This window comes from Microplitis demolitor, chromosome 1, assembly GCF_026212275.2.
Source record: "Microplitis demolitor isolate Queensland-Clemson2020A chromosome 1, iyMicDemo2.1a, whole genome shotgun sequence".
Lineage (NCBI taxonomy): Eukaryota > Metazoa > Arthropoda > Insecta > Hymenoptera > Braconidae > Microplitis > Microplitis demolitor.
In genome coordinates, this window is record NC_068545.1 from 485771 (window position 1) to 979656 (window position 493886).

The window sequence follows — 493886 nt, forward strand, 5'->3', positions numbered from 1 at the left end:
TGGCACACAAGCCCAACCAGTTTCCTATACTTGATTGCCGCTATCATCTGTCGTTGCCATAAACCAAGTCCGCACGGACCGCTAACGCCTTGGACGAATCACCGACTGCGGCGCAGACTCTTGGCCAATAGGCGGAGTGCCTTCCCCACTTTGTGGTAGCGGTAAGAGCGCTGGCTTTTAGAGACGAATGAAACGCTAGGGTAGACCAATCAAAAGCCCGCTTGAGAACGACAAGAAGCTCGACAGCTGAGCATTGAGTCCGCACGGACTTCAGGTGGTTACAGTGCCCTATGGAATGAAGGTGCTACGCGAAGCCGCAGCGAAACATGAAAAATAGGGGACTACACGGTAAAAAACACGGACCTACCGAGTAAGAGAGAATGATCGCGCTGTGTATTGGAGAGAATACTGTACTGAACCTACTACTACTCGGTATTTCGGAGCGAGTGAAGTATTAGAGAGTGGATAGGAGACGCGGCTTTACTGGGGGAGCTACATATACAATATACAGTAACAACTTTAAGTGCAAGTGAGATAGTTTTGGGAACCGAGCTGTGGAATATCCGGCGAACCGAGACAGCGGAGGAGGTTTTCGTGGATGGTGGATTGAAGAGAGTCGCGGGTAGGAAGGATGATGAGAATAGAAAAGTAACATAACGAAACGTCGATCCCATTACCCAGTACCTCTTATTTTTCTTCGTCTTCCACTTGTACTTTTACTTCTTGTACTTGTTTCTCTTCTCCTTTCTTATAGATGTATATGAAGGGTATCTCGTTCATTTTTGTACATAGACTTGATTCTTCTCTATCCGACTCGGCTAGGTTTGTTCAACTTTATCTCCCTCGCTCGCAATTCAAAACTCCTTTCAACCCTTAATCCAAGGAGGATTAGAAAACCCTATTGTCATGGTTCGCGGAAACGAAGCGCCCGTCTTCACGTGCACACGACAGCGGAACAAGCGAGACAGGATGAAGGATACCCTACAGTAGATTGTACCACATTCACATATATATAGATATAAACGTACTTTATGTATAGCATTCGTCGGGTGATGGAGGAGCGCGAGGGAAGAGATATCTGACTGCGATTACCAACTGAAAGAGACACATATTTACTCCCACGTCGGGTTGTTGAGATTCCAAAACGATTGGACGCGCGAGTGCAAATCTACTCTTTCCACTTGGCTTCCTTTTTATTATTTACCCACCTTGTTTTTCTTCCTCTCTGTCCTTTTATCATTCCTTTTTGTTACCATTATCATTATCATAATACTTGTTATTTTATTTTATCTTTTTTTTCTTTTCTTTTCTTTTCTTTTTAGTCAGACATTATGTTTTATTCTTTTTGCCCGTCCGTCCGCGAGGTTTATTACGAAGCGTGCTCTTTTTCCGGTCCTTTTATCATCATCGCCGTCGAGTAGACGCTCCGCACAGTAAATGAGTGAGTCGAGTAGTATAAGGTATGCTTGGCTCTACAATATTCTTCTTTACTTTTTTCAGTTCCTCAGTGTTAGTACTCTACTCCTATAGTATACGTATATTCTGCTATGCAGAGTATTTCTTGTATTATTTGCAACATGGCTGGGTAGGGAAGTAGGGAAGTTGGGATGAAGCCGCTGCGGGTGCTGTAGAATTAGATAGCTGGCGAATGCGGGCCAACAGTGTATTTGAACACCCAAGAAACTAAATTGAGATGGCAGTAAGTAGAGTATACCGTATAATATCCTAATATCCTAATCTACGAGTAGTAAGTGTATGTATGGATGTATTAATGTTTCAAGCACATGGACATGTAGACGTGGATTTACATGTAGGTACTGTACAAGGCTATGAAACTAGTAGATAAAGTCTGGTGGAAACTAAAGGACAGTAATATAGACAAGTAAAAGGATTAAGTGAGAAGAGTGTTAGAGAAGCTGTCGGTTTCGGTTGGTCGGCTGTGGTTATACGGAGCTGCCGCCATCGTCGCCGCAGCCGGTTTGCGTGTTCGTTCGGTGAGTATATATGTGTCCTCGTAGACTCTGCTAGACTCTGCACTGGCTGTTGGATGCTCACTGACCGAGTTGAGTGTAGTGTGTTGGGGCTACAAGAGGGTAGTAGCACTAGTGCTACAAGCAGAGACAGATACAAGTGGCGAAAAGGACCGAAGGACAGGGGCTGAGAAGGAAGAAAATGGGGAGCAAGTGATGGCGCGCGCAAGCTTAAAAGCTGTCGAGTAAGAAAAGAGTATCATGGAGAGAGGGTGAGTTTGCCGTAGGATCGAGCGAGACGGTAAGCTTACGGCAGAAGAGGTGGTAAAGAGCAGCCAGGAGAGCCGAGGGTGAAAGGGATGAACCGAGAGAGAGCGCGAAGGGGTGAGAGCGAGGGAGAAAAGCTGTGAACGTTTTGAAAGACCGAACGAGACGGAGAATCAGTGAACCAGTCAGTGTGGTTTGTGCGGCTAACCGCACCGATGCTCTCAACCCACGGCGACTACATCACCGACCACACGGGAATTCACGAGAGCCCCTCGGCTACTTCCGGGCAAAGTACAAAGCGACGAGCCATTCTTTTATTATTTATTTTTTCTTGCTTTCTTATTTTTATTCCAACCTTTTTATTATTATTATTGTTATTGTTATGTGCGTCTATTTCTTTTTTTGGGGTTTCTTTGAATTCGCAGGCGACCTCAAATGGTTGCGGCTTTGATTAAAAATTTTTTTTTTTTATTCTTTCACCATGTAAACCGAGATAAGCTTAACATGTGGGATTAGCTCCTATTTATTCTTCGCGCAAATATTACCAAGTTATTTAAGTTATTTGTTTATATATTTTTTAAGCATTACGCTCACTAAATTAGAACAGTATTTACACTACTTATGTACACATATACACATATACATATTGTCAATGAATATCTATTCATATACAACAACGTAAAATAAGCAGGAACAGGTCGAAATCTCAAGCTGTAAATCTGCAACGTAGCTTATCATAATTTCAGCGAATAACGGCTGACGAACTTTGATCCGTTTGGCGAATTAATGTTTACATGTAGACATAAGGCATGTTCAGTGAGCGCGAGTTGTGGGATAGCATGTTTAAATAATAATACTCCCATGTATACACATATATATATGAAATATGTAGGTAAATGTTCGTCATGCATATACATGTCTTGCTGTAATATGTATATGTATTTATGTAGATATATATACAGATATATCGAGATGATACATAGAGTCCTAGTGAGATTGACGACTTTGTCGCATCCATGCCCAGAGGCAAATATTCCTTAGTGGCAATGGAGCTTGTTTAGAGCGTATGATACATAATACAGTTGACAAGCATGTATTCATTAACTAGACATGCTCTAATGCTAATACCAACTCTATGCTATCAACTCTCACCTACAATATTCACCTACGTAAGGACCCACATCCACACAAACGTCCTATTGGTTGGCATGCTATATACTCTATACTGTATACTGTTGTATGATACAATGTAACGGAGATTTAACGAATCGATTGTCTAGTTTCGTCATTTCTCGACACTTGAGACATTGTCCCATTGTCGAGCCCCTCATCCGCCCAGCAAATATCCTATTTCTCGTTACACTCACACCCAATGCCTCTAATACAATCTGAAAACCCACAAGTTACCTTTCATTTTTTTCCTTCAACGCTTCGACAGAGGGTCGTTCGGTTTACTATACAGTATATCTATGTATATAAATAATATAACCTGAGACTCACGCCCCAGAACAAGAATATGTTTTTCAAAACGCTAAAAAATACATAATAGAGGGAATAAAAAAAAATAAGAAAAAAGCTTTATAAATAACTTTATACCTATCGCGTGTTGTGTGCCTCTACTTTGTAAGGTGGATAGAGTAACTGAATAAATATAATAAAAACCCGAAGGTGATGGTTGCGGAAGCCTTATAATTTAAACTTTTCGAGAGCTGAAAATAACCTTCTGAATATATCGGTGTATAAAATGACTGGTATTGACGTATAAAGTTTTATCGGTTTTCGTTTAGTTTTTTTCGGTTCGCCAGCTCATAAATATAGAAACTGCCTGTAAAATTTAGTTTAAGATAAACAATTTATGAAACGTGTAAATAGACGTTTAAATTTTGATAAATTAACTCGGTTATTTAATTTGCGGGTTGGTATAAAAACAAAAATATGAGGCCACAAATTATGTCAGCTCATCGTAATTCAGGTTTGGCGTCAGGACAAATTGTCCCCGGATCCGGGGATCGTTGTCACGTTCAGAATATCGAAATCCTTAGAACAAAGTCGTAGTCATCGTCGGTTAAGCTTTCTCTGGTGTCTTGTATTAACAAAAGTTATCTCTGTTAGTCTTTAACCTGACATAACCTGTCTCTTTTGCTCTTCACCTTTAACATACACGAACCAGAGCTGAGAAATTATCTCTATATATATATATATATATATATATATATATATATATATAGAGCTCCTTTTCAAGTAACAAGCCGACACACGGGTAGAGAGCAAAAGAGCAAGAACAAGAGCAAGTGAGAGATTGCGAGAGGGAGTGAAGTAGCGCGGCGTGTCGTCTTCTTGCCAGGGTTAATACCGGTAGTGCAGGTGCCGCCTCTCGGCGTTGCTCGTTCACAGAATTAACACGCTGTACGATTTATGGATCCCTCGGTTCAGTTCATCCACTGCTGTTATATGTAGTGTGCCAATAAGACGTGAATGTCTACATGTACATATCTATACCCGGGGGTTCTTTCCAACCAAAACAAGACAAGACTGTTTTCTCTTTTCGACTCACCATCGACTCCTCTATTACCTTTTTACTTGCACTCTTCACATACAGACAACAACGCCACCACCAGCATATAACCACTCGTTTTATTATTCATGAACGGATTAATTAATGAGGCTGTTCCGTTCAGTATAAATAATCTCGATGCTCACGTACATAAAATGTGTCTTAAAGAGAAATCTGATTTTAAAAAAACTACCCAGCCCAGTAGAATGTTGATCATTATTCAATCATGTGTACAAACTCGTTGCTTGTTAATCTAGATTGGAAATTAGTCCGGCCTATATACACACACGTAAATACATATATAGCGTACACCTGATGGGCTATCTGCCTTGGGAAGTTAATAAGCTGTTCAACAACTCGTTTATCTACTTTTTCATCGATTCTTCACGTAAATAAACTTTTTTTTTCTTATATATATTTTCTTAATTATCTGTAGACTTCTGCTGCTCAATAATCTGTTGAAATCAATTACTGCCTGTCTGTATGATACATAAATTTGAGAAAAATTCTCTTAGCGTCTGATAAACTTAATTTTATTTAAATAAATTTGGCCGTTGACTAAATAAATATAAACACACAATTGACCGTAGTGTGAAACCCATAGGCTATATGGGCCTTTTTCCTCGTACTCAGCACTAGCAAGAACGACAACATCTCTTGGAAAACAGGGTGACAAATTGAGATGATCCGAATCGTCAATTCAGTTCGTTGCTGCTATGCGACCCTCGGCACAAAATATACGAGTGACACTGTGTATTAGGGTGATGGTAAGGGTAAGGGTGTAGAGTGTGTATAGACGCATATGTATTGGTGAATAGTATAGTCGAGGGTCAAGAGAAGAAGATTGGGTGGATTTCGGGTCGAGCTGTCGAGCTAGAGGCGTCATGCTGCTAGGACTCCTGGGGACTACCGTGAAACGCTAATGGAATTACTCACCCCTACAGCACTTTTTAACGCTCGATTTCCCTTGCCTGTTCTCCCTCTCTCTTTTCTCGTTCTAACTTAAATTATACCAGTTTACGGTCCCTGTTTTCTCCATGAACCAGTCGTTCAGTTAGTTACCATTACCACCCTCACGTGTCTACTCCACTCTTTGGACCTTTCGTCACGCCGGGGGTCCAAGCTGTCCGCAGATGTCGACTCAGTGAACCCCTCTTGTCTTCAGGCCGTCTTTTTTCATCCATAATACAAAATAACTAAAATAACTTATCGAACCAGGTCGTAAATTTAAGTAACCACTGAACTGGTGGACCAGTAAATTGTAAACTACTGACTTACAGAATTCCAGAACGTAGCACAGAAACTGGCCTCCAGAATCTCCAAGGAGCATCTAAGATCAGATACAAGTCTCAGCATTGTGTTGTATTATGAATGCACGCCCTTAAATAAATAAATCGCAATGTCGGCGAAAGTATAAATCCAAAGGATCCCTGCACGCCAGATTAGGCACTATACCAACGACAATATTTTTTTTTTCTTGCTTTATCCTCTTTCTTTATTCAGCCCGGGTGCTTTTTACGCTCTTATGTTTCCCATGTGTAGTGTATATTAAGTTTTATCTCCCAGCGGACACGTGTGAGCACTCGTAATGTGTGACGAGTTCCCTTATACATAATATCTGAGCTGGATATAGTATTCGCGTTTGCAGACCCCGGGGATAGGAGACGGAAATAGCCAGCAAAAGTCGAAATACTACACCCTTTTTAATCGGGGTAAACTTTCGCGCTACTAAAGTCAGGTCAGCTGTTCCAGCTTCGCTCACACTTTTATTATGTATTTTGCCTAGTGTGTGTGTGTGTGTGTGTGTGCGTGTGTTGAGCAGTCCTTTTGCTCTCATTCTTTGTCTCTATTTGCACAAAAGCTCGCTCTTTGTGACCCTCTCATATTTAACAGTCTAGCTAACTCTCTTGGTTATATTGTTTTTGCTTTACATTCTGTTCTGCTCCCTTTCCTTATTTTCTCAGTCCCTCATCTCGCTGTTGTATACAACATTGTAATTTTCGGGCGGGCATATCCTTTTTGCAACCTTTTGACTCTCGGCTCTCTAGTTTATATGCCACTTTACCAGCAGCCATTTTCAAGGAGACTTAATAAATTGTTTTGTAAAAACAATTTAAACAACGCAGTTAGTTCGCTCATTTTACTATTTATTCTTCCATTCATAATCAAACATTTATAAGATCCCCCACTCAAATGTCATTAAAAAAACCGTTAAGCTTTATGTATACACTTTTTTTTATTTTTCAAGATAACAGATGGTCCTTAGCGTTTTTTATCTCAAAATTTGAGTACTTGATAATGTGTTCGGTATAAAAAAAAAAAAAACCTAGTCAGGCACTAAAAAATTTTTTAAACACTTAAACATATGTTATATATATGAAATCTCTGTTTTATAACACATCTTGATCCTCCGATACTAAAACACTTAAAGCCTAGGCATTTACAGCAGAGGAGCATTTATTTTGTAAACTTTTATTGTATCATTCCATATCAATTTTCACTTGGGAATCGCTTTCAGCACTTATAAAAAAATAAAAATACTCGATAAAATGTCAGCGGTAATAAAATTAAAAATTTCTTATCTTTTATCTGTCATTTTTCCCTCCCGTGTTCCAATGAACAAAAACCACACTAAAATAAATAAATGAAGAGGAAAAAAAAAATAAAACCACATCTTCCTGGTCGAGCTTTCAAGATTAAGTATCGCGATAGGGCATTAAGATTTCGAGATTCACGTGAGTCTGACGTTTTTGCGAGATATGTAGGTAGTTTAACGAGAAATAAGTGAGTCGATAACGATATATCCGATCAGCACGTACGATATAATCGGAATTCTTGGGTTGTTCTCGGCAATACTGGGTCTTACGTGTCTCGAAGGTTGTCTGAGCCCCATCCTATCGCGCATCATCGTGTCGTTAAGGTTATATACGTCGGCATTTAATTAGACGACTCTCTTTCCTCCATCTTAAACTCCCGCTGAAAATGGACCTCGCAACCGTTATTGCGCCCTCTAAAGTTTTGTTCTCGCCGTCGTCATCAGAGGCAGCCTTATAAGTACCCAAAGGCCCACAATTTCACTCGGTCATTTATTTATTTCCTCTATCTTTTTTTTTCTCCAGTCGTCTCATCTCTTATTCCCTTTTACCTTTTACTCAATACACATATATACATTCACCGGTGGTTTATTCGCAAAGCCATAATGCCTGTACGATCTTCTCTTAACTTCTTCTCTTGGGTTTACCTCGTCTGCAACCGCAGCAAGTCGAAACAGCGAATTACTGCAATTTGAAATTCAATTCCTTGCGGGCTTGCCCTGGACTACTAATTACATATAGCGCTCTGCGGTAAATACAACCTTTACCAACCTTGTATACTCGTATCTCTGATAGGTATATATTGTATTAATACACACAAACTTACACACATATGTACATTTACATACAGAATACATAAATACATTTACGTGTACACGTGTACACTACTATTAAGCCTCGATATCCGGCGTATTGTGCAGTGGGAACCCGAGGGCTTCGCTCACGCGATCTTACATTACATTATTAGTTAAACCGTCTTTAACCATTTTGAAACGTCACTGAAATGAGTACACATTCAGGTTTAAAATACTCCATCTACTGTAGTACCTATACAAATTAATACGTGAATACATGATTATTCCGAGAATAATCACCCTTTCGTGATACAAATACTTATCCAGCTAATATTTTCCCAGCAAAATTGTTACTCAAATTGCTTAATAATACTCAATACTTAGTGCTTAATGTTCAATATAAAACATTTATTTTTATCAGCTGCAGGATAATTTTCGGGCCCGCTATTACTTTGTATTAATGATCCACTGAAAAATTGTTTTTTAATACCGCGTAATCTGAAAAGTAAATTCAGTCAATTAGACGTTTATTCTCAGCGGATTAATAAATAAAAATTTTTTACCCTAATATATTTATATAGATATGTAAATATATATATATATATATATATACATACGACCCTCGACAAAGCACATTTCGAGAGCAATCGAGTAGGTATTAGCGTTTATTCGCGCAGTGGTACCTATCGAACGGATGTAATCGGATTCGCGTGTATAGCCATATAGGAAACGATGCGGCTCGGTGGTTAGCACGTATGTCTACATATATATAAACATATACACCTATATATATTACATCTATACAATACATTTATTATTATCTCTCTCTCTACATATATGCAGATAGGAATATGTCCATATATACATACAGATATAACTTTGATGCACAATGTATACGCGTTAGCAAAGCATCCGGGCGAGTGAACGAGCACCGATTATCAACATTATCATTATTATTCATACCATATTACTAACGAGTTACCGGGCGTGTCTCGGCTGCGGGCGAGATATCCGTTTTACTCGGCTATCCCTGATCTCTCACTCTTCACCAATGCCTTTGTCTTTGTCTTACTCACTGCTGTGTACCCATACCTATACTTTAAACTTCCCTTTGCGCCGTAACACCCTCGGCCCTTACCACCGCACGCTCAACGTGATAATCGAAATAAATTCATTAGGTAACGCGATCGGGCAAGCCGATTCGCTGGATCGTTAATGCGTGACCCACACTCAACGATAAACCGCACTTAAATGCTCTTGATCTCGCTCTTACCATCTCCCAATTTATATTATACAAATAATTTACTGTCTTTTTAACCGACACCCTTTTTTTTTATTTGGTTCATTAACTCACTTTCTTTTAACTCAACGATCTGTTTCTTAGCCTTTTAAATATTTATCAACTTTATTTATTTAAAAAAAAAAAAAAAAAAAAAATTTAAAAGACAGTGGACGGGATTCGAACCGTGAATCTTTAGCTTCGGGACCGCCTGAGCCAGTTTGCTTTGATTCATCGTAAATTAGGTTAAGAGCACTTCATACAGTAAATATATTTCAGATATATTTATAAATGATATTTTTTTGAAGTAAATAGGGGAAAAAAAAAAAAAAATATAATATAATGACAAGTGACATCTATCAATAATTCTACCGGACAATGGACGGCTTTGAGGGTGATGAACACAATTGACTATTGTGCAGCAGTATATAAAGCTAAAGTCATGTTGTTACTCTTATGAATAAAGCATACAACATAACTATCCGCAATCATCAAAGTTATTTCAGTACAAAGATATTTAATTAAAGCAAGACGGAATGAAGGAGGTTGATAACGAGCATCGCTAGAAAAATAATAAATAATGAGGCGCTGGAAATATTTTAATTATAAAATTTACATATTTCGGTTGATTGTTGAAGCTGCTTTAGCCGTTAGCAGATTGCATATAAATATCCATGTCAATTGTCATTATTTTTGGATGCTAATATATATAAGCTCCTCTAGCAATATAAATATTTTTAGCAGCTTTCAGGTCACTGTCGAACACTCTTTTACAATAATCATTTGAACACGCTCTTGCCCCCTTTTATATTACAAATCCCCTCATACATTTTTATGCATGTATTGTATACATATATATGTATGATATAATAATATAAAAAATACTTTAGGGGTATTGGGATCCTGCGGTGATGGAGTAACATCATCCATACGATATTTCTCTCACGTGTTTAGTTTTTTATTATTGCCGGGTCTTTATCCCTCACTCCATGTACACTCGCCTGTTAAACTCTACAAAAGACTTTTTAGTTGCTACCGGCTGTTATATTAAGAAGAGATTAAAAATAAATAGCTTTTACAATTTAGTAAGATGATTTATCGTTCGAAAAATATCCAATTGGTTTTATCCGATGATTTATTTTTTAATCGACACTTGAGTATGAACTGAAAATTACTTAGTATTAAAAATATGTAAATGATTATTTTCAGGGACATGGGTTAGGTTAGAAATAGGATATGTTTTGGTAGGTTATGTGAGTATGGAAGGCATCCAAGTGGAATTGAAATTCAATAGAGGGAGCGACAGTTGCAACATAACACGTTTGTGTGAAGGTTCAAGAAGTCCATCTTCTTCATCCATTCGATCAGTTTGCTAATGGTAAACCTTTTGGAAGAGATAGTGTATCCTGTGGACCGTGTACTTTATTTTAGTGTGCATGTGTGTAGAAAATACTAAGATAAAGACGAATGTGGATTAGAGAATAAAACCGAGGAAGAGGACTGGTGAGACCGAGGCAGTTTAAGTTTATTGCCCGTTCTCCAGCCGAGTATTGGCTTCGTGGTCGTCCAGCTGAAACGGCTCTCGACTTTTTACTCTTCTTTTTACCCCTTGGCACACTCGTTTTCGTATTTTTTTTTATTATGCCTTTTTGCTACTCTGGTTCTTCCTTTTAGTTTCTTTCTTCGACGGCGGTCGTCTCCACGAGCCACTGCACAATGCCGACAGTGTGCTTCCAGAGGACACCAAGCGCACCGAGGGAGATAAACGGACTGAGAAATAAGAATTATAGAGAGCGAGAGTGAAATAACTAAATAAAAATAATAATACGTCTCCATATATAAAATTTATAATAATAACAATAATAAAAAATAAAAAAACAAGTTAACTTCTTGCATTTTTTATGCTTGCTCGACTTTAACGATTCAACATATACACTTTTTTTTATTTATTATCGTGTTATATTTCTCTTTCGTAAATACTCTAGCTCTGGTTATTATATATAAATTGAAAACCTTTTTTTGACCTTTAAAAATATTATGTTTCAGCTTAAATATTTATAATAAATTTTAAATAAATTACGTCGCGATTAAATAGCAAACCAGCTCAGATTTAAATCCAATGACTTGCAGTTCCACTTCCATATCATTTTTTAAAAATATTTATCAATCGTACACATATTTTATAATTAATTACAAGTATTTTCTGCTGACATTTTTCAACCAATAATTAAAAGTTGATAAATTCGCGTGATTAAGCAGCAAACAGGCCGTCAAACTCAAACCCAGAAGTCCGCAGATCGAATCCCGCTCGGAGCACTTTTTAGATTTTTTTTTTTTCACTGCCAATTAATTCGTAATCCACATGGGATTTAAAAAAATTAGTAAATGCTATAAAATAAAATGAATCTGTTTAATTAAAGCCTGCATATGTAAAATAAAAATCTAAATAAAATACACGGTTAATAATAAATAATTATTATTTCCTCAGTATTTAATCCATAAATGTCACAGCTTATTAACACATATAGAGCCATTGATATGGATAATATATATATTTATAAAAATAAATAAATATATAAAATTAAAATAAAGTTTAACGACGGATTGGCGAGTGTGTTTATCGAGGAGTTGGTCACAGTGGGTTGTTTATGCTCATGGTCATTAAATTAAAACGGTTCGCGCTTTACAGGTGTACATGTATGTGTACACGTTTAATACCTGTATATATGGTATATATAGTATATACACATACTTATGCAGCAGAATAAGAAGCAGAATATCTTTTATAGTTGCTCGTAACACACGCCGTTACAGCCAAGCCGGTTTCTCTTTATTCTCCGTTCTAGAGTTAAGCCAATGAAGGAGCACCAGCAGAAAATAATGAGAAAAATAAAGTAATATAAAAATAATAATAATAAATATTAAACGAGAAAACAAGTATGAGTATAGATGTTAGGAGTGAGTAAAGGAGAGATAAAAAATAAAGGATAAGGAAAGTAATTATTGCGCGTTTCTCACACGCTTGTTAACATTTCTTACGCTTTATATAGCTATACTGGGCATTAACTCTGCTGATGCCGATTTAATACCGGTGGTAGTGACTGTCTTTATATATATATATATATATATATAAATACCAAGTTGTTGTAGTTATTATTATATGTATGTGCAACTCGATGTGAATCCATTACTACCGAGGAGTTTACAGTATCGATCAGGTTATTGCTGTGTGCTATAGCAGTACCAATCTCGGTAATTTGCGTAATCCATCGTTACTTTGCCAGCGAATATATTATTTCGTTAAATTAACGAGTAAGTGAGAGTTGCCATTTTAAAATAACAAAATTCACTTATATATATATAGATAAGTATATATGCATGTATTTAAATGCAAACAAGAATTATACCGCTCCGATTTCTATTTAATTAACATAATATTGATTAGCTTTTAATTTAAATTATAGAACTCGAGTTTTTAATTTAAATAATTATATTTTCTTAGCGACATAATATTTATGATGATAATAATATATGTTTTGTAAAATGATTTATTGTATTTATAAAGAAGTTTTAATATATGGTGCACTTATTATCTGCAGCTTAAAATTACGTAATGTTATTTTAAACAGTAGTAATTAAAAGCCTTCGGTTATTATCCAATTTGTATTTAAATAATTTTTATATTAATATTAAAACTACAATAAATTCAATAAACGTGATTAATTGGGTTGTCATATACCAGAGATTTATTTAAATATATTTATATCGGGTATTCAAAGGAGATAACAGGTTAATAAATGCCGCGTAAATTATGAAATATAAAAAAAAAAAATTTTGTCCACTGGATGTGTTTTAATAAATATTTAAAATTGTCGAACGTCGTTTACATTTTAAATAAACTGCCCGCTGATAAAGTATTTTTTCGCGAATAAAATATATATGTATGTGTAATATGTGTATATATATATATATATATATTGGACACCTCACGCGCGAAGCGTTTGGTGGATTCTACTCTCGTTTAAAAATTTTTCATATAAATTGAGTAATCGTGTTAAATGTACAAGTATTGAGAGCATCACGTATTGTAAATAGTAAAAAAAAATTTTGTTACATATATATGTGCGTTTTAAACATGCAGAATTATTCGCGGTACATATTTGTTTTAGCGAATACCAAAAGCATTTCGATGGTCATACAGTAGTAAAAATACTGACGTAATAAAAATTCCCAGATAAAATTCCATGTTTTTTTTCTCTGTATATAGATGTATATCAACATCAGTTAAAATATATAATATTATGTATTCAATATTTTTATACATTTTTCTAACGAGAGTAAACGGATATGACTCGTACACATTTATATATATACATCTCTATAAATAATTCAATTTGTAACGTGAGTGAAATTACTGTTTTCACACACACGTTGAAGCCGATACGTTTTTTTTTTTTTCATTATTATCCATGCATGCTTGTTTTTATAGCAAATAAATAGCAGAATTTTTTTTAACACAAGTTATTTTTAAAATCGTTTGTTTGTTTTTCAACTCGGGTTATTTGCAAGTATTGTTTATTTAAATTATTTTTTTTATTTTTTTCATTTCGTTTTAGTTTGCTCGTATTTTAGCAACGAGTACAAAGGAAGTAAATCCCTGAGTATACTGAGAGCATTGTACATGCACAGTAGTGTACCGAGAATGAATTTTTCATTTGGCACCTCCTGCTACTGGTAAGCTTCGCGAAACGTTACGTGACTTAAAACGTAGATTAAAGTGTCTCTGTCTTGTTAGTGGAGTGCACGAACCTCCAGCCATCGCGGAATATAACCACGGGCGACAGTAAAAAAAATAAAACCTCTGTAAAAAATTTACATATTTTTATTTATTCTTTGTATTACGAAGGGACACCATATTTTGCTATTATTCAGCTGGATTTTTTATTTATTCAGAGCAGTTTAGTAGTTTTGCGCGCCTTTCTCTGGCTATTTCACCTCTACACTACGGTTTATATTCACGCAGATCTTTTTTGCTTATTTTATTTTTTAGCTCTTATTACTATTGCATTGTTACTGAGCTTTGGCCCACAATGCCGGTAGTATCTTCCTCGCGAATTTATTAGCGGACGCGAAAACACCAACGCGACGACAAATTATTTTTAAAACATTGCACCCAGAATGCTTTGTAGAGAAAGAGTGAGAAAATAATGCTGTGAATCCACTTTGTATAATGATTTATTTTTTTCTTTATCAACAAATATAAAATTTTATCAATGCAGTACATAATTTATTTTTCATTCCATTTATCACTGAATTTTTATTTTTCCTTTTGTTCACCTCAACAATTTAATTAAAAAAAAAAAAAAAACTAATAAAACGCAGTCGCCGGGATTCGAACCATGACTCTCGAGTTTGGTAAACGGGTGCTTATTATAGCCACCAAAAAAAGTGCTGAAAATATTATTCTGCAGTACAGATTTTATAAATTCTGTTGGCAATAAATTAGGAGGAAACAATAAATAAATAAATTTAATAAGAATATATAAAAAGTTTTTATAAATAAACCTAGGAAATGTTAACTCAATTTATATAGATCTGGGTTCGTAGAATCGTAAAGCAAAGTGATCTTTTTCTGGAGCAAGCACGACCGGAACGAAATACTGTGGCTCATGCAATGTGAAACGTCGTTGCGAATTACGTTCCACTGTTAGAGTAGGTACCGAGATATAGAGAGAAGGCGTGCATCGACATCGAGTTTGTACCGGACGTGAGGTATTTCTTGCACACATACAATCCACAAGCTCTACTCGACTCATTCCTTTCGTCTACTCTACTCTACTCTGCAAATACACATCCAGCACCAAACTCTCAAACTAAACTAAATTCGCCCAAGAACCTCGAACCAGTGTTCACTGTTGCCTCAAACGTACACATAATACCCATCCGTAGAGCCAGAAGCTCAGCCAACCACTGTACATTCACCGATACTACACAAAAACTGCCCTTCCCTCAAAGAGGGAACGAGACATTAAATTCCGTTAAAGCAAAACAACCGACTCGCGACTCCCAACCGACCAAACCACCCGACCAACAAAACAAAAACAAAATTAGCTGACCAAAAAACCTCGAGCGTAAAAAGACCTAGACCAACAAAAGAACCCTGGCCAAAACAGAAATACTGAAGAACTAGCAAAAAAAATTAAAGAGAACTGTAGATTTACACTGACGGGCAAGTGTTGGTGGCAGTTAAACTTGGACCAACACCTCACACCAACTTGGGTACCATCAGCGAGGTTGCCGAGATTGGCGTCTCTAACGCCGGTTAAATTTCGTGTTCGTGTGTATAAGGATCTCTTTCACGGCGTTTATATTCTCCAGAAGCCTCTTGAATGTGATTCAGCCAACTCCTCTTTTTTCTGCTACTCACCTTTTTGCCCCATCTTCCACTTATAACTTTTTCCTTGAGTTGCATGTATACATAAGATGAATGATCGAACTGGCAATACACATGGTCCAACATGAATCTGGCGTCTACGAAGGCTCTGTGCTGTATCTTAAGTTATTACTCGTCGGTTTATTTTACCGATGACGAGGGTCTCTTCGGATTAGAGCCAAATCAATATTGGGCACCGAGGCGAGGCTTTTATCGGCGTTGAAAGAAATCTCTCGTTCCACTTGACAGCCCGCCGAGTAGTGGATTCAACGAGACAAGGATAAGACTGTGTGCCTTTGCTCTGCTCAGAGAAGCATAAAACTAAAAGGAACAAGAACAAGAGCACAAGGAAGAATAAGAATAAGAATAGGAATAATATATAAGAATGAAGAGTACAAAAGTGAACATAAACATTAAGCAAGTAAGACAACGTACACAAGAGACAAAATACACATAAAGTATATCCTTATATACACAGGACGCCAGACGCTGGGAATACACAAGTAGCGACGCCACGCGGCCATCGCTGAAACCATTAAACCTTTTCTGTTACTCGGAATCCCAGCAGCTTGTATATCTGTAGTGATACCAAGTTCCGGAAGACGTTGGATGAATAAAGACCGAAAACTAGAAAGAGAAAATCGTCCAAGGGGATATATAAGGAGTGAGGATTCCGTTCAACCAACTTACTGGACTTGTACGTTCTCCACGCTCGAGGATTTACAGATTACGTGCGGCGGGATTGAGCTCGCCGATGTGGAAAGGACGAGGACTGCCGTCCGGGTGTGAGGGACGCTATTTTAAGGATACGACGCTGTGGATCGTCAAGCACCGAGTACACTCGGCTATATCTCTTTTTCTTTCTCTGTCTTGTTCTTTCTCTGTGTTGTACCAGTGGTAGTAGATGGTAGTAGAACTAAAGTAAGGATATAAAAGGGGACGAGAACCCGAGATACCAAATACAAAGAGTGAACCGAGAGAACGATTTGGGCGTCGCCCGCTGAGTGAGAAAGATGGCGCTCGCGATCATACCAAGTATACGCGAGTCCGCGCGGACCCACGGGCTTTAAATTCAAGCAGGCATCCAATGGGAGCCTTTTGCTCGCTCAAGTCGACCAATCGTCCGCTCGCTTGGTAATATACCCCGTTAATACATTTATTATCGCCTGGCGAAGAAGATGACTGTTTATAAATAATTAGATAGGTTTTAATTAACCCTCGAGACGTTTGGCCTGCGGCCACATATGTCAGATGATTTTAATCACCCCGCGACAGCTTTACTTGTGTTGCTCGAAATCTTTTTGTGTGTACAAGATGTGCATTTACTCCTCTTTATTGTTATTAATAATACTGTTATCATTATCATTATCATAATAATAAAAATACTTTAAACAATTGATGATGAAATAACCCAAGCGTACTTGAAATTAAAGAAATTCAGTAATGCGCTGGCATGAGAACGCCGGTTGTAGTTGGGTCTAGACGCCTGAGCGCGTGAATGCGCGGACTACATCAGCCGATTACGTACACGTGTACAGCAAACTATGAGAAGTTGGTACGAGTCTGAAGCAACGTATGTTAGATCAAGTGAATATAGGGTGTATGTGCGCTGGTAAGAGGAGGAGTTTGTAAGCTCTTCAGGGTGACGATGCCAAAGACAAAGAGGAATCAAAGTTAACTTTGTATGGAGTGAGATATAGACACAATGTACGTTGGATCTTGTACGGTTGATGGCTGATGTCGGGCTGGAGCTCGAGCTGGAGCTGGGATCCATAAACTCGTTGGGTCTTTAGTCGTGTGTGCGATCGACTGTACTCTTCTCGGGAGATAAGACGCCGAGGGATCTGAATGTGTGGAGAACGACCGAGAAAGAGGAAGAGAGAACAAGTTACTGTATATGAGTATAAAGTGAACGCTAGTCACGGTTATTTCGTAGATTTCAGAGCCCGATTTAAACACCGCGGGATAACACACATGCTCGATTCCTTTGAAGGATCCACGTGAGCATCAAAGAGAGATTATAATTGCCCTGAGGGCTATTACTAATTACACGGGCCTAATTCCACGCGATAAATAACTTTAGTGATTTGTAACGTACGTATCATTCATCGTTAAGGCTGTATTTTTTTTTTTGCAGCTTTGTTTTTTTGTTTTGTTTCTGATTCATTTCAATCGGTTTTACTTGGCCGTTCTCTCGGAGCACGGGCCTTTTATTTTTATGACTCGGATTATTTTTTAGGCCCGAGGCGAAAGGTAAGTATGATATGTGGCCCGCTTAGGCTAATCAAAAAATACTTTTCTTCTCCAGGCGCTTCGGAGAACGGATTCGGATGTGCCTTGCTTTTATTTAAGATTATTGTTTACGACCGTGACTGCAATGTGATCAGCCGACGGTTTTTTCAGGCCAAAAATCTTGATCGCTAATTTACAGCCGAGCTTGAAAACTTAAGAAGCTTGGATTGAACGATTTTTTATAGATACGCCGAAAAAATTTCTATGTTTGCACATACTTCGAATGCAATAAAAAATCCAGACTAGTATTGATCATTGAGTTATATTGGAAAAAACAATAACCGTATGACATTATAATATTTTAAAAACTGGCAGAACAATGCTATCGGAAAAATAAATAATATAAAGAGGAAAATGCCGACGACAATGTCGGTGTACACAATATATTTAATAAAAAAGTATAGATGAAAGCTAGGCCGCAAAACAGCTGAAAACCCGGGCAATAGAAGCTCACTTTGGCTACACAACATGTATACGACGACATCGCAGTCGTTTCGATCATCGATCGCATTCTCTTTCGAAGCATATCTATGCTTCCTCTATACCCCTACAATATTTATATATGTACATATATACACATCCATATATATCCATATATACACGTGCACAAAAGTTGTGTTCCGGACGATTCTGTTCCACGAAGCGATTTATTATGCCACCGAGCGTGGAGGCCGGACGAAGCGTGACCCCTGGCCCTAGGGGATTATGAATCGCAACTCGAGATTTGGGATCTGGGATCTGGGATCAGTTTGTATTTGTGATCTCTACGATAACTTAACCTAACTCGGCTCTCTAGGTACTCAATTCTCGATACTGAATACTCGATCCTCAATACTCAATATCGATATCGCGGATATGAGCTCAGTTGTCTGTTTCTATTCACAACTCGTTGGTATTCTCCAAGGAATTCTGTTAATACTACCCATGCTAAACCCACAACCCAATAAACCTCCGGACAAGATTACATTGGATTTACAATTCATTCTATTTTTCGGATAAATAATCTTTGAGTTTTTCCGACTACCAATTAGGACATGAAGGGGATAAATGGAGGGCTTGAAACATTGATATGGTTGGACAGCCAATGTAGGGAAGAAAGGAAAAAGGGAACGAAAATATGGATGTAATGGGAATGATGAAAAAGGTACAAAAAGAAACAAATGGAATTACATTATTGTTTTGTTTTTTGGTGTGGCTCTATGCTGGATATATCAGCAGGCATATCGCGAGACGACTCGCTTGAGTACAAACCCGATAGAGCGTGGAAAGGGGGATAATCGTGGGCGCGGCACGCAATCACCGCCATAATCTCGTGGTTTGTTGGCCCGCGAGGGAACCCTCTGGTGCAATAATAATGCAATAACGCTGGGAATAGGTCCAACAGAGAGAGGAACAAGGAAATGGAGATAGTAAGAGTGAGTGAGCTACTACGGTGATGGCGTACCGAGTAAGGGGATGTCCATATACTGGTGTGTTATTGCTCCTACTGTTGCTATTATATGTGTATACATGCTGGGGCATAATGCTAGAGCATTGGGTTGTCTGGTGGTGAGTTTTGTCATGGACCATTTCACTTGGCAATCTACTGCGACGCTATATTCGTTTTCAACTATTTTTAATTTTACCCTCGTGGGAAATTATATTTTATTATTATAATACTCTGTTTATTGTATTCCTGACGTACTTAAAAATTATCTTCTATAAATATTTATACTCTGGATTGTCTGAAATTCTGAGTATTTGTGAAATTTATAAAAAGTTAGCGAAGGAAAAAAAAAATTTTTTTTGGTAAATTAACAATATTAGAGAAAATATTGTAAAGGAAAAAAAAAGTAAGGGTTGAAATAATCTAAAAGTGATTGAAAAGTCGTAATAGCTGTTAGTGTAACGGTAACTGAAGTAGTAATGGGTTGCTGCTGTCGGAAGTATAAATGGGACGGCGTTGAAAATTTAATTTCGAAAATTGAAAATCTCATGATTAAATGGTTTTATTAAGAGTTATACATTTGTCGATTTGAAAGGAATTTGTAATTCAACTAATGGCTTATTGTGTTATTTCCAGACTTGCACGTTTACGAGGGTTTTAAATTCTCGCGGCAAATGAGCTTGTAAATCTCATCCAACTACCAGAGAGTTGAGTGTAAGACTGAAAGTAAGTGAGTAAGAGAAACAAAGCAAGAAGTACGAAGGTACAAGTAACAGCAGCAGCCACCCTCGCGATTCGATCCACAACGAGGGTGAGAAACTCTGCGATCGGGGCGTTAAGAGGAGAAATAAATACCGAATTGACACGGGAAAATTAAAGAGAAAAACAAAAACCCCAGACTTAACAGTCCCGTTAATACAATGAAAAAGAAAAAAGTTTGTCTATTGATTTAATTTTTTTTACACTCAGCAAATTGGAATAAGAATTTTAAATAAAATTTAAATATAAATAAAACTTTGAATAAAACATTTTTTAATACAAGTTTAATTTCATTCGAGTAAAACAAATGTTTTTTCAACTAAAAGTTGTTTTTTTCATCGAAAATTTTTTAATCCCGTCTAGGGGAACATGGGACAAGTTGGGCACCCACTGAGTCAAATATTTTTAAGTTGAAAATTTTTTTTTTTTCTGTTGAATTCTATGGTCAAGAATTTTTCCATAAATATTTATATTTATTATAAATTTATTTAAATCATACTTTAAGTAAGAAAAATTCTCTGTAAAGAATTAAAACGGATGTACGAGAATGTTAATGCTAGGAAATTAAATACAATAGTTAATGAGATAGTATTATAATATATATATATATGTGTGTGTATATTTATGGTGGTATTGGAATGGAAATGATATAGGATAAATCGTAAATATCCGGATCAGTGCCAAGGCTGAATAAAAGTTAACAAAAACACTTGTACGACTAGACTAGACACGATATAACGACCGACTATAAAACCTCGTCTAACCACTTTACTGATCGTTTTTAGTTCTTCAACTGTAACAGATTTTTTCCTCTTTCTCATTCCGTCTTTTTCGTTAACAAAAAAATGAATAAATAAACAGAGTTGTTAATTATGACTGGTAAAATTTGGTCAATTACATTCTTAAAAAAAATCCCAACACCCGCGCGTTGAAGAAATTCTCAGCAATTTAATTCGTTGAATAAACTCTACCCGAGTTTTTTTTATACCTGTATATATTTAATAAAGGATTACATGTGTATATACGTAGGTAGAGTATATGGAGAGTACTCATGGCGACCAATACTATACCCGGGAGAAACTTAAAAATTTACTGAGAAATTTCTTGTGCCTTACAAACTCGGGCTGTAAAGGTTAAAGCAGGCAGGTGTCTCTGGCTCTTTTTTATTCATACATATATATGTTCATAATATACCCAGGAACTAAAATGCACTGAGCTCTGAAAAATGTGCCCTCATTATTCTCAAGTATGTACGATGATACTTGGACGATAGGCTTGGATTTAAACCACAAATTTACATGCCCTTAAATGAATTTTTCTTCACTAACGGAAAATGGAAAAAATTTATTATAAATTTTAATAAATGTCAAATAAAACTCTCTCCAGGTAAAAAAATATGGAAAACATGACCCTGCAGACCAATCCCAAAACTTCAGGCTATTTTCTACATAATTCTTTTATGAGCCTGCATTCTTCTAAACGATTTGCGCATACTCCAAAGACCCAAAAAAATATGACTGAGGCCGTGGTTTTAGCCCGGATCGTCATTTAGGAAAATCTATAGAAATTTCATAGAAAATCGAGACTTGGTTGTTACAACATAAAATAATTGTTCTTCAATACTTTTATGAGGTAGCGTTCTTCCAAACGACTTGTCTGATGTTTATAAAAATTCTATTGAGTAAATACTGAAATTTTGTAGAAAATTAGGACTTACAATTTGTGTTATATTAGAAAAAATTACTAATTGGCCATGAGTGGGGTTCGATTTGCATACGTCATCAACTAACTAATCTTTTGATGATATTTAAAGCAATTTAATAATCACAGAATGAAGATTTTCAGATCAATAAGCGCAAGGACTTTAATTCGTTTATAGTGATTATTATTATTATTATTATTATAAATATGAATATAGAGATCAAATTGATTAAGCGTTAAGTAAATAAGTGATAAAAGGAAAGGAATCGCATTGTTCAGCAGGTGTTTCCACACATCAAAACCCTGGTGTGATATAGAGAACAAGGGTTTGTTTAATTAAAATCACGGCTGAGATTTAGCCTCCCCTTTATTCACTGTCTATTCTCTTCGTCGTTCTAGAGAAAGTCGAGTCTAATGGAATGGAGACGGGCTAAGGAACAAACAAAAGCGTACTAAAACTTCTCTACAGATTATTATTTTATATATATATATGTATGCATAATATATTTATGTATATGTGTATTGTGTGGAAGTTGGTTGTTTAATATCCCGTTGCATTGGCTTATTCTCTACACACTGCGGTTAAATTTCATCATTCATATATCTATATATTTTAGCAAGAAATAATCGGTATAAAGTTCCCATTATAAAATTTCGTTTATCTCGTGGTCGTATAAAACTAATTAAAAAAAATTTATTAGTTATTGAATAATGCGGATTCAAAATTAAAGCCTCGGATCGATGCACTCTGAACAATAAAAAAAAAATCATCCGGGTATAAGATATCAAACCAACATATATATCTATATCAATAACGATAAAGTTCTAAATGTCTATTCTACAATACATAATTCTTCGTCTTATATACATTTATATATTTATATAACAAAGAATTCAAAGATTCAAAAGGATTTATTTATCTGAAACTTCTCGACAAATAGTTTCTCAGAGATCGTTCATATGAAAGATTAAAAAATATATATTATAAAAATAAATAAAAGCCATAGACGAGTCATTATTAATCCGTTAATCAAAGTCTCGCCTCAACTCCATCTGCTGCTCCAGGCTTTAGCTTCGCTTTATTCCAATAAACTAAATGAGAGGCCATCATCCGTTCTCATATTTAATATACTCACTAATATAATATACGTCCACATACATATACAAACATACACATATACATATGTACGTAGATGTCAATGTGAATGTAGACGTGATGGCACGAAGAGCAGTCCCATCTCGTCTCATCTCATCGGTTTGTTGCATTTACTCCATTCTCTCATTAACTGTGGATCCATAATAAATTTATCCATGTACAAGCCAGCGATTGTTTCTAAATGTAATCAACTGTCATTAGCATTAATAAGTATTCAAATAGACTAAAGACAATGACAACTATATTTCTATAAGTATTTACATCATTACTACTATTATTATTACTTTGTTATGTTCGCGTACATGTACAGTAATTTTCCTGATGAGACAAAAGACGCAATAAACCTTGTAATAAATTTTTAAAGCTAAAAAAAAATATTTTCATTTAAAACTTCATATAATGACATTCTTCTCAACGTTATTTAACGAGTTATTACTACCGTTGTGTCTGTTGTTTAAGTATTCTCGAGGTTTACCGCGCTATTAAAATCCGCTAGGTGTCATTTGTAACTTGGATTATCACCACACCGCACTAAGCCTTTATATATATATACATATATTTTGTTTTTTATTATTGTTTGAAACGAAAAATTTACCGTTTTATAGTGTGATTAAAATTGCAATGTTATTAAAACAAAATGAATTTTAAAAAATGGCTGTATGAATTAATAGCCAAGTGGGCACTAAATTGGGAAGAGAGTCTGTAGAGGAAACAGAAGAGAAAACAACCCTTGATCATTAATCACACTCAAACCGTTCAAACAAACGGTTTATAAATCCCGAAACAGTTGAATTATATCCAATGTCACTGATCCATAATGAATGAACGAATGACTCAATGAATGAATGAATGAATGACTGCTCTGACAAACTATAACTGACTAGTGTCAACCAAGCATTAATTTCATCAATTGACAATCGATTTAAATACTAAGCATGTATCTGCCAACATATTACACACTCACACCATCAATTACTCAATTAACGGGATCGATACTCCGCACGCGTCGTTTATAATTTTGGGCATGTGCCTGCAAAATCTATCCAAGATCTGGGAGAGAAACACTTGGCAGATAAATATTTCTGAAGAGGTAACACCATAAATATGTGAGCTTGAAAATTATGAGTTTCGAGGCGTCGGGAGTCGGGATCCAGTTCAGTTCCAATAGCATGGAATATGGATATGGAAATAGAGTTGCGTATGTGTAACCGGAGTTAGTGCAGTGTAGCAATCTGTCCCACGTGAATTCCAAAGTGTATATATTTCCGTGTAACACCAGAGACACGGTTATTCTGGCACACGACAACTAAACGAACGGTCGACAGAGAAACCAGCTGCATCGTCCTCAGACATTATATGCACCTCATGCATAATACACGTGCCATCACATATGAGAGTTGGATATAGGAGTTACATATATTTGGAAGGGTGAGGAAAGCGACAGACCATGACCCCGCACTCTCTGTCCTTTCATATCCCCTAGATCTCTATGAAAATTGTTCTTCCATTTCCACTTGGTCCCATACTCGTCCTCATATCCACATTTACATCCCCATATATATATGTATATATGTATGTATAAATTCCAGAGCCAAAGTCTGGGGATCCTCGGAGCTCCAACTTTGAAATAACATGCAAATCCAGTGAGCGTACGTGTATATGATGTGTATGCTACGAATTACTATATATTCGTAGCTATATTCCTTTTTGCTTATCATATCTACATATCTCTATCCCGCTTATAGACACAGACACACAGACACACACAGAGACACACGTTGATGAGAGTGCATGCCGAACTTTAGCCACTATACACCTGTGGTTATGGTTTATCTCCATCTCACTCGCGACATCTGCATGCGCTGACTATTCATACATACAATAAATATACCTCTGTATATACCTGTCCTATAGATACATATCTAGAGCCGTACATAACATATGTGCACTGTCCTCAGTTGTGCTCTCTTTCTCCGGCTTCGGCGTATGAATATTTCAATTCCATGAGAAATTCAGTGAACCTCCAAAGCCGTCAACCGCCACGCGATCATTCTCCTACGTCCCACCGCCACCTGCCGGGAGCGTCGCTGTACTATGGCACCACTACTGTCACACTCGACGCCGCCAATACCAATAGTTTACCGTCAAATCGATTTCAACGTTGAATTTTAAAGATCCTTTCGTGTCTGCTTCCCATTCTCGCTCCACTTTCATCTCTTCACTCCACTCGAACTTTATTTTATTTTTTCATTTTTTTTCCTCATATATATTTTATATTTTTTGCCAGTACATGTGCGGATACAGATCTCTAGTATATGAATGTAACAATATCTATATATACATATATATGTATAAATAAATATTATACCTCTTCGATCAGCAGTGACGTGGATGTGTATCAGTCTCATATCGGCGCTTTGGCTCATGCATTTCCGATTACTCCAGGGTATGTTCGTATGCGTGTACATATATATCAATTTATATAGATTCTACGATACAGAGTACGGAATGGATGGAAAAATATTCGTGAAAAGCCGCGAATGGATTTTCCCCAACGGAAAAAAGAAGCCTGCGGGATATGAATGCGAGGTTCGGATTTTCATTCTACTGCTTCAGAGCTTTAGCTAAAGACTTGAATTTTTTCATAGACATATTTATCTCCCTCTCAATAAAAATAATTTACATTTTATTTATAACATTTCCCACTTAATTTAGTCTTTAATTTTTCCCATCAGCAATAAAATGTCACACCTAAATAAATATAAGTCGTCTCTACAGCTGTTGACAGGAATTATTTGAAAGTAATATTTTTAGCGGCGGTAATTTATTGATTTATAATCTGCGTAGTGTGCAATGTTAAAAGTTAAACACTCGAGTTTATTTGTCTGCTGAGAGTAGAGAGTACAGTACAGAGAGTAGAGAATTGAGTATAGAGATGTAATAATATACGTATGAGCACGAGTAGTCGATTAGACGCGTGTAACTCGTAGACATAAGTGGACGGTGAAATGTACACCCTTCTCATACTCTCGTACAAGTACTTCACATCAATGTACATGTATGATTGCCGTTGGAGGATCTCCAGACTTCCATTGTCATGATTACAAGAGTTCCACTCATATATGTACATATATATCTACACATATTATATATCCTAGTGTCTCTCTCCGATGATTGCATTCAAACTATCCAAGTCTTCAGTAGACGTCTTCCTATTTTTAATTAAAAAAGAGAAAAAAAAAGTTGATAAGGTTGTACGTTGCAAGTTTGGATAAATTTAGTTGAAGCTTAAAGGTGTGATGGGAAGGTAATCACCTTGAGGGAGTTAATGTCTCGAGTTGGCTGGGTTGCTTAATTAGAATTTAGTTGGCATAGATAGAGGTCGTAGTCAGGGGCGTCTTTATACTGATGTTGCTCGGCACTATACACGCTGTACATGCACACCCACACACCCGTACACCCGCACACCCGGCATTTAACTAGTGTAGTCAGTGTGGTCGTTCAACAAGCTAGATTATACTTGGACAAGGTAATTTAGCTATCTATGATCCATACATCACTCAACTTACTCACTGTATGCCTAACATCAAACTCCTGAGACAGAAAACATGGCACCCAACATCGGTTATAGTTCAAAGTTTAAGATTGACAAATAAAAATATCAAGGATAAAATATATGTAGAAATAAATTTCGGGGTATTAAATCGGTATCTATTTACTTGGATCAGAAAGAAGCCATAAATTGGTTTGATAGTCGTTACTTTTATGAGGGAGTAATGCCGAGACGTGGATATGCCTAGAGAGGTTAGGGTAGTAAAAGTGAACGAGCATAAAGAGCTGAAAGGGGTGTATAAGCTGTAGCTGAAGCTAGAGCAGTCGGGGAGGAGGTAAGAAGTATGAAGGAGGTTATCAAGGGAAGGAGAGTATGAGGGTAGTAACCGCGTGAAAACTGTTTTCAACCCCTTGGCGTCTTTCCTCGCTGGTACTTTTCGCTTTACTATCGTCTTTCATTCCTACCACTACTACTCCATGCCATACTACTACTATTGCTCCGTCCCACCAACACTTGATCCCCCTGGCTAGTTGACTCTACCGATCTAGTTTCTCAACACCTTGCGCAGTCGACGTGACTCCGGGGTATCAATCTCACAGCACCCTCGTCATCCATTTCTTGAGCGCCGTGTTGCCACTTCATTACCTCAGGGTGGGTAAGACCGAGCTCTTGTGCTTCTCTGTAAGAGAGGGTGCCAAAGGGGTAGCAGTTGCCGGATTCATCGGATAAATTCCCTCGCGACTGCTTCCAACGCCATCTGTATACCCACATCAGCCCCTTAACACTTGACTGTCTTAAACCAAAGGTGGAAACTCGTACTCTTACTCTACTAAAACTGTATAGTCGGTAGACTACTCGAGGGAACGATGAGCAAGACTGATGGGGTGAGCGCTAGAGAAGGACGCAAGGGAATACTTGGGCTTCACCTCATCGCACGGTCTCTATTTAATTTACATTAATCTCATCGAGTTGAGAGCCAACTTTCCTGGTTTACTACCTCCATCTTTATCTATATCTATATATATATATATATATATATATATGTAAATATACAAACTCTTTGCTTTATTTTTCATCTCATTATTTTTTAATTATTTCATTTTATTGAATTATTCTTCAACAATCCGGGACTGAAGAATCTAAAGTTAATGTACCGTAGATAAAATAAAGTAAGTCAAGTATAAAAAGTAACAATAGCTTTTATTTTGATTGTTAGTCGATATATACATGAGTTGGCAAAATAATATTTTATGCACGATACATATATTTTTAATTCGTTATACTTTCTAGCTTATAGCGGATCAATTATTAAAACTTGGGGATAATGCGAGTAAAGCATTTAAAAGTAATGGAATAAATGATAAAAGTTCAAGGAAAAACAAAGGTATGGATGGATTTGAATATTGATTTTGACAAAGTGTAATCTGTTTAATTTTATTTTATTGGCTGGGTTTTCAGTGGATCATTAATCGTTAATAGAGGGCACATGATGCCACTGAGCTGAAGTAGAGGACGATAATGACGCGATAAAAATTCACGAGTTGATTTGCTCGTTAAAAGATTCGAGATGAGTCATTAAACCGCGGAGATTGCTGAGATGGAATCAGGGAGGAGGAGAAGAGGGAAGATTTTAGGGTATGGAGAGAATAAGAATGAGGAGACATTATCTACTGGCGGATTACGCAGTCAGAATCGTAGTGAGGTTATAGTCAGCCATTCGACGAATAGTTTCTCTAGGGTTACAATTTCTCCTATCTATATTTATACTCAAATGAATTAGTAATCAAGTCTTTGGTGAATTGTTTTTCTTTATGATAATACTTATTGTCTGATAACTTTATACTATAATATTTTTCAAAGTACGTACTTACATTTCAAGTCCCCTGTTCAGATAAAAATTTTTCGTGACTGAAATGTGAATGCGTTGAAGCAAATAAAATTTTTTTCTCAATATTTTTTCCAATAAAATTTCCTTAAATTAAATTTGATATCTTGACCCACTCCAAAATTAAATTTTATAATTTATATTGAAAATTCCATTTTTAAAAATTGGACTGAAATAACTGGTCAGGTTTTTTTTAAATTGTCAATTTTTCCCTTAGGAAATTAAAAATAAAGGGATAAATAATTTGAATTTGTAGGATATTAAAAAAGAGGCGGAGAAAATAAAGCCCACAATTCATGTATTAACAACACAATGATAAATAAATATGTTACACGTTAAATTGTCCTGTGATTTTTTACGACCGCCACAAATCGTACAGCAAAACTCTCTTTTCACAGCCAATCAATATAATATAAGGGTGGTATTGCCGCCGGTGGTGAGAGTTTATTGTTACGAGGGTCTCGTCGATCTTCCGACCCCTCCTATCTCAATAGAATATAATATAACTCTCTACTCTCTACTTTTCCCTCGATCCTCGTCCCTGCCCGTTTCCATTCGACTTTGGCTTTATCGAGTAACGTACTTATTGACACCATCACAAATGCTTTGATTTTTTTACGTCAATAAAAAGGTCAAAGAATCTTATTTTTTATCACAAAGACCTCGAAATCCAACGAAAAAATATTTATTTTAAACATCCGGTACTAAATAAATACAGCAAAAAATTTAATTATCTAAATCATATTTCACGTTTATCGCCTCTGTAATTTTTTTATTTACTTACATACTAAGTAATCTTCAAGTACACATGTACAATGTGTCAGGCCTACCACTTGAGTCACTTTTTTTTCATCTGTTCAAGTATTATTTATGTAAACGATGATTAGTTAATAGATAAAATTATTATTATCTGATAAAATATATTATTGAAATATATCGAACATATGCTATTTGATAAATGATAAAAATTATTATTTTGTAATAATTAAAAAAAAAAAATCAATCGATTAATTCTCAAGATATCGACTCGTACATCCAACCTAAAACACGGTTTTAAAATTCAAACTTTTGGCGGTAAATTCAAAACCTGATTTATGGTAGTTTATATTTTCTGGTAAAAATAAAATATAACAAGCTGTAAAAAAGTATAAGATTGTAAGGATGATTGATACCGCGTGTACAATAACGAGAAAAATATAAAAAGGGGATTTTGTATTGTACGTAGGACTGAGTTGAGGGCGAGCTGTTAAAGTATAGTATTTCCACAAGCTACAATACTAAACTACATATCCTTTTCTTGGGTAAATAGACGTTGAAACGTCTATGGTATACAGAGCATGTACGTGTACACGAATAAAAATGTGTATTGTGGGTTGAAACCCTCGTGTAAAAAAAAACCGTCCACCCTCAATGTGTCCGCAAACATGAGAACCCTCTCGATACACTCTCTCTTATATTACTTCCCTCAGTTATTTATTTTTTTTTTTGTTTTTCTGAACCTTAACAGTTGTCTACAACTATCGTGCACGCTTGTAATAATAGCTCGCAAAATAAAAATAATAATTTATTATTTTTATTTAGGATAAAAAAATTAGCGAGCGAAAATTAAAAATAAATTATTTAAAAAATCTAAAATGATTAATGTTTATGTGTATGTGTTATTATGATTGTCAGTTATTACATTAATCACTTATTCACTCACGTCACGTTCACAATTACGTTGAATTAGCGGTAAAAAAAAACAATAAACCGACATGGTAAAAAAAAAAAAAATAAATGAAAAAGGATCATGACAATTACTCATAAGCCCATCGATCTCCTATCCGGACATTATGGTGCATTAAATTGGCGAATATTCTCACGAGGCAGCAGAAAACATTAAGCGGGAGAAAGAAATAAAATTATCCGTCAAGGTGAGACGAGAGATCGAGGACATTAAAGAAAGAGATACACATTCCGGGAAGACAATTATCATTGGCTATAATTTTAAGTATTTTTTTACTTCCATTAAAATACTTAACATGTGTGTGTCGCGAATGTCTGATGGCATTAAAGCGGCATCAACAAGTCTTTCGACCCACTTGTCCTTTTAAAGTAACTTTAATTGCCCATCACGTAAAATATAAATTGTTTAAAGTAAAAAAAGCTAATTCGTCTCGCTGCACATTTCACGGTATTTTGATAAAACTATGTGTCATCCTCATTATTATTATTACTTTTATAAGCTCGTGTTACTGAGTATTGTGTATTAAACTACCCCAAGTCCCCTAACTTAATAATAATCCAGCTCTCTATTCTCTACCCTCGATAATATTACCACCGAAAACAGTTTTAGATCTCCATTGTAGTCTATTGTATTTGTATTCTTTTTTTTTTTTTTTTTTTTTTTTTTTGTATACATATTTTTATTTTTGTACTTTATCCCCGAGGCTTTCGAGTTGTCAATTAATCGAGCGAGGTTTTTTTTACAACAAAAGTCGAGTAGAATTAAATTTATTGACAAACGTCGACTGGTCTATTGTTAGTTTTACGGTCGATCTATAAGTTTGTTGTAGAATACAGGAGTCAAACATTCAGCTACAAGATTTTTTACTTCAGAAGATTTATAAAATATATTTATCTTAAGTATAAATTTTTAAAATTTTCGAAGAAAAATCAGTAATAAATTTTGAAGTCGATTAAAATTATTTAATCGACTCTTGACTAAATTACTATATATATATATTTACCGAAAATGTTCCTTTTATCATCTCTGTCTCTTGTTATGTATTTCTAACCCTGTTTATAGCAGTATGTATCTATACATATATATACATATATATTTGATGTCTGACAAGCTACTACCCTCGTTTCGCCATGTTTAACTGTGCTCTGCACCCTCGTGATTGTATCAACAGCCTCATCAGGCTTATCCTCGTGCTCATCCTTTCAATGTGTACATCTAGATCCCCTCACCCACTTGCACATCGACATCCACATCCACATTATCCATATCTATATAAATGTACCCGACATACAAATGGCTTGAATAGAATGTGTCGAGTAAAGTTCACAGTAGCGTTAAATTTAACAACGTGTATGCGGTTAATAATTATCAAACTAATTTATATATATCACTAAAGTATTTTAATTGGTTTAATTAATTTTTTACATATCACCGTCTATTTAAGTCCACTTTTATTGATCTGAATAAAATAATTTATTTTTAAATATTTATATGAGTGGAATATATTAAATCTATACTGGGAAAAATTTCATATAATTGTATGAGCATGCACAGGAAATTAAATTAACGATAACTACTTATTTAAATATCTTAATATTTAAGTTAAATATAATATACTTACAATATAACCTGGCCGATCGATAAAACCAGAGCTGTCAGTTATAAAAATAAAACCGGAGCGATAATTTTCAAAATATTAATTAAATTAAAAGCAATAAAACGCAGACATTTCCAACGGGATATTGAGATATTTATAAAGATTTTATTATAACACGAGAACCTATGTTATAAATTATTAAATACACTATATATATACATATATATGGATGTATATAAAGAACAAAGAGCTGGAGATAGAAAAGCGGTACGATAAATCAATCCATGACCAACGAACGACCGTAATCACCATCAGTGGGTTTGCTTTAATCATTGTACACATTGCCCAACCCTCGGGCGTCAAATATCCTCGGTCTCTCTCTCTCTCTCTCCATCTATCTATCTCTTTACAGTGCTATCTGATTCAAAATTTATCTCCCTCGCTCTTGCCCACACGTATATAAATTTGCATGACACGCACGGGAACACGCGCGAGTCACCCAACGGCTCCGCTGATTGTGAATTAACATAACTGCAACAATTATTAGTAAATTGATATAATTCTCTTGTTATATATGTATATATATACATATATAATATTCATTTCATACATTATTTCCCGCCAAGTGTCAATGCATTAATACAAATACTAATTAACAGGATTTTCATTACTCTTTATTTAAATTTAAATTTTTCCCGCCTGTTACTTTTGAATTTTTTAAATAATCTGAATAGATATTTTTTTTTTAATGCAAATGAAAATAATCAAGATGATAACTACTGTGTACTTAATTTAACAACGAGTACGATAACTTTCGTGGTGCTGGCCGAGTACTGAGTCTGAGTGTTCGTGTTAACGAGTATCAGGCATATGATCACTCATTATGTTATTGAATATATATATGCATTTAAATACGACACGTAATATATATTTTTTTAAAAACATATTATATGTATGTATGTATATAGAAGTGTAGAGATGTTTGATATATATCAAAGGTTGTCAGAAAGTGCCTGTAGTCACGCACGTGCGAGTTGTATTATGCGCATGCAATATGTGTCGTTAAAAATATAAAACATGCATTAATGACATTAAATAGTTGTGCAAAATAAAAAAACTAGTTTAATAAAACAAATGTGAGCTGATATGAAGTAAACACCAGATTAAATATTTTAATAAAAAAAAAAAAATAATAATAATAATAGTTGTAGGCTTGAGTGCACACCGGAAGCTCGTTTTGTAATAAATTTAATGAAATTTTAAATTATCATAAGAAATTATGATAATTAAAAGCAAGTCGATTATTAATTGGAGAGGATAAAAATAAAAATTGAATTTGATATTTGGTGATAAATATCTAAATAGATTGACTTGAAATTGTCGAGGCTTTTTTGAAAAAAGTCAGTGATAGAGCGTTAGTGGGGTGGGTAAATGGTAGATGAGATTAATGTAAGTGTAATCAGTGAGAAAGTTTTGAGAGAGAGTGAAGGCGTGCAGTAATTTAAATTAATTTTAAAGCATAGGGTCGTAAATAATTTTTCTAAGCGAAATTTTAGTAAAGATTCTGGAGGAGTAGAGGAAAAAGTTTTAAAATAAAATAATAAAAATTTAAAAGTTTGAATAAGAAGCAATTATAGTGAGCAAAGTAAGCAAGTTTGCAATTAACGTAATTGCAATAAGAAACTTAAAACCGTTGACGATGAAAAAAAAATAATGGTGAAAATATATTTAAAAGTTAATTAGCGCAGGGCTCTATTAAATAATTTTCCTCGATTTTCTGGTTGTCCCCACAGGCAGCCACTCGACTAACTACCGCCGTTATATTCCCCGTTGTCATTTCCCGTGTAATTCCGCCGGTATTATTCGCAGCACGTCTGCCATAGTTATTTCCATAGTACTCTCAACATTTTCCAATTTCTCGTGGTCTTTCTCACACAGTCTCGCTTAAATACATACATCTACAGAGCAACACACTTTTAAAACCACAACCACCATCAGCACCACTACCACCACTACCACCACTACCACCCAAAAACCCTCTTGTTCTCATTTATTTTTTATCCACCAACCACTTCTTCCCAACTCATTCCTCCTTTTCATTTTACTCCGATTTCATCTCGTCTCATTTTTTCCTTACTCTTTTTTTTATTTTTATTTTTATTCCTTTTCCTTCAACGTGTGTTTTAAATTCTCCAAGTATACAGTCATCTTTTCCAGTCATTTCTATCCCAGTAAAAAAAAAAAATCTTCAATCTCACCCTTTTTTCAATACTATTACATACCTACAGACATACATATATACATATTTTCCCATATACATATACAAATATATACAACTCTTATTTCCCTAAAATCTCAAGGGATTTCACAGTAGTAAGAGGGAAATATCGCACTTTCCTCCGGGGATATTATGAGATTGCGAGAAGTTTTCACTCACGTTCTTCTCGCTTTCCCTTTATACTCAACATCTCTCGGCTCCCTCATTCCGCTATATATATAGGCACATATATAGATTCCTTTTTTTCTTTCATTTCTTTTATCCCCTTTTTGCAAGCACTTTCAAACTCATCCACATTCACCCCTCTTATTACACTGTATATATATATCTTGTCTACAATATATATACCCATCAAGATGAATATGTATAAAACTAGACTATACCGATATATCGGCAGGAGGTTTTTCTTTTTTCATCTTCACCCCAGCGACACTAAGTCTGGGGCTAAACTCACCCCTGTATCGCACATAACGACGATGCTCATCTCGTTATGTATCTTACCCTTCGAGGGCTATGTATCTCCACACTCTCAGGTCTTCTCGATTTCCCTGATAGTCCAGATGTCGTTGCCAGATCGATTTCACATCCGATCATCATGGGGAACTACTCTATATACTACATAATAACAATATATATATATGATACATAAAATTCCATGTCTTTGTCGCCGGCTCCTGCCGGGGAGATCCAATCTCCCGGGAAAATTACCCTCTATGTTTTTATTCCTAACTTACAATTTTTAACCGTTTAATTTGTCATGCAAACGACTCATATAATTAATAATTCATTCATATTTAAAATCCGAAATATTTAAATTAAATTTAAAATAATTTAAACAGGACGATGATAATTATTATTATTAAATTAAGTAAATGTCTAGGGTATGACGTAAATGCATTTTCGTCTGCTTAAATAGATAATGATTAATTAATAAGTAGAATAAGCTTTTATTACCTAAATGTAATGTCGAGACGAGAATAAAACATAAATAATAAAATCACTAGAGTGCTCGAGCTTTCGAAATAACTCGAAATTAAATAAATTTTTAATTTACTTTACATTTAAATAATTAATACATTTAAAACCAAATTAACTATCTCGGAATAAAGACGTATGAATTTTAAATATCAATATTAACTAACAGTACATTTAATCACGTTAACAAAATATATGCGCAGGGCTAAAAATAATAGTCTGCATGAGACAATTTTTAATGATTTTATTTTATTTTTGTAAATAGATAAACTTGACTATTGATTTTCAAACCTAATGAATTTAATAGGTATACAATTGTATGATTGTATTCAATAACAACCGCAGAGTACCCAACAGGACGGTTAATAATTCAATACATAAACTATATATATATATATATATAGATTTGGACATGTACATTTAGATTTCCACAATCCGATATACAATAGCCGTGGAAACATCCCCCAAAATTTTCGATACGTTAACTGCGAATCACCGGGAATCCTAATAATGATCAACTCCTCGTCACTTCACCCTTCTATATAAATTTATCCACATATATATTCTATTCAATATATATATATATATATATATGCATATACAAAATAGCTTATCCTATTTTCCTGTTTGCTGATAATCGTTAATACTATTACCCATTACTATGTGTTTAGTACATTACACCCTCGTGTTTCAAATTATACACAAAGTTTAGGTATATATCTGCACTATAATCAAATATTATTAACGCCATCATAAACTTTGTAACAATATATGTAATAATAAATATCAGTAAATACTCATACATTGTCTAACTAGGAATTTTGGTTATTGAATAGAGCAAAATTATAGACTGGAATTTAAAAAATTTGAACTTCCCGCCAAGAAAGTTTAAAATTTTTTATAGAAAAAGAAGTTGACGGTTTCGGTTCGACTTTGGAAAACTTTTTGAGATTTTGAAAAAATATTCGTACAAGCTCGAACTCAAAAACAGGTAGAAGTTTTAGGGCGGATCTTATTTTTGTATGAAAAGTAGGTGGGAAGACGAGGAACTAATGGGAGAGATTAAATTAGGAGACCAAGAAGGTTGTGAAGTATTTGTAGGTTATCTTAAAGTAATAGAAATGAAATGGTGCCGTGAAATAATTTTTTTAAATATTGAAAAGTTTAGTTTAGTAAATGACAAATTCTTTTAAAAATAATTATAATTTTAACTGATGTAAAAAGTTTATTTATTTAATTGGATATTAATTGGGAGACATTGAAAAGTCATGAGTGGTTGATTAAAAAGGAAACCAATCAATGCAAGCCATGAATTTATATTGAGGATTAGAGTTAGATAAATTTAGCAGTGAAGGCAAAAGCAAATCCAGGGGTTTAAATACGAAAACACGCGTAACCAACCGCAAGTGCCCTCTCTATATACATTCAGCACTAATGCCTGAGTACATACTCCCCTGGTATTTCGCCACTTTCCCTCGACTCGTTTCCACTCTACCCTACCCTACAACTATACACAACTCTCACCTAAACCCACCAGCACCACCGCCGCCAGCAGCATCACCATCGCTTCCACCCGCTAGTATACTCTCGCCAGTACACACATAACACGAGCGTATCTCCGCCCGCTGAAACTTTCAGTAATTACAGTAATTAGTCCAATTAACGGAGTCGCTCGAGCGCGCCTCGACCCTAGCAGCAGTAGCAGCAGTAGCAGCAACACCCAACATCCAGCCCCAGATCACTCGAGTAGTGGCAAGCTAGAAGAGCTCAAGCACACTGCACTCTACACTCTACCCTCTACACTCTACTCTCTACACTCTATATAGTCGAGTTGAGTCGAGTGAACCAGCTCTGGATAAGGGATACAGTGAAAGAGCTGAGAGCCAAAAGAGAAACAAGACCCCACGGGGTAGTTTCCCTTCAACTTTACTCTTATTTATTTTTTTTTATGTTATTCATAATCTTGCCTTTTTTGCATCCTGACATCCTCACACTTGTAATTAGTGAAAAGCTCACATGTCATGACTTTTTTTAATTTAAAAAATATATTATTATTAATTTTTGTCTGACGGCAGTAACAACTGCAACAAAATTTACATTAATGCAAGCACTTGTAACTTTTAAATGAGACATTGAAAAAGCTCAAGACATACACACATATGTAGTACGTGAGTCGAAATTCATCCAATGATGTGCGCACATTTCACATCAACACTTACTGCTGTATAAATCAGATCGTAGCAGTTAGTTATTTGAGGCGCAAATATACACTCAGATTATTCAGTGTGTGTGCAGAGGTGTGTGCACGTGTGTTACTAATGCATCACTTTGGGGGGTGGAGGCAGAAGGGGCCAAGTTTAATATATAATACATGGTGTACATGTACGGTACATAGCTGACGAGGTGGAACGGGAGGACGGTGTCGCTATTAACACCTACCCCATGTATTAACGCAGGCACTTTAAGCAAATTAAACGGGTAGAGGTTATAACTACGCCAGTGCCTTTTCAATTTACCTCCGCACTTTTTTTTGTTCTTTGATCTATACCAACTCGTTTGTTATTTTCGGTGATTTTTTTATTCTCTTTTTGCACCTGATGTGCGTCAATGGAAATGTTTTTCTTGCTGGTGTTGAAATTCGCTCGAGTGTTTTGACCGAAAAAATCTATATATTTTTTTGACAGGGTGACGGTGTTTGCCGGTGAGTATGATGTTTTTGAATAGTGATAGACGGGATATCAATCCCATGGCATATTCATCTATCGCGAGATCGCTAGCGGCGATGCTAAATGGAATCGAAGCTGACGATGTGGTTTACGACCCGCTCACTCGTCAATTATTTACGTCATACTCACCTACACCCCACACCAATCGCTCCTATTTGATATTATATTACACACTAACTCGATCACAAAATATAACGTCTATCTCATTAACCGTATAATCTATAATATAGTCGTTTAATTAATAATCGATCATAAACTATTCACAAATATTTTTGTGTAAAGTTTCGTTAAATGAGGAGTCAAAAATTATTTTAAAGAAATAAAAGTTTCTATAATAAAAACATTAGCACTGACGATAAAAAAATAGGTACTAGAGTAGAGAAAAAAAATAAAAAAAATATATAAAGTCTATCACAAAATGTTAAACTTATTGCCCATTCGTAAATCGTCTCGTTCTCAATCCTCATCTCAGAAGGAATTCCCTGAATACTTATCCACAAAACACCCCAGTATAAAAGTAAAATCCTCGAGATTTCGCTCGTATATTTCAATCAGACCTTGTGTTCCATCGTCATCCTTTCTTCCTTCTTTTCTTTCTTTTTTATATTCTTTATTATTATATTTTTTTTCAACATCTTCCAATTCCCATCTACTCGCCCTTTTATTTCTTATTCTGCTAAGCCATCGCATGCAAGCGTAGACTTTTAAAAAGGGGAAAACACTATAGCGTACGGAGAAGAAGGAAAAATATAAAAGAACTGAATAACTCTCGGATAAGAGAAGAATAAATCTTTTTATTATTTCTCATTCTCTTACACCTCTACCACATCTACTTGGGTGTCTGTGAATTTATACTGTGTAAATTTATATCTATATATATGTATATGAATGTAAGTAAAACGTTAGCCTAACCTGACCTAATCTTTTCATCCAGCAGAATCGGGAAAGCAAGAGTACAGAGTTAAACTCACTCGGAAGCTTTTTCTTCTCAACTTTTCATTTAGCTGCTACCCTCCTTGACTTTTCGTCCCTGGCTTTCATTTTTAAAAAAAGTCTTAAACTTTATTCCGCTCTTGAGAGAAATAATTAAAATACCCTTTTCTGCCGGTCGTTTATTTAAAATTACAAGTGAGCCGCGCTTTTTAATAATAACCAGCGAAAATAATGCAAAAAAACTTACCGAGTTACTATTAACACAAGCAAATATGGCGTCATCCCCACCTGACGTTTTCCGAGACTCATAACTCTTTGAATAATTGTCAGAAAAATTTCGTCTAATTTTTTTTATCAACCGCACGTGTGAACCAATCGAAATCACCCCTACGTCATTATAATTAATTTATTTAAAAATAATTGAGTCTGGAAATGAAAAATTTTATCAGTCAACTGATGATGATATCAAAAGAGAGCCGAGAATTTCACAAAATGATAGTAAAAAATGCATTAATAGATTACGGAATCAGCGGTCAGATCGTTAATAATCAAAGTGATGCACTAGCAGGGGTCAGGTTTCATTTAGTAAATTACCAATAAATGGGTGATGGTCATTGCCGTTGAAATGGCCATAAATGCCGGTACAGTTTGCGTATGTCCTTCTGCTGTCAATTCCATTCCCTTTAACCATCACACCCTTGATTTTCAACCCTTCAACATTATTACGACCCCTACTCAATCTGCCCCAGTCGAATCAAGTTTTGCGGGATCCCGGTGAAGAGCCGCGAGGCCAGGGGATTTTTAGTATCATCGGGGTAGCTGATCACATCAAACTACAGAGTAGGAAGAGGTCTGGATTTTATAGGGTTAGGTTATCGCGAGCGATTTCAACCCCTGTGGCTACCAGATTGCTATCTACCGGTTTTAAACCCTCGCGTGAACTACCCTATTACTACCATACACTCATCCCGCCTTTGTGCTCCCCTCCGATACTACCTCCTCATATACATTTATATATGTATATAACCCTAAACTTTACGACTTTGGTGTCGTATATCCGCTGTCCCTCGATATGACGACGTCTGCAGGCAATTGTTCCTTTTCATGTTCCATTGTATTTAATTTAACGTTATCTACATATGTATAAATGTATATATTGCTTTAAGGATCGCGCGCATGTGTGTGTGTGTGTGTGTGTGTGTGTGAATGTCCCCGCATATGTGTGTTGAGTTCAGAGTAGTTCTAGGCTTACATGTACGAGACAGTATAGTGGGTCAGGCGAACGGGGACGGGGAGTAACATGCAACAACTTCGGGGTGATCGTCAAGCCCAAAAGCCATAAACGTAAACAAGGGTCGTAAGGGCAAAACCCCAGAGGTGCTTTTACTATTGAACAAAATGACAGCCAGGGGATATGCGAAACGTGCCAGAAAACGTTTTGCAGCCCCTTCACACAAACTTACACTACAACACACGTGACATTGGCTCTCTTCTATAGACTCTCTGATTCAAAACTCACGCACACGCACATATATACAGACCTAATGTAATTTGTCGGATTCACCATAATACCATTTTTCCACGACTCAATTTCGGAATCGAATTTCCAATATAAAACACTCCATCTTAGTACTCGGGATATTTTTAATAAATATCAAATATTTAAATCTCTTAATTAAATTTAAATCTCCGATTACTTTCCTCCGCTCCTCATTAACAATTTAAATTTTTCCATAAGAAAAATACCTCCACTAAAAAACGTCCTCTTTGTGTCTACACATTTTATATTATTTTTAATTTGATACGCATTCACTCCCTGCGAATAATTATTATATATTTTTTCTCCACATCTTTTCATCTCTACAACTTGACTTGCTTTTTTTTTGTATCACAGAAGTGAAGTAAAAGAAGAGCATCATAGAACCCACACATGGCTCGACACCTCTATATATGTATCATTATTATCACTGTAGCAAAAAAGCGTATATTTTTTGCTTTTATTTTATTCGAGTTCTTTTATCTCTTTATATTTCTTGTCTCACTAACATCCCGTGTGCTTTTCCGTACTCTGTAGTCTACAAATCCGTGAAGCTTTAACGTCACATCAGACACTTGGTTCATGCTTCCACGCCCTTGCTCAAAGTCACTAACATCTTCTACTCCTATACCTACAAATTCACATTATCCTTCATCTTTATTTTTCTCTCCTTCTACATACAAACACACACACACCCCTTACCCACACGTATATCTGTATGTCTATATATATATATATATATATATATATATATATATATATATATATATATATATATATATATATATATATATATATATATATATATATTTATTTGTGTTGTATATATAGTAACATACAACAGCTTGACAACGTATATACATATGTATATGTATATATATGTATAAAGTGAGGTTATACACTGAGACGAGTCAGAGATCAAAGGGTAGACACGCAAGCGTCACTGAATAGTGCAGTGGTTTTATACAAAACACGTGCAGGCAAGCGTAAATGCACAGGCGGGAATTTCGCTTTAGAAGTGAAGCTTTCCGAGCAGATCCCCTACATATATAAGTAAAGAGAAGAGGAACGGGGCGAAAAGGGAGTAGGAAGTAGAGATGAAAGTAGGATAGTTGGATATGGGATTTACAAAGTCGAAGAGAAGATAGAGGGCGCGGGGCGACCCAGAAAGACGCCGGAACACGTAAACGTCGAGGCCGCCATTATACACCAGGGAAGAGCCTCCATTTCGTGTCTTCCATTCGTTACAGAGAAACTTCTAGCCTCTGCTATTTCCTTCGTTCTCTCGACGACACTATTGAAAACCTATATACATATATATGTCATGTCATCATTGCTACGCTTTCATTTCCAGTAGTCGCACTTTCATAAACCCTCAGGCAGTGTCTGGTACTCGGTGCATGACCTCCGAGGAAAACTAGTTTTTTTTTACCATTGTATGGTTCTGGAATGAATTCCCGCCTGCATATCTGATGATTTTTTAGATTTTCGTTGTAATTAAGGGCTCACATTATTTTACCATTGCTAGATTAATAATTTCGAAAAGTAGTTAACGGCTTTGCCAATATTTGAGTGAAATAAAATAAAAAAAAAAAAATAAGTAAATGTTAGCTCAGTACAGAAGAGTAAAAAGTCTTGAGGGTGTTAAGAACGAGGGTTTTCGTATAATGAATAAAAATGTAAAATGAGAATCGTTAAATAAGACCGGGTGGTAGAGATAGCAAGTAGCGGAGTGTAAAATTGCCGAAAGTTAACGAACCAAGCAACATTTTTTTTTATTGTATAATATTCTTGAGCGTGAATTTTTTATTCTTTTCGTCTTTATTTAAGTCTTATTATACAATTTTACTTTACTTAACTTTTTATTTTTATTTATATATACATATTTAAGTTAACTTTGTATTATTCTTCTGGCTTTGTTCATTCCGACTCAGCCAACTATGAATGATTTAGTATGTTAACGCGGTGCAGCAGATTTTAGCCCGTTGTTGTGATATTAAAAAGTAAAAAAGTCGTTTGATGAAAAAATTTGTATATAGTAGGGAGAATTATGTATTGTGGGCGACCGAGTGTAAAGCTGTTTGGTCTTTTGCGCACTTATACACTCGTCCGAAACCGCCAGTGATGTTGATGTTGTGTTTGTTGTTATGCTGCGCGGAATTATGCATTATATATATATATATATATATATATATATATATGTATATATATATCTATAGAGATGATGACGAGGGGAGTATACCGAGCACAGGCTCCAAGCAATTACGATGCAATTATTTTGTAATGACGGTGCATTATACGAGGCGCAACATCAACGCGATCAGTTCCATTGAGATTTTTTTATTTTTATTTTAAACCTTGCAATTAACTCGCCAATGGAATTTTAGTATTTTCTCATGCAAATTCTGCAATATAATCGCTCATAATAAATCTCATATATAAATATATTTATGTATATATTTACATACATTTTTTTCCTTTAATTAAAATTTCAAAATTTAATACCTTTAATTATATCCGACAATTATTGTAGATAATTATTGTTATTTTTTTTTTTAATTACAATAAATAATTCTGTTTTACGAAATTAATTAAAAAAACTTATCTGTATATTGATTAAAAAAATTAAAGCAAAAAATCCGACAGTTTTATTTTTTTGCTTTATAAAAATATGAATGCGAGTTTTTATCAACAAACCGTTTGATTTACACAGAAAACTACATCGCAATAAACTTGCAATTTATTTAGCTCAGAAAAAAAATCTGTACACAAAAAACCCACAAGTTGATTGGTTTTGTGTTTGTTTTATTCTTTCCATTTGCTCACACAATTTTTTACTCACTGTTTTTTTTTCGCAAATTAAAAAATTTTGTTTACTCCGGTTACATCTTCACATCCAAATAATAAAAATTAAATCAAATTTCAAAGGTTTTTAAATTAAAAAAAAACTTTCCAATAAAAATTTCCGAATACTGGCTGCCAATTCGCGTTTGCTGCATAAAGACTTTTTGAAAAATTATTGCTATCACTCGATTACTATCTCATGAAAAACTATTACTATCACATACTACATTTATATATTTATATAGTTATATGTGTAGACGAGCTGGAAACAGAGTGAGAGAAACAGGAATCTCAGTCATGATGCAAAAAAATATCAATAAAAAGGCAAATAACCGGCTGTATAATTTAAATGCCAAGGAAGATGCTAACATATTAAAGTCTTTATCTGTATCCATATAAAGCTCATTATTTCAAAAGTTAATCCGAGGTCTGGGATCGCCCGATTATCCTCGGTTGTTTGCTGATTGTCCCATTATCTCCACTTTATCTCCAATCATGCTGCGCTGTATCTCACTTTACGGCAAACTATAAATTGATAATTAAGTTCTGGAATTCCGACCATCGTCCATAAATTCCTTTAACACTTTTCCAGTATTTTAAATACAAAAAATAATAAAAATAAAAATAATTATCACTTTTATAGAGCAGAACATAAATCTCACGTTCGCGAAAAAAATCGTTGGGGTGAAAAGTGAAGGGAGGAAAAAAATACTAGAGGAGTAGGATGCAATTTCAAGAGACTTGAAGGACGTCAAGAAACGGAGTAATGAAAAAAAATTTTTAAAAGATGTATATATATATATATATATATATATATATATATATATATATATATATATGAGAGCGTGTCCATTTGGTAGTAATCGAAAGGGTAAAATGGGAGCGGGGTTGTTTGAACAGACTGTCGTCTTTTTAGTCCGGGATGTGCCGGCAGTAGACTTAACGAGCCAGCATCAGCACCACCAAGTCGTTTAAACTTTCTTGGGCATAAACCTCGAGCTGTAGTCGTAAAACCGCACACTTAATTTGCCTTGCAAAGTGTAGTTGCTCTGACGGGGGCGATGGTGGTGAGGACGACAGGGTGAGAGTGTGTTGGGTTCGGTACGTTTGCAAAAGGATAAAATATACATGGGGGATGGGGGTGAGTGGGGAAGAAGGGAATCGGTAGATGGCGCGAGGCAGAAGGGTGGAAACAGAAACTACACGAGCAGGGGTTGGGGAACGGGGGATCGGAGGAAGTCGGTCGACGTTGAAACGTTGGATAGAAAAGTGTGCTTAAAATATTAACGCCCAAGGCGCTTGCATGGAGGGCTCTTTGTTCCACGAGGATGGAGGGTACGCGAGTACTCTTTACCACCCTTTAAAACCACCCTCTGTAAAGCTTGTACATGTACACGTAGTTGATAGCTGGCTCCAACACTAAAAGTTTATGTCTGTGCAGAGCCGAGCCGAGCTGAACCGAGTAGGTGTAGGTTCCATAGCTCCCAAGTGCGAGCAGACCCGAGTGAGAAAAAAGAAGTAAGGACGCATAGAAAACCTGAGTAAAAAATATTAAACAGAAGAAAAAGCAGGCGAATAACCTCGCTGTTGTAAATAATATATGAAATATGCACCGCGGTTATTCAACAAAATTTTCTCTTATAAAAGTTTTTCCCTGTAAACTCCGAGCTTCGAGTTTATTCTTCCTGCTTTTTTATTCCAGCTTCCATCCTCATTTTATTTTATTTTACATTTTCTTTTTTTTTTCTATCTGTACTTTTTTCAGCTCGAGCTTCTATTTATTCTTTTTTCGCTAGTATTTCACTTGATCTCCATACCCTTATACTGACTTTATGCAGAGACTTCCACCCGGCTTTTGCTGTGCATCACCGAGACACGGGGCCAAGGGTGTTAATGAAAAACCCTGAATTTTCCATGAAGGCATTATGCTCAGCATTCCCTCTTTACTTTTCTTCCCTGACGATCTACATCCCCAGCTCGCCCTCCTTCATTCTTTTAAATAAACTACAAATAAAAATATATTTAAATACAAAGATACACAATAAATATACACGGATTTAGCTCACAGCTAATGGAAACCCCTGTAATTATTAAAAATTTACTTTTAATAAACTACTCTACCAAACTAAAACCCAGAATTGCCGTTATCATTAAAAATAATAAATTCATGAGCTGACGTAAAAAATAATTATCGACGACAGGTTAATTTGTTAACTTGTCTATATAACTTATTAAAAGTGACTATTGACATTCATTTGATATCGCTCATAACGAACATTGAACCGGGTGAGTGACCTCCTACAGCAAAAGTTACAGTGACGTCTATAACGGCTTGAATAATACGTGAATCGATGTCTATTTCAATATTTCTTCCATTAATATCCAGCCCCAGTCTTTGATAACCATAAATATTAAATAACACCGATTTAATTATTTAATAGTATACTTTATTTCCGAGCATTAAACTCGCTGAGGGTGTAAAGCGCTTTAGTTCTCCAATAAAGTCTATGACATATTGGAAAAATGTCATCTTATGAAATAATTACCAGCTCCAAATCAATAGAGGTTTAAAATTACAATCGACGACTCGGGTGATTAATTTTTAATTCCTCTAAAAGCTTTTCAGTCGATTAATAAAAAATGCTCTCTCGGTTCCAGATGTTTCGGGTGCAGTTCAAATGCAGAAAAAAATATATTCTTATGCAGAATAGCTACAAGAGGGAATATAAGATGGATGGCAAGAGGTTTAAGTTGAAGGTAAAAGGTATAAAGAAGGAAGGAAACAAGCCGATGTATAACTTATGAAGCATGAAAAGCAGTGGAATAGAATGTACATCAGAAAGAGGTTTACTTGTTCAAACATTGCGTGCAGAGTTGAGAACGCACCATGCAGGTTGGTTAAGTAAACAAAGCAACAATTCGTCAGCGCAGTGGAATAAGGGAACGAGGGTGGATCTACTGTGATGTTTAATGTTTGGAGGATGTGATGAGACCTTACGTATTACATATATATGTTTTGTATGCATGTGAAGATCCACAGCAGAGTAAAGGATGTACACGAATAGGGCTTCTATTAATAATAATAATATATATAGTTGGAGTTGGTAGTATTGGCAAGACTAATCTCCAGTCTCGATGCTTGCACACGTTATCCAGACGGCACATTGGGTACACAGACTTTACACTCGTATCCATTGGCTCTAGTGTTATGTGAATGTACGTAGAGACTAGAGATAAAGTGGTAGAGAGGCTTGACGAAGCTCGAGGCCTCGTGATCGCCCAGCACCACGAAATATTTGAGTTGCTTGGGCAAACACGTTAATGTAAACACGGCGTTTCCACTGGCGTTTACTTTTCCCCTTGGATGGGGAAGTGGTGCCCCTCTAGGCATCTCTGCTTGGAAAAGACGAGGCTCGATGAATTGAGCTGCCGGATACGAGGGATATGAGCAAGTGTATGGGTATAAATGTATGGATATATAGATGTAGATATAGATGTAGATATAGATATAGATATAAATATAAATATAGATATAAAAGGAGTGGAGGTGTGTGGAGAGAAAGAGGAGTTTGAGTTGAGTCGACTAAACGTCGGGCAAATATTTACGGAGCGGGATATTGCTCCCAATGCTTGTTTGTTTATTTCAATCCTCGTGACCGATCGAGCCTGTCATGACAGGGTTTATGTGTTTACGTGTAAGTGTGTGTGTTTACGTGTCTATGTGCAGTTCTATACTCCAAGGCTTACACATGGATTACACTCGTTACCAACTGGGTTCCATCTCGACTAGTCTGAAATTATTTGGACATAAGATGACGTTTTTTTAAATTTTTTTTTCTTCGCACAAAAGTACTCGATATTTATGCAGCTGAATACGTTTTTTAAAAATATTAATTTAACGATAAACAAAAATAATAATTAATGGAAATAAAATCAATAATATATATGGAGTATTTATTTATTTATTTATCTATAAATATACAAATGTTTCATGTTCAAACAAACTCATCCAACATTCATATTGCATTTTGTTACAACGTATATTTCATTAAGTTTTCGTCGTATCATCGTGCTCTGTATATATATCTATATATATATATATATATATATATATATATATATATATATTGGTATATACATGACCATCAGACAGTTATTTTCCGTTACCCAGTCCCCAGTTACCCTATTTGTTAGTGCATCATCATCCAGCATGACCATCGCCCGATCGCCAGCAAATAACGAGCATACGCAAGCCAAAATAAACACGCAACAGTCACGATTGTCAAACGAGCGGTAAATGCGAATAGAAACGAATGGTTATAAACACGTACGCCCACACACCCAACACACACACACACACCCTCATCACTTACACGAGCTGGTGAATGAGGATGATATAGAATAATATAAGGGATGGGAAATGGCGCGTGGACATTTGCGAATTAGCGTCACTTGGATTTCTATTTATATATATTTATTTGTGCAGGTATATGTATATATATATGATACCCACGTGGGGAGAAATTTGCTAGTAGACATGTAATATTATTATTTTTGATATTAAATAGGAAGGCTATAAACATAGGTATTAATTTGTAGTGGAGATAAATTAATGTGCACATGTGTTCAGTATCCGATAATGACGAGAGTAACGTGTGCTTCTCCAGTTCAATGCACACCTCTTGTAAACCCGTTTAACGTCTATCTAACAGAAACAATAAAGCTTAATTAATAACTGTTAATCTACACACGTTGCGGACCGAATACTCGAGCCCCCCTTTCTTTCCCCCTCTCTCGCCGAGTATTACTCCGTGAATTGACTGTTAATCTACGCTCGGTCCCTACTCGACACGGCAATTACTGCCAGATTCATTATTAATATCACCGCGACATCGTTCTCGCACTTGCTTTTCTTCTTATATATATTAATATGATATTTATTGATTTATATTAGCGACGAGCTTTCACTCGTAAATATAACTCTGAAGACGTCGGTTTTAAATTTATACGGTTATACTTTTTTTTTTTTTTAATGGAACTAAAATTTAAATTCTTCAAGACAGGAGATTATAACGAGCGATATTTGCGGAGATTGTGAAATCGCTGGGAGATAATATAATTTATTGGTATAAATGAATAATATACATATATATATATGTATGTAAAAATAGTTTGTACGGTTGATAAACGCGTCTTATGTGTACTGTGGCTAATATATTGCTCTATGAGAGAGTGGAGATGGTAAGTGTACCGTAAAAAGTATTAGAAGCGAATAAAAAAAAAATGATACGAGTAAGCGAATCAACTTTATACTTGCCAAGCGATTTCACTGACTGAATTATAGCCAGTTTCCTTTGTGCACTCGTACACAATTTTTACGTTTCATTGGAGCGTATCACGACATTTGTTCAATGTAACGTACATGTACATTTATATATACATATATATGTACTGATAAACTACTTATACCCACTGGTTCAGAAATTATCGCGTGTTTTATACGGTGAATTAAACGACTCTCCTGATTTATTAGATTGTACATTAGTCACTCAATAACACACCATTTTTTTAGCAACTAATTAAATTAGCCTGTCCGCAATGCTCCATGAAAGTACATTAACCTTTTTTTTTTATAATATATAAAAATAAGAAAATAAATCTTAATGATATAAATATGATTTGTTGTGCTGGGGGCTATTTGAATGGTATTTGAAAAGTTCAATGGCCAGAATGAGGAATGACAATCTCACAGTTGGACAACAAATAAATGTTATACATAAACACCCAGTCGATAAACTCAATCAATAGAATAATAGAGCGAAAGCCCGAGTGTAATCGGGTTCGTAGCAAGTTTCTCGAGTGTATGACAGAGGGAACTGTAGGGAGAGAGGTAGGAAGCTCGCGAATTGAACCGGATACACAGAGGAAATAATACAAGTGACCGTTGGAGTGGTTTCTGGGTGTGAGTTGTGTCGGGTGTATATATGCCGAGAGTGTGGGGTGACCACTTGATTACGTCAGTTAGGTGGTAGCAGTTAAATTCCGGGTATGAGGCCATCAGAGAGTGGAGCGGTTGTCCAGTAGCTCCTCAAACCTCTCAGAGTGGGTTGCAAAGCCACTGGCAAACTCCACCCGTCAGCTATTGCAGCTGGCTTCTGTCATGCTCCTACGATGCCCCCGACTGACTCCTCATTCTCATCCTCGTCCTTATCCTCGGTCATCTGGCTCAGATCCTCGCAGACCGAAACCACTACGGTACACAGAGCCTCGACGTCCAACAGTAATTGTTGGCTGTATAGTTAACTTTGGCTAACTAACATCTAGCTCTGTGTATTATAGTTTCTGGTGTAGCAGCATCCACAACACTGGACTCGACTCCCGCTATAGCTATAGTGGACTAGCATAAACAGAATCACAAGCAAGAGCAGCAGCATCAGAGTGACAGCAATCGTGTTGAGCTTAAGCCGCCGATTCGTGGCGGCTTGTAGGCGCCGAACCTAATTAAACGGATAGTTTCCGCATTAGCCGCGATTGGATAATCATTCATCGATTATCTCGAGCTTCAATGGTGACAATGCTGTCTAGGATATTCCCCTCTCTCTTGGACCCACTTCACACGTCATAGATACATACAGAGATATATGCGTATTGAGTAGACATGTCGATGATGTAAATTGATACACTCGGTCCGTGAGTCGTCACGGCCATTGATCATCATATTAACTAATTATTAGTATCAGTGATTAATATATTTGCAGTCGAGAATAAAGAGCTTCTGTAAAAAAGACCGTCGATAAAAGTTTAATTAAAACATTTTATTGAGTTTTAACTAAGGTAATTATACTCTCTGGCTACTTGCTACTTGCTCGAGACTAAACTCAGGGTTTATATACAATCTGAGAACTGGATTACGTGCCGGCTAATTAACTAATCAATAAACTTACTCGGAGGTTAATGCCTGGTGTTTTTGCTCGCTGAAATTGTTTTAAGCTAATAGACTTATTTACTTGTTTAACAAGTTTTCTTGCTTTTGCTTTATTTGCGTTAACAACTCCTTTTTTAGTTGGACTATTTTAGGCGGTACTTTAACAACCAAGACCTGAATATCTGGATTAATGTTCTGCGGAAACTGGTTCGGGTAACCCATTATGTCTTTGTGAATTGTTAAAAAATAATAGCCAAGTATAGAATTTCTATTACTGCTACCGAGTCTTGGGAATGCTGAACGATGAAAAAGTATTTAATGGTTCTAAAAAAAAGTAAAACCCATTGTGGAATTAATTTTGACTATGTTCACACGCAATTAGTGTACGGCGATAGCTCAAGAATGTTTCGAGTAGAGTAGAAAAAAAATATAAGTAATCAAGATAATAATAATAATAATAATAATAATAACCATGGAAAGGTAAAAAGTTTAAGTATAAGAAATAGCGTGATCAGTGTAGCGTGTCTAGCAGCTCGTGCATAAGAAATAATCTGTAGTCTTAACATATTCTCATTTCTTTAGGGTTTGAGGCTTTAGAGCATCATCAGTGTTCATCTTTCTTTTTTTTTCTTTTTCTGATTTTTTTTTTTCTCTTGGTTTATTTTGTTCCCCACTGATATCTCGTGTTATCCCCAAGGGGGATATAGTTACGCGTTATGCAAAGAGGCCTCCGCATGCGTCATGAATTATGTAAGGACTCTTGTGAGCGCCTCACGGCGGGTAGATCTCTAATTAACTTTGCGCGCGGTCTCGCCTCGATTTCTTATTATTCAGCGATCGAAACTCGTGTATAATGGAATAGCAGAGAAGGTGGAAGGCATAAGAAATACAAGATGGAGAGAAAGAAGGCCGTTGAGACAACAAAATAAAACGAGGGATAAAGGATATGACGGTCTGCAAGTGGTGATTTGCTTGGACAACCGGCCCTAATTAATGCCTTTATCTTTATTCATTTTTTTAAAACTAATTCCCTGGGTTGTTAAATTACGAGCATGTGCTGTCCATTGTTTGTCTTTACAGCGAACAAGATAAATATTTAAAAGCTTAACAGAAAAATAACACTATTTTTTTGAGCTTCCTTTCTTCTCATGGGCACATAAATTATTCAGCAAAGCCCCGGCGACTTTGCTCGGGAGAAAGAAAGAGTCTAAAAGTCTCAACGAGAAAATTATACTTTTAATTTTCTACGAATTTTCGAGCGTAACTTTTTGTCCAAGGGTTGGTGAATAATCGAATTCTCTTGAGCACGTTCTCGAGAAGACTTCCGAGGAAGAAATGGATAAAGGGTGCGCGAGGTTAAGAAGTGGAAAAAAAAAAAAAAAAAAAAAAAAAAAAAAAAAAAAAAAAAAGAATATTCGTAAGACTGAGAATATTCAAGTGGAAAAATAGGGGAGAGATTGAACGAGTCCCTCGCTGATGACGCATAACCAATTCTTCGGGAATTCTATTATCGTATATATACAACGACCCAATTACTCTCCAATCTGTATCCGGAAATGATTTATCAGCCTTTTGTAGTCAATCCCTCTTATATATTACATTGTCCCCAAGCTCACCCGTTTATTCGTGTTATTAAAAAATAGTTGCTTGAATTATAAATAATAATAACAATAATAAATAAAACGAGATTGCGATAAAGAATAAAAATAAGGAAAAAAAGGATTATGTTGTACAAAGAGTTATGTGATACGACCAAAGACTAGTTGTTTGAATGTCTGGTTGTATGAACATAATGAAATAGCGTTGAGACTACCACAATTTCTTGAGCATATATATGTCTATATATATTCAAACAGGTAGAAAATTTTGTTTTCGTAAAGCACTTCTCACGCGGGCCATTTGCGTTTTAAGGGGACTTAATTAGTTCCGGGCTATAAATTTACTGCGGTGTTCTGCTTGCCGGTTTCACAGAAGCGCACCCGTTCGCGGGTACTTACTTGTGCGGGACTCTATTATCCATACATTTATACATACATAACCCACACTAATTTAAGTACATTGTGCTGCTAAGTGTACGTATATGCTCATTAAAATAGTCTTTAATATTCAACAGTCTTGCTATATAGCATATACATCCATACACATCTACCTGTCTATACCTTTTACGTCCGCACCTATACAAATATTCGTACATACATACATACATACACATATATATCGGTGTCGACATCACACTACGTGCTGTACAGCACGCAACTTTCTCAATTTATCATGCACGACTTGGTTATACTGATAAACGTGATCGTGTCCATGTGGATTAAACTTTTAATTGTGTTTTTATTATTTGTTCGCGTTGAAAATTTCACTTCATTCATATTTATTACATTAGATGCATATCTGCGGTTACTATTTCATTCAGCCACGGAGGAGAATAATGCTTGCGGAAGGCATTAGCCGGCAGCGCCATCTACAAGACAGTCTAGGAAACGAATTAATAATGAAATGAGAGTGGAAATTAACCTAACACTTAAACACAAATGGAGGGTAAATATCAAGAGTTTTAACCACACGTAGAGTTTGTTACAAACGCCCGAGGGAACCAAGGAGTGAGGTTATGAGCACGAAACGCTCGCATGACATCATCTGCTCGGCGTTGATGAATGCAAATGTATATCTATATATGAAGTAATTTAGCGAGAGTAAAATATATTATAGTGGACAAGCGTTTCGTCGATAACGACATGAGTTAGCGTCGCTCTAGTCATCATACCGACGGAGCGTGATGGCATTTATGTTAGATCTTTATCCGGTCGTTACTTGTTTTAGAGTCTACATATATTCATATATCTATATGCGAATGGACGTTCAGTGCGTATCTTTATTTAGCCATATAGGAGAGAATATCTAGGAGCTGGACTGGGAAATATGTTAGAGGGAATAGTACATAAGCTAAATAGATAACATACTCAAATGCCCTTGCAGTTATTGTCAGGAGAATTAAATCAACAGTCCCGATACAATCATTGGAAGCAAATCAATTTGAATAAACATGCAAATATGTGTGTAGTTGCTATCTATGGAACTGGAAGGATATTTCGTTGGCTATCTACATCCATATACATGTATAAATGTATGTATAGGTAGGCAGGTATAATGATCTATGTAGGATACGTAGCAAAATAGCTGGATAAAAAGGATGTATATAGGATGCATTTCGCAATATCGGTTGGGAATAAATTTAGCGAACGGGCAACTGTCGCTGGCAGGAGTCGAACTGCGGTAGGAAGTCGTACTGAGGCATTTACTTCAGAAAAAAGGGGCCAAGAACAAAAAAACACCTATGCAACATGTTATAGATTTTTTTATATTTGTCTATGTGTTTTATTTTATTTTTTTGGTACAATGCATGTATAAGTTTGCCGGTACCCTTGGCCGTAGTTGGACTGAAAAATTCGAGGACATTGTCAAAGTGTGTGCGTATGTATGTGTGTGTGTGTGTGTTGATATATATTACGAAACACGACTCTTGCGATATTGGATCGGGAATAAATTTAAAGCGGCTGTTGTCGGATGCAGGAAACCCAGAGATTTTGAATAGTGGCTTGCAATATCAGTTTTATATAAATTATTGTTGTTGGAGGAATCGACTTTCTGACCCTTGCCAAGTTTACTTACTAGAAAATACAGTATAAGTAAAAAAAGAAAAAAAATGAAAAGAAGAAACAATATATCATGCAGCAAAGCACTTTGTGTTTATACGTTTCGTCTCTTTTTATGTTGACGTCATATATAAATATATTAAATGGGTGTAAACTCGCGTGCTGTTAACTGGAAAGCGCAATAAGAGTCTAAAGTGTGTTAAAGCTGCTCAAGAACGAGGAACTTGTCAAGTTTGTGTGACGATAAAACTGATTTATTTATACCTACTTTGTGGAACCAGACTACCAGAGTATTCAGTTTTACCTGCTGTGCCATGTTTACTCTTGAATTTACTCAACCGTGTAATTAATCTACTTGGTAACTCGAAAAAACTTCTTGTAGATACACGACCTATTTTTACAGTCTCAAAGGTATTTTACGTACGAAAAGAAAATTTTTTATTCGCCCCCTGGCGGTGGCACTGATAACTAGTTTGTTGATTGGTTTCATTTTGTGGAGATATTGAGGTACGTGAGTTCCTTTTGAGGAAACGGTGAAGAAAATTGATTCGATTTGATTCTACAACTGGATAAACAGTGACAAAAAACATATATTTTGCAAAATGAGCAAAAAAGTATGTGCTATTGCAGCGAGAACAAGTGCTGCTGAGACAAAAAGGAAGAGAGATAGAGAGGAAATAAGGCAGTGAATAAGGCGTGACTGTAAGTTGTGGTAATGGTGTAAAACGAGAGTCGATAAAAAAATTGATCGATGTTGTGTGTTATTATATATATATATATATATATATATATATATATATATATATATATATATATATATATATATATATATATATATATATATATATATATATATTTATATCACTGCACTGAAAAAGTTTGCGGAAAAGTTACGTACATATATATTTCCAAGAAAAGCACACAGCTATTTATAGGTTATAAACAATGTTCGATAGCTAATTGGCGTATGATTTCCGAGCAGCGTTTTTGCTAAAAATATTCAAACAATGAAATTTTTTGTCGGCTCTGATATTCTGCGTGATGTATAAAACGTCTGTATTATCTCATCAGAGTATGTAATTTGATTAAAAAAAAAAGTGGTTAATATAAAAGTTATTTTGTTTCAATGATTTTTTATTGCATAAATGTAGATAAAGGTTTATTTCAGTACGTGAGGAAAATTCAACAAGGCGGAAAAATTAAATCACGAGGGAACTTTACAACTTGAGAAAGTACATCTTTATTACAGAGCTGGTACAAGCACACTCTGCTCGCGTACTAGTGATGTAGTGTGTTCTATAGTTCCAAGTACCGGCGTAAAGGTATAGGTGGAGGTACAAGTAGATATATATATATATATATATATATATAATATTATATACGTACACAGGGAGAGTAATATCCGCAATGTAGATTGAGTAGAGTCGTTATGTACGGAAAGGGCAATTTCAACGAGCTGTTCACGAGACCAAACGATTGGCGATTTTAGCGTGAGCTTTTTCCATTTTTTTTTTTTTTTTTTTTTTTTTTTTTTTTTTTTATTTAAGTATAAATGTATATATTTAGTAGCCGTAGCACGGTCAGCCTCGGAAAAGAATAATCAGAGGAAATTTGTCGTCACAAGTTGGCAGTACCGAAGTGAATTCCAGAGCTAGTGCCAGATCGTTAGCACACTTTGGGTAACGTATGTAAGAGTCTCATTTGCACACAATGCGATAAAAAGCGGATGGAAAAAGAAAAAAAAACGAGTGGAGAGACAGATAACTGCTTTGAAAGAGCAAGAATGGAAAAGAGTAAAGAGAAATCAAGAGATGTACCCAAGAGAGTGGTGTACTGATAGATCTAGCGGAAAGGGACAAAGAGCTGGAGAAGAGAAAAGGGGAAGTGCAGAGCCAGTTGGCTGTTTTATTATGCAAAAGCTCTCGCGGCTGTTGGATCGTTCTGTGTAGTTCTGTACCACTACAACCTACCACTAGCTCCTCAACCTCTCCACCTCATTCTCTACTTCGTCCTCGTTCCACCGCCACTTCTCCCTCAGAGGGAGCACGGCAGCGGTGGAAAAAGCCTCCGCCCCGAATCGCGTAAATACGGGCAGCCATTTTGCGATAAACTTTTTTCGGCGACGCGGGAGAATGGGAAAGTAGTAGAGAAAAGAGAAAAGAGCCAGAGGAAGCGGAAGGGAAAAGGGGAAGATAGCTCACTATATATATATTTGCAGAGGAAGAGTCTGTCAGGAATAGGTACACAGAGGTGGTGGCGTGGTGGTATGAGAGAGATTGAGGGTTGTTGAAGGGAGGAAAATGGAACCAACGACGAGCATAACAGCCAGTGACTATGACGTATAAAAGCATAGTTGTAGAGGGCGCGGAGCTAGAAAAAAAAACGCTTGCTCACGGTCGTAGAGGCCGCTGCACTCGTGCACTATGATCCAACCTGCAGACTCGAGAGTTTTCGTTGAGGGACTGCTAGTAGAGCTCTTTACATACACACAGAAATATCTACATGCTAGGAGCGAGGTATTTGTGTGTAGGCATGAGAATGTGTAAAAAAAAGCAGCTACGAGAAAGGGAAAAAAAGTTTATGGAAAGGGTGAGAGGACAAAAAAGAGGGCGGTGAGACCACCGCGAGCAGACGGCGAAAGAGGGACGGGCGACGAGACACTCCCCTGGAGTCTGTGGACTATGTACACATTTACAGACATTTACCGACACACACATACACACACAGGGGTGCTCAAATGCTCCTCGTCCTATTTTTGCTTGTTTTTTTTTCAGCACACTCTTTTTTTTAGCCCCACTCTCCCGCTGGGTGTGCTCTTTTTTCAGTTCAACGGGGAAATTGCTTTTTTCCTCATGGCACTCTCGCCCTCGACGACGATTCGTTCTACGCCCTCTTCCACAAGCTCTGTGCCCTTTCTCCTCCCCTCCGCGATGCTCGTTATCCTTCCTCTCCCGCATCGTTTTCGATCAATTTCAATTTAATAACGCCCTCCACCGCCACCCTTTACTACATAACTTTTTTTACTACAGTTATGTATATCTATATAGTTGATAAAATAACGTCTAGCTATCTGGAGAAAAATTATACCAGAACGATAAAAGTCTTCATTTCTGGATGATATTGGAAAATGGGTTGTAACCTCTTTTTATTTTTATCTTTACCCTACCGAGTTTTATAAAGTTTTAAGTGAAGAATATTTAAACCAACTATCGTCTGTGAGATTGTAATATTTTATTTTTGTCTTGTTGATTTTAATTGACTGTAATTATGCAAATAGTATCAAATGCAGTTTTCATTATGATAATAATAATAATAATAATAAGAAATAAAGAATATCGAATTCTTTAACAAGTGTATAACTTGGTTGTGTTATTTTATTCATATATTTTTTTTACTGTTATCAAAAGACACTAACAAGCAAAGTTATATACTTAACTATATAATATAAGGATTCTCTATTGTCCAATGTGAACAAGAAATTCTCATTCCTGTCGCATAGCATCCTCCGTCACGAGGGATTTTTTCTTTTATTATTTTTATCCAACAACAGACATCAGTAACATCAGAGCCTCTGGCAAGAGTCGATAAATGGTCTAGAAGCGAGATATAGACAGCAAATAAAGAAACTTTAATAAAAAAACACAAGATTGAATAGAAAAGCTAACGGATTGTCTTTCCAAGATCTGCGAATATCTCTGAGATAAATCTCGAAAAATAAATTTCCACCGAGTTTTAGCGGGATAAAGAAAAAGAAAAAAAACGACAGGGAGTAAAAAAATGTGGCTTTTGTCGGTTAGAAACCTCTAGAGTAGAACGCGATAGTAGATGAGCCATCATCAGGAATGGTATAGAGTACAGAACGAGTAAAGAGGTCCGGGGAGAGGGTTGGAAGTATATAACAGATCGCAAGTGCGAAGTACGAGCGGAAAAGGAGTGAACAAGATCGAGAGTAGCAGAACCGAGTGAGAAATATAGTATTATGGAGCGTACAAGTGGAACTACAACGAAGAATAACTAGAGAGAATGTGGTGGAAGGTCAGCAGCCCCTAATTTCCACGTTGCACGGCCCGATTCATTACCGGGCGGAGTTCGTATTATTACGAGCCCGAATTACCTAATTTCGCTCGTCGTTACGTTGTTTCGGGGAAGCTGGAGGGGCCAGGGCGGTAGTGGTGACGGTGGCGCGGTGGCGACGCCGTAGAAAACCATCAGGTGGCGGGAGCGAGAGAGTTTAGAGTCGGGAATTTGGTTATCTGAGAGTGAGAAAAGACAAGGACACAAATTGCCAACAGAGAAATGTGGATAGAGGGTTAGAGTAAGACAGAAATTTATCCCTCACCCCCGGCTCTTAAGCTTGCCGACGGAACGGAGCTCGTGAGTCCTTCTGGCACCGAGGTTCGCGTTAAACCACCCCATTTGAGCGTTTTCCACCCCGACGACGACCTTACCGTAGGGTAAATATAGCCCTCTTAGTTCCCGCGAATAGACAAAAGTCCGCGCGGACCTGAAGCCCAATCGCGCTCGAGAAATTTACGCCTTAACAAATTACGCCAGCTGATTCTTAAACAAACCCGCCTCTTTTCCCTCTGTTGACGCTCGCTTTTAAAACCAACCAATCCACTCTTTGAAGCAGCCAATCGCCTGCTAGCAGAGCCACTGTGGCTGAAAGTGACACGAGGTCTCAAGTCCGCACGGACTCTCGTCTGTGTTATGGCGGTAAGAGACGCAGAGGAAGAAGAGGGATAACACCACCGCTTCGGGGGCAAAACTATTGGCCACCCACACCCGCCCCGTCGACCCCTCGAGCGACTCCTTGCCATCCCTTGCCTTGTACCCCCTTTAATGTCGGTGGCCCCTCTGACTACGAAGGAGAAAAACAAAGCTTAAGAGCCCAGCCCTGGGTTCCGGGCACTCATCAGGCTCTCGCTGAGCTTTTTTTCGTATCGTTCGAGCACCCAAGCTATTACGGTATAACAAAGTCCGGTGTTTCGTGTATATCGGATCGTACGTCAATATACTGCGGCAAAAGGATAGGGACTCAAACAAGTATATATATGTATATATATACATGTACATATATAAAGAGAGTAAGAAGACAGGCAAAATAAAATAGAGCTAGCTGAGAAGCCTCTACTCGATGTTATTGTCTTCTATCCTTTCATTTCTTTTTATTTTCTTTCTCTGATAGGATGCTCCCCCTGATTCCACCCCGTCAACCTTGTCTACACAATTTTCCAGTGATGCCCGACTTTCTTCCGCCTCTTCAACACGTACTCAGAAGACTGCCAGTAAGCCTATTTATTTTTATTTCCTCATAAATTTTTATCTATTTTAGTTTTACGAATGAAAGTAGCTGACAAATGTTTAAACCAATAGCTGTAGCTTGTTTCGTGGTTGAACTAAATTTATTTATACAGATAAGCACGCGATATAGGCAAGAAAATTCCTGAATTCCTACTTAGGGAGTAAGTCTTTTCATAATTAATTTAAATATAACGAATTACAGTTATTTAACGTTCCACGCCTAGATTATAGAGATGTCTTAATTATCAAATAAGAAAATGTATATTACTTGCGGTCGAAATTCCAAGCGGGTCTAATTTCCGTTGAAAACGAGGGAACCCCAAGAGGAATCGAATCTTGCTGTTAGGATGCTTTCAACGAGTCAGTAGATAAGAGCCCAAGACGAAGAGACAAAACAGAAGCGAGTGAGATACAAATATAATTCGCAGTAGATGGAAACGAATAATCTGGAATGAGAGCAAGTACTGTCAGATCTTCATCTTGGCTCTCATCCGTGAGATTCCAGGGAAGGAACGAGCGGGCGAGGGAATTCGATTTAGACGATTGAGAAACACGGCTTTGTTGCTCCTACTCGCGCTACTTCTCATCTCGTCGCGTTGAGTACGCCCTAGTGCTTATAGCTGGAATCCCCGTGCACTCGCCCACCACATTTGTACGGGTGAGCAATCACGAATGAGTCGTAGGTCTACAGGGACCAACCCGAGCAAATTCGCTCTCTCTAATATCTACTACTACTATTCGCACACTCGTACAGAGTATCACTGCAGCAGCAAGACATGCACAACATTGAGCATAGCCAACCTCTTATACAGCTGCACGGAACACCAGAGCTAGATTGTAGTTCCCAGAGAATAGAGAGCATTATAAAAGCGACGAGAGCCGACAATTGCTGAGAAGGAGACCAAATGGTTGGACGATATTAAAAGGAGCTAGCTCGACGTCGTGGCTTCAGCTAGGAGAATTTCTACCAGCTAAACACTACCAACAACTTACTCAGTTGGATAGAAGTGTAAGAGACTGCTGCTATTGCTGCTGCTGCTGCCGGTGCTGGTGGTGGTAGTGTTCTCAGAACAAGGACCAGCGGAAATGGTAAAAGATGAAGAGAGAACCAGTGAGAGCCATATAGAGAGTGAGATAACACAAGTCAACATACACACAGACAAACGCTATGCTCTGTGGCCACTGAAACCGAGTGCATTCTCGGCTATTAGAACATCCGCACAGTAGTGAAAATTTACTGTCGTAAACCCAGTCCTAATGCACTGGGAGTCGTAGTTATGGACATGATTCCACAGCCTCTCTCTTTCTTGGTATATGTATCCAAGTGCGACTGGGATGAAACTGGTAGCTTGTATTTACTTGAGACACCAAAGCAACCTCTGTGACTGTACATACTGTTATATAGACTCTGGGTGATGGTAGATGTTTGGATCTTCTCTGTCGTTCCCAGTCACAGTCTCCGTTTCTGTCTCTATCTCTGTTTCTGGCTGAAAACATAGAGGCTCTCTCGGCACTCTAGCAACACCAAGAACTCCGGTGTCATGCAGCAATGTTATCTGCCACCCTGCCAGACAAGTTAGAGCTCTGAAGAGGAGGAGCAGGAGGAGTGGGATCTCCAGCAGCTCTCTGTACGCTACGAGTCCTCTGGTAATGGCTTATGGCCGTAGAACATCGTCTTCTGATGCCGATGCGGTCGCTGATGCTGATGTTGCTCGTTCCTATTTTGGTGTCTGTGTACACAGACATACATATAAATACACACACATAATCCTCAGATGTGTTGTTACTGACAGTGGTATGAGTTTATGCTATTAGTAATCTTGTATGGCTTCTTTAGATTAGAGTTTAACTATAAGACCATCAATGACAAATGAATAAGAAAAACTGGTTTCTCAATTGGAAAAACACGGATTATGTGTTGTATGGATTCTTCACGGGATTCTTTCGTGTTGTAAAAGGTTTATACTTACTTAGGCAGATTATTGTTCTTTTATTTCCATTCACTTCTACGTACAAACTTTTTTAGATTCCCATTGTTGGATTTGTTTTTATTGCCATGGTGATTATCAAGAATTCAAATGTTTCAAAAGCTTAAGTACTAAGTAAACACTGGGCAGAATAACTTTAGAACTCGGGCATTCATAAGATGATAGCTGAGTTTTAGATAGGTACGAACGAAACCGACATATATTTGTATGTATATATCTATGGTTATGGTAAGTAAGTAAACCGGTAACTGGTAACTAGTGTGCTGGTAGCAGTCCAGTGTAGTTCTCAAAAGACCATTTAGGAGCCTTAGATTCCTGTCGCGGTGGAAACCACAATGGCACAAGTTGGCTCAAGAAGAGAAGAAGAAGAAGCCGAAGAAAAAAGAATATTCTTTCGGTCCTTGAGCTTCACCCGGAGAATATTAATTCGAACGAGTCCCCGGAGTACCTTTCCCTCCTTCTACTTTATGCTCTTTACTCTTCAGCTAGTTTCTACTCAACTCTACTGACTCTACTTTCTGTTCGTGAGTCACAAGGACCCTCGTAAATAACGAGGAAAAGTAGTGGAGAGACGAAACCCAAAGTATAAGATGATGATGATGATGATAATGATGATGATGAAGAAAATGGGAAAGGAGGTAAGAGCGAAGGCGAAAGAAAAAAGTAGGTGGAGACGACGTCCAAGTTCATAGCTTTTCAACTAAAACTTAAATTCTGTTTGACGGTAGCCCTCCTGCCTTACGTTTTAAATTATTGCCGCTTTCTTGACAACCCGAACTCAATGTCTGTCGCTTAAAGCAATTACTCGAGAAAACGTCCGGATAATAGATTCAACTGGGAGACAATTCGCCACGCAGTCAAATAATCAAGAGTCTGGACTTGTACATTTACTTCGGAGCAAAAAAATTACTTCAAAAGTCGTTTGTGTATTTTACTACTTCCTCTTCGTACTCTTCTTTTTTACGGCATGTAATACTATATTTCTTTGGATCGACGAGCCCTGAAATGTGAGAAGAAAGGAAATTTATGAGTGAGTAATACAACTGCAGTGCTGGTGCTCTCAAGTTGAATTTATGATTCGATGAATTTAAATGTCTTGGCATCTTTTCCAACACATGCATCTTTATTTGTCATAATAATCAAAATCAACAAAAATTTAGAATCACCTAGAAGATTCCTGCACTTTTTCAATGTCGACGACTGTTTAACAAGCATTCATTCAACGCCGCATATTTTCGCTCTTTTTGTATACTCAATAGATTACGCAGCATAATATAAACTCTCAGAGCTGAATGTAGTAAATCAAACATTATATATTATTTAAGCGATGTATCACCAGATAATTTTCATCATGAAAATGATGACGGATCAGTGTCCAAAGCGTACCCGCAGCAGTTGACCGCGAACGTTTATGAACGTCAGCGAAGTTGGTAGACCAACTAGCTGCTTTGTGCGTGGTTACGAGGCATCATGGCTCCAGTTGTCATTTGAGATAGTACCGAACATCCAGAACCACGATCACCGTCATCACAATCATCGTTATTCCTCTACAATAGCAACTGCAGAAGTGAAACCAGATGCAGAAAGCACTGGGTAGTTAAACTTGAAATGGCCAACATTCAATAGCCATACGATCGTACGTACATACACACATTTATACATATATGCATTGAAATTAAACGGAATCCTGTGCTGCACTCAAGACCCTCTATTGCTTGGCTAGGGTCCACTTATTGCCGGTAATAGCCACCACGCACGTTCGTACCTCCTGCTCTCTATCCCGGGGCTCTGATGTACAAGTTGGCTCGTGTTAACTGGCCACAAATTCATACGTAGTCATGTGCATAGGCATTGCATGCATGTCGTACGTGGTTACCACCAAGCTCCAAGGGATTCAAGTTGTTGGGGGATACACACTTGCACGAGCTGCGTGTGAGAGTCGCCGCGGGATTAGCGTTTCAGTTGGCGTTAAGTAGCCAAGGCTAGGATGTGGTCTCTCTGTATCCATGCACACACTACACAGAAAACCGAGAGCTAAAGAGGAAAGACAAAGAGGAAGCTTATCGTATCGACCGCATTAGTGGCTCTCTGATATTAAAATCGCTTGTCGCGTTTAACCTCTTTAGCTCCCTCAGTAACCTACCGACGTTGTTTTGTTATGGCTCCACTCACCCCGCAAAAATTATTCCGTAACCCAGCGGTTAGCATGCGTGCTCTTCGACATTATCTCTCTCTCTCTTCGGCTCATTACATTTTAATGCTCTCTCATTCAGTACACTCTGTACTCAAGCCCATGTCGACGGATATTATTACCCACTGTCGACTGTTCAAAGTTCTCTGGTATCTCGTGACACTTTTTGCAATGCCAGTTGTAATCATATCAATGCCTGGGTTTTTGTGCTACATTATTTGTGTTTTTATTTTTTAAACTTAAAATATTACATGAGATTATGCCGACTATCTTCCCAGAGTTTTATAAAAATACTTAATGCGACACTCGCATGCACAATTCAAATTATCTTGGACTCTTGAAACTTTTGTTTTTCACTGCCTGATAACTGCCGGCTTTATGTATTTATTTATTTTTTTATTATCCTGGAAGTAATTTTCAGCAAAATGGCGATGAGATAGTGGTATTTTTAATGTCTCTTTGCTCGGCCAAATTAACGATTTTATTTTTTCGCTTCATTGTTTTGTTTTCTGTTGGGCAATAAATATTGATTACCGTATTGTGTGGGATTATATAAACACGACTTCACAGTTGGATTGTGTAATTACACGGATTTTTTTTTTTTTTTTTTTTTTTTTTTTTTTTTTTATAACTGTCGAATGCATTATTACTAATCATACAATCAAACGTTAAGATTGATTATCAAAGATTAATAATAATCGTGGTGGTTTGGCATACGCAGTCAGTTAATCTTGTACACATATACATACATTGTCCGTTCAGTGTGCGTTTAGAGGCATGAATAAGCTATTTGCTCATAATAAACCATTTTATTGCATATAACTATAATGTACAGTAATAGATATATATTTATACACTACATATTTTTTGTTATAATAATAAATAATAATAAAATTTTATTACATCAATCTTTCTAGTCTACATGGTATTTATTCAGTGCTAGTAATTTTTTGCATACTATTTACCCTAACGTTTATCTGTCAGTTGACTCAATAAAAGTTTTTAAAAAATAAAATAGTGATAGCAATAAGTAGAAGTTGAAGTAGACTTAGACGTAGAGGAAGTAGGAGAAAAAAGAAATAAGCAGTAGATAAACGATAGGTTTTACGATTTGACAAAAGTGATTAAACGAAACAAAGTGCGGTCTGTTTGTACAGTCGCCCGTGAAAGATGCTGGTCTACAGTGAAATAAAAAAACAAAAGCAATAAAAAGTAAATAGAGTAAAAGAATGAAATTGATGGGAGCGCAAGTAAACAAGAGGCGAACAAAACAATGTGGCGGAAAGAAAAGTATCCCAGTGGCAGAAGTGCAGTCTTCTATTTGGGTTCTCTTATTTGTTATTTTTTACCCCGAGCGATATCTCTCTTTTTGATGGAATTAAGAGCCTTGATACTCGGACTCAAGAACTGTTATATAAGGATTAATAATTTGTCCAGTGGTGCAATCGTGCTGACGTATCTGACATATTCTTCTTATTTGAACCTTCTTGCTTTCTCTCTCAGTAGAAGTGGATTGAGTCTGCCAAAATCTTTTTGCCCGTTTTGTCCAGGCGCATCTGTCACTCGTGGGTGTATGTGGCTTAGTGCTGCCAGTTAAGTATCCTCTTCTATATAATATGTATAAGATATATAAATACATCATACAGATAGATTCCAAGTTCCAAGAGTGTAAAAAGGAATCAAGTTCTGTATCTGGAAGACAGGTCAGACAAGTAGTGTTATGTACTTGATCGTTCCACCCTCTTTTGGCACCTTTCCACGCACTTGTCGTCGAGTATCACGACTTGTAGAACGAGTTGAGCATTACGGTTAACACACACTGTGTACTTTGAGTCGACATACGTCAGATATGTGTAGCTATAAATTCACGTGTATAAACTCCTCGAGCTCATTGCAAACTTTAAAACACTCAGATCCAAGATATCTAATTATAGAACTTTGAATTTAACCAAATGACTCACGTATCACTTGATAATTGTATCTTTCCATCATCATCTTCATCATCATCATCATCATCATCACCATAATAATAACCATCACCATGTATCCTATTACTGCACGCATTCACACAAATCTACTATGAAATGCCAAGGCGTGAAAGCTTGACATATCCGTTTTGATTGATCAGCTGTTTCACCTGAGCCAAAAACGTCAGCTTTGATCGGTGTCTTATATCCAAGACATCGCTAATATTTTATATATATGTATATATAACCTCACTCAGCTACTTGGACTGTTATGTAGTCACGCGCCTACAATAACCCCACGTTTTCTTGCTCAGTTTATACTTAATACTTGTTAGTCTCTCTTCTTTTTACCTGTAATCCACCTTCTGTCGTTTCTTGCTGCCGCTTCACCTGTCACTAAGACCAGCAGAGCCTCAACGAACCATCCAACGGACGGCACACCTTGCTCCAGGTATATAAATACGCAGTAGGCTTAAGCGTACACACTCTACATCTAGAGCTAGTATGTCTCTTGAAGGTAGGTACACCCTGACCCGCATTGTGCGTACACAGCATGCATTGACGGCTGCGAGAAACAAAAGATCTCGCTCCTTGGGTGGCTCGTCAGTTGAAAGAGTCTTATGGAGAGCCTCGACTGAGAGTAGCTGCCCCCTCCAAATATGTCGGGGCACTGTTGGCACTCGGCTTCTATTGGCCAGAGGCCTCTTCTCATTGGCCGAAATCGAGTCCGCACGGACTGGTACAAACTCTGCACTAGTGTCATCCTCGTTTCGCCAACACATTTAACTTGCCGCGCCATCTCGTTTGCGCGTGGACAAACTATAATTCTTCCAGCTCACTCCACTCGTCTCGTGCCCTCCTCACCGCGGTCCTCACCTCTCGCCCCCTCGAAAACAGTCTCTCAGCGGCAAAGCAGCAAGATCCCCCGACGAGATATGAATTCTCTTCCTTTTATATTCCACGCTTGCCTGCCCTCCATTTTGCTTGCTCGGGCCCTTGTCTGCCTCGCCGATCTGCGACTACCGTATGTGTAGTCGGCCGCGTTACTATCTCACCCAGCACTTCTCATTCCACACTCGTCGTTGTCGTCGTCGTCGTCGTCGTCGGCTTGCTATGCTCGCTCGCTCGTTCAGCCTCTTCAGCCGCACTCTTATTTTCCATCCCTGTTCTTTGCTGTTATGCCTTACATGCACACACACACACACACACATACACGGTAAATAATATATATGTACCCTCTTTTACCACCATCTTCTTATTCTGCACCTTCGCAAAAGTTGTTCAGACTTGGCTCACAATCAAACCTTTCCGTGTCCTCGAGTCTCGTCGTCATCATTCTTACCAGCTTTCTCTCTCACTCTCTTATGTTCATCTTATTCCCATCCTCAGCACTTCTCACCGCTTCAGAACTCTATCCTACTCAAACATGTTACCCAGACCTTTAATGTCCTCTTTCTTCTTCGATGACGTACTTTTCTTTGTATTAAAGTACACTTCTCGGCATCACCACACACATACACGTTCACTATCACCAGACAACTCAGAAGTAGAAGAAGAAGAAGAAGAAGAATAAGTTGAAGATGGAGAAGGCCTTACCCTCAGAAAGTCTGCCAGAGGATAATGTATGTATCCATTTGTGTACACATGCTGTCGCCCACCATGCAAGATGGCAAGAAGAGAGGTATTCTTGACACCACTAACAGTGTACAAGTTTTCTTTATTATACACTGACTCGAGGTGGTAAAAATAAAAAATATTAGTCAATTAGCATTAATTACGTGTTGTTGTAGCCGGATTTTATTTATTCCTCTTATCTGCAATATATACATACATAATCCTTTTCTCCTGAAAACTTTTTTACTTTTATTTATCACTTTCCAGATATTATCAGCTCGCCAGCACGAAATACATCCTTAGCCCAAGAATTGGTATCATTTTGGTTCGTTAGGTACATCATCATGAGCATGTATCACAAATGCGGTCGAACATACTCCGGTACTCATGTCAAGTATGCTTGTATACCCAATGCACAGCACCCGGTTATCCTCCGGGGGGCCATAAGTGTTATAAGTGTGCGCACCGGCTGTACACGCTCGTCATTTTGTATCCAACACGGCCATTCCTCTAACGCACACAATAAAAATTTAATAATATTCTTCAGCGTAATATATATGTATAGTGTGAAGTAGAGGTAGAGGAGTTGAATAAAATAGGGAGTGTCTTCTCCGTAGCTGCTTTCACGCTCCAACGATCGAGTCGATCACTTTGCCACTTCATCTTTGTTTTCTGCTGATACGTTCTTGTTTTATGCTCAGCTCTATTGCCTTCCTCCTTCTGGATACCGCCAGAGCTAAGCTCACTCTCTCTCGACAATCTTTTTTATTTATCCTCTCACTTCGGCACTCAATCTTCTCGCAGATCCCTCGTTGTATAATCGTCTCATTACCGGAATCCTCCAAGACTTAATGAACGAGCCGATCGACTGCCGATTTACACGCGATCCGAACGGAATCCCGCCGGCAGATATACTCGGAGATTGCTCTCTCAGCAAAAAAATCATGATAATAATGATGATGATGATGATAATGATGATGAGAAGCTTTAAAATGAAAATTAATTACTGTTACTGCTTGTAGAGTTGTTAATAACGGTTCTTAAAAAATATTACATCTCATGAGAGTAGAGTATGTGCAATAAGTGTATGATAAATCATTGAAATTAAAATAAAGTAGTTAAGAGGAAAATTGTAAATATAATCTGTTCATTGGTGTGTAGCAATGCTGCATAAAATTAAAACTAAAAGTGGCTGGGCAATGTTAGCAAAAGCTATTCAGAACAGAGTGCACATATATAAAGGGGTTTGGTGAGGTTAGGGAGCGATATAGGAAGCCAACAGCAAAAGGCGACATTTTCGCTCATTGCACACTACACCAGTAGTTTCACTAGCTCGACTAGTATGTAGTTATAGGGATGGTAGAAGTAGTAGTAGTAGTAGTAATAGTAGAGCTGCGGATGGTGCGGTATAGTGGTTAAGGTGGTTAGAGCACCAGCACCACAAGGGTGGTCAAACCGCAAACGAGACCACCGTCCTAGCTATCTGCTATCTGGATAACCACCACTACTATCTACTACCACGATCAACGTGGCAGTCTTGTCGGGTGCAGCTACTGGCAATGCCCACCAGGAACTAAAACAGGGTCTCCAACCCCAACGACTCACGCCCACCACCGAGAGAATCCGCATTTCGTAGACTCCCGGTTGCATCATCGACATGCTTTTACTCCCAAAACCCACTTGCAATCTGTGTCCACCAACTAACTAACTACCCATATATATATCCACATCTGTATATATATATATATATATATAATGTATGACACGATTTTATCATACTAATTCCTCCAACACCCTTCTACCGAACTCCAACTCCAACTCGAATAAGCCTCTTAATATGTTTCAACGCTCGTCATGTTGGTATAACACTAAATCTATTGAAGCACTTGGAAGTAAGTATTTAATCTAATCAGTATGTGGGTCTTTATTAATGTAAACTTTTATAAGTCATAAGCATCTTTATTTTTAATACGATGAGTGGTCTATTTTTAAAACTGAGGTTGGGTCTCTGGTTCTGCTCCTCCCGGAGACTGCTGGTTTAAAAATACCGACACGTTCGACATTCCATTAATTTTGCATGATGTGGCAGCCAATCAGTCGTCATGTACTACGTGTTCAATGGTCATTATGAGTTTGATATGTTGTTCATCAGCAGTGATACAAATTTGTTGTTAATAGAAAGGGTATTTATTATAGTGCAGATAGAGTGGAGAGCACAAAGGCAAACTGATTACAAACAATTGCGCTTCTCCGTATATAGCTATAGGTACACATTATTCTAAAAACACACATGTATATATATGTATATCCAAATACTACATTATTAGCGTAAATCTATCAGTGTATTAGGTAACAGCTCTCCTGTTATTCACGCATACAAAATATACTATAATTGTCGTTGTTAAATCAAACAACCACAGAACAAGGTACACATGCATATATGGGGGACTCTGCTAGATTTCTATGGTCAGATATTTAAAGATGCATGTGTGTGTGCGCATGCATGTATGTATATTTTGATGGCGTGAATCGGTACAGGCTATTGCTTATTGAAAAGGGGGATTGGCTTTACTGGACTATCTAAAGGGGTCTCTGTCCCGCAGTTTGTACAGCTGTGCAGCCTACATGTGCGAGGACAGAGTTCTATAGTAGCACAGTGGCGGAGAGTCGCGATAACAGTGAGAAGAAGCGGGACAGAGGTGTGTGTATAACGAGGGTTATAAAGGTACCAGCGGTGGTGAATTCCAAACGGGCGTTTATTAGTGTCCAATTGTATGAAGAGACAGGGTAGAGTCGAGTAACAACACGAACACGCTATCCTACTATATAGATCGCGCGGCGTGAACTCGCTCATTTGCGTGCCTGTTAATTTGCTAGCGTTGCCGCAGTATGCCGCCGTGAGAACCGCAGAGGGACGCTAGAGTGCGCACATTTTATCTTTCTCGCACGTACTAAATCGTTCTCTCTGTCTATTTAGCTTCAGCTTCCACCTGTATACCATTTATGTATACCTATATATATGTATGTACGTATGTATATATTATCTCTCTCAATACAATGTACAATTCTGGCGTACTGCTCCTCTACTGACTGTAACTGCTTGTACGTACGAGGCTTTCCAATAATATTACGCTATAAATAGAGAGATATTCCGAAGATTCGCATGCAGAATTTTATTTAAGCCCCAATATTTTTTTTCCCGAACGTGACAAGAGTAAAACAATCGGTTGGCGAGGCGGATAAAGTGGAAGAATTTGAATAAAATTTAAATTTGTTTGTCGGCGAAAATATGCCGGTAAAGAAAAACTATGACGTGATACTTGCACAGCAAACCTTTATACTAATTCAACAGCTTTGACGTTTAGGTTTTAGTATTTGCATTTGCATTTAGCATACGCTTTGAATATATATGTATATATATATACGTTTCTCGGGCGCGTTGGCTTGTTTCCTAACGATTTTCACAGTCGCTCCAGCAACTCTCGCACTAGCGGTAGCAAAACCAGCAGCTCTGTTAGTTCCAGACGCTAGCATGCATGTAAATTGTTCGCGTGATCTCGTCGCGCATAACGCGAAGAACCGAGTTTACCCTAGCAGGAGGGCAAATCGCTTCTGGTTTCATGTTTATACTATATATTTTCAGTACATACATTGTGCAAAGCCAAACCCACCGTAGATATACCTGCTTTGTATGCTTAACTTAACTTACTGCAAATCAGGCTATGATGTAAGAGAGTGAGAAACAGGAGATTGCTTCTGACTGTGATATCCTCATGAGTTTACACACGATATTCCGATAATTAACGCTTACTTTGAATTTTTAAAAATAACATTGCAAAGATTGTTATTTATACATAAGGCTAGTAAAAAATTGCTTCTAGTGATCCACTGATTTTATTACTAGATTAATGACATCTAAGAGTTTAATAGGACCCAGAAGCAGCCTGAATCTAGCAGAGTCAATTTAAAAAATTCTGAGATCGATTATTTTACAGTCTGTCTTTGCAGATCTAAGTTGGTTCATTTGAGTGGAATTGTTTAAATAAGGTTGATAATAAATACAATACTGACATTTTATTGATACAGAAACTAATCATAGATGAATGAACACGGCACAAAAGTATGACCCAAACTGACCGATACGAGGCTTAGATATATGACTCTATTCACAGAGGTAAAGAGAGCACCTAAGGGCTGTAAAGTTTCTCTTGTCTAGATACACACTTTTTCGGAAACTATATGTATGTAACTGTATGGGTGTCTGTATATGATGTATAAGTATCGTTGTAATACACCATAAAAGTCTAACGTAGGTTTTCAATGCTCATTTAGGTTAAAAGTATGCCTTAGATTTCAACTCGGTAGTTTTGCTTTTTTTTTACCGTTAAAAAAATACTTCCTCGTTTATGTAATTGTAATTTGTTAAATAAACACTGCACATGTGAAATAATAATTGCTATGTTACTTTATTTAAACAAATTACCAGTTATAATAGTAGTTATTATTATGTTTTATCAATTTCATATGGATAAATATTTTTTCCCATCTCACTCATAATAATAATTTCAACTTGAGCGGATGTTTCGATTTAAAATGATTACTTTTATATATAGATATATATATATGTGGGTTGAAGATAATGACGAGTCTGTCGAGGGAAGATTAGACACGACGCGAAGATAGAAAAGTCCGTCACGAAGTCTCGTGGGTAAAGTTGAATAGATGGTTGAATTGACTCGTTATAATCGTGACTCATGACTATCTCACGAATAATAATAACAATAAATAAATAAAAATACGAGTGTATATATACATATACATGTATATAAAAGAGAGAGAGAGAGAGAGAATAGACAGAATAATAGTATGTAGCCACGAGGCATGAAGGTACTAATTATTACGATACAAAGCCGCTATTAGACGTGCAATTTTAATACTCAGTTCGTTATTCTCTAGTCAGATGCACGCGGCAAGCATATATGTCTCGAACTAAATTATTAAGCGGCGGTGTGTATTTTTAAACGAACACATGTATAATGACTGGGAGTTGCAACTCATGAGGCTATCTATCATATTACTGTGGAAATTGTTATTAATTTTTAAAATTAATCCACTCTTAATGCCGTTCTTTTATTACGGTTGTGCGCTTTACGCTCTTGATAATTCGATATTGATCTTAATTAATTGTTTATTTGAATAATACCAATGCTCAAAATTGATAGTTATTATCAATATAAACAATGAAATTATTTTAAAAATCTACCTGAGAGATTGTTTGAGTTGTATATATTTGAATGTGAAATTAATGCTAGAGAAATAATATCACTGATCCATAAGTCAACACAATCATCTGCTGGCATGTATACGCGTTTCCCGATCATTTTACACGACTATCAGCGACTATATAAATTACGACAGAGTCTGGCGACTGGGAACTAGTATTGGAGTTATAACATAAATGCGCAATGGTAATTGAGGCGTGTAATATTTTGTGTCTAACTTTAAACGCTGAATAAATACCGTGATAGATTTAAATATATACCCGTCTCATCGTAAACTCTTTTGCGCTCACTCGGATCTCCCATCCACACATGCGCGTGTTTTACATGTGCGCTCTTTTTATAAACCCAAGTTTATACATCCGACGAAATAGTCTGTCTCTTTTCCCCTGTGGTTCGAAACCACTTCCGTGCGCTATTTTCGCATATGACATTACCATACAAATACGCTGAATGCTGTGTAGTAAAGCCCAGACCAAAGCAGAACTGAGCAGAGCAGAGTAGACCAGAGTAAATCCAACTACTCGGTTCACTTGCATATTCAAAATGTATACGAGGTATTATAATAACATTTTATCAATAAACCGCCGCGCTATTTCCACTATTCAATGTGTGCGCTACAACCAATCGTGATATGCGTCGAACACATATGAATCTCATCGATGCTAATTATCTACTAGATGAGCAAATCACACCAGTTCGACCACATATTATATATATGTATGTAGAGAGCCAATTTATCGTTCCAAATTAATCTATATTGAATTTCATTAGGATATCTGTTGGACTTTATTTTCATAATGTTTTTAGTTGATAAATATGAATTTAATACTCGGAAAATATTTAAATTTAAATATAAATAGATTTATATGAATGTGGCTGCCGATTGTTTTATATTTTGTTGAATATCATTAATTTTATTGAAAGCGACCGTATTATCCGGATCTATTTACAGAATTTTTAATGGCGTACTATTGAATTATTATTATTATTAATTAATATGACCAAACAAGTTATTAACCCAGGATTTAAATTTTTTAATTTTCTCGTTATGAAAATTGAAAATTGCCTTGTATTGTACGTCCTAGCGAATTCGAATTACGGTTAATGACCCATTTTACCGTAAAATACCATAATTTACTAAAAATTCACGTATTTAAAGGTAATTTGTAGTATAATACGGCAAAAATACCGCAATCTACGGTATTAAAAAAAACCGTAAATTACCCAAAAATACGTTATTTTACTTCAAAGTGCGATATTTTAGGTAAAATGTGGTATTGCGCCTCAGTCATTACAAACTACCGTAAATTACCGCATCCTGTGGTAATATGCAAAAAAATTGTAGAAATTTATCGTAAATTCGGGACAATAATGCCGTATTTTATCTAAAATATCATACGTTACGGTAACATGCCGTATTTGGCAATAATTTACGGTAATTCTTCTGAATTTTACGAAATATTACGGTAATTTACCGTAGTTAGGATCTGCTAGGGCATAAAAAATAAATTTTTCTGTAATGAACACTAAAATAACCATTTTTTGACCTCGATCTTTCTGAATTCGAAAATAGAAAATTTTGTAGTTGGTCCCCAGGGTCAACTGTTTTTCAAATTTTTATGCGAGCATTATTTTCATACTATTTTGAAAATCAACAAATATGAAAATTTTTCAGCCAAAGCTTAAAACATCGCACTCCTCACCTGACCAACATTCTCCATATTTTTTTCTAGAGATTATTTTATACAAACCTTAAGAAAAACTTGTTTTATTTTTTTTTTGTCAAAAAATGGTCTCATTTTGCCTGAGTATCCCCTTCATATATTTGAACAGCGGAAATATGTTATATATATTTCTGAAATTAGTCTATCAAGTGAAACACAGGTTAACAATAATAATAAATATTGGTTTAGGATTTCCAAAGAAAAAAAAAGGTTTTAGTGTTAAAATTCATTGTTTATTTTTGTTTAAAATCTCTCGTTTACTCGATATCTTACAGTAAACAGTACACGTGAAACAAATTTATAATATTTACAATAATGAAATAAGAAAAAAGAGATTGGTATTTTATTTATTTATCCACCTTATAACGTATAAAAATATGACAGTATGTGTAACGTTTATATATATATACAATGTGTACATCTAAGTAACAACGTTATCGTTATATCATTTATTTATAATTATTACTATTTAATTATTAACTTTACTCTATATTAATAAATTTTAAATTCATCTCCATAATTCGTATCAACTAAATAATAATTCCTCAATATAAATAACATTTTCTCCTTTAGTTTTAGTTATAATTCAAATTTAAATTTAAATTCGAATTTAAATGTGCAATCAAAAGTAAATTAAATCTTACAAGCATTAAATATTTCGTTGCTATTAATACAAATTGCCGTTAACTGTTTAAAATTTTAATTAAAATAATAATTGTTGTAATACTAAAGCGCTTTCACAGAATGACTGACTGACATTCCGTCAATAACAATAACAAATTTCAATAATAATAATATTTAAAATTAATAAAATATTTTTAAAAATATGTACAACGACAATTAACGCACGCGAAATTGTCTCGTCAATTAAAATTTATTTAAATTATAAATGTTTTTATTTATTTATTTATTTATTTATTTATCTACTATATTTTATTAATATATGACTTCATATACAGTAGCTTTCTTGTCACCAGAACCAGTGACAATGTATTTGTCATCAGCAGAAATGTCACAGCTCAATACCGACGATGATTCCTTTGACTGTAATCACACAAAATAAAAAAAATGTCATTTTAATTGAGTAGCAAAAGAGGATAAATGGTAAATTTAATGGAAAATGCTTTTGTGATTTTATATTAAACAAACATGAGCTGACATATCAAAGGCTAATGGATAAATTTAATTTTTGTAATATATTAATATGAGAATTTGCATTTTATTGATATTAATGTGGTACAAAACGGGAAATCAAAGAGCTGATACTAGTAATATTAATATTTAATCGTTTTAACGTTTTAATATTTATGTATATGTATATTATAAATAGAGTTTATGATATATGTACAAAGTACTTGTAACATAACGTGGGTAGAGGAACATGCATGTAAACATGAACAACATTCACTCAAGGACGTCATTGTAGGAGAAACGAGGACGCTCAGTACTTTGCCCTCTTGACCAAAATTTCATTCCCAATATGTATTTAAGCTGGTTTATAATGTAATGGAATTAAACAAGTGAATTATGCATTGAGTTGTGTAATTAGCGAGTGTAAATGATGATGAAAAGACTGACCTGGAATATGGAGGCACCATATGGCGTACGCCACGCGTTCAGTAGATTGTCTTTGCCGGTGGAGACGAACCACTTGCCGCAGGAGGCGAATTTAAGCGACAGGACACAAGACTCGTGTAAGTGTAATTGGTACTTGTCGGGTTTTATTGAGTGAAGGACCTCGACGTTTGAGTTCTCCATGCCGACGGCGAGCCACTCGCCGGTGGGACAGTAGCCCAGAGAGAATATCTGGGAGGTAAAGTCGTGCTGCTGGAGCTGTCTGCCCTCTCTGAGGTCCCAAGACCTTACGGTGTTGTCGAGACCACCGGTCCAGAGTTTAGATCCGTCTGCGGAGATGTCTATGCAGGAGGCACCGTCCGTGTGTCCTTGGAACTGTCTGACGAGAGTCTGGTTCTGTAGATCCCAGACGGCGATGTGGCCGTCGCTGCAGCAGCTGAAGCAGACCTTTGAGTCGGGGGATATTGCGAGAGCGTAGCAAGCAGGTGCTGCGGACGTCAACTCGGCCTTTATTCTCGGCGTCGGACTCGCCAGGTCCCAGATACTAAGTTGGCTAGCTTCGCCACCGACGATAAGCGTTCTGCCGTCGGGCAGCAGTTTGACTGATCTGATGTAGTTGTCGCGTTGGAGGCAATCTAGTTGGGAGACTGGACCGTGACCGGTACTGCGGCCGCCCTGGCCAATATCCCAGACTTTGACACATCCCTTGCCCCCAGTGTAAACGTACTTAGTGGGGTTGGAGATTGTCACCGCACACACAACCTCGCCATGAGTGAGAGTGTTTATCTGGCGCGCGTGCCGTGGGATTCCCGGTCCGACAAGCGCATCAGGTGGAAATGGCACGGGCTGCATTTGACCCTCCCTTGGCACGTGGAAGCTGTAAGCTCTACATTGAACAAACACACATTCCCATTAGCACTTATGGCCTGACAAATATTTTTAATCGCCTACAAATAACCCGATAGCAAACTCTCTACTTAAATAACATAAATCTCTTTTACTTTAAAATAAAATTTATATTCGTCTAATGTATGGAAAAAAAAAGAAAATATTAAAAGTTAATTGAATAAGTGCACTTACGGTTTGCCACCATGTACTCCAACGGCACCTGCGGGTGCTCTTATGGCATTATGGGGATCATAGAGCTGCTGAAGCGAGGGCGGTCCCCGTGGCGCAGCGTATCCGTTGTAACCCATCATGTCTACGTGAGGATGTAACCCAGCCGGTGGGAGATGATGCGGCGGTGGTCCCTGAGGGTAATGCGAAGGATAACCTCCAGCAACTCCCTGGGGCGGTGGTCCCTGCAGAAGTTTGCTCGAACTGGTGGCCTTGACACAGCCCGAGGCCGAGGTTGGTGTCATTGGCTTTGATATCGGCGTCATTGGTTTCTCACGTTCCTCCATCTTCTTCGCCGACGGCGTGCTTGCATTGCTGCTCGTTCCACTTCGCGGCGAGTGTGGCGGTATGTCTTTTTTATTAGTCTGGGCATTTGAATTTAACGAGGAGCCTTTGTCAAGCCCGTTTTCACGCGGCGATGATGTTCCGTTAACAACAGGACTCGTTGGCTCTTCGCTCGCGTCATCTACCACCAAATCCTGGTCACTTTTTTCACCGTCACTCTGCAATTATCACCATAAAAAAATCTCGTTTATTACAACATACATATTCATAATAAAATTAATTAATAAACAGCAACTAACATGTCCTATGTCTTTGTCCTGCTCCTTCTTCATTTTTTTAATATGCATTGGATGGTCATGATGGTTCTGTGAATGTCCGTGATGTGAATCTTGTGGTGTTCTCGGTCTACTGTATTTATCGCCTGGTGATATTGAACTTCGCTGCAAATAAAAATACAAAATACCACCATAAATTATTTATTAAAAAATTAATTAAAAATACATTATAAATATATACATGGCTGAATATTAAATGATCCAATCAAAGCCAATTAAAAAAATAAATACAGATGAATTTAAAAAAACAGTCACGTTAAAAGTAATTAAAATGCCATTCATTATTGTACGCATATTATGAATGCAAAGAAACTAATTATTAATATTTAAAATATCACTTATTAATTTTGAATGATAGTTTCATCATATATATTATCTCAATACTCCATTTTAATTATGTAATTAATAATCGCTTTGATGTACTAATTACTAAAATTGATTTTCTTCTGAACTGTATGCGTACGAGCTGTGTGTGGACGAGAGTACATATACATATCCATATATACATATATATATTTATATCTCAATAATACGTCGAGTCGAGTTTAGTCATAATTGCGTTGATTGCCGATTGAAATTTACGTGGCAGTGGCGCGCTTCTATACACGGATGTTACATTTATGTATCGCGATATTAACAAAGAGTATTCGTTGCAGAGAAAGTGAGATATGGAATATTAATGAGGATATTTAATTGATATACTGCACAACTAAATTGATAATGCCCTACACAGTAAGTCTATTAGAAACGCTTGATAATAAATTAAATTATTATTATTAATATTGAATTAGATATTAATCAATTAGTTGTGTAATTATGAATTATTTAATGCCGAGGTATAATTCAACTGCGGAAGGATTATTTGTAGAAATGAAATGTGACTGCACATGCGGGAATATTTGAGAGGCTGATGATAAAAAGTCCGGACTGCGCTGAGCCTCGTAATGAGAAAGTAAAAAGGGACGGCGGGTAAAGACAGAAAGGGATGATGGTGATTACAGAGTTGAGTGTGTAGAGAACTCTGAGTCCAAGTACAAGTTAGGCATGACGGCGACGTTGGCTGGTGGATAAAAATAGTAAGGAGTGCAAGGGGAATAAAAGAGCACGCGATGAGAATGCCGGGGCGGAAAAAGAAGACAAAAGGGTGTCGAGATACAAGAGGGAATTGCGTCGGCAAAGCAGGGAGGTGTATTAAGAGAGGGAGCGAGAGGAAATAAGTGTAAGAGGTTGGGAGCAAGGGACCGTGCAAGAGGATAAAATAGAATGGGAAAAGAATGAGAGGGCGTCGATGGGCGGTTACGCGGTTCTACGATGATTACAGAGTTGGCAAACCTATAATACTCATCCTCGCCTTCACTTGTTCGTGTGTCGCTCTCGGGTATTCTCTCACCCCCCCGACAGTGCCGCTGCTGCTGCACCTACTTCGCTCATTCTTCCTCTCCCTATTCTTACAACCCTGGCATTTTATTTAGCTTTATTTCTTTTTATACATTATTCTTTTATCCTTCTCGAACGCTTCCTACGCCATTTATATTCTCCAGCGCTATACCCCTCGTATTTTGCTTGGTCTCACAACCGCGAAAACGTAAATCGCGAGCGCGAGTTCCTGAGCTCTGGCACGTGACGTTTGTATGCAATCCTACGTCAATTTTTTTATTTATATTTATTTTTACAATACAGTCTTAGTTATTTCAGCTCGAAATATCGTACACTTATACCCTAGTGACATTTTAAATAATAATATTTAACAAGTTTAAATAAAAAGGCTACTCACGTGTCGTTCCTCTGTCGAGCTGAGCCCTGCAACAAAAACACAGAGGTTTACGTTAGTTTATTTTCAGTAATTCATTGACCAAAAAAAAAAACAAATCATTGATTTTATTAAATAGAAAAAAAGCTATTATCTTTGTCGTAGTGACTCTAGTCCGTGTACAAATCGGAATCAGTATTTTAGTGTAGGTTTTTGTTGTATTTATTATTCCCTGGTGAACAACGATGGCAATATGACGTCCAGGACGCATGGATGCGTCAGTAACGGCGAGAATACCAATAACGACGGTGTACGCGCCCGTCAGTGCCTGTATAAATGATCTTCATGCATATTTATGCCAGCGATTTTCACAAAACCATCCGTACGGTATAACCCCTACTCCCTTTACCCTCAAACAATACATACGTACATCCATACATACACGCATAAATTGTTACATTCATATATGTATATATGTCTATAGATGTATGCATAAATCACACAAGGGTGTTCGCTAACACAGCGCGGCGGCAAACACGCTTCGAAAGCGGATATCGCTTTGAAAATTTCCACCTGAACGTGCTTTTTACTTTTTCCCCATTCTCTGCTCTCGCTCGTGCTTTTTTTTTCTCACTCACCCTTTCCCAGCCTCTTTATATGTATACGTACGTATATAAATTTTTTTTATTCATTGAATCCCCAGCAGCGAGCGGTGGGTTCTGATCGATCCGAGCACTCTATTCCTTTGCTCCCGGGCACTTTCCACCACTCGTTTGTGAGATCAAACAGGATGAGACTCGTCGACGAGATGGAGGAGAGAGAGGATGAAAAAGGGCGGTTGAATGGGTAAAAAAATGTAAAAAAGCCAACGAGGAATGGCGGAAAAAAAAAAGATTATTTTTTGCACGGCTCTCCGGTTGCTCTGGCGATGGTGCACCTGGCTACGATTAATTGGCGGCGCTCTCTTGCCCGGCCATTCGAGATAGAAAAGGGCTTTTGGCTCAACTCAGTTATATAAGGGGTGGAATTTTAATAGAAAAAGGGACGCGGGAGAGGCTCGGTTAAAAATTAAAAATAAAAATGATAAAAACCCGGCGACAAAAAATGTGCACTGTACTAAATGACCGTATAGCAATCTCTCGTGTGTGATTTGATTTTAATCGCGCACATTATTTAACTTTTTTTTTTTTACTCATGAAATATTCATTCTGCCTTTAGTTTTTTTCTTTACAGCTCTTAATAACCTTATAAATAAATGCTACCTTTGTAAATGTTAATTTTAAATTGAGCCAACGATCAGATAGAAGAGCGTGATTAATGCAAAACAAAAAAAAAACACTAATAATAATAATAATAATGAATAAGTTTATATAATACCTCCGTTGCTTTTAAGATCATCTGGTTGGCCCCGATGGTGTTCCGGTTTTCCAAGTATGGCAAGTGGATGAGCTGAATTACTACCGGCAGTTGTAGCAACACCCGGCGTAAGTCCAAGGCCAAGTAATGCTGCGGAAGCGGATGTAGGAACCTGAAGTCCACCGGCTGGACCTAGACCAGGTAATCCAGGTAGACCGGGATGTGGCCCAATAGCTGCTCCAGGCGGCATTTGCTGGGCGTGCATCTGTTGTAACAGCCTGGGTATGTCTGGTCTTTGTTGCTGTAACCCCAAATAACAAACAAAAATATTATATTTATAATTATAAACGTTGGTTCCCTCAATTAGCTTCAACCAATAGCTTCCAACCAATTTGTTATTTCAACAAGATTTACTGTTTTCTCTACGCATAAATCACCCAACGGACGAGTCTAGATGAACGCAATTTTAATACTCAAACACTTAATATAAATATAGTTGAATAATCATTAAAATAAGATATCCAATAAAGTTGAATCCGATTAGTATTAGTCATCCTAATCAGGAGAAAAAAGCCCTAAATATCCTCTGTAGGGTGGGCTCCCATCAGCAACATTCACTGGTTGAGATTCGTCCCTTTAGAGTAACAGAATATCAAATGGGGATCGACTAATAAGGATCAGACATTTGCCGGTTGGTCCTTCTCGAGGGGGCGTCCCGATTAAACGCAACAGCGTGTTTCATCGATGTCTAGCACGTGCACACCGAGGGACAATTTGCACTCGGATAGTGGCAACCGCAGTATCGTAGATAACCTAACGTGATGTTTGAGCCGACTAACTCTCCCTCGGCTATAGAATCTTGCGCTTGACAAACATACATGAGGACATGCCGTGGAGAGAGTTGGTTCTCTAATACCCTGGACCCTGGTGAGGCCACCCTAGATTTAGCGCCCATATTCCCATAGTCCCCCATCGTTCGCATTTACCATTCAACAAAGGACATGAATGGGGGTCGAGTATATAGATATTAGGCTGTTGAGACCCACCACTGAGTCGTCGTTAGCCAGAAACACTAAAGTAACAGGGAATAGCAGTTTTACCCAAGGCCTTAGGAAACCCGATAAACTCGTTACGGGCGCGAATCCTGCTTATCGTGGATTTCACTTAGGCATTTAGTGTGTGATCTCCCTTCGCTTCTGTTTCAGATTCTGCTGGCGGGCAAGAAAATACTGGGGTCGCTCTTCTGCTGATCCCCTATTCTCTGGCATCCAACGACTGAATAAGTTCTACAAAAGGGAGAATGGTTATGAGGGGGTCGAGTAGTTTTCGTTCTTATATATTATACTGTAAGCCGCCGGTGGTAGTCAATGGACTACTCGTGAGGGTGAAAACAAATCCCTAAACCTCCCTAAATTTTATCCCTTAAGTTGCTATGTGTGGGTAATGTATACATATATATGTGTGGCGATTGTGATAGTTATTTTCGTGATACAGCCAAGGGTTGGTGGCCACACCGGAAGCCGGGCTCAACCCTCGTTGATCTCCACGGGAGATGTTTCTCTCGCCAGGACAATAATGTTCACCGAGGGGAGAAAGTACGCTGATATATATATATCTATATATATGTCTAGAGAGAAAGTGTATAATGAACCCTGAGGCGAATTCAGTAATTCGTTCTGGCATTAACTTCTGACGAGAATTCCGAGTCCATTAAGCCTATTGCTCTGCAGAATGCACTGACGCTACACTACGAACAAATTAATTTCGGGGTATTGTATCCGGTTAGAGGCGTGTGCACTGTTTTCTTTGTTTTCGAGAACTAATACACACTGAAGTACAAACGGATAAGGGATTTGTTTGTCTACTGATGAGTTGTGCACATATTGAGTTACGAATTTATTCATTTCCTTTATTTTTAATTAACAATTATTGTTAAGACTTTTAACGGCTTTTGCTTTAAATTCTGATATAACTCTAACAGGGTGAAATAAAAAGCATGAACAGGAAGCTGAAAAGTTGTGATAAACTGGATAATGATGATAAATATTTGAGTTCATGAATATTGTTATTTATCTCTGTATAAATCTAAATCCGTTATAATGAATGTATACACTAAAAATATACAATAATAAAATTAATTTTTCATAAATCCAAAACACTCAAAACATACTAAATCACCCTATCACCCGAAGCCCATATCTCAAACTTACCATAACCCAAATAAATCCAAGAATCATACCAGCTGTTGAGTTATCTCAATGCCCCCATACTAAATAAATCACACAGACTGAAAGTGTATATACTTTGTATACTTTTTCCCATCCCTCGAAAACTTTTTATCAAAAACCTAGCCACTGTGTATATAATATAATACTTATAAATATAAAAGCTTTTCCCTCATGGCGATGTCACAATCAGCAAAAATTAATCCCCCAAAAACGTGTCTCTTCCACTCAGTGGCAACTCCATACATATATATGGGGTTGGGGTTGATAGGGATTGCATCGTGCGCACGAAACGGAACGTAATAGTCCCAAACGAGGTTTAACGCGCCGTGAATAATCTGGCGCATCGGTGGTGAAAGCGTGCCAGGGGTAAGCATATATATAAATATAAATACATATAGATATAATACACAACAGCGATAGATAGATACAGCCAACTGCCTAAATTTCTGTTGAAGGGTACAAAGTTATCCAACCTGTGAAGCCCCCGATGACAATAAAAGTGGTTCCCCTTCCGAGAGCTCCCCTTTCTGCTGATGACTAGTGTACCGTGTGTTTTGCAGGGCTGAGAATATGACACGATAGAGAAGATTGTTAGTTAGAGAGTTTCAACCGAGGTAGGGGTTGGGCAACTAAACTCAACTCAACTAAACTCAACCAACCCTCTATGTATACTCACACCCTTCAGAGCCGGCTGATGTGCAGTGTTATTAAACGAAATATTGATTCAACCCCTGTTTACTGAGTAATACATATTCATGGAGTTGGCGCTTCGGTCTGTTTGCTTCACCCTACTCTACTTCGCCATCAACCCCGTCAACTACTTGTGCTCTCGCTCGCTCCCGTGTATAAATGCCGTTTACCCCTTAGGGCATACACAGCTATCGCACACCCTTCTCTCACCCGGCACCCCCTTTAAACTCTCGACGATGAACAGAGTGAGCCTCTGTCCCGGCTTTTCGTGCAACCGAGCAACGCCTCGTGGCAATTCTACACGTGTACAGACGTGTCACTGTTGCCACCAGTGCGTATAGTCGCTTGGCACATCCACTCCTGCAATTAGACCAGTTTTAGTTTGCGCATGGGCTCTGATTATTCATCTGGATATGTATATCACTGTACCAAGTCTATGTCTGTCAAGTGATTCTGTCCCTGTGTGCTGGATCCACCAGAATATGGATCGTTGACTTGAATAATTCTGCTAAGGTTATATTGGAATGCTGAAAAATGGATCAGTTGCCAGGCATGAAAATGAAAGAAAGAGTAATTCACAGTGATTGCCCCAGTTTTGGCCACATTTACATGACTATGGTTAATAATTAAAGTACTTTATGGTAATTATTAGCGCTGTTAAAGCACAATGTTGAAGTTGTCGAGAAACGGCTAATATATAGTTGTTCCCAAGTGATTTACTTGAATCACCATCACGGATTGTATGTTTTAAGCGGCTGGTATTTGTTTTGCTGAGGTGAGAGTGTGGGAGAAAAAAGAGATGACGATGCAGCGGCACAAGTTTAAATTTCCCAAGCGACGAGAGCGAAAACACGAATTGGATTCCGAATGGTTGTTGTTATTCGTCCTCCGTTGTTGGGTGTTCTGTACCGTACATATAACAACGTTCTGTTCTACCTGTGGTGTGGGCGGTTATGTTTAGTTTGGTGGGCGAAAGTAGTGCGGTTGAGAGAGCCAATTTTCAACGGATATTGCGTAAATTTTACTTCTTTGTTCCAGCCACTTTTTTAAATTTCCATTTATAATCCATCAACAAACTTTTAATGCATCTATCCACATTTTTTATTCACATTCCATTTAGACTTTCGTTAATTCTTTCGGTGATTAGATTCCTCAGAATGTAAATAACCTTTGGATAAGAATGTTTTTGAACGGTTTTATAGATAATTGTTGTTAAGTATGTTTTTACAACATGTCTCTTAATGTTACTTTAGTGTAGAGATAAAATGGCGTGCTATCGAAAAGTTGTAGACTGCTTAGACTCGGTTGACAGTGATGGAAGTCCCAAGAGCCATCATCCAATGGCTGGCACTCAAAGCTACCAACGTTAAGGCATCATTTAACAGAATTGTCAACTGATAGCTATACATGGACTGAACAGAGTATAAGGGATAGATAAAACGAGGACGAGTAATGTTACCAGTGTAGTGCTAGATACAGATGACTCGGTACAACAGAACTGTTACTGAGCGAAGGAGGGAAAGCAAATGAGGATAAAGAGAAAGACAGAGGGAATGGAAACTAGGAAAATTATTCACGTCGAGCAACACAGCCATCCAACTACAGCAGTAGCGACAGTACCGAGTACCAACTCGGAACTCAATTATACGGGACCACGGTTGAATGCCAATTTCAACGCTTATCGGTGTAATACACACTACGAAATAAGTCTGGCCGCGTTGGGTGTCGAATAACGTGCGCTACTGAATTTCAATGCATGCCCGATAGCACATCATCCATGTCCTCTCTCCTCTCCCTCAGTCTTTCTCACTTGCTCCCACTTTATATGCAGATATTATTCTATCTCTACGTTGGAAACAACATCAACCCCTACCCCACCCACTTTCTCTTTCTCGCTCGACCATGTATTATTATAACCATTATTATCATTATTATAACTATCTATCTTTCTCTTTTGCCGGTTCGTGAATCGATTAGCAATTATTAGTGTCCGCGGATGTGGTGGATGCGTGTCGAGAAACACAATTAAACCCGTTCAATTACGCTCTTTGACGCTTTGTAACTATAATTCAAGCATAAACTAAACATACTTCTGTCTAAAATTTATTGGCGAGAAAAAAAAATAAATATAAGTTAAAAATAGATACTTTACCCCAACAATGGAATTAAGTTCAGACATCGTGACTTGTTTAGCTCTATCTACAGCCGTCAGTACTTGCTGTTGGTGTTCTTGAGATAGAAATGGCAGGATTTGAGCAATTATTGCATTCAGTCTCTTAGATATTTCCGTCTGTAAAAAACAAAAAGACTTTTAAATTATACAGCTCGTAAAATTTATCGTGTAAAAATGAAAAAAATAAAAAATAATATACCAGCGATGAATGGAGAAATAAGAATAAAGAAGGGAGGGGCACGGGAAGGTCAATCGGTAATCGCGGCTCATTTAGCTTGTAAACACGAGTCTCTCGCGTGGGCTAAAACTCTCCAGCGGTAAACGAGAATTATTTATATCTCAACATTTATTTACACCCGCCGACTATATACCGGCGGTCTTGCCATCCTTCTTCATTCTCACACGTTACTTCTGAAAGCGTAATATTTTTTCAACCATTTATTTTTTATTTCGGGCTTTACTTTTTCTTTTTTTTTTTTTTTTTTTCTATCCCAACTCCGTCACTAAACTAACGCCTTATGTTTTTTAAAAGACTCTTGTCACTTGTCTCTCTTACATTATTTTCTCTTGTTACTAAACCAGCATAAATATATATGTATACACATATATTACGATTTTTATGCTCAGCAGGAGATGTAGCGACGCGTGAGGTGTTTAAAACCTCTCGTAAAATAATCACATATAAGCTTATATTTATGTATTCTATCCTAGTCTATATTTAAACTTAAAAAAACGTTAACAACAAAAAATTATAATGTTTATAGATATGTACACATGAGTAAAAACAAACATGACATAGAGAAACAAGCCATCGATCTTGCATCACATATCATTCACTTTCAGTTAGTTTCTGTTTCAACACGTATACATTAAGTACTAAACTCTATGTACATCATTTATTATATATGTATGTACAATATCTGTAGGCAAACTTGAGTTATAGATAAAGTTTTATGATATTTAAAGTTGCTGCAAGGTCTCGCGGGTTATCACACGGCAAGCCAAACATTTACACGCTTTAATACCTCTAATCCATCTGCTATTTTAATTATACGGCAGATGAGTATACATATACACGTATGTACTCATTATACATAATGCTAAATGAATTAGTACTACGTATTATTAATTTTCACCTCATTTAGCAGAGATCTATTCAACAAACTTGTTACCGTTAAACCTCATTAAATATAACGATATATATAAATTTATAAATTAATAAAACATTATATGGATTTTTAACCTCACAAATGTCATGTAGTTTTTGATCTATTGAATAAAATTTCCACACTTAAATTATGTATTGTTTAATTCAATATTATACAATTTGACAGCAAGATAAATCCAGCTTAATTAATCGTTTTTCAATTATAATAAATATTTTATGCAAATAAGCAACGCCGAGTTATAAATTATATTATTTGTCGTTGCGGAACAAAAATATTTGCCGGGATTATCTTCTATTTAGTCAGTTTGATGAAAGATTTACATATATATTGGGCGCCAATTAGATATACGGTCTGGAATTGGTGACAATCGGCGGGAAAAAGTCCGATCCGATCTGGGTATTGGATTTAAATGTTAATTCTAAAATATTCATACAAATGTATAAGGGATGATGACGAATCTATTCTGACGGTATTAGCACACACCTGTTCGAGCCTAGTATAAACTGCGAACGTTAATTCACAGGTGTAAGCGGGGCCATTGTTATTAATTGAGGAAAGCGCTTGCCGAGCCGCACCTCGTAAAAGTAATTACCCCGTTATCGTTTGCCGCAAGAGAATCACTGGGGAGTATTAACTGTGAGCCACCGAACAATGAGCCAGAATATATCTATGTTGCTACTAGGGAAAGAATATGCCCATTTAACATTTTTCTTTTTTTTTTTTTCCATTTAGTCTTTTAATCGTAATTAGTTTCTGTTTATCAATTCTATGATTTATTAAAAATATGTTTAGTTATATAAACAAAGATTCTTACCTGCTTGTGCATTTCGACATTCAGACCATATGACATTTCGTAATACTGTAAAATAAAAGAAAAAAAATGGTTTATAATTAATCGTAAATAATTTAGCGCATAAATTGAATGGGTACTAAGTACAATATAATTATAATTAAAAGTCGGATTTAATTGAAATGGAAAAGTTTAACTGAGAGGAGATGAAAAGAAGCATGTAGTAGAGTAAAGACTAAACTGGTGGAAGAGATAAATGGAAAATTGTTGAGGAACTATCTGTGTAGATATGTATTTAGTGAGTTGGGTAAGACAGTTTGCGAGTAGAGTGGATGCTGTAGAATTTAGCTCTAGAGAGAAAGAGGACGAGGAGAAGAGCAGAAGAAGGAAGTGAAGGAGCATCGATATTCTGAGAGCGTATATACAAGACCAAACTACAGCTTACAGGTTCTTAATTTTACGGACCATTAGCCTAGTAATTACCCGGGGAATTAATTGCGCCGTAAGTGAGTTACTCGGTACTAGCTGGCTGGTAAGCGAGAAACTCGGAAGCGAATAAAAGGAATAAAAAATTTAAACTTAAGAAAATAGTCTGCTGAAGGGTTTAATCTTTTTATAACTTGAGCATAACTTTTAAATTATTAGTTTATGAGTCTTTAGATGAATTCAAACTACAGATGTCTGCGCGGTGTTTTTCTGCTGCAGAATTACGTGAGAATTTAATAGGTTTTTTTCATATTTTTAAATTTAAACTGACTAAGTAGAGTTACAATGTGATAAAAAATTTTAAATTGACAGTCACGTCTTGATAAATCACACCAACGACTTCCTTCAGTTGGCAAAGTTGATTAATAGTGCTTAAACTAGTCGCCTCCGCGCCAATTAAGTCTATATACGCCGAGCAAAGAAGCAGAGACGTGAGACGTGCCGAGCAAACAGTCTCTAGGTGTACACACTTGGAGCACACATGCACGACGTACATTAAATACATTACATACATTATTACTGTATCTATTGCCAGCCAGCAATCTACTTAAGCAACTGCTAGATATCTACTGTATACTTAAAAAGTGTTACACAAGTACACAAGACGTAAATCCAAAGTTAAAAAAAGAAGTTATTTAAATACATCATTATACATTTATATAGTACACAAGGCATATCAGACATATCAATTATGTGTCTGTAAGTTTCCGTTTATAAATGTGTAATTTATCTAATTAATTGTAATTTATTACCAATAAAAGTGCGTATTAAAAAAATATACTCCTTCATTTGAATATTAAACTTTATTTCGAAATTTGTTTTGTATGTACAGATGATTTTTAAATTATGGATTTTTTTAAAATAAATTATTCATACTAATGTCGAATTAAAATTGTTATTATCATCGATCGACTTACCATAACGTAGTGCCGTTGGATTTCTATTTTCTCTGTGGCTAATTTTTCGCATTCCAACTTCATGCTGAAAAATATCACAATATTTTTTATTATAGTTCGGGTGACATCGACCTTTTCATAATCTAGGAAAATCAATCTATATGTAAAATTGCGGTATAATGTCCGAAAGTACGAGTAGGGAAAATAAAAACTACACATATGTCGAACAAAGAAATATAAATGACAGACAACAGCCAAGAGTTTTTTTCGCTATTTTTATCATGAAAAAAGAAATAACATTTACTAGAAAAATATAACAAGATAATTTTCGTAATTCGTTTTAATACTATACATATGTATTTTTTCAGTCTGTTTTCCTGGTTTTTGTTACAAAAGCACAAAGACATCGATAAAATAATAATAACAACTGTATGTAGATATAAATGTACATATATATATATATATAAAATAATGGAATAAAGGAGTGCAGACAGTACTGTAGAGAAGACAAGAAACAAATCGTCTATAGAATTATTAACGTGATATATATCTTGTTCTGGAAATAGACGAATAGACAAAGGAAACTCTCGAGCTTGCGTTTCTATAACAGTACGAGTACGAGTACAAATGCAAGTGCAAGTACAAGTAGGAGCTTGTGATGAATAATCAATGATACAAACTACAATAACATTTGTAACATATGATGTATTCTTTTGTACTTCTCACAAGCTTTATATAATCGATAATAGCACTTTTGATATTTATTATTCACCAGTAATTTAAGAATTCTCTTTGCGGGAGAATTAAAATAATTATTCAATTAACTAATTGGTGGGATAGAAAAAGTGAAAAGTGTATGATGTTATAAATATATATATATAAAAAAAGAAATAAAGTAGATATCATGTTAAAGTATCTTATGAATCATTTAATTAATGTTTTACAAGCATGTTTTAGCTCGTTGTTTTTTAGCTGTTGCTTATACGAGATAATAAAATAAAAGGATTATAAAAAGGCAGTGTCGGATAAGAGTACATAATAATAATGGTAATAATAATAAATAAAAAAGGAAGACTTACTTGTGGTACTGTGCTTGAAGAAAATTAAACTCCTCCTTAATCCTGTCGCAGGAGTCGCCCACCGTAAACTTGAACGGTTGGCCGGGCTGCGGTGGGCCCTGAAATGACAATAAAAAGTAAAATAAATGCTGAGGCAAAAAGTTTAAAACGAATAAAATGTCCAGTGAGATGTATATATAAACACGGCCGCAAGGCGGGACGCGGTTTGTCCAACGAAAGAGAGACCGGATGCGATAAATTATCCGCGAATGAAGGCCGGTCAGCAAGAAAGGCTCGAAACAACAAAATAACTAAATAAAATATGGTTGAGACGATGTTTTGGGCTAGACAGAGAAATAAGTACGAAAGATGTTGAAAAAAACATAAAAAGAGGAAAAAAAAAAAGGGAGTAATAAAATAAAACCAAGACGGTTACGAGGGACCGAAACAAGTTGAGCTGAGAAGGGGAGAAACGGAAATGGTTTTACGGGTTCTTGAATTTTTGGACATTTGTAATCCAGATGGCGCCTCTTTTATTGTTATTATTATTGTTGTTGGTGATGGTGATGATGATGCTCAACTCAATTGGAATTTTCGTCTCAGATCATGTGGCAATAAACGATCTCGTTACTTTGAAAAACTATATCGCTTTTTATAGATGTATTGATTTATTCATTCACCAGTAAATAAGGTATCAGGATATCTTTTATCGCTGACAATTAAAAGAGAGTGATAAATAGGCGTAATAAAAAATAATTTGCTATCGCGTTTTAATAATATATATCGATATTTAAAATAAAACAACTCTTAGTGTAGTTGGTTGATAACTCAGACAAGTCTAGTAATATTTACAGAAGTCACGTAAGTGCAGCTCGTACATCATACAACCGGTGAATGTACATGTGTCGAATGATTAACTTGACGCAGCTGCAGCCCAGTAGGAAAGCAAATAAAGATTAAAAAAAGAATCCGAGGAAAATACATACATCTACACGATACATACGGCTATACGTACATACATACAAGAGTCTGGTGGAAATAAAAAAATGTAATAAAAAAACAAGACTAAAGAGCAAAGACTGAAGACTGAAGCCCGATGTTCATACGAAGAACCAGAGGAAGAAGAAAGAGAAACGATTCTCGGTGGAAACCGGTATGCTTCCCCACCTTAATTCGCAGATGTATTCGACTCAGGTAGACACGGGTTCTTTGCATGCCACACACGCGTGTGTATAATATTATAGGGGCAACACGACTTACGCTCGAGCAGTGTAGCCAACAAAACATGATCCCGAGTGACTGACACTCCGCACATTAAACCACCACGCAACGGATGGCTACACTCTGTTTTAACCGTACTGACACATATATATGTATATATATACACAAAGGTGTATTCCAGTGGTATGCAGCGTGTACATGATACAAGTGAGACCAATTCAACGGACAGAGATGCCCGCAGCAAGTGTTAATTACATGTTTGCGGTGTCCGCGAGGATTACACGCTACAACCGAAACTATGGGCTCGCCACTACTCTACTCTATACTACTAAACTCGATGCACTGACACGGCGCATTCAGTTTACACCACAGGTGCCTATAAACTCCGTTAGTTCTCTCTCGGTTACACGGTGACGGCATCTACATTGTCTACTCTCTGTGTTATGTGTATTGTGTTGTCTGATCAGTCAAGATTAGACGTGAGTTTACGACGAATGAGCTAACTCATCATCATTACCACCAACTGACATTAATCTAAATAATTGCTCCCATGATAAACTTGATCTCTTTTTTTTGATAGATTGTACGTTAATAAAATGATTCAATTAGAGCATAGGCAAAAAAAATCAAGGACGTTCTGTTTTATTCAACTTCGTTGGACGTTTATGGTAATCAATTTAAAAAATTTTATCCTTGGATTTTATTCAGCTTTTTAATCGCACTCTGAAATGCTCGTAAAGTAGAGATCACTATAAAACGGGAATAATAAATTTTAGTGGCGATAACGAAGAAAATGTCAATGCTGTGAACGCAATAATTATTGCAAGAGATACGCGATTGGCGTGTGGACAATTACGAATACTGCAGATGGATTACTCAATTGCTCTTAAAGTCAAGGGTGACGTGGACTATCTGGTATGCATGGTAAATAGACTTGCCCAACTAATTAAAGTGTATCGAAGGGTAAAATCACCTTACGGGGTTGAATAATTACTCGAGATTGGTGGTTGGATGACGCTGAAATGGGATGAGGCGAGTGGTTGCCTAGTAATAAGGAGAATAAGTCTTGTCTAAAAGAGTGACACAGCGAGATGCTCGTGACCCCGATGACAATCAGGTCATATTGTGAACGATCTTAAAAAGACCTTTTATTTTGATATCATTATTATTGCTAAGGTTGTCTATGGAGTGTGTACTTCTTTTAACGAACTGCGATTATCTTGAAGCTAGTATGAATCTATAGCAACCCTTAGTTGATTCATTACTCATGTTTTATTTCATAGAGAAACCTATTGTAGGGTATTTAGTCTTTGTAGTTCCTGTCTATTATCTTTATTACTAGGATTTCAGTAACTATATATTTATTATTTTTAACTTTTTAAGCGGTTCTAGGAGGCCAATTTCCTTTGTTCATTAAAACGGCTATAATTCTCTCTAGGCAGTTAATTGTAATCGATTCCGGCTTCAAAGGCTGGCTACTGGCTACTGTATATTAACTTGGGTTTAAATAAAATAAAAAAACAATTGAAATTTTAGTACTAAGCGTTTTTGCTTGATTTTTTAGGTAGCGTGGCTCGTAAAAGGAGTAAAATAATACTGGAGGAGCAAAAAAAAAGGTAACGGAGAAGGGTAAAAATGATGTAGAATAAAGGCTGGTTTTAAAATATTACAACCAAGATTCGAGATACTCGGAGAGAAACGAGTAACACTAGAAGCCGCATTCGATCTGAGTTCGCATCTACGTGCTAAATGCTTGGTTGCTTCAGCGCTAATCGGATTTGTTACTAGTCGTTTTCAAACAGGAATTTAACGTTGAAAATTTTATTTCTTTATAACACTCGAAAATTTATAAATTAAAAACCGTATTTTGTGGCGGAAAAAATTTATTAAATTATACAAGTTATTGAAGTTTTTTTATATCAATAAATTTAGTTATTGAGCTTGTAAAAAAAAAAAAAAAAAAAATTGTGGTCATATTATGCGGTAAGATCGTTATCCGTGCTCTCTCAATCATTTATTAAATTAACAACTGAGTGCTCTGTATAAAAACCACGGGAATTTGAAAGTTATTTATTAATAAAAATAATCGTGTTATAAATTGTTAAAAATAATTTACTAAAATATTTATAAATTAAAAATTATATAAAGTTGACAATATTCAAATACTCGATGGTATGCTTTATAAAAATTCTATCCGCGATGATATACGAGATTCACAGCCAGGAATTTCATCTCGAATATTTTCAGGTTAGATAAAAATAAACATGAAACGCTATACTAGTTTATTTGCTGCATAGAATAGTATTACATCTATATGTATACATGTAGTTAAATATATGGATATATAATATAGGCAGTAGCATGGTAGCCGAAGCCACGAGCGAGCAGGAGGTTCGGTCAGCGCGGCCGTCGGCGGTTTGCGAACTATCTCAATTTGCTGCCGCAACCACGGTCACCACAAAACCGCGTCTTCCCTCATCCCGTGGCCACTTTCGATGTCCCGCGATCTCTCCTCTCAGCTTCTCTCTGGTTTGCTCTTTATACAACCAAGTTGTTTCATCCTTCTTCCACTTATACCCTAAAATATTTATTATTTTTTATTAGTTTCTGCGGTTCTTTCTCCAACTTCCAACAGCCAGACTAAACTATTCTTCATTTTTTAACGATACTATAAATCAGTTATTTTAAAGTTTTTCTTCGTAACAAACTCATATATTTAAACGGCATGTTCTTTGACAACCGTTTAAATTCAACAAATTGCCGATTGCTAATAATTCAACTTTCAGTTGTTTTCAAATTCTTTTTGGCATGCCATAGAATGGCCGAATGTGTAGATGGAAGCATCAGCTAGATATAGAATCTAGACATTTATTGTTTATTATACAGAGGCAATACAAGGGTAAAGGCAAACTTTGAAGGGGGTGCAGAGCTCCGGCAATTCGCGGTAAGCCGTATTTGCTCGACCGTCTGTATATTCCAGCGTTCTGTACGTTCATACGTCTCTATGTATGTATCTACGTACGCTCAGTTTGTTTATCCTTGCTCTCTTTGTTTGAAGAACGCCATCAGGATGTTGGAGATGTATAAACTACTCGTCATTGTGAACACTCAAGAGCCATGTCGACGTTTATAATACTTTAAATACATATATTTATGGATGTATGTATGTGTGGAAAAGGAATAAATATAGATACTATAGGTTTATGTTTTACTCTGTTTAATTTCATATATATATACACTAACGAAATAGATAAACAATTTGAATTGTACATTTTTACAGATTTGAGTGTAGTTTATTTAATTACACATTGTTGAAATAATATTTAGTTTTATTTAGAAAAATACATCGCACTGTCATTTTTTGTATATCTGAGTGACTTTTCCTACTACTCCTTGAGCCTTTAAATATGTAATAAGTGGAATCGTACCGAGTACATAGAGTACTGGGTTGTAACTAATACTTTTTTGTTTTAGTTGAGCCAAAATCTTTCAGCACCAAGCATAAGTCGCAGTTTAAAACTTAAACTCTATTTTATTATCATTCTGATAATTTTGTCTGTCAGACTAACACTTTATTAATTTATAATTTATTATAATTTATAATTACACATTTACAAATTTTTCGTACTGTAAATACATAAAAGTTTTATTGGAAAGTTGATAGAGATTGTTCAAAGTCCAGTAGATACTGTATGTACACATGTATATATATATATATAAATATCAAACCCTCTGTGTATCCAATAGGGGGTAGTAGTCAACACCTTTACGCTTTACCCTCGTTCCTACATATTTCCACCCCATCGCACTTGATTCCGGGTGACCGAACCTCATTCATCACTTCCTGTGTAACTTTCACCTTTGATCCTAAATGTTTCTCGTCGATTAGTCACAAGGACGTTAAATTATTATCATGTGTGAGTATTGTAAGATAGTAATAAAAAGTAATAATTTCAAAATAACTAAAATTATAACCTTTAAATGTGTCATTGTTAGCGTATATATATATATAAATGTAATCAAAATTAAATATTCTGTTAAAAGAGTTATTTAAACATGTAATTGGACAATGTATAATTTATTGTACAAGCGTTATTCAAAATTATATAAAAGATGTTAATTAATTTTATCGATTTTGTAACATAAAATATGAAAAATTATTCAGCACAATTTTAATTGAATTTTTGATCTACAGTAAATATTTAATTTTATTTTTAATTAAAATTAATGCATTACATATTTTAAATTGATGATAAATGTTGAAATAATAACATACAAAAAATCAATAACAAAATTTATATGTATAAAAGTAAAACAAACTTATCACAAACTCTTTATCGTTAAAGTAGCGTGAAATGGCCAGTTAATTTAATTGTGCAAAAGGAAAAAAGTCTGAGAACAAATTCCTTAAAGTTTGTTTCATTCTTACACACATTTCTCTCTCTTACACTTGATTGTTACCAAAGCAAAACGAAAAAAAAAAAAAAAAAAAGAAAAAAAACAACTTACTGTGTTCTTATACATATATATATTCTACGAAAGCGAAACCTAAAGGCAACAAAAGCATCTGTTTCTATTTTTCTTTATTCTTCCCAACAATAATCCAACATATCTTTTTCTTTTATTACTATTATTATTATTAGCCTTATTATCATCATTCTTTTTTTTCCCGCACGTTACATATGAGGTTCTACTACATACTCATTCCTACGAAATAATCGGACACACTTAAAGACTTAAGCAACAAGGGCCATTGTGAGACCGTTAAAAGGTATAAGAATGGAAGAAAGAAAAAAAAACATCCTCTTTTTTTAATCACTAATGTGTATAATACACTTGTAGTTATTATAATAATAAGAGGGAATTGAAGTAGGAAAGATTAGAAAGGTGTATGTGTACAAAAGTTGTTATTTCTTACGATTCATACGTCCGTACATTAATATATAATGATAATTTAAGTGTATAATAAGATGAGAAAACAAATTACCCGAGCAATTTTAACCAGACAACGTAAAACTTTCACGCTTTGCTAAATTTACCAACTCAGACGAATAAACATTCATTTTCGACGCTTTACAACAATGATAACAATAAATAATAATAAATGTGTAATGAGACTCAATTGCCAAAAGCACTTGCCAACTATTGCTTTTTCGTACAACCAGCTATTATTATTTAATGCTTTACATACAAATTGTGACTGATATTTATAACATTTAACATAAACAATTGTCGAGTAATTAAAATTTTTAAGCACGTAAGCCTGCCAAATTATCATACAATTTATATACATTATATTTCAACTTATATTATGTAAATATATAACATCGTTGGCATTAAAACAAGATTATAATCTTGTAAACATATATTTACGTATTATAATTTAATAAATTAATGTATATTAGATAAAAATATAACTGATGAATTGATGTGCCTATTTTATTTATATGAAAGTTAATTCAAAAGTTATAACTGTCTCTAAGTTTAGAGTCTGACTAACAAAGTCAGTGCTGCCAACACTTTTTGAGGCGCCGAGCAGGGAATGATCAACGTTGAAGCTCGAAACAATGTTGGCAACGCTGGTAAACATGAATCTTCTCCAAGAAAAACATGAATTTGATAGTCTAGGCTGTATTTGAACTAATTGTTTGGTAATTAAACCGTCAAATATAATCATATGTTTTAAATATATTTATTAACATCAAATGTTTGTATTTTATTTATAAAAAAATAACTCTTTGACCTGAATTGAATATGTATTTAGTCATCCTATCTCTTTGACGTATGTTAGTACACATATTTATTATTATTATGTATATATATCATAAGATCCATCAAGATCTGTATATCTATTTAGTCGCGTAACTAAACAAATATTTGATCAGCTTGTATGTAAACATCACGCACTTCAAATACATCTATATGTATTATATATTCATTTATTTATCTATACTCTACATTAAACGAAATCCACTGGAAAAAAAATGAATAATGAATATAACTGGTTTATAGATAATTTGGCTACTGTATAATTTCTGTATTTAATATGAATAAATTCGACATTAATGCAACTTGTAAAAAAAAAATTTGATGGATTTTACAAAAAATAATGGGCTATAAAAGTAAACAAAATTTCTCAATGAATGCATAAGTAATGAATTATTTAATTGATATTGAGCAATTAATTAAAGGACAAGTTGTTATATTATTAAATTGAGAAACTTTGGTACTATGAATTGTAAGACATAATTTGCTAGTTTAAACGCAAATTCGACGCTACTGTGACTAAATATAGAGATTAAACTCTCGTATATACATACATATATAAAGTAATATAACCATGGGTTGCTTTGAGTAGAGATTACATTGCAATAATTGAAATAGAGGTAAGTACGTGACTAAATTATCAAGTTCTGTAAACTTAACGTTAAATTTACTCAATCTATATTTCATATATACACATATATGAGTATGCAACAAATAAATTAATATTTGAATATCTTAAACGTACATTAAAATAAAACTACATTCCAGGTAACTTTATCTTTACTCATAAATAAAATGTGTCATTTGCGAATAAATATATATTTTTAATGACAGCTGCATATTTAATATTTCATTTAAATTTATACGCCAGTAAAATATATAAGAATAGAAGTGTGTAAGGCTGAATGTAAATGGCTTGTTAAAATGCGGGACAAAATTCATAAGCAAATTAAGGTGAGAATGGCCTATAGTCCACAGGGGAAAGAGCGATTTGAGAATGAATACAAGTGAGTACAATGCAGACATGGAGATTCTTTCCGGTAAGTTTGCCCCTTGAAATCGCAGGTAAAATAAATTTTTAAGGTTTTTTCTTGCACCTGTGTTTACCCATCGGCAATACCCCGGTGGTTCTTACATCAGTCTTACTGTCTTCATCCCCTCACTCACTTACTCCCTTCATAGTCTGCTGGGTGAGCTCATATATTATACGTTAAAGTTTAACTTAGACTTACAAGTCTAGTCACGAGATCCCCAAGCCAATCTCTTGTACTTTTATTCAGACTTACACCAACCAAAAGATACTCAACGTCTATAGCCGTTTGTTCGGCTGGTGTGAAGAATTTAAATCGGTCCCCTGGGTCTTAAGACCCTCGGTCATAATAAAAATCTTTAAGCTCATTTCAAACATGGAGATGGAGACTTAATAAATTATGTTTACTCGTGGTTTTGATTTATTTCAGAGTAATGTTACCTGGAATTTTGTTTAAATATTAACTTAACTTTTGTTTTAAATTGCTGACAATTACATGGTTGATAAAACGACCTAGGTATAGATAGGTAATTATTAAAAAAACAAATAAAATGTTACAAGTTGAAGCGTAGAAAAAAAAATTGAGTCATTAATTTTAATTGCTAGAATATAATCGTAAAATTAATATTTGAACATATTTTTTCTTTATCTTTATCTACAAACGATGCAAACGTTAAAAAATAAATAATAAAATTGTTTTCGTGGATGTGCCTGTTTTATCACTCAGTGATAATATTTAAATTTATTACATATATATTTTTATTTCATTATTTTATGTACTTTGTGGCATAATTGCTTGGAGCATTTGAGCAACAAAATATTGATCAATAAAAATATTTATAGATATTTTAATCAGTATTTTATTGCGATAAACTGATGATCTTTACCAGGCATTTAATAATAGGGAGTATTTGTCAGAAAAAAAAAATTATAGAACACAATCATGGATTTTTATTGTTAATCTAGTTCCGAGATAAAAATCTACAATCATGCCAAGTGGGCATCAACATCAAATATAAATAATTTTATGTGGATATTTGTATATATTATACTTGTACATATATGTTGATGTGTTTGTATATATACACTTTATCATCGTTTTGTAATAATAAATATAAGTATGTATTAAGAATACACATAACTTTGTTTTTATCTTCAGAGATATGAATTTTATTTGATATATTTCATTTGTACTTAAATGATTTATCATTATAATAATAATAAATATATATATATATATATATATATTTTAAGAAGTAATTACTCATTTATTATTTTATTCATTAATTATAAATATTTATCGCATCACATTAAAATTGATTATTTTTAAAAAATTGAAAATTCGAATTTTTATAAATTCGCGCCACTTGATAATTAAATAGATAGCGATCTCTAACCAGCTGAATTAATTGATTAATTAACACTGATACGTAAAATGGTAAGTGAGCAATAAAAATTATAATTTTCAAAGTTGGCGCCATTTTTAAATAGGCCGATAACAATTTAAATTAAATTGAATTTAAAGGTAGATAAGAGCAGTGTCGGCTCTGTACTTTTAAAAATTAAAAAAATAAAGAGAAAAAATAATAGTACATACCGGGTGACGTGCAGCAGCTGCCGCAGCCACAGCTGCCGCATTAATACCAGCACTAGGATACATCCTCCACCTTCCACCTTCTCTTTTATCACTTTAAATTACCGCCAAGGTCTTCTTACTCTTACTTTCTCAAGACACGTCAGCACACACTTTGCACTATACCCAATACTTCCTTTCTTCCGTTTCTTGGTCTTCCCAAATACGTATTTATTTTAAAATAAATAATCCACTAAAATCACTCATCACTTTTCCCACATTTCATTACCACTTAATTCATTTCACTTCACTGATTAAAATAAACAATTATTTATCAAAACATCACTTAAAGTAACTCTTACTCGTTGTTAAATTAACCGCTTCCGTAGATCGTAATAATTTAACCCAAGTGAACTCGACACGATGGCGCTCACACGGCGGTTTAGTGTAAACTAATTCAAATGGCGGGTGGTCAGGGGAACGTTGGCTCCCCCACTCTTCAAGCGACACCAGCGACCTCTGCAAGACCACGTGGTCTGTAGTCTTGTCTCTGTTCGCCGAGTCGGAAGAATAATTATCTCCTTCTTTATTTACTTCTTCACAGTTTACTCATAAAACATCTACAGTCTGCAAATATATACACACACTGTATATCATATACACATCTATCTACGTGTACATATACACTCGTCTTGGTTTGGATACTCCGAGTTCTCTAGTGACTAAAATTCAACGGAACTCTTTCATTCCATTCCATTCCCCCTTTCATATACAATCTTCTTTTACTTTGACTCTTTACTTCTCTACTCACATACTTTGCGTTCCTCACACTCAGAAAGTCCGAGTAAAGTGAAGTACAGAGTACCAAGTAATATAACAGTAGTATATATATATACATATATGTATATATATGTATACCGAGATGCCGGTCGCCGGTTCTTTTTCTTTCACTCGGTACTTAGACTCTATCTCACACTTACGTGCCCAACATATAATGTCTTTCTGTTTATTTTTTCTCTTTCTACAAATAAATATATATATATATATATATATATATATATATATATATATGTATATGTAACGTGGACATATCTGACCTTACACTAGTGCTGACTCCCGATTCCTGACTAATGATAATGAACTAAAAAATATTTTTCGTGTAATTGACTCCTCAGGAATTTTTTTACGACTTTAAATTATAAATTGAACATTTAAGTGATATTTTATTTTTTTGTATTATCGTACGTAATTATATATAATCGTAACTGTACGAGAAGACGTTGAGGTAAAATTAAATGAAACTTAAGTTATTTGTAATTATTTTGAGATAAAAAAAAAAAAAAAGAAATAAAAAAATAATTAACTAATGATGATGGACGGCGTTAATAATTTCGTTGTTGACTGGGATTAAAAAATTTTTTTTGATGATACCTTTGTTACTTGAGATTGATGATAGTAATCACGACACGGTTCGATAAAAAATTATAGGGACATAGTAAAGCAATATAAATTGTTGATTATTATCGGCGATGATTTTTTTTTCTAGTTCGCATACTCGTTTCAAACAAACCATTTAAATGAGTGACTAAAATAAATAAATTTTTTTCTTCTTTTTAAATTTTAATTGTTGAAAAAATAAATAACATAATAATAATAATAAACAGAGATGAAATAAAGTGGATTCTAATAATGTGCGCTGAAGCCTGACCGAGCGGTGTAGGGCGTGAAGGTTCACGGTACGTCGATTGCAGTAATAGTCGCGGTCGCAGTTGCTGGCTAGCCGCTCGCGGTATACGCGCGCGGCAAACGTACGTAACTTTATAGCATTTAATCACGTTCGGTGCTCTACTCTGTGTACATATAGACTATACTCGCATCTCGCGTTTACTCTCTGTACCCTCACACTCGGCACTCGCAACTCACAACTCACTACAGCTCTGATAATGCTGAGCAGTAACCGTGTGTTGGCAGGCCAATGAAAACACTCGCAAATAGCCGTGGATTAGAAATGCGGCCGGCCATAATTGACCTGGTGAAAAGTCGAGAGAATCCATTAACTTGACGAGCTTCATAACATACAAATCATATATTAATAGATATATATCTACACATTATATTTTTTTTTTTTTCATATGTGTATTTAAAAAATCAATCGATCAAAGCTGCTAGTGTGTTAAATTAACACTCGAAAGTGTTAAAAATTCAACACTCGCTTTTTTTTACACTTTGACGAATCCCTTTTTACTGTGCGCTTTTAAATTAAAAAATTTAAATTAAACTCTTTTTTTTTTCAAAAAAATCATTAAATTGGAACTAACATTGATTATTATCATTAAATTAATTAATTATGAAAGAAAAGAAAAAAAAATTGACGTATGTGTACTAAATAAAAGTAATGAATTAAAAGAAACAAAGGACTGTAGATAGTATAAATGATTAAAATATAAATTCTTGTATCACATTTAATATAAACATATATGTTTACTAAAACAGTTAACACACATTAAATGGACACATGCACTTAAACGCGTTGTAATATAAATACATATACCATTCATGTAAATTTAAATATAAATACGTTATACATCGACACCGATTGTTTATATATCTATGTATGTATTGGTGTTGTATATTTATAAATTTATATGTTAGCTAAAATATAGTAGAACAAATGGAAAAGAGCATCGATTGTAAATATTCTTGTTATTATTGTTATTATTATTTTAGTAAATGTATTTAACTGGTTGAAAAATGGCATTTATTTGTTAATTGCATAATTCTTGCCAAACATGGTTGCAAATTGGCAGGGTCATCAATCGAACTAGTCTCTCCACTCAATCAACATTCGCTGACGTAGATATTTTTCAGTGTAAATCGTTTTTCATCAATACATTTTTCAACCATACATACACGTCTATATATATATATATTTGCAAAAGTATGTGTGGATAGGTCTAAACCAAAACGAATGACATGACAATCGATTTTATCGGTCACATCAACGGAAGTCAATACTGCGTACAATTGTACCCGCGTTTCCAAAATAATCTTTCAACTCCAATCACTAGAAAAAAAAAAAAAATATATAAATTTCTCCACTCTCTTCACACTTTCCCTCTTACCCTACTAACACAGCTAAAACTTTGTACGAATGTACGACTACACTTTTGATAATTCCCCTCATGTTTGCGTTCAATTGTGTAAACCACTTTGCCCTCGTTTATCGCTGTTCCATCTGTCACGTCCAACGATATTGGCTATTATCACTATTTCAGAGGATGTCAAAAAATTATATGTACCGAAAAAATTTAATATCGAAAATAAATGGAAATCTATAAAAACATTATTAATAATGTTATCTTCTGAGCCTATATAAAACCTCTTACTGAAACAAACTATCACAATTACGAAACCGAATAATTTTTAAACTTCATTAAGTAGTTTATCAGCTCGCCAGCGTGATAGAATAGTTTGATAAGTAGAAAAAATTATCTAGTTGTATATTTTAAATTTAAATTCAAGTAATCGAATATTTTATTTCTTCTTTATCAATTTCAATAAAATTTAGGATTTCGTAAATTTGGTATTCAAAAAAAATAGAATTATGTCGGGTAAAAAGTTGTAAAAATGAAGTGTGTAAAAAATAAGAGCTGGAACATTCTAACGATTATCTAGTGACGTTGAGAAATGTCGTTACGTTTCACCGCAGAAGCAAAATGCAGCAAAAACCACTCAACCATCTTTTATATATATACATATATATATGTAATAGTAAAACGACAACAGTAGTGATGCTTCACGCGAATGTATGAGATGACGTCAAAAAGCGAGCTTAAAAAGCTTCTCGACGAGCCAACATTCGTAGTATGTCAAAAGTACCTTATATATATATATATATATATATATCAAACTAATGATAATATACACGTGTATTTATTTTTTTTCCGTAATATTTATTTTATTTTTCAAACACAACACGTAAAAAAAAAAAAATAACGAAAATAAATAAAATTTTTAGTAAAAATTGAATAATTTAAATGGTCATGAAAAAAAAATAATAATAATGATAATATTGCGAAAAAAGAAAATAATCAATAAATCGATAACAATTTAATAAGCAAAAGATTTGACTTCTCAGTACAATGTATTTTAAAAAGCACAATATATAGAATAATGTATACTTTATAGTGTATAGCTGAAAAAGAATAAAAGAATAAAAATAAGTTAAGTAAAGTATAATCTTGAAGAAAGCAGAGTAAGATAAGGTAAAAGACGAGGATGATAGTCTGGGATGGGTGGTAGAGAAGCGCAAGTAAGATAAAAGATAAAAAAATGTAAAGAAAGGTCTTGAAATGCTCGTCGACCTTATACTGATTTCCTTCTCTCTTAATATGACCGGTTTTTTTTTAAAATTTTTTTCATCGTCTCGATCTATCTTCCCCTTGCTTCGCCATCAAAAACATCACCTCATCCCCGTAAAAGTTTACTCTTCTTCAGGTCTCCACAACAAAACCCTCGGCCCCTCTGGCTCGAGCAGACCGAGATAGAGTGAGGACGAGTTGTAATAGAGTGTAGTGAGTGAGCAAGTGAGAGAGTGAGTACATAGCGAGAAGCTCAATAGTATTTGAGAACCGTTAGAACCCTGCTGGTAACCACCCATAACCGCCCCTGCTTGCCTGAAGGTTCTACTTGATTGCCAAGGTATCTTAACCTCGACTCAAACTACAACCAGAACTGTTGAGTACGTACTGTATAAAAAGTCCGCGCGGACTCGACACCGCTAACCTACCGCATGTTTTTCAGCCTATAAGAACCTCCAGAGCGGGGCGCCAGCCAACAAGGGACCGAGAAAAATAAAACCCACGCCCAGACGGAATAAAGAGGCGTATCAAGTATTAAAAAAACTCGAATCCAATTCTTGGTAACAACAATCCAACGCCAATAGCAGCGCGACTTTAAGCTTTTATTTTATAAATTTACCCACTGACACACACATACTTTTGTATATGTACATGGGATCTATTGGGGTGTGGAGCTCGAGTCCGCGCGGACTTTTACACAGACCCCGACACACTGCGCAACCTTTATTATTATACTTTATATACGGATATACTGGCGACGTACAACCCCACAGAGAGTCAGTGCCGAGTGTCCTGGAAATAGGTATATATAAAAAGAGAATGAAAAAAATTTTATAAAAAGAGAAGGACATTATTGTAGCCTCTGCTTCACTTTGCTATGGTCTCTACACACTCTGGCACTGGTATGAGTTTAGTTTGGATTCTAGGTACTTTGTGCGCGTATAAACGTGTATGTGAATAAAATAAAACCAAACGTTTCCGTGGCACCAACTTAAAACGGACCAACCAACGACTATGAACTAGACTACTCTGTGTTTGTATAGATATATATGTACATAGATATAACATCAAGGTGGTACTGCTACACTATCAAGAGCGTGCTAGACGATAGACTAGGGCCCGATGGCGACAGCGCAGCAGACAGTAGGGACAGTAGTTAGGCATTCTGAGCCGACATCCGGGAAATTAATCCCATCGATAAGGTTGCCATTTTGCTCACTCGTGGCGCCATTTCCTTCACTAATATTCCCTTTGAAGAGTTTAACTGTTAATACTTTTTAATCGTCCATTTAAGATTTAAATCGAAATCACATGTGTAAACTCGATGTTTAATTTAGAGACTCGTATCTTGAGTCTTGAATCTTAAGTCCTTAATTATTATTGCTGCTCATAAGACGGAAAAATCCATTACTTATCTTGAGATCAATATATTTCTATTTATAATTATAATTCCTAATCTATATGGATTCGTTTTACCTCCCGCTTGGCCAGTAATAATAAGGCAGGCACTCTGGCATCTCCTAGACAGCCCAACACATGGGAGAGCTTACAACGGATAATTAAAATGTTGATGACTCACCGGGTAGTGACAGCACATGAAGCCTGACGAAAAAAAAAAAAACGTATGAAGGCTTGGCGAGTAAATGGTGTAGTTGAATGTTTCTTACATTAACTTCTATATGTATACTGTAATGTAATATAAAGCTGCGGTTGTTGGGCTTTATATTCTCTTTGAGTAAGACTCAGTTCAACGTCAGGTGGCAATTATCGTATGCTTGACAACGCTCGACTATAATATGTCGTGAATCTTCTCGGAAATTCATTTAACGCCTCTTTTTATTTTATTTCTTATTTTTTTTTCGTTTTATTTACTTTTTACATCACATACTTCTTTACACAAAGTGTGTCTCTTGGTATATTTGAGTTGACACATTAATATTCTTCTGCTAATAGCCTCCATATGTTACTTCCGGTTAACAAAATATTTAGGCAAAGTGCCGAAATGTATTTTTGTAAATAGCTTTATATATAACATTATTTTTTAAATTTTAGTTTTTACTATTATTATCGTCATTAAGAAATTTCATTTTGTTAAAGTGATAAATAAATTATATTAAATTAATTACGCATTAATTTTTACGTTGCGACAATTACTAGCGACAAATAATATGAAATTAATGTACGCCGGTTATTTATTTAGTTTTATTTAAATTATTCGGTCAAGAATTCGAAGATAAAAGTATAGGTACTCGCAGTTGTCAAGTGGAAATTTTTAAGTTTAATTTATCGTTCCATGAGAACGCGCTGTAGTTGACATCAGAATTCTTAAGATTCTGGCAGAGTTATCAACTGAGTTCGTCTACCTTATTTTAAGCGCATTATTTATTTTACTTTTTTTAATTACAGAAATTTCATGAGCAGCAGGATTCGAGTTTGCGCACGAGTCATTTTTTATAATTTTTTTGTGTAAATTGTTTGCTGTCTGTTGCCAATCAGATGTTCGTAACAAAGTCTTTACATAAATTTTCTTTTTATCATAAGATATCCTAGTAGTAAATTGTAGACTTCTATAAGTTGACGTCAACAAGATGCCAACTTGCGGAGCAAATTGATGGCAAATGTAGTCATCCATTAGTTGATGACAAGTTGCGGCAGTAAATTATCGTGAAGTTTCTGAGAGAGTTGGTAATAACTTGTTGTCAACAGTGATAAAGACGATAGTTGTCGTCAATTAGATCGCAAATCATTGACATTCTTGCTATCAGAGCACTAGAAGTATTTTTAAAAATAAAATAAAAATTTAATTTACTAGAGATTTTTATTAAATTTTAGCAAGATTACATTTAATGTAATAAACACGTGTACAAACGTGTAAAGTTTATTAATCAATTAATTAATTAACATAAAAGTAAATAATTATATAAATCAATCCATAACCATGTTATAAGCAAGTTATGTATCCTTATAAATTAATATTAGTGATAATCATTTAAATAAATTCAATTACTTCGGTGGTATATTTGGATCAGTGAAAAATTTAGTGGCATTGGGGAAACGTAGAGGGTCTGGAAAATCAGGTGTCTCGTATCTGCAGGGATTTAAACTTTCGCGAATGGCTTGACCAAATGCGCGCCTGACTGTCGGTTCAGCAACAAGTGCCGTGATAGCGCCGTCAACTTCTTCAGAACCAGCGCGGCCGATACTTTCTCTGACTAATCGCTCCATCGATGCCGCTACCACGGAATTGCTGTTCGCCGATGGACTAACCAACAGTGAGGGTTTCTGCTGCTCTACAATCTTGCGGCGTTTGCTTGGCATTGTCGCCAGATACGCGTCGCTCAACGTCGTTACGCTGCTATCAGATAACCCTAAGGCCAATTGTCTGCGCTGTCTGACGCCATCACGTGCAATTATCGGCACCCAATCCTACAGATTATTTATAAAAAATTAATAAATTAAAAATTAGCATCCATTAATTCCATCCTTAATTAGACGGTTGCTTACAGGTAATAGGTTGGTATGACCCGGGAATGTTGAAGGAACTTCTTCGTTGTCTAGAAGAGTATCTGAAGATTGATCGTTTGATGAAACATCGATATCCATCGGCTATAAAATTGATTAATAAATTAATTAATTATTAATTAAATTTATAAAATAATTATAATAGCATTAACGTACCTCAGATGATGATTGTACTTCATTATTAAGTGTAGATGATGTTGCTGCACTTAAATTAGCGCTATCTTTATAAACAATCATTGAAATAATATCTGATTGCGACGGCAGCGCTGACTGACGTGAATATTTCGTAAATAAATTATCTATTGTTTGATAAACAAATTCACGCAACAATCTTGGAAAACTTAATGTTATCATACTCTAAAAAAATAATGTTATTAAGTAACAAATATACCATTTTGCAATAATTATGATTTCACAATTGATTTTTTTCCCTGGGTATGGCGGTAAGCCTTTTACCTCAACTATTTTTTAAATCCTCTCCCTGTTCTCATTTGCCAATTTTCCCGTCTCTTCTGTTCGAAAATTTCTCTTCACATAGTTCCCAACCCGCCCTTGCGCTCGTGCCAAGTCACCAGGGACTTTAGCACTTGCAGCTACCGCGGGTTCCCCAAATTATTATAACTAATTATATATATTAGAATACTTACAGAAAAACGTGCTTTAACTCTCATTAAATCGATATCATTACGTAATGAGTAACATAATATGGAGCCTAAATCACTACAGAAATCGTTTAATTGCGAAAGGACTTGATCGACTTTGTCGTCAGCTAAAAGCGATCATAAATCAATAGATTAATTAAATGAATTTGAATAAGCAAATTAAAAGCTGAATAATTACCATCGCTGAAAATTGTTTGAATTAGAGCTTTGACGTGTCTGCGGATCAAATTGTCGACAGTCTGACGGAGCTCGATAACTCTGCCATTGTTGTGATCGTTGACACGGGGCTGGCGAAAAACGTCGTCGAGAATAGTGCTAATTTCAGCGAAGACGTCGTCGACGACTGCGTCAGGTATTTCAAATTCCTCGAGGTTCTGGTAACGGCTGCGTAGTTTTTCACGAAGCTCTTGCATGACACTTCTCAGTGGGCTAGTGTCTCCGTTGACGATACTTATCCACGAGTGCATGGGTATTTTTCCCTGTGAATTATTCAAATTAGTATTCAATGGTCACTATTATCAATAAAATAATAAGAATAATAGTAATAGTTACCAAGACACTATAAATAATATAAAATATTCTTTGAGATCTTCTGACAATTGATGACATATTTTCAGGCATGATATTGATGCCACGATTCATCAACACTGAGTTGAATGACAACGGTCGATTATCACAACTGACTCTGCAGTAATTAAAATAAATAATTTGTAATTAAATAATAAATGAATTAATTAATTAGTGAATTACCTGGCAGCACTATTGAGACTATCACTTAAAGGAGTGTTGTTGAAAATATTATCAGCATTGAGAACTCCTGCGATAGTTGTCAATCTTGAGCGCGCGGATGAACCAGCAGAAGATTGATTTGACGGCTGATTGCTGTTAGTCATTCCTTGTCCAGTTTGGGTAGAAGCCGCAGTGCTGGTGGTCGAGGCCTGGGCGCGTCTTATGTGATGAGAGTTGCAGGGCAGGAAAGGATCAAAGTCAATGCCGGAAGCCAACCCGACACCTAGACCCAGGGCCTGAGCATGCTGATGGATGACGTGAGTACGAGGAGTCGTACGAGTTTGGGTCGAGGTCGTAGGATGCGTTTCCGTGCTTCCGCGTGTCTGGGAGCTCTGGCCAGATGTCGGAGCGTTTTCTCCGACAGTTACGGCTACAGAACGGTGACGAATGCAGCCTGGAGCACCAGCATTGGGAGTAGCTGTCGTTGTAGGCGTTGATTGATTGCCCATCGATTGAGTGACAGGAATCGAGGAGGGAGAGACGTTAGTCTGTGTCATGTAGCCTGCGACAGCTTGCATTACGTTGCGAATTATGTCAGGCAATGGTGGGTTAGTATTTCCCCATGGGAATGCTCCAGGACCAGTTCCATTGCCAGGAGTGCCTCCAGTTGTGTTGCTTCCATTGGTCATGTTGCTGCTATTGGTGTTGTTGTTTGTGTTGTTGTTGTTGTTGGTGGCATTGGTGTTGTTGTTGTTGTTATTATTATTATTGTTGTTGCTGCTGTTTTGGTTTTGATCTCCAGTTGAAAATGTCCAGACGCGCGGTGCCTGCGGCCCCATTTCCATCACAACTTCGACGTTATTTGAAAAATTGAACATCGAGCTCAGCGAGTCAGCAGCTGCGGCCGCGACTGCTGCAGCGGGATTATTTTCAGTAGAGCGATCAGCTGATGGTGGAGGCGGCGTTGAAGTTTCGGTGGTGGCGGTCGGCTCTCGACGATTAGTAGAATTGGTTGATGAGTTGGTAGTTGCGGTGACGTTGGTGGTATTGGTGGTACTGGCAGTGTCGCTGTCAGAATTCGCGTCCTGGCCGTGAAGATTTATGTGCGCCTCGACTTGGATCGGCAACCCGGCTTGCAAGATCGCGGACGGCTGAATGGTTATCGGTCTACAGCGCAGTACACGTGGCGAAGGCTGTTGCATGTTGACGTTCAGGTTACTGAGAGCATGCTGAGCGTGAGATAAAAAGTGGAAGCACTCGGTCACGCTGTCCAGAATGCGCTGGTTCTCCTCGGGAGTCGATGGAGTTGAAGATGCGTCGGCTTCGGGGGTATGAAGAAGACGATCGCGAATGTAAGGACGCAGGCGGTCCTGAGTTGTCAGCAGCTTGTCAAGTAACTCAGCCAACTCACGAGGAACAAGAGCTTCAGACTGACTGCTCTCAGCTGAATTTGAATCTGTCGATGCTGGAGTCGATGTCGATGCACTCGGAGTTGGTGTCGAGGGCTTTGACTGAGAAGCAGGAGCTGTTTCTGATGAAGATGCTTCAGCCTCTGTAGCCGGTTCCGACTGAGTTTGCGTGGGAGTTTGTGAAGTTGACGAAGCGCTTTCTGAGCTAGTGGAATCTGTCGTTCCTGGATTGTCCAGACGATCTATTATGCGGTTCGCTTGGTCCAGCATCCGGCGTATTACCGAAACGTGTACGTTGGTCAGTGAACTATTCAATTGTGGAATCGGTAGTTCTACAAATTAAATCGTTTTATTTAAATTTGTTATATTTTTTCTACACAGTTTTCAATGACTTACCATATCCTTCAAGAACGTCTGCGGGAAATGAAACTGAGCCAACGTACATTGGATTCCCACGGAATTCAGTCTGCCGGTAATGTATCCGGGGCATCGATGTCCAGTCACCATTTGACGATGAATTCTGGGTCTGGTTTTGGTTACTGTTGTTACTGCGCTGGGTAAGTGATGGTGGTGCTCTTTGTACCAAGTGTATGACTTTTCCATTGACATCTAAGTTTAATAATTATTATTAATTAGCTTCTAAACAAAAATCTTAAACATAATCTAGACTGACGATTTTTTAAAAATTTAAATTTAAATTACCGTATTCCGTGAGCAATTTTTCATCCTGAAGAACTCGCCCGCAGTAAATAAGTCTTTGTAAATTATCAGGAATGTTTACAGTCGCAGCAATATGTTCCTTGAACTGCCTCACTGTGATCTGTAGTTTTTAAAATAAATAATTATTATTTATTATTTAAAATAGTATTCAAAAATACCCGCGAACTGGAAATCGTTTAAATATAAATAATTAGTAGTTAATTAAATTAAATGAACTTACATCATCATTAACTGAAAATGTGTGATTTTGTGAATCTAAAGTCTTGACTGTTAGATCAATCATGTTGGTAATTACACAGTATTGTGCAAAACAATTAATTTATTAAAAATTATTTACTATGCCTGGCTCAAGATTAAACTACGTTGTATGAGACTACTCAAATATATATAAATATATTGATATTAGTATCGTTACACATATATATGGGGACATATATATATGTAGTTTTAGTTTTTTATAACTCGAGAAATCGATATTGTAACGTAAATTAAATAACGAGGATTTAGTAACTTAAATAATGATATACTAAACGAATACCAAGGGTTTTATTGGTTACGGTATTATGTGTACGTAAATAGTGTTGCTGATAACTGATTGCTCACGTATGTATTATAAATGGACAAATTAATCACCACAAATTAACGACACACAATTTTTTGTTACCCAGAATTCATTTTTTTTTTTTTGTAAGAGAAAATATTCTATAATGGCGTCGACCTGTGGCCAACTGACCCGGGAAAAGTCACTAGACGACTAGTTTTTTTTGTTTTGAGAGGACAGGTGACTTGTACGGTAAAGTAGATTAATTTCTTGCCTGACGAGGTGGCGGTTGGTGGAAGAGAGCGATTTCATTTTTTGGCGGTTATTTTTTAAATTTAAAATTTTGAATGGGAATTTTTAGGAAAAAGATTTGATGGGATTTAAAATGAAAAAAAGTGTTTATAATGCTCTTGTATAATATTTATTCAATATATATTGACATATAGTCGATAAATTTTGATAAAAGTCTTAATTAATAATAATTTTAATGAATTTCTCTCTCGTTGAATTTGCCAGTATTTTTCCGCCTGAAAAAGATAAAATGAATGTTAAAAATGGTGGTAATTATAAAAATTTGTGGGTTGCTGATTTAAAATATTTCTAACCTTGGGTCATTAAATGAGTGTTGTGTCCAGTTTTAATGTCAATGGAATCTTAAGCTTTCGATCTGATGTCTAATAAGCCGTCTCCGCTTATCCCGACGATGCTTTTTCCATCAAGAGAATTTTCGATAGGTTTAGATTGGGTATGCAAGGCACTCCCGTCGTCGTTGGATGTTGTGTGGCTCACAGAGGATTCTGAAGAGAATCCTCCGTGACCAGAACTCGTTACAGAAGTAGAAAAATGCCTGACCTCGGATTTAGATTGGTGTTCGATCTTGTTGCCGCGGTGGTATCCATATCTATGTTCAGAGAAATGGCGTACTTCGCCGTTTGAACCGTGGTTAATAAATTTACTGGAATCTATTCCCCAATTCAGAGAACTCTGTTTGTTATCGGTTCCACTCAAAGACGGTCTGCCATTAAATACTCGTTGTCCGGAGATTAAATCGTCTGTGTTAGTACTTTGTTTATAAACTAATACACCTGGTTTGTTGAGGTAATTAGATAAGATAAATCCGGGATCAAATTTTCCATGTTCCTGTGTCTCTAGACGACCATTATGTTTGCCTTCTATCTCCAGATTAGATACAGTTGCCTCATCACCTTCGCTCCATACACCTGCTCCTAACCCATCTTGACCTCTGTGTTTTACGTAAACAACAGAATAACCGTGATTATGTTCTCCTTGGTGTGATCCTATTTCTCCCTGCTTTTCAGAATGAAACTCAAAACTAGCACCATGATGTGCGGCATCTTGGCTTTGTCTGAGTCTTTGATTTTCATTTTGATCCCCAGAGGAGAAGGTAATATGCTTAACGTATCCATGTTCTTGTTCACTATTGATTTTTCCTTGATTGGGAATTTGTCTGTACCCATTGTCGGTTGTTTGAACACCGATTCCGGATCCAATATTTGCATGGTGTCGAGAATGATCTTGAATTTGACCGTGGTAATGGCCATCTACACAACCAGTGTGTCCATTTTCATGGCTATAGATTTTTGCTTCAAAACTTCGTTCAATATCACCTCCTGTACCAACTTCAATACGACCATGCTCGTGTTTTTGAATTTGTCCGAAACCGCTATGCTGTACTTCCATTCCTGATATTTGATCATTTTTGTCTGGGGTGGAAGAAACTTGTTTTTTATCATTAATATTTATACCATGATCAATGCCCCAAACTACTTTATTATCATTATCTAAACTCGTTCCAGCACCACTGCTACCTGAGCTTGCCAAATCCTTTGTAATGGTACTATCCATACTATGTTCTGTTTGAGTTGGGAAATTTCCGAAATGAGTATATCCTACCTCATATTTATTCTTATCTGCGTTAACAATAGGTTCCTGATCATGTTCAAGATTCTGTTTTACAAGAGCTTCGCTCGAACCCTGAGTTTCTCCAACACGGTTCCCTGACGATCCATGAGGCAAACTACCAATACCAACCGCAAAATGTTTTTGACCCTCAATGTTGAATGATCCAAGACCGCCGAAAGCCCCTTCAAGGCTTCCTTCTTTATGCACAGTTACACCAGCACCATAGCTTCCTGAGCTTGTTGGTCTTTTTCCATTGTTCACGCCCATATCGTGTTCTAATTGATTTCCGATGTCTCCCTGGCCACTGTTTTGTACGTCGTATGTCTTTGTATGTTTGTTGCCAATATCATCATCATTTACTGGAGTATGTTCGCTAGTAGCTTTGACCGAACTTTTCGTTTGCCCGAGGCCTATTGCGGATTTTCCACGAGTCCACATACTGCCGCCAAACGAAAGTAATTTATTAGCCGTTGCACTGAATAAATTATCACTACCTGGAGTCGCAGCTAGTTTTCCTTCGTTATTCACAGTCACACCAGCACCATAGCTTCCTGAGCTTGTTGGTCTTTTCCCATCGATCGCACCCAAATCGTGTTCTAATTGATTTCCGATGTTCCCCTGACCACTGTAATGTACTTCGTAGGTCTTTGTATGTGTGTTACCAATGTCATGATCATTTCCTGGAGTATGTTCGATAGTTGCTTCGGCTGAACCCTGAGATTGCCCTGCGACTGTACCTGATGATCCATGGGTCCACGTTCCGCCACCAAAAGAAAGTTGTTTTTTACCCTCTATACTTATTCCATTACCACCCCAAGCACCAGATAGACCTCCTTCTTTATGCACAGTCACACCAGCACCATAGCTTCCTGAGCTTGTTGGTCTTTTCCCATCGATCGCACCCAAATCGTGTTCTAATTGATTTCCGATGTTCCCCTGACCACTGTAATGTACTTCGTAGGTCTTTGTATGTGTGTTACCAATGTCATGATCATTTCCTGGAGTATGTTCGATAGTTGCTTCGGCTGAACCCTGAGATTGCCCTGCAACTGTACCTGATGGTCCATGAGTCCACGTTCCGCCACCAAAAGAAAGTTGTTTTTTACCCTCTATACTGATTCCATTACCACCCCAAGCACCAGATAGACCTCCTTCTTTATGCACAGTCACACCAGCACCATAGCTTCCTGAGCTTGTTGGTCTTTTCCCATCGATCGCACCCAAATCGTGTTCTAATTGATTTCCGATGTTTCCCTGATCAGTGTAATGTACTTCGTATGTCGTCGTATGTTTGTGACCAATGTCATGATCATTTCCTGGAGTATGCTCGATAGTTGCTTCGGCTGAACCCTGAGATTGCCCTGCGACTGTACCTGATGGTCCATGAGTCCACGTTCCGCCACCAAAAGAAAGTTGTTTTTTACCCTCTATACTGATTCCATTACCACCCCAAGCACCAGATAGACCTCCTTCTTTATGCACAGTCACACCAGCACCATAGCTTCCTGAGCTTGTTGGTCTTTTCCCATCGATCGCACCCAAATCGTGTTCTAATTGATTTCCGATGTTTCCCTGATCAGTGTAATGTACTTCGTATGTCGTCGTATGTTTGTGACCAATGTCATGATCATTTCCTGGAGTATGCTCGATAGTTGCTTCGGCTGAACCCTGAGATTGCCCTGCGACTGTACCTGATGGTCCATGAGTCCACGTTCCGCCACCAAAAGAAAGTTGTTTTTTACCCTCTATACTGATTCCATTACCACCCCAAGCACCAGATAGACCTCCTTCTTTATGCACAGTCACACCAGCACCATAGCTTCCTGAGCTTGTTGGTCTTTTCCCATCGATCGCACCCAAATCGTGTTCTAATTGATTTCCGATGTTTCCCTGACCAGTGTAATGTACTTCGTATGTCGTCGTATGTGTGTTACCAATGTCATGATCATTTCCTGGAGTATGCTCGATAGTTGCTTCGGCTGAACCCTGAGATTGCCCTGCGACTGTACCTGATGGTCCATGAGTCCACGTTCCGCCACCAAAAGAAAGTTGTTTTTTACCCTCTATACTTATTCCATTACCACCCCAAGCACCAGATAGACCTCCTTCTTTATGCACAGTCACACCAGCACCATAGCTTCCTGAGCTTGTTGGTCTTTTTCCATCGATCGCACCCAAATCGTGTTCTAATTGATTTCCGATGTTTCCCTGACCACTGTAATGTACTTCGTATGTCGTCGTATGTTTGTGACCAATGTCATGATCATTTCCTGGAGTATGTTCGATAGTTGCTTCGGCTGAACCCTGAGATTGCCCTGCAACTGTACCTGATGGTCCATGAGTCCACGTTCCGCCACCAAAAGAAAGTTGTTTTTTACCCTCTATACTGATTCCATTACCACCCCAAGCACCAGATAGACCTCCTTCTTTATGCACAGTCACACCAGCACCATAGCTTCCTGAGCTTGTTGGTCTTTTCCCATCGATCGCACCCAAATCGTGTTCTAATTGATTTCCGATGTTTCCCTGACCAGTGTAATGTACTTCGTATGTCGTCGTATGTTTGTGACCAATGTCATGATCATTTCCTGGAGTATGCTCGATAGTTGCTTCGGCTGAACCCTGAGATTGCCCTGCGTCTGTACCTGATGATCCATGGGTCCACGTTCCGCCACCAAAAGAAAGTTGTTTTTTACCCTCTATACTGATTCCATTACCACCCCAAGCACCAGATAGACCTCCTTCTTTATGCACAGTCACACCAGCACCATAGCTTCCTGAGCTTGTTGGTCTTTTTCCATCGATCGCACCCAAATCGTGTTCTAATTGGTTTCCGATGTTTCCCTGACCACTGTAATGTACTTCGTATGTCGTCGTATGTTTGTGACCAATGTCATGATCATTTCCTGGAGTATGTTCGATAGTTGCTTCGGCTGAACCCTGAGATTGCCCTGCGTCTGTACCTGATGATCCATGGGTCCACGTTCCGCCACCAAAAGAAAGTTGTTTTTTACCCTCTATACTGATTCCATTACCACCCCAAGCACCAGATAGACCTTCTTTATGCACAGTCACACCAGCACCATAGCTTCCTGAGCTTGTTGGTCTTTTTCCATCGATCGCACCCAAATCGTGTTCTAATTGGTTTCCGATGTTTCCCTGACCACTGTAATGTACTTCGTATGTCGTCGTATGTTTGTGACCAATGTCATGATCATTTCCTGGAGTATGTTCGATAGTTGCTTCGGCTAAACCCTGAGATTGCCCTGCGTCTGTACCTGATGATCCATGGGTCCACGTTCCGCCACCAAAAGAAAGTTGTTTTTTACCCTCTATACTGATTCCATTACCACCCCAAGCACCAGATAGACCTCCTTCTTTATGCACAGTCACACCAGCACCATAGCTTCCTGAGCTTGTTTGTCTTTTTCCATCGATCGCACCCAAATCGTGTTCGAATTGATTTCCGATGTTTCCCTGACCAGTGTAATGTACTTCGTATGTCGTCGTATGTTTGTGACCAACATCACCATCACCTCCTAAACTATGTTCTACATGGTTTTGTTCTTGCCCTGACGCAGCTCTATTACCATTTTTCGTATCTCCATTTTTAATTCCTACTGATCCGTGAAAATTTCCCCCGATACCAACCTCGAATCTCTTTTTCTTCGTTATTAATCCAGGAGTTTCAATCTCCAATCCTATTTCTCCTCCTTTTTTCAAACTAATACTACCGCTAGGAAGGAGGTTGAAACCAAAGCCAGTTGAGCGCACCTACACAAATAAGCAATACAATATCAAGAAAACTATCTTTTCTGAAATCTACTAGTTAACATCCTTTCGTTATTGACTCTGACCCCTTTTTAATCTATTAAATGCAATTTTCATTCTTTGTATAATTTTAGTATTTTTATTTTCTACGAATTGTGGCGTTAAGTGGACCATTTTCTAAATGATAGCAAATGGATCGATGTTTAGCGATCATAATATTAAAGTCAATGTCATCGCCTGAGTTAAATATTCAATAAAAATTGAAACACGCTTACCTCATAAGTTGTTATTGCCAATAAAATGGCAAGAACAAGAGAAGTTGCCATAGCTGCTCTAGTCGAAGTTCAAAGTTTTCTGAAAAACTTTTACTGTAACCAATTATTGAGCTCCAGTCTTTTTATACTACCTTTAGATACTTAAATTATTAATGTTTCCTGGGAAGTTTTGTTTTTTGGTTTATTAATAACTTCTCCGTAGGTTAATGACTATGTTAGCTATCGTTTATATTTAGTAATCGAAAGCACTTACAATTAAATTTTTAATTAGAATCTTATGAAAAAAACCAATAAAAATTTGATCAATTTTGAAATAATGACTTGAAATATTTATAAACTATTTTTTAAGTTTTTTTATTGACCAGGCGTTTGAGCGATAGTCCATAGTCCAATAGATATAAAATTAAAAATAAATGTAATTTTTAATCAATAAAAACGATTAACGGGTGTTCATAATTATTAACAATAAAAACACTTAAATTAAAAATAAGTAATTAAAAATTATTTTTAATCATGTTTAATATAATTTTATTACTTTAAGAAGTACATTAGACATCATATAGTTAAAACATATAGTATATTTGTTTATTATCTAAAAAAGGAACATCCACCCAGATCAGATCCTATTCTTGAAGGTTTCTTATTATTTCATCCCATAAGTTTGGCACCAAAACGCGGTAATGCAGTACCCATTTTTATTCCTGGTTTTACAAATGATTCTTCAATTGTTTCTTTTGCTGCGTCAATTACTTTGGTCATGATATTTGCTGGATTATCTCCACTCTGAAAACAAAATTATGTTTAATGAAACGTATATAAAAAAAACGCACAGGCAAAATGAGAAACCAAAACATTTTTTTTTTCAAATGGCTTTTGTAATCGATTATTCAGCAACTCGAGATGTCTTGGACCTGGAACTTATTCTAAAAAACAGTTTTTTCTCTGAAATTTTTTAACCATCGTATCTTACACATCAAGGCAGGAAAGTATGGCATTCCAACCCGCATGTATATTTACCTTCTACTCTAATCGAAGACTTCCTCCGTGGTGTGTACACGATTTTTCACCAGATTTGCACCTGACCGTTTAAATTTTTGCCTCTGTTTGAAGGAAGAATGGCACATGCGCTAATTTTTATCATTTATTTTCTCATAAAAGAAGAGAACTACTTTGTCTTCTCTGAACAGAGCAGGAATGTAATATTTTAGCGCAGATATGACGAAAACAATATTTATAATTCAAAGTTATTTTTAAATCGTCATACTGATTGGAATTTATTAGAACAATGAGCAAAAGGTTTAAAAATAAATTTTCTTCACAGCATGCCCATTTTATCCCTATCTTCTCTATATAATCAATTAAATAAATTTCCATTTACCTGTTGACTGTCATCATTTCCTGAACCCTCTGTAGTACTCTCGTTTTTATTAACAGCAGTGGTTGTTTCAGAGTCTGAACTTGGTATCTATTGATAATATTATGAATAATTATTAAGAACAAACTCAAAAATTATTTCCCTAAAAACTGAAACTAAATTATCCCCTTACCTCGGAATTGTCGTTCAACGGGTTAAATTGATCGAAATCAGGGAATAATTGTCCCTGTAAAATTTTGAAAAATTTTATAACTATAATCGTAACTTTTTCGAATTGCTATCGAAAATTATTGAAATTCTCACCTGAGATAGTCCAGCGGTTAGAAGAACTACAAGACAAATCATTTGAGTAGCCATCTTATAAACAGTAGTTTATTATTTAAAAAGTTAAGTGTAGAGAGACTGGATACTTGTACTGAATTGCAAGTTTCGCGCTGGCTTATATACAGATCAAGTTCCATATATTCTAGTCTAATGCAAACATTAGCGAATTCAGGACGCACTTGTTTACACCTTTGCGTCAAACCCATTTTTCATTTTCTTGCGATCTTTTGTCTATCGCGTATAATTTATTCATACATGACATTTCTATTGTTTGAAACTTCATTGACCGGATAGTCATCTTGTCAACAATTAAAATGTCAATAATTTGAATATCATTAATTTATGTATCAGTAAGTGGAAAATTTTTTATAAATTCATTTTTGTATTTTCTTTTGAATGAAAAAATATTTAAATCGTAGCGACAAATTATTGAAACAATTTTTAAAAAACCCGCTGTCGTCTCGTGGCGCTGCAGTCATTTTCCGATCTCTAGTTCTCTGTAGTGAAATTTAAAATATTTCTAGACTTATAATCTAGGAAATTTTCCTTCCAAAAGGCTCAGCCTCGATAGAATTCAAATAAATCCGTTACGGTTCTATTTTGTTTACATTTTTCGAGAAATTTAGTATCGGTGTCCAAAGAATTACATTACAACTAATTTAAAATAAAAATTTTTTATATTATTATTATTTTAAAATAAATAAAAAATGGAAACCAGTGACTTCGAAGTCAATAATATTGAAGATATTCTACAGAGTCGTGAAAATGAAGAAGCTTTTTTTCAGAGGTTATCTGCATTCGTTGTTGAGACTAATAGTAAAGTAACAACATTTATTGATACTTTTACTACTAAACAAAAGGGTAAATTTGTAATAAATTATAAAATGTAATTTTTTGAATTATTTGTTAATTAATTTTTTTTTCAGAGTTGAAGAATAAAATAAAAGTAAATAAAGACACCATAAGCCAATTACACAATGAAAGTAAAGAATTAGATCATCAATTACAAAATACTATTCTCTCTCAAAAAGTTGTGAGTAAAAAAATTCAAAATAATAATCAACAAATAGAACAGTTGCGAGAAGAAATTCAACATGAAAAAAATAAAAAAGAAGAATTAACTCTCGAAATGGTTGATTTGGAAGCTGGTAATTTTAATTATTTTGTAAATTTACCTTGCTTAAAAAGTCTCATAAAATCCGATAGATTCTCATAAATTCTCATAGCTGTATATAAGACTGGAATCAGCCGACGTCTAATAATTTTTTGATTTTTTTTAAACGATAAATGATAAAAAAAAAAAATTATTTTAAAAAATTGCACTTGTAGTTTTTTTAATTTTCTGCATGTGCATTTTTTTAGTTTTTTTTTTTTCTTAAACTGTTAACAAAAATCCAAAAATCGCTAGTTGTCTGCTAACTTTAAAATTATAGCTGTTTTATGATTAATTAATAAAAAGTAGTTATGATCATTTTCATTAATAATCAGCGACGATAGGTTTCTAATACTTTGACATAGATTTCAAAAATTTATTATCATTATTATTTACGTATTAAATAGATTTATATTTTTAAAATAAAGGTCATGAAAAAGCAAAAGAACAGAAAATAAAAGAATGGAATGCATTAAAAAAAGCGGCGGCAGTATTCAAAGAGAAATTAAACATACATTTAGATCTTAAAGAACTCGACGATCATGATTGTATAAAAATAACATATTTCTTCGATCAAAATCCAAAGAAAGAATATTATTATGTACAACTTCTAAATTATAATAATATTGTTTGGAGAGGTAACTATATTATATAACTTGTTCATTCATTTATTTTTTTTACTTTGGTTTATTTTCATTTTTATTAATTAAACTTTCTCTTCAGTTCAATCGATAGTGCCAACATTAGACAACGATCAGTTAAAAAATTTAAACATTGATCTATCTAAAGACTACACTCTCCAGGATATAATAATTTTCATTCCTAAAATACGAGCTGTGTTTATCAATCAATTTTTCAGTCCTTAATTATTATATTTAATAAAAAAACATGTATTATACAAGATCTACGGTAATTGTAAGTAATTAAGTATATTTTCATAATTAGCGAATGTTATTATTAAAAAATTATTTTTTCTAATTAAAAATTTTCCACATGAGCCATGATTATTTGTTGGAAGAATCTTTACGTCCAATTCAAATCCACTTCTAATTAGATGTCAAATAATTAGTTTATTTTTAAAATATAACTTTTTTTTTTTTTTTTTTTTTCAATTAAATAATACGTTTTCAATCCAAGTTGAAATTTTAAGTTGATTTATTGTCTAAAAGAAAAAATTTGAAAAACAGTTTACTCTGAGGGGCAACCCTAAAACTTCTCGCTGTTTTCGAGCTCAGAACCTGTTTAAAAAAAATAAAGGTGTAAACAGTTCTGTCTTTACGTTTTTTAAAATTTAAAATTTTCATAGTGGGAAGTAAAAAAAGAAAAGACGTAAAAAATATATTTGAATCGGGACTTAGGTTAATTTTCCACTTTAATTTTCTACCCTGATCTTTCCAAGATAAATAATGATATATGTCTACATATATATAGATATAAATGTTAATATATGCGTCAATAACAATTGTCGATTGGCAAAAGTCAAATGATGGGTCAATCAGTCGCCCACATTGAATTAGTCATTTGTAAATGCCATAAGTGAGTAGTACAATTTAACAAATTTTATTCGCTTTATTGACCCCTCCATGTAATAATAATAACAATCATCGGTTAGATTTAATAATATATATTTATGAGTCTACTTAAAGACTCAATTAACTACAAATTTTTTACCAATACCATCATTTGGTTATTAAATAATTCGTCCCTGCAATGACTTTCCCGTTAAAATTATAAAATAATTTGATGATAATAACAATAAATTTATTTATTAAATTTCATTTTATTATAACAATTTGTAAGTCAAAAAATATTACATTTATTTAAATTTCATTACAATTATAATTATAATCATTGACAAAATAACATACTGATTGATTACCAACTAAATTAATTAACCGTTAATAATAACTAATTTTAATTAATGCGGGTAATTGTTTTTTTAAATTTTTTAGTTATTACAATGGCAGCTAATTTAAAATGGTTGGTCTCGTAGTTAACGAAAAATTATTAATGAAAACTATTTACAATGCATACAATGCCTACAATTAAATGATGATAATTATAATAATTAATGACAATAATTAATGATAATAATTTATTTATTAGTTATAATCTAAAGTCTTAAGACATTACGTGTGTGTTTTTTATTTTTTATATTTTTTAACAATTATATATTACTATTCATGATCAACTATTAATCTCAATAGTCATAATAATGTAAATTGTTATCATTTTATTCAGTAACTAAAGCAAAATTAGTTTATTAAATATTAATAACCTCTAAATATTAGTAATACGAATTTATAGGCAATTGTTTCGGAAAAATATTTATTTATTTTAGTTCGTTTGAATTTAAAACAGTAAATTTTACGGCGGGAGATAAAACAAGACGATTTCAGACGAGGGCGAGGTTAACTCGAGCCGAAGGCAAGCGCTGCCACCGCGCGAACTATGAAACCGTTTTTTGTTCCGCCGCACACTTTACTTACCACAATTACCTGCACTAAAACACGAGCTTCAATGCAAATAAAATTGAATTTAAAATCATAATTCTAACCGGTATTAATTGTCATGAAAGAAACCGACGGATTTCATTTTACTGAGAATAAAAAAAATTTTTTTTATATAATTTCATACCTCTAATCTATTTTTTATCACGGGACACTTATCATCTGTTAACGTAATAGTTAATCAATTATTGTTATATATATATAAGTATATATATATTTATAAATTGTTTATATTTATAACTATAATTAACAACAATTAAATTATTGCTCGAGTGTCGCAGCGAATGATATATTAGCAGAGGTATCGGCAGCGGCGACCGCTGGCGCGTAAAACAAATCCGAGGAGGGCTGTATCGGTACAAAAGATGTCGCCTCGGTAGCGGGACTTTCCACTGCAGGACATTGTTTAGCAGTACCATAAACCTTTGCGTGGTTGACTTCTAATGCGACTGTTAGATCTACCAGCGCTGCGTCGCACAACACCGGATTATCTGTTTAAACAAACACATAAATAAATTAAGCTTCGTGTTATTGAAATTACGATACAGTTTCGACAGACGAATATTTAATGATAGACTAAACAAAATTAAAAAAACATGTAGACGAATTAAACTAATGAATCGACGGGCGCCAAGATATCTCTTCCACACAAACAATGTTTCAAGTTAATAAACAGATTATAATGTAATTTATCATCTTCTATTTTATCATTTTATAATATTCATTTTTTTAATTTTTATCTTGCTGTTTGTTTACTATGCATAAATTTACTAGATAGATAATTAAATATTATTTTATCAGTATAATAATAATAAATGTAGAAGCTTCACTTAATAGGGTTACTAGTGCAGCAGATGAAATAAAAAAAATAGTAAGCAATGTGATTTGGTCAATCACGGATTACTAGTCAGATTATCAAATAGTTATTACTTTCGTATCCAAGATGTGCAATTAAGTAAAAAAAATATAAAAGGTTACCTTGTAGATATATTCGTAATATATCAGGAACACCGTGTACTGTACAGCGCGTATTGGCAACTAGTTCAGCAGTAAGTGAACGTATTTCGTTCATCGTTAGATCAGCGGAACATAGAATTGGAAAACCACGAAAATCACGGTCTGATAATGTCACTAATCTATTGTGTGAGGCTATCAATTCTTCAAGCGCTGGTAATCTTGCCTGATAAATTATACAATATGAAAATTTTTTTATCAATTTGATTACTCTGTTAACTTGAAATAGTGAAAATAGACTATTCACTGTTTGCTACTGAAAAGTATTAATTCAAATAATGGTATACTTTTCAGTAGCAATAAGTGACTATTTACTGCTAAATAGTGATTTTCACTAATTTGTTTTTAGAGAGTAGTAATAAGGGGAAACTTACTTCTGAAATATCTTCAAGAGTTGTCAATTTATTGTGTGACAAATCTAAATTACGTAAGTTTTCAAGACCACGAAATTTCTGCGAGCCAATTGTGGGCCCAAGTGCGTTGTGGCTTAGATTCAATCGTTGCAATTCGCGCATACCCACAAATAGTGAATCTTCAAGTGTCTGTAATTTATTATTTTGTAATCGTAGTTCTTGTATACTCGCACCAGGTATTTCTTCGCCGTCTTCATCTACAAGATTCTAAAAAAAAAAAATGATATTAATTATAGCAATAAATACATTAAATAATTTTTTTCCGGACATACTTCAATAGGGCCTCGAAAAACGCGAGCGATTTGATTACTTGACAAATCAATGAGACGCAATTCCTTGAGTCCGCGTAAAGACACGAATGAAAATTCGCTCAATTCATTGTGCGTTAAATTGAGACACTTTAGGGATCTCAGCGGCCATAGAGCGCTTTTGCTGCCGTTTCCGTCCCCGTTGCCGTTGGTGTCACCTCCCAATGACTTGAGCGAGTTGTGGCCCAGCTCGAGGTCTTCCAGCAGCTCGGCCTCCACGAAATCCTCGGCCGTCAGCTGGAAAAAAAAAAAAACAAAAATGTATTCAGCTTTTGTCACTCGGTTTAAGTATGAGTATTAAAAGTATAATTTATAATTCAGAAACCGGAAACAAATTGTCAGAATAATGTCAGTAGATTGGTCTAAATGAATATTTAAAATTTAAATAATTTATTTAACAAGTAAAGGTTTATTCAACAAATTAATGGCATCCTAATTTGTAATAAGTAACAAGTAAATATTTTAATAACTCACTTCTTGCAGCTCGTTGTAAGACAATTCCAAGTATTTAAGATTTGAGGCTTTTTGTAGAGTACCGTCGAGACTACGTATCTTGTTGTGCTGGAGAAATAACATTTCTAGCCGATGTAGTTGACGAAATTCAGGCGGTAGATGAGTTAATTTATTGTCCATAGCGTGTAACATTCGTAAATTATGACCTGACGTGGGTAATTCCCCGTCGAGAGACGTTAGTTCGTTGGAATTTATAAACAGCCATTCCAATTGATTCAAGTCACTAGAAAAATAACCTTTAGTTTATATTTAACTTAATTCACTAATCTAAATTTATTAATCATTTCTTTTTTTATTTATTCTTTTTTATACAAAATACGATGACGTTAATTCAATTTTGCTGTGTACAAGATCAAATTGAGACAAATGATTAATTGTCACTTATTTAATTACGTTACTTAACAATTATATTATTAAGTTTATAACCAAATTAATATTACTTCCGGTTTATTCATTTCTTTACAAGGTCAGATTTTTTTTTCAATAATTGCAAGCGTAAATTTAAAATAAAAGAGGTTTCAAAAATATGACACTGAAATTAGACGATTAAAAATTTTCGGATTTTTTTTTTCGACAAATCAGTGACGAAAAAAAATAAAGTAAAAATATGCATGTGTAGAAAATTGAAAAAGCTATAGGTGCAATTTTTTGAAATATTTTTTTTTTTATAATTTATCGTTTTAGACGTCAGCTAACTTTGAGTGTGAATGTATTAATAAATATAGTAAATAGTTAATAAAATAAAATTTCAAAAAAATGCACATTTGGAAAATTAAAAAATTAATAAGTGTATTTTTTTTTAATATTTTTTTTTTTTAATTATTTATAATTTTAAATTTGTTTGAAAAACAAAAATACAATCATAAAAAAAAATTAGTAATTAAAAACTCAATCGTTAAATTAAATTAAAGTCACAGTAATAATTTTCGCGGGCAATTTAAAAAAAAATGATAATGATAAAAACTTACCAAAGTGTGCGGTTTAATGTACGCAAGTGATTTCTACCAACATGTAATTTATTTATTCTCGGCGGCAATGATCCGGGTATCATTTCAGTTATTGGATTACCAGCTAACAATAATTGTTGCAATGATGGATTATACTGTAAATTTATTTATTTATTTATTTATCATAATAGACTAATATCCGAAGCTTCAGAAAAAATAAAAATTAATAAAATAACTAAACAAATAAATGCAGCATAAATAATAATAATAAAAATAAAAAATCCCGATAAAGAGTTTATAAAAATAACAAATATAAGATAATACTATTGAGCACATGGTTAACGCGTGATGATGTTTGGTCACGTGCAAATATTATTACAAACAACTACATTCATCATTAGCTTTCATTAAAATAATTACTCATTGACATACTCGGTGTATTGTTTATGCATAATGTAATAGCTTCAAAGAGTAATTAATTTAAATAATAATAACATGAGTAACTCATTATTATTATTATTATTATTATTATTATTATTATTATTATTATTATTTTAAACCAAGAAAAATATGTTTATCATTTTCCTCAGCTCCGATTGCTCGTATCGAAAAAAAATAAAGTCAAGCTGCTCTTATTTATTTAGCTATAGCCTATAGGTATTGTTAAATATTTGTAAGCGATATGATATAATAATATATACGTATTTATATATATATATATATACCTTGAAGTCATTGACATCGATCCGAGTTATCCGATTTCTACTGAGCTCTAGTGTTATCAGCAGGGGTAAATGTGACAAAATATGTCGCGGTATCGAGGGTATTTCATTGTCCGCTAAATTTAAATACATCGTTCTACTTAGTCCAGCAAATACTTCCCCATCTACGGTACTGAAATTTAACATTTTAATTATATATCATTTTGTTTTTTTTTTTTTGTTTTTTTTTTTTTATTTTTTATTTTTTTTAAATTTATCCACCCGATGAATCAATTCCTTATATTTAAAACCGTACGACCTTCCGATCTATAAAAACGTGACGATATTTTCTATTTTTAATTCGAGTTATAAAAATACTGATTCTATTCTCTATCACCGCACAAATTTAAATTTAGACAAAAATAAAAATTCCTGATTATTGAATCATATTTATAAGAGATATTTTAAAATGTATTTAATTTATGAGATAATTAATAATTTAGTATGAGGAAAAAATTTTAAATAAAAATAAAAAAAATAATTGACGTTTTTTTTAGCTTTAATTATCAAATGATTATTAATTATTAAGTTAATAATACCAGGTCGTTGTGACTTATTATTTAATTACTCTTACAGTGATAAATGTGTAGCGCACACGAACACACAAGACGATTAAATATTTCACATTGCTCTGTCAAAGAGGTCAATACAACTATCATCTTTATCATTATTTATTTATTTATTAATTTATTATTACGACAAACACCCGATCATTTTATTTTCCCGTCTCCATTTGCAATAATTAATAATTAACAGACAATAAGTTAATAATTTTAAAAAAAACTTTTTATTTATTGACAATAAAATATTTTTAAAAAATTAGTTATCGTAAAAATCAACGAGGTTTCGACATTTCTGGCGCCTTTGTTGTTATCTCCCTCATGAATTCCCACTTGTACACACTGTTGATATGTATATAATGTAAGAAATTATCGATCAATCTCTTACTCTGGTGTGGCATTAAAAGCTATCACGGGTCACCCGCCATGTGCATTTCATCGTTTTTTTTTTTTTTTTTTTTTTTTTTTTTTTTTTTTTTATTGTTATTTGTGCGTCTTGTTTTCTCACAGCGTAGAAACACAAGTTACAACAAAAAAAAATTATAAATAAATGAAATTTAATAAAATAAGTTATCGGATCGCGTGACAAGTAGTTACGCAGTGATTTAGTCAGACAATAACTAAACCACGTGCTCACCATAAATCACGCATTATATTAATTACTATTCAATATATACAATGTATGTATATATATATTTATATACGTGGATGTATGTATGTTTGTATATAAATATACATAAATGTATATCTATTATTTAGTAATCGCGTAGACGTTTTAAATGCCAGTGAGCATGTATGTGCGAGCGAGTACATTCGTCGAGGAACTGTTGACCTGGGTCGTGGAATTTTTTATAACACGATAATACTGAAAGCAACGACCGGATCAGTATTTATGTTCAGTTGTTATTATTATTATTATTTAGTCTAAGACGATACTGAAGTTGGATTACTGAACAAAACCTCGGTGGTCTTTGGGAGTGAAAAACTTTAGGGTGTACTGGTCGGCTGTTACCTCAAGTGATCGTGGTTGAGCTCGAGCCTGGAAATGGACATCTGAAGCTCCTTGAAGTCGTGCCTCGAGATATCCTTGAGCTGAGAGTGCGATATCTTGAGGATAATCTGCTGTCCAGGAGTGAATTTACCGCGTAGTGCATCTGCGACCTGTCCGAAAGACTCCATTTTTTCACACATAACCGATATTTTTTCCCCATACTTGGGAGGTTTTGTAATACCACCACTAGCACCAATACCAGAATCACCAATAACACCACCTCCACCACCCCCACCCCCACCTCCCCCATCTCCCGCAGTACGAGTGGGAAGACTAGTTAATATGGCAACACCTCCAGGAATAATCGTCGGGGATTCCGATACACTGGACGACGAAGTGACAACACCCGCTGGCGGTGAATACTTTTCCTGTCTACAAGTGCACGGACTTATTTCGCGCCTGACCGCACAATGAAGACTCGCGCTCGCTGCAAGACCGAGCAGTGTGTATAGTAGTCCCGACATTGTGTTGCGATTGACCAGCAACCAGGAACGCGCCGACTCTTCTAATCACCATCCAAATACCCCACTCGGCAATCCAATCCGGGACAGACCATGCGCGTACTCTTACTCTTACTCTTATTCTCCTCTTCGCCTTCTTATTCTCACTTCTCTTTTTCTTATTCTTCTTCTTACACTTCTACTTCCACTTCTTCTACTTCTTTTACTTCTACCTCTTATACGTCCACGAGCGTACTTGTGCTTATGCTTATATTCATTTACTCTCCTCTCCCCCCCGTCCCGACAACAATGTGCAACAGCGACAACACTCGTACTGTACCGACTCTACTGCTATCAACTTATTATATTAACTTAACTTGTGTCGTCTTGTAACAACGACGGAAAACGTCCTTCGTACTCCCCCCTCAACTCCAACTGTCATAATCAGTCGCCCCTCCCCCGCTATACTCCACACTATTTTAAAAGACCCAATACAAATCCTAATCTCACAATACTTTTATTTAACAATATTCAAATAATAATAATAATAAATTTATTAAAACTGACACTCTGCACGTGGATTTAAATGAGATTTTAAATCTCCATACCCAGATTACGCATCAACTGTCACTTAAAGTTACATTTCATTGGCTTGCTTTAATCATATGTCAACTTTTATATTTTTTACTGCATGTACTTTCATATAAATTTGTCTCTAGTGATTTAAATTTAAATTTTCGAATACTATGTCACCAAAAGTCAATCTTGACGTAACGGAACTCACGAGTTTATTAATTCCCGAAGACTCTTACGCGTGATTTTATACTCGGAACGTAACGCATGTTCCCCCTACACGGACTCTATGAGTTTCTTTCACATCGACGATAATAAATCATCATATTCATAACGATCGTTGTTAATTTGTTTATAAATTAACCACCACAATCAACTGCGATAACTAAATTAATTACAAGTACTAGTACGAGAAAATAAATTTAAATCAAGTAATCTCATTACATTAAGTGACGAGTAATTTAAGTCGCAGTGACGAGTAATGCAAGGCTTCTATAATTCAGTTTATCCGGTTCATCTAATGGTAATCTGATTTGTATTTTTTTTTTTCAAATTTAAATGCAAATTATTGATGGACAGTTGAAAATTAATGAGTCCGCGGATATATTGTTTGTTTATTTATTTAACAATAAATATATGTGTATATAGATTTATAAGAGTCGATGTGCAAGATCACGACGGCGTCACAGAGCCGTCGAAGCAACATTCCAGGGACGTTTGTCGTGTCGTCCACCTCGGACAAATAACAAAAAGTAATTAAATTTAATTTAATTTAGTTCAATTAAATTCAGTTGGTTTTTTTTTTATTTATATTTTTTATTTTATACCGAGTGTTTTCTTGGGTTTTCACTTTTAGAAAAAATTCCAGAGATCGGTCCCGAGCGAATCGTCAGACTGTTGAGGTATTTAGAAAATTTTGTATGGGGATAAAAAAATAAAAAAATGTATTTTAGATTTCTAAATTTTACTTTAAAGATCGGGGATGGTTCAGTTTGATTTAAACCACGTGCGTAAAAACAAAACAAATGTCTGAAGATAAATAAGAATTAGAGGACAAGTGAAAAATAAATAAAAATAAAAATAAAATAAGACAAATGTTTGAGAGTGCTGCATTCCTTGGTACAGAGAGTGGATGCTGCATTCCAGGGACGCCCGATGGTTCGTCTACCTCAACGAGGAAGGTACTCATTGTAATTATAATTATAATCACCAGATATTTTATAAATAATGGGAATGGCGGTAATAATTATTTGAATTTAAAATGAATAGCAATGAATAATGGGATGAGTGTCAGTGGGGAATTGAATTCTGCATTGATAATTTAAGTAGCAGTACACCAGTACAAGACCGAGAGTAAGAATAAAGAGTTTGTGAGCTGATGTTTAAGAGGACAAATGGGAGAATGCAGCCTGGCGCCAACGCACACTATCATGTAAACTGGGCGCCTCGCGGACGATCGCGCGTAACGAACGTAGACCGTCATGACACGCGCCCACCCTCTTCACTTAACCGCTACTCGGAGTTACGCAGCAAAAAGTTATGATAAATAACGGGTTTATAAAATAAATTAAAAGTATAAGTCCATCGGCGACTACACTCCGATACTGAGCAACTTATATTACGCTTTTACTACTTTACACACTTATATTACGATTAATAATACATATATAAATATATCAACCCAACCCTCGCCACTCACTGGCACTGGCACTGCCCACGAACCCAAGTTTCGAGCCAACTATTTGTATTTTTATATTTATTACAGTTCAGACAGACTCGGATTGTCGGGCCGTGGTGGTACACATGAGAAAAACTTAATCTCTCAAATGCTCTTTATTAATCGAGACAAATATATATGAGACGTAACTCCCGGCAAATTTATTTTTATTTTTATTATTTTTTACTGATATTATCGTTATTCGTTTATACGCCTTTTTATTACAATTTCTTATCCCTGGCGCCTCGATGCCGGTTTTTTCTGCTACTGTATCGGTAGCTTGTTTTGTTTTTTTTTTTTTTTTTATTTTATTTTGTATATTTATTACGACAGAATATTATACATTCTATAAATTCCTTTTAAAAACACTTTAATCTATTTCTTATCATTACATTACCTATAAAGTTATTTTTCATGTGATTTCTTTGAAAACTTAAAAAATTACAGCGAATTATGTAAATCTACAACCTGATCATGGTGCTCAAATTTCAAGTAATTCAAATTTATCAAATTTGTCTTCAGGAAATTTGTGTTTGTGACAGCAGTACGTAAAATTTTGAAAAAAGTCGATAGCTTTGTACTTTAGAGACATTATGTAGGTAGAAAAAAAAATATATATAAGATTAAAAGTTACGTTATTGTCTGGGTAATAAATATTGAATCTGCATCGAGGCGCCAAGTCGATTTACAGGAGACGCGATACTTCCTGCATACAAAACTCGATACGCGTATTAACACTTTTTACAAGGTCTAAAATAAACGTTTACTTGGCTCGATACCTGATGACGACACAATTGACCACTGATTTTTATAATAAAATTAATAAGAATGGAAATAACCGATCTGTCTGTTGGGTTCTCCCTCGTAACCCAGAGCCCAGGAAATAGACAATGGAAAACAAAAGCAGTTCAATTAAATCTAGCGATACAAGCTATTGGCGCCGACAAGTCGCATTCTATATCTATATCTTGTTAGTAAATATCTCGGAGATGATGGCTTATATATATTTTCTTGGTTTTTTTCGGTTGACAAACAAATTCTTCCCTTTTCGACAAAAGTTCAGTCAATAACTCAAGATCGAGATAACGATTGGTTGGGTTTTTTTAAATGGACCGTGACTAAAAATAAACACTACTTATTTTAGTGTTGGGCATCACTGGACTAGGATAATTATAATAATTTATTTTTTTGACAAGGCTAGAGTATTTTTTACTTTTCTGTAATAAATTCTTCAGCAGGCAATTAGGGAGCAGTTGGATCCTCAAGAAACAATTAGTGGGCCTTGAGTTTATGGATTACCGCATTTTTTTCATTTGCAATACCTGTTTTTTTAACAACTATCGTTAAAGGACTCGTTTTTAGTCCTCCGGTTATTTAAATGTTTTTTTTTTACAAGTCTATTTATAGCTTTTTGTCGAGTTTTATTTTAAAATTTAAAATGCAGTAAAATGTTATAAATATAAATTATTTAAAAGTCGTTTTAACGATCATGATAATAATAATAATATTGAAACGAGTTTCACTTGGAGGGAGTTGTTCTGAACAGTAACATTTTGTCTCTACAGTCTCGAAAATCTTCAAACCTGATCAGACAGACGTGAGTATTCATCCACTTATTTAGATTTTTTTTTTACAAAAAACAAGATTTCAAGTGGCTAATTTGGTTTTTTTTTTTTTTTGTTAAAGAAATATATTTATTATTGAGATGATTAAATTATTGATGATAATGTGGATCGTAATATCACCTTTCGAAGCAATTGAAAATGACAAGTTGTCGCAGTGGTCATTCGAAGAAATCGGCTGCAAGGGGTTTTATGATAAGAAAATGTTCGAGAGTCTAGACAACGTTTGCCAAGAGTGCCATAGTTTATATCAGGAAACAATCGTTTATAATACATGCAGGTAATTATTGATCGATAAACTTTGACATTTTTAATATATTCGAGTCTTTAAAAATTTCTAACAAAATATTCTGATATTTTGACTCTACATAAAATTTTAGTTTTCGTTCGTTTGTAAAATTTTTAAAATTTCAATTTATGGGTCAACTTTTTTAAAATTTATGAAAAGTACTATTTATAGTTCGATTTTTCTCAAATTTTTAAATTCACTATTAAAAATACTTCTGAAATAACTTTTTTTTTTATAAAATTTGTAACTCACTAATTGTTTGTTTTTTCTTTGTTTTTTTACAGAAATGATTGTTTTACAACAGAATATTTTCGAGACTGTCTAGAAACATTGACCTCACACACTAAAACCGAGATAAGCGCTTTCAAAATAATGAGTAAACGATTACAAGGTTATGAATAATACTCTTATTATTTTTTATAAAAAATTTGAATAAATATATGAACATATTTTATTTACAAATTAACATTGTTTTTTTATTTTACTATGAATTGACTTTAATTTTTAAATACAAATTTAAAAATCCCGCCATAATTTTTCATGGCCAATAGAACTAATAAGATTTCCTAGGATAAATATTATTGTTGCTTTCATTGTTTGCTCGTTGCAATTTATACAATCCGAGCCCGAAAATGATTCCCAGTTTCGCAGTAATAACTATTTTAAGGACTCTTGCAAATTTGATGTCCATGTTGAATCTAAAATATAATATATACTTAATTTTAAATCCTAACCTGTAAATTTGGTTACTTTTTTCTATTTTTAACAAATTGAATATTTAATCGTATTATTAATTATTAATAAATATATAAAAATGTGGAGAAATTTTGAAAACTTACAGGAGTTGAACTTTCGCCGTAACTGAATTTAATATTTAAAATTATAACGATTAAGTAGGAATTACATACAAGAATAGGAATTACATTGACCTTAACCTTGACCCAAGTGATTTGAGTCTTATCTTAAATGCAGAATTAGAAAAATAGAGGGGAGAAATTTCGGGTGGGAATTATTTAATGGCTTACATTTATATATATATATATATATATATATATATATATATATATATATATATATAATTACTCAATACTTTAGATATTTTAAGTATTCGAATTATTTTTCATTCGTAGTCTTTAAAGTAAAATCCAGATTGTTTTATGAGAGTAATTGAAAATTCAAAAAATTGCGGTAATTTGAATGAATGCGAATGTAGCAGACATTAGACAAATTTAAAAGTAATAAACACAGTAAATAATTAAAAAATTTAAATTAAAAAAAAAAGCGCATTTAAAAAATTTTAAAATTAATAAATGCATTTTTTAAAAATTTGATTTTTTAAATTATTTTCTCTATTTATTTACAATTTTGAATTTGTCTGATGTTTGCTACATTCACACTCATTAATTTAAAAAATAAATAATTCTTTTTTATTTTTATAAAAGGCAACAAAAGTAATTAACTAAAATCAATTGATTAACTGCTGTCATAATTTAAATTAATAGAAGAGGTAAAATTTAGATAATTCAAATTGAAAGTGACAGCTGTAAAAAAATTTGAAAAATATTTTAATTTACTCAAGCTATTGAATTTGTAATAAAAATAAAATAATAATCATGAATAATTTTCTATAAATTACCGGACAATGATAACAATGACATTTATTTTATCAGTAATCGGAATAAATATATACAGTATACATAAATATATAGTATATTAAAAATGAAACAGTTATTTTTTATATGTAACCTAAAAATCTAAATTACCTCCCAAAAATAATTACAATAATTAAATAATATAAATAAGTACCTTGTAAATTATAAATAAAATATTTTCTTACAGTAATAATAAATATATAAACTATAGTGATTATATGAATAATGTTTTATAGAAAAATAAATAAAGTGTTGAGCTGAGGGTTAGCCGGTAAAATATATTTTTTAAAATTCCATTTTATAGAATAAACAAATTTGTTATTTAAATTTTAAAGTAATTATGGAAAATGTACTGTCAGAATTCAATCCCCAACAATTGTTCAATAAAGTTATTTCAGAGGTAATTATTATTCTGTTAATTAAATTATTAATTTATTTAATTGTTTCATTTTTTTATTATTAACAGAGATTGAAAATAAATAACGAACAAATAAAAACATGGAACGATTACAAGAAACGTCACGAAAAAGTAATCGAAGGATTGAAAATTTTACCCGGAGAATTATCTACGAATTGTATGGTACCCATTGGGAAACTTGCACTGATGCAGGGAAAATTAACTCACACCAATGAGATAATGGTTTGTCTTGGCGATGGCTACTTTGCCAAATACACTTCCGCTCAAGCAATCGCTCTGTGCAATCGTAGAATTAAAAGTAATTATTATTTCATCACTTACCTTCTAATAAAATTAATTTATAATTTGAAATTTTTATGCTTTTGTTGATACAGAAGCCGATGAAATGCTGGAGAATTTGAACAAAGAGCGTAATTTGTATGAAATGCGCAAAATGATTCCCGATTGCTTTGATATATTTAATAATGACGATAAGCGAGAGTTTAATGAGCATTGGGATGATAAGAAACTTGATGAGTGGAGGCGTAAGTTTTTTAAATTATTTTACTCGTAGAAAAATGTACGAATTTTATTATGCAGTCGACGAAACTTGAAACAGGAAGTTGAGTCACCAAAAAATTATGCTATACTATAATTATTATTATAAGCTTCTAAAACATATATTTTCTACTGTATTGATCATTTTGCACAATATTTTTTGTAGTTCAGCATAGTAATTTTACATTTGTCTGATGTCTGCTAAATTCACACTCTTATAATTTTTTGGTGACCCAATTTCCCGTTTCAAGCTTAGCCAACATCATAGTAAAATTCGTAGACAACTCAAGTCCATTTTTCTCTGCGTAGAGCTCAGTGATTTAATTTTAAAATTTTTTTAGGCGAACACAGACAACGTGAGAAAGAGTTCAGACAAAAATTACGCGAGTCAAAGAAAGACAAAGTTGAAATAAAAACAGAGGATGACTTATTCAAGAGACTTGATGCCTTAGAACTTCAGGAAGAGCTAGAAGATGAACTTAATAGGTATTCATTTTACTTCGACTTTTTTTTTAATAACTGGTCTAAGGAATAAACATGAATTTTTTTATTAATTATAAGTAATTAATTAAAAAAAAATGTATTTATTTATTAGATTAGAAGAAGAAGATGACGGTAACACATTAGAAGACGATGAGTATTACGATGAATCAGAAGTTGATTCAGAATCTTATTCTTCAGATTATTCAGAAGAAGCGACAAATGAAATTCACGAAAAAAAATCATCTAAAGTAAATTATCGGTTGCAAGTATTAAATAATGTAAATACGGGTAAATTAAATAATTATGGTACTGAGGACAGGGAACAGGAGAGCCGTAGTAACGACTGTCGGTCAGAAGCTCGGTCGGACGAAAGTCATATGGCGACGAATGCTCACGAAATAAGTAGTACAAGTAAAGATTTAAATTTATTAGCGGAATCAAAAAGTGTAGATGCTAAAAAGCCAGACAAAGTTAAGGTTAAGGAGAAGAAAGTGGCGTTCGCGGAGCCCCAGGTTAAATATTTCAGCAACGAAGAAGAGATGGAGGTCAGCACGGACAAGAGACGCATTTCGGTTATCGAACAAAGACTGTACGAATACTCTAAAGAGGACGATGACTCCGAGGATGAGAGCGATGAAGACGATACCATCAGAATTTATTTCAAACACTCTGATAGCGTGCCCAGTATACCAGTGTCCGAAGGGGACGAAATAGTAACTCCCCGAGATATTTATAAGACGATTCCTGGGCCTAAATCTATCCTGAAAAAGACGCCTGATTTTAATAAGAATAGTTGTGATAAGAATAGTATTAATGATAAACAAACTCTGACAAATGATCTCGTTGGGGAGAGCGACGAAGACCTCGAGCACGGCTCTGTTTATAATAATGTAATTCTTTTATTAATTAACTAATCAGTTGAATTGCTTTGTACGCTAATGTTTCATGTGATTACAGGTTGTTAGAGAGATTAAAGAACATGTGCCAGATGAAGTAGTTAAAGTTGAGGAGGTCGCTGTTAAACCTGTTGATGAGCCAAGGCAGACAAAACCAGTTAGCAAATTCAAATTGGAAAGAGCTGGACTCAGGAAATAATAAATATGATCATATTAATTACGGGTATTGGATCTGTTTCTTTATCGATTTTACTGAAAATAAACGGACTATTTTTTTCTCCTGTTTTCGAACTTTTAAAAAAATTTTTTTTTTTTATTTTGACTGAATGCTATCTCATTTGTGGTAAATAAATTTTTCTATTTCCTTGTTCAATCAGAGTTTTCGGGAAGTTTACGGTTTCCGTGGTGCCACCAAATGACTGCAAATTCTTGTCGAACTCCACGAAATAGGACTTTTTTTCAAATAGCTGTAACTTCTTCAAAAATAGACTAATTCAGACGTTTTTCTTTTTTTTTTTTTTTTTTTTTTTTTCAAAATTTTCCTCTTTAAATCTTTTTTCCTTTACTTTTATGTCTGACAAGACTTCTCTGAATCCTAGACAAATCTACATTCTGGGTTAAAATATAAAAAAAAAAAGAGACAAACTGAATTTTTCGATCGTAAAGCACACTCTCATGATTCGTATTAAGAGTCGAGCAATTAAAGACATTGAAATCTATAAAATTTTTTACTTTTGACAAAAAATCGCATTTTTCTCGAAAACTAAGCGAGATATCAAAAAAATGATTAATCAGGGATTAAATTATAAAGACGGAAAAAAATGTTTATACCTACGAATTAAAATGTGTAATTATGCTGTCTGTTACAAGTATTAATTAACTAAAGAAAATTTTTTTTATTAGTAATGAAATTTTTCTTGGGCATACTAGAGTATTTACTCAGCCCACCTGTTAAATATTGGCTCTTTACTTGAATACTCATTTATTTTGTTAACTGGCGTTGTTTGAAGCCCAGTATTTGAGGAGATTACCAAGTTAGCGTAGTGAATTAACTGGGATTTTCAAAACTCAATAGTTGGAATACAATTGTACTGCAAGAGAAAACGTTAAAAGTTATATATATAATCCAACACTGCCTTGTTATTGATAGAGATTTTCAGTAAAATCGCTTCTGACAGATTCGAAACTCCTCATTATATTAATAAATTGAATTTATTAATTACATTTATGAGATTGTATATTTTATTTTTTTTTTTCGTCTTTTATTATTTAAGATAATTATATTTTTATTACAGCAACTTTTAAATATAAAATAAAATGTTGATAAAAAATATAAAGTTGAGCGTTTTTTTTTATTTTACCTCCCTATGAAATAAATAATTTAAGCGGCTGGTCAAAGAAAAAGGTTGATAGTTAAAACATAAGTACAACTTTAGTGTTTTAACTAAGCGGCATTACTGCAACTTACTTTCCTTTCAACTTCCGTATCACTCATTCTAACTTTTATTTAAGTCTCTTCAAAAAGTTTAAGGGCTCCCAAGAGTTACATCAACTTATTTTTTGGTTCCTACCAAACCAAGGACACTTTTTTTTTTTTTTTAATTTATTAGCGTTAGCTCTGATAAAAAACAAAAAAAATTCGTCTTGAGGTTTTGTGAAAAATAAATCATTCATATTTTTTTAAATATAACTGTTATCAAAAAAAATGTATAATTTATTTTTTTTGCGCTTTAAATCTGCGTTCCCTCCCCAAATTTTTCGCAGTGTAGAAATACATCCGCTAAATTAATTTAAAATCAATGTATTAATATACAGTCAGAGTAATGAGATTTTCGTGTTCGAATATGTCAATTAGGATTATTATAGACATGTCAATGTATATGATTTATTGCTAATACAGACGTTGACATCATATTTAAAATAGAACCGAGTGACAGATTCAAAAGCTTAACTCCATACTAGGATAACAATTTCATAAATAAATTTAATATAAAAGTCTAACATGAAGCTTTGACTCATTAAATTTCAATCTCAATAAGATTCTTAAACAAGAAGCCGTAACATTATATATTAATATTGAAAAATTCCCGAACCGGTTGAGTAGTCCGTCAAAGTAAGCACTAAATTTTGAACAAAAATACGAGCTCTGGACTTTGAAGTTCGCTTTCTGAAAGTGCTCTTTGATATTAAAACCTTTGACAAAGATACATATCAGTGTTCCACATCCGCACGAGTTATCCAGGAATGTTCCCTGTGGCCAAAAGATAAACGCAGCTATAATATTTGACCAGCGAAACTGGAGATGACGGTACCCGCACGAATGTACAACATGTTTGTTGCATATTTTATACAGAAAATAAGTACCTGCAAATTTAATACTGTCCTGGCTCATTTTTTTTAAAAAAAAGTAAGCAAATTGTCGGAAGCTTCTGCTAGACTTTATTTGCCTGCAGCTAAAAGTTATTTTTACTACGGGTTTCGCGTTTCATTAAAATGCCATCAATTTATTATTCAAATGTAACTTGACCTCGGTACAGATCGAAAAATTACCGGCCGCTATTGAATTACACAATTATTGCGTTTAAATTTATTGCTGAAATCAGATTCCATTGAGTTGGGCTCAAGGGGAGTTGAAAAAAAGGCGTAGTTTCAGGAGTCACCACTAAGTGGCGTATAAGCGCACAGACTTTTCCTCCTCAGACTCATGTCATCAACCTTTTAATAGTCGTTCAAATGGACATTTTTTTTTTTGTTTCATTCACACAATCTCGATTAATATATGCATAAATTATATTATAAACGGCAAAATTTCATGGTATAGTTTGTTAACCGTGATTTACTCTGGGTTTGAGCATGCCCACGTAAATACTTACGTATGCGACAGATATCATAATATTTGTGATATTTTTTGTGGATCTTTATCGAGTTGTTTTAAATTGACTGCTATCATGGGGAATGAAAGTGCATATTTTACTGCTATAGTACAGAAATGTATTAAGCTCCATTGTTTTTTATTTATTTATTTAATATTCTATATATTTCGCTGGAACAAATATTTCAATTATCGTATTATTTTAAAGTTTGTTACAGGAAAGTTAACTTTGTACTCAATATCTTCATTAAAACTTATTTAATTCACTTTTATTTTTTTACTTTAATATATTCAAAAGTTTTTAATAAAATTTAAATCATTCTTAAATTAAATTATGCTCTTGGAAAGTAAATTAATTTTTTACTTTTGAAATAACAAGCGAAATTTTTTCGTTCAAGTAAATTTCACATTTCAGTTTGCGATGTTACTGATAGTAAAATCGCGCTGGTTTATCATCAAGTAAAATCTCAACAAGGCTAAAATATATAGACTCGAGCAAGAAAAAGGAAACGCGATGGTGAATCCAAAGCAAACGAAATTAAGTTATTTGTAGAAAACTAAGGACAGTGATAATGAAGTAATGATCGATAGCAAAGAGATTGAGACCAAGACAGCTGATAGCATTCCGACGTTGATATCAAAAGCTCGAATGCTAGTACAGAAAAATCTCAAAGTAAAGAATATGATCTGGATAATAGATAACTTTAAAACGCAAGTCCTTTTATAATTCATAAATAATTATAATTAATTAATAATTAAAACAAACCATAAAGCTTTGGGCTTAGTTGGAAATTTCATAATTATAATTATTTCCTTTATCCGGCTTGTGCATCAAATATGGATGTGTAAATATATTTTATCTCCAAAAGGAAACCATGAAAGTCAAATAAAAAATTTGATAGAAATTTTAGCTACAGGATTAACAATAATACGGAAAATTATTATAACTCTAATGTTAAGAGGATTTTAAAGTCTATATAATGAATGAGGCTTTGAGTGGTACGAATCTGCTCTGGCGAACTTTTAGAATAATCTTTTGATGGCATCAATAATTTATCCAATCATTTTCCCTGATTCAGAAACATGATTTATTCCATGCTAAGTGTATATTTATATACTCGTCGATTCAAATTGTTTTGAATCATTTCAAATAATTTTTCTTAATCAGGAGTAGCAATCAGGACGAAGCGTTATTTTTTTTAAATTTTACGAGTGTCAAAATTTTGATAAGAATAGCAGAGAAGTATTTGATACAAATAAAGACAGAATCCTATACTTGACGACTATTTTCGAACGGAAAAATTCTCAGTTTCTTCATCATATGAACGATTTGTGCTCAATGTCTATCGAGTACAGATGTTTACGGGGAAAATATAACAGTAATAGTGATAATCAGAATAAAAGTGTGTACACACACTCGATTGAATAATGTGTTTGCATTGCACGTAAAAACTGGCAGCTGTTTGTCCTAATAAAATATACCGGATAATGCTATGAAGACCTGCGCTTTATCTACTGTATGTCTTTGCGTGGTATTCGCCACCGAGGGTGGTTATATTCATCCCTTCTCAGTCTGGCGCCGCGTGCGAACCTCGTACGAGCTCGGACTCCGTTGCTCTGTCTCCCGAAATCGCTCGATTTATTCGCCAATCCGTTTCTTTATCGCACCGATTTTTTATGGGTTAATTTTTTAAGTTCCCTATTAGACAATGATCGAAGTAGTCAAGTCGACTTTTAGTAATGGAGTAATGTAATTAGGGTTAAAAAATTAATTTTAAATAAAAGTATCAAATAATGGTCTATTATTGTTGTTATTATTATTATTGTTATGATTGTTATTATTATTATGATCATTGAGTAGTAAAACAAGTGTAGGTAAATAAATTAAAAGTGTAACATTAGTCACGGTGATTTGTGATCCCTCGGAAATACGGAATTTCATTTGACACAAGTGTACAAATAGTTTATTTCTGTATATATAATATATATTGAGCAGATAAGTGGCGAAGGAATGAAATGAATTTACCACATGGTACGTTTATAAATTATTCAAGGTCACAATTGACCTTGAATATTAATAATGAAAAATCATTAAATGTCATTTTATAATAATAATAACAATAATAATAATAATAATAATAATAATAATAATAATAATAATAATAATAATAATAATAATAATAATAATAATAATAATAACAACAAACAATGAGTGTCTGTGGGTTTCGGTACTCGGGTGTTGTAATAATTATCACGACGACGACGTTGCTATCAAGTATCCTCACACTGTCGTTGGTTGAAACCGAAGAGTCTCACCCACCGATTGAGAAGCCTCGAGAGATACTTCGTCATCAGCAGACACACCGGCCACTGTTCATTGATCGCCGTCTGATTCACGACATCAAGATACCCGGGTCCTGGTTCACTGGGGATTTAAACAACCGAGTGTCCGAAACACTGGATCAGCCCGACTTTGGTAATCTACGAGGGAGAGATAAAACAAAATCGTCCCGACCAGAGGAAGAGTTTAGACAGAAACAAAAGCTGTATGTGGAGTCGGTTAGTAGTAAAGTGGTCAAGGTGGAAGCCCCGAGTGATGGAGGACACTTTACGAAACCGGAAACGAATGTCGAGAAACTTCAGATAAGACATGGAAGGTCACGCGGGCACTATGGCAGGTCCAAGAAAATCGAACAAGTACCTGAAATCAAGACAACCTTTTCCCCTCAAGATAAATTCGAGACGTACCTTAATCTCGAGGAGGATTTTATTGATAGTGAGAACTACGAAATAGACCAAAGTGTCGATCCGATCTACTCGAAATTGGTTGGACCAAACGACACCCTCTACGTGGATATTGACCTGGATTTTAAAGACTCGGTTTACGGAAATACTACAACGCGCGATGTAATTTCAAAATCACAAAATAATTTTAAAAAGTTTGTAAACGGGGATAAGGAACGTGAAGTGCGTCGAAGTGATTTGTTTAAAAAAATTGATAAATTATCCGACAGAGAGGCGAAACCTAAATTTGTTGAAATAGCCAGTAGAAATATAACTTTTGAGAGCAGCACGCGAAAGCACGATGTTTACGGTGTCTTGGTTCATCATCCGACGGAAATAAAGACTTTTGACGAGTTTGTCGAGCGAGATGCCGACATCGATTATGTTTACGAAGAGTTTGGTAAAAATTTAAGTGAAGTAGATCCTGAGAGAAAAGTTTTCGATGGAAGTGTCAACGATGTCAAGAGAAAAGTTGATAAGCCTAGTGTGCAAGATGACATTGTCACGCGATTTTTGCGTATAATTGAAAACCAACACTTGTTGGGTGAAAACTGCACTGCGGGAACGGATTTGAACTTGGGTGAAGGTGTCGTAGATCAGTACGCGCAAGAGAGATTCAGATTGGAAGCCAATTTCGCAGTTAATCGAGCGAATATGCTGACGCGGTTGTGGAAATATGCCCCAGAAGTTATGCTGTCTTCAGAGTATTTGTTGCATGCAAGCGTCCTGTCAATGGTGGAATTCGACGAGGACATTTTTGCGGCTGGCAATTGCTACGACAAGATGCAGTACAAGGATCATTGGCTCTATTGTCCTTTCGCGCATCGATTGCCCGATCACGACGGCGTTCTTGTTAAGGATTTGGCTATTGAGTACAAGTATTTGAGCAATAGCAGTGAGTGGTTTTTCATCGCAAGGAAGAATGCCGAGAGAGTTATTGCCAGCAACAACCAATTTAGCCATGGTGAGTTTATTTATTTTATTTTTTTTAATGAAAGCCAGTACGATAATTGACGGAGGATTTTTAAAATGCGGATCTTTTCAATGTCTGCTTTTATTTGGTCCGTCGATCCATTTTCAAAATTGTTGATAAGCTTTCATAGCATTCATATTAAAAAAAGAGAATCTATAATTGAGTGGGTTTTATTGCGAGCATCGTGATACCAACTTTAAAATTTTTTTTCTGTTCAGGGATCAATTGAAATTGTTATGGTAAATCGATAAATTTATACACAGCTCCGTCTACCATTTTTTATGATCAATAAAATTCAGCCATTCTGAGGTGATAATATAAATGCATTTTTAAAGCAAAATTTAAGAGTTGGAAGAAAAAAATAGAATTTTTTCTGGAAAAAAGTTCACGTCAACTAATTGTAACTTTGATGGGTTGACAGTTAAAATGGATGTTCGAAGTTCCGGGAAGATAAAATAGCTTTAAAAGATTCTTTCACTGTAAACTTTTCTTACAGAACAAACGAGATGATCTTTTAAATTTATTGCGTTTCTAAAAATTTTTAAGCTTTTCAACGACTTTATCGTCTATTATTAGAGGCTTTATTGCTATTAATTGAAAATTTATTAACACGCCATTCAGTCGCATCATTTTCTTATGCTACTTTCTAAAGGTTATTTAGCATTTATAAAAACTTTCCTCGTTACATCCCTTAATCGGGATTTCAGAGCCCGCCGATTTTAAATATTTGCTTATAAATTGTATAACAAACTTTTAGATTTATCGATTTCTTGCCTCTGACCTTTTGTAAAACTTGTCAAATTTGCTAAGAAATTGTCTTTTGAATTTTTTATGAGGTTTAAATTTCACCAGCGAACGTACTCATTTCCATGTTTTTATTAAAACATTTCATCAGACTGAAATATCTTCAACCTTTGAAATTATAAATAATGGCTCTATAGTTTACGATTTTAACATCAACCAAATTTCTAATAGGAAACAAAAAAGTGCTACAAAGAAACACAGTCATGTATACATGCCAAAGGGAACATTGGAAAAAGATAATTAAGCCTTTAGTGACCTGTGCTTTTTCACGTGGTTAATCAATTTTATCAAGGCCGTAGGCACAATCAGATATGCAGTATATGTAATTCCGAGAATAGTTGTACACTGGAATGATAATGGTAATTCGGAATATACGTATATATACGGTAAGTCCGCGAATAATAGATAACATAATCCAAAGTAGTCTACTGTGTAAAGTTATTGAATTTAATGAAACGAAACGACAAATGATAAACTCCATATATTCCATAATAATAATAATTATTATTTCTTTTGTCAGAGTTATAGGTAATAACTTTATTGAGTCGGATATTGAATTCGTACGTACGTAAATTTTCATTGTGTACCAAACTATGAAAGACATTTGATTTATTATTAAATTTATGCATTGACAAATGGATACAAAAATATTTCAGCGTATGGATATTAATATTTGCGTCATATGATGGTCTGAATATCAAATTTTCTAACAATAGATCGATCAAAATCAGAACACTAATTTTAGTAATAACATTGAGGTTCAAATGAGAAATTAATATCATCGATAATAATATGCATTGTTAATTATAATATAACGTAGGTTCGAGTTCAATAGAATAATAGAAATCATGTAGGATGATAACGTGAGAAAAAAATAAATATAGGGGTAAAATAAGGCACCATTTTTCAACGGAAACATTTTTTTTCGAAATGTTCATCTACAATTTCATTGTTTTCAACTTTCGCCTACTAATAAGATGTTATATGTTTGAAGTATGAATAACATAAGTGAATTATGGGGAAAATATAAGGAGTAATTGTGAAAACATTTGAAATATTTGTTTGCGCAATTCCGCAGTGCAATTTAGCAGTAGTTTCCACTAACGCTAATAGTAATCTCCTTCTCTATTGCTATCTGGTTTTGGATGTTGATTACTTAAGTTTCGCATCTAGTGTAAAGTTCTTATTCTCATTTCATGCAATCTTACGCTTAATACATTTTCTCATTTGCATAATATCATTCTTATTAGGCTACCGGTGTTATTTATATTGTAATTATGATTATTATTATCATCAGATGAATCGTAACCTAATGTTTTATGCAATTGCTAAGAGAGTAAAGTAAAATGCAGGGAAAGCTGCGTTAATATAAAATTTTAAAAAATTTCATTTTATTTAAATTGTCAATGAGTTAACTTGAGGTAAATTTATATAAATTGACCTTAATTTTTGAGAAATACCAGAAAAATATATTTATTATTTTTTCAATTTACTCCAAGTGGCATTCCGTCTTAGATTATAAATTTTTTTAAAACCCCAGGAATTATGAATTATTTTTTCCTTAATCCAGGTCAAGATATATAATATTTCAAGTGATTCAACAAGCCCATACATTCCAATTTGTTTATTTTTCTTCCAGCCTCTTTTCCGAGATCTTTTGATTCTCAATATGCTCAGCAAATATTCAATGGTTTTATTATTTTACCAATAAAAATATTTTATTTATTAAAAATAGACTATTGAAACTAAAAAAAAAAATACTTCTTTAATTTCAAGCTGATAAAAAAAATATTTCTCTTAGCTTTTTTCCAATACCTCAATTTTGCCACAAAGAAAATTTTTTTCTTCGTGTCCGTAGGAACTAAGATTTATTATCTTTTAATTTCGGTCGTACTTTTTGTCCATCTACACTTTCAATATGTCCGATGTAACCCTGACTGCTCTACTTTTTCAGAGCAAACCCAAAAAGATTATTTATAAATGAAATTAAATGAAAATAAACAATAAAACTGTTTAAGTATGAATTTAAAAATGTCCATACTGGAGAAAAGGGTCAAGCAAAAAAAGAAATTCTGAGGAAAAAATTAACAAAAAAAAAAAAAAAAGATAAAAATATCCTGAATCCGCTGAATTTTTTACTTCCCTTCAAATCTAAAGAAGATAAGATGTTTTAAATTTTTTTTTCTCTCTTTCCGGCAAAAATACGCTAGTCGCAAAAAATTTATAACTATCGCCAAGTATGATAACGTGTTTTCTCAAATAAAAAATATTAATTTTAATAAAATTTGAAAATTAGTTTTCCAAAAATTTATTTTTTTAATTTCCGGGCACAGAAACTCGCTCATAAATAAATTTATTAATATTAAATAATTATTTTAATTAAAATTTATGGTTACATCCTTTTGTCCCTTACTAAAAAAAAAAAAAAAAATAAAAACAAAATTGTCGTGTAAATGAATTAAAATAAAATGCTTAAGCTTGTTAGCTAATTAGTAAAACGAGAAGTTGAAATTACGTAGAATACATTGTTAAATAAAACATAACAACGTTACTTCGAGAAGTAAAAATAAATTAATTAATCCAACATCCACATACGCGAATAATTTAATAAAAAGTATTAAAAGCTGCTTTAATTGTATAGTTGCTAACATACATTATCGCTGTTATAACACGTAGTTAGATATAAACTTTTATGAACATGTAATTAAAAAGGCACTTGACTCTGTTCGAATTTAATTCTCAAAAAATTATACGCTCTAGGATTAAGAGTTTTCGTTTAATAGCCAAGCAACAGAAATAAAATAACTCGACGATATTTAAATTTAATAGACTGTTGTTTATTTAAGTTAATTATTGGGATAATTAGAAGACCATTGATCATGATGACGATGATGATGATCAAAAGCAGCTCAATCGTATGATTGAGCAAATAAATAAACATACATGAAATATTCTTTATGGTAAAGGTGTATTTAATAGAGCGACACATCTCAACTAATATTAGCAACCAGAAAATATCAGCGGAAGTCTATATATACGCGGCGTCATCGATTTGTGGTGAAGCGCTTAATGCTTGTATATTTCGTCTCTCGTGACAGCAGCCAGAATGCAGAGGTATTTTTGAAATCCGTTATTAATTAACAACAGGTTCGCTGAAACGTATTTAATACTCAGTATGACTTCAGGATATGAATATAATTATAACTGTTTTAAAAGATTTATCTCGAGCTGCAACGGGTACGTCATATATGCTTAATAATTGATTATCCAAATTTAATTTTACAGACGATAAAATTTATGACGCAAAAGTTATTTCTGACGATTACAATTGACGTTCAGACAATTCATGGGTTTTTAAATATAACTATCAATTCAATATATATTTCTGTATTACCGCAGTAAAATATGCACTTTTATTCCCCACGAAGTGGACGTAGATATCCTAGGTCCATTGTAATTTTAATCACGGTTAACAAATTATACCATGAAATTTTGCCCTTTATAATACAATTTGTGCACATGGTAACCGAGATTGTTTGAATGAAAAAAAAAAAAAAATTGTTCATTTGAACGGCTGTTAAAAAGGTTGATGACGTATGTCTAAGGAGGAAAAGTCTGCGCGCTCATACGCCACTTAGCGGTGTCTCCGGAAACTACGCCCTTCTATCACTTCCCCTTGAGCCCAATTCTACAAAATCTCCTCCATTTTTAACCCACTAGGTTTAATATCTAAATAAAAAATATATTTTTAGTCATTTTTATTTGTGCAATTATTTATTGATTTTTTTAGTAGCTAATAATAATTAAATTTCAAAGTAATTTCGATACTAGGTCAGGGTTTTCTTCTGATTGAGTAAAAACAATTAATTAAATATTAATAATAATAGTTGTAGCAGTAACAGCAAAAATAAAAATTGGATTTTTAGTTGCTAACCAATAACAAGTAGGAAGTCGTGTTAAAAATAATTTATCAGTAATCGATACGTCTTGAAAATAAAATTTAAGTTTATTGTTCTCGATGGCGGAAAAAAATGAAAACAAAAACTACAACGCAATGAAATAGGTGAAAAACAGTCGATGGGGTTAAATATCACTGACGTCAGTTGAAATTTATTCTCATGAGTACTGTGTCGAAGTTGCGAGAGGTCGAAAGGTGAAGAGTTTATAGGTTATAACTGGAGTAACATGTGAAATGTAAAATATACAATAATTTTATTTCGACATTAATATCGATAAAATAGTGATACCTTGAATGCTAGCAGTCTCTGCGGGCTTTCGGCGAAAAACAATCAACGCCCGGATGAATATGAGCCAAGAGATTATCGGAAAATAACTCGCTTACGAGGGAAAATACGAATCAGTTTGTTGTGCAACTCGCGAACTCAATATTACATTTAATCCCGAGGTTTTTTATGCCATACTTGTTCCATTAGTACATCACCTGATAGAGGAATTACCCGCCAATTAATACGTGGACATCCGAATTACTTTTCAACCCTAATCAGGTCTCATCGCTGACTTTAAATAGTTTAATTAATACTCTAACTCTCATAATCCGAAAAGATTGTTATGCTTACTTGGCGTAAACGATACATGTACGTGTATGAGGGCTGGGGAGCTAGTCAGCGAACCAGCCAGAGCAACATAAAGCCACTTGGTGCATTCGAGGGAATTTATTGTTCGTAATATTACCCCACAGAGTGAATGAGCGACTGTAAATACGCGAAGCATGAAGGTAACTGGGATACAATTGCAAATATGTAGCGTTGTGCAATCCGTTAATATCAACGACAGCCAACCGCTGGCTGACTGGAATTAAAGGTTTTATGGTATGACTGTGGTTTTTTTTTTTTAGGTTTTATAGAAATCTAACTTCTTATCACGAGTAAAACGAACTTTCAAAGGGATTTTTTACAATTAGATTTAAAAATTTATATTTTATTTTCTATAAAAAAAAGATTAACAAAATCTTAGTAAAATATATAACAAAGTGAGGGGGAGAAACGAACAAAGTAATTTCCCAGCGGCATAAAGTATTTATTACGGTGAATTTGAGATCGATCAGGCATGTACTTTTTTTTTTTTTTTTTTTTTTTTTTGTCTCCACCTGGTCCCGGAAAATGGAAAGATTGTAAAGCTCAGAGAGGTATGTCGATAATTCGCCAATCGATGACCACGTCATTAAGTTACATGGATAGTTGTTTTTTTTTTTTTTTTTTTTTTTTTTTCATTTGACAAGTGATTACTGTTCGTTTGTAATATTTTTTTTGTCTTGCTGTGTTTAATGACTATGTTGTGGGAATACGTGCTACGAGGACAGATTTTTCGACCGAAAATATCTACTCGCGTTGAATAAGAATATTTTATTTGGTAATACACATAAAATCTGGGGTTTTATTTCTTGTGGTAAATATGAGCGAAATTAATTAAGATTATCGAGATAAATATTTATGTTTAATTTGTAAAAATGTCGAGAAATGTAAAAATAATTATCACAACGCATTAGCAAAATGAATAATATGGTATTAAAATATGATAAATTAGATTGTCGAGATTATAAATAAGACAGTAATTTATCTTGAGTGAGTTGTATCATGTAATTTAGTCGAGTGAATAAAATTTTTTTAATTAAAATGGGCGAGTATAAAAATTATAAAATTGAATTTTTTTTATTTATTTACCGAGGACAAATAAATATGTAAATAAATGACAAAAACACATATCTGTGACATAAAAATTGTTAAAAATAAATAAACAAATAAACGCTCGTCATGTCGAATTTCAAAAAAAAATTTTTCCGTATTTATTTTAATCATTTTTATTTGTTTGTGATATGTTTTTTTATACTTCATTTTATATTTGCTCGTTTTTTATGTAAATATTCAAAGTTTTTTTAGTTTTTGTAGTATTTGGTGTAGAATTTTCCTATGAAACGAATTTAAAGTTGAATATTCATCGACTTTGTTTATATTTGTTAAGAATAAATGAATAATAAAATAAATATTTTGTAACGCTCAAAACGAAACAACATAAAAGCTGGTACTTGATAAAAGTGGTTAAGGCATTCGGACATATGCACATCGGATGTGGTCGGGCTCCACCGAACCATTACTACCTATTCTAATCTGACGATCGTTGAATTCGATTTTAGTCATACCGCCGGCGCTTTTGTCGGTCTTTGTGTGTCAAATTTGCACGATGGTCAACCGATATATATGTAGTTGACAAATAAAACCATTAATTAAAATTGACGTGTATCGATAATTTTTAACTATTAATTGAATTTAGTTTACAGCCACCAGTCAATACGATTTACTCTTTTATTCTGCTCAAACAATCACGACCAATCGGTCCATCGAACTCAAAGCTTTCTATCAATGTAACGAATGTAAAAATAATTGCAACATTTTAATTTTCCACTTCTATTCATTCATTTCAACAAAATAAATTTTTTAAAAGCTAAATTTAAAAAATAGTAAAAAGAGATCTTGATTCAACTCACGTCCAGTGCAATGTCTTTAAGAAATGGCAGGTACTTTAAATATGAAGTAACTTTCGGTATATTAGGTAAAGCACTGTTTTTATGTACTAAATTTACATCCATAATTTAAAATTGACATATTTGGAAAAATTTTATTAACAACAAATGTATATTTGATAACTTAAAATTCAAATAGTGCATGAGCAAATGAAATTCATGATGCTTATTGAAACAATATGCAAAAATATAATATTAATTTATCGGGAAATACTGTCAGTACCGGTTGGAAAATTCAATGGAAATTGCTGCTCTCGTAATTTCCAAGTAATCTCCAGCGTTCTCGTTCGATATTAACTTTCAAACCCACACATACAATCTATAATATATTTATATATCTTCTATCATTTTTTAAAGGCGCAGGAGTTTTGCTAATTTTTATTAATATTTATTAAATAATTATTTTTTTTTACTTTTTTTAAATGCCTAATTTATTGGCACTTGAGTGTCATTACGCGAAAGTTTATCAGTATAATATTTTTATTAAAATTATCGTAAAAAAAATTTAAACAAAATATGAATTGTGAATTTTTCGCGGAATTTTTAATTTTAATCGATTGGAAAAATTTTTAAAAAATCTATTGAAAATTATCAGAGGTTGAAATGGCACCGGTGTAAATTAGGATACGAAAACTCAAATTTTTGAGGTTTTGCCTGGAGCAAATGGGGATGAAAATAAAAAAAAAATTAAACCATTAATTTGTATTTATAATTATACTAATAATAAATTTTAATTGAAATAAATCAGAACCGTTATGCCAATTAGATATAATTTGTATGTGAATAGAGCTGAGGACAACATGAACAATGGGAGTTAATTAAAGTTGTAAATCAATTTAAAATTTCCGCCAAAACAAATAAATTTCATTTAAATTTAAATTTACGTGATTTTTTAAATAAAATATTTTTATATCTTAGTAATTCGTGTGTTAGAATGTTTTTTATTTCCGGTAGCGGTTTTTTTATAACTTGTTTTCAAATGGGTTGTGCATACAAAGTAGGATTGAAAGCGATATGATATTCGTGTCAATAAATGCAAACACTCTGCGCTCCGATTTTCAGTTGATATTTTATTTTATTTATTTAAATATATTTGTCTATAGTAAAATAGATTTACTCGTAATTCGACTATTTCAAAGGCATCTTCTATTGATTTTTTATTTATAAAAAGTATCTACAATGTTATTTTATTCGTAAGAAAATGTTAAGCTCTATTTAAACATCAAACGTTTTCAAATTTAATTTTTTTGATCAAATAAATATGAAAGTGACTTCTTATCAGTTGGTTTTTTTTTTTCTCTTATATCATTGCAAATGTCAGTTATTTTTATTGTCCATTATGGAACTCACATTTTATTCAAACCCGGAAATAAACTGATTAATAACCGAGTAGCAAACTAGAGACCCGGGAAATTTCAAATGTCGATGTAAAAAATTCATAAATTATTTTTTAGTGAAAAAAAAAGTCAACAACTCTATTAATTAGTTCATCAAAATGAGGATTTTAAAATGTAATTATAAATGTCAAGCATGTGTATGCTAATGACAACCAAATGTCTTTTTCAACATAAAAAAAGTAAAGTTTAGTTAGCAAGCTACCGAGTGATTTCCGGTGATATTTGTTATCTCTGGAGCTCTTATACTCACATATCCACGAATACTCTCATTTGAACATACAGTCACACATATATATATATAAATATATGGAGAGTAGGTACAAGTAGAGTAGCAAATGTCCCAATACCATTTCTCTCGAGTTTCAAATACAGTAGAAAGTAGAGGGTAGTGAAAATTTTCTCCAATAGTCTCAGTACTTTCCACGTGAACAATAAACGATCTCATCGGGCAAGCCAATTTATATTTTACTTCGTTTCATTTCGCTCGAAATACCAAAATAAAATAAGAAGATAAAATAAAATACTGTTTATTCTTGCTTGTACTTATTGTCCAATTTATGTAACTTTTTTTTTTGCTCGAAACCAAAAATAAAGTTTGATCCTCTGGGATAATTAAAAAAATATGCTGGCTGTAAAAAATTTTAAGTGACCATTTTATATAAAAAAATTTGAAAATTTAACTTTCTGCTGGATTAAGCTTTAGAAATATTTTTTTTCTATAAACGTTTTACTCGGGGTAAAAATCAACTGGAGTAGCAGTTTAAAATTTTAAAAAATAAAACCTCGAGTTGTCAAAGTTAAAGTTTGAAGTAAGTGCAAGAAAAAGAGTTGAGTTAAGTGCGTGTTGGTGTTGGTCTCGGTATTTAAAATCCCGGATCTATTCAGAGTGATAGCAGGAAAATTCAGAGAGGGAATGGGAATTAAAATAGCGAAGAAAATGATGGTAAATTTTTAAAAGAGATGGCTAACTTAAGAAATGGAGTGTAGAGTTGGCAAACGCAGCCAACACTAAGCATACCCCAAGGATTTCCCGCCCTAGCATGAAAAGATTGGCGGGTTTTCCGTATTTATCTTCTTCGTATTCTACTTTGTCTCAGTTTTATATTTTTTTCTGCCTTTACTTTCCGGTTTTTTATTTATTTACGTTCCTTTATTTTTATAATTCATTTACTTTTGAAAACGCGGGGGTTTTGTTCACTCAAGAAAAATACTCAGAGCCGTTAGATCTTGGGTACTATAGAAAAGAATCTTGTGTAGCATAAAAATACTTTAAAGTCATGTACAATGGGAAAGTATACATTTGATTCAAAAGATTTGTTACTGAAAATTATCTTAGTTTATTTTTTTGTGAAGGGTTCAAATGTTTTATTGACAACTATCAGATCAAAACGTCAAAGAACAGAGGCATGAGTAGAAAATTTTAAATTAATTAAATAAATTACTCTGATAAATTAAAATGCGAGATTTTGACATTTCGCGAGGAATTAAATTCATGTTTAATTAAATTAGCGGCACATTTTTGTTATCAACAAAAGTAACTTTTAATACTGAGGGTTGTAAAAAAATTAATTTGTAGCCAAATGAACTTTAAATTAGAGTAGTCGCGTACTTTTATTTTTCATTTGATATTCGATAATTAAAATCAAACAATGGATTTTTTTTTTAATTTCAATTTTTAATCTCGTTCAGGAAAAATTTTTTAGTAACGGTTATTTTCGTGCTTCAATAGAAAATTTATAAAATTACTCGAATAATTTTTATTATTGTTACATTGGTATTTCAATATAATAAACGTTTTCAAACCAGGAAATTTCGAACGTTCAAGGGAAATTTTTTTTTTCAATTTAGAATTTATTTGAAATTGGATTTTTTTTACTAAAAGTTGTCATCTATAGAATTTTACAATATCCTTTAGAATGCATTTTTATACTCTAAATTATTATGAAATGACAAATTTTTCTCGTAAAATATGAAGTTAAATTCTTGCACACAAATAAAAAATATTAAAGATTCGAAAAAATATAATTCTGGAAACCGAATATTAAAATTTATCTGCAAGAGTTGTTTGTCAACAAAAAAAGTTCTCCCAACAAAGTAAACAAAAATTCAAAAAGTTGTATTAACCGACGCGTTATTAATGGTCATCTAGATGCAGACATGTTGACATTTAAACAAAAAATATGAAAAAGTAGCCTGTATATTAGATTTCCCGGATATGGAAAAAAGGTATCGACAGAAAAGTCATTGAGAAGAGAGTATAAGTAATAAAGTTTCTTATTTTTGCTATACTCGATTCCAATCTTACGGAACATCGGCTTACCATTGTAGTTCGGAGCTAGAGAATTTTTATGCACAAATGCAATACTACGCTCACGAGTGGACTTATAAAAAGATTCAACAGGACTTTTCGTACTGCACATTTGGGTCAACGAGTGTATGTATACAGATAAGCCGGATTTATATACGCCGAAATTTATATTTGGCTCCCGTAGCTTGATACTTTTTTATCCGATTTCGTGCATCAAGTGTCACAACAACTTGTCGTAAAAAAATAATAAATTTAAGTGGAAATCTTAGTCATCATATATAGTATAGTATAAAAACAATAACAATAATAACCACCACGTGTCATTAATCAGTAGTCTAGCAAATAATTTTGCCGACTCCTTTGTCTTTTCCAAATCGAGTGCTATCGATTGGCTGTTCCGTATTTATCTCTGTTTAAATGCCGGGGATTGTCAGTCTAATCGCGGCGGCCTCAATCCTACGGGCTTAAATAAATAATTTTCAACACATGGTACATTTCCGAGTGTAAGCGTGTGCACACAATCACGATACGGAGACTCTATTGTGTATGGATGTGGGTGTGGGTGTAGAGCAGGGGCTGGGAATGGACTGTGTATGTCGTTACGCTTATTAGCTGTGCGCGACATTTCGCCACCTATTTTATCTATGTCCGTATACATCGACATGGACACAAAGTACACAAACGCACAGCTAATTTAACGCCTCACGTCAATTGAACTCTATGTATCACGTTCAATTATACAATTATACTAAAGTCCAATCCCTAATTATTATCACTCGTTGTCACTCCATGTTGATACATGAGCGTGTTCTTACTTTTAATTCACTTTATGATATTCATTACTTATTTGGCCCTTACTGATAAACAAATTTTTATATAATTCTCATAAATTACAATTTTAAAAAAAAATATCTAGATAGAGAAAAACGAAGTGAAAATCTTAGATTAGCCTTACCGGTATCTGCTCTTAAGTAAAAATTGTGTCTAAGAGTTTTTTGAGCTTCAAGAGAAAGAATATTTTTTCATTAGCTTCTATGTGCTAGAGTCCTTACAGAAGACTTGTCTGACGCCCTTAAGGCTTTCAAGTATCCATCGGATGCCTTAATTTTCATCAGGATCGACGTCTAAAAAATCCTGTACAAATCCCATAGAAAATCTAGACCAAGGGCTCGGTACTTGAAGAAAAAATTTTTTTTCTTCACTTTTATGTGCAAGCGTTCTTCTAATAGACTTATCAATTCTGGAAAAATTAAAATATAGATTACGGGCATGATTTATATTAGAATGCAATTAATTAATTGACGTCTATATAATTTGAATAAATCAGTACGTCCATCAATTATTTTATAAAATTAAGTAGCATAAAATATCCACTAATGGATGGATAGTGGACGATAATCCGTCCAGCTAAACCCCCCAAAAAAAGTAAAAACAAAAATGGTCCAAAGACTAAAGCCCTAGAAAAGAATTCCCTCGAGTACATTATCGTAAAAAAGTTGCTGACCAAAGTACATAAGCCTCAGCTGCGCGTGTTCGCTATCATTATCACAGTGGCATGTGCCCTCATCCAATAGAACGGAAAGTCAATTCGCAAATAAAACCTTCTCCACACAAGTTACAGATAAGATTTCTATTCCTCCCTGAGGATTTTCCCGCTAAGTTTTAAGTAAATAATCTTACTGTTCATAAATATACACTAAATAAAACTTGCCGTCACACTTGACACTCATAAATTTTCGAAGTAATTATTCATCCATATATATAAGAACTTATTATTTGTTTAATTTCAAAAAATTATTTACGTTCTTCTTATAAACTTCAGTGTTACTGAACTTACAATTCAAATAAAATATTTAATGCCTTTACAATGTAAAATCAATATTCTATTTGAATTTCTCTACAAAAGAGATCCATTCAACTTGATTCAGGATAAAAAAAAATATATATATCCGACATTACTGCTGCGTGGAGAAATTTTATTTTACTTTGTCAAGAAAAAAAATTCATTTCACTATCAATAAATTAAAAAAAAATTCAATTTTTTGTACAGCAAATTATAATTTTATTTTCGATTTAACGTTGACTTTGGTAACTATATATAGTTTCCAAAAATTGACCGATAAAGATCCAAAAGCCGGGAGAAATAGATTAATTTTTTCTTAATAAGCTAAAATTTATCATTTAATTGATTAATTGTATATTTATCTTTTTCTAATCTCGGCTCAGACTTAAATCTACTTTTTGGAAAAAGAGCTAATTTATACAAATTATAAAATCTTTTTTATTGTTATTATTATTATTTGTATTTAAATATATATAAGATTGAAGTAAAAGGAGTAAAAGAATAAAGAATAGTGATAATTAAATAATGTAGATGAGTTTCAATAAAGCAGTCTATAAAACCGAGTGATCCAAATCATAGCCATCTGCGCTGATATCTTTTTGAAAGGGTCTTGCATTTTATCCTTTTCCTCTGTTATTTTTTTGTTTCTCCTTTAGACTTTTCTTTGTTGAAAGTTGATTGTCTTATATCCGGAGATAAATCACCGGAACCCCGGTCCCATAAATTTGTTACGGATTCCGAGGGTTTTCTATGATATTTCCATTTAAAGTATTTTCACACGCAGATAAAATAAATAAGTTAAATCCTTTTTTTTTTTTCTTATTTTTTACCTAATAAACTACTCGGCTTTGCAAAATTTAACTTTCAAGTTATTTTAAAATATATATTTATTTTTTTTTTTTAATTAAGTGAGCAGAGCTTTCATCCGCTTGTCAATTTATCGGGATTTTTATTATTTGACCGACATAAATTCCAGCTATACTTTGCTCATTAATTTTATTATTGATATATTTTATTTTAATTACAAAAATAATTCGTCGTTTGTTAAAATTTAACAAAATTATTCAGTGCATTCGATAATAATTATAATAGAAACGGCTGTTAATAAATTACACAAAGCTATTGATTGATTAAAATTGGACCACTTATTCAATTTAATGATTGTATTCTAATAATTAGCAAAGTTAATCTGTAATTGAAATAATACATTCTACAAAATGGGAAGTGAATACAGAGTGAATATGTACTATATTTAAATCCAACTTCGCTTGGTCGTTCGGAGTTAAAAAAGTGAAGTTGGAATTTTTTTCTGAGCTGAGCAATTTCAAAGTCATGCAAATTTCATTTCAGTATTGGCCATGTACTCTGAAAATTTTTACTACGATTTAATTCTGCGAAGTTTTTTGTAATTAATTTTCCAAAACTTCCCTTCAAAGTTAAAACATAAGAACTCATCGACTCATTCACTTCTCCAATTTTTTACGTTGTAGTTTCTTGCTGATTTGCATTACGATAAATGAATAAATTAATGGAACAACGATTAAAAGTCAAGATTCGGATGAGCGAGATAAGAAATTTAAAATCGAAACGAAACAAAGTTAATTAGTATTAAATTTATTGTTATTAATAGCAAGATATTGAGTAAACTGAAAACTAATAGATGCAACGAAGCTACTTGGCGATGTGCCAGCAATGACAACTAGACTCTGTTCTATTGAATATATACGAGGAACTCGAACAACCGAAATCCCAGATTATCTGTACAATATAATGCTATCAAACATTGTACAAACAATACTTGACCTATGATTAAATTCTATGTTTACGAAAGTTTAGATAATAGTCTTCATTTGCTACACAAATTTATTTATACTTACAAACAAGCTTCCGTTGATTTTTTAAAATCGAGTTTTGTTTTTTTTTTTTTTAATACATTTAATAGCTCTAATCTGGATTTTATTTCAAAAGCACTCAAATATATGTTTTGTAACGCGACTATTATTTTTGAAATCCTCTTATTCGTTCTTTGTCCAATAATTAAAAGTTTTATTTTTGAACCCCAAATTTCGCAACCTACTAGAACTTGAACCATTTTTTCATGAAAATTTTTTGCAAAAAAAATGTAGTAATTTACTGATTTGAATGTGTTATTTAAAATCCAGTGCCTTTGAAAAATGATTTTTTTTTTATAATCGTAGGAGTGAAAATGAAATCAATATAAATATTCGGTGAGCGACACTTATTCATACAAATAGAATTTAATCATAGTTTTAATAAATTTTTATTTTATCAAAAGTCTTTTGATATAAAAAAAAGTATGAAAGTCAGCGAGGCGTAAATTGTCGAGGCATTTGGACAAAGAAAAATGAAAATGCATTTCAAAGTCAGATGGATATGACAACTGCGATATTATATTGTGCATGTCTTGTCATTTAGATCAAAGCAAACTTGCAAGCAACTTATTTCTTGTTGAGAGGCTTTTTATATAATATTTTAAACGTTTGTGGAGTTTATTAAAAAGTAGGAATTATTGAAGAGCGAATTCTAGTACATAAATATCAACAATGGATTTTATTGACAAAAAACTGTTTGTGTAACCCGACGCATTATTCACAAACACTTTATTTGTGTTCATTCACGTGAACTATATGCTCGAGCTTGCTTGCAGTTTGTTATTGTTATTAATGGCTAGCGTGAGGTCATGAGTATTTTAATCTAATTTAATTTAATTCAGAGAAATCAAACTTAAATCAAGTTACAAAAGTTCTAATAATAATAGAACTGAAAAAATTTTAAAAGATTAAAAAAGTTTAGTACAAAAGTAAAATAAATTTGAAAGTTCAAAACTATATAAATTAAATAATTGTTGATCTTGAATGGAATTGGAATTTCGTGAAAGGGAGAATTTTATAAAAGCGTTTGATTGAAACGAGAATATATAAAGTAAAAGTATAGATGACGAAGAGAGAGATCAGGGGATAAAGCTATTGAATGACAGGTTCAATACTCAAAGACGTCGACAAAGTTTCTCTTGAGAGCAAGTCACTTAGACGTTCTTGTTCTTACTCAACATGTACATGTCTATTCTGATCAACTCGTTCGACCCTATTCCTTCTTGAACTAATTAAGTCAATGATCTTCTGACCTCTAACATCCGATGGTAATGTTCATCAACCAACTAAAACTTGTAGTTCGTCAAAACCACACTTCGTCTTGCATAAATATTCATACATTCCAATAAACATAACTTTACTTGATGAATGTTGTTTTGGTCATTATTCTTCACGCTTCATATATTTTGCTTTTACGAATTTTTTATATATCTTCATAAGTTTGCAAACTTATAAGAAGTTAAGCAAAATGCTAATTTTTATCGACAAACTGAAATTTGCTGTCTGTACAAACGAACTTGTATGAATATTTTCGATTTGAATGAACACTCGATATGCGGACGTATAATGAGTGTCAAAAATTTTTTTTTGGTCATTATACATAAATTTCCACTGGTTTGGATCTCGAAATTTTTTTTTATGGTTTCAGCTTGGTTTCTATTTTAATAATTTTTTTGATTCAGTGTGAAAATGTAAAAAATTATAAATAAATGAAATAGCAGTTTTTGAATCAATAATATAGATGTTTAAACTAAAAAACCGTTTAAAGTTTTTTTCGCACTTGAAAAATGAGCAATTATCTTCGTAGAAAATCAAGAGGGCATGAGAATAAGTTTTAAGGATACTAAAATAAGAGAAAATCTATATTTATAGAGTTTTTTGTTTTCAAACAAGTTTTGCAGGCAGTTGGGGCTGGTATTTAGCTCTCTAAATATATTAAAAGTCACTTTACGAATGATAAGTATCTATTTAAACTATGTCTTTGTTTCATTAATATTTTGTAAAAACTTGAAAACATTTTTCCTCAATTTACATAAACACTTAAGCAATAAAAAGTTTCATTTGATGTTCGCTTGTTGAACATTCGCCAGTTTGAATTCAAAGAGTAAAGAGGTTTTCCTCGTATGTTTATTTTCACTCAAAAAAGTTTAAATTCCATAGAAATTTTTTATTTCATTTTCCGCATCCATTGGTACTGTTCGTATGTTCAATGTAATTTCTCATAGACCAAAATTCAAATTTCAGTAGATGAGTATAGCTTAACCTTTGACTAGTCGTATTTCAGCATATTGTTTCTCTTAGCAGGGATGTACGTTGAAACCTATTAAAGTTACTGCAGATTGTAGCTACAATATATTCTCGTGTTGGGATAACCAACAGTGTATTGTACCCGCACGCGATAATGGCCCTCCACTGTAGCACTTAATGGTAGTTAGATGGATTTTCGGTTGTAATAATACGCCTTTCATTATGCGTATACTTTACCTACATTATTATTAACCTTTCATTACAGTTATCGTGATTAGTAAATTACACATGTTCATTAAAATTACTCCACTTGATTATCATAATTATCGATTATTATTTGAATATCTATTCGTCAATTACTATATAAATTGCCTTAGTTATTGTAATGTCCAACGACAAGATTAATCGCTATCAGTTTTTTATTTTTTCGAAACATAATTAAAAAAAAAAAGTTATGAAAAGGGTTTAAATCAGCAGAAAACGTTCATTATCCTCTGAAGTAACAGCTTGGACAGCCATATGTTTAATAAATCACACTTAAAACCCATACCAATAATGTCCTAAATATGTACATATATTTTATATATGTAGATATAACATTATACATAGCAGCCCATAAAATTTTTTAAGCAAGGCCATCAATCTTAAATTTTCATACATCATTTTTCATTCAATATTTTCGCGATATGACCTTTGACATAATTTATCTCTTACCCGTATAAATTTTTCTATACCCTTGCCTTCGAACTATGGAAATAGAGGTAAAAAGTACTTGGACAGTAAATATACTGTGGCGTCATTTAAGTCAGAATGTGGGTGAAGTATATATGTATACATGGCTCATGCATATTTATTTATTTATTTTCACGATAAGTAAATACGCGGTATTGCGGAGAAAGGAATGTGCAAATTATTGGGAAATGGAAGATACAGGTTTAAGATCCCAAAGTTATATCCGCATTTATGAGTTTGCTGTTATGATGATGATTTTGTGATGTCATGCACAGAGGATATTGTTCTTAAGAGCTGGAAATCAGGCCGAGTATGAACCGTTGTTTATGTTCATGGAAATTATTTTATGACAGGGTGGTTTGGTTTGCAATAAACTTGTTTATAGCTTTCTGTTTTAGATGCAAATATCGTATTATTGAAGTCGTGTCAGCATAGTGCCTTTGGCTAAGAAGTTATCTCGCAAAATTTATTTTCGAACTCGAATTTTAGGATCGGAAAAAAAATTACTCTGAAGACTTAAATCTTCTATTGAACTCGAAGAGATATAACAGTCGCAGCGACTGTTTAATAAAGGCTTCTAAAATCGCGCTAGAACATAAAAATCAAAGAAAATGATTATTTTTCCCAATATCAAACACCGAGTCTGTATTGAGTCTGTACTGAGTCTGTATTTTCTATGGAAGCTTTAATAAAGGCTTCTAAAATCGCGCTAGAACATAAAAATGAAAGAAAATGATTATTCTTCCCGATATCGAACACCAAGTCTGTATTGAGTCTGTATTGAGTCTGTATTGAGTCTGTATTTTCTATGGAAGCTTTAATAAAGGCTTCTAAAATCGCGCTAGAACATAAAAATGAAAGAAAATGATTATTCTTCCCGATATCGAGCACCAAGTCTGTATTAAGTCTGTACTGAGTCTGTATTTTCTATGGAAGCTTTAATAAAGGCTTCTAAAATCGCGCTAGAACATAAAAATGAAAGAAAATGATTATTCTTCCCAATATCGAGCACCGAGTCTGTATTGAGTCTGTATTGAGTCTGTATTTTCTATGGAAGCTTTAATAAAGGCTTCTAGGGATGGGCGATATTTATCGATATTTCCACTATCGATGTTTTTTTTTTTCTAATGTATCGATGTTTTCTATCGATATTATTTAGAAACGATATATCGATACTCGATGATAAAAAACTAAAACTATCTATGTTACGATATCGATGTTTTTTTTCAATATCGCCCATCCCTACAGTCGCTGATGAACAATTTTTTTTTAGCATTGGTCTTTACTTCCAAAAATTGTAGTATCTTTTTCCCAAGTACTGAAAATTTATAATGAAAAAGAAAGTGAAAAATAACTTGAGATAATCGATTTCAGAAGAGCGCGTCCCTAATGTTTATCAGAATCTATCAGATAGCAAAGAGCTTGATGGTGAAATCAGTTAAGGTAATGTCTGAAACAATTGAAAGTCGATAAGAGGTTTGTAGAGCTCGCGAATAATATCGTGAATTTTTTATCGAGTAATTTATTGCCAGATAATACGCTATTGGTGAATATATTTAGAGTTTTTTATCAAGTGGAAGCGCGATTGACGCATTGTCGCACGCTAAGAGAAAAAGCATTATTTAATACGATCCAGACGGATTTAAATGTTTATAGTTCTGAGCTATTGATAAATTGAATTTTATATGTCTGTTCGACCGTTCATTCGTTAACTCGTTTTTACGCCGAGAGATTTATGTATTAGACAAAAAAAAACACACTAAATACTATCTATTCAAAGACTTGTCAATACTATTATTTGTTGAGATTTATTACTCCACTTTTCCGGTGCCCAAAAACTTGTCAAATTTTTTCAGTCCACTTTCCCTTCCTCCTTTTCGCTCTATAACTGCGTCAAATTGATACTCATACATAATAATTCGAACTTATAAACTTGGAAGTAGAGAATACACATAAATTATATTTTTCTCCAGATACTATCGAGTACACCGATCAATAAATATCACGTTATCATTTATTATGACATTTTTATCATTTTCATGGAGCAGTTGGCTTATATAAATAAAATAAAAGTATAAAAAAAATTATAATATGTAATATGATAGTAAATCTGAATCCTGAGACGTACAAGAAATGTAAAAAAATATATATGTATATGAACGGATTCATAGATATGTATTTGGTTTCCTACTTAAGTAAGATAAGATTGACAAAGATAAAAATATTTCTACGTTACAACGATGACTGGGATGATAACGAAAGCTCTTGAAAACGTCACTTTTAGATTTCGGGCAGATACTTGCCGCAATTCAATAAAAGATATAGAAAAACCATTTTCCCATTCATGTACTATTCAACGAGATATCTCCGTATATATTATATAAATACCCTTTAAAGCTTGTTATTTTCTCTTGTGTACTATTTCCGTGATACTTGTAGTATTTATGTGCATATATGTATGTGTGTGTGTACAGATTACATATAGATTCACCTTCAAGTGCAAATGCGATAGAGTACTTATTGCATGAGGGATGTATTTAAAAATGTTTGCTCGCCGGACCGAAAAAATAAATTTTTTAATTTTTTTTATCGATATTTCGATCCAATTACGGTGGCTATTAATTAAAGTAAAACAATAGCCATCACTGAAATACCTTTTAGTTTATTTTTACACTGAAATTGATTTCTAGTTCTCGCGTCACGTATTTTATTTTTTTTCAGTATCCTCGCAGTCTTTACTATCGATTCGACTTTTATTGTAATAGTCGTCAAACCAATTGAGTTTTTCTGTTTTATTCCCGTGCTCTGATTGATTTTTAGCGCTTCCTGACCGCTTTATAGTCTACCGATATAGCTTTACTCTAATTTTATAGTCGTGAAGAAATTTATATATAGATATATAGATGGGTATATATTATTATCAGTGAAAAAATATTAGCGGACAATAATAAAAGGTTTAAATTTATGTTCAACGGGATTTTATTTATAGGACACTGTTGCATTGCTGTCGTTGTTACTGTCTTGTAAATTTTCATCTAACATCAGTTCTCATATATTTTTATTTTCATCCAACTTCGATATTGAAAAGTCCGATTGCAATTTTAAATAATTCGTTCTAGTTATTTTATTTTTTCCTTTCAACTACAAGGTATTTATGAATTTTTTTTTCTCTAGAGCAAATTGTGGTTTATTTTCTCAAAAAAATAAAAAAAAAAAAAAACATTATATTTATCCAATTAAAGAGAAAAAGCGAAAAATTTAAAAAAAAATAATTCACTGACATGAAAATCGCATGAGAACAGTCATAATAGTATTAAATTTTACCCCATCGATGTTCAGCCCTTTTTTAATGGGATTAAATGATTAATTTAAAACTCACCGCGATTAAAATTGTTACGGCTTAATAAGTAGTTAAGCTGCGCTTATAAATCAACAATTCAATTAATAGCATTGTTACAAATTAAACGAACATAAATTATATGTAAACTTATGGTTTACAGAATTCCCTGAACATGTTATCCTTTGAAGATTATAGCAGTGTACGTAGGGGAGAGTGGGCAAAATGGGTCCCTTAAGGAAACAGGGTTTTGATGTAATATAAATGCAAGCTCATTTTACCCCCAGGTAAATCAAAGTCGCTCATAATCGAAGCATGAGTAATTTATAATCTGGATAGAATATACAATAGCTCCATACCGAGAAGCAAAAAATAGTAAACCAAAGAGATTATGCCTCGAGTATTGTGTTCGGTTTACAATAAACCAGAATCACATAGATACAAATCCGTCCATTTGGTTGTAAACACATCCCACAAACCTGATATACTACTGCGAATTAATCGAACTAGCTCTCTGTAAGCTATTGTTGAGAATTTGGTTAATTAACGCTACCATTAGAGTTTCAATGCCGCTGAATAACATTTTAAAAAAAGCGGAATATCCAAAAGTGTACCCGAGTCGCTCATATTTATTTTTATATATTTTATCTTTAAGCCAAGTCGTCGGCTAAATTTCGGAGAAAAAATTTTATAATTTTTCTGGTTTTATATTTTTTTACCTGGAGCCAGAAATCATCAGATATCATTTATTCCTGTTATTTGTATTTACTTTTGTTATTTTTTTCTGGGTGTTTATGATATAAATATTTTTTTATTATACTTAATAAGAAGTAAAGAGGAATCTCTGTATTTATGACTGAAACTTACAGAGATTGAAATAAATGTTTGAGACGATTAAGAGAAAATGGGTGGAAAAAAATATAATAATGTCGAAAAAAAGAAAAAGTAAAATGAGATTAAAGCTTGTTTTCTAGCTTGTATTTGTGAAAAATTCTCATATCGAGTTATTTATATTTACTTAGAGAAACTTCTTGCGAAACCATTAAAAGTTTCATTTCACGGCTGTGTGACATTATCTCAGTTATTTTTTGTTATTCCTGCTTCCATTTTGTTTATTTATTTTACTCAAGTGCTGCTCACGCGAAGGACAATTTCCCGCGATATTAAGAGAATTCAAATTTCGATACCCCTGTATTGCCGTAACACTTGTATTGTTTGATTCTGTTTATATTTATTTTTAGTCACACAGTTGACTTTGAAATGAGAAAGGAATTTTATATTTTTTATTTTCCGTCAGCCCTCTGACAAGAAAAAACGAACCTCTGGCATTCTGAGGGACAACAAAAGCAGTTCATTAAAGGTACATGTCATAAAAAGTGTGTCGCAGCGTAAAGAGCGCACTACACTTGTCTAGAAGTGAATAAAATTAAAAAAAGCTCTTGTTTGTTTTTAAGAACAGAGAATATCTTTTTCAAATTTAATTATTCTTGGGTATTTTTTAATTAAAATTTTAAAAATTTCATTTTACAGGCTACCACAGTTACACATTAAACGAGAGCACCCACACAGATCGCATTGAAGACGAAATTCTAACAGTAAGATACGAGGACGGTCGTTGGTCAAAACCTTATTATGATTGCGGTGGCGGCAACATCTGGATGCTCACTTACACCGTTCCGTTCTTCGGCTATGCTAATAACACATATTTTTTTAAGTAAGTTGTTTTATTTTCTTGACTCAACTGTTTTAAAAGTTATAACTTCTGTAGAAATGAAGTTTAATTTAATTGCGCTCATTAAAAAATCAAATATACACAGAGTAAGTAAAGTTAACTTTGAACTTAATCTCTGTTATAAGAAGAACATTTCAGAGTACTATCTTTTTTTTTAATTACATAAAAAATTAATACATTGAGTTTAACTACGCGGTAGTGTTGATTTTTTTTTGTGCTTATAAGTCAACTTTGCCGGCAAAAAATGTAACTTAAAAGTGTGTTAATTAATTTAGTAGCATTTGAGAGAATTTAATGAGCCGGAAATGGGTAAAATTACAAATTGACATCAAAAAGTTTTAGTTAATTTGATTAAATATTAGCGCGTCGTTGAAAGTCTATCAAAAACACGTTTTAAATGATACGAATTTTGTTCTAGTTCAGAGTTATTTGAATGAATGTAAATGTGGTTTTTACGTGAGTGAATCAGGTGGGATCGAGTAAGCGATAGTAGAATACATCTCATTGCTTCGCAATTGAGTTGTACGTAATGTGGGGCAAAATAATAAAATAATTATTGTTTTTGATCAGTAAACAAAAAAATAATTATATTTTAAATCCAACTACGGAAGTGCTGAAGTTGTTTTTTGAGTACAAATAAACTTTACTGGCGGTACTAATAATTTTAAAGAGTTTTAATCACTCTAACAGTACTTGAGAAAAGCTCAATAGACCAGAATCAAGTCAAGTTGTTTATTAATCTTGATAATTTAGAGCTTATAAAATTAAACACCATCCCTTCGTTAAAAGTTTGTTGAATCGGTGTAAGACGGTATAATAAAAACTAAATTAAAAATGTAAGCAGCCAACTTTCGGAAATAAATAATGAACTTTAAAGTATCGTCATAATACTCAAAATAATTGAACGCCGCCAATTAATTTATCTGAGACAAGTCTATGAGTAACTTTAAAAAATGAAGATTATTTCTCATACCGGGTTTGTACTCTCGTCTGATAAAGTTAATCTCTGAGTTTATTGGTATAATTTTTTTCCACAAAGTCTCTGAGGTTATTAACCGCTGCGATTAGCCAGGATAAAATATTAAAAATGAAGAAAAAAATTGATATTATTTCGGTGTAAAAGTTTTAGAGCTGATGAATAGAAAACGAGATCAGCTCAAGTCTTTATTGCATTATCCACTCAGGAGTTTTAGCTGGGAAACACGACGAGACTAACTTTAATGCTAAGTAGATTTTTCAATTAAATTCACAGCTGATGAGTATGAGGAAGCATTACCACTTACGAGTAAAAACACTTCGGTTCTTGTCCATCCTTTTAATTTTTAATATTTATTACACATTGAAAATAAAAATAATAGGTAGCAGCTACCGGCTGTCAATCTGTAGCTACTATCGATTATTTTTCAGTAGCCGCTACTGATTATTTCGGTGCCAGTTAGTGAAATAATTGGTAGCTGCTACTGAGAAATAATTGGTAGCTGCTACTGAAAAATAATCGGTAGCTGCTACTGAAAAATAATCGGTAGCTGCTACTGAAAAATAATCGGTAGCTGCTACTAAAAAATAATCGGTAGCTGCTACCAAAAAATAATCGGTAGTAGCTATCAATTATTTTTTTTAGTGCAATTGCTAACATTATTTTTTAATTACACTTTTATCGCATTGATAAGTGAGTCAGTAAAAGAAATAAAATTATTTCGGACACTGGAAGTATTTTTTTTTTATAAAATTAATCTAATGGCCATTCAACCGAAATTAGTTTTCCCTCGGCAACTCAACTAGCGCAACGCGCCAATCGATAATGACCGAAAAATGACTTTCACTTTAACTGTTGAAATAATAAATCTCTCGGTTTGCAATTAAACTTCCAACAAGTAAAATTTTAAACTGAAGGTAAAAAGTATCATAACCTACAGGTGGTTGGGTATAAAAAAATAGCTTCAATGTGTTAATTAACATGTTCATTATCTCGCGATTCTAATACCAGTACCCCCTTTTTCGAAAGTAAATATTTTTCCAGGCCAAGTTAAGTATTGCAATAGTATTTTGCTTAAAAATTATATAAAACAGCACTTGGCCTGTCAGTTCTCATTGAAAAAAAATATTTACAATCGTAATTCCTGTAGTTTTTAATTAAAATGCCCGCTGCAAGTACAGAAGCAAACAGATGATAAATAAACTATGAAAAAGTTGTAATTAAAAACCGGATAAGAAAACACGGATATTTTTTTACAGTTGAAATATATTCAATTGACTTAATGGATTAATATAATTTTTTACTGCCTGATAGGATTAAGAGACGAGATAGTTGAGAAAATCCATGACGTAATTTTAAAATAATTATAAAGAATTAATTTACGGGTTTGAATTAAGCTTTAGTTTTAAGACGGACGACAATGTAACAGCATCAAGTTTATATATTCAAAGCTAAATTAATAGAGACGTGTGTTAGTCTATTGTTATAACGCTATATATATATAAATATATGTACAGTAAGATTCTCAAAGCAGTATTAGAGCGTAATAATTCAACAACTGAGATGTTTGTCTTCGTACTGCTTCCTTTGTTGCATTTGACAAATTCGAACCAGCGTATATATTTATATATATGTATGAATAATAGGCATCATCCAACAGACTTAACTCCCCATAGAAGTTGATATTAGCTTAATAGTAAATTATTAATAAACATTTAATGGGATAACTTTACCGACAGACTGGAACTTAATATTTAAAGCGCTCGGGTCGATATCCATGAATGCATTAAAAATTATGGAGCGTATTGAATAAAAAAAATCAATATTTCCTACACAATATCTGATATCGACAGAATTTTAATTAATCTGTCTGCTTCAGTCGCTTAAAGAAAAATACGAACATAAATAATCACTGTCCGCTTTATATTATGAATGAGTATTATATATTCTTATAAATCCTCAGGGGTATTGAACCTGCCATAAAAAGAAAATTAATTTTTTCAAAGCCGGAATTGTAATTTTAGTGAAAAAAAAAAAAAATTTATAATTTTTTTGTCAGTTTTGAGTCTTTAAAAATTTAGTTGACTCAAAAATAAAAAGATCTGTCGGTGTCAGTTTTAATTCAACTTAAATTAATGTGAGATTGGCTGAGACGCTGACACAGCAGAGGCGGATCTGCTGCTCATGTTAACAAATCCGGCTCTGATAAATTTTATTATAAACTACTAGCTTTTGTTTATATATTTATGATAAAAATGGCTGTCGCTATATATAACTACTGGTATAGGGGAGCGATAGATCGGTTAGTTTTGTTTTTGAACAAGCCTGCGATAAGATGCTTAGGGGATTTGCATAGGATGTATACGAAGATTTGTAATTTATTAGAGCCGATACAAGACAGATTGACTTAAAGATTTTAGGGTGTATTAAATCGACATTTAAAATACATTCAATTTATTTAAATCTGCCAGGTCACTGGTTACGTCTGATGACCTCAATCTATATTCAAATGTCAATCTCATACATGCCGGCTTATCGAGATAAAATCGCAAGCTATTTTTTTACAGTAAGTGTCTAGAGTATACTTTGATATATATGTATGTATATTTAAAAGAAGAGACACTAAAAGTATTTTTTATCCTTTAAAGTCACGCTCTGATTGTCTTGGTTTAACATTGGATTAAATACCTTCTGTTACTTTTCGCTCTTAGCTTATTTTAAAAGTTCTTTTCCACTCGGTAGACATAGACGCCCGACAGATTCAAAGGACTTCATTTGTAGCTACGACTTGAGAGTGAACATTGTATATAAGTGTGTTTGACGTGTAATTAATTACAATGTCCTTCAATGGTTTATCCGACCCGAAATGCTGACTACTATTATTATTCTATTTCCTGTTTGTTTAATTTTTCCTTTTCAAACAAAGATTAAGTAGCACATTAAGCTCCCACTTGCTAATTTTTTAATCAACGGAATCCTGGCCTACTTTGGACTTAACCTTCGGGGGACCAAAGTGCCCATTTTTTAAGACTACAGAGGTTCGGGTAAAAGGGAGCCGAAATAAAGCATTTGTGTGAATTTCAAGACACTTGATCTCTTATCTGTTCTTTCTCACGTTCATTTTACAAGAAAAAATGAACCTATTTTTTACTTGAAAGGAACAAAAAAAAATCCTTCACAAATGTTTTTAAATACAAGGGAAAAGTTTGTAGAAATAAATTTTTATAAATAATTTTTTTGAATTTAATAAGAGGAAATATTTACAGGAGAATTGGAAATAGATTACTTGAAATTTTAGCCGTCTCTGAAAAGATCTTAGTTGTAAGCTATGAAATATACATTTTAATCTGCTTTGGCTTACCTACTGATTGCTCGAGTTAAATTTAGTTTCTTGTTAAGCTGTTTTGATAGTTGTGGATAAATCTTAATGTCACTTAGTCGGAGTATCAACCAGACTGTGATTGGTCGAGTGGTAGTTGGACAGTAAATTATAAGAGGGATGAATGTCTTGAAGTGCCCTAAAACATTACAATATAATTTTAGTACATGAGTAATTAAGTTTTGAATGAAAATCCACTTCCAGTAAAACCCGTCAAAATTATTACTTGTCTTAAATAATTAAATTCACGCTTACTCTTCTGAGTAGAAATTCCGAGTCGTTGCTATTTTTTTAACGCCAGACCTTCGATTCATTTTTTATGTTCTTTAATTACTTTTCTACTGTCACATTTGATAAGTTATTAGAGTTTGAAAAGAGTCCAATCGATCGATTAAACAGAAAAAATAAAGAAATATACACACAAGTATGTGAGAAGGAAAGATTCTTGGACATGGGCAGAGAGTTAATAAAAAAGGTTTTCAATTTCTAAGGTTGTAAATTTGAGATAACCAGAAAAAGAAAAGTTATTGCGACAAGTCGGAAAGTGAAAGATAGTTTTCTAAACCAAACGTCCACGGTTCCACGGTAAAGATTATTTGTGACTTTTTTTTTCATTGCGTAATAAAATTTTTCCGGTCTATTTTGTTTTATGAAAAAATTATGTGTTTTATTTATTTTTCAATCTATTATTTTTCATTAAAATTTTTTTGAAAAGTGGATGAATGAAAAATTAGTACGATGACACTTTGGATCGGCTGATATTTACTGAGCTCTTAATATTTAGTTATGAATAGACGTTATCATTATTATAGACAGTTATTTAGTGACTGCAGGTTGCTCGTTATTAATAAAATTTCATGAATAGAATTAATATACTTAGTAGGTCCTGTATACCTGTATTATGTATTCTTTTTTATAATACCTTTTGACCAGATCTATACTTGTTCCCAACGAGAATCAGCTTTCAACTACCAAAGCTGCTTTTATAAATTCATCACAAAGTTTTTTTTTTTAACTAAAAAGTAAATCTTCGACATCATTAACTTTTCTCTTTGTATATTTCCTTTTGACCATCAATGATATTTGCTAGTCATAATGATCAATGTAACGGGAATTTAAAATTTTGAATATTTTATAGAGAATTTATTTTTGTACGTAAACTGGGGCAATTAATGTTAGCATAACAAAAATATTTAAGTGAGCATAATTTTTATTATAAAAACTTACATGAGTAATAAGATAAATTTTAGATTCTTAAATATTGTAAAAGTTGTGTAATGAAGAAATAAACTTTATTAATTTTTATTTTAATCTTTTTAAAGATTTACAAGGTAATTAATGTTTGAAATTTTTTACCCTCGTTATTATTTTCGTAACCGTACAGCATCACAGATTACTTTTTTCTCTAGTTTATCAAACTTTTTACTTTTTATTTTTTTTCACCGCGAAATTTAAAAAACATTTTTTACCTTTTTTTTTTTTTTTTTAAATACCGATAATGTAATTTTCAATGTATATTTTTTTTTCTCTCTCTTTTTTTTTTTTTAAATGTAATTAAATATTCATAATGCCAGAGTTTTTTTCAGCTCGAAAAACGACAATTATTTATAACAGACTAGAGTAAATGAGGAGTAAATATGAGATGTATAAATGTTTTTAAAAAATAATCTGTTCATTTGCTTTTTTTTTTCGGGAATTAGAGATGGGCAAGAGGCTGAGTAATATTTAAAACAATGTAATATATTACGGATATATATTGCCTAGAACAGGGATTGGTGGAAAAGTTTATTTGAGCGTCCTCCAATGGGATGAGTGGGATAATGAAGGAAAGCTTCGTTATTAAAATAGAGAAAATAGAATAGTAATGTTTTTCATAATTAATACATTTCTACATAACGGTAGTAAAATACGCACTTTTAATCCCCATGATAGCGGTCGATTTAACAAAACGAGATCCACAAAAAACATCACAAATATCATAATATCTTTCAGATGCGTAAGTATTTACGTAAGTATGCTCAGACCCAGAGTAAATCACGGTTAACAAATTACACCATGAAATTTTGCCCTTTATAATACAATTTGTGCACATGGTAACCGAGATTGTTTAAATGAAAAAAAAGAACTGGTTATTTGAATGACTGATAAAAGGTTGATGACATGTGTCTGATAAGGAAAAGTCTGTGCGCTCATGCGCCGCGTAGTGGTGACTCCCGAAACTACGCCGTTCTCTCAACTCTCCTTGAGCCGAATTCAATCGACCAAACGGGTATAATTAGACTAAAAAATAAAATATTTAATAAAAGTTTACAGCTTATTTAAATTATTAATAATTAATCATGTTATTCCGTTCCCCTTTGATCATATGTATCAATAAAATGGAAAATATTTTTTATAAAAAAAAAAATAACTTGAGAATTAGCTATTGAAATTTTCCAATGCGAAAAAAAATAAAGTTCAGTATTACCATATTTAACAATATATATTTATACTGAACGGTACTGTTATTACTCTCAAATAAATTACATATCAATAGACTAGTATGTGAAAATAATTTGTAGCGAAAAAAATTTAGTAGAATATTGCCTGAAATTCGAGTATTATTTATAGATTTTTTATTTGAATACCAGTCTCGTTTTTAAATGATTTAAAACCTATTTTGTTACGTTTTTATTGTTATTAAAATACTTATGCGTTTCTATGGCCTCTGTTTGCAACGAAACAACATATTTTACTTTTTTTTTTTTTTTTTTAATTATGAGAATATTTAAAATTGAATTCATATTTAAAGGCCACGGTAACAATACAGAAAAAAATTCTTTACAAATTGATCTATATTAATAAAAAAAAAATATATGTTTATGTATACATGGTTTTGTGCATTGTATAGATTTTTAATTGGAAAAAACATGTAATTGATAACTCAATCAGTACAGGTTAGAACACAAAAAAATATATATTTTATAGAGAGGAGAAGACGTAATGAGCAAGTAATTAACATTTTTTGTGTTGTATAATGTTGCAGAGGTACCAGCGGAATCGATATTGACCTTAGGAGAGTGGACATCGATCAGTGTCCGTTGCCCCCTGGTTCTCTTCAGCTAAACATTTTTGCAGCTAGTGATAAATGCAAAAAGCGAACGACTGAGGTAAGATTCAAATTTTTTGTCCGTTAAATTAATTCAAATTTTTTTTTAAATTCATAGTTATCTTTATTTACACAACTTTCTTTAATTATTTTGTTTAAATTATTGAATCATTCGTTACTGACTTTCTGCATACTAAATTTGTTGGTTCTGCATTAATGGTAGCATACATTTAAATGAATAGAATAAAATTTTAGATAGAAAAATCATGAATATCATACATCTATCATAATATGTTATCATTGGTATGAGATTTTTTGAGGTTTAAAGACGCAAGAGCGAAAAAAGTGTAATTTTTAGTTTTTTCAAATAAAAAAAAAAAGTACTAATAAAGTAAATGAGTAAGCTCAAATGTTTTGCTAAAAAAAAATAATACTAACTTTTGACGGTTGTTAGTTTTTTTCCATTTTCAGAAATGGGGTAGTTCAAAAAAAAAAAAAAACATTAGAAGTAATTGTAAAGGTACTAAATTATGGGTAAAAAAAATTGTCTGATGACTCCTTTGACATATTGTGTATATATACCACAAAATTATTTGGGTTGAAACGAAAAACTCAAAATTTGATAGATCTGAAATCAATGAAAATGGCTAATATTTAAAAATTTTTTTGTTCTCAACAGTGCGTTGCAATACCAGGGCTGGGATTCCGCCGCGGTAGTTATCGTTGTGTTTGTAAACGCGGTTTTTATTATCCGGATATAAAGTCTACAGAACGTTATTATAATGGTACCGTTGTTGAAGAGGAATTTGAAAAGCTTATGCTGGTAAGTATACTTATGCATTTCAGAAATATTATAAGTAGCTTAAGTCAACATCAAATGCACTGAGTACTCAAAAACACCGAAACAACATTTTATTTCTACAGTACAGTATAAGCTCAATTTAATAACGAAAAATAACTAAGTTGCAATAAAAAATAGCTCGAACGTCGTTAGTCTAATTAATTTATCCAATGACACAAAAAAAAAAAAATTTTAATTACACTGACGTTAACTCAATTCCTTGGTTGCAATTAAAGGCTAAATGAATTATATCAGTCTATAGCCTTTTATTTTTACGTATCCAAGTGAAGGTTCGAGCTACTGATGTTATTCTTTTGCTTTTAGTTCAATCAAATTTCTTTCAAATTTCGTGCTTAATTTTCCTTCAATTTTTTTTTTTCACACGAGCTTTACTTTACTTTTTATTCTTACTCGGTTCATATTGTGCCATAATTTTTATACAATTTAGTAATTATATAATAACCTGGATTTTAAATCTCGAGTCTAAATGTTAGCAAGAAATTAAAAGTTTATAAGGTCGATAAACTTATAACTCGTTATGTATAGAACTTGGCTTTTAATGTAAAATGTAATCGATAAATTTTATCGAGGGAGAATACTTAAGGAAATATTAAGATTTCAAAAACTCAAATACAATAAATCATTTTTTTTTTTTTTTTTAATGATAATCAAAGTGAATAGAAAAAATTTTAAATTTTCGCGGGAAAATGAGATACCCCCTGAAAGGGGTGAAGAAAGAAACTTTATGAAAGTTTAAAAAATTTGATTGAATCCAGATACCCCATTTTGCCCTCTTCTAAATATATATACATGTATGTATTCATTTTTAACTTTATCGTAACTAAAAAAATTTTTTTAATAAATTTAAATATTAATTTAATTGTAATTAATGTTATGTGCATTGAATTTAATGATGAGTGTAATAATAATTTAATGATCAACGTGTAGACATTTAAATATTGATATTGATACTATTTGGAAATAATTTATGTTTTATCAGATAATATTTAAATTACGTAAAAAAACTGTTTGATTTATTGAGATGAATGTAAACAGAGTTTTGATAATTATCAAGTATCATTTATATTTTATCATTTAAATTCGTTAAAATATGATATTATACGCAGAACTCAGGGATACGTATAATGAATACTTGTTCAATTATACTGTCAATAATTAAATATTTTATTGATAAATTATATAAATCATATTCAATTATGCAATATGTGTAGAGCACTCATGTGACTCAATTAAACTGACATAAATGATTCATATTCAAGTACACGGAAAACATGGATTGCGCAAGAAATTTTTCGTATTGTGAACCGAAACCCATTTTTTTGGGCGAGAGCTATAGACGCATATATATTATTTAGTCAGTACACTGAAAGAAAAGTGTATGGTTGTCGTAACTAGAGATGGGAATGAAAAAATAGTCATCTTAACTAATATTTATAGTTTCTTGAACTATGTCCTAGTGCCCGAAACTATTTGCAAGTAGTAGTTTTAGCTAAGCATTTATTTTGTTGGGGTAACTATTTAATCTTATTTCTCAGAACATACTTCGGCAGAATCACAAGTATTTCAACAATTGTACGATTATAGTTTCATTAATTTAGCATCATTTAAGTCGTCGACGAATGTAATTAAGGATTTTTTTTCATTATTTTGTAATAAGAATACCACTTTATATTTAGTTACTTTCGCTATTGTCCTTGTTCATTGAACTATAACACAGTTAAAACAAATATGATATCATCGTACATTTTACAACTATGTATTAGTTATCTGAACTGAGGGTAATAGCGGAGGCTTCATTGAACTATGTTTTTTATATTTCAGAAGACCAGTTTTTTCTCTCAGTGTATAATTATAAATTTAATTAAAATTCATTAGGCCATTCTTATATTAATTAAACAATTTTGAACAGATGAAACATATGTTGAGCACTTGTTCATTCATTTAATTAAACTCACATGAATTTTAACAACTTTCTCAGTATAAGATGTATTATAAATCATGACAAAGTAATTAATTAATTTATATTTAATTATACAAATATTAGTAACTTTCAAATGGTGTCCTATATTTGTGTGATAATAAGTAATTACTAAATGCTGCGTTCTCAAAGACATGTAAATTAATATTTATTCAATTAATGGGATGCTAATTTAATATTCAATTTCATTATGTTCAAATATTCGTTACATATCCTCGGTAGAAATTGTATTTAGTTAAATTAACTCCAACAGCAGACCACAATATTCGTCATTTGTAACAAAAAACTTTGCTATTCCATTATTCATACCGTCATATCAATTTCTGTTGCCCCAGCGATCTTAATAAATATGAAAATATAAACCAACAAGTATTACATATTCAAGAATTATGTCGGGATATTCAATTACCTCATCTCGGAAAAAGAATATAGCAGTGACTACTCTCTGGATAGAACTGAATATTATCCCGGACAAAAGTGGATACAGTCTGGATAGTATACAATACTCTCTGAAATTTTTTTTACAGAAAATATTCAGTACTATTACATGTACCTGAAGATCGCAACGTTTTTCATAAAACAAAAATACATGTTTTTGCTGCATTGCATGTTTTTGCAAAAATGCAATGAAAAGAAAAGAATCTAGATCTTAATTTTTTAAATGTTTTGTACATAAGCCAAAAATTGTAGCCATCCCCAATTATTCTTTAAGTAACCTTTCAGCAGCCAAATCACAAATTTTTTCGTTTCGTTGCGCGAAAAATGTTCTGTCTTTTCAGGTATATACTATCACAGAGAATTGCCACTACTATATTGTTTTTTCCATGCAGACAGAAATTAAAAATAAATAATCAAAATTTAAGAAATTTTCTGGTCTCAAAAATGGCTAAAATTCAACTTTTTTGACTTGAATAGATACCAAGTAGGTCAGATTAGTCAAAAATAAAATGTGATTTTCATTCATTGTTGACTTTCTTTGGCTAATAGCCTACTTTATCTATCAACGAATATTTAATATTCGAATCGTTAAATTAAACTCATACACTTATATTTCACAGTGAATTTAATAGACATTAATATTAATAGAGCCTGATTATAATATCTAATAAATAATTTATAACAATAATTATCATGATAATTGTTTAAGTACTTCAGTTGTTACACTCAACTGCTGTCAACTAGTCTCGCATTGACGTATTCACGGTGACAGAAAGTTTACGTGCTCATATATATATATATATAATATTTCAACGCCGCATGCAATGTTCTCGATTCTCACTTAACTTCCGCTTCAAGCTGCAGCTTGCCAAAGTTATCATTATTCTTATTTTTACTCCGTCTACGACGTCTGTTTCCGATTTTCTCAACTCGACTAAAGTTGAATAAAAAAAATAAATTACGCCAAGTATTGAAATTCAAATTTAAGTTTTAAGTTTTTGAAAAATTTGTTTTTAATATTTTATTAATTTATGCTCCATTGAAATCGACCAACAAATACTGCTATCAATAAATTTTACTCTCGGTTAAAAAATATATAATACCTGTGATAATAATAATAATAATAACAATAATAATAATAATGATAATAATAAGAGTACGAGTAAGAGGAAGTAGTACATATAAAACAGCTGTCAGACGTCAGAAAGTTCACTCTTAGCCGGTAAGATTGCTGAGTCGTATAATATAAATCTGCCAAGTCGCCTCAAGTAATTTTTTACATTTCAAAAAAGGCCCGAAGGGAATTTAGATCTCCTTTGCTCTCTATACTCTTAAAGTAAAAAGGAATAAAAAAAAAAGCGATAGTAGGATGGACATGATATTCTTGTGCTGTCCACGTTTATTTTTGACATTTATTTCATCGGCATCAGACGGTCATACTTTTTTAAACTTTACGGTGACATTTAAAACGATATTCCAGCTTGTCAATGAAAATCAAAGTAACATAATACTTTTTAGATCAATAGAAGCAGAACAAAGCCGCGAAAAATAGTAAATTCAAAAAAGCTTTTTTGTTTTTTTAAATCGTTTTAAAATTTTTAATTTATTTTAAATAATTTCTACCCTCTGTGTAAATTAACGGTCGTCAAAAAATATGTCGTTATTTCTGTACATCACAAATTAACTTGTCCAAAATTAAATTGAGAGTCAAAGTCCAGAGTCCAAAGTTCGGAGTTGAAAGGTTTACGTGTGGACTGTAGACTGAATTCAAGTATAGAGACACCAAGATGTGAGAGTGAGTACTCAGTAATTATGAAATTCCCAAAGCAATAAAGACTAATCCCTTAGTCCGCTCGGAATCCCGACCTTAAGTGTGTTACACTCTCAAGTTTCTACTTCATTGGAACATATATCCGGACAGATACGGAGTAAACTTTTGCGATTTCATTGGCTGAAGAAATCTCCCGTGGATTACTCACATAAAACTTATACAAGATTTCATATATTATTTATTATTAACGTTACTTATTATTACTTTTTTCTATATTACTTTTCTGATATTCATGAAACTTGTTCGGAAATAAAATAAAACTTTTTCTCAGTCTTAATATATATAGACTGCTTAGATATTCAGGAATACGATTTTAGCCAGATAATCTTCGGGCTTGATGACTTTTTTTATTTTTATAAATATTGATCTTATTTAATATTTATTCAATTAATGATCAAATATAAATATATGGGTTTGATATAACGACTAGTATAAAGAAAATTAAATATTTCATTTACGAAATTCGATACATTTTTGGTTACATTTATTTATTTATTTTTGTACTCAAACTATCGCATTTACCGTAAAAATTAATGAATACTTTTTTGTAGAAAATTAAATTTCCTACAAAATTGTATTCATATATATTTGTCATATTTTCAATGGTTTAGTCAGAATTCGAGTTTAAAGATACCAGGATACCAAAGGAATCAAATTTTCCACCTATCAATAAGCCGAGTACTTCAAATTAAAATTACGAATTGTGCGTAAAAGATACGACAAAATTGTATATAAACAAATTTGTAGAGGATAAAATTTTCTACAAAAAAGGATTTTATAAATTTTTCTGTAAACTCAACCCTTTACAAGTTATTTAAATTATAATAAATAAATAAATAGTCACCAGACTATAGTCAAATATATTTAGTGCAAAAAAAAGAAAAAGGTAGTAATAGACGATAAAATAGTACGTGAGGTAAAATAATTACAGTATCCGGCACTGTGTAGTAGTTGGGTATTAAAGACGATGTACGTGGATATCCTAGCGGACGTGGTATTAAAGGGACACAGGTCAAGTGAGTTGTAATTTATAAACCTTAAGCGTTGGTTTAATATTCAAAAATATTTATTACTCGGGTCTTATCCGTTCTCACTCATGTGAGTCACGTTAATTTACTTAAACATATTCATCTTACCCTTGAATAAATTAAATTAAATCCTATACGTAAACGGGGGTAAAAGAAGCCAAGACTTTGAGCAAACGTTATTTGACAAATAATTAATTATTAAAATTGTTTCCAACAGGGCGAGCACAGCCAGTACGCGATGGACGGAGTTTTCGAGTGTCTTCCCTGTGCCGAGGGCTGTGAGTACTGCGAAAACGGATCTCCGTGTGTCGTTTCACTAAATTGGCTTATGAGGACAGCGCTGCTTATTCTGGTATGCTGTGTCATAGCGTGTCTCCCAGTTGTTATCCTTTTCACGTGGAAATATGGAAATGTTAAGGTCAGTCGCTCACTACTTCCATGTATATCTATATATATCTTATTTTTAATCCTCACTAACTACAATGTTTCCTCTTATCAAATACTCGCTCTTGCAGCTCTTTACTATTGTTATTATTATTTCAGTATACATTTACCCAGTGTCCGGTTTCTTAATTAGCTCTACTTTACTTACAAATGCTAAATATGCATGCATACGCTATTAATTCTATGATTTGATGAAGAACCTCAGTATAAAATAAATATTTTAAAAATTCATACCTACATGTCCCTTTTTTTTTACTTCGACTCACGATTATTCAATAAAATATCCAAAAATTCGCAGAAAAAAAAAACTTTACCTGTTTCAGCTGAAAATTTTTTTTTTCAATCAAATATTGAACTCAACATTTTTAATAAAAAAAAAAAATACAAATTGCTCAGGCACTCGATGAAATTGACATTCACTTGTGCATTTTTTTAAAAATATTTAATAACTGGGTGGGCAATATGGGACACCTGGAAATTTTCGGACAAAAAAATTCTGAAGTTCAGAAAAAGAAATAATTTTTTATGCAGCGTAGCAGCCCCTTGGCTGAGTCACCCTTACTGGAATCTACATCAATAATTAAATGTAATACAATGCATGTAGCGTTAGGAGCTGATGGGCTGATGAATTTTATTTGATTATTAAACGAGTCAAGGTTAGCTTGTTAACCTTGCCGAGTTTAGATTCACGGCCCCGATACCACGCGATTGTTCTCAAAGTGCTTGCCTAAACTTTATATTTTTCATTACAAATTAATCATTAGCTTCTTTTATTTGTTTTAAACTAGTAATTTCCGGCGATTAAATAAATTCTCTAATTAGCATACGTCTTTTTTTTAATTTATTTTTTTATTCACGAGAGAAGAAATTCAACCGAATCAAAGTCACGTGAAATAGGATAATGGAAACGTGAGATTTAATGGAATTTTTAAGTTTTTTTATTCTAATTTTTTTTGGGCATAGCAATGGTAACTATTAAAATGAATGGCGCATTAGAGTAAATTCCAGTATGCATTCACGTCGAGTCCGAGATATATTTATTACAATGGGAATTGTAAAACAGAAGCTGACGAGAGTGTGTGTGTGAGTCGCAGTCAGTACTCGTTTCTCGTCTATATGTATGTGGATTTGTTAAATTAATTCAGGTAATTCACACTCTACGACACACTGGAGTGACCTTCTCGTATGTAAGAAACAGAAAAGCTCTTATTGTTAATGTTGAAAAATAAATACAGTTTGGTTGGATGCTTTCTCGAGAATTATCTGACTACGTCGGACTGAAAGAAGGAAAAATACGAATTTAAGGATACCGCTGATTTATAAACAGTAACAGTCCACTGGACAAGTACATTGTCTTATTGGGAAATTTTTCCTGCTCAATGGGTTGAATAATTTATTTGAAATATACATGAGGAAAATTATTTCAGAGTGTTTTTAACCCTGGCTTATTGTAGCCCATTGACTATTTTTTTTCTCTTTCAGATTTTTTTTTTTCATTACTCACACAAATGATCTCAATCCCTATAATGTTGGAGACATGAAAAATCTATGACGCTAAACTATTCATAATATGAAAAATTATAGTATGATAATCAGAAGGTAAAGAAATAAAATATACGATTGACACACAATGGAGATGACATTTTAGTGAATTAAAAACAGTAATTCAGTGGTACTTTTCTTAATTACGGTAAATAAAAACGTGATGAGTCGCAACAATAACGCGGAGTTGTGACGGGATTGAAAAATAGACTCGGCGGATGTCAAGTGTAAAGCCAAGGAAAAACAATAGAGGGCTTTTCTTAGTTATTATATTTTCTTTTGTCACACTATACACTCTGGGCTTACTGACTGACTCTGAATAATTGCCACCACCCTCGTTCTGCAATAGGAAACGCTACTACACGAAAATAAAAAATTTTAAATTAATGCGATGACTAACTTTACGAGATGTAACGATAAATTAAAAAACTCATTTTCTCAATCGTGATTCTCATTATAAACTTTTTTAAGGATTTTGAATTTCTAAACCCTCCGAACTCGTCTCGAAAATATATCATTTTATCCCTCAAGTATTTTTCGATTTTATGGACTTGTTATTCATTCAGTATAAATATACTAATTATTATCATTAAGCTTAAAAAAATTATGCTATTGAACGCTGGATGGAAAAGCTTGTGAAAATTATTGTGAGCTAAAAAATGTTATATTTACTCATGCGCACATTGTAAATATTCGTTTCTACAAAATTATCAACCAGTTTTAAAATATAAAAAGTCTATGTACATTCAAAAATTCAAATTATTGCGCGTCGCTGTTTCAAAGTAACGAGTAACAATCACACAACATCCGTCAATATTGTACGTCATAAATGAAATAATATGTCGTCGCTCGAAGAGTAGAATTTTTTATTATTATTATTATTATTTAAAATTTTTTTTTCAACCTAGACCAGAAATATTTGACAGATAGGCGAATTCCTCGTAGCTTTGAGAGCTCAATTTTTTTTTTCAACGCTACTTTTACTCTGCGGATTAATGAAGCAAAAAAAATATTCAAACCGGTGATTAAAAGATAAAATCGTCTAAGCGAAAAAAATATATATGTATTTTCACTAGCCAAAATAAGTAAATATCTATTGTTATACTTTTTTCATGCTCCACGATATGTGAGAAAATGAATATTTTTTTTTTTATTCATAATCCATGGAATTATAAAAAAAAAAACTTTTCAAAGCAACGAAAAAACTTTCTACAGCAAGAAACATGACGTCAAATGACAATGGACGTCAAAAACTGTCCAATTAAATCATGTAGTAAATTAATCTATTAATTATTTTAATCGTGAAAATTAAGCCGCCCGATATCAATTTTCACGCTAAAATTTTTTCCGTCATAAAAATTTTGATTCCGGGGATTTTCCATCATATTTTATTTAAATGGAAAATTTAAATATTTTTATTTTGTAAAATATTTGAAATTATCTTACCGTATACGAGTGTTTCAATACACTATAAAAAATTTCGGTGTAAAAATGAACCCGAAGGACTTTACAAGGCCGTCTAGTGTGAAATAACGGTATAAAATTATTCGGTGTAAATTTTCCATCCATGTAATTCTAACACCGAAAAAATTTCAGTAAATTCTTCATGTCAATTTTATAATTAGAATTTTAAAATTTTTCAAGCTAAAACATTCAACAAACTCCTAATTAATAACAACTGTAAGTAATTTTCAAAAATTCTATACCTCGGTAAAATAACTTCTGTGTCATCCTTTTTTCAATCAATGCTCCGATTTTTTTTTAATTAATTAATAAAATTTTAATACGATTATGACATGAAAATAATTGTTTATTTTATTACACATTACACCCTTGACAGTTTAGAAATTTAAAATTCCCACCGTCTAAATTTAACGCTGAATTTGGTGTAATTTTCCCACCGAGTCCAAAAAATTTTTTACAGTGTATAGACAAATTGAAAGCTAAATTATTAATAATAATTTTAATTAAGTTTGTTGGCAAATATAAATTAGTATTGAGACAACTCATACGTAAAGTTTGAGACATGTTGTGTGTACGAAGTCGGCGTTATGTAAAAGTTTGTTTTACAAGCATGGTGTCGGGACAGTTAATACCGGCTCACGCTTCTTGAAATTCAAAAGCCGCCACGAAAGGTTTGTCTCCGTAGCATAAAACACAGAACTGCACTCGGTTTGGTTACATTATAAGTCGAGAAACAGCCAACGTTTAATCTCTACATGCATCCGCTTGTCGTTGACGTTTTAATTGCATTTAATAAAAATACAAAGTCGTTGATTTTTTTCACTTCCTCAGTCTCTCAATCGACTCGAGTCTTTTGTTAGACTGTTTAAATATTTTTTTAAATCTATTTTTTAAGAATATATTTAGATAGCGGATAATTTAATGAAAGAAACAGTTGGAAAGAAAAGGTTACCTCTGGAAATTAAAAAGTTTCCGTCGACAATTAATCACGTTTCTAATTATCCTTTCTTTATTGAATCTGTTGTTAATCTCGTATTATTTGTTGTTTAAAAAAAAAAAAAAAAAAAAAACACTGTCGAAGTTTCTTGCCCTAATTCTTTCTTGGTTTCTTGCCTTTTTTTTTAAATAAAAAAAATTTAATCTTGCAAATAATCGATACAAAGTTATTTAAATTTAAAATCCATTATTTATAGTTATATATTTTTAATATAACTTTAAATTATTTTTAAAAATTGAATCTGCGGCCTAAACTTTCTCGATGGAGTATTAAGTTATTAAGAGTTGCCCGCGAGCTATATCAGATATCAGATGAAACTCAAATCTTATATTAATTTTTATATTTTTATTTATTTGTTTTTTCTCTAAAAATAAGTCTCTAGCGGCAAAAATTATATTTGAAATTTTTTTTTAACTTCCCGCTAAGAAAATTGAAAATTTTCAAAAAAAAGGCAAGTTATTGGTTGCGGTCTGATTTTAAAAAATCGAGTTTTCATCAGAAGTCGACATTTTGAGGTCCTAGGAAGCTATTCTAATTAATTTCAAGATGGTGTCCAAGTTTACATGTGTGTAAACTTTTTTTGTCTAACGTCATTGGAACGAATCAATCGATTTGAACGTTTTTGGCGGCAATCGAAAAGACTCGCTAAGATTTAAAATTGATTATATTTTTGAGTCGATCGATCATGTTTTTAGGTTTTTTGCGTATAACTTATAAACCACTCTCCCGATTCGTCTCAAAATTAAGCTCAGAGAGCACAAAAATTTAAAAATAATAATTTTTTTGAGCTCAGGGAGCGGGAAGTTTGGGGCTGGCCCCCAGGGTTAGGCCGTTTTCAGATTTTTAAATAAAATCTTCAAGTTGGTAATTTCGCCCCGTATAAATATTTAATCGCAAAAAAAAAAAAAAAATAAAAAAAAAAAATAAGTTTCCCTCGAAAAATATTGTCTCATTTAGTCGTGGGCTATTAAGAAAGATTTTAATCGAGCCTATGCGTCGTGATATTATAAAAACAATAAGTAATAAAAATAAATGACACATAGAGTATAATAAAAGATAATGTGGTGTATAGTCTCTAGGGAAATCTAGTTAAATGTCAAGGATTATAATAATTCATACTTATAAACAAGTTATTGTTAGACGAAAAAAATGGCTGGTTTAAAGTTGAAGGCATTAAGAAACGGCTGGCTGTAGTACATTTTTTAAGTAACGTAATGGCAAATCCTCTCAAATGGATAAAAAAACAATAAAATGAGAAAATAAAGTGAAATTTAAAAAAATGAATAAGAAGTGAAAAATGTTAAGTCTCTTGTGGGTAAAATTCATCGCGAGTTGGACAATGAACTTGCAGGAAAATCGTTTTACATTGCTGATGGCATCCCATTGTGTCGAGAGGACTCTCATCGTTCGTCACTACTCTACTCCAGCTAATAAGTTCAGTCGGAAGCCACCTGCTCCCGACTGGCTCCACAGTCTCGGATAGCTTCCGGTTGCCGTACTCTTCCTCTTTTACCCTCACTTTCGCACTTCCCTCCCCAAGCCTCATATATTTACTTTCCTTCACACAACCGCACCGTTTTTTTCTTCCTCGCCGGGTTTTAAACTTTTTTTCCCTCCTTTATTTCGTATTGCGGCTTTCGAGAAACTCACTTGGGATATAAGTGAGCTCCAGCAACATCTGAGTGATCTTTGAACTGTGATAGCTGCTCTGTGCATCAATGAGATTCTCTTGTACTTTTATTTTCTATATACTTTTTTTTCATATCATGTAATATTGAACCTCTTGTACTTTCATAGACGCTTTAGAATTCACGATAAATTTAAGCTTGGAAAATAATAATAGTAAATTTAACAGTGGATTAAATTTTATACGAAACATTTTTTTTATGAAAAAAAAAAAATTTCAAATAACGATTTTTGAATTTCGCGGTACTTGTCATTTACATTAAAATTTTTTTCTTAAATATTTATTTCAAATATCCGTGAAAAGTTAAAAATTTCCCATACTCAGAAAAAGTGAATTTTTTTCTTAGCCTTCCACTTTACCCTTCGCTCCCTTTAAGGAAATTGATGGCCCTAATTTTGAAACAAAACTCTCGCGTATATAAAAGTATATGACGGTTAAAGTAAATTAAACTTCGAAAATGTTTGTAGTGTAATGTACATTAGTCAAGTTAATATGGATTTGACGCACGTCTGCTTGGCATTGACAAAATTATTGTTTGACTACTGTCGAGTACACTCACTTGTCATCTATACTCTGGGGTAGATTATTTTGCTATCAATCACGATTCAGTGAATTTACCGCCGCTTAATATAATTCATGACAACAGACGTCATATGTTAGCAATCTCGCAGCGTTCATTAATGCATTGTTATTATAAGCTATACATTGTCTAGTATTAATTATCAAAATATTACATGGCTTAACTCATTTATGAGACTGCGGCAAAATTTATGGTCCAATAACTCGTGGAAAGTAATAACCTCGGCGGCCAGCACTATTCTTGGTCAAAAATTTGTTATTTAATGGAATGCATTCAAGTCTTTGTTTTTTTTTTAAATTTATTTGATGTTAAATCCAGGTTTGGATGTGTAAGTTATCTCAAATCCCTAGAGCATAAATTCAAACCTCCGTACATCCTGTTGTACTATTTGTTACTTTCGTCTAGATTATGGTTGTAACAATTTCTCAGGCGTTATATTTTGTGCAACGTACTGAATAACAAGTTATAAATTTATTCATTTTTCAGACTTACATAGTTTTTATTTCTATTCTTAAAATTGTAATAATTCAATTTATGTCAAGTAAGTTTTTCACTAAAAAAAAATTATACTCGACTTTGAATCGAAATTGTGTTCAAACTTTCGCATTTATGGGAAAAGTTATCAGATACTTTTTTGTCGGAAATCGAATTTCCTAAAAAATTGTATTGATATACATTTGTCACATTTTCAATAGTTTGGTCAGAATTTGAGTTCAAAGACACCAGGGTACCAATGGAATTAAATTTTTCAACTTTTCAATAAATTCGATCGTTTAATTTAAAATTGTGACTCATTTATTAGAGATACGATAAAATTGTATGGATATAAACTTGTAGAGGATAAAATTTGTCATAAAAAAGAACTCAATAAATTTTTTCGTAGAGTCAATTCTTGACAAGTTATTCAAATTTGAATTTTGGTTGCAAATCTTGGTAAAATAATATTTATAAAAAATTTTAAATTAGTAGTTCAGTTTTGTTATAAGGGTCAACAGAACGAACCAGAAACGTCATCCTATAGTGTATATACACAGTGGTATCGAACGACGACAGCAAACTCTGTGAGGTAACTTGGAATAGTATATACTCTGCAAGCTCTACTTGTTGACCACACCGCCGTACTAGTCAGTTCCCTTCAATTATTTACCATACCGCCGACCGAATCGATTCCCGTCATGTATATACGTATAAATACACGTCTGCATCTACATTTGACCGTCGGTAATTCTAAGAAAAACTATTGCAATACCCAGCTAATGAATAAATCAACCGACCGAGCAATTTATCTTTTGAAAAACTTACTTTGTAAAATAAAACCATGATCTTTTCCCGTAAATTTCACAGGATACTTGAGTAAAGTGTTTTATTATCATCATTGTTATCATTATTAATTATTATTGCTGATATATTATTGTATACCAAAGTTTTCTATTGTCTTCATAAACTTTATTGTTATTGCAGGTCGTGAAAGCTGCGAGTCCCGTTTTACTCCGCGTTATTGTTCTTGGCGCGCTATTCATTTATTGCACTGTAAGTATGCATTGTAATGTATTAAGTAAATTAAAAATATTAATATAGAAAAATGTAATTTTAAATCTCTGTAAAGACCCTTGAAAATCGTCGAGCTGATGGATGATTTAATTTAAAATATTTGAAATATTCCTATTTACAAGCTCCAGTAATAATATTCAATGAACCTCTCTAGCTTTAAAATTTTAACCCCGAGGGCTTTGTTGACAATCACGGAGTATGAAATTAAAAAAATATATATATTAAATTTCAATAATCGAGATCAAATATCAGCATAAAATAAGATTATTTTTTTATAAATAATATAGAAGTAAATCATGTTTTTTTTTTTTTTTTTTTTTTTTTTTTTAATGGATTTCCAGTAAATTGACTAGTAAATTTATTTATCAGAATGGAAAAGATGAAATGAGTAGAGTTAATATAGAGTTTATTAATAAACTCCGTTAGGATGTTTAATAAAATTTTCATAAATAAAAGAGAACTACTGCAATATGTAATTAATATAAATTTTCAGACCATCGTTATGTACCCACGTCCTAATGTAGTGACATGTACTGTACGAGTTTGGCTACGGGAAATCGGATTTTCTCTTACGTATGGAGCTTTGATGCTGAAAACATGGAGGTATATATGCACATATACATTTGAATTTTAAATTTTTTATTGCAGAAATAAAAAATCAAAAAAGATACTTTTTTAATATTTTGCCCGAGTAAACACAATAATGTGAGCTTTTGTCCATGGTTTTTTTTTTTTCAAGTAACTGCAGGATAAAAAATATAAAACTGCGGCATACATGATACGAGCAAAGAGAAAATTATATTTTAAAACAATAATCTGAATAATATATTCAAAATAAGAGGAGCTTGTAATGAGAATAGCGGAAATTATGCCGAGGTACCTGGGTTTGGTATATAAAAATACAGAGGATTTTGTTTTTCAATCGGCTTTTCAGTCGCAAGGGTAGAAAATGTAAATCGGCACAGAGGAATGTTAATTTATAGTACATGGAAGGTTTTGAATTCATAAATTATCAGAGTCAGGGTATTTTAAATGAAAAACTAATGTATTGAGTATTTATATTGAAAATTTAAATTCTGTTGAAATTAAATGTTTATGAAAAAAACATGGAGCCATGTCACGGAAAAAAAATGAACTATGTCATTCTAAATAGTAATTCTTTTATTTATCATTGAAACGTAAAAAGTTAAAGGATAAATATTAAAATTTATTGTTTACCCGGGAAAAATTATTATTTGAATTTTAAAAATCGTAACTTAAAAAATTTATCACACGTATTATAGAATTTCATGTATCTGAAGATCGAAACGTTTTTCACGCAACGAAAATGAAAAAAATTTATGTAATTTGACTGCTTAAGAGTGACTCAAGGGGTATTTCCAGAGGTTAGGGGTGGTCTAAGATTTTTGGCTGACATATCAGCATCTATATGTAAAATATTTTAGAAATCTAGTCATCCAGTAAATTTTTTTTTTTTCGTTGCACGAAAAACGTTCCAATTTTCAGGAACATAAAATTTCTTCTTTGTATTCAACTTTCGGCCTCTTCCAATGAAATTTTACAGTTTAGGCGTGATTTTGGCCAACTATTTTTACCAGGGTAATGTTAAAATTCCCTATATTGACATTCAGATTCCGGGTTACAATCACACTAATATTGAAAACTTCTTTTTTCTGTATACTTGACTGATTTATACAATTACCAATTTTTCGGGCGAACTACTTATATAACTTCTTAAAAGACGGTTACATTTAACCGGGTTGAAAGGTGAACAGAGGAAAAAATGAATAAACGTCTTATATGAGGCAAAAGTAACCAATTCCTCGGTGAAGTAATGGAAGCAATGGTGCACGAACTCGTAGATAAAGTACGAGCTTGTAGATTTAAATGGCACTAAAGCAAAGCTCTTTTGCAATGTAACCTTATGTATTATGAGAAGATGTATGCAGAGTGCAATAGGTATCAAAATAGTTGAATTTAAGTGAACCGGCATATTTTGAATTAAGTTTCCTTTGCGAGCTAGTTAGCAAACTATCTTATTCCGAGTTAAGTGCAAGTTGAAACCCTGGTTAAATAAAATAAAATAATAATAATAATAACAGCAAAAATAGCAAAGAAATCAAGAAATTTTACCAAAAGCGCACGGCAACTTTATAATTATTCATTAACTACTCTTTGAGTCTTGCCACAAAGTCAAGGTATATTCACTCGGGGTCTAAAGAAAATTCATAATTCTCTGTGCAGCTTGTCGCATATTTAATTTACTTTATTATACGGTATCATAAAATTTTCATTTTAAAATAATTATTTTAAATACTTTTTTTAGATAAAATTTATCTATTCAAATTTTTTTTTTCATCCTCATATTTTTTTATCTATTGAAAAAAATTATTTAATTTATAATTTTTTATCCACTTTAAATTTATATTTCAATCCTCTGGTTTTTATTTGCGCAGCTATAAAACATTAAAATGAGGATAAATATAAATTATTGAGTTTTATGGTAAATCTGATAAAAAAAAAACGTTACCGAAATATATAAATGCAAATATAAAAGTCACATCACAAGCACAAAGATAAATTATTTTTAACGTTTCGACTGCTGGGAAATGGAGTAAATTTTTTTTATTATATCAGACAACGATTTAATGTCAAATAACTTTTTTTTTAAATTTCAATTTAAATGGAAAATTTAAGAAAAATTTAATTATTATTTTTTTCGTGTTTAAATTAAACTGTAAATAGCTCTTTATTTGATATTAAATTACCGCAGTAATTTAAATTACTTGACAAAGTCGATACGTCACAATGTTACCAAAGGAGTAGAGGGGAATTGTAATTTTTGCATTTAAAGTATGTTTGAGTTAAAATTAAAAGGAAAAAAATGAACCCGATAATTTTATGAGGGCATTTAAATTCATGGGAGGTTCTGATTGCACCGAACGATAGATGTGAATATAAATTACTGCTATAATAATATTTATATGTGGATTTGTCAAAGAAAAAAAAAAAGAAAAAACATTCATTGGATATTTTATTGGAATTTTTGGGGTAAAACGGAAGACAACGTAGCATAGGGGAAATAGGCTAGATTTGACGGCTGATGTCTTTAAGGTTTTTGATGTATCTAGTGCGTATCAGCACGCCCGTCACGATAATAACTCTCTGGGATTGACGGAGATAAAAATTAAAATCAGTATGATAGTTATCTTCCGACGAAGATCGATTGACAGCAGGTTCGACGGACTATTTTTTATTTTTCACTGAATCTGCTGACTATCGACTCAGGAAAATTGAATGGAAATTTTTTTTTTTTTTTTAAGAAATTTATTTCTAAGCGGATTTTCGGGCATAGAAAAAAGACCGGGGAAAATGGAAACGAAAAAAAATTTTGAGTTTAATTAAATAAAATTATTTTTTTTTATTTTTAAGAAAAATAGAGTGAAATTATATTTTATAAAAGAAAACTTGTCAATTAACATTGAAATTTTAGGGTGAAATTTACTAGGGTAATAAAAAAAAAGTAAAAAATGGTTAACTGATAATGATAAAAGGTATCAGTCTTGTTAATTGGCTGAAAGTGTTTAGTAATTATTAAAAAATAACGAATTTAGTAAAATTGAATATAAGTAAAATGAAAAATTAATAGTTGATGATTTATGAAGTTAGTGGGTAGTACTGACGTTAATTTATTACTAAAGTAAATCGAATTTCAGTGAAAGTTAGAGGGGTCATATCCTTAAAGCCATTTTACCCGGCGGCACTGGTAATCAATTAACTGACAGTAACTACATTACTGGTGATAATCGTGTCACACGTATCGCTGGTTATACTTCTCGTGTCGTAGACTTAACTAATTTTCATTTCATTCTCTACCCTACATATTTATCCCGATTTAACATCTTTCAACATTGTCCCCGCCCTTTGCCCTCTGCCCTCTGCCATCATAGCAAATTATTTATTTGTTTATTTTTTAATTAAAAGTTTACCGCCGAACTCATCAGCAGTTATATTATTTATTAACTTTTAATGATAAAAAAAAAATAAATAAATGAAGCTATCCAGTGTTTATTTTCAACCTCGCTTCTGAAAGGTAAATAATAAATGAATACAAAATATTATTTCGTTTCATAATAGCCTGAAGGGATTTACCGCAACTCCGTTTAATTACAGATAAATGCTGAAATATTTTCACGTTCATATTTATCTTATTTCCGTTCAAATAGTAATTTCATTGTTTACTGTTTCTGTGGCAAAAATGTATGATAATTGTGCCGACGTCATCACTGATGTATTTCCTGAACAAAATGCAATATTTCAACGTTGATTTTGTTCAATAAAAACAATGAAGTTTAATATTTTTGTGAGGGGATTTCGTTTATTTTAAAATTTAGGCTACTACTCATTCAAAAAAATACCCGCCTTAATTGAAAATTTATTACTTTTTATAATGAATGCGTTATTAAATTTCCAATATTATCAATTGAAAATATTTAATTTTGCCTTTGTTCAAATTATATTTATTTTTCACTGCAGAAATTTTTCAATCAGCGAAAAAATATATTTTATGAAAACTAAATGTAAATTTAAATTCAATAATTTTTTTTTTCAACAATGAGGGTCGAAAAAACAATTGAATACTGTGACTTTTTTTAAATTCGTGGCACTAAAAACAAAAACTTCAAGCTTTAACGTGAATTTTTTTTCAGTAATACTAATTAATGAAGTCGAAAAATATAAAAACTTTTCCAGAGTTAGTTAAATATTCAAAAAAATATATCAAACTTCTATCTGATTTTGAATTTGGACAGCGAAACGAAGACTAAAAATAATATTTTCTCACAAAATTTGATTGCAGAATATCGGTAATATTCCGGGTTAAGTCAGCGAAGGCAGTAAAAATAACGGACATGAATTTGCTGAAGCGTCTGGGAATAATAGTCACGATATTCACGGTATTTCTTGGAATTCGTACAATTGTTGCACCTCCAGTGGTTATCGTTGGGAGAACAGCCGACGATCTCAAGGCTTATTTATGCAAAACGGATTGGTGGGACCATAGTTTCACAACCCGTAAGTAATTTATTAAATAATTAAATTTTTTGTTTATTCAACATCGAAAATCAAGAGCAAATATGGATATGATTTTAAACCGTAGCCGCTCAGATCCGGGTTTTGATGTTAAATTACTCCTTCGGAGTTAGTTTCACTTCAAGGGGATTAAGTAAATAAAAAATAATCCGCTTTGCTCTCACTCCGGACTTAATCCGCGTTTACTCTGATAATTTTTTAGTGTAAAAAAAAATCATCATTTAATAAACAGCAGAATTTATGAAATATCGAGTAAAATGCAGTAATTAATCTGCAGCAAAGTTCGTAATAAAATGGACACTCACCAAACTGTCTCGTGCAACAAGTGCCGGCCATAAAATCGTTTGCTGATTTCATCGTGTAACAAGAGACTGAAAAAAAAAAAGCATTGTAGTATAATAATAGTCATTACTTTAAGTACTATTATTTTTATGGCAACATTTATTTTTAATTTCTGCTATTAAATTTAATTAATATTTATTTCGTTCTCTGAGTAATAGTCGAAAGTCTTTGATCATTCCTGCCATTACTTTTTCTGAAAGAATATATTATAACGTCTATAAATGTAAACTAATATTATTACAATTGTAATATAAATTATTATTTCTTTGCATGAATATTAACTGTACATTTTGCTACGCAGTAATTGCTATTACTTGTTTCGAATAAAAAATGTTACATTGTCGCAATATTTTTCCTAAAATTACTTTGAAATAAATTCAAGGTCGTTAGGGAGACTGAAATTTTTCTTAATGCTTATCATTGATAAACTTTTACGGCGGGTTTATTCCCGAGAGCCAAAGTTTTGTTATATATTTAATTTTTCCGGTTATTATCAGATTACGTAACTTTTCAAGGAGTTTTTAAAAAACCAGTAGTTGTAAGCTTTCCATAAGCTTCCATCTCATACCACCAGGATCGAAAAACCGTAACTTGCTCCTTGATTATGATTTAATTTGTAATATTAAAACTTTTAAAAGTTACTTATTGTGTCAACTTTTAATCATATTTTCGATTGATTGCCTTTACTACTTCAGATTTTATTAATTTTTTTCTTTTTTCTACAGTGGAAGTTATGTTTCTAGTATGGGGGATAAGGCTGTGCATAGTCGTACGAAAAGCCCCGTCTGAATTCAATGAGAGCAGATTTATTTCGATGGCTATTTATAATGAATTTTTGTTATCAGTATTTTTAAATGTTTCCATGTAAGTAATTTGTTATTTTTTTTAGTAACAGTAATAATGAGGAATATAAAATTTAAAGAAAAAAAAACTAAAATAGAATATTCTTAAACAAAAGTGTAATTTTAGTGATTACTGTACTTGTAAATAATTCATTGATATTGATCAATTAATTTTATTTTGAAATACAAATTGACACAATTTAATTAATAAAATTACCAGCAATTAAATTTTATGTTCCTCGATGACGAATGTGATGGATTCATTGCAAATTATGTACCACCAGTGAGAATCAATTGAAACACCAATCTATACACACATATTTATATATGAAATTTGAACCACGAAAGCTGTATATAGGACAAGGGGGAGGGGACAAAACGGAGTACCGCCAAAATTTTCTAAAAAAAAAAATATTGATTTTTTAACTGTTTTCTAAACATTCCAAAATCACATTTGTAAATATAATTGAGCATTATTTTGAACTTTTTTTGTTAAACTTTTTCAAAAGTCGAGTGTTAGTTTAAAAATGTTCTTTTCACAAGAGTCCTGAGTATCTATTTTCTATGGAATCTCTAAGACGAGGAATTATGGAATATTACTGGCAGATTTTCACACCAAAATTTTTACACCCAGACATTTACACTACGCGTGATATTAATAGCGTTATAAATTATTTAAAACAACAGGTTATTCCTCCAGTCACCAGCGAATCCCGATCTGATGTACATAATTTTCTTCTGTCACACTCAACTCACTGTGACGCCACTTCTGGGCCTTATTTTCGGGAGCAAGGTATTCCAACAAATGTTGATTTTTAGATCAAAGTTACTTTCCTTTTGCCTTAAAAAACTATGATAATTTATTGAGTAAATAACCCTCTACTACTACTGAGTTGTTTGTTCATATTTTATTTGCTGGTGCGCTGATTAAGACAATTTATATATTTGTTGGGATTTGTCTGAAAGGCGTACGTCGTATTTCGTGGTGGCGGCAAAGAAGACGCAATTGCGAAGCTTCCTGGTGCAACGGGTAAATTTATTGGAAAGACGTGTCGTGCGCAAGCATCCAGCAACCAGACCAACTCTATTTCGTTGCAACAGGCCAATTTTACTGAGGAAGGTGACGGAGTTATGGTAAGGAACCTTTAACGCTACTTGTTCATTCTCTCACTCTTTTTGTTACGATGCATATATATGTGTACTTAAAACTTTCAGCAATTTGGTGAAGGTATATGCATGTATTTAACATGACATGACTCAGTAGTTGTTGGAATACAATGTATTTGTAAACCACAAGCAAGAGGTAACGAACCACGCCTCGTTGACTTGATGATTAATTATCATACAAATGCTTGGCGTACTGCCACATACTAATTTTCTAAATGTTTTTGTACTGCTACTCTATTTTATTTTATTTAACTTAACTTAATCATCAATTACTTGATACCAAACAATGGTGTCACTGTTAATAATTTACCATAACCCCCTTTTGTTTTTACTCAACCAAAGTTTTTGCTGTGTAGTTTATTTATCATACAAGGAAAAGTTGAATAATTACTTTTTTATAATAAAAAAAATTTTAAATGTCTATGTCATCTTCAGAAAGTTTTTTGATTAACAGGCAAAATTTGATGAGTATGAATGTAACAGACATCAAACAAAGTTTAGATTATTAATAAATAGAGTAAATAATTGATAAAATAAAAATTTAAAAAAATACGCATTTAAAAAATTTTGAAATTAATAAGTGCATTTTTTTAAAATTTTATTTTTTTAATTATTTATTCTATTTATTTGTAGTTTTAAATTTGTCTGACGTCTGCTACATTCATACTCACAAAATTTGGAGTAAATAAATTCAATAAAATATATTTCTCATTAAATTATAAGACGAAATATTTTTGAAAATAGATTTTTTCTGATTTCAAAAAACTTCCGGGTCTCGAATTGATAAAAAAATTATTACTGAAATATATTTTTTAATTTCCATGTTCTCTTCTTTTAATTAAAAAGTTTCATGCAGATTTTATATTTTCTTCAAAGAAAATTAAACAAATGATTTTTTCATATATTTGATGAGGAATAAAATGTAATAAATTTTATTCATATTGTAATAATTTAAAATGTTAATTAAATTCATTACAATAGCTCGCAAATTACTATATCGATATTTACAAGCGTACCGCTGTTATTATTTAGAGTGACTGTGCTTTCATACAATAGCAATGTAATATTTTTCTTCACTAATGAACAGCATTTGAAGTACGAACCGCGAAGTAAAATAACTTATAAAATAATTAACTTCTCGCATTTGAATAAATTCAATCCGCATTTTATAATTTTGAATAATAATAAAAACTAAATTTACTACGAATCTCCGAAGCAAGTCATTAAATTATTTTCGCTCAACAGCCATGGAAGCATTCCTTTAAAATTTATTTCTAATTGATTCACTCCGCAAGTTTAAATAAATTTCACTTTACACTCTTATCATTTATCTCTTTACCGAATGGGTTATTAAATATTTAACCACGAATATCTACGCAATCGTTACATTTTCATCCAGTAAAATCAAGTAGTGTTTATTTTAAAAACGATGAATAATAACTGGTTGAAATCTTGAACAGAACAAATATTAAATTAGTTTAGCTTTGGAATTTAAGTAAATTTTACTTTGCATTCTCATAATTTGAAATTACAAAGATACCGAACGAGTTATCAAAATACTTCGAGTTTATTTATCTGGTATTTAAATAATTTAACTATGCATTTTTTTTTTATTACTCAAAAATTCTAGCAATGTAAATTTTTTAAATTTACTTATTATTTATCGTAGTTAATAAAAATTGTTTGATATAAATTTTAGGAAGAATTCCGACGTCTTTATACCCAGCTTGAGATGCTGAGAGAAAAAAATATGCGTTTGGGTAACCGTCATTTGGCGGCTAAAATACTCGCGATGCAGGAGGCGTCAAATCGTTCAATAACACCAGTACCGAGTGTTCAAGGCATCTCGGCAACGCTGAAATTAAGCAATTTGAATATAACGACCACGTCAACAACGACCTCGACGACAGTCGAAGAAACCAATGTAAGTAAATTAAACGCGGATGTTTATCAAGACAGCGCCGGTGATAATGCCAAGGCAAAAAGTAAAAAGTCATCGGACGATAATGGTGAGTTGGCAAATTCACGAGCTGATAAGGCGGAGGAGCTGGGTAACGAGAACGCTTCGACTTCGGGGTATTTTAAAAATGGTAAAATGCCTGAGAACTGTGTAAATATTTGTGACGAAAACGGGGGTAGGGCTGGTGATAATGGTGATGATGATGATGATGACGATAATGTCATGAGTTCAACCTCGGTCACAGATAATAGTGAAGCTAATGAAAGTAAAGTCAAAGATAGAGACAGAAATAAAAACAAATCTGGGCATGCTCGCACTCACGCGATTGTCATTAATTTGGATGATAAGAGCAGATGTTCTGATGAAGTTACTGTGTAAATTATTAATTAACTATAAATTTTGTTAATGGTCTACAAGTGGGGCTTCATATATTTTTTGCTATAAAATTTTTTTTTTTTTTTAATTCTACACGCAGATAAATTTTTAGTAAAAATAACCCAAAAAGTTTGATACTGTGAGGACGTGTGATAAATATCTAAATGCTTCACATGCGCATTGTAAAATATACTATTCGATAGCATGCAAATGAAGTGAAATTTCTACTAACGAGTTAGTGAAAATTTAGTTACTAGCTACATGTGTTTACAGTACCAAACTTTATGGGTAATTATTGCTCCAAAATTATCTGCATTACCGAAAAAATTTTCAAAATTTTTTTTTTTTCAGGTTTTATATTTTACTAAAAATTTCACAGACATTCCAAAAGTGAGACTCAATTTTTTTTTTTTTTTTTTTTTTTACTAAATATTTTATGTCTAAAAATTTTTTAAAGACACTATAAATCAAAAAAATCTAATCAATTATAAAAAAAATCGGTAGAGTCAGTCGCAATAAAAAAAATTTATCGATATTAGTTTTTAAAAATTTTATCCAGACCATTGTGTCTCGATTGTCGTTGTCTTGTAATAAAATTTATAGATCGACTACCACAAAATGACCGCAACCTTAAAACACAACTATTTCTATATAAAAAAAAAAAAAAAAATATTTTTTCTGCTCATAAAAATCTCACGTGTACGCAATTAGATTAATACATTTAGTATGCAATCCAACATGTCGCCTCGCTAATTTAAATTTCAAATATTAATTTTATAATAAAATAAAATGACAAGCACGTGGTCACTAGTCGGTACTGTTGCCAATTGAAATTTAAAAAAAAAGGATAAATATTTTAAAATAAAATCGTAATAACAAATCCTACATAAATGAATTATTGTTGGCTTATCAATTGAAATAATCTATACTCTAATTAATTAACAAATGCTTTACGTGATCAGGATAATTTAATTAATAATTCACTAGTTATTGTCACGAAATGTAAACATTATTAATAAATTAATTTATGCGGGATCGAAATATCGTTTAAAATCATAAATAAACTTTAATTAAAACGGCATAAATTAATTAACTGATTTATTACCGATAATAATTAATGTTATTATTATTATTATTAAATAAAATCGCAATCTGCTCACTCGATTGTTAAAAACAAAGTGTACATAATTGTGTATGAGTTAAAATTGATATTTTATGTAAATATTTTGTAAAAAACATCAGCAATATCTCGATAATTTAAAAAAAAACAAATTTATTTGCTTGCGAATGTATCAGTATTAAGTGAAATAATTTATTGTATATATTGTGTACATACATACATATATATGTATAGAATATTTCGTTGTATTAAAGTCTGTTTCAAATAAATAAAATGTAGTTGCTGGAAAATAAAAATGAGACTAAAATAAATATGAGGGTTAAAATAAAAAATACGAAGAGCAGAGTAAAGTTTATTTGGTCAGTCAGGCACAAGGGGTTGTTGAGAGTTTGTTTATTTACCAAAAACTCTAAATGAAATGATGACATTGTTTTCCAACAGAGTGTAAGTTTGTATATAAATTCTATATATACATATATATATAGAAAGGGAGATAGATAGAGAAAAAGTATGTTATAGCGTCTGACCTAGTGCAACTTTGTTCTTCTTTGTATTTGGGCAACTAGACAATTACATGTCATCGCTTATCACTTACATTATAGAGGCTTTAAATTAATAATTTATTTAGATAAGAATTTTTTTTTTTTTCGATTTATTGGGTAAAGGCGGGCAGGATCAGGACAAATGAAATTTCATTTTTTTTAAATTGACCGATAAATATTTTAATAAAAGAGAAAAAAAAATGAAGAGTTAATTGGAAATTTAAGTAATCAGTAACTTCAGTAGTTTTTTTTTTAAATTAAGAAAAGCATGGAATCAAGACTTTGAATATTTAAAAAAAAAATATGAAAAAATAATAATTTTATTTTTAGCTCGTTCTTCTTTACGGTGAACTTATAAAAAAATAAATTTATGTAAAATATATACAGGGCTTGTAATCTTCATAAAAATTTATTTTTCACTTTAGATCAAGTATATATTTATTACCGAAGAAAATTTCTTGCCATATTATTATTCTCGTTATTTTGAAATTTATGAAAAAAAAAATTGGGATTAAAAAAAAACCTCAAGATTGATTTCTTTATTTTTTATGATACAAAAAATATAAAAGCCGTTATTGTATGAGTTTGAAGCAATGACTAGAAAATTGAGATAATTTTAAAAAATGGCTGTGCCAAACTTTCCCGCCTCCAGCCCGCGAATTCAAAACAAATTTAAAAAATAATCGTGAAAAATAAATTGAGCCCCAAAAATTTTCATGATTATTTTTTTTTTTAATAATTAAATTTTCATTTCATTTGTAAATAATTTCATATTTTTAAATCAATTAATTGCTTCCTCTGATAATTTTTTTATGCTTACACTTGATAATTAATTTTAATAAGCAATTAGATATTGAAGTTACTAGAAAAATAAAATAATAAATTAATTGAGGATAAATGAATTGAAATGATAAATATATATGCACTAGTGATACTAAAATATTTAACAATTGCTCATGCTAATTATAATTTTAATAATATACACCATAAATTAAATGAATTGTAAATAAATGTACAATGAAAAAAAAGTTTTAAAAAAATAGCTTGTGCATAAAAAATAGACAGATTATTATGACTTTTATTGTAATATCGAATTCATATCAATTGAAGCATTCAAATTGTAAATTACGTATAATTATTATTTGAAATTTGTAAATAATTAGATAAATTAAATAAAATAATAATAGCAAATTTATGAATAATTAAAATAAAATTAAAAGCTTGACATGAAGTACTCGGTTATTGTACTTATTGTTACACGAAAACTCGATTCTATACGATTTCCGTAATGTATATTTTGAAATAGAGCGAAGCTCAAAAGTTTGAGGACAAAAGCGTCTCAGAATTTATTAATATCATTGTAAGCATATGCACTCGACTCGAGGCATTTAATTACTGTAATTGAATATTATAATTATTAATAATGAATATAAAAATATTTATAAAAATGTTAACTGATGTAATGATAATTATGATTGGTGATTTATTGTATATTATTAAGTAAATTATTAAATAAAAATCAACCGATACGAATAATAATACAATCGTTTTAATTTTAATTTATTATTTTTAATTAAGCAATTAGTATTATTCTATTTTTATTATTTTAATTTTGAAATCCAAATTTTCTTTTTGATTAATTAAGGCAGAGGGAGACTATTGAGAATTGGTAAGTATCTGGGGTGGAAAATATGAATTAATGGAAAAAATAGAAATTTTTCGTAAGGATTCAAAATTTCAAATATAGAAAATTCCTGAAATTTTCCATAATTGGGCCGGCAAACTTTTAATAAAACTTCAAGTTATTGGAAATCGATGAATTTTACTGGATCAATTTTTAGAAAAAAGAAAAAAACAAAGTTCAAATTTCAAGAAATACCGGAAGATCTCAACATTTTTCACAAAACAAAAATACATGTATTCGCTACATTGCATGTTTTTGCAAAAACCAAAAGAAAAGAAAAAATCTAGATCTTAATTTCTTAAATATTTCGAAACGTTGACATTAAAAATTCAAATTTGAATTAACTCGAATACTATGATTTAATGTTATGAACAGTCACTTGAAAAGAATTTCAATAAACTTTTTAAAATTAATTATTGAAGAAATAATACGATGTAGAATTTATGTTTTGAGTAAAACGGGAGATCGTTAGGAAAAAAGGAAAAATATGGTTTTAGCTTTTTCATTTTGGCACGATTGCTCTGCTGAATTTTATTGGCTGTAAACTAAGTATTAATTTGAACATGAGAGGCAAGTAAGTACAAATAAATCAGTTTTTTATTATCGAGTGATTATTTAGTAAGACAAGTATAAGTAATGTGATGAAAAAAAGATGAAAAACAGGAAAAAGTTTGTAGAGAGTACGAGAAAGAAGAATTTATTTCAATTTGATTAATATTGAACGTAAATCGTTAGAAAATAGGACCAGAGGTGTTTGTAGACGGAATATAGTGAAATATTTATGTGGAATATATCTCATGTATTAGCGATAAAGATAAATATTCCAAACCAAGTTGTAGTATCGACAGACCGTAAAATTTCTTATGTTCAAATTCCGCTGACTGTTCTTGTCTGTGGGACTTGAATGTCATTATTTATGAAAAAATATTTATATATGTTTGTTATTTAATTGAGACCGAGTTCACGTGAGGTAGGAATGGAATAATAGGATTAAAAGTTTGGATCAGTTGCGAATGTGATGGTTACGGTGATTAAATACGCGGTGGATGCGAATGCTGATTATGCTGGGAATTCATGCCTGAGATTTGTCACAGAGCCATTATAGTCACGGTCGATAGAATATCCATGAGGGTATGGTTGACCAAGATGCCAATGATATATTCGGATATGAAGCAAAGCAACATTGAGATGAATACACAGGATTATCTGCTCTATATAACGTGTCATGAGGATTATGAGGATTCTGTTCGCAGATAGTCGCGTTATCGTCAAGACACATGATGATCCATTGAATATCATTGTTTTATGTTGGATTGTACATCATATATATATGAAAAGATATTTCCTTTTCTAATATTCTATATGATTATACTCTAATTATTGCAATGAATTCAGTCAAACGGAAATTATCTGAACCATTTTTTGTTTTTAAAGGAAATCAAAATAACCTTTCAAAAAAGTCTTACTTCATTGAAAAAGATGAATTTGCATTTTATTCTACTAGAGGACATCATAATGAACAAAAAACGTTTATGGTATGATGGGTTATTCCCAACAGGAGCAAAGTTACGGGCCACTCTACATGAATAGTCATCTTCATTTATCCTAATTTATCTTAATTTATCTTCATATTGGTCTGGACTCGGAAAATAAATTCTTCTTCGGACTTTTTATGGTTTCTCCTACTAGAGGGCATCATAATGAATAAAAAACGTTTATGGTGTGATGGGTTATTCCCAACAGGAGCAAAGTTACGGGCCACTCTTCATGAATAGTCATCCTCATTTATCCTAATTTATCTTAATTTATCCTCATATTGGTCTGGACTCGGAAAATAAATTCTTCTTCGGACTTTTTATGGTTTCTCCTACTAGAGGGCATCATAATGAACAAAAAACGTTTATGGTGTGATGGGTTATTCCCAACAGGAGCAAAGTTACGGGCCACTCTTCATGAATAGTCATCTTCATTTATCCTAATTTATCCTCATATTGGTCTGGACTCGGAAAATAAATTCTTCTTCGGACTTTTTATGGTTTCCCTACTAGAGGGCATCATAATGAACAAAAAACGTTTATGGTGTGATGGGTTATTCCCTACAGGAGCAAAGTTACGGGCCACTCTTTATGAAAAGCCATAGATAGTGTCATCTGCCCGCATCTGCCTCCGTCTGCCCGTATCTGCCCGATGTCAATTACTCGGAAAATAACTTTTTCTCAGGACTTTTTACGTTTTCTCCCACTAGAAGACATCATAACAAACAAAAAAAGTTAATATTGTGATGGGTTATTTCCAATAAAAGAAAAGTTACGGACCAGTTTTCACATTAATGTACGGAAAAGAAGGAACTACTTCTCTGTTCTGATAATTATAAAATCGTTAATAATTAATTTATTTGTAACATAGAACTGTTTTTTGAACAATACAAAGAATGAAGCTTTTGAAATGGAACGAAAAAACGGAAAATATGTTATTCAGCCCCTCGAAATAGTTACATTGCGCTGATGTATTAAACTGCTGCGGACAGGTCATTTGGGAATGATAATAATCGCATATTGCAACCGCAGTTGCAGTGGTGAACGTTAGTCAATCGAAAGTGGCCCATTAACTATTTTCGATCACGTCACTGTACACCAATGGTTGACAATTTGTTGCATACGTGACAGGTGGCAATGATATTTTGAAATTGGTTATATCGATCGAACACCGCGGAGCGGGAATTGACGAAAAAAATACAAAAATTGAATACATACATGACATTGAATTTTTTTTCTCTTCACTCTTTACTTTTATATTTTTTGATGCGAAGCTTTTTGTACTCAATGTACGATACTGACTCAATTTTCCATCGGCAATATATTTCTATCGATAACGTTTGCAGTGTAATAAAATAGGAAGAATATAAATATAAAATCGCAGTATTGTATGAGTACACAGAGTTATTTGGTGATTGGAACAACTCGAAAATACTCTCATCAGAGTGCTCGTATTTGTTTAACTGGATAGTCTATCTGTCAACCTATTCCCGTTTGTTCAAGATGAATAACTTCAAATATAAAACGCGTGCGTCCATGTACTATATGGAATTCAAATAAATGCAATTTTTATTTTTCAACTTTTACACAGTAACAATTATTCAAATTGACACACATCGTGCTGTCACATTATCTTTCTATGAGTGTTTACTTTTTAGTGAGAATTATTAAAAACATTATTAGCAATCATCAGATAATAATATTTGTAAAATCGATTGTAGTGATTATTTACAACACCAGCATTTACTATACACAGACGCAGTAAGTCGTCTAAGGTCGCAGAAAAAAAAATTTCCTCAGGATCGACCTCTCAGAGGGCCGCTTTTGTGTTGTGACTTGCTGTGAGACTGTGACTGGTCTGGGGCCGCGCAAAAATGTTTTTTTTTTTACCACGAATCGAATTTATTTTACTTATTTCCGTGCCTACACATGATCTAGAATTCATTTTGGGACATTCGGTCTGCAGAAAACAAAATTTCTTCATTTTCGTGCTTATTCATAGAATTTAAACAATTATGCCTACCTATCTGAACTCATAATATCCAACATTTATTATATTTTAATTGACTTTGAACTCTTGAAATAAATGAATATATATTCTTTTTCAAAATGAGTCCATGATATTGAGAGATGAAGTCTGGTAACGATGCCACTATTAGTGATTCTGTGTATTCAATATTATAGCAGCAGCAATTGATATTACGATACACTATCACTGAATAGAAATCTTACAACTATTCAAGCATTGAATTTCACTATTGCGTTAGTGCAAAATCTTATAATTGGTGTCGTTAACAGCAATTATACTCAATTTTGATAGATAAGCTATCTCGAAGTTGTGAATTTCTCAAAGTGCTTCTCTGCTGTTACAATTAGCTAATGTATATTAATTACAACAACTGTATTTCTGAATTAAAATAACTTTTTCGCGAGTACTTACAAACTACATTTCATTAAATTACAATAATTACAGCTCTCAGAATCTCAACAGATTTAATAACAAAATCTATAAGTTTCACTTGCGCTCTTACTTTTTTGCTGTCTAGTTGTATTTTCCTCTGGGAAATTCAATAAGTTTTTCCGGTATAAAAATAAATCTCCTTAAGATTACTCACTACATTACGATAATTGAGAAAATCTTTACCCAAGATAGTAAACATTATTTTTATTATTTTACTCGCAATTTTCTCGTTGATAATCATAATTTATTTTTAATCAAAATTTAAATAAATGAAAATTCGTCATTATTTATTTATTGCAATTCAAATATTTTACTAGAAAATCTATATTCGAGCTGATTCGCGGCGATTGTTCCGTAGAAAAAAGAAAAATGTCTCTCTGATTCACTGAATAATCATTGCTCATACATATGAATAATTGGTCAATTTTATATGTATGAAATTTTTCATGTGATTTGTATTTAAATATTTTTTTCATAAATTTTTCATTTATTATAGTAAACAGAAATTGATCTTCGCTGATTTAAGATATGAATTAATGATCTATTGTAATTAAAGTATATATTTGCGTTTTAATTAATAAAGTAATGTCTGAAAAACGTGAATTAAATTGGTTTTTTGTAAGCGTAGTAATTATTATCGGCCTTATTGTGTACTTAGCATCTCTACTTTCCGAAAATTCGCAAGAGTCTGAAAATGGTGATGAGAAACATGAAGAATCGACGACATGGTTGTATAATTAGAATCTACATAATATGAACTAAATTATTTGAGTAACAATTAAAAGCATCATATATTCTGTTCCCGTATTAAAGAAGTCAACCAGCTACATAATTTGAGAATACTTATGCCGCCTGTTCCGGATGTTCAAATGCAGTATCATAATAATCAATCAGCTGTCAATTATGGAATACGTCAGCTCGATAGAAATACCAATAAAATATAAACACTAACTTGAAAATGTTATCAAAGCTATTCCAGATGAGACGCTTGATAAGACGAATTGAAAATTTGAAAGTTTTTAAAGATATGTAATATCAGTAAAAATAGATTTTTTGAAAAATCGATTCAATAATTTTTGAATTACAATAGGCAGTATTTTGAAATTCGAATTTTCTGAAGTTTCAAATTGAAAATACGTATTTTAAATGTCTAATGAAAAAACACGAGATATTCATTTTTAATTTAAAAAATACTGAGTACTGAGGACTATCCCATATAATAGTGGACAGTCTAGATAACATACAATACTGTCCAAAATTTTTTTTTCAAAAAGTACCCAGTACTATCCCAGAGAGTTGCCACTATATTGTTTTTTCTATGTAAAGGGGGGGGGGTGCCTATAAATTTGAAAGTTACAAAAATGTCTGTTTTTACCCCGGTAGCGCAGAGACAACTTTAAGATGTCTTTTAAAAGGATGTGTCTTATGTCAATTAAAAAGTTATTTAGATGACTTATTTTACCACCATTTAGAATTTAATTTTTGTCGTCACTCGTATCAAGTGTTTTAAGTTACTTTTTCGGTGATATAAATTTCTGATCGTTTTGTCAACAGATTGTTACCTTAACGATATGACGAAAAGCAGCCTAAAAACTGATATCTTACAGATGTCACAACGGCAAGTATGCTACTTAGGTAATAAAAATTTAAAAAAAAATTTAAATTCTAATACAGTTTTAGTTACTGATAAGATGCATATTATTGTTCAAAGTAAAAATATGAAAAGTAAAAATGCTGCTGCTACACCGAATTACATTTGCATCAAGATTAATGCATAGGACAAAGCTACTTTGATCTTCTCTATCCAATAATCGTGAAAGCCATCCAATGATTGACAATATTCTCTTTGTAGGTATATAGATACATATATGAATATAGTGAAACACAGCCAGCATATATGGCCAATGCGTATTTAAAATACTGAAGCTTGGTTGATTTATTAGCTGGTTTTTGTTGCTTTCGTTAATTAATCATTGAAACTGATGGGTTTGAAATAACTTTAATTGATGGATCTGATAAATTGTTAAATTTTTTAGTTTATTATTATCAGTGTCCATTGGATGTTTAATTACAACCTCCCTTCGTGTTGTACACAGTTTATGAATGATTAATTTAGTTTAACAGGAGAACTGGAGTTAATAGTCAGTACATGCTAAAGACCCATGAGATCTACTCAATCATAATTTGTAATGAACACTATAATTTATGAGTCTAACTAATCTGATATATTTGTATGTTAATATTATCAACCTAGTTTTTATTCTACAGGGAAAATGTGTCGGTTAATGCTGCTGAAAATATTTGTTTTAGATTAAATAAATCAATTTTACCAGCGCTACTGTATGCTGATAAATGATTATTCAAATTATTAATGAGGGCCAGCGCCAAATTTTCCGTTTCGTCTATAATTAAAAAAAATTTCTTTTTATTTTAAGTAGAAACCGAAAAATTCGAAATTAGGTTAAAAGTCAATTCTTAGCTCGAAATATATGAAAGATCTGAAAAAAGTCTCAATAACTTCTAGTCCATGAAATATTTTCACTCACGTGGGGAAATTCGGGCCGAAATCAATGGTCTAATTTTTTTTTTTAGTTTAAAATTTCAATAGTGATAGATCGGGCTGAAATATCATACGAAACAATAAAAAATTATTTAAATTTAAAATGAGGTATGAAAGTTTACTCCCTGACTATCTTTACATTTTTTTTCGTGCCCCAGTCACCAGATTACTTTAACTATATTTTATTGTACGTGCTACCATTGTTAAAGATAAAATAACGCGACGAGAAATGACAACGTCTACGTGACTTTTGCTAAAATTATGTTTTTTTTTTTTTTTTTGTTCACTTACTTTATATATTTATTCGACGGTTAAAAAAATAAAAGTCACTCAATAGATAAAATTATAGTCGTAAAAATCGGAACAATAATTGAATAAAAATATTTTCAATGGAAACCTTAAACAATAATTTACTCCAAAAACATTTCAATAAAAAAAAAAAATCAATTATTATTGATAAAGAAATTAAAAAAAAAAACAGTGAATAGTGTGATTTTATTACCGGAAGTCTCTTATTACTCGTTAGGAGAAACTGCTGTGAATTATAGTAGGTGAGTGGAATTAGAGTAGAAAGATATAAAGTGAACAGTTTGAATTAATTAAATAAAATAAGAGAACAACAAAACACAGAAGCAAGTGGTTGTATATGTATAGTGGACAGTAGTAAACTCGAGCGTAGTCTATACTGCAGTAGACTAGACAAACTCGATCAACAATTTGTCTTTGTATGGGATTTACGAGATGTACTTTCAATTCTCCAGTGTGTAAATCTATAAAGCTGTTGGCCTATTTAATTTACTTTTGGCTTTAGGTCCTTGCACACCCGATCGGCTTTGATACACGTATTATTTAAGTTAATCCCTACACCACTGCCCGTTTCTATTTAATTGAATAACCAGTCATCTATAAAAATATTTTAATATCTCTAAGTAAATCGATAAGACCTCACCGAGTAATTCCATCATAACTAATTACTCAACTGTGCTTTCAAGCTGCTAAAAAAAATATAAAAACTTATCGGATTATTGAATTTGGGTCAAAGATGGTAATAACTGGTAACTATACTATACTATTGTAAAGTCTTGAATTAAAAAAGTTGCATCGACTTATTCATAACTTGACTTTTAGCGAGCTCACCTCCGTTGGCTGTAATGTGTCGGCTTGTTATAAAAGTCACCCGGAAAAGCTGTCGGTTCATAGAATAGATCCCTCGGGTAAAACCGACCTCAACTTCTTATACCGAGTGAATCGAAATATCTTGTTCTTTTTTTTGCTCTTTGTGATAATAAAAAATAATAATCATTATCGTTTACGCCAGATTTATAAAAACACTCAAAAAATAAAATACGTTATTACTTTTTTTTTTTTCTACCTCTTCCAGGTTGAAGAAAAAAAAAATAAATAAATAAATAAGAATAAGAACAAGCTAATTAACGAGTATGCGCACAAAAAATATACTACACAAATTATAATTAGAGTTTAAAGCTTTTTTCTTTTCAGCCAGTTTTTTTATATAAGTGTAGATTTAAAAAAAGCACTCTTGAGTTGAGGACGTGAATTGAATGAATTAAGAGCCAAGAAAATGGGATAACGAATAAATTAATAGCATTTGTGTTTTCTTGTACTTGGAGTTTATTCAAGAAAAATAAAAAAAAAAAAAAATTAGAATGTAGTTATAAAGTTATACGTGTAATAGGGACTTAACTAACCAGTACAAGATGACCTGAACAATGGCTTTGGGCAAACTATTAAGAAAAGACTTCTGTGCGAATATATATATGTATGTATGTGTGGCTAAAAGTTGTCTATCGATCAGTATAAAAGCATCAATACGTGCTTTGCACTTTACTACTTTCTTTCAAAGATGCATAGACCTGATTCCACTCGTTGTATTGATTTTCGTGTACGAGTATAGACATTTAAGCATCTTTACCTCCGACCACTGATATAATAATAACTAATCTCTTGAATTTTTAAGAGGCCGAGGCACAACGGGATACTTATATATAAAATATCATATAAATTAAGTTGTTGTTGCTACTGACGGGGTACCGATGACATTAATTAGTAAGGAGAAAAATTTTTGACCCCATGATCAAATATTAATTTTAGGAATCATAATATACTCAAATTTTTGGTCACTTATTTTTTTAATTACAATTATTCATTATTTTAGATTAATTTAAAAATTTTTGGACCAAAGGGTTCAAAATTCAAAGAGTTATTCACAATCTCCCAATGCTAAAAAAAGTCCTCCCATTGCTTCTCAATAACGCTGGCACATAAAAGTAAAGAAAAAAATCGGTCTGTCAGTTGACCCTGCAGGATATCCCCTAAACTTGCTGCTGTTTTCGAACTCCTTCAGCTCGAAATCATTGTTGAGAATAAATTTTCGAACTCTTCGAGCTGTGACTCAAAAAAAATATTCAAGATATGCACGAGAAATCGTAATATGTTACTTTTGAAGGTATAGACTATCGAAATAAGAAAAAAAAAAAAAAGAATTGATTTTTTCAAAATTTCACACTAGTCGTCCTCTCTAAAGTTAAAAAAATTTAAAAATTAATTGTTAATTTTTTTTATTAATAAAATTTTATTAAAAAAAAAGTATTCAATAATAAGTATAATACGAAATGACTTTACCTAGCGTAAAGTGCTGGAGAATAGTGCTCAATGAGATATGAAATTCAATATTGAAAAAATATCAGTACATTATTTTTTAGCTCAACTTTTTTGTCTGCACTAAATAACATTTAAATAAAAAAGTTATTAGAAGATAATGAAAAGTTATGAGGACTTTTTCTAAGTTTATTTAATGCTAGTTTCTATGAGAATAGTTTTATATTTATTATTATAACTTTTAAGGGTAAGAATAAATTTTTTTAAGTAAAAAATACCGGATGTTTATGAGGCTTTTATTGAAAGATTTATTGACTCGCTAAGGAAAATCTAATATCTAATATCTCGGACTAATTGTGAGTGATTAGTTACGAGTTGTAATTGAGGGAGAAAATATATATGAGACGCGTGGGAAAATATAAATGGATATGTAGTTTTATTCTCAAATTTTATCACGTGTTAACACGATATCTTTTGGATCTTCATAAAATAAAACGAAAAAACGATTAATATCATCCTGTATATATCGGCAGCTGTCGGGCTACTGAGAGGAACGTGACTATCTTCCTTCGGCGCAATATCTTTCGCTTTATCACCGTCACGTTTGTAACTCTTGGAACATCTTCTCGAGATGCTCATAAAATCAGTCAGCTTTACGTACCAACATTTACTAAATTTACCTAGTTCTCTTTCTCTTACATTTAGTACGTGATTACAACTATTCTAATGAAACTAATATATAATATTGTCTTAAGAGGTAACGGTAATCGATTTTCAATTCAATTTTATTTACAGCAAGCAATGGAAATTCAAGACAGTCTTCAGCGTTTTTTAAAACCTTAACCGAGAGCTCAAAAACTCTTGTTCGTCTCCGAGAAAAATTATTTTTAAATTCTCATATATAAGCATTAGTAAAAATTATTTAGAGCGACTCCATTTAGCGCGAAAATGAAATAGCGATTTTACGAAGACAAAAAAGATAATTAATTCATAGTAACATGTCAGGATAATGAATTTATAGTAGTATGTATTATATGAAATGAGAAAACATGTAGAAGGTGGATAATTGACTCAAGAGTACTTAATAAACCTGGAGTAGTAGGTGAACATCTGAATAAGGAAAATTACTAAACGAGATTTACACCGAGCCAAGATTTATCACACGGCGTAAAGCCAATGGGCTTTTATAATATTCTCAGACGGATAAATTGTGATTAATTAAATTCAAAGCCCACTTTCACACTGTATATATCATATGAACATATGAGGAAATAAATTAGATCCATAACTTGTCACCGCAGTTGCTTATATTAATTTTCCAAGACATACTTATATTTTTCAAGGCATACATTGCAAAAATGAAAATTTTAAAAATCACTCTTTGACACATTTTTATAGGCAACTACCCTACATAGCGCTATATTTTACACGACAAGTATTTTGCTGGCTTACAAGAGTATGAGAATATTGTGGAATTTTTTTTAACACCATCTTCTTTTATACTTTAACAAGTTTAATTCAGCGGTAGCATATGCACGTAAATGAGCATTCATGAATATCCATATCCTTGACTTTTTCCACTGGATACTATCATCATACAATACACACACGCGAACATATACATGTATAATATAACACGTCCGTATTACCATGCTCTGTAGCATGCATTTTGTTCGAAAATTTTCCCTCATGACGAATTTTTTTATTATATACTTTTAAAATTTTATCGATATTAGACTTTAAAAAAAAATTTATCTAAAAAAAAAAATATATGTATACATAAATTTACATATTACTGTCGGGTTAAATTAAATATTTAATTTAAGTTTATTAAGCGCTTTATTATTTAGTGCTTTTTTTTTTTTTTTTTGTTTTTTCTCTTAAAATATGGCGTAAAAATGTTAAAGTAAGAGGCAGACCTTAATAATGCTAAAAAAATTACAAAGCTACGGTGTAATATAAAAGGTGGATAAAATCGTCAGAGGGAAAATAAGGAAATGCGACCAAGTAGACTCGAATTTACTCTCACTTGAAAGAAAGTAACAAAAAAAAAAGGCAACATTTGCTAAGAATATATCATCACCCTGACATTTGCATTGATGTCAAATGCTAAAAAATATTTATATATAAATATATGAAGGTTAAACAATGTAAATGACAACTTAAAAGAATTCTTATAAATATTTTCAACTTCTCGCAATAAAATCCAACAGATTTTTTTTTTTTGCTTTTCCGAGGGAGAAATGTTGAAACAAAAATTATTATCATATGTATGTATGTAAATAAATGATTGTGCGTATAAATATAAATAATTCATGAGAAAAAGTCGGAATGATTAATGGGGAAGATATTAAATAATATTATTATTGGAAAAGCAACGGGCGGAGTGGGGATAAGATCGGGGTTGTAAGAATTATATATTTATTTTATGTGTCTCCGACATTAAGCAACCATTTGAGTAGTACATTACGAGGGTGTGCTTCAATTGCATTCCTCCCAGGCGTCATTAGAGATGATTTATGGATTAACGGAGGCGGAGGCAACATGCCGGAGGTTAGAATCGAGTTTACTATCACTACGGACTTGTGAAGTAAAGGCGCATCTCTGCCTGAGTTTCTCATGTGCAACAAAGGAACTTTAGACACCTAGATATCCGGTCTACGTAATGTTTGTTAATTCATCGATCTCCTATAATCGATACTGTATTTTCGAACCAGGTAATACTTGGCTCTGCTTTTAGCAGACATGGGACATTAGCGCGGGAGTCATTTTTTAAAGATTAATGTGCTTACATTATTTAGTTTTCAACGGTCCAACAAGGGTTATTTACAGGTATTTTTATTGATCGCGGTAACGAGTTTACATTTTACAGTGGTTACTAAATTAGGATCTGTAATTTAATTCAGTCACACTATACCGTCTCGAGACTATTTTCAGATGTCAAGTTCTAATCTGTTTTTTTTTTTTTTTTTTTTAAATAAATTTGAATTTTAAATTTAAAAAATTGAATTTTTTTAGTGAATTGAAATAAGAACTGGAGAAAATGAACCGCGTAGAATTTTTCACTAATTTTTTTTTCAAAGGGTCCATTATACCTGACGTTAAAAAATCTGGAATTTTTCAAAAACGCCTCCAATGGTTTTTTTTTTTATTCTTTGTACTGATTTAATTAATTTAAATAAAAGATTTATCAAACTCACATAAAAGTACTGTATTTAGATGAATATGCTCCACTTGCCCGATATTTGAAAGCTTTCACAAGGATTATCTCGTGCATTTTCTGTAATGCAAGTACTCCAATATCCTCCATCTACAAAAAAAAAAAAGTAATCCCATTGATGGTATATATTGTATATATTGTATATAAATACGGTAAAAGTAGTGATATAAATGATAATGTCGGTAAATTGTAAATATGTATAGAGTTGGGTTTTTTTTCGTACAAAAAGAAAAAAAATGGAATAGAATAAAATCAAAAAGTTTCCGTGATTCAAAAACAGCCATTGGCTTGTTTTGATGCTTGTTAAGCATTGTCGTTATAAAGTTTTTACAAAAAAATGTTAAAATAAATAAATCATATTCATAAGGGGATAAATTTTAGTGTGCAGTGAACGATAAAATAAGTACAGAAAAAAAAAAAAAAAAAAAAAAAAAAAAAAAAAAATGTGAAACCAACGCAGTAACAGAAAATTCATGTGAATGGTATAAAAAGCATTCATACCATAGACATTTTATTCAAAGTGTTAATGGAAAAGAGAATAAAAGTTTAAAAATAAAAGCAGTATATATTTTATTTTTATTTTTTTTACGATCGAAATCAATTTTATTTTATAACTTTTACATTCTCAAAATTTAAAACGTAAACTTGGGCCATTTATCAACGAAAACTCTAGATAAAAGATATATTTATTTACTTGGATAAAAAATAAATGAACAAATACTACAATAAAAACATTTATACAAAATGGAAAAAATTGACAGCCAACAAAAACACTCCAACTATATTTAATTTATTAGCCTGATAATATTTCTATGGTCTTATAATTTAAACCCAAGTATTTATTGCTCTGATCTCTTACTCGAATAGTTTTTCTCTTAATATTTTTGTTTTTTTTTTTTTTTAATTAAAAAAAAAAAAATGTCTTCTGTTATTTTTTTAAATCTACTTCATTTCGCTTGAAAGTTACAAATAAAAATTTTTCCCATCCTTGTAAATTTTTTTTCCCTCCATACTGACATGAATTTTTTATTACAAAAGTAAAAGATTTCAGTGGATTAAAAAAAAATTTATTTTATTATTTTATGAGATTTAGTACTTTTACTTGAATATCAAATGTATAAACAAGTAAGTCAAGTTTAAAAAATATTTCATTAATTTTGTACAGTATTTAAATTTTTCAAGGTAGAAACGATTGAAATTTATTTAAAATATTATCGATTATCAATTCAGCACTTGGTCCTAGTTGTGCAATAAGCCACCTGGCTGTTGCAGGACAAACAATTATTATGCCAAGTATACTTATAGCCAATGGAGCTAAAAATGTCCAGAGAAGCTGCAAAAAAATAATGAGTTAAACAAAAGTGTTTTGGATAAGTTTGATGTAAATTTACATTTAATAACCAGCATACGACCATCCATCCGAGCAAAACGGTCCCTGCGGTATTCAAATACGGAGCGTACTCAGGACGCAGTAAATATTGAAGCCCTGGCACATTTGACGAGAGATCCGAGAGGATAACTTGGACCTATATTAAAATTATTTTGAAAAAACTAATTAAGTGGGAGATTATTAATAAGTTCATTATTTTAATTCGGGATCAGACTATTTTGAGGATTTAAAGTTTTTGATTAAATATTATTGAAACATAAAATGCGTTATTAAATTTTATCTGAAGATGGGGCGAAATTTTCCCAGCTACATTGATAATATAAAGAAAAAAAAGTTAAGAGAGTGCTCTTTTAGACCTTTTAAATATTAATTATTATTTTTTTTTACTTGTGAAAGCATGATCTTAAAATAAATTTATAAATTTATGATGACTTGAAATTATTCAATAATAAATAAAACTCAAGTTAATGTGCGACTGTAATATTGATGCTTTTATAAAAGCTTGATTAATAAATAAACATAAATATCTATGTATATATAAATATGAATAAAAAAATAACTTGAGTACTTACGTCCATTTCATTAAAATTTAATTAAAAAATAAATGAAGTAAAAATTTAACATTTGAAAATGTCATTGGAAATTTAATTATTTTAAGGTTACATATATAGATACATATATTTATATTTTATTTGACAATTAACGATCAATATGGTCTACTTTCAAACGGTTGATTGAACAAATATAAAATGGTAAAATTTAAATTAATATTTATTTTTAGTTATAAAAGGGAATTAATTATAATGTTATTATTGTTGTTATTATATGTAATTACTGGGACGTCAAAGACATAACTGGATAACATGACAAAAAAATAAAATAGTTTAAAAGTGGAACAAAGAAAATAATAAATAATTTTGTGGCGGATGTTTAAGGTCACCTGACATACTTTAGTTAGTTTATATTTTGTTGATGTATGTTACTCACAGTTTTGCACCGCGTTTAACTTTATGCTTCTTGCTGTAATGAGCGTAAAAATAATTGTGGGAAAAACCGCGAAATAATATTTCCCGAAGTATATTTTTCATAATAATTATTTAGCAAATGAAATATATATGAACCGTACTTAATTAATATTTATAATGTACACATATAATTAGTTCCGTATGTTATTTGAAAATGAAACTCGTTAATGAATTCGCTTGATTTAATTCAATTGATTGTTTATTAACGATAATTGATAATAAAAATATTTAAAAATTTTCTATTTTCCTGGGAAATGAAAAAAAATTTTTCAGACCTAAAATAACATTTTACCCTCGTCCTCATTTTGCCCAGCCCTTCCCAATAAATTTTCTTACCCTTCATCATTTAATTAATCAAGTATAAAATCTAATTAAATAAATTTCATGTACGATACTAAAAATTGTAATTTTTCTTGTCTATATATAAATTTTTATAAAAAAAAAAAATTAATTAATTAAAAATCTGAAAATTGGATCAGTAATCGTATATTTTTTTTTTTATTTTTTCCAAATTCCCGCACAAAGCAATTGTAATTATAATCTCCACTAAAAATCTCAATGAGTCCTATGTGCCATCTTCACAAACAACATAATATCATAGTAAATTCATCACTAATTACGATTCAAAGCTTCTTTGTCAAACGCAATGACAAAAAAAAATCAATTAGACCAAAAACAGAGAATAATTAGGAGCTTATTAAAATTTAGCGAATAGGAGTCGAGTACTGAGCTACGAATTAACAATATATAATTATTTATAATCAGATATTCCATTTACTATATAATTTAATGTAATATCACATGATACAAATGATATCATAAATTAATTTTCAATAGTAATAATTATTTTAATTTTTTGTGAAATATAATTATCAAGTTAAATAGAGCAAAGGCAAGCAGAGTTTCCAACAAATGTTTATTATAAAATTATAGTAGAATAATTTTGTTTGAAATATATATAATTAATTAGTAAAGCAATTAAAATTAGTGAAATATATTGAGCTTCAGTGCAAGAGAAAATTAATAACTAAAATTTGGTAAAGTTACCAGCCTGTCTTTGGTCAGTCTAAATAAATTATAAACCATCAGGTGCTCTGAAACTAAAGTAACAAGACATCCATAAATTAATCGATATTCGGTGGCTTAATCGAACCATCAGTTTTCCAAGTTTATATATGTGTATATATTAATATTCAAGTTATATACATAAACTGATATGGGAAAACTGACACAGTTGTTAAATGAAAGTGCTGTTATAGCGAATCTCACAATTTATTTATCGATGGTGCTTGTGACTGATTGACAGAAACAATTTCCGTAAATTTGTTTTGTTATTTAGTGTTTATAAAAATGTTTGAATGTTTGTTGACGTAAAGTTTAGTGATTTTAAAAATGAATACAAACGGGTTAAACGATAGACTAAAAACTAAATAGAGAGGTAAATAAAATAAATTTTAAATCAAAGGAAACTGACATTCCAACGTAATGACGCAACATATGTATACAAATTCGTCACTACTGTATGTAGTACGAGGTATGCCAATAAATTGAGAGCGAAAAATAAACGATATGTATTTTTAATTCGACGAGTTGTCCGAGTAATGAGTTAAAATATTTAAGCGTCCCATTAATTTTAATTAAAATATTTACTCTAATGAGGGAGTATTTTAAATGAATAGACGAAATTCCTCCCAAGTGAATTATTAAAATTATGATTTTTTAAAACTATGGCATATTAATGTGACGGCCATTAAAAATTTAGGGCAAAATGGGTTATGATTTTTTTAAAAATTTAAAGTTATTTGAAAATCGTAATTCTTCTTAAAGTCTAATGGGGTTTTAGTTATCCCAGATGGAATGAGAATTTGAAATGTCGCCTAACGCGTGCTGGTGCTGTCTAACGTTGTAGTGACAAGAGTCTCAATATGCCTTAAGGGAATATAAAGAATCAGTCACAGAAAATAGAATAGACCGAGGGGCAAGTCTAAAAATAACAATATGTGTTATTATCCGTCTTGTCTCTTCTTTGGCTGGCGTAACTCAGCAAGGGCGGTTAAATTGTTGTGCCAAAAATGAAAGAGGGTGATAAAAAAATAAATTACTCTACGTATATTGTGATTGTCATTTAGATACTAAGCACGTTCGTATTTTGACGTCCAAAGAAGCAATCTTACGTCGCAGAGCTTGTAGCTGAAGAGGGAAAAAAAATAAAAATTATTGCTAAAAAATAATCCGGTACAAATTCAAATTAATATTTAACTTACATCCACCAAATAAAATTATCCAAGGAAAATACCTTTGGGGTGACTTTACATGAATATTTAATTGTATTTTAAATTTTATACTCACGAAATCGAGTATCGATACAACCCAGCGTAGAAATTCAATTCACGGTTTACTTTTTTTTTTTTTTTTAAATTTCTGAATAATTTCCGAGACCCATTTCGCCCCGATCGCTGCAGGTCAAGGCATGAAAGAAGTGGAAAAAATAAACGAGGGATTTGTTGTAAAATATTAACATAGTAAATTAAATTTTTTAATGTATAATGTGAGGAAATTATGCGGTGGAAAATGCAAGAAGAATTGGCGATAATAAAGAGTTTTAAATATTTAAATTCATTAGAGCGAATAGATGAAAGGAAAAATTGAGTTAATAAGATACGTCTCGGATATCAAAGATTAGCCTAGTTTTATGTCCTCAAAGAATTCATCTCCTCATACATCTTAATTTAGTTTTTCCTTTTTGAGGCTTTAGGCACTAAGCCAAGAATTCCTATAAAACTTTTAACGAGTAGCGTGAAAAATAAGCTTATATTTTCAAGGCTAACTACTTTTTTTTATCTTTTTCAGATTCGCCGTTAGTTCTGACGAGTGAACTCTAGCGCCACCTGGGGACGGCGTCGGGTCAATAAGTAGATAAAGTACTAGATAAGTCAGACAACGACCAGTTAGTTATCGATTGTACGTAAAAATTATAAAAATCAAATTTTTATAAAAAAAATTTTGAAAAATAAAATTTTATTTGAGCGAAAAAGTAGCAGATACAAATTTAAAATTATAAGAAAGTAGAGTGAATAATTTAAAAAATGATATTTATAAAAAATGCACTTATTAATTTTGAAATTTTTTAAATGTGCATTTTTTAAAAATTTTATTTTATTAATTATTTACTTTATTTATTAATAATTTTGAATTTGCCTCATGTCTGCTAGATTTACACGTATTTTTATTTCGAATGATAAAATTGGAAAAAATAAATAACAAAACACATGATCTATATATATTATAGTATTTTTATTTTTCGACAAGACAATTTTCATTAACAAACTAATTTTTCAAAAAATATCATTATAATATTCTAATATACATTCAAAATTATTTATACAGTTCTTTTTTATGTCTACACAGTTTAGAACATAAAATATAATACAATACTTATTTTTAAAATATATCATATATATATATATTTATGTTTATCATAATAATAATTATTGTCACTCCAATACTCTAAATTATGATTACAACTAAATCTATACATGGCTAGAAAAAAAGTTTAAATCTAAGTAGGCATTTAATTTGCTTTTAAAAAATACTGTTAAATAAATTTTAAATGCATAAATATATAAAACCGCTAAAAAGTAAAAAAAAATAAGTATTGTTAATTTCAGACTTGGAGAGTAAATTCAATCGAGTAAATTATTCGTTAATTGGCTTCCTGTTGTTATTGTCTATTAAATTTTTAAATAAATAAAATAATAAATAAATAATTATAGGTACAGGCTTCTATGGCATAAAAATGGCAATTTAATTTCTCCTATAAAAATAGTGAAATTATTTTCGCATAGAGCGTTAACTTCATTTAAATCCCTCCCTGGTCCCTAAATATTAAAAATAAATTTTTTTTATAATTTTCTCTACTTGATAAATTTCTATGAAAATTCTTTCGTTGTAACACTTTATCATAAATATATTTTTCACTTATTTATTTATTTATTATTATTTTAATGGAATCTAATAAAATATTTAACTTTTTGGCACAAAATTTGTGGCTCCTCTTTTTTTTAAATACTCAAAAATTCAACAGTTATATAATTTGTCTATAATTTAAATTCAATCTCAGGTAATCGTTACTTTTTAAATCAACGTTAATAATTTATAAGAATATACCCATTACCCTATCAATATTTGTCTATATATATATATATTTTTTTTTGTAAATTAAAACAGCTAATAGATTATTTAGCGTTTTGTCTTCTTAAATTGTTGGGAATAATAGCCGTTATTACTGTGCCGACACCCAAGACACAGCAAAGGGCGAAGGTGGCCCAAAAGTCATTCGTAATGTCAATTAGATAACCGTAGATCATTATAAATATTATTCCAAATACTTGTACCAGCGCATTCAATAAACCAGCAGATGTACCTTCCGGTTCTGGGTAAGTCAATTCTGCAGCGAATTCAAAACCCACGGGCAAATATCCAGTCATAAAAAATCTAGAAAAATTTTATTTTTTTTATTAATGTACTCTTTTAAATTTGAAACAGTGAAAATATTGAATATTCACTGTTTACTAGTGAAAAATATGCCTCTAATTCATTTTCAGAGAGTATATATAAATATGTGCTGAGCAAAATTTTAAGAATTTTTTTTACTGTGTTTTTTTTTTTAATCAGTTAATGAATTAGACGGATTAAATAATAAAAATAGTGTTATTGGAAAAATTTAATTGTTGAATGAGTTACGCGAGTTTTTCCAATTATTCTTCATTTATTATTCATCTCAAGTTAATCAAACCATTGAAAAAAAAAGCTATTAAATTTTTTACAGGCAAAAATACCCAAATTCATTTGTAAACCATGACCACTTTTTTTAACACTTTTCTTTATTCAAATTAGTATGGAAATTATTTTTTTTAATTTTGCTGAAAACATGGAGAAATTTTTTCAGTGCTTTTAAGCTTTTTGCCCGAAACTGCAGAAATTTATTCATTGGCAATCTAAAATTTTTTTTTTGCCTATTTTATTGGTATCAATATTTGTGATTATTACGTACCCTAATAAAGATAGTGTTACATAAAATACTATTATTGATCCACTGTTTAGTATAAATGTAAATAATATCAATCCTAATAACGAAAATATATAAACCACTAGTGTCGTTTCTCTGCAAAAAAAAAAAATTAATAATTATTTTTGGTTACATGAATTAGATTAGTAGCGAATTTCATATTTACTTGAATTTCCGAGTTTTGTCGAGTATCACTCCACATAGAACAGAGCCCAACATACCAGAACAAACAATTGCGAGTCCCATACGACCAGCATCTTCTTCAGCTCCCTTTGAAATTTTTCAAAATTACTTAGTACTTAAATTTTAATTATTCAATAACAATAATATCAGTAATTAACACCTACTGGAAAATGAGTATCGATAATTCGAGATAGTAGAGTACTTATAGCATAGAAAATACCGACATTTATTCCATAACTCATTAGCAGCATTATATACCCGAAATTCAACCCGAGTCTTTTTAGCGAGCGCAAAAAATCATCTGATTTTTCCAACTCATTCTGTACAGCCTGGACTGGACTCGGTGGTAGTGGAGGTTTCGCTTTGAAGACTGTTGCAATACATAATTAGTTTTTGACTAATAGATTCTGCATGATCAGTCTAACAGAAAAACTGATTTATACTCACAGAATAATATCAGGAAAAAAATAACAGTCGTTATTGCACTATTCATGTAATTCATTACTCTGAGACCATCTCCTATGACTGTTGGATCATCGCTGTTTTTTACCAGCATAGGTGGGAACAAGAAACCTATTGCGATACCCAACTGCAATTATAGAGGATTCATTTTTAGTGGAAGTTGTCGAAGACGGAAAAATGGATGGGTAATTAATTATAATTACGAAATAGTTAAAATCTTAGATTGAGATGTGTTACATAATTTAAATTATTTGTTATCGTTGATGAGCAATGAATTCAAGTTCAGATATTATTACTCGGAATAACTATAATCAGATTCAATTTACTCACGGCAACGAATCATGGTATGGGTTTATTTTTATCCGTGTACGGATGTCTAGACTAACTGAGACAAGAGAGAAAATTATTCATGATCAACTTGCTGTTCTACAGGGATACCGAATTCGCATCAATTTCAATGTATTTTATATATCTTTATTTTTTTTTATTTTATAAATAAATTTCAATAAACGGCTACAAGTTAAAGTAAAAACATATATATTTTTTTAATATATATGGGGTTTTATTGACTTAGTTATTGGCTTCAAACAGGAAAAAAAATTTTTTTTTTAATTTTCAAAAACCGAAAATAAATACTAGTTCTGGAATCCCATTACTGGACCGGGTTTAAAAATTGAGGTATAAATAGAAGTTTAAAATAAAAAATTGTGAAAAAAATCGAAGGATATAAACATTTTTTAAAACTCTATTTAAAATTTAAAATTCCAAAATCTTTACCAAAAAAACGTGAAATTTTTCTCGAATTATTTTTTTAAATTTTTGACAAATGTCAAGAAGTAATTGTTTTTGGAAAAATTTTCACATTAAGCTTTAGGCTGTTTAAAGTTTTTTAAAATCCAAATAAGTCTCTAGTTATTTTAGTTTACAAGAAAGTTGTACCGGAAGTAGCACGGATCGATGGAATAAATTTAAATCGTAATTGGTGAAGCAGCCGCACACAATATAGAATGTTTGGAAATAAATAAGCGTGTGTTGTCTGGTAGACTGGGTGTTGAAAAATAATTGGTCCCCTTGAACTTTAAAATAAATAACGTCAATAAAATATAATCAAAGGCAGAATGCAGGAAAGCTTAAATATTTTTGAACTTCCGTGTTTGCTGGGTAATTGAATTTATTAAATCAAAGGCAGACGGGATTCGATACCTTGAGCAAATTGAATCATTTATTACCATTATTATTATTATTATTGCTATATCGTGGGAATGTATGCAAGTATGAATTATATTCCCTTGTGTTGATACGCTGATAGAAGGGTTCGACCCCTTTGATGGCGAGCTTGTTTAATTTCAATACTAAGTCTCTTACATCAGTGATTACATCCCATTAGTTAAACAACGCGCCAAATTCTCCTCTATTACATTTGTAAATTAACTAAATTATTAATTCAATTAATTACCACACGTCTAATTGATATTTGAAAAAAAAAAAAATGACCGGTCAAAGTTCAGTCTTTTTTTTTTTTTATCAACTACAAGAGTCAATAAATATTTACTTACTTGATTACCAAAGACACCGATACTACAAGCGCTGCTGACTTGGTCTGGACCAAACCAAACAGCGGCGAGTCTAGCAGGTACTGATAAAATAAAACATTGACTTGAGGCAACGATTGTTTGACCTATAAATGCTATCCAGAATTGGTCCTGACCAGTACTGAATACTTTCACCCATGAACCTAAAGCTGTACCAAATCCACCAGCCAATGCTGCATATCTTAGGCCCTATAATTAATATCAATTATAATCTTTGGACAAAAAAAAATACCGTAAAAATTAGTGGGAAGTCCATGTACTTTGACATAAAATCGATGAAAGACTAAATTTTTCAAAAATTATATTCATTTTATTGGAAAATTTTGCCGCGAAAATTTGAAAGTCATAATGAAGAAAAGCGCGATTGTTTTTTTTTAAATATCCATGTAAATATTGAATTTTTCGAAAAATTGAAAGAAACCTTTTTTGTAGCCCTTTAAATTTTACACAAAAAAAGTTTCTTGTACTTTTTTCAAAAACTCGATATCTATTGAAATATTTCGAGTTTAAAATTACCTAAGACTTTTGGCCATAAATTTGGGTCATAATGAAGAAAAGTGCGATTGGTTTTTTGAAAATATCGGTGTAAATATTGAATTTTTCAAAAAATTAAAAGAAACCTTTTTTGTAGCCCTTTAAATTTTACACAAAAAAGGTATCTTGTACTTTTTTTAAAAACTCGATAGCTATTGAAATATTTCGAGTTTAAAATTACCAAAGACTTTTGGCTGTTAATTTGGTTCCATAGAAAATGCATTTTAACAAAAGTAACAATCGAAAATACTTACATATCGATCCAAAATATAACTCGCGGGAAATATAAATGGTATATATGTTATCATGTAGATCATACTGGTCATATCAACCGGAAGAGAGTTTTCAATCTTGTAATATTTCATAACAATATTGGTGATAATACTGTACTGGATCCATTGCATCGCATTGGATGCACTGTATACTACAAAAATCGCCAGTATAAACCATCTTATTCTATATATTTTAGTTTCAACAACCTGTAAATAATACCAGCTATTAAAATATTATTCAGAGAAAAAAAATTCATTTTTATCACTTGAAATTTTTTATTATCTCTCGTAATTAAAGACATGGCATTCGTTAATCTCATGATTAATCTGTAAGATAAAAAGTCTGTTTATGTCGCAAGCGTAAAAATAATAAAATAAATAATAATTTTTTTCCTGGTAATTAAATAAATTAAATTTTCGACTTATTAAAAATATTAACAATAAAAATAATTATGCTTTAACTAATCAATCAATTTTTTTTCATTTAAAACAATGAGACTATTGACTCAATTGTGGAGCAATAAATTTATAATTAATGAATAATTACCTCTGTTGGTTGAATTCCGCCTTCAACAGCTTTTACATAATCCGCGGATGCTCTACTCATTTTAAATTATTTTTAAAAAATATTTATAATAGTAAGAGCCAAGTTTAAATTTTCGTAAATGTCAAGGTACCTGGAAAAATCGATTAGACAAATTATCTTTACGATCCCATTTGTTTGAGACGGAAGTGAAATATTGCGGAAACTTTTCGCTATCGGAAAAATGGATACTCTGTTTTTTTATACCATCGGGAATCTTGGAAACGTAATACGAGTTAATGATGAAAATAAAATTTTAATTAAATCCGGAGCACGCTCATTATTGAACTAGCTGTTGTATTTGGAAAATCGATAGATACATAAATTAATTTATTAAAATTTAACGACAGAAACTATAAATAGACTTTAATATTTAGGTTGAGGTAAGACGCGGAATAATTGCTCAGAATTATCATCATTATTTTTTTATATGGAAAATTAGACTAATTGTAGTAGACTTTTACTGCATATATGTAAAGTTCTTTGAGGATTGTTCTGTTGTAAAGGCTTTTTGAATTAATTCCAAAATTTATGAAGTGGTTTCTTTAAAAAAATTCACGTGTCTTAGCTCTTGTTTCTATTTTTGACGCGCATCTTTTTTATATTTTCGCTAAACAAAATAAAAACAAAGTGAAACAAATCTTTTATATTTACTTTTACAAACAAAGATATAAAAATGTAAAGTCTTGTATTCAAATTTAAAAAATTAAGAGGGAAATTCAAAAAAAATTTTTGAATAATTATGGCAGTAAATTAAAAAATTATTTGAAATCGAACATTGACTTAAGAATTCAAATTTCGTATTAGTAATTCAAAAAAATTTATTTTATTTATATTAAGAAATAAAATTTCAACGTAATAGATATTTATAACAGAATTTATTAACCTTATTATAGGTGTAGTATATTTTATGATCGATTAAATAGTTGGTAAATTATTGGAAAAGTGTTTGAGATGCCAGTCCTTTCTTTAAATAGATTACCAAAATTATTAACGTCACTAATAAATTGAAATCAATAACAATAAAAAAAATAAAATGAATAATTACCTCTGTAATAATTTATTTTAAAATTAAACACAAATTTTGTCCACTTGTACTCACACATCCGTTCATCAAACCCAATTCAAATTCAGGTACGAGTTAAATTGGCTAACTTTGACCCAGTACTTTTCCCAGTATCAAAATTTGAAAACAATTTGTCAATGTAGAGATTTAAATATTCATCTCACAATAAAATAGATTTATAGATAAATAAATAATAACAATAATATACTATCACGTTTACCGCTGATTTTATCGATCAATGAGTGATCAATCACATCAATAAATCTTACTTTAAATATTTAAAATATTTAAAGATGAGATTATAAAAATATCCTCAATAATTGTTTCCGTTTATTCAGTCAATAAAAAAATATATATATATATCTTAATCTTTTAAAAAAAATAAATATACTAAGTGCAATAAACTCAGATAAATAATCAAAGATTCAAAATTAGGGAATTAAAAATTTGATACTTTTGAATCACGATTTTGTTAATTACTTGTTAATTATTATTATTTCATTTTACGCCTGTTGATTAGCGGAATAAAAATGGTTTATATATCAATGATATATTTGTCTATATAAATTTTTTTAAAAAGAATCATTATTTGAGCCAGTGACTCTCAATAATATGAGTATAATTTGAAAAATAAATTTTGACGGTGGTGTTATCGCGGTAAACGTGTGTTGATTGAATTTAAAAAAATCAGTGTTGACGGTCGTGTCCGTCAGCTCGGAGTGTTAACAATAAACTGAATAGCGGCGTGAAGAAAACATGAGGATTTTTCAGTCAGCTGAATATTATCAGCTGGTTGTAAGCTTGCTCATGATGGTTTCGATGTTGTTGTCGTCTTTGGTGAGCATTTGTGTTGCTTCTGCGCGCGATACTCCATTTTAGCCTAAGACACGCGCACTGATATCACGCGATAATTTAACTAGATAACGTTATTCTTGTTTTGTATGCGTGTCGATCACCGGCTATTTTTTTCGACTTTTATTATTCACTTTTGACAGTTGATCAATAATTTTTCTTAGAGTCACACTTTTATTTTTCCACTTTATAATAAATTATTTTTAAAATATCACATAATGTTTTTTTTTACTTTAAAAATCGCGAAATATAAATTCTAAAAATTTATTTTAATTATTTTGAATAAAAAAAAAAATTTGAAATTTTTTTTTAAGAATATTCATTTACAATATGATTAACTATGGAGATTTATTTACCGAATTTATATATAAACATAATACTCTGCGATATACAATGACATACTTAATTAATGTCAAGTGAAAATAAATACTTAAGACAATAATAATAAAGCTATATTTCAATCTCAACCCCACTCTAAATTATCGCTTTATTATAAAATTTATTTTATCATATTCATATATTTTTCAATGAACTTTTATTTCAAGTACAATATCAAGGCTTTTGATATTTAAGACATTCCCCCATGAAAAAAAAATTGTAAAAAAAATATATGTTTAAATATTTAAAAAATATATAAATATATATGAAATACATATAAAATATATATGAAAACCGGTCAAAAGTTTGCTATTTAAAATATATCTTTATAATTTTATATTTCTTTGTATGGGGTTTATCAATATTTACTATTAATAATTTTAATTATTAATTAAATTAATATGTAAATATTTATCATGGTCATTTTAGTTCAAATTCAAGCACCCGGATGATATCTATCATCCTGTAGAGCAGGAAGAATAATGTTGACATTTTAACTATTTAATACGCCTACCTAGTTCAATTGTTACAAATTTATATTCGACTGTTGTATATATATATACAATATCATTATTCAAGAATAATTTAATCTACTTCACTAAATTAGTCGATTAAATTAATCAAAAAAAGTTTATTATCCAGATTAATTAAAAGAAAATCTAACGGTGGGCATTTAATTATCCGTCAATAATATTAAATTAAAATTAAAAGGTAAAACTAATGAAATGAGGTAATCAGTTGATTGAATTTAATTATCGTAAAACTTTAATGAATTTTGCTGGCGTGTCTTACTGTAAAGTAGGTTTCTACTTTAGCTTACACATAAATTATTGTTAAGTAGATAGTGCCCGTCATTTTCAGCCGCGGGTCAGTGGGTACAGTACGAGTGGCAAGACTGTTTATCCACAATCCAAGTCGATTACTTATCGAATAATATACACGCATATTTTATTATATTATTTTGTTTTATCTCAGTCATACTCATACAGTACGGAGAATTAAAATCGATAAGGTGAAAGCTAAATATTATCTTAGTAGGACAGTTTTAAATGCTCAGATACTTTATGGGATAACTGTAAAGAATTTTTCAAAAAATATTTTCTGTTAATTACTTGCCTATAAAATTTTTCAAAATCATTAATATTTTTATTAAAACTAATGATTTGACGTACGGGAATTTTTAAACTTTCTACAATTCATTTTTTTGAATTTTTAAATATTCCCGGGAATTTTGAAATTATAAAAAATGTTTTAATTTTTTTTTTCATAACTTTCAGAAATTTTTGACTTTTCAGACATTTTGGTAAAAACAATTTTTGAACCGATAATTCAAATTATGTTTCAAAATTATTATTATTATTTATTTTAACATATATTGTATAATATATATGTAAATAATAATAATAGACCTTAAATTATTTGAAATATGATTTTATTTATATACTTTTTTATACTTGTTATAAAAAAAAATAGTAAAATGGAATAATAATAATAATAAAAAAGTTTTAATGATAAAAGTTCACAAGAAAAAAAAATTTTTAAAAAAGTAAAAATGAACAAAATTAGGTTGCGTTCTTCACACGACGCAGCATCCTTTTATCTCATGTGTGAACATATATTTATTGATGTGTATTCTTAAATTCATATACATATATGTATATAAATATATATATATATATATATATATATATTTATGCACATGTTTATGTATATTTATGGAGATATATTTCAGCGAGACAATTAATTGCACGTGCACAATGTACCGGGAAGTATTTCATGTCTACAAATATACATATACATATCTACATATATGTAGTAATTTGGCACGAGGTAAATTGGACGGTAAATGAAAGTGTGTTGGTGCAAACTCGCGGAACTCAAACTTTGACTCCAGTTGAATCTTATCGTTCTAACGACACACATCTTAAGTGTATTCCGATCTGGCTGCACCTGTACGCAGATACGAACTTTGTACCCTATCTCCGTAGTATATTACCGCTAACGGTCGCTCTAAACTCCCAGTGTTGCTAAAAATTTTAACGACCTTGTCATCCGTCCTCGGAACTCGTCCTATAATTTAAGCCGCGTCATTCAAATTTATCGTCCACGTTATTTATTGACGTCTAAAAAATAAGTCTGTAAGCACGTAGTCAAATACCTTTTATGGCTTTTATCTAATATTTCAAATTAACGCGCTAACTAATTACTTTACAACCATTTAAATAATATAACTTTTTTTTTTTTTACTAAAGAAAATAAATTTAGTGATTATCGTTTTCGAAACAATCACAGTAGTGTTTAATTTATTTGTTCAATAGATTATAAAAAATATATAAGTAATATTTCAATATAAATCATTATTTTTTAAAAATATTATCTAAATTGATAATAAAGTTGATATCTTAATGTCATATCGTGCAGCCCATCTACATCCAACTAAAAAGATTCTCTCAGTCGTGGAAAGTCCAAGCTTCAAACTCGACAGTTTTTGTATATTTTTTATTTTTATATAATATATGTAAACCTCAAGGAATATAAAATGGTTGTTCATATTTATAACTTGCAATAAGTGTACAGTGGAAAAAAATTAATTACTAATTAATCGTATTAATTTTTAATTAAAATTCATTAAAATGAAACCGTGCGATTTAAATTTTAAAATGATTGTGCCGTCAAGTGCTGGAGTATTAATTGTAGCATCGGGACTGTGTTTGTATTTGATAAATAATTTTCGAAAGTAAGTTATTTTGAAATTTTTATTTTAATTTATATTTAAATTAAAATCAGATTTTATGAAAGATTTTAATTACGATTGTCATTATTTAATAAAATTGATCTAGTTTTATCAGTGAGTAAATATTTTTATAAATGAAAGGAGTTTTCAGTGGAATGTCGGTTGATAAAATTAATAGATAGCGATTTTGGTGGGAAATAATTACGGATTTATGTATGTATATATTTTATAGGCGGTAATTATTATTAAGAAAAAGTAAGTGATTGGTGTAAAAGTAAACGGTTACTAAGTGTCGTAAAAAATGAATATGACAAAGAAGAGCACTCTCTCTCTACAAAAGTCTGGCTTTGATTATACAGATTGTAAAATAATAAGAAACGATTCTGATCCGTTCACACAGATTATGTCTAGTGTGATAGCATGTCTTGAGCATTGTTTGTGGACGTATTTAAATAAACGTGGCAACAAAAAATCCCTTAGTTTCCTGAGTAAATTAGGGTAATGTTACTGCTGACGAAAGTTAATTAGTGGGAAATAATCAGTATCATTGCGGTGACATTACAATGGAATCTTTCTTTCTTACTTCACACATTGACCATTTTTTTTTGTTACTAAAGTAAATTAAATATTTATTTTTAATAATAATAGTAATTTTCGTGGTCATTATTAAAATTTTTATTAAATTTATTGTTAAAAAATTTTATTTATTTATTTATTTATTTTTATTTATTTATTTATTTTTATTAAAATTTACTGTTAAAAAATTACAAAGTGAGCGTGAATGTGGATTTTAAAAAAAATTTAAATCACTCCGAATTCACTCCTAATTTTCTACAGTGTATTAAATATTAAAAATAAAAAGAATTTATTAGAAATTTTTTTCATAAAACTTATTAATAGAACCCATAAATGAGGTTGAATAAAAAAAAAAATTTAATTAAATTTTTTTTCATTAAATTTTGATTGACAAAAAATTAAATAAAAATTTTTTGTGACATCTAATAAAATTTTTTATTAAACTCGTTCGACAGTAGAGCATTATTAAAGACAAGTAATAAATGTCTAATCCATATCATATATTTTTTGAAAAAGTGCCTGAAGCACTTGAATTTAAATGAGTTGCGAAATATAACTAATTTAAAAAATATGAGATGTGCTGGTATCGTATGAAGACAGGAAGCATAACGTAGAAGCCGGTCATGCGTAATGTCAATGCAATTCGAGTTCAATAACTCTTGTCAACAAATTAGGATGCATTGCGAGCCTTATCGTGGATATTCCTTTAATAGCAAAAGCACGATTGCACAATAATGTTTGTACAAGGATCCAGCTCAGAGCCTAACAAGTCACGAGTCACTTTGCCATAACAATAGTGTCGCCTGAAGACCGTAGGTTACATATTGTCATCATTATTATTATATTATTACATTACAAAGTGAGTAAACCGGAAACGTAGGTGCCATTGATGAGTTAACTGAGGGCTCAACCACGCAGAGTCTTTCATTGTTGAAATGGCCAGTGTCCCAGCCAGTTTAACACAACCCGACTCACAGTTATAAACTTTTCACGGTTCTTCGAACAAATCATCATCAAAAGTTATCTTAATTTGTTAATAATTTACAGCCCGTTAAACAAAACTGCTGAATAATTATTTTTAATAACAAACTACGACTCAGTTCGCCAGCCCTCGTGTCACTAAAGTTACATAAATAATTATTTTTATTTATTTAACCCATTAATGAAATCCAGTCAAGTGCGAAGGTTAATTAGGATTTTTTTTCTTCAAACAATTTTATGCAGAGGCCGCACAAAAGAGTAAGTCGTGTTTTAAGATTTTAATTTAAGTACTGAGTGATTAAGGTCTTGATATATTTTCAAACTAATTTCAACTTTAGATAACAATTTTTTTTTTTTCTTTTTAATTTTTATTAACTCGATTTACAACTTACTCGCTAATAAAAGACGAGGACGCGATAATTGTTTGACTTGAAAGAAGGTGTTAAAGATAAGAAATATTTTTTTTAAAAAATAATATTTTTTTATCAACTTAAGAGATTAAAAAAATTGTTACTGAATTTAACGAGAATATAAATTTATATAATATATATATATATTTTTTTTGTTATGCTAAATAATGAATTTTTCGAGCGTTTTGTTCTGAAAAGAGGTCAATTTCAATAGCAACTTTTTTCTTTACGCTAGACCTATTATATATTCATGAGCAAATGTAAATAGTCTTATCAGAGAAGAAGCTCTGAGGAGCTACACGTTTAAATATGCGGGTTACAGGTACAGTTAGAGTTTTATAAGTTCAGTCGGATATGTGATGCTCTTTCATAAAGACATATATCACTCTGTTTTGCTTTACTTATTCAACTATCAAGGTAATTTACATTCTACTATAACTTTTTTTCATGGCCGTTAAAAAAAATTTTCGAAATATCTAATAAAAATAAAATAGGCCTCTAACTTTATTTTAATGACCGAAATTTATTTCAGTCTGCCATTAGCCAATCAAACGAAAAAAAAAAAAAAAAAAAAAAATAAATAAATAAATAAATTAAACGGTCAAAAAAATATATTTCATAAGTTATAATTCGCAATCGGTTGCGTAAATTTTTACTACATATATTTTCGACGTAAAATCACTCAGTAATTAGTAATTAAAAAGTGTGAGTACAAAAATAAATTTTCAAAAATATTTATCAAGTGCACGGAGTTACCCGAGTGCTGAAAAAAAATTCAGTGCAATGTATAAATAATTTTCCGAAAATAAATTCGCGTTAACGAAAAAAAAAAAAGTTCAGTGAAAGTTGTGTGTTGATTATTGTTATTTTTATGATTATTGTGTATCGGCCAGAGGCTCTCAAACAAAAAGTTTAAAGAGGCCGGTTAAACTCCCGGGGCATGACATAAGACCCCAGAATATATAGGTTTTTTATATATTATTCTGCGCTATATAGTTAAAAAGCATCGACTCCTACCACCATCCTCTACCTCAGTATTATAACGAAACCGTCTCCCAGAGTTTCCCTCTCGACCGCATGCACTGTCACTTTCAAACCGACGACTCAACATTAAACAACGATTGTTTCTTACTCATAAATTAACGTACGCTTAATATTCATCACTAATTATTTTATTAAACATACAAATATAAAACAATAAGTAACTAGTTAAGTCCAGGATGAAAGCCACTTTTTTTATTTACTTTTAACCAACAGTGTCGTTCTTGTTTACAAGTGATTATAATTAAAATTTATTTAAAACATGTTTAATTTTTTGCATCACCAAACAATTTCAAACTAATCCAGGATAAATAGAAAAGTGCGCCGGAAGGTGGACGTCTTGTTTAAATCACCAGGAAACACGCACGGCTGGACAAACCTTGTGTGTATTCAAATTATTTTTTTTTTTTTTTTTTTAAATCAAAGTATATTTTCATTTTATTTGTTGTCTGATTAAATTATAAGCCCGAATAATAATAATAATAAATATCGTTACAGTTATCGCAGTAACAAGACATCCAATTGGTTGTCATCATTGGAAAGTTATTATGGATTTATCAACAAAAACATTAATAATAAGAGAAAATACAAGCATTTATATGAATATGGATTTTTGAAAAAATTCAAGAAGTTGTAATCGAAAAAAAAAAAAAAAAAGTGAAATGATTTATCTGAAGGAAATAAACGTCAGCGAATATTGTACCGCGTTAAACCAGCTTATTAAATTAGCGGCCGTTTGAAAAGTTAATTGAAAATATAATTGAGTTGTGATAAAAAAATTAAATGTGATATTAATAGAGTTTTGAATTGTTTTTGTTTATAAGGCATGTAATCTGATGGCTAGAAAAAATTGTGATAACTGTTAAATATAATGCTGGTGGAAGTCTCTGGTCTTCGTGTTAAGCTATGCTGGTTAGATAATTCAAAAAATTAAAATGCAGTGATATAATACACATTGTATAATATGTCAGATCGAGAAGTCATATGCACATACGGTATTCCGATCGCATGAGATTAAGTAATCGTCAGCCCACGTGAAAGTTGTTTCTCCGGTCGGTGAAGTTGCGATTTCAAGGCACTTTTTACGATATCTAAAGATCGATACGATATTTTAGTATCTTTTTTTTATTTTATTTTTATTTATTTATTATACAAGGAAGAAAAGTTTAACAGCTTAACTATATAGTTATTAATAACAATAATTATAATATGAAGTGAATTTAAATTTTTGAAATCGAGTCATTTTAGTAGGGAGCTATTCGTTTTATAAAATTTTTATATTGTTGCCTGTGATCAACTTTTTATATTTTTATCGTGTACTCAAAAAAAAAAATGTTAGGGTTTCTTACGAGTTTTATGTCAACCCTCTTATTAGAGGGTGACAAACCAATAGACCGATTTAATATGGCGACGATAATGATACTATTTTTGTTAATAACTATTGAAGTTGTTGTAGTAAAAGTTGTTTTATTTGAAATTGAAAATAATGAAGAGAATCATTTTGGCGGGCATTCGCCATCTCTATTTTTTGACCATGACGATTAGGGTATTTTTGATATTTAAATATTTTTATTATTAAAAAATGTAATTAAGTATTTTTGTAACTTATGTTGTTAAGATTGTATATAAAATATTTGTAAACTATTTTATAAATAAATTTTTTAAATGAATTAATGTCTTGTGGATTAATGAGAAAGACCTGATAAATTTTTGAATTTTAAATTAATATATTTAACTACTTGAATAATTATTTCAGAAAAAAGTCAAAGGAAAGTGTAAATAAAGAAGAAGCTGACGACAGCAGATGCTCTTGCTGTTTAAAACCGTTTATTATTGGCAAAGGCGTTGATTGCAGCGACTGCAAATCACGAATCTACAAAAAAAGTTGCAGCCACTGGGACTTTGAGGACAATAATTGGCATTGTCTGTTTTGCAATCACCGAAGGTGTTATTTATAGAATAATTTACATAACTCAATATTTTTTAAATGATTAAACTTTTTTTTTTACGTCATTTGTTTAAATTATTTGTGTTTATTTGTACGGGAAAATGCATTGTCAATCCTACGCGGTGACTCAACGTACTTGCGTAATGGAAAAAAATAATATTACGTATATTTAATTGAGTAATTATGTGTAGGATAGATTAATTACTAAATATATGATAAATTGAAATGTTTATATTTGTGTAAACTTGTAATTAACTTATACTGGGTTATTAACTTTCAGATCGTGGTGTAAAAGAAACGAAAAGTGGTTTGAGACATTCGGAAGCGCGGAATCAAATGCGTTTAAAAAATTATTTATTACCACGGAGTCACTTCGTAGTATAGGTATGTATTTTTTAAATGTTTAACGTTTAATTTTTTTTTTTTTAATTTGGATGACTCATGAATTATTTATAGTTAATTGAGGATTAAAGTCATTAGCACACATTTCGCATTTGTGAATTTAGGTGTGACATTGAAAATAATTTTTCACGTTATTTTTTTAAGAGACGTTCAAACTGGCGGTAAAAAAAAATTTTTATTGAAAAGGCGACGAACCGAACAAGTGTTTTTTTAAATTTTTTAGTTTTGTCAAAAAAAATTTTTTCAAAATAATGTACAATGTTTAAAAAAGTAAAAATCAAGTTCAAAAACGTAATTTGGAAAATTACAGAAAAAATTAAAATAAAATGAGGACTCGGGCTACGGTAAAAATTTTTTTGCCCTTCCCTTCTCACTTCTACTAATAAAGTATTCAGACTTATACATAATAAATAAAAAATTTAAATAAAGTTCGAAACCGTTAACGCACATTGTAATTACTCATATTAATGTTGTATTGTATTGAAGATCATAAATCGACTTTCACATACAATAAACTCAAGTATTGAATTACTATTATTAAAAACAATTACTCTACTATAATTGGCAAGCATTCTTTATAAATATACTATATATATATTCTCTATAGTCATTACTCATATTGGCATTTACTGCACAGTGTCGTATTTTAATTATTATTTTATTCAATGCATGTTAATTTCCAGGGAACGTAAGACGAAAAATTTTCAGGCACTGAAAAATATTTTTAAAAAATGTCACTAAATTTTTAGCGGCTTCAAAAAACTTTCTTTTGTTCAGTGGACCAGCGAGTTCAGGTTCTTGATACTAAATTATTAACGTTACGCTAATGGAGAAGAAACGCACGCGATATTGCTTATAAAAAAATAATTTCAGTCGGATACTATGGCACATGATAGTGCTCGCGGTTTTATAGTTGAGTATACATATATTGTATAACAAGTATATTGTATTCATGTTTAGACGGTTAGTTGAGCCAACGTGTGTCATCGTTATCTTTTTCCGCTTTTTTATGCGACTTCATCCGTCTTAAAATCGGAGAATTATTTTATACCCAAGTACACAACTACATACTGTACAGCAACTATAACGGTATTAATTCACCTTATATTCATGTTTACGTTCGTGTTTATGTTCATGTTCATATATGAGTACACATTAACAACCAAACGCGAATTACTGTAAGAATGGATACCATGAGAAAATATTCGCGTTCATGGTAATTGTGAGATAATATTTAATTACTCATTTTGATTATACTTATCATAATAAGTTATAATATTTTGTATTATATATTATATGATCTTAATGTATGACCTACGGTTTATATTTTTATTTAAATTTTTTAAAATTAATAATTCGAATTTTTAAATAAAAGTTATAAAGTCAAAATTTTATGTGTGAATGCAGCAGATATCAGACAAATTTAAAATTATAAATAATTTAAAAAAATATATTTATAAAAAATGCACTTATTAATTTTTAAAATTTTTAAATGTGCATTTTTTTCAAATTTTATTTTATTAATTATTTAGTCTATTTATTAATAATTTTAATGCATAAAAATTTTATGATCCTGGTTAACAGACAATCAGCAATTTTTTATTTTTAATTTCAAAAATTCGATTACCAAAAAAAAAAAAACTAAAAATATGCACATGTAGAAAATTTAAAAAACTACAAGTGCAATTTTTTAAAATATTTTTTTTTTTGTGATTTGTCAATTTAAAAAAAATCTAAAGATTACCGGACGTCGGCTAACTTCAGTATCGAAAAATTAAAAACAAAATTAGAATCACTGTAGATATTAAAAGTTGTCTTAACAACTTTTAGTCGTGTTTATTGTCTTATATTATTCCAGAGTTGTTGATGCTCTTGTTGTTGAATGGGTGATAGTGAAGAGTCAGTTCTGCTCTAGTACGCTTCCGAGTAGGATCGTTCTCAGAGGCATCTCTGGGTAACTCGGATCCGTTATTTTCATCCAAGTTATCTCATAATCGTTATTTTATATACCAGTGTATCTGATATCCACATACCAGAGTACAACAACACAACAACAACAGCAACAATAACAACAACAAATAATAATAATACATACAGTCATAGCTATAAACATATAAACATATTTCGACCATCTTTATACTCAATCTCATCTCACATATTTTTACAACTCACGGTCTCTAAGTGAAGGGAAATTTTTTTATCATACATTTTAAAGTTGTATTCTATTGGCCACGTAAAAAATTTACCTTAAAAAAATTAATATGTCGATAAAGTGATAGAATATTTGATTTTGAATGAGTGAGTAAAATATATATGTATTTTTTTAAAGTTAGACTGCAAAAAAAATGTATTTTTACGACAAGCCGATAATTTTGTTGTTTTAAAATAAAAAGATAAGATTATTTGAATACGACTCAAGTAAATTATTTATGCAGTTAAAAAAAATTGATCATAAAAAAAAAAGTTTATCGGTAATGTTGTGAAAATAAATAATGTTTATTATTTATATAAATTATTTTACAGAAGACGAGCATGTTTTTAATTCGAATCCCGAGTTGGCAGCTGGCGGTTACGAAACCACGAACTCGATGGAAAATGTCCGCGAAATAATTGAAAAAATAGTCGAAAGTCTCGTAGGAAATGTTGACAATACTCCGATAGATCGACTCTACACTCACGAAGCATGTAAGTTATTATTTAATTACATATATTCATATATTTATATAAAAAATAAAAAGTTTTTGAATTTTTCCATTTGTCAAAGAAAATTCCTACGAAAAAAATATATGTCCGAGATATATACAGGCGAAATCGAATATAGGTCTCATATATGTGGTATTTATTCCGATTTCCCGAAATATATATTTTTCGTACGGGTTTTGAGTAAAAATTTAAAAAAAATCGCACAGTTGATGAACCGATTTCTTGTAGCACGCGACTGCGGTTTAACGCATTCTTTACGATGAGTTTGAGTAGGAAAGTGCGCTCTTATATATCAACACGTGACACAATCTCCTGTTACGATACACTAGACTGCACCAGAAGCTACTGCCACCTGTCTGCCGTCAATTTCATTTTATTCTTATCACTTCAGTTTATTCCGCTCGATGCTCATATCAACTTAATGTGGAATTCATTTTTTTTATTTTTAAATACCGCGTTTAATCTTTACTATCAGTACCAGTAGCTTTTAAAAATTACTAAGCCATTTAACCGTCAGTTTTCTTTATCATTATTAATTATCAAATGAAATATTTGTAGAAAAATTAGGAGCCGTTATTTGTAATCGAAAAATCCAGGATATGATAATATTTAAATTTGAATTTAAAATATTTGCATTTTATAATTATGTTATTTGATTGTTAATTTAAACAGATAATAAATTAATTGATGAGTATGGTGTATTACTGTCACGGATTATCAAACATTTGGAAAATTATTTTCAATCATATTCACGTAAGTAATTTTTTTAAAATTTTTTTCCAAACATACTTTCATACATTTTTTTAAAATTCGCGAGTTTGTCTGGTTAAAATTTTTATAAATTATCAGATAATTTTAAAAAATAAATAACTGAGATGTCATTGAATTTTTTTTTAAGTAAAATAAAATTACTGAGTTATATAAGTGACACTGAATTATCATAAGTATTGTGGCTCTTGATGTAAGACATATTGTACCGTCTTCAATCATTTTTAGCGACTCCCAAGTCGACCTTCTCACGCATAAAAAATATAAAACCCAGTATTATCAGTTGATCATACAGTAACTCGTAACTTGTAATATTTTTTACTTGCATTTTTAAATTAAATTCAATTATTCATTGCTCATGCACGCGATTATTTGAGAATTGGCAAGGGTCCCATTAAAATAGAAAAGTACAAAGACTTGGTGATGCTACAGGTGCCGTCTATTATCCGCAGGAATGTTTAGCTGACTTTTTAAAAGAAAATTTATTGTGAAAGTTTTTTTTTTTTATTTTCTTTAAGTTCAGCCCGCAGTTAAAATTTTTTATGAATTGCAAATGTGCAGAGCGGAGTTGTTGGAATTCAACTAGAGCAAATGCTAACTGTTTTATGATAACAATAATGTAAAAAAAAATTGTAGTAAATAGAATTGAATGGTCTATTATCGTTTTATCGTCTGCCAGCTGCAGAAAATGCGTTACCGTTGACGACCAATTTTATTACTTATTGTTTTATGTAATGAATAAATTTTTAATTTGAGAAAAAATTATTTATAAAAAAGTGGTCAAAGATCGGGACGCGTTTTTTATAAATCTGCGTCAGTATATTTCTTCGATATATGAATTAATTAATTTTTTATTTTAAACTCCGACCTCGTAAAAGTAAAATCGTAATTTATTAATTCTTTTAAATATATAAAACTAAAAATTCTTAAGGCTTTCATTTAAAACCGATAATTTTAATAAATATGAACATATATTTACTATCATGATAAATACTCTTATACTTTCTAATTTTTTTCCCATGAAAATAAACTTTGTTGTTAAAAATAAAAAACGAAAAAAATATATATTGTAATGAATTTTAAAAGTTTTCATTAGTGACCCAGTAAATGACTAATTTAAATAAACATAAAAGGAAGTGTAAGCGACAATTAACAAGTGTCAGTAAATAAAAATAATTTATAATAGCAAAATCACACAATTGTTTTAAATTTGTCTTACAATCTAAACATCCGTTATCGCGTTATTCACCAGCAACATTTCTCGAGCAAATTGTCTGCCCGTAGATACACACCACAAGATATCGGAGTTACATAATTTAACTTACTAAAATATGTATATACATATTTATAACAAGTTCAATTAAAATAACGATAATAATAAAATAGCCTTATGAGTTTATTTATTACCTCATGACACCATGACCCTGTTTGAATAAAAATAAATTGTCTAGGTATTTTCCACTCATTCTTTCAGTCTATTATTCTCCGGTTATTTAATTCCATAAACGCATAAAACGTGATATACAGCGTGGTTACTCAAAAATTTTTAAGTACTCATAAAATTATGGGCGCATAGTGCAATAATATTACTCCTCATATATATATATAATATATAAGCCTTGAGAGTTAAGTTCAAGTTGCAGATTTTTTTTGGCTCCGCGTCGTCAAAAGGTCAAATATTCTCACGGTTGAATCATTGATTCTTTGTTATAAAATTAATATGAATATATATGAATATTATTTTGAAAAAATAGATTTTTTAAATATTTTATAAAAATGAATACTGTGATATTATTTATAAGAAAAATAAACTTTAAAAATTAGTGATAGAAATTATAATCCGGGACCCGAGTATCAACGAGAAAATTTCGATATTCAAAAATATCAGTTACGATTTTCAAAATTCAAATATTAATTTTTCTTGCATAGACTGTACTATTGCACAACTTTTTGTTGTCAATTTATATAGCGTATTTTTTTCTGTAGAGACTTTGCATATTTATTTAATTCTTAAAAATGGTTAAAAAAAAAATAAATATCAAGTGTAAGCTAAAAAGTCTGAGCACGCAGAAGATATTAAATTTGAAAATGTATTTTATAATCGAGGAAGAAAGGAGTCGAGTATAGGCGGGTATCCCTTATGCGGTTTAAAAACTGCATCGAAGAATTTAGAAAATATATAGGTCCACGCAAAATTATCCCCACTAATAAAAGCAGCCAGAGAACAAGGAGAAGAAGAAGAAGTCGTACAAGAGTATGTGGGGTACGTCGCTCGTATATCAACTTTGCCTTTACGACGTTCAGTCGAGACCTGAACCGCTTGCGATTACGTGCAACCTGCGATTCTGGTTCATTCGCGATTTATATATTTTTTATTGTTATTTTATTTAAGCTCGCTTTTGTTAATTAACAAACACTCGCCTTATCTCGTCTCACCTCGGCTCCATTCGGTTTGTTATTTATGGTGATTATGATCCGTAAGCCCACTTAATCCCGGGAATAATCACTAATTATTTTATGACGTTGGGTATTTTTTAAATCAAGTGATAAGTGAATTTGTAAATTACAAATAAATAAAATTAGTAATTACTCTTTAATTACATAATTTTGTTCTCTCAGATTTTAGAATTTAATTATTAATTTAATCAGAGTAAATAATTGTTATTAATTTATCTCTAACTTGTTATCAGTAAAGACTTATTTTTGTTGTTGAATAAAGTCACCGACATGCTTAGCGTAATTCGTTTAGAATTACAGTAAAAAAAAATTATTAAAAAAAAAAAAAAAAAATTATTAAGTAGTAAAAAACAATGTCACTGAAAATAATCTCCTGAGCGCGTGCTCAGCCTTGAATTTAATACCCCCAGGGCATCAATAATTTTTTCTTTTTTTATTAACGTCTAAACATTTTTTAGTTTTAAAAAATCCTGCTTCTATAAATAAATTTTTTGTTTGAAATAAAACCGATTTAAAATTCTTGGGAAAAAAAAAAAAATTTAATGAGATAAAATTAATAATTAATGATAATGTATTTATAAATAATATAAGCTGGTATTAAAGATTAAAGGTCACGAGACGTCGAAGCGCATCATCGGTTAATAATAGTAACTATCGATGTAATTATTTATATTATTGTGATTGTTAGACTAAACATATTGTGGGTTAATAATAAAAATAAAAATAAAATTTTAAAAAATTGGGACCTTGAACTCGCAATAGCGTTAATTGAACGGGAACCTCGCGTGGAATCTTCCGAACTCCGTTATGTCGTTTCGTACGGTGTGAAAAACACGTGACGAAAATTTGCGATAATTCAAATTTTTAAATTTATTTTATTCATATATATTTTCGCGGTCTATTTAAATCAGAGCTCGAAATTTTCCAATAAAAAATATTTAAATTGGCTACAGAATTTTAAAAATATTTTTTGTTACTTAATAAATTAATAAATATTTAACTCAGACATTGAAAATAATTTATTTGAATAGAATTTTTCATTTTTTCCTTGTGGTCACTAGTCTTTAATAAAAAAAAAAAAAAAAAAAATTTATTACGTTCTTTTATGAAAAATAATAAAGTTGGGTTTAAATAAAACCACAGAATAAATTTTTTTTAGTATTTTCAGTGAATTGAATTTTTATAATAATTTTTTTTATCTAATGATAACATTTTTCATTTTAAAAGATTATAGTAAACTGTCGAAAAAAAAAATCAATTAAAATGCGATAAAAAAATAATGTCACGTTTAATTTTAAAATCACAGTCGTCGGATCTAAGTTACAGTGAATTAAAAAATTAACGTCAGTATACGAGTACTGAAAAAAAAAATAATAACTCCAGTGGTAAGATGAAAGTGGAAATTGATAAGTCGGTGTGTTAGTGCAGAGTAAAAAATAAAATAAAATAAAAAATATAAATAAAAAAACGTGGGTTCCATGTTGCTGCAATTCTTTAAGGAGATGCTACAGTTAATCGGTGGCCTTATTTTTTTCTACTTCGTCTACATTTTTTTCTATAAGAAAAATGGTAATGTTTATATAATTTATAAATTTATAAGCTAGCTTATATATTTTTAAAGTAATTAACCCTGGAATTTAATAAGCCAGTGATTTAATTTAAATCTATTACACCGCGGCAATAATTAAAAAAAAAACGATGACAAATTTAATGAGACAAATGAGACTAATTATCGTTATTCCGGAGGTTTAATTAATTATGAGAAAATTTATAAATGAGTTATAGAATTCGTGCGAAAGCTGAAAGACTGAGTTTGGATGTTTACTCGAATAATGAGTAAGAAAATACACAAGAGTTGTGTACGTTTGATACAACCTTCCGGTTGATAATCTCTTTTTTTAAAATATTACAGTGTGTGAGTTTTGATAATTTGATAAACTTGATATGATTAGCTGATAATAAAAAGGCTGGGTTTTTTTTTTTTTTTTTTCGAGTTCTTTTGTAGTGAGAAAAATAGTGAAGAAGGCAATCGAGGCTATGACTAGAGGCTAGATCCAATCAAATAAGAAAGTGACATTGGCGAGATGAGGAAACGACCTTCTGTTAATGAGAGATCGGTAGAAAGCTCTGATACTCTGATCACTATAGTAGGACTTGCAGAAAAACCACTTACTCATACACTAACGTCTTTACATGACACGACAGCTAAGTTTGTTTACATAGACAACACACAGGTATTAATGTGTACACCTTTTCACACAACTTGTCCGTCAACTCCGCCGGTTGATTACGGAACTTTTGCCGCGACTCTAATCCGCGGATGAGAGAATCACAGGAAAATTAAATTTATTTATTGTGTTAATCACTTGTCAAGTAAAAAACATGACACCAGACCACACCTTGTGCTTTTATAATTTTTACCGGTTGGAAAAGTTTTGATTCTTGTATTGTATGTATACATTTTATATTTATCACTAGAAAGTGCGTTTGAATTACAAGAAATTACTTTTTAGTTTTTTTTTGTTAGATAATCTTTTGGCACGGAAGTTTAATTTTCTATTTTAAATTCTTGAACATCCACGGCCCCATTAACGATCTCGATGTTAAATTTTTAAAAAACTAGTCAAGAAAAAATTTAAATTTTTCGATTGAACCGAAATTTTTTCTAAAAATCGGTGATTTTGTTAGTAAACTTTTTGATGTCATTTTTAAAAAGTAAAAAAATTAAATTTTAAATTTTCTGAGCACGTAAAGTCATAAAATAATTTTTTAAAAATTGAGTTAACACTCATGTGACCGTCGAAAAAATTTACTAAATTAAAAAATAATTTTTATATATCGTGAATATTGAAAAAAAAAAAAAAAAAAAAAAAAAAAAAAAAAAATAGTAAAAGTTAAATACGGGTTACATTTCACAAAAATTTCTCCATAACAAACTAGGAATAAAATAACTAACAAAAACGTGGACAAGGTCGCCAAGGAGAAATTACATTAGCTCTGTCAATTGATGTAAACGATCGCGATTTATCCAGCATTTAAAGACTCGCGACCTATAACGGTCTTGGTTCGCTCGACTCAATTCCTAATATAATAAAGAAAGTGCAGCTATTTATTGCCATAAAAACCACACATTTTAAATCATAATAAATAATATACAATATAAATTACAAATTCATAAGCGGAGTAAATAATATATACAAAATAATTTGCATAGTATTTACTTTTTCAATAAAAATTTTCACTTTTTAGTTTTTAACAAACAAGAGAATCGAAACTAGTTCTCCATACTTGAGAATTCAAATTAATTCACATTTAAATTCCAATACCGAAGCACTTTCGCTTCAAATTATAATTTACAATTTATTTATTATTTACAGTAATGTCTTTACACTGTAAATAATTAGCGGAGTAGGTCCGAATCGAATGATTGTTTATTTATTTAATTCCCTTGGAGTGAAATTTACTCCAGATTGGAGTAAATGCAGATTTAAACAAAATCCAGATCACTCCGAATTGACATCTATTTTTTTGCAGTGTATTATATTATTTATATAAACATATATATTGAGATATATAGACAGATGTGTGAACTTGATTTACAAATCGATCTCTCTAACTAGAGTGTAATAATAATGGTCAGCTGAGGGTAACTCTCACTAAACAAATTGTACATGTAATGTAAAATAAATATAGTTTGTAAATATTACAGACAAACCAGCCACAGATAGACCTAGTATGGCGCACACAGCTCTGCGTGAGCTTGTCGAACGTGCGGTTGATGAGGCCCGCAAACTACCGGGACTTGGAGACACAGTATCTACGAGAACTCAGCAAAATACTAGTATCATCGAGCAAACCTACGAGGATCTACTCGCTGCTGCCATACTAAATAAAGTAATTTTATTTTTTTTTTAATTAAAAAAAAAAACTTGGACCCAAAATAATTAAAAATTTTTTAACTCAGGTAATTGAAAAGTACCAAAAAGATGCTGATGGCAATAGTCATGTACATGATAGTTCCTCGAGAAAATTCATAAATAGTATGTATTTTTTTTTTTTAATTATTTATTTATGTTAATTAATTATTAATTATAATTATTAATTATAGATAGAAGTAAAATGAGTTTAGACAGAGAATTAGAAGATGAACTGACGTCACCAGATTCTAGTAGTGAAAATAAAATCCGACGACGTATTTGTTCGGACCCACTATCACTTACGGTAATTAATTTAATTTAATTTAATTTAATTAATTATTGTAATTAATAAAAAATTTATTTACAATCATCACCCAGGACTCGATATTTTTTATGGTAATCAGAATAAAATATTTACTTTTTTGACAAACTAGCAAAAAAAAGTTGGATGACTTTTTAAAAAAAATTAATTACTAATCAATTATTTGTGAAAGTGCATCGTCAACAGTTTAATTAGTGTAGATTAAAATACTTATAATTTTTAGCGGCAATCGGGAATCGTCAATCGGAAAAGAAAGTTCAGTTGAACTGATATATTTATTTTTATTAAATAATTATTTATTTATTCCAATTTATGGATTTTGCTTTTTATCGATCAATTTTTCTAGAATTTTTTAAAAAATGACCTTGTTCTGGAATTTTACTTATTGCAAAATAAAAGTTACTATTTATTAAATATTTTTTTATTTGAAAATTTAAAATTAATAATTTAATTAATTAATATATTTATTTATAGATTGAAGAACAAATCGAAGAAATAACAACGACGTATACATCTGATGAAGAACCAGAATGTATGAAAAATAGTATTCTTAATTTTAATAATTCAAAACGTGTCCCATTTCCGGAATTTGGAATGGACATCGTTGACCGTAAGTTTTATTATTTTTTAACTAATTATTGATTATTAGTATTTGATTTTAATGATTGATGCATTTAATTCAATCAGCTTCGCAAGAATCATCAGATAACAGCGAAGATGAAGTCGATGCAGCTCACGTAGATCATGTAACACCAGTCGAGTCATGGGAAGAAAATTGGCTGTTCCAAAAGAAGAAAATCGCCATTAAGTCGGAACCAGTGGCCATGTTGGTGCCGAATCCTAGCGCCGATTACCGGGCTCTCATCGGCGACAAAGACGCCGAGGACACCTCAGACTTGTCTGAATTTTCGGCCCAATCCGACGACGAAATTGAGGAGGAATTGATTCAGGTTATCAGCCAAGTCAGCCATGAAGAATCTTGTGATACCAAAGACAAAGAAATTATCGCGAGTAATTTGAATGATGAACGAATTGAAACACAGGTGCAAGTTGATTCTGCTGAAGCGCAACCGATCTGTCACAAGACAGTTGAAACTGATGAGGAAATTGTAAGAAACGTTGACGGATGTTCAATTACAAACGGTAATGACGTAAAGTCCAGTGATGATTTGGACGAAGAGGAAATTTTAGTAGAAAGTAATGAAATGACAAATAATTCAAATGTAATTGAACGAGTGCCAAAAACGCCGACTTCAACGCCGACTAGAAATTCGGTGTGCGATAATGAGGTTACGGAAATAAATAAAAATTATTGTAATTTTGAAAAACTTAATGCTAAACTCGAATCTATTGATATTGAAACGGATGTTGATAATAATGATAACGAGTTATCAGTTACTGGAAATAATGATAATGATAATTCGAAGGAAATTCAAATAAATACGGAAGTTGAGGAAGCAAATGAAAATTTCAACGCAACTGAAGATGGGTAAGATTTGTTTTTGTATATAACTTCAATTGTTTTCATTAATTATTCAATTAACCTTTTATTAAAGCTATTTATCGTATTTTTATAAGAGCCTAATTTATATTTTGTGCGCATTATTTTAAATAATGGTTTTATTGTGCAGAAAATGTCGCGAAGCTGCGGCTAAGAGCGAGTCTAAGATATCAGGAACAAAGTCATTGGAACGGAGTAAAAAAATCAAAGATAAGGACCTTGAGCTGTCGGCTCCACCGCGACCAGGTATAAAAAATTTTTTTTTTCACCGAATAAAAATCGGCTAAACTAGTTTCGGGTCTTTTAGTTACTTTGGTTTTTTATAACAAATAAAAGCAAAGTTATTTGCAGGCACGATCGCAGAACGTGAGCACAAAAAGTGGGAAAATGCGGCACCTATTGAAAATAATCCTTACAGTCCTGAGAATATCAACAAGAGACTTTTGGAACGGCAGTACGCCACCAGATCATCAGAAGTCACCGGGTAATTTTTGATTCCCATCAATTATTTCATCCAAAAATAAAGTTTTTCAAAATTTGGTTCTTTTTTTTTCCAGAAATTCTACAGTCTTACCAACTAGTCAAAGTCCTCCACTGCAAATAGTTTTTGCAACAAATCGACCAGATATTAAAAGGTAATTTTTTGTAAAACTGATGAAAAATTTATCAAGTCATTTATTTATTTATTTATTTATTTATTTAGATTTGGCCGGGATTATTATATAAATGAAGCGAAATCTCCACGAGGTGAAAAATTCCAACGTCCAGGCACATCAAATTCCAGTAGACCTAGCAGCTCATTGTCTCATCATTCAAGTTCTATTGGGAGTGATTTCGAACAGCAGGTGAGTGATGGACTTGAAAAATTAGAAGAATCTTCTCTTCGTCGTGATCTACATAGACGCACTTATCGTGGTACAAATATCAGTTCACATTTCGTTACCAATCCTCTTATTTATATGGATGATAATCTTAACACCAACACTGATAAAGCTAAAGACAATAGTGATAACGATACCAGTAGTTTATCTTGCGAGAATAAAATAAATGACAACTGGTCGCATTCAAAGTCACAACATATTTTTGACGATTCACCATCCGGAGTTAGCTATACGACGAATCCACTCTACGAGGACAATTTTACCCGAAGATCGGTAGGATTAGTTGGAGACCGCGACTCCGGGATGTATTCAATCGACTCCAATGACTGCGGTGACTCAGTATCGACTTACGAAGACCTAGACTCCAGTCCGCTGAAACTGACCTGGGGCTCCGACAGCAAAACGGGGGCTTCCTACTCTAATGGTAAAAAATACTGGATCCTAAACTCGGACAAATTTCACACTTTTGGCGGCATAAAGAAACCCCGGTTCAAAAACGACTACAAAAATATCGAGGCTAAAAATTACGTCCTCTGCGACGATGACGTCGCTGATTTTTCAAAGTTAAAGTACCAGACGTTCGGCGGAATAAAAAGTAAAATTGATTACGAGAAAATGAATTTTAGTAAATTACCGAGGGTTCGGTCATCGATTAAGTCAATCGACGCGTCAAAATTTTTACCCGTCAGCGAGGAAATTAATTCAAATTATGATTTAGACTCATGCTCAAATTCAGATTCAGATGATAAATTTATTGTCAGACATTCTTTAGAGGAGGCTACAATTGAAGGAGACAATTTGAGACTTGAGCCTCCCTTGGTACCAAAAGTTATCGATAGAAAGTTTACAACTCTCGCGGATTTAAGAAAATTGAATTAAACTTGCGAATTTACTTCTAAGTCATCAACACAAATAATAATAAAAAAAATAATAATAATAATAATAATAATAATAATAATAATAATAATAATAATAATAATAGTAACCTATGGTTAAGTGCCATTTTAAAATTAATGTGTCATTTTCTGTTTAATCTCAGTGTTATTGAATAATTAATTACTTTTAAAAAATAATTAATAACAAATTATTTTCTAGGCATAACCAGAGAAAATAAATAATATCTATTAACTTCTACCTCATCGTTTTGTCTATCAAATGCAGAATTTTGTAAATTTTATTTCTCGATGTACTTTTTCAATTCATTTTTTAAAATATTTTTCTTTTAACTCGATCACTTCTAATTTTAAAATTCTAACAATTGTACATATATAAATAAATATGTATATATATAAATATATATATAATCAAACACTTAGAGTTTTCGATTAATATTTTATAATAAATCTAAATATATAAGTAATAAATATGTATATTGTAATATTAATCTGTTGGAAAATTTTAGTGACCTTTATTTCTTAATTACAACTCATGCATGAGACGCAATATTATTTAATCGGTAAGTACCAATGACTAAACTGATTAAAATATTGGTCGCTCACTAATGTCCAAAAAAAAAATAATAATTCATTGGAAATTAAAAATTTATTTCAAATTCACATGCTCAGTTAATTCCCAAGCGGATCTGAACTACGGTAAATTATAGTAATTACCACAATTTACTGTAATTTACGGTATTCAGTAAAATTGCCGGATTTCACCGCCATTACGGTAATTTGTCAAAAATCGTCCTATTTTGCCGTAAATTAACATATTCTACGGTAAATTGGCGCATTTTACGGCCATTACGGTACTTTTCCGTAAAAACGGTCGTATTTGTGCCGTAAATTGCCGCATTTTACCAAAATTTCTCGTAAATTGCCGTATTTTGCGGTCATTCTACTGAATACCGTAAATTAGGGTATTTTGCAGCCATAATAAAAATTTACCGTAATTCAGATCTGCTAGGGTAAAATGCACGCTTTTTAATTAAAAAAAAAACTGGCTTTGGTCCCATGTATTAACAATTTTGCAGGAACTAATAATTAACAATAAAAACAATTAATATTTTTAAAATTACAGTTGATAATTATATTTACGTCGGCCGAATAAAATAATGGAGGCTTATTAATTACATCGCCTTCAATTTTAACAATGGGTTCAAAAAAAATGAATAATAATGATATTAATATTAAAGAATGGAATAGGAAAGTTAAAAAAAAATTAAATTGTTGTGTGTTACAGGAACCCTTCGAGCCAATCGAAGCGTCCAAGTCGTTGATAATCACACAGTCGCAAAACAATAATAAATATTTTGAACGCGAGCGCAAGAACAGCAAAAACGAAATAAACGCAAAATTAAATAATCAGGGTACGAATTATATCACTAGTGACAACAAAAATACTTTTGACGAAGATAACAAAAGGAAAATACGGAGAATCGACTTGCGGGCTTACGGTTTTGAGAACGAGTTCTATGTAAATAATAACAATAATCATAATAATAACAAAGATTTTGAAAAAATTCAGAGGATTCCAAATAAACTGGATCTCAGGTCATTTGGATATGACTCAGGCCTGAGGAGGACGCAGTCCAACAATCATTTGGACAGTAAAGTCAACAATAGTTTTGTCAAGTTGAAGATAAGTGACGACAACAACAATGATACTAGTGGCACTGAAGAAGTAATCAGGAAAATAAATTTGAATGATGATTACTGGGCCAGAAGTACAGAAGCTCTGAATGATGAAAAAAAAATAATTTTTGAAAAATTCAACCGTATAAAGGCTGCAAAGTCGGTTCCCAATATCGTCAGTGCCAAGACGGAAAATTACTACACAACTGCATCGTCTTCGACGAGCGACGAAGACGAAAAGCATTTTGTTGAGCAATTGACACGCGACAATGATGAGATAAAAATGTATGGGAATGATTCGATCAAGGAGAGAATCATAAAATTGATTGATGGAGAGGTTACCAATTCAAGTGACTTTAATAGTTACGAGACGGACTCGCAGAGCTCGAAGACCGAGTCGACGGAAGAGCTGCCGAGGAGGTTTTCGACGCTAAAAGAAATCAAATATTCGCTAGAGTCCCTTGATGGAGTTGACAAATTTAGTGACAAAGAATTGCCAATGCCTTCGGTAAAGAAATTGGCCCAGGCTTTTAATACACCGGAAACTACTAAGGTATAGTTTCTTACTTTTCTGATTTTAATAACATAATTTAATTGTAATTGTTAATAATTTTTTTGTATTAATTATTAGACTTCGAAATTAAGTAAAAATTTAAATAAAGAACGACCAAATACTCCGGAAATTCAAATAATAAAAACACCGAGACAAATGCACAGTCTTACCGCAAGATCGCTGTCCAAAGAATTCCGCGAGGGTCTGAGACAAATTTCAGTAAAACCTCAAGCCCCGCAATTGCAGAGTTTGAATATCGAGCAGTCAAAATTACTGATTGCATCGGAAAAAAATTCAAGCAATTTAGACAAATCCCTTGACATCGACGTCATAGCGCCCGGGAAAATAAAAAACGGACTCGAATTTTGGGAGCAGCTTCAAAAACGAAACTAAAGGATATTTGTAAAATTATACATACAAATAATTATTGTTATTAATAAATTTATCTAACTTATAAATATTATACACTTTAATTATTTTTATTAACAAAAAATAGTCATAGACAATAATATTAGTAATTAAAAATGACATTATTATTATTATTATTATTATTATTATCTTCCAGCAGCTAATATAAATTTATTTATTTAACTGCACATTTTTTAAAACTGCCATAAAAATAGTATTAAAGTAATTGTAACACTAACTCTAATTATAGGTTTTTTCTTTTTTTATCAATATTCGAAAAATTTTTAATAAAAAAGTTGTGCCAAAGGACACATGGAGTAAAAAATATTGTGACGTCAAAAACGTTTCTTGTAAAACATCAAAAGATTTTTTTAAATTTCCACATTTTTCTAGATCGGAAAAAAAAATTGAATGAGTGTGAATGTAACCAGTATAGCAGACAGACAAATTTATAATTATAAATAAAAATAGTAAATAATTAATAAAATAAAATTTCAAAAAAATGCACTTATTAATTTTTTAATTTTTTAAATGTGCATTTTTTTCAAATTTTATTTTATTAATTATTTACTCTACTAATTATTAATTATAAATTTGTCTGTCTGCTACATTGAAATTTAAATTCATATCAACATCAATTGATCTATTCAATTTCGCAATCTTAGACCTAAATATTTTTTTAGCTTCGATCTGAAGAGATCTGAGTCAAGTTTCACCAAAAAAATTTACGGTAAAATAAAAATAACACAATATTTTTTACTGTGTCGTGTTATCATCCAAAGATGATATAAATAATCGCAATGAGGCTCATTAATTTTTTATATAGTCTTGTATAAATTTATAAAATTGTTTGGATGGCGAGGTCAAAAAATCAAGCTCTTTTATATACAAAATATGAAATATCATTTTTATAATTATTATTATAATCATAAATTTATAATAATTATTTAAACTAACTATTTTTACGATAAGTATAAAACTGTTGTAATTTGTTATTGTTTAATATTTTAGTGGATATTTTAGTTGTAAATGTATGATACTAAAATAAAAATCAAATAAACTTTATTATTACAATATATTTGTTCATTAAAAAAGTATGGCCCCGAACAAAAACGGCGTTCTCTGGAATCAATGTGGAATTGAGTATTTTATATTTATTGTTTTTAACAAAATAACAAAAACAATTAGTAGTAAATTGAGCGAATGCGATGGAAGGGTATACTCTCAAGTTTCTCAGCGTTCTTTCGCCGGTAGTCCCAGAGGAAGTGATCGACGACGATGGAGTTGCAGCTGAACGGGTTTATGTTCAAGTTCGGGTACTGTTTTATTAAATTCCTCACTCTGTCAACGACGCGCTCGATAACTTCGATCGAGCATCCACGGATTTCGATCTCCTCTATGCATCCAGGGGATAATTCTGTGCCTTTAATTTTATTAAACCAAGTAGAGTAATTATATTAATTATGATACTGAAGTCAACCGACTTTTAATAGTTTTTGAATTTTTATAAAAATGATAAATTATAAAAAAAAAAATATTCAAAGAAAATGCACATTTGGAAAATTTTTAAATTAATAAGTGCATTTTTTAAAAATATTTTTTTTTCAATTATTTACTCTGCTACATTCACACTCGTGTTAACTTCAGGATCATAATTATGTAGTAATTTAAGAAATAAGAAATTAATTGTAATCAATTGGTATGATTAATTAAAAAAAAAAAAAACACATAATAATAATTACCTGATTGTAAAGTACTTAAAAGCGGGTTACTATATCTCATAGCACCAAAATGCATAAGTACTTGTGGTATTCTATAGTCCGGGAACATCGTTATTATATCAATGTCATTAAATTCACCAAGATCTTTTCCTTTATAACAAGCCCAAATATCACCCACTAAAATTTGAGCTCGCTTGTAAAAAGATACTGTAATATTTATCATTATTATTTATTTAAATAAATATACTCATATCACCTCATGTTTGCAGCCATTAAAAATTAATCAAACCGATCCAATTTATTCCACGGCGCGTAATTCAATTAAAAAAATTATTTGAATATTTATTTAAAAATTCAAATTTTTTACGCAAGTAAATTATAAAACGTTATAAAATAAAATATTAATGTTTCAATACAAATTACTCAGTTGATAAATTATTTCATGCGACTTACCGACTGGACTTTGAAAATTTTTGAATTTTATTTACTTCCCGCCGTTTTCGTTGGCGTCCGTTCATCCACTGGCTCACAAAAATTTTTCACAAACACTCACCACATATATTTATTACTAAAAACACTCACACACTCATATTAATCATGCATAAAACGAAAAAAAAATGATAATCGATAAATTTTAAACTGAAAATTAATTTAAATTCGCGGCGAACGTAAAGATCCCGAAACTTGGCACCGAAACGATTCGAACTTTATTAAAAGACATTTATATTTATTTTTAAATAAAATACTACCGGCATCCATCACTTGTAAAATAAAAAAACTTAAAAAATAAAAGCTATCTACTGACACAACTCCACGTAAATAATAAACTCATTACTGATCTCAGACGTAATTACCGAATTATTTAAAATGTTCGAAACCCGAGACGAACGAACAGTCAGAGCACGAGCTGACCGACTCACGAACAAACGAATACTGATCCCTGCAGCCTACCTCCGTCCTTTGCGCCATCTAGTTCTATTCAAACTTTAGACCAATCACGCGCCGTCTTTTTTCCGCGCGCTTTTCAAAATGTGAAAATTTACATTTCTTAGCTTTTTTTTATAATTTTCTAACTAAAAAATTGTCAGCTACATTCACACTCATAATTCGTTCATTCAAATTTATCAACTGAGTATTTTTAAAAAGTAAATTTTTTGAAATTTGTTTTGATTAAAATTTAATACTACTTTTAAAATTATAAATTATAAATAAAAATTACCTCGATGACCATAAAAGTCTGCTTCATCACGAAAGCACTCGAACTCATTGACAATCAGCTTAACTAATTTTTCAGCCGAGTACTGCGATGCCTTAACGCACTCGACAAACGTCCCATTGTACTTGTCAACGAGTACTTTACCAACTTGCTGTAAATTTTGTACCCGTTTCTCTAGAAGCGGCACCGACTCAGCTCCTGAATCAGCTCTCAGTACTCTAGCCAGCACTTCTTTTGTAATATTTGCGTAGTAATTCGGATCAATTATCGGGATTCCTTCCTGCAAAAAAAAAAAAAAAAAAAAAACCAACTGAAGTTGTCTGCAATTTCGTTTTATTTCCCATCACTCAATTGTGTCTGACTAACCGCAAAAATAAAATTATAAAAAAATGTCTAGAAGCAAATTAATGGGTGATCTTTTAAGAAGTATCAAACGACCAACGTAAATCTCTACTTAATTAATTAAATAATTAATTAGTTCAGTAATTGGTTAATTAATTGTTTTAATAGGAAGTTAGACGAATTAAGTAAGTCAGTATCAAAACCAAAAGGAGCAATCCCGAAATTTGGTTTACCAAAATGGAAAATAATGCCGCTAGATTCAAAATTACCGCTGATACCTGGGCCAAAGGGCGCTTACTATTTTACTCGTAAAAAACTGGGCCAGCAATTATACGGATGTAAAAACAATGAGTTTAATTTGACTGATCCTTACAACAATGAGATAAATTTCTACGCGTACAATTCACTGCACGACAGACATCTCGCTAATTATTTTAATAAGGAAAATAAAATTAAATATTTGATTGAACGCGGGTTCATTTCGGATAATTTGGATGTTATTTGTACGATTAAGGAGTACAATATGTACCGGAAGTACTTGAAAAAGGTGCACGGTGATGAGATAAAGAAGGAAATTGATCGGCGGGATGAAATTACGCGGGACAGGCGCGTGCTTGAGAGAGCGGAAGTGGAAGCTAAGAAAAATATCACGAGGTAATTAATTTTTAATTTAATTTAACTACTGGTGGAAATTGATAGCCATTTTTTTTTTAAGAATTAAAATGCGCGAGCGGAAAAACAAGATGAGAAGTAAAATTTTGCGGGATACGAAACGGAGAGAGAGAGAAAAAATACGGGAGATAAAATTGCGGGAAATGAGGAGGGAAAAAAAAGTTAAAGAGGTCGAAGAGAGAAAAAAGGAACGATTGAGAGAAATAGTGCTGAGATCTAGGATCAGATCTGAAAGAATAAGACAAAAGCGTGCAGTGCAAGCGCAGAAATTTAAAAAAAAGCTGGTAGATATTTTGTGGAAGCGAATTAGGAGAGATCGTCGGCGGAAAAAATTGAGACGCGAAAGAATTAAGAAGGAGGCTGAACTGAAACTTAATGAAATCCAAGACAAGTAATTAATTAATTATTTTTATCTGAGTGATAGTCGTGAGGTCATGACCGTGTTTTTATTTTTTAGATGGCAGCAGAGGTATGAGTTTCAGAAACACCAGATTATTAAAGAAAAACTCGCTCTGGCATTGGACAGAAAACGACGCGAGCTTTCTATTAATAATTATAATAAAAAAATTAATGACGAAAGGCAACGGATTGAAGGTTTAGAAATTTTATTTTACACCCAATTAATTCGAACAATTATTTAGAATTACGACTGGTCAGATTTATTGGGCATGTTAAAGCGAAAAATTAAATTGTAGACATCTGAGGTTGGATCAGATTCCAAAGCCTACTGATTAGTCGTGATATCAGATTGCTAGAAGTTATTTCACCGAATAAATGAACTAATTAAATAATTTAAATTACAGAAAAGTCTAAAAAGTACTCGGAATTTTTAAAATACCAGTCAGGCCGTAAGAAAAAAAATAAAACGTCTCGGAAACCGCAGATTAAAAAGCGAATTATTAATAAAAAGAATTATCCAGACGGGAGTTTTATTAATAGCGGCTCGTGTTTGATGACCGATAAATGTCGATGTTAATAATCAGAGGATATTTATAAAATACTCACATCGATAGCACGTTTTATGGCTGAACACAATGCAAAATAACCCGAGTGTCCATTAACTTTCCATTTGGTATCAGAGCTCGGGCTCCAGAAGCTGAAATTTAATGTGTCCAAGACACAGATCCAGTCGATGGCCTTGAGATGTCCCGAGTTCGGGTGCAGTTCTGACTGTGAAAAATTTTCTATTGATATTGTGCGGTCCTTCAGACCTTCTAGAACCTGTTGGCAGTTGAATAAATTTATAAAATACATTTTTTATTTATAAAAAGTGATAACTTACCTCACAAGCGAGACTTTTCACACCTTCCTCTTCAATGAAAACATTTTTTGCAAGTTTAGATATCAGTTTGCCTGATTCTCTTGGCATAAGAACCATTTTTGTTTAATAATCCAGACACTCTTTTTATTTTATTTGAAATACTTGTGTCTGAGCTTGCAGATATTTAAATTTCCGTTGTAAATTTAAAACTTGTAAATTATTTAAACAATCAGAGCTCGACCGGCATGACAAGTACTAACATTTCGTTATTACTGATAATAAATATAGCTAGTAGTTATGATAATAACAATAATATAAGTATGTGTGTATATATATGATGGAAAAAAATTAATGACCACTGGTGTAAGTGGAAGTGATGTTAAAGTAAATTAATTCGGTAGAAAAAAAAATCTGGTTGACAAAATATTTGATGATTTTTATGATCTTTTACTGGCACTGGTAACTGGTACAGTAAAATAGTAAAAGTGAAAATTCGAAATCGATTATTAATAAAATCGAGTTTTTGGTATCGATAGTATTGTAGGTATACTTTTACTCAAACGATTCGAGTTATCGATAGTTGGGAATTTCATTATGAAAACTGTGAGTGAACATAGTAGTCATCAGATAAATTTAAAATTATAAATGAATAGAGTAAATAATTTAAAAAATGACATTTCAAAAAAATGTACTTGTTAATTTTTTAATTTTTTTAATGCGCATTTTTTGAAAATTTTATTTTATTAATTATTTACTACATTAATAATTTTAAATTTATCTGCTGCTACATTCCCACTTATAAGTTAGCGCCATCTGTGAAGCAAAATCTTAACAATAATAATTATGGTGCGTAATTATGTTTTTTAAATGTCAAATATACTTGGGGTTAAGGTAAATTACATTATAATTTAATTTATTTCTATACATTATTATAAAATACTTTTATTTATATCACTAATTATTAATTTTCTTAAAATATTTTTATTTTAAGTCAATTAAATTTCTACCAGAAGTTCTCCATTGTCTTTTGTTGATGCACCGTCCTTGGATACAAATCTGCAATATAAATAAATTTATAATTAATTTTTAAACATTTTAAGAAGTATAAGATTTGTAATTATTTATGAATGTGAATATAGCAGACGTCAGAAAAATTTTAAATTATTAATAAATAGAGTAAATAATTAATTAAAAAAATTTTAAATTTGTCTGATGTCTGCTTCATTCACACTAAAATCCAAATACGTGTTTTTAAATTTTTATTCTACTTATACTTTTTATTTATTATTCAAAAGTTTAAAATATTGACAATTGTCAGTTACATTGACACTCATAATTATTTCTACCTTTTCATTGCCACATGTTGATCCTTCAGCAGCTGGTGCTGTCGCAACACATTGATCAGTTGCATTTTTTCGTGTACAATAAAGCAAAACACACGCGCGCTCATCATGCTACAAGATAATTTATCAAATAATAAATTTAATCATTATCATTATAATTATAATTATAATTATATTTAATTACATAACAAGCATCTAGAGCTCCAGCATGATAACATTGTTCGTCTAATGTCATCAAAGTCCCAGGTAAAATTTCTGGTAGTTCCCTATTTATTGTCGGTTTATTATAAAGACAGCGCGCCATTGGTAGCCTTTTAAAATAATTAAATAATTAATAATAAAACAAATTGACCATTGCTAAGGGTAGAAATACCGTTTTATACCGACACTTACTGTAAGTAAAATTTAAAACATTCTACAGTACAATCAGACCATCGGAAAGCTTTTCTATCAAACCGATCGCTGCTCATTAAATACCCATCTTCCCACTTGCATTTAATAGCACCTGGACCTCCGATATAATGTGCTGATGCTGACCCATCATGTGGCACTCCTAGTCTGTTGGATTTTTTAAAAATTTTAATTTAAATAAACTCTCAGTATACTTTCATAGCTTACATGTGAGCTAATTCATGGGCAGCAGTTGCTATTCCATTGAATCCTTCGTCGTGTACGAGTGCTACTGCTTCCAAAGCTTTGGTTGCTTTATTCCATACACACGCAGATCCAAAATTACTTATACCTAAATAGTCATTTTTATTTTTTTGATAAGTAATAATAATTTATATTAATTATATCATAGTCAAGTTTACAATCATCAGTTTAAAAAAATACCTCTCAATGGCATGCATTTTGAATTATCATTTGCCATTAATGGCCAGTCACATACTTGCAGTCTATTAACAATAATTATTAAGATTTATTAATTAATCAAATTAGTTTTAATAAATAAATAAATAATAAATGAAAGCATACTTAGTTATTAAGACTGCGATATCATAACTACTTTTTTTAAATCTCGTTTCATTGTATAAATACTCTCCCATACTTTTCATAGCTTTGACATTTATTGCATTATCATCAACACGGAATTTATCCAAGTACGGTGTTGCGTCTTTATCCTGAGTAAAAATAATAATTATTATTATCATTAGTGTACATATCCAAATTCATCTTAATACGGTAGTTAGCTGACGTCTAATAATTTTTGAATTTTTTTACAAGCGATAAATTATAAAAAAAAAATATTTCGAAAAATTGCACTTATAGTTCGTTAAATTTTCTACATGTGCATATTTTTATTTTTTTTATTTTTTGAAATTTAATTATTGAAAAAAAAAATTCAAAAATTTATAATTGTCTGCTAACTTCAGATTTATAACCAATGGAATATTTTAAAAAATTAATATTTTGATTAATTAATCAATCAATTAATTATCCATTCTACCGGCGATAAACTTGGATATTTGCATATTCCGGACGTGATCAAGATTAATAATTAGTGTAAATATTTGTACAAATGAAATGAATTATATTTAGATAATAAAATGACAACAGAAGCAGTTTATAAATTTTTGGAATCACGTCACCGCCCATTCAATGTCAATGACATCGCATCAAATCTTCCTGAAGGAACTAAAAAACCAGCTATCCAACAGTCGTTGGATAAATTAGTAAAAGCGGGAAAAGTATTGGAAAAAGTAAATTTAAAAAAACATTTAGTATTTATTTATTTACTTAGTGACAACTAATTATTGCAATGATTGATTAATGTCTTGTTATTGCAGACATATGGTAAAATAAAAATATATTGTATTGCCCCGGATTCAACAAAGGAACCACATGAACTGATTCGCGTTGACAGAGAACTCAAAGCCCACGCGAATGAACTTGAGACAAAATTTCAAAGCCTTGATAAAGAAATAAAATCGCGGGAAGCGACTTTGGCAACTTTGAAAGCTACTCCAAGCTTAGAAGAGGCACAGAGAGAGTATGCGCTCATTGAGTCACGAGTTGAGCAGCTGGACAAAAAATTGAATGACCTGATGGCTGCTAATAATTCCCAAGACTTGGGTGAGAAGAAGAAAAAAGTACAAAAAAGTTACGATTTGTATTCCCGTGAGTATCATAAACGTAAAAGACTCTGCACTGATGTTATTGATTCTATTTTGGAAGGATATCCGGGCACTAAAAAAGCGCTCTATGATGAGATTGGTATCGATTTAAAGATTGTCGGTTAATTGATGCATTTTTTTATTACTAAATAGAAAGAAATATTTTTTATACTGTAAAATTAGTATTCTGTTGTACCTGGAGGCTGTTAATATAACAATAGTAATAAAATAATTATTTATTGCTTACCAATGCAATTATTATTGCCGCGAGATTTATATTTATTTGAGGATCTGATAGTTGTCTGTAGCGCAAATCAACTCCGTGCCAAAATGCCGCCAAATATACTAGAGTTTCAGACATATCTGATCCAAATGATCTGCATTTTTAAGATAATTAATTTAGAATTTATCAAATAAATTAGTTATTTATTTTTTTACTGACTTGAATGTGTCGTAGTCGAGAATCAAAAGTATTTCGGGATATATTACGTCTCTGGTATCATTTTTTGTATCTGTTGTATTAGTGATGTTCATATATTTGTTACTCGCTTTTGGATAATCTGTCGGTTAATTTTTATTTTATCAGTGATATTGTAAAATAGAAGAATACTTTGGTCGGTTTGGTTGATGTTCTCACCTGGAAATATAATATTTCGCGGGTTTTTTAACTTTACATTCGTCTCGTTCATTCGAAATATTACGTGGTGGTTTGTAAGAAAAAATGAACCTCTTGCAGGAGGCTTTGGAAATAATTTTTGATTGTAGTATGAAGCATTTTTTGTTATTATATTTTCTATAATTCGAGATGAGAGTGATCGAATTACATAATTTTTGTTAAAAGTTCCGTCCTAAAATAAATTTATTATTTACAGTTTCCAAGTAGAGGGAATCTGTTGATATTTTGAGCAGTAATTTTTCCACTACTTTTTTTCCATGTACATTAACTTTTTTTTTTTTTTTTTTAAATTTTTTTACTTACAAATTTATATTTGCTATACATTCCATCGCGTACAATTATAGCTGCATTATTATTTTCATCTCGATAAGCATAATAAATCTAACAATAATAATAATAATTATTAATTAATTAATTAATTACAAATCTCTAGAAAAAAAGTTCTGAGATTAAAATTTTTCCAATCCTAGTCTATGAAATTTTAAATAAGAAAAAAGTCAACAATTTGAATAAAAATAAAGTAATAACTATTTCAAGAATTACTTACTCCATATTCATCGTACTCTGTGTAACGTACGCCTTGTGGCGACCATTTATCACTTTGTACTGTATAAACAGGTGTATGTTTTCCGAATAATAATCCCTCAGCAGGCCACAAATATAATGAAATGTCGTCACCAAACGCATGGAAAAATATTTGCGGATATTTTATATTTTTTTTATTCATCGAATGTAATATCGGTACTGTTTCATACTCCGGAACTATTAATTTAAAAATAAAAAAAACCTTAAATTACACTTATAATTATATACTTTTTATATTAATTAAATATATGAGTCTAAATAATTTACCGCTATCGCGATCGGTTTGAAAAATCGACTGAATTTCATCGTCGGTCATTAACTTATGAAGCTACAAAATATTAATTAATTCATTCATTCATTAATCAATTAACAAACAACTAATCACATGATAATTTTTATTAATGATATATTTAATTGTTAATTATATAAATTTACCTGATTCGATCTAACAAAATTAAATTGTAATACAGAGAACAACAGTACCGTGAAACGCTTCATTTTGAAATGAAATTGTCTTGCGTTTAAATTTTTATTTTGTTTTATAATGCAGGGAAGACAAATTATTTATTGATATTTATTGTCCATAAATTATTAGTTCATATGATATATTACTTATTATTTTTATCATGCTTTGTTTTTAATAACTCGACAATCATATTATATTCAAAAAAATATTTTATTTACAATATTATATATAACAATAAATTAACAATTAAATAGAATAGTATTTTTGTAATTTTGTTTAATTAATGAGAAATTGGTAGTCCGAAATTAAAACGGTTTGAATTCCTCCTAAATGAGTGTTCAGTTGCCACCAAATCAGGAAGTCTTGTTGCATTTGTGGCGATGCAGCTCCCTCGTATACAGTGCTATATAAATTAAATACCAGAATTATTATATTTATAATAATAACAAAATTTTTTTTCACTGTTCCTGTACCGAAAGCTTAAATTCTAACCCTGTTTATAGGGAAGAAAGTCGTTCTTTTCTTCTACGAGAAAATAAATGACAAGAATTAGTGCATGCGCCATTTTTCTTACAAACAGGGGCAAAAATTTAAACCTTCAGGTACAGATCTGGTGGAAAATAGTAGACACACCCTAGAGAAAAGTACGACTCGCTTTCGGCTCGGGTAGGAAATTACACACGTGGGTTATAAAGGTTTACTTTCCTCCCTAGGTGTGTAATGTACTAATTAAAAATATTACCATTCCATCGCCGCATGTAGATCCTTCAGCAGCAGATGAGATTGCTTTACAGAACCCACCTCTTGGCATAAAACATTCGAGTTTTGTACACACTTTTTCGTCATACTAACGTTTAAAAAAAAAATAATTAGTAGCATTGATATCCTTAAATTGTTAAAATAGTGCCGTTGTCAGAAGATAGAGATCCAGGTGATTAAATTCAATCAAGGCGTTAATGGCACTTGTTCACTCGGTCTCTATCACCTGGTCGTTGCAAAAAATTTTTATTAACTTACGTAGCAAGCTCTAGATCCAAAGACTTTTTTACACTGTTCATCGAGTGATAGAATTTTTCCTGGCAAGACGTTTGGTAGTTTTTTAGTTCTTTGTGGCTCATTAAAAAGACAAACTGCATCGGTTGAACTGTAATATTTATATAGACATTTTTGAATTAGTTTTTTTGAATAATTATTATTATTGTTAATGTAAATGATTGATCACCTGAAAAATTCATCAAGTAATCGTTTACTACAGTTAGACCACAGGAAACTATTGTGACTAAAAGTAACAGTGCCGGTCATAATATTTCCCTCATATCCTGGACAATCTGATGTTTCTTCAGAACCGTCGTGTGGGAGACCTAGTCTGTGGTTATTAAATTGTTAAATTATAATTATTATTTATTATTATTACTATTTAAATTTATAATATTTAATTACAAGTGTCCAACTTCATGAGTTGCTGGGAGAATGGCACTGTAACCGCCATTATCTTCTACAATTCCTACGGCTTCAGTAACTCGGTCTATTGAACTTCTGTTACATGCTCCCATTTCAAATGCATATCCTGTTTTAATTTTGTTAATTTTAATTTTTGGTTAACAGGAAGTTCATAAAAAAAAAAATAATTTCTTGAAGCAAGAAAAATTTTACGTTGTGAAATGGAAACAAAAATTTTTTTTTACCTAATGTTGATGTGTCACAATAACCATTTTCCATATTACACATGTCGTAGCTGCAGAAAAAAAAATTTTAATAATTTTTTTATTATTTATATTATTAATTATAAAAATAAAAGAAATAATAAATAATTTTACTTTGTTAAGGCAACTGCCATATCGTACATATCAAATGGAAATCTTGATTCCGTGTAGAAATATTTACTCATATCTGTCAATGCTAAGTCGGCATCAACTTCTACTTCACCACGACGATGGTTTTCTAAGTACGGTGTGCCGCCTTCTCTCTATATTTTATTATTTATGTTTTAATCTTTTAGTTTTTTTTAAATTTGAAATTCGCGGCTACGTAATATTCAACCCGAAGACAAAATACCGAAAATTAAAATATCTGGGACAAAATATCCATTAAAAATTAATAATCATAAGTCAAATGAACCATCGTAAAATATATTTAGTAAAGTAATTCGGTATTTTGTCGCGGGAAATTTTTCACTGGGTCAAATGTCGTTATCAAATTACTCAGGGGTAAGAATAGTAATAAATTTTTTTTTTAAATCTTCAAACTCAATTTTGAGTAAAAGTTCACAAAACGATACTCGGGGAAAGATTTTTAATAGAATATCAAAATATTACTAAATTATAAGAAATTTCAAAATAAAAAAAAAATGAAATTCTTAAAATTAAATTTCTAATTAATTCCGCCTTAGAGAAATACAAAAAATAACATAATTAAATATTTACTAATGATATAATGAATCCCGCGATATTTAATCGTATCCTTGGTCCACTTAATGATCGATATCTCAAATCGACAGCATTCCAAAAAGAAAGCAAATAAATAATAGTTGATTTGTAATCTTTGCCTAGAACGCTACAATTAAAAAAAAAAATGTTAGTCGGTGTAATTATTAGTTTGATTATTTGTATCTAGAAAAAAAAATAAGTAGGGTATAATTTATTCACTCGTATAAACTATGATCCAAGATTACTAATAATTGTGGGTAAATAATTTCTGGTACACTTCGTTTACTCCTATGGTGTTGAGATCTTCTCACCCTTTGTACCAGCTCTGAATAAACAATTTTAAAAATCATCTATTAATAATTAACTATTATTAGTGGGTGTGCGAATAGTTTGAACATTAATTATTCCTATCGAATCAAACAATTCGAAATTTTCCAAATTTGAAAATTGCTGGATAACTCGATTTGATTTAATTCGAACACAATTTGCACACCCTTACCATAATTATTACTTTTGAAATTAGTACTCACTCATTCCGCTTCGTAGGTTGTCGTCATCTGGAACTTCTCGTCGGTAAATAATATGAGGATGGGATTCCTCAAATTCACTATTTTCATCGGTTATACTTCTCTTCATACGGAAAAATTCATTTAAAAATCGCGGAGGTACTGGATGTACTACAAAGTCTTTATGAATTTTCCCATACAGTTTAACGCGTCCGTTATTAGATCTATACAATATAACCGATGAGTTTGTTAAAATATCCTGGTATATTTTCCCAATATTTTTGAACGGCTTAAAAATAAATTATTTATTTTAACTATTAACTTTTCAATTTATTATTTCTATTTTTCAAACTTACGTTCTCCACTTGACGATATTTTAAACCTTTTTGAGAAAATCTGTCAGGCCGCACAGTCCAAACGGGAGTACTTTCGCTAACTAAATATCCGTCTGTAGGATTCAAATAAACTTCGAGGCTTTGATTGAATGCATTTATTACTATTTTGTAGCTTTCATCATCTCTCTTTTGACTTATTGCAGATGATATTGGCATAACTTCATAGTAAGGAACTTGGAAAATAAATAAAAGTATACAATAGTATTATGCGTATAGAATATCGTGTGGGTTTGTATCTTTGTACAATTTTTTGTAACACCAGAATAAAGTGGGAAAAAAATGAAAATTAATTTTAAATATCAGAATAGAGAAAAAGTAGTCTTTTATATTTTTTAAGCTTTAATGCTTCGATTAAGAAAAAAAATTATTAAATTAATTATTTATAAATCTTTCGATAATTATTGAGCTGTTTCATAAAAAATATTGTTACACACTTGTTACGCTCAATTATCGGCTATCGACTGTCCGACTTTTGTTTTAATTGAAATCCTATACATTAATTATTATTGAAAATTTTAATAATCAATACCCGACATTTAAATATCGATTACGAATTTTTTTTTAAATAATAATTAATAATTACCTTTATTGTATGATGGGAAAATACTTCGTCGTTCGATTCGAGTCATGCGTTCGTGAATCTTTAAATTAATTTAATTATTAAAAAAAAAAAAATTAGTCACTAGACAATTTATTTATTTAAAAAAAATTAATTATTTAAAATTTACCTCCGAACAGTGAAATGGTGAAATGATTGTAATAATTAAAATAATTACGCTAATCATTGCGAATATAAAATAATCAATAATGCGATTAAAAATCGATGGATTACGTTATTGAATTAAAATCATGTTCTGTTACTTTTTATATGATTTTTCATATCGTAAATAATCAATTAAAAATATAAATAATCACTTGAATACATATCAGATTATTTTCCGAAGGTTTCAAAACGTAATTTTTATTTTTTTTATTTTAACTAATTTTATTACGTAAATTAATAAACTTAAATTTATTTATAAATCACTCATAATTCATTGCCCTGTTTGTTTTAACGTAATTTGTCATTTGTGATTAATAATTTCTCAATTATGGAAATTTTCATGGTCAAAATTATTCCGTCATTATTGTAATTAAATTAAATTATGATAATTTTGATCAAGGAAATGAATTCAATCAAACGAAAATTCAAGATCATTATGATTTATTTTTTTTTCTTTTTTTTTATTCTTACATTTATTAATTTTTATGTTCACACTCACAATAAATTTTATTTTCCATTTGTTTCGTTACTAGATTTATCTCTTGTCAAAACAATTAGAAATTATTTTTCACGATTTTCTACACAATAAAACAATCAATAATTAAAATAAAATAATAATAATAATAATAATATTAATAAATTCTACTTAAAAAAATTCTTAGCGTCATTATCGTGACCATACGTTATTATATATTTATATTTATATATTTTTTTTTTTTATAATTAAAACACAAGTAAATTACAATATTCTCTATTTCAATATTTAAATAAAAAATATTTTTTCAAACAATTTTAAAATACTTTTTTTATTTTTTTTTATTTTCATTGATAAACAAATTTTTGTAATAAAAATTAGTCCAATATTTTTCATGAACATATTTATTACGGAAAAAAAAAATCGCAGAATATTTTCTATGCGCGATTAAAAATAATTTTTTCAATTAAAATGAAGATAAAAAAAAATTTAAGTTTTCTGTTTTTTAATAAGATTTTATTTAATTAGCAGTTTTTTTTTTTCTTTTATTAAATTCTATCTGCAAAGGCCTTTTAGTGAGGCGCAGCAGCGAATTTTCACAGATTGTAGATGGCACAGCCACGTTCTCAGCCTGTTAATCAGCTCCGCGCAGTTTGTCACCGTGTCCACACACTCACCGTCCTCGGTTTCTAAAAATTTTAATTATTTTAGTTATATATTTTTATTAAATAATATAATCTGATGACAATTCACTAGGGGTGTGCAAATTCTATTCGAATCGAATCAAATAATTCCAAACTTCATAAATTTTTTAATTAGACGAATCGAGAAAATTTTCATCAGCTTTCAAATATTCAATTTTTATTTGAAAGTTTAGTTTTTTAAAGTAACCAAAAGTAATGATTTCGTAGATTCGTATCTGAACTCTTTACCTCTGATAAAAATTTTTCAAAAAAAATATTACAATTTTTAGTCGTTAAAAAAAAATTTGAATTTACTCTTACCCCGGAAAAAAAGTTTAGATCAAATCTGATCAAATTTTATGTATGAATAGATATGAACAGATTTGACGATCTGTTCAGATCAAAGTAGATCTAGGCTAACATAACTTTCTGCTTAAAAATCAGTATGTCTAGATCTGAAAAAATTTTGGTTTCTTTTAAAATTTACGAATAATTCGAATTTTTGGAAACTTTGAATTATACTACTCGATTCGATACGAATAGTTTATAAGTTCGAACTATTCGCGCACCTCTACAATTTATATATATATATATATATTAGTTAATCTACACTGTAAAAAATTTTCGGAGTGCGGAGCAGGTGACTGTGTATTTTATTTGATAATAATTTAAATAAAATCCGCAATCACTCCGAACTCACTCCCGATTTTTTAAAGTGTATTGTTTGTAATTATGTGTTATTGATTAATTGTTGAGTATAATAAATTTGAGTAGACAAGAATGATGAGAATTTGTTGCGTGGATTTGCTTAGATGCTTTTTTTTTTTTTTTTTGGTAATTGATTATATCATGCCACAGGTGTCTACTGATCGAACACCTAATTCATTATCAATTGTTGCTGTTACCACGATGTTTGCATGACCTTGAGTCGTTTTTTAGACCTTTATTTAATCAGTTAAAAAAGCGGGTACACATCCATATTTTATTTATATTAAAGTTAAAAGTTTTCATTTATTTTTTTAAGTGAAATTTAAAATTAGTCCCAGTTATTTTTTAATTAATGGTAATTGTGAAGTAAAGATTTTCATCTAGAAAATTTTATTTTTTTTTAATGATTTATTTTTTATCTCAATTTGCTATAAAACTTTAAAATTATTTTCTGCTTGAATTGTTTATCAAAACCCCATTAAAAAAAAATTTTTAATAATTTTTCTAGATGATAAATAAATAAAATGAGTATTGATTAAGTTGACAGTAAGAGTATCGTCATGATTTAAGTTTTTCATAGTAAGAGCGTAGTGATAAGAGATAATCCATTGAAATTGAAAAATAAGAAGTTAAAATATTAAATAATAAATATAAATTTATAATCAGATCCGAAAATATATAAAATAGAAATAGAAAAGTTTATTAAATTTTGATTTATTGTCGAATGTTCTCTTACCACGACCTGTACTCAGTCGATGATTTTGGTCTTGAGTAGCAGTGGACATAGTTACTGAATTCTGATATTTAGTATATCGTATATACGGATTAACTTCATTATTCAACGTATTATCATATACATTCGGTAATATTGAACTAGCTGTCGTTGAATAAGTGTGATAATTATAATAATTATTCTTATTATAATTATTAACACTTTTAGGTGGAAGTGTCGTTGTAGTTGACGTCGTCGTTGACGTCGTTGTAGGTAACGTTGTCTTATCATAATCATTGTAATTTATTTGATTATGTTCAGGAATTGATTGAGTATTATAATTATTATTATAATAATTATCATTATTATTATTATTATAATTATTATTATTATTATAATAATTATTATGATTATAATTATATGCATTATAATAAGGAGTCGTCGAATAATACGGATTATTAATATTATCATTATTATTATTATTATTATTATTGTTATTATTATAATCATCAATTGATGATGTATAGTCATATGGGTAATACGGTGTTGAATACTCATTATTCGACTGTAGTATATTTTGTGTTGTTGATTCCCATTGATACCTGTATATATTTTATTAATATAATAGTGATCATGATAAAAAAATAAATTAGTTTAATTAATAACTGTCGAGAATTAATAAAAATGTTTAAATGATTATCGAAGGATTAAAGTTATAAATGGTCAGGTACTTTGCTTAATATTTAAATAGTAGACTAAACGGGATAATAAATAATCAATTAATGGTTTCAGATTAACGACTAAATTAATGTCTGTTAATAATTAGTTATTTGTTGGGAAATATTGTTACTGATTTCAATTATCGCCACTTTGAGACGGATGATTTATTAATAATAAAAGCTCATTTATCTATTTCTCGGTCGTTAAAACTCGGAAATTATTATTTAGCTTCATAATAAACCAGCGAAGTTAATAAATTAGGTTTTATTATTAATTATTGAGGTGAATAGGCTGTTCATTTACTTCGTACCAGTTCCTGACATTTTTTAGTTTGGAAATTAAAATTTTTTATTATCAATTTAATATTTGCTAAAATAAAACTTGATATTTTTATTAATCTTGATAACAAATTTCATTAAATTAATTAATAAAAGCTCGTAAAATAATTTATTAATTTTGTAAATAATTAAGCATTCAAATATTTTATAAAATTAATTATTTAAAAAATCAGAAACTGAGAAATTTGACTTCAAATTGATGATAAAATTTTATTTAAATAAATTATAAATAAATACCTGTAATCTGTATGATTATATTGTGAAAAAGGGCGGCTGTGTATTGCATTATTGTAAATACCGTCATGACGTACATAAGTAGGAATATTTTGCGTAGAATCTGGTATTATATTTTCGTGTTCCGGTACACATCTACCATTCAAACAATACTAGAAAAAAAAAAATAGATTATAATTTCTTGTAAATAAATAAGTAATACTCAAAATTAAATGTACCTGTCCATCCCCACATGGAGAGCCTTCAGCAGCAGGTCTGTAAGCGACACAGTAACCCGATCCCGCGTCAAAGCAAAATAGTTGTGCGCAAACCCTGTTGTCTTTCTGTTATCAAAATTCATTTTATTTGAAAGTTATAAATTTAAATATTGATTATGACATTTAAAAATTAAAAACTTACGAAACATGCACTTGTGCCACGGTCCTTGCGACATTGTGCATCTAATGTCAATAATTTACCAGGTAATACTCGTGACAATTTCTCGTCTTCATGTGGTTGGTTATACAAGCAGGTAGCTGTGTCTCCACTAAAAAATAATTAAATTATAAACACCTCATTTTTATTTTCACTTAAAAGAAAAATAATAATAATAAGTATTATTATTATTTATATAAATATTTAAATATTTAAAATTTGATTTACAACACTCTTAATAACATCGCATATATTTATTTTTATTACCCACATATATATTTTAAATAATAACTACAAGTGTTATAAAAATTAAAAAATAGTGTGAAATAAACTTGTTGCTGACATTAATCGTGTTGTAATTCATTTAAGCTTAACAACTTTATTTATAAGATTTTATATAGATTTTTTTTTTTTCTAATAATAATATAACATAATAATACATTGTCCAATCAAAAGTGACTTTAACAACTTCCGCAATTTAAAAATATTTAAAAGTCATTAAATTGTTATTATTTATCTTATTTTTTTCCATCGCTTCAAATTTAATAAATAACAAAACTAACTGGCGATAAATAAATAAGGAAGTAAATTTATCAATAATTGTAATTCGAATAATATGTAGAAAAGATTGAACAATAAATAGCGTTAAACATACTTAAGAAAGTGATGAAAAGATGAGACACTGCAGTGGGACCATTTAAATCCTTTCTCAGTATGCCGAAGATCACTCATTATGTAACCGTCTTCCCAACGGCATTTTTCAGCACCTGGTCCACCGAGATAACTTGGTGGTGGTGATCCATCATGTACAGCACCCAGTCTGTATAATAGATTACAAATAATTTTAAATTTGAGTGTTTTCTCACAGAAAAAAATTATTTTTTTTGGCGCAAGAAATATTTTCTATTATAAAATGAAAAAAAAAATTTTCTTAGACAAGGAAAATTTCTAGTACAGTCGAGTTGCGTTATAAGTCCTATTAGTGTCTCTCTTATATTAACGCGAGTCTGGTTAAAAGAAAAAAAACAAGCCAGACATAACGCGACTCGACCGTAAAAGTGTAAGAAATTTTTCTGACCGTAAGAAAATTTTTGGATCCCGGAATGTTTTTCGGGAGACGGAAATTTAAAAAATTTATGTAATTCGACTACTCAAGGGATAGTTGGTGGTGGCCTGCAATTTTTGGCGGATAGCGAAAAATTTCAGAAATCTCGATCCAGATAAAGCTGAAGCTAGCGGCCGAAATAAGTAGCGGCCACGCGAAAAATTTCTGGCCGCTACTTATTACGGCCGCTAGCTTCAGCTTCATTCGATCATTTATTTTTTTTGATTTCGTTCTGCGAAAAACGTTTTGATTTTCAGGTAAGTAAAAAATTCGTAGTTCAAGTATAAATTTTCTTGGGGTAAGTAGCAAACATGTCATAAATCATAAGCTAAAGTAAGTATATAAATTGATTATTATGTTTGTAATATTTATTAATTTTGAAGTATATATTTTTATTACTCTATTATAATTTAAATAAGACGAATAGAAAGTTTAACAACTTACAAATGACCGACTTCGTGAGCGGCTACAATAATTCCACTAAATCCTCCTGTGTCCTCGATAATAGCGACTGAATTGACCTTCTCCAGACGCTTGTTAACAACACAAGCACCACCCACATAAGCGAATCCTGCGTGGAGAAAGTTTATTACATATTTTTTCCCTCAAATAATAGTTATTAATATAAAAATTATCTTTTTTTAATTTTCAAACTAAACAATTATTAAATAAAAAAAAAACATCAAGTTAATTTACTACTTTGTGTTAAAAATACCAAAGCAGTATTTTTTACTTAAATTATGATAATTATTTTTATTAATTTGTATTATTTTATTAATAGAGTTAGGATGTTATTAATTATAATTGTTATGGTTTAGAATAACGGAAATTTTAAAAATTAATTTACATTTGAAAGCCATGCTAGTGGCCGTCGTAAGCTAAGTCATGCGTAATTTTGTGAAAATAAATATAAACGTTGATATTCATCTCAAATTTTTTGGAAATATATTTTTGATATTTTATTTAGTCACTCACGTGAGAAATAGAGAAACTTACCGTTTTGTATCCTTTTGTAATGATAGTATATTCGTAGGCAAACAAAATTATGACATTTATCAGAATAGTTTATAGTAGAGACAATAAATAAGTAAATAAATATACGTGCAATCTCAGAAAAACAAGTGAATTAAATATAATAATATATGAGTTGAAATATTTATTTGGAGATCGCAAATACGTGCCAGTGAGAGAACAAGCCAGTGTAGAGAGCAGGTGTCCAGAAATTTAAAAGTCATATTTATCAGCGATTTTACTAGAAATTTATTCCAAAATAAAATTATAAATTAATTTTTTTTTACATTTTAAATAGCAATAGGTAAAGATTTCGAGGATAGGAAATACGCTGAATAAAATTTCATTATTTTTATCAAATTAATAATTTTTCAGTGGAATATTTATCAATAAAATTTAAAAAAAGTTTAAATACTGAAAAAGTAAAAAATTGACCATCAACCTGATGTACAAAGTAAAGTACAAAATAAAAATCGAAAAGTGATAGACAAAATAGGTGCAAGTGCACAACACAATTGAAAAGTGATAGAAAAAATAAGATTTTTGTTGGGATTTTTTTTTCGTATGTGAAACATACCTGCAGTTCCTCTATTGCACACGTCATTTGTATATTGTCTCCTGCACATATCTAATCTGTAACGCAACAATGAAAAAATCCTTCTTTAATATTTAAATAAATGAACGCAAATCAATCCACGTCACGAGACGACTCTTTCAATAAAAATAAAAATAAATGGACAATGAAAAAGCGATTACTGTTTTGCTAAAATTTTTTTTTTTAAATAAAGTAATAAATTGGTCGAACGAAGATGAAGCAACGATCTGTTTGCGTTATTACATTCAAAACGCAAATAAAAAAAAATAATAATAATTATAATGCGACGAGTTAAAGTTGAAAGACTCCTTGAATTTGTGATGAATTATCGTCGACTGTTGCATTCTACGAACTCGATGATTCTTGTGTTCATTGCCGAGGGCCACTAGATTGCAGTTTTATTTATTTAATACAATAATAACCATATTAATCCAAAACCCAAACATTAACAAGCAACTGCCATTATTAGGTATTAATTTTTTTATTATCATAAATTTGTGTTTAAATTTTTCATTTTTTTTTTTTTTATTGCAATTAATGTCAGTGACTTTATCGTGATGTCAATGTCCGGTTTTTTTTTGGTAATAAAATTTTTTTACAGTGTAATTAAATCGATTATTTCTTGACTTTATTTTTTTTTTTTTAATTTTAATATTTAATTAAAATTTAAAATTTATTTCAATCACGACAAAGTAACTAGACTATCTAAAATTGTAAATTGTTAACTAGTCTACGAAATTTTTTTTTTCGTGTAAAAAAAAAATTTTTTTTGAATTACCATCGAGCCCAATAATTTTCTACTTTACGAAAAATATCAATAAATATGTGAGGAATATTTACAAATGAATTGTGACAGTAAATAATAAAAATATAATTGTTGAATAATAATAAAAGGTAACAAATATCTCAGTGGATTGAGCATACCAGCAGTTCCCTTCGTGCACCGGCCGCCTTTCCTACGACGGCACATATCATACCTGTTTTTAAGAATAGAAAAAAAATGGACAGCATGAAAAGTGTGAAATGTACATTGCTACAATGAATAAAATAATAAATATAAATACTAATGACGACTAATGAATTATTATTATTGACATTTATGAATTGACGGGGTCATGACCGGAGAATAAATATTTTCGAGGCCCAATAGCAGTTTCAGGGTCAATTATCTTTTGAACTTACGGTCATTTAGAATAATAACTTTAATATTCTGGTTTTAAATTTACGATAGCCATTAAAATATTATCTGGACTTTAGTCTGACGACTTTGGTCTCTCTTTCACTTAGTATTTTTATTTAAATAATAATTAACTGCGCGAGTAAGTACTTGAAAAAAAACAAAATGCTGGTGAAATTATAGCGGCAATAATTCAAATAAATAAATGCTAAGAAATTCTTTTATGCGCGACACTAATTTGTTTTGAAAAGGATAATAAGTTAAAATATTTTGTCTAAATCTGAAAGCGGGATAATTAATTCTACGAAAAATAAAAAAATTGAATTTCGTGACTTGTAATGATTAAAATACATATATATATATATATATATATATATATATATATATATATATACGGTTACCCTTACTTTGTCACGGCAACTGCAATATCGTAAGCCGGAAGTCTTCTCTCCCGGAAGAGATATTTCCCCATGTCGGTAAGTGCTGCTGCTGAATCGATGGCATCACGTCCTACGCGATTTCTTTCTAAGTAAGGCGTTGCATCCCTTCCCTATTAATTAATTAAAAATTTAAACTTAATTAATAGTAAATTTATAAAATCACATTTTTTTATAAAAAAATGAAAAATTAATTTTTTACATTTCTAATTTTTTCACTCCGAAACTGAGTAATTAAATAAAATCTGTAATCACTTCCATTTTTTTTTTTTTTTTTTTTTTTGTAGTATAATTAATAATTAATTAAAATAATAAATAATAAAATTATTTTACCCTCGATATAATAATTCCAGCAATACTAATACGTATTTTAGGTCCTTTTAATAATTTATATCTCAAATCAACTCCATTCCAAAATGAAACAAAATATCTTTTAATTTGTACATTATCTCCTCCATGCATCCTGCAAAAAAAAATTGAATTAAAAAAAAAAAGAAAACAAGTATAGTATGTATTTATTGAACTGTTATAAAATCTGTTGATTTATTTCTCGTGAACTTTAACTTGGATAAAAATAACTGTCACCGTATAATTACAACGGATAACTTTTAAATGGTGTACGGTATTCTCATCTGAAGTCTAATTTTATTTATTATCCTCGATCAAAGTTAACCAGTACTTAAGATAATAATTAACTGGAGTTCTCTCATCGATTTTTTAACAGAGCAATTACACACTATTATGTAAAAATGATAATTTAACATACACGATATTTCCTTGGGATGCGTGTAATAGATTTAAAACAATTTAAAATAAACATCTGTGTTATTTTATTTTATTTATAATAATGATATCGTAATTAAAAAATATAATAATAATTATCTCACCTGTAGCCTTCGTAGTCGACGATACACAATATTTCCGGATAAATTACGTAAGGCGCTTCGCGTTTTGATCTCGAGTTAACTGATCTCTTCGACCTGAACCTCTTGGATAGGTGGTCCGGTTCCATATAAGCTGTCAATTGTTAAACACCATATTTTAGACGTTACAGCAACAAAATATATATGATGTGATATCAATAATTACACGAGAAATTCTCCAATGAAATGCTATGACACTGCAGAAATCCAAATACACATGGAAAAATTACCATGACCAGTAAAATTTGCAATGCTTACAGTAATTTTTGATAAAACCGTCAATTTTGTTTGACCATGGCAATTTTTGCAAAATGTTTATTTTTATTTCCGACAGGTGGCTAACATAGTTCGCCATTACTAGGATACCATACACGAAAAAATTATTCTTGCTTGAAATGCTACCTTTTTTGAAAGAAACGATTTAAAACGATTAGAAAAAAAAATTTAAAATACTTGTTCAGATTTTTGAATACTTTTGAATCAGCTTTCTTATGGACTAACATTGCAAATCGTTTCTTTTAATTAGAGTATGGTGTCATAGAAAATTCTGATCCTGTTAACCACCTGTCGGAAATTAGAGTAAACATATTGGAAAAATGACTACGGCTAAAGTAAAATTGAAAATTATATCGGAAATTACTGTAATCATTTTAAATTTTACTAGGATCGTCGTAATTTTTCCATGTACTTCGAATTCTTCAGATGGTTACCATAGTTCGCCACTATGACATCGTAGCATTTCAAACGAGAATGTTTTCTTCATGTATTATTATAGTTATTAGTGTTGTTCTTATTATTATTATTATTATTATTATTATTATTATTATTATTATTATTATTATTATTATTATTATTATTATTATTATTATTATTATTATTATTATTATTATTATTATTATTATTATTATTATTATTATTGTTGTTGTAGTAATGACAATAATAAAAAGTGGAATTAAAAAAATTACAAGAAAAAAAATATAGGAGTACTCATGTTATTTAATTGTGCTTTCGAAACAGCTGAAATAATTATTTTCGAAACAAAACTTACCGAAATCGCTGTTTTCATCGTCAATAGGCCGGCTTGTACGTTTATACACGACGTGATGATGTGTTTGACTGAGACTTCTCTTTACTCTCGTAACATTTGGCAGTAAATTAGGCTCATGATAAACATCATTTTCGTTTATTACTTCATTTAATAGCCGAGCTGGCAGCGGTCGGATCACTAATTCTGACCCGATATTTCCTTCCTATAATTTATTCAATATTTTACTCAATCACCTGGACGTCATAGGGCACATAAACGGGGAAATCCCAATTTTTATGGAAACCAATTTTTAATGGGATTTGAAAGAACTTTTTTTTATAGTAAAATTACGTGTTAGGTAACAGCTTACGCAAGATAGATTTAGATAATATTTTTTTTTCATATATTTTTGAAGATTTATATAAAATAGAGGCTGAAAATTATGTCCCAGATTTTTGAAAAAATTATTGGGGATTCTTGTTTTTATTTAAAAATTATTGCGTCAGTTAATTACGAAATTTGATGATTAAAAAAAAGTTTTTAATTGGATCGGTATAAAAAATTTTATATATATGAAATATTGAGTATCGATAATTATCATATAAAAAAAATTGATTAATTCAACAAGAAATTCAAATTTAATGACTTTTCCATTAATGAAATTAAAAAAATTGATTCTTATTAATTCGAGATAATAAAATTTTTTATTTGTGATATATTATTAATCAATCATAAGTAATAAAAAAAACTAATTGCTCAATAAAACCAATAAAAATTAAATAAAAAAAAAAAAAAATCAGTTTCAATAATTGTCGATAATAAAAAAAGAAAGTATTGGGCAATTATCAAAAAATGATTTCAACATTTCTACCATTAAAAAATATCATGCATAACAGACTCACTAGTAGTTAAGCTAAAGAGGATCAATCTCAATATTCCATTTAAAGCCGCAGTAAAAAAAAAAGAACTCGCTCTCGATCGATCATCTATCAGTAGATCGCAGGATGGGTATCTCCCATCTCATACCGCGATTTCAGAGGCAGTACACTAACAAGTAACAACTGTAATACAGCAGTGAAAGCGCGGAGGAAAAGGTCATGACACCAAGTTCATTTGTAAGACGAAGACGAGCCAGAAGAGGAGTAAAAAAAAATATAAATAAAAATACTGTTGAGCCAAAGCCTTTTACATCATTACATTGGCTTATTATATAATCGGTCAGTCGTATTCGTCTTCATATATATGTATTTATATATAATTAACATGTTTATTGAGTCGTTGATAAATCTAAAATAATGTCCCTTGAAAAATAATAAATAATTTCATCAACATTAAAAGGTCTTCCTCTGAAAAGTGCATTCCATTTGCACATACTACCCATCAATTATTGACATACGTAGCAATTACTGCGTACTTTCAGTAGACATTATAAAATGTCAAGTTAAATTTCGTACCCATTACTTTATTTATATAATAATAATAATGATGATAATAATTAAACGTCTATTGCGAACAAGGTGAGGACATAAACGACGTTTGCAGTAACCAGGATGACCCATGCGTGACCAAACACTCAATATCACATATTGTCGTATTTTTAATTATTATTAATCGCAGATTATTACATATAGATGTGGAGTTAATAAATACTGTGGGTAACGAGGACAATTCACTTGTCTACCCTCTAATTGTTCGGTACCTTGTATCGATCCGAGGTTACATCGAGGTTGTTTATTTAAATATGTAGTAAGTGAGCTTGTCAATTATTTTAAATCATACATCGATGGCTGGTTAATTATTTGTTATTTTAGTTAGATTTTTTTTTTTTTTTTAAATTGAAAGCATTGGAATAATGAGCGTTGACGGAAATTGCAAGAGATTTATAAATTGAAACTGGGACATTGAACGATGCGTGACAGACAATAAAAGAACAACGGAATAGTTGAGGATAAGAAGAGAATAGAAGAGTTTTAGTTGAATAAATATTGTTGAGAATTTTTTTTTTTTTTTTTTTTTTTTTTCGTTTTGTTTAAGAACGGAGTTGTCTTGCAATATCATCCGGCGGTGTTTTGTTATATAGAATACAAACCCAGTAGTATTGTGATTGCCACCCTCTAATTGTTTTTCCGTCATATCATGCAACAACCAGCGGGATGTTACGATAAGCCGCGGTTTTTATTTTATTATTTAACAATTGTTATTGTTATGATTGTAATTATAAATAAAATAAAGTAACGTCTAAGAGATTATTAGCTGGCTTCTTGTTATTAGTCGAGTCTGCTATGGTTTATTTGGAGAGTCGGTTGTAATTTCGGCTCTGGGTCGAATTACTTTAAAATGGACTTTTAAAAGTTTACGAAATATTTCTGGGTATATAATAACGTGATTACGTGATCTGACGAAAGGGTATATATATATAGATATATATAACAGGTTGATTATTATTTTCGAGGAAGGAGGGATATAACGCGAATTTTTAATCTCAAGTGCTGGCTGAGGGATAAGAAATGAGATATATTTATTTATAAATATGGTTATTTTCTTACCACGAGCACTTTCCCATTCGCATCTCGGTGCAATATTATGGATGCCATGTTCGCTGGATCTTGATAAATGTCACCGATATCTGCACTAGCCTATAATTATTATTTTTATTATTTTATTAGATTAATCATTTTTATTGATGGTTAATTATTTCATTTTTTAATTAAAATTCTTCTAGGAATTTTTTTTTCAAAGGAAATTTTAGTGATGTCGAAACAAAGAATTAATTTATCAAGAATGTTTTTTTTATATAATGAAAGATATCTTAATTTAAATTATTTAGTATTCATAAATTTGTGAATAAAATAAATTCATAAATTTTATTTTTTGATCAGTGAATTTATAAAATTTCATTAAAAAAAAAATTCTGCGTTTATTTAAAATTTTAAAATAGGTGGCTCATTTTGCCCTCGGCACCAAAAATTTTTACTTGAGTGAAAAAAATTTCTTGGGCTCAAAAATCCTTTTTTTTTAAGAATTTCCATTTGATGTAAAAAAATTGAATGAGAAAAAATAAATTAATTAGTGATAATTATTAGATAATATATAAATATAAACCTCAGGAACTTGTTCATAGTCAAGTCCATCTGGGCTGGAGTTATTTCTGGTAACTGTCCACATAGAGATATGGTTGCCAGAAGATAAAAGTCCTTTTGTTGGCTTCAGGGACAAATTAATATTCTGTCCAAATGCTTTCAAGTGGACTTCAGGCTCAACTTCCGGGCTTCTCTTGTGTGTTGAGTGTAAAATAGGCACCACTTCATATGCCGGCACTAAGTGATACGTTAAAACAACCACCATTAGCCACAAATATACATTTCATTATAAATTCATTCTTATTAAGTATTTTTATTAATGTTAAATAATTTTACGTGGGAATAAAATAATTTAGCTACAGAAGTGAATGACCCATGAATTGATTATTATATTATTATTTTACCTATAAACATCTGGATAAAAAAAAAAAAAAAAAAAAAAAAGACACCTCATGAGAGTCTCTCGATTCCTTCTGATAAATAATTTATACCGACAGATGATTCACCGCCATTAATTCACAATACCACTAGTTTAACACGTGATTCTATCTATCTATATATATATATATATATATATATATATATATATATATCGAACATAGTATAAACCACAAAAAAAAATTGATCATAAATTAATAATTAATTCCGATTTATGGACCACATACATTTTTCGGAATTAAAACAACAAAATACTTATTAACAGAATAAATTTCAATATCCTCTATAATTAATTTATTAAGGACAATAAATGCTCCTTGTAATTTTATTTATTTCTACTTCCTTTCTAATTAATAACGGGATAATCAAAATATAAAAAAAACATATATAGAGGAATCATCGAAAAAAAATTTTTTTTATGACTCATAAGTTAATTTACATAAATATATATACACCTGAGCCAATCGGCCCACGTAGACACTACGTCGAGGACATAAAAAAAAATAAAAATATATCCCAGGATAAAAAATGATCGTTTTAACTTAAATGTTTATTTTACATTAGTAATATATAATAAATATAAATATAAATATATATATCTGTAGAGAAAAGTCACGTATGAATGAAAAAATATTTTTAAAAATATCCAGACATTTATTTAATTTTTTTTAAAAATCGAAAAAACATTTTAGAAATATTTATCTAACTTACCAATCTCATCAGTCGTTTTATGAAATACCGACAGCATTTCTTCTGCCGTCATGTGTTCGTGAATCTAAAAAATTAAATAATAATAATAATTATTAAGATGTTAATAATTTTATGAGATTTTAAACCGTTAGTTCCATTGAAATTAATAATTATTTTTATTTATTATCATTCAGATGGCAGATTGAGATATCGATTATGTCAACTGTCAATGGCAATAAAATAAAAAATAAAAGTTTTATCCATAAATATAAAAAACATTAATTACTGGTATGAAAGATTGATATTTAACGTTTACCTTTACTTTTAAATAAAATGTCCAGGAGGAAAAGAAAAAGCATTTTCACAATCAATAGAAAGATCGGTAGTACAGGCAAGTCGAGCAGTAAAAGGTCGTGGTTAGAGGTGTGGGTTTAACATTACAGACAACTTTGAATATCTGTCTACATATACTAAATATTAAATAAAAAATATAATGTGCTGGCTGATGGGTAAGAACGAGTTGCCGAGAGTGAAAGGATGCGCTCATACAAGACTATCGATACGATGCGATGTTTCTTTGATTACTCGTCCGGATACACAATGATCTGATACAATCAGTCGTATTGAGATTTAATCGCTATTTTCTTCGCATTGCATCAGTGCGTGCCCTCACTAATTCCTTCCCTTTTCATTCTCTTCCTTATTCACTAATTTTTAAAAATTACGACATTTAAATTTCCCGCCAATTAATTTTTAAATTTAATTTTAAAAATATCGAACTGCTGATTATTAAAAATAAAAAAAAAGTAATTATTTATCAAACAAGTCTTTTGTTAATTTTTTTTTATGCAAGTATTTGGAAATGAATAATCTGCAAAAGGATGAGCCGACCTCCATCTGAATCGAGAGTGAAAGGATCCAAGTGTAAATATATACCCAGTCAAGGCATATCACTTAAATCCAGTCTGCTAGTCGTCTTTTTAAAAATATATTATTTCCTTTTATTTATTATTATTATTATTATTATTATTAATATTATTATATTATGATGGCTTTTTATTTATTTGCTTACATGCCCATCGGAATTGCTATTGACGTATCAATCGCTAGCCGAGCCCGTAAATAATTGCGACAGTATATTGTTGAGCTTCTAAATTATTTATTTGTTAATAATTTATAAAAACGTCTTTTCGGACAATGAATAAGTGGAAAAAGTATAAATTTATTTATTGAGATCGGTAGAGCGATGTAACATAAATCGTTGTTTTGTGTTAATGCAATAGTTTGCATTATATATTTAGTACTTTCACAATTTGTTGCTCTGCTCTGGTTTAATATCGACACAAGATCGATCTCAAGAATAAATAAAAATATCTAAATCCCCCGGGATTACTTGGAATAAATTTTATTTTATTTCTTAATAATTGAGAAATACAATCCGATTAAATGTTTTTTGTTGCTAATTTTTTTTTTTTCTTCGCTCTAATGAAGTAACCATCGGCTTTGTTTTTTACATAAAATCTAACAGTTTTTAAAGAGTTTTACGGTTTCGATATCGTGTATCGAAAGTCATTTTATCGAGAACAATTAGATATACATCTTAATGTCGGATCAACTCGTGTTATTTAAATTTTTTTTGTTAATAAACAGTTTAGCAGACGTTTATTGGCCAATAGGCAGCAGTTGTTCGAAACAGCCAGAATCGGAGCGTCCTTGGTTATTTTCTCGGATTATTTCGTTGTTGGTGTGTATGCACACCACAGTAATTGATGTACACACCGTTAGAGCCCTAATGAGACGTATAAATAACTCGCGAGAATTTGCGAAACGCCATTCAAACTAAGTGCGTAATGATTTTTTTTTATTTCCACAATCGGTAGCTCGCGCAGTTTTTATTTATCTTCATTTTCTTTTTTCTTTTATTTTTCTTCCTCCGTATGGTAAACATACATGTGTTTTATCATTTTTTTACTTGCAGATTAGTAATAACTAGAAAATTGCGCAAATCCCGTAAAGGTACGAATTGCATAAAAGTTTGCCTAATGGACAGAGATTCGTTGATCGTAAAATGCTTAATTTATCAGTAATAAACTTTTAATTATTAGATAATTATTTATACACTGCTTTTTGAAATTTTTAATTAAATATTTACTTTTATTTGTTGCGAAATTTCATTTATTTAAATTATTACTGATTTTTAATTACTTTTAATCAACTGAGAATTCATTTTTTTATATACAAAAATTAAGTAATGCTTATAAATTTAAGATGGACAGCACAAGATAAGAATCTGGAAGTAAAATCGACCGTAAAAAAATTTCTGACTGGTTAACAAAATTATTAAATCACTGATTTTATTACAAATTAAAATTTTTTTTTATTCGCGCGTTTGTCATTTTAATTTTAAATATTCAAATATTTAGCCGGGGCAAGACGACCATTTACTTTTAAATTCAATTTAAAAATCATCATTTTATTTGATATCAATTTTTTGACCTCAAAAAAAAAATTGAAAGAAAAATTTCCAGTTAAATTTCGTAAAATAATTTGTCGGCAATAAAATAAATTTTCTATCGTCTTTTATTATTTTTCTTGTGCAAAGAAAGTAAATTATTGCTGACAGCTCATTGAACAAGTGACATTATTGGTTTTTATGTCTATCAACACTTGAAAGATGGATTTTTAAAATTTAACACTGCGGTTAAACTTTTTCGTTAACCAATTGGTTGAAGCTGTCAATACTAAATATAACAGTAATTTAATATTAATGAAAAGCCGTAAAACTGTTTGCATACTGATGCATAAATTTCCAGTCTCGACGGCCTTTTATCAAACTTTTCTCAATAGTATTAAATATTGTCTTGCACCTCAGTACATTGTAAAGAACATAACTTTTAAGTCGGCAATAAACTTAAACCGCAGAAAGTACTTGCAGCATTGACTTGTAACAAAGGGTCAAAATAACTTTGCTAATAAAATATTACACGAATATAAAATAATAACGATTATTTTTTTTGTCGTTAATAGTTTGTTGTAGTAGAGAATACAATTAAAATTATATGGTACAGTAATTGCGACTATTAGCTTTGAAAGAAAAAAAATGAAGGCCATAAAAACTGGAAAATTGATTTTTTTGCACACCTCAAGCGCGACTGCGGTGTGCACACACGTGTGCTTTAAGATAGGAGTTATTCACCCACGTTAAACCATGTTCACAATTTTTTAATTACAATAAAATGGGTTAATTGTATACTAGTACAAAGATAATTTATTAAGGCATAATTTCGACCCAGTATATATATTTTTTTTTTTTATTTTGTTAGTCATATATTATTTTGTTACTCATATATTTATATGTTATTATCATTACCTTGTGACATTGTGCGACTGATAAAACGACCATACACAATAAGACGCGAATGTGAATCATTTTGCATTTAAATATTCCTGATGATTGGCGACGCCGCATCTCTGAAACAAAAAATTTAATATTTAATTATTAAATGATAAATAAAATAATTATTAAGTTACTAATTATGAAAAATTTATTTAATAATTAAATGGTTTCTCAAAATAAATCGGTGACTTAATTTATTTTTAAAAAGCAATTAAAAATTTTTTTAATTAAAAGTGTGTAAATCATATAATTTAATATGAATCATTATAGAGCTCAGTTAAATATTTAGTTTATTAAAAAAATTTATAAAAATAAATCGCAATTGTTTTTTAATATCAAAATATAATCTTAAGACGAAAGTTGACGCGCAACTGGATTGGTCGAGATTCGACTCCACTTTGCCACTAATCGCCTTAATGTTTTTCTTATCTATTTATCATTCACTTAATCCTGCAGTTTTTAAATAAAACACCCGACAAAAAAAAATTAAAATCAATTTTTAAACTAAAAATACAAAAATAAAAATTTTTAAATCCTTGAATTAATCATCATTTTTTGTAATTAGTCATGTAATTATTATTAATAATAATAATTATTCGTAGAATTGTTTACTGTCAAAAAAAAAAATTAATTTAATATTAAATACAGACAAAAATTTCTAATGACACAAACAAACTATAAGCAGCATTAAAATAAAATTTAGGTCATGGGAATGTTTTTGTCTCTAATTCACAGGATCAACTTTAAGTTGTCGTAAACATTGTACAACATATTTACATACATATATATATTTATATATTTCTTCAAGGTTTCCCAGGAACAATACTGTCCGTAACGTCAGTCAAGCATGTATTAATGTGTAACATATTGTCACACTAGACAACCAGTTTATCGTAAACATAAACATATTCACACAACAATAGAATATATAAACAAATATAAATATAAATAATAACAACAGTAATATCGAAGTTACATAACCGCTTACAATAAAACGGATGAATATTAACTATAAATTTATTTATCCAATGGAAATAATAAAGCCGTTAAGTATTGACAGACTACGGCATACACAAGATCATGTGTAGGATCAATTACTAACGCAACTTATTACTTATATTTATTAGTGATATATATATGTATGTCCGCAAGGATAACCTTCAGTCGTTCATGTATGAACTAATGGTTAGTCTCTTAGTTTACACAGAAAAAAAATTATTTCTTGGGACATAATAAAATTTATTTTCATCACCAGGAAATCCCGGGTGGAAAAATTTGATCGGATTTTAGTAAAACTGTAGTAGGACTAATTGACCCGTATTTGAACTAGTTGATCTGTTTTTCATCTAAAGACAATCAAAAACAGACTGAAAAATAAATAATAGACAGAAAAAGCCTAATTTCGCTCTGAATAAAAACAAAAAAAGGCAAAATATTTTGAAAAAAGTCGGATTTTGATTTACAGACTGAAAATTATTGAAAACAAGTCTGAAAATATTCTAAATAAGGAACAGTACGGAAAACTCAATTCAATTTTCCATATTAATTGAATACAAAGAAAAAGTCAAATTTATTAGAAATGACTTAAAATTTGTATTTCATAAAAAAGAGAAAATTTTTCAACCCGGTTTTTTCTAATCCTAAGAAAATTTTACTTTTCAAATTATGATGGAAAATATGAAATATTTTTCTCGCGCCAAAAAATAATTTTTTTCTGCTTAGCTTATAATTTTATTTGTTTGTTTGCGTACACTGTACACTATACAATAGAAGCATAACCCGTTGTTAAAACGTGATGCACAGCCCACAAGTGCATAGCATACGAGCGGCGTTTCGTGCACCGATCCCGGAAGGAAAGTACTAACTCGTTACGTCGAATCATAATGCTTTACCGCGAGTAAGTTTTGTCTGCCGCGCGCAAATCGTTTCTTTCCGCTATTGTCAAGTGCAGATTGAAGAAAATAAAAAAATATAAATATATATATTTTTTACACATTGTTTTTAGATTTTTTCATACATTTAAAGATTGATATAATGCAGTTTAGCTTTTGCTGAGAGAGTTTACTCATTAATCATCTTAGAAATCGTTTATAACAAATTAATGATCATTTTCTATACTTTGAATTTAAATATAATAGCAATAAAAAATTTCTATATATATATTTTATTAGATAACATTAATATTAGGGGAGGCCGGGGCACGACGGCCCACCCGGGGCACAGCGGCCCACTCCAAAAATTTTGTCAAAAAATAAATTTAATTTTTTTTAGTTAAGTAGCGAAATCCGGGGCAAAATGGACCATCAAAAAACTTTTTCCATAAAACATTGTTGATAAAAATTTTTTTTTCAAAAATATATTGATAAAATTTTTTTTTTTTTTAATTTTATGATAAAAATGATTTGATAAGAATTTTTTTCAAAAAAATTAAAATTTGTCAAACCACAATCAAGTAATTTCTAATCTAAAATATAACAAAAACTTTTGGGATTAAAAATTATACAGCAACTTAAAAAATAAGAATATTTTGTATTAATCAACAAATTTTAAATTATTTTAAGAATAATTATAACAAATAACAATTTTTATAATTGATAAATTTTTAAACACTTAGCTTCCTAAAAATATTTAAACAATTAAATAAAAAAATTCAATTAATTATTTTGAGAATAGTTATAACAAATAACAATTTTTATAATTAATAAATCTTTAAATACTTAGCTTCCTAAAAATATTCAAACAATTAAATAAAAAAATTCAATTAATTATTTTGAGAATAGTTATAACAAATAACAATTTTTATAATTAATAAATCTTTAAATACTTGGCTTCCTAAAAATATTTAAACAATTAAATAAAAAAAATACAATTAATTATTTTAAGAGTAATTATAACAAAGAACAATTTTTATAATTGATAAATCTTTAAACACTTAGCTTTCTAAAAATATTTAAACAATTAAATAAAAAAATACAATTAATTATTTTCACAGTAATCACAGGTATATTCATCTGAAAAATCTTCCTCAATACTTGCACAGGAATCGTGAGACCACATTTTGCAGTTATTGCACTGAATCCATGATTCCTTTGATTCAGAATAGAGTCCATTACAATACAGGCAATGGCAATCACTGTCTTCTTTTTGAGAACTTTTTTTTTTTTTAATTTTTGGAGCTTTGTTTTTATTAGTGACTTTTTCTGCTATTATATTTTTTATTTTTTGATTATTTTTTTTTTCTTCCAACTCATCACGGTATTGTTTACTGGTTAAAATCCTCGTCACACCTCGACGTCGTTTTTTTGGCGGGGAGTCTCTTGATGGCAATGGCTTGATGTCGTAAGGTGTTACATAAAACTTCGATGTGTTTTGTCTCATCGTTGCTTTGGATGATGCAGCAGTTTTAGTGATATTTTCAGTAAGAGATTTTTCCATCTCTTCATCGGAGCTTTCGTCAATAATTTGTGGTCTAAAGTACCTAGATGGGGGCCTCAACGATGGTTTACCAGTGGAGGTGGAGGCAATTGGAATAATTACTGGCTCTTCAAGTTGTTGTTGCAGTTCAGGTTTTTCTGGCTCTTGCTGTCTAAGCTCTTGTTGCTCAAGTTGCTGCTGTTCAGGTTGTTGCTCGGGTTCAGGTCCTTCAATAAAATCTGTCTTGCACAAATCACTCAGACTTTGGGTCAGATTTTCTAGTGATTGTTCTTCAGGTGGTTTGTTGCTATTGGTAGTGTCGGCAGGAGCAAAATCTTTTGAGTCAAAAATATCTGGATTCATTGGGTAAATTCCAGTTTTTCGGAAACCATTTATTATAGTTTCAGGCTTTGCTGCTTTATTTAATGCATTACTGAACAGCATTGGCAGAACTTCAGGCGTGACGACTCTTCCTGGGTGCTCTGATAACCATTTTTTTACTTCTTGCTCATAATAAGAAGATATTGGTTTCATTACACTGACATCCAATGGTTGTAAACGGTGAGTGCAATGAGGTGGCAAGCAAAGAATTACAACGTGATGATCACGAGCGTAGTCAATCACATCTAAATTGTTAGTGTGTGTCGTATGCCCATCCAAAATCAGCAGCACTGGATCTTCAGAAGTTGGCTTAACCTGGTCAACAAACCATTGGAACCACTGCAAGAAGAGATCATGTTGCATCCAGCCACTGGAATGACAAAGCCCCCAACTTCCTGGGATTGTATTATTCAACAAGTTGGGTTTCATACGCTTACGAGGAAAAATGAACAATGGTGGTAAAAATTGTCCTGAAGCTGAAACACAAAGCTCCATTGTCACATTTTTACCTCGCTCAGCTGACGTTAAAATTCCAACTTGTTTTTTTCCTTTCTCAACAATGATTTTCCCGTGAGTTTTTGGGACACTACTACAGCCAGTTTCATCTACGTTAAAAATACGATGAGGAAGTAGATTGTATTTTTCCATAATCTGTTTTAGTAAGTTAAAAAAATTTTGAATGACAATCCGATTGAAACCAGCTGCCCGTGCTGCTGATGTGCTTTCAGGTTTGCGTAACGATAAGGTGGGGTTACGTTTCAAAAATCCTTGCAGCCAATCTTCTCCAGCTACTCCATTTACAAATGGATGTTTAATTTGATTTTTTTCAGCGAGCTGATAAGCGAGGATTCTCACCTCGAAGCTTGATAATCCAAATAATCGACTTTCTAAATCTTTTAAATAACTGACAAGTTCGGATTCTTGCACAGGACTAAAAACTGGAGTAAACTTTCTGGGTAGCCCTACAATAAAAATTTTAGTTTATAATTATTTTCTTCGATTAAATTACACAGTAAAAAATTTTACGTTATTATTGCGTCAAAAAATTAATCCATTAAAGTTAGCAGTCGCTTGACAATTTTTTAATTTTTTTTAATAAATTAATTTACTCCAAAAAATTATTCCTAAAAAATTGGATTTTTTATTTTTTTTATTTTCTAAATGTCAATTTTCTTTTCTCATTTTTTTTTTTTTTTGACAATTTATTTGTTAAAAAAATTCTTAAAATTATAAAATATGTGCTAAATTAATTCTCATCAAAGAATTTTGTGTTAAAAATTTTTATGTTAAATATTTAGCATAAAAATTTTTTGACGCATTGATGCAAAATTTTTTACTGTGTATTAATAAAATAATTGTTTTAGATTCTCAATACCTTTCGATGATACAAACTCTATATCATTGTTTAATTTATAAAAATTGGATCGGCGTCTCAGAGTGGTTTTTGGTACTCCAAACGCTTTTGAAGCAGCAAGATATCCCATCTCTCCTTGGTTAACTGCTTCGATAGCTTTTGCCATAGCCAATTCATTCCATGACATATGAGTATTTTTTGATTTATAATTGCGCACCATTTTTTATTTTAGAAAATATGAGAAGTAAAATTAAAATTGTAAAATTTACCGCCGAACTGTAGTGAACCTCCAACACAAATATAGTCATATGATGTACAACTCCATATTTATTTTCAACATTTACAACGCCACTTAGCGACTGTTTCAAAAACTTTACCGACCGTTGATGTCATCAACCAATCGTTTGGCGGTACTTTTAAATTTACATCGTACGGAATTAAAATTTTTTCTGAGTTTCAAATAGAAAATCTTTGTAATTTAATTTTTTTCTAAACAAAGAAAGTGAAAAGGGGTGGGGGAAGTTAAAAAATAATAACTATCATTTCAAAATGTTTTTTTTTTAAATTAGAATAAATGAATAATATTAAAAAAGAAAAAAATTTTTGGTAATATTTTTTTTTTTTAATTATTCTCCAGAAGTGGGCCGTTGTGCCCCAGAAAAAAAAAATTTTTTTTTTGTGGGTTTTGACCAAATTATCATATATTCCCTCAAGATAAGGCACAAGAAAATTTTTTAGATGATCAATAGTAGCTAGAAATAATAACTCGCTTAAGTGGGCCGCTATGCCCCGGTCTCCCCATTAATAATCTATTAGAATATTATTAATGAAGTGTAATTTATTCATCTTGCATTGCGTTATTATGCTGGATGATAATAATTGATGAGATATTAATATCAAAGGGCAAAGAGGACTAAATTTATCATTCATTTTTTAAAAAATATATATATATATATATTTTTTTTTTATGTACTTATTTCTCATTACTTAATTCAGACATTATAATTATTTAAATAAATAATTATTTCGTAAAGGAAATTTTCAGACAAGATTTATTAATCGACATCTCGAATTTAAAAAAATAAAATGGAAAAAAATAATCGCGCTGTCGTCAGTTAGTATCGCTGACGTAAGTTGACGATTTAAAGTAAGTTATTACAATGGCCAGTGTCCAATGTTCGATAATTATCTCATACACCTGACTTAATTATACATCCATATAAATATATCAACGACCTCATCTCCATAAGTATTTTCCATTAAATATTTTTAAAACATTATTTCGTTTGTGAGTAACGATAATTGGACACACATTAAGATCTACGATAATTCAAATTTAAAAACAATTTTAATATATATATATATTTTTTTTTATTTATAGTCAATTATATTTATGTTTCATTTTCATATAAATTTTATTTTCGACCACCCAAGTATTAATTTATTCATATTTATCATATCATACGATCATTTTTATTCAATTCATCCCCAATGATTTTTTAGCCGCCAAGGCTGAGAACACTTTCTCGTATTTTTTTATTTATTTTTATATTTAAGTGTACATGCCACCATAAATGTATGTACCAATTAAAAAAAAGTTCACCACCTTGATGTATTTTTCTTGTCGAACGAGTAAAGTAGTCATCACGGTTCAAGGAGTCCGGAAGAAACATTTTTACGCTTTTTTTTTTTTGCTTTTTCTTTTTGTTAAAGAAAAAAAGTCGTTTATTTACCATAGAGAAAAATATTCTTGATTCAAAAAGTTTTTTTTATTCAATGGAAAATCAAAATTTTCCTGCACTCTCTTAAAATTTTAATCAAAATATTTTTACGCTCAAATTTTTTGGGGTAAGATGACACATTTCTTTCTTTCCAGAAATTTTTTTTCAACTAAGAATTTTTTTCTTTATTTAAGAAATTAATTTTTGAACCAAGAAATTTTAAATTTCGCGCCAAAAAAAATATTCTTCGAGCAAGAGAATTTACAGTCGAAAAAAAAAAGTTTGAATCAGATATTTTCAGTTTTGAATCGAGAAAATTTTCTGTGCACGAATAAGAATTAATTAAAAAAAAATTAATCGGTGTTTTGTATTTAATTATTCAGTAGATTGCGTACATTTACTGCATACGATAACGCGTAATAATAATTACATAAAAAATCATTAACAATTTAATTTATCAAGTCAATCATAGTAAATATTATGCTGATCGGAATTTAAATATTATTAAAAGTCACGGGTACAGATTAACGATTGTCTTGTGTATAAAATTATTACAATACAATACGACGATATTACAGAGTCAATAATTCCATTATGTATTTAATATTTATTCCATCTTTGGTATTTATTATTAATATTTATTTTTTCAATTAACAATTAATGCATATTTCATGTGTAATTTTAATTTTTTTTTTTTTTCACGCGTACTTCCGCGTCGTTTTTATTTTATTAGTTGTATGGTTAAGACTATTGTTGCTGATGGTTAAATTAAAATAGAGACTTATCTTACAAATTGCAGCTTCAAGCATCTGATAGTATCAAGTGCGATTTAATTGCAAGGTGAACGAGTTTACATTCTAACTTTTACGACACTCTTATATTATCACACCAAACTTTAAGACTTTATGTAATTTACTTCTAATTGTTGTGACATTTTAAGTAATTGTGGAAATAATTTTATTTATTTAATTAATCATTATAATGATGGCTGCTTTATTGCTCTTTTACATCAAGTTATAGGGCATTGAGGTTATATATATTTATTGACTTCATTTATTTCATATATTTATGTTGATAGTAATTTTTAAAGAGACTTTTATTACATGAAACATAATTTCATTTTTTTTTTCATTATCGTATTTATTTTGAAAATTTATAACTCGTGAACTGTTGGATTTATATGAAAATTTATAAGGATCTTTTTTGTAGGAAATTTAATTTGCTACAAAATTTAACTGAGATATTTTTGTCATATCTTCAGTAGTTTAGCCGGAATTTAAGATTTAAGTTTGAAACTAAAAAGAAATTAGTGACATTTTTGATAACAATGATTTTGAAAATGTCTAGCGTTTAATTTAATGAAATTAGATGAAAATTGATAAGAACTTTTTTATAGGGAATTTAATTTTCAGCAAATTTGCTTCAGTGGATTTTTTTCGTATCTTGAGTAGTTGAGCCGGAATTTAAATTTAAACTCAATAAATAAGACAATAAATTTCTAATGAATATATTATCCTTAAAAAATATGTCTGAGGTCTTAATAAATATATATGTATATTTTAAGAATCGATATAATAATGTAAATAAATTTGACAGAGGATCGGAAACTACAAAGTGAAGTAAAAAACAAAAAATTCCCCAATCGTCATTCATAAAATTTTTTCAAACCTCTTGACCTTCGTCAAAAACACCAATATAATAATTTTCTTCGTTATAACAAATATATACCTATACATACATATATTTTTTTTATCTTAATCCCCATACTAGTCCTCGATTAGCTATTTCTGAATCAAAGCTTATGAATATTAATGATCAGAGAATTAATAAATTGTAACAAAATAAAATAATTGAAATAAAAATTTTTATAAGCCCGAAAAAAAGTATAAATAAATAATAAAATAGCAGACGATTAAGATTAATCGTCTGTTATTTAAGCATGATATATAAATGAAAAATAAGTTACTATATTATTCGGTACAAGAGTCAATATCACGACACTTGGTAGGCAAGCTTGTTTTTTTTACCACCTGATTCTTGTAAATTTAAATATATTACGTTTATATTTTTATTATTTTCTTTCCTCTCATTTCTCTAAATGTTTAATAAAAAAAACCTGATTTTTCAGTTGCTGACTATTAAGTAGCCAGAATTATCATTATTATTTTTATTGTAACTCTTAGTGTGTCATTTAATTCGTAAAAACAAGTTGGCTATTGGACACACACGTGCCGGAACTTATATTCGTATAAAAAAAAACCATACCCTCATTTATATTTTATTTTTTTAAAGTAACCATTTTTAAACCGATCAATAATTAATTTAAAAAAAAAATTAATAATTATAAAAAATAATAAATTGATTTTTATTAATTATATATTTCAATATTTATTGAATATAATTATAAAACTCATTAATAATGAGCCAATAAAGTCTGGCGGTGCGGTTTTTATTTATTTGAAATGTCTTGATTTTTATTATAATAATAAATATATATATATAATACGCGAGGGAAAAAAAATAATAGCAATAAAAAAGGATAACTATTAATCAGTTTATTGAAATTAACATTAGACATCCTGGGGGATCCATAGATCACTCATAAATTTTTTTCCCCGTCGTTTCCTTTTATAATTCAATCTAAGTATCAGGGAATGAGCAGAGCCTCTGAGTCTGCCTCTGAACGATTGATAATATATAACCAGGTAAAAAGACACCTGCGTCGTATGAGAAAAATACTGGACAGCGAGAACAGAGAGGATTGTATTTTATAAGAATAATAATAATATTTGAATAAAAAAAAAAAATATAAATAATAAATTTTGGGAGTCCAAAAGTCCGAACACGCGAGGCGCGGTCATTCGATCGTTGACCTCTTAACTTTCCTGGTATCCTATCTCCGATGGGCTTCGTCATTTCTACCTACGACCCAGTCAACCTAATGTGGATAATATAAATCGAATGATAGAATAATTATTATTATTATGACGAAGAAAGAGAATGTAAAATAAAACATCATATGGAAAAACTTGAATTTTATATTTAAATTCGGTGGTTATGGAAATATACAGAATTTTTTTTATTTATTTTTCCTTTTAGAAGGATTATATTGATTCATTTATATTTGTTGTACTAAAGTATGACTCACTCTAAATTGTGGCCTAAAAGTCAGAGAAAAATTTTGAACAGCGTCGTCTTATTTCGAAGGCAACACTTCTATTTTTCGATTTTCAATTACATTTAGTCGATTTGGTGGAAATTTAAAATTTTCTAAAGTAACTAAGTTTTTATTGTCAGTCGGATTTCCGAAAACGAGATAAAAGTTTTCGGGAACCAAGTGACGGTTTTATGATCCAAGAAATTTCGTCTTGATCAGAGAAGATTTCGACTTCATCTGAGAAAATTGAGGTTTTTCGAAAACTTTTTTTGAGTCGAACATTTTCTTTCAGTTGAGAATTATTTTCTGTGTAGGAATAATCCTTCATAACACGAATGTTTTTTATTCTCTTCAGTGTTCGCTAGGAAAAAAAAGACAAGAATTCCCATGAAAAAAAGTTTTGTTTGAGTTATGATGAATATGAGGATGACACTGTATATATTTTTATGAAAAATAGTCTGTAACTTTGCGCTTATTAGGAATAATCCTAAACAATGTGAACTTTATTTGTTCTTTATAGTGTTCTTTATAGTGTTCTCTAATAGAAAAAACTATAGAAGCTTCTGAGAAAATTTTTTTTAAAGAATTTTGGTACGACATGCGAAGTAGCAAGTGAATTGTTTTGATTGTAACCCTTCATTGAAAGAAAAAATTATTTCAATTTGAAACAGAGTTTTTCTATAAATAGAAACGGAAATTCTGTTTAAAGTTTGAATAGAGCCTTATTCAAATTTTTATAGACGACAACTCTAAACGATGGCAAACTTTCCATTGAGAAAAAGTGAATTTTGGCTTTAAAAAGTTGCGGAAAAAAAATATTTAGCATTGTTAACAGGAACAAAGAATCGACACAATGTGCCGGAAACAACACAAGTGTCAATTCCTATTCATAATAATCCATTTAAACGAAAAAACAGTCGGAAGAGTTTCGTCTTTCGAGTGAATTAAAAAGGTCTCTCAGTGATAATAACGCTTCGTAACTTCATATGGACAAAAAAAGTTAAAAACAAAAACGAACGTGAATTAAAAGTTCGAATTACTCATATAGCGAATGAAAGTAACACAATAGTCGGTGTCAAGTGTTTTTTTTATTTTTTTATTCAATAATCCTTACGTATGATCGTCAGGGTCCAATGACTGGTACTCGCCGACTAAGACCACAAGTGAGAGCATGCGAATTGTTCTCACAGTCGTTTATTATTATCGCTAAAAAGTGAATGGAGACCTCGAGAATGAAACGAAAGCTATGTAATATCATGTTAAATTATAACAAATGTGTATTAGATGAATTATAATTATTACTATTATTGCTATATTTTAATAACCGTGTTATCAAGTATTGGAATTTTTTTTTTTTGGTTTTTTTTATATATAAAATTTCTCAAAAATATCTAAAGTTATGTAAATGTTTTAGTATTTTATTTTATACTTTACTTTGAATTTTATTTTTTAGTGTTTTTATTTCTCAGAAGTAATACTTAAAATATTCACACACTTGAAATAATAATAGCTTAATTCGTGTTTAAATTTTTTGTATTTCCCGCAACCGATAAGCCAAAAATTATATATACATGTATATTTTAAATAAAAAATATATAAAATAAAATGAAACATGCTCGTATACTCTGTTTTTGGATCGTTTAGCATCCGAATCATTATTATGAATAGAGAAGAGATAAGAAGATATATAGAAAAAAACTGGTTCTTCTTGTTCTTTATTCACATGTACCCTGTCCACCTGGGCATAACAATCCCACAGGCATGTATGAAAAATTTCTCACATCACATCTCAAATCTTTTCCCATAAACCACTAAAATATTGTCGTTTTATGTCTATCATTAAACGCTAAAAACTTAAGGAACTTTATTTTTATTTATGCAAATAAACCATTAGAGACAATTAAATTTATTTATTAAATCTAAATACATCACTCATGGGTTGTAAATGTAAATTAAATAAATCATTGTCTGAATTTAACTGATAACAACTTATCATAGAATTTTGACAAAAGTTTCCAAGTCATTAAACACGATACTTTTGATCTACCGCTTGTGCGTTTATTTTTATTATGATATTTTTTTTGGCTTTACTTTGTTCTTTATTATGTTTTATGTAAATATTTGAGTCGAGTTTAATTTTCACACACTCAAAATAAACAGGGAATTTCCGACTTGTTAATTTACAACAAAGAAATTTTAAGATACAAATTGGTTAAAATTATTTAATAACTCAAGTATTCGTTTTTGCTTTTAAATTTGATTTTCCTCGAGTAATTGAAAATTCAATTTATGCACTCTATGGTTTGGTCTTCATTAGAGAAATTTATAATTTCTCGCCACCTAGCGGAGAATGATATAACTGATTGATCAAATCACTTAATTCTTCGCTAGCCGGCGAAAAAATTATAAATTTCTCTAATGAAGTACAAACCATATAGGGCATAAATTCAATATTAAATTACTCGAACGTATGAAACAATTGATGCTATATATTGCTTCATAATTTACTTCCAAATCATTATTTCTTTTCCGATTTGAAAATTCAAAATAATGTTCAACATGACAGAAATATTCAAGATTATAAATAAAGTCTACATTACACATATGATCGACAATCAAGAAATGTCCATCATTAGAGACATGTTCAACAAAATGAATGAAATTTTAAATTTGCATCAGCAAAAGTTCACTTCTGACGGTGTTCTTTTAGTCATTATAATAGCTGTTTTTACCGTATTTCTTACCTGGGGCCTTAGAGTTATGAATAGGGCTCTCAATTACGAATAAAAATAAATATGTTTTTCACTCTCTTTGAATATTTACAAAATAATAAATTTATAAATTTGCTACAATATGATTTTATAAAATAATAAATAAAATTTTAATAATTCAAGATAATGATGACAAAAAAAAAAAAATCTAACATTTTCCCATTTACTATTTTCACCGATATAAATTTGAAAATTTTCTAAAAGTGTTATTAAACAATGAATCGTCTTATTAAAATTTATAGCCTGAATATAATTTCAAAATTTAGTATTAAACCATGATAAACCACAATAAATGTAATGCTCTACTTATATTATATGGAAAAAATTTATAATAATCATCAATTCAGTAAGTATCAAAATATGTTCAAATATAGTGTATATTTTTGATAATTTACTTAAATTAATAGTTACAGTTCCGAGTTTATAATTAGTTCAATAACATAAATAATCATTACTAATGAGAAATTCAATGAGCACTTTTGTCGGTTCTATATACAGTCGGACCTCGTTATAAAACTATCATTCTGTCTTTTTTGTAAGCCAGATATCGCAATAGTTTGAGAGAGAAACTAATAGTCTTATAACGAGGTCCTACTGTATTTTCATAAAATTTTGTCTTTAATGTCTTTTTTTTGTTATCCTCAATAAGTTTTCAATAATTATCAGTTTACTGGAGTTTTAACAATAAAATCCAAAAGTATTTGATAAATTTTGTCCAGAAATAATTTCATGGGGAAATTTATGGTTGTTTATATAATTATTGATTTTGTATATAAGCGAAATTCACTGAACTACGGGCAACTGCATAACAAAAAGAAAAATCATCAAAAACCAAAATTTTTTGATAACTTGGTTATTGAAACTATTTTTCCCTCAAATAAAATATCCCCTAACTTTGAAAAGAGCTCTTGGGTTATATACTAGTCAAGATCCATCCGTTCTGCATTTGGAAAAATCGATATTCGACCCCCCCAACTGTACCCTGTAGATAGGTGAGTATGTGCGTTGTATTATTACCAAATTACTTTCAGTCAGACCACCGAAGGGCATACAATTGTACTCTGTATATTATAAAAAACGCTAGGAATTTACAAAAAATAGTCTTCTAGTAAACATTACAAACAAATATGAAATTATTAGCTCGGTTGCCTAAATTTGAACCACGTAGGGAAAATATCGCAGATAAATTCGAAATGGAAATCACGGACAAAAGAAATTTTCGTCATTTGTTCTGTATCAAATTTTCTCTACTCACCGGTAAGTTAATAACAGTATTCATCACGACTATATGTAAGAAAAACTTATCGATAAATATTATCGTAAATTTATCGTAGCCAAAAATAAATTTTGATTATCATATGATTTGCTTTGATTCTATACCAAAAATTATATTCGTTAGAAAAGAACTTTATATAAATAAAATATTCAATGTTAAAAGAAAAAAAAAAATTATTTTACTAGTTGGTACATTCAAGTCAATAATTTGATATTAAATAACCAATTGTTGACTAATATTTGACAAAAACTCTAAGCAGCCTAATTTTTACTACCTACAAAACAATAATTGTAAATAAAAAAAAAAAATAGAAGAAATTCGATTCTCAGAATTACTGAAAAGAAACATTAAATATAACATCAAAAATCATTGTTTGTAAAGTTGTTTCAAGCTATTAAAATAAAGACATTACAACTCATGAAATTTTCCAGATAAAGCAATGTGCGTATGAGTACATTTTTTTTTTGTTTTTTTTAGTGGCTGGTTTGATACTAACAATGACAATAGTTCAGATATTTCTCCTTATGTTTTACTTTGAAGCTTATTTCAATTATGTTGTAACGATAGGTATTTTCGCAATCTTTTTAACAAGGATTGTACCGTATGCTTTATTTCCATATAACAAAGACTCAAAATACCCATGTACAATTTTCTATGCATTTGGGTAAGTTTTTTGAAAATTTTCCTACCGATAAATACATTCTAAGTTATTTCTATATTTTTAATAAATTTTGGTTCCAGTATTGCTCAACTGATAATGGTCGGTATGGTGATTTTATTATTGAACAAACTGAACTCATTTTGGAGAGTAGCTCAATTGATAGGTAATAATCAAAGTAAAATTTTCACGTCAGTATTTATCTGGTTTAACTTTATCTTACAATACACATTGTTAATTATGGTGAACGAAAGAATCTATCTTCCCACTAGGAATGATTACAAATTAAAAAAAAAAAGTTGGGAAATCCAAAAGTGCAAACCTCAATCGCTCATTTCATTTTCAATCCTCTTTGGGTTAATGGTTTTAAGCATAAGATCAGTTTTTTTTCATCTATAAAAAATTTTAATTCAACTTTGAAATTATTAATTTTTTGTTTTGTTTTTATTTCTTATTTTTAGTTTGACTTCTTTTCAATTACCATATATCTCCGAAAGGAAATCTTAACATATCAAAACACATGATTCTGTTCAATTTATTGTATTATAGATCAGTGAATAAAATTATAAATATCTCGATGTAATAATAATAAATTTATGATTTACGTATTTTGCTACGCAAAAAGAGAAAAATTTTTGTTCATTATTTCTAATTTTTTTTTATTTGACAATTATATAAATATTCCAAATACACTAAATTTCTTTTTTAATTTCATGGATTATATTTTAATGACCCATTTGATATGGACTAGGCCATGTTTTGGGCGCAAGTTCGGACTTGTTGCTTTTTACACATATATTTTAACATATTGCCGTGTAAATTGTGTACATATTGATGCTGTTCCGAGCACAGCCAATCACGTTTCGAATAGTTTGGCTTTACATATTTTTCTTGTCTCCCATATTATCGGGATATGGAGGGAGGACTCAAATTCAACATATACTATTTTGAAAAATCCATATACTATGGGCAGCCTGTATTCTATAAATAGACTCCAGATGTTTTTTTATATTGATTTTATGGAGGGTGGAGTTAGACCTCTATCCCCATAATTTATAAAGTGATGCAAAATTAGTATTAGTCGAAACACTGAGGGAGTCAGAATTACAGAAGTTTTGAGACAACATTTCGGTATTTTTCGTAAACCACTGTTACAATATGTGAAAGTTTATTATTTACAAAAAATATCCTTAATTATGAAGATTCGAGCCCTTTTGGACTGTTTTCATGATGGAGATTTGTCGGAACGTTATGAAAAAGAAAATTTTAAAATGAGTTTCATAATTCAGTTTCTTACTTTTGTCATGCGTAAGTATATAAAAATATTATTCTTTACTCTTTAATAATCAAAATTAATTCAAACGATTTCAGACAATTTAAGGTTAATTGTCCTTTATTTTTAAATTAAAATTGTGATAATATAGCTTACGAAGCTTTTTTATTCTAAAGTCTAATCTTCTAAAGCAAAAGAAAGTATTTTAAACCCATTGATTTTATGTTTTACTTTTCCATCGTTTAGGTTATGGAAAGGAGGGGGGGGGGCTATGCTATTACACTGAACTCAAATTAGGGTGGAAAATTTTTTCTTTGTTGAGTGAACATATTTTATGGTAGGATCGGAGATATTTTACAATAATTAAAATAACGAACAATTATCTATGTATGTATAAATATAACAAATATTTTTTTTCCTTTAACAGCTGGGATACTCACGTTTCTTACATTAATAATATATGCTAAAATTCAAGGGCTTTCAGAGGAAATCCTTTATGACTTACGGGTTTTTATACCTACTGTCACAATCATTTCTGCAGTAGCAATGATATTTATGATGTTAGTTCATAGTCTAAAGTCGGAAAATTCAGACGAAACTCTATTGACATTCAAGTAAGTTAATTTGCGAAATTTTTTGATGATGGAGAGTATCTGGTAAAAGTTTTGTTATTAATTTTTTTTTTTTTGCAGAAATATGTTTCTACTTATTACTGAAATTGGATTAATATTTATTATAAATAATGGTGTCAAGTCTCTAACTGAAGATACATCTGCCCGCAATGAAGAAAGACAACGAGTTGTAGTGAAGTTGACAATATTCACGTATTTATCATATACTCTGGCCGTCTCAGTGGTTTCGAAGGCCTGTTATTGCCGCAATATACAAAGTACAAGTGATTTGGGTTCTGAGAATGGTATCAAAAATCAAGAAATTTGGAATCCTAATGAAGAAAAATGATTTAAAATAATTTGAACCAACTAATATATAGATATACACCTAGCATGAAGTAAATAATTTTTCTTAATAAGGGAATGTAGAATCGAATTGTTTACTTATATAAAACAATAAAACAATACAATCTCAAAAACTAATAATTGGTAGCTATTGTCACTCAATAAATTTTTTTTTAATTATTCACTGTGTATTTATTTGACTACCATCAAAATTATGCATTAGTAAAATTGTTACTAAAACAATAAATTATTAATTTATCTGTAATGAATCAATATCAAAAATTAATTCCAACAGAAAAAAACGCTGCTATAAAAAGAAATATATCTATTTGAAAAGTATCTCACACGTATAAGTGCATCTATAATGCTAACAATCAAATTACAAATAAATGAAAATTGTAGATAAAAATAATTTATTAATTTAATTCCAATGACACCGCTAGATGGCTTGCAATGAAGATATTTTTTCATCTTTAGAAAGTAATATAAATTGAATAAATTTGATTAAAATTATGTAATGATATCCGACAATTTTCTTTCATTAAATAATTCTATTGGATCCTACAATCTCTAAAATGGACTTATGTATTTGCTCATACCATTGGGATGCAATCAAGCCGTACGTTATGATTTTCGCTTTTTTTTATCTGGTGTACATTATAATTCGTGAATGTTTTCCTGCTCGTACATATCCTCAGACTGTAGAGAGTTCTGAGGAAGAATCCTCATATGACGAGTATCAAAATGATGGTTAGTACCTTAAACTAAGTTCTGGTCAGTCAAAGTACCAGAACTATAAAACTGACATTTTAAATTGGAAAAAAAAAAATAAATAAATAAATAAAATGAAAAAAAAATATATATATATATATATGAATAAGTAAATCTGACAGTCCGGTCATAGAATCATATAAGTAATTGATGAAAATAATAATAATTTCCGTATACATATATTTTTCTAATTGACTAATTGTAACCAAAATAATGAATTTTCTGGCAATTTATCGCTTTTAAGACAAATAATTAATACTGAAGGTTTTACTCTTTATTAAAGAAATATAAATTGTGCATTTAAAATAATTTATGATTGTTGTTTCATTATTTATCATACTTTGATACTCAAAAATTGACATTTTTAGTAAAAAAAAATTTTTGAATTTACATACATTTTCTGTTTCTTTTCAGTTTTTTTTATTATTCAAGTTCAAAATTCTCGTGCTATAGAAAAAAATTTTTTTTTATTTGATCATTGTATTGGTTTAGCTCCGATGTCATCGCTAGATGGCGCACAATGAAATACTTTTCATACGTAGAAAGTAATATAAACTTAATAAATTTAATGAAAAAATTGACTTCAGTACCCTCAAATCCTCGGACATTATTTCGTTCTCTCTGATATTATTTTAACAATAGCCAATATGATTGTCGTTGAGGAAGAATGTAAATATTTCTTTTTTTGTGCGAGAAATTTAGTCATGCTTATTATCGTTGCACTATATCTTGCCGTTTTTTTTTACATTGGGTATTATACATATCTGGCGCATGTCGAATTAAAACGCCTTAAAAACGAACAGAGACTATGGATCAAGTAATTCTCAGTGTTGTTCTGGTAAATTTATCAAATTGAAATTTCGTTAAATATGATGATCAAAAAATAATAATAATAATAATAATGGTAATTGAATATCGAAGTGTTTTTAATTAAATTGCAATTTTAAATTTAAATGAAAATAAAAATGAAAAGAAATTATTAAATTGTTTGTAATAACAATTTTTATTATTATGAAATCACCGGAAGTTGTAATTCAAATGTTTCACATTAAATGAAATAAATTTTAGTTACATATTTTTCGAATAATAATAATCATGAGAACTAACTCATAACTCTCGAGGTTTTATTACTAAATGATTCAAAAAAAAAAAAAAATCTTTCTTCAATGAAATAAAACTCTCGCTTTCTCATCATTATTCACTTAGACTTTTGTATCAAAATGATTCAAGAAAAAAAATAAAATATAAAATGATTAAATTGTTTTTTATTGTGGTAAAAAAATGATTACCTTGATCTAAAGAAATTTTTTAAACTGATGAGCGTAACCTTTACAATACCATATAATGTAGTCTAATGAAATATTATAGCTGTTGCATAAGTTTAAATTAAGTACCGCGTCCGTGTTATTAAATTATTATTATGTCCGCTCGTCTCCAAAACTGCCGATTGTATAGTTTTTATTTTTTTTTAAGTAAATATATCTTGTAGATGGTATGGATAAGTCTGAGGAGACAAGCCGAAAATAAATAAAAAAATTTTAATGACCATCAAATTATAATTCAACTCAAACTATTCACACTTTTATTGACAATTAAATTATATTAATTATTTTAGTTTAAATTAATTTTCATGTAAATCAACTATTAACTCATTTTTATTATTTTCTCTATCTCTTTTTATATTTCTTACGCATTATCATTATCATTATTATTATTACTAAGTTAGTCCAATGATACATCGTATTAAATATATCATTTATATGAAAGCAATTTCTGACATTTAATTCATCATTTATTATTTATATTTTGTTAATTTATTATCGACAATGAATTTCTCTTTTTTCTTTTTAATCAATTATTTAATTTATTTGTCAAATTAAATTGATAAATTAAAATCCTTTAATTGAGGAAATTAATTAAATTAGAAGCTTACTGTCAATAAATAAAATTCAATTTAAAAAAAATTGTTTTGACGGAAATAGACTTGACTTTATTTAAAAAAATGATTTAATATTTTAAAATGATTAAAATAACCTTTTAAATTTTTTTTATTACATAAACGATCAATTTTATTGGACATATTGATCATTTTATTGGCCTTTAGATCTCTATTTTTATTGAATATATTTTTTTTTTATATCAATTATGAAAAAATATAAAAGATTCACTTTCAATCATAAAAAGATGAATACCGTGACCTCTATTGTGGTAGGTTAGTATAAATGATTTCAGCAAACCCGGCTTAGAGCTACACTTTCTTCATCCTTGTCTAACTAACACTTGGAAACGTGTTTGTGTTGCGAAATGATTTTTTATAGCTAACATCTCTCGCGTTAGTGAATGCGGGTGTAGCAAAAAAAAACCCATTACGTAATTGCTTACCGATATACATAACTAACATTTATCGTGTTGGCTGAACGAAGTATAATGAAATGAATAAAAATATATAAATATCGAGCGAGTCTGAAGCCAATCTCAATTTATCTTGTCTGACTTATTGAGTGCCGTGAATAACAAGTGCGCTTCCAGCTTCCTAGATCTTATTTTGCCCATACTTTATTTATACACACGATACTGAACCAAATCGAGTGAATCGAATCCTATCAATACTCTCTCATTTATTGGCTATTGTTATGTATAAATGTACACTATTCATTATTATTTATTCTTCATACTTGTCAATGTAATAAATTGAACAAAAAACTATAGAAACGTAATCATTGTTGCTATATATTTTATGTACGTATAAAAAATTTTGAATTTGATTAACAATCTGTTAGATTCGCTTTATAATAACCAGTGCTAATCAATCTATATTGATTTTATTCAAAGTTTTAATAATCATTGATGTATATAATTAAACAAAGATTTTTAAAATAACATATTCCTGAATTATAAACGCAAGTGTATTATTTTTTTTTTTTTTTGTTATCATAATTTCAAATTATTAAAATTTTATATTTTTTATTCTATTGAAACATCATCGTTATTATATTTTATTGTTGCAAAAAATGTTAAAGAACTGAGAAGAAGATAATTGTTAAAGTAAACAATTGCAAAAATTTTTATTATTGAAACATATTTTATTATATTATAAATTTACTTGTTTATTTTATTTACTCATTTTATAAATTGTTGAAAATTTTATTTTTTCATTTATTGCTGTTATGAATTTATATGTTTAAAATATTTAAAACTTTCAAAATTATTATAATTATTATTTTCATTACTTTATCAAAATTTCAACTATTGATTAAAGTAAATTATTAAAGAAAAATTTTTATTTAACCATATTTTGATACTTGGTGAATTAGTAAGCATTATAAATTTTTATTATACTTCTAAATTAATGTCAAAAATATTAGACAACTGAAACTATTTTATTTACCAGCTAAAGTGAATTATTCGACCTATTTTACGACAGCCCCAGTAAAGAGTTCCGACAAAAAAAGTTACTGTAAGACCGATCACGATCCATTCCCCAGTATTACCTGGGTTGCTTGGAACTTCTGGTTCTTCAGTAGTGTCACTCATGGTCGTTTCTGTATCAGTCGACAACATATCGAGTATAGAAACGCAAAACGTAAAAGCAATGATATAAATGAAAAAACTAGGAAACTATTATCTATTGTGTGGATTGCTTCACGCTTTCCAGTATTCTAAAATTCAATATATCCACTCTATGGTTCGCACTTCATGCGAGAAATTTATTATTTTTCGCCACCTAGCGGACACTCGGATACTAATTTTACAAGTTCGCTACAACTTATAGAATTTAATAAATTCTATTTCATACATTGATCAAATAACTGTAAACCCTTTATATATATCAAAATTTATTAATAGTCATAGTTCATAACGATTATATTGCCAGTCTAATTACAAAATTTTCTAAGTATTGTATAAATTGAAGAGTAACTTTTTCTTCTTGTTTCAATTATTGTCATTATAAATTTAAACTTTAGAAGTAATAAATATTTATCGAATCGAAAGAATTATTCTAATTTTTATTGCATAGACAGAAAGTTCCAATATTTAACCGATAATTACAGTAGGACCTCGTTATAAGACTATTAGTTTCTTTCTGAAGCTATCGCGATACCTGGTTTTTGTAAATTAATAATTGCAGCACAAAGTTGTTATATAAAAGTGTACATTTTCTGTGCAGATAATTTAGTTATTAAAAACAAAGTTTTATCAATTTACCAAAGCAATTAAAGTCATTCTAAAATTTCGTGTAATTATTACTTATTGATTTTACTGAATTCATTATAGGCTGAAATTTTAATTATTATTGAAGTCAACTATTTCCAAAATTTTATTATTAAAACATATTTTATTATATTATAAATTGTTAAAAATTATTTTTTTTTTCCATTTACTGCTGTTATTAATTCGAATCATCAAAGTTTTCAAATTTTAAAAATCATTTTAATTATTAGTTTTATTAAATTCATTAATTAAATTTCATTAATCACGCTTTTAATCATCGTCATCATCCTCCGGATCATTACGTCGAGACACCAATTTATCAAAACAGTATTTGAGAAAAAATATCCATTTCATTACTATCAGATATGTCCATAACCGCTTATCGCTCGTCGTTTTGTCGAGTTTTATCATAATTAGTTACCGAAAAGAAAAGATATCTAGTGGCAAGGTATATGGAACAATATGATGGTTTGTTCGTTCCATGCTGAGGGTTCTTCAAAATACAATATATGCACTCTATGGTTTGCACTTCGTTCGAGAAATTTATTATTTTTCGCCACCTACCGGAGACTCGGATACTCATTTCATCAGTTCACGTGAACTTATGGAATCTAATGAATTTTACTTTATAAATTGACAAAGTCACTTTAAACCTATATATATGTTGTGCGTTTTCAACTTATAAATTCATATAGAAATCTATTGCAGAAAATTAAGGTAAGGTGCCCAGTTTCTGACCTTCTTAGAGTGCCGGTTGGGGTTATACTATAATAATTAATATAAGCTTTAATTTGATGCGCGTAAAATAATTATTCAACTTGAATTAATAATTTTAATTGTTTTAAAAATTGACATTCAAAGACTTAGTTTCTGACCCTCAGAATTTTCAGCCTAGTTTTTGAACCTTAAACTACACAAACCGTGATTAGGTTTTGCGCCTGTTCTCATTATTTTTTATCGTAGCTCGTTGTCTTCTTTTTAAACTCTTGAATAAAAAAACAATGAAAAAACTAATTTTCTCATTATAAAAATATTATTCAACTAAATGAGTCATAACAATTTAAATACTATTGAAATTGACATTATTTTTTACTTTCTACTTAAAGAATGGCTACCTCAGCTGCTTATGGCTAAAATATTTGTTTTTATTCAGTTAATATTTTCTATGTTTTTTAAATTTCCATTAATTAGGCGCAGAATAAATTACAATAAATTAATAAAAAATTGATTTTCTGTTTAAAGTTATAGTTTTTTAAATAAGAAAAAAAAAGTTGAAAAGGTTAGAAACTGGACCAGAGTTAATAATTGGGTCTTTTACATTATTTAATTTTTTTTTATTTTTATGATTTTTAACTATAAAATTTGTATTATTACAAATTATTAATTAAAATTTCGGTTATTTTATAGTTGAAAATTTTATCAGTAGAAAAAAAATATTTTTTATTTGATTGTTATTATTATTTTATATTATTGGAATAATAAATTTTATTGCAGTAAATGACAAATTTTATAAAAACTTAGATTTTGTGAAAATGTAAAATGGACTGTTCGAGTTTGAATGAATTGTAATTAAAAGAAATATTTGTTTTTATTGATTTTTTTTTTTTTTTTTAACTTTAAATTTTTAAAGTTGAATTTTATTTTTTGGGGTTGTTTGTCATAATTGAAATTATGACAGTCTAGTCAATAGTCTTATCGACTTTATTATTGCTTGTCGAGACCAGACCCCCATTGATTATTAGATTTCGACTTCTTGTACAAATAGAGAGCCCATTGCAAGAAGCGCAAAACATAAATTGTAAGAAGAATTATTTTCATAAGTGAATAAAATCGAATTCGTTGAAAGAAGGCCATTTTTTAAAAATCAAACGAAATGTCAAGTACAATGGATAACAGAACAGTCGCTTTCCCGTGCCGATGAGTTACTTGAAATTCAATATATTTACTCAATTGCTCGTACTACATGTGAAATATTTATTATTTGCGGCCATCTAGCGGAGAATCCGATACTCAATTTAATATTTGTATTTAATATCATGAAAAATTTTCCCCAATTATATTTTTCTAAAATACTATGGTCCCTAACTTTGAAAAGGGCCCAGGTGTTATACTAGACAGCATCAATTCGTTCTGAATTTGGAAAAATCGATATCCGACGCCGTCCATCTGTGACTTAACAATAAACTAGTCACGTGAGGTCATAGAATAATGTTAGTATTATTCGAACTACCGAGAAGCGCATTATGATTCTTTCTACACAATAAAATAATTTATACAGCTGATAAGTTTTTCTGTTAATTGGTCGATAAATTTTGAATAAGTTCACGAGGACAATGAAGACTGAAAAACCAGTTGAATACAGTACAGATCAGCTGACTGAAATATTTTATAATTGGATTGGCTATAAAATTGCGATAATCTTCTCGATTCTCTTTTGCATAAGTAAGTTAACAACATCCATCACGATCATGCATTAAATAATCATGAATCATCATGTAACAATATTCCTTTTAGTTGACGTTGATATGAATTTTCGTAGAGAAAACAATAATAAGTGAGTATATATGGACAACTTTTCTTTTGTTTTATTAAAGGTTTAATGGGAGCTTGGATTGCCTATATGTCCCGGGGAATAACTGATTTCGAAAAATGTTATCATTTATGTGGTGTACTAATAGGTGTTTATATGTCTGTGTCTGTAAAGATGATATCAGTAGCTCTGAGTGTCATTGTAGAAAATAGAAAATATCGATACGAAAATTTCCCTGATTCTCTAGATATAATATTATCTCTCGAGATGATTCCATTTCTTTACAAGGCAATTATAGAAGACATCATATATCGATGCAAAAAGTACTCTCTTTTTAGGTAAGAGTCATTATAAATTTTTCTCACGACGACAATAATTTATATTGTAAGTTCGTTCTCTTAATAATCTTGTTGTTCCAGACAAAAAGAAATAACCATGATTGTAATGTCACTGTTAACTCTGGACACATGGCTCTGCATGACCGAAGAGAATTTTATAATGATATATGGACCCAAATGCACATTACAAAAGTTAATACTTACCACAGCAAAAAGTTTTTTTCTTGTAATGATTATAATTGAATTCCTAGTTCGGTTGAATCTTGCATCCGAACTGATCCAAGATATAAAAATGTCTTTAATGTTCACCATCATTCCTGATAATTCTTCGATGTGTTCGCAGCGTTCAGCTAAGAATTCAACTTCTCTGAATAAAGTCATAAAACTCGAATCTAAGGCTGTTTTAGTTTGATAAGGTTTTTTATATTTTGTATTTTTGTATCTCGACTAAGTAAGCCAATTTATTTAACACCAAATTATAGTACCCAGTGTATTTTATTCTCCGTGTATCATCACTTGGACAATACGATGCAGATATGATAATTTGAAATAACTCTTGTAAAATAATAAAACAACAAAATAAGAAAGTATGAAGAACTGATAATCAGTATTTATTATCTATACTATACCCAAACTCGTTTAATAACTTGGATATTGATCCAAAATATTTTCCCCTTAAATACCACGCCCTCCCTTCCTATTTGAAAGGCCTGTGGTTATTCTAGTCAAAATAAATTCCTCCTGTATTTTTAGAAGAGTCGATATCCGGCTCCCTATCTGCTTTGGGATAAACTAGTGACGCGAGTCATAATAGAAGATGTTTAGTGTTAATTCAACTGCCGAGAAGCGTACAACAGTTCTCTCTACAAAATAAAATAATTTACAAATTTAATAAGTATTTCTGTTAACTGATTTATATATTTTGACTAAGTTAACTGGGAGAATGGAGACTGAAGAACCAGTTGAAATAAACACAGATGAGCTTACTGAGAAGGTTTCCAAAAGAAGGAAATTTGAACCTCCTATACTCCATGCGAGTCTTACTCCTGCTTGTAAGTAAACATCAATCCCGCTCATGTATTAAAAGATCATTTGATTTACAAAATTACAAATATTTATGCCGCCAAAAATAAATGTTTGTAATTTAACTGTTTACTATCTTCAAATACCTGGAATTTTTTTTATTTCGAATATACTCTTATAAAAAAGAAGTTTTTTAAATTTAATTTTCGTGGGAAAACGAACAAATATGCATCGTCATTCAATATTTTTTCAAGTTGACGTTGATATGAAGTTTTTTAAAGAAAATCATAGTGAGTGTGTATACATATGAATATAAATAAATAATTTTTTTTGTTTTTACTAAAGGTGTTGTGGGAACATACAGATTGATAACTAGATATTGTGAATTAAATGATACCAAACCATTTCATAGCTTCGATGGAATACCTACAGGTGCGATTTTGTCTGTTTTCATAAAGACAATATTATATAATCCATATGACCGTATAAGAGGTTCGAAATATCATTTTATATATTTTGCTCGATTCGGGTAAGTGTATTTACGAATTTTTCTCTTGTCAAAAATAATGCAGGTATAAGTAAATTTTTTAAATATTTTTTTTTTGTTCTGGCATCAGAAAAATAAGCGTGACTGCAGTGTCATTAATCGCTCTGTTGATATTCTTCTGCACGACCGACGAGGACTTCACAGAAATATGTGGATGGGAATGTCCCGGACGACAGTTTATATATTGGACAGCATTTAGTTATGGTGCTGGATTTGTTTTAGTAGAAGTGCTGTGTTGGGTGGGTTATAAAATCGAAGTATTGTACTATTCAATGTTCTTGCATATTGCGAATTATTTGGAATCCCTGCAAGGTCAACCGGAGACTTCAACTTCTTCGATTATAATCAGAAAACTCACAAATGCACTTATTTTATATGATCGTTACTGTTTATATTATAGATCTTTGCGAAATAAGTTACTTAGAAAATTATTTCTATAAAAACTCAGTGTATTCCATTCACCAAGTACAATAAATATAATTTTAAACCTAGTGATTAATGATTTAAAATGTTGTGGTGCTAGGCAGTAGTAGCGGGAGTAGTTCGGCACTCGCCACTAGATCGCGCCCACCTTTTGTAGTGCCCCTAGTAAGAAACATTTCAGAGTTATTATATTCAAAATGTGAAGCATCTATGGGGCCTGCTGTAAATTAGTAGGGTGACGATAACCATTTTTTGATAGTAATATAGGTGTATCCTGTATTACACTGTGACATTAAGTATTTAATTTTCTAAAAAAAAATTATTTCTCTTATGTAAAAATGCATGAAAAATGGCGCAAATCACCAGACTACTACTTAAAGTTTATACTTTTAAACTTCCTAGCGTCGATTGCAATATCCTAACTAATAATTTTTTTTCTGTTCTTAATGTCTAATGAATTCTGTCTTTCTAATTAATCAAATCGCTGTAAAATTAAGAGAAATATTTTTATCACTCATCAATCATTGTAAAAAATATTTGATTCCGTGTGAAAATAAAAAACATGATAGATTGCCGTCTGTTAAACGAGACAGAGAATAGAACCAAGGGTAATAGGACGATCTGAGGTTTTCTTCTTGATTTATCACCTTGACACCTACGGAGATCATATCGCCAACGGGCATTAGCTGCTTATATTAATAACACCACTTGTTTGTATATATTATTCCATTTAAATTTATTAAACTCATACTCATCTACCTCGGGTTAGTCATTACTCATTATACACACACTTACTCCCAATCCACTTGGTCACACATTTTATCGGATGTCCTTGACCCGTATCAAACTCACGTATGCCAAACGCCACTTCTTGCCATCAGACGGTCATAAGATGGACAGTCCGAAGCAGGTGTTCGTTCCATACCTGTCCAATATTTCGACATTTCCGACGTCTCTCACCGGACATTCCATCTTCATACATGTCTCATTTGATTCTTTTGATTTATCGTGTACATTCAAGGTCACTTTTGAATTTTTTTTCGTCGCTGTCTATTTTTATTTTTAATTACCGGCGATTCACTGATTCGTCCTTAATTATAACGTTTTTTTTTTTCACTTCAATGTCAGTCGACGAAATTTTAAATTCTTCAAAAAAATTCAAAAATATTTAAAAATAATTTATTCATATTTTAATTACAGTGCGGGAAAATATATTTTTTATGGCATAATTATTTAAACTTTCAAATGAAATTCCATTGGTCTAAATTTGTACCATAACTAATTTTATAAAAATAGAACGAAAAAGAATGTACTCAAAAAAGGTATAAACAATTATTCCAATTATAAATATCTCAAATTGTAACTGTAACCTTGACTTATATTAAGAGACACAAATCTCTCTCCAGACTTAAGTGCTCGCATATAAAATAATAATAATATATAACAGCATAAAAATACTCTTACTTTTCCCTCCCACTTCCTTAAATTATTATTAGTATTATTATTGTTATTTTAATTCACTTGCATTATATTATTATTAGTAATATAATTATATATCACCTCCCACGAAACCTCTTGTCTGTCGCAACGTGACATCGCGGATCGCGGACAGCACCAATTTCACTTCGACCGTGACTCGATTCCGAATGTTAACACACGAAAAAAAAAAATAAATAAATATATAAATAAATCACAAATGCGGGCGTGATCTTTATATATTAGCAATTTAATTTAAGAACGTATAAGCTTTTAATCTCACATAACTGTCTATTAAAGCATTAATTTTTTGCTGCATTGATTACAATCGTCGATACCTTTTTAAAATCGATATTCGTGCGACCTAAATACTATTATTGTAAATAAATTTTATTTTTTATAGTCTAGATGTCATTGCTTACGTGATTGTTATTTAACATTTTAATAAATTTATTATTTATTTCGTAAATTTAAAAGTATAGAATATAAATTTACTTAAAAGTTGAGAGTGAGTTCGGTGAGTTGATCTCACGATGGAGATTTCGATGCCGGTATTCGGATCTAGTAGTGTCTTTAAGTCTCTTTATTTTAAATATAATCCGTTTTTTATATTTAAAAGTCAACATATATATATACATATATGTATAACTGCATAAATATTCCGCATGGTTGACAAGAGTATACGTGCGACGACGGCATTTGTTTAAAATCACTTGACTGACTATTAACCTTGACCTGTTTAAGAAATCTTGTAGAACCCCAAAAAAAATAATTACCTATATATATATATATATATATATATGAGAAGGGGGGGGGGGCTGAAAATTATTTATATGTACTTTGAATATCATTAAAAAAAAAGATTTTGCGCATTTGAGTCCTTGAAAACAGCATTTCCTTAAGAACCCCCTTTTATCCCCCCCCCTAGATAATTATTATAAATTTGATTGTTAACTAAATAAATAACATGAACTTGGTAACTTTTCGTGCATGATTAGCCACGGGTTTATTATTATGATTTATCTTATAGCGACCAAGGTGTGTTTTTAATTAAATAATATAATAATATATTCAAGGACAATGATCTCAACGCCCAGTTTCGATGAGATTGTTATCACAACAACTTCTGTTTCGACATTAAAGCACATTAATTTATATATGCATACATGCAAAATTAGTAGTTATTAGGCTAGAAGCCGATTATTAACAACTTAATGTATGTATAATTTTAGATATTGCTATTATTTTATATGTATGTGTGCATATATATATACAAATGAGAAAAAATAGTATGAATGAACGGATGAATGAAAAAATTGATGTTCATACGCTCTTTAATATATAAACGGATTACTCATTTGGAAATTAAATGTTTTTTTTTTTGCGATTAATCACAGTCGTTTTTTTTCTTGTAACATTAAATTACCATTGGTCGTGATTTATCACTTTATTTTATTGGATAAATTTAAAAGTTTAAAATATGATGACAAATTTTATTGGATGCCAATAAATTTTTTCACGATTCAAAGTCGTCTTTTAATTTTACGCATGAGACAGTTAATTATTTTTATTAATAAAATTTTTTTTTATTGAGCGAACATTTAAAAAAATAAATGGTGCAAAAAAATGTTGATTGTTAATAAAAAAAAAATTAATTATTTTAGAATCTCAATTTTTAAGGCAGTTATGAAAATTTGTCATAGAAGGAATAAAAAAAAAATCTGCACTTTCAGTTCAAACCTGAGTGTTATCGAATTTCCAAAAGCTTAAAAATTAAAAGCGCGCGAAATTTTTTTTTATTCAATCCAAGTAAAAGAGACCTCGATAAAAAAATAAAATTTAATTTTTTTTAAAATTATTTTAAGGTCATTAAATTTAAAGAGATTTAAATTTAAATTAAGATTGATAGCCTTAATTTAAAATCGTATAAATCAAATAAATTAATTTAAATTTCCCATTAACGGATTTAAAATTTTAAAAATATATGTCTTCAGTAATTTACCATAATATTAAATATGTTTATTTTAAATTTTAATTTTAACTGTTATTTTATTCAAATGCACTTAAAAATTCGATTTACAATTTATAAGTTTACAAATGAGATAAATATATAATATATATTAAATAAATAAAAATACATTGACTAAAAAAAAGCTAAAGGTTTTTACTATTAAAAAAATATTTACCTAAATAAAATTATTTGAAACAATAAAAAATTTTCTTGAAGTGACTAAATTTTTTTTATCTATGAAATTTTTTTTTAGTGGACCGTTAGATTGGCAACAAAATAATTAGCAATGAGAAAAAGAGTAAGGCAAAATTAAACATCACCGTTTGTCGTAATTAGTTTATGCAATCATCTAAAGACTTAAATATAATGCGCGTTAATCTAACAGTAGTAATCATTAAAAAATCCCAGTTGCAAAAATAATATAAAAATTAGCGTTTTGTCACGTCAGAAGCGTCAGTACGTCAGATTTAAACCGGTCATTATTGTCATCGTAAAATTAACGAATGAAATAGCTAAGAGAGAAGATGACTGAAAAAAAAAATAATAATAATAATAATAATAATGATGATGATAATGAAGAAGCGGTTCTAGGCACTGGCCAAACGTTAAGTTGATTTACTGACGACGTTCACGTGAATTCTAACGTCCATATAATTTTTCTAGCGGTTTTATTTTACTTCCTTGCACTTAAACTTTTTTTTATTTTCTAAAATATTTATATAAATATATAACTCTTTGTTTTATTAAGTAATTAATTAAAAATAATTAGAAGCCTGTGTAACAATAATGAAAAATGATTTTATAAGAAGGCATAATAACAATAATTATGAAAGAGTAACAGGCAAAATTTTGTAAACGAAATAGAAATATATGTGACCTATAAAATCATATGCCATGAATGATATATATTTATAAATCCAAACATTACTTATTATGACGCGCTCCAGGGAAGCCTGACATAAATTTTTTATTTTTTTTTTATTTGCGACCCTTGTTATTTTGTCTACAGCATTTATTCGCGTGTTACATGGATCAAATTTCGTGACTTTCATTACATCGAGTTAATCAGGATATTGCACAAATCCACTTTTTATTTTTTGTCTCACAACTTTTTTTGGTTAATTAATGCACTATCATTATTTTTAATAAATCTTGACTCATTTTGTTTTTAAATTCTTCATTACATAAAATGGACTTTTAAATACTGTATTTAAGCAGCAATTAAAAATTACTTTTTTTTAAATAATTAATTTTTATTTCTTCAGAAATTTTCGTAACAAAAAAAAATTTACTTGGAATTCAAATTTCAAGTAAATTTTTTTTTGAAAAAATTCGAGCCCAGAAAAAAAACTTCAATACTTTTTTTTTTTTTCATAAAAATATAAGAAATTTTTAAGTGAATTTTTTTTTATATCGATACAATTTATTTAACCCAAATTACAGCGACATAAATTTCGGACATAAATTAAAATTATCCCATTAATAATTATATGTTTACATCATACATTTACATACATTTTTATCGTCAGAAACAGTACTGCCATTAACAATAAAGTAATAAATTGTTATTTTTTTTTTTCCATGAAAAAAAAAAAAATTATAACACACAATCAATAAAATTTTCTTTTCTCCTTAACATATTTTCCCACGTTAAACTCAACAGTGATATAATAAAAAAAATAATAATATATGTGACAGTAATTATTGCAAGTGCAGCACCGACGTCATTGATATGTGGCAAGGCCACATAGTGTTCATATATATTTCCAGTGTGCAAATTGCCCATCGTTATGTGCTCTCTTACATCCAATAGCAACATGACGATATAATTAACGCCTTTGCACTTAAACTTAACATCAGTTTACCTTCACAATCTCAATAATCGCTCATACAAATACGGACTTATTACAATTATCAACAAAATTTTTCAAGTATTTACCTTTCGTTATTATCATTGGCTCAAATTAAATTAAAAAAAAAAAAAAAAAAAAAAAAAACAGTCTATAAAAATATTCAAGGACAGATTTAAAGACATAAATATATAATTTAGTGGATGCTATTGAGTATTTAAAGAACCGGTAGTTTAATTGAAGCCTTCCTGATCCACTTGATGTATTGTAAGTTTAGTTGTCGAGGAAATATATATATATAGTGGTGAACATAATAAAATAAGATAAACAAACCGGAAGAATTGTCAAGTAAATCTTTAATGGACAAGAAAATGAAAAGTTCCCTTGGGGCCTTATAATCACGTTACACTATTTTTTATATTATTTCTTGAGTATTACTATTATAATTATTTAATTTCTCAATATGGCACGTTAAAACTGTCATGTCAGTTTTAATAAGAGGTGTAGAGATCGATAATCGAATGCGCATGCGGAAGCAAATTACAGAGCCCGGTCAGCTTTTTTTATTTTCATTAATATACTTATATACACTTGGCTTCAAACGCGACACGAGTAATTCGCGAAATCCGGATTTTTATTTTTATTTTATACATATATGCCACAATCTAATAAATGTATTATTAAATATACATTTTTTTCATATCTATATGTAAGAATTAAGTAACCATTAAATCTTAATTTCATTTTAATTCGGTTTTAAACTATCGATTCATATAAGTCTCTAATCACTTCTTATACAATCTATTCCACTCATATATTTTTTATTCCTTTACATATATATATATATATATTAATTTTTTTTTTAAATATTAAATTAGCGATATTTGCTAATCTATCGTATGACAAAATAATAAATATATATATAAATATATACATTTATTGGACTGATTCAAAAAAATCGACTACTTTTTTTTTTTTTTTTGAAAGTTTGGAATTTTATATCTTGGCAATGGCTCGTAGTACAGATAAGGTCAAGACATGATTTTGTAGGAAATTGAACGCTCTACAAAAAAAGTCTCTTATCATTTTTTGATAAATTTATCTGTTCAAAAGTTAATAGAGCTTGAAGTCAAATTTTGAGAAAATTTCGAAATCGTTTTACTTTTCCGCCGAAACTATCAAACTTATCAAAAAATATCATAGAATCTTTTTTGTAGAGAATTTTATTTTTTACAAATTGTCTCTGATAAATTTTTTTGAAATTCCACATCGTTTATTAGTTATTTCGATTTTAATATCAAGTTTAAAAAAAAAAAAATGTTCTGATCGATTTCCATTTTTGATATATATATTTATATATTTATTGGTATTAAAACCAATCAATAAATAAAAATTTATTTTTTTCTGTCAAATAAATAAAAAATGAAATAAAATTAAGCAAGTGTTATTATATAATTTAATTATCAAGCTTTCAAATTAATATTTTTTATTTTGAATCAAACCAAAAAAAAAAAAGTCTACAAGTTGCGAGTTTAAAGTTGTTTGTCAAGGTCAACATATAAATATATTTCCCATCGAATATTAATAATACAAAAAGTAAAAAAACTAAATAAATAAATAAATAAAAACAAGGCAGAGACGAAGGTACACGACTTTCGAATTCAAGGTTTCAATATCATTTTTTATATTATTTTTGTCTCAATATCTATAAATAAAATAATGCCTTTTATTTAACACAAAATAACTTTTTTATCTCAAGCCCTCGATTCGATCTATCGCTAAATAAAAACCAGCAAATCGACTCAACAATTTAGATGTGATTGTAAATGATAAGGATTCTGGTTAGGGTGTGACTTAATGTAAGCGTAAATACATTATTTCTTATACAATTTATACTATTCATATATATAATATATATTTATAGATAATACCCGATAAACGCAACAATTGAAAAAAATTTTCATCAGTATTTAAATACTTGAAATATGATAGCTCATAAATATATATTACTATTAATAACAATATATATATATATATATATATATATATATATATATATATATATATATATATATATATATATATATATATATATATATATATATATATATATATATATATATATATATATATAAGAATGCCGTCAATTGAGTATCCAAAGTAAATATAAATGAAATTACTCTCTGTTATCTTCAATATAACTAGAATATATGGAGCTAAACATGTCCAGGTGACCGTACCTGCAGATACCAATGGAATGGAGCCGAATGAGTAGTGTTATATTGAATATATATATACATATATATATATATATATATATAGTAGCTAAGTATTACAAAATATCAGCTTTCACCGTATCGACGACGCGACCACGCTTTACTTGTATTATATATGTATATATATATATATATATATAAGATTTATATTTACACATTATATTTATATCCTATAATAATATATGAAGAAGCCGATTGATTGGATGAAACTGACCAGCATTCACATTATGCCCTGACTCTCTAGATAAAATTGATAATAAAAATTTTTTTTAGAGTGCGTACTCTACTTTTCTAGTACTTTTGACCTTTAAAATTTTTAAAAATAATTATCTTCGATTATTACTTTAAGTCTTTTTATGGTGAAATAAATTTGAATTCCGGACCCACAAGTTTTGTTGATTTTTTAAAAATAATGATGCATGTGTGAGATGAGCTATCGTGAGTTAACACCTGACTGCTATAAATGTGATTATATATAAATTTTGTTTTTTTTTTTTTGTCAAGTAGCTTTAAACGGGTTGGTACGTTGGTGTATTATCGAGATCGGATTAGTGTAAGTGTGAGTTTAAGTATAAGGTTTAGATGGTCAATCAGATTTTGATACGTCTGAGGCGGTATTTAAATACAGAACACTGGTTACATCTTTAAAGCACCGACACGGAAGCTAATTACTGAATAAATTCACCGGTATATTTTTCAAGTTATATCTGATTTAAATATATTTTTTTTATTTTAATTAGTTTTTTTATTTTTATCTTGAGGCCGTTATTGGGAGGTTTGTTGTATTATGAAACGAGTTACGGTAACGTATGCTATAAGAATGTACATGAATAATTTTATTTAACGTAATGTATGTTTGAGAAAATAATGAAATTTTATTTACTTTATTTTTTACATTAAAAATTCATAATTTTTATCCGTTACATAAATAAACTTTCAAATTTATCTATTAAATACCACACTAATTTTAAAAATTAATTTTAACTGATATTTTTTTTTAAAAATTACATTTTTTTGTGACAACCTTTCCAACCCTCGTATGCTCACGCGGAGCTCCACGTGAGTAAACCGGCTCAATGCTAACTATTACGATCGAAAGTAAATTTTTATCCCCATTTATATATATATATATATATATATATATATATATATATATATATATATGTGTTAAATAAATCGTGTTGTGTACCAGCGGCCTTTCGTGTGCCTTGATCCCACACCACTTAAACTTAAGAATTACACCGCCTTCTCTATTATACTTTATCACATTTGCTCCAATTATTATGAGACAATTTATCAGCAAACTTTTAAATCTCAATAAAATTAATGAGTGTTAATGTAGCTGACAATTGTCAATTTTTTAAATTTTAAATTAGTGTCTTGAATAAAAAATGCGCATTTGCAAAATTGGAAAATCAGTATGCGGATTTTTTTTTATTTTCATATTTTTGATTGGTTGATTAGTTTATTTGTGATTTAAAATTTGTCATATGTGCTGCACACTCATAAATTTAACCCCCTCCCGCTTGAAATTAAAAAAAAAATTTTAAATCGTATTCGGTAGACAAAACCCGCGAATTTGAAATAAGAGCGAAAAATAAATATCAATAGCAGGTAATTTATAAAAGTATGTAGGCCATTGGATAATTAGTGAAAGATATTAGCGACTGGAATGAGTTTCCATTAGTACAAACAATTTCGAACTCGTGCGAATCTTTTGCAACAATAATACATACTAAGTGTCACAACTCGACCGTCGAATCAGTCACTGGTTTAATCGCGACCTTGGTTATACAAACGGGCGTGTATTTAATTCCCTCGGGCTGTTGTGGTTGTTTTAGTTTTTTTTTTAAATTTTTTCTAACCAAATTAATACGCGATTAACGAGTTTTCTTGTCTATTTGTCCCTGACGTTTTTTCTACTTCATTCACTTGTTCCTTTTTTTTTTATTTATTTATATTTATTACGATTAATTCACTTATTTTTCGTCATAATTTTTTCGCTCGAGGGAAAACAGATAAAATATCAATTAGACAATTCGCTTGTTTAGTAATTTATTGTAAAAAATATTTTAAAAATACAGCGACGAGGCTGTTTTTGTAGTGAGTTTACAAAGTCAGCTGGTGAGTTGAGAGTAAAATGCAATTAACGATTGAATGATAGTCTAGTGTAGCATAGATGTGGATGTAAATTCAAATAAATAAGACTTTCGATGCTTGAGGAATCGTCGTTTCATATATTTTGCAATCGTTTTGTATTCTTGGCATACAAGATTCATTCGTTACTTGCTGATATCTACATACATACATATATATATATATATATATATGTGTGTGCTCTTACATTTGCTGATTCATGTGTTTTGTTACAATTATTTTTTTATGTCACTAATTTAAAATTACTACATATATGTTTATTTATATTTATATCTCAGTTATTGCAATAGATTTACATATGAGCTGAAATATTATTATTATTATTTTTTTTTTTGTGATTTAATTGGGAAGTTGTTTAATAAATGGCTCAGTTAGATTAATAAAATCGATTGACTTTTATGCAATTACTGTGAGTTTACGTTGATCAACACTGCTGATTGATATCAATGATACGGTATATTAGTATTAATGAGTAATACATTTTTTTTATTTTTTTTTTCTTTAATTTAAATTAATTTTTTTTTACTAAACTATTTTTGTCATCAAAAGGCGTATTGAAGTAAATTAACACGTTTGTAAATTGATATTTCGTCAATTTGTTTTTCATATCTTGATCTAATTATGTTTATTTTAATTAATATACTTTAAATATTGATTTTTACTTAATTTATTATGTTGAAATAGTGTAAGGAAAGATAACAAGTATTTTAATTTGTTTCATTACGGTATCTATTAACTTTTTTTTTTTTGGCTCAGGAATTTTTTAGAAAAATATTAGACTAGTGAGATTTTTTTTTTATTTTGAAAATTTAAAAATTAATACCGAGACAAAAAATATGAAGTCAAAAATTGTGTTTTTGAAAATTTTCTATTTTTAAAAATTTAATTTAAAATTTTAAGCTTCTTTTTTATAAAAATATTGGAAATTTTTTTTTTTTACTGAAAAAAATTAAAAATTTAAATTATTTACAAACTCGTTGAGTTGTTGAATTTAAAAATGATTATGACAAGAAATTTCTCTTAATAACTTTTAAGTTCAAATACTAAACACTTGTTTACAATAAATACTATTATTTTGTTAGAAGTTTTAAGTGAATTTCTAATTGCAGTATAAAATAAGATTAAAGTAAATAAAATGAGTAATTAATGGAATTGTCAACAGCTGACTTCTTAGCACTGGTATCAGTTAATGTATATCTATATTGTTATCTCTTATAATAAGAGTCATTATAACACACGGCGTCATCAAAAATAGTTAACGATGCAAGAATAAGATGGAGAAGAGTTTGTTTGAATTGCAAATTTTCGATTCTGAAAACACGATTGTACCGTTACAGTGAATAAATAATTTTTTTTAAATGTATAGGCTACTTTACTAATTTTTTTTTTTTTTCAAAAAAAAATATGTCATCACTTCAACTTTTAAAACACAAAAAATCAAAATATATTTTCAATATTTCGATTTTAAAAAAAAAACTCAAAATTCATTAATTTTATTGTTAATTTTAATTTTTAATCCATTTAAAATACAACTATTACGGAACTTTAGCTGCAAAAAGAAGATATATATATATATATATATATATATATATATATAATATATATAAGGTAAATATAGGAAGTAGAGAGTTAAAGGCGGAAGGAAACCCGTCAGTGAATCTAAATAATAATTAACAACAAGAATAGTGCTACGCGTGAAAGCGCTGCAAGATTAGATCGTCAAGTCATTACAAAAAAAATAATTAAATATTTAATTCACAAATACTTATTTTATCATCCATTAATTTATTTAGACATCTCAAATTAAGAGAATTGTTCCTTTACATTTTACATTGAAATGGTTCAAAAAACGTAACAATAGACAATAATAATTTTTAAAAATTATTAGACAGAATAACAATTTTAACACGTATTATAAATTATATGAAAATTGTCAATTTTACAATGCGGAAGTTCTAAATAGGTAACGCAAACGTGTAAACGTCAATAAATATAAAAATGATGTTTAAATGAAAAATGAATAATGTCATGGATTTAAAGATCGTTACGGTCAGTTACGCGTACGATACTAAACGCTTGCTTGTCTTTATTATAATAAATATATAATGGAAGAAAATCGAGTAGGCTGCACATATATAAATATATATATATATATATATATATATATATATATATATAGCTATTGAAAATGAGAGTATTTTACCGGCAAGTTGTTATATTACATATATATGAATATATGCCGTTTTAGGAGCAAAAATTTTATTTGTCGTTCCGAGGAAAGTGTAACAGCAGCAGAAGCAAAACTCTCTTTACTTTATATAGTTTATATTTACTCATTACATTGGATTTGCTATATAATACTGTTGTGAATTTAGTATGAATGTAATGGTATATAAAAGCGTAAAAGACGTTGCTCAGCTCAGATCTGCTCTGGCAGTTACTGCAGCAGACTCATGGACAGGATTGTGTCAGAGACTCTCAGAGAACAGTAAGAGAGAAATGAAAGTGCTCCGGAATTGATCGTTGCTCACGATATCCGCGTGCAAGCCTGGAGATATTCATTGGGCGCCGCCACCGCCACCATTACAACCAGACTTGATCTCCTTATACTTTTATATATATATATATATATATATATATATATATATATATATGTATGATACTTAATGTATGCTTTATCCCTAAATACATATAATACATATATGTATTATTGATGCTGTATATTTATGTATGAATATATATATATGTATGTTTATGGTTGAATGTTGGGTATAAGTCCGCATTAATAGACATTCAGATGCGTGAATTCTTTTGAATTTTTATAATTACTTATACTTAAAATTTAAATCATTCCCGAACCCATCGTGAGAAATAGATCAGTGGAGAGTAGGATTGTATACTTATATATTTATATATATATATGTATATATTTTATGGGCTTTCACTTTGGCTGATTGCCATTTAAAATCACTTGTATTTATTTAGGTAATATAATTATTTTTATCATGTAAGATTTTATTAGTACTCGATTTTTTTTGCATTATTGCGTGTTGGAAATTAGATTTTTTTTTTTTTTAATAGTAATTTATTAACAAATTTTTTTGCAGTACGAACTCTTAATATTTATTATTTACTTAACTAGTCATCAATTTAAAGTAATTATTAAATTAATGTATGAGAAAATAATTTAATTTAATTTTATGTCAGAAAAATTTTCAAATTTTTTAAAAATAAAAAATACAGTCACGATTTGACGGACAAAAAAATTTCTCTTAGCGATTTTTTTTCGTGTACTCTTGAGATTTTTTTTTTTACCTTAAGTACGTGTTCGGTTTGCCAAACATTGTCATTGTGAGCCGTGACAAGGAGCGAAAAAAACGACAACTTAAATAACATCTGTCTTGTAAACAAAATTTTTTCGGATAATTATTAATTATATTTAAATAAATAACGTCGCTAATTTGCATATTAAATTTATAATTTATTCAAAAAAAAAAAATCATACTAATTGTCTTTAATTACATAAATAAATGTATATATATTTTTTTCATATATAGTATTTTCAATATTTTATTAAGTAGCATTAAATAACTGAGGATCCGATTACGAGGATCCTAATTGACGATCGGTATTACGTCAGCTCATTCATGATTCGAATGTATACTGAGTGTTATTATTATTGTTAATATATATGTATTATGTTTTAATGTCAAAAGGGACTTACGTCATTTATAGATGGTAAATATATAATATTGCTGATCAGATGAACGATCCTGTTTGGTCTTCATGTTTCCATCGTAACTGTAGCCAAATAACTCGGCATCCTTCAATTATATTTTTATTTATTATTATTATTTTCACACACCTTATATTTATTTACTACTTTCTGACAGTAATCTTATTATTATTATCAATAAAAAAAAAATTTTAATGGATCAGATGAGCCAGAAAAAAATCGTAACCGATCGAAAAGATACAATTTGAAAAAAAATTTTTCAAACGACGGAATTTAAAACTTTTTTTACCGCCAATTAATTTAAAAAAAAAATTCGTAGATTTTTTTTTATGGAAACTTAAATCGAAGATACGTCAGTGAAATAATCAATTCGCGTAATTTTTTTTTATTTACTTATGAACTGAAAATTGATTAGACTTATTTGTTAACTAGCAATTATAAGAAAATTTAGTCGATAAAAATGGATAACTCGAGAGCAAAGGATAACTTTAAGCGTATAATTATCACGGTGCTTTGAGTATTATATTTAACTGACCGGAAATGACCAAGTTTCTCCGTCAATGATTTGTTGAAAGAAATCTCAGACGTTTCGAAACGATATCACGCTTATTTAAATGCTAATGAAACAGTCGGATAATCATTTTTAAATATTTTTTTTTTCTGTAACTCTGAGACTTTGACTGAGTCATAAAACTTTGACAGTTGTTATGCTTAGAAGATTTTTTCTGCTTTTCACCAGAACATTTATTAGATAATTTGTTGGAATTTTTTTTTACTAATACGCAAAACAGTTTTTTTCAGCTGATGGAATAATTTAAAAATTTTTTTATATTTAAGCGTAGACTAATCGAGACAAAAATATTTTAAATAATTTTTTTTACGCCTCAGTAATTTTCTATGAACTCTTAATTAACTCATATTTTTTTTTTAATAGCAGACTTGTTAAAAAAATTTTTTAATTATCAAAATAATTATTTTTGTCCCAGAAATAAAAAAAAAAATAAAAATTTCGATATTTTAAAAAATCTTTAAATGAAAATTTAATTACAGACATAAGATATTTTTTTCAATGCTCTACATATATTTTTAAGCTCCTTAAATAATTTAAATATTACATTTCATTGCCTCAAGTCATCATATATATTATCCAATTACTTGACTTTCAAAACAAATCTCTATAATAAAAAAATAATAAAAAATGAATACAATTTAACAAAACAATCATACAAATAAAAATATTAAAAGACCGATCCAAAATTAACTGGAGCACGAAATTATTTAAAATGTCAGCCGGGACAGTTAAGTGAAATCTATCGAGTGACTGATAAAAATATATAACTCAGAGAAATTAAACTTATAACCGATACCGAATCCGGAAGTTTAATAGTACTGCAACATTTGATCTCGCTGCTCCCTAATATAAGATTTTTATAATTACCGTAAGTCTCAGCACATATATATATATATATATCGTACAAAGTATAATATAAGTGGAATGTAATACAATAAGTTTAGATTTCTTACAAAACCGTAACATACAATACCGAGATATCTAGACACGTCTACCACTCCTCTATAAGAGATAAGAGAAATATCGACAGTAATTTATATATATTTAATATAATAAAAACAGAAAGTCCATGGATTCTTGTGGAAGCTAAAAATCCTCAGACGTATCCTTAAGTGAAATTTAACCTCCGCTTAACTACAAGTTTTCTTCTTCACGCGAGTTTATATATATGTATAAACATATAAATAGTGGACTTAATGCCAGTGTTATTCTAAAAAATGGTTTTATAGAAAAACATAAAAAATAAATAAACGCATGCGTGCGATTAATCAAAAGTGAGATTTGCCTGAGGATTTCAGTGGAATGAAATGGAAATGAAACTGAAACTCATGACCTAGAGTGCGGATAAAAAAATATCCATGTCTCGTAGTTTTATATGTATATGTATATGTATATGTATATATATATTTATAATATTGAAGAGTGTAATGGTAGTACTGGTACTTCAGCATGTACGTATAGAACGTCGTCGGCCTAGAAACTCGTCTCGGGAATGATTTCTCTATCGTCGCTCCTCAAGAATTGCATTAAACTCAACTAAACTAAACTAAACTCAAGTGAACTCAAGTTGTATTACTGTAGCAAGTACATATGTTAACTGACATGATACTTGACTGTTAAATCCGAGTACCGCCAAGTACGTAAAGACGCAAGACTGGATTTTCATGGAAATTGCTTTGAGTATTCGCGAATTAACTTGATCGAATGTCATGGACTATTTTACTAATTTTTTTTTATAACCTGGTTTTGTTACGTAATATCATTTATATATATATATATATATATATATATATATATATATTCGCATCTATACCTGTTTAAAAATATTTTGAAATTCAGTAAATTTATATGAATTTTTTTTTTATTTATTGGCGATTAATTTTTTTTATTTTTTTTTTACAGCTAATATTTTTGTTTTTACAAATTTATTTACTACTAATTACTAATAAATTTTATATTAAGTACTCATTATTTTTTTTTGTTAATTTATTTATTAATTATCACTAAAAAAATTTTTTTTGCAAAAATAAAAATATTTATGATTTTTTTTTAATTTCGAAATAAAAAATCACTAATAAGTCATTACTAATTGAAAGATAATTTAAGAAAAAAAAAAAAAACGTGACCTTTTCCATTTAATCTTAATAACTCTATCAATTTTTAAAAATCCATGGAAATATTTTTAATTAAAAATTTAGGCTAATTTGTGGATAAAAAAAATCGATTTCTACATATATCTATCTAGGAATCTACTTACTGGGAAATTAAGCAATTATTTATATTTAAAGATCTCTAAATATTAATAATTTATTTTTATTACCCTACTAAATATAAATATTTTCTGGTTTATCTCCTATATATTTTCGCTGGATTGATTGATTTATTGATTTAATAACTCACTCACTTATTTAATTATATTTTTTCGTAGTTATTTAACTAAACTATTTAATAAAATATTTTTAAATTAACTCGAGCTATTTATGTCGATAATCATCTATCGATTGATTAATCTACTTGATAATTTTTACAAATAATAATTAATTACCTCAAAATTTCCATCAACTCAAAAAAAATTTACGTCAATAATTTTCAAAAATTACCAGCAGAATTTCCCAATGACTAATTTTTCTAAGAAAAATTCCATTAAATTTTTTAATTAATTTTCTATCAAACTTAATTAATTACCCTCTCACTATTAACCCATTTATGAATAAAAAAATGCGTGACACCTTAACAGTAATCTATCAATCATTTTATCATCTTATCAATAATTACAGCGAACTCACTTACAAATAAAAAAAAACCAGAATTAATATCTGATAGTAATTACCCATAAATTAGAAAAATATCAGCGTATTGAATATTAAAAAAAGTATCACCTCTTATCCCAGTGTTATTATTCTTAGCTCGTTATCTCTAATAGATATGCAGACATATGTGTCATTAGAGTGAAAACACAGAGATTAGAAAATACCTAAGTCGCGATCCGATTCTAAAAGTTAACGATATATCTGCTGTGCATTATAAATTATTATGAAGCATCAATCGCGATAAATTATCCATGTCATGATTACTCCTCAGCACGGTGTCCATATACGCTTTTTTACCTATTATATATAAATATATATAAATACATCAACATCTACATATACGTAAGCTAAACAAATTACTTTCAATGATTTTTCCTTTGCTCTCATTCTCCACCCTGTTCGCGGAACATGTTACGGCTCGCTACGCGCCTTTACTTTATTTAAATAAAAACCATGAATCTAATAATGATAATAATAATAATGATAATAACAATCTCGGCAAACAAATAGACATTTCTCATTCGTGACCACGACTCGTGGGACGAAAGAATTACGCAAAAGTCGCGCGAAAACTCGAGCTCATTTCGCTCCACATTGTCTAGCTCTACACTCTAATAAATTGAGAGTAAATTCGGAGTAATTACAGATTTTATTTCATTTTAAATTTCCGAAATTTTTTTTATAGATGAAAGTTTTCGGATTTGGAATTTTAGTATTAAAATAAACTTCTTTTTGAAGGGAATTTTTACTCCGAGTTTACTCCGAAAATTTTCAAGTTTAATTCTGGCTCAGAATAATAAAAAAATAATAATAATAAATAAAAAAATTCTTACATTAAAAAATATAAAATTTTAAATAATTATTTTCCTCTTTTATCACTCGATCACGATAAAAAACACTCTCGAGTATCGATAAACGATTGAAAGTCAAAAAAAGTGATTAAAAAAAAAAAAAACAATTTTTTTCAAAAATTTATTTTTTTCCTCTTGATTACTTTATCGTTTAAATTCACTTCTTAACGCCACTGTTATCTTCTTTCTTTTACTCTTCCTTTTCTCTTATTACTTTTCTTCTCCTTTATTTATTTATTTATTTATTTTTTCTTCACTAATCACGTGAATAAACTCCCGTATTACAATAGTGTCGTTGTACTACGCTCGGTAATATCACTCTCGGCATTTTCGCGCAATCCACGTGCGTTTTTTTTTATTATTCCCAAAAACTCAAAATTTTTTTTTTTTTTTTTTTAAATAAAATCCCAGCACTTGATTACGCGATTTAATATTCGGAGCAAATGAAAAAAAAAATAAAAATAAATATATGTAAAATAGTATTGAGCAAGGACCGAGTTTTAAGGAAACAAAGGTATAAAATTTATAAAAAAAAAAAAAGTCTACCAGAGGAATAAATAAATTTAATGCGAATGCGTGAGCAGACTCGGCCCAACTGAGGACAACCGACTTACGATACTCAACAAGTTGTCGTTGCCAATGTAAAGAACGAAGAACTAAGAAGAAGAAATGATAATAATAATAATAACAACATTAACAATAATAATAATAATAATAATAATAATAATAATACTAATAAGTATAACGTAAGGTGGGGAATGGAACGACAACAACTCCGGCACGGTGACTGGGGACCTCGCGGCTTATGCTTGACTACAAACTCCGAGTGATCGCGATTGTTACATGGTGTTTGTATACCCGCAGAGAAGCCTGTCAGTTTCGCCTACTCTCTTTACCACCACTTTTTAATTTACCACTACTTTTTACCTCCACCAGCTTTATTGCCACCACGACGTCTTAGACGACGACGACAAACACCATCACAATAATCGCCACCACCTTCTCCTTGGCTTCTCCTTTTACCTTTTCATTATAATATGTATACCTGCTGCTGTTGCTGCTTTAGTAACACCATCAATATATATTTACATTATATATGTATATAAAGACGACTCGGTTGCCGGTAATTTCAAAATCGGGAAAGTTATCGTCGATCCGTGGAATCCCTCTTTTTACTTTAACTACAAACAATTATTTTATTTAACATACGGGACATTTGTAGCTACTGATTAATTTTTTATGGCCTTGACAGTTCTCTGTACTTTGTTATTTTTTTATATATATGTACTTATATATGTTTTTAAGTAATCTAATGATACGTCTTCATTTATGCCAATGTAATGCATTTAAGGATAATAATTAATAAGTTATTGTTTCGAAATATTGGGAAAGCTATCGTTGACCCATGCTATTTCTTGCCTGTTTTTTTTTTTTTTTTTTTTTTTTTTTTCACTCGAACGTTGAGGTCCAGCAGATTCTAAATAAGAGACCATTTGGATAGTGGCGCAATTTTCAGGATATTGCTTGATGTTTTATTTAAATTGTTAATTATGGTAGGAGTTTTTTTTAATTTATCTATTTAATTATTTTTTTTTTTTTTTTTTGGGATGAGTTTTTACAGAGAAGAAAAGTTATGGTAGTCGTTAGCGGACAATAAAGTGGGACTTAGAAATTAAGGACTTACAATTAGATAGATGGGATACGAGCTTACGAGTGTTGATTTATTGAAGTATGCGCGTGCATAATGGGACAGGATGGGTAAGAATTTGAAAAATTGTCGGTAAGGATTGGACGGTATTTTCGGTATTAATTTTTTTGCATTCGTCCTTCTGGGTGTACTGGTAATGGCCCGAGAGAAAGAAGGAGACACTCGACGGGAGTGTGGACGTTGAATGAGGTACAAGGTCCGAAGAGAACAAAACAAGGGCACTATTATAGCGACGTGATTTACCACTTTTGCAGCAACTGTTAACTACCTTTTTGTGGGTCAAAATAAAAAAATAACTACTGAGATAAGATTTCATTGACTTTTGTAATTTATGCCATACACTGCACTATAAGTAACTATTTTTGAATAATTCATTTGTTGGTATTTAAATAAATATATTTTTGAGAAATTTCGGTGACTTCATTTTTTCATTTAATTTATTATTTTTATGCTTTTAATTATCATGTTATCATGTCATCATTCGTAAATGGTTATTTTAATCGCTTCGATGTCGATTTCAAGATAAAAATTCATAAACTTTAAACACAAATAAATTTTATTTTTTTATTTTATTTCTAAATCGATAATCGGTAGTTTAAAGTTCAAAATATTTTACTCAGCATATTTATTATGCGAACACCGTCAACAGTTTTTTTCCATCGTTTTTATGTTTATTTCAAGACACACGCTTACAAAATTTTTTTCAAATTTTTCTGAGTATGAGAAATAAAAATATTCAGGCTGTTTTTTTAAATTTTTAAGTCAATAACCGAAGTTTGAAATTTGGAAATTTATTATGACTTGTGATCATTGTTCGAATAAGATAAAAAATTTATTTTTAGCAATTGAATGTCTAATTCAAGATACTTGTTTGAAAAATTTTTGTCAACAAGAAATTTAAATAAATGGAAATTTTTTAAAAATTTAAAGTCAATAACCAGAAGTTTAAAGTTCAAAAATTCATTACGCATCTTCTAATCGCTGTTCGACTGCAATCGGCAGCTCATTTCAATATTCATGTCTATTTCAAAAATAAGCCTATGAAATTTTTTTAAAAATTTGAAAAACGATTGATCCTGTAGGCCAACCCTATAATTTTCCGGTTTTGAGTAGAGTTCAAAAAATAGTTGGACTAAAAAAATACATTTTGCTGAAAACGTCATTGTTGTCCGACAATATTTTTGGAACAGGTCGATTTCGAAAATCGCAACGAAATCAATAATTTCCCTTTTTTTGAAAATTTTCAATTTTAATAGCGGGAAGTTTAAAATTTTGAATTAATTGAGAAATATAAAAACAGTAGGTCAGAATTTTCTAGCCCTTACTCTACAAGATGCTTCGTCCTGATAATTGAACTTTGTATAAATTTGAATATAAAGAAACTTACTTGTGATTTCCAGTTTGAACAGCAGATTTCGTTGACTAAGATTTCTTAGAATCTGCGATTATGGAACGGGTGTCAGATCAGTTGGAATTCTCGCGTATGTATAGAAGTTGCGTGATAAATCACAAAACCGAGATTTAGTAAATTTTACTACAGCTACGGCGCTGGGCTTAGAATGTGTCCGAATAAAATAAATTTTTGAACTGAGGACTGACGATCGAAGAACCATTTTATAGACATTTTGTCGTTTGAAATGTAGACGAGGGGATCGCTATCAGAGGAAAGGGGGAACTTATACGTCAACATGTCCCAAACTGTGTCTTAAGATGACACTTGCACGTGGATGATTTATTCTAGTGGGCATTTGATGCGTTACCTCACCAATTGTGCGATAAAATTATTGGTACAAGATATTATTTATTATTATTGATAACTTTTTTGTAAATAATGCCCAGGTTAGATTTATGCTAGAGCAGAAAACACTTGTGTTTATTTATTTATTATAGAATAATATTTTATGGTGGCCTTCAAAACTTAAGAAAACCAAAAATTTCAAGTTGTTGATTTTTAATTTTTTTACCGCCTCATTAAATTTGAAAAAATAACAAAATTTTTCTATGAAACCTTTTCGATCATTGACATAAAATTTGACAATTAATTTTCAATTTTAAAAATCCAAATTAAATTTGAATTCAAAAAATTTCGCGCTACTCGGGGCAGCCAATTTACCCTAAACTTTTTTTTGAGACTATACGAAAAATCGGGAGGGAATATGGGTTTCATTTAAATCTGCACACTCCAATTTGGAATTTTCATATTAAAATAAATTCCCTGGAGTAAATTTTACTTCAAGGAGATTAAAAAAAAAAACAGTCGTCAGCTCCAAATTTACTTCAGATTTAATCCGCATTCACGCGAATTTTTTGCAGTAGGTCTAAATGGATCTAAATAAAAAATAAAAAAAGTAGATCTACGCAAGTCAATTTTTTTTTTCCGGATTATATATTTTAACATGACTTAAGCCGTGTAAACATCACACTAAAGACGAATCGAAGGACAAACTGTACGTCCATAAGAATCATTTCACCATAAATTATGTAAATGTATACAAGCATTTTATCAAACAAATGTATTTATACACGTGCATAATCTATATCAATATTATTATTTCTATTTAGGCTCTCAAATAAGCTAAAATCAACAAATTCCCACCATTAAAAAACGTAAATTAAATTTTTAAAAAACAATATACTCGTCCTGTAATTATTATCAACCGCCAGATGTCTACTTCCAGATAAAACTCATAAACATACGATGAAAATTTTTATCAGCAGTGAAATTAAAAAAATATAATTTTTAGATTGATAAAGTCACATTTTAAAAATTAATTACACGGTATATAATCACCTTAAAATCATTATTAATAGCTCAATCTACTCGTTTAAATGTCAACTACAAAATATATCTACCAGACTTGCTAAAAAAAAAAAATAAATTTATCACCAAAATAAACAAGAATTTCTAAAAAAATAAATTATTAGCTAAATACAAAAATAAAAAAAATTTATTGATTTAATTTACCGTCACTTTCAATGAGCCTTGCATTTCCTGCATAAAGTAGCATTAAGAGCTAAAAAAAATAATGTCATAAAACAAATTCCTTGGTCTTAATTTAATAAATATAATATCGCAATAAACAAATAAATTAAATCTAATCGGCATACGAATTAGAATCGCCGCCATAAACTCTCTATACACCCATAAAATTCTTAAAAACAACAACATTAGCCATAATAATAATAATAATAATAATAACAGTCGTCCAGGTAAATACTAATGCTTGTATCAGTACTTAAACACAAGTAACCGGAAGTGTAAAATTAAAACCGGATACATACAAATATGGGTAAGTTAAATAAGTAAAGCAAATACTCAGCACTCCCCTGGCATCAACAACCCGAGTTTAAATTCAAAGACTTTAATAAATCGTGAAATAAACTCGTTCTATTTCTCTCTCAGTTACAAATGATCAAGGATCAAGATACTCAATGCATATATGTATACTCATTATGCATACATATATATACATAAACATATACATTTAAATACGCTCGGTGGTCGTTTACCCGAAGGATATGAGTAAAAAAAATTACGAGGTCGTAAGGTCGGTCCATCGACCTATTCTATAACATCGGAGCTTATTGTCGAGCATGAGCTGCATTTTACATTTGCAAAGGGGCAATTATCAACCAATGACTTAAACATTTATAAATTACACGTATACTTATATATCTGTGGACACGTCTATTCTTATATATTTATCTTTCTTACACTTGGTCTTTGTTCGGTGCATATATTGTACGGGTAAAGGCAAGGCGCGCTGGCAAAACTCTATCGTTTTCCGGTTTTTCCATTTTACGGACAAGACCAACAAACAAAACCCACCTCATATTATTACACTATTACTTATTTGTATACATTATTTACTAACACGACTAAATGTATCCGTAATATGGAGAATATATATATATATATTTGAGTCCAGGTTGGTACGAGAGCGAAAGTATTTTATAGCACGCTCGGCTTGGCAAGAGAAAGGGGACAACGAACGGCTTGCTCCTAATTTTCTGTGTTAACTTGCACGCTTCTGAGTCAATACAGCCAAGAATATGAGTATGAGCTGCACTTTTAAATCCTACCAGTAAGCTTTTATTTTACAACCGGTATTTAAATTACTATTATTATTAATATATATGTATGTGCATATATATGTTACATATTTTATTTGCGGGCATTATAAACACCTGAGGTGTTTTATTTTCATATATTTTATGACAGGAGTCATGTCAGATAATATATGAGGGATGACTTCATTTGACGGATACGATTTTTTATTCTCCTGGGAAAGGGAGGGTTGGTAATGATGATGCTGATGATGATGTTGATGGAGTATAAGGGAGATTGTAATAAGTTTGCATGAATAAAAGTGAAATCGGTTTTGCGTTTTTTTTTTTATGCTTTGTATCACTGACGTTTATTACATGTTCATAAGCCGTATTAACGAATTCCAAGGCTGTTATGTTTAGGGAAGTGTTGTACATGAAATGTACGTTAAATCCACCGGAAGTATATAATATAATATCATTTTTTTTTAGATTATTTCAATATATTAGGAATTTATTTATTTATTTATTTATTGCTGGTTATTATTTTTGTTTGAATTTGTGCTGCTGATTTTAGAGGAGATACTGATAGAAATAACGCCCACAAATTATTTTATTAACTCGATAATTATTGTTAGCTAACTTTGTTGGTTAATTAATTATATTTTGCTGAAGAAAAATTCTTTAGTAAAATAAAATTGATAAGAATTTTTACGGCTGCAATTAAATAAATGATTTAATGCGATTTGGAGAAAAATCTTTGAATGTCGATAAATTTCAAAGCAAATATATATATATATATATATATATATATATCATGTGTAGCATATATATGTAGTATTTTCCGTTTTAAAACTGGTCAAAAATGGTCAGAACACCTCTGTTCTTAAGAAATTAACATTTAAATGCAAATAACTTCATAGTGTTGCCGAATTTCGAAAAATTGATAAGAAATAATTTATAGGGAATAAAATGGTCTACAAAAAAAGTCCTATGACATTTTGTGATAAAACTAATATTTTCGTCGGAAATCTTAAATAATACTGAAATTTTCCATGACTTTAAATTTGACGTTGAATAATTTTTGAAAAAGTAAATTTATCGAAAAATTATAAGAGACCTTTTTTGTAGAGTTTTCAATTTCCAATAAAAATATATGTCGACCTGCCCGATACAATAATTAGCTGATGAGTTAAAAAATTCCAAATTTAAAAAAAAAATTCTCTATTTAAATGGGAAATAGAAGATTGCGATTAGGGAGAAATTGAAATTAATATTAAGGGCTAAAATTTTACCAGGCTTCTTTTGTCCGACCGAAATGTCGGTCTAGTGTATATATATGTTTTTCTTTGGGTATTTTTTCTCTGAATGTAAACAGTTTGGATGAAATATTTAGACGTTTGAAAAAAATTAATAGGGAAAATAAAAAATTTATCGAAAATAAATCATTGTTGACATTTTATGTTGAACAATGGAAATGAAGATCGTGATTGTTATGGCGATGGAGATGATAATGATCATAAATCAGATGATGAGAAATTAAATTTTTATAATTCAAGGTTTCGAGAATTGTTTTCAAAGAGTTATCGGTAATTAACACACGTTGCAGAGAAATTACAATAAAAAAAATATAAATAAACGGTATTTAAAGAATTTTTTAAATGCTAGTTAATATTGTTTACAATAGTTTATTTATTTATTTTAATTGTTTGATTTTTATAAATAAATTCTTGCGTATCCGCATTCATTCTATTTTTGTGACGTCACAAAACCGTGATATACTTAAGATTAACAATTTTATGTGCATCGACAACCGCATCCAGGAAAAATTTATTTATAGAATACTTTTTTTATGATAAAAATTTTAAATTGACGGCAACGGTCCAGTTGACCAACTTGGCCCATTCTCGCCTGCAAGTCATCAGTAAGAATTTAAAAAAAAAATTATTTCTCGAAATTAACGTCAGATTTTTTTTATAAATAATTTATGAGAACCCATAATTTAAATTTGATTGAAAAAAAAAATTTTAAATGAATATTTCTCAAACTATAAATTTTCCCATCTACTTCCTAATCAAACTTCACTTCAATTTCACTAATAGTTACTCCAACATACCGATCAGACACTCCTCTAATTATAATTCCATGATTAAATTTTAAAAAACAATTCTAAAATATCGCAATAGATCCAAAGCTCCAATTACGCAAATCATTTCACGCTGCCCAACAAGTGACAGCAAACGTAAAATTAAAAAAAAAAAAAAGTCAACTGTAACTGAGAAACCTGCATTCAAATATCCACTCATCCAAATAATTATGTTTGACATTTGAATAAATGATTATTTTTTTATTACACTCAATTATTTTATAATTAATGACACGAGTCTGAAATAAAAAAAAATTTTTAAAATCCTACTAGATAATTATCAATTACTAGTAATTAAAATAAAAATTAATTTGCAAATAATTCAAATAAAAAACATAAAATCATAATCGAAATGGAAATTGAAATCGAAATAAAACTTAAAATGAATAATAGTGCAGTAACAATTGATCGTTGAATCGTGAACTAATTAAGTTGCGTAATTAGTATAGAGTACACGATATCGGGTAACAGTTTTACCTCCTATTCAGTTGTTGTAGCGTTCAGACCCAAGAGTTTATATTTTAGAAAATTTAATACTCAACCGCCTTTCACAATGCCTGCCACAGATTATTTAAAATCGTGGTTTATATATTTTATACATCTATTACTATATGTTTATATATATTAGCTTCACGCGAGTGGGGTGCATTAATATACATTATACATTTATTTTCATTTATAATAATAATAACTCAAAAAAATTATATTTATAATTATTATTATTATTATGGGTATGTGTATATATGGAGTACATAAATATATGGATCACGATTTGAACATTTACTGATTTACATCTGCTTAAACGTACTCGTAAATCGACAATACATTCACGATAAATCATTTATTCTTTCCTTTTAGAATCGCATTATCAAAATAACTTTTATTTTTTGTGAGAATGAGGAATTTTGTTATTTTATCATTAAATATAAATCTTATGATACGGAAATATTGTTTAATAGCGGAAGGGCGTGAGGCGAGTTAATAAATTTTGTTCTGCTTTTAAATAATAAAATAAATATTTTACATTGATATTAAATATATGTATTCATAGAAATAAAATATTTAGCTATTGTAAAATAAAGATAATTGAGAATTGATCCAGGATTCTCAGAATCTACCGAAGTTTCGAGAGCTAACATGTATATATGTTTATATATATGTTGTAATCGGTAAATCCATATTATATTATGAGAACCGGTGCCAATTTATCACCAGTGAATCCGTTAAAATAATCAGAGTCACCTATCAAGTGTTACTTGTTTTTTATTTTATTTTATTATTAACATAATAATAATAATTATTATTATCATCGACTATTATTATTATTATTCAAAAGTCGTCACCCACAAAAAGCGGGAATAGTGTTAGAAGTCATCAAGATGCCGGCTAAAGTAATGTTGCGCAATAAATTCGATGACAAGATCAATAAATAAATTTTTTAAAACGTTAGATGATTCAGATTTGGAAAGTAAACATTTTAGTTTTTTTTTTCCATTAGAAGTTTATTAATTATTTCTATGTTGTCTAGATGAGTTCGATTACTTTATATCTAAATGTGTATTAATTATAATTAAACTTAGAATTCATCTCTATTAAAATATCTTTAATGTTTACATGTGTTTTATGTTTATATTTATTATGTTAATTTATTTCAGTATTTTTTCGCTATTTAATTTTTACTATATCAATTCAAAATTTGTTTCTTTTAAAATTTTTTAATTATTTTTAATGATTTATACAAAATTATGTTTTTTTATAAATAAAATTTCAGATTCAACTTTAGAGTATAAATTTTTTTAATAGACGGAGTGTACTCAGAAAATTACTCAGAAAAAATCGAAATCTCGAATCGTTTCCGTGGAAAAAATCGATTTAAATAATCAAATTACTTCATGAATAAATCGATTCAGTGAAAAATCGATCCTAAATCGTACAGCCCTATCTTACCATGGAAAAATTTTTACCTACGCTCTGGGGGCCAGAGCACATTAGGCTATTTTTATCATAGGTTATGCTACACTGTGAAAAATTTCCAACAAATTTTACTATGGGTGCATTGTAACACCGGACCATAAGAAAACTGGTATGAAATTTACAAGTGTCCCATAGTAAATGGTATGCGCAGACGACACGATTAAGACCTATGCGCATACGTTTACTATGGGACTCTTGTAAATTTCATACCAGTTTTCTTATGGTCCAGGATTACAATGCACCCATAGTAAAAATTAATGGGAATTTTTCACAGTGTACCAAATTTTTTTCTAGCAACCCTGCTCTGGCCACACTGATTACATCAGTTTGCATCGATTAAAGTATCGAATGTTATCCAGTGCAATCGAGTGTCCCATCCCTGCATCAGTTAATTTTTAGTCACAGACGAAAACCACGTTAGGTTTTTTTTTTATATTTAATAAAAATTTATCGAATATTCTGAGTCTATTGAATTAAACGCCGGAAAGTGAGAAGAGAAATAAAATCATCTTAAAAGTATTTTTGTCAAGATGAATAAAATAATTATATTTTCCAAATAATAAAAAAAAATAAACATTATTTTCAAAACCTCGACCATAAACCACAAAAAAAAAATTTGAAAAATCTCTAATCCAGCAGACCCTTTCATATGGGAATCCAGGTATCCATATTTTCCTACATGGATTTCAATGGATTCCCATCAGATCTATATGAATATTTTTTACAGGAAAGTATATTACAATTACATTCATTATTGTTGCTATTATCATATTATTTATTTATTTTTTCAGTGATCCAATTATTTTACGTAATCATAAATTTGCACATTATTTAAGTTATTTCCTCATTGATTTTCTAATTTAATAAATTAAATATTCTTGAATAAACTCATTAATATGGAACACTGATTTTATTATTCTCTTTTTTTGCTTCTAAATGTTAAAACTAAATTTTATAGAATAAAATAATAAAAAAAAAATATTTTTAAAATGATTCAACTTGTGATGGGATCGGTGCGGACCAGTTTTTTTTATTACGATTGTGATTCATCATTATTATTACTACTACTACTACTACTATTATACTATGGACTATATTCAACTATTACTATTATTTATGATTTCTTATTACTATTGACTACTTTTTCTTATCCATTTACTGGTTCATCTTTCCTGGTTTCTGTGTGGTTCATTTTCGACTAATTAAGAACTTTTAATTGGCAAATGAAAGTAACCCCAGTTTTACCCGTTACAAATTTTGGCGCTCGAACAGGGACTTGTGTGTGATTTCCGCGGTATCGGGTGAAACTAAACCGTGTAAAGTTTGATTAAATTCTATTCACAATGCTTAAAAAACCGGCAACGGGATCCCAAACGTGGGTATGGTCTCTCGCATCGCTCCCCCGCGAAATACGAAAAAACTGCGCCAGTTCCTGGGAATGATCTCATGGTATAGAAGATTCATTCCAAATTGCGCAGAGCGGACAAAACCACTGACCTCTCTACTCCAAAAGCGCAAGAGATGGAAATGGGACACGACAGAGCAAACGGCGTTCTAAGTCACAGACTGGACCAAGTCTATGTCAAGAATCTGGTTAAATTTTGGTCACAGACCGGACCAAGTCTGCCGCCAGTCTGGATAAAGAATCTTGATCAAGTGTCTTGGTCGAGAATTGTCCAATTCTTTACAAAGTGCTTCTCCAAGTATCTTGCCTAGTTCTGAAGAAGTATTGGCATTCACCTACTAATGTTAATGTTGACAAAGAAAAGATTGAATATGTAACAAATGGTGAAGAATTTTTCAATTCATTCACCCTCGATCCCACCCTAAATGACATTCACCAAAGTGATGCAATGTACTCGATTGCAATAATTGGGCGGAGTGGTACCGGGAAGACGACACTCACCAAAGAATTAGTTAAAAAACTGTCTCAACGTTATGGCGTTAATAAAGTCGTCTTTGGATTGATTGTCCTACGTGAAAAGGCTATTTGCGACTTAGTCACAAGTAAGTTGATTAAAGTTGTAGATCATTTACAATCAATCAGTTGTTTAACATATGCATCCAGTGACCTTATCCTAGTTTTTATGGACAAAATCGAAACTTTGCCAACAAAGAATAATGTCAAATCGACCAGAGAATCGTGTTTGATTATTTGTCGCATTAATAAATCGCACATAATTATTTATGATCACGTCGGATTCGAGGGTATAAATTCTTTGAAAGAATTCAATTCGAAGTCATCAAGAATCGGGAAGTCACTATTAAATATCCAATATACATTAAGTATGGAAAGAACTTCAAATCAATTTCTCAAGATCTGGATCGGATGTTACGAATTTTCAGTTTTAAAGGCAATAGTTTTATGCGCCAAACAAGAAAGTGACAAATCAGGATTACTGAATTCATATATTCAGTTTCACAATAGTCACAAAAAGTCTAAGAGCGTCAAGAACCATAGTAAACATAATAAGGTTAAGAATTCTGAGAGAGGAATTCCTGAGAAAAACATTCGTTCTGCAGAATTGAGATCAATCGATAATCATCTTCGAAAAAAGGTGATAGGACAGCAAAATTTGTAACGAGAGAGAATAAAATTCACTTACCTCGTCCGGTCGGACTCCTGGTAAATGAGCTTTCTGAATGTTGGCCGATACGGCCTTTACGAGCGCTTTTATTACCTGATCCAACCACTACACATGCGAAAAGGGATAAATTTCATCGCCCTCTAGCGTCGCTTGCTTAAGCGTGGCGATCGAAATTATTCTAAGTCCCTGGGCGACCAAATCAAAGGGAAACAGAAAATTACAAAATAATATGTCAAGAGATTGAATTTGATTGAACTCAAACTCTTAAACACATTCTTTTTCTTTTCAAACCATTTTAATATTTCGTTTAAATTATATTTTTCAATTCTCGTTGATATTACCGCACAAAACTTAGAAGAAATTCAATCTCTTGACATATTATTTTGTAATTTTCTGTTTCCCTTTGATTTGGTCGCCCAGGGACTTAGAATAATTTCGATCGCCACGCTTAAGCAAGCGACGCTAGAGGGCGATGAAATTTATCCCTTTTCGCATGTGTAGTGGTTGGATCAGGTAATAAAAGCGCTCGTAAAGGCCGTATCGGCCAACATTCAGAAAGCTCATTTACCAGGAGTCCGACCGGACGAGGTAAGTGAATTTTATTCTCTCTCGTTACAAATTTTGCTGTCCTATCACCTTTTTTCGAAGATGATTATCGATTGATCTCAATTCTGCAGAACGAATGTTTTTCTCAGGAATTCCTCTCTCAGAATTCTTAACCTTATTATGTTTACTATGGTTCTTGACGCTCTTAGACTTTTTGTGACTATTGTGAAACTGAATATATGAATTCAGTAATCCTGATTTGTCACTTTCTTGTTTGGCGCATAAAACTATTGCCTTTAAAACTGAAAATTCGTAACATCCGATCCAGATCTTGAGAAATTGATTTGAAGTTCTTTCCATACTTAATGTATATTGGATATTTAATAGTGACTTCCCGATTCTTGATGACTTCGAATTGAATTCTTTCAAAGAATTTATACCCTCGAATCCGACGTGATCATAAATAATTATGTGCGATTTATTAATGCGACAAATAATCAAATACGATTCTCTGGTCGATTTGATATTATTCTTTGTTGGCAAAGTTTCGATTTTGTCCATAAAAACTAGGATAAGGTCACTGGATGCATATGTTAAACAACTGATTGATTGTAAATGATCTAAAACTTTAATCAACTTACTTGTGACTAAGTCGCAAATAGCCTTTTTACGTAGGACAATCAATCCAAAGACGACTTTATTAACGCCATAACGTTGAGACAGTTTTGTAACTAATTCTTTGGTGAGTGTCGTCTTCCCCGTACCACTCCGCCCAATTATTGCAATCGAGTACATTGCATCACTTTGGTGAATGTCATTTAGGGTGGGATCGAGGGTGAGTGAATTGAAGAATTCTTCACCATTTGTTACATATTCAAACTTTTCTTTGTCAACATTAACATTAGTAGGTGAATGCCAATACTTCTTCAGAACCCTCGCAGCAATGGAATTGGGCAAGATTCTTTGGCAAGATACTTGGAGAAGCACTTTGTAAAGAATTGGACAATTCTCGACCAAGACACTTGATCAAGATTCTTTATCCAGACTGGCGGCAGACTTGGTCCGGTCTGTGACCAAAATTTAACCAGATTCTTGACATAGACTTGGTCCAGTCTGTGACTTAGAACGCCGTTTGCTCTGTCGTGTCCCATTTCCATCTCTTGCGCTTTTGGAGTAGAGAGGTCAGTGGTTTTGTCCGCTCTGCGCAATTTGGAATGAATCTTCTATACCATGAGATCATTCCCAGGAACTGGCGCAGTTTTTTCGTATTTCGCGGGGGAGCGATGCGAGAGACCATACCCACGTTTGGGATCCCGTTGCTGGTTTTTTAAGCATTGTGAATAGAATTTAATCAAACTTTACACGGTTTAGTTTCACCCGATACCGCGGAAATCACACACAAGTCCCTGTTCGAGCGCCAAAATTTGTAACGGGTAAAACTGGGGTTACTTTCATTTGCCAATTAAAAGTTCTTAATTAGTCGAAAATGAACCACACAGAAACCAGGAAAGATGAACCAGTAAATGGATAAGAAAAAGTAGTCAATAGTAATAAGAAATCATAAATAATAGTAATAGTTGAATATAGTCCATAGTATAATAGTAGTAGTAGTAGTAGTAATAATAATGATGAATCACAATCGTACTAAAAAAACTGGTCCGCACCGATCCCATCACAAACTTTTACAAATTATAATAACAGAGTTCATTTTCTATTAATGTTAAGACGTAACACAAAAGAAAGGTTTTATTAATAATACAAGAGAAAGAAATTGAAAGTTAAGACGTTATAATTCTACGTAGTTCGTCTTGAGGAATTTTATTTCTGTCTGATTTAAACTTGAAGTTATTTATATGTCAAGATATACTTTTATCATACAAGTTTATTGGAATAATATAAATTTCAAGAGACAATAAATCGATTTCAAGAAGGGTGTTTATAGCTCATTAAATTACATAATGCTATTGATAATAAATGCTAACGAAAGTAATTGTATTAGTAATAATAAAAGTAAAAAATGGTAATACAATTCTTGAGGAAGTTAAGAATTGAAACTTAATATATATATATATATATATATATATATATATATATATATATATATATATTAGATTGAAACGTGTTTACTTTTCTCTGGTGTTACTGTTCTCGCTTCATGAATTATTGTGACGCAAGAAACTGCCGGAGAAAGAGATCCGTAAATTTATCTATTCATCCATTGAATTTCTAATTTCTATGCTATTGAATTTTTTAAAAATCTCCAACTCATGATATATAATCTGTAACAATGAATTTAACAATTTAATTATGCACTTATTTTTTCGATAAAGACAAAGCCTGTAGATTTTGTAACATAAATTTATCGATTATAGTAAATAAATTGACTGAATTTTTATTTTGGAATTGATAATAAAAATATTGTGAGTAAAAAAAGTAATTTGTTGGCATTATGGACGATTGTAATTCGAAAGAACGAAACAGCTGGAAAAAATTTTTTCGACTTGTGGACCATGAGGATGATACTATTTATGCATTTTTATGAAGAGTAGCTGTAACTTTTTTTCTGTTGGGAATAACTCAGTATAATACTGACATTTTTTGTTCATTACGATGTCCTGTAGTAGGAGAAAATTCAAAAAGTCCTGAGAAAAATATATTTTTTGAGTTCAAACCCATATAAGGATAAATGAAGATGACACTAAGTATGCAATTGTATGAAAAGTAGCCGTAATTTTTTTTCTGTGGGGAATAACTCATCATAATATGAACGTTTTTTGTTCATTATGATGTCCTCTAGTAGGAAAAGCCATAAAAAGTTCTAGGCATAATTTATTTTTTGATTATTCGACGTCGGGCAGATACGGGCAGATGCGGGCAGATGACACTGTCTATGCAATATTATAAGAAGTGGCCCGTAACTTTGCTCCTGTTGGGAATAACCCATCATACCATAAACGTTTTTTGTTCATTATGATGCCCTCTAGTAGGAAAAGCCATAAAAAGTCCTGAGAATAATTTATTTTTTGAGTTCAGACTCATATAAGGATAAATGAGGATGGATGAGGGAAGATCAGGGAGAATAGTAGTCATGCATTTTTATCAAAACTGGCCTGTAATTTTGCTATTGTTGTGATTAATTCTATACATTTCAAGAGTTTTTCGTTCTCTCTAAAACATAATCAGCGAAATTCACTAGTGAATTGTAAATATTCACTAATTCAGAGTTATAGTCATAGCACTTTTTGAAATAAGCGGTACGACTCTCACTCTTAATTACTGAATATTCTCTTATTTTCACTTGATCACTTTTAGTACTTATATATAACTTATTTTGGAGACTTAATGACGATGTCTTCTAGCAGGAACCCAAAGGTCTAAAAATAAATTTATAATACGAATATAATGCTCGACAACTTTAGGGAAACGAAGATAAAATTTGAGCTTAAAACTTTTAAATGAACATAGTACCTAATGCCTAATTATTTTGTTCAATCTTTGCAATTCCTCCGTATATTCCTTTTCTTAAATACAAATATCTATACACAGCTGTCGGCCCTCATCAAGTCAGAGATCCTTTGACTGACCCAACTACCTGAGGTCATAAATAGAATCAACTTTAAAACTCATTACGTTTCCTTCTCCAGAAAATATTAAACCTACAACTTAAAATTACTGAAAATTTTAGAACGAGCATTGTAGATTTTGTCTCCTCATTCAGAGCCGGAACACCCAGAAACGTAGACCTACAAAATTCTATCAATACTCAATACTTAAACAAGTGCTTCGATTTTTATAAGTTTATTATTTATAAAAAATTCAGCTTTAATTATGGAGAATGAAACAGCTTATAAAGAAAGTGCTGAGATCAGTAAGAGTTTATTAATCTCAATCCCAGAAAATCTTATAATTGGCATTCTAATTTTCGTACGTAAGTAAAAAAAATATTTATTTAAACTTTGTATCAAAAATTTACAAACTCTTCCAGATAGAAATTTTCGTATAAGAAATAATTTAATTATTTAGTGTTAAGATTTTGTTTATCGCATCCCACACGAAAAAATTTTTCGGGATTACATACTAGGTTATGGCGGCACAACAGACCACCTCAAAAATTCGACAATTTTGTTTTTTTATGAGAATATTTTGATAGATTTGTTCGAAAAAGATCAAAGCATCTGTACACCCGGTGTTCAAAAACAAAAAAAATTAAGTTGTGGCTGATGTGGGACGTCTTGCTCCGATCTCCCCTGTGTGCTTTTCCCGAGATGTTTTTTTCGTGTGGGATACCAAAGAGTGAAAACTTTTATCTATTTTATCAAGCAAAATTACAATATTTTAGCTTACGGGTGTTTCAAAGAAATATTTAGCATATATAAACATACTTTTGTTTTTTTTTACAGTGTTCGTGCTTCCAATATTTGCATTTTCCACCTATTCTGCATTTCTAAAGCTTGCAAAACAACATGCTGGGAGATATCCGATTTTTCCATGTTTCGTAATATTATTAAATGCACTTTTCATGGGACTATTTATGGGTGTATCTTTTAGAACTATTATTTCGTATCTTAAAGGCGATTATGAATATGCGTAAGTTGATCTAAAAACTTTTACAATTATCATAAGTTCCAGATAAATAAATGTCGTAACAATTATTTTTTTATTGCAGAGTAATCTTTGATCTGGATATGTATCTATTCCTAATATTCGGTTTATTCGTAGTTACCGAAAAGGATCTAAAATATACACCAGTTCACAAAATCTTTCTTCCAGTTATAGGCGGAATGTTGGTGCAAATAATCTTAGCATTATTTTTTGTTGTTGCGTATTTTATACAAGAATAATACTAATAACATGTCTGTTGGGAATAACTTCTCACGATAAAAACCTTTTTTGCGCATCACCGAGTCCTTACGTAGTAGAAACCCCAAAAAGTCTGTAAAAAATATATTTATCAGGACTTTTTGGGGTTTTCCTACTAGAGGACATCATAATGAACAAAAAATGTTTTTATTGTGATGGGTTATTCCCAACAGGAGCAAAGTTACGGGCTACTCTTCATGATTAGTCATCCTCATTTATCTTAATTTATCCTCATATGGGCCTGAACTCAGAAAATACATTTTTCTCAGGACTTTTTATGGTTCCTCCTACTAAAGGACATTGTAATGAACAAAAAATGTTAATATTATACTGAGTTCTACCCAACAAAAAAAATGTTACTGGCTACTCTTCATTAAGGACATGTCCATTAATCGGAAAAAAACCAAAAAAATGTTAAAATCGACTAAAGGAAACAGTAATTTGTACATTGATGAAACTTTATTGAACTAGTATATATCATTACAATCATTACAAGGATGAATTATAATAATAACTACTTAATTAACAATTAATAATAATAATAATAATAATAATAATAATCATAATAATAATAATATAATAATAATAACTATAAATATAATAGCCGACAATTATAATACAATAAAGGTATAATGAAAGAAAAAAACCGAATTGTCTTTAGTTGTATTTTCTTGTGACAGCTGCCTCAATGCCTCAATATCTCTAGCTTTCCTGCAGAGTTAAACTTATTCGTTAAATATTTTCATCTATTTCCATTTCTCCTTACTGTTAATTTTTTTTTTCCCTTTTTCAATAATAATTTAAATATTCATCAATACATTTATCAATAATTACATAAACTTTAATTGTTTCTACGGTAAATCGTTGTGACAACAGGAACTACTCTAATAAATATAATTTTCTACTCTACTTTAATAATTTTCTACTGTTAATTACTCATTTATTTTTTTGGATTTTTTATTTTAATTTTTATAATATATATATATATATATTTTTTTTAAATAGTAAATGTATGAATTAATGGCACCGTCAAAATTAACTACAATCGTGACATCCAGACTGCTTGTACAAAGGTACAAAAGATTGTACGGTCATTTATGTTTCTTTGTGTTTATTTACTAATTAATTAATTAATCAACTAATTGATCAATTAATTAGTTAGTTGTAAATGGAAAATTTTTATAAATTTTTTGGCTCTATTTTAAATAGCCTTCGTATCAATATAGAGATTTTTTTTTTTCAATCTAGTCATTTAAGCATTCGTTAATTATTTTTCAAACACTAATTGCTACAGAGTATCTATTAATTAAGAGTATACGTTTTATAATTTTTAGTCATTCACACAACGATACCCGAGAACTAAGTAATTATATTTAAAATTTTTTTTTTTTTAATTAAAAACAAAAAAAAAATGTCGGATTTAAATCATGACTGAAATTTATCAGGATAAAAATATGATTGTGACCGGGAAATATTTATGACATTGGAGCTGACATCAATTTATTTTTGAATTTTTTCCAATAATTAAAAAAAAAAAATTACACATCTAGATTTTTTAATTTTTTACATGTGCATTTTTTTATTTTTATTTTTTTTTTTTGGAATTGATTTATTTTCAAAAATTTCGAAAATTTTAAATGTCTGCTGTCATAAATATTTAGACTGAAAAATCGGAATTTTATTTAAATTCAGATTTACTCTGGTAAGAGATCCAGTTTTTGAAAAAATACGGAGTTTATTTTTCCCGCTTTTATTTAAATTGACATTTACTCCAAACTGGAGTTTTAATATTCAAATAAATTCCTCGGAGTGAATTTTACTCCGTAAATTAAAGAAACAGTCATCCGGTCCGCATTTACTCCGCAAATTTTTACAGTGCGTGGATAACAATCGGAAATTTAAATGTTTTCTATAATAATAATAATTCAGAATCTATAAAACAGTTTAAAAATCAAAAGACTATAATTTAAAAATATATTTTCGAGTACAAAGACGAATTTACTGAATTGCTTAGAAAATTTACTGATAATTTATATTTATTTTTTTAATGATAATTTTCTCTTCAAGCATCCTGCAGATTTTAAATCCAATTTTATTTACTGCTTCATATTCATTATCATTTTTTTAAAAGTCATAATCAATCCGTTCTTATTTATTCATATTCAAATAAAAAAATGGTACATCCACGTGCTGCCTTCGCAAAAAAAAAATAAAAAAAAAATGCACCTGTAGTTTTTAAAATTTTCTACATATGCATTTTTTTCTTTTTTTTTTTTTTTAAATTTCAAAATTATTAATCGACTGCAAACTTCATATCGTTCATTTTATTGCAAAACTTTAAATAAAATCGCGTGTATATTTTTTTAAAAAAGCAATTTTTTTTGTATAATTAAAAAATACAAAAAAATGATAAAATGGCAGTTGTTAAAATTCATTAAAATGCTTTGTAAATTGACTGAAAGTTTGTGCTAGTGATTGTTTTTAAAATCATCAGCAGTTATAATAACAAAAAAAATTTGGAATGAATAAATTAAAGTTGTGCAGCAGTTAAATTGTACCTTTAAAAATTTGATGTCTGTGATTTTAAAATAAATTTATTAATTTGAATTTAAAATTTTAATTTATGGGTTCGACTTCAACGTACTCATAAATGAAAGGCGATGAGTTGTTGGGATCATCAATAATATTTGATGGCGAAAGATCGATGGAAGAATTGTTCCACTCATCAATCTTGGAGCCATCGATATCAAGACCGAGACGCAAATTATCTGGAGTGTTACCAAAAACAAACTGATCTTCGGTTATCGGCAAAATGTCTTTAAGAAGCAGCCAGACATTTTCGTCAGCAGTAACGTGGACTTTTGGAACTGGAAATCCGTTAAATGGTGAGGCGACGGGCAACGTATAGGCGCCCATGTTTTCAAATATTATCCAGTCGCTGAGATCGAGATCGTGCATCAGGACGTTCTCTACTACTTGATCCAAGCCGTCGCACGTGGGCCCCCAGATGCTTGATGGAATCATTTTACCGCAGCCGGTCTAGATTTAAATAAATACAGATAACTATTAATCATCGATAATTAATTATTATTATTGTAAAAAGAGTAGAGCTGGTTAAAAATATTTTTTACCTTAAGTGGAACGGGAACAACGCGCTGATGGTCGTAAAGAATACAATTGAATGAGCCGTACACGCCATCGTTTATGTAATACATGTTGTGAGTTATGGTATTCGGTGACAGTTTATCATTTCTTACTGAGCGCTTGCTGTGAATGCATGTAGCCAGTGTAAATGCTGAGGCGACGTAAAAACGACCTGGCTCCGCGATAATGTGGACGTCATCGGCTGAAAGTTTTTATTATTAATTATCTATGCATAAATATACGATTGTATTTATAGATGTTTAGAAACGGATTTTTATTGTTATGGAAATTTAATACTTGAAAGAAAAATTTTTTTTTTCTATAATTAATTATCGTTTGAATTTGTTTTTTCAATAGAAATTTTTATAAATAAATTTTGTATAAAAAAATTCAAATAAATTTTTAAATAAAAAAAATTGACGATAGTTTTTAAAATTGAATATTTAAAAAATAAAATAAAAATTTACCATCAAAATATTCATCAAGTGCGTTATTGACAACATCAGCAATTTTATCAATACTAGTCCCGCGATCACCAGGGAACCCACCACCAATGTCCAGCAAATACGGTTTGAAATCCATCTCTTTAGCGAGGTCGAACAGAGTCCTCGCGTGACGGATCGCCCGATGGAATACCGGCGGGTCCTGGCAACCCGAGCCCACATGGAAGCTGATGCCAACAACCTCAAGGTTCAGCATTCGCGCCAAGTGCAGAAGATTCGGCGCTTCCGTGATAGGGTCGCAGCCGAACTTCATGCCCAGTGGACACTGGGATACTTCAGCGTCGCAACGTATGCGCAATACAACCTAAAATTTTAATTAATCCCATTAATCAATCACAAATTACGATAGTTAAATATTAATATTAATTAATAAAAATAACAATTAAAATTACCTTAACATTGGGTTGTAGTTTCTTTAGTTTATGCAATTCACTCTCGTTGTCAACAGTCGTAATATCAACACCAACTGCAGCAGCATGACGAATATGTGACGCAGGTTTTGCTGGATTAGCAAAAATAATACGCGTTGGATCTACACCAGCACTAAGTACTTTATTTATTTCAACCTATCAAATTAAATTAACATAACATAAATTAATGACTTTATAAAATATATATATTAATAAATAACTAAGTAATAAAAACCTACTTTAGAAGCACAATCAAAGCCAGTTCCCAAAGCAGCCAGTACTTGAATGACAGTTGGACTGTCATTGCACTTTACTGCGTAGTAGGGTTCGACTCGTGGTAATTTATCCTTCCATATTTGATGTTTCTTGACAATATCACCGATGTCGAGGACGTAAAAAGCTTCTTCTTGCAACCCACTATCAACAATGTCTTTCACAATACTCATCACTGATGACGAGTTGTCCAGCACGTGGATGCGTTCGTTTGAATTTGAAACTTTCATGATTGATATTTTTTTTAAAACTTTAACTTTATTACTATACTTTTATTATTTAGTTTGTTAATTTAACTCTTTATGAGGATTCCGGAGACTTTATTATTTTTCACTCTGCAGGCGCTAGGCGGCAATCTGTAATTTATTGATAGACATTGAGAGCTGGGTGATTGATAATAAGTAAAGTACTAGTTGGTTGATGTATTTATTCATTTTCTTTTGGTTTAGGGTTTAAGTGGGAGGTGAAACTTACGAGGCAGCTGTCAATGAGAATTGGAAGAGTCGTGAGGAGGCGATTTAAGACAATAACAGCGTTGGGGGTGCTAGCAAAGCCACGGGGGCTCTGCGTTCAGGGCCAACTTCCAGTTGCCGCTGTTTGTGAGATTAACTCCAACAGACTGGCCAACCAGTCTATCGCAGATACAACCCTGTAACATAAATTGAATTTTGGTTAAAAAATTTACTAAAATAGACATCAAGTCTCCAGTCTCCAGCTCCCAATTCCTAATGTCTGTAAAAATTTGGGAATTGAAATATACTTTTATATATTTTTTTGTTCTGTACGATTCGATCTGAATTGAATATTTTGCCAAGATTGTTTTGTTAGCGAGTAACAAGTCGCGGCTTCATTTATACTGAGATTTATTTCAAATAAAATTTTTTTTTACTCAAATTACTTGTTGGGTCTCAAATTAAAGCTGATGATTGATAGAACGTAATGATATTTAATTTGATAATAAATAAAAATTGTAATTAGGCATAAAAAAAAAATTTCCATCTATTTTAATTATAATTATAAAGCGATTAAAATTTTGAAATTTATTTTATAAAATATAAAATTTCAAAAATTCGAAAAATATTAACAAAAAATTATTTTCCTAGCTTATTACTCAAATAAATATTTTATCTTTATTTGAATAGAAATTAAAGTTGATAAATTTAAAATTTTATGATACACTGACACGCGAGTTAATAAAATAATTAAATGTCAAATTTTTATGAATTTTATCCTTATCAAAATCTTAAAATCTATGGTAAAAAAAAATACATACTCGACTGTGGGAGAAAATTCTCGTGCCTTGTATTAAACCGTCAAAAAAAAAAGGATTAATAAAGTTTATTAAACTTGTCGCTTTAAATTTAAGCCAACTATCCAATACGCGGAGAACACAGTGATAAGTATAATAAAATATATGAGTAGAGATGCAAAGTCGAACAGTTTTCAACTTTACTTTTTTTTCTCTTGCAAATAAATTGAGAAAGTCGATAATTGATTATTGCTTTGTAATATATATGTATATATATTTAAAAGACGAACTATTAAATGGTACTGAGTCCGAAGCATCTATTTAGCCACGTATTTATACTGTAGTGATAAGTTATTATCAGAATTGTGGTGTTATATTATATGTATAACGATTTAAAGTAAACGCCAAGTGAATCTTATCTGTCAGCATTTAAGTATATGATTAATCGTGATTATACATAAATATATAGGCTTATAGACTATAATACATATATTTGTAACACTTGGACGATGATTTTTCTTCACTGGGGGTCAGGCCTCAATAATTAATAATGATAATTACTGTCTGTGTGTACTTACGCACTTATATATAAATTTTTTTTATCTGTTAATTATAAATTATTATTATTATCTATAATATGTGATAAAATATATCCATATAATCTTGTATACATCAGAAATAAATTTCTTGTTATCGATCACTCATTGGAATTTTTAACTCTAAAAATAATTTTTGTAAATATTCAGTAGAAAATCTTCTATCTTCTTCTTTAAATTTTATTCACGAGACTTTAGATCCTGGTTTTGTTGTTGTTGAAGACGAGCCATTTAATGATTAAAAAAAACCAGTGATTTATAAGTAATTGAACTATTATCATTATCAGCAACAAGTTAATGACTCAAGCTATTGTTTTTTTTCAAAATTTGAGATTCTCACTTATCAGTTTTAAAATATAATAAATTACAAGATATTTGTTACTCAATAGACTATTGTAGAAATTTTTTTAATACTGATTATTTTTTTTTTAATGTCTTCTTTGTAAAATAAAATTTTATATTAATTTATTATCAAAACCGGTTATTTTAAATTATCAATTCAGTTTCCTTGTAGAAATTTTTTTTTTTTATAAAAAAAAAATTATGATCAAAAATCAAAATTTTAACTGTCCTTCAAATTAACGAATACAGCAGATATCATACAAATTTAAAATTATAAATATTTGAAAAAAAAAATATTTATAAAAAATGCACTTATTAATTTCAAATTTTTTAAAATGTGTATTTTTTTTTAATTTCATTTTATTAATTATTTACTTTATTTATTAATAATGAAAAATTTATCTGACGTCTGTCACATTCATACTTATTTTAAATTACTCATGGATAATTTTATTTAAATACTCAAAATTCAAATATTTCTGGCGGTAAAAATTAAAGTAAAATTCCAAAAATATAAATTACGTCATAAAGAAAAAAAAGTGTCGAAATAATTGCAACACAATGTGCAACTATCACTACCATATGTACGATAAATTACCTTGACACGTGTACTATCAAAATATTATCAACAGTTAATATATTTTAAAAAAAACCATTAAGTACATTACAATTCATTAACGATAAGCTGGAGTTTCCTCAAGTTTTGAGAATTATCTACTGATATCTTGCGAAGAATTACAATAGTTTCAATCTTATTGACAATATCTAAGAGAATAAAATCAACACTTGACACAGTGATGATCAATTATTTAATAATCTACTCTCATTTTCTATTTATTTAAAAAAAATTGCTATTTTCATTTACTCTTTTTATTTTTTATTTGACATCATTATTTGTTTTCGTTTTGCTAATTACGATACGTTACAAATAATAACAATTAAAAAAAAAAATTTCCATTAAATTAAAGAATAAATTGTACTGACAGTTAAAAAAATATTATTTATTTATTTTACTCAGCGCTTAAGTACTCGGATTTCAAAAAAATTTATTTATTTAAATTCTATAATAAATTTTTATTGCAATGACGTTTAATATTAAATGTAACGTCATAAATCCGATTCCCAGTAAATACAATACGTGGAGAAAATTATTTTTTTACGAATTCAATCCTGAAGTCAGTGGACATTTTTTTGATTTTTTTTTTCACATATCAATTAAAAAAAAAAAAAAATGCACATGTAGAAAATTAAATAAACTGCAGGTGCAATTTTTTTAAATATTTTTTTTTTAATAATTTGTCATTTTTTTTTAAATCTAAAAATTATTACGTCAGCAAACAGTGCTATGAATAAAATAAAATTTATTTTTCAAAACGACAAATTATAAAAAAAAAATATTTAAAAAAATTGCACCTATAGTTTATTTAATTTTCTACATGTGCATTTTTTTAGTTTTTTTCTTTTTTTTTAAATTAAAATGTGGAAAAAAAAAATCTAAAAATTGTGAAATCTGTTAACTTGAAGATCAAATTTTTTTTTTTAAAATAATGATATGTCAGATGTTAAGGATCGTTATACGTATTTAATTAAATATATATATGAATTTTACAAAATATATGAAAAAATACGTATATATGTGTACCATAAATAAACTGATTGAATCATTGGACATTAAAATAAGTTGTAATGTCTGTTCACATGACATCGTCTGTGTACGCGATGTTTTGTGATAAGTCCGTAAGAGTATCGGGAACCATTTTATTGGGGATCAATTGGAGTGAGATGATACTAAAGTACAAAAAAAAAATTAACTAATGATTAATCACAATGATAATAATGATTTTTAGCAAAACTAATCGATTAATTAATTAAATTTGAATATTAATGATAAAAATAATAAAGAAAAAAAAAGAAAATTAGTTACCTTATGAAATGATTGCCACCCTGCGGGTAGGCACTGGATTGAAGGCGGAATGATGGAGGTTTTCGTAAACTTTATCCCAAAAATAAGTCAAATCGTCTTTGGGACCTGGATCAATGAGTCCTGGTGGAGCCAGTGCTTGCTGGTTTTACAGGCGACTGATTTATGACAATTATCTGAACCCGTAATGGACATTCGTTCCTCAAATTTATATCACTTATATTATTTATTTACGCAAAAGCGTTCACAAGATTATTTTTTAATTACTGAATAATTATTTTTAAATAATTACGCTCGGAGATATCACGAGTTTAAAATCGCGACTGATAGATAATTATTATTTTTAATTGTAAGAGTACTGAGCCGAATCTTAGAACGATCGACGAGGCAGAACGGCCATGAGATCAGCTCAGTCTGATGGCCAGAGCCAGTGCAAGTAATATGGAGTATGAATAATTGGTAATTAGTATTCGTAAATACATTTGTTTTGGCTGGGCTCACGTCGAATTATTTTTAGTGCGTTAGTGAACGCTGGTTTTCAAATTCAAACTGCGCGTGCGCGGAGTTTAAATAGTTCGCGCGCGTGCCGCAAGGCGCTGAGTGTCTGCGGCTAGTTGCTCAGTTCGGAATGGAAGCAGAAGCTTCGGTTTGATAAATTTTTGTAATTTTGTGTGAATTAATATCGTTTTCATTAGTTTTATTAGTTAAATGAATGTAAATGTAGCAGATATGAGACAGTTAATTAATTTTAAATAAATAAATTAAATAATTATAGTGATAAAATTGAAAAGAAAGCGAACTGATTTTTCAAGTATCTAAGGACGCATTTTTCATTTTTATTCTACTGAGATTTTATTTATTTATTTAAAAATTTAAAATATTGCTAATCGTCAGCTACAGTCGCAATCATTTGATTAATTATGGTACTGAAGTTAGTCGTCTAATAATTTTTGAATTTTTTAAAAACTGATAAATTATAAAAAAATTGTATAATAGTGAAGTTAGCTGAAGTCTAATAATTTTGATTTAATAATTTGTCTACTGACTTCAGGATCATTAATTAATTATAATTAAAAAGTGAGTGAGTATTTAGTGACTGTGGTGATAAAAGTGAGTGAGTGTTTTTATTTAGTGATTGTGGTGATAAAAGTGAGTGAGTGTTACTGAGTTTTTGAATTGACAATGGGTTTTAAAATTTATGAGCTACGGTTGATGTTCAATTATCCAGAAGTAAATTTCACTGGGCGCAGATCTGTAAGAAAATTTAGCAGCCTGGTATGTCAGTAAATTTATTATTTTGTTGATTATAAATTATTATTGAAAATTTAATTTTTTTTAAATACTCAAAATGATTGATACATATTTTAATTATGCAAACAAAATGTTATAAATATATAACATACTTTTATTAATTTATAAAGGGATATGATAATTTTTTTGGCGCCATTTTTAAAACAGTCGCAGTTGAGCTGCGAGTAATTTCTGTCATTTATGGCGGGAATTTTTGAATTTATAGATTTGATTAAAGTGTTTATTTGAAATTTTAAATATTTTGACGTTTTAAAAAATTTATGAAACTCTATTTCAATATAAAATTATTATTTTTAAAATAGTTTACATATATTATATAAATAACAGCCTTAGAATTTAATTATATAAATTTACATACTTATTTTGTGATAAAAAAACAGTCTCGAGTGCAAAAGTAAACTTTCGTATGTTAAATATTTATAAAAAAAATCTCTGGTCCAAAAGCTCGAATTCTTCGTTTAATCTCAGTACAAAAAATGTTGAGGCCATCAGAAAAAAATTGAAGATGCCATTAAGTAAATTAAATTTACCATCTGGAATTATGATGATTATTTGAAATATTTTTGAAAAATTGCGGAAAATATATAAAAATATATCATCTAATGACCCAGTGCATTCTCCTCTAGCCGCAAAATATCTGAAAATACTAGGAAAAAAAAAATAATAATTCTCTGAGTTAATAATCAATCCGTAAATAAATGATTAAAGTTATTAATCGAAATTATAATACCTGAAAATCGATAATATTCCATAGGTTTCAGATCTGCTCGAATATTTTTTATAAAATTCATTATTAAGAATTGCAATCAAACGTAAAATAATTGTTACTACTGGACATATTACCGCCAATAAGCCAGCAGTTGTTGCAAATATTGTGCATTTTAGCGGATCGATTGCTTGTTGAAAAGCTCCAAATGTCAATATTGTGTAAATTACAGTCCCAAATAATAACGATGCCTTTGACTCTATAAACAAAGTAATTAGTCTAGAACTAGGGCACTTAAATAATTAGTAATAAATTGTAAATTATAATTTACTTGATTTCAAATAATCAGTCAGTCCAGCGACAGCAATGATTGCTGCGTAAAATAATTCCCCAACAATATCTGAAGTATTCATTTTTTTTTATGAATTTATTTTTTAATTCAATGCATGAATTACTGATGACTTTCCAATAAGGATTCAACACGTAGGATTCAGTTAATAATTAATTATGAAGTATGCAAACAAATTTTATTGATTATTGTGTAGGCGGGAAAATTTGAATTATATTTCTATTTTTTAATGAGTTGAATTAATTATTTGACTACAATTATTTTTATTTTTATTAAAATTTTTTATTTATTCAAATATATATATAACATTACGTTTGATAAGAATAATAACAAATACGTAAGACTTTTATTTATAAGAATAATTCAATGGTTAGAATAAAAAAATAATAATAATATTTTTATAAAAGTCTAATAATAATGTGAGACATTATTTTGGTAGGATAGAAAAAAATAATTTTTTTTATTAGTGAGTGACTTTCATCATTTATTTGTTCGAGCATCATATATCCGGCACTGATACTCGCTAATCGGAATAGACTCCAAATATGTAGGGCCATACTAGTGTAAAATAAATAGTAAAAATTAATATGAATACTGAAGACATTGATAAATATTTAAATATTACCTAGCTTTTGCAATCTGTCTCAGTGGCTTTATTTTATTCTCATGATCTCTATAAAATTTATCACTGATAAATCTCGATAGAGGTATAATTACCGCAGCTGTTGCACTGGTTATTGATAAATTAGCTGTTGTGAGCATGAGAAACCCAGGGTTTGATGGATTTTCAAATGTCTGGTACGCGCCATAACTCAAAGCCGTTCCAAAAAATAATCCGCCAACTAATGAGACTTTTGAATCTATAAATTGCATTAATTACTTTATAATTAAATCGATTTATTAACAAAATAATTTCACATACTTGTATTTTTATAATCGTATATTCCAACTGCGGTTACACCGGCAGCGCATGCAAATGCCGGAAAATTAAAAGACGTAAACTGATCTTCTATTAAATCACTCATTTTAAGGAAGTTTAATTAACAAAATTATCTCTACTTAATTATTGATAAATAAATTTATGTACGTCAAATTTTAGGTTTGAAAATTATGTTTTTTAATATTCAAACAAGTATTTAAAGTACATTAAACCTTAAACCCTAGTTATTAATTATTGTTCGATATCAAATTTTAAATACAGTATCATTAATTTTTATAAATTTATAAATTAAATGCAGTATTTAAATTTTAATGAGATATTTATTCGATTTTCTGTGGAGCTGTTAAAGTTTTTACTGCCGTCCTGATAAACATAACAGCGCTGAAACAAAAATAATCAATTAATTAACTCCTTGAACATAAATGACCTCGACGATTACAGGCAATTAGCAATTTAAAATTTTTTTTTTAATAGATCTATTAAGAAAAAAAAAACTAAAAATATGCACATGTAGAAAATTTAAAAAACTATAAGTGCAATTTTTTAAAATACTTTTTTTTTTTGTAATTTATCATTCTGAAAAAAATCCAAAAAGTTCAGTATTCGGAAAATGGAATAATACTGAAATAAGCAAACCTAATAATTTTTTAATTTCTTTAAAAATGGTAAATTATAAAAAAAAAATATTTCAAAAAATTGCACCTGTAGTTTTTTAAATTTTCTAAAAGTGCATATTTTTTTTTTTTTTTTTTTTTTTTTTTTTTTTTTTTTTTTTTTTTTTTGTAATTGATGTTGAAAAAAAAATCCAAAAATTACTGATTGTCTTTTAGAATTATAAAATTAAAATTAATTATAAATTTTTTGTTTTTTACCTAATAATTGCAATGACACCGGCGGGCATAATTTTACCAGTAGTATAATAGCGATAGCTCATCATACCACTCAAAGTGGCACTTGAACCCAAAAGAACTGCGCAATTACGTGGGTCCTGCGATGTTTGATAAGCGCCGTAGCCCAATATTGTCCCAAAAAGTAAACCAGCTGCTAAAGATGGTATTGACTCTGTTAAAAAATATGCAAATTAGTAAGAAAATAAAATACTTAGTCATAGTATGTATGATTATGAACTGCAATAGATTAATTATTTCAGTTTATAAATTTTACTAATTAATAATTTGATTTAAAAAATACTTACTTGATTTAACGTAACCAAGTATTCCACCTCCGGCGACAGAAACCGCGTAAGCGAATGCTGCGTAATCAATTGGCATTTTCTCTTATTTTATTTTAACTAGTTTTAGTAATTAACTATTAGGTTATGCAATTGTTGTTAAAAACGTCATATACCGCGAATGTTTTTTTCGGACTAAAGTATTTTTGCAAACGAGATTTTATTTGTTTAGGAACTTGTGGGATTTGAATGTTGGCCGCTTGTTTTTTTTTTAAATTGGAATATTTAATTAATTATTCAATTTATTAATTATTAAAAAATTTAATTGAAATTATAAATTGAATTAAATTAATTATATAATTATTTAAAAAAATTATGAATAGATTTTTTTGTTGTAAATTTGAATTTCGCGGGCTTTTGATAGTGAATTTAAAAACTAGGGATTTAGTTTCCAGATGATGGTAATTTTTTTTTTTTCTTATAATTAGGAAGTTTTATAAATTTTAATTAAATTTTTTAATTAATAATTTTTACGAATTCAATTTCAAATTCGAAAATTCTTTTTGAACGAATGACGTCATTTTTTTTTATTTTATATTGAATAAAACTTTATAAAAAGAAATTTATAAATAATTAGAGATAATAAATAATTCAGTCATTTTCTAATGAGTCATTTAATTATTTTTACAAAATAATTAAAGATTAAGTTCTGATAACGATAACTTGTCATTCCGAGTTATCACGTGGTACTGTGAGCACTTATATAATTTATCCAGTGTCTCATATATTTTTGAGTTTACTTGTAATCAGTCACGTGAAAGTAATTATTTAAAAAATTAAATAAACAATAAAAAAAGTCTTATTACTCTTTTTGTTGTAATCATTTTTGAATTTTTTTTCCGCGAAATTTGAATAATTTGAAATAAACATGGGTTCGAAAAGTGTATTGTTTAATACTGGGAATATTCTTTCGTTAAATGAATTGAAATTAATAGCGGGCAAGACATCAGAGGAAGAGGTAATTATTTATTATACATTAATTAACTAAAATATTATTAATTACTAATCAGTTGTTTGTATTAATTTGCTAGTAATGTAGAAAATTAATTTTTTTGTACAGTGGAGGTTATAAACGCAACAAGTAAATTACATTATTGATTACTAGAATTATTGGAGTTGAAATTTTTTTTTTTTGCAGCTTGTCGAGGCTCTTAAAATAATTCTCAAGGATCCTCAAAATGTGAGCAATCATTTTTTTACAATTAATTAATATGTAATTGTAATTAATTTAATTTGTTAATTGTTTTTTTATAGACAAGTGGAAATGATGTAATTAATGCAGGTGGTGGTGATAGAAAGGAATTAAAAATAACAGTTAAAATATTTATGCAATCTGATGATCCTGAATTACTTAGAGATGCTTTAAATCAACGTATTTATTTATTTCATTAACAATAATTAATAAGAATAATTTTTCATTACTAAAATAATTTTTTTTAAATTACAGTACTCAAAGTATTACATACTGACAATATTGAGACTTTGATTCTTGCCTACGGTGAAGCTAAAAACATTGAAAAAGAATTGGAGTCACTACAAAAACTATGGCCAGTGTTAGAAGAATTTATTAATGCAGGAAAACTTATGTCTGTTGGTGTCAGTAATGTTGATACTGGGATTTTTATAAAACTATACGAGTGGGCAAATGTAAGACGCAAACAATATAAAAGACAATTATTCTAATGAAATAATATTCGACGTTTTGAAGTCCTAGGAAACTATTATAGCCCTAATAGCACACTTTTTGACAAAAGTTTCCTTGAATTTTTCACCAAATGTCCGTCAAATTGGTGATTTTCCGTTTTTGATGTCAATTTGTATACAACTTGCTATACAATTTAACGTAAATTTACTTCCCAAATTTAAATGTAAATTCACTTCAAAAGTTGTATACAAATTGATGTCAAAAATGGAAGAGCCCAAAGTTGACAAAAAATTTAAGGAAACTTTTATTAGAGTTTTTGTCTTGTAACCACAGTTGCCTTTAAATTGAGGACAAATTGACAGCAAATTTTCATTCCAACATTTGCTGTCAAATCGTCGGCAAAGTCAGGCCGCAAATTTCAGTAAATTCAGTTTTCAAAGTACTGTCAATTCCAAGCTAAGTGGCTGTTAGGGATATGATCAAGTTAAACAAATCTTCTTGAGTAAAAAAGTAAAGTAAAAATAATTGTCATTATGATTGTAGGTAAAGCCGACAATTGTACAAATAAACCTAGCAATGTGTTGTGTCGTCCCACCAATTCTTCAAGCATTTACGCAACAACATTACATTCAATTATTGACACACAATGATCCTTATCGTAAGTACAAGTGATTAAATTAGTTTATCAACACTTCAAACGATCGTAATAAATATTATTATCGTCAACACTAAGTACAATATAATTAATCACTCAGTTAATTATCAATCTGATTCATTTTCCGATTCTATTTACGTATTTTTAAAATTACAGAAATACTAAACAAAGAATTGTTCGCTGAATTGTTTGGTGATGAGGCGACATTGAATTGGGTCGCTAAATATCAAGTGCACATCAAGTGCCGCGGAGTTCTGTCATCAAAAGGATATTTTGTTAATGTTAATAAATGATTAATTATACTAATTGCTAATTTTATTCTATTTTCAATACTTAATTTTATTATATTTATATTTATACATACATAGATTTATATTTTTATTAAAAATATTCCATAGCACTTTCACAGCATTAAATGTATGATAAGTAAATTGTAATTAAAATATACTTTTATAGGATAATTTAATAATTTAGTATTGTAAAAACAATCATGTATATCTTTTTTTTTTTAATTGTATAGAAAGTGTAAAGAAAAAAATATCTAATAAAAATTGATAACTAAAATAATAATTTATTTATTTTATTAATTAAAAAAAAACTATAAGGAATGTGCGAATCAAATCAAAACTAATAATAAGGAGAAAACTTAGAGAAATTGATTTCCTTTGCTTTGATGTGCCAGCGTTATGATGAAAGTCTTCTCTAAGAATCCTAAAGAAGTTCTAGAGAAGAAATCCTAGTTTAAGTATTGAATGTGTATTTTCTATAGAAGCTTCAGAGAAGGGCTTCCGAAATAGCTCTAGCATATCGAAATGAAGAAAAATCATTTTTTTCCCAACATTGAGCCCCGAATACCGATCGTTTATGCATTGAGTATGTATTTTCTGTTGAAGCTTCAGACGAGGGCTTCTGAAATGGCCCTAGAACGTTGAAGTAAAGAGAAAACTTAGAGAAAATGTCTTCTCGGAAAATCCTAAACAAATCCTACAGAAAACAAAAGAGTTTTTCGAGCTTAAAGAGCTTGAAAACAGCAGCAAGTATTGAGGCTGGCCCGCAGGGTCAACTGATAGACCGATTTTTTTTTTATAATCTCATTTTAAATTATTTCCTTTATGTGTACATATATATCTATACTGGTAAATATACAAGAAGACAGACTGGTTTAACGGCTTGTGGAATATAAATTTGCGAGTGAATAAAAATAAATCCATCAGTGCATGCAAATCGAAGGAATAGATCCGAACTAATTTAAAATTCATCCGCGATTTAAGAATGATGGTATAACCTGAGCATCTGTTATCCGATTGACAATTTTTTTATTCACTTCTTTTACTTCTTTTGAATCTCCTCGATATTGTCCATCAAAAAAAGAGAGATAAATTATTATCGAACTTAAAAATCTTTGAAAAGTCGCTCGAGTCCTTTCTAGATCATCAGTGAATTCTTAAAATAAAAAGCGATAGCCCTAATCAATTATTTGAAAAAATAATGAAATCAATTTTGATTTTTTTTTGGCCAGTAGGTTTTTTGATATTTACTTGAACTTTTTTCGGTGGCCTTTCTAGCAGTAGCCGCTCGGGAGTCGACTAGGCAGTAAAGACACAAGAGAATCCTTTGGAGTCTCTGTATATGTTGGTCCTTCGTACATATATATGTCTGGTCGGAGAAACCGCGTAGTGTAGATTTGAATTTTTCGTTTTGTTGGTTCGCTCTCCGAGCTGAGCGGAGATCCCTTTACTGTAAAAGTAGTAGTAGTAAAAGTAGTAGTGGTTTTCTTCAGTTTACTTTATCCCTTTCTTGCTGTCTTTCCTCACAGTAGGCCTCCGTTCTTGCGACTCTTTGCGCGAATGCCGCACCGCGTGCCCGTGCAAGAAGAGGACGCAACTTGTATAAGAAGCGAATGCATAAGCAACAAAAAAATTGAAAAAAATCATACCAAACTTACCTGCATTACTTACTACTACATATATATTATTTGATATTATTGTTATATTTTTCAAGGTTTTTTCAAATTTCTAATTAACTATTCATCCCCGAATTGATCCACGTCTCTTTCAATTTTTTTGGTACTGCGGGTCAAAAATTTCTGACATTTAAACAAATAAAATAAAATCAATCATTTTATTTCATTCTTCATATAGAGGGGGGCCAGACAAAATTAATTTTTTTTCTCTTTACTTATAATTAAAAAAAAAATAAACCAAATTTTGAATTTAAAAAATCAAAATTTATTTTTTGTCTTGTATTTAAATTCAAAAAATTTTAGTATGTAACTATGATACTAAAGTTAACCGACGTTTTATTATTTTTGGATTTTTTTCAAAACGAAAAATTAAAAAAAAAAAAATATTTTTAAAAAATTGCACTTATAGTTTTTTAAATTTTCTACATGTGCATATTTTTATTTTATTTTTTTTTTTTCGAACTGATCTGTCAAAAAAAAATCCAAAAATTTTTAATTGTCCACAAACTTCAGTCTTATGTAATTTTATAGTAAAAGCATTAATTTTTTTTTGAACTCAATTGCTGAATTAATAAACTACTTGGAAAAAAATTCGGTTGCCCTTTTGCCCGGTTCTCCACCGGTAGTTAATAAAAAAAAAATCCACTCCTTGATTTATATATTTTGTTAAAAAAGAATTATCATTATAGACTTTTATTGTTAATTATTGCTTTATAAGCCCTTATTTAAACAAGTAGACTCAATACCGGAGAATAAAAGAATATCAGTTGTTAGTTGTTGTCTTTAGTCTTTAGTGTCCGGTGAAGTTGGAATAAACTGGTGGTGCTGTTGCTGGTCTTATAGTATTATGGTCGGTTGCTGATGCCAACAGCAGGAGCAAAAGCAGGAGCAGGGCGAGGTAACATAGTATGCGACCGATACTATGTTATGCCTCTCGAGAGACCATGGGCTCTGACATACTTTGTATGTTAATGCCACATAATGTCGGTTTTGTTCCTGTTTTCCAGCATTTATTTGTTCGGCTTCGCTTTTGCTTACCGGCTAACGCACTGCCCAACTTTATTTATTTTTTCTTAAAACCAAAACCGATCTGGCATCTATTTATTTATTCTTTTTTTACTTCCCTCCCCTTTTAAAAAATACTGGGGTTTAAGGACTAATGTCCTTCCGTATTTAACTATTTTTTTTTATTATCATCATTATATGTTGGTATTATTAGAGAGTTATTTATTTATGACGAGGGTTATCATAATGCGAATCGTGAATTTTTTAATCGTAAATTGTGAGGAAGGTGTGAGAAGGATAAATAAAAATAAGGAGTAGAAAAAATAGCTGGGGATAAAAAAATACATGGTTGAGTCTCTCGCGATGCGAATTTAAAGTGAATCACGAGTAGCAACAAAGCTTGTAGGTGTCATCGCGTGTTACTTTACACACACGGTAGCAGTACACAAGTCACCACCAGCTTAGCTTCTTTGTTCCCGGATAAATCATGAAGAACGTACTACTACAGGTTTTTGCTTACTACGCTTACGCATTCTCGATACCTATATATATGCTATACTATATGTATAAATAAATTACGTGTCTAAAATCATATTTATTGCACCTTATATCATTTTTTAAATATATTTAATAACGTTTTTTTACTGCGGTGTTTCCTTGAATAACTTAAGGAATGGCTGGCATTAAAAATTTAATATTAGATTATAGGAAGTCATAAATCATTAATATGTTTATTAAACTAACACCTAAAGTCGGTTTGCATTTTAAATTATGTCTTTATTTAAATTATATGCCGACTTATTATTAGTTATAAATATTTAATGAGTTGATATATATATATTTTTTTTTAATTCATTGAAATATTTATTTTTATTGGAAATTTCAGGGTGACGGTCTATAGATTTTCTATAGAATTTCCCGTAAGTGAATATTCTATAAATTTCCTACAGAATTTCCCTGTCGGTGAATTTTCTATAAATTTTCTATAGAATTTCCCTGTCGGTGAATTTTCTACAAATTTTCTATAGAATTTCCCTGTTGGTGAATTTTCTATGAATTTCCTACAGAATTTTCCTGTCGGTGAATTTTCTATAAATTTTCTATAGAATTTCCCTGTTGGTGAATTTTCTATAAATTTCCTACAGAATTTTCCTATCGGTGAATTTTCTATATATTTTCTATAGAGTTTTTCTATAGACAAATTTTTTATAGAATTTCCCTATCGGCTAATTTTCTATAAATTTTCTATAGAATTTCCCTGTCGGTGCATTTTCTATAAATTTTCCATAGAATTTCTTTGATTAGATTTTTAAATTTCATTGACTAAAGTGACTTCAAAATTTTTATTAAAAAATAAGTGATAAATTTATGAAAATAACAATTAATAATTATTTTTTCCACTGAATTTTCGAGATAAAATTTTTTATTGAATCAGTTGGCTTATAAAATTAAAATTTTCCATGAGTAGATAAAAAAACTCACAACTGTTATAAATTGCAAAAAAGTAGATAGCAGGAAAAATGAAGTGATATAAATTTATAGTCAGTAGGTACGGTCGGCGCGTGGCAGACATGTGTGCCATTGACGGACGCGAGACCCATCAGTGCCGCCGTGGCGTACATTGAAGTAGTACAAAGAGATAAAGCTCGACATGGGTAGCTCTTGTGTACCCCGGCCAGAGATAAAACAGCCCGCGTAATAGACTCTACCTACACACTACACACTACACGCAAAACTAATACTTAAATACAACAAAACATTCACATATATATACATACATACATTGACATTCACATCCATCCCCACATACAATATAGCAAAGTTATATATAAGAATAAGAAAACTCAGTGTCTCAAAGTATCAGTCGACGTCAATTGAGTATTCTATATAGACCTGTTGCATGTGATCCATCCGGTGTATGTGACAGGTGATGCACTAACGGAATTGTCTCTGTTTATTTATCTCATTCTCTTATAGTATGCTCACAACTTATTCTTCACATACAAACAACTCTTATACTCAGAAATACATTTTTCAATGCTGCTCTTTGCATCTCTCGCGAACCATCTGATCATTCATCTCTTTGATCCTCAATCTTAAATCCTCGATCCTCAGTTTCTTCATGTGGGAATTTCCCTTAGAATTTTTTCCTCCCACTATTTTATCTTCAGCATGTCCATATATATAAATATATATAAATATACATTGGGATTTATGTGAATTTTTTGTTTTATTTTAAAAGCGCGACACTAATTTTTAAATTTATCATCCAAATATGGCAGATTAGAGATCTATAGATTTAAAATTTATAAAAATCATCTACGTTGATCTAATCAGATCTAAATAATTTTAAAATTAAAATCAAAAACTAAAATCGTTTTTAAAATTTGAATTTTCATATTTACTAAAAAATTATTTGACACCATAAAAAAAAAAAAAAAAAAAACAATAATAGTTTCTCTGAAATGACACACCCTGATATATATATTTACATATATTAAAAATCTCCATCCCTCGGTGAATACCTTATTTGAGGGAAACGCTAAATAAAAGTAAATACTTGAGTTTGTTTTATTTTTTCCACAGTAGGTTGTCTTTTTATAAAAGTGGGTTCTCTCTTGAGGTTTCTCGCTCCCGTGTGCGATCCAAAGTAAAACCTTTGGGTATAAATAAGCGGGCTGTCGTTTGCGGAAGCAGAAAACGGGCAAAAGGACAGAAAATAAGAGTAGAAGAAGAAGAAAGAAACAATAATGGTATGGTGATGGTGGTGATGCTGATGGTGGTAGTGCTGGTGGTGTCTTTACTACCTTAAGTTTTACCTTGCCCGGTTTTATACGGAATAAGTAGAGTGAGAAAGACGCTCGGTTAGGGAGAGAAAGAGATACACGAGGGCGGCTACAGTGTAGGGTATAGAGAATGGGATACACATAAGATGGCATATATTGCGGCTGGCCCGACGATACCACGGCTAAGTAGAAGAAGTAGCTCTCACAAGTATCTTGAGTTGCTGTATCTACAGCAGCACCACATCTTGTTGTTATTATTGTAGTTCCTGTCGTAGTTGCTGTTGTTGTTGTAGATGTAGATGTAGATGTAGATGTGGGTGTGGATGTCGATGTAGAAGTAATAGTGCTGGTTGTGTGGAACCGACTTGGATAACAGAGAAAGATACTAAGTTACGAGCCGGTGAATGTATGAGAGTAGAGAGGAGACGCTGCCACCCTGCGGTTGCTGCAAGAGTTGTTGAGCTGCTGGTTGGCTATGAGATAGTAAGAGAACCCTTTTTTAAGGATTGTATTTTCTTGAGAAGACTATATGTTTGGAGACGCGACAGGGAATTTCCATCCAGTTGCAGACAGGTGGATTTGATGCAGTATCTTGATGATTGTATTCGTCCTGGGATTTCTTGCTTTCTTTTGACAATTCTGAGGCTCGTTTTTTTTATTCAAAGGAATTTTTTTAGCTTTCAAAGAAGCTATCATAGATCTGATGGACACAGAAATTAAACTTGAGTAACGTGGGCTAAAAATTTTTCTCTAAAACTGTTTTTGATGTTTGTTACTCTACGATTATTTCAAAGCAATTGGAGATATGAATTTTTTTCCACCCTATTCTAAATTCTATCCAAATAATTTCTTGCTTAAATTTATTCGTCAGTCAAAATACTGAGTTTTGATAAAAATATAAATGATACTTATTTTTGGTAAAGGTTTTTTTAAACCACCAAAACTGACCAAATAAATAAAAACTGAAATATTCAATTTTTTTTATGAAGATCTGGTTCATTGCTCTTATATATTTACGTATGTCATTTATACACATAAATAAATAAATATGAAAAAAAATTCATATATATATATATATATATATATATATATTTGAAAAGGGCGAATGGAGCGGAACAGAAAACGGAACACAGAAGCAAAATGCACACTCGGAGATCTCCAAGGCACCAGTCTCTGAGATCCTGAGCACACAGCATGTTTATTGGCGCAACTCAGAGTCTTAAATCTTTATGTTGTCTCCGTAGCGGCGAGTTCTGTCCCTTCTGTATGTATCCTTCCTCTTATATATATACATATATATATTGCACAAGGGTATATACACCAACTCGTCTGCAACACACACACACACACACACACACACACACACACACACACACACATATATATATTTATGTAGCGATGAAAGAGTTAAGTAAAAGAGAGTAAAAAGAGTTAAATATAAAAGGTGGAGAGGAAAGATGGTGTGTGCCGTGTGTGCCAAGACGGCAACAGTTGCCTCCGTATAGTATCTCTTGCAAGCTGAGTTGAGTGGAGGCAAAGGGACCGAAGCAAAAGGACGCGAGAGAATGAGAATTGAGAAGAAGAGCAAGTATAAGTAAATGGGACTGGAAGCAAGGGAAGCGGGTGGTTCTGATACTCTGCTGCTTCTGAGGTTGCCTGAGACTGCTTCTGGCTGATGTTGATACTTGTGGTGGTGAGAAAGGGCTCTCTTCCTTTTCTCTTCCCTCCTCCTTCTTCTTATTTCCCCCTTGCAGTCACATCGGGAGATATATCTCCTCTGGCGTTCTACGCTACTCGAAAAATCGAGTCAACAGTCGAACGACCCGACGACGGCGACGACAATTCTCTACTCGTGGTCATCGTGCTTTGCGTTACGCACTCTCTGCTCTCCCACAGGCCCCTGACTACCACGACATTTTCGTGGCTGCTCCGACCTGCAGACATGCAAATGATACGCTTCTCAATCTTGAATAAAGTGAAAAAAAAAATAAATAAATAAATATCAACGCTAACAAAAAACATTTCGAGTCAAGTAAATAAAATAAACGGTTGTAAAGTACTTTTACTTGCAACTCGCCGACAATTTCTTTTTTTTTTTTTTTTTTCAAATTTTATCAAATTGAGTTTTGAAAAAAAATTTTAAATTACTCAAATTATCTGAGGCTACTTGACAGGGTAGAGATGCCGTTTTTGGTCACCTAAGAGCTAATTTTGGACACTTGAAAAATTTAAATATAAAAATATGTAAAATATGCAATGATATGATTAATTTTCTAAGAGAAGGGGCAAAACGGAGTATTTAAGGTAATACTAAGTTTTTGAGAACGCAAATATTTTTTTATTATATTCAAAGTAAACAAAATAATAGTGCAACGTAATAATTTTCTGACGACTCAACTTCCTGTTTAGAATTTCGTCGACAGCATAATAAAAATTTGTCGATTTTTTCTTGGATAATTGAATTAACGATAATATTTAGCCGATCAATTGTTACCGTGTTGCTTTGGTAGTTAGAATACAAGCCGAGAAAATGTTCGCGAGGGAGAATAAATTTCCTTAAGAAAAAGGAGGAGGATAAGGAGGAGCGTCTATTATAAAACGCTGTGCACATATTTTACGGATACCTGATGCGTAACGTCTGTGTAGGGTATCCCGGCATACCTCGCGTTCTAGGATGGAGAGAAATATGTATAGATGTATAAATTTAAAAATAACTAAAAAAATAAAATGCTGAATAAAATGAAATAAAAATAACAAAATGCAGTGCGTACACCCCCGCGATCTTACGGGAATGTGGGCGTTAAGGTGCGTTCGCGTATATAGTATATCGGGCCCCCGGCGTAAGCACTGACCGAGAGAAAACACCGCGACCGATATATAGATATATAGATATATACGAGTAGGAATATTTTAAAGAGTGTGTTATCGGTCACGTTGGAGGCGGCTCGAAGTTTATTGCCGATACTCGCTCTTTATCAGGCCCTGCTACGTTTATATTTGTTAATTAAACAGTCTCGTCTCTTTAAAAATTCCTCATCTTCAATTGATTCAAATTTTCAAATTTTAAATAAAAAAAAATTATAATGGTTCAATTTTTAAATTTGAACAAAAGATGAAGTTCAAAATAAATTATGGATTTATTTTGAATTTGAAAGATGATAAACAATTCTAACATATATGAAAATATGTTAGAATAATATAAATGTCAAGTGAAGAAAACTTAAATGCATGAGATCGCGACGACTGGAGTGAAATATCAACGAGCATGGATCGATCGTGATCGATTGTTATCATCTAGTAATCCGATCTCCGATACAGTTACGATTCTTTTACCTCCTATATATGTATATATATATATATATATATATATATATATGAAGTGAGTAGATTCATGATCACGTCGTCACATGCCCACTCAAATTTTTTGATCTCTCGTTACATTACCTCCGAATCCATGTCTGTATCCAATCTAATACTTATTATTATTATGTTTTATTTTAAATATCAACACACCTATTACTTGACCTTTTCATTATTATCATACATTTTATAAATTTTTTATCACTATTATCCAGTGTAAAAAATGAAAATAAAAATTTCCAATCTTTTATTCATTTGAAATAAAATAAAAATAATAAATAAATTTAATGTTTTTCAAAAGTACCGTATTACTGGGAATAAGAGACTGTTTAAGATAAAGTAAAAATATCGACAGATATCCTACTACTGTAACATTTTTCTTTATCACTTGAGATACAACCGAGTAAAATACACGCCGGATTTAAATAAAATATTTACTGCATTATAAAACTATTTTTTTATACTTGATTTTTTTGAAAATACATTTGAATATTTATTTATCAACATATAATATTTAACAGTTAATTAATTAAAAATTACTGTAATTACTGGATTAATGCAATTAATTATAAATATTCGAGTAATTACACTAATTGTTTTTTTTTTCAACGCAAATCAATCGACACTGAGTAAAATCATGATGACCTCTCTATTCATTTTATACGCATATCTATATATATGTATATATATGTATATAATGTGTACATCTAACTAACCCTCATGCGTCTTAACGAGTTCCCACGAGACGTTAGGAACCGTGTAATAATATACAATGTGAATGAATTATGAATGAAAATTGTAAATTTAATTGCATCCTAATGATCGGCATCACGTTAGTAAATTTTCTTATACCGTTTTAATTTTTATATTTTATAAAGTTTACTGTTTTTATATTATGCACTGTATACATCATATTTTATATACATATTAAATATAGTATATACTTATTAATTAAAATTTTTCTTAGTCAGAAAATTATTTAAATTATTTAAAAAAAAAACTTATGAAGAGAAACGTCAAAATTTTTTTAAATATAAAAAAAACTGATTGGGTACTGGGTCTCTTATCTTGTAAAAAATACAAAATGGGAATTTAAAATTTTTTTCTAAAAATTTCTAATTAAATTTAACGAGTAATTTATGTATAAATTTATATTAAAAATATCTAGGATATCGGTACGAAATATTGACCGAGCATTTGAAGTCCGGGTACCAAAATATCATGTAAAATTGATAAATTTAATTCATGAAAAATATGTAAATATAAGTTATAAATTTTCCATTTTTAAGGATATTTAGATCCGTCAATAAATGCTTGGTCAATATTTGGGACTACTACCCGCGTTAAGAGTAAGAGCGTCGAAAATAGAGACTGAAAAGCTAAAAAAAATAAAAAAATTACAAGAAAAGATTAATGTGATGTATAAGTATAAAATAAAATGGTACCAGGGCCACTATAAGAGTGAGTGTAGCAACAAAACAAAAATAAAAAATCCAGTTCGGAAGTCGTGCAATACTTTTCGGCTCGACGAGTGTACACTAGTTGCGAAAAAGTGAAATGTTGCGACTCGCTTCCGCTCTCTTAATTTTATTTTTATTTTTACGACATTTGAATCAGGACAAGGACACGCGGATGACTAGGACTAAAAAAAAAGGACTTGTTTATTTGTACTTATATTTAATTTTGACTTTTTTTGAGTCTAGACTAATTTATTTCTGGTTAAAAACATTAAAATGAAATATTATAGACAAAACTGTCGAATGAATCGAATTACACGATTAAATATTTAAACAAGTAATCAATCATTTCATCAACATGATATATGTGATAGTAATAAATATAAATAATTTTTTTTTCAATCAAAAATTTTTTATTACTTTTTTTGCGATTAAAATTTTTTCTTGTTCAGCGGAGCCCGCAATCGTTTGTTGGTTTACTTGCGTTAAATAAAAATCATTTAAAAAATATAAATATATATGTAATTAATAAAAAGAATTGATTTTTATAACGACGTGACGAGAAACGCCTTTCATCGAGCCCGTAGCCCTCGTTATCTTATAATCGGCGGATCTCGCGCGTGGGTTCGCTCCGCGTTTCTAAAAAGAAAAAAAACTGAATAAATGAATGGAAAAAAAAAAAAAAAAAAAAAAAACTCCTACATAAGAGAAAAAAAATTAATAACAAAAATGTAATGTGCGTTGAGGACGCGCAATGGCAATTAAGGCCAACTCTCGACTCCGTAGGACGTCTTGGCTGTCTAATTAACGAATTACAATCTCTTTACGAGTAGTAAGCAATATTTTAAATACCTAGAAAATTATTTTATATTTTTTATGCATAAATACACTTGCTGTACTTATTATTATATCTCGCATATATAATTAATCAATTATCAGACTTAGTCCTTTATTAATTCCTTTTGTCGTAATACCCGACGCAACACGAAGAAATAAAATTAATAAGATTCGATAAGTCTCAAAGTTCTCAATGAGGTTTTTAAAAATCAGTTTAAAATTTGAAGATTGACGACAGTATTGAAAGTTATCAGTTTAGTCTTCAAAGTAGTAGTTACGACCCATTTTACCACTTTCAGGACTAAACTGAATTTTTTTTTTGACTCGGGATTTTTTTAACTGATCTCAGGATGTTTACTTTGCACAAATTTATTGTACATTTAAAATAAATAAATTATTTAAAAAGTTTATACATGTGTATTTTACCACGTACTTTATGTTCACTCTAATTACGCTTTGTCATTACGTACCTTCCGTTGTCTTATGAGTTTACTTTTTTCCCGGTTTATTAACAGTAGACAGTATATATTTATATACATACACACATATATATAAGACAAGACATTGGTTAGCTAGTTGGGCAGTTTCTGGTAACGGCACCATCAGGATCAACCGAAAGTAAAAGAAACCGCCAAATGTAACTAAAAGAGTAAAAGCTAACGTAAAAAAAAAAAAAAATAAATATATATCTATAGAGTAAAGTAAGGGACGTGGTAAAAAGGAATAAAAGGAAATACAAGGGATAAGGAAAAGATATAATAAAAAATACTTTGGTAGAAATGGTAGAGATCGGCGAGAGTATTGAGAGCATAGCATGGGTACAATGATACCCAAGACGCCAAGACCAAGTACCAACAAAAGCACAAGACCAGCCCTTTTACCTATACCTATACCTTGTGATATGTTTTATTGTGTGGACGTGTGTGTGTGTGGATAAGGTGGTTGGTATATGCTGGTAGGTTCATTTACAGAATAAAATACACAGAGGTTGTAAGCAAGCGAGCTGTATTGCACAGCTATAAGAGTGTAGAGGGAACCCTCCGCGACTACTCGGCGTTCCGCGTGCTTCTCTTCGCATCGCCGCTCTAGATCTTGCTGATAAGAACGAACACCATTTTAGCGGTTCCTTACACACCAGACATCCGTTCTCTGCCGCCCGTGATACGGCACACACACAAGGTACACACATGTGCTGTGATTTTTATACCGTGGAAGATCTTAGCTACCAACACTAAACTCAACATATTTTTTATATCTATTTAATAGAAATAAAAATTCGATTTTATGATCAAAATGATAAATTAGTTATTCGATAATTTCATATATTTGGGAGAAGGAAAAAATTTTTATCTGCTGTCAGTCATTTAATGATAAAATTTACAGCATTATTTTTACGCAGATTTATTTATGATTTTAAAAGTCGTGAATTGTCGAGAATTATGACAAAGGAACTATTGGAAAAATTTTGTCATTAGTATTTTACATTTAATTGATAAATTGATAGCCTTAGGTAGAAACTATTAGACGCTAAAATTAGCAACGGAGGAAAATTTTAAAAAATTAATTTTTTGAGGTCCGTATCTCGGAGATATGTCACGTTGTAGATTATGGACACTGTGTGGTTGCCATTGATGATAGCCTATAACTGAAAGAGTAAAATGGAAGTAGAGGAACAAGGGGTCATGTGAAATTTTGAATATTTAAAAATTTGAAAATAAACTCAAAATTTTAATTTTGATAATTTAATAAAAATTCAGCTTAACTAAGTGACAATTTTTTTTTGTCAACTTTGTCCGAGACTACGATTTTTTTTCGATTATGAGAGTAAGATATTTCGGGATAAAAAAAAATTTTAACAAGTGGAAAAAATCACAAAATTTTTTAAGACAATGAAAGTTGTCTTGTTTCTATTCCTTATATTTAATTTTTGTATATCTTAATAATCATAATACTAGGAATAATATCTTTGGACTCAAAGTGGAAAGACTTAATTTAAATATTTGACAGTAACTGCGAGTCATGACATAAAATCGAGTAATTTATGATTAAAATGAAAATCTAAGTTCCCTAACAAAATTCAAATTAATTATTCAGATACTACATCTACATTATCAAATAAAATTACCATAATTTTATCAGCTGCATCAGCACTTTAAATTAAAAAAATAAAAAAAAACACATAAATAATTAAATAAATTACAAAATAAAAGAACCCGTTAATATATTCCAGTGCAACACTTGATTTTATAATTTGTCTGTTTTGTATAAAATCTATAAAGTAAAATAATTACCCCAATTAAGGTATATTTATTTATAAATAGAAATTAGCTATTTTTATTTCTGGACCTGCTTGATGAGAAGTTCAAAACCATGACGTCATTACTGTTAAAGATAACAAGAATATCGTGAGAACATATTTATAATATACATAGTGGTGCGTTTAATTCGCGTTAATTGTTCTTATACGTTTACACATTATTTTACTTACACTTAATGCTTACTCTATCTGTATTCATATGTATATAGATTGAAATAAAAAATGGACTACATTTTCATGCTTTCTCATTGTAAATAATTTAATAAAAAATTATTAAATCAGCATTCATTCCAATTTGGAGTTTTAATCCTAAATTAAACTTCCTTCGGAGTGAATTTTACTCTGAGGGAAATCAATAAGTGAACACTTATCTGCTCCGCATTCACTCCGTAAATTTTTATAACATAATAATAATAATAATAATAATAATAATAATAATAATAATAAAATGTACGTTATGTTTCTCAAGGTACAGTGACCTCCGACTTCTTTAGTGACTTGCACGCACTAAGTTGTGCTCTCTGACGCGCCCAGGTGCGACGTTAACCGTTAGAAAAATTGCGTAGATATATATATATATATATATATATATATATATTTGTAATGAAAAAAGAAAGAGACTGTGGAAAAAAAAGGATTAATATGAAAAGAAAAAAAAATTGATAAATTACATTTATGTTTATTTATATATACTGTGTATATATGTTTATGTTAGGTGGGAATTTTATGTCTATATTTATGCAATAAGTATAGTAATAATGTGTAGTTATATGTGTATAACTAAAGGGGATTAGAACAATGCATTACTTAGATAATACTGTTATATTTATTGGCTTTCAAAGGCCTTATATATAAATGTATAATATAATTTTTATTAAATTTGAAATTATAAAAAAAAATATGATATAAATATTATTAATGAGAATATTTACTATAGATTGGTAACGAGAGTCTATAAAAATTTTTATACGGGGTAAAAAAGTCAATTAATTTTTTTTTCAATTTTTAAATTTTGGTTTTGTGTTACAGGATTTTTTTTCATTGTCAAGTGATGGTTGTAATCTTGGGAAGAGTTACAGAGATGGCACAATGGTGAGTTAAAAATTTTTTAATATAGGGGATGAAATTGGCAATGAAAAATTTTTTTTCTTAATTGAATATGAATTTTTTTAAATGATAATTTAAATTCTATTTATTTTTTCTTGTTTCAAAAATTTCTAAGCCAAAATGCATCAAGGCAAAAAAAATTTAAATAAAAAGAAAAATGATTAAAGAAAAAATAATTTCACACAAGTTCATTAACCCTAACTAATTATAATATATGCATCTCGTAAGCACGAGACTAGTCCATAATAATAACCCACGCATTTGATCCACACACACACACACACACACACACACACACACACATAATTCTAAAATTTCGTAACACCTGTAAATCGTGAGACAAACTAGGGATCTCAGCACAATTACTAACCATACTCGTCAAACAGCACACAACATTTAAATTTTACCCCACATCATCCTTGCATTACAAAAGAAAATATTTTAATGCCGCTACATTTACCTCAGATTAATACCTACCTAAGCCTCAAGAAAATAAACAAAATAGTCTAGTCCTTTATTAACCTTGTCATTTAATACTATAATTAAATAAAAAAAGAAAAAAACATATATATATATACAAAACTAAGGCCAAAGTTTATGTATACCGGAAGCCCCTCTAGGCTAATCACCTCCCCTCCCTCTCAGGGAGGAACGATTAAAAATTTGTACACCACTTGCTTGCATTTTACAAATTCCTCGATAATTTTTTCGTCTGCTTTTAAAATCAATATTTTATTTATTTCTTCCAATACACAAACGGAAATAAAAGAACGATACACGTTCAACTTGACTCAACTCCCTTATCGGCATACGAATGCGGTTAGATTTAATGTGCGATCGACCACCTTGCTACTGGGATTCATACGCAAATCGTAATCATATATATATATATACGTTTATATATGTTTAATGTGCCTGGACGTTGAGAGTAAGAGAAGCTGCCCAAGAAATGCATATACTTACATATATGTATGTATATATTTATACCTAAAGTAACAGAGAACACAAGGAAAAAATTTATATAAAACCAAGTGCTCGTTACGCGCAGTGTTGTGTGTACAAACGCCTACTACCATCAGACTTTAGCTCGGTGGTTTTGTCCTTATTGCACTTACTATCACAACTCGCGGTGATGCTTCCAAGCGTATTTATTTATTGCCCGCAACCCACCCGCTTCGATGACAACGTCCACCCTGAGATAAACATCGCAGATCGACTTTATTTATTTTTTACTTTTTTATGTACTGGATACGGTATGAATTTTTTTTAATGCCCATAATAATCTCTTATTATCATAGATTTTGATAACGTTATGAGGTTAATAATTCGCTTTTTTTATTATTATAATTATTGTAAATCATTTTTTATGTTATCGGTAATTATTTAGTACTTTTAACTTTCCGCGGGAAAATTTGAAATTTTAAAAAATAAGGAAGTTATTGGATTCGGTCCGAGTTTGGAACACTGAGTTTTGAACAGATTTCGGTGTTCTGATTAATTTTTTTAATTAATCTGGCAATAATTTATATTAACGAAAAATTTGACATACATTTAAACAGTTATTAAAAAAAAAATACCGCGAAATTTAAATTCAGTGTCATGATAATTTTTAAATGAATTTTCTGGATATTAATTATCTTGACATAAATTTTAAAAAACTTTTTTAATGCGATTGTAGATGTAAAAATAATTAGTAGCAATAAAGTTGTAATTTTGCAGGAAAAAAAAACTCCATATTAAATATTTTTTTTTTTATCGCAAAAAGTAGTACACCTGTTAGTGACGTATGATAGGCCTCATATTCTTGGACAGTGGTCACGGCGTCTGCTGTCATCGCCTTCTTCTCTTGTTGTGTATTATACGCTTCGGTAATGGGCAATCTTTTTTCTCTCTTATTATCTCCTTCTTAAATATTTTTATTCTCTCTGATGTATCGCGTGGGCGGCACGCAGGTAACGACCGACTCCGGGATTCGCATACATACTTTACGCTTCGGCACTCAAGCAATTTTCATCGTCACATTTCTGTGTCTTATCTATAAACATATAACAATATACATACGTGTATATGCACTTACATATATTTATATCTATACCAATAAAAAATTAGATAATTAATAAAAAAAATTTTTTTTATTCAATTGATTAAAAAAATATTTTACATTAATTTTGGACTTATCCCTTTTAAAAATAAAAAGAGATTGTCGGAAGTGACTACTGAGAGAACCGTAAGGTCTTCAAATGGTTAATTGGCCATAGTGACTTCTTTCAGGTGACCAGCAATCGCTACGAGAGTGGAACGAATCCGACGATGATAAACAGCTACTCCTTGTCCTTCATGTTTAAGTAAATTATATTAATAATGAGGGTAAATTATTTTCTTAAGGAAATAAAAAAATTTAAGTCATTGTTATAATGATTTTAATAACAATCTATTTAAAATAATTTATAATGATATTTATTAATCATTATCAACTACTTGAATATTAATAATTAATTGCAATTAAATTTCTAAGGTATAAATATACGCAAGTGTTGTATACATATATATATATATACACAAAAATAATTTTTTGATGTAAGAATTTTTTCCTTACCTCAACGAAATTTTTATCTGCTCCAAAAATTTAAGATAAAAATTTTTTTTTTTGTATATATATAATATACATATTAATAAGAAGAAACTTTAAATAGTTATTCAGTGACATTAAGACACGTGTATACAAGATGTAACAACAAGGTTTTCTAGCTATAAAAGTGATCGAGGGATTGTATCTTCCTTTACTCGTGTATTGCTCGAGTATTAATCGAGATTTCTTGCTTTGCTTCTATTTCGCGTGTAACATCGTGTTTCCTTTTTATAGTCAATACAACTTTTTTCTTAAGTTGCAATATTTTTTATTCGATTTATTTATTTACCTTTAATTAATTACTCGATTTAAATAAAATAACTTGTTTAATTAGAATGAATTCAAAATTCATTTTTTATTTGACTCGATATTTTCTGATAAATAGTCAGATGCACATTTAATTTTTTTTATAAAAAAAAATAGTACAATTATCTGATGGGTCATTTTTTTCAAAAGTTAATCGACATATTAAATTATCTAAGCAAACAATTTTCTAGATCAGAAATTAATTTTCATAAAAAAAAAATAAGATAATGAATCAGCGAGTTTAGATTTAAAACCGAGGGTGTGACTTTGACACAGATATAAAATACATATATATTTATGTATAAATTGCATAATCGATGTCACGTAAATAAATGATATAGCTTTCCCAGTGGTTGTAAGCAGGCACGCCCCAGAATGACGAGCTCAAGCGCAAAAACCCCGTTCTCCGGACTCCGATGAGGCGTGGCGACCGATCTCTAGCCAGCGTCACTTCCGGCTAAGATATCTGCCTATGATACCTCATTTTAAAGAGCTAACCAATTTTAAATGTCATCAGTGACCTTTCATATATATCTATATCTCTATCTCAATATAATTCTTCTTGTTGTTCTTCTTCTTCTTATATTTCTATTTCTATTAACTATTCTACTTGTACACTTTACTCCGATACCATCGGTTTATTTTAATTCCAAGGTTCTTATATTCTTATCCGTATTAATATAAAAATCTAATATTTTAAAAATTACCATAATGCCTCATTATTATAATAATTAATTAAAATTGAAATCTTTATAATGAAAATTTTTTTAATAAATAATTATGAAGAAAAAAAATAAAGATGACAAGACATAAAGAGACGTAATTTTGTGCCCTCGCGTGCCGATTTCTCGTACCCGTAAGTTTGCGATGAGGTCGCGACTCGCGAGTGCAGCAACTTTACTTGATACTTTACTCGACTTTTATTCAACTCGCATTATATTAGAGGAGCAAAGAGGGAAGGAGAAAAAAAAGAGTAACGTAATGTAACGAAGACGATGAGGACGACGACGACGTACATAAGACGATGAACAACCACTCGAGTAGCTGGTGTAAGTTGGTACTCCAGGATATTTCGTCATTTCCTGCTTCTCACGCGATACAATCTAAATTAACTATGTTCGCTAGACCTCCTCCCTCACTATACTACCGCGGCTCTCGCATCTCAGAAAATTTCTTATTTCCTAGCGAGGGCACCGCTTTATATATATATAAATAAATAAATATATATGTGTGGTAACCTATGTATGTTAAAAGAAAAATGTACATCAACAAGGATATATAACCCATGCTCGGCTTTCACAATTCTCCGTTTTCGCACCCGACGTGCTTCAACGCACCTCGATTATTAAATCCATCGTAAACTTGTTGATTTAATATTTAATACACTTGCCAATCATATATTATTTCCATATTTATTAGACATATGTTTCAATATATGATGGCTGTAAAAAAAAATATTTTATTTTTTACTGCAATAAATTTATGGAGAATTTTTTGGTTTTGTATGAAACCTTGGAAAAATTTGGGAATCGATGACTGATGATTTATTTTTGGTAACGCTTGCGTAGAGAAACTTTTTGAAGGGAATTATTGCAATGTTCAGTTGGAAAATTGGAGGCATTTAAAATTTCGCGGGAAAATAAAAAATTTTTTCAATAATTTAAACTTTGAATGGCTGTAACTTTTGAAGGATTGTTTCTAGAGTAATTTTAGTAAAGACCTTTTTTGTAGGGAATTAAATTTTCTACAAAAAATGTTAATCAATTTTTTTCATAAAATCGATAGTTTAGTTGTTAGAGTCGATTGAACGATATACTGAATATTGATTCAAATAAAAAAATTCAAAATTTTGAAATTTGATTTCAATTGTAGTTTGAAAATAAATATTTTCAATTTAAATTATTTTGAAATTTTATTATAATAATTTTACGTCAACTGATTCTTATAAGTGACATTCTCAGAAAATAATAAATATTCATATAAAAAAAAATAATTATAATAATGAGTTCGAAGAATAAAAAAATCCAGTCGAAATTAGGATGCATAAAAAGTAAATAAATAAAATAAAATAAAATAAAATGAAAATGTAAGCACGTCTTATTTTTCTTTAACAAGAAAAAAATAAAAGAAAAGAGTATTTAAGCGTGTTCATTTGCTGGTGAAACGACGTTGCGGCCCTCAGATGTACCCAGGTGAACTCTACTCTGCTACCTCTATACGCAACCGGAAGTGACCGCGTGCCTGTTGGGTCGTGGAAGAAGTATTCGTGGGAGGCACAGTACCGGAGAACCTTTCCGTTCGCTCAAATGAGAAGTCTCGAAATCCCCAAGTGAAACTAGAATATTTTTTTTGTTAACACACTTTTTTTTTTAACATTTTACTACACATTACACTGCTTACTACTCACTACACATGTATTTTTTTACATCAAGCGTCTTAATTATAAATTATCCTGACGCTCTTATCTGTTACATTTTTAAATTGAATAAGAGTAAAAAAAAATTTTAATTGAATTAAAAAGTAAATTTGTTATTTAAAATACATTAGATAAAAAAAAGTAGATAAATAAAAAAAATATAATAATCAGAGCTTATGATCTTAAATGTTAAGACCACACGGCAGGATGAGTTGATAACTTTCACATATTGGATTTAAATTCATGGCACCGTAAAGACCAATGCGGAACTCTTAACTTTCGGCAAGTCACGTTTGAAGTTACGCTATATATATAGATGAAAATATGTGTGCGTGTGTGTAGCTATGATTCTTTAAGATACTTTTGGTTGGTACACATTTATCAGTATGGTTATTCCTTTAGTTAATAATTCTTCCAAGTCACCATCGGCATCGCATCGGCATCGCCATCGCGTTTATATTACACACATTAGCTCATTTACTCAACTCTCACTATCTGTCGATCAGAGTTTTAAACTCGAGCTAATAAAATTTGCACGTAACACGTGTGTACATGATAGTGTGCTGTATAGAGACACGGGACTCTTCGTGTGCACATGGCTTCCTTTTTAATCGGTATATAATACGTGCCTCAGGACTCACTAATGATCCCTCGTCAATCAATCTATCACTTTTAATTTCAAATCATTTTCTAACTATTTATAAATTAGTCACTACTTTTTTTTCTTGATAACTATTAGAAAAAAAAATTTTTTTTATTTTTTGACTCTTTATTTGTGTACATAATGGAAATTAAAAGAAAATTAGATACTATCCCTTGAAAAAAATTTATAAAAAATATATACAAGTATGTATACACATATATTTTTAATAGCTAACTTTTGCCCGGTTTTCTTATATATTTCATATATTTTTATACATGAATTTTAATTATTTTGAGTAACAGTCTCTGTTATTTTTAAAAATTTTTCAAGTCGCTGTAGTACTGGGTGGTCAAATTGCCCCATAATTTTCTAAATAATGTCAAATAAAATTTTTTTCAAAAAAAATAGTTACCCGTTTTGCCCCGGATTGATTTTTTGTTGATAAAAAATTTTATCAATAAATTTTTGTTGACATTTTTAATTAATATTTAAGTTTGAATCAATGAACGTTTGTAAATTTTTTTTTTTTAAATATTTGGACCGATGTATTCGATAAAAAGATAAATTTAATGAATGTAAATAAATAGGAAATTATAAAAATATTAAATGATAATGAAATTTAAAAAATCAGTAGAATTTCTGTACAGATGGCATAATGTTTAGCGAAATTTATGGTATCTAAAATAAAAATTGAACGCGAGTATCCAAAAGTTTATGGATATCTCTGGTTGATTCAGCTGGGATCTTATAAGTATTTCGATATAAAGCGCAAGCCCAAGCGGATTGTCTTACGCGCAACCAGAATGCCCGTAAATCTCAGATCTGTCGTCGATCTACACGCCGGCAATAAATCCATACGCGGTCCGGCACATAGAAAATAGAGAGGAATAATATTTAAAATCACTCGGTACTACACACGTTATAGGTCTGCTCCTCTCAGAGAGACCGCTCTTGGAAGTTGTGATACAAAATAGAGAACGCGAGTGATAGTGGATAGGAACCAAGTTATTTTGCGTTTGCGCTCAGATGTCTGCGTTTTACTTCCTAATGTTAATACACGCGAAATACTTACAGGTACCAATATAATATTTATCTACTTGTTTTATGCAAGCAGATTTGACCGCAGAGATATTGGACGTGATTAGAAAAAAATTATTTTTATACTGATTACTTACAAAGTCAGTAAACTGACGTTAATTATTTATATTTTCAATAGAATTTTTTTTCATTCAATAAATAAATAATCATTTTTTAACGGCCATTATAGTCGACTAAAATTTTGAAAATTCCTGCATTAAAAAATTTTTTAAAATCAATTTTTGATGTTTCTAAGTGGATTTTTTAAAAATATTTTTTTTTTCAAGTCCATTATTTTGATAAATATCGAAAAATTATAAGACGCCGGCTAACTTTCGTATCATGAAAAATAAAGACTTTGGATGATGTAAATTGGTGTAGATTAAATTATAATACAAAAGTAGGAGTAAACAGTAGGATGTCTAGTAGAATCAGTTAGTTGGCGTTGTAACAAATTAAGGTAGCAAATAAAAATAAAGAACAAGAGTTAGAGGATCAGTAATGTATTACTCGGTTGTCTCTCACTTTGCTTAACATTACTCTAGTCCAACATTGCTCTCTTTGTCTATATATAAATATGTATATGTGTATTGGGTGTTAAATATGTATATATGTATTTAAAAGCTCATAATAAGAAGGGGCGAAGCGAGGGGAGCTTTAAGTGAACGCGTAGCCTGAGATCTCTGACTGTCGAGAGCATATCCGCGGTGGCTCCACCTCCCAGGGGCATCTGCCGCCACAGGAGAGATCATTTTTGCCGCGTATTTGCAAACTGAATAATAATAAATACGCGGATAAGCGAACGTGAAGAGTCCGCGTTCCGCCTTCACGCAGCTCACTCGCAACGCGGATTGGTCGCACTGATCGCGAAGGGGACGGCGATCTTCGTCGTCGGCTCGCGGACCGCCACCGCGGACCTACTTTATACTTGCTCACCGACGCGTCGTGATACGTACACAATATTCTTTCTCTCCCTTGCTTACTTATTTATGTTTTTTTGTTTTTACTTTTATTTTACCTCCAGTACGATGTAATGCCTCGGGTTTAGCTTGCGAATGTACCTAAGGCGCCTCTTCTTTCTCTATAAGAAATCCATATATATATATGTATATGTATATGTATATGTATATGTCTTTGTCTTTGTATTGATGCTAAGAGTTTAAAAGTCTCTTGCACATACAAGAAAGTACGCTCGGAGGCCGTTTCTTTTTTTTATGGCCTCGTAAACCAATGCAGCTCCGATATTCTATCCCTTGTTTCCCGGATTTCGCTGATTTTTTTCTCTTTCGAAATTTTGATTTTTTAATTTCAAATTTTAAAAGACAATCTAATTATTGATACTACCAATTATATAGCAGCTCTATTGCGATTTGAAAAAAATATTAAAAATTTAAAAAAAAAGGCTGGCTAAGAAAATAAATTCGAATAGACTGAGTCTTTTACTTTTTACATTTTTAAAAAATACAATTTAATTTTTTTACAAATAAATTAAAGATTCTCCGTATGGTTTTTTAAAATTTTTTTATTGGCTTGATTGATTTGTGTATGTCATTAGACAGGTTTAACCGACAGATTCAAGCGCCAGTACATATAAATGTATTAAATTACATATGCATCTGTACCTACTTATAAACTAGTAGATACGGATGTTTTAATTAGACCAAATATTTGCATATAGTAATTAAATTTAATAGTGCATTGAATATTTTAATTATCAAAAATATTTCCTTTATTTTTTTTCCAAAAAAAATCCTCGACTTAATTTTTTCAAAGAATTTTATTCAACTCATTGCAAAAAACATTTAGACAAAAAAAAAATTTATTGATGTAAAAAAAACAAATGTCAAAATCGTGAATTGAAAAAAATTTTTCAAAAATTCCTTAAAGGATAAAGAGAAGTAAAATTGAATTGGAAGTACAGTAAGTGTGTAACAGTAAGCGTAGAGCATAAGTATAAATATATATAAATAAATATATATAGCAGTAGTATCAGAATAATCATGATGTCCATGCAATTTATTTCTCTCTCCCTTCTATGAGGATCAAGATTTAAATTTATTCAAGTTATCTGCAAGGTACACTGGTATCCATTAGCTCGTACAACCGGCGTAGTTTCATGGTTCGTTACAGAAAGACCGACAAAATTCGATATGAATGAAGATAAACCTTCATATACATACGATAAAATTATTTACAACTCTCTTTTTTATTTATTTACATATTTTTTACTACTATCCCACACCCCCGAGTCCGCTGGTTACTTTTTAGCAAACACTACGCGCCACTACTTGTTTATAATATTTCAAAAAAAATATATAAGTACAAAAACTGGGGCATTATTAAAGGAAGCGTAAAACTTTAACGAAGCGTTAAACCGAAGAAATGTTGTTTGATGTAATTTGTGTAATTACTAAATGGATAATGGTAAAAATGCGTTAAAAAGTATATTATTATCATAAATAAGCTCTCGGTACTTTTAATTAACTTATCAACTTTTATTATTTACCGACAATTAATTACTCTAAATTTATTCCCTTTTTGATAAATAAAAAAAACATTTTAAGGATCACTAGTGTGACCGCCTGAAAAAACGATTATTATTGAAAATTTTTCAAAGAAAACTACTGCATGGAATGTTTCAATGTTTTAAGGATATATAATGAATGCAAGATAAAATTTTTGGACCAAAAAATTCAAAATTCAACGAGTTATTCACAATCTCCTCACTGCTGCAATGACAGCGATCTCACAGTGCCGGAAATAAAAAAAACCAAAAAGTTTATTAAACTAGAAGGTATTTCCTGTACCAAGACCCTCGGGCTAAAAAAAAATTGCAATTTAACAAAATGGCGGTTTTAAAAAAATTTCAAACTTCGCGCGAAAATTTAATGACTTTTGACCCGCTAAAATTACATTTTTGATTCGATCGAAAAACTGGAGGTTCATGCTACGGAAAATATCTAAAAAAAACTGTAATTCAAATGAAATCGATCGTATGATTTGGCTTCGAGTTATAACTGCAGCAATTTTGAAAAATGTGTTTTTGAGAATCGTCTGCTCTTCAGATGGCTGTAACTCAAAAAAACTATTCGAGATATGAACTAGAAATTTTAGTATGTTATTTTTGAAGGTATAGACTATCAAAATATGCAAAAAAAATTGATTTTTAAAAATTTCACACTAGTCCCCTTTAAGGTATGAAAATACATTTGGTTTTAACTGTTCTCAGTATCGACTTATGTCAAATTCAAGTCTTGACTTGCTGGACTGCTCCATTACCAATTTTCAAAATTACTCCAAAATCGACTCTTTTGACCAGTGATTTCAAAAATGTTATTTCCGTCAGTAAGTGTGCCCTGAAATTGGTCACCCGACTGTTCTCATACTTGATACCAAAACTTGATTAATAAAATCTAAAAATAACACAATTAAGATGATTGATAGATAAAGTCATCGATTCCCAGTTTCGAGAGGTTGTTCATCAGCCTCGTTACCTCACTACACCCAACACAGAGTTGTCAGTAAGAGCAAACGAAAGAAATTAAAGAGGGTATCTATCCTATCTCAGCTTGGTCTAGAGACCCCCGCGGTGATTCACATGAGCCTTCGGCCAATCCACCACACAACACCACACTTATATCTTACACTCCACTCTGCTACACAACACTATCTACACTAGGAGACGGCCTTTCTCTTCGTGTGCTAATCGATCCGCTTCCTACGCTTGTAATTATGTAACGTCGACGGCGACCTAAGGATATATACCTAAGGCGTACCAAAATTCTCTATAACCTCTCATATAAACATACATTCATACAATCATACATATATTTATAAACAAATATATAACCCTACCTTACATTCGTCACAATAAATCAAACAAATTTTTTTTTTATCAAATTCATTGCACTTCTACATATATATTAACTATTGATTGATTTATTATCATACATGATTCATTAATTCTCAAAAAAAAAAAAACTATATATTAAATTAATTAATTAAGTAATTAATAAAATATAATTTTTAAAAATAAAAATTTATGATAGATTTAAAAATAAGCGATGAATAAAGGCGCACGCATCCTGCGCAGCTGAAAAAATTTAAAACTAACACAGTAAAGTTTAAAACCCTTTTGCGGGCAGGTATACGAGCACTGTTAATACTATTACATACACACACACACATCGTGGGTGCGCAGTAGATCTCGTCTCCCTCTACTCTCTCCTCTATCACTCTTTCTTTTGTTGCATCGTCCTGCGGCTGATTTCGCGCCCGAGTGGCGCGCAGTCGCGACGGGCGCCTCCTCGATGACGGACGGCCTTAACTTATTCACTACTCTCTTTACTTTATACCACAATATTTACGTCAATTATTAACCAAAACAGTGACAAATAAAAAAAAATTTTTTTGAAAATTTTCATTTACAATTTTTAAATTTTCTTCAAGTGGATTTAAATAAAAAAAAAAATTTATTGTGAGAGAAGTGTGGTGATCGAAACCATCCAGTTCGTCAAGTGATTTTTTAAATTTATTATTTATTTAGTATTTAATATATAGAATTTTAAATTAAAATAAATAATTTATTGAATTATTTTATTTAAATCGAGACTCAATTTTTAATATCACCATAATTAATTGTCTTGTCTCAGCAGAGCTTGATGATCTGAGAATAAAATAAAAAAAAAAATAAATAATAATTTGACTCACCAATCGCCTACCCAATCACTGCAGACACACGTTATTATGTCACACTCCCACACGAGCGACGGTACATTTTGTCGCGGGTGTATCGACGTGGTTTGACATTTCCGCCGGGATTTAACACGCCTGGATGAGTGTCTCGTTATTACAACAAGTCGATACAATTTATAAATTATCAAGACTGTGATTATTAATAGTAACAAAAAAAAAAATTCAAATTTTAAATATTTCCCGCTCGGACTGTCAATCACGTGATTTGTGTAATGCGTAGTTGTGATTAACGAGTGATTTTTGTATTTAAAATTAAACATAAGTAAAATTGTGATTTAATGAATTTTCAGTGATTTTTCAAAATTTACAGAAAATTAACGAGTGAGTGACGGAATTATTTAAATAAATAGTTACAGTTGATTTTGTTATTAACATTTGTGCTGTGACAGTGAATTTATATGGAAATACACGTAATAAATGATTGAGGTAATTTATATTTTACTCATTAAATAGGATAAGTAACGTCTATTTATTACAATACATGCTTTAAAACAAATAATGAGCTTTGAGTCAGGGGTTCTGCTTAATAAGACGTCCGCGAACACGTGAGTCGACGCGCGGGTCTAGAATTTTTTTGAACTTTTAATTTTTTTTACGAAATAGGAAGTGGATAATAAGGAAATTTATTTTGCGTAGGTTTAAATTTATTATTATTATTTTTTTTTTAAAGAAAATTTCAAATTTTCAAAGTCATTTAATTATTAATTAATTAAGTTAATATTTTTATTTTATTTGATAATAAAAATCAATGGACATATCAAATATGATTGTCATTACTTATTACAATAAAAATGATGGTTATATATATATTGGATATGTATGAAGAATGTCTAGTGTCAAGGTGTCACATAGCAGTACTCAGAATAAAAATAATATTAATGATAATAATAAAAATAATAAAATTTTTACATCAGTTAGCTGCTAACTCATCGTAATATTAATTTACTTACATTTTAATTTTAATTGCAAAATTATTTCGGACAAATTTTAATTAAAAAAAAAAAAAAAAAATAATAATAAAACTCCATTTTTTAATTTTTGTAAGAAAAAAAAAATTGGTGATGAAATATAAAAAATCATGTAGTACATAACACACTTGTAATTAAAAAAAATTAGATTGACATCCGACCTAATCTCGAGGTAAATAACAGACAATTAATAAAATCGTTTTTAAATTATTGGTTTTACTCCGCCATGTTTTTTATTGAAATAATAAATAATGTCTTTTGGTAAATGAATATATGGGAAAAAAATAAATTTATTATTTGGGTTTATAGTAAATAATAAATAATAATGATAATGATAATGATTTGGGTTAGATTATATACTAAAAAGATTAAATATGAAATTTCCCGGCGTAATATTGAACCTGCATATCGCTGGTGAGTACTCGGTACTGAGTACTGAGTACTGAGTGGTTGTATCAGTCTGGTCTGAAGGATCGTCTACTATACCGTGAGATGCCGGGTAATAATCAATTTTCTCTGACCCGTTATATTATAGTAACTCTAAATGTCCAATTCAGAAGTCGATAGTCATCTACGATCAATATTATTTATTATTTATTTAATATTGTAGGTCTAGTACGTGTAGTGCTCAAAAAAAAAAATAAATTCTCGGTGCAAAAATTTTTACTTGCTCCAAAAAAAAATTTTTGATGATTCTGAAGTTAGCAGACAATTAGTAATTTTCTGATTTTTTTTTCAACGAATCAATTACAAAAAATCAAAAACTAAAAATATGCACATGTAGAAAATTTAAAAAACTACAAGTGCAATTTTTTTTTATCCTTTATTATTTTAAAAAATTATCAAACGTTCGGAACTTCAGTATCATATTTTTTGGAGTATAAATTAAGTTGTTAATCAATGAATTTTAATTAAATTATTTAATGAAATTAATGATTGTTATTTTAATTGTTAAGGTGATTAAAAAGTGTTGACGAGTGGAAACAAATGGATGAGGGTGTTTAACACATGTGATGAAATGGATGGCACGCCACGAAAAGAAGTAGAAAGGATATATGGATACCCATGGGTGGAATTTGGCCGACATGTGCCAGCGTTATCATCAAGCTGTACCACCACCGGCATCACCCTCAGCTGGAACTGCAGGAGCTGCACAAAATTCATCCCCAAATAAAGATCAGTCTAATATCACACACGGTTTATCTAGTAATCAACACGTCGAGCAATCAAGTCCGTCCTATTCTCATTACACGTGAGTTTATTTTATTATTTACTCAAAACTATATGACTCTGAAGTTGGCAAAAAAAAGTTTTCAAATTTTTTTTCCAATAAATTGTTTACATAAAAAAAAAAACCAAAAATATGCACATGTAGAAAATTTAAAAATCTACAAGTGCAATTTTTTTAGATATTTTTGTTTTTATAATTTATCGGCTTGAAGAAAATCCAACAATTATTGGACTCGGTTAACTTAAAAATCCTAAAAATTTGAAATTTTTTCAATTCTCGTTTGAATTTTAAAGAAATTTTTTGAAAGAAATATTATTAATTAAAAGTAAAAAAGACTAATTTACAAATTAATTAAAAAAAACTTAATGACGATAATTAAATTTGAAAATTAATATGCCAAAAATTAAATAAAAAAGATGTTCGTGTCAGGGTTTATTTATTCAATTATTATTTTTTATTTGTTTTTAAATAAATAAGGTATGATATTTGTAAACATATCTTATATATTAATAATGGTAAGGTGAATTGGGGGGATAAGTATATGATTCGCTGGAGGAGGTCCAAGGTAAATCCTGTTATTAGTTCGATTATTAGGGGAAAGAACGATCAGGTAAATTGTAGAGGCGTAACCATGTATTTGGTTAGTGTAATCAGTAATCAGTAATCGCTAATCGTCAATCGGTCTTGTATGTATTCGAGATCGGTCATGTTCCCACAAATTTTCGAATTCTCACTTTCATTAATTTCCTATACCTAGAAACAATATTATATTTTTTATTTTTTATTTTATGGTGTTAACTTAATGGGTTTATTTTTTACCTCATTGAATTTATCGCATCCGCGAAGACATAAAACGAGACTGATTTGTCTCCCATCCAAGATATTGAATGTCGAGATTTTAAAAAGGACTAGCCGATCGTCGGTGAGGTTTGAAACTTAATTCCGCGGGCTGCTAAAACACCGCGTTAAAAAGTTGATGAAGGTGTAGATGTCTCATGTTATTTTATTTTTAATCCTGTATATTTTTAACCTCTTCCGACGTAACTTCTTGTTGTAAAATTAAGAATATTTTTTTTTTTTTAATAAAATTTCACCAAATTTCGAGCTGGACAGCAAAATTTATTTATTTAAATTCAAATTGACGGCATAAGTAATAAAAAAATATTGAATATCAAACAATAAATTAAAACACGAGTAATATCAAACAATCTATACATGATCGATCAACATACTAGTGTGTCGGTAAGCCTACGATACATAATTCTTCGAAAATAAACATAGCAAATCGAGTTTGTTAATTTTCTAAGAAGTCCTTGACATTCAAGATGAGCAGGCTAATAACAATTGATTGTGTACTAAATTTCATTTTCATATTAATTCCCTGAAATCATTATTTTTCCAATTCTCTTTATATTATTACTTTTAAATAATTAAAGATTAAGGTAGTTTAAAAGTTAAGGGCATTCTCAAACACCCCCGCCAAATTTAAAAATTTGAAACAACTTTTAACTGTTTTAGCATATCAAAATTTTAAATTTACACTGCCTAAATTTAACACCGAATTTGGTGTAATTTTCCCACCGAAATTTTTACACCGAGTCATTAACACTACACCGGGTTCAAAAAATTTTTTTACAATAGATAAAAAAAAAAAAATTACAGTTTTTACCGATTAGGAATTGAACGAAATTTGGAAAATAAATTTCAGCATACAAAATTTTGAAATTCGAATTATAAAATTGCAGACTAGGTCGTAAATAACTTTGGTTAAAATTGAATCAACATAAAATAAATACTGAAAATATTTAATTCAAAATCACTGCCGCATAACTTTCGTAGCATTGTCACTTATTGTAATCCGTAATTTAAATTTAATTGTATTGGTTTATGCCGACCCCAAAACCGAAAAATTACAAGTCTTCAGTACCGTGTCCTTAAGTCGAAAAAAAATGTTAATCCTTACATATTAAATATATAAATATACATTGTATGTTACCACAACAAAATTAAAGTGTCCCAATTTTCTTTGACACATACCGCAAAAACTTTCCCAGACTTGTCTACATTCAAATAACGTATTATATTCATTCAAATCGATTTCATAATTTCAATAACCGATTAACAATAAATGAATTTTTTAATAATTCAGCTCCAAAATTAATGAATAATTTTTTAAAAAGAAAGTTTTCAAATTAAAATACAAATATTTAAATTACACAGATAAAAAAAAGTTTATGTATTTTTTATAAACGTCAATTATTTGGAAAGTATCATCCGGTAGAAATTGCCTGCGTTTCCGGAGCTGGATGATATATATCCCTAGTAATATATATATAGAGTAGGTGGCATTTTTCATTTGAGTCGATAGAGATACATGTAAACTATTTGCACGTGTCTTTATCTAGCAAATCTAATTTTCTTTTCTCCTCTCAGTCTATTACGCAGATTAATATTAAGTTACACGTCAGCACAATATATAATGATAATAATAACGACATCCGAGTCCTTATCCTGCGAATAGAACATGCGAGGATCCAACGCCTCCTCAACTGGTGCAGCAACCGGGTGATCTACGTTTAGTTTGTGGTAACGAAAGGCTTCCGTTATAAAACGTTAAACGTCCCGTACGTTCTCGTATCAATTCCCACAACCATTGTTTTAGAGTTTATTACGGAATTTACGCGCACGTTTGCCGTTACTGTTTCGACGCCTTTTTATAAATCCCCGAGCATTGTTCTCGCGGTGACAGTTGTACCGGTGATGCGCGAACCAAACGATCTTCATTTTCAATTACCCACTTACTAATTTACTATTTTTATTTATCATCTAAATTTACCGAACTAGACCTACTCAATTATCTTAACAAATTTATCAATCAACTTAATGACAACTTAATTTAAAAAAAAAATAAAAATAAAAATACGCACATGTAGAAAATTAAAAAATCTACAGGTGCATTTTTTTCAAATATTTTTTTTTTTATAATTTATTGCTTAAAAAAAATCCAAAAATTATTGTATCACAATTAGCCGAAGTCTTATGATTTTTGGATTTTTTTTAAATGTAATAAATTACAAAAAAAAAATATTTGAAAAAATTGCACCTGTAGTTTTTTAAATTTTCTACATGTGCATTTTTTTTTTTTTTTTTTTGTAAATGATTTGTTGAAGAAAAAAATACAAATTTTTGTTAACGAAATTTATTTCTTCTATTGAAATTCCAAACTACTTTGAGTCTGGATATTTATATAAAACATACGGTTTATAAACAAAAATATATGAATAGAAAAATAACTCATTAAAATATATTAATTAAAAATTCAAAAAAAATTAACCAGTCGTTGACCTGATCTTTAACATTTATGAAACCATGTGCAAGTATGTTATAAAACACTTAATGTTTTCCAATAATTTTATCGATATTAAATAAAAATACTTGATGTAAAAAAAAATTTTAATAAACCCGAGGACAAGGAGTCAGAAATAAAAATACTAAATATAAGATAAAAATAATATTTCGGTAAAATATTCAAGATGCGTAAGATAAAGATGTTTTTTTTTCTTTTTTTTTTTAAAAAGAGGTCGATGTGGATGTCAGAGAGGAAATGAAGACAGTATATCTCGATTATCCAGATTGCTGGGGTCAACGATTATTAGTCCGTTCCGGTGTGGCGAGCGTGTAAGACTGTAAAAAAAAAATTAGTCGAGGTAAAAATGTGTTCAGGGATCTGCTTTCTTCGTTTCTTTTAAATTCTACAAACTTATAAATTTATATATATATATATATATACGAGATAGTATATTAGTATAGGAAGACGCGACGTCGCCGTCGGAGCGTTAGTAGTGCAGAGGTGAGCGGCCGGGTCGTAACTTCCGCTTACCAACTGAACCGCGTTGGTCATTCGATTTAAAAGTTTAATCAGGGGCCTATGTTATACACTATGAAATTACAGTTCCTGCTGCGGTTACGTACACATACGACCACTGATCCATCCAGGGTGTGTACCATCTGCTATTATATTTTTTATATATATCTATATACATAAACACATCGCATCACCTTTCGAAATCTCATCTCGACCCAATAAATCTCGATCGACCTATAAATTATTATTTCATCAGCTAATTTATTACCTTTTTTAAATCCCTCCGAAATTTTTTGCTCCAATAAATTTTTTTTATTTGCTTATAAAAGAAACTTATATTTATTTATAAGTAATAAATTTTAGTCAAAAAATAAATTTAAAATTTTTCCCAGTATTTTTTACGCCAGGAAAGATATAAATTTATACAGAGCTAATATTTCGATGTTAATAAAAAATATTATTTTTAATTAAATCAAGTTAACAATCAAAAGTAATAAACTAATCAATTGCTCAATTCATTTACTGCTAATAAGTTAATAAACAAGACTAAGACGCCCACTTTGTCCCCACATTATATAAAAAAGATAACCGCGTTCATAAACAGACAAATTAATCCGTCACACTAAAACACCAATAACACACACGCACATAAAATAAATACATTGTATTGTATCATTGCATGTCTTACAGCCCATTATCACCTACTTCAATTTATGCGCTCATAACAATAAACAATTCACAATCATTTAAACAATTTCCTCAACGTTACCCCTTTTGTCTTCCGTAAAATCGAACCGCGAAATTTGAAAGTTCGTTTGAATTTTTAAATAATCCCGCCGACTAGATAAAATATTTGATACTTAAATATTTATCACTACGTGTCGAATTACTACAAAGTGATATGATAAGAAAAAAAATAATTAACCAATGATAGATTAAAAAAATGACTTGGAGTAAAAGAGTGGGGGAAGGAGAATAAAGATAAAGATTGTGAGCAAAAAATGGCACGCGAGCCAACTCTTTTACGTATTCTACAGAACATTTAACATTCTACTCATATATATGTATCTATATCTATATATATATTTAACAACACCATGACCATCACCAACAGCATCACTAACAACATAAGAAATAACAGTAGCAGAGTAGGTTTATTGAATGAAAATACCGTGACGTTTTTGCGGCCATCAGTATCTTCTGAAGACCTTAACAGACCTTAAATCCAAACAATGGCTATTATATGGAACACACAAGCGTGAGAAATATATATATATATATAGACTTGTTTTTTTTTTTAGTTTGTAGACTAATAAACCTGTTGAAATATTTTCTTTGTTATGTCTAGCGGCTTAACATCAACATTATACTCGACAAATATATAAATGTGTCATTTATAACTACTATTGTAACCTGATAACCTATTATTATTATTATTATTATTATTATTATTATTATTATTATTATTATTATTCGTTAAAATAATTTATTTATTTATTTTTAACGATTGATAAATATTTATACGTTGAAAATAAAATATTTTGTCAATTAATATTTATTTATCAGAGGAAGTCCGGGCAAAATGGAGTACTAGTTTACTATTTTTAAATAATTTAAAATTTCGGGGTTGATTTTATATTTTTTTGGCTTTTACTCAGATTTTATCCAAAGTATTTATAATACATATTTTTTATTATTGCAATAGATGAAAATTTGTGCAGACTATTTTTAGTTTTGAGTATTTTTTAAATTTTTATTGATAAACGATAAAAGACATAATTTCGCTTTATAAAAATTTAATAAAATTACCCTGATTTTTATTCAGGAGTAATATTTTTTGCTGCAAGAAAAATGTTTCATTATGAAATGAAACCAAAAGTTTTCTTAGGGCAAGGACTTTTTACAAGACGATTTTCTTTTCTGTGTAGTAAAACCTGGCATCTGGTTTATTTGTAATGAATATTATTTTTTCGAGTAACAAAGAAAAAAAAATAGAATAAGTATAAGATCGGAATTAAAATAAAATGATTGAAACATCTGGTAGTTGTATGATATTATACGATTGATTGTATAATGTATAATGCCTTAAGGACAATCGTGGGAATTCCATTAGATGGCCTTGAATGGTTCATTCATGTCGATCAACTCTTTTTCCTAACGGGGTTGACAGATCAATCGATCGCATTGGGTTTACTTGAATAAAATAAGACGATCGGAGCTGACATCTCTTTTAATACTTATTATTATTATGATATATTTATATATAGTCCTTTTGTATGAATTATAATTATTGTCATGAGTCATGAATTATTTATTTATTTATTTATTTATAATTAAATAAAATTGTTTTTCAATAATTTTTAATTTAGAATGCTAGAGAATTATGATCGCAGTGGAGCAACACCACCCCCACAAATGAGTTACGCGAGTTCACAGGGTCTTTTGGCTCTTCATAATTCCATGTATCCTGGTGCTACCCGGAGTTATGATGTGGACTCTAGTATGGATGGAAATGACGGATCAATGTCTATGGATCCGCAAATTATTTCTGTAAGTATTTTTTATTTTACTAAAAAAATGTCCCTCTTTAATTTAAATTTTTTACGCCAATCCTCTTAAATTTTACATATTCAATTTTTACCGCAAAAATTTTTATTTTTAAAAAAGTAGCAGTCGTAGAAAAAGTTGAATATTAAATATGAAATTTATGATAATTTATTTTGAGTATTTTTTTTAATGCGAAGATAAAAATAATTTTTAGATACCAGGGGTATTAAATAGTCCAGTGCAACAAAGACTAGAAGACATGCCGTGGTTGACATCCGGTCCACCGTTGGATTACCAGCAGAGTCTGTCAATGCCAAGTGTTGTGAAGATGTGCCATCCAAGTACCTCGACACAACGTATCCTCAAGGAGCAACGTATCCGGCGACCTATGAATGCGTTCATGGTATGGGCAAAGGTCGAGCGTAAAAAATTAGCTGACGAGAACCCCGATCTCCATAACGCCGATCTCAGTAAAATGCTCGGTGAGTTTTTAAATAAATAATTATTCATAAAAATTTAATTCCTCATATTCTATATATTTTGTTATTTATTATTATTATTTATAATGAGACGTATAATAGTTATTTTAATTGTATAAAGTAGTTAAGAAAAAAATTTTTAATCACTTGCGGAAATTCTCTCACCTCCATGGGAATGAGAAAGTCCTAAATACGTCGTTGAGAGTTTATTAAATTAATTGTCCGACGGAACAGAAATCCGGTGATTTAAAATGTGATTAATATATATGGCTAAAGGAAGAGAGACTTTGTGTGTAAGAATAAAACGCGGTGTTAAGTGCAAAGTGGATTTTAGATTTTTATTTTTATTTATATATATATATATACAAGTAGGATAGTAGTTTTAATGTTGACTCGGGTAAAACTCTTCTTAAGGCTCGCGACGCTTTCCTCTTATTGGCTATAATAGGAATGAATGACGGATTTTAAAGCTGTTGGAATGTTAATAATTAAATAAGTAACACTTCCGGGTTTGAAAGTTACATTTAATTCATTATTTTCATTTTTTAAAATCCACAATTGTAAATTTATACTCCAACTATCGGTCATACAAAATTTCTTCCAATTTTTTTTTTACTGAAAAAAAAATTTCTTAATTAAAAAATTATCCAGGGGAAGTCTCAGTCGATAAAAAAAAAATTAATGCTAATTTCTTAAGAAAAGCCGCTAATAATTTTTCTATTGACCGCGTAAATTTAAAAAAAAAATCATAGAAATTTTCCATGAAAAAAAAAAAACAAATAGTTTGCGAGATTTATAAAAAAAAAAAAAATTAATATATTGAACTGTAAATTGATAAGGATTTTGTTCACTGACTTAATTACAAAAATATGCGTAGTTAGAGCAGCTGAATAAATATTAAAATAAGTAAATATGCGAGTAAAATAAAAAAACAATGAATATTTTCCGATTGAAATGATGTCTGAAGAGAGAAAAATGAGCAACAAAATAAATATAAATCGTTTAAAAAAAATAAATATACGATACAGTGAACCGGCGTGAGTTAAACTCGTTATAAATCCGTCAACGATCGCCTTGACTGCTTTTTTATCGTCGTGGAGGGTACACCTTGGATTATCGGCAATTGGCATCCGCAACATTGCTCGCATATTGGCGATTTCCAGCCGGTCGACGGCCAGCAAATTGTAATTACCGTCACAGTTACCTTTCCTCTAAGCTAAAGACCAGTAATAATAATAACAACAATAATAATAAGTGACGTCGTTAAAAAAGTTTTTATAATTTCCTCAACTCCGAATGAAATTTATAAATTACGTGCGAAATTAATCGTCCACTGGTCGCTTTGCTTTATCTCGATACGAGCCGAGCGACGAACGATAAAATGTGCGATCGATAAAAAAAAAAAAGAAAAAATATTATTATACATATATATATATATATATATATATATATATATATATATATATTAGGCGATCGGTTTGATGTTATTGGCATGACGCGGCCACGCGATTGCTATGCAAGCCGAGTGCTCAGTACAGCTCATTGATTTTCTTTGTCTTGCACTTGCTAATTTACCTTATTGTCTCTGTCTCTGTTTGAGTCTTGCTGTCGTTTTTTTCCTCACTTACACCGTCTTACTTTTATCAATTTTTTTTTCTCGTAACTACTTGCTAGCAGACATCCTACATATTCATGCACGTGCCATACGTCGATTTATATAAATATAAATATATATTTATAATAATGTATATGCTTGTCTTAAACGCTGACCCGCGTCGGTTTATTTCCTACAGTTTCTCGTTTCATTTCGTCCGTCACTGCCACCATCAATATTTATAATTATATTTATATATAAATATAAATATGAAAAAATTTTTTTAAGGCTGAAAAAATCGCTGATGAAATTTAAAAGAAATTTTCTGTAGAGATAATATTAATTCATGGGCATAATTTTGACAAAGTAGGGGGATGTGACAGAATTTTCGTCTGCAATTTTAAAAATTTTTTTCGAAGTTATACCAAAAGAACTTGTCATGATACGTTCGAGTCTCGGCATTGGATCTTATATCCGGCGACACGCGTGTTCGTGCATTTTTATTAATCATCTACATGCCAACCGTTATACTCATTTTCCTTTTACTTTTTTTTTTCATTTTTTTTTTTTTTTAATATGAAATTTTTATTAATTTCAATCGTAGCGAGAACTGCAATTTTAAATTTTAAAAATTAATACCCAATTTTTGAAAAATCTGACAAATCTAGATTAGGCTCCGAAACTATCGAATGTCAATTTATTTTGGTGTTTAGAAATTTTTTTTAATTTTTTCTGTCAGTAATTGGGACATTAAAATTTTTAAATTACAATCTATTTAAAAAATAAAAAATAATTTTATTTTTGAAAGATTTAAAAATTGAGTAAGTGAGTAAGACTGTTTGAACGAGCGTAAAAAAATTACCATAAGTTATTAAAAAATGCAAAAAATGAGTAAGAAGCCGAGGGTCAAGTTTAATCGAATAACTAACCGGCAAGCTTAATAAATGATAATAATAACAACTATTATTATTATTATCTTGTAAAAAATATCGTCTAGACTAGTTATCGATAGGATATCAGGAGCATCATCGAGTTTAGTCTCGTCTATCATTCGTCTGTCTAATGAAAAATCAATAAGATACCAGAGATTGGCAAGATCGGGAGGTAATTTTCTCCGGTTGATCGGTTCCGAGTAATTTTCTGCGAGAACCCGCGACCGCGGGCTGAGACAGGGAGATGCGACTGCATCCAGTCTCCCGTTTTAAATTATCCGGCATAGCAAGGTCATACCGGAAACCCCTTTAGCCACAATTAGATTATTTTTCCTACCTTATCACTCACTAATTAACTACCAAATAAATTAATTTTTTAAAAAAATAATTTGAATAATAATGTAAAGAATGAAATATCAGCTTGTTACGTAGTCGAAGGATAAATTAAAATGATACGTGACAGTTTGTTACTTATACGACACGCGTACAAGTACATACGAGTAGTGTACAGAGGACTGAGGATAGGAGCGCGTGTAGAGACCACCTACGACAAATGTGCCAGCAAATAATGTACCGAGTTGAGTCCACTGGAGCATGTATATCACGTACAACACACATAACACGTCACGATAAAAAATATATAATAAAAAAAATAAAATGATTAAATAAAAGGTTTACTAAACTGCTTATCGTGTTTTAGTACCACTGATTAGGAAGTTCCACAGTAGCAACTACGGTTTTTAGTTTTCATTGCATTGAACTTTGAACTTCTGGAGTCAAAAAACAAACTTGGATTTAAGTCTCAAAGTTCTCATGAGGTTTTTGAGGATCAGTTTCAAATTTTAAGATTGATAACAGGATGGAAAGTTATCCTAATTTAGCCCTCAAAGTAGAAGCTACGGCCCATTTTACCACTGAGGACTAAACTAGAGGTACATAGTCTGGATCAGAGCCTCAAAATACTCAAAACATACAGGAATTATTTTATCTACCTTTCAATCTCTTCATTCGTCGTATTCTCCCCCCTCCTTTTTCTATCTAAAATTTTTGAAAGTCCGAATTACGATTTTTGATTTGCTAAGGACTTTGAGGTCTTAGAATTTAAAATTGATAAATTATTCTTATTTAGACCCCATAGTTTTCATTGAGGATTTTTAGTACTCAGTAGAGATACTTTTTGGGCGGGAAATAAAACATCAAAGAAATTGAGGCTTTTGAAGACTAAACTAGAATTCGTTTTTTAAATTCAGCGGGAAAAAATAAAATTATCAATAAAAAATTACTAGCCGTAATTAATAAAACTACAATCGAATCACTCTGGACTTAAAAATTTCAAATTTTCTGTAGAAAATAAAATTTTTCTTACCGTTAGTTTGCTAATTTTGTTTACGCGTACTAATATATTTAATAATTTAAAAGAAAAAAATTAAGTCCTTATTAAGAAGAAAATAATAGGCTTTTTAAATGTATTTATGTACTTTGAGTAATGGCTATTATGTCTAATTAAATATATAAAAAATATATTTTTAATTAATTGACATATTGAATTATTTTAAAAATAACAAAACAAAGATTCCTTATCGCGTAATCTATAAGTAAGATAGTATATATATTTATATATATGTATATATATGGGGTATATGTATGTATATTATAGAAAAGAGAGTGAGCCAATAAATAGCCCGCGGATAGGTTTGTACTGAGGGGGCGAGTATTCTTATAAGCAAGGAATAAAAAAGTACGGATGTATGAAGGTACGAAGCGACTGAAAAGAAGAGAAAAGAAGACGGCTAGGTCGATCTTGGGGCAGTAACGAACCGGCATAAGACAAGATCGGGTACAATAATTGCGCATACATATAAAATGAGGATGCTATATATCTATATATACAAAGAGAGAAAGAGAGAAAGGGAGAGAGAGAAAAAGTAAGAGGTGGAGTCGAAAGTCGTCGTCGTTGCGTCGAAGCTTGTGCAAGGTGCCCGTTTCTTCATATATTTATAATGTTCGAAAGAGTTTAGTTGCATAAATAAAAATAAAAATGAAAATCCTGTGGAGGGGATGAAGGGAAGTAGGAGTAGTGAAGAAGATGAAATAGATGATGATGATGATGATGATGATGTATAAGAGTAGAGGAATAAAAATGATATAAGAGAACTCGGGACACGAGGTAAGCAATAATAAGCCTGGTGCCTGCATAGAATGCCAGGTAATGAGGTGGAGTCAGTTAAAGAGTGAGTTGGCCGCACCCTTAACTTATATTCTGTACCGACACGTTTAGACCCACCTAGAACGCGACGAACCGACTAGTGAGGATAAACTCTTTGCTTTTCTGCGCCAAGAGTTTTACCCGATGGAGAAAAGACGCACCGAATTGTCGAGGAAAAATTACTGGAGGTAATAGAGCAACAAATGGATGTACAATGGCAAGCTGCAGGTACTTGGGCAACGTCTGCAGTTGTGGCGTCACTCAGGATGAGATGGATAGAATGGTAAAAAATAGTTATGTGAAAACGCCGGTGTTTAGTGGGTTAAAAATAATGTAATGAATGAAAAATTGCAAAATATCTCGCGTGTGAAATACCCTGGGAGGAGAATATCTAAGGTGGATTATTGTATTTAGGGAAAATAAGTCGGGTTTTATGTACATCGAGACGAGACGCGCCGCATGGGGCACGAGACACGTTCGTCTTAAAGCCCTCGAGCTGATATTTTATATATTTGTATGGGTGTATGTCTATGTAAAAAGAATACCTCGTAAATGTATATAGTCTCCCTTTAACGGGCAAGAAGACGCCTGGCGCTCAGTGTGAAAATTTCACGGGTGATTTGACGCGCGAATATTACGCCAAGTCTATTGAAAATTCTTACTTGTTTCATGCAATTTGCGTTTGCGCGTTTTCCCTTCGTTCAAATTATTTTACTGACTACAAGTGCGTTTAATTTATTATTTAAATTTTTTGTACCTGAAAAATTATCCCATTTTATTCGGCCAACTTCTGCTAGAAATTTTTTAAAAATTCATTTTTAAATTTTTACTATGAATTAATTCTCATTAACTGCTGTCATATTTTTCAAATTCACATTTTCTGTGACAGAAAAAAATTCAACCTAAATTATACGCCCCTTAGTTTAATTATAATCGACTACCAAAAATCGCAGGTGACAAAATAAAATAAATCAGCCATATTGGTTCAGTAACTGCGCATGCGTGTGACAATAATTGACAATACACTTAAGAATTTATCACGTCTATAGATATATATATATATAAATAAACATATAATTTATTCAATTTTACAATGGAATTGAGCGTCACAAGTACGCACCTAGTGTACAAAGTTGCATTACTCGGTCTCGCGTGCGTCGATACGGGAGCGTCGAGTTCGCATAGCAATAGACGGATTATAAAAGCAAAAATAACCCGAGAAAAAAAATAATAAATGAGATATAAGAGTGAGAGATAGAGGAAAGGAAATGGTGCTAGCACGAGCCACGAGAGATGAGATACATCACGGCACGGGAGACGTATTATTAATGGTGACAGTGGGCGACTCAAGTTGGGCGGGTTGCATTGGACCCTCTTCGTCGAGCCTCCTTACCTTTTATTTTATTTTATCTCTCAACTTATTTTATGCCTTCTTATCTCATACTCGGTACCATACCGACTATACTCTTTCCCGCAGTCTGCAACTCCTTCATTCCGTTATATCGCTAAACCCGTGCGCCAAAAGATACCTCTATTATTATTGATATCTTTCTCCTCATTTTATTTAAATATTCAGCATACGTACTTTTATTTTTAACCTCTTAATAAACCTCAGCTTCGTCTTAAATATTCAATGTGCTTTACATATTTAAATCACAACTTTTTTTCCTTATAATTAACAACGACAGTCATATATATATATATATAAATCAATGAGGAAAATTATTTAACATACTTGGAAGAATTTTTTTAATTAGTTAATTTTTATTTTTTACTAAATTCTTTTAAAATCAAAATTTTTTATTTTTTTGAGGGTGTCCCGTTTTGCCCAGCCCTAAAAAATTTTTTTTTCATGACCTGGAAGTTTGCATACTTACTTTTAAAGAAAGTCAAAAAAATAAAATTCAAATTTTTAAAAATTCCCGCCCTTTTCCCTAAATTTAAAAATAACTCAATTGAAAATTTTTAAATCGGCAGAAGGAGGGTTACTTTTTGAAAATCAAGAATTTAAAAATGAATTGACGTTAAATTTTTAGAAGTCGATGCAAATAATTTAAAAAATAAGTATTGAGATTTAAAAAATGAATGAACATGTGAAAATGCATTTGGCTTTTACACAACTATCAAGTATTGAGTCAGAGTCAGAGTCAGAGAGTAAATGGGCTCATGTGAACACATACGTGAGTTGAGTATCGGTATACATAAACAGTTGCCAGATTCGACCTGTAAATCACGCGAGTATCTCTTAGTATCGGCTTAAGGCACGCGGGATTCCTTGTCCGCGCAAAAGGCCGCGCGCGTCGATCCTGGAATTCAGAAAACTCAGCTCGGAGATTCTGAAAATGTCAACTGTAGATGTTTCTCCAGTTGCAGAACTATCTTTTTATCTTTCACTGCTTCTCGTATCTTCTTATTTTTACACAATTTCTTGACTTTTTTTACTTACATTTATTTATTTCATCAGACATTAAATTCCTTGGAAATGTATCGCAATTCCTCCTCAAAATCAATATGTAGATGTTTAATATTTTTTATTTCAATCTAAAAGTTAATTTGTGCAAAAGGTACACAGTTAATTAAATTCATGTCTACTTCATGTCTCGCTCCTGGAAATGTCACTATTTATTTATGTATGAAAATCAATTGATTTAACATTAAAAAAATATATAAATAAATAAGAGACAAGGGAAAGAATTAATTATTTATTGGTTTTTTTTTTTTTACATAACATTTAACCTTCGACTTTAAACTTAAGAGCTGAAGAAAAAAATATCATTTACAAACGTGACGACTACTTGAACTATCTGTACGTAACATTCATTTTTCTTGTGAAGTTCATCTGACTATTAGTAGTATTTGGCATTTTCAATTACTAATAATTTTATTTCATCAATTTATTCCTTTATTTTCTATAAATTTTTATCAATAATAATTTTTTTTCAAGTAAAAATTATTTATCAATTAAATTCGGAAAATTATGTAATTATTTTCAAAATTCTTGACATGAAAAACATTTTAATAGGTACAAAAATTTAAAGACATTTAATTTAATTACGAAACATTTTGAATGTACTTTAAAATTAAAGAGCGCGAAAAATTTTTTTTTTGAATTTTCGAACTTTAACCGCGGTGTAAAAAGTACTTGAAAATTTTTTTCAAAAAATAGCAGACGATTACTCATTTGGAATTCAATTCCTTTTTCTACAATAATTAAAAAAAATGGAGAAATTTGAAATTCGCGCCAAAAAAATTTTTAATTTAATCCAACTAAATTTGGGTCAAAGAAAACTAAATATTTTACAAAAATAATTTATTAATTTATTTATGAGTGCAAATGTATGTGAGTCAAAGAAGTATGAAATTGTCCAGGTCATGACACGCAATTTTAAAAATTGTCCTGACCTGCGAGGTATTTTTTACGCTCCAAAAACCGCTGAAATTGTTGTGCTAACAGGAGAAAAAAAAACAAATTAAATAAAAATGCCGCCTCTAAAGTTGAAGCTCAACGCGGGTTACTCTCTTGTTCCCGTCTCCAGTGTCTTTGTAGGTTTTTTTATAAAAATACCCTGCAAATACAGCGTGTATTAGAATACCTAACGAGGACATTGCCGATGGTGGGACGAAAGTGCGCGGGTGTGACGATGAATCAGTCCGAGAGTTCCCTTTAAACTCTTGTTACTCATACGTGTGCGCACCTTTTATTTATATTTATTATATTATATTTGTTGAATTATTTAACACTCGACTCTTGACCTCATCGAATTATTAAGTGACTTCTATATCAAAAAAAAAATAAATAAATAAAAAAAAAATTTAATTCCCAGTTTCTTTAAAAATAAAAATAAAAAAAATTTTTTTTTGCCTAAAATCTAAAACAATAAAAATAAAAATAGCGTCTCCAAGATCTCGAGAGTTGGAATACACAAAGTGAAATATGAAATAATGGTCCGTGGCTGGTACCCAGGCTAAAGGCACGGGCGCACCCATATCTACGCCCCCATAAGCCCAACATGTGCAGCCTATACCTCTGCTCGCTACATACGACTACAATATAATGTACATATAAAACATATAAAAACATGTATACTTATTATATTATACAAAGTGTACGCTGCTCTTGATTGTAAGATTTACTTATAATTTTTTCAATTACCCTCATATACCTCCCCTAAGATCCACAGTCCTCAGTCCACATATATTATCTACTAATATATTATATATAATATACAATAACTTTTATATCATTTTATTCCATGCTCTCAGTACTTTGCCGGTAAGAATAACCTGCACTCATAAATTTTCATTTTTTAAATCCGTCGGTTCGACTTGAAATTTTTTGCATGAAAAATTTTCTGTCAGCATTTTTCTAATTTTTTTTTTTTACACACTTGGGATTGATAAAAAAAATTATTGTGACCTCTAATTTAAAAAATTAAAAAATTAAAAAACTACCCAGTGATAAAAATAATTTTTTTTTTTATCAATTTTCTAGTGTGAATTTGAAAATTTTTCACCAAAAAAGTGTAATTTTTTTTTTCTTAATAAGTTATTTAAATTACAGGTAAAAAATGGCGCGGTTTGACTCCACAAGATCGTCGGCCATACGTCGAAGAAGCCGAAAGACTGAGAGTAATTCACATGCAAGAGCACCCGAATTATAAGTACCGGCCTAGACGCAGAAAACAGCCGAAAAGATTGTCAGGAGGACCTTCGTCTCCTCCGTCAATTGCCGCGAATTCAGCGGGATCTAGGTCGACGCCAAGTGTAAATTCAGCATCAGCATCAGCTCGTCATTCCACGTAAGCTTACATCGATACCCAGTACAAATGCCATTGCATTAATTTACATCGAATGACCTCGCAATTAAAAAATATAAAATCCAACAATGACAGACATGTCCAAGCAACACACGCGCATCGGAATAATGATTTATGAATATTTATTTCAAACGGTCAATTACCATCAATTTTTAAATATTTATATTTTTAATATTAATAACAAGTAGTTGATTTTTTTACCCGCATATTTATTTTAATTTAATTTATTATTTATATATTTATTTATTTATTAATGTGTCGGTTTGTTCCCGTCCGTTTTATTGTTTAGGAAGATGGATAATTATCAAGGAATGTCGCAGCTACCGTGGGGTGGGCACTCACCGATTTCTTCGATGTATCACCAGCAGCAGAGCATACAGGATTACAAGTCTGAAAATAATTCTCTTTATGGTAGTCCTTATACGCCGATTATTCATACACCTGACATATCACCTGTTGCGAGTCCTGAATCCGAAGGTACTTTTATGTTTTTTTAATTATCATTATTTTATTTTCTTTTATTTATATATTTATATATTTTATTTGAAACAACACAATTGCGCAAACAATTTTTTAAAAAATAAACAAAGTTTATCAGCGGCTTAGTCATTGAACCTGAGGTCAACGTTTTTTATGTTTTTTAAAAAAATATTTTTTGTAAAAATAATTACTTAGTGGTGATTAAAATATTCAATTTTAATTATTTGCTCGAATAAATTTTAATTTTTTTTATTTTATTAAAAATACATTTTCAGTTAAATTTTGTTTGGTTTCAAAAATCCAGATTTTATTCATTATTTTTTTAATTAATTTTTTTTTTTTTTTTTTTTCATATTTTATCTGTCAGTTGTATCATTAATAAATTTTTTTAATTTCAAATTTATATCACTCATTTTATATAATTGATTTTTCTAAAAATATGAAAAAAAAATTTTTTCAATTTTTTTGAAGGCTCAATTTTCCGGAAAAAAATTGCAAGTCAACAGCAAAGAAATTTTTTTTTTTTTTTCTTCATATGAAAGACAAGTAAAAAATGTAAAGAATAAAAATCTAAAGGCCGTACAAATACTTCAATCTTAAAGCCGTGCCCATACCTGATCCTTTTCATTAAAAAATTGAATCATATTTCCGTTGACAGAAAAAATGTTAAAGAATTTAACGTAAAGTAAAATGAATATTAAATAACACAATACAGTTAGATTAGACATACATAAATATATTGATATAGAAACGTGTAAATTTGAAGGAGATGGAACACACCTTCAATCCTCTCAGAACACTGAGGCCGAGAGAGAATTAATGGATAGCTCAGCTAAACAACATAACGATTTACTAGAACAAAGTAAACGTTACTCGTATATGAATACTGACAATCAATTGCACGCTGGACACGCCGGAGGCACAAGCATATCTTCCTGTCAGAATACTGGTGGTTATACGGATACTTTGACCTATAAGAAATCGGTGAGTCATTCTATTAATTATTCTGACACGCCGAAATAAATTTTAATTCTATCATTTAACTCTTAAACTTTACTGTTTCTTCACACACTTACATAAATATATATAGATACATATATTATTATTAGTTGTATAGAGTATACAAACACAAACGTCAAGGATACACTTAACTGATAAACAAAAAAAAATAATTATAATATTTATTAGATTGGATATTTGAATTTCGAGAGGCAAACAACGAGCATCGCCGCGGTGGGGATCGCTAATGGCATGATGGTATCATGTAATAAATTACGGTCTGGTTTCGACAACGTCGGATCAGTCACGGGGACGTTTTACCCTCCTGTTGCTTCACCTCATGATCAAACAATTCACTATAATAATCCTCAGTCATCAAAAACCGCAAACTACTCAATGCAGTCCAATGTCGAGAATAATTATAACCAGGTTCAATGTTCCAATCGTCAGCAGAATATTAATATGAGAAATTCAAATGAACAATGTCCAAGTAAGTCACATATGATTAACGTAATTGTGCATGAAAACACTAAGCCATGATTGTCAAAATTTTTTATTTTAAAAATGACCACCATACTTGAAAAGCTGACAAAATTCTGCGTAGAATGAGTACCAACATCGATATATTTAAAAGTACTAATGCTGAGCTAATATATCAATTATATAATATGTCGCTATATATACATTTTATGAACTTTGTTTAAATATATTGATGTGGGTACTCATTTTACTCGCCATCACATTTCCTAAAACACTCGACAAACAATTTCATCAAAAAACAAAAAAAAATTTTGCTTGACGATAACATTTTTTCTCAAACCATCAATGCGGGTATTCGAACACTTCTAAATTATCTCAGCATCACACTGACATAACTATCACACCCAAACAACCAAAAGAAAAAAAAATTAAAAAACTAAAAAGAAAGAAATTCCAGCAGTATCTCACAGATACCAAATGTCCCATCACCAAGACTACCCAGCAGACAATGCTCCGAACCAGCACATGCTAGGTCACCTCGAGCCCGTGGCAGAGGAGGATCAGCAGGAGCTCCAGTTCGAAAAATACTACAAGTACCCCTCGCACCCTACGAGTATCGCCCACTCCAGCATGATGTCGCAGAACCTTCTGGACAGCAATCATAATTACGCAAGCGACTTGAGGTACTATTCGCTCCATCCGAGTCAACTAGACGCTCTCAATAATCAATGCATCGTCGACGAACGCAACAAAGACAACCACTGCATTGCCGTCAACATTGGCCACACGATAGATCAATACCATCAGAATGTTGACATGATCAAGTACCAAGAAGCTCATCAACATCAACAACAACAACAACAGCAACAGCAGCAGCAACAACAACAACAGCAGCAGCAGCAGCAACAACAGCAGCAGCAACAACAAAATCAACAGCAAAATCATCAACAGCAACAACAGCAGCAACAACAACAACAGCAACAGCAACAACAACACAATCAAAGTTTAGAACAATCGACAAAAACAGACGATGATTTTAGTGTAATTCTAGCAGATGTTCGTAAAACTTGTTATAGTAGTTAATTTAAATCGTAAATATGTTTAATTGTCATACGAAACTAAACTGGAAATGAGGGAGATTTTTTATTTTATCTTTTTGCATAAAAAAAATACAAAAAGAAGCTAAAGAAATGAGATTTGAAGACAAATTTCAATCGCACTGAGAAAAAAAATACTTTTCGTAAAAATAAATTTTTTTGAGTAATAAATTGCATTTTTAATTTCATATCTAACGCGAAGAATCAAAATTTATTTGCACTATTCGGCAGTGTTACAATTCTACTCACAAGATCTCTACTCAAAGAAAGTAGTTACAACTCTACTCACTCACAACTTTACTCAGCCTCAACCCTACTCAGGTTTCACTCAGTTATATCTTATAAGTAGCTGAGTAAATATATAACTGAGTAGAGTTGAACCTGAGTAAAAAAAACTGTGAGTAGAGTTGTAGCTACTTCCCTTGAGTAGAGATCTTGTGAGTAGAATCATAACACTGGCAAATTTTCAAATTTTCGCGCCAAAAATATATTAGATTGAAAATTTTCAGTGGCATAATTTCTTGTAGTAATAAAATACAATGATTTGAAAATATTTTTTTCTCTCAGTGTACTATTGCTACTGCATTGCTGTACAACAGTATTTACTCTGTACTGAATAATAGTAAACTGTAATATTATGTGTGTACTCAACTGTTGTATTACTGTTGTTACGCAGTAGTTTATCTCTATCTAGATCTCTCATCCAACGAATTTCGCGGTATCTTCTTAGGAAATAACAGTTTCCTGCTGTAAAACTGCTGCCTTAATTCTCATGCTGTATAAGATAAGATGTATTTGTATTTTTATTATTTTTATCTTTTACTTACTCTCCTTACTTATTTAGTCGCTATTGCATAGGCGTTAATTTTTCATTGGAATTAACAGATAAAATTAAATCTTTTGATCTCGAGACGGAAGTTTTAACGTGGGAAAGATTTTTACGCCGGGATTTTCATAACCGGGTTTTGTAATAGTGGGGTAATATGGGAGGGGGGATGTTGAGTAAATTATTTTTGTGGATAAATAGTTCATATTTTTTCTTACTAAGTACTAAATTTTTTTTTTTTACGAACTTCGAGTACTTAAAAACTTACCGGTTACTGTAAATTTCAAGCGGTTAAATTTTGATAATTTTTAAAATTTGATACTTAAATCCGTAATTTAGCGGTAATTTTTAATTTTATTACTATAATTAATTATTAATATTTTTATATTAATGATAATATTAATTACTGGATGTTTATTAGTTATTTAAAATTATGTGCAATGGAAGAATTGTATGGTTTTATTATTATTAATTTTTTAATTACAATACTATTGTGTCGGACACTATTATTTCTTAACGCACTATTTATTTATATATATTTTATTTAATTACAATTTTATCTACTTGAAATTTTTGTCGTTATTATTTTCGTTAGAAAAATAGATCTCATCAATTATTAATTAAATTTTACTATCAATCAAATTTGATTCTATAAATTAAAAAAAAAAAACCCGGAATTTATTTTATAGCAAAAAAAAATTTTTTTTCAAATAGAGCACAAAAAAAAAAAAAAATTAAAATAAAATTGTAATATGTAAAAAAAAAAAAGGAACTATTTTTAAATTGTAAATAAAACAAAATTTTTTACTGTAAAAATATTCCAGTTTTTTTGCATTTAGTAGTAAATAAAATTACGACTATAGATATATTATAAATTGTTTTTTAATAAAAAAATTTGATGTAACACATCACTAGACAATTATTATATATATTTTAACAAGTTACTGATACACGACGTATGCAACAGACTTTTAAAACTAATGTATCTATACTTAAATAAAAATCAATGAATAAATATATTTTCACCAATAAATTAATGCTTTGTCAATTATTTTTATTAAAGACATATAAAAAAATATGTATATATGAGTTACAACAACATTGTATGTGTTAACTAAAATTGTTACATAATTATTATAATTATCATTATTACATATATATATTTATATATTTTATAAATCATTTCGTGTGTATATTTATATATTTATACATATATGTGTGTATACTTATAATTATTTTAATAATATATAATAGTTCATTTTCACTGGTGATTAATAAAAAAAAAGATGCGTTCTGGAGAAATTTATAAAAGAAAATTATTTTCCAGTAAAATTTTAATTTCTATTAAAAAAATCCCTGAAAATTTTAAATCCATGTCTATGTACACTTTTATTATTTACAAATTTCTTTTAAATATTGCTATCTTTTTTTTATATATATTTATATATATTTAATAGTACAATATATTTTTGTTCCATTTAGAATTTTATTTACTAACTTTGTTTTATTTTTATTGACTTTTCGCGTTATTGTCAACAAAGCGATACCTAAATTATTATTAAATTTGTTCACTGGTTAATTTCTTTTTTTTTAGTCTCATAATTCGCTCGTCGACAATCCCAAATTATAAATACCAATTAAATCTAAATGTCACCGAAATTAGTATTAAATCACTGGAATTATTATTTTTTAATTAACGTTTTTTTTTTTATTAGTAAAAGTTAATTAATTGGTACGTGATATATATTTTATATATATTCAACTGGAAATTATAAATATATGTATTAAATGGACAGATTTTCCAGTCTTTTTTTAAATGGCTCGCTAATAATGGCTAAATTTTTTTTTAATTAAAAGCACTATTCAGATATAAGGAAAAAATTTTCACAGAAAAAAAAAGTTATCGACTGAAAGTAAAAAGTTTTCATTAAAGAAAATCTTTACTGAGTTCCCGAAAACGTTTGTCATGGAAAATATGTTCTTGTTTTTCTGCATGTTCAGAAAATTAGAAATTAGAACCACTAATTAGCCAATTATTTTCCCGCGCTTTTGATTTTTGAAAAAAAATTTATGGAATGTATGGCAATTTTTTTTGATAAATATGTGAGAAAATTTTTCAAATTTGATGAGTAAGACTATAATTTGATTTTACTATTTTTTGGCTTTGTATATATTTACAAATTAATTTTAAAAAAATTACAATTAATTTAATTGTAAAAATAAAAAACAATATAATTTTAAAAAATTCAAAATGTCGGCCAAATTCACGTCGATCACTTGTTTAAAATATTGCCCATAATTTGTCTCCAAACAAAAAAATTGAATTTCACAATCAACTAAATGAACTTAATTTAATTATACAATTATATCACTATTATTTTAAGTGATCGATTGCGTGGCTTACTCATCAACTAATAGCTCTACAGTATTAACCGTTTATAAATAAACCAGACTAATTACTCGCCAATTACAAACTAATATGCCCATCATAATTATCAATTATTAGTAATTACGCTAGTGGTACTAGTACTGATACTGATACTGATAATAATAGTGATATGATTAATAGTAATAAATCTCACAGCTGTATGCATACAAAAGACCAATAAAAAATCTATCTAAAAAATGTTTGTAAAAAAAAAAAGATTAATTACAATTACACAGAAATGTTTTTTTTTTAACGCAAGAATTTTTTCTCACAAAAAAATTTTTCCCAAGCCAATAAATTTATTTCGGGATTAAAAATTCTTGCGCTGATTAATTTTGGTGTACTAAATGAAATGCATTACGCTCATTATCAATTCCATTTGTTCTTTGTCATGGTTACGTGAACATTTAATGCTCAGATTGCACAGAATGTTAAAAATTTTTTGTTCCTCATTTAATTAATTAATTTATTAATTAATGTAATTGTAAATGTCATTCATCCCACAGACAATTCTGTTTCATTTTAGCTTGATAACTAAATATATAATATTTTTTACAAGTTTTAATACCGCATCTATAAGGAGACACGACTTTTTTACCATCATTCTTACTTTTACAAAATTTTAACCCACATGGATACCAACCGATGCATAATTCAAGTGAACATGAACATGCGACAGATAAATTTGACGTATCTGCGCATTTATTTATTGAATTTATTTTTGGTGTCGATGTAGAAATTGAGTTATTTAATGTATTATTATTATTATTGATATTATTAGTACTATTAAAATTATAATTTTGTATCACTGGTAAAGTAAAATTACGTACTGCAGTCATAATCAGTGACTCAGAGGTACCGGGTCTCTGGATCCAGAGTTTCAAATCTTGATTACGAGTAAAAGTTGACTCGGCGGCTTCTGAGCAAAATGTTGAAATATGTTTAGATATTACTAAAGACTTATTAATATCTATAAACAGATTCATTGTATAATTGGTGTAACCGCGATCCTCCTCGGCGACTCGTACAGTCCCAGGATTTTTCTGTCGGAGTTTCGACATCGCGTCCGATGATATAAAGTCCAGTTTTGAAAAATGATTTACGAAACACATTACTTGTAATTGAGTTTGTCCACGTTCTACTTCCCCTAATATTACTGCTCTTATTATTTGTACCTCCTAAAATATATAGACCACAATATAGACCTCCTAAATAATATAGACTACAACATTTTATTTTTAAATGGAAAATAGTGTAAAATGGGAATCGATAAAAAGTACTATTTAAATATTTAAATTTGAAAATTATTTGACGTCAGCTATATTGTATCATGTATTAAAAGTATAGGGTAATCATGCAAACAGCGACTTCTATTAATAAATTCAATCAATATATTAATATTATAATTAAATAATAATAATAATTTTATTCGCTAAATTAAAAAAATTCAATTATTAGTCGGCTAATTTTAGTGACATTAAAAATACTATAAAATATAAAAATTATATAGAAATTGTCAGTAAAGTAAATCAGTAAAACCGTAGTTCTGTTAATAAAAAAAAATATTAAGAGTTAACATACATTTCTGAAGTCAATCAATTGTGTCACTAAAGTTCCATCAGATCTTTGAAATTCTAGGGTAATAATGTCTTCAGTAACATTTGAAATAATTGTCTCTGGAAATACATCTCCTCCCTGCAATAAATAATTTTCATAGTCAACATTAATACAAAGATATGAACTAAACATATATCTATATATTTTTTTTTAAACTTATACTCAGTCACAAAAATAAAAAAACACTCGATAAAAATTATGATCCTGGAGTTGACAGACAATAATTTTTTGAATTTTCTTTTAACAATTAAATTACAAAAAAAAAAAAACTAAAAAAATGCACATATAGGAAATTCAAAAAACTATAAGTGCAATTTTAAAAAATATTTTTCTTTAAATAATTTATCGTTTTAAAAAAAATCAAAAAATTATTAGACGGCTAACTTTAGTTATTAAAAATTTTATGACAAGTTACAAGTAATTAGTAATTATTAATTACTAATTACTAATTACTGGTAATTTATTATGAGCAAATAACAATTTATTACAATTAAAAAAAAAAATATATATAGCTAAATAAAAAAAATGACAGCTTGAAAAAAGATCTAGGTTATGTTTGACGTTTCAGCTGTCAAATAATTCCATGAACATAAAAAAAATAAAAAATCATCAACTTACTTGATTTTTGACGTTTATTGACAGTAAAGTCGTAGAAATACCGCAAGAATAAAATAACACTAAAAAAATTCCTATAGATTTTACAAATTTCTTCATAATTTAACTTTTTTTTTTTCGTTTACTCAGTATGACTCCATTAATTAAATAATTATAATAAAAATAGTACAAATATCACTGGTAATTAATGTAAATAATGAATTAAAAAAAGTCGCATTAGCGACGAGTTAAAAAATTTAAAAAGTTACATTTATATACACGTTTTATTACAGTCCATAGTCCATAGTCCATTGTAACATTTGTACTCGTACTTGTCTATGGTCTAGTACTAGTACTTTTACTTACTACTAACTAGTACTTGTACTAACTCGTGTACAATACAATAATTTACTTACACTTTACTTGTATAAATACTCTGCATCGTTTATTTCCGTATCCGACTCGGGCGCGCTCGGGTTCTTTAAAAAACAATGGCGGGAAAATTCAAATTCGCCCGATAAGAGAAAAGTTGAATTTATTGTTAAAATTATTAATTAAATAGAAAAAACAATTAAATTTATTCAATGGGTTAATTAGTAAGTTTTATTTCGAGTTAATTGATTACTGTAATAATTAATAATTATAATTTTAATTGAGTTTAATTTAACGCAACAGCGCCACTACTCAGTGTCATTTTTTATTGATTATTTTTTACAGATTTAAAAAATAGATTGTTGCTATTTATGAGTTTCTATTATAAATACTTCATATATATATATATATATATATATATATATATATATATATATATATAATTATTAATATTAAAAATAAAATGATGAAGTTTTAAAAAATTCATTTATTTGAAATTCAAATAATTTTGTCATTTAAATTTTATATATATTAAATATATCATATTATTAATAACATAATTTATCAAAGCATAGTAATAAATTTAATTTAAAGTATAAACTAAATTTATTAAAAATTCAAATGAATAAAAGATGAATTGTAGTAAAAAAATTTGTACTTGTTTTTATCTTTTGGGGTAAAAATTGTATAAATATATATATAATGAGTCGTAGGTAATTGACATAAATCTATTTATGATTAGCTTTTCCTAATTTACTTGATCCTCTTGACTCTGGAGAACCCCGTGGAGTATCGGTTCTATAAATAAAAAAATGAATGAAAAAAGTCATTTTATTTATTAATAAATATAAATAATACCGTAGCTCAGATCGTAAAAATTTAATGACTGGTGGAGTCGGTGGTCTTTCAATTGGCTCAAGATCGAAAGTTATGAGATGAGTATAAACGGGAATCTGCTCAAAATTACAAATACATTAAATAGTAAAAAAAAATTTTTAAATTATATCGCGGGTAAAATTTTAAATAATTGAAATAAATTACGAGCTTATTGAACTTACATACGGCAATGAGGTATCCATAACTGGTCGATCGATGTAAGATATAATTTGATCAGAAGCCCCAGAAGGTTTGTCTAATTTTGGAAACTTTTCTTCTCCATTTTCTTTGCTCGATAAATTATTTGAATTATTTATTTTCCCTCCCAAAAATATTTCTTCCAATGTAATGTCATTGGAATTATTCATACTCTTAATTTTTTTATCTCTTCTTCTTATTTCATAAATTAACTATGACCATATATGTAAATATATAATCTATAACAAACAAGCCAGTCGACTTAGTAACTTTTAAGCTTCTAATGATAAGTAAACAATGAACTTAGCAACGAACATTTTAATCAATATTTGTGTTTTTTTTTTTTTTTTTTTTATCAAAATTTGAACATAAAAAAAAAATTAATTGAGACAAAAATTACATAATATGAAGGTAAATAAAAATTATCAGCCCTCAGTAAAGCGAATTAATAAAGAGATGTTTACATAATAGAAAGCAATTTGAATACAAATTATAATGATATAACATCAATAAAATTTTCCTCTTATCTCAAACTTATCCGCTCAATTTAAATAATATCATAATTACATAACAAATTTATCTAACATCAATTATTTATTTAAAATAAAGAAAATTATCTAATTAATCCAATACCATAATATCATCCTTTCAATTAATCTGCTAAAAAAAAATAATAATAAATACAAAAAGTTGTTATAGAATACTGATGAGTGCGGAGGTGTCACGGCCATCGACCAGGGCATCGACAAAGCTCTCCTACGTCATCATTGTAAAAAAAAGTCTCGTTGTATTGTGTGTATGCGCTAGATTTACTCCATAGTATGTCCGCTGATATTAATTCCGTCTAAACCGCCACCACCACCACCTCCTTCACTGCGACCACCTACCGGCGATCGTCACGCCAGGGATAAAAAGCTCTCATGATCCTCTCTGTCAAAACCCGATGCACCTTCGCCGCTCAGCAAAAACGAAAACTGGAAAATTCTTTGAAAAAAAAAATTTTTTTAATTTCCAGCCCGCCCCCATTCTCACTGACTAATTATTGATCATAATTACAATTACCAATGTATGTTTCTATGCTCATACAAATGGAGTCGATATATTTAAAGTATTATCTGTACTCGTACTTGTACATATACATGTAGATATGTAGAGATATATGTTAATGCACATGTACAAGTAGAAACATTACATTGACGAGCTGGCAGGAAAACGTAACTGGTCGTTTTATCGATCCTCCGTTCTCGTCGACGTCGGCAGCCATCTTTTAGGCTGCTACTACCAAGAAAATAATGCTCAAGCGCAGTGGAACCGTGATCCCTCTTTGCCTACACTCCTCTTACTCTACATCCCCTCGTGCACCATCGTCATCCACCATCACCATCACCCTCCGACACCGAGCATTGATACTCGAGCACCGTGATAACGGATACATTTTTCCGTGCGTTACACTGACGTGCTTGCTAAAAAACAAATTTATCTTAAGAAATGTGTTTGTTACAATAATATACACCGATAACACATCTTTCTTTATGAAAGATAACATTTTTTAATACTAATTAATTAATACTTAGTATTGTAAAAAAACAAATTATTATTATTTACTAGTAGTCGATTTGTGCTAAAGTGGAGTTATACTTTTTTTAAAAAAAAAACGTTCTGTGATTTTTTCCACGTTCTCGTTAACGTGGACAAATAATTCAAACTCATTTTTTTTTAACTATCTAACGACTAAGTAAGTACGAGTTTCCTATAAGTATTTTTTCAAATTTGAATTTTTAAAATTCCCGCCCAAGTTTTTTTTTTTTTTTTTAAAAAACATTTTAACAAAATTTTGTTTTCCATAGTAATTTTTTATTTGGAGTCTAATATTTATTATTTTACTTCAATGTAAATTATCATGTTGGGTGGGTTCTTACTGTGGGGTCAAACCGATCGATGATGGTTCTGTACGACTATTTGATTTGTATTAAAGACATTTTAAAATAAAACATTTGTCTATAAATAATTTTCCGTGGGAGTTTTTTATTTTTCAAACAGAAATTGGTTATTTTTTTTTTTTTATATATTTCCTTAGTGTTGTATTTTGTGGGCGGGGAGGGTGTTTTTGGATTTCATCGAGGAAAATCATATTCCGAAAAGCGGGTATCGATTTTTTTGTAATGTCGAGATTTTCAAGTGTCTTCTAGAATCCATGCCAATTAAGCTGAAGCACTATCTCCGCCCTCAAGCTCACCTAGTGTCGTGTAGTGCATCAATGTATGATATATATAGAGCATATATATGTATGTATGTATGTATGGCTGTGTGTAAATGTTGGACAATAAAAAGAAAAGTGTCTTGGATAAGTAGGAATAGACATCAAAGCTTAATAAATTGAAACATTTTACTCCATAAATGATGATGATACATTTCGTGTTACTGCTCTGTACTTTTTTACTTTATATACTTTTTCATTATCATTTATTTTATCTTTTTATAATAGCTTACAATTTATTACTTTGTTCTCGTACATTTATTAACTCATTTTACATTTATTTTTTTAAATAAAGTCAATTATTTGACATACTTTTTTTTTGTATATTTTGTGATTTTAACTTTCAAATCTCATATATTTACAGGCTTAAAAAAAAATATCTCATTTTTAGACCTAAAAATTTTCGAGTAAAAAATTTTTAAATATTTTCAACTCCGGTGTAAAAATTCAAATTTCAAAAGATGGGGTAATTGTTCATAAATTTTTTTTACATTTCATTTAATTGAAAATTATACGCTGGTTAATTGAATGCATTGGACTAAAAAAAAGGCAGCAAAAATTTTTGGAGTGTAAATAAAAATTTTTAAAAAATATTTCTATTAATTTGTCAGCCTAGGGGTTAATTATTTTTATTTTTACTTGTAATTGAACTGTTAGTGAAAGACATAAAATAAATTTTATTTTGCCGCCGAAAATACAAAAAATATTAAATTAAAAAAAATATAAAATATTTCTTGACATTTTTTTTTTTAACACGAATAATTCATGAAATAAATTTACCTCGAAAAAAGTTTAAATTATTTTTTTACAAAAACATAAAAAGGCGTAGTCACTAATTAAAATAATTAAAACTTATTTATGATGATTATTTTACAGAATTTTAAAAATAGAGTTTTAAAATAGATATTGAAAATTTTTAAAAATAAATACAAGACTGAAATAGATATTTATTAATGGTGTTAGAATTTATGATCGATTTTTTTGGAATTTGTGTCACATGGGGGTGAGTAGAAGCCCTACTAGAATACTTAATTTTTTTTTTGTTAGTAAGGGATCTTTTGAGAAGGTGACCTATTAAAGAGATTTTTTTTTCATTCCCCTTTATATTTCATATACATTACGTTCTTTGGTAAACTTTATTTTATTAAACCATCAACGTCTGCACACTTTATATTTATATTTATTTTCACCCAAGTTTTTTTTATTTTATTCAATACCATAAATTTGAAGTTCCTCAGACTTTATCGGCTTATTGGGAGTATTACTTCTAATAATAAGTTTTTTTTTTTTTTAATTTTTTTGATTAAAAAAAAAGTTAATGAAAGTTCTAAAATTTCTCTAGACCGCAAACAAATACAAGGGAGTAATTAATTTACCGTCGGCAATTATTAGACAATTACATAAAACAATTATAGTAAACCGGTGATTATGAGGCGGTAATCACTTCTTTGAGATTCTATATCCACTCGCTCGAGCATTAAATCATTAAACACATTTGAATAATGAAAACAAAAATATTTAATTTATTTAACAACTACCCTGTTGTTAAATTAACCCAAACGATAGCTCAGTATTTTTCAAACTTTACGTCTAATTAAATATTAAAATTTTAATTTACTCGGGCAATAAAAAGTTTTTATTACGTTGTTAATTAATTTTAGGTATGTTTATTTTAGTTGTTGTAACCGAAATTTGTTGAAAAAAATTGAAAATAGTTGGTGCTAATAATAGAACTCAATTCAGGCAATATAAATTTATTTTTAATTGATTATTATTGGTAATGATTAAATATTAAATTAGATTTATTTTAAGGGACAAAAAAAATGTATTTTAAAAGTATATTCTTTATTCACTTGGTCAATATTGATCCGAATAGCTTTTCTTGTTCATCTTCGCATCTATATTCAGACTATATATATACATATATGTTCACATGTGTCTATTGCATTATTTCCTATTTATTATCACATACAACCTAGATACGAGATTATATGAATCATCATTTATATTATTATTATTATTATTATTATTATTATTATTATTATTATTATTATTATTATTATTATTATTATTATTATTATTACGACATAAAAAAAAATTATAATAATAGGGGAAGGGGGCAAAATGGACCCCTTAAATTTAAGGGCCCATTTTGCCCCACCTTTCCCGACCAATAATACTAATAATAAAAGTAATAGTATTGATAATAATAATAATAATAATAATAATAATAATAATAATAATAATAATAATAATAATAATAATAATAATAATAATAATAATAATAATAATAATAATAATAATAATAATAATAATAATAATAATAATAATAATGATAATAATAATAATAATAATAATAATAATAATAATAATAATAATAATAATAATAATAATAATAATAAAAGGTCAATTACTTCGAATAAAATAATTACGTCAATAACGTCATTGAATTAAATAAAATAACATATATATGAGAAGTAATAAAAATGAATTAATATCCAATTATCTATAAACTCAAAATTACGAGCATTTAATTGAACCTACAAATAATTGATACAAAAGTTATTTTCGATGTTTAACTTAACGTCAGATATGACTTATCATGTTACAGGACAAATTAACGAATTAATTGAAGAATTATTGTGGGTAACAGTAAAACATAAAGACGAGGATAAAAATAAAATTATAAATAAAGGTGGACTTGTAGATCTTGTCCTATAGTTAGTACCCAGACTGAAAGAACGTTAGGTATCTCGTAAAGTTGTTATTGTAATCCCCCAAGTGATGAAACGTAATGCCAGTGCCCACGCATGTGTCAAGGGCAAACTGTCGCCGTCGAAGGACACGGCTCGGTTATACTGCCAGCGTCAATGGAGAATTCGACTTATTACATTTATCTCGTGATGCCATGATAATAATTTCATTTTTTTTTTTTTTTTATTTTTCTTGATCCCTCTATTCTTATTTTCTTTCTGCTCTCATATTAATTTTTTTTTTTTTACATTAATCGTTGACAGAACAAAAAAATTGAATTAATGCCAATACGACATTTTATCTTCTTACTCTCACATATGTACATAATATATATATATATAATATATTCTCTTTTGTTTCGACCTCGCTAACTAAACTGCAGTGTAGCTCCTTATTGATTTCATACTCCCAACTATTCACTAATATCATTATTATTATCATTAAAAAAAAAAAAAAAAAAAAAAAAAAAAAAAAAAAAAAAAAAAAAAAAAAAAAAAAAAAAAGTTATTGTAGTAAAGATTTTTTTTTCGAAAAAATTCCAAGCAAAATTCAATCGAAAGTTCAGTTAATTAAAATGATTAATCATAAAAAAAAAATTTAATATTTAAATGTTAACAAACCGACGTTAAAAAACGGCTTGTTAGTGATAGCAGACGGAAAAATAAACGTTAACTTTCCTGTCGATAACAAGAAATCATTTATAACGGCATCGACCTAGAGTGAAGTGGAAGGATACAAAATAGGGTACAGTAAATGTGTAGCATAGTAATTTGTACGGGTGATAATGCAGAGATTGATTGAGAGATAGAGATTAAAACTGATAAATATAAACCGCAAGAGAATCAGTAGAAAAGTCTAGTGCGTGTCAGACATGAGGATTCTGCGTCTTTTTGATTTTGGTCTTACTCCCATTCCTTACTCTCGTGATGGATATCGAGATAATATCAAGATATAAAGATTTCTTAGGGTATATGTATATTGTATATTGTGTATACAGTACATATATATAGCTAAACCCCATTTGATTCTTACCCTCCTTTTGTTTGTTGTTTTCCCTCGACGATAAATTTTATTTGTTCGCAAGATTAATGTCAGATAAGAGAATCTTATATTTTATTTACTCATTTCATTATTTTTGAGTATCTTATTTACCAAAATTAACATATATATACTAAAAGGAATTCAAAGTTACACGGAGTCAAAAAAAATCCCTCCGCTTACGGAGTAAATATAGAATTTGTTTTTTTAGAGAAGTAATTTCGGAGTGGTCTGGATTTTATTCAAATCTGCATTCATTGATTCGGACATAAAATAAATAGACAGTTATTGGGTCAGCATTTACTCCACATTCAATCTGGATTTGATCCGCATTCACTTTGAAAATTTTTTACAGTGTATATTAAACATGGCTCATTGCAAAATTCGATTTTCCCGTGTCATTAAACTGAATTTTTTTTCTTGCGCAAAAACTTTTTTTTTTGTGTTGAACTATGATTTTTTCCACATGCAGTTAAAAAAAAATGTTGCTCCGAAATGACGTACCCTAGTGTATATATATATATATATATTTTTTATTACGAATGTTAATCGATAAAAATATTAATTGTCGAACTTTTTGGCAGTCATTGAAAATTTTCAAATATTATCTAGATCATGAGTCAGTATAAAAAAATCTGATAAATATTTAAATTAATTTAACTTGAAAACCTCACGTTTTTAGTCTTATTTATTTTATTATTATTATTTTTTTTTTTCATGCGAAACTTTTTACCCTTAACTATACATACATACATGTATATACATATAGACTTGTTTTTTATTTTATATTTTTTCATACGTTTCCGTAGTCACGAAATAAATCTGGCTTCCATTTTTTTTTATTCCTACACTACTTGGCAAATTTAACTTGCCAACTTTGATAAATATGTATATCACATAAATTTATTGTAAAAAAAAAAAAAATTCAATACTTTAAAATTGCGAAAAAATTTTTTCTCTGTCTGGACGTAAATTTTATAATTATTATTTGAAGTAAAGTTTTAATGATGAATAAGCGGTAAATAACTTCTTTTTACCCTAGAGTTTCAAGTCTAAGTAAAAATAAAATAAAGAACCTTTTTATTTATTCCTTTAAAAATTAACTTCACTCGACGAAATTCAATTTATTTTAAGAGGAAGTTTAATTAACTGAGGGTCCGGATTATGTACTGAAATTTATATATATATATATATATAATTCACAATTTTAAATATTTACTAATACTTACTGATTGTAATTATTGTTGAAACTAATTATGAATTTTAAATGCGCAATTAAAGTGAGTTAATATTTAATCACGTGACAAACAGCAATTAATAGAGTCATATTTAAAAAAAAATTCTAACTTGATAGAAATAACGAATGATTTATGCTTTTTATATTATTTTAGAAAATACATTATATATTACATATATATTGATATTTCATTCACTCACAATATTAATTTATTTGTAAGTTATTCTTTCTGTTACGAGGGAATATAGGGTAGATTATATTTATTTCAATAATAGCTCCAATATTGATCTCTATAATCATTAAGTTTATTTTTGATACGACCATTATTATAATTATTATTATTAATTCATAACTGGGGTTTGAATGAAATTTCGTAAATTGACAAGTAAATACTTGATATTTTTGTAACATAGTATACTCTTATTTTTTTATGCAAAAGTATTCCATTGAAAAATTAACGTGCAGTTTTGAAAATAATTTTTTGTTCTATTTCTTAATAAATTCAAATTTAAAAATTTGAAAAAAATTAGATTTTTGTTTTTGTTTAGAACATACTCAAAAAGTTGATACCGCGAGATTTTAGTCAGCAAATATAACTTTTTACAATGCGTTTAATAGAAATGCTATTTTATATATGATCGAGTATTTAAACGTCATTTTGATTTTTTGTACTCAGAAAATGGGCGTTTATAATTTTGAGTTTCTAACAATCAAATTTTTTTAATATTACTTTTTGTGTCAGTTCAAAAGTAAGAGAAAATGAAAAAAAAGCGCTAAGTAATTTTGAATTTGAAACCCGGTAAACCGGTTCAATTTTGAAACTCATATAATCTAGTCAAAAAAAATTTTCAAAATATTTTTCTTCACGTCAATAAGAGTCCAGTTATCGTCATAAAATTCGTTAACAGCAAAAAATTTTAGAGTCGAAAAAGTAAAGTTAAATAATTCTATAGTATAATGACCTCAAAATTTTCAAATCTGAATTTAGCATAGAAACTCTTAATTGTAAATTTAAATTATTTAAAATAAATAGCACATGAATATATCATACGAGTTCATAACTCAAGTAGTGCAGTATTATAAAAATTTTTAAAAAGACTAGAGTAGAGTCAAGTAGAGAGAGAAAGAGAGAGGGATTTGCGAAAGCACGTATGAAGGAAAAAATAAAAAAAAAGGTCGACCGCACGGAATTTACTATACAGGTCACAGAAAATGTGGGATGTTGCAGGTGATCTCTGAGTTTAAAGAAAAATGAGAAAAAATTGTAAAGCAGCATAAGATGGGAAAAAAAATGATGTTGGATAACTTCTTCAAGGAAATGAATATTAACTTTCTTAATCCAAGTCCATCCTTCTATTCAAATACCCGGATATTCAAGTTTATTAATAATTAATACTCATTATTCAATTATGTTTTTTTTTTATCATTCTTAATTTTGAATTTTTTTTTAATCAATTACGCAAATGCAATTGAACTTTTTCTTGACCTTTAGCTTTAAGTCCCACGTATTTAGTAAAATCGAGATTTATATCATCAACTTTATTCTTTTTTATCAAATTTTGTGCACACCATTTTACCCCCTCCACACCTAGGAATGAGTGTAAATAAAAAACTTAAATAATTTTAAATAGCAAAACTTTTTATCATTTGTAAGAACAATAAAAATAATTGAGTTGTCATTTTATCACATTTAGCAGCAAAGAGGAAGATTGTAGTTGTGTTGGTCTATATATGCATGAATGTTTTAAGTGGGGGCCCAAGGTCGTGTAAAGTGCGATATCAGAGTAAATAGAATGCTCCAAGTTTCCTCCAGCAATCACGATAGCACTTACTCTTGGACTTAGAAATATATTTTTTATTTTATTTTACTTTACTTTATAGTATAAGTTTAGTTATGTTGGTGTGTGTGATGTGACTTTTATCGAAAATGGAATCGTTCAAGCTGAACGATTGCTATAATTTGATAATAAATTGTTCAAGTGTCCGAGTCTCGAATTTGATGTAATTGAAATTAAATACCGATTGCTCAATTACATTTTTTTCGAATGGTAATTTTATTTCCTATTTAATTTTTTTTTTTCACAAGTCATCAATATACAATATTATTATTTTCATTTCCATAAATGACCTAAAGTAGGTCGAAATCCATACGAAAAGTTTAATTGAAACATCAGACATTTTTTTTACTGTTATTAGGACTGTACTTTTTTTGTCTGTCAATTTTTTTTTTTTTACTACAGTCCAGCTGTGAAAATATTGATTTTTTTTTTTTTGCAAATGCTGTTTAATAGAAGTGATAATTGAAACAATAAACCGATAAATGTTTTTTTACCCCCTTTGATTGTAACATTTATTTTTCTCAAATAAAAAATTCAAAATTTTCTCGATAAAACAAAAAATTTTTTGTTTTGGTTCGTTTTTTGAACAATGAATTTATGATTCAGAAAAATATTTCATATTTTTACTTGACATGAATGTATGTTTTGAATTTCATGACACCTCAATAAATCGAACCAATAATAGATAAAAATTTTTTAAAAAATTCCATAGAGTTTTCAAATTTCCCGCCTAATTTTGACTTGCAATATAACGACTTGATAATCTGGGCAATTTAGCCCTGCTCAAAGCTCCACTTAACTAATTCACCAGTTTGAAAATTAAATGAATGGTAATTTTGATTACTATAGATAAGCTAGTCAATCAATCCTTTGCCATTGATTCATAATTAAATCATACGATCCCAAAGTCACTAGCTTGACAGTTTCAGAACACCTAACTCGATCAAAATGTCATCGGAATATCCAATTATCCCTTTCTCGATAGTTATAACAGCAGTAAATTAACAACTCAGTTAATTTTTTAAAATTTATTACAGAAATGCCGCCAACGAGTAAAGAAACTGAAAATGTTGCCGAAAATTTGGCCGCTGGTGTACCAAGTAATACACAAAATCCAGCTTTGGCGATGCCAAGTACAACACTTAGGATAGTTGCATCCAGTGAAGATTTTACTGGTAATTATATATTTATTATACTAAAATAAGGGAAAGTTCCATTTTTGGCCACTTCAGGGCCAATTTTGGACATTTCAAAAATTTGAAAAATATACAATGACTATAAAGTTGAATAAATCTAATAAAAATTTTTTGTAACCTATTATATGTGAGATCAAAATTTAATAATCGAAATTTGAACCGAATATTTGAACTTTAGTCTTAAGACTTTAATTTGGTGTAATAATCACAGGTATGTCATTATTACACTAAATTTGAATATTTGAGCTTGGTAGGAAATTCAAATTTTTATGGGAAAGACAATATGAATTAATTCGTTATTTAATTACACAAATTGTTCATGTAAAAGCCTCAAAGACCATAAAAATGAAGTAATAGACATAATTAAACTAAATAACTTAACAAATTACTTGCAGAAGCGATTTCAGAACTTCCGACAGAATCAACAGCAGCTAAAATCGAAACAAAGTTAGAAAATGTTGGTAAAGAAATAACAGCAGCAACGGGAATACCAACATGGGGTTTAGTTGCTATTTTAATTGGTAATTATTAATCGATTAAATTTCAATTACTAAGTCAAAAGTGAAAAAAAAAATGTCTACTGAAATTTAAAATTAAAATTTGAAATTTAGCGGTGGGCGCAATAGTGTTGGGCGTCTGTTTCTGCTGTATAAGAAGATGCTTCCGGAAACGGCGATCAAAGGACGGAAAGAAGGGTCTCAAAGGCGCAGTGGATCTAAAGGGAGTGCAATTACTCGGAGGAACGTACAAGGACAAGGTTTGTCATTCGGGTTCTCCATGCTTTCAATTAGAGATTAGATAATAAATTTATCCCTCGGTGGAATCCAATTGCATTTGCGCAGGTACAGCCGGATATGGAGGAACTTACGGACAATGCTGAGGAGCCCGATGAAGCCGAGAGCAAACAGAGCGAGGTCAAACTTGGAAGACTACAATACAAGGTATCCCAAGTCGTTACAAGTACCAACTTTGTTAAGGGCCTTTGCTTTTATCTAACTCAACTTAAGATTTTTTTTTAACGTCACAATTTTTAAATTTATTTTTTATTTCAATGCTTTAAAATCTTTTCCAGCTTGAATACGATTTTAATTCAAACAGCTTGGCAGTCACGGTAATAAAAGCTGAAGATTTACCAGCTTTAGATATGGGCGGAACATCCGATCCTTATGTCAAAGTTTATTTACTTCCGGATAAGAAGAAAAAGTTTGAGACTAAAGTTCACAGAAAGACATTGAGCCCTGAATTTAATGAAACCTTTACATTTAAGGTAAATATGCTTTTATTTAATTGTTGGTTCAAAAATTAATTAATTAATTTTCAACTCTAAATTAACAGAATTTTTTTTTTTTTAATATTTCTATTATTTATTTTAATTTTTAAGGCATGAAAATTTTTTTTGAACTTAGAAAAAAAAATTCATAAGAAATTGGAAAATTTTGAGTTTTTTTAAATTTATTCCAGTGTTTAGTAGCAAAGTAACTGAAGAAAATCTCCCAGTCATTTGAAAGGAAATTTCATGTAAAGATTCGGGCTTACATTAAATCACGTTTTTTTTTATCGCATGTCAATCTGACAGTTTTTTATAAAATTTTGTAGGCTGTTAAGTCTGATAACAAACTTATAATTTATAGTTATTCATTTTTCAGCCATAGAAAATTTTTTTATAAAAAAAAAAAAAGTTCAAATTTTTTGTCTGTTGATTTTTAAAATGAAAATTTCTTTATTAATGAGATAAACTAATCAGTGAATTTAATCAAAAGGGTGTCCCGTATGCCGATGCAATGAATAAAACACTAGTGTTTGCAATCTTCGACTTTGATAGATTTTCAAAACACGATCAAATTGGCGAAGTAAAAGTACCGCTATGCCAAATAGATTTAGCTCAGACGATCGAGGAATGGAGAGAACTCCAGAGTGTTGAAGGAGAAGGTGGACAAGTGAGTGATCGACTATAAATTATCGTCCTTGATTTGCAATTTATATTTTATAAACTAAACGCATTTTTTATGTGAAGGAACTAATAAATATTAAATTTAAATAAATTAGCGATAAAAATAAATAAAATAATTTGTAGGACAACAAACTTGGTGACATATGTTTCTCTTTACGTTACGTACCGACAGCTGGAAAATTAACAGTAGTAATTCTCGAGGCCAAGAATCTTAAGAAAATGGATGTCGGCGGTCTTTCAGATCCGTATGTTAAAATAGCATTGATGCAAAATGGCAAGCGTTTGAAGAAGAAGAAAACTTCTATTAAAAAATGCACATTGAATCCTTATTACAATGAATCGTTTACATTTGAAGTTCCCTTTGAGCAAATACAAGTAATTATTTTTTATTAATTACTATGAGCAACAGTTGGCTGATATTTAAATGAAATAATAATTTTTTTTTTTTTAATTACAGAAAGTTAATTTAGTAGTAACTGTAGTAGACTATGATCGCATTGGTACGTCAGAACCAATTGGTAAATGTATTCTTGGTTACAATGCAAGCGGTACTGAATTGAGACATTGGTCTGACATGCTCGCATCACCAAGACGACCAATTGCCCAATGGCATACGCTCAAGGATCCTGAGGATGGTGATAAGAAAGACTAAGAAAATTAAAACCAAAAACAATAAAAAAAAAGGTAAAGTATTTTATTTTATTTTTACTATGAAAAGTCGTAACCCACAGATTTATTTAAAATTTTTGTCATCAAATTTCATAGCAAAATTTATTTTTTTGTGGGATACGACATGAAATTAAAACAGGACTTTTTTTTATTTTTTAATTAAAAAATAAATTTAACCCTTGGTAATTTAAGAATCAAAATGAATTTTTTTTTAATGAATGATTTTTTAAGGAAATTAAAAAAAAAATAACTGAAATTAATTAAAATTAATTTTTACTGAGGGTTAATTAATAAAAAAAAAATGATAATTAAATTTGTGACAATAAAGCAAAAAAAAATTTTTTTCTAGGCGTATATTCGCTTCATCTAAAAAACCAAACAATAATTAAAAAGAACAAAGCTCTGAAATAAAAATAAATAAAAAAAAACCCAGTAGATAATGATTAATTAACAAAAGTTAAAAAAAAATAAATGAATCAGCAAAATTACCATCATACAAATAATAATAGCGTTAAACTATATTCTGATGGAGTGTAGTCTTGTATATACACATATATATAATAATAAAAAATATATATATATGTATGTATATATATATATATACATCTATATATATACATATATTAAATATAATATATAATATATACACCGAAATATATTATCTATTATACGTTTTTTCTGTAGAGACTTATGAGATCTTTGATGCTGAATTAATTGATAAATTGTTAAATTACATATATATGTATATTTAAAAAAAAAAAAGAAAAAAATAAGTGAAAACCCCCGCACATTTTTATTTTTTGAACTTGATAATTTTTATTTAAATGTTATACTAATTAATTAATTGATTAATTGGTCGATTAAAAGAGTTAATTAAAATGCATTAAATACATATACATATATATATATATATATACATATTGTAGATTTATTGTTAAAGTTCGTACAGATTTTTTGTTTTCAAGAGTAAAAATATGATATCTTTTATTATTATTATTATTATTATTTTTATTATTACTATTATTATTATTATGGAATTATAAAAAAAAATATACTCTTGTATACAATGTCTTCGTACGCTACAATAATAAACAATATTATTATAAATATATTTAATTATAGACTTAATTATTATTATGAAATAAATATTTATTGTATTGGCCGTTCGCGTTTTCGAAGCTGAAATAAAAATAAATATATATAATAAGTAATATATTAATTTAAAATTTTAGCTGATGATACATACAAATGCTTAAAATTATAATAAATATATTAATAATACATATTTTAATAAAATATGTATGAAGAATGACAAACAACGATAACTTGTAACTATAACCATAAAAGACCAATTTTAAAAAAAAGTAAATCCCGTAGCTTCGAGGCGCGAAGGTCCGTAATATTTAAATTTTAAATAAAACAATAATTATATTAATACTTGTATGTATATTTTAATTATTAACTTTTTTTTTTTAATTACATTACTCAATTTTTTTTATGCGACAAAATGGCCGTGTATTGACTGCAAAATGGCGGGCAAATTAAAATTTTTAGGTTACAGTGATTTTTTTGTTTTCTTGGTTGAAGTCAGTGGAAAATTATAATTATTATTAAAAATTATTGTTATAATTTAATAAACTAATTAATTAATAATTATTATATACATATAATTATTAATTACTATATTCGTATACTAAAAAAAAAAAATGTAACAAATGTAATTGTTGAGAAAAAAATTAAATGCAAATTCCCTGTCAAAATTTAAAATAAATAAAATAAGAAAAATAAAATAAAAAAAAAATAAAAAAAAAAACCAAATGGGCCTATTCAATCTGTTTACGCTGTTTAACATAATATATAAAAACAAATCATTATAATAAACAATAATAATTAATAATAACAATAAAAAAATTATTTATTATTTTCTAATCACTTTTTTTTTATTTACAGAATTTAAAAAAATTTTTTTTTTTTTATTCCTCATTACAAAGGAGTGAATAATTTTTTTAAATATAAATTTATTCAAAAATATATTTTAAGAAAATCTAAAAATACAAAATCCCGTTTCTTTATTTATTATTAAGTTAATAAAAAAAAAAAAAAGAGAAATTTTCTTAATCCTCGTGGCTAAAATATTTAAATGTCGGCCTTTTTTTATGCGTAAGCTTTTTGCTTTCGATTAAAATGAAAAAAAAAAATTAACAGCTTAAAATATTTTCAGTATCACAGATAATTAAAATTCGTATCGTCCGAATTCTCTATTAAAAAAAAACAAACGGACAATATTACTTGAAATTTCATGTATTACAAAGTATTTAAAATAACAATAAAAAAAAATAAATATATAATAATAATCAATGCATATACGGTTTTATCACTACGTTGCAATCGTTATCACTATTAATGTTGTTAACTATACAAAACATTAAACAAATAAATCGTATGAATAAAAAATGAAAAAGACACGAAATAAAAAAAAAAAAAAAAGAAAAGAAACAAACAATTTTTCTGCATTACTTTGATAGACGCTTTAATCTCTGCAGCTTTACAAATTATCATATTCATCAGTATTCGAATGCTAAATATATTAATTACTAAATATCATTAATTAATAAAGTCAATAACATTTTTTTTCTCCAATACAAATTTTAATTTGTTGTCACATCAATGTCCCATATCTCGGAAACTATTCAAATTACGATCAAAAGTAATGAAACCTTTTTTGAAGGAAATTTAATTTTCTACAATTTTGTTATTAATAAAAATTACCGTAAAATTGATAATTAAAAAGTTACAGCAGTTTTAAGGCAACAATTAATTAAAAATTTCATTTTCCGACTTATTGATATAAAAATATAAATAACTCGATAAATATTGAAAATATATAAAAAAGTAAAGAGACCTTTTTTGAAGATACTTATGTTTTCTATAATTTTGATTCTTACAAAATATTACAAAAAATCAAAACCAAAAAAGTTACAGCAACTTGAAGTTTAAAAAAAAATATTTTGAGTTGAAATCGAGTTTCTCGAATTAATTAATGAAATTTAATAATTAATTGCGTATAACTGACTATAAATAGCAATGGGTTGATATTAAATAAATCATTAATGATAAGAGATAAAAAAAAAAAAAAGAACATAATCATTTTCTCGAGCTTTTTATAATTTTTCTTTTTTTTTTTATTATTAGAAAGTAAATATAAAATAACCGTAGCTATTTTACGACTGTATTTAATTAATAATAAATAATTAATGTATTACAAACTCACATAATAATAATAATAATTAAAAGAATAAATACCAAGATTTACAATTGTTAGAATTGCACGAAGACAGCGGCGTCGATTGAGGAAAATCGTGAAAAAAAAAAAAAAACCGCAATTGTCATCATTATATCATTAAAATCCCACCCATGCTTAAATATTTATTAACTTTATTTTTTATGCACATTTATAATTTGGTTGAAACCTCAATGAGGATGTCCAGCTTAAAAAAAAATAATATTACTAACAAGTACCTCAGAGTGTAAACTACGGCACTACTCGTGTATATAAAAGTCAAAAATTTAATTTGGATATGTTGGATATTTAAAAATAGATAGAGTATATTAATAAAAAATATGAAATTTATGATCATTAATAGATTCTAAATCATTAATGATGATAAGTTTGATTTAATTAAATTAAAAAAAAAAAAATAAATCAATATTATATTACACGTATCTGCACGCATGTACCTTCACTAAATAAATATCTATAGAGTGCCTTTAATTAATTTTCATTATCAATTATTTATTTGCAACTCATTTATCGATACATCGACGTCACTGTCCTCGACGTCGACTATTTAATAACAAAATAAATAAATATAAATATAAATATTCAAATAAAATATAGAGTACTGAGTAATATAAAATATAAATTATAATTAACCTGTGTAAAAAAAAGTCATTAATTATCTGATTAAATTTTTATTTTACTGAAATTTATATTTTTACAAAATTATTTTTATCATAAATTTGTCTTGCGTAATTTTTTATGTCAGGGCAGTAAGAAAAAAAAATCAATTTTTAAAAGAACACAAATTTTTGAATCGGATTTTTTTTTTTCATTTGGAGTAAAATTAGACTAAAAAAATTTGTGGAGTAATGGCGCGTTAAATTCAAAGTGAATGTAGAGTAGATGATTTACTCCGAAGTTTACTTTGACATTAAAACTCTAGATCAGAGTGAATAAGGATTTAAATAAAATCCGCATCTCCGAAATTACTCCACAGGAAAAAAAATTCCCTGTTTACTCCATGTGCAAAGTAATTTATTTTTAACTCCGGAAGTCCAAGATAGAGTAAATTTAACTAAACATAAATATGACTTATAAATTTATATTTTACTTGTCCTGATATTTAAAAATTTCGGGTTTAAATTTATGATAAAATTAATATTTACGTAAAAATAATAATTTCATAAATAAAATAAACGTCTGAATTAAATGATAAATTAAATTTTTTTTACGCGGGAAATGTATGATTGCGAAAATATTTAAAAAATTAATAATTAGTTTTTTTTGTTCGTGTATCACTAAACAATGTCATTATTATTATGATTATAATTACTTATAATTAATATCAGCATGTCATTAGTGTGTAGTAAATATTGTCATTAGAGACGAAATATGAAAATTAATATATCACGGAGTGTGTCGTTGATCGACTTGTAATAGTAGAGAAAACAAATATTATTTAATTGAAATAAATAAAACTACCGAGTGTAAGATTGTAGTTTAGTTTAGAGAATAATACTAGACTCATATATTTTATTTATTTATTTAAATTAAATATAATTGACTTTTTTTTAATTACTATTAATTTATTGTAAGAAAAAAAATTATGTGAGTAAACTAATCGATCGCGAATGATCGCTAAAGAATACAGTGATCGAATATCTGTGAGAGTGATAGGTATTTTTTTTTTTTAATGTAATAAATGTCATTAAATCAGGCACCTGTCGATCATAAATGCACTTGGTCATTAAATATGATTATTTGTTATATAAATAATCTGTTGTAACATCATCAATACATATATTATATATATATTGTAGATGAATAGAAATATCGGGAAGAGTTGGATTAAATGAATCTAAAAAATTTTAGAGAAATTTTTTTTATATTTTAAATTACTTGCAAAGTATCAGTCGGATGTATATGACCACAAAGACTTTTTTATAGGAAATTTAATTTCCTACAACTTTGCTCTAATATATTTTTGTTGTATTTTTGATAGTTTGACGGTTATTTTTATTTTAAAGTCAACTTATGTAGAGATCAAATAAGAATAAATGTAAGTTGAATACTTGGATTTGAAATACTAATTAAAGTATTGAGTATACGTAAAAATTGTTATGACCTTTTTTGTAGGAAATTTAATTTCCTACAAGTTTGTTCCTATACATTTTTACTGTATCTTTAATGGTTTAGACAGAATTTTAAATTTTTTATTAGTTTTTGAGCCAGCTTCATTTTTTCCGAAATTTGTTAGGGTAAAAAAATGCCGAAATTTTTTAAATTTTCCATTTTCCAGTTCTTCTCTATATCGATATTTATAAAAAAAAAAATAGAGTGCCTTGCTGTATTCTTTAGCGATAATCAAAAATCGACTGAAATTTTTATAAATTTATGGAATGGAATTAATGTTACTTTTTCATTGATCATTAATCATTATCATTGTCATCATTGATCACTTGAGAATTTATTTTTAAAATTAATAATAAAAACAAATTAAATCGATTAATTATTATTGTATTTTTGAATAAATATATGCAAGCTGCATATGCTTTGAAAAATGAATTAAATAATAATTTTGAGAATGTGTATCAGTTAAATTTAATTAACAGTAATTTTAAAATAAATTAGTGCAGAAATTTTATTGTTAATAAGTAGAAATCGTTTATTATATAGAATTATTATTATTTGTTTATTATTATTATTATTATTATTATTATTATTATTATTAATATTATTGTACTGTAATGATGATGATTATGTAATAAATATTGTTGTTATCATAAAAAAATCAAAAATCGTTAAAAAATTTATTATCTTTTCTTAAGTAGACATATTTTTTCAAAATTAAGCCTTTGTACAAAAAAAATTTTGAAAAACGGTTGACCTTACGGGAAAACCCCAAATTTTCTTGTAAAATTTTTAGGCGGTGATATATCCTGATCAAGTTTAAGGCTTCCGATAAATGTTTGAAAACCTTGGGTGTTTAAGGCTAGTCTTCTGGAAAAACGCTAGCACATAGAAGCGAATTTTCTTCTCTTTGAATCACCTGAATGTAGATGACGACATTTTGAGAATCAGGCCATCGATATGTAACTTTTATCTATATTTGAACTTCGGAGAGTAAATATAAATATAAATATAAATGCATCGAAATTACTAATCATCGTGTTTACGTTTCTTTAAATATTAACATGCGTGATAAAGGAAATTACTCAATATGTGTAACTGCATTGAATGTTGCTGACTTATTTATTTACCTCAGTATTTTGGGTCATCCGCCGGAAACTATAAATGATTCATTATTAAAACTGTACACCATGAAGACACAGAAATTTTTTGAATTTATACTATTGTTTCTTTACTGTGTCAAAATAACAGCAGCATGGACTATAAAGTCTGACAATTATTTTTCAATATTATCTAACACGACGGTAAGAAATTATTACAATAATAATAGATATGCTCGATTTTCATTAATGATTTTTGATAATTTTGTTGTAAGGTTCATTTACTCAAATTTTGCTACAAAGATTATGAAAAAGTTGTAGTTAATAGCAATGCAGATGGAAGTATAATTAAATACATGCATGATTTTGGAAAAGTTGCTGTTATTTTGCACGACAATGCGTCAAAGGTCGATCAAAACTTACAGTACAAGCATAAAGTTGATTCATTTGTTGTAACTCTCGATGAATCAGTTGAAAAACTTGTCGAAATTTTGCATTCATTTGAAAAGTCTCCATGGTGGAATATTATGACACCTTATTTTGTAATCAATGGATCAAAAAATGGTTGCAGTGATGCTCGAACTGTTCTACTAACCGTTTGGAAAATGAATATTTTGAATTGTTACTTTGTTTGTTTTGATTTAGAACAAAAACCATTCATATATACTTTCAATCCTTACTCGAAATTTGCTCCCGATCAATGGAAACTCGCCGATGAAATAAAAAATGGATCTTACTACATGGCAATTTACAACCGGCCCTACAAACAAGGTAATTAATTGTTTTCATTAGTACTAACAAGAAATTGAATAAATTTTCTGACAATTTTTGATTATATCAACAGAAACTATCTGCAAGGCTTTCAATTTTGACAAGACAAAACATCTCGACAAAACAACAATAAATATCGTCGGCTGTATTCATAAAAGCAAAAAACATACAGCCGAAAACGAAAAAAGGGGAGGTAAAAAAAATCATGCCCTAAACTTTTTCCAAGCGCAAGTAATGAAGGCTTTGAAAACATCATTCAGAAGCTCTTACAAAATTGTCTACGATTTCGGAGCCCCAGAACCCGGAGAACCATATGGAGTTTTCAATCATCTGAAGAACAGAAGCTCTGATTTTGCGATGTGTTTGAAAATCCATTCAATGCTGCACAATTATCCCGCTAGTTACCACATTTTGTACAATTACTACACCATTTTGTCAAACAATCAAGGATACTTGACACCCCTAGAAAAAATTTACAATTACTACGACGTACTGATGATTTCCGCTACGATTATTCTTTCTCTAATCACATACTCAGTTATTTGGTACCGGCGAAAACCACGTGACTTCTCATTCGCGGCTTTTGAAATTTTGCGCCTATGGACTTCCAATTCATTGAACACTAAAATTGAATCATTAGCAATGCGCTTGTTCTTTTTTGTGATATTTCTTTATTTTCTGATAATACAGGCAACTTTTCAAGGACATTTAGTTGAATTTCTAACGAAAACGGAATTGCGGAAAAATGCAGACTCATTAGCAGATTTAGAAAGTGCCACCTATGAAAAAATTTATATTACTAAAAGGAGTAAACCGATGATAAGAAATAACAGTATTCTTGTCTCTAAATCACATGTTACGGATTTTGCGACTTGTCTAACTGCAGTTTCAACAGATAGAGCAAGTATTTGTATTGGAGATTATTCCGTAATACTACGAAATTTGAGAGAATTTAATTGGTCAAAAAAAACTCTACAAAATCTCTATTTGTCCAAAAGTTCATTGCGAAATAATTATGCTCTTTATGCAACCCGTCACGATTGGCCACTGAAACAAAGATTTGACAAATTTTTAATGTCTTTAGAAGACTCTGGTGTATCGCAAAAACTAAGCACTAATCTAACCGCTTATCTTGAATCGTTAATGTCTGCTCCGAAATATGATACAAATTTCCGTCCCATTACTCTAGATTCTCTTTCATTTATCTTTCACTTTTGGATCATTGGTGTATTGTGCAGTATTTTCAGTTTTATTGTAGAAAAATTTGTTTTCAACAGAAATTTGAACCGAAAAATTAAAAATAATAATCATAATAGAGAAAATGTTATAAAGAAAATTCCCAGTGTTAGAAATGAAATTATTACGTTTAGATTTTTGCGGAAAATTCCTCATTCTATGATGAGAAATGCATAATAAAAATTACTAATTATTTTTACTTATTTTCAATTAATAAATATTGTAATTATTGCATTTTTCTTCGACGTTAGAATAAATTTCTTTAATTTAAAACTTTAGACATCAAAATATTGCAATTAAAATCTAGATCGATTTCGCGGAATTATTTAATCGTCACACGATTGTTTGTGAAAGAAAATCGAAGATCGGTGATATGAATACAGAGAGCGTGTATTTAAAATAAAATTGTTCTGTTTATGTAAAATATATAAAATATTGTTAATTAGCTATTCAGTTACATTGGAATTGATACTGTCATAATTAGTTTACATTTGAATAAATAATAATATAGAAGTAAGAAAAATGCAATGCCACGCAATTGTTCTCTGTATACTTTTTTATTCAGTTCACAGTAAAACTTGTCAAAGATAACTGTGAATATTGTATTTTAAAATGAGAGCACATAAATGTATTAAATTATTTTTGTACTTCATAATTATTCATTGTGTTGTTTTGATATCCGGATGGGATATAAAATCTCAAGAAAATAATTATTTTGAATTATCAGACATTTTGGTAAGAAATTTCTCTTCAAATCAAATCTATTTTACTGTATTATATATATTGATTTTTAATAATTTTTCAAAGATGAATGTTCTGCAATCATGCAGCTATAAGTTTCGAAAGGCAGTTATGAAAGGAAATGCAGATGAACAGATAATTAAATCCGTGTATAGTTCGGAAAAAGTTGGAATTATTTTAATTGAGAATTTGTCTAAAACTGATCTCACGAAACTTTATAAAAATAAAGTTAATGTATTTGTTGTAACTATCGATGAATCAGTAGATGAACTTGTCGAAATTTCGCACTCATTCAAAAAATCTCCATGGTGGAATATCATGACACCTTATTTTGTACTCAGCGGTTCCAAAAATGGTTGCAGTGATACCCATGTTGTTTTTGAAACACTTTGGAAAATGAATATTCTTAATAGTTACTTTATTTGTCTTGATTCGCAATGGAAACCATGCATGTATACTTTCAACCCTTACGCAAAATATGCACCCAATCAATGGAAGCTTGTTGAAGAAATAAAAAATGGATCTAACTACATGGCAATTTACAATCGACCCTACATAAAAGGTGAATAAATTTTTTTCTACAAAACCTGCATTGAAAGCTTAAATTCCTGTCCTGTTTAGAGGGAAGAAAGTTGTTCTTTTTTTTTTTTTTTTGGAGAAAAACTTATAAAAATGAGTGCATGCGCTATTCTTTCATTAAACAGAGGCCAAAATTTGAACATTCAGGTGAAGGTTTGGTGAAAAATTGTCTATCAGCTCAAAACAATGCAGTCATCAAACAACTGTTTTAATAATTATCTATTATCTTTAACAGAAACTATCTGCAAAGGCCTTCATTTCGACCGGACCAAATTTCTCAGCAACTCGAAAATAAATATTGGTCTCTGTGTTCCACAACTCAAAGCAGATTTACTACCAACGATTACTGGAAAAAATCAATATTTGATCTATAGTCATTTTGAATCACGTATGATAGAGGCATTAAAAGTAGCGTTTAAAGTAACTATCAAATTTGATTACGAAATAGAACCTTCTGCAACAAGGTTACAGCCTTACGGTAAATTTATTCTTTTGCGAAATAAAACTTCCGTCTTTTCGATGTGTCTCAGAACTCACATAATATCTCTCGGTTATCCGGAGAGCCACCAAATTATATATTCTGGTTTTTCTATTTTTTCGCCCAAACAAGGATACCGCACACCCTTGGAAAAAATTTATAATTTCTATGGCCCGTTGATGATCGCGGCAACAATTATCATTTCAACAATAACCTATTTAGTTATTTGGTACGTAAATAGGCCACGAGATTTTTCATTCGCGGCATTTGAAATTCTTCGACTTTGGACTTGCACTTCCCTTTACACGAAAATTGATACTTTGGCATTCCGCATATTTTTTTTCGTGATATTTCTTTACTTTCTAATACTTCAAGCGACTTTTCAAGGGAATCTATCGAAATTTCTTACAAGACCTGAATTAAGAGACAATGCCGAGTCCTTGGCTGACTTAAAGAGCAGTTCTTATGAAAAAATTTATGCGACTCGGACCAGCATTAAATTTATGGCAGATGACAAAAACCTTAAATTTAAATCGCACGAAACATCGATTGTAGATTGCATTAACATCGTTACTGGTAACAAGTCCAGTACATGTATTAGTGATTATATGGCTTTCTTGATAATGTTTAAAAGAATGAAAATCTCAAATAATATTCTCGCTAATAAATATTTATCGAAAAACCTGCTATGTAATAATTATTTTTTGTATCCAACCCGTCACGATTGGCCGCTTAAAAAGAAGTTCGATCACTTTCTCACAGTATTAGAAGATACTGGAATTTTACTTAAATCAAATAATAACAACTTATTCTCTCGAATCTGTTCTATTTCATGACAAAACGAATCCTGAATTTAATCCTATCGATCTAGAATCACTATCGTTCATTTTCCACTTCTTAATTTTCGGACTCTCAACTGCTACTTTTTGTTTCATACTCGAAAAGTATAACTTCGCTAAAAATAAAAAAAAAATTATTCATATAAAAAACAGACGAAAAATTGCGAACCGGAAAATTAGACGGAACGTTATTATCAAAAATAATAGAAAAGGAAAAATTCAAAACCGAAGAGTCAAAAAAAATACTATTGTCGTTTAAAACGTTTTATAGGTTCGTTATAAAACAGATTTTCTTCAACGTTTTTCTTAATCACTATTTTTAAAATAATTATGAACACAACAATAGAGTATTTCTATGCACTAGAGTGAAAAAAAGTTTTTTATTGACTAGAAATGAGTTCGCGTGTTCACAGTGAACATAAAATGCAAAATGGTAACCGATTATGTACTTTGTCTCCACATAAACGATTTATTGTCACCAATTTTCAGAGTCTAAATTTCCTAGACGTCAACAATAAAATTATTTTCAATAAACATAATTAAAAGTATTAAAACAGAGTATCTTATTCCATTCTGACCACTTGTTTTCCTATAATTTTTACCGAAAATAAGTTTAGGCTTATAATTATTTTTTCTTAATTATTCAGAGCTACTACTAACAGGTTCAAGAAATTTGATTCAGTTTTGAGTCATATTATAATTTATTCTTCATTTGGACAATGACCATGACGGTCATAGAGAATTATCCATCGGACACGCGATTGTAAAATCATAAACGATTATTGATAAGATGATACAAGTGTGAGTGCTTAGGATCAACGTGTAGTTTATTCAAACGTATAAACGTTTTCGCTATAAAATGTTAGTTTTTTGATACATTATCATACGGAAGTCACAGAAACAGTTTGCCACGCAAAGTTACTTAATGGATTTTTTCCAGTTGGTTTTTATACTCGTAGAAGATAACAGCGTATATTGTAATTAAAAATGATCGTACGTGAATTTATTAAATTCTTTGTGTATCATATATCTTTTAATAGTGTTTTCGCGTATGGTCGGAACATAAATCTAATAGAAAATAGGTATTCAGCATTATCAGACATTGTGGTAAGATATCGTGGTATAAATTAAGTGAATTTCATGCAAAGTATAATTTTTATTTATTTATTGGCAGACGCATGTCGTCAAATCATGCAATGACCGTTTTCAAAGAGTTGTTATTAACGGTGATGCGGACGAAAGTTTAATCAAATCAATACGTGATTCAGGGACGATTGCTGTTATTTTACACGACAATTCATCAGCGACCAATCTCAATCTAAAGTACAAAAATAAAATTGATTTGTTTGCTGTGACTTTCAATGGTTCCGTTGATAAACTTCTTGAAATTCTGCTCACGTTTGAAAAATCTCTATGGTGGAATGTAATGAGTCCTTATTTCGTATTCAGCGGATCAGAAAATGGATGCAAAGATGCGCAAGTTGCTCTGAAAAAAATTTGGAAAATGAATATTCTGACTTGTTACTTTGTTTGTCTCGACTCGAAACAGAATCCGTTTATATATACTTTCAACCCGTACTCGAAATATGCACCTGATCAATGGAAATTCGTTGAAGAATTCAGAAATGGGCCTATTTACATGGCGATCTACAACCGACCCTACATTGAAGGTAAATAAATTTTTTTCCAACGATAGCAGAAATCGAAAATCTGTTTTGATAATTAGTTATTGTCGTTAACAGATAATATTCATGAAGGTTTCAATTTCGATAGGACCAAGTACCTCAATAACGCGACAATGAATATTGCATTCTGTATTACCCCAGAGAAAGCAGCTTTACTACCAACGATTACTGAAAAAAATCAATATTTGATTTATACTCATTTTGAATCAAGTATAGTAGAGGCATTAAAAGCTGCATTTAAAGTAACTTTGAAATTTAATTACATGTTACAACCTTCTACAGGCACATCAGAGCCACATGGTGGTTACATCTGCCTACACAATAAAACATGTGATTTTGTAACGTGTACAAAAACTCATGCACGTACATTCGGTTTTCCCGGAACCCACCAAATTATATATTCTGGTTTTGTGATTTTCTCTTCCAAACAAGGATACCGCACACCCTTGGAAAAAATTTATAATTTCTATGGCCCGCTGATGATCGCGGCAACAATTATCATTTCATCAATAACCTATTTAGTTATTTGGTACGTAAATAGACCACGAGATTTTTCATTCGCGGCCTTTGAAATTCTTCGACTTTGGACTTGCACTTCCCTTTACACGAAAATTGATACTTTGGCACTCCGCATATTTTTTTTCGTGATATTTCTTTACTTTCTGATACTTCAAGCGACTTTTCAAGGGAACCTATCGAAATTTCTCACAAGACCTGAATTAAGAGACAATGCCGAGACTTTGGCTGACTTAGAGAGCAGTTCTTATGAAAAAATTTATGCGACTTTGACCAGCATTAAGTTTATGGAAGATGACGAAATTCTTGGAGCAAAATCGAATCAAACATCACTTGACAAATGTATCGCGAATGTTATAGACGAAAAGTCGAGTGTATGTGTCAGTGATTATGTGGCTTTTTTGATGCGTTTTGAGCGAATGAAGTTATCGAGAAATCTTCTAAAAAATTACTATTTATCGAAAAATCTGCTAAGTAATAATTATTTCATTTATCTGACCCGTCATGATTGGCCGCTGAAAGAGAAGTTCGACTACTTCCTCACGGTATTAGAGGACACTGGAAATTTACTTAAATTTAATAAAAATTTGACTTCTTCTCTGGAATCTGTTATATTTTCTCATCATATTTACCCAGAAGTCCGGCCTATTGATGTGAAATCATTATTATTCATTTTTCAATTTCTAATTATTGGACTCACAAGTGCCACTTTTTGTTTTATACTTGAAAAATATTATTTTGCCAGAAATAAATCAAAAATTGCGAGTCCTAAAAATCGAAAGAAATTCATGTATTGGAAAATTAATCGAACATTCATAAATAAAAATGGATTAAGAAAAATGAAATAACAAACTAATAATTCAATATTTTCAATTATTTGAAATGGTAATATGTTCAGTAATAATACGTGCTTTTATTGATTAAGAATATAAACTTTACCATTTTTTGCACGATTTTTTCACTCAAAATAATTACAAACACTAATATAATACATAATTACGAAACTCTGAAGCAAAATATTGAAAAAAGAAATTTTTATTGACTGTAGAAATAAGCTCGCGTGTTTTCGATAAACATTGAATGGAAAATGATAACAGATAATGGTAATTTGTTGCAATATAAATGATATCTGCCACCAATTCCCAACAGAGTCCATATTTCATAGATGTCAACAATAAAATGTATTTTTAATAAATAGAATAAATAATGTTTAAACGACCAAAGTATTTTATTCTATTCTAACAAGCATTTAGTGATTTATTATAATTTTAACCAAAAATTAGTGAGTGTTTATAATTAGTTTTTTTTTTTTATATCAAGGGCTATCTGAAAAAATCAGCAAATTGAATTTAACTTGAGAGTTAAGATATTCTAATTTATTTTTTATTTAGACAATGACAGTGACGGTCATTAGAAGTCTATGTGACACGCGATTGTTAAAAAAAAAAAAATATTATTGATATGATGACGCAAGTGTGAGTGCTTGGGATGAACTTGTTTAGTTTATGTAAATATATGATTATTGTCAATTAACTATTCATTTGCTCAGAAATTCATATTACTATAATTAGTTTACTTTTGAATAAATTATTATACGAAAGTAAGAGAAATGCAACACATGAAAAAGTTCTTTATGGATTTTCCACATAGTATGCAGCAAAACATCAAAGGCAATACAGTAAAAATTTTATTTAAAAAATGAGAGTACATAAATTTATTAAATTATTTTTGTACTTCATAATTTTTAATTGTGTTGTTTTGATATCCGCATGGAAAATAAAATCTAAAGAAAATGACTATTCTCAATTATCAGGCATTTTGGTAAGAAATTTCTCTTCAGGTCAAATCTATATTATTGTATTGTATGTATTGATTTTTACTAATTTTTCAAAGATTCATATTCTGCAATCATGCAACTACAAATTTCGTAAAGTTGTTATCAACGGTAATGCCGATGAAGGTATAACTGAATCCTTGTGTGCTTCGGAAACGGTTAGTTTCATTTTAATAGAGAATTTGTTGAAAACTGATCTAAAGAAAGTTTATAAGAATAAAGTTGATTCATTTGTTGTAACTCTCGATAAATCAGTAGATGAACTTATCGAAATTTTGCACACATTCAAAAAATCTCCATGGTGGAATATCATGACACCTTATTTTGTGATTAGTGGCTCAAAAAATGGCTGCAATGACTCTCAAGCTGCTTTACAAACAAGTTGGAGAATGAATATTCTAAATTGTTACTTTGTTTGTCTCGATTCACAAAAGAATCCGTACATATATACATTCAACCCATACTCAAAATATGCACCTGTTCAATGGAAATTCGTTGAAGAAACAATAAATGGATCTAATTTCATGGCAATCTACAACCGACCCTACATAAAAGGTAATTAAATATTTCTTTTAAAAATAAAAACAGTCTAACAAATTGTCTGATAATTTTTGATTATAAACAGAAAATATTTGCAAAGGCTTCAATTTCGACCGGACCAAATATCTCGACCGGACAACAGTAAACATAGCCTTATGTATTACCCAGAACAATACCGCGATCGAAAACGCTACTGACAAAAGTAAATTCTACAAATTTTCATCATACGATTTGCGTATGGCCAGAGCGATAAAAACAGCACTCAATGTTTCTCTAAAATTCGATTATGACTTAAGAATTCGTGGTGGTTCTTCAAAAAATCTATACGGTATTTATCTTCTTTTAGACAAACAAACATCTGACTTTGCACTGTTCTTAGGTTCCCCCCAGTTTTTGTTCGGTTTCCCAGGAAGTTACCAGATCTATTACTCTGGATTCACTATTTTTTCTCGTAATCGCGGTTTCAAAACACCTTTAGAGAAAATGTATAAATTTTACGGGCCATTAATGATCGCAGCAACAATTATCATTTCAACAATTACCTATTTCGTTATCTGGTACGTAAATAAACGGCGAGGTCATTCATTCGCAGTCTTTGAAATTCTTCGTCTTTGGACTTCCACATCTCTCTATACAAGAATTGAGTCTCTAGCCCTTCGTATATTTTTTGCCGTAATATTTTTCTACTTTCTGATACTTCAAGCGACATTTCAGGGACATTTATCTAAATTTCTAACTAAACCTGAGTTGAGAGACAATGCCGAGTCCTTGTTTGATTTAAGGAGCAGTCTTTATGAAAAAATTTATGTTACTTTAAGTGGTGAATCCTTAGTTGCGACTGACAAAAGACTTAAATTCAAATACGAATCTACTTCACTAAAACAGAGCATAAACGGTGTTCTCAATGAAAAAGCAAGTGTAAGCATCAATAATTATGTAACTATTTTGTTACATCTTAATGAATTGCACTTAACGAGAGATGAACTTCAACGGTACTATGTATCCAAAAAATTCTTACGAAATAGCTACTGTATTTTCACGACTCGTCACGATTGGCCGCTCAAGCGAAAATTCGATCACGCTCTTATGTTATTAGAGAGCACAGGAATTTTACAAAAAATAAATAATAATTGGACAGCTCATCTTGAATCTTCTTTATTTTATCACCAACTCGATGCTTCGTTTAAACCCATTGATTTAGAGTCATTATTATTCATTTTTTACTTCTTGATTATTGGCCTCACGAGTGCTACTCTCTGTTTTATACTCGAGAAATACAACTTTAACAAAAATAACTCAAAAATAACTCGGCGTAAAAATCATCAGAGAGCTATTTGTAAAAAATTTAAACAATTAAATAAGAATAATAGATCAGGGTGGAATGTAAAACGAAAGATGACAAAAGATAAATAATTAAATGTTTTCTGTGATTTAATTAATTAACGTTTTTTAATGACAGTGCCTATTTTAACTATCAAGGGTAATAATTCACACTATTTTTCTGCACAATTTTGTTGTTTAAAATAACCAAACATAATAATGCAATATTACGAAGCACTGGGGTGAAACATTGGAAAAAAAATTTTTTCGACTAGAAGTAAGTTTGTGTCTCTAATAAAAATTGGATGCAAAAATTATATCGAGAGTTGATACTGAAAAAATTGGCAAATTGAATTCAACTTGAGAGTTAAGATATTCTCATGTATTTTTTATTTGGACAATAACAATGACGACCATAGAGAAAATCCTCAGACACGCGATTGTAAAAAAAATATAAAATATTATTGATATGATGACGCAAATGTGAGTGCATAGGATGAACTTGTTTAGTTTAAGTAAATATATGAATGTCCCCAATTAACTATTCATTTGATCAGAAATTGATATTATTATAATTAGTTTACTTCTGAATAAATTATTATATGAAACTAAGAGAAATACAACCCACGCAAAAGTTCTATATGGATTTTCCACATAGTATGCAGTAAAACTTATCAAAGACAACACGATAAAAATTTTATTTAAAAAATGAGAGTACATAAATTTATTAAATTATTTTTGTACTTCATAATTATTCATTGTGTTGTTTTGATATCCGGATGGGATATAAAATCTCAAGAAAATAATTATTCTGAATTATCAGACATTTTGGTAAGAAATTTCTCTTCAAATCGAATCTATTTTACTGTATTATATATATTGATTTTTAATAATTTTTCAAAGATGAATGTTCTGCAATCATGCAGCTATAAGTTTCGAAAGGCGGTTATGAAAGGAAATGCAGATGAACAGATAATTAAATCCGTGTATAGTTCGGAAAAAGTTGGAATTATTTTAATTGAGAATTTGTCTAAAACTGATCTAAAGAAACTTTATAAAAATAAAGTTAATTCATTTGTTGTATCTCTCGATGAATCAGTAGATGAACTTGTCGAAATTTTGCACACATTCAAAAAATCTCCATGGTGGAATATCATGACACCTTATTTTGTACTCAGTGGATCTGAAAATGGTTGCAGTGATGCTCAAGCTGCTTTACAAACTGTATGGAAAATGGATGTTCTAAATTGTTACTTTGTTTGTCTTGATTCACAAAAGAATCCGTACATATATACATTCAACCCATACTCAAAATATGCACCCGTTCAATGGAAATTCGTTGAAGAAATAATAAGCGGATCTAATTACATGGCAGTCTACAACCGACCCTACATAAAAGGTAATTAAATATTTCTTTTAACAACACCAACAGTCAAACAAATTGTCTGATCATTTTTGATTATCAACAGGAAATATCTGCAAAGGCTTCAATTTTGACAGGACCAAATATCTCGACCGGACAACAATAAATGCCGCCTTCTGCATCACCGAAAACAAAACCCACTTTGATAACACAACTGACAAGAGTAAATTCTATAAATTTTCATCATACGACTCACGTATAACAACAGCGATAAAAACAGCCCTCAATGTCTCTCTGAAATATGATTACGACTTAAGAGTTCCCGGTACTTCAACTTCAAAATTGTACGGGGTTTATATTCTCTTAGAAAAAAAAACATCCGACGTCGCTTTATGCTCAGGTACTCAACTTTACTTATTAGGTTTTCCGGGAACTTATCAAATAAATTATTCTGGATTCACTATTTTTTCTCGTAATCGCGGTTTCAAAACACCTTTAGAGAAAATGTATCAATTTTACGGGCCATTGATGATCGCGGCAACAATTATCATTTCAACAATTACCTATTTCGTTGTCTGGTACGTAAATAGACAGCGAGGTTTTTCATTCGCGGTCTTTGAAATTCTTCGGCTCTGGACTTGCACTTCCCTTTACACGAAAATTGATACTTTAGCACTCCGCATATTTTTTTTCGTGATATTTCTTTACTTTCTGATACTTCAAGCGACTTTTCAAGGGAACCTATCGAAATTTCTCACAAGACCTGAATTAAGAGACAATGCCAGGTCCCTGGTCGATTTAAGGAGCAGTTTTTATGAAAAAATTTATGTCACTCGATCCAGTGAACTTTTCATTCCGGATTACAAAATTCTTAAATCAAAATCAATGTCTACTTCATTTTCGAAATGTATAAACGCGGTTTTAAATGAAAAGTCAAGTGTGTGTATCAGTAATTATTTGGCTTTTATGTTACATCTCGATAAGTTGCACTTATCAAAAGACCAACTCCGAAAATTCTATTTGTCTCCGAATTTTTTACGAAATACTTATTATATATTTATTACTCGTCATGATTGGCCTCTCAAACAAAAATTCGACAACGTTCTCCTGAGATTAGAGACCACTGGAATTCTACAAAAAATAAATAATAATTTAACTGCTCATCTTGAATCTTCTCTATTTTATCCGCAGCTCGATCCTGAGTTTCGGCCTATTGATCTAGAATCATTATTATTCATTTTCTACTTCTTGATTTTCGGGCTCTCAGCTGCTACTTTTTGCTTCATTCTCGAAAAATATAATTTCGCACGAAATAAAAAAATTATTGATAAAAAAAATCATAAGAAATTAATTAATGAAAATAAAAATCGTAGAAAAAACAGAAAACGAATCGTAAAGGAAAATGTTACTGTCATTTAAAATTTATCAAGTATTCATATGTAGTCGACTAAAAAACGTCCATAGTTCTGATCAAACATTTATTCTTAATGATAATTTATTATCTTTGCTTGATTTCTAATTTAGATGTGTTATCACAATTCCGACTTGAAATATTTCCACTAATTATGTTAATTATTAAATGAAATAAATTGTACCATTCCTTCATTTATAGCAATGATAAACATAAATTAATTGTGATTTATTTTATGACATTAGAATAAAAATAAACAAATGTTTTGTTTTGAAAAAAATGACATTTCAATTTTTTTAATTAAGTTGATGATATACTTTAATAAAAAAAATGATTTATAGTACACTACAAAATACTAGTACTATTAGTACTAAGAAATTACAGTATAAAAAAGTAACCCTAGTTAAAAAATAAAATAATAATCATAAATAAATTGAAAATTAATTATTAATATAATAACTTATTCTATAATAATGTTGATTAATTGCTTAAGCAGACTTAATACTGGCGGTAGGACGATTGCTTCCGATTTTTCGGGAGTTGCCTTTTTCCTGGATGTCCTCGGGCGTACGGTTTGTGTGCGTTTGTTGACAGATAGTAAACTCCTCGTGCGCTGGAATTTTTTTATTGTCTTATTGCTAATATGTAATTGAAAAAAAAAAATAAAAAAACTTACGTGGGTGGCGTATCCTCGCCCATCAGTACCCACTCTTCGTCCTTTGGGCTGCACCATCCCGTTAGATACGAAAACAAATTTGCACATGGCGCTGCCCAGAATCCTGCCTTTGTTGTTATTGACTCGATGTAATATGGAGTCACTTTTGTGTGATCGCACGCTAGAGTTTCTGGGGTAAAATATTATTTGGTGAAAAATTTATATTTTTTTCTAAATATTGAGTAAAGCAAAAATAAGACAGTTACGTAAAATGGAAGCAGTTGCACACCCAGGCTGACTCGAACCACCATTTACATAAAAATCCGCGTGCCCGTTTGGTCCCCACTGTCCCAAAATCCCAGCTCCCGTGTGGATGATGTCGACAAATAGGGCATCGGACTCGTCCAGATCCCGAGAACGGTTTCCGTTCATGTAAAAAAATATCGTGGGATCGAGACCTGAAAGACGTTTCTAAATTCGTCAACGTGAACTTGTGAGGTTTTAAGTTGATAGCTGGGAATTTAGCGGGCAGTGAGTGGATTGAGAGATGGTTTATTACCAGTAATACGTCCCAACTTGTCATCGGGCAAGTGATTGGCTATCAGCCCGGCTATATGAGCACCAACGCTGTATCCCAGCACGTGGATACTCTCGACTGATATCCCACGCGGGTGATCCCTCAAGTATCTCACTAACTGAGCAATACATTGTGAACAGAAATCCGGTCCCCACTGCATTTGCGAGAGACATGGCTCACGTACCAATGAACCGTAGTCGACGATTATTATGTTGTAATCCCCGCGTTTGAAATACGCTACAAATATATCGTTATTAGATCTAATTTGATTTTTATCAGCTGATTATGGATTTTTTTATTGTATTTAAATACGAGTAAAAATTGTAAAATATTTTTTTACAATTAATTGGAGAGTATTGGAAAATAATTGGATGAAAATTTTTTTCATTGGATCTGAACTGTTGTTCAATGAAATTTTTAATTGGATTGAAAAATAAATTATTAGATCAAAAGAATGTATAATTAGAGCTGGGTTAACAAAAAATAATTGGATCTAAATTAAAAGTTATGTAGATCTAATTAATGGATCTAAACTTTTTCATAATTAGTTTTTATTAAAAATTAAGAAAATCAAGAATAAATTGGATTCAGATCTAATTAAAATTTTTTGATTTAATTAATCAATCTAATAATTAGATCTTATAATTATTAGATGAATAAGAGCTGAAATTTTTGATACATTAGTAAAATAAAAAAAAAATTCGTCAGATCCAATTATCTAATGAATATTTATTAGATATAAAATTTATGAATTCTTTAGATGTTGAAAAAATTAATTGGCCAATAAACCTGATTAATAGCAACTTATTCATGCGTCTAATCAATTAGATAATTACACCTTATAGACATTTGTCAATATACTTAATTATGCACATATATGTATATGTATTTCTCAAATAAAGTTAAATATTTTTTTGCAATTCATCGTAAGTACTCTCACTTATTGATTCAACCGGTCGACAACCTTTTCTCGTTCATTCTCCTTTCACACAGTTTCCGGTATTGCCTTATTAATTTAAAATAATAATAATAATAATAATAATAATAACTATCTATAAATTTCATCAATTCTACTATTATCTCTATCATTAAATAATTTAAAATAAAATTATCATAATCGTAATTACCATTCCTCAGATCAGTACTCGGTGCTAAATTTCTTCCGCCTCCAAATCCGTGAATAATTACTTTCGTCGGATGCGACCGGTCGAAACTCGTGTAATCCAACGATCGCCGATTTAGAACGTCAAGGAGAACTGGATTTTTTTGAGTAGTTCTATAAAATAAATATGAATATAACAGTAAAAAAAAAACATGTTCTTAATTTACATAAGCTACCGAACGTTAACAAAAATAATAATAAAAGTGGATAAATAAATGAAGCAAACATATACTTATACATATGTATATACATATATTTATCAAACTTTCCCTTCATAATTTATTACAGCAAAAAAATATGCCAATAAAATAGATATTTTGCTGTCAAGTTTGAAAAAAAAATTAATGGGTCTTTTTATATTATTCAAATTTTTATTATTTATAAAAAGGATTCACTTATGACGCAAGGTAAGACAGTGAGAGCAAGTCAAGTACTTATTTAGATAATGATATATATATATATATATTTATGTACATATATAAAATTGTCGGAGAAAGGTGAGTAGCATCAGTATTTAGGTCACTTTCAATTTGACATACGTTGGTCGTGATCTTGAAATTAAAAGTTTTCTTTATTTATTTAAAAAAAAAAAGAAAATTTTTTTTATTTTTATTTACAATCGTTTATTTAAATACTTAATGTAATAAATTATTATTAGCAAATATTTATGCAATTTATTATTATTATTGTTGTATAATCATAAATATAAATAACGAAATTACCTCGTGTACAAATAAAATTCAATTTGTGGATGGGGGCACGTGTACGGAGGCTTCGCACATGAAGTACTATTGAAAAGGTCCTTCAATGTTTTATTTTGTCCTTGTACATATACTGAAAAATATCATTTGCATACTAAATAATTATTATGTATAATAAATATAATTAATATGAATTTTTTTTAAATAAATAAAAAAGGCGGGAAAAAAGTTAATTTGAATATAATGATTCATAAAGGACTTTTATGTGTATTCTTGGCTAGTCCTTGGCTGTAGTATTGATCCTAGATGATGAAGTCATTGATTTTACTTCACACGAAGACCAAAAAAAAAACTGAGAAAGGATTATCGCGAATGAGGCAAAGGTCGCGCGAATTGATGTCAGTCTTCCATTGAATTTATTAATTAATTATTTCATAATATTGAACTTTGTTTTATTTATTTTATAATCCATCATAATAGCAATTAATTTTTTTTGTATAAAACTTCATTAAAAAAAAAAAAATTTCTTTTATTCAATTTTTGAATTCAAATAATTAAACCCGCCGGTTTATTTGAATATTCAAAAAAAAAAATATATAAAAATTAGTAAATAAAAAAAAAATCAAAATTAAATTTTGTAATTAATTAAAAAAAAAACTTACGTGTTTGATAAAAAATAAAAAATATTAAAAAAATAAGATGCACATTAAAACTGACCGCCATGTCCGGCACTCCCGGCGTATGTGATATAACATCGGACGTGTCTAGTATCACCGATGAAAATAATATATTTTTTGGACGTGAATCTTAAACGTTTGATGTCGCGCTGTTAAATGTATACTCATCAGGGATCCACTAGAATTTAGAAAGTATAATATATATATATGTATATCTACAATATGATGGGAGTCCCGGCATTTCCCCTATTCGCGGTCCAGGTCTTAAACGCATGCGCAGTTCAAACCCGCGGTATTTATAATGATAAGTTTGTTATTACCGTAAATAAATGAATATTAAAATAAACTGATAAGGAAAAATAATTTTTTTCATTTATATACAGGTTTTTAATCCCCGTAATGACATTTTACGGTATGTAATTGTCAGTTTTAATTTTTGCAAGACAAATAAACAATCGCAAGATTTTTATTTTAAATTATGAGAAACGTTGCGCTTCATTTTTTTTTTTTTTGTTATTTAATTATTAATTATTAATGTAATTTTATTGTTTACATTTAATGCAATTCTGTGGGAACTTTTATTAAGAAGTCTGTTTTATTACATAAAATTTAAATGTGATGCAAAAAAATTATTAAATTAATTTAACATCACGCACGAGGACAATAATCATAATGACGTTAGAATAAAGTGGAAAGTAAGCGGATGAATTGTCATGGAATGTAATTAAAAAATGCATTTAAATACTAAGGGGAATATGGTATTTGTAATGAATAAGTGAACATGGTGGTTATTAATGTCGAAAGTTAATGAAAATTGCGACAAAAATATTTCACTTAATTATATGGGTAAAATATAATAAATTCTTACGTTAGATTTCAATTGAATTCCATTATGTCATGTGGAACATTGCATGGTTTTTTTTTTAATGAATGTATGAGAAGAGTATCATTAATTTTATTTCAATAGTATCAGAAAGAAAAGTTTAATAGATTTTTTTGGAAATTTCGGTTTGAAAAAGAAATTATTGAGAAGTTTTGGCTCGAAAATTTTCAGTGACTTTTTTTTTTGACTCTTAAAAGGCGGGAAAATATATAAGTGGGGTAAGATGGTAAGATAAAAGGGCAAATGGAAAAAAATTTATTCAAAATTCAGATTTTCCGGACTGGATATTTAAATATAATTTTTTGGAACCGAAAATGTGATTGGATAAGAATTATTTTATGTAACACTTAAAGTTGTGTAGTAGAGGAGTAGTAAAAAAAATTTTAGATAAAAGAGAGAAGGAAAAGTATTTTTTCGGGTCGAATTAATGCGATGGTCGATTTTTTGAATTTGATAAAAAATAAAAGTCTCAAATTAATTTGACAGCCGGAAAAATTTTTCAAGTCAGTTAAAAATCAGGAGACACGGTAGTGTCTCGCGCCAAGTACACGTTCAAACACATTGTGGTTTTCAGCTCTCATTAGATTAATTTTCTGTTTGCAGAAATTTGAATTCGATTTTTCAAAACTCCCAGTTCGTTGATTCCGGAAAATCCGAATTCTGAAAATTTTCCGTGACAAGATAAATTTCTCATTTCTTTCATCAACTCATTCATTTTTTTTCTGTTATCGAAAAAAATATTTCGAAAATAAAAACAGAAAAATATTAAAGGCAGAATAAAAAATTTTTTTAAAAGATTTTTCTTACACTTTATTTCTCAAGTAATTATTGTTTTTACGGTATTATTAAATAATACAGGTTACAATGTACATACATATTTTACATAATTATATGATGTAATAATTAACAAACCAGACCAGTATATTTTTGGCGATTAACAATTATTTATTAGTTTATTTAATTATCCATTAACGTTTTTTAACTGTTAATTTGCGTACTTCAATCATCAATATTATTATTTAATTAATAAATCTCGCTACTCTTGACATCGATAGACTATAAATAATCGTTTTTATTGTCGATCAGCATCTTTTTTTAGATTTATATATTCGCAGTATTGAAGGCAAGAAGAAGTCGCTAAGTCATTTTGGATTTTTATTTTTTATATCAAGCAAAATTTGTGGATCTACTGTTAATGTCACACTTGAAAGCTTATTATACATTTATAATAACATTTACTATATGTTTTATTTATACGCAAGACCTAATTTTTTTCATACTCTGGTTTTACTGAACATAATTTTTAATTTTATACACTACCGGTAATTTAAAAAAAAAAAAAAAAACCTCAATGTTTCATTAAATAAAAATTTTTTAAATTATTGTCCTTATAAATTATTACTTTCATATATATTTTTCAAAATTTATTTATTTCATTAAACATTTTTATTGTCGATATAATTGATACACTTTATATTAAATATATCGATAAAATTCGTATCAATTAATTTATTATCTATTTATATTAATTATTAATTTAATAAATAAATTAATATATAATTAGAATATATACAATAAAATCAAGCAAAAAAAAAATTTTTATTGTTTCGAGATATGATTTATAGTAGTAATTAATCGAGTACACCCACAATTAAATTACATTCAAACCCCATAAAAAGAATATTTCAATTAATGGCCAAAAAAATTCAATTAAATATTTTTGATCTATTGTCTAATACAGAGGTACGATATTTGAATATTTAATAAATAATTACCATTTATGTACAAAAAAAAATTACATATATTTTTTTCATTCACGCAATTGCAAACAATTAATTAATAAAACCATTTTATTTTTCTAAAAAAAAGCAACAGACTAAAAAAATTCATAACAACTATTTTTTATTACTATTATTATTATTATTATAATTATTATTATTACTATTATTATTGTTATTAATAATAAACAATAGTAATAATAAAAAAAAAATTTCGGCACTTTACACACGAGTATATTTTATTGTCATAAAATTATTATTTTTTCTTAATATATATATAAATATATCAGAATTATTGTTCGACAGCATCAGCACTTAGCTTATTATCATTATTATTTATTTATTACCATTATCAGTATTCTTATAATATTTATTTTTATTTATTTATTTATTTATTGGAATTAAATATATATTTAAAGATATATTTTGTTTGGAGATCAGGGATCGACTATCAACTCAACACATCTCAACACTATTAGGCCCGATACTACCTCCAATCTAATGATAATTTTATTTATTATTTATATAAATATGTATATATTTTTTCTACAGTTTCCTTTTGCCGATCAGATAAATATTTTTTTTTATTTTATTCTTTTCTTTAATTTTTATCATTGACATTTGGAGAATTTTCCTTTATTATTAATAGTTATTTAATATAGTCTATTTTATTCATTTTTCACTTCAGACACTAATATATTTATTTATTATTTTTTTTTTATCAAAAGCAATACGTATTTATTGAAAATTAATAAATTTATTTCAAGTGCCTAAAATGTCGACATTGAAGACGTTTTCATGTATAATATATGTCAAAGATTCATTTTTGAACATCTTATTGGTTAATCAGCATATAAGTATAGATAAGATGCGCGCGAGCTTCTGCGCATCGTAACCTAGTAAATGAAAAATGTGAATATGAAAAATTATAGGTTTTACCCGATATTATATTAATTTCCATACACAGTTAAAAAAAAGGGTGTAATATAAGGTGTTGGGCTTCGCGGATTTAAATTTAACTCCAGAATATGGAGGGAACAATTTTTTATTTTAATTATTTATAAAAAAAAAAAAAAAACGCGGCGTAAAATACAAAAAGGAAAAAATTCTACTCAATGACTGATATATATAAATATATTTTATAATAAAATGATATATTTAATTTTTGATATTTATATGAATGCAAATAAATTTTTAATTTTACAGTAAAAAAAAATTTGTACATATTGCTTTCGATAAAAGAACATAACCTACCATTCGAATAATAATATATGTATATATATTAATAAATAATTTGGCTTTTTTTCTAAATATAAAATTTTTATCTCTAACAATAAATAAATAATGAAGCATTATAGTATTGTTAAAATGAATAACAGTAAATTATTGCTACAACCAAAAAAATTAATTTTCGTTAACGTCGTAAATTAATAAATATAGGGAGCTATCAATGTATAATTAATTATGACTATCATTAAAATTTTATGATGGTATTTATCTATAAATTTTTATATTAACATCTCTCGTTACCCATCATTATTATTTACCATTATATTTTTTTCAAGCATCAACATTTCAATAATTAATTTTTTTAATTACGTGTCCGTTAATTATATTCATATAGATATTGCCATAATTTTCATACAACCGATCCGCGTACAACGCACTCGATCACTATCAACCCATCGAGGGATATATGTTTATATTTAGATATATATATTTTTATAATTATAATCAATAATCGACAATATCATTTATTATAACGCATGTATATGAATATTTATATATTTTAAATTATTTAAATGTTTTATTACTCGCTTTAAAAAGGTCTCGCGTAAATTGACTAATTTCTCACGATGAGTTTCGTTTTTATCAAATTAATTTTTTTTTATGTTTAAGAATTCGTAAATTGTATTTATTATTCATACAATTTAATTAATTAATAATTATATAATATTGCAATAATTTTAAATAATTTTTTTTTTTTAATTAAAAACAAATTTTATGGAAATATTTCCTCCACATAATTCCAGAACTTAAAAAAAAAAATTATAGCACTACTTTATACTTTGTTTTGATTAATTATTTTGATTAAATTAAATTTTTAATGTCTTGTCACTATTTCCAGTTTTTTTTATCGTACAGTAGGCATTTTATTTACTTGAACTCCGGATTTTTGACTCCGGAATTCTGAGTGATGAAGTAAATTCTGATTTAAATAAAAGCCGTAATCACTTCGAATTAACTCTCGATTTTTTACAGTGCAAAATATGCGACAGTGAACTTCCGGCTTTATTCAGGGCACGAATTTCTAATAAATGTCTACTGTGAAATCAAAAAAGCCAGTAAAATAGTTACACCTCATACATAATAGATAATTATATATATATATATATTTATTATACAAATTATATAAATAATATTTATTAATTAATTAATTAATTAATCACTTGCTAAGACTTTCATCGTTAATGTACTTTCAATTACTTTCATATTTTTAAATATTTATAAATATCTTTATGAAAATGTTTCAAAAAATTCATATATTTCTTATTTATAAAAAAAAAAGTTAATTTTCAATGTTTGATACTTCCTCAAAAATATTAGTACGTATATCAATTAATTTATTGCTACTTAATAAAATAAATTAATTAATACCTAAAAGTATCAGCCAATTGTGCTCTTTTTTGTCTCTCCATTATTGTCTCCACAAATCGTGTATAATCCATCGGTTTATTTTATTAATTATCGTATTGTCATTTTTATTTTATTTATTTTTATTGTAAATTTTCTATTAAATAAATAAAATATTTATATATCAAATGTGCTGTCAGTCAGACGTGCGATTAAAAACAAGTGCATTTATTTTATAATTTATAATTATTATTTTTATTACTCAATTCCAGTAAATAAATTTTCAATTTTTTTTAATTATTGTCAGTTAATTTAATTATCAATATTTTTTTTTTTATTGTACACAGAAAAAAAATAATTTCTTCCTCAAGAAATTTTTTTTTGTGTAAATTTAAATTCCAATCAATTCCTGGTTATTCAAAAAATTCTATTTATTTTTATTTACGCCATTTTTTTTTTTTTATAAAAAATACTTTCAATATTTTTTTTAAATACTTTCTTCGTTGGCTTGTAGCACTATCATCTGTCCTCTTAGGTATTGTTTATTTTTTTTCCAAGAGGAAATATAAATATATTTATTTAATATTTTTAAAATAATATATAAATTTTATTTTTATACTTTCATTGTTTTCTTTTTCTTAAATATATTTTTTTGACTTTCATATATTTATTTAAGTCTCAATAACTCAAATAATCTTTTTTTCATTAAAAAAAAAAAAAAAAAATCAAACTCAAAATTACTGTGATAATTTAGAGACTCAAATTATCAGCGGGAAAAAATAAAAAATGTACGCACCTGGTCGACGAAGTGATAATTAAATTAAAAAAAAAAAAAATACTTGTCATAAATTTAATCCCATTGCTGGTGATGCTGCATGACATCATGGGAGTAATCGTCGACCGTCGGTGGCTGAACTTGGCTCTCCTGTAGATTGCTGGCGAATGGATTGGACGAATGAAAAGGATTTGAATTATTTGTCGTTGACCCGTAATTTATTACCGGTTGGCTACTATGCATACTTGCTTCAGTTTGTTCATTATCATTCCAGCCCGCATTAGCATCAATCGATGGTTGTTTCTATAACAAATAAATAAATTAATTAATTAATTAATTAGCTGATGGATTATATAAATAAACCGACGAATGATAACTTACGATGAATTCTGATTGCATAACTTTGGGCGGTGGCGGTATCGGTGGTTTATTTTGCCCGAGATCATCTAATGGATTCCAACTGCCTTGCTCGTCTAGTGCTGGGTCAGCCCACGGTTGTAATTCACCGGAACAGAAAATTCCATAGAATGTTACTCCGAAAAAGTGTACGCATGCCGCCATTATGAAGACATTTCTCCAACTTTCTGCGTCCTTTAATTTAAAAAATAATTATTTATCATTACTAGCAGACCCTTGGATTAAAAAGATATAAAGTACCTTATTTCTGGTGACAGTATCAACGAAAAAGGGAACAAGTAGCCCAGCAATCGTTCCAATGCCATTAGACATTCCCATCAAAATACTGGCGTACCGTGGCGCGATGTCAAGGTGATTGACATTGAACCCAGAAATAGCGAACCCGCTGCAAGCGACTCCAATAGCCAGAGCTACAGTCGCACCTGCGCCATTTCTGTGAGTAGTCGCATTGGCAACAACCAGGAAAAACAATGCCTCCATACCGAAACCTCCGCAATTGAACAATTTTCTCACATTGGTAGTCGTCATCATCCCCGTTTTACGTAAGTGATCCGCAAGCAATCCACCGCATGGTACGATTATTGTCATCAACAAATGAGGCAACGACCCAATGACTCCAGTCTGTTATCAAATTCAAATAAGTAATATTATTCTTAATTAATTACCGAGCAAATTTATTAATTACCTCAACCAAAGGCATATCAAATGACTCGTGCATAAATCGAGCCTGGAACAGGACCAGCAAATAAAAGTTCCACGAACGACAAAAATTAGCGACAATTATTGCGTAGACTGGCATCGATGTGAAAAATTTACGCCAAGGGGTTGACGAGAAGGTGGGAATCGGCTGCGTGTTTACTGCTTGACCCAATGAGTCTTCTATGTAACGCAATTCTTGGGCTGAAATGCAAGGGTGCTTCGATGGGCGTTCAAATCCCAACCAGAGCCAGAAGCACCACCAAATTAATCCGCAGACGCCTAGAAAAATAATCAGCTCAAGTGATTTTTTCGGTATTGATTGGCTGGGTTGCATTGGTTAATTTTTAAAAAATGAATGTGTGGACAGTTACCGTAAAAGTAAAAAGACGCTTGCCAGCCGAATGCATTGCTCAGTAAAGCAGAAAGTGGCATTCCGATAACAACTGCGGCGTATGAACCACAAAAAGCGAGAGTTGCTAGTCTTGATCTCTCTAATGGCGGTGCCCAGTATTTCCATATACCGTGACAAGCTGGATAAGTTACTCCCTAATTAATAAATATATTAGAGAGATTAAATTTTTATCACAGGCCTAATGTCAAAAATCAGGAGTGATCTGGATTTTATTTAAATCCGCATTTACTCTGATTCGGTTTTAATATTCACATAAAAATTACCTCGACAAGTCCTTTGCATATTTGGACACACATATCAGCAGCAGCATGAAGAGATAAAGCACCAGGTACTAGAAGATTTAAAAATGACGACGCAGCAATAGCCATTCCGAATATCCTGTTTGCAGGATAAAGCGAGGCCAAAAAACCACCGGGCACTTGAGTCACCAGGTATCCCCAAAAAAATGAGGAATCCAACAAACCCTCGGTGCCGGTGGTCCAATTAAACTTCGCTTGCCCTTCACTGTTTGTGTCGTTCTTCATTATTAATTTAGCCATGCTCATATTACACCTCATACCGAAAGAAATAACGAAACCTGAAGAGATTAATTTTAAAAGATCATTATTTATGGAATAATAAATTTTTGAAATTAGAAATAAATTAGTAAAGTGGGTACCTAAGCATGCGAGGGTGGCGATCGTGTACCTCTTGGACAAACAAGGACACTCGGGCATACAATAAGTGTCGATGTGACGTAAGGGCGGTCTCTCGGGTTCTGGCAGCGAGTCGAAGGACCCACGGGGATGTAAATCTTTGTCTCGTTCGAATCCCATGTTGTCTTTAGCACTTTCATTGTTTGGCATCGCAAACTCTTCATATCCACGCTGGTTTCTTCTCTCGATACGCATTCTACATTTTTATTTAAATCAATTAAATTCATTTACTACTAAACAATAAACCGCCGTCTCATCGTACTCATTTTATACGACTTTTGTCTCGTGACAATACAAATTTTTTTTTTAAATCCTAAAATAATCGCGGCACAATTTAAATTTTAAAAATAATTAATTACTGGATAATTAATAAATTATTTTTACAAAATTAATGACGAAACTTTTTAAAAATTTAAATTTAGAAAATGGAAATTTTCAGTTCCGATGTACGAGCGTTCGGAAATCGATGAAAAATAAAAATTTTTTAAAGGCATCTTTGTAGGGAAATTAATATAATTTGCTGTCTATCGAGACTGTTTTATCAAAATTAAATTAAGTACACAATCTATTTTGTGAAATATATTTAGAAGTAAGTGGCTTTTAATGTTAGGAAACTCAGGAGATGCCATAACGATATTTAAAATTTAATTGATTAATTTATAAAATATTTTAAACAATAAATAAATTATTTTTTTAAAATAAACCAAACATTGAAGTTTGTAGACAATTATAAATTTTCTGATTTTATTTTTCAGCAAACCAATTGCAAAATTTAAAAAACTAAAAAAATGCACATGTAGACAATTAAAAAAGCTATAAGTGCAATTTTTTTAAATATTTTTTTTTTTATAATTTATCATTTCTAAAACAATTCAAAAATTGTAATCATAAAAACGTATCATAAAAAAAAAATAACATCTTTATCTAAAATGAAAAATTGGCTCGATTGAAAAATTTGAAACCTTGACATAAAAATTCTAAGCCGATTTCACATAAATCCCTAGTATAAAATCACATATATCACTTTATTAAAATTAATATATAAAAAAGTAATCTGATTTAAAAAAAAAAAAAAAATTTCTTGAAAGAACAATTTTGGATAAAAAAAAAATACATAAATTTTTATGGACTAGAAAAATTTCTTGTATAAAAAAATCCTTTTTTTTCTGTACAGTAATAATAATAACTTACTCAGCAAGTTTCCCATCAACCCTGGATTTAATTGTCGCGAGGGCTCCGAGACCCGCTGCCGCGATTCCGGACATCTTTAAATTATTGGGGTTGCTCTTGGATTAATATTTATGTTGGTATTGTTTTTTTGCAGCCCCTAGTGGCAAAAAAAACCAGTAGTAATTTAATTAATTATTTTTTTCATTTTCTAAAACATCAATTTCATAATTTGCACTCAGTTATACATTTCATACAACAAAATTAATAATGACCAAATTTTAATCATTTATAAATATATTATATATGTCTGCTAAATAGAATAAATGGACCCTGGTTACGTAAAATATAAAAGTTATAAAATACAAGTAGTAAATGCGTTACGTCGACAAGTGAGTACAGCAAATCCACAGGGGTTGAATTTTATAGTAGGGATGTTTATTTAGAGTAGTTGCCCATCTACCCTTCTAATCCCCAGTGCTTTCGAGGGATCGTCTCTTGAGAATAGAAAAAAAAAAATGCTAAGGAACGAAAGGAGTGAAAAGAGAGTACTTGAGATTTAACTGATATATTTTCCCCGATCCGAGGATTTAAGAAACGTTTTATCAGTTATATATTTTACTATCTGTATAAATATTTTATCTGATAAAAATAATAATAATAATTTTTATTATTATTATTATGATTTATTTGAATCCTTACAAATATTAAAATTGCTCAAGTTTCAATTGGCCTGTAATTGAACCCCCGCAATTATAATTTACAAAATTACTCGAATCATAATTTTATTGATTATTATAGGTATATATTTTTTAATAAAAAATATGATGGGATTTTTTATAGTTGGAATTTTTTTTTAAATTCTAATGGAAATAATAGAGATAAGAAACATGTAATTATTTAACTCTTTTTAATGATAGTAATTTTGATGGGAAGATCTAGATATATATACATATATATATGTAGATGGATAGATAAATAGATATAGAAATATTTAAATAAAAAAATGACGTGACATGATAATGGAGAGTACAAAGGAAAAAAAAAAACATGCACGTGTTTTTATGGATAAATGAGTGAGGGTAAAATCTTGTACGGTGAATAAGAGAAGGGTGGCGGGAAGTAATCGTAATGGACTGTCACGGCAATTGACCAATACGTTAACGTTTGCCATTAATGGTTTGATGTCTTTTTTTTTTTATTGTTGTCTCTGGGGCATCATCAGATTCTTCATTATATTTATCGCTCATAACTTTCAACTACAATTGTAATTTACTATCTCAAATTTTTTAATATCGACTTTTAAATTTATCAAGTATATTAATTGAGTGACATGATAATAAAATAATTATCTCGGCAATAGTTATTAAGATATTTTTCTGACAAGTCATCCCCGAAAAATTTTAGCCACTATCGATCGTCACGAATGACTTACGCGCTTATAGACTACCAAATATGCAATTCATATATTTTTTTCTTTGAATGAAAAAAATCGTTTTTTTATTTAAGAAAAAAAATTATTTTATAAATTTTCACAAAATTTATTTTTCACTTTTTATAAATCAAAATTTTCACTAAAAATTCACCAATTTTATCACTTGCAAATACTTTCACATAAAATATATATATATATATATATATATATATATATATCACTATTAAATATTCACAACTATTGATCACTTGCAAGAAATTGCAACATCAAAGAACAAAAAATTCAAAAAAAAAAAAAACCTTAAAAAAAAAAATCACAAATTTGATGAATAATTATAATAATGTATTAATAAATCGATTATAGATAATGAGACTCACCAATAATTAAGTCCAGGTGAGAGTAAATGCGGAGTGGGTTCGAAAGCGCGGGATCGCGACGAAGAACGTCGTCGTCGTCCTCGCCGTCGTTGAGTTCGTAGGTTCCGAAGGGAAAGCTCGAACTCCTGGCGCCAGCGCATTTACATCTATCACTCCCATTGGCCATAGATTCACGACGCATCGATATCACTGGCCAATAACATTAACAACAACCCCTTCTCAAAATGACCCTAGGCGGAGCTTTTCCTGGTTTTACCTGTCATAATAATAATCATCGTCATTATAATTATAATAATAATCATAATAGCAACAAAAACTACAATCGAGTTTACGTCCCCGCATAAATACGAAAAATCACTTTGACCAAATTTATTATTTTTTCTTAATTAATGTCCTTTTTTTCCAAAAATTTTTAGTCATTAAATTATGTGGGAAATTTTGGTATTAAAAAAAATAATTCAATAAATTGAATTATGTTGTTGATAAAAATTTAATAAAAATTCAAATTTAATTATAATGGAGTTTGAATTGTCAGTGAAGAGACTTATATAGTGAATTGTCGGAGATAAATAGAGAGAAGATGTGATGGTGAATAGTGATAAACTTTTCCCCTTGAGTTTTACGCCCGTATCACTGCCGCGTGCGTATTCGCATTCGGTGGGTGTTTGATATTCTAGTGAAAGCTCCCACCGTTGCTAGAAATTAAATATAAATGTTAGATATATTTTTCAGTATAAAAATAATTGATAAATAGCACATGGACACTTGGGTATGGGAATATAAATATAATAATTAATGAAAGCAAAATATGAAAAATGGGAATTTAGGATTGAGGAATAAAATGAATTTAGTGATTTCTGAGGCGACATTTTAGTAACATGTCTGTGAATTATGACGAATAGGCGGCAGGGAAGGCTGGATGATTTGGGGAAAAAATAATAAGAGTAAAGCTGATTTTTGTAGGAAAAAGTCATAAAGGGAATAGGAAAGCAAAGCCGGAAGCCGGGGGATGGAATCCTTGGGTAGACGTTAGGAGCTAACTCGGTATTGTTACAAACAGAGTAAAGCAGAGAGCAGACGGGATGTAGTGTAGAACCCTCTCGGCGGTTGCCAGGAAATATCGATCGGGCAAACTGGGGGAAAACGAGTAGAGGATAGAGGATGAGATGCTGCTACTGGCCCGTTGTATTACTCCCGACTCACAATCTTTTATTTCATTCCTACCCGACTTACTCATGGGCTGTACACACAAGTACTTTATCTACTACTGCTACTAGTTGAGTGCATTACACAACTCGATTTTACTTTGGTCATTTATACTTACTCTATTGTGCCGCAAACTTTATACTGTGGACACACTAACGGTTATTGGAGTCGTAATGTTTAAACACTTGCTTGTATTTTAATAATTGACGCTATTCGACTTTCCAACACTATGGGTAATAGTTACTGTCATAAAAATTTATGCAATAGAATTTATTTTAGCATCAAATTTTTAAGATTTTAGTACTACTACTTGTCATTCCTTTTTTTTCTTTGTAACTTTTGTAACGATATCGTACGAAAAAAGAATACATGTGGACAAATTTCATATATGAGACATGTATGCCTCATATATGTTTCATACATGTAATTTGCCCATATATATTTTTTTTGTATGGAATAGTAAAAACTTGAGAAGGTTACAAATTTGAAATTTATTATGGGGTTGGAAAATTAATACTTGATGTAGTATTCGAAGATTCCTCGTACAGAAAAAATATATGAGAACAAATTTCATGTATGAATATGCCTCATATATCAAATTTACCCGCTTATATATTTTTTCGTAGAGTTGTCTGAATTTTCTAGAATTTTCTATGCATTTTCTTGGAAGTCGACTCGGACAATATCTAAATACTGGAATCGCTGATTTTAATCTTAAGGAACCTCAGATGTGTCAAGGCATAGAATATACATGAGAATTTGAAAAAATTTCATTTCGGGCGCAAGCGAGTTTGAATTTTTTTTTGAAGTCTGGACAGGACCTAAAGGCTAGTCACTGATTTTAGTCTTCAGGGACCTCGGATGTCATGAAAATAAAAAATCTACATTACAATTAAAAAAAAGTATTTTTTGAACCCGGCATTGAGACTAAAAGCTAATAAAATTTTTTTGAAAAAGACAGTTACTTTTATTTTAATACCGAATAAACTTATCGCCATTACAAAGTCTATTATTAATGTTAAATACATGCTTCGACTAGCTAAAGTTTTCATGATTTATTTAACTACTTTAATCCCTTGGGTATTTTTATGTCTACCAGTTTTGAGACCTACTTACTCACTATCTCCCCATAAACTTTACAAATCTTCCCTGAGAATTTCATTAAGTCCAAAACTATTTGGTCCAATATTTGACTTCACTTTAATTATTTAAACTTTACTTGCCTCATTATCAAATTTTTAAATTTTTCAAATATATAACCAATGACCTCTCAAAGTCTAATCAACCCAAAATTCATTTTTTCCTCAAAAAAAAAAAAAAAAAAAAAAAATCCAAACTCAAAAAAAAGGATTTCTTTGCGCAAAAAATTTTTTGCAGTACGAATTGAAAACAGAAATTTTCTTGTATCAAAATTCATTTATTCCTCAAAAAAAAAAAAAAAAAAATCCAAACTCAAAAAAAAGGATTTCTTTGCGCAAAAATTTTTTTGCAGTATGAATTGAAAACAAAAATTTTCTTGTATCAAAAAATTTTTTTTTTCTGTGCATAATTCAAAAAATAAATAAATAAAAATAATTACATGTTTGATAACTATGATAATATATTTATCGTCAATAAAATGAGACCTCATATCGTGTCCTAATTGAGTTGATATCACGACACGATTTTTAACGGTTACATTTACACACACACACACACACATATTTATATACTTAAATGTACCCATGAAAATATATGTATATCGTCTCATATACATATATATACATGTGTGGGTGTTAACATCTATAAAGGTAAAGTACTCAGCTATATTGTCGTGGGGTTCACCGTAATGGGCTGTGCGAATGACAAAAGACTGAGCATCAGATCGATTCCCCACTCGCTTTTGTAAATAATGTCCTTCGACTTTTTTTTTACTTTTTCATCTACATTTTATATTTTATTGTTATTGTTATTGTCTTTTATTTACATAATAAAAAATTCATATAAAATAAATATAAATTACTACTAAAAAAAAATTAAAATATAAAATTAAAAAATATATATATGTATAGATATATATTCCCTTCAATTATTTAAATTAACATATTTATGCAATAACTTGATGTCGTCCAATGATCCGCAGCAATTATGATGACCGCGGCTATTTTCAAAATTAAATTTCCTCCTCTGCGATCGCGACTGCAAATACTCAGCCAAGTGTTTGGCGGCGATCATTTTTTTGTAGCACTGACATTGCGACTCCTGTGATGAATCCTCAGGATCCATTGGCATCGACAGTGAGACTTTTTTTTTGTTGATATTCGGGTAATTTAATGGTGACAATTGTGAGGAAGTTGACAGCGAGCTCTCAGATAGACGTTTTTTTAAATAGTAATAGTAATTTATTTTTTTCAAAACATTGTATTTGGTATCGCACTCGAACAGGGAACTTTTGTTCGCTAGATCGTTGCAGTGACAATGTAATTTACTGTGATTTATTAATTCTTTGTGATGCTTCGAAGACGAGTTTGAGTCCAAGTACGGGCATGAATTTTCTATCAACGATTTCTTTTGAAAATTTGATGAATTGTTTCTTAACGCCTTTTTACGATCATACAAAATTTGGGCTTTTTTATGAACTGGGCACAAATTTTGGTAATCGGAAAATTTTTCGAATTCTGATGAAAACTCATTAGTTGGAATTTTTTTACTGTTATTATTTTTACTATGATTATGATGATGATGATGATAAGGGCGACGATTATGATGACGACTATAATATGGTAAGTCAGCGGTACTTGTTGGTTTATCGCGTTCTTTTAGAAGTCTGTATATTTTAACCTGGAAAATGTGTTTTATTTTCTGTAGAGTTTCGCGTGAAAATACATGCCGGAAATTGCGACACACGGCTGAAATAATTGCGCGAACGTTTGTCCGCTGACGGGACTTGTGACGTTGCAATTTTTCGGAATTTATTGACTGGTAGTTTTTCCGCGAGTGATCGACCCGCTGATTTTTCGGGGCTGAGACTTTTTCAGAAAAATCACGGGTTTTTTTGCAGTCGCAGTTGAAGTAGAAATTGTGAAGAGAAAAGTTGCTTCTGTAGTAACTTGAGCTCCCGCAATCGGCTTCTGCGGGTGAAAAAGACGCTCTGGAGGTTTTTGAAATATTTGCTGACCTGACAGATCTCCGAGACTCTGGAGCTGAAGTTTTGTTCGACCGATGAGTTTTCGGGGTTTCAATTTCTAGTGATTTTATTTTTACAGAACTGTCAGATTTTTTTCTCTTAGTCTTCACTACGAATTTTTCCACAGTCGGATTTTCATCACACTCTTCTTTGATTTTCAAATTTTGTTTTATTTCCCCAAAATCTGAAGCAGTCTTTTTAGGTTTAGACTCCGAGCATTCAGTTTTCGGATTTTCTTCAATTTTTCTCGAATCAAAATTTGAATTTTCTCCAATCAAACACAGATTCGCATCAAAATCGTCACCGCAATCTTCCACTTTGGCTCCAGTTTCAAAAGCTGGTTCTCGTGTCAAAGCAGAGTGTGCGGAAGTAAAAACATCAGCAGAATTGACACTACAGGCACAAACCTCAGCGTTCGTTTCTCTATTATCATCAATTGTTACCTCTTTCTTGTCAACCTGCGTCAATTTAACCGGTTTCTCAATTTTATCTCCAACTACTTCTTTTATACTCTTCTCGGAATTTTTTTTATTATTTTCCGCAAATTCCTCTCGCATTTTTTCCACTTGAAAAGACTCTGACGAACACGAACACTCTATTTCAAATTTATTTTTCAAATTCCCTTCAATCTCTTTAGCAATTTTTCCTTTTTCCTTCGACTCTTTTTCCGACTTTATTTCAAAAGAAACCGACGGTTCTTCCTTGATATTTTCATTTTCCAATTTTGTTTCTTCTAAAGAACATAATGAACAATTACAACCCATTTCATGTTTCTCGAAAACACTTTTCTCACCCGACTTTCCATTTAATTTTTCATCCACCGAACATGTAGAACAATTGCAATCTAATTCACTTTTATCATAATTTTCTCCCAACGAACTCGAACAGATACAGTCCCAATTATTTCCTTCTATTTTGTCCACTATTTTCTTAACATAACCCTCAGAAATTTTTTTCCTCGATTCATTTTTTTCCAAATTTTCCTTGAGACTTTTCTTATCACACTCAGAAATATTTTCCCCCACTTTACCTCCGACTTTTTCCTCGGCAACAAACTTTTCATCGACGCCGAAAATTTTATTTTCCGCGCATTCCATAACAATTCCACCGGATTCGTCATCAATACTCGCGCTTTCTAAACCCTCTTTTTCATTACAATCGCAGTTTTCCTCGATAGTTTTCAAAACCTCAAAAACAACCGAATCAACCGGAAATAATTTTTCTTCAGATTCCACCGACTTTTTATCAATTTCTTTGTCTCCCATTCCATCGCAAGATTTTTCAAAATTTTCCCCAATAGTCTGCACCGAAATTGACTTCATTACTTTGCAATGATCTGAATTTTTCGAAATTAAATTTCCTTCATCATTTTCACTTATATTTATATAAATATCAATATTAGAATCCTTAGAAATTTCATTTTTATCCTCACAATTTTCTTTACTATTCGAACAACAATTTTTTTTATTTCCCGCGAAAAAATTTTTGTTTTCAATCACGCTATCAATAGAAATACTCGTACCCGAACAGGAGCAAGAATGTTCAGAATCACACATGACTGAAGATTCATCCAAAGATTTAACGCTAGTTCTCGCAGTGATAAAATTGTCGCCATCAAATGAATCAAGATCACAAAAACATTGTCCTTTACATTTACATAAATCACCCCGTAAAATTCCACAGCTTTTGATACTTATACATTCATTTTTACTCTTACTAACCCTTGTATCATAAATTTTCGTCGAGCTTACAATTTTTGAACCTTTCAAATCGCTTTCATTGACATTGAAACTGTCATCAATTAGTTGGCAGTTATTTTCCATTGGTTTTTCTTCAGGAATATTATCTAGACTATCAAAAGACCCAGATCTTGAACCAGACAAATCTTTTTTGGGAAAATCAATTCTTTCGGTATACAAACAAGTTTTATTACCATCAGTATCTTGTCTTTTTAATTGAATTTTAATATAATTTTCTTGTAGCTTGCATAGCAAACGGCATTTATTCAAATTTTTAGCATCCATAGGTTCTAATATTTCGTTCAAAGAAAAGCATGTGCTCTTTAATGCCCTTTCCAATTTATTTTTAGCCTTGACACTCAATGACGACTGACTCATATCATTTTTGACAAAATATCTGATTAAATTTTCACATTTACAAGGAACAGATGACTTTCGTTTTTTTGAATATTTTGAATTACACGGGTCCCCAATTAAAACCATCAAATTTTTTCCGTCATCCCTCGGGTCAAATTCTTCACAATTTTCTTGCAGCTCGCCATTGGAACAAGAACAGGTACAAGAACTTCTGTCAGAACTTTTTTCAAAATTAGAACTTCTCCTACTTCTACTGCGTTTTTGATATTTGACATCAGAATCTCGAGGCGAAGAACTGGAATTAGGGCCGCCCGCCAAAGTGGAGCCTACTTCGACTTCGACTTTCGATCCGGAAGAAACAGATTTGTTTGATAGCCAGTAATTTTTTTCGGTTACGTAACTCACTGCGTTCGCGTATCGCAAAATATTTCTTTCGCCTAAATTGTCCAAATCACGGCAGACTTTGTTCAGCCGATTGCTCAACACCAGAGTGTTGATGACACAATTTACCAGACCGTTGTTTACAAAATAGTAAAAAACTTGTTTAAGACAATTTTGAACTACCCCCACTTCATATTTTATTGTCCCGACGATATTTAGACATCTTTCCCAATATGTCGGTGTATCTTTTTCATCGCAAACAAACAATTGGAGCAATTCACAAATTCGTTTGTCGATACTCGGAACAAATAGAGTACGAAGTACGTCCACATATGGATCGTATTTATCATAATTAAATCCATTATTTAAATTTATGTCAGTACTCTAAAATTAAAAATTTTTTTAATTAATTTTATTACAAGTTGATTGAAAAAAAAAAAATAAATAAATAAGAGGTTAAATTAAAAAAAAAAAAAAACGACAAATATTTACCGAAATTCTTTTTACTCTAGTATTAGATGTACAGGATTGGTTTCCATTCATATTAACCACTCGCAGCCCACCATCAGATCTATTTTGGTGGACTTTAAATCGTCTATAAAAATAATCATGTCGATAATGAATTAATAAACATTTTAAATAATTTTCTATTATATAAATTCGACTGAAGTTTGTTGTAAATAATGAATTTTTTTTTTTTTTTTTATAGAAAACAATTCCACATCAATTAGACGTTTATTTTAAATTAAAAAAAAAAAATCATTTCTTTAATTTTATACAGAAAAATTTTTTGGCCCAAGAAATATTTTGAACTGGAAAATTTTTTCTCGCCCCAAGAAAATTTACATTTTCAATTTATAGGAAAAAAATTTTCTTAGGGTGAGTAAAAATTTTTTGCGGCAAACAATCGTCCTTTTCTGTGTAATAGAAATGAGAAAATTTTGAAATTGATTAATTTTTGAAAAAAGAAATAATTGACGAATTGTTTTTAAGTAAAAAAAATTTGAATATTAGGGAGATATATTTAGATAAGATGAGTTTTAAGGTAAAAAAAGTAGAACAAGGTTTAATAGTTGAAAAAAAAAAAGAGGCAGTCGGTCGTCTCGTTTACTAAATTCGAGTGGATGATGAGAGGAGTGATGAAGAGTAGAGAAAAGGGAGATGAAATCGGCGGGGGTGGCCCATTCAGATAGTGGCCAGAGCAAACTCGCTCCTGTTGGCGCGTTCGCGGGGGATCAATACTCGCGACGCCGAGACGACAGAGGACAGAGGACCGTAACAACCGTTTTCTCAAATAAGTATACCATCTTTATATATATTTATATTCACATATAGAGATCTATTTTAAGGCAGTTATTTTTCTGTACCAAAATAACTAGTAATTTGAAAAAATAAAAATTTTAAAAATAGATTTCAAACATGAGCTTCTTCTTAAAAAAATTTTCTTACTTCTATTCACTTGAAACTGAAGAAAAAAATGAAATAAAATTAAGAATGGACTTTATAGTGATGTTTAGCAAAAAAGGATTGATAAAATAAAATTCCGTAAATATTTAGCATCGATAGGACACGATGTACATTGGAATCATTGACTCGCGTGCGAGGAATCTTTGGCACGTATCACATAACCCGGCTAGATTTTAAAACACAATTAACAATGAGTTGTATTTTTTGTCAACAGATTTCCCAAATTATTTATTTAATTTTTTTTTTCTTTAAATAAATATATGTTAAGATTTTATGGAGAATGAAAGTGAAAGTTAGAATTTAATATTTATTTTAGTGGCTGTAATTAATAAATTAAACTTAAAAGTTTTTACAAGTGCGAGGGGAGATTTTGAGATATTTTATTTAAAAGTCATCATGATATTTTTATTAAGGTTTATTTTGGTGGGAAAAAATTAATTAGTTTGAGTAGTAGAAGTAGAGCAAATTGAAGTTTGAAAAATTGGTCTGTGTACGTCTTATTTATACTATGGGGTGCAAATATGACGATTTATTTTTATTACGTCATAGAAAATATTTTTAATTAATATAAAAATATAAAATATCGTAATTTATTTTTTTATCAAAATTTCTGTACTAAGAGAACAAATTTAAAAGTTGTATAAAAATTAACTAAAATAAATTTACTGACGAAATATTGAAACAAATTAAACCATAAAAAAAAAAAATTTATTTTACCCTCGGTTTCTTATAGTAAATTGGCCCCGTCCAAGATAACAGTTCTCATAATACTGAAGAATTATTAACTACAGAAAATTTGTACTACAAGTAATAAGTGATGTCATAAATTAATTAATAATATGAGCAATGCGTATGCTAATTAAGGATTAGTGTGAATTTTAAGGCCTACAGGCTGAAAATAAATTAATAAATAAAAAAAACATTTAAAGATATATATATAAATATTCTGTAAAAAATTAGCAGAATATGCGCGGAGTAAATCTGGAGTAAATGCGAAGCGGGTGACTACTTATTTACTCCTAAGAATTTATTTGAATATTAAAACTGCAAATTGGAGTCAATGTGAATTAAAAAAAAATCCAGATTACTCCGAAATGACTCCGCTGGAAGAATAAACTCCCTATTTACTCCGTATGGGAAGTAATTTTTTTTGACTCCAAAACTCCAAGTCCGGGAGTGTTTGGATTTAAAAAAAATCCGCAATGACTCAGAATTAAGTCCAAATTTTTGACAATAAAACTGATAAATATAAAATAATATAAGAATTAAAAATAAAAAGTAAAATTACATAAACGTAATTTAATGAAGGTGGCGAAAGCACAATAAGCGACCTGCTTTTTGGTCGACGTAACGATTCTGAAAGGGGTCCTTTGATCTTTCGACCCCACCGACCACTGGGAACGCAATACATTTTATCGTCCCTCTGGCTTTGTTAGACTGTTTGTTACTCGATCACTCAATCCTACAAATTTATTGTTTATGACAAATAATTCAATTTTATATTTCAGCCGTAAATTTAATTTGGGTTTTACTTTTATCAGATACCGAAAGACAATTATAATAAATGAGTTAATTAATTTAATAAATAAAATTTAAATTGCCAATGAAAGTTTATGATTAAGATGATGAACATGTCAGTCAATATATATGTATGTATGTATGTATATATATTATCTATACAATAGATATGTGGGTCGTATGCGCGTTGACTTTAGCCGAGCGATGCAAAGTCGAGGGATAAACGTGGGTGGTAAATTCACGTGAGAAAAGCGCGTTACGAACATCCGTTTGTTAGGATGATCAATACTTTAATACAAAATAACACCAGGGAAGGCGCGATCTGCTTGCTCGTGCGTTCTTCATCCAACAAACGACTAGTTTAACAACACAACTCATTTTGTTGATTAAAAATTTTATTCTTATCAATACAAACAAATATTTATATTTAATTGCACGTAAGTAGTTTTGAAAACAATTTACACTGTAAAAAATTAGGAGTAAATGCGGAGTCAGCGCAGATTTTATTTAACTCCGAATTCGGTTCCGTCACTTGGAATTCCGAAGTCAAAAAAAAAATTACTCTGCCAACGGAGTTTATTTTTCTAGTCTAGTCATTTTGGAGTGATCTGGATTTATTTTTATCTGTATTCACTTCAATTCGGAGGTAATTGTAACATATACTCCCCTTTGGAGTTAATTTTACTCCAAGATTATACAGTAGTATGTCTCAGATTTACTCCAAAATAAATACAGTCATCTATACCGCATTTACTCCGAAAATTTTTTACAGTATTAATTTAAATTGTAAATTAATAAAAAAAATTTGATCAAAATTACTATCTTTTATTTTTTTTAATTTTTTTATTGATAGAAAAAAATTTTTTAATTTGTTTTTGAAATTTTTCCAGGTGATTTTAAATTTAAAAAATGTTATCGATAATTGGAGTATTAACAATTATTACAATTGTTCATGGAACAATGTATATACCATCAGTGAAGGTATTATTTGTTTAATAATTAATTATAATTATTTTTTTTTTTTTTTTAAATTTCATTTTTTTTTTCTTAATTTTTTTAATTAAATTCTAAAATAATTTTCTAAATTTTTTAATTACTCAAAAATTAAAAAATTAATTATTTTATAAAAAAAATTTTAAAGGTCTAATTATTTTTATTTTCATGTTTGTATTAAAAAAAAAAAAAAAGGATCGTTTGTATTCGGATTTACTACTACGGGATATAATTGATCACATGAGTAAAGATTTGGCAGAAACAGCGGACTCTTATCTCGAGTATCAAGACACAGCTCGCGATTCCGAGGACTATGATAAAGCGAAGGAAATCCCGGCAGAAATGCCGATTGATTACGAAGGAATCGAGGCACTTAATCCTAATCCGAGTATCCGCGACCACGAGTACCTGAGACACAGCAGTCTTGTGGCAAATCAGAGATTGACTCAGGATGTCGTTGATGACAGCCGGAAAATTCAAGCTCCCGCTCCCAAGGGACCCAAAGAAGAAAAATCGGAAAACACGCTGCCGGCTTATTGCACTCCGCCCAATCCGTGTCCTATTGGATACACAAGTACTTTTTTTTCTGTAAATATTTGTTAAAAAAAAAAAAATAGATAATTTTATTTGCAAATCAAATTGTTTGTCTTAGGCGCCAATAATTGTCTGGAGAATTTCGAAAACACAGCCGCGTTCAGTCGCGATTTTCAAGCCTCCCAAGATTGCATGTGCGACAGCGAACATATGTTAGATTGTTTGAACAATAGTAATGATAACAATCAAGCTGCTATGAGTGGAAAAATCGCTAATTCGGAATTTGAAAAAATAGTCGAACATTTTCAGGTAAATTTTTTTTTTTTTCAATAGAAAATTTTACGGCAAATGAACAAATGATTGGAAAAAATTTTTTTCTCTTTTAATCTTTTAATTGAAAATTTGAGTTGAAGAAAGCAATTGGTCAATAAATTATTTGTCGATTTACTGGATAGTTATTTTTCAAAAATAATAATAATTGATAATTTATTTTTTTTTCAGGAAAGCAATCCTTATTTCCGGGGTGAAAAATTACCAATAGCCGCCAAAAAAGGGATCAATATTTTTTCATACTAATTTTAATCTTTAAAAAAAAAAATTGTGTTTCAAAAAATTTCGATTAATAATTTAAAAAAAAAAAAAATTTTTTTAAATAAAAAAAACTCAGTCGCTTTGGATGAAAAAAAAAATTGAAATTCATTTAAAATATTAAAGCGAATAAATTATTTAGAAAATTATTAAGGGCAATTTTTGACAGTAAGCGTTTTCAAAAAAATATATATAATCTATGGTCTAATATCAAACTATCAAAATATATATATATGAACTAAAAAACTAATATTAAAAAAAAATATACATATTAGTTATTAGTAATCATGATTAATTTAATGAAAAAAAAATAATAATAATAAGAGATAAAAATATATATGTTACAAATAATATTTTATTTTTACCGTTGAAAATTTACAGATTTTACCAAAAATTCAGTATGTACTCAAATATTGTAACAATAATGATGAAATATTATAATTAATTATTACACACTGTAAAAAAATTCTGGAGTGATTGCGAATTAAATTCGGAGTGAATATGAACCGGAAACTGTATATTTATTTAATGGTTTAGGAGTAAAATTCACTCCGGGGAGTTTATTTTTATATCAAACTCCGAGTATGTGAAATGCAAATTTAAATAAACTTCGTAATCAATCTGAAGTCATTCCCAATTTTTTACAGTGCAATTATAATTGCAGAAAGAAATATATTTATTAAATGGAAGTAAAATGTATTAATAAATGGTGCTATTTATTTAAATATAATTAAAAATATATTGGATGCTAAAAAAATGCGGGCTTTTATTTCAGTACCTGGTACTTGAGAAAATTAAATTATAATTGAAAATTATTTAAATGAGCAACTTAATTACTGGTATAAATTCACATTATTTTTTTTAAATTAATAATAAATAATCTCATTTAAAGAGAAATATAATTTTTTTTTTTACATTTACGATCAGTGCACTTAGAAATTTAAATTAATGCGTATGTACATTTTCTAGATTTGATCGTTTTCAGTTTTAAATAATAAATTCTATACAAGGCTTATAGATAATTAAATTAATTAATTTTTACATAAAATAAAAATTAATTATAAATTTATGAGCATAATTAAAGCAAATGCTAATAAATAATTTCACGAATACTTTGTGCCGGTTAATGAGAGTTAATTTACGCTGTTATTTTTTCCTAAAGCTTAGTAATGTATTATAAATATTACTCAAGGCTGTTGTCAAATCATTCCGGTCTTTCGCTCCTGTAAGAAATAATTCAAAAATTAATTCATTAATTAATCGATTTAATCTCGACATTTATAAATAATGAGCCACTAAATATATTATTTTTTGTTATGATTCCCAAAAAAATGATTTCCACTTCTCATGTAAACTCAATTAATCTTTTTGAAAGTTGAATATAAATAAAAATCATTCCTACCATTGAATTACTGAGAAAATTTCCGCTTGTTTGAGTACCAACATCGATATGTTTACATTTAAAAAAATTTCTCTCATTATAAATAATTAATTGACAATTAAAACCGATCAATTATCACTTATTACTAACATACCGATGTGGGTACTCATTTTACGCGAAATTTCCTCAGCTTTTCACACCAGCTAAAAAAAAAAATAAATTTCAGTATTTGAATTTTTTTTAGCAAATAAAATACAATTTTACCTGCAATCAAAAAATTTCCAGTAGCTCATTACAATTAATTCAAAAAAATAATCACCTGTCATTACTATTTTTCCATTGACAAAAATTAGCAAAACGACTCTCGGAGCAATCAGCCTATAAATCAAACCCGGATACAACTCCGGCTCATATGACGTAAAATTACCATGGGACTCGCACAGACTTTCCAATTTGATTGGAAACTTCAAATCACAAGTCGCCACAATATTTTGAATCTTAAAGTCCATAAACTTTACCTGGAACCCGATTTTCTGAATTATCCTCGCAAATTTACGGGTCGCCAGGTAAGAATCTTCCTCGCACCGGGCTCCAGTGCAAACCAATTTACCAGAGGTAAATATCAGCGCAGTAGCACGAGGATTTCGTATTCTCATAATGAGTCCAGTGAACCTCGACGGATTGTACTCGGAATTACGAGTGCATGCATTTATTTTCATTAAATTTAACTCGGTTCCTAAATTAACTGTCGATACGACGTTCCTGCATTCAGTACAGACATTATTAGATCCATTACAATCTATAATAATAATTATAAATAATAATCAATGTATAAAATAATTAACAAAACCTACTGTAGCACTGGTTCCAATACTTCTTTCTGATTTCCCGCAGGAGTTGAAGGTGTCATCGATGCTTGCGGGTTACTTTGCAATGTACTTGGCCTCGGTACATTTGTCTTGAATAATAATAATTATTATTAGTAAATAAATAAATAATTAGTAATTTAATTATAACCTTTTACTTACAGTCAGTGGTGGTGCCATTGAACTGTCATCGGAACCTTTTACTGGACTACTTAGTAGTTTTTTCAACTCATCATTTTGTCCGGACATTTTTTACTATTTTTTAAAATAATAATTATTATTTATTTTATGAATGAACTATTTTTTCAAAAATTGTATCCTGTCATTCATCACGTGGACTTTAATAAAATCCTTACAGATGCTGATCTGACGCAATGCTGATTCTGGTTTATTATGGATTTTTTTTTGTTGGTACCGGCGATGGATTATTTTTTTTTTTTATGGTCTAGTGACTTTTTGGTGTCTAGTAAAATTATGAAAATCATTTATATTTATATAAAATCAATTGAGAAATTACGGAGCTGTCATTTTAAGACTGGATAATTAGTTGAGAAATATCTGTTTTTTTTTTTTTTTTTTCAGTGAAAAAAATTTGAAATTCGGAGGATTCGAACCAGGAACCGGACATGTGAAAAAAGGTCCGGTTGGAGTCGATATCCATATGGCCACGAGTACGATCGTTGATTGATTGTTATTTTCACGTTTTAATAAAAAAAATAAGAATTTACTTGCAGCGTCAGTGATTATAAAACCGCGCGAAAATTCAAATTTTTTAAATTGAGGAGTTGAGGAAATTATATGACAGGTTATAAAATTTTTTGATAAATACAAAAATCGATGATTTGAATCTATGGAATATTTTCAGAAAATTAATTACTGATATTTTATTTACATCACATAATTAATTGCATTAATTTACAGCTTTTTGAATTTTTATATTGACAGCAGTGACATTTTAAATTTACAGTTTAATTTTTAAGTTTCAAGTCATGATAACTCGTGAAATAATTGTTTTACAGGAAAATTGAATAATACCTTTTTTGTAGGAAATTAAATTTTCTACAAAAAAGTTATCTATAGTTTTTTCCATAAACTTCATAGTTTCAGAGTTATTTTGATTTTAAATAAAATTTACGATATTGAAGTTGACAGACGTCAAAAAATTTTTGAATTTTTATATCGACTGTTACTAAACGCCATAACTTATCGCTACATTTTTTCTAGGTGGCGCACATGTTAAATTCTCATCACATGGCCGAACTGACACAATAAAGCGTCTGCATGAAAAAGCACCTTAACTATTAAAATAAAAAAAGTAAATCGAAACATAACCATGTGGTAAATTTAAAAATAACTTACTGTTTATTATTTTCAAATAATCATTTTAATAGCAATAGTAATTTTTTCGAATGCGGAATTTATTTGAAAAATTGATAACGCCAGTGAATATAAAAATATACCGTAATTTAAAGACATCTCCAACAATGGCGAAGAGTAAATTTGAGTATGTGAGGGATTTTGAACGTGAATATATTGGCATGTCAAATAACTGGATCGTCGTAAGAGTAGATGGCAAAAATTTTTCAAAATTTTCGATTGATCATCAATTTTTAAAACCAAATGACATTAGAGCACTGGAACTGATGAATCATTCAGCGGCTGCTGTTATGAATGAATATCCTGATATTGTTTTGGCATATGGGCAAAGTGACGAGTATTCGTTTGTTTTTAGAAAAGAAACCGAAACTTACAATCGTCGAGGTAAAAAAATCATTTGATTGTTGAATAAAATTCTTGAATTAATTCTTATTTTTTTTTTTTTCATAGAATCAAAATTACGGACGCTCGTGAGTACTCTTTTCGCGGCAACGTACGCGTCCCATTTGCCAAAAGTTGGTTTAATCAATTTGAAATATCTGCCGTATTTTGATTCCCAAGTCTTACATATTCCGTCAAATGAAAATTTACGAGAATATTTGTCATGGCGACAAGCTGATTGTCATATTAACAATTTATACAATACATGTTTTTGGAATCTAGTGCAGAGAAAAAATATGACCCTCGAGGAGGTATGCTGTGATGAAAAATATTTGTCCAGAAAATATATTTTTAAAAAAATTTCAAGATTATTCTGCCTGTCGAAGAAAAAAAAATATTATTAGGGGTAACGGGTCGGGGATACAAAAAAAAAAGAGGATATTTTTAACATTTTTTTTTTCGGAGTACCGTCATTATTAAAATTCTTTAAATGTGTGACATTATTAGACATCATTCCCAGAATATTCTGCTAAATTTTTCCTAAAAAAATATCGAAAAATAAACTAGTGGTAGTGGGGAGAGACGAGTCACTCAAAAAAATGTCTCTATGTCGTAGGCAGAATAACTCATGACTGCTTCATCAGAAATAAAAAAACTAAAAAGATTTTTGACATTTTTTGAAGTGACTAGTCTCTCCCCACTATCACTAATTTATTTTTCGATATTTTTTTATGAAAATTTAGCAGAATATTCTTGGAATGATGTCTAATAATGTCACAAATTTAAAAAATTTTAATAAAGAAGGTACTCTGAAAAAAAAAAATACGAAAATATCCTCTTTTTTTTTGTATCTCAGACCTCTTTCCCCCCTTGACTAATGATTTGTAACGATTGACTTCAGTATCTAACTTTTAGGTCATACTTCAGCCATTACAGAGAATGGTTGCTAAGCATTACTTAAATAATTAACTAATTAATTGATTAATTTATCAATTTCTAAAAAATAATTATTATTTTTAGGCACAAGAAGCTCTAAAAGGAACAGACACCAGTGATAAGAATGAGTTGCTCTTTCATACTTTTAATATAAATTACAATAATGAGCACGAAATGTTCCGCAAAGGTTCCACGTTAATTAAAAAATCATTACCCGATGATAATGGTAAATTTAAACCAACGGTAATAACTTTAACTTGCGATCTAATAGGAGATAAATTTTGGGAAGAGAATCCCCAAATCTTAGATCCTAAAGCTCACAAAAATAAAACCAAAGGAGCTAAAAACGAATGTTTCAGTTTGGAATCAATTGTCTCAGCAACCACAAAAAAATGTCGTAATTCAAAAACATCTTTAAGATTGGCAATCACTGATTCCGAGTACGTGCCAAATTTTGAGCATAAAAACATTTGCCTGCCAAATTGCTGGATCGTCGTAAGAGTAGATGGCAAAAAATTCTCTAAACTTTCGAATGATCATCAATTTTTAAAACCAAATGACATCAGAGCACTTGAGCTGATGAATCATGCAGCTGCTTATGTTGTGAATGAATTTCCTGATATTGTTTTGGCATATGGACAAAGTGACGAGTATTCGTTCGTTTTTAGAAAAGAAACCGAAGCTTACAATCGTCGAGGTAAAAAAATCATTTGATTGTTGAGTAAAATTTTTGAATTAATTGTTATTTCTTTTTTTACAGAATCAAAAATTATGACATACGTAAGTACACTTTTCGCGTTTGCGTACACGTACAATTGGTCAAAATTTTTTTCAATCCCTTTGAAATATCCACCGTCTTTCGATGCCCGAGTAATTATCTATCCGTCAGACGAAAATTTACGAGATTATTTGTCATGGCGACAAGCTGATGTTCATATTAACAATTTATATAATATATGTTTCTGGAATCTAGTGCAGAAAAAAAATATGACTCCTGTGCAGGTATGTCTTAATAAAAAATATTCGTCCAGAAAATATATTTTTAAAAAAATTTCAAAATCATTATGCCTGTCGAAGAAATGTAAAGTAAAAGTATCTAACTTTTAGGTCATACTTTAGCCATTACAGAGAATGGTTGCTAAGCATTACTTAAATAATTAACTAATTAATTGATTAATTTATCAATTTCTAAAAAATAATTATTATTTTTAGGCACAAGAAGCTCTAAAAGGAACAGTCAGCAGTGATAAGCATGAGCTGCTCCTTCATACCTTTAATATAAATTACGATAATGAGCTTGAAATGTTCCGCAAAGGTTCCACGTTAATTAAAAAACTATTACCCGATGATAATGGTAAATTTAAACCAACGGTAATAAATTTAACTTGCGATCTAATAGGAGATAAATTTTGGCAAGAGAATCCCCAAATCTTGGAACGTAAAGCTGATGAGAATAAAATCAACGAAGCTAAAAAAATACTTCAGTTTAATGTAAAAATTTCTTAAACGAAAATAAAATTTTTGATACTTAAGTTTGTTTAATAAACAGGTAATTAATTAAGCAGAATAAATTAATGGATTTTTTTATTGTATGATATACATTTACACATATACATATACATTATTAATATATTTATATATTTATATATGATTTGAGTTAATTTGGGTACACAATTTAGGAATGTAATGCAATTATAATTTTATAACATATTAATTATTAATGACAATAACAAGTTAACTCACGGTTAATATTAATACTCTATACAATTTTCCTCATTAAATAATAAAATATACGCCGTTATGTATGGAGGCGCCAACAATAGCTTAATAGATGAGGTCATTTGTTTAATTATTTTTTTTAGTTTATTGTTTAATGTACACATTTAAATTAATTATGAGTGCCGGTTTATTTTATTTAGAATATCGGTATGTAGTTGTCGATTTTGGCGCGATGTTTCTGGGCAACGCACTCAGAAATCCAAACGATATTACGGCATTCCTGTTCTTTTAGTTTTAAATAACTATAGAATACTCCGAAATGAAATTGCTGAAGAAATGCATGGACATTTAAACGTACCTGTAAATTAATCAATTAGTTTAAAATTAATATATAAATTAATTAGGAAAAATTATAAAATACTTAAACCCAATTTGTAATTAATTACATTAGTGTAAAGTTAGCCAATATCATAATTTTTATTTTCAGCAGAGAATATCTCCATTGCAATGTAAGTTACTTACGTATTGAAAGTGAGAAATGGCGCGTTTTTTCAAATCCTAAATGTCTATTTCAAGAAATTTTTTTTTTTTAAATACCTGAACGACAATTTAAAAAATAAAACTTTGATAAGCTCTGCTGACGTTATCTAACCATTTAATTTCATGAAATTAAAATATTCTCGTTTACTCAATCATAATTTTCCTTTTTTTTTTAATTTTCTAATTAGAATCTTTGGAATGTCATAATTAGTTGAATAATCGTAAGTCTATTAATTACCACAATAATTAAAAAAATTAATTAGTTATTTAAATAAATTACCTCATGTTCAAAGAATTTATCTTCAAGAGTCTTATCTCCAGGATTATTACCAGCTCCTTCAAAGAGAGCACTGTACTCCTAAAATAACCAGCACATAAGTAATTAATCTATTAATTAAATGGATAAAAATATAATACTAAATAATACCTACAGCATAATACTCAGCAACGGCTTTGACTTGCTCGTAATCGTCAGCCCGCGCCAAAGCAGCGAGACCATCAGGATTAAGACGCCCGCAACGTGGGTACAATTTAGCGCGGTCATCTTTACCCAGCTCAGTACCAAATGAATTGATAGTTATAATAATAGCACGTCTGTCAGCTTCAAAAGCAAGAATTTCGCACATTGTATCAGCAGTAGTCCCTCCAATGTCCTTACAAAAGTTATAGAAAGCTTCCAAATACGCTTTGTACAAAGTGTTTCTTATAATTTCAATATTCATTTCATCCAAATCTTGCTCGGAGATGCAGTCGACGAAAAACGGAGCTGCAATAAATTTTAAAAAATTTAAAATCATCTCAATGTTTAGTTCATACCTCAATAAAAATGTAATATCAGGTAATTTGTAACATTTTTTCAAAGTCTGCTAGAGTCGGAGCCGTGGTTAATTGATGGTGGTAACGAGTTGTACTCAGAATCATAATGATTTCTGATAAATTTATGTTCGAGCAATTGACGCTGTAAGTGTATCAGTTCTGTTGTGATTGCAATGTTGTGATTCTATTAAATGTTTACACATTAGCCAATTATTAGGCGAAGTAAATTTATGTCAAGTGAAAGCAAGTTTGTGTTGGTGGCTGAGTGATCAATGGAGAGGAATTTTTTAGGGTATTAATGCCGAGGTTATGTCTTATCATTTTCTCCTGACGCAACCTGGTCACCAGGAACTGGTACCACGTGGGTCTTTCCAAGTCCACTAACCGAAGACTATTTCCTGAGATGGCAGAAGTGTTTAACCCAGATGGACTCGTGGTAGTTAACGTCCACCCTTAGACACTCGATTAAAAGTGTCACCGGGGGAGGTAGGGACTATCGCGTATACCCAGAGGTGAAACGGTCTTCCATAAAACGGAAGTGGACTTTGGTCGTTATATTAATTAATAAAATTTTATTAAAACAAATTACCAAGTGGAGTATCAACTAATACTGCATTGTACAACTCAGCAGGTGTAGCAGCAACATGTATAGCTTCCATTTGCTCAAAGCTACCCAGCGGATGACACTTGGGAATTAACTCTGATATCGGTCGCTGATGCAAAGTTCCAGTTATCAGCAAAATAATATTATCAATCATGTAACTGTAGGTTATAAAGTCCAGGAACTGGGCCAGTGGTTCAACAGAATGATTACGCATATGCTGGAACTCAATGACTAATTTTTCCCTTAATTTGTCATCAATGACACTGACAGCCAATGGTGAAGGCTCGTTTGCCAGAAAACTCCCGTAATCAGTACCAGCAAGATGTAATTTTAAATCTGTTTGAATTAAATAAATAAATAAATTTGAATATTTGAAAATGGATTTATAAATAAATAAGTAAATAAATATAATTTTACCTTCGAGTGTTTCGCATTGAACTAAATTAAGATAATCACTCTGTTGTAAAATTCCACATTTGAATCCACGGCACAAACCTTCGAGGTATCCGTTGTCGATATTAAAAATGCAACCCTTCATTATTATTTATTTTGTTTAAAAACTGGCAAGAGATATTTATTTTAATTAAATGGACGACTGGAGATTAGTTTCTGGACTCGCCCTTCTATCACCAGACAAGACAAGACGTGATCATATGACCGAGTAACGTGAAGTTGGCTTTGAAACTCGAGTTGTCGCAGTCCCACTCTGGGACATCTAGATGTCTCTCTTGCTCTTGGAGATGATTGATTTGAGGTTAGAAAGAGATGGAATGAGGTATAGAGAAAATGTTGGGCGGTAATTGATTAGGCGCGGCAGTATTTTTGTGCCAATGAAAACTCATTTTTATGAGAAATGAGAATGAGAATCAACATCAAGTCCAGTTGAAAACAAACATGAGGTTTTATGTTGATGGTGACGTAATTTAACTCTGATAAATGACATGATAGTTTATAAATATTTTAACTGCGTTGATTTTTCTCACCATTTTTTTTGGAGATAATTTATGATTGGAAATAGAAATGTTTGGTAAAAAAAAGGAAGTTAACAGAAGGCCACGGACTAACAATCCGGTATTTATTTTTATTCTTTAGTTTTTTTTTATCCTAAAGGTGGAAAATTAGAAAATTTTTTATTTTGTTTCTGAAAAAATTGATTAGCAAAAAAATAAAAAAATTGCACATGTAGAAAATTTAAAAAACTACTGGTGCAATTTTTTAAAATATTTTTTTTTTAATAATTTGTGGCTTTTAAAACAATTCAAAAATTATTGCATCGGATAACGTCAGTGATGGGTGTGAATGTAGCAGACGTCAGATGAATTTAAAATTATAAATAAACTGAGTAAATAATTAAAAAAATAAAATTTTAAAAAAATGCATTTATTAATTTTGAAGTTTTTTAAATGTGCATTTTTTTTAAATTTTATTTTTTTAATTATTTTCCCTATTTATTGATAATTTTAAATTTGTCTGCTATATTCACACTCATTCCTAGACTTTGACAATTGACAATTTTTGATTTTATTTTTTCAAAAACTCAATTAGCAAAAAAATAAAAAAATGCACATGTAGAAAATTTAAAAAACTACTGGTGCAATTTTTAAAAATATTTTTTTTTTAATAATTTATGGCTTTTAAAAAAGTTCAAAAATTATGACATCGGATAACGTCAGTGTCAATGTATGTTTTTTTTTTATAGTAATTTATTATTTTTTAGCTGGGAATTGATTTTATGGGAGGTTTTGATCCCACGGGCATGGGAGCTGATGATGATGATGATGATGAAGACTTGGAAGCTGAATTACATCAGCTGATGATGGGTGACAACCCACAGCCTAGACGTCCAGGTTTGTTTTTCTATTTCTTTTATATAAATTTATATAAATATATATAATATATTATTCTAGCACCAAAACCACCAGTGGAGCCAATGAACTTGGATCTGGAGTTTAAAGAAATTGGTGAAGATGAAGAATTGTCTGGTGATGATGACGATCCTGAATTATTGGTAATTATTATTTATTTATTGATGATGATGATGAATCACTGGTTGGTTTTGTTTATTAGAATGAACTCGACGCAATAATGGGCGATGACGGATCACCAGAAGACAAAGAAGATAAAGAAGAAAGTCCAGCAGCTCCTAGTGCCGGTTCTGAAGAATTAATAAAACTCTTGGAAGAAAGGCTGGAGTTGTACAAACAAGCAGAGACAAAAGCGAAAAATAATAACGATACGTCAAAAGCGAGGCGTTATAATCGCGGTGTTAAAACGCTTCAAGGAATGTTACGCGACGCTAAAGCTGGTAAAAATGTAAACGAAGCAGATATACCGCCTTTGCTTCCGCGATCAGCAACTCAAGTATCTCAAGACACAAATGCTGACCAAGGTATATTTAATATCTATTTATATCCGACGTATTATATTTAATATTTAATATATAAAGTTAAATGATAAGCAATGTGATGTTTAGGGGAATCTGATACCCAAGAAATTCCAGTAGAAAATTCAAGTCCTGATACTCCAGAACCAGAACCAGCAGTTGAACCAGAGCCTGTACCAGAACCAGAACCAGAACCTGAACCAGAGCCAGAACCAGCTCAAGCAACTGAACCAGTGCCAGTTGATGAAGAAAAATTAGAATTATTAAAAAAACGCCAGCATGAATACAAAATAGCAGCAGTTGCGTGGAAAAAGTCTGGCCAATTAGAAGAAGCAGTGAAGTATATAAAAATAGCAAAACGATTTGATGAAGTGATAGCAGCATTGACAGCTGGAGAACCTGTCGATTTATCTGATATGCCACCGACTCCGGACTTACCAGCGGCACCGGCTGCTACGGCTATGGAGGTCAGTGACCAGAGCGTTGCTAAGGAAGAGAGCGAAACTCAGGAAGCGGCTGAAGAACCAGCAGCCGCGGTCACTGGCGAAGGTATTGAGGGAGCGCTGAAGGAAAGATTGGAAGTTTATCGTCGTACTAAGACAGCTGCTGAAGAAGAGGGAAATTCGTCAAAGGCACGTAGATATGGACGTATCTGCAAGCAGTACGAGGACGCTATCAAACTCCATTCCCGAGGGAAACCTATTCCTGTTGATGAGCTACCAGTTCCCCCGGGATTTCCTCCTATTGTATTGAATACTCCAGCTCCAGTAGCGCCGGCAGTGACTCCAGCAGCTCCCAGACCTAAAATTCCAGAGAAAGCCGAGACCAGTCCAGGTGAGGAAAATAAACCCGTGGCACCGGCACGTGGTCAGAAGCCCACGACCACCCGGGCGCAGAAGCAAACTCTGTTTTTGCAGAAACGACAGGCTGAGTTGAAGCGCGCTGCGCTGATGGCTAAAAAAGACGGCGACCTGGAGCTGGCTCGAGATTACTTGAGACAAGCGAAGGGAATAGATCCTCTGCTGCAAGCGAGCAGTTGCGGATTGCCCGTGGATTTAAAATCAATTCCTCTGTCCCCACTCGCTAAAGAGGAACTCCACGGAGCTATTGATGCCTCGTCTAATGACAGCTTCGCTCTAGTGTCGTCCGACGACTGCCAGCCCGGAGAAATCACCGGGACCGATCAGGAGATCTACGACAATCTAGAAAAGCAGTTAATTAAACACAGAAAAGTTTGTCTGTCCACTCGTGACCACGCAAAAGCTCTAGGTGACGTTCCCGGTTACAACAGATGGGAGCGCATGGCTCTGGGTTACAGCAGAGACGTCGACATGCTGCGCGTCCGTCGTAGAGATGGATTACCACCACCCCAACATCACTACGAATCCAAAACTTATGCCATCGTCCAGTAATTAATTTTTTTCTCCAATTTTAAATCTTACTTAAAGTCCTGATTAAAATAATTTTTTTTAAATTTTAGGAGCTGCACAGATTTGACTGACAGCGACCTGGAAATTTCCATAATCCGCGGAGTCAATTACCCAAAAGAAGCTGACACTTACGTCATCTACGAGTTTCCTTACCCGTCAGAACGTCCGCCGACAGACAGAACACCGACAATTCGCAACACGAGTACTCCCGAGTATGATTCGACTTTTCTATTGACCGGAAGTGTTGACAGATCAGCAAGACAGTGTCAACGCGCTTTTAAACGGCATGCATTGAAGTGTCAAGTCTGGTCCAAAGGGTAAAAATTAACAATTAATTGATTGAACACAAGCCTATGAAAAAAATCCATGGGATTGCATGGAAATCCATAGGGGATTTTTTTTTATAGGAAATTTTCCTGCTTGACTTAGTTTAGATGATTAATTTTACTCTTGCTATTTATTTTTTTATCTATGATCAGTAAAATTATCCATGTAGACTAGGATATATTAATTTACAGATGCTCAACAAATCCTTTGATGTGTTGCCTCCACCCCAGGTACGACTTCCTAATTAACTTTATTTTATTTAATTAAATTATTGGTTTATTGCAGAGGTTTTCTAAGAAGCGACAGTCTACTCGGTACTGTTACTGTAAAATTGCAGCCACTGGAAACCCAGTGTATTTTGCATGATTCATTTCCGGTACTTTTTAATAAATTAATTGATCGATAAATTAATAAATATTTAATTAATTAATTAATTAAAATAAATAATTGCAGCTGATGAATGGAAGGAAAGCTAGCGGAGGAAAGCTGGAAGTTAAAATCCGCCTCCGAAATCCGATCTCGACCAAGCAGATTGAGAAGATGACGGACCGATGGCTTGTTATTGATAATTAATTATCAATTATTAAAGATTCTTTAACTCGCTTTTTAAAAATACTTTTAATTTAACTGGTACTTCGAAGCGCATGCCTTATTGCACATTGATGTGATAAAATTAACAATTTATTTTTTATCAGATGTATTTATGAATAAAGATATGTAAATATTTACTCTGGGTTCATTTTTGTTTTTGTGATTTTAATTATAATTAATTGATAAGAGTCATTTATTGTGGGTGGGTGTGTGTTTGTGAAGGTTAATTACGATAGAACTTTGACCCGAAAGGGAGAGACAGAGAATATATTGCGCATGAATGAGACACGGACGATTACTGGACAATAGTTTGTTAGTGGTATTCACCAGGTGTATTGTTCTCCAGGAAATGTGGAATCAGCTTCTGTCACAACTACAATCTTTAACTGTAGTTACAGTAACTGTTCCAGTTGCTAAAGAGTAAATAATTTTATTTTATTTTATTTAAACGCGATTTTATTAAAAGCTCACTAATTATTTTTCTGTAATAAAATTTCATTTATTTAATTAATTAATTTTTAAATATCTGAAGTTCTACCCGAGAGGGGGCAATATGGGCTTTTTTTTCACTTCAATATTAAACCTATTAAATAAATGAATTATTTAATTAATTTTTATTGTAATTAATTAATTAATGTACTGAAAATTTAATTATTAATTTTCGAAATTTGACATTTTTTTTTTATTACTAACATTCAGTACTCAAATAAAAATTTGAAATCCAAACCCTTTACTCCAGTTGCACATCGCATAATTTTTAAAACTCAGACAAAAAAAAAACATACTGTGAATAAAAGGGTTGACAGGGTCGTCACCCCGTGGTGTCAAATGGCACAAAAATAAAAATCAAAGTAAATAATCCACTGATGCATAAATAATAATAAAAAAAAAAAAAAAGCCACAGGCGTCTATTGATCGACAAGTGATCAGGGTCTCCGGTCTCGTCTCTCGAGAGACGCTCGAAAACAACGGTAGGATTTATTTGCCAATTAGACAATTGAGTCTCGAGCACGTGCGATATCCGTCAGTGGTATCTGCTCGCTCTTAATGTCTATATAAACTACCGCGAAAGGGTTAAATCAGTGATGCGATCAGAGAAAATTAAACGCTCGGAGATCTACGATCTACATCGCTAATTTATTACGCATCGCTAAAGATTATTTGACGAGCCGGCTATACAATGTAGTAGTTACTGTAGTTACTACAGAAGTAGTAGTAGTAGCAAAAGTAATATTGACCTTTTGCCCCGCGCAGAAAAGCCCAACTGTAAATTTATGCGTGCAAATTAATGATGTTTATATTCATTTATTTAATTTCGCATCACTGATATCATCTTTATATATATACATATACATATTTTATATACATGTTAGTATATTGTAACTTTATTCACTATTTATTTACTAAACTGCTGATAGCCATGAAATTACGTAATTATATGCTGGGTAAGAACTTAATCATCAGTTATCAGGATTTTTATACAGAAAGTTCAAGCGACGAGTTCGTATATATTTTATATAAGATTTTAGACGGGAGTTCTGTGCTGCTGATTAGCTTGATGCTCATCGTTTGCAACAATGTATCAAATAGTTATTAGATCGTGATAACTTTTGACCGACGTTTGCAATAAATAATTTTGTTTTATCGTTGACGGATACAAATATATAAGTAAATATATGTATTTATATTTATGTTGAATCGGAGAATGATTAAATTGTTTATCTTTATATTTTCGTACTTGAATAATTAAATAAATGTTTTTGAAAATAATCTAAGATGAGGTCAGGCTTAAATTTGATAGAAAAATTAATTTTAAATTTCTTACGGAATACATGGGGAAACTGATTAAATTTTAAAATGAATATTTTGAAAAATTGCACTTTTAGTTTTTTTAATTTTCTACATGTGCATATTTTTATTTTTTTTTTAATTGAAGTCAATTGTTTGCTAACTTCAGTATCGTTAAATTTTCTTGAGTAGAGTACAAATTTTTTGGGGCAGGAAATATTTTTTTTCTGTATATATTTTTGTAAAAAAATTGTCAATAAATTCTTATATTTTACAAAAAAAAAAAAAAATTTAATAAATTTCAATCCCATTAATTCAAAAAGAAAAAATTTAATTCACCGCAATTAAATTTTTCAAAATTCAAATTTGCGAGTTAAATAAAAAAAAAAAAAAATATTTCATACTAAAAAAAAATCCGGACTGACTATTAACGAATTTTCTACTGCGTAATCTATCTCTTATAGTAAGTAGTAAATACCGTGAATTTAAAAAAAAAAACACCATAGACGTCTACGAGCATGTTATGACTTAAATTAAATTTATAAACCCAGTATGTAAGTTTACACCCATCGTTGATATAATATTTAAAAAAAAATATATATACGTTCATATATCTATATATATGAGTATTGTATTATGAGTATTAAATATTCATAATATATCAGATGATATGTACAATGTACACACATTAAAATTTAACCAGTAGTGGACTTGATCACTTTTCGCTTAATCGGCGCCAAGGCCGGATGTGACGTGATCTCAAGTCGCTATATAGCGCGCGTGGAGATTGGGTTTGTAGATGCGATGTGAGATGTGATGTGATCCGATACCCAAGAAGAAAGCGGGGTGTAGAAGGATTCAGAGACGATATAATACACACATATATATATTTCATATGTAATACGTAATATGTCTGCTCTTTTTTTTATTATTACCACGACAGGCCATACATTTTATTATATATATATGAGGACTATGTACTACAATGTATGATAAAACTTGCCCGGATGCCTGATTATTCCATCATAATATTTGTCCACGTGCAATTAATTTTATCATTAATGGCTTGTTGTTTTGATTATGATAAAATAATTATTATAATTTACTTATTACATATATATATATTTTTTGGTGCTTGTATTTATTATTTATGATACAGAAAAAAATTGGTAGTATTTAATAGAGAAATAAATGAAATAAATTGAAACACATTTAGTGGTTTTCCGGAGTATCCACAAGTTTTCGGGATGAAACGGAAGTCTCATCATATTTGTCATATCCTGACTTTTATTGATGTGACATTTTTATTGTTTCATAATTTTTATAATAAAAATACTGTAAGAGATTAAAAGGATTTTTTTTATTGCTAAATTATATGAAATTTTTTTTATTTCGAGTGAAAATTACGGACATGTGGAAAAAATTCTAATTGTAAATTTTTCTCACATTTAATTTTTATAAAAATTTTTTTATTTTCCAGCTATAGACAATTTTTTTCTTCTAAAAGCAAAGAAAAATTTCTTCAGTATTAATTTTCAAAAAATTCAAATTAATTTCCCATTTTCTTAATTAATTTTTTCTAACATCAATAACAATAATTATATATATTAAAATGACATGAAAAAAAAGTCATTTCCAACTGAAAATTCTCAAATCCATCCTTTTTTTTTTTTTTTTTTTTTTTTTTATTTTGAATTGTTTCCAGAACAGTAGAATACAAAACGATTATCCGTTAATAATTGAGCGCGGATAGCAAACAGATGAAGTACTTGCAGCGAGACAAATGGAATCCCCTAGTGTGTTAGAAGCTATACATCATGTCCTCTCTCTCTCACTCATTTTATTCATTGTCATCTTATATCTTATATATCAACCGTCATCGTGCGACATTAATACGAAATGAAAAAGGTGCGTTTCAATATCTTCGCTCTCACTCTCTTCTTCTTTCTCATCTCTTTGGTAAATCTCAGTGCCTCGATAAATAAGCCAGCGAATTCAAACCGCGAATAAAAATACCGCGGATTCCTTCTTACCCCCATATATATATATGGAGTGAATTCGGAGTAATTATGGATTTTATTAATGACCA

The 493886-nt window shown here is 30.5% G+C and overlaps 31 protein-coding genes and 1 long non-coding RNA gene across 53 annotated transcripts; 13 read left to right on the forward strand and 19 right to left on the reverse strand.

The window, feature by feature from the left end:
* Window positions 1–74212: 74212 nt before the first annotated feature.
* On the reverse strand, window positions 74213–99891 carry LOC103570133 (protein groucho). The gene is made up of 11 exons (XM_053742248.1): window positions 99455–99891; window positions 89862–89959; window positions 88804–88867; window positions 87425–87469; window positions 85421–85558; window positions 80372–80651; window positions 79019–79044; window positions 77209–77349; window positions 76589–77127; window positions 75512–76394; window positions 74213–74977 (listed from the first exon to the last, which is right to left on the reverse strand). The coding sequence occupies exons 1-11, from the start codon at window positions 99515–99517 to the stop codon at window positions 74870–74872; spliced, it is 2385 nt and encodes a 794-aa protein (XP_053598223.1). The 5' UTR covers window positions 99518–99891; the 3' UTR covers window positions 74213–74869.
* A 6699-nt stretch (window positions 99892–106590) lies between these two features.
* Window positions 106591–111530, reverse strand: LOC103570128 (large proline-rich protein BAG6). Its single transcript, XM_008547740.3, has 10 exons — window positions 111054–111530; window positions 110816–110933; window positions 110510–110722; window positions 108726–110445; window positions 108528–108660; window positions 108154–108454; window positions 107961–108082; window positions 107470–107670; window positions 107296–107397; window positions 106591–107217 (listed from the first exon to the last, which is right to left on the reverse strand). Exons 1-10 carry the CDS (start codon window positions 111114–111116, stop codon window positions 106795–106797), a joined length of 3396 nt encoding a protein of 1131 aa, XP_008545962.1. The 5' UTR covers window positions 111117–111530; the 3' UTR covers window positions 106591–106794.
* A 305-nt stretch (window positions 111531–111835) lies between these two features.
* Window positions 111836–117508, reverse strand: LOC103570120 (hornerin-like). Its single transcript, XM_008547729.2, has 3 exons — window positions 117344–117508; window positions 111980–117071; window positions 111836–111901 (listed from the first exon to the last, which is right to left on the reverse strand). Exons 1-2 carry the CDS (start codon window positions 117392–117394, stop codon window positions 112029–112031), a joined length of 5094 nt encoding a protein of 1697 aa, XP_008545951.2. The 5' UTR covers window positions 117395–117508; the 3' UTR covers window positions 111836–111901; window positions 111980–112028.
* Window positions 117509–117991: 483 nt separating this feature from the next.
* LOC103570372 (uncharacterized) lies at window positions 117992–119107 on the reverse strand. The gene is made up of 4 exons (XM_008548087.1): window positions 119022–119107; window positions 118891–118944; window positions 118722–118808; window positions 117992–118126 (listed from the first exon to the last, which is right to left on the reverse strand). The coding sequence occupies exons 1-4, from the start codon at window positions 119073–119075 to the stop codon at window positions 117992–117994; spliced, it is 330 nt and encodes a 109-aa protein (XP_008546309.1). The 5' UTR covers window positions 119076–119107.
* Window positions 119108–119615: 508 nt separating this feature from the next.
* On the forward strand, window positions 119616–124999 carry LOC103570112 (uncharacterized). 2 transcript variants are annotated; one of them, XM_008547718.2, is made up of 5 exons: window positions 119616–119903; window positions 119969–120190; window positions 120624–120833; window positions 120919–121110; window positions 124924–124999. In XM_008547718.2, exons 1-4 carry the CDS (start codon window positions 119750–119752, stop codon window positions 121059–121061), a joined length of 729 nt encoding a protein of 242 aa, XP_008545940.1. In that variant the 5' UTR covers window positions 119616–119749; the 3' UTR covers window positions 121062–121110; window positions 124924–124999. The 2 variants fall into 2 exon arrangements, with proteins under 2 accessions (XP_008545940.1, XP_053598949.1); XM_053742974.1 differs by lacking the exon at window positions 124924–124999 and having other exon boundaries at window positions 120919–121187.
* On the reverse strand, window positions 122121–129869 carry LOC103570363 (chondroadherin-like protein). The gene is made up of 8 exons (XM_014440109.2): window positions 128234–129869; window positions 126626–126794; window positions 125922–126055; window positions 124915–125176; window positions 124405–124677; window positions 124094–124339; window positions 123684–123885; window positions 122121–123196 (listed from the first exon to the last, which is right to left on the reverse strand). Exons 1-8 carry the CDS (start codon window positions 128734–128736, stop codon window positions 122967–122969), a joined length of 2019 nt encoding a protein of 672 aa, XP_014295595.1. The 5' UTR covers window positions 128737–129869; the 3' UTR covers window positions 122121–122966.
* Window positions 129870–134686: 4817 nt separating this feature from the next.
* On the forward strand, window positions 134687–138190 carry LOC103570090 (unconventional prefoldin RPB5 interactor-like protein). The gene is made up of 7 exons (XM_008547699.3): window positions 134687–134722; window positions 134802–134965; window positions 135032–135281; window positions 135358–135507; window positions 135862–136006; window positions 136116–136893; window positions 136961–138190. Exons 2-7 carry the CDS (start codon window positions 134906–134908, stop codon window positions 137096–137098), a joined length of 1521 nt encoding a protein of 506 aa, XP_008545921.1. The 5' UTR covers window positions 134687–134722; window positions 134802–134905; the 3' UTR covers window positions 137099–138190.
* A 3789-nt stretch (window positions 138191–141979) lies between these two features.
* Window positions 141980–198004, forward strand: LOC103570346 (probable G-protein coupled receptor 158). The gene is made up of 12 exons (XM_008548059.2): window positions 141980–143519; window positions 166157–166340; window positions 173739–173862; window positions 174481–174624; window positions 180156–180356; window positions 188114–188182; window positions 188697–188806; window positions 193062–193276; window positions 194362–194500; window positions 195166–195271; window positions 195445–195612; window positions 197345–198004. The coding sequence occupies exons 1-12, from the start codon at window positions 141980–141982 to the stop codon at window positions 197981–197983; spliced, it is 3639 nt and encodes a 1212-aa protein (XP_008546281.1). The 3' UTR covers window positions 197984–198004.
* A 21547-nt stretch (window positions 198005–219551) lies between these two features.
* LOC103570084 (uncharacterized MFS-type transporter C09D4.1) lies at window positions 219552–226878 on the reverse strand. The gene is made up of 9 exons (XM_008547687.3): window positions 225879–226878; window positions 224795–224924; window positions 224230–224454; window positions 223406–223630; window positions 221835–221976; window positions 221552–221757; window positions 221371–221474; window positions 221190–221300; window positions 219552–220630 (listed from the first exon to the last, which is right to left on the reverse strand). Exons 2-9 carry the CDS (start codon window positions 224852–224854, stop codon window positions 220372–220374), a joined length of 1332 nt encoding a protein of 443 aa, XP_008545909.1. The 5' UTR covers window positions 224855–224924; window positions 225879–226878; the 3' UTR covers window positions 219552–220371.
* Window positions 226879–229447: 2569 nt separating this feature from the next.
* LOC103570074 (probable serine/threonine-protein kinase DDB_G0282963) lies at window positions 229448–252094 on the forward strand. 5 transcript variants are annotated; one of them, XM_053742983.1, is made up of 16 exons: window positions 229448–229863; window positions 234625–234813; window positions 235097–235200; window positions 237742–237903; window positions 238594–238674; window positions 244856–245040; window positions 245111–245186; window positions 245255–245367; window positions 245860–245995; window positions 246073–246874; window positions 247017–247132; window positions 247238–247370; window positions 247444–247521; window positions 247590–247731; window positions 249949–250893; window positions 250972–252094. In XM_053742983.1, the coding sequence occupies exons 1-16, from the start codon at window positions 229760–229762 to the stop codon at window positions 251284–251286; spliced, it is 3681 nt and encodes a 1226-aa protein (XP_053598958.1). In that variant the 5' UTR covers window positions 229448–229759; the 3' UTR covers window positions 251287–252094. The 5 variants fall into 5 exon arrangements, with proteins under 5 accessions (XP_053598958.1, XP_014295579.1, XP_053598965.1 ...); XM_053742990.1 differs by lacking the exon at window positions 229448–229863 and adding an exon at window positions 230920–231675; XM_014440093.2 differs by lacking the exon at window positions 238594–238674.
* LOC128669005 (uncharacterized) lies at window positions 232440–234538 on the forward strand. Its single transcript, XR_008404556.1, has 2 exons — window positions 232440–233250; window positions 233367–234538. It is a non-coding gene; the product is annotated as an uncharacterized LOC128669005 (long non-coding RNA).
* A 100-nt stretch (window positions 252095–252194) lies between the features above and the next one.
* LOC103570063 (queuosine salvage protein) lies at window positions 252195–256997 on the reverse strand. The gene is made up of 5 exons (XM_008547667.2): window positions 256535–256997; window positions 256258–256473; window positions 254242–254518; window positions 253044–253229; window positions 252195–252724 (listed from the first exon to the last, which is right to left on the reverse strand). Exons 1-5 carry the CDS (start codon window positions 256628–256630, stop codon window positions 252486–252488), a joined length of 1014 nt encoding a protein of 337 aa, XP_008545889.1. The 5' UTR covers window positions 256631–256997; the 3' UTR covers window positions 252195–252485.
* Window positions 256998–257328: 331 nt separating this feature from the next.
* Window positions 257329–260216, forward strand: LOC103570041 (homologous-pairing protein 2 homolog). Its single transcript, XM_053740071.1, has 3 exons — window positions 257329–257404; window positions 259396–259556; window positions 259644–260216. The coding sequence occupies exons 2-3, from the start codon at window positions 259404–259406 to the stop codon at window positions 260094–260096; spliced, it is 606 nt and encodes a 201-aa protein (XP_053596046.1). The 5' UTR covers window positions 257329–257404; window positions 259396–259403; the 3' UTR covers window positions 260097–260216.
* LOC103570335 (venom metalloproteinase 2-like) lies at window positions 257444–261891 on the reverse strand. The gene is made up of 12 exons (XM_053740055.1): window positions 261194–261891; window positions 260950–261027; window positions 260608–260818; window positions 260413–260530; window positions 260218–260347; window positions 258832–258977; window positions 258691–258752; window positions 258475–258598; window positions 258250–258414; window positions 258041–258167; window positions 257860–257967; window positions 257444–257569 (listed from the first exon to the last, which is right to left on the reverse strand). The coding sequence occupies exons 1-12, from the start codon at window positions 261371–261373 to the stop codon at window positions 257495–257497; spliced, it is 1524 nt and encodes a 507-aa protein (XP_053596030.1). The 5' UTR covers window positions 261374–261891; the 3' UTR covers window positions 257444–257494.
* Window positions 261892–261938: 47 nt separating this feature from the next.
* On the reverse strand, window positions 261939–265328 carry LOC103570326 (A disintegrin and metalloproteinase with thrombospondin motifs 18). Of its 4 annotated transcripts, none has more exons than XM_053740061.1 (9): window positions 264986–265328; window positions 264343–264918; window positions 263515–264250; window positions 263383–263432; window positions 263138–263264; window positions 262920–263063; window positions 262715–262841; window positions 262440–262544; window positions 261939–262100 (listed from the first exon to the last, which is right to left on the reverse strand). In XM_053740061.1, the coding sequence occupies exons 3-9, from the start codon at window positions 263583–263585 to the stop codon at window positions 261978–261980; spliced, it is 747 nt and encodes a 248-aa protein (XP_053596036.1). In that variant the 5' UTR covers window positions 263586–264250; window positions 264343–264918; window positions 264986–265328; the 3' UTR covers window positions 261939–261977. The 4 variants fall into 4 exon arrangements, 3 of the variants coding, with proteins under 3 accessions (XP_053596036.1, XP_053596037.1, XP_053596039.1); XM_053740062.1 differs by having other exon boundaries at window positions 264343–264448; window positions 264654–265328; XM_053740064.1 differs by lacking the exons at window positions 264343–264918; window positions 264986–265328 and having other exon boundaries at window positions 263515–264274.
* A 1168-nt stretch (window positions 265329–266496) lies between these two features.
* Window positions 266497–329315, reverse strand: LOC103569999 (venom metalloproteinase 3). Of its 5 annotated transcripts, none has more exons than XM_053742895.1 (18): window positions 328477–329315; window positions 324251–324350; window positions 283925–284025; window positions 280576–280639; window positions 279449–279663; window positions 278893–278982; window positions 276368–276569; window positions 275284–275413; window positions 274730–274859; window positions 274367–274509; window positions 273707–273759; window positions 271621–271747; window positions 270727–270891; window positions 270057–270183; window positions 269876–269980; window positions 269661–269809; window positions 268390–268967; window positions 266497–266951 (listed from the first exon to the last, which is right to left on the reverse strand). In XM_053742895.1, exons 3-18 carry the CDS (start codon window positions 284021–284023, stop codon window positions 266818–266820), a joined length of 2511 nt encoding a protein of 836 aa, XP_053598870.1. In that variant the 5' UTR covers window positions 284024–284025; window positions 324251–324350; window positions 328477–329315; the 3' UTR covers window positions 266497–266817. The 5 variants fall into 5 exon arrangements, with proteins under 5 accessions (XP_053598870.1, XP_053598854.1, XP_053598859.1 ...); XM_053742879.1 differs by lacking the exon at window positions 273707–273759 and adding an exon at window positions 272765–272820 and having other exon boundaries at window positions 266498–266951; XM_053742884.1 differs by lacking the exons at window positions 273707–273759; window positions 324251–324350; window positions 328477–329315 and adding exons at window positions 272765–272820; window positions 285703–285771 and having other exon boundaries at window positions 266498–266951.
* LOC128668992 (uncharacterized) lies at window positions 286788–289610 on the reverse strand. The gene is made up of 2 exons (XM_053742899.1): window positions 289122–289610; window positions 286788–288708 (listed from the first exon to the last, which is right to left on the reverse strand). The coding sequence occupies exons 1-2, from the start codon at window positions 289318–289320 to the stop codon at window positions 286928–286930; spliced, it is 1980 nt and encodes a 659-aa protein (XP_053598874.1). The 5' UTR covers window positions 289321–289610; the 3' UTR covers window positions 286788–286927.
* On the forward strand, window positions 309610–310847 carry LOC103570027 (uncharacterized). The gene is made up of 3 exons (XM_008547619.1): window positions 309610–309815; window positions 310132–310315; window positions 310404–310847. Exons 1-3 carry the CDS (start codon window positions 309707–309709, stop codon window positions 310771–310773), a joined length of 663 nt encoding a protein of 220 aa, XP_008545841.1. The 5' UTR covers window positions 309610–309706; the 3' UTR covers window positions 310774–310847.
* A 15785-nt stretch (window positions 329316–345100) lies between the features above and the next one.
* Window positions 345101–348484, forward strand: LOC103569989 (uncharacterized). Its single transcript, XM_008547574.2, has 3 exons — window positions 345101–345431; window positions 345904–346090; window positions 346170–348484. The coding sequence occupies exons 1-3, from the start codon at window positions 345332–345334 to the stop codon at window positions 346342–346344; spliced, it is 462 nt and encodes a 153-aa protein (XP_008545796.1). The 5' UTR covers window positions 345101–345331; the 3' UTR covers window positions 346345–348484.
* On the reverse strand, window positions 347015–355247 carry LOC103569974 (ornithine decarboxylase 1). 2 transcript variants are annotated; one of them, XM_008547556.3, is made up of 7 exons: window positions 354805–355247; window positions 351168–351342; window positions 350660–351049; window positions 350403–350576; window positions 349975–350314; window positions 349495–349709; window positions 347015–349402 (listed from the first exon to the last, which is right to left on the reverse strand). In XM_008547556.3, the coding sequence occupies exons 3-7, from the start codon at window positions 350921–350923 to the stop codon at window positions 348980–348982; spliced, it is 1416 nt and encodes a 471-aa protein (XP_008545778.1). In that variant the 5' UTR covers window positions 350924–351049; window positions 351168–351342; window positions 354805–355247; the 3' UTR covers window positions 347015–348979. The 2 variants fall into 2 exon arrangements, with proteins under 2 accessions (XP_008545778.1, XP_008545785.1); XM_008547563.3 differs by lacking the exon at window positions 354805–355247 and adding an exon at window positions 351967–352247.
* Window positions 355248–355844: 597 nt separating this feature from the next.
* Window positions 355845–430378, forward strand: LOC103569956 (uncharacterized). 5 transcript variants are annotated; one of them, XM_053742746.1, is made up of 18 exons: window positions 355845–356076; window positions 376393–376455; window positions 390221–390516; window positions 396730–396910; window positions 397122–397389; window positions 406680–406917; window positions 407225–407412; window positions 408164–408399; window positions 408604–408904; window positions 427064–427201; window positions 427618–427743; window positions 427834–427979; window positions 428065–428163; window positions 428295–428489; window positions 428983–429159; window positions 429297–429548; window positions 429631–429857; window positions 430192–430378. In XM_053742746.1, exons 3-17 carry the CDS (start codon window positions 390320–390322, stop codon window positions 429823–429825), a joined length of 2937 nt encoding a protein of 978 aa, XP_053598721.1. In that variant the 5' UTR covers window positions 355845–356076; window positions 376393–376455; window positions 390221–390319; the 3' UTR covers window positions 429826–429857; window positions 430192–430378. The 5 variants fall into 5 exon arrangements, with proteins under 5 accessions (XP_053598721.1, XP_053598720.1, XP_053598722.1 ...); XM_053742745.1 differs by lacking the exons at window positions 355845–356076; window positions 376393–376455 and adding an exon at window positions 387831–388722; XM_053742747.1 differs by lacking the exons at window positions 355845–356076; window positions 376393–376455 and adding an exon at window positions 387831–388722 and having other exon boundaries at window positions 428071–428163.
* On the reverse strand, window positions 356475–357231 carry LOC128668921 (uncharacterized). The gene is made up of 3 exons (XM_053742749.1): window positions 357150–357231; window positions 356843–357077; window positions 356475–356758 (listed from the first exon to the last, which is right to left on the reverse strand). The coding sequence occupies exons 1-3, from the start codon at window positions 357229–357231 to the stop codon at window positions 356530–356532; spliced, it is 546 nt and encodes a 181-aa protein (XP_053598724.1). The 3' UTR covers window positions 356475–356529.
* On the reverse strand, window positions 357447–359500 carry LOC103569918 (transmembrane protein 14C). 2 transcript variants are annotated; one of them, XM_014440345.2, is made up of 5 exons: window positions 359303–359500; window positions 358980–359169; window positions 358090–358488; window positions 357793–358027; window positions 357498–357725 (listed from the first exon to the last, which is right to left on the reverse strand). In XM_014440345.2, the coding sequence occupies exons 1-3, from the start codon at window positions 359376–359378 to the stop codon at window positions 358428–358430; spliced, it is 327 nt and encodes a 108-aa protein (XP_014295831.1). In that variant the 5' UTR covers window positions 359379–359500; the 3' UTR covers window positions 357498–357725; window positions 357793–358027; window positions 358090–358427. The 2 variants fall into 2 exon arrangements, with proteins under 2 accessions (XP_014295829.1, XP_014295831.1); XM_014440343.2 differs by lacking the exons at window positions 358980–359169; window positions 359303–359500 and having other exon boundaries at window positions 357447–357725; window positions 358090–358414.
* On the forward strand, window positions 359796–361940 carry LOC103569932 (glutamate--cysteine ligase regulatory subunit). Its single transcript, XM_008547490.2, has 6 exons — window positions 359796–360296; window positions 360477–360518; window positions 360593–360710; window positions 360786–360985; window positions 361527–361641; window positions 361795–361940. Exons 1-6 carry the CDS (start codon window positions 360207–360209, stop codon window positions 361929–361931), a joined length of 702 nt encoding a protein of 233 aa, XP_008545712.1. The 5' UTR covers window positions 359796–360206; the 3' UTR covers window positions 361932–361940.
* On the reverse strand, window positions 412119–415823 carry LOC103569947 (out at first protein). Its single transcript, XM_008547514.2, has 3 exons — window positions 415481–415823; window positions 414827–414940; window positions 412119–414423 (listed from the first exon to the last, which is right to left on the reverse strand). Exons 1-3 carry the CDS (start codon window positions 415574–415576, stop codon window positions 413737–413739), a joined length of 897 nt encoding a protein of 298 aa, XP_008545736.1. The 5' UTR covers window positions 415577–415823; the 3' UTR covers window positions 412119–413736.
* Window positions 430379–449966: 19588 nt separating the features above from the next.
* Window positions 449967–453594, reverse strand: LOC103569910 (phospholipase A1 member A). The gene is made up of 7 exons (XM_008547458.2): window positions 453423–453594; window positions 452782–452893; window positions 452025–452173; window positions 450880–451134; window positions 450587–450778; window positions 450342–450510; window positions 449967–450278 (listed from the first exon to the last, which is right to left on the reverse strand). Exons 1-7 carry the CDS (start codon window positions 453481–453483, stop codon window positions 450164–450166), a joined length of 1053 nt encoding a protein of 350 aa, XP_008545680.1. The 5' UTR covers window positions 453484–453594; the 3' UTR covers window positions 449967–450163.
* Window positions 453595–459582: 5988 nt separating this feature from the next.
* Window positions 459583–464783, reverse strand: LOC103569901 (vesicular glutamate transporter 1). Its single transcript, XM_008547446.1, has 9 exons — window positions 464710–464783; window positions 462922–463057; window positions 461694–461926; window positions 461299–461612; window positions 460995–461169; window positions 460610–460902; window positions 460165–460545; window positions 459889–460098; window positions 459583–459810 (listed from the first exon to the last, which is right to left on the reverse strand). Exons 2-9 carry the CDS (start codon window positions 462993–462995, stop codon window positions 459583–459585), a joined length of 1908 nt encoding a protein of 635 aa, XP_008545668.1. The 5' UTR covers window positions 462996–463057; window positions 464710–464783.
* An 8009-nt stretch (window positions 464784–472792) lies between these two features.
* LOC103569889 (neuroendocrine protein 7B2) lies at window positions 472793–476827 on the forward strand. 2 transcript variants are annotated; one of them, XM_008547435.2, is made up of 5 exons: window positions 472793–472856; window positions 475434–475524; window positions 475732–476110; window positions 476189–476379; window positions 476572–476827. In XM_008547435.2, the coding sequence occupies exons 2-5, from the start codon at window positions 475453–475455 to the stop codon at window positions 476644–476646; spliced, it is 717 nt and encodes a 238-aa protein (XP_008545657.1). In that variant the 5' UTR covers window positions 472793–472856; window positions 475434–475452; the 3' UTR covers window positions 476647–476827. The 2 variants fall into 2 exon arrangements, with proteins under 2 accessions (XP_008545657.1, XP_008545648.1); XM_008547426.2 differs by lacking the exon at window positions 472793–472856 and adding an exon at window positions 474888–474980.
* Window positions 476828–476972: 145 nt separating this feature from the next.
* On the reverse strand, window positions 476973–479467 carry LOC103569878 (uncharacterized). Of its 2 annotated transcripts, none has more exons than XM_008547410.2 (4): window positions 479068–479467; window positions 478894–478997; window positions 478359–478801; window positions 476973–477881 (listed from the first exon to the last, which is right to left on the reverse strand). In XM_008547410.2, exons 1-4 carry the CDS (start codon window positions 479152–479154, stop codon window positions 477805–477807), a joined length of 711 nt encoding a protein of 236 aa, XP_008545632.1. In that variant the 5' UTR covers window positions 479155–479467; the 3' UTR covers window positions 476973–477804. The 2 variants fall into 2 exon arrangements, with proteins under 2 accessions (XP_008545632.1, XP_008545640.1); XM_008547418.2 differs by lacking the exon at window positions 476973–477881 and adding an exon at window positions 477923–478242.
* A 708-nt stretch (window positions 479468–480175) lies between these two features.
* LOC103569867 (uncharacterized) lies at window positions 480176–483165 on the forward strand. The gene is made up of 5 exons (XM_008547398.3): window positions 480176–480666; window positions 480733–480974; window positions 481684–482296; window positions 482360–482601; window positions 482812–483165. Exons 1-5 carry the CDS (start codon window positions 480315–480317, stop codon window positions 483103–483105), a joined length of 1743 nt encoding a protein of 580 aa, XP_008545620.1. The 5' UTR covers window positions 480176–480314; the 3' UTR covers window positions 483106–483165.
* A 1-nt stretch (window position 483166) lies between these two features.
* On the reverse strand, window positions 483167–485950 carry LOC103569860 (V-type proton ATPase subunit d). The gene is made up of 5 exons (XM_008547391.2): window positions 485696–485950; window positions 485264–485614; window positions 484290–484624; window positions 484139–484216; window positions 483167–483676 (listed from the first exon to the last, which is right to left on the reverse strand). Exons 1-5 carry the CDS (start codon window positions 485814–485816, stop codon window positions 483515–483517), a joined length of 1047 nt encoding a protein of 348 aa, XP_008545613.1. The 5' UTR covers window positions 485817–485950; the 3' UTR covers window positions 483167–483514.
* Window positions 485951–486053: 103 nt separating this feature from the next.
* On the forward strand, window positions 486054–490146 carry LOC103569844 (coiled-coil and C2 domain-containing protein 1-like). Of its 2 annotated transcripts, XM_008547372.3 has the most exons (9): window positions 486054–486349; window positions 486996–487125; window positions 487186–487286; window positions 487346–487667; window positions 487752–489069; window positions 489142–489408; window positions 489610–489648; window positions 489704–489794; window positions 489872–490146. In XM_008547372.3, the coding sequence occupies exons 1-9, from the start codon at window positions 486299–486301 to the stop codon at window positions 489989–489991; spliced, it is 2439 nt and encodes an 812-aa protein (XP_008545594.1). In that variant the 5' UTR covers window positions 486054–486298; the 3' UTR covers window positions 489992–490146. The 2 variants fall into 2 exon arrangements, with proteins under 2 accessions (XP_008545594.1, XP_008545602.1); XM_008547380.3 differs by lacking the exon at window positions 489610–489648 and having other exon boundaries at window positions 486055–486349.
* The last annotated feature ends 3740 nt before the right edge of the window (window positions 490147–493886 follow it).

Bases quoted from the DNA above. Each gene is read 5' to 3' on its own strand.
- LOC103570133 (XM_053742248.1), bottom strand. From the start codon at position 99,517: ATGTATCCTAGTGCTGGTATTAATGCGGCAGCTGTGGCTGCGGCAGCT. The intron at 77,128-77,208 runs GTTAGTTGCTGT...TGATAATTGCAG, and splicing joins AGGACAAAGACATAGGACAT to AGTGACGGTGAAAAAAGTGA. The intron at 76,395-76,588 runs GTAAGTGCACTT...TGTTCAATGTAG, and splicing joins GGAGTACATGGTGGCAAACC to AGCTTACAGCTTCCACGTGC.
- LOC103570128 (XM_008547740.3), bottom strand. From the start codon at position 111,116: ATGATTGATCTAACAGTCAAGACTTTAGATTCACAAAATCACACATTT. The intron at 110,446-110,509 runs GTAAGTCATTGA...TTTAATTTGTAG, and splicing joins AGACGTTCTTGAAGGATATG to AACTACCGATTCCACAATTG. The intron at 108,661-108,725 runs GTAATTCACTAA...TAATTACTGCAG, and splicing joins AGTCTCAATAGTGCTGCCAG to AGTCAGTTGTGATAATCGAC.
- LOC103570120 (XM_008547729.2), bottom strand. From the start codon at position 117,394: ATGGCAACTTCTCTTGTTCTTGCCATTTTATTGGCAATAACAACTTAT. The intron at 117,072-117,343 runs GTAAGCGTGTTT...TTATTTGTGTAG, and splicing joins TGGCAATAACAACTTATGAG to GTGCGCTCAACTGGCTTTGG.
- LOC103570372 (XM_008548087.1), bottom strand. From the start codon at position 119,075: ATGGCTACTCAAATGATTTGTCTTGTAGTTCTTCTAACCGCTGGACTA. The intron at 118,809-118,890 runs GTAAGGGGATAA...TATTATCAATAG, and splicing joins CGTTGAACGACAATTCCGAG to ATACCAAGTTCAGACTCTGA. The intron at 118,127-118,721 runs GTAAATGGAAAT...TTTTGTTTTCAG, and splicing joins GAAATGATGACAGTCAACAG to AGTGGAGATAATCCAGCAAA.
- LOC103570112 (XM_008547718.2), top strand. From the start codon at position 119,750: ATGGAAACCAGTGACTTCGAAGTCAATAATATTGAAGATATTCTACAG. The intron at 119,904-119,968 runs GTAAATTTGTAA...TTTTTTTTTCAG, and splicing joins TTTTACTACTAAACAAAAGG to AGTTGAAGAATAAAATAAAA. The intron at 120,834-120,918 runs GTAACTATATTA...CTTTCTCTTCAG, and splicing joins TAATAATATTGTTTGGAGAG to TTCAATCGATAGTGCCAACA.
- LOC103570363 (XM_014440109.2), bottom strand. From the start codon at position 128,736: ATGTCGGGACTACTATACACACTGCTCGGTCTTGCAGCGAGCGCGAGT. The intron at 125,177-125,921 runs GTAAGTTTTTAT...TTATTTTTCTAG, and splicing joins ACATTAAACCGCACACTTTG to TGACTTGAATCAATTGGAAT. The intron at 123,197-123,683 runs GTAACCTTTTAT...TTGTTTAAACAG, and splicing joins ATTACGAATATATCTACAAG to ATAATCCGGTGTTGTGCGAC.
- LOC103570090 (XM_008547699.3), top strand. From the start codon at position 134,906: ATGGAAAATGTACTGTCAGAATTCAATCCCCAACAATTGTTCAATAAA. The intron at 134,966-135,031 runs GTAATTATTATT...TATTATTAACAG, and splicing joins TCAATAAAGTTATTTCAGAG to AGATTGAAAATAAATAACGA. The intron at 135,282-135,357 runs GTAATTATTATT...TTGTTGATACAG, and splicing joins GTGCAATCGTAGAATTAAAA to AAGCCGATGAAATGCTGGAG.
- LOC103570346 (XM_008548059.2), top strand. From the start codon at position 141,980: ATGAGTGTCTGTGGGTTTCGGTACTCGGGTGTTGTAATAATTATCACG. The intron at 174,625-180,155 runs GTAAGTATACTT...TGTTTCCAACAG, and splicing joins AATTTGAAAAGCTTATGCTG to GGCGAGCACAGCCAGTACGC. The intron at 195,272-195,444 runs GTATTCCAACAA...TTTGTCTGAAAG, and splicing joins GCCTTATTTTCGGGAGCAAG to GCGTACGTCGTATTTCGTGG.
- LOC103570084 (XM_008547687.3), bottom strand. From the start codon at position 224,854: ATGAGTAGAGCATCCGCGGATTATGTAAAAGCTGTTGAAGGCGGAATT. The intron at 221,977-223,405 runs GTAAGTAAATAT...CTATAATTGCAG, and splicing joins TCGGTGTCTTTGGTAATCAA to TTGGGTATCGCAATAGGTTT. The intron at 221,301-221,370 runs GTAAATATGAAA...TTTTTTTTGCAG, and splicing joins GACAAAACTCGGAAATTCAA to AGAAACGACACTAGTGGTTT.
- LOC103570074 (XM_053742983.1), top strand. From the start codon at position 229,760: ATGAAACCGTGCGATTTAAATTTTAAAATGATTGTGCCGTCAAGTGCT. The intron at 235,201-237,741 runs GTATGTATTTTT...ATTATTTTACAG, and splicing joins GGAGTCACTTCGTAGTATAG to AAGACGAGCATGTTTTTAAT. The intron at 246,875-247,016 runs GTAAGATTTGTT...TTTATTGTGCAG, and splicing joins TTCAACGCAACTGAAGATGG to AAAATGTCGCGAAGCTGCGG.
- LOC103570063 (XM_008547667.2), bottom strand. From the start codon at position 256,630: ATGGTTCTTATGCCAAGAGAATCAGGCAAACTGATATCTAAACTTGCA. The intron at 256,474-256,534 runs GTAAGTTATCAC...AACTGCCAACAG, and splicing joins TGAAAAGTCTCGCTTGTGAG to GTTCTAGAAGGTCTGAAGGA. The intron at 254,519-256,257 runs GTGAGTATTTTA...TTTTTTTTGCAG, and splicing joins CCATAAAACGTGCTATCGAT to GAAGGAATCCCGATAATTGA.
- LOC103570041 (XM_053740071.1), top strand. From the start codon at position 259,404: ATGACAACAGAAGCAGTTTATAAATTTTTGGAATCACGTCACCGCCCA. The intron at 259,557-259,643 runs GTAAATTTAAAA...TTGTTATTGCAG, and splicing joins CGGGAAAAGTATTGGAAAAA to ACATATGGTAAAATAAAAAT.
- LOC103570335 (XM_053740055.1), bottom strand. From the start codon at position 261,373: ATGAATAAAAAAAATATAAAATATCCGCAAATATTTTTCCATGCGTTT. The intron at 258,978-260,217 runs GTAAGCAATAAA...ATTTTTACTCAG, and splicing joins CGGCAATAATAATTGCATTG to GATAAAGACGCAACACCGTA. The intron at 258,599-258,690 runs GTATTTTTTTAA...ATGACTATTTAG, and splicing joins AAAATGCATGCCATTGAGAG to GTATAAGTAATTTTGGATCT.
- LOC103570326 (XM_053740061.1), bottom strand. From the start codon at position 263,585: ATGAGTAAATATTTCTACACGGAATCAAGATTTCCATTTGATATGTAC. The intron at 263,265-263,382 runs GTAAAAAAAAAT...AAATTAAAACAG, and splicing joins TTGTGACACATCAACATTAG to GATATGCATTTGAAATGGGA. The intron at 263,064-263,137 runs GTAATTAAATAT...TAATAACCACAG, and splicing joins ACTCATGAAGTTGGACACTT to ACTAGGTCTCCCACACGACG.
- LOC103569999 (XM_053742879.1), bottom strand. From the start codon at position 284,023: ATGCGGCGTCGCCAATCATCAGGAATATTTAAATGCAAAATGATTCAC. The intron at 275,414-276,367 runs GTAAGTTTTGTT...AACAATTGACAG, and splicing joins CGATGAAAACAGCGATTTCG to CTTATATGGAACCGGACCAC. The intron at 266,952-268,389 runs GTAAGAGAACAT...TAAAATTTTTAG, and splicing joins TCGACTGAGTACAGGTCGTG to AAACCGAGGACGGTGAGTGT.
- LOC128668992 (XM_053742899.1), bottom strand. From the start codon at position 289,320: ATGGTGCGCAATTATAAATCAAAAAATACTCATATGTCATGGAATGAA. The intron at 288,709-289,121 runs GTATTGAGAATC...TTTTTATTGTAG, and splicing joins AGAGTTTGTATCATCGAAAG to GGCTACCCAGAAAGTTTACT.
- LOC103570027 (XM_008547619.1), top strand. From the start codon at position 309,707: ATGGAGACTGAAGAACCAGTTGAAATAAACACAGATGAGCTTACTGAG. The intron at 309,816-310,131 runs GTAAGTAAACAT...TTTTTACTAAAG, and splicing joins TGCGAGTCTTACTCCTGCTT to GTGTTGTGGGAACATACAGA. The intron at 310,316-310,403 runs GTAAGTGTATTT...TTCTGGCATCAG, and splicing joins ATATATTTTGCTCGATTCGG to AAAAATAAGCGTGACTGCAG.
- LOC103569989 (XM_008547574.2), top strand. From the start codon at position 345,332: ATGGAGAATGAAACAGCTTATAAAGAAAGTGCTGAGATCAGTAAGAGT. The intron at 345,432-345,903 runs GTAAGTAAAAAA...TTTTTTTTACAG, and splicing joins TGGCATTCTAATTTTCGTAC to TGTTCGTGCTTCCAATATTT. The intron at 346,091-346,169 runs GTAAGTTGATCT...TTTTTATTGCAG, and splicing joins AAAGGCGATTATGAATATGC to AGTAATCTTTGATCTGGATA.
- LOC103569974 (XM_008547556.3), bottom strand. From the start codon at position 350,923: ATGAAAGTTTCAAATTCAAACGAACGCATCCACGTGCTGGACAACTCG. The intron at 350,577-350,659 runs GTAGGTTTTTAT...TTAATTTGATAG, and splicing joins GCTTTGATTGTGCTTCTAAA to GTTGAAATAAATAAAGTACT. The intron at 349,710-349,974 runs GTAAATTTTTAT...AAAAACTTTCAG, and splicing joins ACTTGATGAATATTTTGATG to CCGATGACGTCCACATTATC.
- LOC128668921 (XM_053742749.1), bottom strand. From the start codon at position 357,231: ATGAATACTTCAGATATTGTTGGGGAATTATTTTACGCAGCAATCATT. The intron at 357,078-357,149 runs GTAAATTATAAT...CTTTGTTTATAG, and splicing joins GACTGATTATTTGAAATCAA to AGTCAAAGGCATCGTTATTA. The intron at 356,759-356,842 runs GTATTATAATTT...TTTTTTTCCTAG, and splicing joins GGAATATTATCGATTTTCAG to TATTTTCAGATATTTTGCGG.
- LOC103569918 (XM_014440343.2), bottom strand. From the start codon at position 358,192: ATGAGTGATTTAATAGAAGATCAGTTTACGTCTTTTAATTTTCCGGCA. The intron at 358,028-358,089 runs GTATGTGAAATT...TGCAATTTATAG, and splicing joins ATACGATTATAAAAATACAA to ATTCAAAAGTCTCATTAGTT. The intron at 357,726-357,792 runs GTAATATTTAAA...ATTTTACACTAG, and splicing joins AGACAGATTGCAAAAGCTAG to TATGGCCCTACATATTTGGA.
- LOC103569932 (XM_008547490.2), top strand. From the start codon at position 360,207: ATGGGTTCGAAAAGTGTATTGTTTAATACTGGGAATATTCTTTCGTTA. The intron at 360,297-360,476 runs GTAATTATTTAT...TTTTTTTTGCAG, and splicing joins GCAAGACATCAGAGGAAGAG to CTTGTCGAGGCTCTTAAAAT. The intron at 360,986-361,526 runs GTAAGACGCAAA...TTATGATTGTAG, and splicing joins AACTATACGAGTGGGCAAAT to GTAAAGCCGACAATTGTACA.
- LOC103569956 (XM_053742746.1), top strand. From the start codon at position 390,320: ATGGATACCCATGGGTGGAATTTGGCCGACATGTGCCAGCGTTATCAT. The intron at 406,918-407,224 runs GTAAGCTTACAT...TTTATTGTTTAG, and splicing joins GCATCAGCTCGTCATTCCAC to GAAGATGGATAATTATCAAG. The intron at 427,744-427,833 runs GTAATTATTAAT...TTTGAAATTTAG, and splicing joins TTTAGTTGCTATTTTAATTG to CGGTGGGCGCAATAGTGTTG.
- LOC103569947 (XM_008547514.2), bottom strand. From the start codon at position 415,576: ATGAAGAAATTTGTAAAATCTATAGGAATTTTTTTAGTGTTATTTTAT. The intron at 414,941-415,480 runs GTAAGTTGATGA...TATTTATTGCAG, and splicing joins CAATAAACGTCAAAAATCAA to GGAGGAGATGTATTTCCAGA. The intron at 414,424-414,826 runs GTATGTTAACTC...TATATATTTTAG, and splicing joins AATTGATTGACTTCAGAAAT to GAGGTACAAATAATAAGAGC.
- LOC103569910 (XM_008547458.2), bottom strand. From the start codon at position 453,483: ATGGCGGTCAGTTTTAATGTGCATCTTATTTTTTTAATATTTTTTATT. The intron at 452,174-452,781 runs GTAATTTCGTTA...TTTATTTTATAG, and splicing joins GAATTTTATTTGTACACGAG to AACTACTCAAAAAAATCCAG. The intron at 451,135-452,024 runs GTAATTACGATT...ATATATTTGTAG, and splicing joins GAGTACTGATCTGAGGAATG to CGTATTTCAAACGCGGGGAT.
- LOC103569901 (XM_008547446.1), bottom strand. From the start codon at position 462,995: ATGTCCGGAATCGCGGCAGCGGGTCTCGGAGCCCTCGCGACAATTAAA. The intron at 461,613-461,693 runs GTACCCACTTTA...TAATCTCTTCAG, and splicing joins CGCCACCCTCGCATGCTTAG to GTTTCGTTATTTCTTTCGGT. The intron at 461,170-461,298 runs GTAATTTTTATG...TTTATTAATTAG, and splicing joins TATGCAAAGGACTTGTCGAG to GGAGTAACTTATCCAGCTTG.
- LOC103569889 (XM_008547435.2), top strand. From the start codon at position 475,453: ATGTTATCGATAATTGGAGTATTAACAATTATTACAATTGTTCATGGA. The intron at 475,525-475,731 runs GTATTATTTGTT...AAAAAAAAAAAG, and splicing joins TGTATATACCATCAGTGAAG to GATCGTTTGTATTCGGATTT. The intron at 476,111-476,188 runs GTACTTTTTTTT...TGTTTGTCTTAG, and splicing joins GTGTCCTATTGGATACACAA to GCGCCAATAATTGTCTGGAG.
- LOC103569878 (XM_008547410.2), bottom strand. From the start codon at position 479,154: ATGTCCGGACAAAATGATGAGTTGAAAAAACTACTAAGTAGTCCAGTA. The intron at 478,998-479,067 runs GTAAGTAAAAGG...TTATTATTCAAG, and splicing joins CAATGGCACCACCACTGACT to ACAAATGTACCGAGGCCAAG. The intron at 477,882-478,358 runs GTGATTATTTTT...TATTTCTTACAG, and splicing joins TGGAAAAATAGTAATGACAG to GAGCGAAAGACCGGAATGAT.
- LOC103569867 (XM_008547398.3), top strand. From the start codon at position 480,315: ATGCGGAATTTATTTGAAAAATTGATAACGCCAGTGAATATAAAAATA. The intron at 482,297-482,359 runs GTAAAAAAATCA...CTTTTTTTACAG, and splicing joins CGAAGCTTACAATCGTCGAG to AATCAAAAATTATGACATAC. The intron at 482,602-482,811 runs GTATGTCTTAAT...TATTATTTTTAG, and splicing joins AAAATATGACTCCTGTGCAG to GCACAAGAAGCTCTAAAAGG.
- LOC103569860 (XM_008547391.2), bottom strand. From the start codon at position 485,816: ATGAAGGGTTGCATTTTTAATATCGACAACGGATACCTCGAAGGTTTG. The intron at 485,615-485,695 runs GTAAAATTATAT...TAATTCAAACAG, and splicing joins TCAATGCGAAACACTCGAAG to ATTTAAAATTACATCTTGCT. The intron at 484,217-484,289 runs GTAGGTATTATT...TGGTTATTTTAG, and splicing joins CCGTTGCTGAGTATTATGCT to GAGTACAGTGCTCTCTTTGA.
- LOC103569844 (XM_008547372.3), top strand. From the start codon at position 486,299: ATGTTTGGTAAAAAAAAGGAAGTTAACAGAAGGCCACGGACTAACAAT. The intron at 486,350-486,995 runs GTATTTATTTTT...ATTATTTTTTAG, and splicing joins GGCCACGGACTAACAATCCG to CTGGGAATTGATTTTATGGG. The intron at 487,668-487,751 runs GTATATTTAATA...TGTGATGTTTAG, and splicing joins AGACACAAATGCTGACCAAG to GGGAATCTGATACCCAAGAA.